Here is a 549,306-nt window from a genome sequence, read left to right on the forward strand (position 1 = left end):
CTCACTAACTATGTAACTATTGTGATAATTTTTGTACAATTTATATATGTTGTTTTTAATCTCTTGTTTTTTGTGTAAATACATTTTGAGAATTTTTTAACGGGTAGTCAAGTATCGATTTATATACAGTGACACGGTACCAATCTAAAAATCCCACCAGCCCTCAATCTGCCTTCTTCCTTTCTCCTTGTTTCCTTTCTTTCTCTCCTCCTGGGACATTTCTTTTCTCTTTTTTCTTACTTTTCTCTTGGATGGTGGGCTCCGACACCTGGGGCCCATCCCCTCTTTTGTTCAATTTGGGTGACTCCCAAAATTGTAGTTATTAACTAGGGATGTCGGTACCTTTTTCTTATCATCAATAATCCTTACAAACACTATATTTCACTCCTGACAACTCATTATGAGTATAAAAGACACCTGTCCACAGAATCTCTTTCTTCCATTCAAACCTCACCACCATGGGCAAAACCAAAGAGCTGTCAATGGACATCGGGGACAAGAATGTAAACCTGCACAAGGCTGGAATGGGATACAAGATCATCAGCAAGAAGCTTGAGAAGAAGGAGACAACTGTCGGAGCGATTATTCACAAATGGAAGAAATACAAAACAACCAACAACCTCCCTGGGTCTTGAGTTCCATGCTAAATTTTGCCTCATGGGGAAAGGACGATCATAAGAAAAGTGAGAGATCAGCCCAGAACTACATGGGAAGAGCTTGTGAATGATCTCAAGGCAGTTGGGACCACAGTCACCAAACAAAGCATTGGTAACACAATACGCCGCCATGGATTGAAATCCTGCAGTGCCCACAAGGTCCCCCTCCTAAAGAAGACACATGTAAAGGCCCGTCTGAAATAAGAAGAAAAATGCTGACTATGACCCTAGGAACACCATCCCTACAATCAAGCACAGTGATGGAAACATTATGCTTTGGGACTGTTTATCTGCTAAAGGTACAGTCCGACATTTCCACTTTGAGGGGCAAATGGACAGGGTCATTTGTAAAATCTTGGATGAGAACCTTCTTCCCTCAGCCAGAATACTGAAGATGGGTCGTGGATGGGTCTTCCAGCATGACAATGACCCAAAACATACCGCCAAGGCAACAAAGGAGTGACTCAAGAAGAAGGTCATGGGGTGGCCTAGCTAGTTTTCAGACTTAATCCTGTAGAATCCTATAGAAAATGTATGGATTTATTTTTGGATTATAAGCATCATAAACTAGGACGGAAATTATTACACGTTTTTTTAATGTGCCATTATATGTGCAATGAAAATTTGCATAATAAAACTCCCCACATCAGCTGCTCTTAAAAGCACTGTCTACATATCAGAATCTCCCGCCCTGACGTGCACACAAAGGAGTACATGCAGCAAGGAGGCAGACCTGATTCCAAGTGGGCAGGGATGGTTGGCAAGATGGGCATGAACTTTCCTCAATCTATACCCATCACACACTTTCCTGGAGAAAGGCTGAGTGCCTTAAGTGGGTGCTGTAGCAATGCCAGTAGGTCAGCTGCTGTCAGTACATAGGAAAGAACTGATGTCACCAGCACACCATTGCTCTGTAGTAACTTATCCAAATGTGTATTAAAGTGTTTACATCACAACAGTGTCAATGCAATGGTTTGAGGCCAGGCAGGACCTTCTCACGTCACATGTCTGGCGCAGATCTCCTACACCAATCTCCTTAATACAGTAAACGTTTCCACAGGTTACTATGGATCCATAGTGTGCTGGTGACATATATTCTTTTCTAGACATAAACTTATGATAGTACTGCCCATTGTTCCCATACATGCTGACGTAAAGACGTCAGCAAAATTGCCAGTCAAACTACACAGGGAAGATGAGGGGGCTGGACAGGAAAATACAAAGAAATAAAGCCTTTGAAGAAAAACGTTTTGAAGATCTTTCTGTTATAGGAACACTGAACCTTACAGTGATGTGTTGTAACATAATATGTGGTATGCAGTCCCGGAGGCTGCTCCCCAACAACAGTGGTTCCCGCCTGGACCCTCAGAGTTTGCTAAAAAATTGAAAAAATGAGAACGCCACACTAGTTTATACAGTTCATAAAAAATGTATTGTTCAACAAAAGCCATCACATTTCAGGGACGCAACAATCCCACTTCATCATGGCCTGTAGAACATAGGAAGAGGGAAACTGTCCTGGATAATCAGTTGGAACCCAGGTAGGAGTCAGTGGCATACCATTCATGGGTGCAAGGTGTTCACTGCACATAGGCCCCCGAGGGGGGCCACTGTGCTCTGACCCACCACACCCAGGGATGATTCATCTCTGGTTGGTACCTGGTGAAATTTGACAATCGGGGGTGATTAGTGTGGCAGTGGGGGCAGTTACAAGCACCGATCTCCCTGTATGGCTGTCAATAAAGCAGCTAAAATCCGCTTCTCCTCCCCCCTCCCTCCTGCACATTTCAGCTGCTTCAATGAAAGCCATCAAGGGAGATCACTGCTTGTAAATACCTCCACCACCACACCGATCATCCCAGACCTTCTAACATAGAAACATAGAAACATAGAATGTGTCGGCAGATAAGAACCATTTGGCCCATCTAGTCTGCCCAATATATCTGAATCCTATGAATAGTCCCTGGCCCTATCTTATATGAAGGATAGCCTTATGCCTATCCCATGCATGCTTAAACTCCTTCACTGTATTTGCAGCTACCACTTCTGCAGGAAGGTTATTCCATGCATCCACTACTCTCTCAGTAAAGTAATACTTCCTCATATTACTTTTAAACCTTTGCCCCTCTAGTTTAAAACGGTGTCCTCTTGTGGTAGTATTTCTTCTTTTAAATATGCTCTCCTCCTTTACCGAGTTGATTCCCTTTATGTATTTAAAGGTTTCTATCATATCCCCTCTGTCTCTTCTTTCTTCCAAGCTATACATGTTAAGGTCCTTTAACCTTTCCTGGTAAGTTTTTTCCTGTAATCCATGTACTAGTTTAGTAGCTCTTCTCTGAACTCTCTCTAGAGTATCTATATCCTTCTGGAGATATGGCCTCCAGTACTGCGCACAATACTCCAAGTGAGGTCTCACCAGTGTTCTGTACAGCGGCATAAGCACTTCTCTCTTTCTACTGCTTATACCTCTCCCTATACATCCAAGCATTCTGCTGGCATTTCTTGCTGCTCTATTACATTGTCCTCCCACCTTTAAGTCTTCTGAAATAATTACTCCTAAATCCCTTTCCTCAGATACTGAGGTCAGGACTGTGTCAAATATTCTATATTCTGCCCTTGGGTTTTTACGCCCCAGGTGCATTATCTTGCACTTATCCACATTAAATTTCAGTTGCCAGAGTTCTGACCATTCTTCTAGTTTTCCTAAATCCTTTTCCATTTGGCATTTCCCTCCAGGAACATCAACCCTGTTACATATCTTTGTGTCATCAGCAAAAAGACAAACCTTACCATCGAGGCCTTTTGCAATATCACTTATGAAGATATTAAACAAAATTGGTCCCAGTACAGATCCCTGAGGTACCCCACTGGTAACATGACCTTGTTCTGAATGTTCTCCATTGACTACAACCCTCTGTTGTCTGTCACTCAGCCACTGCCTAATCCACTCAACAATATGGGAGTCCATGTTCAATGACTGTAGTTTATTGATAAGTCTTCTATGTGGGACAGTGTCAAAAGCCTTACTAAAATCTAGATATGCAATGTCTACTGCACCTCCACCGTCTATTATTTTAGTCACCCAGTCAAAAAAATCTATAAGATTTGTTTGACATGATCTCCCTGAAGTAAACCCATGTTGTTTTTCATCTTGCAATCCATGGGATTTAAGATGTTCCACAATTCTATCCTTTAATAGGGTTTCCATTAATTTGCCTACTATTGATGTCAGACTCACTGGTCTATAGTTGCTCGATTCCTCCCTACTACCTTTTTTGTGAATGGGCACGACATTTGCCAATTTCCAATCTTCCGGGACGACTCCTGTTACTAATGATTGGTTAAATAAATCTGTTAATGGTTTTGCCAGCTCACCACTAAGCTCTTTTAATAATTTTGGGTGTATCTCATCAGGACCCTGTGACTTATTTGTCTTCACTTTAGACAGCAATCTTAGAACGTCTTCCTCTGTAAAGACACATGCATCAAACGATTCATTAGTCATCCTTTCAAGTGGAGGTCCTTCTCCTTCTTTTTCTTCTGTAAAAACTGAACAGAAGTATTCATTAAGGCAGTCGGCTAGCCCTTTATTCTCTTCTACATACCTTCCGTCCTTTGTTTTTAATTTAGTTATTCCTTGTTTTAATTTCCTTTTTTCATTTATATATCTGAAGAATGTCTTATCCCCCTTTTTCATAGACTGAGCTAGTTTTTCTTCTGCCTGCGCTTTAGAAGTTCTTATAACTTGCTTGGCCTTTTTCTGCCTAATCTTGTAGATTTCCTTATCTTCATTGCTCTGGGTTTTTTTATAATTACAAAATGCTAGCTTTTTATTTTTAATGATTTGGGCCACTTCTGCTGAGTACCACAGTGGTCTCTTCCTTTTTTTGCTTTTACTGACAAGTCTAATGCAATTTTCTGTTGCCTTCAATAGTGCACCTTTTAAGTAGTCCCATTTCTCCTGGACTCCATGTAATCCGTTCCAGTCTGATAAGGACTCATTTATGACTAATTTCATTTTTGAAAAGTCTGTTTTTCTAAAATCTAAAACTTTTGTTTTTGTGTGGTGTGATTCTTTCACAGTTCTTATATTAAACCACACTGACTGGTGATCACTGGATCCCAAGGTTTCGCCTACAATGACATCATATACCGAATCCCCATTTGTGAATACCAAATCCAAAATGGCCTCCCTCCGGGTTGGCTCCTCAACCACTTGTTGCAGAGACAACCCCAGTAGGGAATTTAGAATATCTGTACTCCTGGTAGAACTTGCTATTTTTGTTTTCCAGTTTATATCTGGAAGATTGAAATCTCCCATAATGATAACTTCTCCTTTCATTGTCATTTTAGCTATTTCTTCAACTAGTAGATCATCTAGTTCTTTAACTTGACCAGGTGGTCTATATATCACACCTACACGAGTTACTGCATGATTAGCAAACTGCAACGTAACCCAAACTGACTCTATGTTGGCCTCACCAACTTGTATTAGGTTAGATTTAATGCTATCTTTCACATACAGGGCCACTCCTCCTCCTTTCTTGCCTTCTCTGTCTCTTCTGTATAAAGAGTATCCTGGTATGGTTATGTCCCAGTCATTTCTTTCATTAAACCATGTTTCCGTAACAGCCAGTCTATCCGTTTGCCCCCCTGTGTGCTTATTTGGCCCCCCTATGTGTGATCTGCCCCCCCCCCCGGTGTGATACTCCGGTCCCCATGTGTGATCCTCTGCCCGCCTGTGTGCTCCTTGGCACCCCCTTGTCCCTCGCAGCATTATTGGCTTCCCTCCTCTCCCACCGGAATTTGTCAGGATGGAGAGCAGAGGAGGGGGAGGGGAGGGACATGTAATTTACCGGCCCCTTCCTTTTCTGAATGAGAAGAGTCATCGATCATTGACTCTGTCCATTCATACAGTGGGGAAATTAATTATTTGATCCCCTGCAGGTTTTGTAAGTTTTTCCCACTAACAAAGAACTGAAGGGTCTATAATTGTTATCATCTGTGTATTTTAAATTATAGAGACAGAATATCAACCAAAAATCCAGATAAAACATGATACAAGAAGCTTGGAGAGAAGGAGACAACTGTTGGAGTGATTATTCGCAAATGGAAGAATGACAAAATAACCATCAATCGCCCTTGGTCTGGAGCTCCATGCACAATTTTGCCTCATGGGGTAATGATGATCATGAGAAAAGTGAGGGATCAGCCCAGAACTACATGGGAGGAGCTTTAAATGATCTCAAGGCAGTTGGGACCAGAGTCACCAAACTAACCATTGTTAACACGATACACTGCCATGGATTGAAATCCTACAGCGCCCACAAGGTGTAATGTTCTGGTACCTCTGGTACCCTTGTTCCATATTTCTCCTTTGCTAATTGCGTCCCATCTTGTGTAACAAGAGACGCATATACCTTTAAGACCGGATGACATCATTGCCGAGCGCCGCTATGAGCGGCTATTTCAATCGCCGGCTTTCTCTCACTCACCGCTCGTTCAAACCACATGTTCACCGCACCTACTCCTGTGAAGTCGGAGCTGCTGACATTTTCCCTTTGCTGAACTGAAGCCGGAACCTCGCTGGTGATCCGTATCTCGCTACGGGATCACCTCTCTCTAATGGACACTGTTACTACTAACCTATCTAAGTGATAAGTACCCCACAGGGGATTCCTTACTAACCAATCTCCTACTGTCATCTACTGCAATTACCAAGACTATCTGTATCTATCTATTCACTATCATCTGCATAGACTGTTAGCTCTTGGGACTACCTTCAACTATCCTTGCACTAGGTTACTCTGTCTAAGTATACTCCATCTGTGTCCTCTCACCATCTGCACTATACTTGACATCAGAACCTATCTGCTTTACCATCACCTGCAACTCTCCTAATACTACTTCTAGTGCTCTCCATACAATAGCCTGTCTCTCATCTATACATCCTCATATATTCTATCCCTCCATTAAGCATCTAATTAAGATATATATATATATAGTATATAACAGGCTGTGCACAGTGATGAAGTCCTGAGAGTTGGATATGTTTGTTCAACAGTATCTCTACAAGGCTACTGAGTGTAATAATTCTGCAGCTGTAAATCCATCCACTAACAAAAACGCATGAACGTTAAAGATTGAACGAGCCTTTAAAAAAAAAAAAATATGGATTCAGCAGAATTATCCACTCATGTACTACAATTAAAACAGCAAGTAGATGCATTGATCCTTGCGCTTACAGAGGTACAAAATGAAAATCAGACCTTGAGACAGCAGCTTGGCTGTCTCCCACAGCTTTCTGCTGCTCAGCCCCGTGAGCCTAAGATAAACCCTCCTCTAGTGTTTTCTGGTGATCGGAGCAAATTTCGTGAATTTAAAAACGCATGTCGATTGCTTTTTTTGTTAAAACCTCTAACCTACACCACTGACCAAATTAAGGTTTGTACCGTCATCTCCTATTTAACGGGTGAACCCCGGGCCTGGGCAGACGCTCTCTTTGAAAAGGATGATCCACTCCTTAATTCTTATCCCTTATTCCTAGCACAACTCGCTAGTTTATATGAAGACCCCAACAAGCAGAGTACCGCTGATACCCAATTACGGGCCTTAAAACAAGGAAGGAGACCTGTTGAAGATTCCGTGGCGAATTTTAAAAGATGGTCCCCTGATTCAGGGTGGAACGACACATCTTTGTGAACGCAGTTTAGACTCGGCCTATCTGAGGCCGTTAAAGACGAGCTCGCCCGAACGGATTTACCTGGCACTCTAGAGGGACTGATACAGACCAGTATCAATATTGACAGACGACTACGAGAAAGAAAGGCTGAGAAGATGGGCTCACCATTTTCCAGTCCTTCTCGGATGTTGCCTGCTGACCCTACTCCTATGGAGGTAGGAATGATACGCCCACCTCTGACCCTTTCTGAACGTGCCAGGAGGAAAACCGAACATCTTTGCATGTACTGCGCATCCCCGAATCATTTGATAAACGGCTGTCCCCTTGTCCGCAGAAAAGAGGGTGAGTGTTCAAATGTCTTGCTAGGAGGACTCACAACTTCCTTTTCTAATCCTTATCTTTTTGTTCATTTAACATTGCAGTGGGACCAAATTAGGATCACCACCAAGGCTATGATCGACACAGGATCTTGTGGAAACTACATTGACATTTGTTTTGTCTCCCTTAATAAAATACCTATTGTTTCAAAACCCAAACCTGTATCCGTTAGTTTTATTAACGGTACCCCGTTATCCTCTGGTCCTATCACCAGTCAGACACAAGCACTCCTTGTAACTGCTGACGAGTCTCATGTGGAGACCACCACCTTTGATGTATTAACTTCGCCACATTTTCCAATCATTTTGGGACTTCCCTGGTTACACATACATCAACCAATCATCGATTGGAAAACAAGAACGCTAGCCTTCTCTTCTCACTATTGTGAAACGACGTGTAATCTCCCCACATATGATAGGATCCTGTCTGTAGTGTCGGATGACATTATTCCCAAGTGTTTTCAGGATTTATCTGAGGTTTTCCTTGAGAAAAACGCTCAAATGCTACCTCCCCATAGGGACTATGATTGTTGTATCGATCTACTCCCTAACAGCAAGTTGCCTTTCGGACATGTTTATCCTCTCTCACAGGATGAACTTTCTCATCTTAAGGAGTATCTAGATGAGAACTTGGCAAAAGGATTCATCCGACCTTCTACTTCCTCCACTGCTGCTGGACTCTTCTTTGTCTGCAATAAGGATTCTAGCCTTAGGCCTATCATTGATTTCAGACAATTAAATGCCATTACAATAAAGGATCGTTATCCTTTACCTCTTATTCCTGAACTTATCGAACAGGTGCGTGGGGCTTCTTTCTTTTCTAAATTGGACCTAAAAGGGGCATACAATTTAATTCGAATCCGTAAAGGGGATGAATGGAAGACGGCATTCAGAACCAGATACGGACTGTTTGAGTACCTTGTAATGCCATTTGGGCTATGTAATGCTCCTGCAGCCTTCCAACGGTTTATAAATGAGATATTCAGAGACTTGCTTGATGTTTGTGTTGTAGTATATTTGGACGATATACTTATCTATTCTCATTCCTTACCTGAGCATATAAAACATGTGAGACTTGTGTTGTCAAGACTACTTGCACATAGCTTATATGTTAAATTAAAAAAATGTTTGTTTCATAAAGAGGAAGTACTATTCCTAGGATATATTATATCTAAAAATGGAATCAAAATGGACATGAGCAAAATATCCTGCATTCTGGATTGGCCTGTGCCAACCACTCGCAAAGCATTACAAAGGTTCCTAGGATTCTATAACTACTATAGGAAATTCATTAAGAACTTCTCTGCGATTGTGAAACCTCTCACACAACTTACAAGCACAAAGAAACCATTTAATTGGTCAAAAGAAGCAAATGGAGCATTCTGTCTGCTGAAATCAAGCTTTACTACTGCCCCCATACTATGCCATCCAGACCCATCCCTTCAATACATCTTGGAAGTAGATGCGTCAAATATGGCAGTAGGAGCAGTTCTCTCACAACGACCAACAAACACCTCACCTCTTCACCCAGTTGCTTTCTTCTCAAAGTCATTAAGCAGCCCCGAGGTGAACTACCCAGTAGGTGAGAAGGAGTTATTAGCCATAAAACTGGCGTTAGAGAATTGGCGACATCTACTTGAGGGCACTCAATTGCCAATTCTGATATATACTGATCACAAAAACCTTCAATACCTTCAAACTAATAGAACTCTTTCCCACCGGCAGGTACGGTGGTCGTTATTCTTTCTGAGATTTAATTTTTTAGTGACTTACACGCCCGCAGACAAAAATAAAAAAGCGGATGCACTTTCACGACTAGCCGAGAAAGATTGTACTGAGGTTCCCTCAGTTCCTATAATACCACTTGAACGTATTATCGGTGTCGTTCGCTCCCTGAAGGAAGAGATTTTGCACAGCATAGGATTGGACTCACCTCCACCACAACTAACTACTGACGCAGAAGGCTTCCTCTACTACAACGATAAATTATACATACCCCCTACTATGCGAACCAAGATCTTAGAATTGTCGCATGATGTACCTATGGCAGGACATATGGGTATGACTAAAACTTTCAATCTACTTACTAGGCAATTCTGGTGGCCAGACATGAAGACAACCGTAAAAAAGTTTGTTTCATCTTGTGATATCTGTGCAAGGTCTAAAATTGACAACACGAAACCATCGGGGTTACTTTGTAGTTTACCGATACCCCAGGTTCCGTGGGAAGTGGTATCTTTAGACTTCATAGTGGAACTACCACCTTCCAAAGGATTCAACACCATCTTGGTGTCAGTGGACCATCTGACCAAGATGGCACATTTCACTCCTATCCGAAAACTACCTTCATCCAAACAAACAGCGGAATTACTTGTGAAACATGTCTTTAAGTTACATGGTATTCCAAAGACACTGCTGTCTGACCGTGGTTCACAATTCATCTCAAAGTTTTGGCTAGCTCTATGTCAGATACTGTGAATAGAGCGTAACCTTACTTCTCCCTACCACCCTCAGACCAACGGACAGACAGAGAGAGTTAACCAGTGCATTGAACAGTATCTGCGTTGCTATACTTCGTATCTACAGGACGATTGGGCAGATCTCCTCCCGCTGGCGGAATTCGCCTATAACAACGCGACTCATAGCACTACTAAACAAAGTCCGTTTTACCTAAATTATGGGTTTCATCCCACACTCCTTCCTCCACGTATCTTGCCATCAAGTAATCCAGTGGCATCTGATTATCTTGCCCAGATAAAAGATTCTCTGGGATTACTCAACAATACCATATCCCATGCTCATAGCCAACAAAAGAAGTACTACGACCTCCGTAGGAAACCCTCTCCCCAATATGCCATTGGGGATCTTGTTTGGCTTTCCACAAAAAATCTGAGACTAAAAATCCCTAGTAAAAAACTGGGACCTCTATTTCTGGGACCTTTCCCAATAGAGAAGCTTATTGGAAAAGCTGCAGTACAACTCACATTACCAGCAGACCTCAAGATACATCCTGTCTTCCATGTGTCTCTACTGAAGCCCCATGTTCCTAACCAAGGAATAAGGCCTACTATCTCACCTCCACCTCCTGTACAAGTGGAAGGTGGAGAAGAATTTGAGATAAAAGAAATTTTGGATTCCCGTTTCAATAGAAGAAGACTCCAGTATCTTGTACGATGGAAGAACTATGGGCCCCAAGATGACACCTGGCTGGATACCTCCGATATACATGCCCCTAGACTGATTCGCAATATCCAGAAAAAACAGTTCTAGAGGCCTTCCGGAGCCGGCCTTAAGGGGGGGGTACTGTAATGTTCTGGTACCTCTGGTACCCTTGTTCCATATTTCTCCTTTGCTAATTGTGTCCCATCTTGTGTAACAAGAGACGCATATACCTTTAAGACCGGATGACATCATTGCCGAGCGCCGCTATGAGCGGCTATTTCAATCGCCGGCTTTCTCTCACTCACCGCTCGTTCAAACCACATGTTCACCGCACCTACTCCTGTGAAGTCGGAGCTGCTGACATTTTCCCTTTGCTGAACTGAAGCCGGAACCTCGCTGGTGATCCGTATCTCGCTACGGGATCACCTCTCTCTCTAATGGACACTGTTACTACTAACCTATCTAAGTGATAAGTACCCCACAGGGGATTCCTTACTAACCAATCTCCTACTGTCATCTACTGCAATTACCAAGACTATCTGTATCTATCTATTCACTATCATCTGCATAGACTGTTAGCTCTTGGGACTACCTTCAACTATCCTTTCACTAGGTTACTCTGTCTAAGTATACTCCATCTGTGTCCTCTCACCATCTGCACTATACTTGACATCAGAACCTATCTGCTTTACCATCACCTGCAACTCTCCTAATACTACTTCTAGTGCTCTCCATACAATAGCCTGTCTCTCATCTATACATCCTCATATATTCTATCCCTCCATTAAGCATCTAATTAAGATATATATATATATAGTATATAACAGGCTGTGCACAGTGATGAAGTCCTGAGAGTTGGATATGTTTGTTCAACAGTATCTCTACAAGGCTACTGAGTGTAATAATTCTGCAGCTGTAAATCCATTCACTAACAAAAACGCATGAACGTTACACAAGGTCCCCCTCCTTACGTTGTGTAACATGTACAGGCTTGTCTGAAATAAGAAGAAACATGCTGACTATGATCCTGAGAACACCATCCCTACAGTTAAGCACAGAGGTGGATTCTGCTTTGGGACTGTTTCTCTGCTAAAGGTACAGGCAGACTTTGCCGCATTGAGGGGTCAATGGACAGGGCCATGTATTGTAAAATCTTGGATGAGAACCTTCTTCCCTCAGCCAGAACACTAAAGATGGGTCATGGATGGGTCTTCCGGCATGACCCAAAACATACCACCAAGGCAACAAAGGAGTGGCTCAAGAAGAAGCACATTAAGGTCATGGAGTGGCCTAGCCAGTCTCCTGACTTAATCCTATAGAATCCTAAAGAAAATTGATTAAGGAAGCTGAAACTTCAAGTTGCCAAGTGACAGCCAAGAATCCTTAAAGATTTAGAGAAGATCTGTAAAGGAGAGTGGACCAAAATCCCTCCCCTGTGATGTGTGGAAACCTGGTAACCAACTACAAGAGACTTCTTACCTCTGTGCTTGCCAACAAGGGCTTCTCCACCAAGTACTACATCATGGTTTTCTTGGGGATCAAATACTTATTTTACTTACTGTACTGCAACTCAGATTATAACATTTTTATCATATGTTTTTTCTCTTGATTTTTGGTTGATATTCTGTCTATCATTTAAAAGATACCTATGATAAAAACGATAGACCCTTAATTTCTTTGTAAGTGGGCAAACTTACAAAATCTGCAGGGGATCAAATAATTATTTTCCTCACTGTAAATGAAGCATCGTAAACTGTGTTTATGATGCTTCAATTGTATGAATGAATAGGAGCCTCTGTCCCCTGTTCATTCATCTTCAGTGCAGCTTGTCTTCAGTCCATTTTTCTGTCTCAAAAAGGAGAAGTCAGGGGTCAGTTTAGACAGCTGATATCTCACTAAACCCCCCAACAGGGCTGATAAAAAAACATAGTTTAAAAAAAAATGTAAAAAATAAATTTGTAAAAAAAAAAAAATGAAAAAAAAAAAGACCTGACATAATCCACTGCTTTATTGAAGAGAAGAGCAGTGTGGATGCTCAGTGAAGAGCCTGCCTCGGGCGTTCTTAATCTGTGGGGGGGGGGGGGGGTTGTGAGGGAGGCACAGAGAGCTTGTGCAGTTTCTCCTGCCTGACAGGAGAGACTGTTATTCTCCTTATTATATGCACGATGTGCCAATTTCCCAACACTGCAGTTCCAGTCTATCAAACTTTGCTTTGTCTCTCCTTCTTCCTGCAACTATTAATCACACCCCTCAGCATGTTCTCCTTCCCGTGTCACTTCACCTTTTTCCTTGGTCTGGCTTATCTTCTCCAGCAGTCTGCACCTCTCTCTACCTTCCCTGCACAATCAGGGAGTAAGATAGCAGATCCTCCTGACCTTTTTTCCTGTCTACATCCCTTCTCCTATCTGCTTTACCTCCTATAAATCTTAACTACACAAGTCCCTGCAGCCCCTGGTCTCAGCTCTGGACATTCCACACTCCCATATGTCTGACACCCTTTCCATCCCAGTTTACTCCTCTACTAACTGTCTTGTCCCTATAGTGTAGCCTTAGCACTTTCTCTGTACTCCTTCATGAACACATACTCTTACTGTATGAGAATAGAAAAAACACTCGCGCCAATTATATGTAATTAGAGGAAATTGGTTGCTGCTGAGATAAACCCTCTGTGGGTGGCAAAATTGAAAATTATTTGTAATACAAGATATTACATCTACAGCGCATACCTTGTAGCAGGATGGTATAGGGCACAGGTGTCAAACACAAGGCCCACGGGCCGAATGCTGCCCCCCAGGCCATTCCATGTGGCCCTCGCACATCTCCTGCAGCTGCGGCACCCCCCTTGTCTCTGCTCCCAACCTGTCTCCGTAGTCGGCAGCAGAGAGGACAGAACTCCCTTGCCAGATCCTGCACTCCTCTATGCAGCTCTAGAAAGGCTCATCTTTGATCACCCCCCCCCACCCTCTTTTCAGCAGTCTGCAGCAGAGAGGAGGGCAGAACTCCTACAGATCTTGCAACTCTCTGTGCAGCCGCAACACCACCTTGTCTCTGCCTCCCCTGGTCTCAGCATTCAGCAGACTCTGGAAGCCGACTCAAGCCCTCATCTGGTTCTCCACCAGATCCTGCACTTCCCAGATCCACCCGCATCTTCTTCCTAGCAGCAGCACAAGGTGAGGGGGTGCCATTGTGATGTAAGGAAGGGGCGGTGACTCTTGACTTCTAATAATGGTGGGGCTCTTGACCCATCATCAGGGCTGTCTTTAACACAGGGAAAAAGGGGCAGCTGCCCCGGGCCCAGCCATTGTTGTGGGGCCCAAAGCAGCTGCCACTTGAGCCCACACTGCCCACAAATAGATAAGTGCATTTGGTAGTGCCCAAGAAAATATTTGCCCAGGGTCCAATCAATACTAAAGACAGCCCTGCCTATCATGTAGGGGTGTAAGGGGGCGTGGGGTGCTCTGGACATCTAATCTTACAGATTTAACCGGCCCTTTGAGGGCCACCATAATGCTGATGCGGCCCGCGATTAAATTGAGTTTGACACCCCTGGTATAGGGGATTGGGAATTTCCTGTGTTAAGTGGTGTGAAGTTATGCAATTATTTTGGTATTGACACCAAAGGATCTACCTGTAATTCTAGGGATATGTTGTTACCAGTAGCACTGAAAAATGTACAAATAGTACTCGGTAGTATAATGTTATGTGCCTGCAACATATACTGTGGTGTGGGAAGTATTTTGTGTCCCCTATATGTTTCCCATATGCTGTATGCGACACCACTTATAATAAATACATATAAATACAAGTTTAAAATATATATGGCTTGTGTGTGAAACAATAAACTTGCATAAAAAACTTGTGCTTATTAAAGTATAAAATACATCAACTGTGCTAATCACAATATATAAAGTGCATCAACTGTGCCGATTTCAAATGGTTATAAAAAGATGATATATAAAGTTCATAATACAATAAATAAAAAAGTTCCTGTGTAAAAATTGTGAGGTCCAATGGGACCAGGAAATGGTGCTCAGTGCAAGGAAATAATGTCCATTTATTCCAAGAAGTGGTAAAAGTTCAAAGAAAACTATTCAAATTTCAAAGTTGATGTGAAAATTCAAAGAGAAAAGTGCATTGGTGCTATCACCCTCTGTGCTCCTGTGGGTATGAGGTAGGTAGTGCAAACTCACCAGATGTTGTTGACCCCCAATACCATACAGCAAGTGGGTCAATTGCACTTGTGTGGTGAGTGTCCAGCCGTCCGTGTCCGGGTGGTCCTGGATCCTATTAGTTGTCATAAAAAAATCGCACTCCTCATGGTGTAGTAGTTAAAATTCCAATGTTTTATTTTCAAAAAAATGTGCAAGTAATGCTGAAAGGTTCAAAATATACAGCGTTGGTGGTACAGGTAGTTAATAAAAGGTGGAATACCGCAAAACCTGAGCTCAGGGAAGCCGTGCGGGACGCCTGTGAAGGTCCGCCCGCTGTCTACACGGAGCTTCCGGGTTTAGACTCGGCTTGCGTTCCACGTACCACAATGAGAGCGAGGCTACGTGCGGTTCAACTTGACGCGTTTCGTCATCAAAGCGTGACGTCTTCGGAAGTTGTTTACACAAGCGGGCGGATCTCCTAAGTGACAGGGAGTCACAGATCGGAGTGTTCAGCATAACTGAACATCCGATCTGTCCCTGACTCACTCAGTCACCTCCCCCCCCCCACACGTCAGTAAGCACCAGGCATACATAACCCCTCCCTCTCCAATAAAATTAACCCCTTCCCTGCCAGTGTCATTTTTACAGTAACAGTGCATATATATAGCACTGATTACTGCAGTAATGTCACTGGTACCCCCAAAAGTGTCAAAAATGTCAGTCAAGGGTCCGATCTGTCCACCGCAATGTCGCAGTCCCGCAAAAAAAAATCGCAGATCGCTGCCATTACGCGTTAAAAAAAAAACACCAAAAATGACAGAAATCTTTCCCTTAGTTAGTAAACGCAATAACTTTTGCGCAAACCAATCAAAATACGCTTATTGCGTTTTTTTTTACCAAACATATGTAGCAGAAAACTTGGCCAAAAATTAAAAAAAAAATTAATTTTTACATTTTTGGGGGGGGGGGGGGAATTTCATATAAAAAAATATTAAAAATATTGTTATTTTTTCAAAATAAACGCTCTTTTTTTGTTTATAGCGCAAAAAGTAAAAATCGCACAGGTGATCAAATACCACCAAAAGAAAGCTCTGTTTGTGGGAAAAAAAGGACGTAAATTTTGTTTGGGTACGGCGTTGCACGACCGCGCAATTGTCAGTTAAAATCGCACAGTGCCGAATCGCAAAAAGTGGCCTGGACGTAAGACAGCAAAATCCTCCGGTGGTAAAGTGGTTAAGATACAAATAGTATCTATTTTTTAGGGCTGGCGATTCCCTTCAATGTAAAAGTAATCGTAACGGCTAAGAAGCTGCTGGATTACTTTTACAGGTGGGGGGTCCCATTTCCTGCCCCCCCCCTGCCATTATCTTTACCGGGCTCTCCCATGCGATTGGGGAGCTCAGCAAGGATGCGACCAGCAGCATCCAGTTCCTGAGACACACTGAGAGGAGCGGATGTTGTTATATCACCTAGATTGTAAGCTCTAACGAGTGGGACCCTCTGATTCCTCCTGTATTGAACTGTATGGTAACTGTATTGTCTGCACTTATGTTGTAAAGTGCTGCACCAACTGTCGGCGCTATATAAATCCTGTATAATAATAAGTTCCGATTTTGATTTCATGTAAACAAGCCATTATTGGCTTTACCAAGCATCTGATCTTGGTTTGATCGAATGCTTTTGAGGGCAGAGGAGAGTTAGAGCCCAGATTTCTCAGTAAAGAGTACCTGTCATTGCCCATGCTATTACAAGGGATGTTGTTCATCCCTTGTGATAGCAATAAAGTTGATCGAAAAAATTTTAAGAGACAGATTAACCACTTAAGACCTGGAAGGTTTTACCCCCTTAATGACCAGGCCATTTTTTGCAATTTGGCACTGTGTGTACTTAACTGGTAATTGTGCAGTTATGCAATGCTGTACCCAAACAAAATTTATGTCCTTTTTTCCCACAAATAGAGCTTTCTTTTGGTGTTATTTGATAACCTCTGCGGTTTTTATTTTTTGCGACATAAATAAAAAATGACCGAAAATTTAGAAAAAAATTAAATTTTATACTTTTTCTTATAAAAAATATCCAATAAACTCAATTTTTGTCATACATGTAGGCCAAAATGTATTTAGCTACGTGTCTTTGATTAAAAAAAATCTCAAAGAGCATATAATTATTGGTTTGCGCAAAAGTTATAGCATCTACAAACTATGGTGTATATACTGGAATTTACTCAGCTTTTATTTTCTGACTACCTATCTCATTCCCCCCCCCCCCCCTCCCCGCCCAAAATTACCTCTTTTTGGAAAGTAGACACCCCAAGGAATTTTCTGAAAGGCATGTTGAGTCCATTGAATATTTAATTTTTTTGTCACAGGTGTTTGAAAAATGACAAAAAAAAAAAAATATACACTGAACAAAATTATAAACACATCCACCTCACAGATGTGGCATATCAAGATGCTGATTAGACAGCTTTGATTATTGCACAGGTGTGCCTTAGGCTCCTTTCACACACTCCGTCCGTTGGACGGAGTCCGTTTTTCTCAGCGGGGGATCGAGCCGCCGATCCCCCGCTGAGCAGCAGGAGGACAGCTGTGTCTCCGCGCTGTGTGCGGAGACACAGCTGACAGTTCCCCATGCATCTCTATGGGGAAAATTGGATGTCAATGGACCGTCAGTCCGTTCTCACCCGATCCCATCCGATCCGCTGGACGGATGGAAAATAGGGTTTCCATCCATCCAGATTTGACGGATCGGATCGGGTCGGATGTCAGCGGACATGTCTCCGCTGACATCCGATGCCCCATAGGAATGCATGGGGGGACCATTCAGATCTGCCAAAAAAACGGACAGGCGGATCTGAACGGTCTGCCTGTGTGAAAGAGGCCTAAGGCTTGGCCACAATAAAAGGCCACTCCAAAATGTGCAGTTTAAAGCTGGATACACGCAACTTTTGTGGTTGGATTTCCTTCAGATTTACCTTTTCTATGTAGTGCAAGGGCCTGCCAGTTTGCATACAAATTGAAAGTGTTTAGGTTTGACCTCATATTATATGGTTTTGGTAAGTCTAAAGGAAAAAGTCTTCAGAAAATCTTATAGTGTGTATGGTCCATAAAGCTCCTTTCACACGGGTGGTGCGCCCAACGAAGTCCATTTTGCTGAGCAGGGATTGATCTGCCCATCCCTGCTGAGCAGGCGCATGACAGCTCCGTCTCTGCTCTGTGTGCAGAGACGGAGCTATCAGAGCCCCACTCTCCTCTATGGGAGATTGGATGAGAATGGACCACCTGTCCATTTTCATCCGATCTTATCCGATCCAATCCTCCAGATGAATGGAAAATAGGGTTTCCATCTGTCCGGATATCGCAGACAGGATCGGATAGCAGCGGAGATGTCTCCGACATCCGCCGCTCCATGGGGCTGCATGGAGCATCCTATCCAGATTTCAGTTTTTCAGGTAGACCCGATCAGAAAGCCCGTGTGAAAGGAGCCTTACTGTATTGGTGGGGGGGGGGGGGGTTCCAAAAAACAGTCAGTATCTGGGGTGACCACCATTTGCCTCATGCAGTGCAACACATCTCCTTTGCATAGAGTTGATCAGGTTGTGGATTATGGCCTGTGGAATGTTGGTTCACTCCTCTTCAATGGCTGTGCGAAGTTGCTGGCTCTTGGTAGGACCTGGAACACGCTGTCGTATACGCTGATTCAGAGCATCCCAAGCATGCTTTCGAGCAATACAAGGTGGCAAATAAGAAAAGTAAGTATGAAATCCAAATGGCTAAAATCAACTTGGAGAGACAAATAGCGGAGGATAGTAAAAAGAACCCAACGAAATTCTTTAAATATATCAACAGCAAAAAAACTAGGGCAGAACATGTTGCACACATAATTAACGATGATGGGAGGATGGTTACAGAGGACACTGAAAAAGCAACCGTGCTGAACATTATTTTCTCGTCAGTCTTTACACATGAAAAAGAGGGGTACACTGACCATGACTGTATGGTTTGTAGTAATACACAGGACTTGCCGCTATGGCTAACAGAGGGTGAAATCAGGAAAAGGCTGGATAAAATTAACACAAATAAATCACCAGGCCCAGATGGCGTACATCCAAGAGTACTCAAAGAACTTAGTAAGGTTATATCTAGACCACTGTTCGTAATCTTTGCTGATAGTATTTTGACAGGAAATGTACCAGGGGAATTGGAGGAAAGCAAACGTGGTACCGATATTCAAAAAAGGGCAGAGGCATGTCCTGGGAAATTATAGGCTTGTCAGTCTGACATCGATAGTATGTAAACTTCTGGAGGGGATGATAAGGGACTATATCGTAGAGTTTGCTAAAGACAACAACATCATGTAACAGGAAGTCAGCTAAATCTGGGAATGTAGTCACAGGAAGGAGATACATTTCCACCTGATTTAGAAAGTCCATTAATTAATTTAGGGTGTTGGCTACAGAGCTAGCCAGCAGGAAGTTGAAAGGCCTTCACCTGTTCAGAATGAGGAAGTTAAGGCTCTATAATTTGTTCAGAGAAATTCCTATTGTTTGCTGCCTCCAGAAGCTGTGTCCTGAAGCCATGTGGGCTGGGAGCAGGAGGACAGTCAGCGTGTGCCTCCCGACAGGATGTGTGGGCCTGGGAGAAGACCCCCCGGAGTGATGTGTGCCCGGGACGGTAACCAAGGGTGAATACGTCTCAAAGGTGAGAAGACGAACTGTTGATGTGAAAGAAACAAAAGGACTGTGTTGCCCTGTGAAGCTATTATAAAAGGACTATTGAGTGTCCGCTGTAGGACAAGGAAGTCTGCCCGACGGTAGGTTGGAGACAGACACTTAGGCAGGTTCCAGTTGTGAGAAGGTAGCCGCCCACAGAGGCAAGGATTTATTTTCTGTTTTATTTTATTTTGGATGTTTGGCTGCATACAGCCTGGTGAAGAAAACACCATTTAATAAACCACACTGTTTGTTTGCAAGCACTTGTCGGCTACCCCTCTGGGAAAACGCACCCCCCAAGGGGTCATCCACACCCGCCACCGAGCTAATCCCCTACATATGGTGGAGGATGCGGGCATAAGCAGAGATCCCTGCAATGGAGTGCATATGTTTGATGAACTTTGTCTGGTGCATGAGATTGCACAATCTATGTGTGCAGGAGAGAAGATCCTGACAGAAAAAAAAAAAAAAAAAAAAGTGTTTTAAAGAGACAGCGGTCTCAAAATTATTTGATGAACTTTGTTGTGTCTGGTGCAAGTGACTGCACAAACTGTGTGCGCAGGAAAAGAGATCCCGCAAGAGAGAGAAAAACTACATGTGTTGAAGAGACAGTGGTCTGAAAATTGTTTGCTGGACTGTGAAAAATTTGTTGGTGGAGTTATTGAAGATGGGGCGGTCCAAACGCCTGAAAAATGCAAAGATAGATGAAATGAGAGACCGGATTCTATGGATGGAGGGGATGTTGCCGTCTGAACCAGCCCCATCCATGCCTAAAGAGAGTCTACTAAAGAGGAAGGTTGTTGTCCCTAGCAACACTGATGAAACCGCTATGGAGACGCAGTGTGCTCAGATGAAAAGTAAACTCAAAATGGAGGAGATGTTGAAACATCTGATTATATCAAATGCAGCTCAACAGCAAGCAAATGCAGCTCAACAGCAGGCAAATGCGGATTTTCAGCAGAGCTTTGCAGCTCAACAAAAGGCTCATCAAGAGAGCATGGCAGGCTGGAAACAGAGACGCCAGCAGCCAATGGAGGCCATCGGTTTGGAGGAAACCGAGTATGTGTGCAGGGCTGAGTTGGATGCCTTGCAACGGAAAATGGAAGAAAAGGAACAAGCCTTGGAATTGCTTAAAATGGAGCATAGAAACTTGCAGGAAACAAATGAACTACTCAAGTCTCATGTGTCACAGTGGGAAGAATCCACTGCTCTTCTTTTGGTCGAGTTGCAAAAACGCAGAGAGACTATAATGGAGAAAGATACCATCCTCATGGAAAAGGAAAGTGAAATTCAGACTTTGCAGAAGCAAAGTATGGCTGATATGTTGGAGTTGCGTAATCAGCTGGAAAAAAGTCTTCAGTCTTTGGGAGCTACAAAAATAGACCTGCAGGGGGCGCAGGAACAGAATGTTGCTCTGAAAGCGACATTGTCTCTCAGCGACAAAGAGAAAAGTGTAAGAGAGGCTAAATTACTGAGTACTGTGTATGAGCTCACTACTTTGAGCAATGTGGTAGATGAATTGCGTGCGGACTGTGAAAGTTGGAAAGATGAAGCCCAAAGTGTCCAGCAGCAGTTAAAGGAGAAAGAAGCCTGTGTGGCAGAATTACAGTCTCATTCCCAGAAGCTAGCCAATGAGGTGAAGGCTCTTATGCAGGGAAAAGGAGATTCGGAACACAAGAGAAAAAAAATAGAGGCACAGCTGCAGGAATCGCAAGTCAAGGTATCAGAAGGTGACCGAGTGTGTGCTAAGCTGTCAGAGAAGGCAACCCGATTGCAGGTTGAGTTGGACAGTGTCACAAATCAGCTTTCTCAAGCAGACAGCAAATCTAGAGAAATTGCGGAAGATTTTTCTATCTTGGAATCGCAGCTGCAAGACACGCAGGAACTCTTACAGGAAGAGAGGTGTCAAAGGCTGAGTTTTAGCACAAAGCTCAAACAAATGGAAGATGAGAAAAATGGCTTCCTGGAACAATTAAAAGAGGAGGCGGAAGCAAAGAAAAACCTATCAGAGCAAGTCGCAACATTGCAAGCTCAGATAGCGGATATGAAAAAACGCATGGAAGAAAGCGTTGGTTCATTACAGTGTGTTGAAGATGTGAAAAAGAAGTTTGATCAGATGCTTGGTGAAGAGAAGACTGTGTCTGCAAAATATGCAGAAGAACGCGCCCGTGCAGAAACGGAGGTGCGTGATAACGAGAGCAAAGCCCTGTTCTTGGCTCGCTCTTTGGAGGAAGCTCTAGAGTGTAAGGTTGAACTAGAAAGAGTTAACCAACAGCTGTGTACAGAAATGGAAGATTTGGTCAGCTCCAAGGATGATGTTGTGAAAAGCGTTCAGGAGCTAGAAAAGTCTAAGCGAGCCTTAGAACAGCAAGTAGAAGAGATGAAGATTCCGTTGCAGGAACTGGAAGAGGAATTCCAGGCAACAGAGGATCTGTCCCAAAGAGGGGATAGTGTGCCTGATGCAGTTTTTAAAAGGATCAGTGTTTTGGGGTCTGTCCTGAGTGAGCCTCAGAAATGTGATGACACGTGGCTTGAATCACCCCTTTGGAATAAACCGTTCCTTCAAAAACTTCAAGCATTGGAAAATGTATCATTAGAGCTTCAGCAAACAAAGGAGCTGAGTAAGAAATGTGGTGATTTCTCAGTTCAGGCTGAAAACCTAGTGGAGAAAACTAAGGCTGTTGGTGAAAACGTGAAGCAAATGAATAAGTGCCTTTCAGGGAGTGTTTCCAAAATGGAACTGGTGAAAGACGGGTGGCAGAAGTTTGATCGGGATCTTGAGATGCATTCCATGTGGAATTCAGATAGAGAAAAAGAACTAGGTGACCTTGAGCGGTCAAATAGTTCAGCAGAAAGTGCATTGAAGAAACCTGTAAAAGAATGTGTTGCAGTTCCATGCTTCTTCACTGATGCAGAGAGGAGGTCTATAATGGATACCACCCAGATCGCTGGGTTCAACTGTGTTGTTGCCTTTGACCCCTATGTTGGTGGAAGGAAAGTTGATGATGTTCTGGTTGGCTACTTCTGTGAAGAGTTTGGCAAGAAATATAAACTGAATATCAAATCAAATAGTAGGCCTTTACTGCGACTCGCTCAGGAGGGCGAAAAGTTTAAGAAGTTGATGAGTGCAAATGCTTCAGATCTGCCTATGAATATGAAATGTTTGAATGATATTGATATCTCTGGGAAAAGGAACAGGGGTCACTTTGAAGAAATGTGTGACAGCCTGTTGTCTCAATTGGAAAATCCTCTGCACAGCATCTTAGAGCAAGCAAAGCTCAAGAAGGAAGATCATTCCCTTTTACAACAAAAAGTCAATGATTGTGTACAGCTGTATGGAGAGGCAACTCAAGTCACAGAGGGATGTCAAGAGTCCCTACTTGGAACAAAGCTTAGTGAAGCAAAGGTTCTCAAAGTTTTGTGGAAAACATTTATGGATTGCAGAGAGAGGCGTCTTAAGAATGTTGAAGACATTAAGACTAGCCCAATTGAGTTGCCTATGGATCACGGTCCTCCGTGGTGGATTGGACAGACGGTTATGAGGGACAAGCTGTCTGACCTTTATGAGAAAGCTGTCAATGAAGATGACAGAAACGAGAAGGAGCGAAATGATGCCAAAAATGCAGTTGAAGAATGTGTATATGAGATGAGAGACAAACTGTGTGGCATTTATGAGAAATCCGTCAATGAAGATGACAAAACAGTTTCATCCGGAAGCTTGAGGATAATAGGAGGCTTATCAGTGAGTCAGCAGTGCCTGACACATGCGTGCCTGGAAATCTGTGTCCCAACCCTAGGGTTGAAACAAGAGGGGGGGGTATGTAACAGGAAGTCAGCTAAATCTGGGAATGTAGTCACAGGAAGGAGATACATTTCCACCTGATTTAGAAAGTCCATTAATTAATTTAGGGTGTTGGCTACAGAGCTAGCCAGCAGGAAGTTGAAAGGCCTTCACCTGTTCAGAATGAGGAAGTTAAGGCTCTATAATTTGTTCAGAGAAATTCCTATTGTTTGCTGCCTCCAGAAGCTGTGTCCTGAAGCCATGTGGGCTGGGAGCAGGAGGACAGTCAGCGTGTGCCTCCCGACAGGATGTGTGGGCCTGGGAGAAGACCCCCCGGAGTGATGTGTGCCCGGGACGGTAACCAAGGGTGAATACGTCTCAAAGGTGAGAAGACGAACTGTTGATGTGAAAGAAACAAAAGGACTGTGTTGCCCTGTGAAGCTATTATAAAAGGACTATTGAGTGTCCGCTGTAGGACAAGGAAGTCTGCCCGACGGTAGGTTGGAGACAGACACTTAGGCAGGTTCCAGTTGTGAGAAGGTAGCCGCCCACAGAGGCAAGGATTTATTTTCTGTTTTATTTTATTTTGGATGTTTGGCTGCATACAGCCTGGTGAAGAAAACACCATTTAATAAACCACACTGTTTGTTTGCAAGCACTTGTCGGCTACCCCTCTGGGAAAACGCACCCCCCAAGGGGTCATCCACACCCGCCACCGAGCTAATCCCCTACAATCATCAGCAGTAATCAGCACGGGTTTACAAATGGGCGTTCTTGTCAAACCAATCTCTTAACATTCTATGAGGAGGTGAGCCATGAGCTAGATAGGGGGAGACCAGTGGATGTGGTGTACCTGGATTTCGCTAAAGCGTTTGATACAGTTCCCCACAAGCGCTTAATTTATAAAATAAGGTCTGCAGGCATCGACCGCAGGGTTTGCTCTTGGATACGGAACTGGCTAAAAGGGCGTGTCCAAAGGGTGGTAATAAATAGCGCATACTCAGACTAGTCTGAGGTGGTAAGTGGGGTCCCCCAAGGCTCAGTCCTGGGACCAACCTTGTTCAATTTATTCATAAACAGCATTGAGGACGGGATCAGTAGTTCTATATCAGTTTTTGCAGATGACACAAAATTGGGCAGGGCAATAACTGCACAGCATGAAGCAGATATCCTACAGAATGACCTGGACAAAATAACAGAGTGGGCAACGACATGGCAAATAAGGTTTAATGTGGAGAAGTGTAAGGTTTTGCACTTGGGGACTAAAAACATAAAAGCACAATACACTTTAGGGGGGGAACCTTTGGGGGAATCAAAAATGGAGAAAGATCTGGGAATCTTGGTAGAGGATAGACTAGGCAATAGCATGCAATGTCAAGTGGCAGTTGCCAAAGCCGGCAGAATATTAGCATGCATAAAAAAAAGGATGTATTCCAGAGATAAGACTATAATCCTTCCACTTTATAAAACTCTGGTCCGACCACATCTGGAGTACTCTGTCCAGTTCTGGTCACCAGTCCTCAGGAGGGATGTGTTGGAGCTGGAGAGAGTCTAGAGAAGCGCAACTAAACTAATTAGGGGATTGGAGGACCTTAATTATGAAGAGCGTCTGCAATCGCTTGATTTATTCTCCCTGGAGAAGAGACGCCTGAGAGGGGACATGATAGCAATTTATAAATATCTCAATGGTGATCTCAGCATAGAAAAAAAGCTATTCAGTCGAAATAGAAGGTCCATGGTTACGGAAAGAAGCAAAGACATACCCCCACCCCAGTTATAGGTGGGGGCGTTCCTTCATGCAGAAGGGGATTTGTCTACAGATCTGGATTGGCATGCTCTCGGCTTACCCGACCATGTCTTCTTGGAACCCCCAGAAGACCTAAATGGCTTAGATCCTTTTTCTTGCATGCCGGAGGCACGAAAGGGCCGCCTGTGGGCTGTAAAATGAGGCCCCTGTCTATTACATGGTGACTTGCCCTTTTGGAGGACTGAGGAAGAAGAGTACTCTTCCCGCCTATAAGACCCTTGATCAGTTCATCCAATGAGGATCCAAACAAGCGGTCCCCCATAAAGGGGAGGCCTGATAGAGCCTTTTTAAGCCTGATCGGCAGGCCAGGTTTTTAGCCACACCATGCGTCTAATAGCTACCCCTACCGCGGATAATCGGGCGACAAGAGGGGCCGCATCTAGCAAGGCATCACATATAAATAGTAGGGCTTGGAGCATTTGGTCCGTTAGCTCTGTAAAGTCTGGAGGGAGCTGTTCTGTTTCTAGGTCACTTTTTAGTAACTTCGCCCAATCCGTTGGTCTGTGACACCAGAGTGAACACAAAGATCGGTTTAAGTATTGAGCCCGCTATCACATGTAAGTGGTGGGACAGAGACTCAATCCTTCTTTCCACAGGGTCTTTAAAGACCGGGGACTCCTCCACCCGGACCACAGTAGATTTGTTCAGTCTAGACACCAGATGGTCCACCTTGGGTGGAATGGTCCATTTTTCGGATACCGCGTCCACGAATGGATAGCGCCTCTTAAAATGCTTTGGCACCACTAACATCTGTTTGAGGCGCCCCCATTGGTCAGAGACAATCTTGTCAAAAAGTTCCAGACAAGGGAAAACCTTGCCGGACTTGCAAGTGCCAAATGACACCTGCGTCCTTGATGCTGCAGAATCGTCCGCCATTTTTAGCGTTTCCCGCACTGACACTATAAGTGCCTCCGCCAGGGCGCTTTCCTGTGCGGCTTATCTACCTCAGAATCTGAGGATACAGGAGAGGCATAGGAGGGCATAGGGTGCTTTTTACTAGTGGCGTTTTTTAAAACAAGATCCACTTTTGACACCAGGTTTTCCAAAACCGCGGTTAAGGCAGACAGGTTGCGACCCTGAGATCCCCTTAACCACAAGGAGGGGATCTATAGGTGACATTTGTTCCTGGGACTCCATATGAACCCTCAAATAGCACAATGTCACTTTAAGAAAACTGCGAAAAACTGACCCACACTGCTGCACCAGCGGTACCACAAGTCCCAGCCACTAGCACTGAAGATAGCAGGGTGAGAGAGAGAGAGAGAGAGAGAGAGAGAGAGAGAGAGAGAGAGACCTACAGGAACCCCAATAGACGTACCAATATTTGATATGGAGAACAGGATCGTTCTGCTGGCAGAGAAAACTGCCTTCACAGGAAGAGGAATGGGTCATTCACTAGAGTAACGGCCTAGCGGCTCCCTGCTGTCCAGCATTCGCGGACTCCGCGAAAATGGGTGCCCAATGCATTTCTATGGTGAAATTACAAACATGGCACATGCATTTCAATGGGAACTTCTGCAAAATGAGGCTGAACGATTCTACAGTAAAATGATGGCCCCCCACAGCGAGCCATGCGTTCTCTGGGAACCCCTAAGAGGTCAAAAAGATTTGTGGCACCGGGGGGGTCCACCAGGGTTAACCCCCTCACAGCGGATCTGCTATAGCAGCATCGGCGCGTCCACCCCCTGAGGACCCCCGTCGCTGACTGAGGTAGGGACCCCTATGATGGTGGTGGGAGGCTTGGGGGGGGGGCTGGTACATACAGAGAGGCCAGGGGGAATGCGGGGTACCCAAGGGTTCGATCTTCCCAGGGGAGGGGCCCATGTCCGCCCTGAGACCGCCAGAGCTATGGGTGGACACTAGTCACAATACCAACGACATTGGGTGGGTGCCACTCCAGACAGACTACCCCTCCACTTGGGATGGGGGTGCTGACGGCCAAGGGGCATGCTGCAACTTAGGCCGAACCAGGTCGTGTGCGTCCTGGCGAGGTGTCTGGCTGGGCTATAACCTGCTTGCTGGCCGGGCTGGGAGACTTTAAGGATCTAGGATATTCAGTCCAAAACCCAGTCCGGCTGTTGATTGCAGTTCTCTCAGGAACATAACTAGCTAAAAAATTAAAGTTTCAACAAAAGGTTCCCTTTAAAATAAAAAAAAGACAAGCTAAGACCGAACTCACAACCGGGAACTAGGTAAGTATGCATATCTGATATCTGGAGGGCTGATGGGGATGCTGTACTGGAGAAGTCAGCAATACATAGAAAGAGACCTGTGATATTTTGCTCTCTCTGTGTGTGGCGCCCCCTCTGTACACTGACCACTGGGGGTCACTCACTCAGCAATTCTGCCATTCATAGAATGTCTTGTAATGTTTTTTTTTTTTAAAAAGGCATACATTGATTGGACGAGGTGGAGATTGTGATGTCACTGCTCCTCATCTCTACCTTGTCCAATTAGAGAATGGCTTATATTCAAAGAAAGAAAAAACAAGGCGTGCTATGAATTGCGGAGTGAGGGTTCCCCTCGTGGTCATTGTGCAGAGGGAAAGCCACTCGCACAGGATCTGGAAGATCACTACTCCTACTGCATGTAATGCAGAGACTACTACAATGATTTACAGCATGTCCTCTACATATCGGATATGCATTACACAATGCTGGACCAATGTAAGTGTGCAAAAAATTGAATTCCTAGAGTTCAGATTTAAGAGTTACAAGTTTGTAATATTGTAATGACATTTGAGTTGTAGATAATTTGCTTCCAGGTCCAGCAGAATAAGAGTCTATTCAAACTTGTGCAACTTAAAAAGCAAGCGATTTCCATAGTGACTTTACCCTGTGACTGTTACGACTTCGACGATCATTTTGTTTGAGCCCTACAGTCGTTAGACGTGTGCAGAACAGAAAAATTAATTTAGTTTTGTTTGGTTTCTTTATTTTCTAATGAATTCCACATTTTCAGAACGATTTGAATACGCATTGGTCGAAAATTGATCGACCGATTTTAATTCTGTGTGAAGAATAGCTGGTTATTAAGGAGCCGGCCAGGAAGCTGGCCGCCGGATCCTTAATAAACGATGACTCATTAGGTGTCAACGGGTTTCCCCACTGACAGCTAAAGGTAAACAAAAGTAGGCCTGGAATTAAAAAGAAAAAAAATGACGTGGGTTCCCCCCCCAATGTATACCAGGCCTTCAGGTATGCTATTCTATAGATTAAGACCCCGTTCACATAGGGGCGACGCTACTTGCTGGGGTGACCTGTGAAGTCATATCATTGAAGTCAATGCAGGTCGCCCCAAAGTAGTACAGGACCCTTTTTCTAAGTGTGTCGCTCCTATTAGAACGGGTCCTGTGCTAATCAATGGCAGGCGACCTACCGCGACTTGTCAGGCAACCAAGTCCCCTGACAAGTCGCGATAGTGTGAATGGGGTCTTAAAAAAAAAAAAAGGAGTGGGGTCCCCCCCCCAAAATCCATTCCAGAGCCTTATCCGAGCATGCAGCTTGGCTGGCCAGGAAACCATACCAGGCCACCTTCTGAACCATACCAGGCCACATACCTTCAACATGGGAAGGGGGGGGGGGGTAGGGGGTGTGTGTGGGGGGGTCACTTTGTGTAAGAAAGGTGTATATACTTACCTATTTTAAGGCCACTCGATCCAGGCACATGATCTCCCCAGTGGCGGGTGCAAGGTAGAAGAGAGAACAACAACAACAGCTAGTAAAGCCTAGAGCAGTGACATAACTGATATGCTTCAATCAGCCCATCTATTGTTGTCGCTTTCTCCTCTCCCCTGCAGCCACCGCTGGCTGACAAAGGGGAGCTGGATCAAGTGATCGGACAAAAGCAGCCTAATAATAGGTAAGTATACAGATATTTCTTACATGGGTTAGTCAGAATATGAGGGGGGGGGGAGCAGGAGCACTCTAAGGTTAGTTGGAATTCCACCCTAAGGCCCCATTCACACTTATGCTCCCTTCGTGCATCTTAAGTGCAGCTTGGTACAAAAATTCTGCTTGCCTTCATTTTATGAGAAAACCCTTTATATAAAAGTCGATAGTTATGTGCCAAAGCACGCACACAATGTAACTAAAACGGACCGCAAAGATATGAACATGCTCTTAAAGTGCTTTCAATCATTCATAGAAAAATGTGTAGATGAATTCCTGAGATATTCTTTTACATCTTAGTGCGGACGCTGATGAGTTAAAAGTACCTCGAAGTGCAACTTCTAACAAAACAGGTACAGACCTGTCTGAAATAACCAGCCAAGACTCAAGTACAATGCATAAAACAGCCTTTTATCTGAAAAAATACCACAATAAAAATGACATACCGTTTCCACAAAATAGGTTGAACTGTTTCTACAAAATCTTTGGTTACATTTACCAGTGCAAAGGGATGCCAAATACAGAGAGGATATTCAGCATATGCTGGTGACAGAACAGTGTGAATTTTACAGGTATGTAAACAATGTAGAACGTTTCTGCTTCTGTTTGCATAGATTTGGGCGGATGGATGTCTGTAGGTCAGGCTTAGAAGGGTATAAGGGCATACTGTACTAGACATTTTAAATACTTGCCATATTTGTATACTTGGTATACAGTAACTAAAGCAACAAAACATAATACAATTTAAAAAAGTAGAAAATTGTTAAAAATGAAAGTAATAATGGCTATCCAGATGGATCCTACAGACAGACACAATGTATGAATAGCCAGCATTATATTTAAAGGAAATCAAAAAAGCTAATTTTTTGGTTTAGTAATAAGGCAGGGTTTTTCTTTGTCACCTGTGTCCCATCTCCAGAGATTTCCCTTTACTTCCAGTCTTGCAGATTAGTGGTTCTCAAGAGCTTGCTGTCTGACGGGGACTCCATAACCGTGCTGACCCTGCCTTTTCTCTGTGGCTATGTAGGCCCGGCGGATAGCAGACCGGCAGTAGGGTGCCAGAATGCTTTTTGCACTTCATCGTCCAGAACTGAAACAAAGATGGTACTGTCAGGTGAAGTTATCTCTGCCAGACAGTACAAGCGAGACAAAGAAAAAGTGTTGTGGAAGTACGTGATCAAATATGTAACTCACTTACTAGTGTGGAGGGAATACATTGTACATCCACTGACCAATGTGGGGGTGGTGGGGTTATTTAAAACATGGCCACTGACCACAGGGTTAGTTACTTAATACTGTTACTGACCACCAATGTGCTGGCTAACCATTTTACTGCCACTGATGTAGCAGGTACGTTGGTAGCTGCAGGGGGGGGGGGGGGGGGGGGGGTTTGTACACACTCACAGCGGCAGTGGAGGCGCCAGATTGCTTTCACACACACCACACACCAGTAACAACTTTTGGACCCCTGACATCTCATTAAAGAGAACCCGTACCCCAATAAAATGCATCACGAGACATTTTGTCCCATATGTGATGAAAAAAAGTTAGTAAAAAAATATATTTTTTAAAAGTGTAAAAAATTAGGGTTACACCTAAAAACGTAAAATCCCCCCACATGTACGAACATAGATACACACATTGGGGACGTCTATGCACAAAAATGTTGATTGAATTACACGTTACATATCCCCACGAACGCCGAAGTGTGTAATAATTCGATGTAAAAATTTCATCTAATTGTGCAATAATTCTAGGCTCATTATTCATGCTTAACTTTAACCTGATGTCCTGTAGGGAGTTAAATCTTTGCCCCTTGAAAAGTTAGGTTACCAAAGTTTGTCACCGTTTTAAAGGTGCACACAATTTTAAGGTTTGAGATGTTGGGTATCTATTTACTAAGTGAAACCTCATCTTTTATATTTTACCAAAAAATTCGGTAATTTATTGTGCTTGTGTGCCCTAAAATAACTTTAGTGTACAGTGAGTCCCCTACTTACTAACAAGTTTAGTTCCACAGGAGCTCGTTCCTATGTCCAGCAAAGATTAGCTCTTGTAGACAAAAGCTGCCAGCGCTCATCAGTGTATTCAGGCTGTTTTGCCACCTCCGGCTCTCACCTTCTGCTCTCTGCTCACCACTGCCACTTGAAAACATGGAAGCTTTCTGTGTTTACAAGGACAGCTTTCCTCTCGAGCGGCTCTCACAGATCCCTGCCTGCCCAGCATTCACAGTGAGGACAAGGGAGATGCAGGTGCAGTGTGGGATGGGGCATCACGTTGTAAACTGTACTGTGATCCCCATCTGTGTCTGGGTGCACAGTTGCCGACCAATGATCTCCCTGCAAGTGAGAGAGGTGGAGCTGCCTACACTGCTGGCACTCTGTACACAATGCAACCCTGAACTCTGCACTATGTAGGTAGTGCATCCAACTCTGCACTCTGCATAGGGCACCCTTGAAACTGCACTCTGTAGACAGCGCATCCCTAAACTCCGCATGTAACACTCTCCTGGTATTTACTGCCCCTTTAAAGATCCTACCACTGTAATTTGGCCACATCCATCATTCAATGCGGTTCGGTGATGGAAGGGGGGAAGTGGGAGGGGGTTGTGGATGAGTTCCTTATTCTCTGAGAAAAAAGCCCTGGATAAATGTATATAGTCTTACAGACTAGGGGCAACCATAATGCTAATGCAGCCCATGATAAAATTGAGTTTGACATCCCTGCTTTAGGGTGTCTGCTTTCGGTAAAAAATGTTTGGGGGAGGGGGTGGTTTATATAATCTTTAGGCCTAAAATTAAAAAAAAAAAAAAAAATTGCTCTGGTGAAGGGGGGATTAAATAACACTGTCATTGACTATTAGTGCAAGAGAAGGTTAACAGCACTTCCAGTGACCACCAATGTTAGGGGGGGGGGGGTAATAGTACTGCCCCTAGCACCAATGCTGAGGTCATTATTGCAGTCTTTGACACCACTGTGGGGCTTCTTGCGGCCACTGACACCAATGCTGATGTGTCATTATTGCATTCACTGACACCAATGCTGATGTGTCATTATTGCATCCACCGATACCAATGCTGATGTGTCATTATTGCATTCACTGACACCAATGCTGATGTGTCATTATTGTATCCACTGACACCAATGTTGGAGCTTATTGCAGCTGCTAATACTGACACCAATGCTAGGGATTAGAACTACTGCCACTGACACCAACAATCAAGCTTATTTTACTTTTCCATGCGCATTGGGATACGCTGCAAAAACATTTACAGCCCAATTATTTTTAGTAGGCTTCCAAACTCGATGCCTTGTGCCTTATTACATGTAAACGTGCTGTCATTGTGCAGCCCTCTGGAAGTGTTGGGGGCCGCACTGCTGCAGGGCTTAAAGACTACGTTCAACTTTAGCAAAATGTTACAGGGTACACCCATATTAAGGCTCCGTTCACATGTCAGCGTATGGATCGCGGGCAGAATTGTACTTTTTTGGGCGTAATGAGTCTCCCGCGATTTTTTTTTGCTCGATGTTACCGCGATTCGGCAGGCGGAAATCGCGGCAACATCGCTCAGCGTTTGGGGGGCTATTGCAAATCACGGGCAACGCACAGGCATCCCGCGATTTGCAATAATCTCTGGATCGCGGGCGGAATCGCGGCGATTCTGCCCGCGATCCATACGCTGACATGTGAACGGAGCCTTAGGGTGTAACATGCAACATGTTGCTAATCACCAATCCCCCTCATCCCCTTGTAACAGGTTCCTCTTCCCCACAGCTGCTGTCACATAACAAAAGTTGCAGCTGTGCAGAGTTCTGCCCGCACGGCTGCATCATTCATTCACAGAGATCTATGAACTAATAAACTTCAAGATCCCCTTCTGTCACCATTGCAAACACACTTGTAGTTCTAACTGGACTACAAACATGCTTGATCAGCACCCTCATAGTCAACTGACACTTCCTGCAACTCAGCAACTGTATGCCTGTACAGAGGTACTGACAGAGAGCTGTACAAATTGTTTGCAGAAGCCCAACACTGCACCCATAATCCACTGATAATGGGCACAATGCTCTGCAGGCTATTGAGAAAAATAATAATAAATGCAGATTTTTTTTTTACTTGCAAAAATGTGCATTTATTATTTTTTACATAAAAGTGAACTTTGCCATTAAAAAGGTGTTCCATGACTGCCTTTCATAAAATGCAACATGGCTCATTTTTGGTAGTCCAAAAAAATCCATGCACTGCACATGCAAAATACAAAGTCATTGAACACATTTTCGTTGTGATTCATTCACCTGGAATATATTTAGCGGGTTTCATGCTAAACTCCTAGATACAAGTAAACCTGCTCCATAAGTGCCATTAGATATGTGCATTAGAAAATTCCTAATCATTTATTTTATCACAATATAAAGCTTTAAATAGACCTAAATAGTTTTTGTCATTGTCTATTTAAAATACAGTACCTCATATTTTTTTTTTGTTTTGTTTTAGAACTCATATTTTTGACTGATTAATCCCAGTTGAATTAAAAAAATATTTTGTATTCCCAAACTTTTGTAAAGTATAAACTTTTCTTTTACTGGTGGGGTATGAAAGGAGTTGGAAGAGTTTCCTGGTCCCCAGACTTAAGCCTCGTACACACGCGTCGAAATTCGGCCGGGAATTTTCGTCCGACGACCAATCTGCCGATTTTCGGATTGTTCGTATGGTGCTCTCGACAACCGACTCCGACTTTTCGGCCGACAAAATTCTGGTGTGCAGGCTATATAATTTTTGTCCACCGTCAAAACACGTCCGATTTTCGGCCGTCAGTACAGATTTCGACAGGGAAAAATGTTATGAGCAAGACTAGGCATGCTCAGAGAAGAAAGAACACAAAGAAAGCAAACCAACACATGACATCACTTCTGAAGTATAATTCTGTCGGATGACAAAATTCGTGTGCAGTCTAGGGCACATTCCAACCAACAGACACCATTCTGGACAAAAGACGGACGACCGGTCGGCGGAAATTCGTTGCGTGTGTACGAGGCTTTACTAAGGTTGAAAACCACTGATGAGGACATAGTAAGTGATGAAATCTTAAACTGGTCATATACTACACAATCTGATTATACAATCTCCTTTAGCTCTACCATCAACTATGTTGTGGAAGGGCCTGCCTGATTTGATACAAATTGAACAGGTTTGTCCTCATTTTACATAGCTATGGTAACTCTAAAAGAGATTGCATGGAAATTGTACAATTAGATTGTACAGCGTATGGCCAACTGCTTGGATTTTCTCTCACTTTTAGGGCCTATTCATGCTAGTGCGTTATGGTAATGCGCGCTAGGCATCTCATCACACCTGCACTGCAGCGTACTGACCAAATTTGCAGCAGGTCTAGTTGATGATCTGCTTGGGTGCATTGGCAGCCCATTCCCAATAATGGGCTGTCTTCACACAACACACCATAATGCACAACATAAAGTCGGTGTTATAAACGCACCGCAGGGGACTATCCTGGTGTAAATAAACCCAAATTTCCGGGTGACAGTCGCCCCGCCCTGAAAGAAAAGAGAAAATGCATGTGCCCAGTAATGATACAGACAGTTGTAAAAACCAGACAGGGGTTCTGACCCCTCATCAATCTATTCAAAACAAACAAAAAAAAGTTTGGGCTTTAGAGCCGGTTCACACTGAGGCGATCCGACTTGCCGGGGCGACCTGTGAAGTCGCGGTGCACAGCGCGCACCGCGACCTTGGAGCGACATGCACGGACTTCATATCATTGAAGTCAATGCAGGTCGCTCCAGGTCGCCCCAAAGTAGTACAGGACCCTTTTTCTAAGTCGGAGCGACTTGTGTCGCTCCTATTAGAACGGGTCCTGTGCTAATCTATGGCAGGCGACCCGTCAGGCGTCCAAGTCGCCTGACAAGTCGTCTCAGTGTGAACCGGCTCTTAAACACACTTTAAATTAAAGCTTAATTGAAATTTCAGCCCAAATCTGCTAAATAAATTTCAGGTGCATCAAAATAAAAGATGTTTATAATCTTCATGTTTTTTTCCCTTCTTAAGCAGCCATTGCCTGGATATAAAAGCCTGTCCCCTGCTAGAATTTGACCTTTGCCCGTGTGGAAAAGCAGTGGTCTCTCTGCAGAGGTTCAATATGCCCCCTGCTAAGTCAGACCTATAGCTTTGCAATCAGCTAAACCTTGTGCTCCATGCTGATTGGAGAGCTCTGGCTCTGATTCAGCAGGGTGACATCAGACGTTTGCAGAGACCACTGGATACCAATAGAGAGCAAGGGTCCCCCTCCACAGCATTCTGACAAGGGACAGACTTTTCTACAGGTATAGCTACTTTAGAAAGAAAACAAATGGTAAGTCATTGAACACAATGTTGTTATGATTTACCTGGAATATATTTAGCAGATTTCATGCTAAACTCCTAGGTACAAGTAAACTTGCTCCATAAGTGCCATTAGATATGTGCATTAGAAAACTCCTAATCATAAGCAACAAAACTTGAACCATTTATCAGAAATTTACCTTAAACTGTGTGACATCACTCCCATTCAAAAAAACACAGCAACAGCCTACAACACAGATACGGGTTCACGGAGGTTGGTATGTCACAACCACTGTGTGGCACCGCTTGTAGAAACTACAATTCCCATCATGCAATGGCAACTGTATTGGAGTGAAAGTGGTCAGGTGGCCGACTAGTCTAGAATGGTGATATTCCCAGTCAAATGACACAATGACAGTGAGCAGGTCAGAATCCCGGTCTGACCCACCCACCATCTTTGCATAGTTTGATGCACAGAAGGCAATGTCTTTTATTGATGCAATGATAGTGGGCAGGTCAGACTGAGACTTCTGGGTTGCCCAATTACAGCGAGCAGTGACATCATTACTAGAGATGAGTTCGGGCGTGTTCGAGTTCGTACGTTCCCGATCCCGCTAGGAGGTCGGCACTGCACTCAGCTAATCACAGGCAGTGAGACATTTCCCAATCTGTGCAGCTGCGGATCAGGGAATGTCTCACTGCCTGCGATTAGCGGAGTGCAGTGTCGGCTTCCTGGCAGGATCGAGTACGTACGAACTCATCCCTGATCATTACATACACCTAGATTTCAAAATACAAAAACAAAATTGCAGCCGCAGGGAAACCACATAGTGCTATGCGGCTCCCAGCACAGGAAAACACTCTGCAGGTTCCAGTGAGTTGGGGTGCCATTAAAAATAAATGGCACTCCCACGTGTTTGTTACCAGCAGCAAATTTTTGGTATGAGTTCGGGAAAGTGTGCAATTACATGCAATCCCGCACCTGCATAGTGCGAACCTAGCCTAAATCGATAGCTCGGTTAACCGTTACATATCCCAGTTTAAAACCTTAGAGGACGGGCCCCCCCCTCCTCCAAAAATTAAAAGTCAGCAGCTACAAATACTGTAGATGTTTATTTTTACTATTAGGGCACTTACCTGTTCTGGCATCCAGCGGTGTCCTCACCCATGCCGATTTTTCACAGCCGGTCACCTACTGCACATGTGCGAATCATAATACGCTCTGTGAATGGGCCGGCTGTGGGGCCAAACTTCCGGCTCCCAGTGACCTGGAAGTGGGAGCGGGTACCTGTCAAAACTAGGTACCCATTCCCCCCCCCCCCCCCAAACTGTGCCAAATGTGGCAGTGGGGGTGGGGGGAGGCAGACAAGCTGAGCTCCCCTTTTGGGTGGAGCTCCACTTTACGCTAGCCATACATGGAGCAAATTTTGGTCATTCCTGATGAACCCCCTGAAGTTTGCTAAGTGGGTGGCCCTGTTAAACACCCCCCATCCCCCCGGATGTTTCACTACTAAAAAATTGAAGGAGCTGGGCAAAAAAACCTGTCTCCTAAAAAGTGCCCGCATCCAATCTGATACAAGGCACTGTTTGGGTATTGTGAAAGCAAGTGGGGCCAACTGCCAAAAAACAACAGTGGCAGTGTTGTCCATCCATCCATTGTAGAGTAGATGGAAGAATCTGTTCGAATGGTTCCCTCTGGCCTGCAGGCTACTTGTGTTGGCCAACTTTAGTTTCTACAATATTCACTGGTAATATTGGGAAGGGAATAGGCGAACAAAGAGAAGTCTAGAATGTACTTGGGTAGGAGCTCTCGGATCAGACCCCTGGGAGTATTGCATAGGAAGTAATGTAATGTCTCTTTAGTGACGGGCTTGTACCAGGCCTGTCTCTCGGGAAACTGGATGTATGGTGGGGCATTGATGGCTTCCAGAACTGTGTTGGCATCCTCCCTCAGCCTCTCATAGGATCCTATGAAGTCATAGGTGACAGCACAGGGCTGGCACAGGTTATAGATGGGCATCCAGTGCTCATTCATCTTCTCCACGTCCTCGTCCAGCAGGTAGCGGAGGAACTCAGAGAAGGTGACGTCCTCCCCCTGGGATGTGCCAGGCTTCTCCCGGTACCTCCTGACAATCTCCATGCCGTACTTTTGCTGGTATTCTTTAATCTCCCCAAACTTATTACGGTAGGCGGACAGAAGCCTCTCCATGGGCTCCCGGACAAACAAGAACTTGTAGTAATGGCGCAGGCGGTAGGTGACCTCGTCCGCTGAGAGGTCAGACAGAAAGGTCAGGTCACTCTTGTGGTCCATCTTCAGCTTGACGTCTACGTTCTCCAGGTGGCCGTCCAGTACCTTGAGGACCCTCTTCCAGTTGGAGCAGGCCACCTTGGGCACATAGCAGTAGAGGAACTTGTACTTGTCATTGACAATGATGTGTCTGAGCAGGGTCCGGCGCTGGCCCGGGGGAAGGTCCCTGGGACTGTGGGGCATGTTCTTCTGCCCGCAGATACCACTCATTGTCCGGTTACGGATGTCCCGTAGGATCTCATAGTCCAGGTCCTCTCCTCGCTGTACCTCACCCCGGCTGTGCGAGCGCCATGCCAGGTCCCCCCGGGGCGGAGGGGTCTTCACATCGGCCAGGATACCCCTCTCTATCATCAGCAGTAACCCACAGGAGGCCACAATCACCCCAAACATCAGCATGGAGGGCAGCAGGGTGCTGGGGGCCCTGGGCCGGGATAGGGGGTGAGAGGGGATTCGTCTCAGGGTGGGGGGGGCCGTGGTGCCCATCTGGAAGTGTTTAGGGAGCTGGTAGAGGGGGTGAGGGAACATGGCACGGCTAGTGCTCGGCTCTCCGCTCTGCCCCCGGGATGATACCTCTCCGCTTTACCCGCATTCTTCTCAGCCTCAGCAGCGGCCCGTCATCTTCATACCGGGGGAGGGGTCACACGGCGGCCAGGCTCCGGTATTCCTTCCTCAGTCAGCGGCGCCGTTCTATCGGCATCTCCCGGAGAAGCCGAGACGTTGTGTGAATAGAGGCCTGAAGAGACGTCACAGTCACGTGACCGCGCCTAGGCCGGGGGGATGTGAGGGGACATGTTACTTCCCCATAGACAGTCACTGTCAGCGAGTGACACAGCACCGTTATCTTCACTCCTCCTCCATGCCGGGTGTCATTCATTTCCCCTGACTTCACCTCCACCAAATAGCACAATGCCAGGGACAGGGTATTTCTTACTCCAACATCCAAAATAGAGTAACTAATACCTCATCTAAACTGAGGGGAGAACAGAGGGATGTGGGGTTTTAGCTGAATAGACCTTGAAAGGAATGTCAGTACACTGTCAGTATCTGCTAAAATTCAGTCTTCTATTAGCCACTACACAGAAGGTGTCTGCTATTAACCACCTAAGGACCAGGCCTACAGTGCCTTGCAAAAGTATTCACCCCCTTGACTTTTTACCTATTTTGTTACATTACAACCTTAGGGCTCTTTCACACGGTCCGCCTCCATAGCAGGATCCGTGCTGCTCAGCGGGGATCGATCCGCGATCCCCGCTGAACCGGCGGATGACAGCTCCGTCTTTGCTTGCAGTGCGGAGAGGGAGGTGTCACAGCCCCCGCTGCTCTCTATGGGGGATCCGATCCGATCTCCAGGACGGATGGAAAATAGGGTTTCCATCCGTCCGGATTTCACGGACAGGATCGGATGCGGGTGTCAGCGGACATGTCACCGCTGACATCCGCTGCTCCATAGGGCTGAATGGGGCATCCGATCAGATCCGCCTAAAAAACTGACAGGCGGATCTGATCGGAACGCCCGTGTGAAAGAGCCCTTACGCCCCTTTCACACTCAGATCCGCCTGTCCGGTTTTTTTTGGCGGACCTATGCATCTCTATGAGGCATCGGATGTCAGCGGAGACATGTCCGCTGACATCCGATCCGTCAAATCTGGACGGATGGAAACCCTATTTTCCATCCGTCCAGCAGATCGGATGAGAACGGACAGATGGTCCATTCTCATCCGATTCCCCCATAGAGAAGAGCGAGGGCCTGACACCTCTGTCTCCGCACACAGCGCTGAGACACAGCTGTCATCCTCCTGCTCAGCGGGGGATCGGTGGATCGATCCCCCGCTGAGATAAACTGAGTCCGCTGACGGACTCCTATGTGTGAAAGGGGCCTTAAGTTCACGTAATATACATAAACTATTTTTTAGATATAGAAAACAGAAAATAGGCATGTGCGTATGTCTTCACCCCCTTTGTTATAAAGCCCATAAAAAGCTCTGGTGCCACCTATTACCTTCAGAAGTCACATAATTAGTGAAATGATGTCCACCTGTGTGCAATCTAAGTGTCACATGATCTGTCATTACATATACACACCTTGTTTGAAAGGCCCAGAGGCTGCAACACCCAAGCAAGAGGCACCACTAACCAAACACTGCCATGAAGACCAAGGAACTCTCCAAACAAGTAAGGGACAATGTTGTTGAGAAGTACAAGTCAGGGTTAGGTTATAGAAAAATATCCAAATATTCGATGATCCCCAGGAGCACCATCAAATCTATCACAACCAAATGGAAAGAACATGGCACAACAGCAAACCTGCCAAGAGACGGCCGCCCATCAAAACTCATGGATCAGGCAAGGAGGACATTAATCAGAGAGGCAGCACAGAGACCTAAGGTAACCCTGGAGGAGCTGCAGAGTTCCACAGCAGAGACCGGAGTATCCGTACATAGGAGGACAATAAGCCGTACGCTCCATAGAGTTGGGCTTTATGGTAGAGTGGCCAGAAGAAAGCCATCACTTTCAGCAAAAAACAAAATGGCACGTTTTGAGTTTGCAAAAAGGCATGTGGGAGACTCCCAGAATGTATGGAGGAAGGTGCTCTGGTCTGATGAGACTAAAATTTAACATTTTTCGGCCATCAAAGAAAACGCTATGGCGAAAACCCAACACATCACCCAAAGAACACCATCCCCCACAGTGAAACATGGTGGTGGCAGCATCATGCTGTGGGGATGTTTTTCAGCAGCCAGGACTGGAAAACTGGTCAGAGTTGAAGAAAAGATGGATGGTGCTAAATACAGGGATATTCTTGAGCAAAACCTGTACCACTCTGTGCGTGATTTGAGGCTAGGGCGGAGGTTCACCTTCCAGTAGGACAATAACCCCAAACACACTGCTAAATCAACACTTGAGTGGTTTAAGGGGAAACATGTAAATGTGTTAGAATGGCCTAGTCAAAGCCCAGATCTCAATCCAATAGAAAATCTGTGGTCAGACTAATGCCCCGTACACACGTGCAGATTATCTGCAGACTTTTGTCTTCAGATTTACCTTTTCTATGTAGTGCAAGGGCCTGCCGGATTGCATACAAATTGAAAGTGTTTAGGTTTGACCTTATATTATATGGTTTTGGCAAGTCTTCAGATAATCTGCACGTGTGTACGGGGCATTAAAGATTGCTGTTCACAAGCACAAACCATCCAACTTGAAGGAGCTGGAGCTGTTTTGCAAGGAGGAATGGGCAAAAATTTCTGACACGTTATATACAAGTTAAAATCAGTATTTTTGTTTTTTTGCTAGAACATTACTTAGAACCCCCAAATATATATATATTATTTTTAGCAAAGACTCTGGAGAATAAAATTGCAGTCGTTGAAATCATTTTTGTCACGTGGTATTTGCGCAGCAGTCTTTCAAATGCAATTTTTTGGGAAAAAAATACACTTCACTGAATTAAAAACATTATAAAACACTAAAGTTAGCCCAATTGTTCTGTATATTGTGAAAGATGATGTCATGCCTAGTAAATAGATACCTAGCATGTTACAGTTTAAAATTGCTTAAACTTGTAACGGCAACAAACTACAGTACTTAAAAATCACCATAGGCGATGCTTTAACATTTTTTTAACTGTTACCAGTTTAGAGTTACAGAGGAGGTCTTTTGCTAGAATTATTGCTCTTGCTCTGACTATCACGGTGATACCACACTTGTGTGGTTTGAACACCGTTTACATTTTGCAGGCGCGACTTGTGTATGCGTTTTCTTTGGTGCATGAGCTCACAGGGACAGGGGCGCTTTAAAAAAAAAAAAAAAAATCCTATTTATTATATTTTTTTTTATTTTTAACACAGTTCCTTAGGAAAAAAAGAATCTGATCCCTTTTATTGCTGTCACAAGGAATGTAAACATCCCATGTGACAGTAATAGGCAGTGACAGGTACTCTTTATGGAGGGATCTGGGGTCTGAAAGACCCCAGACCCCTCCACTGCACTGCAAAGTATTAAAAATGGTGAAATATGCATTTTTAAATACTGTCAGTTTTTTAAATCTGCGCTGTTAGCAGCCAGGTAAACCGGAAGTGACGTCGCTTCCGGGATACTTGATCAGCCGAATCTAGTTTTGTTCGGGACTCTAACCAGCCGGCGGACGTCTCGGCAGGATGAGAGACCAGTCAGAGTGGCGAGAGGGAGGGGGTCTTCCTCTCCCGCTCGCTGGGATAACAGCCAAGCGGCTGCTGAGCCGCATTGGTTGTTATTCCCAGAAAGCCAACTGCCGGCTCTAAAAAACAGTATCGGGTTGATGCCTTCAGCTACAGGCATCACCCCGGTGCAACCACTTCTTCATGTCGACGTTGGTAACGGAAGTTGGTAAAAAAGGCAATAAAAGCCTCACAACTGTTAGAAACACTATAGAAAACATCACAAACATAAAGAAAGTGAGCACTGGTGAAAGCAAATGTAGCAACAGCAGCTAGCACACAAAGGTAAATATATAAGACATGTAAACAAAAAGTGCATCGCTAAAAAAAAACGAAAATGATAATGAGTGTCCAAATCAGTGGTATAACAAAATATAAATAAACGAGACCAATGGCCACAAATCAAACTATAATGAGGCTTGTCCATCTGCTAAGGATCCAGTCAAAGAAAATAGAAGTCCTTGAAGAAGCGTGTCATTCAAACGCTATAGTGATTATAAGGAGAAGATCTTCTTGTTATATAGGTTAAATGAAAAGCCCCCAGTGCACTTCTTATATATAAAGTCAATTCAAATAGTGCTCCCCTCCATGCCTATGTACTCATCAGATGTCTGGTGTATATACACCTTGAGTCCTATTTAACAGGAACTGTTGGTTTCAAACCCAAGATGGTTCCCACAGTCAGAACCTGGTGTCCTTAACCCTTTCGCATCCACTGCTATTCAGGGTAAACAGGATAGCTGGCGGATCCACTCAAATCGTGCCCAGAGTTTAAAACAGGCTGCATGGAACGCTCACAAAATCGGAGCCAAAAAAGGTGCTAATATAGTGTAGTATTTATTGTATAGGTTAAAACGGCATGTACATGTAAAATTATAAAAAACTCACATATGAAGACCGCTGTTCCTACAGCATAAGGACTAAGCGACCAAGACGCCAGTGTGTAGGCCTCTGACGTGTTTCGTGTACATACACTTGTTCCCCCCCCCCCCTGACGCATTTTGTGTACATACACGTGTTCCCTGTGAACATACTTGTCTTTGTACTTATCCTGGTCTCATCAGACCACAGGACATGGTTCCAGTAATCCATGTCCATAGTCTGCTTGTCTTCAGCAAACAGTTTGTGGCCTTTCTTGTGCATCATCTTTTGAAGAGGCTTCCTTCTGGGATGACATCCACGCAGAGCAATTTGATGCAGTGTGTGGCGTATAGTCTGAGCACTGACAGGCTAACCCCCACCCCTTCAACCTCAGTAGCATTGCTGGCAGCACTCATACGTCTATTTCCCAAAGACAACCTCTGGATATGATGCTGAGCACGTGCACTCAACTTCTTTGGTCGACCATGGCGAGGCCTATTTTGAGTGGAACCTGTCCTGGTAAACCACTGTATGGTCTTGGCCACCATGCTGCAGCTCAGTTTCAGGGTCTTGGCAATCTTCTTATAGCCTAGGCCATCTTTATGTAGAGCAACAATTCTTTTTTCAGATCCTCAGTGAGTTCTTTGCCATGAGGTGCCATGTTGAACTTCCAGTGACCAGTATGAGAGAGTGAGAGCGATAACAACCAATTGATCACACCTGCTCCCCATTCACACCTGAGACCTTATAACACTAACGAGTCACATGACAAAGGGGAGGGAAAATGGCTAATTGAGCCAAAATTGGACATTTTCACTTAGGGGGTACTCACTTTTGTTGCCAGCGGTTTAGACATTAATGGCTGTGTGTTGAGTTATTTTGAAGGGACAGCAAATTTACACTGTTATACAAGCTGTACACTCACTACTTTACATTGTAGCAAAGTGTCATTTGAAAAATGATTTACCAAAATGTGAGGGGTGTACTCACTTTTGTGAGATACTGTATCTATAAAGGCACAGGCAGTTTAACAGCTTCAGCCCAGGAAGGTTTTACCCCCCTAATGACCAGGTCATTTTTTGCAATACAGCACTGCATTACTTTAACTGACCGTTGTGCGATGATGTACCAAAATAAAATGTACGTCCTGTTTATCCCACAAATAGAGCTTTCTTTTGGTGGTATTTGATCAGGTCTGCAGTTATTTTTTGCGCTATAAACAGTTTTGAAAACAAAACAATATTTTTTACTTTATGCTATTAAAAAAAATGTAAAAAATCAAATGTATTCATCAATTTAGGCCAATATGTATTCTGCTACATATTTTTGGTAAACAAAAATACCAATAAGTTTATATTAATTGGTTTGCGCAAAAATTATAGCATCTACAAAATATGTGATAGATTTATGGAATTTTAAGGTTTTTCTACTAGTAATGGCGGCGATCATCGATTTTTAACAGGAGATTCACATTATAGATGCGCAACCGACGAATCTGCAGCAACTGCATGATCCTATCATGTGAAAATTGCCCGAAATCTCTGAGGAATGTTTCCTAGTTGAATCTATGCCACAAAGAATTAAGGCAGTTCTGAAGGCAAAAGGGGATACAACCCCATACCAGCAATGTGTACCTAATAAAGTGGCCGGTGAGTGTATATACAGTTAGGTCCATATACAGTATCTCACAATAGTACACCCCTCACATTTTTGTAAATATTTTATTATATCTTTTCATGTGACAACACTGCAGAAATGACACTTTGCTACAATGTAAATTAGTGAGTGTACAGCTTATATAACAGTGTAAATTTGCTGTCCCCTCAAAATAACTCAACACACAGCCATTAATGTCTAAACCGCTGGCAATGAAAGTGAGTACACCCCTAAGTGAAAATGACCAAACAAGGCCTAAAGTGTCAACATTTTGTGTGGCCACCATAATTTTTCAGCACTGCCGTAACCCTCTTGGGCATGGAGTTCACCAGAGGTTCACAGGTTGCCACTGGAGTCCTCTTCCATGGCGACATCACATGGCTGGTGGATGTTAGAGACCATGCGCTCCTCCACCTTCCATTTGAGTGTGCCCCACAGATGCTCAACAGGGTTTAGGTCTGGATGCATGCTTGGCCAGTCCATCACCTTTACCCTCAGCTTCTCTAGCAAGGCAGTGGTCATCTTGGAGGTGTGTTTGGGGTCGTTATGTTGGAATACTGACCTGCGGCCCAGTCTCCAAAGGGAGGGGATCATGCTCTGCTTCATTATGCCACGGTACATGTTGGCATTCATGGTTCCCTCAATGAACTGTAGCTCCCCAGTGCCGGCAGCACTCATGCAGCCCCAGACCATGACACTCCCACCACCATGCTTGATTGCAGGCAAGACACACTTGTCTTTGTACTCCTCACCTGGTTGCCGCCACACATGCTTGACATTATCTGAGCCAAATAAGTTTTTCTTGGTCTCATCAGACCACAGGAGTAATCCATGTCCTTAGTCTGCTTGTCTTTAGCAAATTATTTGCAGGGTTTTTTGTGCATCATCCTAAGAGGAGGCTTCCTTCTGGGATGACAGCCATGCAGGCCAATTTGATGCAGTGTGCGACGTATGGTCTGAGCACTGACAGGCTGACCCCCCCATCCCTTTAACCTCTGCAGCAATGCTGGCAGCACTCATACATCTACTTCCCAAAGACAACCTCTAGATATGACGCTGAGCACGTGCACTCAACTTCTTTGGTCGACCATGAAGAGGCCTGTTCTGAGTGGAATCTGTCCTAGTAAACCGCTGTATGGTTTTGGCCACCATGCTACAGTTCAGTTTTAGGGTCTTGGCAGTCCTATTATAGCCTAGGCCAACTTTATGTAGAGCAACAATTCTTTTTTTCAGATCCTCAGAGAATCCTTTGCCATGAGGTGCCATGTTGAACTTCCAGTGACCAGTATACGAGAGCGATAACACCAAATTTAACACACCTGCTCCCCATTCACACCTGAGACCTTGTAACACTAACGAGTTACATGACACCAGGGAGGGCAAAAAGGCTAATTGGGTCCAATTTGGACATTTTCACTTAGGGGTGTACTCACTTTTGTTGCTAGCGATTTAGACATTAATGGCTGTTGAGTTATTTTGAGGGGACAGCAAATTGACACTGTTATACAAGCTGTACACACACTACTTTAAATTGTAGCAAAGTGTTGTCACATGAAAAGATATAATAAATAAATGTGAGGGGGGAGGGGACAACGAGAGAGAAAAAGAGAGAGAAAAAAAGAGAGAGAAAAAGAGAGAGAGAAAAAAAGAGAGAGAAAAAAAGAGAGAGAAAAAAAAGAGAGAGAGAAAAAGAGAGAGAGAAAAAAAGAGAGAGAAAAAAAGAGAGAGAAAAAAAGAGAGAGAAAAAAAGAGAGAGAAAAAAAGAGAGAGAAAGAAAGAGAGAGAAAGAGAGAGAGAGAGAGAGAGAGACTGAATCTCCCCCATCCTACATGCTGTAGTGATGGCTACCAAGAAAACTGTCTTGAGTGTTAACAAGGGCAAAGATAATTCTTGAAGAGGCTCAAAGGGAAATTTAATAATTCCCTTCAGGACTGTCGAAAGATTCCAATTAGGACATTTCCATGTTTTTACTGGTTTGCTTTTGTAGATAGCTTTGTAGAACCTGGCAATCAGAGGGTCTTTCTGTAAGGTTCTCTGGAGATAGACGGATAGAGCAGCTATTTGTACTTTTAAAGTACTAAGGGCTAAGCCTTTTTCCAATTCCTTCTTGTAAAAAAATTTAAATTGTTGCGGTATCCAAATCCAATGTATTATTGTGCAGGTATTACATTTTCCCCATACTTTTCTTTAGATGGCTCTAGTCCCTGGTTTTCTGACATTCAGAAGCATGGTTAGGATGCTTTCAGAAAGACCTTTAAATTTTAGTGTGTCTTCTTCAGATTGCCAGGCAGTTAACTTCATACTTTCTAGATTGTGATGATAAAGGGGACCCTGGTAAATCAGAATCTGCCTGGATGGTAGAGTCCTGGGCTGGTCTACAGCAAGAGAAAGGAGCAGAGCAAAACAAGCCCTTTGGGCCAGTAAGGAGCAGTTAGAAATTAAAATGTGTTGCTTTTTGAAAAAAAAAAAAAAAAAAATGTGTTTAGTACCAGAGGAATCAGATTTATTGGTTGAAAAGCATAACACCTGTTGAAGTTCCAGGGGTTTTGGAGCTCATCCACACCAATTGCTAAATCTCTTGGGTTTAGCAAAAAGAAAAGGCATACTTTGGTGTTTCCTCTGGATGCAAAACAGATTTATGTCTGGTAGCCCCCATCTTGTCGTAATTTCTGCAAAGACTTCTGGGTGTAGCTCCAAAACTTCTTTGGAAACTTTTTGGTGACTCAGAAAATCTGCTACTTGATTGCAGTCTCCTTTGAGGTGTATAGCTGAAAAGGATAGCAGGTTCCTCCCTGCCCACCCACAAATCTGTTGTGGGATCCTGGTCATTGAAGGGCTCCTGGTACCCCCTTGTTGTTCATATAAGCCACCGTTGTTGCATTGTCTAATAGGATCAAAAAATGAGGCCCCTTGATCTAGTCCTGGAAGTATGGCTTGCATCTGTCATCAGTTTCTTGGATATTGCATAAGTACACACTAAAACCTAATCTTGATGGGAACAATCCCTTCACCACCAAAGTGTGCACTTCGCCACCACTGGTAGGACCACTTTCCTGTCTAGAGGCCAGTGATTCCGCTTTTGCTGAAGGAACGCTTGGAGTGGCCTCTGATATTATCTGGCCCATTGAGCTATCGGAATTGTTGAAGTCATCAAGCCTAATACTGGCATTAATTCCCTTATCGATATAGCCCGATTGCGCTGAAGTTTTTTTCCCATCATTTTAGGCCAATATGTATTCTGCTACATATTTTTGGTAAAAAAAAATCCCAATAGGTGTATATTGATTGGTTTGCGTAAAAGTTATCGTGTCTACAAACTAGGGGGAAGATTTATGTCATTTTTAGTTTTTTTTTTTACTGGTATTGGGGGCAATCAGCAATTTTTAGCAGGACTGTGACATTGCGGCAGACAGATTGGACACCTGACACTTTTGGGGGGACCAGTGACATTACTACAGTAATCAGTGCTAAAAATATGCACTGTTACTGTACTAATGAGACTGGCAGGGAAGGGGTTAACACCAGGGGCAATCAAAGGGTTAAATGTGTGCCTAGGAGATCCTTTTTGTGTCTTGGTTGTTTTCACTGGATGAACACAGAGACCTGTGTTCATAAATAGGAGGAACAAAGGATCCCCTGTATTCATTGCTGACAGAACAGGGGTCTGCTGTGTTTACATCGTCAGACCACCGTTCTGTCTCCACGGGCAGTGATCGCGCTGAATGGCTTCCCCTCTAGCTAATCCGCAGGTATGTGCCCCCACTAACTGCTACATGAGAGGACGTACATGTACGTCGTTTTGTGTAACAGAGCCGACCTGCCATAGTATAACTACGGCAGCTGGTCGGCAAGTGGTTAAAGTATTTTCCTGTCGATTCCAAAAATCAATTCCATCCAAAATCTATGGTATTGGATCACCTTGTTGAGAGGTTTCAGGTTTAGGATGAACCATCAACCAAAATTTTCCTGAAGGTTTGTTGACCACAATTACCTGTGAGAAAAAACCTCTACCTCATTCTTTTTCTGGAACTGAAATTAAGACTTTCAGGTCCACAAGTTCCCCTAAAAGTAGAGGTAGTGCTCAAGCTTTTTTTCCAGGAGACTTTTTAAAAGGAATCTTGTTGGGCCTGAATCAAATTTTAGAACATAACCTCTGGCTTTAATGTTTAACACAGATTTACTGGAAGTAATTTCCTGCCATTGTGGAAGAAAGGCCACCAATCTTCCTCCCACTGTACTTTTGCTGTGACTGTCATTTAGAGGTTTGGCCAGGAGGGTTGAAAAGAATGTTACCCTTCGGCTTCCCTTCCCTACCAATGTTTTTTTGGCTGCTCTTTTTTTCCTCCAGGAGCCTTCCCCTTGGGCCATGAAAAAGATGTTTAGTAAAAGTTTTCTCATCTACAGGAAAAGCTTTTTCCTCTCTGTTCACTCTAGGGATGCATCAAGGCCTGGTCTGAACAGGAAGTCCCCTGACAAAGACTAAACAATCTTAGCTTTGATGCTGAGTCACCAAGTCTTTAAGCCTGGTGGCTCTTCTGGCTGCCATGGACAGGGGCTCCCGCCCTGGCTGAAAGCTTCACCAGTTCTACAGATTCATGAGCAATAAATCCAACCACTTAAAAAAGAACTGGAAGCAACTTTAGAATTTCTTCTCTGGATTTGTGACAGCCAATAGTCAAGGTTTCTTGCTACAGAGGATGCAGCCAAGGCAGGCTTCAAACTTGCTTTGTTGGCTTCTTATGCTATTTTGAGGATGATGTCTCCTCTTGTCCATACAATTACATAGGTGGCCCATATTCAAAGGCGAGAGCCAATGTTTTAGACACCTCTGATAGGGGAGCATCTAGTTTGGGGTATTTGTTCAAATGTGTTGCTAGATCTTCCTCAAACAGAAATCTCTGTTTAAGGCTGCTAAAAAAATAAAATGGCCCTTTTTTCAGGTTCAGCCCACTCTTTCAGGATTACATCTGACATCACCTGATGTACTGGAAATACTTTAGATTTTTTTTCTTTTGTAGACCTTGATGCATTAGATCATGTCTAGATGGTTGCGGTTTTTCTTCCCCCAGAAGACCATCTACATCTTCCAAAGAGGCCTTTCTCTGTTTCCTACCTATCCTTTTCCTGCTCTGATTATAATGACTCAATATTGCTGGCTGCAAGACTATTCTCCCTGCCATCCCCTTTCCAAAGATTTAGAGGCTCCAGGACATGGAGAAGACTCAGGAATAGGCTGATTAACAGATACTGATGGAGCTTTTACATCTGCAATGCGCTTTTTAAAAGCTTGGAAGTTATAAGTAATCTTGTTTTTAACCACCACAATACTGAGCACTTTTACCCTCTTCCCGCCCAGACCAATATTAGCTTTCGATGCTCTCACACTTTGAATGACAATTACTCAGTCATGCTACATTATACCCAATGAAATGAAATTTTTATCATTTATTTTCACACAAATTAGAGCTTTCTTTTGGTGGTATTTATTCACCACTAGGTTTTTTTATTTTTTGCGTTATAAGTGAAAAAAGAGGGAACCTTTTTGTTTCTAAAAAAATCCAATAAAATCTAAAGTTGCAATTTTTTGCCCACAGTTGTTTGGAAAATGAAGATTTTTTTATACAAAATTGTCATAATAAATTATTTCTCACACATGGCATAGGCATACTTGCAATTACACCCAAAATATATTCTGCTGCTCCTATGGCGATACCACATGTGAGACTTTTCCACAGCCCAGCCATATACATAAAAACACATATATATAAGCGCTAAAACCACCAGCAATATAAAGGGTGACAAAAACAATTAAAAAGGAGAGAGGGAAATGGGGGATGGGAAATAACATAAGGGAAGAGACCAATTAGGAATATTAGACTAAATACCAGGTGTCCATAAATGAAAGTCCAAAAGTGTAAGATGTCCACGGGCACTGAGCAGCTCTTCCCAAAAGTGAGGAGACTCTGGAGCAAGTTATAGAAACGCAAAGAAAAGCGCTCTAAGTGCAGACAATATTTATTATTATTATTTTAATAAATATTGTCTGCACTTAGAGCGCTTTTCTTTGTGTTTCTATAATTTTCTGCCATATACATAGGCCCAACATCCATGTAGCACCTCCAGGCTTTCTAAAGGCATAAATTACACATTTGAAGGCCCTGGAGCACCGGGACAATAATTACCCACAAAATGACCCCATTTTGGAAAGCAAACACCCCAATCTATATTCTATGAGGCATAATCTTTTGAACAAGTCATTTTTTCCACAAGTTTTTGGAAAATGTGGAAAAAAAATAAAAACCTAATTTATTTAGATGGAGTTGTTAATTTATAAGATATTTCTAACACATAGCATGTACATACCAAGAAATACACCCCAAAATACATTCTGCTACTCCTGAGCATGGCAATACCACATGTGAAACTTTTCCACAGCCTGGCCACATACAGAGGCCCAACATATAAGTAGCACCTTCAGGCTTCTAACACATAGCATTTACTTACTAATAATTAAAACCCAAAATACATTCTGCTGAGCAAAGGGTAAAAAAAAGGGCCTCAATCAGGTAGGACCTGAGCACAAGGGCAGAGGCTTCTTTCCACCTAAATCTCTTTGAAGCCTCCAGGTCTCCAGACCCTAATCCAAGAATTACAAGCCCGGAGAAAGCCAAAAAAATGGATTTTTGTAAAATCTTACCGTAAAATCCTTTTCTCTTAGCTCATTGACAGACGTAGTCCTCGGTGATACAGCACCTTTGGGTTATGTTGCCTCCACAGGAGTAGGACTAGACAGGAAATGAAAAATGCTCTGGCCACACCCTAGGGGCAGTCCCAGAGGGTATATCCTCTCTCTCTCTGCCTCAGCAAATCAGTTATGTCATAAAAGCAGTCTTTAGAGAATTTAACCCAAACCAACTCAAAAAAACAGAGGGGCGGGTACTACGTCTGTCAATGAGCTAAGAGAAAAGGATTTTACGGTAAGATTTTACAAAAATCCATTTTTCTCTATCGCTCATTGACAGACGTAGTCCTCGGTGATACAGCACCTTCGGGAAGTCCCAGAGCAGTATCACAAATGAGGGGTGGGAAAATGGAAATCAAATCCAAATCTAGAAGGCCCAACCGGTGCCAACTAGAAGTTTACAATGCTCATCCTTAATGATGAGACTCAACAAAAGAAAATTTTCAAACAGAAAAAAACCCTCGAGGTAGAACACCGGTCTCCTCAAATTGCGGCCTGCAAAACCTTGCGGCCAAATGAGGCATCCGCCGATGCCATCACATCAATTTTATAAAATTTTGTAAAGGTATGTACCGACGACCAGGTGGCCGCTTTACATACCTGGACCACTGACGCCTGATGGCGAAAGGCCCAGGAAGTACTGAGCGCTCGAGTGAAGTGCGCCCTAACAGGGAACGGAGGATTCCGACCCTTAATAGAATAAGCCTGTACCACCGTCTGACTGATCCATGTAGATATGGTCGCGGCAGACACAGGCAACCCCCTTCAAGGGCTATCCGTGATCACAAAAAGTGAGTCCGTCTTACGAAAACCACTTTAGGAAGGAAGGATGGATTCGGAAGAAGAACCACCTTATCCCTATGAACCACCAGATCTGGGGAACGACAGGATAATGCGGCCAGTTCTGACACCCTGCGTAGAGAAGTAATGGCCACCAAGAAGGCCACCTTCTGGGAATGTAAGCAAGGGAATCTCCCTAATATCTTCAAAGAGAAGTTTCTGAAGAACCGACCACACTAAATTAAGATACCAGGCGGTAAGGGTGCGCGCACTGGCGGAGCCAGATGTCGCACCCCCTGGATGAAATTCCGCACCAAGGAATGATTAGCCAAAGGTTTCTTGAAAGAAGATTGCTAACGCCGAAAACCTGACCCTTGATCATGCTCAAGGATAGTTTCTGCTCAACCCCTTGTTGCAGACAGACCAAAATTCGGGTCACCGAATAGGTATGTGGGGGAAATCCAATAGATTCACACCATGCAATATAAGACTTCCATGTGCTGGAAGTCGCTTTCCTTGCTTTAACTGGAGGTAGGAATAACTGAAGCTGACACTCCCTTGTCCTTCAGTACCTGGGTCTCAATGGCCAGGCCATTAAGCCAGCGACTGTAAAGCAAGATGGAAGATCGGTCCCTGAGACCGCAAATCCTCCCGGAGAGGAAGTCTCCAAGGAGCGTCCGCTACTAGCCTCGCCAATTCGGCGTACCAGGCTCGACGAGGTCAATCCGGAATTTCCAGAATAACTGGAATTCCCTCCACCTCTATCCTGCGAAGAAGTTCCCGCAGCAACTTGAGAGGATGGAAGGCATGCCGTAGCTGATACTGCCCCCACGGGGCGATTAGCGTTTCTGCTGCGTCCGCTAGAGGATCGTGGCGCGAGCTACAAACCTCCGCACCTTCCTGTTAGGCCAAGGTGCCAACAGATCCACATCCGGGATGTCCCAATGAAGGGACAGCTAGGGAAAAACCTCTGGATGAAGAGGCCATATGCGATTGGATCCGAATCGGGCTGCTCTAGAGCTGCTCGATCCAGTAAATCAGACAAAATCTGATCGCTCTCAGTTCCGATACCCTTATTGGTAATCTGGATACTATCGGAAGAAATGACTTCCCCTGGTTGAGCATCGGAGACTTCCTGGTCCGCTCGCTCAACCGGATCCGATTGTCCAGGGAATCGGAATTCTGATTCCATTAAAAAAGAATCTCCTTCATTTCGGGTATGAGACTGGGTATACGGTACTGCCTCTAAGAAGGCCACCATCAGTCCCAGCCAATTGACGGACAGCAACTTCCGAATCGTTGACTGAACCTTCTGGAGTTTCCCAGCAAGGAGAAACTCTCTTGCCCAGGATGTATCCAACCTTAGGCCCAGATAGTTCAGTCTCCTGGTGGGAACCAGGGATGATCTTTGGGAAAGCGAAAAAACGCTGATGTCCTGCGATGATGGGGATATAAAGATAGGCATCCTATATGTCTATGGACGCCAGGAAATCTCTTTGATGCAGGGAGGCCACCACTGTACGGATGGACTCTATTTCTTCCCAAGTCCAGATTTGGACGCACCTTGCCCTCTTTCCTGGGCATTGTGAACAGGTTCGAATAGAACCCCTGAAACCGTTCAATGTTAGAAGGGAAGAATCGCACCGGTGGAAGTGATCGAAACTCGATCCTGTGTCCTCCAGAAACCGGTGAAGACTTCACCCCCCCACCCACCCCAGAGATGAGTAGGGGTTCATCAGGCTATATTCTTCAGGCTTGGCTGAGCCGGACTCTTTGTTTACCCGACCAGCGCCCTTTGAAACCCCTCTAAAGGGGCTTTGGAGGGTATCGCCTTATCGCTCGCCCTCGCGGAACGAACAACTCTATATGAGCAGAAAAGGAAGGTCCTCGTTAGTTACGAGGTCTTTTTATCCTAACAGTCTGTGGCAAGACAGCAGGTGGTACCGTCTATCCTATAAAGAGGAATTCCTCAAACGGATAGCACCTAGCCATGCGTTTGGAAATAACAGGGGTTCGTTTCAAAACGACCCCATTTGGGTAAAGGAAAATCCTTCGCCCTTTTGGTAGGCTAACAAGTACCAAAAAAGGAATCTCAGTCTCAGCTACCTCTGCCGGTGTAACCTCAAGACTAAAGGTTTCCCGGACGGACACAACTAGTGCATCCACCACTCTTGTGCTATGGCGGAGGCAGAAACGTGCTCCTCACTGCTGAGGAGATATTACCTGAGACAACAGCCCCCTAAGAGGGACCTGCAACTGCATTGACCAGTTCCGAATCCGTATCTGAAGTATCTGATAAACAATAGGGGTAGGCGGGGGTCGCTACTTGACCCCCGTCCCTGACAGGCCACCTCCACCCGGGATACCAAAGACTCCAAAACTGCCGATAATGCATTAAAAAACAAGTGGGGTACTGGAGGGTCCTGCGGCCACCTTGAGGGGATCAGGTGGGGATACCTATGTGGCAGGGTCAATGATTATACAAGACACTTGCCAGCGACAAAAAAATGACAAAGTAAAAAAAAAAAACTTTTTTTTTTTTGTGTCCCCCAGTCGCAACAGCGCCCCTCAGTGTTACCTGCCTTTTTGGACCCCACAGAGAGAGAGACAGACCCCAAGGCTCATCCCTGATGCACAGAAGTTTTCATCAGCTTGTTCAGTGCTTGTCTTGTTACAGACAGGAAGTCTTTGGCCCTATTTCCTGGGTAAAAGAGGCGGCTCCGCCCCTTAACACGCCTGCCGGCTCCTCCCCCTGGCTCCATGAGGTGTTTGAGTCACCTCAAACATGGCCGCCCCCATGCTGGAGACACGAGGCTACACCAAAATGGCGGCCTCGTGCGATCTACCAGCATGTCTGCAGAAGGATCTCGGCCTCACAACCCTTCACCCTCATGGTGGTCAGCGTGGTCGGAGGTACCGGACCCTAGCGGGCCGTATGCGGTCCGTGGCCGTCGGGAGGCATCTGCTTAGCTGGAGGAATGATCTGGAATGCAGTATACATGCATAGACATCGCCCTGTGGCTACTGACAGGTAGGATACCTTATACTATCACAGTAAAGTTCTAGTACTGCCACTGACTACAATCATTTTCACATTTTTACAATTAGATTGTCAGCTCCCAAACCAAGCCTCCTGGCTTCTTGTACACAAAAATCACACTCAATTAGGGGGATCTGTGACATGTTGTAGGATAGAGGGGAACCCATCCTTACCATTACAGAGAGGGGCCCGCGTTCACCACAAGACCCGTCAGGGGGAAAGGGGGAACATACTACTCACCATACCGGAACCAGGCGGGCACCAACTCCTGACAGTACCCCTCTCCACCGAGGTAGGAGGGCTGTCGACCAATACGGGCGCCGTGACTCATGGTCTTTGGCGTTTCAGCGAGACGTTTAACTCGCAGGGTCAGTCCCCGTCCAGTGGGACTATGTCGCGGCCGACCCAGCGCGGAGCTATGGCCTGCACGCGCTCGTAGGCTGAACTGGGGTGACCACTGGATCTCAACATCCCGCCCGTCGCCCAGTTCAGCTTTCTTGCTTGAAGATCTCACAGGAACACTGGAGAAAAAAAGCTGTCTTAAAAAATTATTTTCTAAGAAAAAAATCCTGCCAGGACCGAAGATCCCAGCAAGGTATCTAGGTCCTTACTACTGACTAGACAGAAAAAAACTGATTTGCTGAGGCAGAGAGAGAGAGGATATACCCTCTGGGACTGCCCCTAGGGTGTGGCCAGAGCATTTTTCATTTCCTGTCTAGTCCTACTCCTGTGGAGGCAACATAACCCGAAGGTGCTGTATCACCGAGGACTACGTCTGTCAATGAGCGATAGAGAAATGTAGTTTTCTCCACTCAGAAAAACTATTTTGGAGCCCCCCCCCCCCATATGTGAGACCCCTGTGTTGTCTTGAATCCCACTAATACAGTGGCAGGGCAAAAGATCAGTTCAGGAGGCAGGCAAAAAGCAAAGTCATATAACAGGCCGAGGTCAATTCATATGGAAGGCAAAAACGTGGCTGATAGTTGAAGTGATAGGCAGAGGCATAATCGATAAACAGTCCGGGTCATACACAAAAATAGCAGATAGTGGAAACTGGAAAAATATCTTCACTTCACAAATACTTCACTAATAGTGTAGTGATGTATGATAAATCTGGTAGCACTCTCCAATACAGAGGCCTGGCTGGGAAGGACATTGGGGACAGTAGTATCGTGTCACGGCAAATTCCTTTACTTGAACATACACATTTTTTGGGGGGATTGCAGCCTGTTTGGGTTAAGAGGGAGGATATCGGGGAAGTGTCTTTCATGAAGTCTGGTCAATGAATTGGAGGGAATATGTTCAGGGGCATGGCCATGGAGATAAAGAAGGGCTGTAATAATGTCTTCTTGAAATTTTAGGTAGGTTAGGGACCTTTGTGTGCACTTGGAAAAGATAACATTGTACAGGGCTAACTGAAACAAGTGAATGGCAACTTTTATATGCCAAAACAGTGATTTCCTGGTGGCCAAGTAGGGCTGTAACATCTGGTCGTTCATATCTACCCCCCCCCCCCCACCCTCCATGAATAGGGGTTATAGTCATGTACGCATATGCATTTTGGCCTCTGGTTGGGACCTCGTATTGTTTGAAGTTCAACCGAGGTGTCATGTATTGTGGTAAGGATATCCACGTCTCTTTTAGCTCTCCACTTTAGGGATAGTACCTCTTCATTCCGCAAACTGGCTCCCCCCCCCCCTCCCTGTTTCAGTTTAGTGAGCCCTTGCGCTTGGCCCATGCTGTCCCACGGGCCACAGTTTGCTTCAGATAGAGGTGGCAAAATAGTGGGAGACTTGTGAAGAAATTATCTACATACAGGTGGTAATCCTTCACAAACAGCAGCTCTATAATTTGCTAAAAATTTTGCCACTTATCCCCATATGGGTAGGGCATCCAGAGGGGGTTAGCTGGCTGTCCTTTCCCTCACAAATTTTGAAATCATTGGTATACCCATGGCCCTGTCGCATGCCTTGTAGAATTTTACCCCATATTTTATCTCCATGCGTCACGTCGCAGGAGGCGGAAGCAGGGGCACAGAGCATCGGGAGGAAGATCCGGCCGCCGCACACCGCCGGGATACATCACTGGATCCCGGGGAAAAGGGGAGTACCCTCTCTTCCAGGATCCAGCGATCTTGCTAGCGGTACCCCGAGTGTGGCTTGGGGTTACCGCTTTTGGCACTGAAATTTAACCCCGAGCCACACTCGGGAATACCGCTAGGAAGGTTAATGGCCGAATTTTTAATAATTTGTCATAATCAGGATGATTTTGAGGGAGGCACTGGGTATTATTGTTGAAATGTAAAAATCTCATTATCTCGTAATGTGTTCTGGGCATAGGATGTATAGGTTGGGTAGACCAGTCTCCTCCGACGGGCTCTGTGTGAGGAGAAGCAGAGCTGATCAATTTACAACAGGCTTTATTTACATTACATGATGGCTGTGATTGGACACAGCCATCATTTGATCAGGAAGGCAAATCACAGAGACCTCCTGCCGAGTGGTGATGTGCTGTCCCAAGGGGACACAGGCATGCTGGGATTGCGCAGTTGCGTGGCCTCATTAGGATGGAAATTCGTGTATGTCCACTCAAAACGGGGAAGCTCCCTGCATCCTCCTGTCGTCTGGCCGCTCCACAAGCAACTGCTGCGGCGTTCGGAAATAGTGTCAGCCGGCCCTCCCTTTCCTTCCTGTGCCAAATAGGACCAGAACCATGTCTCCAGGAGCCGACGATGACATCATCCCTACAGGAAATGATGCTCAGGGGACCTCCGGTCAAGAGCCGTTACTTCCAGCCCTGGAGAGCACTGTCTCTATCTACCGCTGCCTGAAGCTGACACTGCCAAGGGGATTACACATCATCGCTTGCGTCCCTTGCCAGGGTCTGAAGGGAGGCAGGAGCAGTTTCCCTCCTGCCGGGGTGCAAAGAAGGGATATCGCAGCTGTGCTACCAACTTCTACCAAAAAATAAATAAATTAGTAAAGCGTTCTTTTATCTGGTCATCTAGCAGACCCCTTCTCCCAGGAGAGCCCTAGAGAAATGGAGTACCCCAGAAAAGAGACAGTTCCTTGCGCAACATGTCACCTCCAGACAGAAAAAACACAATAACTGACCATGCTGCTGAGAGACTGCCTTTTAAGATCTGTGGGCGATGTGTTTCCTGGCTCGATGGTAGGAGCTCCATCTTTTGAGAGCGGTCCTGGAAGACGAGTGGGGGTTAAACAAACATAGTAGCAGTGAAACCTGCTTTAGTAAGATATGCTATCTGTTGCATGTCTGTGAGGGAGCTAGAATTAGGGCACAATTTCAATATAAGAACTTGCACAGGTGCAGGGGAACAGTTATGACCCTGAGTGTTTTGTTGTTTTTTCTACTAGGCCCTTTTTTCAGCTCTTATTTACTTTGTCTTCATCACTGCTATGTGAAGGAATCCCCAGTGGGGGGCTCACAAAATTGATGATGAATGAGGGCATTAGATGTTTCTCTAGAACAGCAGATAGCCAGAAGACCAGCAAAATGCTTATGGTGTCCTCAGCAAAAGTTTTAGGCAGAAATAGATCATCAAAAGGTCATCAGGCATCAGCCTGGAAGGCATAGTGCAACTGTGTCACCACCCTAACAGCAATGTTGTTACACATAAAAAGCGAATACCACCTTACATGTAAAAACAGGACACAACCACAATTACAGGGAAACCTATCTTATCTAATCCATGCTACAAGGTCCTGAAGGGGTCCAAATTTGACCCCTTTGGGGGTATGCCCACAGTGACGGGTGTTCAGGATCTGGGTGCTATAGAAGTAGACCATTGCTCTGGACCTGTATAGCACCCCGTGATAGTGCCAAATGCAAGATCTAGTGCCTGAAGCACTGAAACTTTACGGTCTGACTCCGATGCTGTAGGGTCTGAGTACGGTTTCCAAGATGTACATCAAGGGCTACCAATCCAGAACATGCTACTGAGCCCCGAGGTAAGAATAGGGATCTTGATAGAAATGTCAGTAGAGGTACTGAAAAAAAAAAAAAATAAAACTGTTGTTTAGAAAATTTCTCCCTAGTAGAAAAGGTCCATCACTAGCAAATAAACGAGTCCTACAGAGTGGGTGAAGCTACAGTGCATCCAAAAAGTATTCACAACACCTCACTTTTTCCACATTTTGTTATGTTACAGCCTTATTCCAAAATGGATTAAATTCATTGTTTTCCTCAAAATTTTACAAACAATACCCCATAATGAGACTGTGAAAGAAGTTTGTTTGAAATGTTTTCAAATGTATTAAAAAAAAGGAAAAAAAATATATACATAATAATCCACAGCCTTTGCTCAATACTTTGTTGAAGCACCTTTGGCACCAATTACAGCCTCAAGGCTTTCTGAGTATGATGCTACAAGCTTGGCACACCTATTTTTGGGCAGTTTCTCCCATTCTTCTTTGTAGGACATCTCAGGCTCCATCAGGTTGGATGGGGGGCATAGGTGCACAGCCATTTTCAGATCTCTCCAGAGATGTTCAATCGGGTTCAAGTCTGGGCTCTGGCTGGGCCATTCAAAGACATTCACAGAGTTGTCCCATAGCCACTCTTTTGTTATTTTGTCTGTCTTCTTAGGGTAGTTGTCCTGTTGGAAGATTAACCTTCCCCTCAAACTGAGGTCCAGAGCGCTCTGGAGCAGGCTTTCATGAAGGATGTCTCTGTAAATTGCTGCATTTATCTTTCCCTCGATCCTGACTAGGATCCACCATGCTTCACTGTAGGAATGGTATTGGTCAGGTGATGAGCGGTGCCTGGATTTCATCAAACCTGATCTGATGCTTGCCATTCAGGCCAAAAAGTTCAATCTTTGCTTCATCAGACCAGAGAATTTCGATTCTCATCAAAAACACAGGGAGTCCAGTTAATGCCAATCTTTCTCTGAATCATGTAGATGTTCACTGGCATGAGTGTACATGTGCCTTCTTGAAGAGGAGGGCTCACTGCGTTTGGAGGAAGAAAAATGCTGACTATAAACCAAAGAACACCATCCCTACAGTCAAGCACAGAGGTGGAAACATTATGCTTTGGGGTGGTTTCTCTGCTAAAGATACAGACTGACTTTGCTGCATTCAGGGACCAATGGATGGGCCCGTGTATTGTAAAATCTTGGATGAGAACCTTCTTCCATGAGATAAAACACTGAATATGGGTAATTGATTGGTCTTTCAGCATGACAGTGACCCAAAACATACCACCAAAGCAACAAAGGTGTGGCTCAAGAAGAAGCACGTTAAGGTCATGGAGTGGCCTAGCCAGTTTCCAGACCTTAATCCCATGGAAATTGAATGGAAGGAGCTGAAACTTTGAGTTGCCAAGCAACAGCCAAGAAACTAAAAAGGATTTAGAGAAGATCTGTAAAAAAAAAAAAAAAAGAGTGGGCCAAAATCCCTTCTGAGATGTGTGTACACCTGGTCACTAACTACAAGAAACGTCTTACCTCTGTGCTTGTCAACAAGGGTTTCTCTATCAAGTACTAAGTCATGTTTTGCTTGGAGATCAAATACTTCTTTTACTCACTGAAGTGCAACTCAATTTATAACATTTGTATCATGTGTTTTTTCTGGATTTTTAGTTAATATTCTGGCTCTATCATTTAAAATATACCTATGATAAAAATGATAGACCCTTAAAGTGGTTGTTAATTTATGTTTATACAATCCCCTCTGTTTAATAACAATACGTACCCCAGTGTCTCTGTTATATGAAAAAAATGCTGATTTCTACCTTATTTTTCAGGGTCTCCTGGCGCTTATGTGACTCCTGGGCTCTCTCCTCTCCCAGGCTGACATCTACAGTGGGAGGGGTCGAGAACTCCCACTGACATCAGCCAGGGAGGAGGGGGAAGAGAGGAGGAGAGCGCCAAGGACCGGCTTTCCTAATAGCTGCCTTTGGAGTATGATAGAGTAATTGGATCCATGAAATGAAACCTTCGCCAAAGTCAAATTTGCGCATTACATAGTTACATAGTTAGTGAGGTTGAAAAAAGACATCAGTCCATCCAGTTCAACCTATGATGTGTGTTTGCTGTTAACCGTACATTGTATACACCTGTATGTTGTGGTCTTTAAGGTGCCCATCTAATAGTTTTTTGAAACTATCGATGCTCCCTGCTGATACGACTGTTTGCGGAAGAGAATTCCACATCCTTACTGCTCTGACAGTAAAGAACCCCCAACGTACTTTAAGGTTAAACCGCCTTTCCTCTAGTTTTAGTGAGTGGCCACGTGTCTTATTGTATTCCCTTTCTCTGAATAGTTTGTTCCTTATGCTAGGGTCGCCTGTACAGTATTTGTACATTGATATCATACCCCCCCCCCCTTCCCCCTCAATCGTCTCTTCTCCAGAGAGAATAAGTTCAGTGCTTGTAGTCTTTCCTCATAGCTGATGTCCTCCATTCCCCTAATTATTTATTTGTGTTGCCCTTCTCTGGACTCTTTCCAGTTCCAGCACATCCTTCCTGAGGACCGGTGCCCAGAACTGGACAGCATACTCCAGATGTGGCTGGACCAGAGTCTTGTAGAGTGGGAGAATAATCTCTTTATTTCTGGAGTGAATCCCCTTTTTTATACATCCCAGTATTCTGTTGGCTTTGCTTGATGCGGCTTGGCATTGCATGCCACTTCCAAGCCTGTTGTCTACCAGTACCCCCAGGTCCTTTTCCATCTTAGATTCACCCAGAGGTCCCCCCCCCCCCAGTGAGTAGCTTGGTTTCTGGCACCCAAGTGCATTACTTTACATTTTTCAACATTAAACCTCATCTGCCATGTAGTTTCCCACCCCATTATTTTGTTTAGGTCCGCTTGTAAGGTTTCCACAGCCTGCATAGAAGTTATTGGCATGCTTAGTTTAGTATCATCCGCAAATACTGAGATTGTACTAGATATCCCCTCCTCTAGATCATTTATGAATAAATTAAACAGGATTGGCCCCAGGACAGAACCCTGGGGGACCCCACTTTCCACACCTGCCCAATCCAAGAACTCCCCATTAATCACCACCCTTTGCACTCTCACCTGGAGCCAGTTCTCTATCCAGGTACTCACCTTATGGTCCATACCTACCTTCCTTAGTTTGAACAGTAAGCGTTTGTGGGGAACGGTGTCAAAGGCCTTTGCAAAGTCCAGATACACCACATCCACAGGCTTACCTTTATCTAGGTGGCAGCTCACTTCATCGTAGAAGGTTAATAGATTGGTTTGGCAAGAACGATTTTTCATGAATCCATACTGATTACTACTAATAATACTATTTTCATTACTAAAGTCTTGTATGTGGTCCCTTAACATCCCCTCCAAAATCTTGCAGACTACTGATGTTAGGCTGACCGGCCTATAGTTACCCGGGATATATCTCGGTTCTCGGCCCTTTTTTAAATATTGGTACCACTTTGGCTTTTTTCCAATCAGCTGGCACCATACCCGTCTGTAAACTATCCTTAAAAATCATAAATAACGGTCTGGCAATCACCTGGCTGAGCTCTTAACCACTTAACGACCAGCCACGTAGATCTACGTCGGCTGACTTTGAGTGGTTATACCGGGATGATGCCTCTAGCTAGGCATCATCCCGGTACCGTTGTTTGAAGCCGGCGGTCGGCTTTCCGTCGGTAACGATCGATGCGGCTCGGGAGCCGCTCGATCGTTACCCGGGGGGGGCGGGAGGGGACGTCCCCCCCCCTCCCGCCGCCTTCCGCGGCTTTGCTCGGGGCTCCCGTCCCACCGGGAGCCCCGAGCACCCAGCCGGCACGTCCGCCGGCTGGATGGAGTCCCGATGAATGCCGGAAACGGCATCGATCGGGTCTCCGATGACGTAACCCGGAGGCGGCGTCCATGACGTCACATCCGGGTTACTGTGCCGCAAAAGGCGGCAGATTTAAAAAACGGCTGTATGCAAAAATGCCGTTTTTGGCGTTTTGCATACAGGGAAGTGTAGTGGAGGGGTCTAGGGTCTTTTAGACCCTCGATCCCTCCATAAAGTGTACCTGTCACACATATTGCTGTCACAAGGGATGTTTACATTGCTTGTGACAGCAATAAAAGTGATCAGATTATTTTTTTTTTTTTTAAAAACCTGTAATAAAGTTAAAAAAAAAGAAAAAATAAATAGGAAAAAAAAAAAATTTAGCCGCCCCCGTCACCGTTAGCTCGCGCACAAAAAAAAACGTATACGCAAGTCGAGCCGCAAATGAAATCGCTGTTCAAACCACACATGTGAGGTATCGCCGCGATCGCCAGAGCGTGGGCAATAATTTAAAAAAAAGAGCTACACTCTAACTCAAAACTGGTAACCGTTAAATAAATTTAAAGCGTCGCAGATTGAGATCTCTATTGACCGTAGTTTGTCGCTATCCCACGGGGGGGCGCAATTTTAAACCGTAACATGTTTGGTATCTATTTACTCGGCGTGACATGTTCTTTCACAATATACAAAAAAAATGGGCTAACTTTACTGTTTAGTATTTTTTAAAATTAGTGAAATGTGATTTTTCAAATTTTTTCCAAAAAAATGGCGTTTTAAAGACCGCTGCGCAAATACCGCGTGACAAAAAATTTTGCCATGACCGACATTTTATTCTCCAGAGTCTTTGCTAAAAAAATATATATAATGTTTGGGGGTTCTAAGTAGTTTTCTAGGAAAAAATACTGGTTTTAACTTGTGAACAAAAAGTGTCCGAAATAGGGCTGGGGGTAAAGTGGTTAAAGAACCCTCGGGTGGGTGCAAGCCATCCGGTCTCGGTGATTTATTTATGTTAAGTTTCTCTAGTTTAGTTCTAAGTCTATCTTCTGTTAGCCATGGCGGTACTTCCTGAGGTGTATTATTTAGTTTGGCCTTACAAGCTGGGTTAGTGTAGCCCCCGATTCTTTTGTGAAGACTGAAGAGAAGAAATTATTTAACACTACTGCCTTTTACCTGTCCTCTGTGGCCAAATCTCCCTTGTCGTCTTTTATGGGGCCAATGTGTTCTGGCCTCGCTTTCTTACTATTTATATACATAAATAATTTTTTGGGGTTCTTTTTACACTCTTCCGCTACATGTCTCTCGTGTTCTATTTTAGCCGCCCTGATTTCGTATTTTCTTATTACACTCTTTGTAATGCCTGAATGCTGCCAATGACCCCTCAGTCTTGTATTTTTTGAAGGCCTTTTCTTTAGCATTAATATGCATTTTTAAGTTGGAGTTTAGCCACCCAGGGTTTAGTTTTGCTCTTTTAAATTTATTTCCCTTTGGGATGCACTGGTCAATCCCTTTGTTTAGTATGCTCTTGAAGCACTCCCATTTTTCCTCCATGTTTTTTTTTCCCAGGGTTCTATCCCATTTGATATTTTCTAGCAGAGAGCGCAGTTTTGGGAAATTGGCCCTTTTTGAAATTCAGTGTCCTTATATTACCCTTATTTTATTATGATTAATACTGATTAATACTGAAACTAATTGACCTATGGTCACTGTTTCCTAAGTTGGCCCGTATTTCTATATCCGTGAGCAGGTCTGTATTGTTGGTAATCAGTAGGTCAAGTACCGCATTGTTTGTTTCTTGTCGGTGCATTCACCATCTGACCCATGAAATTATCCTGCAAACATTAGTGAGACCCGTGAGCGCTAACTCCTCAAACGACTGGACACAGCTTAGCAAGTTTGGGCTGGTTCAAACCAGTCTATCTTAAGATCTCAAACCGCTGGGCATATTACTGTTTCAGATACACGCTGCCTGTTCAGTGATGACCTCTCTGCAAGAGCAATTGGTCTTGATATCTTGCTGATGAGGAGACAGCATTCAGGATGGCTTGGAGCCTCTTTGGAGATCAATGCTGATTATGACCCCCTGTAATTAAAGCGGTTGTAAACCCTATGAAAAAAAAAATAAAAAAAAAAACCTGCAAGACAAAGGCATAATGAGCTAGTATGCATCGCATACTAGCCCATTATGTTTAACTTACCTTAAAACGAAGCCCCGACAAGGACCCCCGGACATCGATGCGGGCGCTGCCATGATCCCTCGTCGTCTCTTCCGGGTTCGGCGGCTGATTGGCCGGAAGAGACGGCTCCAGCGCGCTGATTGGCCGGAGCCGCGATGACGTCACTCCCGCGCATGCGCGCGGGAGTGATTTTTCCGGCAAGCTCCCGGCAAGTTAATTGAAGGTCCCCCCGGACCTTCAGAGCGCATGCGCCACTCGCGCGAGCGGCTGCATGCACTGTAAATATCTCCTAAACCGTGCCGGTTTAGGAGATATTATTTGTACCTACAGGTAAGCCTTATTATAGGCTTACCTGTAGGTAAAAGTGTCAAAAAGCAGGATACAACCGCTTTAAGGGGTCATATCTCTCTGGTAAGAAGTATCTAATCAGAGCACTGGGTGGAGGTTTAGTGGTGAATGCTTTTCCATCAAGTCCAAGCTAATTCATATTGCTGAGACATCACTCTGAATTGAGCACTTTAAGGACTTTATTTATTTATTCACGATATCACCCAATAATCTGTCCACCCGATCTGCCATGTGCCGAACCCGAGCACCCGGTAAACAACAGACTGTTCGGCACACACGGTCTTTGTGACAGATTGCACTGTCTGTCTTCTAATGATTGAATCCCCTACCACCAGCAACTTTCTCCTGGCCTCACTGGAGGAGTTCTTCCCCTGGCAGCTAGGGGCGTCGCTCTGCTCCAGCAATGCTGGTCCCTGGCAACGGGGCGTATCTATTGGGGTGCTCCAGCCCAGTACCAGCCTCCTTGCCTTGTCCCCTTCTACCCCTCCTGTCACCCCTTTACTCTGCTCTGATGCCTGCACCTCCATTACTCCGCCCACCTCTGTGCAGGCCCCTGCCTGCGCCTGACGGGTACGATCCCAGCTCTCCCTCGGTATGGACATTTGGCTCAGTGTTGCCAGCTGCTTTCCTAGATTCAGGACCGGAGCTTCCAGGGAAGCAACGTGCTTACATTTTGCGCATTTGTATTCGCCCTCGATCGCATGATCGAGGAACCAGGAATGCATACATATAACAAGATGTACACCGAGTCGCATCTCCACACCCGCCGGCCATTGAACCTACTAATCTAATCTAATGGGGATTCAGTAATTTAAGTCTATCCTGTGTGGCTGTTTCCTGGCTTCCTAACTCTACCTTCTCACCCTCTGGCACTCCGCTACACTCACTTGACACTCAGTCGCACAACACTCACGGTCGCACAACACTCGCCGTCGCACCACACTCGCAGTTGCACCGCCCGGTCAGTCGCACAACACTCACACCCGCGCAACACTCACAGCCGCGCAACACTCACAGCCGCGCAACACTCACAGCCGCGCAACACTCACAGCCGCGCAACACTCACAGACGCACAGCCTGGTCAGTCGCACAACACTCACAGTAGTAATAGGTACTCACAGGCACTCAGGTAGTAATAGGTACTCACAGACACTCAGGTACCATTCTACACCCTCAGTCAGTGTTCAATCTCAGTCACCAGTCTTACTTACCTAGTGTGTGTCCCTTTAAGCCAGTCACTTGCAGTTCCTGACGGCGATTCCTCCCTCCTCCCTCAGTCGGTCAGTCTTCGCCTCTGCACCCGCCTCCCTCGGTCACTTCCCGGTCAGCCTTTGTTCTGCTGGTCTCCTCTTCTCCCTGTCCGGGGGGGGGGGGGGGTTACTGCACCACTCGCTGCCCGCCGCAAAAAGGGGGGGTTTACTGCACCGCTCGCGCCCGCAACAAGGGAGGGGGGTTACCGACCCGCTCGCCGCCCACCCGCTTTTTCTTCTGGGGGGGGGGGTTCTAGCACCGCTCGCCGCCGCTCTACTGGGGGGGTTACTCACACACCCGCTCCTCTCCTCTCGCATGCAGCCACTGATCCCGCGCTCTGCTCCTCTGCTCCACAGCACCACCTGCCGGTCACCCTGACACGGTAGCCGGTCACCCTGATACTGATCAGACTGTTGCTACATTCTACATGACTGCATCACTGTCCACAAGTATATCCATTCAATGCTGTCAAAAGCTTTATGGGCATCAAGTGGCAGCAATGCTCTAGCTCCAACATTATCCCCTAGAGATTGTAGATTAACCACTTAACGACCCGCCACATAGTCTTACGTCGGCTGATTTTAAGTGGTTGTACCCGGGTGATGCCTCTAGCTAGAGACATCAACCCAGTACCGTTTTTTTAGAGCCGGCAGTCGGCTTTCCGGCGATAATGGGAGCCGCTTGATTGTTACCCCAGCGAGCGGGAGGGGACCCCCCTTCTGCGGCTCTGCCTGGGTCTCCCGTCCCACCGGGAGAACCGAGCAACCAGCCGGCGCATCCACCGGCTGGATAAAGTCACGATCAATGCCGGATGCGGCTTCGATCGGGTCTCCAATGACGTAACCCGGAGGCGGCATCCATGACGTCACACTCCGGGTTACTCAGCTGCTAAAGGCGCCGGGTTTAAAAAGTGAATGTATTCAAAAAGTTTCGTCATTTTGAACACATGGAAGTGTAGTGGAGGGGTCTAGGGTCTTTTAGACCCCCGATCCCTCCATAAAGAGTACCTGTCACTGCCTATTGCTGTGACAAGGGATGTTTTACATTGCTTGTGACAGCAATAAAAGTGATCATATTTTTTTTTTTTTTTAAACCTGTGCTAAAATGAAAAAAAAAAAAATTTTTAGCCACTTCCGTCGCCGTGAGCTCGAGCATGAAAGAAAACGTATACGAAGTCGCGCCGCAAATGAAATCGCTGTTCAAACCACACGTGAGGTATGGCCGCAATCGCCAGAGCAATAATTAAAAAAAGAGCTACACTCTAACTCTAAACTGGTAACCGTTAAAATTTTTTAAAGCTTCATCTATGGAGATTTTTATTGACCATAGTTTGTCGCAATTCCGCGGGTGTGCGCAATTTTAAACCATATCATGTTGGGTATCTATTTACTCAGCGTGACATAATCTTTCACAATACACAAAAAAATGGGCTAACTTTACTGTTTAGATTTTTTAAATGCAGTGAAATATAATTTTTCGTAATTTTTCCAAAGAAATGGGGTTTGAAAGAACACTGCGCAAATACAGCGTGACAAAAAAATATTGCAATGACCGCAATTTTATTCTCCAGAGTCTTTGCTAAAAAAAATATTATATATATATATATATATATATATATATATATATATATATATATATATATATATATAATGTTTGGGGGTTCTAAGTAGTTTTCTAGCAAAAAATACTGGTTTTAACTTGTGAACAAAATGTGTCAAAAATGGGCTTGGGGCTAAAGTGGTCAAGGAACAGTCGATGTAGGTTTGATCGATGTAGAATTTTGTGGCATGAAGCCGGCTTGATCAGGGTGTATATTAGATGTTATAACCTTGTTGAGCCTGAGAGCCAGGGTTTTTACAAGTATTTTAATGTCGCTTTGTAGAAGCAAAATGGGCCTATAGGATCCTGGATCTAATGAATCCTTCCCAGGCTTCAACAAAAGGATAATAGTAGCTTTAGTCATAGACCGGAGAAGGCATCAACTGGTCCTTGCATCATTAAACACTTGAAGTAGTCACGGTAGTATCTCTTCCCCATGGGTTTTGTACACCTAATTGGCAACCCATCCTCTCCAGGTGCCTTTGAATTAGGGAACAGGCCGGTCGCCACCTGCAGTTCTTCCAGTGTCAGAGGTGCATCTAGCATATTACGAGACGCAGAAGAGAGAGACGGCAAAGGTATATTACCCATGTATTGTAGCAACTGATCTTCAGAGTGAGTTTGTTTAGATTGACACAAGGTAGAATATAAAAAGAAACCAATTCAGTTATAATCAGCTCATGCGTGGTAACTATTTTGCCATCCTGATCCCTCAGTGCTCCGATACCTGGGTAGGACTGGTGGGGGTGAGCAAGTTTAGCCAGTAGGCGATCCGTCTGCTCCCCTTCCTCATAAAATGCCAACCTGCTAAAGAAGCGTTTTCTCTCAGCTGCAGAAGTGGTTATGCGAGTGAGCGCCTCCTGTGCTGCCATCACCTCCCCTATTTTTCTCTGACGAATAATCAATAAAATTGGTTTTTAAGTTGTCACAGCAGTCGCTCCGCCCGCTCCCTCTGTGCTGCTGTAACTTAGGGACTTTGATATTTGAAATTAATTGACCTCTCAAGAAGGCTTTGAAAGTCTCCCAATGTCTGTATGCCGGTGATTAGCGTGGACATGCCAGAACTCAGATATTGCAGCTCTGATACCAGTATGTGACGGTAACCAAAAGATATTAAGCTTCCAAGGGGCCTTTACCAGCTCAGTCGGGGGCCGAGCTTCCACATTCACTAACATTGGGGAGTGATCAGATATTCCCTGTGTGGTATACACAATATTACTCGCATAGCGAGTATTACATAAGCATAAGTCTATCCTGGATAGGGATGCATGCATCTTGGAGAAACATGAAAACAGTTTTTCTCCTGGATGCATACCCCTCCAAAAGGTCAAACTATTCCAACTCACTAGTAAACTTTGAGGGCAATTCGTTGGGCAGGGGGGTGTCTATCCAATGCTGGGTCTAACCAGCAGTTGAAATCTCCCATAATAAAGAAGAGGCAGTCCCGGGCACATTTTTTTATTAATATCGCAAAAAATAATAAGCGCAGAGGTGATCAAATACCACCAAAAGAAAGCTCTGTCTGGGAAAAAAAATGATGTAAAAGCTCTGTCTGGGAAAAAAATGATGTAAATTTCGTTTGGATACGGTGTTGCATGACCGCGCAATTGTCAGTTAAAGTCGCACAGTGCCGAATGGCAAAAAGTGGCCTGGACGTAAGACAGCAAAATCCTCCGGTGGTAAAGTGGTTAAACCCCAAACGCAGGTCGCAAACGCAGTGTGTTTGCCTGCACTGGATTGCATGGTACAAAACACATGTGATCCAGTTGCATTGCGTTTCTAAAATTGTTGCATGCACGACTTTCGTGCAATGTGTCGCGAATTGAGCCCATTTAAAATTAAAGGGATCTAATTGCACTGCATCACATGTGAATTGCACGGGAATGCTGTGCGATTCATAGGGAATTTTTAGTGTGAACCTAGGCTTGGTGATCAAAATGGGTTTTACTAAAGAAATAGGGGCTGTTCACATAACAAAGCAAAATTTTTGCTTTGGAATGTGTATATATAAAATGAATTCATATACACGGGCGAATCTAAGTTCACTTCTTGAATACCCAGCCATGTAGAATTAGCACAAGGCCAATGTGGTGCTTATATTATAAAATGGATCAAAGCTCCAAGTAACGGCAGACTGGTTAAACTTCTATAGTCGGGAAGATACTTGGGAGTTAAATAAAAGAGTACATAGAAGTGTTCTTGCTAGGCAATAGTAAGCATTGGTTCATGAAGGACCAAATTCAGCAAACAAATGTACACTGCTCATAAAAATTAAAGGAACACTTTGAAAACACATCAGATCTCAATGGGGAAAAATATCATGCTGGATATCTATACTGATATGGACTGGGTAATGTGTTAGGAACGAAAGAATGCCACGTTGCTTGATGAAAAGTAAAACTATCAACCTACAGTGGGGCTGAATTCAAGGACAACCTGAAAATCAAAGTGAAAAAATTATGCAGCAGGCTGGCCCATTATGCTGAAATTTTATTTCAGCCACTCAAAACGGTACCTAGTAGTTTATATGGCCCCCGCGTGCTGGTATGCATGCCTGACAATGTCGGGCATGCTCCTAATGAGACAGATGGTGTCCTGGGATATTTTCTTCCAGATATGGACCAGGGCTTCACTGGGCTCCTGAGCAGACTAAGGTGCAACCTGGCGGCATTGGATACATAATGTCCCAGAGGTTTTCTATTGGATTTAGGTCAGACAAGTGGGGGAGCAATTCAATGGTATCAACTTCTTCATCCTCCAGGAACTGTCTGCATACTCTTGCCACATGAAGCTGGGCATTGTCATGCACCAGGAGGAACCAAGGACCCACTGCACCAATGTAGGGTCTGACAATGGGTCCAATGATTTCATCCCGATACCTAATGGCAGTCAGAGTGCCAGTGTCTAGCCTGTAGAGGTCTGTGCATCCCTTCATGTATATGCTTCCCCAGACCATCACTGACCCACCACCCAACTGGCCATGCTAAATGATGTAACAGGCAGCCTAACATTCTCCAGGGCTTCTCCGGACCCTTTCACGTCTGTCACATGTGCTTAGGGTGGACCTGCTCTCATCTGTGACAAGCACAGGGCACCGTTGGCAAATCTGAAATTCTGGTGTTTAATGGCAAATGCCAATCGAGCTCCAAGGTGCCAGGCAGTGAGCACAGGGCCCACTAGAGGACGTTGGGCCCTCATGCCACCCTCATGAAGTCCATTTCTGATTGTTTTGGTCAGAGACATTCACACCAGTGGCCTGCTGGGGGTCATTTTGTAGGGCTCTGGCAGTGCTCATCCTGTTTCTCCTTGCACAAAGAAGATACCAGTCCCAGGCTGATGGGTTAAGGACCTTCTACGACCCTGTCCAGCTCTCCTAGAGTAACTGCCTGTCTACTGGAATCTCCTCTATGCTCTTGAGACTGTGTTGGAAAACACAGCAAACCTTCTGGCAATGGCATGTATTGATGTGCCATCCTGGAGGTGTTGGACTGTCTGTGCAGCCTTTATAGGGTCCAGGTATTGCCCCATACTATCAGTAGTGACACTAACCCTAGACAAATGCAAAACTAGTGAAAATCAGTCAGAAAAGATAATATATTTTTCACATTATTTTTATATGAAATTCTCAAAAAAAAAAAAAAAAAAAAATCTAAATTTTTTAGCATTTTAGGCCAATTTGTTTTCTGCTACATATTTTTGGTAAAAAAAAAAAAAATTGCAATAAGCGTATTTTGATTGGTTTGTGCAAAAGTTATTGCATTTACTAACCATGGGAAAGATTTGTCATTTTTATTGTTTTTTTTTAAACTAGTAATGGCGGCGATCTGCGATTTTTGTTGCGTGACTGCGACATTGCGGTGGACAGATAGGATCCCTGACTGACATTTTTGACACTTTTGGGAGTACCAGTGACATTGCTACAGTAATCAGTGCTATACATATGCACTGTTCCTGTCAAAATGACACTGGCAGGGAAGGGGTTAACTTTATTGGTGATCAAGGTGTTAAGTGTGTCCTTAGGGGCGTGATTCTGTCAGGGGGCATGGCTTGTTAGATCATTACAGAGACATACGATCCTACATAGCAGGATCCCATACCTCTGATGATCTAAGGGAGAATGACAGACGGCCGTGTTTACATCAGCCATCTGTCTTTCTCCCTCTCCTGAGGGAGATCGCGAGTGGCCGGCGGACATCGGAGCCGCCGGTCACACGTGTGGGGATGGCAGAAAATGGGCGGGAGTGGGAGCGCGCCGCCGCGGGAGAGCGACGTACCGGTATGTCACTTTGCCTGTAGGGGGCTGACTGCCGCAGTATATAGTCGTGCAGCAGTCAGCAAGTGGTTAAATCTAAAAGTAATCCAAACAGGTAACTAGCCGCTAGGCTTCTTGCCATTGCCTTCCCTTGCTCTCTCTTCCCACCGGGGAACTTGGGACTGTAGTTGGTAGCTCTGTCGAATTACTATAGAGCTGATAGGGGACTGGAACGGCTCAGATGATCTCTATGGTCTAAGAAACCAGAAACAAACCATTACAGTTTGGAAAAAAAAGCATTGAATCTAATAGACTCAAGATGTCTCAGTATTAAGGACCTTTCCTATTGTAGAGGACCTACAATAGAAGTAGTAAAAATAAAATTTAAAAGGTACAGTGGAAAAAAAATAAAGTGCCCCCACCCCACTGTGTTAACACACAAAAACGAGCGCACGCTTCGGTACATAAACCGTGATCACACCCCACGTGAGGTCACTGCAAACTTAATGCAAGATCCAGAGCAATATTACTAGAATCAGACCTTCTGTTTAAAAGCCTTTGAAGGTGATCACTTTCGATTTGAAGTGTCGGCTATAGATAATCACACACCATCTGTGTTTACAAGGACTGCTTTTCTCTTAGCGGCTCTCACAGCCCCTTGCCTGCCCTTTATGCACTCATTGCGGAGTTCAGATGCCAACCAATGATCCCCTAGCAAGTTAGAGAGAGGCATGGCCGCCTACACTGTCAGGAAGCATTCGAGTCAGGTTTGTCTTGAACGTTTTGCTCCGACCATGAACTTTCTGAGTTAAGTCATATCTCTGCACTTCCGGTTTGGCAGATCATTGTGCTCTCTTCAGCCAACATCTTGCTCATCTCTCCTTCTGCTGTCCGTATCTTCGCTACCCCTCGTTTCCAACCCTTGGCTTGTTCCTTGACTACACTTCTGCTTAATCCCAACCTGCAACCACTCGTTACAGACCTTTGGCTTGTGTACTGACTACGCTTCTCTTTATCTCTAGCTGCTACTGGACCCCCAGCTTGCTTACCTGGTGGAGAGATAACGAGGAATGCGACCTAGTACTAGTACACAGAAAAACTCATCTCCACCATCAGGAGCTCTGGTGAATACTGGTTAGTACCTCAGGAAAGCTCATGTTATTCACCTGTTTGTGTACTTATCCAACTGGTTGGTGGGTGCCGGACTCTAAATTGTGACATAATGGTTGAGAAGGATCTAAAGTGTTCTGGTGAGATCTTCGGTTTAACCACTTAAGCCCCGGAAGATTTTACCCCCCTTCCTGACCAGGGCCTATTTTGCGATTATGCACTGCATGACTAACAGGCAATTGCGCGGTCATGCGACGCTGTACCTAAATGAAATGGACGTCCTTTTTTTCCCACAAACAGAGCTTTCTTTTGGTGGCATTTGATCACCTGTGCGATTTTTTTTAGCATGCGCTATAAACAAAAAAAAAAAAAAGTGTACATTTTGCAAAAATAATATTTTTCACATTTTTTTATATGAAATTCCCCAAAAAAAATGTAAAAAATCAAAATTTAACATTTTAGGCCAATTTGTTTAGTAAAAAAAAAAAAAAAAGCGTATTGATTGGTTTGCGCAAAAGTTATAGCGTTTACTAAGGGAAAGATTTTTGTCATTTTTTTTTTTTTTTTAAACGAGTAATGGCGGCAATCTGCGATTTTTTTTGCGGGACTGCGACATTGCGGTGGACAGATCGGACCCTTGACTGACATGTTTTACACTTTTGGAGTTACCAGTGACATTACTACAGTAATCAGTGCTATACATATGCACTGTTACTGTAAAAATGACACTGGCAGGGAAGGGGTTAACTTTATTGGTGATGCAGGGGGTTAAGTGTGGCTTTAGGGGCGTGCTTCTAAGTGTGAAGGGATGTGGCTTGTTGTGTAACAGAGATATACGATCCTACATAGCAGGACCGTATGATCTCTGTTCTTACACAGGGGAGAATGATGGCGGCTTTGTTTACATCAGCCGTCTGCCTTTCTCCCTCTGCAGCGGACAATCGCGAGTGGCTGGCGGACATCTGGTCCGCCAGTTACACGTGTGGGGTGCTCCGTGAACGAGCGGGGGCAGGAACGCACCTCCGGCGGCGCGCGCTCGCCCCCTAGAGCCTCACAGGCTAGCGACGTAGTACTACGTCGCTTTGCCTGTGAGGGGCTGACTGCCGCAGTAAATATACTGTGGGCGGTCGGAAAGTGGTTAAAAATAGCCAAGGTGCACTTAATGCAAAGCTGGTTTCTAAAGCTAGCAACATATGATCTTTTATTAAAGGAGGTATAGGGTCCATAGGGCATTCTTTTCCCTGTACAAATCCTTAGTAAAACCTCATCTGGAATATGCATTTGGGCACCAATTTCCAAAAAAAGATTAGTGAACTGGAGAAAGTGCAGGGAAGGGCAACCAAACTGACAAGGCATGAAGGAGCTATGAGGAAAGATTAGCTGAAATGAATGTCTCTCTTGAGAAGAGACAAGGGGGATATTAGATGAAGTATAAATATGGCCCAACCAAAACCCAGACCTCAGCAGAATTGCAAATCTCTGGCAGGGCATGGAAATTGCGGTTCATGAATGTTCTCTATCCATCCTGAAGGAACTAGTGAAATATTACCAAAAATAGGAACATTTGCAGGATCCTGATGGACAAAGCTTACAAAAGGCTTAAACCTTCAAATTTTTTTCTAAACATTAAATGTCATACTTATTGGCTCTGTGCAATGGTTTTGCACACAGCAAACCCCCTAACCTCTTTTTTATGGAGTCCCCTGCCTGCTCTCATGGCTCCTCCTCTTCAGTTAGTGACCCCGTAGGCAGCCATTTCCTATGGGGGCTCGCATGCATACTGACCCAGAACCACGCTGCCTGCGTCCATAGACACAGAGTGGCTCAGCCCCATCCCATTCTCCCTCTAAGGAGCTTAAAAGTAATGTACAGTGTGCAGGGGTCAGGGATGTGTAATGTACAGAGCATATGGGTAAGAAGTAAAAGTAGGATACATACACACGCATGTAAAGTTGTGCTCAAACGCTTGCATACCCTTTGAGAATTAGTAATATACAGTATATACCATTTTTAACCCCTTAGTGCTAGTGCCTCCAAGCCCTTTAGGGTGTTTCAGATGCTTGGAGGAGAGACTGGGAGGGGTTTATGATCATGTGACTACCGTGATTGGCAGTCATATGATCGGAAAAGCTGCCGATCGTTAGCCGCTCTCGTCCTAGCTGCATTTACATTCTGGTTTGCAAATATGTGGCCGTTCGGCTTTAAGGCCCCCCTTTATCATCAATGACAGACCAGTCTTTTGTAATAGTTGTCTAGGAGGCCCCGAATTCTTGCAGGTGGTATAGCTGCCCATTCATCTTAGCATAAGGTCTCCAGGTTATGCAAAGACTTTGATCGTCTTGAATGAACCGCCTATTTGAGATCTCCCGAGAGTGGCTTGATGTTAAGATCAGGAGAATGCGATAACCACTCCGGAACTTTCACCTTTTTCTGCTGTAGCCACTGAAGGGTCAACTTGGCCTTGTGCGTTGGGCCATTGTTATGCTGGAAGGTCCAAGAGCACCCCAGCTTTCTTGCAGAAGAATGCAAATTGCCTACCAGTATTTTCTGATAAAATAACATGCTGCACTCATCTTTCTATCAATTTTTATGAGAGAGCCACCTACATGCTTTTCAGTGGGGCTGGAATTCTTGTCACTATAGACCTTATTGACCCCTCTCCAAACATAGTGCTTATGGTTGAAACCATAAAGCTCTAGTTTGGTCTCGCTACTCCAGATTACAGTGTACCAGAAGCGGTGGTGTGTCAAGGTGTTGTCAGGCATGTTGTAACCTGGCATTTCTGTGGTATCAGCGCAGTAAAGGCTTCTTTCTGGCAACTCAACCATGAAGCTTACTTTTGCTCAAGTATCATCTTACTGCGCTCCTTAAAAACAAACGTGGTCTTTTTTGAGAGTAGCCTGATCTCTACTAAGGTTACCAGCAAAATTTTCTTTGTTCTTCTGGCAGTTGTGGTTGCAATCTTTCTTGGGTCTTCCCGACATTGGCTTGGTATCAAGTGATCCACAAATTGTCCACTTCTTAATAAGAGTTTGAACAGTACTGACTGGCATATTCAAAGCTTTGGATATATTTTTATATCCTTTTCGATCTTTATAATGTGCCATTACCTTTTTTATGCAGGTCTTTTAGTATAGAGAGTAACACCACTCAGGTGAGCCTCTGTCTACACTCCAGGGTGGGTGCTGAACCTCGCTTTACCATCGCAAACAGCATACATAAAGAAATTGGTCGCACACCACCAGGAAATTCAGTGAAGTTCTTATTCGTACATACAAAGGTACAAGTTACAGCAGGATGGAGATGGTAGACGCGTTTCACACAAATTCCACATGCTTGTTCACTGCAGGTCTTTTGAGAATTCTTTCATGGCTCAGTATCTAGCCTGCTCAGTGCCATTCACGTGAGAGCTAACAAACTGACTATACACAGACACTAATTGCAATTTAAAAAGCCACAGATTTGTGAAATTACTCTTTAATTGCCATTTTAACCTGTGTGTGTCACCTTTTTTTTTTTTACCAAAGCCAAACATTCCAGGGTATGTAAACTTTTGATCAGAGCCATTTTGGGTGAATTCTGTTATCGTTATGATTTATAAAAGGAGCCAAACAACTATGTGATAATAAAGGACTTCATATGATCACTATCCTTAAATAAAAGTTTTTTTGGCACGCTGAGTAATATTTTCAATATCAATGCCAAAATTTTCCAATTTGACAGGGTATGCAAACTTTTGAGCACAGCTGTATATATATACATATGCAAAACACTAAGTATTTTCAAATTTGCAGATATACTGTACGATTTCTCCACTTGGCTGACTTTCACATTCGGCTGGCCGCTTTTTCAATTTCTCCAACTTTTACTTTTAAAGTTCATGTTTGGCACCCGCACTGTAGGGTGAATTTTTTTTTTTTTTTTATGGGAGGCAGAGCTGGTCAGGATAAAGGAAGAAGCCTCACCCAACCTACTTTCCTAACCCTGGGCGTGATGGCACACAAAATGCCAAAGTATTGCCCATTACTGTTGACCTAATCGAGCTCCCACCTTGTGCCAACATGCAGTTCAGTGCTTCTCTGCCTCCATGTTGTAACTCGGCCTGTCCAAACCAGAATGCTACAGCAGCCTTGACAAACCCAGAATGCTGCAGCACCCCAATTGAGAAAGGCCCGGTCTACACAAGGGAGGCTTTAGGTAAATAACATAAGTTAATTGGCTCCTGTCTAAATTGTCTCTAGTATGTGTATGTATAAATTGTGAGTTAGGGACCTCAGATTGTAAGTTACTTTAGGGCAGAGACTGATGCGAATGTAAACTGCTTCATAAATTGATAGCGCTATAGAAGTACCGTAATTAAATGTATATATAAACTTCTGGGAAGATTGTTGTTGTCACGAATGGTCTGGCAACCGGGTCTCTATAGGAAAACCTCTTTTTGTAGTCATGGGTAATAAAACACAAAAATACATCAAGAATCATTTCCAAGAAAAATACAACCGATGAAATGTATTTTTTTTTTTATTTTAAAGAATTAATTCTAATATATTTTTTCACAGAAGATTATAGGGAATGTTTTCCATTCCATCTGTAAACATTGAAATACAGATCTGGGAGACTGAAAAAAGTGCATTTTACAAAATCATCAACTAAAATAGATTTTACATGTATTCAGTATTTCCCCACCATTTTTAAATCTACCAACTGCATTTTCAGTTTCAAAAAGGTCTAATAGTTTACTGGATAAGCAAATTAAAAAATAATAATAAAAAAAAAAAAAAAAACACAAGAAAAACCAAATCATTGATCTAAGACAAATCTAAACGATTCACAACATGCTGCTTGAAGGAGTGACAGAACTCAAATTCAGCAGTCATTGGCTTGTAACAACTCTTATGTGTACGTTCTGCAGTGAAAACATGCATTGAGTTCACATGAGTGACATTTGTACAAGGAAAAACAAAACAAAAAAAAAAAAAAAAAAAAAACGACACACCCTTAGCAAAAATCATTCTATAGATGCAGTAATTCTGAACTGGCCAATGCAATTAACACCTCTCTAAACAGACTATGCATAGTAAATACGGTATATTTCAAGCCTACTGTAACAAATCCTAAAATACAACTGAGGTGGAGTTTAGCAAGAGCTGAAGACTGCTTACATATATTTGTCAGGCTTTTAATGTTTTGTAATGCTAAATCCAGCAGCGTTTCTGCTGTTATGATAGCTGCAATCTATAGGATTTGTATTTAAAGCTGAATTTCAGGCAGATCTAAAAGACAAATTATTGCAGCTCTGTATTCACTAAGACATCATTAAATGTTTTTTTTTTTTTTTTATAAGTTGTAAGTACCTGCAATTTATATTGCCACCAGCCTATCACAGTCCCCCGTACAGCAGGACTCAGACTGGGGGGGAGGGGGGCAGGCCACAGAGCCATTCAGTTGTGTTGCAGTACATTGAACTTACAGATTGAAGAGCAGAGTGACAAAGATGGGCTCATCAGACTACTTCTTTTCCTTTCACTGTCCAGTCACAGGGTGTTGAAGGGAAAAGACCTGAAAGCATTACTGAATTGCAGCTGAGAAAATTTGGACTTCATCTTCTGCCAGGCTGGGCCAGGTTTTGTGTAAATCTCAAGACTGGATAGACAAAAAAAAATATTTTGGCAAGTAAAACAATTCTCTTGTATGCATTTTAACTATTTAGCCGTTTGCCTGAAGTTCAGCTTTAATCATACCATGCCAAAAGCAATGGTGTACCAATCATAAATTAGCTTTCATTCCACAACGTAAAATGTTGACGGTTTTCTGGTTGCATTTGGTTACCGACCATAAACAGTCTTTTTACACAAAGATATTGAACAGTTTCTACAATGTAATGCATTGGATGGACCAAGATCTCCATAATGCATAGACCAGCAATTTAAAACCCATTCAGTTATGACATTGCATTAGACAACTGTAGGCAAATTTGGCCAAATTTACCAACCATAAATATATTGTGTCTCTCCATGTTTATGGAATGCATAAATTCTGCTCTCTACATAGCAATCTTTATGTTTCTGCTATAGTGAAATTCTCTATACCTCAGTTAAACAAGATTTAACCTAGTATGTACAATTTATCTTAATCACAGGTGGTGGTAAAGATTTCATTTTTCCAATTCCATTCTCTCTGTATAATACATTATATGATTAGTTTAGCTTAGATACATAACAATAAGTCCTAATACAACAGAAATGGGTGTCATTTGGTTTTAATATTGTAGTGAAGTGTGGCAAAGACAGACAAGTGGATTTGAAATATTTTGCTTGATAAACCATTTTTTTAAAACTCGGATTGTTATGTCCAGAAAGCGATGAGGCAGTCTAAATATTTAAGCAAAAAATGTTAAAATTGTATTGTGCAATTTAGTATAAATTTAATGGCTTCTCTACGGTTACCTTATAGTTGGCTGACTGCGAAGAGGGTGCAGAAACATGGATTCTCCGAGCTTTGTGATTTTTTGTTTTGTTTTTAACGTTGCTCAGCTTTCACTAACAACTACTTTTTTTCTTCCTAGATGGTTAGTGAGCCAAGTGCAGAACGCACAAAGAAAGAAGAACATAGAAGCTGCCAACACTGATCTCCCCATCTGAAAAAAACTAGTTGCTTAACTACTGTACTCTTTCCAATATTTTCAGTCATTGACCAAGAATGAAATGCAATGACCTGGAACTTGTATGCCTAAAGCCCAATTTCAGGATCCAAACAAATTTACTAATCCCTTTCATACTACAATGTTTTTCATTGAAAAAAATTGCTTTGTAAATACCCGAAAAGTAATGACTCTCAAAAGTGGCAGTCAAGGGACCACTGCTGGTCTAGAAGTATACCATCCAGTGGGAGCCAGTGGGCTGGCTGGAACAGCCCACACAAGTCACAATGGAGTAGTGTGTGATGTGGAGTTTTAAACCCAAATATGCATTTCTGCTTCCCAGGTGTTCGAAAGTAAGCCAATCTTCCACAATGAGCATTTCTGGGTGGGCTGCTTAGAACGAGTCACACTACCAGAAATACCCTAGTCAGACAGCATGACGACGGCACCTTCTGTAGTTCAAAAAAATACTTATAGTATGCCATGACTCCCTGGGCACTGAAGGAAGGTTGGGGAGGAAGGCTATTGAACAGGACAGACGGTGGAAGACAGTGTAAGGGAGAAGGTTATTATTGCAGTAAGGTCTGCTGTTCTATCAGCAGGGGTCAAAGAAATCGAACTATTTAAAAGTGCAGAAGCTGAAATTGGGCTTTATAGTGTTCAAATGTTTCTCATCAGTCTCAAGAGTTCGCATTTTATGAAGGGAGGTCAACAATAGCAGTACCTATATTTTTCTGAAGGCAGGATATATATATATATATATACATACATATATATAGATATATATATATACATACATACATATATAGATATATATATATATACATACATACATATATAGATATATATACATACATACATACACACACACACACACACACACAGGTACATCTCATAAAATTAGATCATAAAAAAGTTAATTTCAGTATTTCAATTCAAAAAGAAAAAATCATTTTATGTAGATGCATTACACACAGAGTGATATATTTCAAGCATTTCTTTCATTTAATTTTGAGGATTATGGCTTACAGCTAGTTAAAACCCAAAATTCAGTATCTCAGAAACTCAGATAATTACATAAGATCAATGAAAAAAGGATTTTTAATACAGAAATGTTGGCTTACTGAAAAGTATGTTTATGTACAGCATAGGATGCACTCAATACTTGGTCGGGGCTCCTTTTGCAATTAATTACTGCGTCAATGTGGAGTGGCACTGCTGAGGGGTTATGGAAGCCCAGGTTTCTTTGATCGTGACTTTTAGCTCATCTGCATTGTTGGGTCTGGCGTCTCATTTTCCTCTTGACAATTTCCCCACAGACTCTCTATGGGGTTTAGGCCAGGCGAGTTTGCTGGCCAATCAAGCACAGTGATCCCATGATCATTAAACCAGGTATTGGTATTTTTGGCAGTGTGAGCCAGGTGCCAAGTCCTGCTGGAAATCCCTGCCTGTGCTTGATTGGCCAGCAAACTCGCCTGACCCAAGCCCCATAGAGAATCTGTGGTGTATTGTCAAGAGGAAGATTAGACACCAGACCCAACAATGCAGTTGATTAGGCATTTATTAAAGAAACCTGTGTTTCCACAACACCTTAGCAGTGCCACAGGCTGACTGCCTCCATGCCACACTGCACTGATGCAGTAATTCATGCAAAAGGAGTCCCAACTAAGTATTAAGTGCATACTATACTGTACACTGACATACTTTTCAGTAAGCCAACATTTCTGTATTAAAAATCCTTTTTTTGTTTTGTTTTATGTAATATTCTAATTTTTTGAGATACTGAATATTGGGTTTTCACTAGCGGTTAGCCATAATCAAAATTAAAAGAAAGAACTGCTTGAAATATATTACCCTGTGTGTAATGCATCTATATAAAATATGAGTTTCACTTTTTGAATTGAATTACTGAAATACATTGCCTTTTTGATATTCTAATTTTATGGGATGCAGCTGTATATATATTTTTGTATTATAATAGGTGACAAAACCCCAATATGATACTGACTGTAAAAAAGTGGTGTTTCCGAATCCACAATGCTAGATGCCAGATACAAAGAAAATAAATTGATATAAATGAAACAGTATTTTTATGAGGGAAATATTTGGTTTACAACAGCAATTCTGTGCTCCTTTATTAAGAATTTTCCCCAAAAATAGTTGAAAGGAAATAAAGACAATTTGTATTGACTATACAATACAAAGTGGCATAATACCTAATCCACATGTTATGACACTGCCAGAGACCAGGTTAATGCAAAAATTAAAAGGTTGGTGTAATGGCAGTACCAATCCAACAGAAATTGAATTATTTATATATAGCTTTATTATCCAAAGAATAAAGAAGTGTGGACTTGTCTGTCTTTGCAAGCAGGAAGTGTCTTCTCTGCAATTTGTAGGATATATGAACTGATTTTTAATTTAAAAAAAATAATACTATAACATTTCCCTAAAGGAAGGTGAACTGATGTTGGTGTGAAAATATTACATATTACCCCTGTGGCCCACTTTCCAAGATTGGCAATTGTTAAAGCCCTTGTGCTGTGCCTATCTCAAGTGAACCATCATTAAAGAGTGCTATTTATGACACCGAAGCGGAACACTGGCACTCCGTTACACCAGACTGTGTTGCTAGTTTTCAACAAATGGAAGGTTTAAAAAATAAATGATGTCACCTACAGGGATGTTCCTTTGCCAGTTTTCCTTTCTAGCAATAATGATTTAGACTGGCCCTACACAAATCCGAATTTGGCTGCTTCAGCAGGGCCATTCCCATTCACAAAAGTCAACTGTATGATTGACTTCTGTCAAAGGAACATATTGGAAAGTTTTTGATCAATGGCTGCAGCTTTTGTTTGATGTATTATGGAAGCTGAGGTTGCCGCTGTCAGAATATAATGTCACAGAAGGGGGTGTGGGATTCCTCTATTCATCTCGTTTGTGTGGATGGGAAGAATCAGGTTTTTTTTGTTAATGGCTGAATGAAAAAAAGCGTATGGCCAGCTTAAAGGATGAGTTAAGCTTTAGTAACATGTTTCACCAAGTTTTAGAGTGTATTATGTAACGTTACTATGCAGCAGCCCCCCTCACCTCCTGAGTTCCCTTGTACCATCAGGCAGGGGTTCCACTCCTCAGCAGCGGCTGTCCGATGTTAAAATCGGCTTGGTTTGTGCGGCGCTCTTTTCAAACAGCCGTGTCATTTATTCACAGAAATCTGTGAATGATAAAACTGCAAGTCCCGTCTTGCACCGTGGTAGACAGCTTGCACTTCTCAAGTGTGCTGATCAGTGAACTCATAGTCCATTTACTTTCCCTGCAGATCTGAAACTGACAGGCACAGAACGGTAGGAAAAATATGCAGTAGCCTGGCATTGCACCTGTGATCCACTAAAGGCAGGTACAATGCTTTGTGGGTTTCTTAGAAAAAAAAATAAATGCACATTTTTTTTGTTAGAAAAAAAAGAAAAAAAAAAAAAAAAGAAGAAGGGGGGGGGGGCATTTATTTTTTTTTTTTTTAAAGGTGAACTTAACCTTCAGATCTGTTCAAAATCAAAAGGTGCGATATTTGGGAGAAAAAACAAAAACAAAATTTTTTATTTCACCTTTCATAAACGCCATCCTAAATTTCAGATTACACGTTCATAGGAAAGCTTTCTGCATGCAGATAGAGGCATAAGTGTCCCCTGAAAAAAAAAAAGATAATTCCAGGAGTGTTGAACTTGTTTCCCCCATTACACTCAGTGGGTGCTCCAGATGACTTTCACATGCCAGTAAACTGTAATGGTTGTAGGGGTCAGCAGAAGGATCCACAGAGTGCAATCCCTCCTAGAACTAAGGTCTTTAGCTAGAGGTTCTCTTTACTAGAGCAGTGTTTAGCCATGTGAACAGTGAGCAATGTGGGAGATAGGGACAGTGGGTGAACTATTCTGTTTATGCTTTGCAAATACATCTGTTTTTTGGAGTTTACTTTTTGGGACACAGTTGCTTTAACAACCATTTTACCTACCCATAAAAGCTGGCTTTGTACATCCAACGGACCCCTGAAATCCCAACTATAATTTACAACATTGTGGTGTTCATCACAAAGTCGAATTGACATGTCCAGCTCCCCAGATGGATTCTTTGTAATGTAACTGGTAAATCTGATGGGTATAAAAATAATTCTATATTCCAGCTTCAAACGCTATAAATCATTCTAATGGATCCTCCTAGAGTTACAAGAATTGGCAGGGTATACAACTCACTTCAAACGGAATGCACTTGACTTTAAAGAAGGCTTGAAGGCTGAGGAGCTTGTAAAAGAACCTTGAAATAGTAGGTCACAGCAGCAAGGAAATGAGGGTAATATTTACACACCTGACCCACCTATACGAAACTATGAGTGCACTTCTACTTGAACAAGCAAAATCTCAATAGGCTACATTTTGCTAATATTCATTTCTTATTTTTTTAAAGAAAAAATGGTTAATAAACATAACACGGGCTAAATTTGAACCAAGATTACTTTTCAATGGTTTACGCAATAAAAAATAGCATTTTAAAGTCATGACGCGTTCCTTAAGTAGCCATGTGTTACACTTTTAAACACCTATCACTAACAGGAAAACACTTTTTTTTTTTTTTTTTAAAGATATTTTGTCTGTATTAAGCTGATTAAAGCAAGTAAACACTATATTTTTCCTACATTAATGGGACCAACCCATTAATTGCGGTTTTTGGAGATGGACAATGACCATATGTACGGCATTTAATGTCTTTTCATAGAACCTTTTAAGATTGTAGTACATAGAGCAATTTAGTGCCATAAGAAAGTGCCAACCAAAAAACCAGAGATAGAAAATATCAACAGTTTCTACTGATCCTTTCCCTGCAGATCTTAGGATTTTGAGGATTTACAACCTAAAAAAAAAAAATAACGTTCTGAAATTTCATATTTTAGTTAGGCTTCCCCCAATCTAACAAGGACTGTAAATAAAATTTGAACTTAAAAATGCACACCTGTGCAAGTTTACAATGTCAAAACATTTTGACCATTAATGGGATGAAGAGTACAATCTATTAAAGATCTAATAAAAAAAAAGCTGAAACAATCCAGAGAAAAATAAATAAAATTGAAATTAAGCAATCTACAGACGTCACAAAATCGCTTAGAGCCGTTTTTCAAACCAGTTATGGAAACTTAACATGGATTCAAAAACAGCTAATAAAATACACCACTAATGCTGCATTTTAAGCTCTGGTACATCTTAGCATAAAATAGGCTGTAATGTTCTTCCTTGAATGCAAAAAAAACAAAAACAGAATGACAACGTAAAAACTAGTTTGAGGCAAATGAGACTGTTCCTTAAACTTATACCAATTTCTCTTTATGGAAATTGAAAGCAACAAGGACAGAAAAAGTCCACTCTTTTTTAGAGGTGGAGAATGATTGGGGAACAGGTTGTGGAGATCCTCTATAGAAGTCCTTCCTTTGCCTGTTCCAGTCAAACCTGTGCATCAGCTCCACTGATTTCGCAGGTACAGAGATAGTACCAGGATCAGGGAGGGGAAGATGATGGATAGAGGAGATTCACAAAAACAAGTACTGATGGTTAGCTCCATAGGCAGATCTAGATACATTCACCAGTCTCCCTAATCAAGCTCCACCAAAACTGAAGGAAATGTGGTTTTGTTGTTTAAAGTACTGATATGACATCACTGCTACCTGTATTCTTATGTAAACATCCCCATACTGCAATTTGTAAACCCTACAGCTTGCAGATTCTCTTGTGAACACCTGGTGGAGCATCTTGCTACACCAACATGCAAGAAAGTTACCAAACACCTCAGTAACATTAAGACCAGTTTGTCTTTTGGCACCAGAACACAAAAACTCAGCCTAATCATACAAAGGCTTTATGGGCAAGACTAGATAAAAAAAAAAAAAAAAAATACAGGCCAGTGGACAGATGTACAATAGTACAGAAAGTCATTAGTTTGCTGTGATATTAAAGAGTTTAACTTACATCCAACATAAACATGCACTAGTTTAGCTCTTGGTATGCATGGAATGTCTTTTTAGGTAAACTATTGATGGAGGTTGCCATTGCGGAGCTCTTTTTCATTTGGATAGCAGTCATAATAGGTAGACATGTTAATGGACATGCTTGTTCTAAGTTTGTTGTTTCAGAAAATGATGAAGCCGTTGGGTCAGCATACAAGCCACAGAACAATCAGGTGCTCAGCAATGGTTGCCTCCATACTTCCGTACAGGTTCTAACTACAGGGTATATTTATACAGAGCTCAACATTGAATTCTGCAACATTTTCAGATGAAGCAAAGTCTGGTGGGTGTTTTTTGAGCCTTGTACAACAACTAAGTTTAACACTCTTTAACATGGACCCTACAGTAAAATACACGGTCAGCTTAGTTGAAAAATCTACCTGTAAGAAACAAAAATTTGATTATGCACTTGGTTTACTCCCTTCCTTTGCCCTCAGTGCCCTGACAAGGGTGATGTCATATGCTGAAACCCTTTAGGTCAGTAATTTATTATTCCTTATAGGAGTATCTTCATTCATAAGGTCAAATTCGGTATAAATCCATCCAAGAAAAAAAAATAAAAAAAAGACAAGCTTTTTATTGGGTGAATATAAAGCCCTTCATTCTACTACAAGAAGATATTACTTGGATTTTTTTCCCCTATCTATGCCTTTAGGGACCTTCTCAGAAAATGTTCTTGTATTGCTTGTTGATAGGCTAAAACCCGGTACACACCATTAGGACTCGTTTACACTTGCTTAAAAACATGGCTTCGGACATGTTTTTAAAGCTCTCTGAACTCCAGTCAAAGCACCCATCACTAAAACAAAAATGGTTAGCTTACAGTCCTGTTTACACCTTGCGTTTGCTTTGCTTCACAAATTATACCACGTCACATTAATGGTGCTTCAAAGCGTCTATGACAAAGCTAGCTTGAAGCACCTACTGCTTTTGAAGGCTTTAATTCAGCTTTAGCTTTTCTTTGTTTTGGAGGTATTGCAGGTATGCGAGATCAATGCATGCATGTGCATGCACGCACACACACACACACATCTGCCAAGCTTCATTAAAGCTTCAAAAAGAATCACAGAAGCATCAAAAACACATAAAAAAACATGCTGAAGTGGTAGGTGCTTAAATGGTGTGTTGAAGTCGAAGCAAGTGTAAAGGAGCCCTTTGGTTTTTTTTGTTCCTTTATCCCAGCAGGCCCAGGAGGAGCTTGCCGTACTATGTGATGTTAGTACAGCGATATCCCCATAGAGCATTTTGTACCGACAGGTTGACTGTCTGATGGCTGCTGGTTCTTTTGTCAGATAGGCTGCTGTAAACACTGGCCGAATGTTGGTCAGTTTCTGTTAAAACCGGCCGATACCAGCTGATATTTGGGCCGTGTGTACCAGCATTAAGTGCTCTCCTATGGGAAACTTGTGAAAGAAACTGGGAGAGCATTTCCATACACTCAGCATACGTACAATTTTCTACAGTTTAGTTGAAGCAGTCAAACAATTTCAAAGTTTGCAGGGGGATCTGTGACTTTCTCAAAATCATCAATAGGGAAACGGGACAGAAATGTATAAATATGGCAGATCTTGGCTAATATAGAGCAAATGAGAACAGAAATAAGGAAGTAGTAAATGCTGATGCAAGCTCTGAGGACATCAATCTGATCCTGCACTACCAAGTAACCTAGAAATGTGATGTAGCATGGGAATTCAGATTGTAAAGAATGCATGCTTGTTCCAGATCAAAGTCACTAGATACCGGACCCAAAATGTCCTTGGAGCCTGCGCAAATATAAAAAAAAAAAAAAAAAGTCATGGTGACAGCTTCCACAACTATACCTTCATGGGCTCACTTGACTTGTCATGTTGGGTGGAGTTAAATGCAAATATCTCAGCTGACTGGTCTAAATTTTATCACAGCCCTCCAGTCCTGAATCGTTAAACAATGTAAACGAATATCACAGTATTAAATAGGCAATATATATATATTAAAAAAAAAAAAAAAAAAAATGACTTCTGCCATGTGGCTCAGTAATAATGTCTTGTAAGTATAGAACTCTTTGGTATTGTCAAAATATCCAAAATTTGTCTGGGTGCACAGAATTATTAAAGCGTGTTTCTGGAAACGTTTGCTTTCCTACGGCCCCGGTTTTTGTGTTCCGAAATTTGGCATGGCTAAAACTGAAAATGCAGATCTCCAATTTAAACTAGTGATTACAGAATGTAAAGTATGGATACAGTGTTACTATTTAATCATTAGTGCAAGCTATAGAGTTTATCTACCAGCAACGTCATTTCATGTTTTCTGGGATAGAGGTCCTTTGGTTTTTGTGTTTTTTTTTTGTTTTTTGTTTTTTTGTGGGTTAATTTTCTTTCACTCATTAAAATCAAAATCTGATTTTCTGATAAATAAAAGTATATCTAGATTGTATACACATAAGGCAAATGGCAAACATATTGAGCAATCAGGTAGCAGATTTTTTTTACAATGCAAGTCATATAATTGGTCTCTTGTAATGGCCAAGAAAGGTGACATCTTTCTTACAGAAGGCCAAGTCAGTAAATTTTGATAAAACGCTAGCTTAAAAATGAAGCAGCCTTCAAGTCAATATTGGTTTAAAGTACTCTTTTCCCTGAAAGGGATAAACGCTGCTACTGATCACCTCTGTGCAGTGGAGTGTTAGAATAGTTTTTAGCTAATTACCCGGCAAGTTTGCCTGTGCACAGGGCAGTTCATTACCAGGGTTCTTCCACTGTAAGAAAGGCCCATTTATTATGAAAAACCAAATTTAGGATTAAAATGGATTATACGGGTGTTACAAAAAAGAATATATCCCTGGTATAAACAAAATAGTAAGTCTCACCACCCACCCTGGCCTTTTGCAGTGTGTAGTTATTCTGTAGCTATGAGGGCTTGACAGACAAAATTCTGTCCATTACAATAGTGAAAGAACACAATTATATCAGCACACAGCTTCATTGAAGATATACACTGATGCTCTAGCTTTGGGTAAAGTGAGTGGCATGGGTAGAGGATACACCCCTGTTGTTACATGGAAGGGATAGAGGTCAAAGAATGTTTATATCACCCAAACAATGCCTTTAATTTGAACTTGTACAAAAGTGTGCAGACTCGGGGCAACCTATTTTGGGCTGAGCCAATAATAAAGTGTCTATGTAGCCTAATAATTCACTAGAAACCAATAAGAATAAAGAGACATGTTACAACATGACGTGTACAGAATAGCATACCTTATAACATTTGTTCTTACATGTTTTCAAAACTTTTGTTTCAGCCAATTAAATAACTGCCACTATTCTGTGCTGCGTTTTTATCCACTGTATATCTTGCAGTGTAATTGTATCTGAAAATTTTTCTGAAAAAGTTCTGTGACTGTATGCATCTTGTAGTAGGAAACCTAAGCTGGCCATATACTATGCAAATTTCATCTGGTTCCTGTTAAACCAACAAGCATTTGCTAGCTAGGTGACCCCGTCATCAACCTTCCCACCCAACATTCTTCAACTGAAAAATTAAAAGAGTCCGGAAGGAATTGTCGGCCTAACAGGGGCTGCATCCAATCAGAAGCACCCACTGTTTAGGAACTATTCTGACAGCCATTGGTGCCAGCTGTTAGAATACGATAGCCGCAGCAGAAGATTCGTCCATCCGCATTGTACAGAGTCAAAGGAAGAACACGTTAGGAAAATGTAATACTGTATGACCAGCTTAAGCCAGCAAACCACAGCTAAAAGAAAAGAAGACCTTTAAACTTCTCCACAAGTCAGAAGGAAGCAAGGTACATTTTATATTGAGGAACCCTTTAAATATTTCATTGCAGGCAATACTCAAAGTAATTTGGTCGAAAAAAATAATTATTAAACTAGCAATATATAACTAAAATTTACGTGGGTTCTAGAAGTAACTAAAACATATATATGGTAGTAAATTGATCACATCATTGCTGGGGTGTGCTATAAATTAATAAAAGGGCAGCAGGTATGCTTTATAAGCAACAGATACTTCAACACAAATGAGGGGAGTCCACACAAATTAAAAACAAAACCTGTATAAATGTGCAGAACTAATGTCACTTCTATGTGGATTTGACGGGACCTGTGTGACATATTAAGGCATTTGAACCAAACTAAGTCCAGTCATGCACTATAGCATCTCTACACAACCTTGCACACATGGTTCCTGTCCTGATTTACTGGCTTATTTTTCCCCCAATATATATATATATAATATATATATACTTTAATATATTTATATATATTTATATGTTACATATATATTTTCTCATTTTCTTTTTAATTACTGCTCATCTCTAACGAAGTGCTGTGCTTTCAACTGCTGAGTACTGAAACCAGTGTCTGTTCCTGAATCCAGAGCCAAGTGGCTACTACAAGAGGTTCCCATCTCCCCTCTGTGCTTGGGGTGCTGCTGGGATGTTGTCTGAAAGAGTCTTGGGCTGTAAAGGCCTCGCAATCCGACGACAATTTTGCATGTAGACGTATCCACCTGAAGCTCGAGTTTCAACTATTGTGGGTTCTTCAGGATTCGACCATGTCTGAAATCGTACACATGTCGGCAAAGGAATACTAACTCGGGGTCGGTGCTGTCTGGAACCCTTCGATGTATAGGGGTGCAATACTCTTCTGAGGGCGGGACAATCAAGGCTTTCCTGTTCGGACAGCCCTCCCTTCGACGCTTTACCAAGGCACAAAATCTATGGGAAAAAAAGCAGAAATAGGTATATAGCTAATAATATATATATATACACACACACACACGCATACATGCATAACGGTATATACATTTAATGCATACATACACGTATACACACACTACTGTGCAAAACATTTTAGGCAGGTGTGAAAAAATGCTGTAAATTAAGGGAGCTTTCAGAAATAGAAGTGTTAATTAAATCAATATTTGGCGTGACCACCCTTTGCCTTCATCGATACCCCTAGGTACACTTGGATAGAGTTTTTGAAGGATTTCAGCAGGCAGGTTGTTCCAAATATTTTGAAGAAATCCTCACATACCGTATTTATCGGCGTATAACACGCACCTAAATTTTAGGGCAGAAATTTCAGGAAAAAAGCTGAAATTTAAAATAAACAGCTTTGAACTCAGAACATTTTTTTAAAAATTAAATGTAGTCTTACTAGTGCCCACGAATGCAGCCTCATCAGCGCAGTGTCCATACATGCAGCCTCGCCAGTGCCCATACATGCAGCCTCGCCAGCACCAGTGGCCATAATTGCAGCCTCGCCAGCGCAGTGCCCATACATGCAGCCTCGCCCGTGCCCATACATGCAGCCTCGCCAGCGCCCATACATGCAGCCTCGCCAGTGCCCATACATGCAGCCTCGCCAGTGCCCATACATGCAGCCTCGCCAGTGCCCATACATGCAGCCTCGCCAGTGCCCATACATGCAGCCTCGCCAGTGCTCTTACATGCAGCCTCGCCAGTGCCCTTACATGCAGCCTCGCCAGCGCCGATAATTGCAGCCTCGCCAGCGCCCATTATTGCAGCCTCGCCAGCGCCAGTGCCACTAAAGAAATCACTTGTCCAGAAAGCATCCAGCGCCGAAAGGTAGAAGGGGGCGGGCAGCGCCGAGGAGAAGGAAGGACGCGCTGTTATCGGAAGTCCCGGCACCTATGATTGACGTCGGCATAGGAGGCGGGACTTCCGATGACAGCGGTCCTCCCTTCTCCTCGGCGCCGCCCGCCCCCTTCTACCTCTCGGCGCTGCCCGCCCCCTTCTACCTCTCGGCGCTGCTAGTGCTTTCTGGACATTTTTTTTTCTTATATCGGCGTATAACACGCACTGCTACGTTTTCCTCCATTTTTAGGAGGAAAAAGTGCGTGTTATAGGCCAATAAATACGGTATCTTCTGTGGATGTAGGCTGCCTCAAATCATTCTGATTTCTAATGCAATCCCAGACAGATTTGAGGATATTGAGATCGGAGCTCTATGGGGGCCAAACTATCACTTCCAGGAGTCCTTGTGCTTTATGCTAAAGATAGTTCTTAATGTCATTGGCTGTATGTTCGGGGCCGTTCTGCTGCAGAATAAATTTGGGGCCAATCACACCCCTCCCTGATGGCATGGCATGATGGACAAGTACCTGCCTGTATTTCTCAGAATTGAGGACACCATTGATCCTGACCAAATCTCAAACTCCAGTTGCAGAATTGCAGCTCCAAACGTGCAAGAGACCTCCACCAAGCTTCACTGTTGCCTGCAGACACACATTATGGTATTGCTTTCTAGCCCTTAGACGTACTTCCTCCTGCTACAGCCAAATAATTTACATTTTGACTCATCAGTTCAGAACACCCACTGGCATTTTTCTTCCCCCCAAGTTCCTATGTTTTTTGTGCATAGTTGATTTGCTTAGCCTTGTATGGCTTTTTGGCCACATTTCTTGCATTAAGACCACTTCTGACCAGACTTTTCCAGACAACAGATGGGTGTACCTGGGTCCCACCGGTTTCCATCAGTTATGTGCTGATGCCACAGCTGGAAATCTTGATGATGTGCCTTTCATATGCTGCATTAGGTTTCATTGGCTGATCATTACGTCTACGGTCCTCAACATTGCTCATTTCCTTGTGCTTCTTCAACCGAGCTTGAACAGCACATCTTAAAGCGGAGTTCCGGCCTATTTTGCAACTTTAGTGATTCCTGGAGTGCTCGCTATGCTGATCAACAATTGGGCATTCTAAATTTTTTTCGGGGGTCCCTTACCTTATTTTCAGGGCATTTTTGATTGTACTTCCTCCTTCTCCCCCCTCTGTGGCCACGGCCACTGACCTCACTTCCGCCTTTGCATTGCATCCTGGGAGCTGTTTGTCATCACTCCCAGGAGGCTGGAATCAGGAAGAACTCCCAGAACACTCCCTGGAATCAGGAAGAAAGACACAGCAGATTACACTGCGGCTTCAGATTCCCACGTCTAAGATGGCCGCGCCCAGACAGCGTTTTTAAAAGTAAGATTTTGACTAAAATCCAATACTGTACACCTTGTAAGTATGAGAATAGCGGTTCTGTAAAGGGCGATGGATTAGTATTATAGGGGTATTTTTAGTTAAAAAAGGTATTTGAGGCCGGAACTCCGCTTGAAAACCCCAGTCTGCTTTGAAATCTTTGCCTGGGAGATACCTTACTGATGCAGTAAAACAACCTTTTTTTGTTACTGTACTCATTCTTGCCATGGTGTATGACCTGTGACATGAAACTGTCTTCCACAACCTCACCTTAGTAGCAAAGTTTGGCTGTTCCTCACCCAGTTTTAAGCCTCCTACATAGCGGTTTGTTGTAGTTAATGACGGTTTTAACCTACATATGAAATTGATGCTCATAAGAACCTGGTTGGTATTATTGGTTAATCATATGCCAGACACTAATCCTACAAAATCCATGACACTATGCAAGTGTACAAAGCGTGCAAGAACTGATACTGGTTTGAAGCTAAAAGGGTAGTCACACCAAATATTGATCTGTTTTAGATTTTGCTTTGCATTTTGAAAATTGTTAAAAAAAATTAATGCAAATACATATTTTAGAAAGCTTTACAGCCTTTTTGTCATACCTGCCTAAAACATTTGCACAGTACTGTATATGTTACAATTTTTTATTTTTTTTTAACTGCAAGGTATGATACAAAACTTAAGAGAACATAAAGAACCATTATCATCAATTCATGGCCTAGAGAAGACCAAAGTACCAACAAAGTATACAGACACACACAAACTAGGGCAATTTTTGTCAGAAAACAATTAAAGGAAACTTGTACTAAGAGAAACCTTTATATTGCCATGTCCTGTTCTATAAATGCTGGTTGCCTGGCTGGTTCTGGTTTCGAAAATATGCGAGTCATTAACTAGAAGCAAGTAAGCAGAAATTTAACACAAGAAATGAAAGCTCCTGATCTGCAAACTAATTCTGGGTGAGTATCCTGAAGTACTGAAGCAAATGGATCAACATGACAGCCAGGAAACTAGCAGTTTCAAAAAGAATGGCTATCCATAACAGACACAGTGTATTTCTTTCACAGGTTTCTCTGCTATTAGAATGCACAACCCAACATCAGCTCACAAGGATATTTTAAAACACTGGCAACTCTACAATATATTATACACCAAACGGGGGTGAAGTCTAAAAATGATCCATTTTTATTGGAAATACTGTATAAGAGGTGGCAATGTGTTTCAACGGTTTGAAATTACCCTTCAGAGTTTAGAATGGTCTAAGTATAATAAAGCTTTCAGGTTTCCAAAAAAGCGGAATAATTTCTACTGGACAATTCACAGACTTTTTGGTGCTCTACTTTTTCCTCTTTCTTTGGTTATTTCGAAGATCAGCATTTCTTACTGGTACCTAGGGACTAAAACAGTCAACCTCTCATTATCAAAATCAAGTCTTAAAATTGAGCCTTTAGACCACTATGTTGAACATACCAAAAGTCATTGGAGCATCACCAAAAGAATACATCGTGTTACTCAAAACAATGTGCAAACATTTTCAGCAGTAACACAACACCGGTTATTAAAAGAATAATTAAAGAAAGCCAATTATATCACAGTTATGAGTAGTCCAACATGTCGCTTTGAGGTTTACCCTCTGTAATGACTTGTATACACTGAGGGCAGTTCTTGCGCCCCTCTGAAAGTTGATCCAGGTTGGATTGCTTTTCAGAGGGCATTAGAGAGGTAGCTGGAAAGCGATATGTTGCCTCCTCCGCACCGGTTTTAACCCTGTAAGCCCATTCCACCACACCAAAATTGCCTGAAGCAGTTGTGGCTCCATTCACTTGAATGGGTCACACTCGGCGGCGCTGCTGTCCTCTGAACTCAGAGGGTATAATTTTTAACACCATTGCAAAGCAAACCATTGCAGCTATGGCACGTGTACAACCACTCTGGCCGCTTTGTTGGGTTAAGTGTAAACTATGACTGTTTATGTGGGTAACTGTAATATGGTAATACACATGGGACCTCACCATTTTTAGGCGAAATTGTTTATATAAGTTATAGATACATACGTCTAAACTAAAATACTGCATTGCAGGGCCTAAAAGAGCTTTTTTGGACATACTTCTCTTGTGGGTCACAGAAGTGAACTTACTTGTACTCTCCTGTGACCTAGAATTAGCTGCCAGCAGACTAAACCCGCTGTCGGCTGAGGTCACAGAGCTGCTCCAGGTTCTATAAGGATCATGAGCATACTAATGAGATCCACCTAGATGCCTGATCGGCACCTGGCTCAGCCTTTTAACGTGAGGCTGAGAGCCAGAGCCAGCCACTCCTGCCCCCATCCCAGTATGGTGCTCCAGTGAGTGCTAAAGGGGCAGAGCAGACAGCAGTGACTAACAGTCACCAACTCTCTTCTCAGAGCTGACCGAGAACTGAGCTATCAGTGGTCATTTGATCGCTCCATTCTTTTGCTTAGAGCTGTCAGGAACCAGCTGCAGCATCAGACTGATGTTGCAGCATGCAAGTGAGTAAAGCATACCTAAATGTGCAGCTTTTTCTTGAGAGATGAGGATAGGGGAAAATGCTCTGTATCCCTGTCTTAGGGTGGAATTGCCGCTCCTCCACAGATACAACAGAGCGAGTACGTGCAAGTGTGTCCCCACAGGACAAGAAGCATGCTAATGTCAGGCTCAGCAGGTGAAAAAAAGAAGGAAACAGCCTGAAAAAAAGAAAACAAATCCACAAACCACACCTAAGGTCTGGTAAACTGCAATATATTGCTACACTTGGAGTCAAGAGGGGCAATAACTTTTCAGATCAGGTGAAACAATAGTAATGTGGCTTTGAAAAAAAAAAAAATGTTTTTTCCCCCTCTTAAATAATTGTCTTATGAGACAGTAATAGTAAGAGAAGAATTATTCAGGAGCTATAACCAGCATTTGCCTAGAAATTAAAATTATCGAAGTGCATCTTTAATCACAGCTTAAAAACAGAGAGCTGAGAACTGTACTTGATGCTTTTATTTCCACCAACAGATAATTTTTTTTTAGGACAAGCTTTTTTAAAAGTCTACCCCATTCTTTTCCCAGGCAGAGCCAAAGTAGGGGCTAAACCTTAAAAGCCTGTCCTGGAAAAAAAAATTGGATTTTTGTCTTACCATTAAATCCTTCTCTAAAGTTCATTGATGGACACAGCTCCAGAATCTTCTTGACCATCACGTTATGCTGCCCCCTACAGGAGAAGGACACTAGGCAGGAAAAAGCTTTACCACGCCTATGGGGCAGTCGCAGGGGGTATACTCCCACTTCCTTCTATAGGCTTTGTTTAGTTGCAAGCAGTGTCAGAATAAAAATAACCCAACTCAATAGAGGGGTGGGTGCTGTGCCCGTCAATGAACATCAGAGAAAAGGATTTTATGGTAAGGCAAAAATCCAATTTTCTCTTTCGTTCATTGACAGACACAGCTCCAGAATCTTCTTGACAATTGGGATGTCCCAAAGCAGTGTCAAACATGGAGTGGGAAAAAAACAGCAGAAAAAAAATTCCTAAAAGGCTAAACCTAGCCAACCAGGTAACATGGAGCTCAACCAGGAACAACTGGAGCTCACCTGGGAAAAAAAAAAACATACACCCTCAAAGAGGGCTAATCCTCTCAACCAGTGGCCTGCAAAATGTCGCGGCCAAAAGCAGCAGCCGCAGATGCCAGCACATCTATTGTATAAAATGTTGTGAAAGTGTGCACAGACGACTAGGTGGCTGCCTTGCCAACCTGCACCACTGACGTCTGATTGCGGAAGGCCCAGGAGGCACTAAGTGCTCGCGGAGAAATTCACTTAACAGGGAACGGAGGAATCCGACCCTTGATGGAATAGGCCTTCACCATCTCCCATCTTCAAATCTGGAAATGGTAGCGGCAGACACGACCAACCATTTGCGAGGTCCATTCGTAAGGACAAATAGTAAGGCTGATTTCCTAAACGACTCGGTTGCCTCAAAGTACATCCTGCTCGCCGGACCAAAATCCAGAGAGTGCAAGGCAATCTCCTTACGATGTTATGGCTTAGAACACAGGGAATGCAACACAATATCTTTATTCAGACGAAAACCAGAAACAACCTTAGGAAGGAACGACTGACAAGGGTGAAGCACCACTTTATCTCTATGAACCACCAGGTAAGGTGAACGACAAGACAACACCGCCAGCTCCGACACCCTGCGTGCAGAAGTAATAGCCACCAAGAAGAAGGCTACCTTCTGGGACAATGTAAGCCGAGGAAGCTCGCAAATATTTCTGAAAGGCGGCTACTGGAGAACCGACAACATCAAATTGAAATCCCACGGCAGCAACAGAGACCGTACTGGGGGAGCCAAATGGCGAACCCCCTAAATAAGGGTGCAAACCAAAAGAAGGTGTAGCCAAAGGACGGTAAAAAGACTGCCAAGACCGAAAACCTGGCCCTTGACGGTACCCAAGACCAGACGCTGCTCAACCCCTCGTTCGAGGAATGCCAAAATCCGAGCCGCCAAAATCTGAACCACCAAAATGGAACGGGGATGAACCCCAAGAGACTCTCACCACACAATGTTCACTTTCCAGTGCGATGGTAAAATTTTCCTAGAGGTAGATTTTTTAGTAGTTAACAATGTGGGAATCACTGATTCCGACAACCCCCTATCCTTCAACACCTGGCTTTCAACAGTCAAGCCAGCGACTGTAAAGCAGGATGGAAGATTGGCCCCTGGGCCAATAAATCTTCTCTGAGAGGAAGTCTCCAAGGGGCACCGGAGACCAGCCGTACCAGATTGGCGTACCAAGACCGGCGAGGCCAATCTAGAGTCACTAGGATGACCGGATCTCTTCTGCCTCGATCCTTCACAGGAGACACGGCAGAAGTTTCAGTGGGAGAAAGGCGTATATCAGAAGATACTGGCCCCAAGGAGACATCAGTACACCTGTGACGTCGGCCAGATCCTGAGTCCTTGCCAAAATTGTCTGTACCTTCCTGTTGAGGAAAGGCCAACAGGTCCATCTCAGGAGTTCCCCCCCGGAGACACAGCTGAACTTCAAAATGCCGGCTACCTCCCAAGCCGCCAGGACACTTCTTGTGCCCCGTTGGTGACCGACATACACCACAGCTGTGACATTGTCCTATTGATTCTTACCTGGCACTCTGGAAGGCGATTTGTCCAATGAGCCAGAAAAATCTTAATCGCCCAAAGTTCCAGTATATTGATCTGTAGTCTTGACTCCTTCAGAGTCCAGACCCCTTGAGTACACCTGTGCCCAAAACGCCTCCCCACCTGGACAGACTGGCAACCGCGGGGACCACTGTCCAGTACAGGGGAAGGAAGGATTATCTAGAGACTGTGGATCCTTGCCGCACCTGGCAAAAATCTCCCTTTGCAGAGGCTCCAGTGGAACTGTGCAAACGGAACCGCCTCAATGGTACACAGCATCAGGCACAACGCCTGCATGCAAGTCCAGAAAGACCGACTGCTAAACAACAACAAGTCGTATCCTGCAGCTTTGGAGTTTTTGTTCCCCAGGAAAAAAAAAAACACCCTGGCTGAAGCCGATGCAGAGTCAGACCAAGATAGTCCAACGTGGTGGACGGAACCAGAGCAGATTTTTGGAAGGTCAATTTCCAACCAAACTCCTACAGATTCCACACAGTCATTTCCAATTTGTCCTTTAGAGCAGTCAGACTCTGCTCGCAGAAGAAGATAGTCCAGGTACCCAGTATCGCAATACCCCGCTGCCACTACAATGCCAACACCGGGGAGAAAACTTTTGTGAATACCCAAGGAGCTGAGGCGACCAAAGGCTTGTCTACAGGTCTGGAAGAACCCGCTCTCTGCGACGAGACTCCTCATCACTGGAAGCCTGTGTAAGAAAAGGTACTCTTCCCCCCTGTAAGACCTGTAAGGATATCAGCCAGGAAGATCTAAACAGGTGATCCCCCAAAAAGGGGAGAACAGATGAGGCCGTCTTGGAAGACTGGTTCCGCAGATCAGCATTTCAGCCATACCATGCGCTGAAGCACCACTGCTGTCACGGACGGCCTAGAAACCAAGGCAGTCATATCCAGAGAGGCACCACAGACAAACTGCAACCCCTGGTCCACCACCTCGCCAAGGGCAGGGGGAAGCTGTTCCCCCTCCAGATCCTGGCGCAAAAGCTTTGCCCACTCCGTAAAAGTCTGGGATGCCAACGCTATGGTGAACACCGGCCTAAGAACCGAACTGGCCACAGGAAACGTGGTGGACCAAAGTCTCGGCTCTCCCATTAAAGGGGGTCTTTAAAAGCCGGAGACTACTCCACCGGAATTAGAGTGGAGTTATTCGGCCTGAAAACCTGAAAATCCACCACAGGTGGGAACGTCCACTATTCCTAATTTTTTATTTATTTTTTTAAACAAGGACTCTTCAAAGGGATACGGTTTAGCAAAAATGCTTAGGCACTGACATAATGCGTTTAGGTCACTGACTCACGACAATTTTGTCAAGTAGGCGAAAAAAATTGATTTTTGTAAAATCTTACCGTAAAATCCTTTTCTCTTAAGCTCATTGACAGACGTAGTGTCCTCCTTGATTAATATCAACTCGGGTTATACTGCCCTCTACAGGAGTAGGACTAGACCGGAAAGAAAACGTTCTGACCACACCCTAGGGGCAATCCCAGAGGGTATATCCTCTCACTTCCTGCTACAGCAAATCAGTTATGTCACAAAGCAGTGTTTAGAGAATTTAACCCAACACAACTCAAAAACAGAGGGGCGGGTACTACGTCTGTCAATGAGCTTAAGAGAAAAGGATTTTACGGTAAGATTTTACAAAAATCCATTTTTCTCTGTCGCTCATTGACAGGCGTAGTCCTCCTTGATTAATATCAACTCGGGACGTCCCAAAGCAGTGCCACAAATGAGGGGTGGGAAAATGGAAATCAAAATCCAATCTAGAAGATCCAACTGGTGCCAACTAGAAGTTTTAAAGGCTCATCAATCACACGATGAGACTCAACTGAAATTCCAATGGAAAAAAACCCTCGAGGTAGACCACCGGTCTCCTCAAATTGCGGCCTGCAAAACCTTGCGGCCAAATGAGGCATCCGCCGATGCCATCACATCAACTTTATAAAATTTTGTAAAGGTATGCACCGACGACCAGGTAGCCGCCTTGCACACCTGGACCACTGACGCCTGATGGCGGTAGGCCCAGGAAGTACTGAGCGCTCGAGTGGAGTGCGCCTTAACAGGGAACGGAGGATTCCGACCCTTAATAGAATAAGCCTGTACCACCATCTGTCTAATCCATTTGGAGACAGTCGCGGCAGATGCAGGCAACCCCTTTCTGGGGCCATCCGTGATCACAAAAAGTGAATCCGTCTTACGGAACGATTCCGTATTCTTCAGGTATACCCTGATTGCCCGAACCACATTCAAGGAATGCAACGCATATTTCTGAGGATGCTTGGGCTTAGGATACAAGGAAGGTAGCACAATATCTTCATTCAGATGAAAATCTGAAACCACCTTAGGAAGAAAAGATGGCTTCGGATGAAGAACTACCTTATCCCTATGAACCACTAGATATGGGGAATGGCATGATAATGCAGCCAGTTCTGACACCCTGCGTGCAGAAGTAATAGCCACCAAGAAGGCCACCTTCTGGGATAATGTAAGCAAGGGAATCTCCCTGATATTTTCAAAGGGAGGTTTCTGCAGAACCGACAAAACCAAAGATCCCAGGGCGGTAAGGGCGAGCGCACTGGCGGAGCCAAGTGCCGCACCCCCTGGATGAAATTCCGCACCAAGGAATGAGTAGTCAAAGGCTTCTGAAAGAAGATTGCTAATGCTGAAACCTGACCCTTGATAGTGCTCAAGGATAGTTTCTGCTCAACCCCCTTTTGCAGAAAAGCCAAGATTCGGGTCACCGAATAGGTACGTGGGGGAAATCCCAAAGATTCACACCACGCGATATAAGTCTTCCATGTGCGATAATAGACTTTGCTGGAAGTCGCTTTCCTTGCTTTAATTAGAGTAGGAATAACTGAAGCTGACAACCCTCTGTCCTTCAGTACCTGGGTCTCAATATCCAGGCCATTAAAACCAGCGACTGTAAAGCACGATGGAAGATCGGTCCTTGAGACCGCAGATCCTCCCTGAGAAGAAGTCTCCAAGGAGCGTCCACGACTAGCCTGTCCAAGTCGGCGTACCCGGCTTGACGAGGCCAGCTCGGAATTTCCAGGATAACTGGAGTTCCCTCCACCTCTATCCTGCGGAGAAATCTCAGCAGCAATTTGAGAGGGGGGGGAAGACATAGTAGCTGATACTGCCTTTACAGGCCGTTCAGCGCGTCTGCTGCGTCCGCTAAAGGATCGCGGGCACGAACCCTGTTGAGCCAACCTGCCAACAGATCCATATCCGGGGTGCCCCAATTAAGGGACAGCTGGTGAAATACCTCTGGATGAAGAGACTATTCCTCTTGATCCAGAATCTGACGGCTGAAATAATCTGCCTGTCCACCCCCGTGATAAATATCGCGGAGGGAACTGGAACAACTGTTCCCCAAATAAGAATGTTGGCCACTTCTATGGCCGCCAGGGCACTCTTGGTGCCCCTTGGTGATCGACATAAGTCATGACCGTGGCATAGTCCGATTGGATCCGAACCAGGCTGCCCTGGAGCTGCTCGGTCCAGTAAATCAGACAAAGTCTGATCGCTCTCAGTTCCAACACATTTATCGGTAACCTGGAATTTATCAGAAGAAATGACTTCCCCTGGCTGAGCATCGGAGACCGAAGCCACCAGCCTCCCTGGTCCGCTCGCTCAATCGGATCCGATTGTCCAGGGAATCGGGATTCCGATTCCATATGAGAAGAATCTCCTCTTTGAAGAATTCGGGTATGAGACTGGGCAAACGGTACTGCCTCTAAGGAGGCAACCATCAATCCCAGCCAGTTGACGGACAGCAACATCCGAATCATTGACTGAATCTTCTGGAGTTTCTCCGTATGGAGAAACACTCTTGCCAAGGATGTATCCAAAATTAGGCCCAGATAGTTCAGTCTCCTGGTGGGAACCAGGGATGATCTTTGGGAAAAGCAACGAAAACGCTGATTGATGTCCTGCGAAGATGGGGATATGAGGATAGGCATCCTAAATGTCTATGGACGCCAGGAAATCCCCCTGATGCAGGGAGGCCACCACTGTATGGATGGACTCCATCTCTTCCAAGACCAGAATTGGACGCACCTAGCCCTTTTTCCTGGGCATTGTGAACAAGTTCGACTAGAACTCCTCCAAGGAATGGGAACTACCACTGCTTGTTGTATCAAGTTGTCCCCCGCAAAGCTTTTTAAGCGACCCGGGATGTCGAATATTGGAAGGGAAGAATCGCACCGGTGGAAGTGATCGACACTCCATCTTGTAACCCGACCATATGACCTTGCGAACCCCTTTATCCGGGATTCTGGAAAGCCCTGGATCCGGAAACCGGTGAAGACGTCCCCCCACCCTAGAGATGGGTGGGGCCCATTCTGTCAATCCAACGGGATAACAGTGGCTTTATTTAGTCTGGAAATCGGTGAGTCCACTATTGGTGGTACCATCCATCTTTGTAATGAGGGATTCCTCAAAATGATAGTGCCTAGCAATGCGTTTGGAAATAGCAGGGCTCGTTTACGGACTCCTCCATTTGGGCAAGGGAAACCCTTCACCATTTTGGTAAGTTTGCTAGTACCAAAGAAAGGAATATGAGTCTCAGCTACCTCTGCCGGTGTAACCTCAAGATTTCAGGTTTCCCGGACAGACACAACTAGTGCTCCCACCAACGCTTCTTGTGCTATGGCGGAAGCAGAAGTGTCCTCCTTACTGTCTGAGGAGACCGTACCTGAGACAACAACCCCAGAAAAGGGACTGCAATGACCAGCTCAGAATCTGTATCTGAGGTATCAGATGACATAGGGGTAGGCGAGGGTCGCTCTTCTTGACCCCCGTCCCTGACATGCTACCTCCACCCGGGATACCAAATACTCCAAAACTGCTGATAATGCATCATCACAAGTGGGGTACTGGAGGGTCCTGCGGCCACCCCGAGGGGATCAGGTGGGGATACATGTGTGGCAGGGTTCATGTAACAAGACACTTGCCAGCAAACACCAAAAAATTGCAAGAAAAAAACATTTTTTTTTTTTTTTTAACTTAGTGCCCCAGCGCAATAGCGCCCCTCAGTCTACCTGCTTGGACCCCTCAGAAAGAGAGAGAGAGAGAGACCCCAAGGCTCACCTGATGCACAGAAGTTTGTTATCAACTTGCTTCCAGCCCTGTCTGTTACAGACAGGAAGTCTTTGGCTTGCTTTCCCGGGCCAAGGAGGCGGCTCCGCCCCTTTACACGCCTTCCGGTGCCTCCCCATTACTCCACGAGGTGTTTGGTCACCTCAAACACGGCCGCCCCCATGCTGGAGACACGAGGCTACGCCAATATGGCGGCCTCGTGCGATCTGCAGGAAAATGGCGGCGGCCTGTGTAGGATAGCGGCGGCTTGCAAGCTAGCAGCGGCCTGCGGGATGTGTGCATTCGGCCTGCGGAAGTGCCTCGGCCTGCGGGTGGTGTCCTCGGCCTGCGGGAGGCTGTGCGGCCTGTGGAAGTGACCGGCTTTCTGGAGGGATGGCGATCTGTGGCTGCAGTAACTCAGGCATAGGCATCGGCCTGTGTACACTATGACAGGTAGGATACCTCTATACCTCAATAGTAATGCCTTTTAGTAGTCTGCCACTGACTTCAGTCACCCTTACAGTCATATAGTGACTTTAGATAGTCAGCTCCCAAACCAAGCCTCCTGGTTTCTATTCACAAAAATCACACTCAAACTGGGGGATCTGTGACCTGTTATAGGATAGAGGGGAGACCCAGAAACTGAGTGTCCGACCATCCCAGAGAGGGGCCCGCGTCCACCAACAAACCCGACAGGGGGAGAGGGGGAACATTCTATTTACCATACCGGAACCAGGCGTGCGCCAACTCCTGACAGAACCCCTCTCCACCGGGGTGGGGGGGCTGTCGACCAATACGGACGCCGTTACTATGTTGGTCATTGGCATCCAGGCGAGACGTTTAACTCGCAGGGTCAGTCCCCGTCCAGTGGGACTATGCCGCGGCCGACCCAGCGCGGAGCTATGGCCTGCACGCGCTCGTAGGCTGAACTGGGGTGACCACTGGATCTCAACATCCAGCCCGTCGCCCAGTTTCAGCGTACTTGCTTGAAGATCTCACAGGAACACTGGAGAAAAAAAGCTGTCTAAAAAAGAATTTCTAAAAAAATCCTGCCAGGACCGAAGATCCTAGCAAGGAATCTAGGTCCTTACTCCTAACTAGACAGAAAAAAACTGATTTGCTGTAGCAGGAAGTGAGAGGATATACCCTCTGGGACTGCCCCTAGGGTGTGGCCAGAACGTTTTCTTTCCTGTCTAGTCCTACTCCTGTAGAGGGCAGTATAACCCGAGTTGATATTAATCAAGGAGGACTACGTCTGTCCATGAGCGACAGAGAAAATGGGACACCTTTTGCTGCTTTTGGGGAGCTACGGGTACTAAAAGGGACCGTCACCTCCAACACAGCAGCTGCCTCCTCCAATTTTTAAAGTTGCCCGCACCAATACAATCAGCGCATCCACAAGCGCCGTTTCATGCGCGGCTGCAGTAGAAGAAAAAGCATTCTCACTATCAGAGCACTTGAAGTGCGTGGGCGCAGATCCAGTAGTGTCGCTACATACTAAGCTCACCCTAAAACATAATCAGGATTGTTGCATAGACACAAAACCGGTAGGTGAGGGTCGCCAACTGCGACCCTGCAAGGGGACGCCGACCCAGGGCCCTTGAAGCTCGCCAGAGCCGACTGCCCAGGAACAACATGGGAGACGACGGATGCCCAAACAGAGGGTGGTGGCTCCAGCTTTCCTCACTGGGGCCTCCCAAAATAGCGTCCAGCCGGTAGGCCGCGGCCGAAAATTTAGGGGGGCGCAGACCCGCGGATGTGAATCCAACTGCTTCCCCAGCCCAACACAATAGCCAGGAGCCCTTAGGACCTCACTGCCCAGGTCACTAACCCCCAGGGTGACGAAGGACCCTGTTGTAAACCCTGGTGTGCGCACGTAAAAAAAAATGGTTAGAAGCAGCCCCAAAGGAAGCCCCCCTTCAGAGCACATGGCAAAAGCCAGCTTACAACCTCCAGTTATGGGGATGGGGGGGTCACGGGGGTATGGCAGAGCCACGGTGACCCTAGAGGGGCTGGGGAGAAGGGGAATCTAGGGGTCCCCACTCCAAGGGGAGAGGGGGGACAACTACTTACCATACCGTGGAACCGGGTGGGCACTGCTCCGGACAGATCACCTCTCCACCGGAATGGGGGGTGCTGTCAGCTAGGAGGAACGCCGCGACCAGGTCCTATTCGTCCTCGTGAGACGTTTAACTCGCAGGCCAGCCCCCGTCCAGTGGGGCTATGGCACGGATGACCTAGCGCGGAGCTGAGGCCTGCATACACTTATTGGCCAGACTGGGGAGACCATAAGGATCTAGAATATTCAGTCCGTCGCTCAGCCCAGCAGTTGATTGCAGTTCTCACAGTAACAGAAAAAAAAAAAAAAAAAAGAGGAAAAAAATTCCATTTTAAAAAGGAAAAAATCCTAGGACCAGAGATCCCAGCAAGGAACTAGGTCCTTGCTCATGACTAGGCAGAAAAAAACTGAAGCAGGAAGTGGAAGTATACCCCATGGGACTGCTCCATAGTGGTAAAGCTTTTTCCTGCCTAGGCATTATAACCCAATGGTCAAGAAGATTCTGGAGCTGTGTCCGTCAATGAACGAAAGAGAAAATGGGATTTTTGTACATACCGTAAAATCCATTTCTGAGTTCATTGACAGACACAGCGCTCCATAAATCATAACTACTGGGTTATATTGCCTCCTCCAGGAGTAGGACTAGGCAGAACAAAAAACACCTGGCTACACCCATAGGCCATCATCCGCTTGGTATATAATCCCCCTCTCTGCTCTAGGTAATCAGTTTAGTAGCAAGCAGTATTAGAAGTATCAGAACTCCATAGAAGGGTGGGTGCTGTGTCCTTCGATGAACTCAGAGAAATCAATTTTACGGTAAGTACAAAAATCTCTATTTCTCTTTCGTTCATCAACGAACACAGCGCTCCATAAATCATAACAACTAGGGCATCCAAAAGCAGTGCAAAAAGGGAAAATAATGGGTGGGGAAAAAAAAAAAAAAAAAGAACAAGGCTAAACATAAGAGCCTTTAACCAGGACACAGGAGCCTTAACCCGGGTCACAGGAGCCCCATCTGAAAAATAAAAGAAGAACACCCCTCAAGAGGTAAAAGCCCCTTTTAAACAGCAGCCTGCAAAACTTTGCGGCCAAAAGAAGCATCCGTAGATGCCTAAGTATCTACCTTATAGAATTTTGTGAAGGTATGCACCGACTACCAAGTGGTCGCCTTGCAAACTTGGATATTGATGCCTGATGACGGAAGGCCCAAGAAGCACTCAGCGCGTGAGTAGAATGTGCCATGACAGGGAAAAGTTGGAACCTGACCTTTAATGGAATAGGCCTGAGTCCCCGTCTGTCTGATCCATCTGGAGATGTGAGCCGAAGAAGCGGCCAGCCCTTTTCTTGGTCTGTCCGTAACCACAAAAAGCGAGTCTGACCTCCGAAAGCACTCAGTAGCTGACAGATACACCTAAATTGCAGGCACCACATCCAAGGTACGCAAAGCAAATTCCTTGGGATGAGTCGGCTTGGGACACAAGGAAGGTAACACAATGTTCTCATTGAAAGTCAGAGACAACTTTGGGCAGGAATGATGGACAGGGACGAATTACCACTTTATCCCTATGGACCACTAAATGGGGACTGCGACAGGATAATGCCGCCAATTCTGATATCCTGCGGGCCGAGGTAATAGCCACCAAGAATGTAACCTTTTGGGATAACTTAGACAAGGGAATCTCCAGAATATTCTCAAATAGAGGTTTCCGGAGAACCGAAAGAAAAAAAATTTAAATCCCATAGCAGGAAAGAGACCGTACAGGTGGAGCCACATGTCGAACCCCCTGAATGAAGGTACGAACTAAAGAGTGCCTGGCTAGGGGTCGCTGAAAGAAGATTGCCAGGGCAGACACCTGGCTCTTGATGGTACTCAAGGCCAACTTCTGATCAATGCCCTGTTGAAGAAAGGTTAAGAGCCGAGCCACAGAAAAGGATCGAGGATGAGCACCAATCGACTCACACCAAGAAATGTAAGTTTTCTACGTATGATGGTATATCTTGGTGCAAGACAACTTTCTCGCCTTCACCATAGTAGGGATCACTGATCCAGACAGACTTGTATCCCTCAGTATCTGGCTTTCAATAGTGAAGCCTTTAAAACCAGCGACTGTAAAGCAGGATGGCGAATCAGCCCTTGGGACAACTGGTCTTCTTGGAGAGGAAGCCCCCAAGGGATGGTTATGGCTACCAGACTGATTGGAAGATCCTCACTCTTGATTCCTCGCAGGAATTGCGAAAGAAACCTGAGCAGAGTAGGATAATGGCCTTACCCTGGCCCTTGGACGCCTGCAGGGTCTGCCAGAGAAACCCATAATCTTGCCACGAACCTTGGTATCCTCCTGTGGAGCGAACCTGCTAAAGGTTCCTTTCCTTTCCTAGACTATGGCAGGAAGGTACTCTTCCCCCCACGTGCTACCCTTAATGATGTCATCCAGGGTAGCCCCAAACAGGTGATCGCCTTGAAAGGGCAGATAAAGGAGAGCTTTCTTAGAGGCTTGGTCTGCAGACCATTTCTTAAGCCACGCGCCTAATCACCACCACTGAAACAGTTTGGACAGCACAGGAGCTATATCCAAAGCTGCATCACAAATAAACTGCAGCCCATGAACCAACTGGTCCACTAAGTCAGCATATGCAGCGGGGACCTGCTCACCCCCCAGGCCCTGGCGCAAAAGCTTGGCTCATTCAGTTAGGGTCTGAGACACCAGGGCTGAGTCAAAGACTTGCCGCAATGTCGAACCAGCCATAGTCAACATGCTGCATGCCATAGCCTCCACTTTCCTGTCAGCCGGGTCCTTACAGGACGGGGATTCCTCCACTAGGATCATGGTTGCTTTAATCAACCTGGAAACAGGAGGGTCCACTTTTGTAAAAGAGACTACTCAAAAGGGTAACATACAACAAAACATTTGTTGACCACAAAGGGTAATTTTGGTTGTTCCCATTCCTTACAGGAAAACCTGTGAAAATAAGGCACATAAAGGAAACACCTTTTGAGTGTGAGGTGACTTATGCATACCAAACGACACAGCCACGTCCGTGGCTACATCAGCAGCATCTACCATTTTAAAAGTCTTACACACTGCAGTGATAGGTGCGTCTAACAGCGCTTTTTAATTTGCTGCTGTGACCATGGAGGAATCATCCTCACTATCGGATAGATCTGGGGGTGCGATATTAAGCCCCCCTGGACGGGCCGCATTCACAGCGGCATCAGTGTCAGAACAGACTGAGCAGGGAATGCTTTCTCCTGGGCCTTTGCCCACATGCCACTTGCAGCCGGGACACTAAGGACTGCAGGACCACCGTCAGTGCAACCATGGGAAGTTGGGGTTTCCGAGGGACCTACCACCTCAATGGAGGGGGTAAATGGGGGAGATGTGACCCTGAGGCTCCATAAGGAAAGGGAGACCTTGCAGTACAAAAAATATCTTTTGGCACCACTAAAAGATCCCCCCATGGCCTCACCCTACTGATCGGAGGAGCCCAGAGAATTCGAGACCCAGCATCACCATGGACACCATTCCTATTCTTATGTCCCGGGCACAAGAAACGGAAACTGAGGAGGAAGAGGAAGAGGAGGAGCTTGGGCATCCCCACAAGGCTTCGGTTGTCTCCAGGACTAAGGGAAAATGGCCCCCGTCACATCATCGAGCTACACAAACATGGCCGCAAACCAGAGACCAGCCAGAATAAGGGAAAAAATTGAATTTTTGACTTACCGTAAAATCCATTTCTCTGATGTTTGACAGACACAGCTCCTTCTTGGCCATTGGGTTATACTGCCCCCTACAGGAGTAGGACACTAGGCAGGAAAAAGCTTGACTACACCTATGGGGCAGTCCCAGAGGGTCTACTCCCACTCTCAGCTATAGGCACTCAGTTTTGTTACAAGCAGTTTCAGAAGAAAGCCAACTCCACAGAAGGGTGGGTGCTGTGTCTGTCAATGCCACCATCAGAGACATGGATTTTACGTTAAGTCACAAATCCCATTTTCTCTTTCGTTCATTGACAGACACAGCTCCTTATCTTCTTGACCATTGGGACGTCCCAAAGCAGTGTCCAACATGAGGGGTAGGAACAGCAAGAAAAAAATTCCCAAGGCTAGCCAACCGTAGCCAACCAGGTAACATGGAGCTCAACCATAAACTGGAGCTCGCAAAAAAACAAAAAAAAAAAAAAAAAAAAAAAACATACACCCTCAAAGAGGACCAGAACTTTCGACCAAAAGAAGAATCTGCAGATGCCAACACATCCTCCAACTTTGTGAAAGTGTGCACTGATGACCAGGGGCCACCTTGCAATCCTGCGACACTGACGCTGGCCCAGGAGACACTTAGCGCCCGAGTAAAGTGTGCCTAAACAGGGAAAGGAGGAACCTGACCCCTAACCGAATAGGCCTGAATCACTGTCTGCCTAAACAATCTGGAAATGGTCCAAGCAAAAGCAGCCAAACCTTTCCGAGGTCATCCTGTGTGTACAAATAGGGAGTCTGACTTCCAAACAACACACTGTAGCTGCCAGGTACACCCTGATTGCCCGAACCACATACAGGGAATGCAAAGCAATTGCCTTAGGCTGTTTAGGCCTGGGACAAAGGAAAGGCAACACAATGTCTTAATTCAAATGGAAATCGGAGACGACCATTGGAAGGAACGACGGACAGGGACGAAGAACCACCTTATCTCAGGGAACCACCAGGTAAGGTGAACGACAAGCCAACGTCGCCATCTCCGCCACCCTGCGCGCAGCAGTAATAGCCACCAAAAAGAGGAAAATCAGAAAATGCCTTCTTAGAAGTCTGGTCCACAGACCAGCAGTTCAGCCAGATAATACGCCGAAGGACCACTGCTGATACAGACAGCCTGGAATAAAAAAGAGCCGCATTCAAAGAGCCCCTGGACCAACTGATCCGCCAGTTCCGCAAAGGCAGGGGGAAGTGGTATCCCCTACAGGTCCCTGCGTAAAAATGTAGTCCACTCGGACAGAGTTTGCGGCACCAAGGCAATAGTAAATACGGGCCTAAGTGCAGAACCAGCCCCAGTGAACACATGGTGGGCAGAGCCTCCACCCTCCTATCAGCCAGATCTGTAAAGGCCGGGGACTCCTCAACTTGAATTAAAGGTAGCTTTATTTAACCTGGAAGCCGGCGAATGCACCACAGGTGGGACCGTACACTTTCTAAGTAGGGAATCCTCAAAGATAACACATAGCAAAATGCTTAGGGACCACAAGAGTGCGATTTGGACCACCTCACTATTTTGTGACAATGTAGTCAAAGTAAGCGCAAAAGGGGAACACCCTCGCCACTTTGGAGGGCCTGCGGGTGCCAAAAGGGACCAGCGACTCCGACGCATCAGCCGCATCCTCCATTTTTTAAAGGTTCACGCAGTGACACAATCAGTGCATCCACCAGCGCCTTGTCATGCGCGCTAGAGGCGCAGAGGAATCATCCTCCCCATCTGAGCACCTGAGCATGCTGGGCACCCTTTCAAGAGAGGCGCCAAGCTGGCCGTATGGCCTAGTAGGCCACAAGCCGCAACCCAAATTTTTGCACGGATCCCAGCCAGGCAGATGCCCAAAAGAAGAGCTGGGGCTTCAACCAACCTCACTGCGGCTGCCCCCCTAACGGAGGTGCCCAATTCAGCTGATTGCTGTCTAAATTTTCATGGACGCCCAGCCACTTGGGCACGAGCCTCAGCGGAGGCAAGCACCAGAGGGTAGTGGCTTTAGCCACCCTCAGTGGGGCCGCCCCACATAGCTCCCCACCAGTAGGCCGTAAAGCAGATAGGGGGGTTATATACTAAACTGAGGATGGCCCATAGGTGTAGCCAGGTGTTTTTGTTCTGCCTAATCCTACTCCTGGAGGAGGCAATATAACCCAGTTATGACTTATGGAGCGCTGTGTGTCTGACGATGAACGAAAGAAATAACTGTTGGTTCAAATGAAAAGTATCACGTATTACAAGTGCACTTCACATGGCTACAATCACCTTACACTACACTCACAAACAGAGCAATCACTGCCCTAATATCCTGAAAAAAATGCCACAGTTAAGCTTGGCCATGGTTTCTTTTTAAAAACTTAAAGCTATGATGGGGGTTTTCATTAAAAATATATAACATGTTGGAAGTCTTGTCCTTAAAGCCCCACTTTTCTTCCCCTCATGCAGTTGGACTGTGCCCGCACTGAATGGGTCAAAGCTGCTGTTTTTTTTTTTCTTGGAGTGAGCACAAAGTTTACACACGCCTGATCTGCCGATTCTCTGGAAATCCGCACTTCCCCACAGTCCAGCGGTGGACTGTTCCGGTCTATAGAACATCCTTTAAACGTGCGGAAAAAGTCCATGTTCTGACTGCTGGAGCAAAGAGTGCCGGTCTTGTGCAGGGAGGATCGACGGATCAGGTAAGTATATCTCTGCTGTCCTCTCTCATAGAAGAAAACGAACAGTTAAAGCTGAACTCAGGGCAATTTTTTTGCATTGCACAGGTTAACACTTATCCTACATATCTTACCTCAAATGAGCAGACCATTTTTGTGGTTTTTCATTCATTTTTTTCCCTAAAGTGATTGTAAAGAATTACATATACCCAGTGAAGTAAAAGTAAAACACAGAGCTAAAACAAAACCTCCTACGCAAGTTGTACCTATTTATACTCTTCCCCATCCGTTCAAAATAAACAATTTATACAGCTTGTCTGAGCTTTCGGAAAGCAGGAGGCAAGTAGCAGAAGTTGATCCAGGGAATATCCGATTGTCTCTTGAAGGATCAGGAAGGAATTTTTTTCCCCTGCTGTAGCAAATTGAATCATGCTTTACTGGGGTTTCTTGCATTCCTCTGGATCAACTGTGGGTAAAGGATTGTGTATATAGGATTGTATGGTTGTGTTTGGTTTTTATTGGTTGAGCTAGATGGACTTGTGTCTTCTTTCAAGCTGACCATGTAGAATAGGGGTAGTGAAATAAAATTCAAGGAGGCCCAGTCACTAAAATCATCTTCTGGCCAAGGTCCGAATGTCAAGTCTGTGCCATGGAAGATTGAACGCTTCCTACTTTCCTTTTTTTGGCACAGCCACACGCTCTGGCACTTTTCTTACGGTTTTCTCCACACACTAATACTCTGTAAATGTCTCCAATAGTGTTCCCCCTTACATCAGGTGCCCCTACCAGAGTGATTCATTACATTGGGTGCCCTCAAAAAACAGTTTCCACCGTCAGGGTGCTCCCTTACATCATGTGTCCCCATCAGAGTGCCCCCTTACATCACGTGTCCCCATCAGTGTTCCCCCTTACATCAGGTGTCCCCATCAGTGTGCCCCTTATTTTATGTTAAGGGGCACTCTGATGGGTACATTTTATATTAAGGGGCACGCTGATGGACACATTTTGTTGTGCCCATCAGTGTGTCCCTTAACATAAAAATGTGCTCATCAGAGGGAACCTTAAAATAAAATAAGGGGCAGCAAACAATGACTGTGGAGCGGAGATGTGGCACTTAAGATTGAGCCAAGATAACAAAAAAAAAAAAAAAAAAAGCACTATAGCAAGCTGACAGTTCGCATCCTCAACCCTTTTCAATGCCTCCTGCAGCCTTAAAATCACACAGCAGACATAGCAGGCACCAGATGTAGGCTTTAGACAGTGATCTCCCGTCAATCAGCAGCAGTGATCACTGCTTACTACCTCCTTCACAGTGGTCACTAACTCAGGGTGATCATGGATTTCTTATGCTGTGAAGATAGTTAGTGACATATTTACACACTCCAGCTTGTTCTACCGCACTCCCTGCTTCCTCCTACTCCTTTGCTCCTACTCCAAATGAGCAAAGTGACAATGTTTCTTTAACACGTATGTGGTAATGCACAGCAAAATACTGCAAGTGTGAAGGGAGTGCTGCCTAGAAATGGCATTATATGCACTTTATGGTAGTGGGTAATACACCTACAACGGAACATATCTGAGCACATGTTGTGCATTGTGGTGCACTGCATTAAAAAAAGGTAATGTGCATTACTGAGTGTGGCGAGTTAGAAACGTGTGGCTGAGTGTAATGTGTTTGTTGGGGGAACTGGGAGTTGTGTTTTTTTTTCATCATTATTCTTTTAATATTCAGTGATGACAGTGTTTACACCAGGCAAGACAAACCATCTATCAGGAAATACTGTATCTGAGGTTTAAACAGAACCCCATGAGCTAGAAAAAAAGATCGAGGATAGAGTCCCTGATCGTCTACTTGGCTGCCACTTTGAGCACTTCTGAGTGAGTTTAGAAACTAAAGAGATCAGTAAACATGATATGCTTACCGATCTCCCTGCTCAGTATTATGAAAGTAAGCTGGAAAGAAGACTGCCATAAAGACAGGACACCATTCTCTACGCTGGTGAGGAAGGAAGAGCAGCAGTAGAGGAATGACCAGCAGGATGAGGTAGCAGCGGAGACTGGGGACAGGAGGGCAGCAGAGGGTGGAGACTGGGGATCGGAGGGTAGCAGAGGACGGAGATTGAGGGATCGGAGGGCAGCAGAGGATTAGGGGATCGGAAGGCAGCAGAAGGTGGAGACTGGGGGATCGGAAAGACCGCAGATGGCAGAGACTGGGGATCCAGAGGGCAGCAAAAGGCAGCGATTGGGGGATCGGAGGGCAGCAGATGGCCGAGATTAGGGGTTCAGAGGGCAGAGATTGGGAGATCAGAGGGCATCAGAAGGCAGATATTGGGCGATCAGAGGGCATCAGAAGGCAGATATTGGGCGATCAGAAGGCAGCAGAAGGCAGAGATTGGGAGATCAGAGGACAGCAGAAGGCAGAGATTGGGAGATCAGAGGGCAGCAGAAGGCAGAGATTGGGAGATCAGAGGGCAGTGAGGTGGGCACATACACAAGAAAAAACCTGGAGATACACATCAGGAGGGCAGGCAGAGGATTGTAGACAGCAGGTAGCGGCATTTTGTGTGTGTGGGGCTGTGATTGGCAGCTTGTCGGCCTCTGATCAGTCTCGCACTCATTGGCGGAGTACCACCTCGCTATAAATTCATGGTTGCAGTAGTGAACCAGTATGTGTCGGTGGCATTAAAAGGGCTAAATGTTGAGACATGTAAAATCAGTTATTACTTTAACCCACACAGCAATGATGCACTATTTCCTAAACCCTTTGCTACAACTGGCTGTAAATGTAAAACATCAAAAGCCAGAGGGAAGAGATTCTTAACATAATTTGAGGCCGGACATTTGGTCTGGTGGATTAATATATTGCCAACAAAGATTTGCCAAGGGGATAGCTTAATAAGTCTAACATTTTGGAGTCTAGTTGCAATACGGAGACACTGGGGTATTTTCCTGGACATTGGGCAGTTGGAGTTAAAAGTTTGGTCAACAAAATGCCTCAATGTAAAAGTTGATACTGCATTTGCATTTGAGTGGTTTGGATGTTTTATAGTAACAATATAGACAGTTTAATAATTTAGACAGTTTAATAGGTAATAAAGATCCCATAGTTAATTTCATTGTAATAGTTTACTTTTCATCAGAATTATTACATTTGAATGAAAGAGCTCCTATTTGGATGAAAGCAATTTATGGGAAATGAGCACTCCCTACCTGCAGTACTCTGCAAATGTCAGGACGTAGCACTTCTCCTCAATACAGGCAATACTGTTCTCATCTTGATGACGGGAGGCAAAGATCTCATTCTAGAGGAGAGCAAAATTATGTTATTGTTGGTTCTTTTTGTTACATTTTTTTATGCATTCTAGTATTTATAAACTACTGTACAAGTAAAATTTGCTAATTTAGTGCAAGCCGCTTACACAGGCAAGCACCTTTAACAATAAATAAATACAATAAATCTAGATGGGAGCAGTGACTAGAACTATGGCATATAAACAGCAGGGTAAAGTTAAAGCATCCACATGGAAAACAAAAACAAAACCATATGCACAATGCAGAGAAAAAAAACATTGTATGACATGACAATGCGCAGCAAGAAAACAGCAGCCCCATAAACATTAAATCAATGCAAAAGTCTGTATACTCAGTTATCACATTACAGGACTTATTCATATTATAATACAAGTTATGTTCATTTTGTTTGCACTAAAGGAATTTGATAACTGAATTTTGCTTCATTGATTGAATGTTATGATGAATTAAAATATAGAGAAGAGAGAAACAATATCCAGGTTAACAGCTTTGCAATTGTAAAGTGGGAAAATATGGATATGAAAAGGTAGGTACAATGGAAACACCCAAAGAATTGAAACAAAATGTCTCTCAATTCAAATGAAGAGCCAAATAAAGGCAGACACACATGTGAAGACCGCATGCTGTACAGATCCAGCATAAGGACAATAAAACATGGGGGTCAAAGCACTGACATTTACAAAAGACTCACATTTACTAAGAGATCGAAGACATCACATCTGCAGTCACAACATAAACCACTTTTAACAAATTATTTGGTTAAAGGACAACCATACTTTATGGTTGTCCTTTAAACAGTTCTTTACATACCCCAGAGTGCTGCCCGCCTGGAAAAAAATACTTGCCTGTATCCTCAATCCAACAATATTTGATGTGCAGCCCTGCCCGGCACCACACCTAATTTCCAGCTAAAGTGCTGGTTTCTCCTCTCATTGTACATGTGTGCCGTGGCACCATTCATTCCTATAGGTAAGTTGTACTCCAGGCGAAATATGGCTTCCAATAAATGGGAGTTGTGGCAATAAAAAAAAAATAGAGTTTTTGTATGAGCTTACCGTAAAACTCTTTTCTCTGAGTCCTCCGACAGTCAGACTCTCATTAAGCCTTCACGAGTGGGGTAATGGAACCCTCTGCAGGAGCAAGCTAGGCAGTTTCTCATTAAGCCTTCACGAGTGGGGTAATGGCACCCTCTGCAGGAGCAAGCTAGGCAGTTTGAAAGGTTAATAAAAAAAAAACTTTCTACGCTTAGATACACCTCCAGGGGGCCGTCCCTCAGCCATTATCCTGACACAGTTACTACTGTCCTTCAGTTTTGTAGCAAGCAGTACCGGAAGGCAACAACCCCAAAATCCAAAGACAGAGGGGCGGGGGCTTCGACTGTCGGAGGACTCAGAGAAAAAAAAAGTTTTACGGTAAGTTCTTACAAAAACTCTTATTTTCTCTTACGTCCTCCGACAGTCGCAGCCTCTCATTAAGCCTTCATGGGTGGGACATCCCAAAGCAGTGCAGGTGTGAGGGGTGGGAAGACGCAACCTACCGAAAATGCAACGTATAAACCAGGCCAAAAAACCACTGAGCCAACAGAGCAACACAATCTCAACAGGAGCTAACCCAGAAGAAGAAAAACCCCACCAAGAAGAGACCAAAAAAACCACATCTCTTCAAACAACCGCCGCACTCAAAACCTTGTGGCCAAAGGAAGCATCCGAGGATGCCATCACATCAAAATTTTGTGAAAGTGTGCACAGACAACCAGGTCGCCGTTTTGCACACCTGAGCCACAGAAGCCTGATGGCGAAATGCCCAAGAGGCACTGACCGCTCTAGTAGAATGTGCCCTGACAGGGAAAGTAGGAACCTGACTGATTGAATAGGCCTGAACAATCTTCTGTCTGATCAATTTAGAAATGTTTGCTGCGGACGCAGCTAAACCCTTCCGAGGTCCCTCAGGAAGGACAAACAGGGAATCAGACTTCTGTTTTGTTTCTGAAATCCGTGGCAGACAGGTAAACCCTGACCTCCCGGACCACATCCAAGGAATGTAAGGCAAATTCCTTGGGATGCTTGGGTTTCACACAAAGCGAAGGCAAGAAAACATCTTCGTTGAGGTGGAAAGCAGATGGATTGGGTCTCAAGACCACTTTGTCCCTATGAACAACTAGATAAGGTGAGCGGCAAGACAGAGCCGCCAACTCCAGACACTCTGCGAGCAGCCACCAGAAAGGCAACTTTCCGGGACAACAAACACAGGCAGAGGTATTTCTCGGATGTTTTCAAAGGTAGGCCGTTACAAAACGGAAAAACCCAAGTTCAGGTCCCATGGAGGCAAAGGAGCCTTCCTCGGGGGAGCCAGATGTTGCACCCACTGAATAAAGGTGCGAATCAAGGAATTAGTCGCCAAGGGATGCTGGAAAAGAATGGCCAAGGCCGACAACTGACCTTTTATCGTGGCCATCGCCAAACGCTGATCCCCCACCTTCATGTAGGAAGGCCAAAACCCTCGCCACAGAAAAGAAGCGGGGATAAAACCCTTGCGACTCGCACCAGGAAAGCTAGAGGTAGCTTTCCGAGCCTTCAATATGGTAGGAATGACACTCGGGAGACCCTTGTCTCTCAAGACTTGGCTTTCAATAGCCATGCCGTCAAAGCCAGAGACTGTAAAGCAGTATGGAAAATCGGCCCTTAAGACAGTAATCGTCTATCAGCGGAAGCCGCCAGGGAGGCTCGACGACCATCTGCATGATGTCTGCCTACCAAGACTGACGCGGCCAGTCTGGGGCCACCAGAATGACCTGCACCCGTTCCGACGTCAACCTGCGGAGGAACCTGGATAACAGTTGAATCGGAGGGAAGGCATAAATCAGCCGATACCGGTGCCAGGGCACCACCAACGCGTTTGTGGCGTCCGCCAGAGGATCGCAGGTTCTGGCCACGAACCTTCCCACCTTTTTGTTGAGACAGGACGCGAACAGATCCACATCCGGAGTCCCTCACCGGGCACACAGGAGGCGAAACACCTCCAGATGCAGGGACCATTTGCCGTGGTCCAGGGTCTGGTGACTCAGGTAGTCCGCCTGCCAGTTTTCCACACCCAGAATGTGAACAGCCAAAATCGCCGGAACATGCGTCATGGCCCAAGACAGAATCTCGGCCACTTCCTTGGCTGCCCGGGCACTCTTGGTGCCCCCTTGGTGATTGATGTAAGCCCCTTGCGTGGCGTTATCCGTCTGAACCCGAACCAGGCAACCCTGAAGCCGAGTTGTCCATTGGAAAAAGGAGAGCTTGATCGCTCAGAGCTCAAAAACGTTAATCGGTAAGGAGGCCTCCTCCGCCGACCACGACCCCTGAGCACAAAGTGAGCCCAGAACTTCACCCCAGCCGGACAGGCTGGCATCCGTGGTGAGTACCGTCCACAGCAGAGGCCGAAAGGACTTGGCCTGTGATGGAGTTGGCGACAGGAACCACCACAAGATCCGATCTTGCGAGGAGGCTCAGAGAAATCCTCCTGTCCAATGACTGAGGCGTTCTGTCCCACCTAGCAAGAATCTCTGCTTGCAGAGTTCTTGTGCGAAATTGAGCAAATGGGATGGCCTCGAAGGCCGAAACCATCAGACCCAGAGCCCGCATACAGGCCCGTAGAGAGGAAAGATAGTTGTCCCTGAGGGACCTGACCTCGCCCTGTAGGGTCCGGAGTTTTTCCTCTGGGAGAAAGACTTTTGCCTGAGTGGATTCCAGGACCATCCCCAGGTAATTGAGGCGAACTGAAGGGGTCAGAGCCGACTTCTGAAAGTTGATGGTCCACCCGAACTCCTGGAGCGTCTGAACCGTGACCGACAGATCGCTCGTCAAGGTGGCACACGAGCTCGCCCTTAACAGGAGGTCATCCAGATAACAGAGGACCGCAATCCCCTTTAAACGCAGCAAAGCCAGCACCGGAGCCAAAGTTTTGGTGAATACCCTGGGAGCCGAAGCGAGACCGAAAGGTAACATCACAAACTGATAATGCTCTTCCGCCACTGCGAATCGGAGATACCGCTGATGACCTTCGTAGATAGGAATGTGCAGATATGCATCCTTTAAGTCGATGGAGGCCAAGAAATCCCCTGGACTCAACGATGGCACCACCGACCGGATGGATTCCATCCGGAACTTTTGTACCCTCACAAAGCGGTTTAAAGACTTTAGGTCGAGAATCGGAAGCACTTTGCCCTCTTTTCTGGGCACCCTGAACAGATTGGAATAAAAAACGCAAAACCTGTCCCACGGATGAACTGGCACAATGACTCCTTGGGCGAGAAGATCTTGCACCGCCTCCTTGAGATCGCTCAATCGATCGGGAGACAGATGGAGGTTTGATGGAAAGAATCTGTCTGCTGGGCGAGAGTGAAACTCGATCTTGTACCCGGAACGAACCAGTTCGTGAACCCACCTGTCCTGAATTCAGGACAACCAGAGTTCATGAAAGCAACGCAGATGTCCCCCCACCCCAGAAACGGGTGAGGGCCTCCCTTCAGGAAGAGGAGGACTGGGCGCTGGCCCTTTAAAACGGCGGTTCCCGCAGTCCCGCACCGCAAAACTTCCTTGCCCGTGGAGACCCCTCAAAAACAGCTATAGCCACAAGAAGAAACCGTTTTTGCAGGAAAATGCACGAAAAAACTGTTAAAATCACCCCACAGTGTATTTGCCAACCGCTCACATGCTGCTGCAGTGAAGCTAAGAGAAAAGAGGAAGTTACCTCACGCACTAGAGGCCTTTGCCCGCCCTGAGCCACAGAATCATGGTGCCCGATAGAAACCTATGGGAGGAAGCACTGGCAAAATGGCCGTCGCCCTTACTAGGCGGTCGCCCACAGCAAAGATGGCGCCCAAACCAGCGTCAAAACGATGAGTTAAAATGACTGCTGCCCACACAGGCCTAAACAGCCTGCCCTCACCCAAAATGGCGGCCGTGCAAACGGCGCCAAATAAAGTGAAAAACGCACAGCCTGGTCACCACCTGGAACCCCAGAGAGTAGCGCCGGGATGCTGCAAGCCCACACCCCCCAGCCATAGCGGTGTTAACCGCAGAGCGCCCCCAGCAGGGGCAGGGAGGAAGGGGGGCCGCACCAAAGGGCCAGGAAGGGGATACCAGAGAAGCCATCTTGTACTGCCATCCCCTAAGAGTGGGCCCACAGAACACCACCACAGATAATAGTCCCAGGGACACAGGGGTAATATCACTCACCAGTCCAGAGAACGCGGGCACCGCTCTGATACTGAACACCTCCCACCCTGAGAGTGGGGGTGTCGTCAGCCAAGAAGGATGCTAGCAACTTACGGGCGTTCCGGAGTTGAGACATCCCGGCGAAGACGGGTCTCTGCAGGCTCGTCCCCGTCCTAAGGGGTACTGCCGTTGCGAGGCCTGGGCGCACCAATGACCTGCGACGCTCATTGGCAGGCTGGGACTCCATAAGGATCTATATTATCCAGTGCGAGGCCCAGCTCTGCTGTCGCTTGTAGTCCTCCAGGAATGTCCCTGACTAACTAGCGATAGTGAGTGAAGAGAATAAAAAAGCAATTTTCCAAAGAAAAAAACAGTTAAGAAAAAAAAAAACAAAGAAACAGACACTAGGTCCCAGCTGGGAAGACCTAGCTTATTCCTGACGGTAGGCAGCATAAAAACTGAAGGACAGTAGTAACTTTGTCAGGATAATGGCTGAGGGATGGCCCCCTGGAGGTGTGTCTAAGTGTAGAAAGTTTTTTTTATTAACCTTTCAAACTCCCTAGCTTGCTCCTGCAGAAGGCGCCATTACCCCACTCGTGAAGGCTTAATGAGAGGCTGCGACTGTTGGGAGGACGTAAGAGAAAAAAGGATGATACTCTAACTGCTTGGCGACCGCTTCACATAGGAGTATGGCGGCAGAGTGGCTCTCCTGGGCCGGATCACGTATCTAGTACGTGATTCGCCACTTCCGGGTAGGGGGCGCATGCGCTGGCTGTGCTGTGATTAGTCTGCGCTGTGATTAGCTCTGTAAATGTAAACAATATAATTATGTCCTTTCAACAGGAATGTGCCGGTTTTTCTTTAGTGAAAGCACCTCACAGTACACACAAACACTGGTTAGACACACATTTAACCCTTTGATCACCCTAGATGTTTAAGCCCTTCTCAGCAAGTGTCATTAGTGCAGGGACAGTGCATATTTTTAGACTCTGATGAAGGTTTACCCTTAAAACGAGCAAGCCGTTTTTGGATCCCGGATGGTGTCTGCTTGGTGTTGGACTACTCTGGGTTCCACTAATCATTGCAGCACAAGATGGTGGCTTATTATGCTGTACATCTTCACTGTTTGGGAGTATGTTTTTTTACTTTTATTTACATACCCCTGGAATAATGCTCTAGGAATGGTGAGTCCTCTTGTTTGTCTTCACAGTTGTTCCAGGAAGACCCCAGTCACTAAAGGGCAGCAAAGCCTAAAGGCGTGTGCTATCTGACCTTAGCCCACCACACTTATATTTAGAATGATACAACACTTCTTACACATAAGTGTATATTTTTTAGCACTGATCACTGTATTAGTGTCCCTGGTTCCCACAAAGTGTCAATTAGTGTCAGACTGCCCGCCATAATATATACTCTCACAGTCCCGCTCTAAGTCGCTGATCGCTTCCATTAATAACATACATTTTTTTTTTAAATTCCAGTATATAAAATATACAGTATCTAACAAAAGTGAGTACGCCTCATATTTTTATAAATATTTTATCTTATGTGACAACACTAAAGAAATGACACTTTACTACAATGTAAAATAGTGAGTGTACAGCTTGTATAGCAGTTTAAATTTTCTGCACCCTCAAAATAAGAAAACACAGCCATTAATGTCTAAACCACTGGCAACGAAAGTTCAGGAGTTCAGCAGAGCTTCAGAGGTTGCTACTGGAGTCCTCTTCCACTCCTCCATGGCGACATCACAGAGCTGGTTAGAGACCTTGCACTCTTTCACCTTCTGTTGGAGGATGCCCCACAGATGCTCAATAGGGTTTAGGTCTGGAAAAATGCTTGGCCAGTCCATCACCTTTACCCTCAGCTTCTTTAGCAAAGCAGTGGTCATCTTGGAGGTGTGTTTGGGATCGTTATGTTGGAATACTGCCCTGTGACCCAGTCTCCGAAGGGAGGGATCATTCTCTGCTTCAGTATGTCACAGTACATGTTGGCATTCATGGTCCCTCAATGAACTTTAGCTCCCCAGTGCTGGCAGCACTCATGCAGCCCCAAACCATGACACTCCCACCACCATACTTGACTGTAGGCAAGACACACTTGTCTTTGTACTCCTCATCTGGTTGTTGCCACACATGGTTGACACCATCCGAACCGAATAAGTTTACCTTGGTCTCATCAGACCAAAGGACATGGTTCCAGTAATCCATGTCCTTGGTCTGCTTGTCTTCAGCAAACTGTTTTGCGGGCTTTCTGGTGCATCATCTTTAGAAGAGGCTTCCTTCTGGAACAGCCATGCAGACCAATTTGATGCAGTGTGCGGCGTATGGTCTGAGCACTGACAGGCTGAGCCCCCACCCCTTCAACCTCTGCAGCAGTGCTGGTAGCACTCATACGTCAATTTCCCAAAGACAAACTGTGGATTTGATGCTGAGCACGTGCACCCATCTTCTTTGGTTGACCATGGCGAGGCCTGTTCTGAGTGGAGCTTGTCCTGTTAAAACGCTGTATGGTCTTGGCAAACGTGCTGCAGCTAAGTTTCAGGGTCTTGGCAATCTTCTTAAAGCCTAGGGCATTGTTATGTAGAGCAACAATTATTTTTTTCAGCTCCTCCTTTTTTGCCATGAGGTGTCATGTTGAACTTCCAGTTACCAGTATGAGAGAGTGAGAACGATAAAACCAAATTTAACGAATCACATGACACTGGGCAGGGAAAATGGCTAATAGGGCACTATATATATATATATATATATATATATATATATATATATATATATATATATATATATATATATATATATATATATATATATATATATATATATACACACACATACACACATATACATACACACACACAGTGCCTTGCAGAATTCGGCCCCCTTGAACTTTTCGACCTTTTGCCACATTTCAGGCTTCAAACAAAGATGTAAAACTGTAATTTTTTGTGAAGAATCAACAACAAGTGGGACACAATCATGAAGTGGAACAAAATTTATTGGATATTTCAAACTTTTAACAAATAAACTGAAAAATTGGGCGTGCAAAATTATTCAGCCCCCTTAAGTTAAAACTTTGTAGCGCCATCTTTTGCTGCGATTACAGCTGTAAGTCGCTTGGGGTATGTCTATCAGTTTTGCACATCGAGAGACTGAAATTTTTGCCCATTCAGCAAAACAGCTCAAGCTCAGTGAGGTTGGATGGAGAGCGTTTGTGAACACCAGTTTCCAGTTGTTGGATATGTTTATTTGTGAACCATTCCATTATAGATTTTGTTTTATGTTTTGGATCATTGTCTTGTTGGAAGACAAATCTCCGTCCCAGCCTCAGGTCTTTTGCAGACTCCATCAGGTTTTCTTCCAGAATGGACCTGTATTTGGCTCCATCCATCTTCCCATCAATTTAAACCACCTTCCCTGTCCCTGCTGAAGAAAAGCAGGCCCAAACCATGATGCTGCCACCACCATGTTTGACAGTGGGGATGGTGTGTTCAGGGTGATGAGCTGTGTTGCTTTTACGCCAAACATAACGTTTTGCATTGTTGCCAAAAAGTTTGATTTTGGTTTCATCTGACCAGAGCACCTTCTTCCACATGTTTGGTGTGTCTTCCAGGTGGCTTGTGGCAAACTTTAAACGACACTTTTTATGGATATCTTTAAGAAATGGCTTTCTTCTTGCCACTCTTCCATAAAGGCCAGATTTGTGCAGTATACGACTGATTGTTGTCCTATGGACAGAGTCTCCCACCTCAGCTGTAGATCTCTGCAGTTCATCCAGAGTGATAATGGGCCTCTTGGCTGCATCTCTGATCGGTCTTCTCCTTGTATGAGCTGAAAGTTTAGAGCGACGGCCTGGTCTTCGTAGATTTGCAGTGGTCTGATACTCCTTCCATTTCAATATTATCGCTTGCACAGTGCTCCTTGGGATGTTTAAAGCTTGGGAAATCTGTTTGTATCCAAATCCGGCTTTAAACTTCTCCACAACAGTATCTCGGACCTGCCTGGTGTGTTCCTTGTTCTTCATGATGCTCTCTGCACTTTAAACGGACCTCTGAGACTATCACAGTGCAGGTGCATTTATACGGAGACTTGATTACACACAGGTGGATTCTATTTATCATCATTAGTCATTTAGGTCAACATTGGATCATTCAGAGATCCTCACTGAACTTCTGGAGAGAGTTTGCTGCACTGAAAGTAAAGGGGCTGAATAATTTTGCACGCCCAATTTTTCAGTTTTTTATTTGTTAACAAAGTTTGAAATATCCAATAAATTTCGTTCCACTTCATGATTGTGTCCCACTTGTTGATTCTTCACAAAAAATTACAGTTTTATATCTTTAGGTTTGAAGCCTGAAATGTGGCAAAAGGTCGAAAAGTTCAAGGGGGCCGAATACTTTCGCAAGGCACTGTATATATAAACAGCCGATATATCGAGGGCCGATATGCACTTTGCCCGATATAACGGAATCGGCCTTTTGATTTACCGATATTGCCGATATTTCGGGAAAGTGCTTGTACCGGGGTGATGCATGCAGCTAGAGGCATCACCCCAGCTGAGAAGCCGCTCGGCTGTCATTCCAAGGAGTGGGAGGGGACGCCTCCCCCCCTCCCTCTGCCTTCTGCGGCTCACCTGGGTCTCCTGTCCCACCGGGAGGCCCGGTCATCCTACCTTCACCGCCGCCGTCTCCATTTCTTTGAATTTGGTGCCGCCGAGTACCCGGAAGTGGTGTCATGACATCACATCATTTCCAGCATTCAAAACAGCCAAACTTGGCGTTTTTAATGCTTTTAAGTGCCGAGGAGGGGGTTGGGGTCTACCACAGTGCCTGTAGACATTAAAAAATATATATTTTTTTAATGTCCAAAAATATCGGCACATATCGGCCGATATCGATATCCGATGACCAAAATATCGGTATCGGTGGTAAAAAAAAACAATATTGGTCGATCAATAATATATATATATTTATATTTACACACACATATACATACACACACAGTATCTCACAAAAGTCAGTACACTTTTCACATTTTTGTAAATATTTTGGTGTCAAGCGTGTGTGTGGTAGCACCCAGGTAGGGCGTGCAAAGACAAGCGTGTCTTGCCTACAGTCAAGCATGGAGATGGGAGTGTCTTGGTATGGGGCTGCATGAGTGCTGTCAGCACAGGGGAGCTACAGTTTGAGGGAACCATGAATACCAACATGTACTGTGACATACTTCAACTTAGTGCCTATAGCAGAGAGAGGGAGTATACCCCCTGAGACTGCCCATGGGCGTAGCCAGACTTTTTCTGCCTAGTGTTCTAGTCCTGTAGGGGGCAGTATAACCCAAGGAAGATCTGAAGCTGTGTCCGACAATGAACGAAAGAGAAAATTACATAATTTTTATACAGCGTTGTATGACCGCGCAATTGTCAGTTAAAATAATGCAGTGCCAAAAAGCAAAAAAATGGCCTGGTCATGAAGGGGGGGGTAAATCTTCTGGAGGTCAAATGGTTAGGGAGATTTCGGCCATGTTTGCTTGGTATGCGTTTAGCGGTCCAACCTTGGCACACCAGATGTTTCGGAACTACATTTCCCACTCAGCAGTGTAGTTGAGCATCATGGGAAATGTAGTTCCAAAACATCTCGGTTGCCAAGGTTCGCCATCACTGCGATACAAGCTGTAATATGGGGAGCTCATGACAAAAGTAAATGCAAAAATCTCATAATTCTGGTGTATTGAAAACACAGAGGTTCAGCACCAATATACCAGACCCACACCAGGGTTTTTGGTTTCCCATCTGATTCATGGTGCTGCCAGGGCCACAGGAGTTAAGAAAAGGTCTCTGTCTCCAGATATTCCACACTTTCTCACAGCTGTAAACTACTCCACCTCATACAAAAGGTGTCGATTCCTTCCCACTCCTTTTCAAGTTTCCCCTGCTGCGGGTTCATTTTTTCAGAACCAAAGCTTCTGTAATCAGATTTTGGAGGCTCCTTCCTACCCAAAGTCTCTCCAAGCTTCTTAAATCTGGGTTCCAAATGAGGACTTGCAAATCCTGAGGGAACTGCCAATCAGTCCTCTCCTTTCCAACTGGACTACCCCAGAACCCACCTCACACCCTGCACGGGGGAGAATCCCTGAGTACTCAAAAATGTCTTATTGTGTCCCTTTAAGAGACTACAACCTCCATAATGGGCATGCATACCTCCTAGCCAGGACACACCCCAAGCATCGTATACAAAGCATGAAAAAATATTTCTCAGGATGCCATCAATTAATCTTTCCAAGTAATGCATGTAGAAAGAAAGTTTTGCCTATACAGGCAGTCCTAGGGTTACAAACAAGTTTGTTCCCAAGTTGAATTTGTAAGTTAGAAAAGGTATGTTTTTAAATGTAGCTCCAGCCTTAAAAAATTGTTTTTTTTGGATAGCATAGGGAAGAGTTAACACCTCTGTAATGTTTGTTTTGCTGTCTTACCCCGTTCAGATTTCACCTAACTTTGGTTGCCGTGGAAACAAGTATTGGTGATAAACTCTCAGTGGAGACACCTTTTCCCAAAACTCTTACAGGAGTGAATTTCCCCTCATTTCCTGTGGTCTCCTTTCATTTAAGTGTAGCACCCTACAGGTAGGTGCTAGATAAAGTATATGGGTCTTGGCTGCTTAACAGCAGGGCCATGATTTTCAGTAGGTTTTAATGGTTCCTAGGTGTGTCTGCTGAGAGGGGAGTCTCCCCACTGGCTCTATGAAAGGCTTCTCATTGGGCGGTGGAGGAAACCCAATCAGAGACACATTCAGGCTTGTAACTACCCCAGAAGGCAGATTCTGCCGCCGGAGGATTCTGGGAGTGGGTATAAATCTAAAGGGGGTGCATGACGCGGTGTCTTTGGCGGGAAGCAGAGTCCCAGGAGGGAAAGTACGGCTGTCTCTCCTCCTGTAAGAGGAAGCGGGTGTTCCGGGTGGCAGCCTGGGAATCCAAAGAGTGAAGCTGAGCTGCAGAGGGATCCAGTGTGCCAAGAACCAGCAGAGAGTGAGAGGGGTCCAGTTCCAGGAAAGCCTACAAAGGTCGTGAGTACTGTGGACTGCCCCTGGAGGTCTGCCTAGAGTCAGAGGGGACCACTATGGAGAAGGTTCTGGGATCCAGGAGTCAGCTAGCGGTTAAAGGGGGTGCCTAGTCAGAGGACCCTGAAGTGTTAAAGGGGGTACCTAGGTAGAGGACCCTGAAGTATAAAAGGGGGCGTCTGTAGTTTGGGCCCTGAAGAGTGAGTGTACAGTGGGAAGTGTACAAGTTAAGAGTTGCAGCAGCACAAGGATCTACACAGAGCTACCTCAGCCAGTGCAGGGCTGGAGGGAGCTGTTCAGTGACTTTTGAGCCAAAGCAGTGTCAGGAGTCAAGTGTTATACAGTCCTGGATCTTCTGAATTAAAGTTGAGGTTCCAGCACAGTTTCAGTACTCTAGTAACTATAAGCGTCAGAAAGCGCTGGTCGGCGGCATTCAGCTGGTGTCAAGACAGCGCCAACAGGCATTTTTCTTCAAGTGTCCCAAAGTGCACCTAGTTGAGCCAAAGGAGTATCCCACTCATTCCTCTCTCCCATCCCCTAAATACAATAAAACAAACAAACCAAAGATGCCGGAATGTTCATGGTCTCAGTTCTCACACCTGGGTTTACTCAAATGTGCTGAAAGTGTTACCGGTAACAATGGCAGACCCACCTTAGGCTCAAGGCCTAGAAATCCTGCTACATAAGTATGAGCTGTATGTAAGTCAGATGTTTGCAACTTAGGGACTGCCTGCAATACACTTTGACCAATATTTGTCCCTTGCACATTTGGATGACTAACCAATTGCAAAAAAAAAAAAATGTATGATCTTTATGTTCAGCACAGTAAAAACAGTGCTGCCTTCTTCAGGCTGTCTACACATATATTTCCCTGCATACTAGGGCCATTTGAATTCACAAAGTAGAGCTAGGCAGTGACCTACCTCCAGTGTTTGCATGGCTCAATTACTGGAGTGCTGCTTCCAACACTGAATTGATGGCAGTACCCAGTCTCACAGAGCAACACCATTGACTTATCAAAGCATGCCAAGGTCAAAATTTAGATAAGCTTACTAACGCATGTGTGCAATGGCACAAGTTTCTATTAAATATTTCAAAAAAACTAAAAGATGTTTATGTGAATTTTTTGCCATCATAAGCTCAATATCCATATTTTCTAGCAACAGTGTGAAGGCATACCTCGGAAATAGTAAAAATCTAGCATCATCTTGAAAAAGTTCATGCAATGTCCAGGAAGTGAGCTCAGACACTGACTGGAACAGAAAATGAGTATCTGCCATATCGAACGTTACTGATTTTATATACTGATAAGACAGATGCATTTTTAACTCCTGTAAGCACATTCATTATATTTTTAATGAAAACTGGCTTGATTAGTATACCACACTATGAGAGAGGTGCTTGGGAGCCATGTCATTACTTCATGACACACTGACATTCAAGGGTCTGAATATCTGATGTCTTTTCACATGTTGGGTTTGCATGGTGGAGGAGTAGAGTCCATTCACACTGGCACGACTTGTCAGGCGATGTCAGGCGACTTGGTCAGCCTGACAATTCGTGCACCGTCAATCCCACTGTGTAGTACAGGACCCGTTCCAATAGGAGCGACACAAGTCGCTTCGACTTAGAAAAAGGGTCCTGTACTACTTCGGGGCGACCTGGAGGCGACTTGCATTGACTTCCATTATGTGAAGTCCGTGCAAGTCGCGCCGAAGTCGCGCTGCACGCGACTTCACGGGTCGCCCCCGAAGTCGGAGCGACCTAATGTGAACGGGGGCTTATGGGAAGAGTTGTTTGCACTTTTGTTCATGACACTAGTGATTAGAGCTGATGTACATTAAAGGTCATGTAAGCATATATTTATTTTGAAAATGTTATTGTAATAATTACCTCAATATGGTTTTGAGCTGTTTTTTCTTTTTTTTTTTTTTTTTTTAAACAACATTTCCTGGAGCTACCTGGGACATGGATGTTTAAAGGTGAACTTGAGAGAAAGGGAGCAATATCTGGTGGCCCAGGTTATTTGCATCATGTGTTCTATGACCCACTGACTTCTCAGGGTTGGACGAGAATCCAATTTTCATGTGGTGTACTGCACAGAGATGAAATCCAATGGTGGGAAGAAATAGTTGCATGTTGCATAGATTTGTGACTATTTTGTATATGGGCACTAATTTATGGACGCAAGGACTAAATAAAACAATTTTGTTTATTTTAAGTGAAATCACTGCTCTAAAATCATAGCAGAAGCACTGGTATCTTTTTAATCATATATCAAAAATTATTTATCCACAAACTGCATGTACATGCAACCCCCCAAAAAAATAAAAACAATGTATATAGCTATTGAAGCTAACATTTACAGAATTTATTCCAATTACCTGGTGCATACTGGGGTTACGACCTCCCTGAGTGTGCTCTGGCCTGTAGTACCAGAAGAGACTCATCATCAGCTCACCTGGCAGGAGAATATGGAAAACATTAAGGCCACTACACAGAAACAACTTTAATCTGTCATTGCCTTCATTTATATATCAAAACAAGATAAACATACATACTATGTATCTCAAACAGCTACTCCATTTTTACAACAGACCTTCCATGAAACAAATACATTTTTGAACAGTATGATTCACGTTGCTTCCTCAGCTAGGTAAATTGGTAAAAATATTATTTGTGTCATGTGCAGACTATAGCACATTGCAACGTACCTAATTCATCTCAACAAAGGACTATAACCAACAGTCCTACTGGATGTGGCAAAGAGCTGCTCCATGTGCCCGAAGTTTCACAGGATGTCAACACCCTTCACCCCAGGACATCCGTAGGAGTGGCTAGACAACAGAATATGTTAATATCAAAGCTTTTAGCATACCCCACCCCCAGGGGGTGGTCCCCTCAGTCAATACCCTCCTGATTCCTGCATTCCTACCTCAGTTTCAGTAGCATAGCAGTAGAGTACATAAACAAAACCCCAAAAGAGGGGCAGGGGCGGCGACTGTTGGAGGACTCAGAGAAAGGAATTTTACAGGTAAGATTTTACAAAAATTCAGTTTTCTCTTACGTCCTCCGACAGTCGCCGCCCCTTCATATTCGTCACAATAGGGACGTCCCAAAGCAGTGTAGACATGAGGGGTGGGGAAAAAAAAGCAGCCGCGCCTAAGGCAACGCAATACCCACATCAGAGAAAAGAACCTTACCAAAGGAAGGAAACCAACTGGGCAACATGAAAAAAACTTGCTCAACAGGAGCAATAACCCAGGAAAGAACAAGTAACCTAGGGGTAAAAATACCCCAACAGCCAAGGACCCAAACAAAGGACCCTAAGGCACTGCCGCACTAAGAACTTTACGGCCAAAGGAAGCATCTGCCGATGCCTGAACATCCACCTTGTAGAATTTTGAGAAGGTGTGAACGGACGACCAAGTCGCCGCCTTACACACCTGGGCCACAGAAGCCCGATGATGACAGGCCCAAGACGTACTCCGAGATCTTGTAGAGTGCGCCTTCACAGGCATGGGAGGAACTTTCCCCCTCAAAGCATAGGCCTGTTCAATGACCTGCCTGATTCATTTGGCGATGGTAGAGGCCGACGCCGCCATGCCCTTCCGAGGCCCCTCTGGAAGGACAAAGAGAGAATCCATCTTGCGAAAGGATTCAGTCGATGACAGGTAAACCCTGATCGCCCGAACAACATCCAAGGAATGCAAAGCCACTTCCTTTGGATGTTTAGGCTTTGCGCAAAGCGAAGGCAAGACAATGTCCTCATTGAGGTGAAATTCCGAAATCCTTTTCGGAAGGAAAGACGGGTTAGGACGCAAGACCACCTTATCCAAGTGAAACACTAAATACGGAGATCTGCAGGACAAGGCAGCCAGCTCCGACACCCTGCGAGCCGAGGTGATTGCCACCAAAAAGGCGACCTTCTTGGACAACATAGACAACGAGATCTCCTTGATTTTTTCAAAGGGAGCATGTTGCAACACGGACAGAGCAAGATTCAAGTCCCATGGAGGCAAAGGCTCCCTCCTAGGAGGGACCAGATGCCGCACCCCTTGAACAAAAGTGCCAACTAAAGAATTAGACGCCACAGGGCGCTGAAAGAGAACGGCCAGAGCAGAAATCTGACCCTTAATCGTGGCCAACGCCAAACGCTGGTCCACGCCCGTTTGAAGAAAAGCCAACACCCTTGATACCGAGTATGAACGAGGGGAATACCCCCTGGACTCACACCAGGCAAAATAGGCCTTCCAAGTACGGTAGTAAACCTTCCCCGAAGAGGACTTTCTAGCCTTAATCAAAGTGTGAATGACCTCAGGGGAGAGACCCCTATCCTTCAGGATCTGGGTTTCAACAGCCAGGCCGTCAAAGCCAGCGACTGTAAAGCAGGATGAAATATCGGCCCTTGAGACAGGAGATCGTCTCGAAGAGGCAGATGCCATGGAGCGTCGACCGCCAGATTCACGAGGTATGCGTACCAAGACCGGCGAGGCCAGTCTGGTGCCACCAGAATCACCGTTTTCGGTTCCGAGGCCAACCTCCAAAGGAACCTGGACAGCAGCTGAAATCAGTGGAAAGGCATACATCAGACGATACTGATGCCAGGGCGCCACCAACGCGTCTGAGGCGTCTGCCCGAGGATCGCGCGTTCTTGCCACGAACCTTTCCACCTTGTTGTTCAGACGAGACGCGAACAGGTCCACATCTGGGGACCCCCACTTCTCGCACAACATCAGAAAGACATCCGGGCGAAGGGACCATTCCCCCTGGTGCAGGGTCTGGCGGCTCAGATAATCCGCCTGCCAGTTTTCCACCCCCGGAATGTGAACAGCAGATATCGCCGGGACGTGCGTCTCGGCCCAAGACAGAATGTCGGCCACTTACCGAGCTGCTCGGGCACTCCTGGTGCCCCCTTGGTGGTTGATGTAGGCCACCGCTGTGGCATTGTCCGTCTGCACCCGAACCGGACGGCCCTGCAGCCTGTCCGACCAACGCCGAAGACCGAGATTTATTGCTCGCAATTCCAGAATGTTGATCGGAAGGGAGGACTCCTCCTCCGACCAAGTTCCCTGGATAGAACGCCCAGAACACCACCCCAGCCCCACAGGCTGGCATCCGTGGTGATCACCGTCCACGACAAAGGACTTGCCCCCCGACACCGCTGGGGACTGGAGCCACCACAGAAGGTCCCTTCTGGTGCGATGACTCAACGAAATCTGGAGATCCAGAGATTGCGGTTGTCCGTCCCACCTGGCCAGAATCTCCCTTTGGAGACCCCGCGTGTGAAACTGGGCAAAAGGTATCGCCTCGACAGCCGAGACCATCAGTCCCAGACACCTCATAGCGCAATGTATTGGAGTGGACTATCAGGACCGTCAACTGTAGAAGTCTTCTTAGACTAAACTCGTTGGGTCCTGGGAGTCTACTCCACTACATTGCACCATTGAGCCTTTGTGATCACAACTTCTTATGTACATTGCCTGTATACCATTGGGAGCATGTAAGTGTTCTAATTTTTAATAAAGTTATACCAAAGATGGTTTAACGCTATGAAGAGTTCTTTATCATTTTTGGGACATCCATGCTTACTGACCCAATCGAGATCTGATGGGATTGTGAAAGCTACAGGGAGATTTCTCTTCAGTCTTTCTGCCTGCTTGACTCTGTACCGCTGGTAGCAGAGTCCATTTGTTCCAGTAAGCGCTTCTGACTCTTTTTGGTGATGGTTCCACCCAGGGTGTCAAGCTCTTGATTTCAGAACATGGGCTTCTCTTGGATTTGGACTTCATCAAGCACTTTATTCTGGCAGATTGATGAAGTTACCTGTGTTTTTTTTTTTATTGCGGTTTTTTTTGTTATTTTTGCACATGCACCGTTTTACAATTTTTTTTTCGCTTTATTTATATGGATACTTGAACATTTATTCAATTGTATTGTTGATTAATTTGCACATTTTTTTTTTTTTTTTTTTTTTGCTAAATTTGCATCTTATGATACTTCATATGGTTCATAAGGCCCTCTAGTGGTTATTCTCTAGGTTGGCAACAAAACCATTATACGTTTTCCTGTACATTTATTCAACTTTATTTCGTTGCTAATTTGCAATTTAAGATATACTATTCAGATGGTAGGTTTATGGTTTAAATTTGCCCTCTAGTGGGTACACTTTAGGTTGGGAGCCATTTTCTTGCCATTTATTTCAGCGCGGCACTTTCATATTATTCTATTCACTTACAACATTGTTGTGTTGCAGTGTCCGCAGCTATATGTTTTTGACATTGGCGCAGTAATTTTATATGTTAAGTATGTAATCTTAACTCCAAAAATTTCCTTCAATGCTTTCAGCCTCCACCAAATTCCTCTCCTGTGATCTGACTTTCTGTTAGAGTGCAGCTACATTCCTTCTCCATATTCCCACCATATGTGGGAATGTAGTTACCCTCTCTTGCTTGCTCCTGAGAAAGACTATGGAATTTGTAGTGTGCTTAGAGCAGTGCACATGACTGCAACTAACATGCACTGCTCATTCCAAAAAACGGAACCGAGGGGGGAAAGGAGAGGTTTGGGAGTCCATAGAGGATGTTACAAAGAGGCAGAAAAATACAATAAGAAATGAATAAAAAATACAGATTACAAGGTCATTAAAGTAGTGGATGTGTATGGAATATATTCAGAGAATAAGGAAAGTATTTATCACTTTAATCCAAGTCAAACGAAGACAATCCAAGAATTAAAAAAGTATGTTCAGCCAAAAGTTTTTTGTTTTTTTCTTGTTTTGGATAAAGTAGGGTAAGGTCGTCAGGTTTGACCGCTATCTGGGACACTTGCTGTTCCACTGTCAATGGTTTCATCAGACAGAAGTGAAGGAACATCTGCAGCAGGGACACAGACAGAAGTAAAAAGCCAACAAAGGGTTTTAGTCTTCCCTTTCTCTACTAAGAAAAATACATTTCTGCCTTAAAGACACTGCATAAGATGCATACTCAGGCCATAAAACCACAGAGTTTGCAGAGAAACTGCCATAGGGGGATCTGCTCCAAATACACCACTGCCTGGGAGATGGTTGCGGCTGCCCCAGTGGGAGGGAACCCACGGCTTACCATACTAAGTTGTCATCTCCCTAAAATGTCAGCAAAAAGGAAGTTTTTGCCAAAAGAGGGTCAAATGCATTACAGTGAAATTCCGTTTTTCAAGGGTGTAATGGAATTTGAATAGCTCTGCAAAATGAGAAAAGCTCCTTTTCAAACTATTATGGACTTAATCTTGTATCAAAAACTGGCCTCCTAATTTTATGTTTTTCACAGAAAGGAAAAAAAAATTTTAAAAGTGAAATTGAAATCAATTGTACATATATATATTGATAAAATATACTAAGGGTCTATTTATAAACTTTTCAAATCACAATTCACACAACTTCACGAGAGTTCAAGAGTTTTCTAACTGGACTCAATTTAAGCGAATTTGTGAGTACTGGGTGAAAGGAATAAATCGTATGAAAAATTGGATATTTGACTTACTGTAAAATCCATTTCTCTGATGTTCATTTGCGGACATAGCTCCTGATCTTCATAACTATTGGGTTATACGGCCCCATACAGGAGTAGGACACTAGGCAGAAAAAGAAACTGGCTACGCCTATGGGAAGTCCTAGGGGGTATACACTCCCTCTCTATGCTATAGGTACTCAGTATAGTTACAAGAAGTATCAGAAGAATTACAACTCCACAGAGGGGTGAGTGCTGTGTCCGTCATGAACATCAGAGAAATTGATTTTACGGTAAGTCAAAAACCCAATTTTTTCTTTCGTTCATTGACGGACACAGCTCATTATCTTCATAACCATTGGGACATCCCAAAGCACTGTTAAACATAAGGGGTGGGAACAGCCAAAAAAATTCCAAAGGCTAAACAGTAGCCAAACAGGCAACAGGAGCTCAACCAAAACACCTGGAGCCCAACTGAGAAAAAATACACCCTCAAAGAGATCAGGTCCTCTAAACAGCAGCCTGCAAAACCTTGCGGCCAAAAGAAGCATCCGCAGATGCCAACACATCCACTTTATAAAACTTTGTGAAAGTGTGCACCAACGACTATGTGGCTGCCTTGCACACCTGCACTAAGCGCCCTCGTAGAAAGCGCCTTAACAGAGAAAGGAAGATCCTGACCCTTAATGGAATAAGCCTGCACCACCGCCTGTCTGATCCATCTGGAAAGGGTCGCAACCCTTTCCGAGGCCCATCTGTGAGCACAAAGGGGGAGTCTGACTCCCTGAAAGACCCCCTAACTGCCAGATACACCCTAATTACCTGGACCACACCCTAATTACCTGGACCACATCCAAGGCATGCAAGGCAATTTCCTTTGGACGTTTAGGCCTGGGACACAGGGAAGGCAACACAATGTCTTCATTCAAATGAAAATCAAAGACAACCTTCGGAAGAACGACTGACAAGGGCAAAGCACCACTTTATCTCTGTGAACCACTAAGTAAGGTGAACGACAAGACAAAGCTGCCAGCGCCAACACCCTACATGCAGAAGTAAAAGCCACCAAGAAGGCTACCTTCTAGGACAACGTAAGCAGTGGAATCTCGCACATTTTTTCAAAAGGCAGCCTCTGAAGAACCAACAGCACCAAGTTGAGATCCCATGGGGTAACGGAGACCACACTGGGGGAGCCAAGTGGCGAACCAAAGAATGTGTAGCCAAAGGACATTGAAACAAAAACCCCAAGGCCGAAGCTTGGCCCTTGATGGTACCCAAGGCCAGGCGCTGTTCCACACCACTTTGGAGGAACGCCAAAATTCGAGCCACCGAAAAATAAATAGGGGGGGGGACCCCCAGAGATGTCACAATAGTAAATCTTCCTAGAGGTAAATTTTCTAGCTTTGAATAGCGTGGGAATCACCGATTCAGAAAACCCCTCTATCCATCAGCACCATGCTTTTAATAGCCAAGTAGGTAAAGCCAGCGACTAAAGCAGGATAGAAGATTGGCCCTTAAGCCAATAGATCTTCTCTGAGAGGGAGTCTCCAGGGAACATCGGCGACCAGCCATAGTAGATCTGATTACCAAGACCGGCGAGGCCAGTCTGGGGGCACTAGGATGATGAGAATTCCTTCTGCCCCGATTCTTTGCAGAAGTCTCGGCAGAAGCTTTGGAGGGAGAAAGGCATATATCAGGACGATACTGGCCCCAAGGGGCCACCAGTTTGTCTGTGGCATTGGCCAGAGGATCCCCAGACCTTGCCACGAACCGCTGTACCTTTCTGTTGAGACGAGAGGTCAATAGGTCCACCTCGGGAGTTCCCCACCAGAGACACAGCTGATGAAACCTCTCCGGATGAAGAAACCATTCTCCCTGTTCCAACACCTGCCCACTGAGGTAATCCACCTGCCAATTTTCCACCCCTAGAATATGCATAGTAGAGAGGGCCGGGGCCGAAGCGTTCCGCCCACCTTAGAATGTCGGCTACTTCCCAGGCTGCTAGGGCACTTTTCGCGCCCCCTTGGTAATTGATATATGCCACGGCCTTAGCATAGTCCGATTGAATCCTTACCGGGCACCCCTGAAGACGATCTGTCTAATGGGTCAGAAAGTCTGATCACCTGAATTTCCAAGATATTGATCGACAGTCTGGAATCCTCCAGAGTCCAAACCCCCTGAGCACAATCCATGCCCAAGATGTCTCCCCACCCAGACAGGCTGGCGTCCGTGGTGATCACCGTCCAGTACAGGGGAAGGAAGGAAATTAGCCGTCGAAGTGCTGGAGAGTGAAGCCCCTAGATCAGGGACCCTCTCGTACCCCGGCTTAACAGGAACACATTGTCTAGAGACCGTGGATTCTTGTCCCACTTGGCAAGAATCTCTTTGCAGAATTCCCATATGAAACTGTGCAAACGGAACCGCCTCGAAGGTGGAAACCATCAGGCCCAGCACTTGCATACAAGTCCTGAGAGATGGCCACCTGTTGGGCTAAGGCAGATTCAGGGTCAGACCCAGGTAGTCCAGCTTGGTGGATGGAACCAGAGCAGAGTTCTGGAAATTCAGTTTCAGTCCGAACTCTTGCAAGGTTTGCACAGTAATTTTCAGGTTGTCCTTTAAGGCAGTCGGGAGATTCAGCTCGCAGAAGGAGATCGTCCAGGTACACCAGTACCGCAATCCCCCGCAGTTGCAGTAATGCTAACACCGGAGCCGAAACTTTTTTGAACACCCGAGGAGCTGAGGCGAGACCAAAGGGTAACGCCCATGGCAAAGCAAAGAAAAAAAAAAAAAAAAACTGATGACCGACATGTATTGGAATATGAAGGTAAGCGTCCTTGATATTGATAGAGGCCAGCAGATTCCCTTGAGGAATGGATGCCACTACCGTGCAAATTTTTGCACCCAGTCCGGAATTTTTGTACCCACACAAAGCGGTTCAAGGCCTCGAGGTCCAGGATTGGACGAACTTTGTCTTCCTTCCTGGGAACTGTAAATAGGTTTGAATAAAATCCCTGAACGTGTTCCGATTCTGGAACCGGTACAATGACCCCTTGTAGAAGCAAATCTTGCACCGACATGAGGAAACCTCACAGGCGATGTAGGGACAAACGCAGGTTAGAAGGAAAGAGCCTTCCCGGAGGCAAAGACCGAAACTCGATTAGGACCCACCTGTCTTGAATCAAGGAAGCACACGCGTTCGTAAAGACACAAAGATGTCCCCCCCACCCCAGATACGGGTGAGGGTGCACCTTCAGGTATAAGGAGGGCATGTCTGCAGGTCTGGAGGGACCCGCCGCTCGTTTCAATAGGAACCTACGAGAAAATTTACATAGTTAGTGAGGTTGAAAAAAGACATCAGTCCATCCAGTTCAACCTATGATGTGTGTTTGCTTTTAACCGTACATTGTATACCCCTGTATGTTGTGGTCTTTAAGGTGCCCATCTAATAGTTTTTTGAAACTATCAATGCTCCCTGCTGATACGACTGCTTGTGGAAGAGAATTCCACATCCTTACCGCCCTTACAGTGAAGAACCCCTTACGCATTTTAAGGTTAAACCGCCTTTCCTCTAGTTTTAGTGAGTGGCCACGTGTCTTGTTGTATTTCCTTACTCTGAATAGTTTGTTCCTTATGCTAGGGTCGCCAGTACAGTATTTGTACATTGATATCATATCCCCCCTCAAACGTCTCTTCTCTAGAGAGAATAGGTTCAGTGCTTGTAGTCTTTCCTCATAGCTGATGTCCTCCATTCCCCTAATTATTTTTGTTGCCCTTCTCTGGACTCTTTCCAATTCCAGCACATCCTTCCTGAGGACCGGTGCCCAGAACTGGACAGCATACTCCAGATGTGGCCGGACCAGAGTCTTGTAGAGCGGGAGAATAATCTCTTTATTTCTGGAGTGAATCCCCTTTTTTATACATCCCAATATTCTGTTGGCTTTGCTTGCAGCTGCTTGGCATTGCATGCCACTGCCAAGCCTGTTGTCTACCAGTACCCCCAAGTCTTTTTCCATCCTAGACTCCCCCAGAGGTTCCCCCCCTAGTGAGTAGCTTGCTTTCTGGTTTCTGGCCCCCAAGTACATTACTTTACATTTATCAACATTAAACCTCATCTTCCATGTAGTTGCCCACCCCGTTATTTTGTTTAGGTCCGCTTGTAAGGTTTCCACATCCTGTATAGAAGATATTGGCATGCTTAGTTTAGTATCGTCCGCAAATACTGAGATTGTACTCGATATCCCCTCCTCTAGATAATTTATGAATAAATTAAACAGGATTGGCCCCAGGACAGAACCCTGGGGGACCCCACTTTCCACCCCCGCCCAATCCGAGTACTAGCCATTAATCACCACCCTCTGGACTCTCCCCTGGAGCCAGTTCTCTATCCAGGTAATCACCTTATGGTCCATACCTACCTTCCTTAGTTTGTACAGTAAGCGTTTGTGGGGAACGGTGTCAAAGGCCTTTGCAAAGTCCAGATACACCACATCCACTGGCTTACCTTTATCTAGATGGCAGCTCACTTCATCGTAGAAGGTTAATAGATTGGTTTGGCAAGAACGATTTTTCATAAATCCATGCTGATTACTACTAATTATATTGTTTTCATTACTAAAGTCTTGTATGTATCTTATCTTGCAGACTACAGATGTTAGGCTGACAGGTCTATAGTTACCCGGGATACACCTCGGCCCCTTTTTAAATATTGGTACTACGTTGGCCTTTTTCCAATCTGCTGGCACCATACCTGTCTGTAAACTATCCTTAAAGATCAAGAATAATGGTCTGGCAATCACCTGGCTGAGCTCTTTAAGAACCCTCGGGTGCAAGCCATCCGGTCCCGGTGATTTATGTTAAGTTTCTCAAGTTTAGTTCTAAGTCTGTCTTCTGTTAGCCATGGCGGCACTTCCTGAGGTGTGTTGTTTAGATTGGCTTTACAAGCTGGGTTCGTGTAGCCCCCCGATTCTTTTGTGAAGACTGAAGAGAAGAAATTATTTAACACTTCCGCCTTTTCCCTGTCCTCAGTGGCCATATTTCCTTTGTCATCTTTTATGGGGCCAATGTGTTCTGACCTCGCTTTCTTACTGTTTATATAAAGAACTTCTTGGGGTTCTTTTTACTCTCTTCCGCTATATGTCTCTCGTGTTCTATTTTAGCCGCCCTGATTTCATCTTTACATTTCTTATTACACTCTTTGTAATGCTTAAATGCTGCCAATGACCCCTCAGCCTTGTATTTTTTGAAAGCCTTTCCTTTAGCACTAATATGCATTTTTATGTTGGAGTTTAGCCACCCAGGGTTTAATTTTGCTCTTTTAAATTTATTTCCCTTTGGAATGCACTGGTCAATCCCCTTGTTAAGTATGCTCTTGAAGCACTCCCATTTTTCCTCCGTGTTCTTTGTTCCCAGGGTTCTATCCCAATTGATATTTTCTAGCAGCGAGCGCAGTTTTGGGAAATTGGCTCTTTTGAAATTCAGCGTCCTTAAATTACCCCTCTGCTTCCTATTACTATAATTAATACTGAAACTTCTTGACCTATGGTCACTGTTTCCTAAGTTCTCCCGTATTTCTATATCCGTGAGCAGGTCTGTATTGTTGGTAATCAGTAGGTCAAGTACCGCATTGTTTCTTGTCGGTGCATTCACCATCTGACCCATGAAATTGTCCTGCAAGATATTTAGGAACTGCCTAGCCTTGGCCGAATGCGCGGTTCCATCTGCCCAGTCTATATCTGGATAATTAAAGTCCCCCATTATAATGACAATTCCCATCCTTGCTGCCAATCCTATCTGTAACATGAGGTCCGCCTCCCCCTCCTCCCTCAGGTTGGGGGGCCTATAGCATACGCCCAATATTACCTTCCCCACTGTGCCTTCCCTTTGAAGCTCTACCCATAGGGATTCTGCCTCGTCCTTAGCTCCATTATTAATATCATCCCTCATATTTACCTGCACACTGTTCTTAATATACAGACATACCCTTCCTCCTTTTTTACCCTCTCTATCTCTGCGATAAAGGGAATATCCCTGAATGGTCGCCATCCAGTCATGAGAGCTGTCAAACCAAGTCTCAGTTATCCCCACAAAATCTAAGTCCTCCTCCAACAACAACAGCTCTAGCTCTCCCATCTTGTTGGCCAGGCTTCTGGCATTGGTATACAAACCTCTTAATTTTGAGCGGCTACAGATATCCTCATTTGATGTTTTTAGGTTGCCCTCCTGATTTTTCCCCATACCCATCCTGGGTATAGGAGCTCCGTACACCCTACCGCTAGTGCCCCCATTTCTGCCCTCTGCAACTTGCTTTCCACTGGCTAATTCTACATCTGTACCCTCCCCCCCATTCCCTAGTTTAAAAGCCCCTCTAGCTTTTTGGCCATCCTCGCACCCAATACGGCTGCACCCTCCCCATTTAGGTGCAATCCGTCCCTACAAAAGAGCCGGTGACCGACTGAGAAGTCAGCCCAGTTCTCCAGGAACCCGAAACCCTCCTTACTACACCAGCTCCTCAGCCACTCGTTAACTTCCCTAATCTCCCGCTGCCTCTCTGGTGTGGCTCGAGGTACAGGTAGTATTTCCGAAAATACTACCTTGGAGGTCCTAGTCCTCAACTTAGTGCCTAAGTCCCTGAAATCGTTTAGGACTCTCCGTCTTCCTCTGCCTATGTCATTGGTATCCACGTGTACCATGACAGCTGGGTCTTCCCCAGCCCCACCCAATAATCTGTCCACCCGATCCGCGATGTGCCGAACCCGAGCGCCCGGCAAACAACAGACTGTTCGGCACACACGGTCTTTGTCACAGATTACACTGTCTGTCCTTCTAATAATTGAGTCCCCTACCACCAGCACCTGTCTTTCCTTTCCCTTTCTCCCAGCCTCACTGGAGGAGTTCTTCCCCTGGCAGCTAGGGGCGTCACTCTGCTCCAGCAATGCTGGTCCCTGACTGGTTTCCCCAACATCACACAAGGGGGCGTATCTATTGGGGTGCTCCAGTCCAGGATCAGCCTCCTTGCCTTTTTGCCCTCTACCCTTCCTAACTGTCACATGTCTACTCTGCTCTGATGCCTGCACCTCCGATACTCCGCCCACCTCTGTGCAGACCCCTGCCTGCACCTGACTGGTACGATCCTGGCTCTCCTCCGGTATGGACATTCGTCTCAGTGTTGCCAGCTGCTTCCCTAGATTCAGGACCTGAGCTTCCAGGGAAGCAACATGCTTACATTTTGCGCATTTGTATTCGCCCTCGATCACATGTCTGAGGAACGCATACATATTACAAGATGTACACCGAGTCGCATCTCCCCACAAAATTGGCGCCATATAACACAAACATGGCCGCAGATATATACAGCAGCCATTGACAACAAAATGGTAGCTCCATGAGGCTCCCGGGACCCCCAGAAACGCATGTACAGTAAGGAGGGGCCCTGGCAGGTGCACCCAAATGGACCATCCCTCACCCCCAAAAAAAACCCATGTTCGCCATCGAAATGGGGGGCTTTCGGCCAGGAGGAATGCTGCGACTTGAGTTGAGAGCCAGTCGTAAGAGACCTTGTGAGACTTAACTCGCAGGCCAGCCCCTGTCTAGTGGGGCTGTCGCGGCCGACCTAGCGCAGAGCTGAGGTCTATGCACACTCGCTGGCCAGACTGGGGTGCCCACTGGATCTAGATTATCTGGCAGTTGATTGTAGATCTCACAGGAAAAACCAGGAGAAAAACAGATATAAAAAGAAAAAAAATTTCCAGGACCACAGATGCCAGGAAAGAACTAGGTCCTTACTCCTGACCAGGCAGAAAAAAACTGAGTACCTATAGCAGAGAGGGGGAGTATACCCCCTGGGACTGCACATAGGATTATTTTTCTGCCTAGCGTCCTACTCCTGTAGGTGGCAGTATAACCCAATGGTTATGAAGAGCAGGAGCTGTGTCCGTCAATGAACGAAAGAGAAACATCTATTTTTTTCATGTGAAAAAGTAGCCTCCTAAACCGAAGAGAAAAAAAAAACAAAGGATAATGAATGAAGAAAAGATAAACTAAAAAACCGTAAAAAAAAATAAAATAAAATTGTGTAAGCAGCTTAAGAGTTTTCCCCTTGGAGAAATCAGTAGCGTCGCTGTCAAATCAAATTGGCCAAAATCAATCCACTTATCCCTACTAATGTCTCACAGTCATTTAAAGAAAATATAGATAAAAGGAGGGCTGGATATTCAAACAAGACAATGATTAAGAGCAAACTTCCAAATTAACAAGAAATCAACAAAACAAAGATTCGGGTTTTGGAATGGCATTCTGTCCCCAGACCTAAAGTCTTTTTTTTTTTTGTTTTGTTAAAAACAACAAACATGTTCTACTTGCCTCCTCTGTAGTGGTTTTGCTCAGAGCATCCCAGATCGTCCTCTTCTAGGCTCCCTCACTGGCGCTCCTGGCCCCTCCCTCCTGCCGAGTGCCCCCACAGCAAGCAGCTTGCTATGGGGGAACCCGAGCCGTTGCTCTGTGTGAGCATTCAGACACAGAGCCCCGTCCCTTCTCTCTCCTCATTGACTCACTGACTTTGACTGACAGCAGCAGGAGCAAATGGCGCCCACTGCTGTGTCTCAGCCAATCAGGAGGGAGAGTCTCTAATAGCCGAATAGAGATGGGGCTCAGGTAGGTATTACGGGGGCTGCTGCACACAGAAGGTTTTTTATCTTCACGCATAAAATGCGTTAGAATAAACCTTCTGCCTTTAACAATTCAAAACCTACCAGGTGATATCAGAAGTGCAGTGGATATAAGACTAATTAGCGGCCTATTCATACTTTATGTTTTTCTGAAGATACTAAAAAATAGAAATCTAATCTTTCCTATGTAACCAGTTCAATATATTTTGCAGTGGCAATTTCACACTGCTTCGCTTCAAAACTGCCAGTAAAACGCCTATGCGTTAATGAAGTGCTTTTGCAACGCTTTTTAAAGGACATGTGAATCAAACTGCACCAAAAATTTGAGGTGGTTCCCATTCATTTCAATGGAGACAAGCATTTTTGGTATTTTTTTTTTTTTTTTAGCTCCCCAAACATGCTCCAAAGATAAAGGAGGGGCTGGGTTCAACCTTTAGTTTATCTGTTCATGAATTCCACTCCACACCACTACTGTCCAGGCATGCTCAATTTGCTTACAAGTTAAAATCAGTATTTTTTTGCTAGAAAATTACTTTTAAAAAAATGATATGTTTGTTTCTAACAGAGACCCCCCAAAAAAATGGATTTTTGTACTTACCGTTAAATCTTTTTTCTCTGAAGTTCGACAGACAGCTCCACATCTTCTTTAGACCATTGGGTTATGCTCCTCCGATCAGGAATAGGACACTAGGCAGGAAAAAGCTTTACCACGCCTATGGGGGCTGTCCCTGCAGGCATAACCCCACACACTCAACTAAAGCAGCCAGTTTCATTGCAAGCAGTGTTTAGAAGACAAAAAAAAAAAAAAAAAAACCCATTCACTCCGAAGCAGAGGAGCAAGTGCTGCGTCTGTAGATGAACTTCAGAGAAAAGGATTTAATGGTAAGTACAAAATCCAGTTTTCTCTATTGTTCATCGACAGACACAGCTCCATATCTTCTTCAGACCATTGGGATGTCCCAATGCAGTATTTTCATAAGGGGTGGGAAGACAACGCAAAGAAGAACGTAACTCCCCAAAGGTTAAAACGTAGCCAACCAGGTAATATGGAGCTCAACCAGGAACAATTGAAGCGCACCTAGAAAACACCCTCAAAAGAGAACAAAAAAAGGTTCTCTTTAAACAGCAGCCCGCAAAAACAGCCAAAAGAGGCATCCAAAGATGCCAACACATGAACTTTGTAGAATTTTGTGAACGTATGCACAGACGACCAAGTCGCCGTCTTGCAAACTTGCATCACTGACGCCTAATGGCACTCAGCGCTTTAGTAGAATGTGCCATCACAGGTAAAGGAACCTGACCCTTCAGCGAAAAAGCCTGAACAACCGTCTGCCTGATTAATCTGGATATGGTCGCAGTAGACGCAGCCAATCCTGTAGGAGGTCCCTCGGTAAGGACAAAAAAAGCATCTGATTTTCTAAACAACTCAGTGGCCCCCAGGTAAACCCTGATCGCCCGAATCACATCCAAACAATGCAAGGCAATTTCCTTTGGATGCTTGGGGTTGGAACAGACTGAAGGCAGCACAATGTCTTCATTCAAATAAAAATCAGAAACCACAGGAAGAAAACTGAATTTTTGTAAAATCTTACCTGTAAAATTCCTTTCTCTGAGTCCTCCGACAGTCGCCGCCACTTCATATTCATCACTAATGGGGTTATTGACCTTTGCTCCGCAGGAGTAGCTAGGCAACAAAATTTGCTAATATCAAAGCTTTTAGCATATCCCACCCCTAGGGGGTGGTCCCCTCAGTCAATACCTCCCTGCTTCCTGCATTCCCAACTCAGTTTCAGTAGCATAGCAGTAGAGTACATAAACAAACCCCAAAAGAGGGGCGGGGGCGGCGACTGTCGGAGGACTCAGAGAAAGGAATTTTACAGGTAAGATTTTACAAAAATTCAGTTTTCTCTTACGTCCTCCGACAGTCGCCGCCACTTCATATTCATCACTAATGGGGACGTCCCATAGCAGTGTAGACATGAGGAGTGGGAAAAAACGCAGCCGCGCCTAAAGCAACGCAGTACCCACATCAGAAAAAAAGGAACCTTACCAAAGTAAGAAAACCAACTGGGCAACAGGAAAAAAATGTGCTCAACAGGAGCAACAACCCAGGAAAACAAGTAACCTAGGGATAAAGACATCCCAACTGCCAAGGACCCAAAACAAGGGACCCTAAGGCACTGCCGCACTAAGAACTTTGCGGCCAAAGGAAGCATCCGCCGATGCCTGAACATCCACCTTGTAGAATTTGGAGAAGGTGTGAACGGACGACCAAGTCGCCGCCTTACACACCTGGGCCACAGAAGCCCGATGATGACAGGCCCAAGACGTACTCAGAGATCTGGTAGAGTGCGCCTTCACAGGTACGGGAGGAACCTTCCCCTTCAAAGCATAGGCCTGCTCAATGGTCTGCCTGATCCATTTGGCGATGGTAGAAGCCGACGCCGCCATGCCCTTCCGAGGTCCCTCAGGAAAGACGAATAGGGAATCCGACTTGCGAAAGGATTTAGTCGACGACAGGTAAACCCTGATCGCCCGAACAACATCCAAGGAATGTAAAGCCACCTCCTTCGGATGTTTTGGCCTCGCGCAAAGCGAAGGCAAGACAATGTCCTCATTGAGGTGAAATTCCGAGATCCTCTTCGGAAGAAAAGACTGGTTAGGTCGCAAGACCACCTTATCCAAGTGAATCACCAAATATGGAGAGTTGCAGGACAAGGCTGCCAGCTCCGACACTGTGCGAGCCGAAGTGATCACCACCAAAAACGCAACCTTCTTGGACAACAGAGGTAACGAGATCTCCCTGATCTTTTCAAAAGGAGCATGTTGCAACACGGACAGAACAAGGTTCAAGTCCCATGGAGGCAAAGGCTCCCTCCTAGGAGGGACCAGGTGTCGTACCCCTTGAACAAAGGTGCTAACCAAAGAGAGACGCCACGGGGCGTTGAAAAAGAACGGCCAGCGCAGAAATCTGACCCTTAATCGTGGCCAACGCCAAACGCTGGTCCACGCCCGTTTGAAGGAAAGCCAACACTCTCGATACCGAGTATGAGCGAGGAGAATACCCCCTGGACTCACACCAGGCAAAATACGCCTTCCAAGTACGATAGTAAACCTTCCCCGAAGAGGCTTTTCTAGCCTTGGTCAAAGTGGGAATGACCTCAGGGGAGAGACCCCTATCTGTCAACACCTGGTTTTCGACAGCCAGGCCGTCAAAGCCAGCGACTGTAAAGCAGGATGGAATATCGGCCCTTGAGACAGGAGATCTTCTCGAAGAGGTAGACGCCACGGAGCGTCGACCGCCAGATTCACGAGGTCTGCGTACCAAGACCGGCGAGGCCAGTCTGGCGCCACCAGAATCACTGTGTGCGGTTCCGCGGCCAAATTGCGAAGGAACCTGGACAGCAGCTGAATCGGTGGAAAGGCATACATCAGACGATACTGATGCCAGGGCGCCACTAACGCGTCTGATGCGTCTGCCCGCGGATCGCGCGTCCTTGCCACGAACCTTTCCACCTTGTTGTTTAGACGAGACGCGAACAGGTCCACATCTGGCGAACCCCACTTCGCTCACAACATCTGGAAGACATCCGAGTGGAGGGACCATTCCCCCTGGTCCAAGGTCTGGGAACTCAGATAATCCGCCGGCCAGTTCTCCACCCCCGGAATGTGAACTGCCGTTATCGCCGGGACGTGTGCCTCGGCCCAAGACAGAATGTCGGCCACTTCCCGAGCCGCGCGGGCACTCCTGGTGCCCCTTTGGTGGTTGATGTAGGCCACCGCTGTGGCATTGTCCGTCTGCACCCGAACCGGACGGCCCTGTAGCCTGTCTGTCCAACGCAGAAGGCAGAGAGCCATCGCTCGCAATTCCAGAATGTTGATCGGGAGGGAGGATTCCTCCTCCGACCAAGTTTCCTGGGCGGACAGAACGCCCAGAACACCACCCCAGCCCGACAGGCTGGCATCCGTGGTGATCACCGTCCACGAGAAAGGGCAAAAAGACTTGCCCCCCGACACCGCCGGGGACCGGAGCCACCACAGAAGATCCCTTCTGGTATGATGACTCAATGAGATCCGTAGATCCAGAGATTGCGGTCGCCCGTCCCACTCGGCCAGAATCTCCGCCTGGAGACCCCGCGTGTGAAACTGGGCAAAAGGGATCGCCTCGAAGGCCGAGACCATCAATCCCAGACACCTCATACACGTCCGGAGGGACCAGTACTGATTGTCCCTGAGGGACTTGACTGCGTCCTGAAGCGTCCAGAGCTTGTCTTTCGGCAGGAAGACCTTCGCTTGAACAGAGTCCAGGATCATCCCCAGGTAGGGAAGACGAACCGACGGACACAGAGTTGACTTTGGAAAATTTATCATCCACCCGAACTCCTGCAGAGTCTGCATCGTGATGGACAGGTCGTTCACCAGGCCCTGACTGGTCGCAGACCGAATCAGGATATCGTCCAGATACCCCAGGACAGAAATGCCCTGGGCTCTCAATAAAGCCAGAACCGGCGCAAGCACCTTGGTGAAAACCCGCGGAGCCGAAGCGAGACCAAAGGGTAACGCCACGAATTGGTAATGATCCCCTGCAATGGCGAATCGAAGGCACCTCTGGTGACCCTCGAAAATGGGAATGTGAAGATACGCATCCTTCAAATCGATGGAGGCCATGAATTCCCCCGGAACCAGGGCAGCCACCATTGAGCGCAGGGATTCCATGCGGAACTTGCGAACCCGCACAAAGTGGTTCAGAGCTTTCAAGTCCAGAATCGGACGTACCTTGCCCTCCTTTCTGGGCACAGTGAACAGATTGGAAAATTGAAAAATTATTCCTGGTATTTGGGCACCCTTTGAGACTTTTACTGGGACTATTTTCCCTTTACTTGGCTACTCCTATCTCTGATTCCTAGGATATCTGTTCTCCGCCATTGAACTCTGGCTAATATTTATTCTGATACCTGGGCACCCTTTGAGACTTCTACTAGTACTATTTTTCTCTCATTTAGTAACTTTCATCCCAGACTACACACTGCTTCCATATTCCTCCTCACTACTCAGCTTTTTCTCTTAGTTTTTTCCTTTTTTCCTAACAAATGTAGTACTCACGTTGGGAAACGAGACCTTTTTCTACCTTTGCATTTACTCCCTATCTATTTACCCTTTGATATCCCTCATGATTTCAGGCTTGACATATTCCATGTCAACAGGGATGCATGGCTGGACACGTCCCAGCATCATAAATCCATCGGGGGACATACCTATTCTACTACTATTTTACAGGTATTCTGTACCCACAATATCCTGTCTTATTTTCCTTTTTATTTTCCATGATTGACATACTTCATTGAATTTTTCCTCTATATCTTCTCATAACTTTCTAGATGACCTGTGCGTTTCTGACCTCACTCTGGAGATCCTCGTGGGACTTTCTGTCCGTGGAGCTCCTTTTTCACTGTCATTTGCCATACCACTGTGTATTTGGCTTACAAGTATTGAAATCTCCCCTGGAAACCCATATAAATATTATCATATTGCTTTAGTCTATCTTGTATAGACCCAACTTGATTAGCATATACTCTTTGCGGCCATAGTCAATTGAAGGCCTTTTTCTCATTCACCAAGGCCCATCCTTTTGGTCTCACGTCCTGGATTCCACAGAGGTCTTACATATCTGGTACGTAATTATAGAGGCATTTTTTGCCCCCCCTCTTTTTTTTTACATCTAAATACGACAAACACTATGTATAATGAATTATGTGTTACATTGCTTTTAACATTGTTCAATACATGTTAAATCTAACCTCATACTTACGTTTTGTATTATACTCATTGTTACCTTTTATGCTCCTAGTCTGAGCTCTGGTGTTTTGTGGACCATTGAGAAAGGCATTTGGACCGAAACGCGTCTAGTCCGATCCAGACACCTCAGACCCTCCTGGTTCCAAGACGTATCTATGACCTTGTTTTTATCATATACTTCATATGTGATTATGTATAATTTATCTTTATCATATGTGTAATAAAATTTATATATTTTCATACTCAAGTCCTGATTCTTGCCGTTGAAAGTCCCAATCCTCAGGGGTTATTTTTGTTCCATATTCATTAGGGATGTTGGCAAGATCCCAGGTTTAAAACACAGAATTCGAATTTATCTTTTCTGATTATTCAGGGTGGCAAACACCCACTTCCCCGTCTCATTCGTATTCTGTGTTTTCTATACTTGACTATTATTTTCATGTGCACAAAAAGACAAATCTTTTAGTGCTACCATTTGAGTTACTATTTTAATGAAATACTAGTTACTACTTGAATAAGGTCACCTTATTGTGTGCTCGTTTACCCGAAGTACCCAGGGCCCTGGTTGGCCCCCCTAGCTCTGTTTCAGATCCGGGGGACCCCCAGGACCTAGGGTCTATTAGGGTGACGTGAGAAAAAATAGCTTTCACTTCCCTTCCCTTTACTGTCTTACTATTCTCGAGATCTGTTTGAGATCAATACACAACCCTTCCTTTCACTTCTTACATATATTGCCCTGCCTTTGGGGACGACAATAGACAGACAGTTTAAACAAAGCAACCTTTTCATCTATTCCACGCTATTTAGTCCACTATAACCAACAGTTGCTCTATATCTCAATAGTCTAAACTTATAGGTGACAGTATCCAAATACACTGTTTACAGCATCTTTATCCTTCCATCCTTACGATCCATACAAATAAATCCCTCGATAGACATCATGTTTAGGGGTACAGGTTTTGATAATCTTCTCTTGTCCTATAGAGAACACAGCAAAAAAGAAGCCCAGGACACCAAAATTGAATCCTTAATTTTCGAATTAAAAAAAGCGGTAGAAAAGAAAACCAATCTATACCTTCATATTGATAATTTCGAAACATATAATAGAGAAAATCTTAACCCCCTAGGCCTACGAGTCCAAATCTTTCCAACTTTTGAGGATCTCGATGAAATCTTTAAATCCAAATGGGAGGCAAATCTACAATTATGTTCAAAGAACATGATGTGCCTCCTCATTGAAGAATACCATAAGAGAATAAAGGGATTAGACTTGACCATTGAGAAACTTTATGAACAATTAGAGACACATTTGGACACCCCAAAATTTATTAATTTGGAAAATAATATAAAAAATCAATTAGATAAAAATATCAAACTGAACATTAACAAAAAGGAGCAAAAACTCTGTAGGGACAGAATAGCCTTCCGTGACAAAAAGGCCTATAAATGGCATCAACGACAAACACAACCTCGCCCTAAAAGACGTGATTTAACCAGAGCCGATCATAATTTAGGCTCGAATTCATCTATAAACTCTTCACTGTCTTCATCTTCACTGCCCACTCTCAATAGGGGCAAACAAGTGAAAACAAAAAGATCCTTTGCCCAAGATGACAACACAAATGCGAGTAAACGCCCCCCAACTCCTTCAGGGCCTCCACTCCCATCAGATACACGACGTTTAACTCACATGAACTTACCGGTTAAAAAGACACTAGAAACCAAACACATAGCAATTACAGATACCACGCATGCCATGGCCGCAGATAACACGGATTTTGAGGATCACTCATGAAACTCAACCTCCTCCAGTGATGACAGTGATATCATCAACCTTTCAGATTACACCCTGTCACCAGCCCAAATATCTTTACTGCGTAAAGGCCTTACTTTTTGTCCTACCACCGATATAGACAAATTCACTTTCAAAAAAGATCTAAATCTATTTGCTCGAAAAATTCTCCTACAAAGTCAACACGCTCAGAAACATAACCCTAAACTACTGCAACCTAAAACCAAAAAATTAGAAACGGAAGCTTTAGATACACTAATTGCCTTACTAGAGGAACAAGACGGTTTAGACCTAATAGACAGGATCGACTTGGACTCGTTATTAAACGAACATCCTCAATCTGGCGTAACAAACCGCTTTCAAAAAAAATCGGATAAATTTCCTGCTCTAAATAGCAATACCAATCTGGCAGCTTTTGTCATGTTGGTATCCCAAGACATTGAGAAAATCAAACTTTCTCCTCAGACTCGAGCTTCTAATCTCAGTATAGAAGAAAACCAGGCACTTACCGCTCTCACCAAACAATTACAATTGACTATTAAGCCCTCCGACAAGGGGGGCAATATAGTCATTATGCATAACCAACAATACGCCAATATGTGCTGGAAAATTCTTAATAACTCAACTTGGTATCACAAAATATCCAGAACAACCATTGATAAGTATTTTGCAGAATTCTATGCCTTGGTGGACAATGGTTATTTAACAAGTTGCATAGATAAAACCACTTGGGATTATTTGAGAATCAAATTCCCTACTATTCCTACTTTTTATAGTTTGCCTAAAGTCCACAAAAATAAAAACGACCCGCCTGGACGACCTATCGTCTCGGGTAGGGGCAGTATATCAGAAAACTTAAGTAGATATGTGGACAGCAAACTGTATCCATTCGTGCAAACTCTCCCTTCCTTTGTAAAGGATACCATACACCTCCTTCAATTGTTGGAGGGCATGTCGATCCCTGCGGATGCCCTGCTGGTGGCTATAGATGTTGAAGCACTATACAGCTCCATCCCCCACCAGCAGGGTATCCGCACGGTCGCACATGCCCTCACACAATCCAACTCAGATTCCCCAGCCACACAAAAATTTATCCTACAATCACTTGAATACATTCTTACTCGTAATGTATTCTCTTTCGATGGTTCCCATTTCCTCCAGGTACAGGGCGTTGCGATGGGGACATGTTGTGCCCCATCGTACGCAAACCTGTACCTGGGGGAATGGGAACGTTCTTTCCTCTCTGAGGAACAACACTTGAAATACACTCAGCACATATTGGCCTGGCATAGGTACATTGACGATGTCCTCATTGTCTGGACAGGCAATGAGGAATCACTTCTAGACTGTGTTCACTCTATGAACAGAAACAATTTCAACCTCTCATTCACCCTCAGTTACAATAGCAAGTCCATTGACTTCCTGGATATCACAATCAATAAAAATCAATTAGGAAACATTACTACCACACTATTTAGAAAACCCACCGCTGCCAATACAGTACTTTACGCAACTAGTGCTCATCCAGCTCCTTTAATAAAGTCTATCCCTTACGGGCAATATTTGCGACTCAGACGCAATTGCTCTGAAGACCCCATTTTCAAGTTGGAAGCAGATAAACTTAGAACAAGATTGACCTCCAGAGGCTATACACAAACTTGCCTTAAAAAGGCCTATCGTAGGGCCAAATCGCAACAACGACAAGATCTCATATTCAAAAAATCGATCAAAACTTCACGTGACAATAATCAGATCCAACATCAGGCACGTATTATAACCTCGTACACGAAACAACATGATAGAGTTTACAATGTCCTTAACAAATACTGGCACTTACTTACATGTGATCCACATCTTAATCCCTTTGTTACTGACCAACCGGCGATAACTTATCGCAAGACCCGTTCACTCAAGGACAAGTTAGTTAAAAGTGAATACACAGGAGAATTTCGTCAAGATCCCTGTAAACGCCTAGGAACTTTTAAGTGTGGAGGGTGCAATATATGCCAATACATCTGCACAGACCCCAATATAATTCTGCCTAATGGTTCCCCATACAGACCTCTACATTTCTATAATTGTCAAACGATAGGAGTAGTCTATCTCCTCCTCTGCTGCTGTGGGTGCTTTTATGTCGGGAAAACGAAAAATGAATTTCATAAACGAGCTCAACGACATATTACATGTATGCGCCAACGCAATCCCGATCTCCCCCTTGGGAGACACGTCCTGACCACACACAGCGGTATTTTCCCACGCTGTTTTTTTGTCATCCTTGACCGTGTGCACCCCAGCAGCAGAGGAGGAGATTGGGACAAAACTCTTTTACAGAGGGAATCCAGATGGATCCATAACCTTAGAGCTACCATCCCCCCAGGACTCAATGAAAACATCAGCTTCAAGCCCTTCCTTGAGGGGTTCTCATCAGGAGGATGGGATCCATAATCTATCTGTGGTTAAACGACAATATTATGAGGCAATGTTCTTCTGTGTAATATCTGCTTCATTTTAAAATTACCAAATGTATATATACACCCATTGCATATTGGACACGATTCCCCTTTTTTCTCCCTCTTGAGGACACTATCCTATGATAATATCCTGGGGTAATGTCTTTAAATGTAATTCATGCTTCACTTCAAAATTACCATAACACATCCACATACCCATAACATATAGGATATGATTTCTTTTCTCCCTCTTATTCACACATATAGAATAAATAAATTTCTCTACATCATATAACATACAAGTACCACTTTGTGGTCACTCAATATACCCTTCTTGCAGTAGCTTTTTGCTCCTGTTTTCTATTGAGTGCTATTTCAAAGTATCCAATATCAATCCATATCTTTTTTCTATATTTGCCTTCTTTTTATGTAAATATGTGGCTATTCAATACACCTTCCTTGCAGTGGTCCTTTGCTCCTGTTCCTATTGAATGCTATTGCAAAGTATCCAATATCAATCTACATCCGTCTCCTTATATTTGTATTTTTGTGTAAACATAGAGTTTGCCTTGTTTATATGTCTATAGTCTTGGTTCTGTCCCCTTAGCTGCAGCCAAATGTCAGTGACAGTGTATGCTTCCCGTACAGATTCTCCCCCCGGCGCACATGGGGGCGTTCCTTCGCCCCGTCACCGGTCACCTGATCCCGCCGTCAGCGGAGATTCAGACCCGGACATTGTGCGTCGGCGTGCCCGGAACGCACGCCGCGGCCAACCATGTGTGGGCGGCGTCTGTGCGCTCCGGACACGGGGGACCTCTATTGGTCCACACTCGCCCTGGGAGGAGACTGGACGCAGGCTCCGGCGCATGCGCCGGCGTACTTAATGGCGGACCGCGCTCTACTCAGAGCGCGCCGCCATTACTCATATGCACAGACCTACACAGGTAAGTTACTTTCTCCCTGGATATTCTAAACTGCTCTTAGGACCCGCTTTTGTCACAATACTCTGGTCAACATTTATTCCTGGTATTTGGGCACCCTTTGAGACTTTTACTGGGACTATTTTCCCTTTACTTGGCTACTCCTATCTCTGATTCCTAGGATATCTGTTCTCCGCCATTGAACTCTGGCTAATATTTATTCTGATACCTGGGCACCCTTTGAGACTTCTACTAGTACTATTTTTCTCTCATTTAGTAACTTTCATCCCAGACTACACACTGCTTCCATATTCCTCCTCACTACTCAGCTTTTTCTCTACTTAGTTTTTTCCTTTTTTCCTACCAACTGTAGTACTCACGTTGGGAAACGAGACCTTTTTCTACCTTTGCATTTACTCCCTATCTATTTACCCTTTGATATCCCTCATGATTTTAGGCTTGACATATTCCATGTCAACAGGGATGCATGGCTGGACACGTCCCAGCATCATAAATCCATCGGGGGACATACCTATTCTACTACTATTTTACAGGTATTCTGTACCCACAATATCCTGTCTTATTTTCCTTTTTATTTTCCATGATTGACATACTTCATTGAATTTTTCCTCTATATCTTCTCATAACTTTCTAGATGACCTGTGCGTTTCTGACCTCACTCTGGAGATCCTCGTGGGACTTTCTGTCCGTGGAGCTCCTTTTTCACTGTCATTTGCCATACCACTGTGTATTTGGCTTACAAGTATTGAAATCTCCCCTGGAAACCCATATAAATATTATCATATTGCTTTAGTCTATCTTGTATAGACCCAACTTGATTAGCATATACTCTTTGCGGCCATAGTCAATTGAAGGCCTTTTTCTCATTCACCAAGGCCCATCCTTTTGGTCTCACGTCCTGGATTCCACAGAGGTCTTACATATCTGGTACGTAATTATAGAGGCATTTTTTGCCCCCCCTCTTTTTTTACATCTAAATACGACAAACACTATGTATAATGAATTATGTGTTACATTGCTTTTAACATTGTTCAATACATGTTAAATCTAACCTCATACTTACGTTTTGTATTATACTCATTGTTACCTTTTATGCTCCTAGTCTGAGCTCTGGTGTTTTGTGGACCATTGAGAAAGGCATTTGGACCGAAACGCGTCTAGTCCGATCCAGACACCTCAGACCCTCCTGGTTCCAAGACGTATCTATGACCTTGTTTTTATCATATACTTCATATGTGATTATGTATAATTTATCTTTATCATATGTGTAATAAAATTTATATATTTTCATACTCAAGTCCTGATTCTTGCCGTTGAAAGTCCCAATCCTCAGGGGTTATTTTTGTTCCAACAGATTGGAAAAGAACCCCCGAAATCTGTCCCGATGAGGCACCGGAACCACCACTCCCTGGGCCCGCAGGTCCCGCACCGCCAGGTGCAGATCCTGCAAGCGCTCCGGAGATAGCTGAAGGTTTGAGGGGAAAAATCTGCTCGCCGGCCGAGAGAGAAACTCGATCTTGTATCCAGATCGAACGATTTCCTGAACCCACCTGTCCCGAATGCGGTTCAGCCAGGGTTGAAGAAAACCGAGCAAACGTCCCCCCACCCCAGAACTGGGTGAGGGCGTCCCTTCAGGCCGTATTGTTATGGGCAGCGGACCCGGACTGGCCAGACTTCTGCTTACCTGTCCACGGCTTCTTCTGGGAGCCTTGGCCCTTGAAGGGCTTGCCCTTATAGTGCGACCGAAAGGCATGAAAGGACCCCTGAGAGGGCCTAAACGAGGTATTCTTCTTGAGAATGGTGTAGTGAGTCCTGCGCTGTCTAAACAAGGGCGATTAAAAGGGGTTAAAGGAGAACCCAGATGCTGCTAGTACCGGGGCTGGTAACCAAACAGTGTCAAAGATATAAATAGGTGGGGGGTACTGCGCTTCTGGGAGGTGTATAAATAAATAAATAAATTGAACCAGGTGTGTGTGCCTATCACAATAAATATAGAAGGAAACTAAATCATACAAAATAGATCCATATTCATAATAAACGTACTAAATATTAGTGCAATACTTTAAAAAATACTTCATGTGTTCAAAATGCTCTAGTGACCAATAAAGTGCTCAGGTGCATATATATACAAAGCAAAGTGTCCTCAGTGCTTCACAACTAAATATATAGTTCAGGGCCACGTGACGCGGAAGTGGCGTAACGCGTAGGGACGTTCGGACCGGAAGTGACGCACATCGCGGAAGTGAGGACTGCGATCCCACTCCGACGCTATCCTGTTTGCGTCTTGTTTATTCAGCTAATGTGAGTGGTTTTAATTATACTTAATAAAAATACCCGTCATACATACTTGCACCATTTTGAGTATTCTGCTTTGAGATCCATTGGGACCGTGGGGATTCTGGAGAGGGAGAGTGAGCCACGTCACCCGCAGCAGCCCAGACATCTGACCCCAGTGGATCACGGTATAAAATTGGAGAGGAGCCCCCAGGATTACTGATAAGGCTTTTACCCTTAGTACTGAAGGTGAGCGGTTAGAGCACCTAGAGGGGATAAGGAGAAGCACCCCACTATTGTCAACACGGTGTTTGGTGAAGGAGTTGCACCTATGGATATATTTTTTTCACTTGAATACCTATTTTAATTATCTGGACTTTATTTACACCCAGACTGTTATATATTTAGTTGTGAAGCACTGAGGACACTTTGCTTTGTATATATATATGCACCTGAGCACTTTATTGGTCACTAGAGCATTTTGAACACATGAAGTATTTTTTAAAGTATTGCACTAATATTTAGTATGTTTATTATGAATATGGATCTATTTTGTATGATTTAGTTTCCTTCTATATTTATTGTGATAGGCACACACACCTGGTTCGAGGTATTCTTCTTACCACAAACAAACTTATTCTTGTGAGTTTGGGGCAAGAGAGTGCTCTTACCCCCAGAAATTCCCTTTATCCGAGTATCCAAAGATTCGCCAAAAAGGCGAGATCCCGCGTAGGGCAAATTAGCTAAAGTCTTGCGAGAAGATTGGTCAACAGACCAACATTTCAGCCATATCAGGCGACGGTTCAATACCGCCACACTTGAAAGACGCGCAGCCAAAGGGACTAAATCTAAGTCCGCATCACACAAATACATGACACCCTGATGAATTTGATCCACCATAGCCAAAGTTGTCGGCGGGGCAGAGTCAGCCACCAGGGTGCGCCTGAGCACCTGCGTCCAATCCGCAATAGCCTGGGCTGCCATAATGGAAGCAAAAATAGGCTTCAGCATAGAACCAGCAACCGTATAAGCATGACGGGCCAGAGACTCCAATCTCCTGTCCGTCGGGTCCCGGAACACCGGGGTATCCTCAGCAGGGATCGCAGTGGATTTATTCAAAACCGCCACCGTGTGATCCACCTGAGGCGGCACACACCAACGCTCATCAGTGGTGGGTGTAAATGGATAACGCAGCTTGAACCTACTCGGCACAGCAAAAGGCTTCTTTAAATTGCGCCATTGCTCATCAACCGCGCGCTGAAATTCCGCAGAGCAAGGAAAAACCTGCGACGTTTTGCGTTTCCTTTGCGTCCCATAAGAGGACATCAAAGCAGGAGGACATGGTTCATCCTGCAAATGCAGCGTTTGCTTGATAGAAGCAACCAACTCATCCATGAGTGCAAGCTCTTCAGACGAGCAAAGGGGGAGAATTATCAACCCCTTCTACCTCAGCCTCCCCCTCAGACCCCACAAGGTCTAGAGATGAGTGAGACCCTGAGAAGGGCACTCCAGCCATAGCAGCCCCATCGCCCTCTGAATCAGAGGAAATAGACACTCTGGGCCGTTTGGTGGATGGATCAGCCACCAGCATCTGCACCTGAGCAGCCAAGTTCGCCACAATAGTAGCCAGATCAGCCCCCTCGGGGGATGCAGCAGCCCCTTGGCCCCCCACCAAGGTGGGAGGAAACTTGCAATCCTGAGAATCCATGCCCCAGCAAAAGTAGAAAAAAAAGGAGTACCGCCCCTTTAAGACCGCGGCGAGCGTAGCCCACCGCACCCTACTGAATACACCGACCCCCACAGGGATAAGAACACTGGGCAAGGAATACAGGAAAAGGAAAGGTAAAACCTGGAGAGATCACACAGGCTGCTGCCACCGATCGCTGTCCCAGAGCAAAAGGAAGTGATGCAATGACTGACCGCCCTATAAAGCCTATGTAAGGCTACACAAACATGGCCGCTCGGCTGAGGATTCCTTAGGCAAAGAGAAAATGGCGCCGACATGTGGCCTGATCGATCGCCGCCAAAATGGCGGCGTTTGGCGCCAAAACGCTGCGCCGTACCACACAGGACCGGTCACCATAAATTTGCCGCAAAAAAATGGCGGGCCGCAGTAGCGATCGCCGCACAGCATGTCTAAGCCCAGACTGCTTCATGCATTCACACAGCAGAGCGGGAGAGCCCCCCCCTCGCAGCCCACAGACAGGCAGCTATTCCACACAGGAATCTGACAGGGAGCTCAGCATTTACACAGACATGCAGGGTCACACAGTCCCAGACTGACACCCAAATAGACAGGTCCCCACATAGATTTACACTTACCAGTCCGGATGGCGTGGGGAGCCTTCTCCAGCGACCAAACCGCTGCACTGAGGACAGGGAGTGTCGCAGCCAGGACGCAGTGGAACTGCGGTGCGAAACGGCAATGGCGTCCAGTGAGGTAGCCACCTCACAGATAGCATCCCTGCAGCGAACAGGGATGGGTCGTTCAATATGCCAGGGAAACCTGCGCTGAACGCTCGATGGCAGGCTGGGAAGCCCCTGGCCCTGAACCCTGGGATCCAGGGTGGCCATTCCGAGACCCAGCTCCGCATGATCATCTTCATCCGAAGAAGCTAACTAATGCTGAAAAATAACAGCTAAGTAAAAGAAAGAGAAAAAGACTCAAAATAAAATCAAAAAGAGAATAGAGGCTGAGACTGAGAGCCCCAGCACAGGATCAGCCTGCTACTCCTAAGCTAGGCATTAGAAACTGGGTTGGGAATGCAGGGAGGTATTGACTGAGGGGACCACCCCCTAGGGGTGGGATATGCTAAAATCTTTGATATTAACAAATTTTGTTGCCTAGCTACTCCTGCGGAGGAAAGGTCAATAACCCCATTAGTGATGAATATGAAGTGGCGGCGACTGTCGGAGGACGTAAGAGAAAAGACTAATTTGGTCAAAGTACCACTTCATGTCTGTGGACCACCAAGCGGCAAGAAAACGCCGCCAATTCAGATACTCTGCGGGCAGAAGTGATAGCCACCAAAAAGGCAACCTTCTGAGAAAATGAAAGCAGAGGAATCTCCTGAATGTTTTCAAAAGAAGGCTTTTAAAGAACAGATAATGCCAGATTTAGAGCCAACGGAAAGAGACAGGAATTGAGGATATAAAGGATAAGGAGCTAAAGTATTCATGGGATAACAGTTGAGGGGGGAGGGGAGAGAGAGGGAGAAGCTTTTGATTTATAAGTTTTCTTTTTTTTTTTTTTCTCTTCTCTTTTTGTTTTTTTTTTATCTTTCTTTTTCTTGTTTTATTAAATAACGTTAGAAAATATTAGGGACTATGGAGAGTATCGATGACTTTAGTTAATTGTATCAATTAAGTCCTACAGCCTCGATTGAATTTAATTTAACAGATGATGTTGGAAATAATTTTGTGTTGAATGCTTTATAATGTAGAATGGACTTGAAATGATGTATTGGAATATTTTCATTGTCTCTTTTGAATAAATAAATAAAATTGAAAAAAAAAAAAAAAGAGCCAACGGAAAACCACTCAGGAGTCCAGCACGTTCTTGTGAAACAGAAAGTAAAACTATCATAGCTAGATTTTTGTGTTACATGCCGTTCGCCTGTCCAGCAGCATTGTGGACTACAAGAAAATGGCCGCCCAAAGCATTTCTATGGGGAACTAACAAAAAATGACTGCCCATGCATTTCGATGGGAGAAAAAGCATGAATCTACAGCAAAATAGCAGCCCCCATGTGGTCTCCCAGACCCCCGGAAGAGGTCTCAGACAAGAGGCAATCAGAGGGTCCCCACCAGGACTAGGTCACCCCCCCCACCCCGCAGAAAAACGCTGCCGCAGCCACAATAAAGTATTTCCACCCCCCTGGGGTAGGGGAAAATACTTGGAGGGGGTAGGCCTAACATCCCAGAGGCCAGGGAAACCGAGGGAGCCCCAAGGGTCTGACTATTCCAGGGAGGGGGCTCACGTCCACCCTGAGACCGCCAGAGGATTGGTGGGGACAGTATTACTCCCCATACCACGGTACCAGGTGGGCGCCACTCCCAACAGTCCATCTCCCACCTGGGGTGGGGGTGCTGCCATCCAGGGGGTAGGCTGCGACTCAGGGACATCCAGGTTGATCATGTCCCACGGGACTTGTCCACTCGCAAACTCATCCCCATCCATCAGGGCTCTGTCGTGGCGAGGCTTAGTTCTGGACTATAACCTGCTCACGCTTGTTGGCCAGGCTGGGAGACCGTAAGGATCTAGGATATCCAGTCCGAAACCACAGCCGGCTGTTCAAAACTAGGCAGAAACAAACTGGCTGCTGTAGCAGAGTGTGTGGGGTTATGCCTGCAAAGACAGCCCCTATAGGCGTGGTAAAACCTTTTCCTGCCTAGTGTCCTATTCCTGATTGGAGGAGCATAACCCAATGGTCTAAAGATGATTTGGAGCTGCGCCTGTCAAGGAAAGATAGAGAAATAGCGATCGTTGCAAAATTTTATCTCACGTGGTATTTGCATAGCGTTTTTTTCAAATGATAATTTTTGTGCAGAAATACACTTTCATGCATTTTAAAAAAAAAAAAAACAGTAAAGCTACCCCAATTTTTATTGTATAATATGAAAGATGTTACTCCAAGTAAATAGATACCTAACATGTCAAGCTTTAAAACTTCGCTCACTTGTGGAATGGCCACAAACTACGGTACTTAAAAATCTCCATAGGTGGCGCTTTAAAACATTTTAAAGGTTACCCGTTTAGAGTTACAGAGGAGAATTTTTGCTCTCGCTCTAACAATGGTGATACCTCACATGTGTGGTTTAAACCCTGTTTACATATGCGGGCGCAATTTGCGTATGCCTTCCCTTCTGCGCACAAACACAGAGGGACGGGGCGCTTTAAATGTTTTTTTTCTTAATTTAATTTATTAAAATTAAAGCAAAATGATCCATTAACACATGCAGTGTGTAGGGGATGCCACTGCAGAGGTGAAAGGTACAGTATTTCTTGCCTGGCGTTCAGCTTTAAAGTGGGTAAGAGTACGCCGTAAACTGAGCACTCATACTCCGGGTGAACTGGACCTGGCTGAAAATGCTCCCCTGAATCATCCCCAATGGACTTTATGTTATTGCATGTTGTAGACAGACGTAACTGCAAATAGTGGCATGCATTCTGTGGCATTAAAGCGGATCTCCATGTTTCCTGTTCCTGTTTAGGCGGGTCCAAGCAAACCATTTCCTTCACCAAATGCTGCCTATGAATGGCTAAGCGACACTCAAACCGACTTTTTTGTTCTGGGTTTGAGATAGGAAGTAGATATCTCACAGCCGAAGCCCAGCGCTGTATACTCTATGTAGCTGAAGATACATGCAGTATTATACATTGCTTAGAGCCAGTGCAGCACTTAGGGAAAGAAATAGTTTGTTTGGGTCAGCTTGGTCCAAAAGAACTATTTAAAGTGACAGGAAACATGGAGATAAGCTTTAACCTATATAAGCGCTAAACCACATGATACAATAAACCTCAAAAGCAGCATCAGAAAAGTTTCATCCACAGAGACACAAATTAAATCTGCCACAAAGCAACACATCTGCAAAGCATATGTTCATGTGTACCCCGATACTGGCTACAGACAGAATAGAGGTTTACTAATACCGGTTTTTGGTTCTTCCCAGAGAGCGGATATCTTGGCCACATATGGCATGGATTTTTTCCTGGGACCGGATTTCAGAAGGACAGTGTCTCGGACTCTGATAATCTCTCCATTTCTCTCCACAGCTTGGTAACTTCTTCGGAGAGCAGGCTCAGGCTCATTCTGGTAACAAAAAAAAAAATCTCACCTATTAAAGTGCTCTCTGTTCAGTATGATCTCAGTTACTAATCTACCATCCATTTTGAAATATCCTCTAAACTTTACGAGCTGCTGGGGTATTATTATACAGGATTTATTTAGTGCCAACATTTTGTGCAGAGCTTTACAATCTAAAGGGAGACTGTACAGTTACAATACAAGAGGGCCCTGCTCATGAGAGCTTACAATCTAATAGGGTGGGGCAAATGGCACAAAAGGTAATGACTGAGGGATGAGCTGTAGTAGGAATTAAAACTAAAACAGTTGTTAGGTGGAGGCGGGATAGGCATCCCTGAACCCTGAAGAGTTTTCATTGGACTGTGTGTAGAATAAGTCCCTCCCCCCAGCTTTACAGAAAGCCAGAAGGGACAGCACACACTGGATAAAAGGCCTTACAATTTAATGGGAAATTCATTAGTGCTCTAACATCTTATTGGCAATTATTTTCTTTTGTCTCTCAAAAAATGTGCTCAGCTCTAAGTAGTAAATGAATGTCAGGAAATATTTTGAGCTGCAAATACTGACTTGCTTCTAAAGGAAAACTCCAAAGCCGTCAGCCTTGTCTTTTGCATCACTACTTCTATTACTACTATATTACTACTACTAGTGATTCACCTGAAACAAGGATGATCACTTCAGCTATCCTAATGTCTTATGCAAGGAAAGATAGAAGGCGCCGCAGGTGATATTTTTTATTGTGCACACGAGAATAAAAACAAACACTTACAGGATGGATGGACTCGGGGGGGGGGGGGGGGGGTTTCATTACGCTTTGTGCGGTCCACGGGCGAGGCGTGCGTTCCATTGCAGCCTCAGACTAAGTCACTGCCCCTGTTTGGTCTCCTCCATTCCACCATCTCCTTGCTGCTGTACGGCTTAGGAGGATTGAGCCGCAGTATCGGGAAGAGACCCCGATCTATGACGCTATTGTCCGTCCATCCTGTAAGTGTTTTTTTGTGCACAGTAAAAAGTATCACCGGCTCCACTTAGAAGTGCCTTCTTGCTTTCCTTGCTTTAAACAGTTGGAGTCGCTTCTACCAATCTAGAAGAGCTGCCCCCTGTGTCAGCATGGTACCCCCGCATGATTTTGGAAGTCCATTCCTCTCCTTTCCCTTCCTATTTCCACCATTATGGAGGACTGATTTTCCAAACTGAAGCGCCCTTTGTTCCATGTACTAACAGGTCTTGTAGCCATGCTTGATCTGGATTACCAGCATAGCAAGCAGTGAAGCAATAAAGAAAAGATGAAAGGCAAAAAAAACAAAACAAAAAATAACTCTTAAGATACACTGTCACTAGACCCTCTATTTTAAGAATAGAGCTCACTATAAGATGATCTGTGCATTTAAAGTGATACGAAAGGACACATTGTTAATAAAAAAAAAAAAAGTAAATATGTTATACTTACCTATGCTGTGCAATGATATTGCGCAGAAAGGTCCCTTTGCCTCCTCTTCTGGAATTTCCTCACGGGCGCGGTCCACTCTTTTCTATTTGGAGTGCCTCCTTATGGCACATGTGCATCCATAGACACACAACACATCGGTAACCCATGCCCCCACTCCCTCCTCTCATGAGTTTGACTGACAGCAGGGGACACTTATGGCTCTGCTGCCCTTAGTGTCTCCTGTGGGACCAGGAAGTGAGGGAAGCGGTGCTGCAGCCGAGACAGTGCTGGAGCGGTGACAGAAGTCAGGTAAGAATTATGTTATAAATCTGTCTATACGGGAGGTTCCTTGGTATTGTCATAAACTTTAGGGCTGCCCATGGCCACTGTGTTTATTGGTCAGGGACCTCTGTTAACAACCCCTGCGGTCTCAGAGAAAAAGAGAGAGGCAGATGGGGTTAGAGAGTTCTCATGGTAACATCAAGAAAGGAACATCTATCAAGTTTAAGAACCGATCACACTGGCTCAGCTTCTGAAACTCTGATAATACTCAGGACATTGAATGCAAGTATCCTTATTTCTCAATTCCATCTTATTTTTCTAAATTGCTGAATTATGTCGCCATTTCTTTGAAACACTTTTTTCTGTAAATATTTTATTTGCACCAATTTTAACCTTTTTATTATTAAACTTTATTTTGAAAAGTGTTATACTTGTCCCTAAGCTCTTAATGCAAACTAACAATGAACCTGTCTCTTGAAGAGTGCTACTGTATAGAATAAATCCTCTGAACATTCCTGTCTGTGGTGACAGCGCGTGTTACAGATGATTATTCTAAAGTCATAATTGGCATTTCTAAAATTACAAGCGTCTGCTGGGCTCATAACGTAGCGATGGTGGCAGTGAAAGGGTTAATTGCAGCTAAGAGTGGCATTGTTACGCAAGTAATGGCAGGGTGTGAGATTGGCTGGTCCTTGGTCACGAGTTAGTGAGAAGGGCAGGCATCTGATACCCCCCACCAACACATATTGGCTGGCAGCATACGTGGAATAGTTTTGAATTAAGAGCATTCAGTGCACTGTTAGGAATTAGCTCTGCACTGAAGGATTGTAAAGTTTGTGGAAAACAGTCTTTAGAGACAAGCCGGTGCATATTTTTTTTTTTTTTAAAGAGACATACAGCAACCTCTACTTTCTACAGCTCTTTCCTATCTCTGCTTTCTGTTCCATCTCTTCTGCTTGCAAACATGCCTGGTTTATCAGAATATAAGAAAATGAGCAAAAGTGAACTGAGTGCGGAGTGCTCATTTAGAGGACTTGACGTCAGTGGCAAAAATCATGAAGGAATGATTCATGCCCTGCAGGAGCATGATATCCAGGCAAGCCAGAATCTGGCGGAACCAGAAGCCAGGGTTTCCGTTACTTCAGAGCCCAGTGACTCAGAAACAGCCTCGCAGGATGGGCCAGCAGAGACTGACACTGGAGTACAGCTTGAAGTCACCTCCAAGCCACAGCATGAGCAGACCAGCCCCAGATTGCCTGCAACCAGCATAAACTCTCCTCAAATGCAGGAAACACTACAACGTATCAGGAAGATGGATCCTATAGCGTACCTGCAGTTTCTGGAACGCCAGGCTGAGAGAGAGGCTGCGCAGAGGGAGGCTGAACGTCGGCACAACCTGGAGATGGCTAAGCTCCAGCCGCAGCGACAGGCTTAGAACCTCGGATCCCTAGAGCACAGGGACTCCTCTTTGCCTGTGAGCCAGGCAGCCAAATTTCCAGTTATGGAAAAGGACAGTGACATTGAGGTGTATCTACTGTCGTTTGAAAAGACTTGCCGCCAGTACCATCTGCCCCAAGCACAGTGGGCCCGGTACCTGACGCCAGGGCTGCAAGGCAAGCCCTGGTGTCCGCCGCCAACTTGCAGCCAGTCACAGTGGGCAACCGGCTCATTTCTGGTTTCCGGGACACAGGAGCTGAAGTCCCCTTGGTCAGACCAGAGGTGATAAGAAGAAGGGACATCATCCCTGGAAAGTTTTTTACCATCACTGGAGTCGGGGGGACCCGCTCACGAGTACCCCGTGCCTAGGTTTTCATTGATTGGGGGGCTGGAAGTGGGATGAGAGAGGTGGGAGTCTCAGACGAGATCCCCACAGCTGTTTTGTTGGGTGCCGATTTAGGTACCCTTGTTTCTTACTACACTCCTAAGAGCACCCTTAATGCCTCCACGGAACACCCTGGACTTAACAAGGTACTGTGTGCAGATGTTGGGTTAATGTCTGGGCAACCTATGGATGGACGGAGGGAGGGGCAGGGGGAGGGGGAGGGTAGAGTTGAATTACAAGGTCCTCCATCTTCTGAAGGAGAGGAGGCCCCCTTACCTGTGAAGTTACCAGGGTTATGCTTTAATAATGCTACAAAGAGTAAAAATGATTATGCTAATGATGAGGATGATGCTGATGATGATGATGCTAAAAATGATGATGCTAATGATGAGGATAATAATGCTGATGATGATGCTGATGGTGATAATGGTGTTTTGCCAATGTTGGTGGTCACTCGCAGTGCTGCAAAGGCAGCTGAGATGCAGGCCCTGGTCGCAGAACAGCAGGAGGAGGTCTCTGTGCCCTCTCCTTGTTCTGACCCAGTGGACTCCACCTCTGGTAAGTCTCAGCAGCTGTCTTTGTTTGCCACAGGACGGCTGGATGGGACTTGTTGTTCCGCCTTTAAGCCAGCACTGCAGACAGACCAAACACTAGAGCAGAAGAGGAGTGTAGCTGATCGCCCCCCTGCTGAGGAGAGTAAACAACAGTTTGACTGGGACAGTAAGCAGATAGGTATGACAGGCCAACAGACAGGAGGCCTGGAGACTGAAGGGATTAAAAAGCTGCTCATTGTGTCCAGTCAACCTCAAAGGCATGTATTGAAGGTGTCACTTGAACTGGTCTGTAAGGGTCCCTGTGAGATCAGGAGGACCAGGCCTGGAGTAACACACAATGGTCTGTGGCCTAACCTGATTCTTACACAGAATCCTAGCACAGCACATGCCATGGGCAGAAGTAGTACACCTGAACTGGGACAGACAGGTGTCCTGTTCGCTGTAGCTGACACTCAGGGAGTGGGCTTGGGCCTTCAGCTGAAACCACCCTTCTCCCTCCAGGTATCTATGCTGCTGGCAGTGCTTACAGCATGCCATGTCAGAGATATTGGAGACCCTGGGAGGGCACACCATGACGTCCACGAGGTGGGCACCTGGGTGTCTGCTCCCCCCATATCTGCGACCTCCCCTGTCTCACAGGAGGCGCAGGCCGATGGGGAAAAGGAGACAGAGAAAAGGCTTTGTGGAGCCTTTAACAGGCTGAACGTCAGCCCTGCAATTGTGACCTACCCCGTGCCCAGGAACCATGAGATGTCAAAGCAGCTGGCTGGTGCTCGCTGTCTAACCATCCTGAACCTGAGCAGGGGGGTGGACCAAACCCTCTAACCTGGTAGGCTCAGGACAAGCCAGCCTTCACCACCCCATGTGGCTTGACTGCATCTACGACAATGCTAGATGGGGTTGAGAGCGCATCAGACACCTCCCCCTAAGGGTCATGATCTACGGGGAGGGGTTGAACCTTGTGCAGTGGCCTGCTTTAGGGGCCTGGTAGTGTTTGGCCCTGTCTGGGTGGAACACCCAGGGCTCCTGTCAGCAGTCCCAAACAACCTGACATGCCCTAGTTTGACAGTTCTGCACAGTAACTGTGCGATGGACATGGCAGCGGTTTGGTACTGGGAACAGCAGGGAGGAGTAGGCACCCAGAGATCTGGAACTGAGGCTACCAGGACCTGGCCTGCTCCTCAAATCAAAACTTTAGTTACGTCATTCCTGGGTACAGCTGGCTACCGGCGGATGCTGGGGTGCGACTGTAGTGGCTCAGCTGTACCTGTGACTGGCCAATCCAACTGTACCCTGACTAAAATGGCATCCTTGACACCAGTGGGTCAGAAGGACCGTTCTGCCCTGACGGAGGTACTGGCCAGTGTACTTGGGATATGGGCCCCGGAATTTAACTGCCAAGTCCCAGAACCCCCCTATGCCCCTACCTTTAGGCCAGATGCAGCCCTGGGCCAGAGGGATGCGAAAGGAGAGGAAAATCTCATCCTCTATGCAGGAAGGCACCTTTTAGGAAGTTAGCATGTGCCATCCTTGAGCAGAGGTGTCTTGTGATCGTGTGGGCACCACGGAAGCTCGCCCATCACAAACCACGTTTTCTGCCAAACTGTATTGCTAGGAAGGACACCCCACTCCTCAGAGGGAACCTGGTTCTCCAGCACTACTATTGGACCAGACCGCACACAGGTGAACGCCGTAGCAAGGTGGACCTGTGGGGTGACAAATTGAGCCTGCAACAGTTGGTTACGTCAGGAGGGAAATTGCAGTCCCCTCCCATACAACCGCCTGAGGGGGAGGTGTAATGATATCCTGCGCTGGATATACGAAAGCTGTCACAAGCAACCATTTTGTCAGAGCAGCCATGACAGTTTACAAAGCCCCTCACTCACCCAGCCCCCTCCTCGAGATAATTAATTCCTGGAATGCAGGGGGCTTCAACTTCAAAGAAATGGCCCTTCAAAGAAACCTGATCTCAGCACAGACAGAAATCCTAGCAGATGTGGTTTCTTCCAGAACAGGCCGGTCGTAAATTTGAGCAAATCCGTTAAGGCTGACCAGAGCCATGTCGTAAATACCACAACAGCCAAGCTGTTCATTAGAACATCTAACAATCCATACCCAATTCATAAATGCAGACAGGAACATGACACATTCACAATAAGTATACATTTTGATGAGAAATGTCATACTGATCGAATTAAGACCAGGCATGACCACCCTATCAAATATAGAATAGAAGCTAGCTTTCAGATGCCTTACGGGTCAGAGGTTATTATGAGATAGGCTGTGTTTGGTATCTATGGATATAAAATTCAATGCTACACAATAAGCTATCAGGTTCAAGAAGGCAACTGGTAGATGTTGGAAGATATGAATTATGTTATAAATCTGTCTATACGGGAGGTTCCTTGGTATTGTCAAACTTAGGGCCGCCCATGGCCACTGTGTTTATTGGTCAGGGACCTATGTTAACACCCCCTGCGGTCTCAGAGAAAAAGAGAGAGGCAGATGGGGTTAGAGAGTTCTCATGGTAACATCAAGAAAGGAACATCTATCAAGTTTGAGAACCGATCACACTGGCTCAGCGTCTGAAACTCTGATAATACTCAGGACATTGAATGCAAGTATCCTTATTTGACATTGAATGCAAGTATCCTTATTTCTCAATTCTACCTTATTTTTCTAAATTGCTGAATTATGTCGCTATTTCTTTGAAACACTTTTTTCTGTAAATATTTTATTTGCACCAATTAACCTTTTTATTATTAAACTTTAAGTGTTATACTTGTCCCTAAGCTCTTAATGCAAACTAACAACGAACCTGTCTCTTGAAGAGTGCTACTGTATAGAATAAATCCTCTGAACATTCCTGTCTGTGGTGACAGTGCGTGTTACAGATAATTACTCTAAAGTCATAATTGGTATTTCTAAAATTACGAGCGTCCGCTGGGCTCATAACTTAGCGGTGGTGGCAGTGAAAGGGTTAATTGCTTAATTAGCCCGGTGACAATGGCTCTCAGACTGCTGGCATCTAGATTGTGGTCCGGCAAGCTGGAAAATCTATGTGTCGGGTGCAGCTGAGAGTGGCATTGTTACGCAAGTGACGGCAGGGTGTGTGATTGGCTGGTCCTTGGTCACGAGTTAGTGAGAAGGGCAGGGATCTGATACCCGCCACCATCACATATTTATCACACAGCCCCCTCTCCCTACACCAGGGGTCGGGAACCTTTTTGACAGAGAGCCATGAACACCACATATTTTCAAATGTAATTCCGTGAGAGCCATACACTATATTTCAGGGGTCGGGAACCTTTATTTAATATTCATATTGATGGGCTGCAGCTATGCAGTGAGTAGATGGAGCTGTGTGAAAGTGCCTGGAGTCCAGTCAGGAAGATAGCAGAGCAGGCAGGTATGCAATGAGGCTGGAGTTGTGAAGCACCTGCTGGCCTGCGAGTGATGGAGGTGAGTATAGGCCCTGAGAAAATGGCGGCCGGCCACTGAAGGCCTCAGAAGTGGATATGAGAGGCAGCTCCCGCGGGTCCCCGGGTGTCAGAGGGGAAGGAGATCGTGTCCGTCGAGGCACAGGGAGCGGATGGCAGGTCTCCTTACCTGGCAGCGATTGCCGAGTCACCCAGAGACGAACTGAGCTACGTGGATGGCGCTGGATTGAGTGGTAGACGCGGCAGAGCTCTGGGACTACACATTCAGCGTGGCTCACGTCCGGACACGCCCCCCTTTAATATTTGTCTGCGAACCAGATGCAGCCATCAAAAGAGCAACGTCTGGCTCGCGAGCCATAGGTTCCCTACCCCTGCCCTACACAGCCCCTTTTATTATACAGCCCCCCCCCCCCCATACATTGCACAGCCCTCTTTACATTACACAATACACACCCCCTTTTATTATAAAGCCCCCTTTACATTGCACAGCCCCCCTGCACTCCCAGGAGACCCCCAGTCTCCTGGGACAGCCCTGCCAGTATACTCTAAAGTAAAAAGAAAAAAAAAAATATCACTGCCAGCCCGATACTTCCTACATTGCGTCACTGTCTTTGTAAACCGATGCCTCTATAATACCTTGTTAGCTCTGTTCTTTCATGGCCGGTCACGTGACTGCGCTCCTCCCCAATCTAAAGCTACTCTCAGGAGAAGCGACTAGAAAGACTGAAGCTAACAAGGTATTTAGAGGCACCATTTTTCAATGACCGTGATATAATGTAGGAAGGATCTATAAAAAGGGGCTGACGGTGATTTTTTCTTAACTGCAGAGGCACCCGGGGTGGACCGCCCAATCCGCATTCTTTGTTTGCACTATACTTTTAGGGGACAAAAGTGTGTGTTATACGCTGATAAATAAGTTTTTTTTTAAGCAACGACTCTGGAGAATGAAATGGCGGTCATTGCAATATTTTATGTCACGTTGTATTTGTGCAGCAGTTTAACACAATTAAAAAAAAAAATACACTTCACTGAATTAAAAAAAAAAAAAACTAAACAGTAAAGTTAGTCCAATTTTTCTGTATATTGTGAAAGATTATGGGACGCCGAGTAAATAGACAACAAACATGTTACGGTTTAAAATTGCGCACACTCATGGAATGGCGACAATATATGTTACTTAAAAATCTCCATAGGCGACGCTTTAAAATTTTTTAATGGTTACCAGTTTAGAGTTACAGAGGAGGTAATTATTGCTCTTGCTCTGATGATCGTTGCGATACCGCACGTGTGATTTGAACACTGTTTACATTTGCGGGCGCGACTTAGGTATGTGTTTTCTTTGGTGCGTGAACACGCGGGGATGAGGGCGCTTTAAAAAAAAAAATAAATAAAATAATGGTATTTTTGATCTACCGTAAAATCCATTGATGTTTATTGACAGACACAGCACCTAATCTTCTTGACTACGTAGGTTATGCTGCCCCTTACAGGAGTAGGGACACTAGGCAGGAAAGAACTTGACTATGCCTATGGGGTAGTCCCAGGGGGTATTACTCCCTTTCACGGCTATAGGTACCAAGTTTTTTTTACAAGCAATGTCAGAAGAAAAAAACCTAAGCTCCATAGAGGGGTGGGTGCTGCCTCCGTCAATGAACATCACAGAAATGGATTTTACAGCAAGTCAAAAAAAAATGCCTTAATGTAAAATCCTTTTCTCTGATGTTTACTGACGGACACTGCTCCATATCTTCTTGACCAACGAGTTTATGCTGCTCTCCAAAGGTGTAGGACACTAGGCGGAAAAAAATTGACCACGCCTATAGGGCAGTGCCAGAGGGTATACTCCCACTCTGGTATAGGAATTCAGTTTTGTAATAAGCCGTGTCAGAAGAACATAAAACCCAACTCAATAAATGGGGGGGGTTGCTGTGTCCACCAACAAACATCAGAGGAAAGGAATTTTACGATAAAACAAAAATCCAGTTTTCCTAATTGTTCATTGATGGACATAGCGTCAAATCTTCTTGACCGATGGGACATCCCAAAGCAGTGTCAATATGAGGGGTGGGAATAACACAGCAAGAAAAAAAAAAAAACACACTTCCCAAAAGGCTAAACATAGCCAACCGGGCAAAACAAGAGCTCAACCAGGAACAACTGGAGCTCATGTGAAAAAAAAATAACAAATACACCCTCAAAGAGGACTAAAACGCTCCAACAGCGGCCTCCAAAACCTTGTGGTTAAAAAGAAGCACCCGCAGATGCCATTACATCCACTTTAAATTTTGTGAAAGTGTGCACAGATGACCATGCGGCCACCTTGCAATCCTGCATCACTGATGCCTGATGATGGAAGGCCCGGGAGGCACTAAGCGCCCTCGTAGAATGTGCCTTAACAGAGAAAGGAAGATCCTGACCCTTAATGGAATAAGCCTGCACCACCGTCTGTCTGATCCATCTGGAAATTGTCGCAGTAGATGCGGCCATCCCCTTATGGGGTCTATCTGTTAGGACAATAAAGAATCTGATTTCCAGAATGACTCAGTCACCGCCAGGTACACACGGATTGCTTAAACCACACCCAAAGAATGTAAGGCAATCTCTTTAGGATGCTTAGGCCACAGAGAAGGCAACACAATGTCTTTGGAAACTAGAGATGACTTTAGGAACAACTGACAGGTACGAAGCATTACCTTGTCTCTGAATCACAAGCAAAGGTGAACAACAGGGCAACGCAACCAGCTCCGACACCCTGCGAGCAAAAGTAAAAGCCACTTGTGTCAAAGTGAGCAGAAGATTTTCACAAATATTTTCAAAGGGCGGTTTCTGAAGAACCAATAGCACCAAATTGAGGTCCCACGGAGGCAACAGAGACCTCACAGGGGGAGCCAGGTGGCGGTCCCCTGAAGAAAGGGGGACCAAGGAATTTGTGGCCTACGGTGTTGAAAGAAAATTGCCAGGGCCGATAACTTGCCTTTGAGGGTACCCAAGGCCAAACGCTGATCTACACCTCTTTGGAGAAACCCCAAGACACAAGACACCCCCCCCCCCCCATACTCACATTAAGTAATGTACGCCCTGGGACTCTGATAAATCTTCCTAAAAAGTAGATTTTCTAGATTTTAACAGCATAGGAATCACCGCTTCAGACACCCCTCTATCTTTCAACACCTGGCTTTCAATAGTCAGGCAGTCAAAGCCAGCGACTATAAAGCAGTATGGCAGATCGGTCCTGGAGTTTACAGATCTTCTCTAAAAGGGAGTCTCCAAGGGACATCAGCGACCAACCGTACTAGGTCTGCGTACCAGAACCTGCAAGGCCAGTCCGGTGCCACTAGGATGACTAGAATCCCTTCTGCCTCGATATCTCTCAGAAGTCTCGGCAGAAGAGTCAGTGGAGGAAATGCGTACATTAGAAGATATTGGTTCCAAGGAGCTATGAGAGCATCCATGGCGTCGGCCAGAGGATCCCAGGACCTTGCTAGGAACCTTTGTACCTTCCTGTTGAGACGAGAGGCCAACAGGTCCACATCGGGAGTCCCCCACCTGAGGCACAACTGATGAAACACCTGGTGGAGAGACTATTTTCCCTGATCCAACTTCTGCCAACTAGGTAATCTGCCTGCCAATTTTTCACCCCTGGAATATGCACGGCAGAGATGGCTGGAACAAAGCATTCTGCCCATCTTAGAATACCGGCTACTTCCTGGGCCGCTAAGGCACTTTTGGTGTCCCCTTGATGATTGACATATGCCACAGCCGTGGCATTGTCAGATCAAATCCTCACTGGGCGCCCCTGCAGACGATCTGTCCAATGGATTTGGCAAAGCCTGATTGCCCGAATTTCCAGGATATTAATCAGCAGACTGGACTCCTCCAGAGTCCAAACCCCCGAACCAGATCGGTCCCCATCCGGAGAGGCTGGCATCTATTGTGACCATGTCCAGTACAGGGGGAGAAAGGATTTTCCCTGTCGAAGTGCCGGAGAGAGGAGCCACCAGATCAGGGATCCCATCGTACTCTGGCTCAACGGGATCAGATTGTCTAGAGCCTGTGGGTTCTTGTTCCATTTGACAATCTTCTTCTGTGGAGACTTGGTATGGAACTGAGCAAAAGGAGCCGCCTCGAAGGTGGAGACCATCAGGCCCAGCACTTGCATGCAAGTCCTGAGGGATGATCGCCGTTGGACAGCAGTAGCTGTGTCGCATCCTGCAACTTCTTGCGTTTCACCTCCAGAAGAAACACCCAGGCTAAAGTTGTGTCCAGGGTCAGGTCCAGATAGTCCGGTTTTGTGGACAAAACCAGAACAGATTTTTGGAAACTCCGTTTCCATCTGAACTCTTCAGTGCGGACTTTGCAAATGTCCAGATTGTCCTTTAGGGCTTTTGGAGACTCGGCTCGCAGAAGGAGATCGTCCAGGTACCAAAGAACCACAATCCCCTTCTGCCTCAGTAAAGCCAACACCGGAGCCAACACTTTTGTAAACCCCTGAGGAGCCGAGGCGAGACCAAAGGGTAATGCCACAAATTGATAGAGCTCCTTGCCCATCCATGGCAAAGTGAAGGAAACACTGATGTCCGACATATATTGGGACATGAAGGTAAGTGTCCTTGATATCGATAGAGGTCAGGAAATCCCCTTGGGGAACAGTAAACAGGTTTGAATAAAACCCCTGAAAGCGTTCCGATTCCGGAACCGGTACAATGATCCACTGTGAGAGCAGATCCCGTTCTGCCCCAAGAAGACCTTGTAGATGATCTGGGGACAAACGCAGATTGGAAGGAAAGAGCCTTGCCTGAGGCAAGGACCAAAAATTGATCTTGTACCCATACCAAATCAACTCGTGGACCCATTTGTCTTGAATCCAGGAGGTCCACGGATCTGTTAAGCAAAGACGTCCCCCCACCACAAGTACGGGTGAGGGCACCCCTTCAGGCAGAAGCGAGCTTGTCTGCGGTGCGGGAGGGGCTGACTCTTGACTTACCTGGCCAGGGGCTCTTGGAACCCGCTGCAGGGTTAAAGTTAGTTTTTGATCCCTGGTCCTTAGATCCCGAATGACGAAAGGACCACTTATGGGCCGAGAAGAAAGGACCACGCTTGCGATGAGTCTCTTTTCCCCCTGGCAGACTGCCGAAGCAGAGTACTCTTACCCCTGTAAGACCCTTAATGATCTCCTCCATGGAAGCTCCGAACAAGCAGTCTCCTACAAAAGGGAGATCAGTCAATACCTTCTTGGAAGAATGGTCTGCAGACCAGTATTTCAGCCATATCATGCGCTGCTGTCACGGACACCCTGCAGGCTAAGGGGCCGCATCCAGAGAGGCATCACAGATATACTGCAACCCCTGGACCAACTGGTCCGCCAGGTCAGGAAGAGGTTGTCCACCTTGCAAATCCTGGCGCAGGAGCTTAGCCCATTCTGTTAAGGTCTGTGAAACCAAGGTTATGGCAAACACTGGCCGCAGAATGGAACCGGCCATGGTGAAAAGATATCATACCAGATATTCAGCTCTCTTGTAAAGAGTCCTTAAAGGATTGAGAGTCCTCCCCCGGAAGGAGGGTGGCTTTATTTAACCTGGAAACCTGAGAGTCCACCACGGGTGGTACTGTCAGTTTCTTTAGCAGGAACTCCTCAAAAGAATACCTTCTAGCAAAGCGCTTAGGGATCCCCGACTGTGTTTGGGGGAACCCCACCGACTTGCGACAATGTTGTCGAAATAGGGGGGAAAGGGGGGGGGGGATACCTTTGCCGCCTTGGAGGAACTGCGGGTACCAAACTGCACCGTTGCAGCCAACGGAATAGTAGCTGCGTCCTCCAATTTTAAAGTTTCCCGCACTGATATAATCAATGCATCCACCAACGCCTTTTCATGCTCGACTGTAGTGGAAGAGGAATCATCCTCACTATCAGAGCACTCAAGGTGCATGGACGCAGACCCAGTAGGGTGACTCGCATTCGCGGCAGCCAAATCCACCTCAGAATCTGAGGAGACAGAGGATGCAGGTGAAGGTGGAGGATGCTTTTTTACTTGTCCTATTTTGGAGTGCTAAATCTACTTTAGACACCAGTGACTGCAGGACCGCCGTCATAGCAGACAAGGTGGACTGGGACCCCGCAGCCTCAGAGAGGGGGTAAGGTAGTGACACATGCACCAGGGAATCCATGGTTTAAGCTGGAACCACCAGCAAAATGTGTAAAATTGCGGTGATAAATACCAACCCACCGCTGCTCCAGTGGTACATGTCCTAGTGCACCAAAATCACTATAGCAGCAAGATATAGCCAAATAACCCCCACAGGGATTCACCAACACCTTCTCAGATGCGGATGCAGAGCGTCAGGCTGCACACTGTGCGGTGATCAGAGAGGAAGCGGACATTCGTAGAACTGCCACTAGAGGCTCACTGCCAAATCACCTCCCCATAGACTCCAAAAACATGGCTGCTGATTAATAGAAACTACAAGAAAATGTACGCCGGACTACACAAACATGGCCGCCGAGAAATACAGCAGCCATCCACAACAAAATGACTCTCCAAGGATCACCAGGAACATTTGGACAGCAAGAGGAGCCCCTGCTAGAGACCCCCACAAAAGGCTGTATTTGTGACATCGGCGGCGTGCTCCCTACCTGACCCCAACACCCGCTCGACACCCCCACCAAAAAAAAAAAATCAGGCATGGCCGCCCCTGGGGGGGGGGGGGGGGGCGTGGGGATTAGGGGGGGTCCGCAGAGAAACCCTGATATTGAGGGAGAGCGCAAAAGTGGGAAGGAAGGGCACTCTGGGTCCGACCAACCCAGGGAGGGGCCCATGTCCACCCGAGGGGCCAGGGGTGAGAGAACACTACATAGTTACATAGTTAGTGAGGTTGAAAAAAGACATAAGTCCATCCAGTTCAACCTATGATGTGTGTGTGTGTGTGTGTGCTTTTAACCGTACATTGTATACCCCTGTATGTTGTGGTCTTTAAGGTGTCCATCCAATAGTTTTTTGAAACTATCAATGCTCCCCGCTGATACGACTGCTTGTGGAAGAGAATTCCACATCCTTACCGCTCTTACAGTGAAGAACCCCTTACGCACTTTAAGGTTAAACCGCCTTTCCTCAAGTTTTAGTGAGTGGCCACGTGTCTTATTGTATCTCCTTTCTCTGAATAGTTTGTTCCTTATGCTAGGGTCGCCAGTACAGTATTTGTACATTGATATCATATCCCCCCTCAATCGTCTCTTCTCCAGAGAGAATAGGTTCAGTGCTTGTAGTCTTTCCTCATAGCTGATGTCCTCCATTCCCCTAATTATTTTTGTTGCCCTTCTCTGGACTTTCTCCAGTTCCAGCACATCCTTCCTGAGGACCGGTGCCCAGAACTGGACAGCATACTCCAGATGTGGCCGGACCAGAGTCTTGTAGAGTGGAAGAATAATCTCTTTATTTCTGGAGTGAATCCCCTTTTGTATACAACCCAGTATTCTGTTGGCTTTGCTTGCGGCGGCTTGGCATTGCATGCCACTGCCAAGCTTGTTGTCTACCAGTACCTCCAGGTCCCTTTCCATCCTAGACTCACCCAGAGGTTCCCCCCCTAGTGAGTAGCTTGCTTTCTGGTTTCTGGCCCCCAAGTGCATTACTTTACATTTTTCTACATTAAATCTCATCTGCCATGTAGTTGCCCACCCCGTTATTTTGTTCAGGTCTGCTTGCAAGATTTCCACATCCTGCATAGAAGATATTGGCATGCCTAATTTAGTATCATCTGCAAATACTGAGATTGTACTAGATATCCCCTCCTCTAGATCATTTATGAATAAATTAAACAGGATTGGTCCCAGGACAGAACTACTTACCACACCATGGGACCAGGCGGGCACCACTCCAGACAAAAAACAATTGCCAGGACCAGAGATCCCAGCAAGGAACTAGGTCCTTATTCCTGACTAGGCAGAAAAAAAAACTGGGTACCTATAGCAGAGAGTGGGAGTATACCCCCTGGGACTGCCCCACAGGCATTAGTCAAATTCTTTCCTGCCTAGTGTCCTACTCCTGTAGGGGGCAGCATAACCCACATAGTCAAGAAGATGAAGAGCTGTGTCGGTCAATGAACGAAAGAAAATATTTCCCCCCCCCCCCCCCCATTTTATTTTTTTATCTGTTCCTTTAAACAAAAAAAAAAAAAAAAATCAGATAACTTATTGCTGTCACAAGGAATCTAAACATCCCTTGTGACAGTAATAGGCAGTGAAAGGTACTCTTTATGGAGGGATCTGGGGGTCTAAAAGACACCAAATCCCTCCTTTGCTGTATTCAAAACGCCAAAATCTCAATTTTTGAAAACGGTCTTTTTTTAAGCTGGCGCAACTGGCAGCTGAGTAAACAGGAAGGGACGTTGTGATGTCCCTTCCAGGGTAACTTCATTGGAGACCCGATCTAAACCTTATCTGGATTTGATTGGGACTCTGACCAGCCGGCTGGTTCCTTGGGTCTCCCGGTGGGACCAGAGACCCGGACGGAGGCGAAGTAGGGGTAGATGGATAATACAGAGCCGCATCCGTTGTTCTCACAAGACAGCTGATGCTATAAAACTGTACCGGGGTGATGCCTCTAGCTGCAGGAATTAAATTTTCAAACTGATGTACAGGTAGTGTTCCTCTTTACCTACATAAAAGCTTTGGTTAGGAGGTAAAGGGAGGGGTGGAGGAGCTGGGCCAGCACAATGACTATTTAGACACTCCCAGAAAAGGAAATGGCAATAACACAAAGGGTGGGAGTAGGCTGTGCTAGAGAATTGACTATTCCTGAAGTGGTCAAATATTCTAGAAAATTCATAAGCACATTGCGAGTGAATAAAAAAAAAATATCTGGAAAGGAAAAACAAAACAAGCATTTAAAATCTAGGATTGTTCTGTCCTTTTGCCTGATTTTTTTAAGTTGATGACAGGGTCTCTTTAAAGTATAACTAAAATAAAAAGTCACAAACCTGAACAGAGAGAACATGAACTGGTATAATACCAGGTCATAGCTAGCAGTCAGGTTTTAAAACAGAACTTCAGGTATGATCTTAATTGCATAGTTACAATGGTCCAGCTTAGACCAATGTAAGTATGCATATCTCATACCTGAGGGAAGCTGGAAATCATTGTAGTAGTCGGTGCTACTACAATGACATCATGATCTCCACCTTGTACAAAATGCCCCCAATGGGATCCAGACAGCAAAAAGACAACAGGAAATGTAAGCCTTGCAGTCTTCAAGACTTAAAGGAAATTTGGCTTTTCATAGACTACGTTTTTTAATCTGTTGCTGGCCACTTTAACACATGCACCTATGTCACTGGGCAGCTGATGTTTCTTTGCTGAGAGTATGCTCACTGTGCGCTCCCAGCACAGAGACTAAGCTGTCAAAGACAGCTCTCGGTCACCACTAATGATCGGTAGCCGGATTGGCTTCTGATCATGTGACTACTGACAGCCAATAACGGTGGTCACATGATCGTTAATTTTTCCACACGGGGAAGGTGTGATACATAAGTGGCACAGTAACAAACATTTATATGGAAAAATATTTCCATGGATTTATACCATATTGGTGTGCAGCAACTGAATACTTACAACCACATAGACTGTTTTCTCACAAGCTGTACCCAAAGGCATCCAGCCATTTGTAGCTCTTCTCCTGCTGATCCTCTGCTGTTTGGGGTGGTTGTGGCTTTTGCTTGTCTTACTGTCAGCGGCATGCACACATCCCGGTGTATTTCGGACTCCTGACTTGGACCCACTTGGGGGCTTGGAGCTCTGCGGACACTCACGAGCAGTTTTCAGCATGGCCATTGTCTGAGGTTCTGAGTTGGGGGTCTGCAGGTAGGGGACAGGCTCAGCAGCAGGTGGAACACTTGGAACAGGGCATCCTGAGAGTGGGTGAGCAGGAGACACTGGGTGACCTGCTGTGGGGATTGTTATGCTGAGCTGGTCCAGTGATTTGTATCCCTCTAAGAAGCAGGAAATAAAGGACAGTTATTAATGGCAGTGATAGGTCGAAAAATTTCTTACCTAAAACACACATGCAAGAAGATTCTGTTCTAAATGAAAAAATTATTTTACAATCAATTACAACCAGTTCTTCCATTTACCAAATTTATCAGCAATTTGAATGCCGTAAATATGCAGCCTGGCATCTTACACACTTAGAAATGTTTTGTTGTGTCCAATCCTCCACCACATGATGGGAGCAGATACAGAAAGCAAAATAGGAGAAGCGTCTATTACACTATAGGAGCTTTTTTTGTTTTGTTTGCTGGCTTAGCTCAGCTATGACGTACTACATAGGAAAAGTGTAGCAAACGCTTAAAGCGGAGTTCCACCCTATTTTTCAACTTTGCAGTTTGTTACATTAAAAGATTCTGAAAAAGAATTGGATAGTTTTTTTTTTTTTATTTCACTTACCTTTTTTCTGAAAATGAACTTACCTTCCTTCCACTTCCACCCTCTGCGGCCACGGCCCCCCGACGTCACTTCCTCCTTTGCATTGACTCCTGGGAGATGAGTGTCATCAATCCCAGGAGTCAATGCGCCTGCACCGGTGTCCCTCGTCACTTCCGCTGCAGGCGCGTTATTCCTTGCTGAATGCATTAGAACAGCTTCTGGGTATGGGCAGAACCAGCTGCGGGATGACGCGCCTGCCCCGGAAGTGACGAGCATGGCATTCTGGGACTCCGACATCCAGGAAGAGGGACGCGATGAGAGACGATCTGGCTTCAGCTGCCCACACCGCAGATGGCAGCGCTGGACAAGAAATTTTCAAGGTAAGTCTTTCTTCTTACAGGTTCGCTAAGCAGGGGACAGTTCAGAGGCTATCATTGCTTTAATGCACTAGCCCTGACTGTCCTAGGGGTATTTTTTTTTATCCCCAAAAAATTTTTTGCCAGGAACTCCGCTTTAAAGTAGAAGTTCAGGCAAAACCCAACGCTAAACCTGCTCTATGCCACACATTCTAAACCTAATCTATCTATCCCTGTAGAGCAAAAACTGCTATACTTACCCATTTTGCAGCTGATCTGGTCCCAGCATCAGCGGTCAGCAGCGACTTCAGTAGAGGAAGCCCCATAGTACCTCTATGGGTGAGGTCACTTCCCAGGCATTTCACAGCCATTGTCAGTCCTCTCCTGCACAAACCTTCTGCCCCTGGAGACCGGACCAGTGATTTGTGCTTTACAGGGTTAGATAGATTGGGGTTAGAATGTTGCAGAGAGCAGGTTTAGTGTTAGTTAGGTTTCGTCTGGACTTACACTGTAAAGTAGTATTAAACCCAAAAACAAAAAATGGTTGTAAACCTCAGACATGAAATATAAACAAAGCATATCCCTCCATAGCGGCGTGTACTTGTCTCAATCCAGAGCACTAAGTGTCATTTCTGTCTGCTGCCTCATTCCTCTGCTACCTCTCCTTCTGACAGGTTTTTCTGACACCAACAGAAAAATGGTGACAGGACCCTGCCACAAGCACACAGCTAGCAAATTACAGGCTCAGCTCTGTTCCTGTGTGAAGGGGGTATGACCCTTCCCTCCAATCAGCTTCCACTGAGCTCTGTAGAGTGCAACTTCAGCTCCCCTGCCCCTGCTTTCTGAAAGCTTAGATAAGCTGTATAAATTCTGCAATTTAAAGACTTGTAGAGAAAGCTGCAGATGAATTGGTGCAACTTATGTTGAAGGGTTTGTTTCATCTCTGTATACCACTGGGTATATTTGAGGGTTTACAACCATTTTAAATTGTGGGTTATTGATTACTGGTGATCCTGTCAGTAAGTTATTTTTCAACAGTGTAAGCTGTCCTGACAAATAGCCAGAGGGCTGGGACGGGACAAAAAACATTTAACACAGACAGAGGTGCTTACAAAAGGACAGCTTTTTACCCTTTATGTAAAATGTTTCTTCCCAAAATAAAAGAAAAAAAAAAAAAACGGTTTGCTGTAGCTGTCTATAGAAAGCTAGCTGGAGTTCAATTTATTACTGCTAGTCTAAAACTCCCTTCCAACCCAGACTGACAATGCAAAGGTGTCCGCTTTACTACTTCATCCAGAATATAGGCACTCAGACAGGGAGTGTGTTGCTGGCTGGATCACCAAAGTGAAAAAAATCCTAAAAACGAATACAGCCACCACATCCAATAATTGGTAAGCTGCAATACATAACATTTTTGTCTTTGGGTTTAATACGGCTTTAAAGTGGAATTCAGGGATAAGCAAACTGATTAAATGAAAGAGGCATCTATATTCCAACTTGGTGTGCTTTTTATTTGTTCCAGATCAATCCAGTATAAACCTTTGGCAGGCTATACACGGTTTGAATCTCAGCCAGTTCAGCAGGAACCGGGTGAGATTCAAACTGTGTGAGCAGGCTGAAAGTACCAGGATACAACCAACCTACCGGAATTTACTTGCGATTATTGCTAGCGGCTGGTATAGCCAATCGCAATAATCATGGTCTTCTTCCCCGCCCCCCACCAGGAGAATACAATGATTCATCTGGAGGGAGTCATTTCAACACTGTCTGTGCTGAAGGGGGGGGGGGGGGGTGATCAAGCGAATTTCTTTCCTACAATTCCTGGTTGCAGGAACGAAATTTCCACCATCTATGGCCGGCATTGGCCTCTGTGTAGGAGCTTCCTGTAATAAAGACCAGGTCACTGTTGGGCTCTCTCCTTATGCAAAATTGTCTGGTCTCCGCCCCCTCCTGTAGTTTTCTGCAGGCAGCTTGTAGTGGGAGGGGCTTGCTGGGTGCCTCCCACAGCTCTGCTCTCTGCATAGACTATGTGTGGCACAGTGCGATTGTCAATGCTACGTTTACAAGAAAACGTCTGGGTTTGCAAAGGTATTTTGGTGCACACAAAGTGAATATTAACCTTGGTGGCTAATGAGGAATATATTTAAATGAAAGCATTTGTGCTAATAAAACACAGACATGGTGGCACCAAGGGGAAAACTCAAGTCCTGAAATACTTTAATTCTTGGAGTGGAATCCTTCTGGGTCAAAAATACTCCTACACATCTCCCTTGATCTAGGACAGTTTCTGGGTCACATAGGACTGACTGCCCAAGGAGGACCTGCTTTTCCTTAGGGTTTTCGAAGGTGGGGAGGTGAGGCAATGGCTGGCCCAGACTTAAGCCTCGTACACACGCATCGAAAATCGGCAGGGAATTTTCGTCCGACGACCGATCTGCCGATTTTCGGCTTGTTAGTGTGATGCTTCCGACAACCAACTCCGACTTTTCGGCCGAAAAAAATCTGGTGTGCAGGCTATAAAAAAAATTTCCGCCGTCAAAACACAGCCGATTTTCGTGCAGTCAGTACAGATTTCGACAGGGAAAAATCTAATGAGGAAGTCTGGGCATGCTCAGAGAAGAAAGAAAGCAAACCAACACATGACATCACTTCTGAAGTAGAATTCTGTTGGCCGTGAAAATTCATGTGCAGTCTAGGCACATTCCAACCAACAAAACACCACTCTGGACAAAAGACGGACGACCGATCGGCCGATAATCGTTGCGTGTGTACTAGGCTTTAGTCCATCTGAAGAACTGGTAAGTACTTTAGAAAGAGCTTAGCCCAAGGGGAGCAAAGAACCAAAGGTAAATTTTTGACTTCAAGTCAGCTTTAGGTTTACAATCACAGTGTTCTAAATATTCAGGTCTTCATTTATGCACCATGATTCCAGACTTTGTTCCTGTTCATCTTGGAGTCTTTGATATTTAAACTTATCCTGGAGACATGCCCTATACTCATAATGTGGAATTCTCTAGAACAAAGAGAGAATAGGAGCCCTTCATAATAACTATGCCCCCCTGGCCACTGGGAACTTAAGAGACATTAGTCCCCCAGCCAACAGATTTCCTGATCTGCGCTTAGTCATTATCTGATAACCAGTGACAGGAACATTTAGCAATAAACATCCTATTGGGAGAACAGGTTTATTGTACACCACATTCTCCCAAAGCGTTTAATAGCTTGTTTTCTGTCAGCAAAGTGAATGGTCTGATTATTACCATTGATTATTATGCTGTGCGGGAGTGAAGGCACATCGCAATCTCAGCAAGGCTGGGCAGATCACTCATTTCTCATCCAAGCGGACTATAAAACTGCCTGTGAAATACTAGGCCATGTGGAAACCACATTTGTTAACTTGGCAAATATCACCATCGTAGTGAAGTTTTCTCAATCAGCTGCAGATCCCTTTTTCTTTTAGCCAAGAGGTTTCCTAAAACCGCATTTCACATCAATTTCTAGCTCCTGTCGGCACTCTGCTTATCGCTGGTGTCTTGTGGCTTCCAGCTGCCTACTGGCTGTTTTTATTTGCCCACCAACAACAGTCACTCGGTAGTAAAACAAAAAAATAGTACATTTAAAGAGGAAGTAAACCCTCCTCTGACACTTGTACCTATAGGTAAGCCTATAATAAGGCTTACCTATAGGTACTGTAAATATCTCCTAAACATGTACCGTTTAGGAGATATTTACCTTACATGCAGCCAGTGACGTCACTGGCGCATGCACTCTAAAGGAACGGCCGCTGGTGCCGTTTCTTCAGAGACCCGTGCCGTGACCATCGGCTCCCGCGCGCAGGGGTGACGTCACTGCGGCTCCGGCCAATCAGATGGCCGGATGCCGCGATCCCGGAAGACGGGCGACTGAACATGTCGCCCGTCATACAGGTGAGCAGGCGGCACAGCGGGGGCTCGTTCTAAGGTAATTATTTCATAATGAGCTAGTATGCGATGCATACTAGCTCATTATGCGTTTCTCTTTCAGGTTGCAAAAAGAAAATAAAACATTTTTTTCTGGTTTACAACCTCTTTAAGAAGATTCTATACAACAAAGGGAAAATAAAAACATAATAAAAATTACATAAATTAGAAAGAATAGTAAAGTCACTACTAATTTTACCATTAATAAAACACCATTATTATTATTATTATTAAAGTTGGACTTTAGGCAGATATAAAAAGACACAAATTAATGCAGCTCTAAATTAAATGTTTAATACATTGAATATAAAATTTCAATTTAATTTAAAATGTAAATTAAATGTAAAACTTTATTCAATTATTTTAAATGCAAGAAAGTATAAGTACTTGAATTAGAGCTGGTTTAGCCTTTTGCATACCCTGTACAGTAGAACCGACAGATGAGCCCATCAGTGTGCTTCTTCTCCTTTTAGCCCTGGCTCACACTATTAACTGCAAGTAAATCGAACAGGAACTGCACCACATTCCTGGTCAATTCACATGCATTCAATGCAGTGCGATTTGAGCCAATTAATTTTGAATATGCTTAAATTAAACCTAAAAATTTTGGAACTGCACTGCAACTGGATCGCATGGTTGTTCTGTAGCATGTGGTCCAGTGCCAGCAAAAGCACTAGGTTTGTGACCTGCATTTAGGGCGTCGTTAAGATTGCACCCACAGCAGATCTAAAGGACAGTGCAATTTGAATGTGCGCACGGATCGGACATTTCCCGCACTGCATTGGTATGAACCTAGCTTCACTGTCCAGATACTGGCTGAGATCCAAATAGGGTTACTGATATGCAGCTGAGAAAAATTCTTCTTTTCCCTGCCAGGCAGCGTAAATCTCAGGAATGGAAGTTATTATAAATTGGAGAAAAAACAACATTTTCTACTTTTTCTTATAAAAAATATACAATAAACTCAATTTTTGTCATACATTTAGGCCAAAATGTATTTAGCTACATGTCTTTGATAAAAAAAAAATCTCAATAAGCGTACATTTATTGGTTTGTGCAAAAGTTAAAAGGGTCTACAAACTATGGTGCATATACTGGAATTTAAATTTAAAAATACATTTTCCTTTTCTTTCTTAATTTTTCAAAACAAATGAGAGTTGAAAAACTCACCATGCCTCTTAGCAAATACCTTGGGGTGTCTACATTTTAGTGTCTACCTGCAGTCCTAACACTTTCTAATTTGAGTCTCTTTCTAATTTGAGAGAGACACTCTAATTAGAAAGGGTTAGGACTGCAGGTCTACTTGGTTGGTGGCAGACTGGAGGGTACGGCAATTAACGCATCTGCCACACCTAAAAAACCCAACTTGATCCAAAAAGGTCCATCTCGGGGAGATCGAGTACTAGAAGCAAGTCTGGCCCAGGGAAGAGTATAAATCTATAAGTGGATCAAAGAAGCATCCCACTCCATATCGGACTGAAGTCTTTTTGACCCATATGCAGTATTGCTACGGGGTCCTGGCAGTCTGGTAACTGGAAGTATCCATAGGGAGTGGATCCACACAAGATTGCACTTTATTTTGGCACAGATTGGCACTGATCTGCATAATAAGGAGCACAAAAGCACATTGCACTTTCACTGGCTACTTGCTTAAAATTGGACTGTTTGGGACTTTAAGACCCCGTTCACACTGGGGCGACGCTACTTGCCGGGGCGACCTCACAGGTCGCGGTGCGCAGCTCGCACCGCGAACTCGGAGCGGCCGGCACGGACTTCATATCATTGAAGTCAATGCAGGTTGCCCCAAAGAAGCTCCGGACCCTTTTTCTAAGTCGGAGCGACTTGTGTCCCTCCTATTAGAACGGGTCCACAGCTACTCTATGGCAGGCGAACTACGGCGACCTGTCAGGCGACCTGGCGCCCCAGTGTGAACGGAGTCTTAGAGTGCTGTTTTATATATTTTTCATTTATTTTTTTATTCATTTATCTATTTACCCACGGTTTGTTTTTATGAATATACACTTATGAATTATGAAGAATTATTTTGCAATTTATTTGCTAATTAGCACTGTTGTTGCACCTTAATGAGATTCATTTGAGGTTGTTGGTGCAATATTAGATTGCATATAAGCTGTACATAATTTGCACACTTTGCACTTCACCTACCCATTTTGTAATTTGCACATTCATTTTGCGCTGTGTACCATTTTATTGATCTTCACGAAATCACTAGATTTTTGAGCAGCGGCATTTTAGGTTATTTTTTCAATCCATAGCGCAGGAACCACCTTACTTTTCCATGACTCTTTATTGTTTGGCATAATTGTATTGATGTATTGGCTTTTAACCACTTTTGTAATAAAGATTAGAGTGGAGTTTTGCGTGGAATGTGTCAGATTTTGTTTCTCCACTTTTTTGTGCCTTACAAATACAAACAAAAGAAATAAACATAAGAATGCCTAAATATTTGTAATCGCAACAATTTTTCTGGGCAAGGTGGGGCATTGTCTGACAAAAATGCAGGGGTGCCAATATTTTTGGTCATGACTGTAGATGAATGGAACTATAGTGCAGGGCCTTCCAACTGATGTGCCCGATACGCCCTTCTTTTGCAGCCTGCGATCCACCAGTTCAATGCAGAGTAACAGCAGGGTGCCCAGTGTTACAATGTTGTAGAAGAGTCTATGCGTTCCAATACCACCTGTGAAGCTGATCTTCTGCCTCACAGGAATAATATAGTTCTGGCCCAACTGAGGGAGAGAGAAAGCAGCAACACAGGAGTGTATCCAGGTAAGTAACCACTGCATTTTATTGTAATGGTCAATATCAATGGGGGAAGAGGTGTAAGGGGGGGGGGGGGGGATACGGTGCCCACTGACACCAATCAAGGGTTCGGATGGGGAAAGGATGGTTATTGTGCCCGCTTACATTAGTGAAAGAATGGGGGAACCTGTACAACTGACACCAATGTAGGGGGAAGGAGCATTTTTTTGCACCGAGAGAAGCGAAGAATGTTTTTTATCGTACCCACTGACACTGATGACGGGGGAAAGAGAGCCATTACCATATCCAGACATCAATGAAAGGGAGGCAGTGGTTATTTTACACACAGACCAATGAATTATTGCTGACACCTACAACATTGCTTAGAGTTATTATCCGGTCAATGACACAAATAGGGTGCATCCAGAAAGAATTCACAGCGCTTCACTTTTTCCACGTTTTGGTATGTTACAGCCTTATTCCAGAATGCCTTAAATTAATATTTTTCCTCAAAATTCTACAAATACCACATAATGACAACTGAAATAAGTTTGTTTGAAATCTTTGCAAATTTATTAAAAATAGAAAAAAAAAAAAAAATCACATGTACATAAGTATTCACAGCTCAACACTCAGCACCAATTACAGCCTGAAGTCTTTTGGAGTATGATGCTACAAGCTTGGCACACCTATTTTGGGCAATTTCTCCCATTCTTCTTTGCAGGACCTCTCAAACTCCATCAGGTAGGATGGGGAGCATCGGTTCTCAGCAGCCATTTTCAGATCTCTCCAGAGATGTTCAATTAGGTTCAAGTCTGAGCCATCAAGGACATTCAGAGTGGTCTTGTAGCCACTCCTTTGATATATTGGCTGTGTGCTTAGGGTCGTTGTCCCATTGGAAGGTAAACATTCGCCCCAGAGTGCTCTGCAGCAGGTTTTCATCAAGGATGTCTCTGTACATTGCTGCATTTACCTTTCCCTTGTTCCTGACTAGTCTACTAGTTCCTGCCACTGAAAAACATCCCCACAGCATGATGCTGCCACCACAATGCTTCATTGTACGGATGGTATTGGCCAGGTGATGAGCAGTGCCTGGTTTCCTCCAGACATGATGCTTGCCATTCAGGCCAAAGAGTCAAATCTTTGTTTCATCAGAACAGAGAATTTTGTTTCTTATTGACAGTCCATCAGGTGTCTTTTAGCAAACTCCAGGCGGGCTGTCGTATGCTTTTTACTGAAGAGTGGCTTCCGTCTGGCCACTCTACCATACAGGCCTGATTGGTAGTGCTACAGAGATGCTACAGAGATGGCTGTTCTTCTGGAAGGTTCACCTCTCTTCACAGAGAAACATTGGAGCTCTGTCAGAGTGACCATCGGGTTCTCCCTCACCTCCCTGACTAAGACCCTTCTCCCTCAAATCGCTGAGTTTGGCCTGGCGGCCCGCTCTAGGAAGAGTCCAAACTTCTTCCATTTATGGATGATGGAGGCCACTGTGCTCATTGGGACCTTCAATTCCGCATACATTTTTCTCTACCCTTCCCTAGATCTGTGCCTCGATACAACCCTGTCTCAGAGGTCTACAGATAATTCCTTGGACTTAGGGGCTTGGTTTGTGCTCCGAAATGCACTGTTAACTGTGAGACCTTATCTAAACAGGTATGTGCCTTTCCAAATCATGTCCAATAAAATTAATTTACCACAGGTGTACCCCCATCAAGCTGTAGAAACATCAAGGATGAACAGTGGAAACTGGATGCACCCGAGCTCAATTTTGACTGCCATGGCAAAGGCTGTGAATACTTATGTGCATGTGATTTTTTTTTAATAAACTTGCAAAGATGTCAAACAAACTTCTTTCATGTTGTCATTATGGTGTATGGTTTGTAGAATTGAGGAAAAATTGGATTTTTGACTTACCGAAAAATCAATTTCTCTTGATGTTCATTGACAAATACAGGAGTAGGACATGAGGCAGAAGGACATGAGGCAGAAAAAATGTCTGGCTACGCCTATGGGCAGTCCCAGGGGGTATACTCCCTCTCCGCTATAGGTACTCTGTTTTTTTTACAAGCAATGTTAGAAGAATTACAACTCGACAGAGGGGTGGGTGCTGTGTCCGTCAATGAACATCAGAGAAATGGATTTTAAGGTAATTCAAAACTCCAATTTTCTCTTTCGTTCACTGACGGACACAGCCTCTCATTTTCTTAACCATTGAGACGTCCCAAAGCAGTGTTAAACATGAGGGGTGGGAACAGCTAAAAATAAATTCCCAAGGTGAACTATAGCCAACCAGGTAAACAGCAGCTCAACCAAAATCAAACAAAAAAACAATACACCCTCAAAGAGGACCAAGTCCTCTAAACAGCAGCCTGCAAAACCTTGTGGCCAAAGGAAGCATCCGCAGATTAACACATCCACTTTATACAGGGAGTGCAGAATTATTAGGCAAATGAGTATTTTTGAGGATTAATTTTATTATTGAACAACAACCATGTTCTCAATGAACCCAAAAAACCCATTAATATCAAAGCTGACTATTTTTGGAAGTAGTTTTTAGTTTGTTTTTAGTTTTAGCTATTTTAGGGGGATATCTGTGTGTGCAGGTGACTATTACTGTGCATAATTATTAGGCAACTTAACAAAAATCAAATATACAGTATACCCATTTCAATTATTTATTTTTACCAGTGAAACCAATATAACATCTCAACATTCACAAATATACATTTCTGACATTCAAAAACAAAACAAAAACAAATCAGTGACCAATATAGCTACCTTTCTTTGCAAGGACACTCAAAAGCCTGCCATCCATGGATTCTGTCAGTGTTTTGATCTGTTCACCATCAACATTGCGTGCAGCAGCAACCACAGCCTCCCAGACACTGTTCAGAGAGGTGTACTGTTTTCCCTCCTTGTAAATCTCACATTTGATGGACCACAGGTTCTCAATGGGGTTCAGATCAGGTGAACAAGGAGGCCATGTCATTAGCTTTTCTTCTTTTATACCCTTTCTTGCCAGCCACGCTGTGGAGTACTTGGACGCGTGTGATGGAGCATTGTCCTGCATGAAAATCATGTTTTTCTTGAAGGATGCAGACTTCTTCCTGTACCACTGCTTGAAGAAGGTGTCTTCCAGAAACTGGCAGTAGGACTGGGAGTTGAGCTTGACTCCATCCTCAACCCGAAAAGGCCCCACAAGCTCATCTTTGATGATACCAGCCCAAACCAGTACTCCACCTCCATCTTGCTGGCGTCTGAGTCGGACTGGAGCTCTCTGCCCTTTACCAATCCAGCCACGGGCCCATCCATCTGGCCCATCAAGACTCTCATTTCATCAGTCCATAAAACCTTTGAAAAATCAGTCTTGAGATATTTCTTGGCCCAGTCTTGACGTTTCAGCTTGTGTGTCTTGTTCAGTGGTGGTCGTCTTTCAGCCTTTCTTACCTTGGCCATGTCTCTGAGTATTGCACACCTTGTGCTTTTGGGCACTCCAGTGATGTTGCAGCTCTGAAATATGGCCAAACTGGTGGCAAGTGGCATCTTGGCAGCTGCACGCTTGACTTTTCTCAGTTCATGGGCTGTTATTTTGCGCCTTGGTTTTTCCACACGCTTCTTACGACCCTGTTGACTATTTTGAATGAAATGCTTGATTGTTCGATGATCACGCTTCAGAAGCTTTGCAATTTTAAGAGTGCTGCATCCCTCTACAAGATATCTCACTATTTTTGACTTTTCTGAGCCCGTCAAGTCCTTCTTTTGACCCATTTTGCTCAAGAAAAGGAAGTTGCCTAATAATTATGCACACCTGATATAGGGTGTTGATGTCATTAGACCACACCCCTTCTCATTACAGAGATGCACATCACCTAATATGCTTAATTGGTAGTAGGCTTTCGAGCCTATACAGCTTGGAGTAAGACAACATGCATAAAGAGGATGATGTGGTCAAAATACTCATTTGCCTAATAATTCTGCACTCCCTGTAGAACTTTGGTAAAGTCTGTATCGACGTCCAGGTGGCCACCTTGCAAACCCGCATCACTGACGCCTGATGACGCCTGATGACGGAAAGCCCAGGAGGCACTGAGCGCCTGAGTAGAGTACGCCTTGACAGGGAAAGGAGGAAACTGACCCTTTATGGAATAGGCCTGAATCACCGTCTGTCTGATCCATCTGGAAATGGTCACAGAGGAAGCAGACAACAACCCTTTCCGACGCCCATTCGTAAGCACAAATAGTGAGTCTGACTTCCTAAAAAACTCCGTAGCTGCCAGGTATAGCCTAATCGTCCGGACCACATCAAAGGTACGCAAAGCAATTTCCTCTGGATGTTTTGGCCTTGGGCACAGGGAAGGCACCACAAGGTCTTCATTCAAATGAAAATCAGAGACAACCTTTGGAAGAAACAACGGAGAGGGACGAAGAACCACCAAGGTGAATGACAGGATAATGCTGCCAATTCCGATTCCCTGTGCAGAGAAGTGATAGCCACCAAAACGACCACCTTCTGGGACAGTGTAAGCAGGGGAATCTCCGGAAGATTCTCAAAAGGGGGCTTCAGAAGAACTGATCACCAAATTGAGGTCCCAAGGTGGTAACGGAGACCGCACTGGAAGGGCCAAGTGCCTGACTCCTTGAAGAAAAGTACACACCAAGGGGTGTGTGGCCAAGGGCCATTGAAAGAAGACTGCCAAGGCCAAAACCTGACTCTTGATCGTACTCAAGGCCAGTTTTTCCCCCCCCCATTGAAGGAAGGCCAAGATCCGAGCCACCGAGAAAGAGAGGGTGAACGCCACGTACGATGGTAGATCTTCCTAGAAGTAGATTTCCTAGCTTTTAACAGCGTTGCAAACACCGGCGCAGACAAACCTCTTTCCATCAGCACCTGGAGTTCAACAGCCAAGCCTTCAAAGCCAGCGACTATAAAGCAGGATGGAAGCCTGTATAGGCCAGCCCAGAGCCACTAAGATGACCGGAATCCTTTCTGCCTCGATTCTGCGTAGAAGTCTTGGCAGAAGCTTGAGGGAAGGCGTAAAATCAGAAGATACTGGCCACGGAGGGCCACCAGCACGTCTGTGGCATCCGCTAGAGGATCCCGTGACCGGGCCACAAACCTCTGCACCTTTTTGTTGAATCGAGACGCCAACAGATCCACCTTGGGGACGCCCCACCGGAGACGCAACTAATGAAACCCCTTCAGATGAAGGGACCACTCCCCTTGGGCCAACGCCTGCCGACTGAGGGGATGAATCAAACTGTTCTGCCCACCTTAGAATGGCAGCTACCTCCAGAGCCGCCAGGACACTTCTTGTGCCCCCCTGGTGACCAACGTAAGCCACGGCCGTGGCATTCTCTGATTGCGCACTGGACATCCTTGAAGACAATGCATCCAATGGTCCAGGCACAGTCTGATTGCTCAGAGTTCCAAGACATTGATCGGTAGTCTGGACTCTTCCAGTGTCCAGATCCCCTGAGCAGAATTTTTGCCGAGGATACCTCCCGAGCCGGGCAGGCTGGCGTCCGTAGTGACACACTGTCCAATACAAGGGGAGGAAGGATTTGCCCAGCCAAAGCGCCGGAGAACGAACCCACCATATCAGGGACTCCTTCAATCCCCGGCTCAGACGGATAGGATTGTCCAGAGACTGTGGGAGTGTTGTCCCTTTTGGCCAGAATCTCCCATTGCAGGGACCTTGTATGGAACTGTGTAAACACAAACGCCTTGAAGGTAGACATCATCAGGTCCAGCATCCGCATGCAAGTCCGGAGGGATGACCATCTGCTGGACAGCAGGAGACGAATTTCAGCCTGCCATTTCTGGAGTTTGTCCAGAGGAAGGAGCACTCTGGCTATGGCCGAGTCCAGAGTCAGACCCAGATAGTCCAGCATGGTGGACAGAACAAGAGCAGACTTCTGAAAATTCTGAATCCAGCCAAACTCCCTCAGGGTTCGTATGGTAATTTCCAGGTTTTCCATCAGAGCAGGAGACTCTGCTCACAGAAGGAGGTTGTCCAAGCAGCCCAGTACTGCGATCCCCCATTGGTGTAACAACACTAGCCTCGGGGCTAACACTTTTGTGAAGACCCGAGGAGCAGAGGCGAGACCAAAGGGTAACGCCACAAACTGATTATATTCCACTCCCACGGCAAAGCGGAGGAAGCGCTGGAGACCAGCACATATTGGAACGTGAAGATAAGCATCCTTTTCAATAGAGGCAAGAAAACCCCCTGATGCAGGGATGCCACCACTGTGCGAATGGACTCCATCCGGAACTATTGCACCAGCGCAAAGCAGTTTAGTGCCTCGAGGTCCAGGATAGGGCGCACCTTGCCTTTCTTCCTAAGAACTGTAAACTGGTTTGAGTAAAAACCCTGACAACGTTCCAAAGTCGGAAATGGGACAATCACCCCTTGAAGTAACAGGTCTTGTACCATCCCAAAACAGACCCTGTAAGCGGTACTGGGACAGACGTAAGTTGGAATGAAAGAACATTGCGGAGGGGGGGGGACAAGAGCCAAACTCGATCTTGTAGCTGGATTTAATAATTGTGGACCCACTTGTCTTGTATCAGGGAAGTCCACGGGTCCGAAAACCAGTGAAGAAATCCCCCCACCACCGATATGGATGAAGGCGCACCTTCATGCTGAAGGAGCCTTGTCCACGGGTCTGGAAAAGCTCGCTCTCGGCTTGCCAGACCAGGTTCATTTGGATCCCTGATGGGCTTCGAGCCCTTGTCAGTTGACCCTAAGGGACAAATAAAATTATTAGCCGAGAAGGAGGGCCCACGTCTGCAGAAGAAAGGTACTCTTTTCCCCCTGTGAGACCTTTCAAGGTTGTCATCTAGGGTAGCTTCAAACCGGCAATCTCCTTGATGGGGAAGATCAGTCAAGGCCTTTTTAGAAGTCTGGTCTGCAGACCAGCCTTTGAGCCAAAAAGACACGCCGAAGGACCACTGCCGAAACAGAGAGCCGAGCCACTAGGGGAGCCACATTCAAAGAGGCATCACAGATAAACTGCAGCCCCTGGACCAGCTGGTCCACCAGCTCAGCAAAGACAGGGGGGAGTTGTTCTCCCTCCAGGTCACGTTGTAAAAGCTTAGCCCGACTGAGTGAGTTTGTGTCACCAGAGCAATGCTTAATACTGGCCTCAGTGCTGAACCAGTCAGAGTGTCAGCCTCCACCTTCCTGTCAGTTAGATCCTTAAAGGCCAAGGACTCTTCCACCGGAATCATGGTTGCCTCGTTCAATCTTGAAACCGGAGGGTACACCATCGGTGGAACAGTCCACTTCTTAAGAAGGGACTCCCCATAGGAGTATCGCCTAGCAAATTGCTTAGGGACCACAAGGGGATGCTTTGGCCCTCCCCACTCTTTAGCAACAATTCTGTCAAAGTAGGTGGCAAAAAGGGAACACCTTTGCCGCTTTGGATGGCCTGTAAGTGCCAAAGGCAACCTCCGCCTCCGTCGCAGCTGCTTCCTCCATTTTTAAGGTCTCATGCACAGATACAATCTGTGCTTCCACCAGTACCTTTTTATGCGCAGTTGCAAATTGCAGGATTCTGGGTGCATGGTCGCAGACCCAGTAGGGTGACTCTTGTCCGCGGCGGCCAAATCAGATTCAAAATCTGATGAGACAGATGAGGCAGGGGGCGCTTTTTGCTAGCCCGCCACCTGAAAACCACCTCCTCCCAGGACACAAAGGACTCCAAGACCCCCGTCAGTGCATCGATGGATGGTTGGGACCCGGAGGGCCCCGCAGCCTCTGAGAGATCAGATGGGGAGATGTGCTCCAAAGACTCCATGAGTCACCAGGGGGACCCCACAAGAAGTGTGAAACACTGGAAAGGGACAGCCCCCACCGTGCTAGAAGCATCACCCGGTCACCAGGCACAAAGCACCAAGCGATCCTCAGCAGAGAAGGAGAGGACCCCACCAGACTCGGCACCCGCAGCCACAGGGAAAATCTGTATTAATGTGTGGCGATCAGGAAGTGAAAAGATCCAGGAGTCACCACAAGGGGATGAGGAGAGGTTCCCACTGCCAAAATCACCTCCCACAGGGCTCTACAGTCATGGCTGGCACCATTTTCAATGGCAAACCCCTGCAAAATGGCAGCCGGACTACACAAACATGGCCGCTACAACAAAATGGCAACCCTGCGCGACACCAGGAGGGATCCCTAGGCCTCAAGGACATGCCCAGGCAGGAAAAGGGGCCCCGGCAGGAGTCCGACCAGGTACAAACCCCCCCCCCCCGCACAACCTATCATCCGCGCATCCCTCCCACCCCCAATCGCTAGCCCCCACTCAGGAGGTGGACAAGAACATCAACACAGCCCCAGCATAAGTGGAGGGGGGGGACAGATAAAGAGGGGTGCCTGATGGGCAGGAGGGGAACCCGGGTGTCTGACCGTCCCAAGCAGGGGACCACGTCCACCCCAAAACCCTCCAGGGGGACAGCTACTCACCATATCAGGAACCAGGCGGGCACCGCTCCAGACAGAACTCCTCCCCATCTAAATGGGTGGCTCTTAGCCAGGAGGACCGCTGCGACTCGGGCCGAGACCCGGTCGTATGTGACCTCTTGAGGCATTTAACTCGCAGGCCAGTCACTGTCCGTGGGACTACCTTGCAGCCGACCTAGCGCAGAGCTGGCCAGAATGGGGTGACCACTGGATCTAGATTATCCAGCCTGTCGTCCAGTCCGGCAGTTAAACGTAGATCTCAGAGGAAAAAAAAAAAAAAACAGGAAAAAAATTCTATCCAGAAAAAAATTGCCAGAACCAGACATACCAGCAAGGAACTAGGTCCTTACTCCCGACTAGGCAGAAAAAAAAAAACAAAAAAAAACCTATAGCAGAGGGAGGGAGTATACCGCCTGGGACTGCCCACAGATGTAGCCAGCCTTTCGGCCTAGTGTCCTAGTCCTGTAGGGGGCAGTATATCCCAATGGTTAGGAAGATCAGGAGCTGTCCCCGTCAATGAACAAAAGAAATAATTGAATCCCTTTTGGAATAAGGCTGTAACAGTGTGGAAAAAGTGAAGTGCTGTGAATACTTCCTGGATGCACTGCTTTTGTACCTTCAAAACATTTGTTATGCAATCAAATGTACTGCAAAGTTTTGCAGAAATGATTGTACGTTTGCTTGATCAAAAATCTACCAGTGTATGACCAGCTTTACACTATCCCCCTCAGGGCAAATCTGCAGCAGGGTATCAGCATGTCCTATCTTGTTACCGTTCAGGGAGTGTGGGACCCACCAGTGATGAAAACGTACTTCCAAAGAGGAAAAAGGGTTTAAAACGCCCTACTCCTATTAAGTGGACATCGTCCCCATGCAATCTACAAATGTATATGTTGGTAAATGGCCATCACAGCTAAAGCACAGGGCTCTGAACATTTGTTTCACACACCCCATGACACAAGGGCTTTCCCTTACGATAGAGGTATCCTCTTTCGGGAGTTAAAACCATTGAGAAACTTTTTTACAAAGGTCACCATCACCACAGGATGAGGGTCACTACCGTTAATTCAAATTGAGATCCAAGTAGGGAATATAACTGCTTGTCCGTAAAATCCCTAAAAGGTGGGAACACCATCAACTTGTTTGGTTGTATGCTTGTTAAAGCGGAGTTCCGGGCACAGATGTCATTTTTTAATAAACATACCCCCGGGAAAGTCAGGGCTAGCACATTCCACAATGGCTAGCCTCTGATCTGTCCCGGTTCGCACTTACCTTTTAGAAGAAATACTTATAAAATTTCTTCCACAGCATTTCCATCTTGTGGGCAGCTGAAGCCGGCGCGGTCCTCTTCTGTGTCTTCTTCCGCGTCTTCTTGTCCCAGAATGCGCCTGCACCGGCCCCTCTCGTCACTTCCGGTGCGGCGCCGCATTCCTCCACAGCTTCTGGGCATGCCCAGAAGCTGTTTAGCAGGGGAATGCGGCGTCGCCCGGAAGTGACGAGCGGGGCCGGTGCCGTCGCATTGATTCCTGGGAGCGATGACGTTCAGCTCCCAGGAATCATAGCGAGACAGGAAGTGACGGGGTGAGCCGCGGCGCCGAGGGAGGAAGTACTCTGAGGTGAGTATTTACGATCTTCAATTAAAAGGTGAGTAAACAAAAAAAAAAAAAATAACTATCCAATTCCTTTTCAGGTAATGTCGAACTAGCGGAGGGGCACAAAAAAAAAAAAAAATATCGTTTTTTTGTGCCCGGAACTCCGCTTTAAGGTCAATCACTGGACTGCGTAAAGAGGCTACTTAGCCATAAATTCCCTTTCAAAGCCATAAATTCCCTTTCAAAGGAAAAAAAAAAAAAGTTCCAACATATTCTTAGTAGGGGCCCAGGATCCTACAGGTTGCTTCCATTCCCCATAGAGGAATGGTTTAAGTATTGATGTAGCAGAAAGGTCTTTGCAGCTGTACGAGTACTACGAGACTAGGTCTAAAACACAAAATCGGACCCTGTAAATGCAGGGTGATAGGTACTACATCATTCAGGCTAGAACCAAACCCTGAAAAAATGGGTCATAAGCAGCTTTTGAGTCCTTCACAGAATACAAAGCATTCTGCAGGTGGACAAAAACTGCAGCTTTGATGTATGACAGTCATAGCTACCATAGCCACAGCGGGCAAAGAGTATAGCGAGAGCTATACTTCCTGGCATGAAAGAAAGTGTACATGGTAAAAGGATAGTACAGTGTTCCTTAAACTGCCATAACATTGTATACACTGCAGATTTAATAAAGAAAAAAAAAAAAATGCCTGAAGTTCCCATTTAACCACTTCCCGACCACCCGCCGCCTATTTACTGCGGCAGGGTGGCTCTCCTGCGCAAACCGACGTATATCCCCCCCACTTGGCAGCAGGGAAGCCTATGTGTGTGTCAGGCGGCTCTGATTGCCACCCGACACCTGCGATCGCTCCCCGCAGAGAGAGGACGGTCGGCTGTTGTAAACACAGCCGACCGTCCTTCTCCCTGAAATGATCACAGAGCTCATGTGATCCTTCTATATAGGATCACATGTCTCTATGGTCATCTCAGAAGCAACACACTCCCCCCCCCCCCCCCCCAGTTAGAATCACATTTAACCCCTTGATCACCTATACTGTTAACCCCTTCCCTGCCAGTGTCATAGTAACATTTTTAGCACTGATTACTTTAGTAATGTCACTGGTACCCCCAAAAGTGTCAAAAAGGTCAGTTAGGGATCCGATCTGTGCTCCGCAATGTCGCAGTCCCGCAAAAAAAAAAAAAAAAAAAAAAAAATGGAAGATCGCCGCCATTACTAGTAAAAAAAATAAATAAAAATGACAAATCTTTCCGTAGTTAGTAGACGTGTTCACTTTTGCGCAAACCAATCAAAATACGCTTATTGCGATTTTTTTTTCACCAAAAATATGTAGCAGAAAACAAATTGGCATAAAATGTTAAAAAAATTGATTTTTATGTTTTTTTTTTTTTTGAGAATGACATATTTTAAATTGTCAAATCGCACAGGTGATCAAATGCCACAAAAAGAAAGCTCTATTTGTGGGGGGGAAAAAAGAGCGGCGTCAATTTTTTTTTGGGCAGAGCGTCGCGCGACTGCGCAATTGACAGTTAAATTAACGCAGTGCAGAATGGCAAAATAGGGCCTGATCATTAAGGGGACAAATCCTTTGCGGTCTTAAAGTGGTTAGGAAACCTGATTCTGAGCAAATTTCAAATGACTATAGTCAATACAAGTTACATACTAAACTAATGCAAAAAGAGACTGCTCAATTTATTATGAAGAGTTCACTCAAATGCATGGGTTTTACGCATATCATGTACCCAGGTATGAATACAGCCGGTCAGACAAGCCCTAAAGAAAATTCACCAAATATACTTTCAATACATTGATATTTGTTGAGGTTTCCCAAGATTTATCCCATGTATCGACACCCTTGGGCTCCTGCAGTGGCATATCTTGAGTGACTATATTCTTCTTGACCATTGGGTTATGCTGCCCCCTACTGGACAGCCAAGGGAGAAGCTAGGGGCTCTAGGCATGACCCAGGTGCTTTTCTATTTTCTGTGTCAGATCATTTCTATTCTCTGCACAGAACGTTCCTAAAGCATTCAGATTGTTTTGGTGGTAGGTTTCTGGGGTCCCTGTAGGTATTGCTCACTCACCCTGCTGCAGGCGGTATAAGGGCTGGGACTTGTGGTACCGCTGGTGCGGATCGCATTTTTTGCGCCTTTACTTAAAAGTGACACTGCCTATTTTTTGTACTCCATGCTAATGGAGTCCCAGGAACAAATCTCTCCTACAGACCCCCTCAGTGTGGTTGCGGGACCAGATCGCAGCCCGTCTGCTTTTACAGCAGTTTTGGAAAGTCTGGTGTCAAAAGTGGATTTAGTTTTAAAAAAATGCCACTAGCCGAAAGCGCCCTTTGCCTTCACCTCCCTCTGTAGTATCCTCAAATTCTGAGGTAGATGTGGCCGCCGTGGACGCATACCACCCTGGTGGATCTGTGTGTTCGCATTCTGAAGGCGAGGAGGAGGTTTCCTTGGCAGGTGCCGCGCAGGAAAGCGTGCTGGTGGAGGCACTTATAGTGTCGGTGTGGGAAACCTTAAAAATGGTGAGTCTACAGCGTCAGGGACACAAGTGTCTTTTGGCACCCGCAAATCCCAGAAGTAGGGCAAGGTTTTTCCCGGTCTGGAACATTTTGACAACATTGTCAATGAACAGTGGGGGCGCATCAAACAAATGTTAGTGGTGCCCAAGAGCTTTGAAAAGGCATTACCCCTGCGCGGATGTGGTTTCCACTAGGTGGACCGTGCCACCTAATGTGGATCATCCGGTTTTCAGACTAAAGTCTACTGTGGTCCTGGTGGAAGAGTCCCCGGTATTTACAGACTCAGTGGCTAGACAGTGTGAGTCTCTGTCCTGCCATTTGCATGTGTTAGCAGGCTCCATACTAAAACCGGTCTTTGTGATCACTCTGGTGTCACAGACCATCACAGAATGGGCGAAGTTACTAAAAGGTGACTTCGGAAACAGAGCAGCGTTTACCGGGCCTGGTAGTGCTAACCAACCAAATGATTCAAGCACTTCTGTACACATGTGATGCTTCGCTGGATGCGGCTCCACTGGTAGCCAGAGTGTCTGTGGTGAGGATTGTTATTAGACGCATGGTGTGGCTGAAAAGCTGGTTTGCGGACCAGGCTTCCAAAAAGGCTTTTTCTGACCTTCCCTTTATGGGGGACAGGTTGTTTGGATCCTCCCTGGATGAGTTGATCCACCAAGGGCAAGGCACCTCGTAATAGTCGGGGGCCTTCCTTTACTGCTCATAGGCGGCCCTTTCGTACCTCCAGGTCGCAAGAGAAAGGAGTTAAGCCATTCAGGTCTTCTGGGGGTTCCAAGAAGCCATGGTCGGATAAGCTGAGAACAGGACAATCTGGATCTGCATGAAGGGACGCAGTCACCCGTTTCTGGGGAGGGGACGTCTTCGCTTCTTTCCGGGAACCATGGACTTCCTCGATTCAGGACAAATGGGTCCATAGATACATAGTTTGGTGGGGTTGAAAAAAGACACCAGTCCATCCAGTTCAACCTATGATGTGTGTGTTTGCCGTTAACCGTACATTGTATACCCCTGTATGTTGAGGTCTTTAAGGCGCCCATCTAATCGTTTTTTTAAATTATCGATGCTCCCTGCTGATATGTCTGTTTGCAGAAGAGAATTCCACATTCTTACTGCTCTGACAGTGAAGAACCCCTTATGTTTTATAAAGGTTAAACCGTTTTTCCTCTAGTTTTAGTGAGTGGCCACGTGTCTTATTGTATTCCCTTCTCTCAAAAGTTTGTTCTTTATGCTATGGTTGCCAGTACAGTATTTGTACATTGATATCATATCCCCCCTCAATCGTCTCTTCTCCAGAGAGAATAAGTTCTGTGCTTGCAGTCTTTCCTCATAGCGGATGTCCTCCATTCCCCTAATTATTTTTGTTGCCCTTCTCTGGACTCTCTCCAGTTCCAGCACATCCTTCCTGAGGACCGATGCTCAGAACTGGACAGCATACTCCAGATGTGGCTGGACCAGAGTCTTGTAGAGCGGGAGAATAATCTCTTTATTTCTGGAGTGAATCCCCTTTTTTATACATGCCAGTATTCTGTTGGCTTTGCTTGCAGCGGCTTGGCATTGCATGCCACTGCCAAGCTTGTTTTCCGCTAGTACCCCCCCGGTCCTTTTCCATCTTGGATTCACCGAGAGGTTTCCCCCCTAGTGAGTAGCTTGCTTTTGCGTTTCTGACGCCCAGTGCATTACTTTACATTTTTCAACATTAAACCTCATCTGCCATGTAGTTGCCCACCCCATTATTTTGTTCTGGTCGGCTTGTAAGGTTTCCACATCCTGCATAGAAGATATTGGCATGCTTAGTTTAGTATCGTCCACGAACTGATCTGATCGGGTTACAAGATTGAATTCAGGTCTTGACCATCGGACAGGTTTTTTCCTTCCAATCTACGCCCATCTCCAGACTGGTTAAAGGATCTAAGAGAGGCGGTACAAGATCTGCTGTCGCAAGGGGTAATTGTGTCGGTTCCTTCTCAGGAACGCTTTCAGGGGTTCTATTCAAAATGGTTTACTGTGCCCAGGAAAGAAGGCAAAGTATGTCCAATCCTGGACCTCAAGGCTCTGAACCACTTTGTGCAGGTACAGAAGTTTTGAATGGAATCCATTTGCATGGTAGTGGCGTTTCTACACCAAGGAGACTTTTTGGCCTCCATAGATATCAAGGATACATATCTACACATCCCTATTTACGCAAGACACCAGCGTTTTCTTCGCTTTGCTGTAGGAGAAACGCATTATCAATTTGTGGCATTACCCTTTGGTCTCGCTTCCGTCCCCAGGGTCTTAACCAAAGTGTTGGCATTACTGAGACTACGAGGGATTACAGTACTGGGATACTTGGACGATCCTCCTATTAGGAGCAGACACACATTCAGCCCTGTTGGGCGACTTGACCATTACTGTACGAACTCTGCAAGAGTTCGGTTGGAACATAATTTAAATAAAAACTGCCTTGATACCATCCTTAAGACTGGATTATCTGGGCCTGACTCTGGACTCCGCTCCGGCAAGGGTTTTTCTTCTCCCGGACAAGCTTCAAAAGTTGCAGGGGGCGATTTGTTTTTTGTTAGCCAGCAATCTGTCCTCTCTGCAGATTTGCATGCAGGTCTTGGGCCTGATGGTGTCAACCTTCGAGGCGGTTCCGTTTGCTCAGTTCCACGCGAGACAAGACCCTTACAAAAGGGAGATTCTTGTCAAATGGAACAAAGACCTTGGACACTATGATTCCGTTGAGTCACAACACAAGGACTGCCCCATTATGGTGGCTTCACTAGCACTATGCCAGGGTGAATCTTTCCTTCCACTGTATTAGACTGTGGTAACCACAGACGCCAGCCTGTCTGGCTGGGGAAGCTCTGTGTCCAGGGGTCCTGGGCGGCAGAAGAGCCCAGATTTCCAATTATTTTTCTGGAACTCAGAGCGATAAAGCTTTGCCCGAGTCTCTGGACAACTCGTTTACAGGGTTGTCCAGTCCAGATTCCTTTAGACAATGCCACAGCCGTGGCCTACATCAATCCTCAAGGGTGCACCAAGAGTGTCTCGGCAGCCTGGGAGGTGGCCGAGATCCTGGAATGGGCGGAAAACTTTGTTCTAGCTCTTTCTGCAGTGCACATACCAGATGTGGAAAACTAGCAGGCAGATTACCTGAGTCGTCAGGTGTTGGATCAGGGGGGAGTGGTCCCTGCACCCAGAGGTGTTTCACCTCCTGTGTGTCCGGTGGGGGGACACCTGATGGAAGGGATTCCGGTCACTCTGGTGGCCCCAGACTGGCCTCACCAGTCTTGGTACATAGATCTGGTAAGGCTGGTCGCCAATACCCCTTGGAGACTTCCTCTCAGGGAAAATATGCTGTCTCAAGAGCCAATCTTCCATCCTGCTTTACAGTCGCTGTCTTTAATGGCGTGGCTATTGAAAGCCAGGTATTGAAGGATAGAGGTCTGATTCTGTGATTGCTACACTGTTGAAGGCCAGGAAGTCTACTCCCAGGAAGATCTATCATCGTACATCTCATGGTGTGAATCGCTGAAGGTGCATCCTCACCTGTTTTTGATGGCTAGGATTTTGACCTTTCTTCAAAAAGGGGTTGAACAGCAGTTGGCTTTGGGCACTATCAAAGGCCAAGTGTCGGCTTTGGCGGTATTTCTCCAACACCTTTTAGCTATGCTTGCTTTGATTCACACTTTTAAAGGGGTTCGCCATATGGCTCCTCCAAAGCCATCCCTGCTACCTCGGGGGAACTTAATTTGGTATTATATGTTCTAAAAAAAAAAAAAAAAAAAAACTCCTTTTCAGTACATTAGGGAGATTCCTCTGCTTATTCTGTCACAGAAGGTTGCCTATTTGGTGGCTATTATTTCTGCCTGCAGAGTATCAATTGGTGACAATGTCATGCTGTTCACCTTATCTGGTGGTCCACTGAGATAAAAATGGATTTTTGTAAGAACTTACCGTAAAATCCTTTTCTCTTAAGCTCATTGACAGACGTAGTCTTCTTGATTCTCAAGAGCTGGGTTATGTTGTCTCCGCAGGAGTAGGACTAGGCAGAATGACAAAACGTTCTGGCTCCACCCTAGGGGGCAGTCCCTGAGGATATATCCTCCCTCTCTCTGCTACAGGGAATCAGTTCTGTTTAAAGCAGTACAGAGAATTTAACCCAACCCAACTCAATGATAGAGGGGCGGGTACTACGTCTGTCAATGAGCTTAAGAGAAAAGGATTTTACGGTAAGTTCTTACAAAAATCCATTTTTCTCTATCGCTCATTGACAGACGTAGTCTTCTTGATTCTCAAGAGCTGGGACATCCAGAAGCAGTGCCACAAATGAGGGGTGGGATTGACAAAATCAAATCCAATCTAGTAGGCCCAACCGGTGCCAAACTAGAAGTTTTAAAGGCTCATTATAAACAAAGAATGAGACTAAAAGAAAAAATTTTCCAATGGAAAAAAACCCTCGAGGTAGACCACTGGTCTCCTCAAATTGCGGCCTGCAAAACCTTGCGGCCAAATGAGGCATCAGACGATGCCATTACATCAACTTTATAATGTTTAGAGAAGGTATGCACCGACGACCAGGTAGCCGCCTTGCACACCTGGACCACTGACGCCTGATGGCGAAAGGCCCATGACGCACTAAGTGCCCGAGTGGAGTGCGCCTTAACAGGGAACGGGGGCTCCCGACCCTTAATAGAATAAGCCTGTACTACCGTCTGTCTGATCCATCTGGAAATGGTCGCGGCAGATGCAGGCAACCCCTTTTTGGGTCCATCTGGGATCACAAAAAGTGAATCCATCTTGCGAAACGAGTCTGTCGTTTTCAAGTATACCCTGATCGCCCGGACCACATCCAAGGAGTGTAACGCAAACTCCCGAGGATGACTGGGCTTAGGACACAGGGAAGGTAATACAATCTCTTCATTCAGATGAAATTCTGAAACCACTTTTGGTAGGAAGGATGGATTCGGACGAAGAACCACCTTATCTCTATGAACCACCAGATATGGTGAACGACAAGATAATGCGGCCAGTTCTGACACCCTGCGTGCAGAAGTAATAGCCACCAAGAAGGCCACCTTCTGGGACAACGTGGGTAGAGGAATCTCCCTAATATCTTCAAAGGGAGGTTTCTGAAGAACCGACAACACTAAATTAAGATCCCAGGGGGGTAACGGCGCGTGCACTGGCGGAGCCAGATGTCGCACCCCCTGGATGAAATTCCGCACCAAGGAATGAGTAGCCAAAGGCTTCTGAAAGAAGATGGCTAATGCTGAGACCTGACCCTTGATAGTACTCAAGGCCAGTTTCTGCTCAACCCCTTGTTGCAGAAAAGCCAATATTCGACTAATCGAATAAGACCGAGGACGGAACCCCAAAGGTTCACACCATGCAATGTAGGACTTCCATGTGCGATGATAAATCTTTCTGGAAGTCGCTTTCCTTGCTTCAACTAGAATAGGAATAACTGAAGCTGACAAACCTTTGTCCTTCAGCACCTGGGTCTCAATAGCCAGGCCGTTAAAGCCAGCGATCGTAAAGCAGGATGGAAGATCGGTCCCTGAGACAGTAGATCCTCCCTGAGAGGAAGTCTCCATGGGACGTCCGCCACCAGTCTGACCATGTCGGCGTACCAAGCTCGACGAGGCCAGTCCGGAGCTACCAGGATTACTGGGATTCCTTCCTCCTCTACCCTGCGAAGAAGTCTTGGCAGTAACGCGAGAGGAGGGAAGGCATATATTAGCTGGTATTGCCCCCACGGGGCGATCAGTGCGTCTGCGGTTTCTGCTAGAGGATCGCGGGAGCGAGCCACGAATCTCTGAACTTTCCTGTTGAATCGTGATGCCAACAGATCCACATCCGGGGTGCCCCACCGTAGGCACAACTGGTGGAAAACGTCTGGATGGAGGGACCATTCCCCCTGATCCAGGGTCTGACGGCTGAGATAATCTGCCTGCCAATTCTCCACCCCCGGAATGAACACCGCAGAGATTGCTGGAACAAATCGTTCCGCCCAGCGAAGAATGCAAGCCACTTCTTTGGCCGCTCGGACACTCTTGGTGCCCCCCTGATGATTGACATAAGCCACGGCCGTGGCATTGTCCGACTGGATCCGAACCGGGCTGCCCTGGAGCTGCTCGGTCCAGTGAATCAGACAAAGTCTGATCGCTCTCAGTTCCAATACATTTATCGGTAATCTGGATTCTTCCGGGGACCAAAGTCCCTGGGCAGATAATTGACCGAGAATTCCTCCCCATCCGGATAGACTGGCATCCGTGGTCACTATCGTCCAATATATTGGCAGAAATGACTTTCCCTGGCTGAGCATAGGAGACCGAAGCCACCAAACCAGAGACTCTCTGGTCTGTTTGCTCAATCGGATCTGATTGTCCAGGGATTCCGGATTCCGATTCCATCTGAGAAGAATCTCTTGCTGAAGAATTCGGGTATGGGACTGGGCAAATGGGACTGCTTCGATTGAAGCCACCATCAACCCCAGAACCCTCATGCAAGTCCGAAGGGAAGACCAGCTGTTGGACAGTAACAACTGGACTGCTGATTGAATCTTTCGGAGTTTCCCTACCGGAAGGAAAACTCTTGTCCTGACTGTGTCTAGAATTAGACCCAGATATTCGAGCCTCTGGGTGGGAACCAGAAATGACTTTTGCTGGTTCACCAGCCACCCGAATTCCTGTAAAGAAATCATAGTAATTTCTATGTTTTGTAGCAAGGTCTGAGGAGACTCTGCATGAAGCAGAAGATCGTCTAGGTAACCTAGAATCGATATACCTCTTTGGCGCAGAAGTGCCAACATTGGGGCCAACACCTTTGTGAAGACCCGCGGAGCCGTGGCGAGACCGAAAGGTAACGCCACAAACTGATAGTGGTTCTCCTCTACGGAAAAGCGTAGAAAACGCTGATGTCCTGCGAAAATGGGAATGTGAAGATAGGCGTCCTTGATGTCTATGGACGCTAGGACATCCCCTGGATGCAGGAAGGCTGCTACCGTGCGAATGGACTCCATTCTGAATCTTCTTATGTTGACGAAAGAATTGAGCGCTCTTAAGTCCAGAATTGGACGCACTTTGCCCTCTTTCCTGGGTATTGTAAACAGGTTTGAATAAAACCCTTGAAACCGTTCTGTCCAAGGAACGTGGACTACCACTCCTTGTTGTAGTAGATCTGTGACTGCTCTCCGCAGATCTTCTAGACGATCCGGAGATAGTCGGATATTGGAAGGGAAGAATCGCGCCGGTGGGAGAGATCGAAACTCGATCTTGTACCCTGACTTTATGACTTCGCAAACCCATTTGTCCGGGATTCTGGAAAGCCATGGATCCGGGAACCGGCGAAGACGTCCCCCCACCCCAGTTATGGGTGGGGGCGCACCTTCAGGCTTTGGATGGTTTACCTTCAGGTCTGGAGGGGGCGGGCTTTTGCTTGCCCGACCAACGACCCCTGACGCCTCCTGCAGGAGCTTTGGAGGACTTAGTTTTTTCACCCGCTGGACGAAAAAACCTCTTGTGAGCAGAAAAAGAAGGCCATCGTCTTTGACGAGTTCCTCTACCTTTAAAATTTTGCGGTAAAAAGGTGCTTTTTCCACCGGTGAGATCCTTAATGATCTCATCTAAGTTGGCTCCAAATAGACGCTCTCCTGAAAAGGGGATATTAGCCAATGCTTTTTTGGAACCTTGGTCGGCTAACCAACCTTTTAGCCACAGTGTACGCCTGAGAACCACTGCTGAGACTGATGCTCGCGCCATTAATGGAGTGGCGTCTAACGCCGCATCACATACAAACTGTAACCCCTGTATCATTTGTTCCAACAAATCTGATACCGCCTGAGGGACTTCTTCTAAGTCCCGGCGTAACCACTTGGTCCATTCAGTTACAGCCTGCGAAACCAGACCAATAGCAATTATTGGCCTGAAAGCTGATCCAATCAAGGAAAACATGGCGATCCACTGGATCTTTAAAAGACGGAGCGTCTTCTAAAGGAATAACCGTGGCTTTATTCAATCTAGCAATAGGTGAATCCACCACAGGTGGTTCTGTCCATTTCTTAATAAGGGTTTCCTCAAACGGATAACGCCTGTCAATGCGTTTAGAAATATTAAAAGTGCGTTTTGGCAGACGCCATTCTTCATCGATTGGATTGCCAAAACATTTGGGCAATGGAAAAACCTTTGCTACTTTGATGCGCTTTTTAGTCCCAAAGGGGATCTCAGTTTCAGCTATTTCTGATGGAATACCCTGTAACCTTAAAGTCTCTTGAACAGATACAATGAGTGCGTTTACCAACGCTTCCTCTCGGGCTATGGCGGATGCCGAAACATCCTCCTCACTGTCTGAAGAGACAGGACCCGAGACACCAATACCAGATGAAGTACCTGCAACTGCAGAAATAGGCTCAGAGTCTGAATCCGAGGTTTCAGATAATAAGGGGTTAGGCGGGGGTCGCTTTCTTGCGCCCTGTCCCTGACAAGCCACTTCCACCCGGGACACAAAAGTTTCCATAATAGCTGACAAAGATTCAATTGTCAATGGGGTGCTGGAGGATCCCGCAGACCCCTCGAGGGGATCCGGAGGAGATACATGAGTGGCAGGGTCCATGTTAATACAGGACACTTTTGCCAGCAAAAACAAAAAAACTTTTTCTTTTTTTTTTTTTTGTGTGTCTCCCCCTAGCGCAATAGCGCCCCTCAGAGTACCTGCTTCTCGATCCCAGAGAGAGAGAGAGGGACCCCCAAGGCTCACCAACCGATGCAGTGCAGTTTCCAACAAACTGCAGCCAGCGTCTGTCTTACACAGACTGGAAGGAGCTGTTTGCTTTTTCCCGGGCAGAAGGCGTGGCTCCGCCCCCTGTGTACGCCTTCCGGCGTTCCCAGCCCTCCACGAGGAAGCTGGGCTCACAAAACATGGCCGCCCCCATAGAAGAGACATAAGACTCCAAAAACATGGCGGCCGGCGTGACCTGAGGACATACATGCATTCGGTCTACGGCAAAATGGCGGCGGACCGCCGATATCGTCTTCCCAGCACATCCACCTGCACTCTGCTGAGAGGTGACATATGGATCTACAGAGATACACTGCACATAAGGTAGGATTATACCTCCTATGTCTGCTGTAATGTTACAGTCTGCTGGGTAGAGTGTTAGCTCTTGAACCAAGTCCACTTCCCACAAACACATGCTGTATTACAAGGGGGACTTGTAAGTATCAGATATATACTGACCATATATGGAGGGGCCCATAATATATACTGCCTCATAAATGAGGAAAAAAGGGAACGTTTACTCACCATACCGAACCGACAGGCACCCTCTCTTCACAATACCCTCTCCACCGGGGTGGGGGTTTGTGGACACCTCGACTCTCTGGTCCCGGCGTCCAAGCGAGCTTTTAACTCGCAAAGTCAGTCCCTTTACTGGGACTCCGTCGCGGCCGACTCAGCGCACTGGTCTGCACGCACTTTTAGGCAGAAACCGGGGTGACCACTGGATCTCAACATCCAGCCCGTCGCCCGGCCCCGCATACTTACTTGAATATGTCGCGGCCGACCAAGCGCAATGCCATGGTCTGCACGCGCTCGTAGGCCGGCTGGGGTGACCACAAGTGTCGCCCAGTCCGGCATTTTTGCTTGAAGATCTCACAGGAAAAAAACACTGGAGAAAACTACCTAAAAAATGTCTTTTTCTTAAAGAAAAAAAGTCTTGCCAGGACCAAAAGATCCCAGCAAGGAACTTAGGTCCTTACTCCTGACTAGACAGAAAAAAACTGATTCCCTGTAGCAGAGAGAGGGAGGATATACCCTCAGGGACTGCCCCCTAGGGTGGAGCCAGAACGTTTTGTCATTCTGCCTAGTCCTACTCCTGCGGAGACAACATAACCCAGCTCTTGAGAATCAAGAAGACTACGTCTGTCAATGAGCGATAGAGAAAGTGGTACTTCAACTTTGTTCCTTCCTAAGGTGGTTTCGGATTTTTAACCGAATGAAGACATTGTGCTGCCTTCACTCTGTCCTACGCCCAAGCATCCTAAGGAAATTGCTTTGCATTCTTTGGATGTGGTTTGGGCAATTAGAGTTTACCTGGCGGCTACTGAATCTTTAAGGAAATCAGATTCTCTCTTTGCCCTTACCGAAGGACCTCAAAAAGGATTGGCTGCGTCTGCTGCGACCATATCCAGATGGATCAGGCAGACGGTGGTTCAGGCTTATTCACTGAATGGTCAGTTTCCTCCTTTCCCTGTGAAGGCGCATTCTACTATGGCGTTGAAAGCCTCTTGGGCTTTTCGCCATCAGGCGTCAGTGATGCAAGTTTGCAAGGCGGCAACTTGGTAGTCGGTGGACACGTTCATGAAATTCTACAAGGTAGATGTGCTGGCATCCTCGGATGCTTCTTTTGGCCGCAAGGTTTTGCAGGCTGCTGTTTAAAAGAGACACTATTCTCTTTCAGGGTGTATGTTGGTTTTAGGTGAGCTCAAGTTATTCCTGGTTGGCCAAGTTTAGCCTTTGGGGAATTACGTTCTCGCTTTGCGTTTTTTTTCCCTCCCTCATGCAAATACTGCTTTGGGACATTCCAGTGTTCAAGAAGATATGGAGCTGCATCTGTCAATGGATGATAGAGAAAACTGGATTTTTGTCTTACCGTAAATCCTTTTCTCTGAAGTTCAATGACAGACGCAGCACTCGCCCCTCTAATTATGAGTGGGATGGGTTTTTTCTTCTAAACACTGCTTTCAACAAAACTGAGGGCTATAGCAAAGTGTGTGGGTATATGCCTGCTGGGACTGACCCATAGGCATGGTAAAGTTTTTTTCCTGCCTAGTGTCCTACTCCTGTAGGGGGCAGCATAACCCAAGGGTCAAGAAGATATGGAGCTGCGTCTGTCAATGAACTTCAGAAAAAAGGATTTTACGGCAAGACAAAAATCCAGTTTTTACTACTTCCCCATAAAACAATCTTTAAATGTATCAGATACAAATGCCGCACCAGCATTTAGTGCACACGAATTACATTTTGTCAGTATGACTCAAAATATACAAATTCAAAATAGGGATAGGGAATCAGTTGGTAGAAAACTGTAATGTCGTTCATAAGTAATCAAAGTTAATTTTAATACATTTTTAGCTCAACCTGCCTAAATTCCTCCTCCTAGTGCTACTGTTTGATCTGTAAATATAGAAGTGCTAAATGGTCTTCCACTTTCCTGTTTATGAACATTTTATCTTTTACCATTACATCTGTAACCATGAATTATATATTAATATCCCATGTTTGCTAAACAGTCACCACAGCAGATGGTGAGCCTAATCAAAAAAAAGCACCTGTCTGTGCAGGTTCAAAACAATTGCGGCATGCACATAATTGGCAAAAACCAGTCTGGCCAATCTGGCCTGTTTGTATGGGCAGAACAAGCAGTGGTTGCCTCCAAAAACAAAGACTCTGCAATGCTGCTTGGACAGAAAAAGCAGAAAATGCATACCGTATGTACATGGTGTTAAGGGAACATTCAGGTTACATACAGTAAAACCCTGGATTACAAGCATAATAATGTGTTGCATAAACATGTTTGTAATCCAATGCACTCATATCAAAAATAATTTCACCATAAGAAGTAATGGAAACTCAGACGATTCATTCCACAACCATTTATTCTTAAATCCTTCAGTTTATAGTCCATATAAAAAGATTATAGCAATGTGATAGGTTGTGTGATCATAAAATGTTCATCCACAAATGGCCGCCTCCACAAGAGGACTAGAAGCAAAATCCTACAGAAGCTACAGAGTATAAAAGAGAAGAGAGGCGCCTCTAAGTGTAGCAATATGGTTATATTTATTGAAGGTTCAACATTTAGCAACTCACTTGGTTGAGGATTAAAAGAGGCGCATCCAAAGTATGCAGGCATACCCTGCAAAAGAGTGATCCGAAAGCGAGGCTTGAAGCGCTCATGGAGCGCAGTGTGGAAGGGATGACGTAGATGGCGGTGTGGAGGAAGGTCTATATCAGGCATGTCCAAAGTCCGGCCCGCTGGCCAAATGCGGCCCCTGGGCTGCTTTAATACGGCCCCCGGGCTGCTTTAATACGGCCCCACAGGTAATTTGGAAAAATACATTGGCATCATTCATTACTTTTTTTGCTGCCCTCAATCATCATCGGTGGGTTCATATAGCGCTTATATGTGGTTAACCCTTGTGTGACTGATGCTCCGGATTGAGATTAACCACTTGCCGACCACTCACATTGAGCGTACTGCGGCAAAGTGGTTAGTTATCGTCCAGCGACGTAGTACTACGTCGCTGGACTGCTCCACCTGTAGGCGCGCTCCCACTGTTTTCATTCACAGCGGGAGTCGGGCCAGGGGAGGAGCGGCGGCGATCGCCGCCGCTCTCCCCCGATCATCGGGGAATCTAGTTTGGATATCCGTCCGCATGTGTAAACAGAACGGGCGGATCTCCTAAGTGACAGGGAGTGACAGATGGGAGTGTTCAGCATAGCTGAACATGCGATCTGTCCCTGACTCACTCAGTCACCTCCCCCCACACACGTCAGTAAGCACCAGGCATACATTAACCCCTCCCTCTCCAATAAAATTAACCCCTTCCCTGCCAGTGTCATTTTTACAGTAACAGTGCATATATATAGCACTGATTACTGCAGTAATGTCACTGGTACCCCCAAAAGTGTCAAAAATGTCAGTTAGGGGTCCAATCTGTCCGCCGCAATGTCGCAGTACCGCAAAAAAAAAATGGCAGATCGCCGCCATTACTCGTTAAAAAAAACACACCAAAAATGACAAAAATCGTTCCCTTAGTTAGTAAACGCAATAACTTTTGCACAAACCAATCAAAATACGCTTATTGTGATTTTTTTTTACCAAACATAGGTAGCAGAAAAAAAATTGGCCAAAAATTAAAAAAAAAAAAAATTAGATTTTTACATTTTTTTGGGGGGGAATTTCATATAAAAAAATGTTAAAAATATTGTTTTTTCAAAATAAACGCTCTTTTTTTGTTTATAGCGCAAAAAGTAAAAATCGCACAGGTGATCAAATACCACCAAAAGAAAGCTCTGTTTGTCTGTTCAGTTTTTATAGGCGTCTGGGTATTTATCCTGTTTCCATATGTATATACTTTTTTCATTAAATATTAGTCAGTTGCAATTTCCACCGTGGGTCCTCCTTTACAACTTCTTCCCCTTAGCAGCCCCCTCTGGGCTACCTTTGGGGGTTTTCTTTTGCAGTCCCTATACAGTCACATTAAATAGATGGTTAAGGCCACCATGTGTTTTTACATTTTTCTGATTTATACACTGTATGTGCAAGGCTGAAAAAGACAGGTAAGGCCTCCAAGTAAGAATGAACCCACAGGAAAGCACATTCACTTGCTTTAGGAAAGAGATGCCATGTGCAGTGCTGCAACTCACTCTTCCTTTAGGCCACAGGCGAAATAGGATAAACTAAGGGAAGGAGCCCAAGAACAAGATGGCAGCCACTGGTACCACTGCAATCCAGACAGGTCGTCGGTGGAAGTAACTGGAGTAAGCAACTGGAGTAAGGACAGAAGCCTGTGACCAAGATGGACACGGTTCTTGCCGCAATTTGAATAGGCTGCAACCATAGCCATAAGCAATAGTATAGATGTAAATTCACTCTATACAAATATCCAGCAACATCATGCCTTGGAAGCGGCCAAATGGGCTTTGAACACTACATAGATATAAAAAAAAAAAAAAAAAAAAAAGTTCCTCTTACAGTTATTGGACCTCACCATGAGCCATCATTTTTTCTGCCATGAGAAAAAGTTTTTCAGACAAAAGAAGGGAGTGGCTATGGGAACCAAGTATGCTCCGTCTATAGCCAATATCTTCATGAGTAAATGGGAGGATGAAGCCATTTTTTCCGCTAGACCCCCCCAACTTAGAATAGGTACATAGATGACATTTTCATCGTATGGAGGGGCTCACAAGATTTCCTGACCAGATTTTTGACCTATATCAACAAGAACCAATACAGTATCTCCTTTTCAGAAACGATAGAATTCACATTCATCAAATTTCTGGATCTGAATATATTCAAATACGATGGAAAGCTTTTTACTCGCACTCATTTTAAGGATGTAGACCATAATGCATACATCCCGACGGGAAGCTGCCACCATCCCAAATGGTTGAGCTCTGTCCCAAAAAGTCAGATGCTAAGAGTGAGGAGGAACTGCAATTTGGACAACGATTATAATCAACATGCCAATATGCTGATTGACAGGTTCAAGGAAAAAGGCTATAAAACCAGAGCTATTGAGCACCAAGGAAGGTATAGACAAAATTGATAGAAAGTCTGTTCAAGTATAGAAACCCTAATATCAATGCGAGTGAGTATGGCCTAGCCTTTATGACAGGCTTTACAAGACAGTACAAATAGATTTAACAAATAATAAAAAAACATTGGTCACTGCTCTTAAAAGATGAAGTTTTAAACACTATTCTTCCAGTCAAACCAAAGTTCATTTATACCAAACCAAAAACGCTAAGAATGAGATTGGCACAACGTTGTTAACCCTCCCGTTAAGACATGCACGTTTTTAAATCTGCTTAGCTTTTTTAGTTGTGGCAAGTGCATATGTAGGACATCTAAACATCGGAAAAGAAAACAGATTTTAGTTCACCTGCTCATGGTGGGAAATATACTATTAACAAATTCATCACATGTGGGTCCACACACATCACATACCTACTTTCATGTCAAGGTGGACTCCAATATGTAGGTAAGAACACCAGAGAATTAAGAATAAGAGAGCATGTGTCCCAACATAAAGAAAGGATTCCGGTACCACAGTTTGTCAAACCATTTTAGATTGTCACAGTGTTTTGACTTTCTGTGGCATTGATAGAGTGGAGGCACATTGGAGGGGAGGGAATTTGAAAAAACTAGCCTTACAAAATGAGACCCAGTGGATACACAGTTTGGGGAGCCTCCACCCTCTGGGTCTCAATATTGATTTGGATTTAAATTGTTTTCTCTCTAACTGGTAATTTTACTACACGTTAACATTTTTCCATTCTTGATTTCTATTTGATCACCATTTGTATTCATTTTTCATTATCTTTATATTTTCATTTTTATCTATTTTTTACATATATTTTTTATTTTATTTCTTTTAATGTTTATTTTCATTTTCTTATGTTTTGTTTATATTTATTTTTCATATATTTTTTTTTAATTCATTTTTATTTTAATAATTTTTTTATTTATATATTATTATTAAATCGTTAAAAAAAAAAAATGTATATTTATTTTCATGTAATTTTCATTCCCAATTTTTTTTTTTTTGATTTTCACTCATTTTGCACTCATCATTAAAAGTTAGTATTGGACTTTTTAAAGAGTATGAATTTTAAATCGGTTTTACAAACTAAATACATTTTTATACAGTATTTAATATATATCATCCAGCTGCTCAATACAAATCTAGTTTGTGTGCGGCCCTCATTTGGCTGCCTGTTACAAATATATAGTCTGTGTTTCTTGCATCCGGTGACACGCATGCTATTGTAAACAGGAAGTGAGGTATGTCCCATTCAGGCTATCAAACTGTTTGGCACTATAATCATTTAAGCAATCTGATTGGCGCTCCAGTAACCATGGTACCCTGGGGAGCATTATAAATTATGCGGACGTGCACGGAAGTGATGTCTTTGAGACGTCACTTCCTGGATTCCGTGGAACGCACGCCGGCTGCGTTCACAGAAGGAGCTGTGATCGCTTTTTAGTGGATATTGTATTTTCTACATGCCCAGTATCTTTTACTGCTTGTGAGTACTTTTAACCATTTGTATTAATAAACCTTTTGCGGGCTTCACTATGTCAGTTTATTCCTTTTTTTGAGTGACACCGGAGAGCGTTTCCTGGTTGGAGAACTACAGGTCTATACAATGCTTAGGCTCATTTGACCCACTGGCTCTGGTGAATGGATTCTCTTAGGGGGACCCGAGGCACCTTCCACTGTGTGGAGCACCATAGCACCAGCACCTTATTGAGCACCAATGCACTTAAGGGACTATTAATTTGAGCAATTCTTTGAATTGTTACATTGTGGACATTGATACTGTTATTATTTGCACTTCTATTGAGCACTTTATTTTGGCTCATTACCATTATACTGTTTGGATTTAGCACAATTGCACTTTATGCACCCATGTATGATCCAATTCAGAACTATTGCACTTTACTGTTTATGTATTTATGTTACTTACACCCAAGTATTTATATTTCACTATTTATATTATTGCAAGCGCTGCTTTTTGGCATATTCATAGCCATAAGCAAGGCTGGTAAACTACACTCACAGGCACCCAGGGGAGGATAGGGGGCCAGTTAGGCAGATTTAGTGGGGCAAAGTGCTTCCTAGGAAAGCACATGCACCTGGTTCTGTTGGGGAGCTTCAATTCTGACATTTACAGTGCATCCAGAAAGTATTCACAGCGCTTTACTTTTTCTACATTTTGTGATATTACAGCCTTATTCCAAAATTGATTAAATTTATTATTTTCCTTAAAATATTACAAACAATACCCCATATTGTCAATGTTAAAGTTTGCGTGAAATCTTTGCAAATTTATATTTAAAAAAAAAAAAGAAAAATCACATATACATGAGTACTCACAGCCTTTGCTCAAAACTTTGTTGAAGCACCTTTGGCACCAAATACAGCCTCAAGTATTTTTGAGTATGGTGCTGCAAGCTTAGCACACCCATTTTTGGGCAGTTTCACTAATTTTTCTTTGCAGGATCTCTCACGCTCCATCAGGTTGGATGGGGAGAGTCGCCGCACAGCCATTTTTAGATCTCTCCAGAGATGTTCAATTAGGTTCAAATCAGGGCTCTGGCTGGCCACTCAAGGACATTCACAGAGTTGTCCCATAGCCACTCCTTTGTTATCTTGGCTGTGTGCTTAGGGTCGTCGCCCTGTTGGAAGATGTACGTTCACCCCACTCTGAGGTCCACAGTGCTCTGGAGTAGGTTTTCATCAAGGATGTCTCTGTACATTGCTGCATTCATCTTTCCCTCGATCCTGACTAGTCTCCCAGTTCCTGCCACTGAAAAACATCCCCACAGCATGATGCTGCCACCACCATGCTTTGCTGTACGGATGGTATTGGCCAGGTGATGAGTGGTGCCTGATTTCCTCCAGACATGACGTATGACATTCAGGCCAAAGAGTTCAATCTTTGTTTCATCAGACCAGAGAATTTTGTTTCTCATTGTCTGAGAGTCCTTTAGGTGCTTTTTGGCAAACTCCAGATGGGCTGTCATGTGCCCTTTACTGGAGTAGCGGCTTCTGTCTGGCGACGCTACCATACAGACCTGATTGGCGGAGTGCTGTAGAAATAGTTGTTCTTCTGGAAGGTTTTCCTCGCTCTACAGAGAAACACTGGAGCTCTGTCAGAGTGACCATCAGGTTTTTGGTCACCTCCCTGACTAAGGCCCTTTCCCCCTGATTGCTCACATTGGTCTGGCAGTCTGCTCTAGGAAGAGTCCTGGTGGTTCCAAACTTATTCCATTTATGGATGATGGAGGCCACTGTGCTCATTGGGACCTTAAATGCTGCAGAAATGTTTCTGTACCCTTCCCCAGATCTGTGCCTCAATACAATCCTGTCTCGGAGGTCTACAGACAATCCCTTGGACTTCATGGCTTGGTTTGTGCTCCGACATGCACTGTTAACTGTGAGACCTTATATAGACAGGTGTGTAACTTTCCAAATCATGTCCAATTAACTGAATTTACCACAGGTGGACTCCAAGTTGTAGAAGCATCTCAAGGATGATCAGTGGAAACAGGATGCACCTCAGCTCAATTTTGAGTGTCATGGCAAAGGCTGTGGTTTATTTATGTACATTTGACTTTTTTATAAATTTGCAAAAGATTAATTAAACTGCTTTCACATTGTCATTATGAAGTAACGTTTGTAGAATTTTGAGGAAAATAGTGAATTTAATCTAACTTTGAATAAGGCTGCAACATAATAAAATGTGGAAAAAGTGAAGCACTGAATACTTTCCGGATGCACTGTATCTGTGCTGAAGGCCACAGGAACAGCAGCATCCCCATTAGGGAAAGCTTCTGACCAGAATGGGGGAACACAGGTGACAGGTCAGATACAGGTCTATTAATCTTGTGTGGCACCCTGAGAGATAAGCTACTGAATGCTCTGCAGACACAGACGTTGCAGCCAGTCCTGCTGGGACAAAGAGCTGCATACACTTTCAGGCTGCACTGCGGAGACTACCAAAATCTAGAAATCTGGCCTGTCACCCAGTCAGCAGACTGACTGTAGCAAAAGCAAAATAAAAAAAAATAAAAAAAAACCCCACTTGTCAGTTCTAAGGTTACAATCAGAAAAACGTAGGTCCTTAACCATTAGTGCTAGGAAAAAAAAAAACAGATGTTTGTTGCAGGTGGTGGGGCTGGATTGTTTGTACCTAGCTTTCTACTCTTGCGGGTGGCGCTATAACCCATCAGTCAAGACCTAGAGATCCTTCAATGAATGGAAGAGAAAACAGCATTGAACTCTCACAGTCCAGAGTGATTAGATGTCCCAGGAGCTGCACATCAAGTCAAAACCTGCTGCATGATAGTGAATGGTCCCCAGCCAGGCCGCGCTCCCAACACATTTTACTCTGCCCACTGGCGCTTATGTGGATTGCGTCTCCAAGTGTTAGAGGGCAGATAAATGCAGCATCAGCCACCAAGAATGAGTATCAGGTGTGTGAAGTGATTGTGAAGTGTTGGTCGTTTAAGGAAGTGCATACACAGAGCAACCATGGAAGATCTGGTTGCAAGGAAGTTTTCAATGGCCAGCACCTTTCAATGTACAGTGGGTACGGAAAGTATTCAGACCCCCTTAAATTTTTCACTCTTTGTTATATTGCAGCCATTTGCTAAAATCATTTAAGTTCATTCTTCTTCCTCATGAATGTACACATAGCACCCCATACTGACAGAAAAACACAGAATTGTTGACATTGTTGCAGATTTATTAAAAAAGAAAAACTGAAATATCACATGGTCCTAAGTATTCAGACCCTTTGCTGTGACACTCATATATTTAACTCAGGTGCTTTCCATTTCTTCTGATCATCCTTGAGATGGTTCTACGCCTTCATTTGAGTCCAGCTGTGTTTGATTATACTGATTGGACTTGATTAGGAAAGCCACACACCTGTCTATTTCAAGACCTTCCAGATCACAATGCATGTCAGAGCAAATGAGAATCATGAGGTCAAAGGAACTGCCTGAAGAGCTCAGAGACAGAATTGTGGCAAGGCACAGATCTGACCAAGGTTACAAAAAGATTTCTGCTGCACTTAAGGTTCCTAAGAGCACAGTGGCCTCCATAATCCTCAAATGGAAGACATTTGGGGCGACCAGAACTCTTCCTAGAGCTGGCCGTCCGGCCAAACTGAGCTATCGGGGGAGAAGAGCCTTGGTGAGAGAGGTAAAGAAGAACCCAAAGATCACTGTGGCTGAGCTCCAGAGATGCAGTCAGGAGATGGGAGAAAGTTGTAGAAAGTCAACCATCACTGCAGCCCTTCACCAGTCGGGGCTTTATGGCAGAGTGGCCCGACGGAAGCCTCTCCTCAGTGTAAGACACATGAAAGCCCACATGGAGTTTGCTAAAAAAACACCTGAAGGACTCCAAGATGGTGAGAAATAAGATTCTCTGGTCTGATGAGACCAAAATAGAACTTTTTGGCCTAATTCTAAGCGGTATATGTGGAGAAAACCAGGCACTGCTCATCACCTGTCCAATACAGTCCCAGCAGTGAAGCATGGCGGTGGCAGCATCATGCTGTGGGGGTGTTTTTCAGCTGCAGGGACAGGACGACTGGTTGCAATCGAGGGAAAGATGAATGCGGCCAAGTACAGGGATATCCTGGACAAAAACCTTCTCCAGAGTGCTCTGGACCTCAGACTGGGCCAAAGGTTTACCTTCCAACAAGACAATGACCCTAAGCACACAGCTAAAATAACGAAGGAGTGTCTTCACAACAACTCTGTGACTGTTCTTGAATGGCCCAGCCAGAGCCCTGACTTAAACCCAATTGAGCATCTCTGGAGAGACCTAAAAATGTCTGTCCACCAACGTTTACCATCCAACCTGACAGAACTGGAGAGGATCTGCAAGGAGGAATGGCAGAGGATCCCCAAATCCAGGTGTGAAAGACTTGTTGCATCTTTCCCAAAAAGACTCCTGGCTGTATTCGATCAAAAGGGGGCTTCTACTAAATACTGAGCAAAGGGTCTGAATACTTAGGACCATGTGATATTTCAGTTTTTCTTTTTTAATAAATCTGCAACAATGTCAACAATTCTGTGTTTTTCTGTCAGTATGGGGTGCTATGTGTACATTCATGAGGAAGAAGAATGAACTTAAATGATTTTAGCAAATGGCTGCAATATAACAAAGAGTGAAAAATTTAAGGGGGTCTGAATACTTTCCGTACCCACTGTATATGTAAAGAAACAAACTAATGTGCAGGAACTTGATTAAGGCTAAAATGCAAATATTCTACTCCACCCCCTCCCCTCTCAAAAAGCTTCAATAATGCATCTCTTAAAAGATGATATAGGTTTTTTTTTTCACAATCATACTTAATAGTTAGATGCAGCATCGGTCCAATCTAACACCACTGATCGCTCGATTCTCAGGGTTCCCTGAGCAGAGAGCTGGTGAAGGCCTGGTACTGGAAAAACCAGATGGATGACTCATAATACAAAATGATGGAAAATATTCATAAGGTGTGAGATCCCATTCATAGTTTACCTCTGGGGATGCGAGTTTTAAGCTTAAATATCCAGTATACCTCCCTCCTACAAAGGAGGGAGAAATGACCGCCCCCAAGGAGGTCATATCGAACCTCTCCACAATCTGTACTTTGAAAGGCTGTGTATTTTGATGATGGAAATGGCTGAAATGTCTGGCTAGATTAGCGTTTTTGTTTGCTCATGTCCGAAAAGTGAGCCCTTATTCTGTCGCTTAGTCTTCTATTTGTCTTTCCTACATACTGTATATTGTACTCTATGCATGTAATCAGATACATGAAACATTGTGAGGCAATTAACTAGTTGTGCAATGGTTAGGGCAAAACTGCTGGAACAGGAGGTGACCGTATAGGGGTCGTCCAGGTGGCTACAACTCGAACATCTTGGCGCTCCACATCTGTACGTGCCATGTGTTGAGCCATGTACGTGTTGGTGGATTGGAAACAGACACTAGGAGTCACCATGTTACCCATTGTGTGTGCTTTTCTGGCCACATATTTGATGCCCCAACTAAGAATCATCAATGTAAAGAATTGGGAGGTTTTTGGATAATATGCGCTTTAGGTCTTAGAATTGTGAACTGTATTGTGTGGAGAAAAACGGGTAAACAAGCAATTCTGTTCTGCTTGGGGGGGGGGGGGGGCTCAGTCAAGAACAGAATAGTAACGGTAAAAACACACATCTAGTTGTCAATTCCCCCACACTATTAGGGCCATCTCATGAGGGCAATTCATCCGGGTTAGACGGAATTGCTCAAGCCCGGCGGATTTTGATAGAGAGGCCACTTTACTTGTTTACTTGAGCAGAGATTCTGTAATCAGGCTTACAACAGATCATGCATTAAACAGGCCCATCTCCATGCCAGGAGCTTAAACAGATGTGATCTTTTAACAAAGCAACCTCGCCAAGCAGTATAGAATTGCTAATTTACCCATTCATTTTTTCCCACACAATACAGTTCACAATTCCAAGACCTAAAATGCATACTATCCAAAAATCTTCCAATTCTATACATTGACGATTCTTTTAGTGAGGTTCTGGGGTGGTAAATATGTGGCCGGAAAAACATGCACATTGGGCAACACGTAGTGTCTTCTAGTGCCTAGGGTTCCATCCCACCAACACGTACATGGCTCAATAATCACTGGCAGGTACAGATGTGGAGCGCCAAGATGTATGAATTTTAGCCACCTGGGTGACCCGCATATGGCCACCTCCTGTTCCAAAGGTTTCACCCCAATCATTGCACTAGTTCATTTCCACACTAGGTTTGTCATATCTGATGTATAGAGTGCAATATCCAGTATGTGGGAAGGAAAACTAGAAGACTCAGCGACAGAATGAGGGATTACCTTTTATCAAACATTAGAAAACAAAGACAGTGATATAACCAATTCCATCATCAAAATAGAGTCTTTCAAAGTACAGATTGTAGAGAAGGTTAATTGCCCTCCTTGTAGGGGCGGTCGTTTCTCTCTTCTTCTAGCAGGGAGGTATACTGGATATCCCTATGAATGGGATCTCACACCTTATGAATACTTTCCATAATTTTGTATTAGGCCTCTTTCACACGGCCGTTCAGTTTTTTGTTCCGCTCCGGTGCTTTTTTTTTTTTTTCATGGAGCGGATGACATTTGTGTCATCGGCTCCCGTATTTTCGCATATCATCCCATCTGTTTGCAGATGATATACGGACATAATGCATGTCTATGGGCATTGCAGATGTCAGCGGATGACCCCGCTGATATCCGATTTTGCATCCGTTCCGTTTTTTAAACGGAAGAAAAAATAGGGTTCTGTTCCGTTCCAAAAAGCGGAACAGAACTGAAAGGACGAAAATCGGATGTCAGCGGATGGTCATCCACTGACATCCGCAATGTCATTGACATATATTATGTCCGTATATCATGTGCAAAAAAAATGGATTTTTGTAAGAACTTACCGTAAAATCCTTTTCTCTTAAGCTCATTGACAGACGTAGTCTTCTTGATTCTCAAGAGCTGGGTTATGTTGTCTCCGCAGGAGTAGGACTAGGCAGAATGACAAAACGTTCTGGCTCCACCCTAGGGGGCAGTCCCTGAGGGTATATCCTCCCTCTCTCTGCTACAGGGAATCAGTTCTGTTTAAAGCAGTACAGAGAATTTAACCCAACCCAACTCAATGATAGAGGGGCGGGTACTACGTCTGTCAATGAGCTTAAGAGAAAAGGATTTTACGGTAAGTTCTTACAAAAATCCATTTTTCTCTATCGCTCATTGACAGACGTAGTCTTCTTGATTCTCAAGAGCTGGGACATCCAGAAGCAGTGCCACAAAATGAGGGGTGGGATTGACAAAATCAAATCCAATCTAGAAGGCCCAACCGGTGCCAAACTAGAAGTTTTAAAGGCTCATTATAAACAAAGAATGAGACTAAAGAAAAATTTTCCAACGGAAAAAACCCTCGAGGTAGACCACTGGTCTCCTCAAATTGCGGCCTGCAAAACCTTGCGGCCAAACGAGGCATCAGACGATGCCATTACATCAACTTTATAATGTTTAGAGAAGGTATGCACCGACGACCAGGTAGCCGCCTTGCACACCTGGACCACTGACGCCTGATGGCGAAAGGCCCATGACGCACTAAGTGCCCGAGTGGAGTGCGCCTTAACAGGGAACGGGGGCTCCCGACCCTTAATAGAATAAGCCTGTACTACCGTCTGTCTGATCCATCTGGAAATGGTCGCGGCAGATGCAGGCAACCCCTTTTTGGGTCCATCTGGGATCACAAAAAGTGAATCCGTCTTGCGAAACGAGTCTGTCGTTTTCAAGTATACCCTGATCGCCCGGACCACATCCAAGGAGTGCAAAGCAAATTCCCGAGGATGACTGGGCTTAGGACACAGGGAAGGTAATACAATTTCTTCATTCAGATGAAATTCTGAAACCACTTTTGGTAGGAAGGATGGATTCGGACGAAGAACCACCTTATCTCTATGAACCACCAGATATGGTGAACGACAAGATAATGCGGCCAGTTCTGACACCCTGCGTGCAGAAGTAATAGCCACCAAGAAGGCCACCTTCTGGGACAACGTGGGTAGAGGAATCTCCCTAATATCTTCAAAGGGAGGTTTCTGAAGAACCGACAACACTAAATTAAGATCCCAGGGGGGTAACGGCGCGTGCACTGGCGGAGCCAGATGTCGCACCCCCTGGATGAAATTCCGCACCAAGGAATGAGTAGCCAAAGGCTTCTGAAAGAAGATGGCTAATGCTGAGACCTGACCCTTGATAGTACTCAAGGCCAGGTTCTGCTCAACCCCTTGTTGCAGAAAAGCCAATATTCGACTAATCGAATAAGACCGAGGACGGAACCCCAAAGGTTCACACCATGCAATGTAGGACTTCCATGTGCGATGATAAATCTTTCTGGAAGTCGCTTTCCTTGCTTCAACTAGAGTAGGAATAACTGAAGCTGACAAACCTTTGTCCTTCAGCACCTGGGTCTCAATAGCCAGGCCGTTAAAGCCAGCGATCGTAAAGCAGGATGGAAGATCGGTCCCTGAGACAGTAGATCCTCCCTGAGAGGAAGTCTCCATGGGACGTCCGCCACCAGTCTGACCATGTCGGCGTACCAAGCTCGACCAGGCCAGTCCGGAGCTACCAGGATTACTGGGATTCCTTCCTCCTCTACCCTGCGAAGAAGTCTTGGCAGTAACGCGAGAGGAGGGAAGGCATACATTAGCTGGTATTGCCCCCACGGGGCGATCAGTGCGTCTGCGGTTTCTGCTAGAGGATCGCGGGAGCGAGCCACGAATCTCTGAACTTTCCTGTTGAATCGTGATGCCAACAGATCCACATCCGGGGTGCCCCACCGTAGGCACAACTGGTGGAAAACGTCTGGATGGAGGGACCATTCCCCCTGATCCAGGGTCTGACGGCTGAGATAATCTGCCTGCCAATTCTCCACCCCCGGAATGAACACCGCAGAGATTGCTGGAACAAATCGTTCCGCCCAGCGAAGAATGCAAGCCACTTCTTTGGCTGCTCGGACACTCTTGGTGCCCCCCTGGTGATTGACATAAGCCACGGCCGTGGCATTGTCCGACTGGATCCGAACCGGGCTGCCCTGGAGCTGCTCGGTCCAGTGAATCAGACAAAGTCTGATCGCTCTCAGTTCCAATACATTTATCGGTAATCTGGATTCTTCCGGGGACCAAAGTCCCTGGGCAGATAATTGACCGAGAATTCCTCCCCATCCGGATAGACTGGCATCCGTGGTCACTATCGTCCAATATATTGGCAGAAATGACTTTCCCTGGCTGAGCATTGGAGACCGAAGCCACCAAACCAGAGACTCTCTGGTCTGTTTGCTCAATCGTATCTGATTGTCCAGGGATTCCGGATTCCGATTCCATCTGAAGAGAATCTCTTGCTGAAGAATTCGGGTGTGGGACTGGGCAAATGGGACTGCTTCGAATGAAGCCACCATCAACCCCAGAACCCTCATGCAAGTCCGAAGGGAAGACCAGCTGTTGGACAGTAACAACTGGACTGCTGATTGAATCTTTCGAAGTTTCCCTACCGGAAGGAAAACTCTCGTCCTGACTGTGTCTAGAATTAGACCCAGATATTCGAGCCTCTGGGTGGGAACCAGAAAAGACTTTTGCTGGTTCACCAGCCACCCGAATTCCTGTAAAGAAATCATAGTAATTTCTATGTTTTGTAGCAAGGTCTGAGGAGACTCTGCATGAAGCAGAAGATCGTCTAGGTAACCTAGAATCGATATACCTCTTTGGCGCAGAAGTGCCAACATTGGGGCCAACACTTTTGTGAAGACCCGCGGAGCCGTGGCGAGACCGAAAGGTAACGCCACAAACTGATAGTGGTTCTCCTCTACGGAAAAGCGTAGAAAACGCTGATGTCCTGCGAAAATGGGAATGTGAAGATAGGCGTCCTTGATGTCTATGGACGCTAGGACATCCCCTGGATGCAGGAAGGCTGCTACCGTGCGAATGGACTCCATTCTGAATCTTCTTATGTAGACGAAAGAATTGAGTGCTCTTAAGTCCAGAATTGGACGCACTTTGCCCTCTTTCCTGGGTATTGTAAACAGGTTTGAATAAAACCCTTGAAACCGTTCTGTCCAAGGAACGTGGACTACCACTCCTTGTTGTAGTAGATCTGTGACTGCTCTCCGCAGATCTTCTAGACGATCCGGAGATAGTCGGATATTGGAAGGGAAGAATCGCGCCGGTGGGAGAGATCGAAACTCGATCTTGTACCCTGACTTTATGACTTCGCAAACCCATTTGTCCGGGATTCTGGAAAGCCATGGATCCGGGAACCGGCGAAGACGTCCCCCCACCCCAGTTATGGGTGGGGGCGCACCTTCAGGCTTTGGATGGTTTATCTTCAGGTCTGGAGGGGGCGGGCTTTTGCTTGCCCGACCAACGACCCCTGACGCCTCCTGTAGGAACCTTGGAGGACTTAGTTTTTTCACCCGCTGGACGAAAAAACCTCTTGTGAGCAGAAAAAGAAGGCCCTCGTCTTTGACGAGTTCCTCTACCTTTAAAATTTTGCGGTAAAAAGGTGCTTTTTCCACCGGTGAGATCCTTAATGATCTCATCTAAGTTGGCTCCAAATAGACGTTCTCCTGAAAAGGGGATATTAGCCAATGCTTTTTTGGAACCTTGGTCGGCTATCCAACCTTTTAGCCACAGTGTACGCCTGAGAACCACTGCTGAGACTGATGCTCGCGCCATTAATGGAGTGGCGTCTAACGCCGCATCACATACAAACTGTAACCCCTGTATCATTTGTTCCAACAAATCTGATACCGCCTGAGGGACTTCTTCTAAGTCCCGGCGTAACCACTTGGTCCATTCAGTTACAGCCTGCGAAACCAGACCAATAGCAATTATTGGCCTGAAAGCTGATCCAATCAAGGAAAACATGGTGCGAGACATAGCTTCTATCTTGCGATCCACTGGATCTTTAAAAGACGGAGCGTCTTCTAAAGGAATAACCGTGGCTTTATTCAATCTAGCAATTGGTGAATCCACCACAGGTGGTTCTGTCCATTTCTTAATAAGGGTTTCCTCAAACGGATAACGCCTGTCAATGCGTTTGAAAATATTAAAAGTGCGTTTTGGCAGACGCCATTCTTCATCGATTGGATTGCCAAAACATTTGGGCAATGGAAAAACCTTTGCCACTTTGATGCGCTTTTTAGTCCCAAAAGGGATCTCAGTTTCAGCTATTTCTGATGGAATACCCTGTAACCTTAAAGTCTCTTGAACAGATACAATGAGTGCGTTTACCAACGCTTCCTCTCGGGCTATGGCAGATGCCGAAACATCCTCCTCACTGTCTGAAGAGACAGGACCCGAGACACCAATACCAGATGAAGTACCTGCAACTGCAGAAATAGGCTCAGAGTCTGAATCCGAGGTTTCAGATAATAAGGGGTTAGGCGGGGGTCGCTTTCTTGCGCCCTGTCCCTGACAAGCCACTTCCACCCGGGACACAAAAGTTTCCATAATGGCTGACAAAGTTCAATTGTCAATGGGGTGCTGGAGGATCCCGCAGACCCCTCGAGGGGATCCGGAGGAGATACATGAGTGGCAGGGTCCATGTTAATACAGGACACTCTTGCCAGCAATAAACAAAAAAACTTTTTTTTTTTTTTTTTTGTGTGTCTCCCCCTAGCGCAATAGCGCCCCTCAGAGTACCTGCTTCTCGATCCCAGAGAGAGAGAGAGGGACCCCCAAGGCTCACCAACCGATGCAGTGCAGTTTCCAACAAACTGCAGCCAGCGTCTGTCTTACACAGACTGGAAGGAGCTGTTTGCTTTGCGTGGCTCCGCCCCCTGTGTACGCCTTCCGGCGTTCCCAGCCCTCCACGAGGAAGCTGGGCTCACAAAACATGGCCGCCCCCATAGAAGAGACATAAGACTCCAAAAACATGGCGGCCGGCGTGACCTGAGGACATACATGCATTCGGTCTACGGCAAAATGGCGGCGGACCGCCGATATCGTCTTCCCAGCACATCCACCTGCACTCTGCTGAGAGGTGACATATGGATCTACAGAGATACACTGCACATAAGTTAGGATTATACCTCCTATGTTTGCTGTAATGTTACAGTCTGCTGGGTAGAGTGTTAGCTCTTGAACCAAGTCCACTTCCCACAAACACATGCTGTATTACAAGGGGGACTTGTAAGTGTCAGATATATACTGACCATATATGGAGGGGCCCATAATATATACTGCCTCATAAATGAGGAAAAAAGGGAACGTTTTACCCATACCGAACCGACAGGCACCCTCTCTTCATAATACCCTCTCCACCGAGGTGGGGGTTTGTGGACGCCTCGACTCTCTGGTCCTGGCGTCCAAGCGAGCTTTTAACTCGCAAAGTCAGTCCCTTTACTGGGACTCCGTCGCGGCCGACTCAGCGCACTGGTCTGCACGCGCTTTTAGGCAGAAACCGGGGTGACCACTGGATCTCACATCCAGCCCGTCGCCCGGCCCCGCATACTTACTTGAATATGTCGCGGCCGACCAAGCGCAATGCCTGGTCTGCACGCGCTCGTAGGCCGGCTGGGGTGACCACAAGTGTCGCCCAGTCCGGCATCTTTGCTTGAAGATCTCACAGGAAAAAAACACTGGAGAAAACTACCTAAAAAATGTCTTTTTCTTAAAGAAAAAAAGTCTTGCCAGGACCAAAAAGATCCCAGCAAGGAGCTTAGGTCCTTACTCCTGACTAGACAGAAAAAAACTGATTCCCTGTAGCAGAGAGAGGGAGGATATACCCTCAGGGACTGCCCCCTAGGGTGGAGCCAGAACGTTTTGTCATTCTGCCTAGTCCTACTCCTGCGGAGACAACATAACCCAGCTCTTGAGAATCAAGAAGACTACGTCTGTCAATGAGCGATAGAGAAAATAAGATATATGGACATGCGGAACGCCCGTGTGAAAGGGCCCTTAGGAGTCACCCTTCCGTTTCTCCAGTACCCCTTTCTATCTATACGAGTTATTCATTTGATGATGTATGGTCAATTCCTCTTGGATATCCATTACCATCATTATGTATTGTCTCCTCCTTTCAGTTTCCCTGGATATAACTAGGTTCTTTAGCTTTGTGTTCTGTTTGAATTTTGATCATTACTTACATATTTTTTTTTTATTCTCAAAATTATTACTTTTAAAACTAAATTTTTTCCCCCGATTTCTTTTATTTACTATCACATTATATTCAAGGACAAAGTGTCTTGCTAGGGTTTCCCGCTAATTCATGTATTCACAATTTTGTATAGACATTAGTAAATAGGCCTATAAGTTTTATCTTTTCTCATTAGAATTTTTTGCAGTAGATTTCTCATCAAATGTTGTTTTAAGGAGATACAGTATTAAAGATTTTTGATTTTTAAATAGGAGGGCAGGGGAGGGGGTGGGGTAGAATAATTGAATTTTAGCCTCATCATCAAACTCCTGCACATTTGTTTCTTTGCACAGACCATGTAAGAGGATGGCCATTTAAAACTTGGTTGCAACCAGCTCTATGGTCGCTCTGTGTATACACTTCATTAAACACACAACTTCTACGACCAGCATCTCACAATCACTTCACACACCTGATTTTCATTCCTTCACTGAGTTGGTGGCCAATTATGCATTTAACTGCCCCCTTTCACCTGGAGACTGCATCCCCCATAAGTAAGCCCCGGTGGGTGGAGTGAAACGCATTGGGGGCATGGCCTGGCATGGGCCCAGGCAGAGACTGCCATTCACCATCATACAGCAGGTTTTGACTTGATGTGCAGCTCCGGGGACACCTCTCTACCATTGCCTGGTGCATAGGCCAACTCCCTTTCTGGCCAGCACAGGGCACCGGACTTCATTCTAGGGATAGACAGATATGTTTTTTTCAGGGTCGATACTGATATTTTGGTCACAACATATGGGTATCGGCTGATATTTTGTACAGGTTTTGAAAAAAAAATGGATTTTTGTAAGAACTTACCGTAAAATCCTTTTCTCTTAAGCTCATTGACAGACGTAGTCTTCTTGATTCTCAAGAGCTGGGTTATGTTGTCTCCGCAGGAGTAGGACTAGGCAGAATGACAAAACGTTCTGGCTCCACCCTAGGGGGCAGTCCCTGAGGGTATATCCTCCCTCTCTCTGCTACAGGGAATCAGTTCTGTTTAAAGCAGTACAGAGAAATTAACCCAACCCAACTCAATGATAGAGGGGCGGGTACTACGTCTGTCAATGAGCTTAAGAGAAAAGGATTTTACGGTAAGTTCTTACAAAAATCCATTTTTCTCTATCGCTCATTGACAGACGTAGTCTTCTTGATTCTCAAGAGCTGGGACATCCAGAAGCAGTGCCACAAATGAGGGGTGGGATTGACAAAATCAAATCCAATCTAGTAGGCCCAACCGGTGCCAAACTAGAAGTTTTAAAGGCTCATTATAAACAAAGAATGAGACTAAAGAAAAAAATTTTCCAACGGAAAAAAACCCTCGAGGTAGACCACTGGTCTCCTCAAATTGCGGCCTGCAAAACCTTGCGGCCAAATGAGGCATCAGACGATGCCATTACATCAATTTTATAATGTTTAGAGAAGGTATGCACCGACGACCAGGTAGCCGCCTTGCACACCTGGACCACTGACGCCTGATGGCGAAAGGCCCATGACGCACTAAGTGCCCGAGTGGAGTGCGCCTTAACAGGGAACGGGGGCTCCCGACCCTTAATAGAATAAGCCTGCACTACCGTCTGTCTGATCCATCTGGAAATGGTCGCGGCAGATGCAGGCAACCCCTTTTTGGGTCCATCTGGGATCACAAAAAGTGAATCCGTCTTGCGAAACGAGTCTGTCGTTTTCAAGTATACCCTGATCGCCCGGACCACATCCAAGGAGTGCAAAGCAAATTCCCGAGGATGACTGGGCTTAGGACACAGGGAAGGTAATACAATTTCTTCATTCAGATGAAATTCTGAAACCACTTTTGGTAGGAAGGATGGATTCGGACGAAGAACCACCTTATCTCTATGAACCACCAGATATGGTGAACGACAAGATAATGCGGCCAGCTCTGACACCCTGCGTGCAGAAGTAATAGCCACCAAGAAGGCCACCTTCTGGGACAACGTGGGTAGAGGAATCTCCCTAATATCTTCAAAGGGAGGTTTCTGAAGAACCGACAACACTAAATTAAGATCCCAGGGGGGTAACGGCGCGTGCACTGGCGGAGCCAGATGTTGCACCCCCTGGATGAAATTCCGCACCAAGGAATGAGTAGCCAAAGGCTTCTGAAAGAAGATGGCTAATGCTGAGACCTGACCCTTGATAGTACTCAAGGCCAGTTTCTGCTCAACCCCTTGTTGCAGAAAAGCCAATATTCGACTAATCGAATAAGACCGAGGACGGAACCCCAAAGGTTCACACCATGCAATGTAGGACTTCCATGTGCGATGATAAATCTTTCTGGAAGTCGCTTTCCTTGCTTCAACTAGAGTAGGAATAACTGAAGCTGACAAACCTTTGTCCTTCAGCACCTGGGTCTCAATAGCCAGGCCGTTAAAGCCAGCGATCGTAAAGCAGGATGGAAGATCGGTCCCTGAGACAGTAGATCCTCTCTGAGAGGAAGTCTCCACGGGACGTCCGCCACCAGTCTGACCATGTCGGCGTACCAAGCTCGACGAGGCCAGTCCGGAGCTACCAGGATTACTGGGATTCCTTCCTCCTCTACCCTGCGAAGAAGTCTTGGCAGTAACGCGAGAGGAGGGAAGGCATATATTAGCTGGTATTGCCCCCACGGGGCGATCAGTGCGTCTGCGGTTTCTGCTAGAGGATCGCGGGAGCGAGCCACGAATCTCTGAACTTTCCTGTTGAATCGTGATGCCAACAGATCCACATCCGGGGTGCCCCACCGTAGGCACAACTGGTGGAAAACGTCTGGATGGAGGGACCATTCCCCCTGATCCAGGGTCTGACGGCTGAGATAATCTGCCTGCCAATTCTCCACCCCCGGAATGAACACCGCAGAGATTGCTGGAACAAATCGTTCCGCCCAGCGAAGAATGCAAGCCACTTCTTTGGCCGCTCGGACACTCTTGGTGCCCCCCTGGTGATTGACATAAGCCACGGCCGTGGCATTGTCCGACTGGATCCGAACCGGGCTGCCCTGGAGCTGCTCGGTCCAGTGAATCAGACAAAGTCTGATCGCTCTCAGTTCCAATACATTTATCGGTAATCTGGATTCTTCCGGGGACCAAAGTCCCTGGGCAGATAATTGACCGAGAATTCCTCCCCATCCGGATAGACTGGCATCCGTGGTCACTATCGTCCAATATATTGGCAGAAATGACTTTCCCTGGCTGAGCATTGGAGACCGAAGCCACCAAACCAGAGACTCTCTGGTCTGTTTGCTCAATCGTATCTGATTGTCCAGGGATTCCGGATTCCGATTCCATCTGAGGAGAATCTCTTGCTGAAGAATTCGGGTATGGGACTGGGCAAATGGGACTGCTTCGAATGAAGCCACCATCAACCCCAGAACCCTCATGCAAGTCCGAAGGGAAGACCAGCTGTTGGACAGTAACAACTGGACTGCTGATTGAATCTTTCGAAGTTTCCCTACCGGAAGAAACACTCTTGTCCTGACTGTGTCTAGAATTAGACCCAGATATTCGAGCCTCTGGGTGGGAACCAGAAAGGACTTTTGCTGGTTCACCAGCCACCCGAATTCCTGTAAAGAAATCATAGTAATTTCTATGTTTTGTAGCAAGGTCTGAGGAGACTCTGCATGAAGCAGAAGATCGTCTAGGTAACCTAGAATCGATATACCTCTTTGGCGCAGAAGTGCCAACATTGGGGCCAACACTTTTGTGAAGACCCGCGGAGCCGTGGCGAGACCGAAAGGTAACGCCACAAACTGATAGTGGTTCTTCTCTACGGAAAAGCGTAGAAAACGCTGATGTCCTGCGAAAATGGGAATGTGAAGATAGGCGTCCTTGATGTCTATGGACGCTAGGACATCCCCTGGATGCAGGAAGGCTGCTACCGTGCGAATGGACTCCATTCTGAATCTTCTTATGTTGACGAAAGAATTGAGTGCTCTTAAGTCCAGAATTGGACGCACTTTGCCCTCTTTCCTGGGTATTGTAAACAGGTTTGAATAAAACCCTTGAAACCGTTCTGTCCAAGGAACGTGGACTACCACTCCTTGTTGTAGTAGATCTGTGACTGCTCTCCGCAGATCTTCTAGACGATCCGGAGATAGTCGGATATTGGAAGGGAAGAATCGTGCCGGTGGGAGAGATCGAAACTCGATCTTGTACCCTGACTTTATGACTTCGCAAACCCATTTGTCCGGGATTCTGGAAAGCCATGGATCCGGGAACCGGCGAAGACGTCCCCCCACCCCAGTTATGGGTGGGGGCGCACCTTCAGGCTTTGGATGGTTTATCTTCAGGTCTGGAGGGGGCGGGCTTTTGCTTGCCCGACCAACGACCCCTGATGCCTCCTGCAGGAGGCTTGGAGGACTTAGTTTTTTCACCCGCTGGACGAAAAAACCTCTTGTGAGCAGAAAAAGAAGGCCCTCGTCTTTGACGAGTTCCTCTACCTTTAAAATTTTGCGGTAAAAAGGTGCTTTTTCCACCGGTGAGATCCTTAATGATCTCATCTAAGTTGGCTCCAAATAGACGTTCTCCTGAAAAGGGGATATTAGCCAATGCTTTTTTGGAACCTTGGTCGGCTATCCAACCTTTTAGCCACAGTGTACGCCTGAGAACCACTGCTGAGACTGATGCTCGCGCCATTAATGGAGTGGCGTCTAACGCCGCATCACATACAAACTGTAACCCCTGTATCATTTGTTCCAACAAATCTGATACCGCCTGAGGGACCTCTTCTAAGTCCCGGCGTAACCACTTAGTCCATTCAGTTACAGCCTGCGAAACCAGACCAATAGCAATTATTGGCCTGAAAGCTGATCCAATCAAGGAAAACATGGTGCGAGACATAGCTTCTATCTTGCGATCCACTGGATCTTTAAAAGACGGAGCGTCTTCCAAAGGAATAACCGTGGCTTTATTCAATCTAGCAATTGGTGAATCCACCACAGGTGGTTCTGTCCATTTTTTAATAAGGGTTTCCTCAAACGGATAACGCCTGTCAATGCGTTTGGAAATATTAAAAGTGCGTTTTGGCAGACGCCATTCTTCATCGATTGGATTGCCAAAACATTTGGGCAATGGAAAAACCTTTGCCACCTTGATGCGCTTTTTAGTCCCAAAAGGGATCTCAGTTTCAGCTATTTCTGATGGAATACCCTGTAACCTTAAAGTCTCTTGAACAGATACAATGAGTGCGTTTACCAACGCTTTCTCTCGGGCTATGGCTGATGCCGAAACATCCTCCTCACTGTCTGAAGAGACAGGACCCGAGACACCAATACCAGATGAAGTACCTGCAACTGCAGAAATAGGCTCAGAGTCTGAATCCGAGGTTTCAGATAATAAGGGGTTAGGCGGGGGTCGCTTTCTTGCGCCCTGTCCCTGACAAGCCACTTCCACCCGGGACACAAAAGTTTCCATAATGGCTGACAAAGATTCAATTGTCAATGGGGTGCTGGAGGATCCCGCAGACCCCTCGAGGGGATCCGGAGGAGATACATGAGTGGCAGGGTCCATGTTAATACAGGACACTTTTGCCAGCAATAAACAAAAAACTTCTTTTCTTTTTTTTTTTTTTTTGTGTGTCTCCCCCTAGCGCAATAGCGCCCCTCAGAGTACCTGCTTCTCGATCCCAGAGAGAGAGAGAGAGGGACCCCCAAGGCTCACCAACCGATGCAGTGCAGTTTCCAACAAACTGCAGCCAGCGTCTGTCTTACACAGACTGGAAGGAGCTGTTTGCTTTTTCCCGGGCAGAAGGCGTGGCTCCGCCCCCTGTGTACGCCTTCCGGCGTTCCCAGCCCTCCACGAGGAAGCTGGGCTCACAAAACATGGCCGCCCCCATAGAAGAGACATAAGACTCCAAAAACATGGCGGCCGGCGTGACCTGAGGACATACATGCATTCGGTCTACGGCAAAATGGCGGCGGACCGCCGATATCGTCTTCCCAGCACATCCACCTGCACTCTGCTGAGAGGTGACATATGGATCTACAGAGATACACAGCACATAAGGTAGGATTATACCTCCTATGTTTGCTGTAATGTTACAGTCTGCTGGGTAGAGTGTTAGCTCTTGAACCAAGTCCACTTCCCACAAACACATGCTGTATTACAAGGGGGACTTGTAAGTGTCAGATATATACTGACCATATATGGAGGGGCCCATAATATATACTGCCTCATAAATGAGGAAAAAAGGGAACGTTTTACTCACCATACCGAACCGACAGGCACCCTCTCTTCATAATACCCTCTCCACCGAGGTGGGGGTTTGTGGACGCCTCGACTCTCTGGTCCTGGCGTCCAAGCGAGCTTTTAACTCGCAAAGTCAGTCCCTTTACTGGGACTCCGTCGCGGCCGACTCAGCGCACTGGTCTGCACGCGCTTTTAGGCAGAGACCGGGGTGACCACTGGATCTCACATCCAGCCCGTCGCCCGGCCCCGCATACTTACTTGAATATGTCGCGGCCGACCAAGCGCAATGCCTGGTCTGCACGCGCTCGTAGGCCGGCTGGGGTGACCACAAGTGTCGCCCAGTCCGGCATTTTTGCTTGAAGATCTCACAGGAAGAAAACACTGGAGAAAACTACCTAAAAAATGTCTTTTTCTTAAAGAAAAAAAGTCTTGCCAGGACCAAAAGATCCCAGCAAGGAACTTAGGTCCTTACTCCTGACTAGACAGAAAAAAACTGATTCCCTGTAGCAGAGAGAGGGAGGATATACCCTCAGGGACTGCCCCCTAGGGTGGAGCCAGAACGTTTTGTCATTCTGCCTAGTCCTACTCCTGCGGAGACAACATAACCCAGCTCTTGAGAATCAAGAAGACTACGTCTGTCAATGAGCGATAGAGAAATAATTTTTGACACAAATCTGGTACTGAACATGTTAATTTTGGTTTAATGCTTAATGGCTGGCTGGCTGCTAAAGGGCCCGTGGCTGGCTGGCTGCTAAAGGGCCCGTGGCTGGCTGGCTGCTAAAGGGCCCGTGGCTGGCTGGCTGGCTGCTAAAGGGCCCGTGGCTGGCTGGCTGGCTGCTAAAGGGCCCGTGGCTGGCTGGCTGGCTGCTAAAGGGCCCGTGGCTGGCTGGCTGGCTGCTAAAGGGCCCGTGGCTGGCTGGCCGGCTGCTAAAGGGCCCGTGGCTGGCTGGCCGGCTGCTAAAGGGCCCGTGGCTGGCTGGCCGGCTGCTAAAGGGCCCGTGGCTGGCTGGCCGGCTGCTAAAGGGCCCGTGGCTGGCTGGCCGGCTGCTAAAGGGCCCGTGGGTGGCCGGCTGCTAAAGGGCCCGTGGGTGGCCGGCTGCTAAAGGGCCCGTGGGTGGCCGGCTGCTAAAGGGCCCGTGGGTGGCCGGCTGCTAAAGGGCCCGTGGGTGGCCGGCTGCTAAAGGGCCCGTGGGTGGCCGGCTGCTAAAGGGCCCGTGGGTGGCCGGCTGCTAAAGGGCCCGTGGGTGGCCGGCTGCTAAAGGGCCCGTGGGTGGCCGGCTGCTAAAGGGCCCGTGGGTGGCCGGCTGCTAAAGGGCCCGTGGGTGGCCGGCTGCTAAAGGGCCCGTGGGTGGCCGGCTGCTAAAGGGCCCGTGGGTGGCCGGCTGCTAAAGGGCCCGTGGGTGGCCGGCTGCTAAAGGGCCCGTGGGTGGCCGGCTGAGGGCCCGTGGGTGGCTGGCTGGTAAAGGGCCTGTGGGTGGCTGGCTGGTAAAGGGCCTGTGGGTGGCTGGCTGGTAAAGGGCCTGTGGGTGGCTGGCTTGCTGGTACAGGGCCTGTGGGTGGCTGGTACAGGGCTGCTGTGGGTGGGTCGTATGGCTGTGATACACTCCCACGAGACTAATCCAGACTCCAGACGAGGCTGTCAAAAGCGAGTGAGGTAGCCTAATCAGGCAGAATGACGTCACAAAAATATTGGCCAGTTCTGGGGCCGATACCGATATATCGGGGAAAGTGCATATCGGCCCCCGATAATCGTTCTATCCCTACTTTATTCCTATAAAGCCTGAACGGCTCACACATATCTTGGGCCATACAGTTCAAAACTATGTAGGGAGAATGAATAAGGTCTCTTTCACATGGCTGGTTACATACCCCGTGGATTCATGCGGCATGAATAGGTGGACTGCATCCAGACTCAGACATCTGTCCCTAACTGCAGCTAACCATTCTGTGGTGCTACATGTAAACAGCTGCTGCTAATCGCATGATCTGGTCATTCCAGCAGCAAGAATCCACCAATTCTTGCTGCAGGAATCTGGCGGCTGCATGATGTAACCGACTGCGGAGGCCTTAGAGAAACTGGCACTTTTTTTTTTTTTATGAATTCAAGATCTGACAGGGATCCTAGCCTGACCCTCCTCTCTTTATGTCTAGTAAAATCATTGTCAACAGGCAGGGTGGATGAAAAGCGTTTATTTATTTTTACAAAAAAAAAAAAAAGACCCAAACAGATTTAGTAAAATAAATTTGATAAAAATCAAAAAATGCTTTTGGAGTAAAAATCTATCTAAATATATTATTGTATCTTATCTTATCAAAATCTAATTAAGCTCATTAAAGGAATCCAAACTCTGCGAGCTGAGATAACACTATCAGTGTTCTCACTAATTACTAGTAGTGTTAGCACTATTATACTAACTACCAGTAAGAGTCCTTAAAGAGCAGCTGTCATTTCAGATCTATCATGGCAGTACCTGTTAGCGGGATTCCACTTACCTGCTGCCACCACGACCCTCACCTTGTGTCACTGCCACATCACCAGCCGTCCCATTAAAGTGAATGGAACTGTCAGTGAGTCAACAGCGGGTCAGAGGAGTCGCCGCTGAGGGACAAAGATTGACACGGTTGCTCTTTAAAATTTTGATTTTGAGTGGATTTAAATTCAGCCTTTTTACTAGTGATTTATATCTGGATTTAAATTGTGATTTAATTCAACTTGTTTCCACCCTGTGGGGACATAACGGGAGTAAATCTCTCAGTATTTCCTGCTCTAGCCAAAACTTAGAAAAAGTTTCACGTTTCCTTTAATTAACAAACATTTATGAACATTGAGATTATACAATCTGCACACAATACCTTAGAGCCTGGAATGTTGATTTGACATTTTTTTTTTTTAAATTTTGCTTTTAACCACTTAAGCCCCGGAAGATTTTACTCCCTTCCTGACCAGGGTTTTTTTGCGATTCGGCACTGCGTGATTTTAACGGACAATTGCGCGGTCGTGCGACACTGTACCTAAACGAATTTGACGTCCTTTTTTTCCCCCACAGAGCTTTCTTTTGGTGCTACTTGATCACCTGTGCGATTTTTTGATCATGCGCTACAATCAAAAAAAGAGCGACAATTTTGCAAAAATAACAATATTTTTCACATTTTTTTTTATATGAAATCCCCCCCAAAAAAAAAATGTAAAAATCAAAATTTTTTAACATTTTTGGCCAATTTGTTTTCTGCTACATATGTTAGGTAAAAAGGTAAAAAAAAAAAAAAAAATCACAATAAGCATATGTAGCAGAAAACAAATTGGCCAAAAATGTTAAAAAATTTTGATTGGTTTGCGCAAAAGTTATTGCGTTTACTAAGGGAAAGATTTTTTTTTAACGAGTAATGGTGGCGATCTGCGATTTTTTTTGCGGGACTGCGACATTGCGGCGGACAGATCGAACCCTTGACTGACATTTTTGACACTTTTGGGGGTACCAGTGACATTACTGCAGTAATCAGTGCTATACATATGCACTGTTACTGTAATAATGACACTGGCAGGGAAGGGGTTAACTTTATTGGGGAAGGAGGGGTTAAGTATGTCCCTAGGGGCGTGATTCTAACTGTGATGGGACATGGCTACTGGTGAAAGAACAGAGATCAACGGTCCTACATAGTAGAACTGTGTGATCTCCATTCTTACACAGGGGAGAATGACAGGAGGCTTTGTTTACATTAGCCGCCTGCCTTTCTCCCTTCACGGTGAACAATCGCGAGTGACCGGCGGACATCGGGTCCGCCGGTCACATGCACTGACTTGTTAGAGAACGAGCCCTGGGCGGACACGCGCCTCCGCGGGCTCGCGTGCGTTCGCCCGCTATTGGCTCACAAGCAAGTGACAGGCTAGTGACGTACCCATACGTCACTTTGCCTGGCCGGGGCTGACCGCCGCAGTATATGTACTTGCGGCGGTCGGCAACCGGTTAAGGATAGAGACTATCATTACCATATTTCTAAAAATGTTGGTTGCCACTGCATATACACAGATCGCCAATGAGAAGTAAAAGGCAAGATTTAGTTTAACCACTTCTGGATGGGAAGGATTTGCCCCCTTAATGACCAGGCCATTTTTTACGATTCGCCACTGCGTTACTTTAACGGAAAATTGCACGGTCGAGCGGCACTGTACCGAAATCAAATTGATTTCCCCATAAATAGAGCTTTCTTTTGGTGGTATTCGATCACCTGTGCAATTTAAATTTTTTGCACTATATAACAAAAAAAAAAAAAATATTTTTCACATTCTGCTATACAACATTCCCCCCGCAAAAAAAAAAAAAAAGTTTAAAAATTTTCATTTTTTTAGGCTAATTTGTATTCTGCTACATATTTTTGGTAAAAAAAAAAAAAACACGCAATAAGCGTTCTACGATTGGTTTGTGCAAAAAAGTTATTGCGTCTACAAACTAGGGGAAAGATTTGTCATTTTTATTTTTTTACTAGTAATGGCAGCGATCTGCGATTTTTTTGCGGGACTGCAACATTGCGGCGGACAGAACAGACCCCTAACTGACATCTGACACTTTCAGGGGGACCAGTGACATTACTACAGTAATCAGTGCTATAAATATGCACTGTTACTGTAATAATGGCACTGGCAAGGAAGGGGTTAACCCGGGGATGATCAAAGGGATAATTGTGAGCCTAGGGAGTGTTTTCTAACTGTGGGGGGAGGGACTTGTGAAATGATCATAGAGACCTATGATCCTAAATAGGAGGATCACAGGCACTCTGTGATCATTTCAGAGAGAACAACGGTCAGCTGTGTTTACAACAGCTAACCGTCTTCCTCTCTCAGCGAAGAGCAATTGTGGGTGCCCGGTTGCAATCGCGGCCGCCGGTCCCGTGGATCAGCATTTGCACGCTAGCCCCCCCAGCACCACTCTTGCGGACCGACGTACCCTGTTTTGCGCAGCCAATCCAGCTTGTGGCAGACAGTCGGCAAGTGGTTAATGGTTCCAATAAAAATGTGATATTAAATATAGTATTGAATATAAAGAGCAATCAGTGGAGCGGCTGCTATCACAAAGTATGTTTCACTGCATACCAAATATTAAAAACCTATCCAAAAAAGTGCAGCACCACTTGAATGAATACATATATATCATAAATACATTTCATAAATATAAGTAAATCTAAGTGAAATAAATATTTCATTTATATTGAATAAATACCATTTTTTCACTATTTGTATTTATTCAATATGAGTGAAATATTAAATTTATTTATTTCACTTAGATTTATGAAATGTATTTAGAATATATGTATTCATTCAAGTGGCACTGCCCTTTTTTGGATCAGCTCAGAAGATCGCTTTAAAAAAAAGGCTGGATTCTTTCCTAAATGTACATATTAGAACTGGATACTAACATTTATAATTAAAGTTGATCCAGGGAATATCCGATTGCCTCTCAGGAGATTAGGAAGGATTTTTTTCCCCTGCTGGAGAAAATTGGTTGATGTTTTGTTGGGGTTTTTTTGCCTTCCTTGGGATCAACTGTGGGTATAGGAATGTATGATTATTTTTTTTTTCTTTTATTGTTTGAACTAGATGGACTTGTGTCTTTTTTCAACCAGACTAACTATGTAAACTATATACTAAAAAGGAGTGTGAAAAAAAAAAAAAAAAAAAAAAAACCTGAAGGCAAAAGCATGGAAAATTTTTGCTTTTCAATAATAATTTTTGTTTTATTTCAGTTGCAATGTGCCCTTGAACTAGGGATCGACCGATATTGTTTTTTTCATTGTCGATAACAATACTGATATTTTGGTCATCGCGTATGGGCATCGGCCAATATTTACTTACATTTAAAAAAAGGTCTTTTTTTTTTTTCCTATAACTTGACAGGTACTGTTGTGGAGGGATCTGGGGGTCTAAAAGACCCCAAAACCCCTCCTTTGCACTTAAAAGCATTCAAATCACCAAGTTTGGCTGTTTTGAATGCTGTCATTGTTTTGAATCTGGCGCCAGTACCTGGAAGTGATTTAATGATGCCCATCCCCTCCCACTCCTTGTAATGACAGCCGAGCGGCTTCTCAGCCACATCAGTTGTCATTACAAGAGAGCCAACCATTGGCTATGGACGCCAGTACCGGGGTGATGCCTCTAACTGCAGGCATCACTCCGGTACAGCACTTTCCGAAATATCATTAATATCAGCCACCTTTGGTGGCAGAATTCCAATATATCGGGGAAAGTGCATATCGGCCCTCGATACATTGGCTTTGCCGATAATCGGTCGATCCCTACCTTGAACTTGCTGGAAATTTTGACTACTCCAGAAAGAGTCAATCCCCTAGCACAACTACCTCCCTCCTTGCACATAATAGGCATTTTTTCTTCGGCTCATCTACTGCGTCCTGCTCTTCCCCTTCCTACATAATGTTTTATGTTGCTTCTGGGGGAAGAGCTAAGAGGAATACAATAGAGTGTAATCTGAGTGACAGCGGAGTCCGCTGACATTACATCCTATATGGGGGCATCTAGAAGCAGTCTTGGGACCTTTGGAGGTCTAAAGAAGGCAGGCTTTTACAGGTTAATATAATTAAATGCATACAGCCTATAGGAAGTTTTTTTTTTTAATGAATGGTCTGGTGACTGGGGCTCAGAGCCAAAACTCTTAATTGAGCCACATGATTGGTTGTAAACACCACCTCCCACTATTGTGCGTTGTTGCAGCCTTTACTGCAAACACAATGAGATAACTAATAGCTGGGTACACACAGGTGGAAAATTCAGATGATTCAGCAGGGACTGTCTAAATGACAATCTGTGTGCAGTCATACCTATTAGTAAAGATCAGCTTCTATTGAGTACCATTTCTAGAAAACCTTGTTCAATCAGGAGCTGCAGCGTATTCTGACATTGGGCAGTCCCCACTGTCAGAATTCAATGTCCCGGTGGGGAGGAGGGATTCCTGCATCCACCTCGCTTGTGTGGATGCAGGAAGCGGTTCTTTTTTTATACAAGCCACAGACTGAACAAAAGAAAAAGCGTGCACCCAGTTTAAAACACGTTCTTTGCTCCCCACGGATTTTTCAGAGCTACTCTATCCAAAACCAAAGTAGAGTAGAAGTCCTAAGTCAGCTATGTCCAAACTATGGCTTTCCAGCTGTTCAGGAACTACAATCCCCATCATGCCTAGTTATGTCTGTGAATGTCAAAGATTTGCAATGCCTCATGGGAATTGTAGTTCCTGAACTGCGTGAGGGTCATAGTTTGGACACCCCTGTCCTAAGTCCTTTAATAAAATGTACAGTATGCAAATCTAATCACACAGAGACATGACATAAAGAGTTCTGGGGTTTTCACGCACTCCCTAAATACATTTTGCAGTACTCAAATGGTTGTATACTACAACAAGAGCTGGGAATATTCCCCTGGTTAAAACACCTAAGCCAAGTCACTCTTTCAAGCCAGGCAACCATTTTTTAGAGGACCAAACATTTCATCTATATAGGGAAAAAAGAAATCACAGAAATAGTTCTAAAAAGAAACACATACCTGCTGTTAAAGGCTTTTTGTATGGATAGCTATTATGTCCCGTGTGAGTGTTGAAAACCCTGCCAAAAGGCAGCCGTACTACTCCACAAAGGCTATCCGTATTAGTCCCAGTGTCTTCTCCATAGGAAAAGCGTGAGTTGCACCATGGAAGATGCTCAAACATTGCACTGGGGTGTAAAGAGCTCTGCGACACCAAGAGTTCATCACAGTGCTCTGGCTGTGACAACACTTCGTCTTTAGGGTACGTGGAAAAATCTGAATACCCATTATAAGGTAATCCACTTTGGCCATAAGAAATGTACGTTCCATCCAACGAAGAAGCTAGATCTGGTGAGCCATAAAAGCAGATACAATCTGTGTGGCTACCTGGAACTGGCAAGTGATGAAGTTGCTGTACTGGAAAAGAAGGCTGCTGGAAGTCTTGTTTGGGAGTGGGAGACTTTTCACCTGGCCTTCCATACTCAGGCTTCATGGGAGCTTGTCCTCCCATTAATAAAGGCAGTCTGTGGTACAAAGGTACTGAGCCATCATGACAGCTGGAAGACTGTTCCACATGAACATTCTCCATTTTACCTAATGACCTTGTAGACTCTCGATGCTCTGGTTTAAGAAATCCAACCGGATTAGATCCCCCTTGCCAGCTATGGTAGTCCTCCGTCTTCCTATGTAGTACGTCTTTCTTAGACTTGACACAATTCTTTTTGTGAGACCTTTTTGATTTCAACTTGGACTTTGAGCAATTGCTGGAAGTATGTCCATCTTCTTCACAGGACTTGCTCCTTTGTTTCAAAGGATGGCCTTTTTCATTTGTGAGCTTCAAAAAAGCCACCGCATTCAAACTTGCCAGTCTCTTTGGAGCAGGAGAATAAGATACTTCATTATCCTCTCTCTTTAAAGTATTATCAAACACATCGTCTGATGATGCTGACCTGTTACCTGCTAAGCATCTCTGTTTGCTCTTTTTACCAAGAGGTGCATTGTCTGCCCTTTTTAGGGAAGTCCAGTCTACAGCGGATTTGCAGTTCGCACTGGGTTTATTTAGATCTTTGTTAACTTTCCTGGAAGAATTATCCCTCTCAAAAAGTAAATTATTTACTGCTTCAGCATTGAGAGAAGCTAACCGTCGTTTCCGGGGTTCTGAGAAGTCAATTTTGGATATGGATCCAGTAGATAGCCCCGTGAAAAGTTTCTCTTTTGGACTTACCCTTCGAGAGTCTGGGGGTAAACCAGTATGAACTTTAAGAGTTCCAAATTCATCCACCCAGCAAGAAATATTTGGTGCTGTTCCACCCTGACTGTCCATCATACAAGAGCCGGTTACATCCTCCAGTCTGGTGAGAACAACACTGCAGGTTTTCTTTTTCATGTTTGGGGAGAGCTGTCCATGAAGGTGGTAGGACTTTCTAGAGTCCTGCTTGAGTATTCCTCTATTCTGAATACGTCCATGGCAGTTTAAATCCTTCAAAAAAGTTTGCCCTTTGTAACCCGTCTGTGTTCTATCCATTGTCAATCTGTACAAGTCTCACACTTTGGTCTTGAGAAGCAACACAGCGTTTTTGTTATTCATAGAAACGAAAATGCTCCTGTTTAAGCATGATGATTACTGCGTGTACCTGCAGACAAAAAATGCAAATAGGTTAAATTCCATTCAAACAAAATGCTTAGAACTAGCTATTCTTTTACCATTTCTACAACAACTGTAGTATTTTTTTTAGATAAGTGAGAGGGATCCGCTTAATGCAGATCATTTATAAATTGTTAATGTTTTAAAAGACCTTGTTTCAGTGTATAAATTACAATTCTATATGTACATAGTGGCAGCCATATCTGACCATTACATTTGCAGACTCTGCTTCTTGCTTATGCCTCGTACACACGCATCGATTATTGGCCGGGAATTTTCGGCCAACGTCCGATTTTCGGCTTGTTAGTATCATGCTTTCAACAACCGACTCCGACTTTTCAACCGAATAAAATCTGGTGTGCAGGCTTTAAAATTTTTGTTGGCCGTCAACGGCCGATTTTCCGTCAGTCAGTACCGATTTCGGCAGACAAAAATCTGATGAGCAAGTCTGGGCATGCTCAGAGAAGAAAAAACACACGGAAAGTAAACCAGCACAGGACATCACTTCTGAAGTAGATTTTTGTTGGCCGAGAAAATGTGTGTGCAGTCTAGGCACATTCCAACCAACAAAGCACAACTCTGGACAAAAGTCGGACGATCGGTCGGCCGATAATCATTGAGTTTGTACGAGGCGTTAGTAATGTCATGAGATGACCCTCACTCCTACAGCTGTTTTTAGCAGGACAATGTTATTTCTATGTGGTCGGTCAAATCACCTGCCACCCTGCCTGTTCCAAAGCTTGCTTCCTCCCTGATGGTGGTCAACAAGATCTGCCTGTCCATTCTATTCTTAAAACTAGGCAATGCATTTACAAATCAATTCATGAAAACCCTACACAGCCAGCAAGTAAAAATCCTAATATGAAGTAAATAATTCTGCATAGAAACCTTTTCATAAGAGAGAGGGGGGGGGGGGTAGAAGAGGTCCACCACCTACAGGAAATTAGCAAAAACTGAATGTCACAGAGTGGGGGGAAGGTTAAATAAAGGTGCATCCGAGGGCAGGCGTCAGGCTCCACTCACCTAAAAGTACCAACCAATAAACCCAGAGTCTATGAATATCCAGCCCGTCCTGTACAGTTGGATTAAAATAAAACATTACTTTCTGGTGCTACAAAAAATTAAAATGTGTTAAAGTTTCTCTTTAGATGAACACCAGAGCTGGGAGTATATTTTAACAGATATCTGCCATGTTAAAAACTCTAGTATTTTATTGGAATAACAAAATGCAGAGTCAAGATGCATTCCATCAATAATCATATCAGAAAAATGGTTAAAAACAAAAATAAAAGTATAAGTGGAGGAAAGATGTGTCTTGAATGTTTCTTTTCCAACTTAACTGCCGAAGGAATATGACTAAGCATAAAAAGCAATGCCTGTATAAAAACTTTTCAATTACTAATGACCCAAAAAGTCCATGCAGAATGCTTTGAGTTCTGAAAAAGTATCGCCATTTGTATTCGATGTAAAAAAGGTTTCCCATTACATTAGTACTTTGCTGTCTGCCCAGTTAGTCTAGCGGCAAGAACGCGGTACAACTCCGTGTTGACAAATCTCTGTACGTATGTGGCAGCTGCTATCCATGCTCTGGTTCCACCAGTCTTCCCTCCTCCTCTTCTGTGTTGTGAATTCCCTGGAAAGTCAGCGTGACTAATTAGAGAATCACAGGGCATTCTGTACACACCCTGCTGGGCCTGCTATCCCAACCTTTATCAGCAGTCACAAAACCTTGGTCACTGTGCCTGACCATTGTATGTCAGAACTACAATACTACACAATAGTGACATTCTAGTAAAAAAAGGGATCCTGGTGAAAAGTCCATCTGCAGTGGTGTAATTAAAAGTGCAAATCTAGTGCCAAATATTTAGGAAAGTAGTGTTAACCAAGAACTAATAATACTGTTTACATAGCAAAACATGAGATAATTATCAAGCAGATTAAAGGTTTACTCTGCTGATAACTGCCAAACGTCTGCATGACAAAGGCCATTAATGTCTGCATGACAAAGGCCATTGATGTGCCTTCATGATATGTGGACACACATTAAGGCGGCAGGATAGACAATCACCTCTGCCAATGTACAAGGTCAGTCAAGTGGCTATAATGTCTGGCAAACAGTACAGGAATTCTCTGACCGTCTTAAGCAGGGTACACACTAGTAAAAAATCTGCCGAAAATTCCCACCCGATGTGAAATCGTCCGATTTTCACCTAGTGTGTACACAACTTTCAGCAGCCGACATTTTCAACGAAAAAAAACGGAGGGACAAAAACTAACATTTTTTTCGTCCGTCCCCAGACGACCGATTTTCGTTTAATGTGTATGCAGTACATCCGTGAAAAAATTGGATACGAAAGACCGCGCATTATCTGAAGTTGCTGACAACACGGAAATCTAGGAACAAATGTGCCAAAAAAAAAGAAAAAAATCGGACGAGAAATTTTGTGAACATTTATGCACTGTCGACTAAACACTGTAATGAACGCTGAGAAGACAGAGGAAAATCGGAGGATATTTCGTCCGATTTTCGTCAAGTGTGTACAGCCCTTTAGGTTTTTGATCTAGGAAAAGTCCTGATCTAGGAAAAGCCATACATTTTATAGTAGATGGGCCCCAAGTCCAGAGTCAAGACAAGGAGTACATTTTATAGTAGATGGGCCCCAAGTCCTGAGCCAAGACAAGGAGTACATTTTATAGTAGATGGGCCCCAAGTCCTGAGCCAAGACAAGGAGTACATTTTATAGTAGATGGGCCCCAAGTCCTGAGCCAAGACAAGGAGTACATTTTATAGTAGATGGGCCCCAAGTCCTGAGCCAAGACAAGGAGTACATTTTATAGTAGATGGGCCCCAAGTCCTGAGCCAAGACAAGGAGTACATTTTATAGTAGATGGGCCCCAAGTCCTGAGCCAAGACAAGGAGTACATTTTATAGTAGATGGGTCCCAAGTCCTGAACCAAGACAAGGAGTACATTTTATAGTAGATGGGCCCCAACTCCAGAGCCAAGACAAGGAGTACATTTTATAGTAGATGGGCCCCAAGTCCTGAGCCAAGACAAGGAGTACATTTTATAGTAGATGGGCCCCAACTCCAGAGCCAAAACAAGGAGTACATTTTATAGTAGATGGGCCCCAAGTCCTGAGCCAAGACAAGGAGTACATTTTATAGTAGATAGGCCCCAAGTCCTGAGCCAAGACAAGGAGTACATTTTATAGTAGATGGGCCCCAACTCCAGAGCCAAGACAAGGAGTACATTTTATAGTAGATGGGCCCCAAGTCCTGAGCCAAGACAAGGAGTACATTTTATAGTAGATGGGCCCCAAGTCTTGAGCCAAGACAAGGAGTACATTTTATAGTAGATGGGCCCCAACTCCAGAGCCAAGACAAGGAGTACATTTTATAGTAGATGGGCCCCAAGTCCTGAGCCAAGACAAGCAGCACATTTTATAGTAGATGGGCCCCAAGTCCTGAGCCAAGACAAGCAGAACATCTTATTGTTTATTGGTACCAAGTCTTGAACTAGGACAGGCAGCTCATTTAACTGTATATGGGCACCAACTCCTAATGCAAGACAAGCTGCACTTTTTATTGTATTTGGGCACCAAGTCTTGAACTAGGACAAGCAGCGCATCTTATTGTATACAAGCGCTATATGTCCGATACTCAATAGATGTGACAGAAGTCTACCAAGACTACAATGTTAAAAAGGACAGTAGCCAAGGGCAACCAGATATGTTTGGGTCAGCAGGATTTGGGTTTGTGTTCATGGCATTAGTTTGACATCCGATCAGCCTGTAAGTAGTAGTTTATGGGTTTTTTTTTGGGGGGGGGGGGGGTTTTAGGCAAAAAACGGGTTTAGTTTATACTTTTGTCCACCTACGACTGTTTTCTTCGATTTGGACGCAGAGTCATTGACCTCTCAAGGACTGTTCATGGAAGACCCTCTCCTCAAACATGGAAGAAAACTGTGCACACTTTTGGCAAATACCTCAGTTATTTGACTGTGTAATGTACACCAACCCCCCGCCCCCCCCCCCCCCACTACAGCATGCAATGCATCAGCTTAAAAAAATAATAATGATAATAGGGCCAATTTATACTAAATGTGAATAAAACAAACACGCAGCAGTTAATTTTCTTAGAATTTTTATGGTCTATTTGTGGGAAGGATTTTTAATGCCCCCCCCCCCTTTTGGTTTTTCTCCTGGTTAAGAAGTCAACTCAATTTTTTTGCAAATTTTCATCAAATGTATGCAGATCTACTAAACTATTTTTCATCCCGAGTATTATTATTAGAAAAGTGAAGAAAGATTAAAGATGAATTCCAGGTATGAATATTTTATACATTATACACTGACCCAGCTTGGACCAATGGAACTATGTATATACTATTCTTGCCAATAGGCACCGCTGGTCCAGGGATCTCCACTTGCTTTTAGGTGCTGCTGCATTGTTAAACACAGAAGGTCGGGTGCTCAGCATGGGCACCATTCAGAGAATGCTTTGGATTTCCTGAAGGAATACAAAGCTTTTTCTAATTGGATGAGGAGAAGAGTGCGAAGATACCGCCACACCTCTCCACCTCGTCTAATCCTAGAAATCTAGGTTGGTATACACAGTTACAATGGTCCACCCTGGACCAATATAAACTATGTAGAACATATTAATACCTAGAATTAACTACGTCCAGATTTCCGTACAATGATAAAGTCAGCGTAGTCTAAATTGATCAATTTTTTCAGCTTCATGGCATCACAACGACAACGTTTATTTTGGAAATTTTCATTATTTATCTTAAAGAAAGTCACCACATTAAAGGACTCCTAAGCCACACACTTCAGAATGTGAAGTAGACAAAGCTCCATGATTATTATATTGCTGTATTAATTGGATGGGCTTCAAGCAGCTTAGGACAGACTCACGTTTTATTCTAGATTAGATTTCTTAAACTGTGTGCTTATCTACTGCAGCAGATCCACCCTGTTAAACCCATTGTACTGTACTGGACCCATTTGGTGTACACACTGTAAGGTTGGCCATACATCAACTTTTTTTTTTTTCCCCCCCCCCCCTTCGTTCAACCAGCGGGTTGAATGAAAAATAAATAAAATGAGAACAGATCCGATTCGCCCATTCATTCAGTGTGGATGGGGGAATCGCTCCCGCTGTGCTATTGTATTGTGCCAGCAGGGAGCCTTCCCCGCCAGCAGATTACAATGATCAGTCTTGGGGGTTTGAGTGTTCAGAAAAAAAATCCAAAAAACTGGTTGTAAACAAGTCGATCGATAGAACACAATGGCTCTGTAGGAGGGATTCCTTCATCAACACAGTCTGTTAATGGGGGAATCAAACGATTTTCTTTCCTGCTATCTATGGTTTCAGGAAAGAAAATTGCATCATCTATGGCCGGCTTTAGAAATTGTTCACTTGTGAAAAATGTTCCATTCTGTTCCTTCAAATGTCCTCATCACCACAATCAAAAATGATTATCGATTTTTACACCAGAAATTCAAAAGAATGCTCTTAAAAAAATGTTGAACAAAATTCTACTTAAAAGGACATGTGTCTTCATTGCAAGATGCTGCTTTCTGTGACAACAAAATAACAAATATAATAAACTTTTTGTTTTAGAGAGAATAGTCATCAAGACAAATCGTGGTGGTTACGTTCCCCAGCACGGACAAAGACTGCAATAAAATCCCAACAGGGGTTCTGACCCTTCCAAATTTTAGCCAAAATTAAAAAAAAAAAAAAAAAAAAAAACACACCTTCCTAAAAAAGTAGAACCTATATACTTTCTATATCAGTATTCAATGCAACTGGTGGTTTCAGTTTTGAAGCTGAAGCAATGCTACTTATGTCCACTAGAGGTCATACGACAACTTCTCAAGTAGAGGCAGCCCCGAGAAAATAATCTGCGCAAATTTTTTCAACCAAAGAATTTCAACAATTATTCTACTTGTTTTGTAAAGTCACAAAAATATATGTGACGACAAAAGGGAACCTGTCATGAAGCTAAACACTTGTATCAGAATGCTGAACTTGATAATAATCTTTATCAGTCTTAGAAGTCACAAGCTAGCCCAGCGCCAGTAAGAGGCATCCCGAATCCCTCCATCGACTGCACTCCTGAGCAGCACACTCATTCGCTGTTCATAGGGATCAAACTCTTAAGAGAATTTTGTTGGCCTAAAGAAACAATTTGTCGCTAAAACGAGGCTTACTAATTGTTTTGGGGAGAACATTCTATCCAATCTGTGCGATTACTTTAGTAACTCCAGTCCAATGATCGGGATACCATAATAACTCATCAGGGTGTAGATTTTAAGTTATCAGCAAACTATAATATCACTGCAGGTACACCTTCCTTTGTTTTAAATGACAGCAATTGATTCACCAGCAGTAAATGTTTGGTTAATGTCACATGCACGCCTTCATAAATATGCCTTCAAGGCCCCTTTCACACTTGTGCACCCTCAACGTTACACAACTTTGACTGGACTTAAAGCAATGCCTATGTAATCTTGAGGTCTATGGATCTAAAGTCGCATCAAAGTCAGACCAAAGTAGTGCAGGGACTACCTTGAAGTCGCACAGATATAAACGGTACTCATTGGAAATCATGGGGTACAACTTTGTAGTCCCAAGTCACAGGATAAGTCCCAGGAGTGTGAAAGGGGCCTAAATCTAATGACCAAGATACAGACATCTAGTTAGCAAAATACAGTACCAGTAATAAAGTTTTAATAATAAAAGATGAGCTTCTGAATCTTATGTCTGGCCTCTTCTGTTCTTCGCTTCTACCTCCATCCAGCCTGCCCTCTCCTTCCCTGTGTGATCATTCTCCTCCACCTCCATCCAGCCTGCCCTCTCCTTCCCTGTGTGATCATTCTACTCCACTTCCATCCAGCCTGCCCTCTCCTTCCCTGTGTGATCATTCTCCTCCACTTCCATCCAGCATGCCCTCTCCTTCCCTGTGTGATCATTCTCCCCCTCCACTTCCATCCAGCCTGCCCTCTCCTTCCCTGTGTGATCAATCTCCTCCACCTCCATCCAGCCTGCCCTCTCCTTCCCTGTGTGATCATTCTCCTCCACTTCCATCCAGCCTGCCCTCTCCTTCCCTATGTGATCATTCTCCTCCACCTCCATCCAGCCTGCCCTCTCCTTCCCTGTGTGATCATTCTCCTCCACTTCCATCCAGCCTGCCCTCTCCTTCCCTATGTGATCATTCTCCTCCACCTCCATCCAGCATGCCCTCTCCTTCCCTGTGTGATCATTCTCCTCCACTTCCATCCAGCATGCCCTCTCCTTCCCTGTGTGATCATTCTCCCCCTCCACTTCCATCCAGCCTGCCCTCTCCTTCCCTGTGTGATCATTCTCCTCCACTTCCATCCAGCATGCCCTCTCCTTCCCTGTGTGATCATTCTCCTCCACTTCCATCCAGCATGCCCTCTCCTTCCCTGTGTGATCATTCTCCCCCTCCACTTCCATCCAGCCTGCCCTCTCCTTCCCTGTGTCATCAATCTCCTCCACCTCCATCCAGCCTGCCCTCTCCTTCCCTGTGTGATCATTCTCCTCCACTTCCATCCAGCCTGCCCTCTCCTTCCCTATGTGATCATTCTCCTCCACCTCCATCCAGCCTGCCCTCTCCTTCCCTGTGTGATCATTCTCCTCCACTTCCATCCAGCATGCCCTCTCCTTCCCTGTGTGATCATTCTACTCCACTTCCATCCAGCCTGCCCTCTCCTTCCCTGTGTGATCATTCTCCTCCACTTCCATCCAGCCTGCCCTCTCCTTCCCTATGTGATCATTCTCCTCCACCTCCATCCAGCCTGCCCTCTCCTTCCCTGTGTGATCATTCTCCTCCACTTCCATCCAGCATGCCCTCTCCTTCCCTGTGTGATCATTCTACTCCACTTCCATCCAGCCTGCCCTCTCCTTCCCTGTGTGATCATTCTCCTCCACTTCCATCCAGCATGCCCTCTCCTTCCCTGTGTGATCATTCTCCCCCTCCACTTCCATCCAGCCTGCCCTCTCCTTCCCTGTGTGATCAATCTCCTCCACTTCCATCCAGCCTGCCCTCTCCTTCCCTGTGTGATCATTCTCCTCCACTTCCATCCAGCCTGCCCTCTCCTTCCCTGTGTGATCATTCTCCTCCACTTCCATCCAGCCTGCCCTCTCCTTCCCTGTGTGATCATTCTCCCCCACCTCCATCCAGCCTGCCCTCTCCTTCCCTATGTGATCATTCTCCCCCCCTCCACTTCCATCCAGCCTGCCCTCTCCTTCCCTGTGTGATCATTCTCCTCCACTTCCATCCAGCCTGCCCTCTCCTTCCCTGTGTGATCATTCTCCTCCACTTCCATCCAGCCTGCCCTCTCCTTCCCTGTGTGATCATTCTCCTCCACTTCCATCCAGCCTGCCCTCTCCTTCCCTGTGTGATCATTCTCCCCCACCTCCATCCAGCCTGCCCTCTCCTTCCCTATGTGATCATTCTCCCCCCCCTCCACTTCCATCCAGCCTGCCCTCTCCTTCCCTGTGTGATCATTCTCCTCCACTTCCATCCAGCCTGCCCTCTCCTTCCCTGTGTGATCATTCTCCCCCACCTCCATCCAGCCTGCCCTCTCCTTCCCTGTGTGATCATTCTCCCCCACTTCCATCCAGCCTGCCCTCTCCTTCTCTGTGTGATCATTCTCCCCACTTCCATCCAGCCTGCCCTCTCCTTCCCTGTGTGATCATTCTCCTCCACTTCCATCCAGCATGCCCTCTCCTTCCCTGTGTGATCATTCTCCTCCACCTCCATCCAGCCTGCCCTCTCCTTCCCTGTGTGATCATTCTCCTCCACTTCCATCCAGCCTACCCTCTCCTTCCCTATGTGATCATTCTCCTCCACTTCCATCCAGCCTGCCCTCTCCTTCCCTGTGTGATCATTCTCCCCCACCTCCATCCAGCCTGCCCTCTCCTTCCCTGTGTGATCATTCTCCTCCACTTCCATCCAGCATACCCTCTCCTTTCCTATGTGATCATTCTCCTCCACTTCCATCCAGCATACCCTCTCCTTCCCTGTGTGATCATTCTCCTCCACTTACATCCAGCATGCCCTCTCCTTCCCTGTGTGATCATTCTCCTCCACTTACATCCAGCATGCCCTCTCCTTCCCTGTGTGATCATTCTCCTCCACTTCCATCCAGCCTGCCCTCTCCTTCCCTGTGTGATCATTCTCCCCCTCCACTTCCATCCAGCCTGCCCTCTCCTTCCCTATGTGATCATTCTCCTCCACTTCCATCCAGCCTGCCCTCTCCTTCCCAGTGTGATCATTCTCCACTTCCATCCAGCCTGCCCTCTCCTTCCCTATGTGATCATTCTCCTCCACTTCCATCCAGCCTGCCCTCTCCTTCCCAGTGTGATCATTCTCCACTTCCATCCAGCCTGCCCTCTCCTTCCCTATGTGATCATTCTCCTCCACTTCCATCCAGCATGCCCTCTCCTTCCCTGTGTGATCATTCTCCTCCACTTCCATCCAGCATGCACTCTCCTTCCCTGTGTGATCATTCTCCTCCACTTACATCCAGCATGCCCTCTCCTTCCCTGTGTGATCATTCTACTCCACTTCCATTCAGCATACACTCTCCTATGTTATAATTCTCCTCCACTAATATTCAGCATACGCTCTCCTTTCCTATGTGATCATTCTCCTCTACGCATGGGGTGTCCTCTGCAGTGCTATGCAGAGACAACTCAGAAAGACACCATTTTATGCTCTGTGATTAAGGAATGAAATGTAAAACGTGGAGTATTTACTGTGGTGTCCTACAGAGCGTAGTTCGCGTCACTTAAATTGACTCTTTAGCATTCATAGGTCCAAATCCTCAGTTTGTTTTAAAATTTGTTGTCACGATTTCTGCAAATTACAAGTGATGTGGTTTCTCAGTAAAACCATAGAAAATAGTTTTGATGAAAATCAAATGCCTTTATTACAGCTAAACAAATGCAATATACAGATTAAAGTGGAAGTCCACCGTCAGGAAGAGTTTCCAAAAATCCCCATATTCTACAAATAATTAATTCTCTGAATAGTACATACCAGTGCTTCACCTCCTCCCATTAGGGATACAGCAGATTTGGGGGGCGGGGGGCTCTATAAAAACAACAACTGGCCTCTTATTTCCCTCCATCCCGCCGTGAGCTCAGCTAGAGGAGGATAAAAACACATATGCAGAGTTTGCATGCCCTAGAAAGCTTGCTACTGAGCACTGGTGGAGCTGTGAGAGTCGACTGCACAGTTTGAACAGCCCAAACCAGCCGCTAGGAGACCCTTTACCGTAATGTTCAACCTGTTCTGGACACAGCAGGATGTAGGGGGATTAGGGGCCAGCAGATTAAGCTGTATGTGTAATGTGAGGCTGTGCACCATTTACAACAGTAGGAGCACTTGTGTGTACTCTTCAGAGAAGTCAAAACTGGGGGACTTTCAGAAACTCTTCCTGAAGGTGAACTCACACTTAGCCTTTCCTAATCAGGGTTCCTGCACGGGATGCTAGAGGTTTCTTGAACTGTCGCAGAAACACATTCCATTTAATGGCGGCTAAATGGTTCCAGGGCCAATGCCACTTGGCAGAACCAGCTTGCAGGACACCAATGATCTTTTTAGCTTTATGCAAGGGAGGAATTTTTCCTACTGACCAAGTTCAGAAGGGGTTCTCCAAGACTTGAAAATATGTCAAGGACTCCTCTGGGGTAAAAATGTTGAGAAAGGCTTGGTTAAGGAATCACAACAGCATTTAGGAGCACTGGATTCTATATAAACAGTTCAGGAGAAGGAAGTAGTTTTCATGTGGTTTTAATCTATAGCTATAGAAGGTTCAGCTGGGGTCGAACAAGAAGTCTGTGGTAAGAAAAATTCAAGGCCTTCTGGCCTTCCTCTGAAAATGCTGGTTGCTTTGTTGTTCTTGATCCCCTGCTCTGTATTTTTGCTCTGGATCAGTTGCAGCAAGTAGTAAAGTAGCAAACAGCTACTAGCAACATCTAGCACTTTCCGACGAAAATTAGCAATGGCAGCCCATGTCTCTGCAGGGTGAACACAGTGATTACAGTTCGTCACTGGCAATAATCAAAAAAATACAGACATGCTGGTTGTACCCAAGTTGATTGATGGATCAATTTGGGTACAATCAGCCTACCCATAGATGTATCAAATCTCCAGCTGGTCCCTGCTGAACCTGCCGAGATTTAATCCATCTGTGGCCGGCTTTATGGACTTTGCACAAATTTATTTTGTTGCCCAGCCCCAAGCAAGACTCATTTGGTCTAGTTAAGGAGATTGTTCCTCACTTCCCGTTTCCCTGTCACAAAAACTGATGTCAGAAGAGTAGAAGTGTTTAGAATTCCTGCCAACTTTTTCATTAATGTTGGGGTCCCCATTATGGAGATATTCCCTCTCTGATTTGACAAAGTACAATTAGGAACAGGAAGCAAGAGAAGTCACATCAAGGAATACGCAAACAATATCATAACAAAGGCACTAATACTTTGCAAAAAATAAAAAAATCAGAAGATTTAAAGCGGAGTTCCAACCAAAAATACATTCAGATAAAAATACCCCCCTAATCCTAACATATCGCCAATTACATTAACACTATTCCCGCAGTTTCTTACCTTTAAAATTGATTGCAGAGCGCGACCATCTCTGGTGTTGGAGTCTGAAGCCGCTGTGTCCTCCGCTGTGTCCCTCTTCCTGGTTTTTGGCTACCCAGAATGCCGATCGCAATCTCGCTCATGCGCTGTAGATTGCGATCGGCAATTAGAGGAGCGGCCGGCCATGCCCATTGCCTCCTGGGATTTATGATGCACGTCTCCCAGGACGCAATGCGAAACCGGAAGAGGCGTCCGGGACCGCAGCCGCAGAAGTAGGAAGTCGGACAAAGATTCCCCTAAAATAAGGTAAGTGACCCCAAAAAAAAAAAAAAGAATTGGGCAATATTTTCTAACATGCTTATTTCTACAGGAATCCATAAAGAAAATGAGGGTGGAACTCCGCTTTAAGCAAAGTCTATGATGAGCAACAAAACTGCAACAAACTTATCCTCGCATAAATGTGACCTTTGCCTTTTAAATAATGGTCTTTAACCCTTTTAGGATCGCCCTATAGCAGCTTTACTGCTACAGGGTGGCTCTCTTGTGCAGAATCATGTATATATACGCGATTATGCGCTTCCGCCTGCAGGGGACGCGCTTGGCGCCGACAGGCCGCTTCTGCTAAGATTATTTACAGCAGAAGCCAATCTGTGGGTACCAAACACTGGATTTCCACTGGCACCCGCCAATCGTCAGTAATACACAGAGAACTGAGATCTACCAATGTAAACAAGGCAGACCTCAGTTCTCACAGGGAAGGAATATATTTTGTGCTCCTGCATAGCAGGAAACAAAATCGATCTCTTCCCTTAGTAAAAGCACCTAAACAGTACACAAAAACACTGGTTAGGCAAATATTTAACCCTTTGATTGTCCTAGATGTTTAACCCCTTCCCAGCCAGTGTCATTAGTACAGACACAGTCCATATTTTTAGCACTGATCCTTGTATTAATGTCACCGCTTCCCGCAAAAGGTTCAAAAGTGTCAGAGAAAGAAACACTCTGAGGACGAATCAAGAGTCCGGCCCAGGTAGTCCAGGCTTGGGCACGGAACCAGAGCAGACTTCCGAAGATTCAGAATCCAACCAAACTCCCTCTGATTGCAGAGTCATTTCTAAGTTGTCCAACAAGGCAGTCAAAGACCCTGCTCGTAAGAGCAGATCGTCCAGGTACCCCAGTACCAGTGATCCCCTCTGACACAGTAATGCTAGAACCGGGGCCAACACTTTCATAAAGACCCAAGGAGCAGAGGCGAGACCAAAGGGCAACGCCACAGATTGATCATGCTCCTCGCCCACGGGAAAGCGGAGGAAGCGCTGATGGTTGGGATCAGGAAGGTAGGCATCTTTGATGTCGATGGAGGCGAGCAAGTCCCCCTGATGCAAGGACGCCACCATCACACAAATAAGACTCCATTCGGAACTTCTGTACCCGCACAAGACAGTTTAGTGCCCTGAGGTCCAGTACTGGAGGCACCTTTCCCTCCTTCCTGGGGACTGTAAACAGGTTTGAGTAAAAACCTTGAAAGCATTGAGACTTTGGAACCGGAACAATCACCCCTTGAAGTAACAAGTCTTGCACTGCGCCACAGAGATCCTTTAAGCGATATGGGGACAGGCGCAGGTTGGAGGGGAAGAACCTTTCCGGGGGAAATTATCAAAAATCGATCTTGTAGCCAGAGCAAATTACTCCGTGGACCTACTTGTCCTGGATCAAGGAGGTCCACCAATCCAGAAAACAGCAAAAACACACCCCCCCCCACCCCAGATACCGATGAGGGCCCCCCTTCATGCGGAGGAATGTCTGTTTGCAGGTCTGGGAGAACCCGCTCGTGGTTTGTCTGACCAAGACTTCCTTACCCTTGGAAGCCTGAGGAAGAAGAGTACTCTTCCCCCCTTGAGGCTCCAAACAGGCGATCCCCCACGATTGCAAGATCAAACAAGGACTTTTTAGAAGCTTGGTCTGCAGACCAGCATTTCAGCCAAATAATGTGCCGCAGGACCACTGCTGAGACAGACAGACCGACCGTCTAGAAAGCAGGGGAACGGCATCACAGACAAACTGTAGCCCTTGGACCAACTTATCCGCCAGCTCCACAAAGGCAGGGGGGAGCCGTTTCGCCTCCAGTTCGGCGTATCATTTTAGCCCATTCAGTCATAGCTTGACACACTAGGGCAATAGTGAACACCGGCCTAAGTGCCGAACCCAGCCACAGTGAACATATGGCAGGTCAAGGCGGTCTGAGATTACCAGGAACTCTTCAACTGGAATTACAGTGGCTTTATTTAACCTGGAAACCAGGGAGTCCACTACAGGAAGTGCCATCGATTTTTAAAGGAGGGACTCCTCGTAAGGGTACCGCATTGCAAAACTGTACTGATGCAATCAGTGCATCCCACTAGCGCCTTTTCATGTGTGGCTAGAGGACCAGAGGAATCATCTGAGCACACAAAGTGAGTGGATGCAGACCCCAGAGGATAACTTGCGCCCGCGCGGTCTAATCAAACTCTTGATATGAGGAGACAGAAGCAGGTGAAGGCGGAGGGGCGCTTTTTGCTAGCCTGTTTGCCCAGGACCAAATCAACTTTGGACACCAAGGACTCCAGGACCGCCGTCCGTACAGATAGTGGTTGGGCCCCGCAGCCTCCGAGAGGGGTCACATGGTGAAACATGCTCCATGGATTCCATGAATGAAGAGGGGAACTCACAAAAAGAAGAAGTGTAAAACACTGCAAAAGGGACACCCCACTGCGCTGTAGCACTACAAGGCCCAGCACAGAGCACAACCGCTGCATATCAGGAAGAAGGAGAGAAAGCCCCACAAAGATACTCACCACACCGGTCAGGTACTCACAGCCTGATCTGCACACCATGTGGTGATCAGGAAAGGTAACATCGCTGTATCAGCACTAGAGACCGACCGCTGAATCACCGCCCATCTTACTCCAAAAACATGGCCGCCGCTATTTGCAATTGGAAACCATAGGAAAATGGCCGCAGAGACTACACAAACATGGCTGCCAAGAAAATAGTGGCCCCGCATGGCACCACGTGGCTCCTGGGGGCCCCAGAGCACAAAAAACTACCCCAACAGGAAGGGGGGCCCTGGCAGGTGCCCGCACCAGGTCCAACCCCCTCCCGAGGAACGATTGTTCGGTCGTCAGTGGCACGCTCAACCCACCCACCCCCCCCCCCCCACACACACACACACACACACACCATCAGCTGTGCAGCACCCAATGTAACCTAAAAAGGTATGTCCACCCCAGGTTGGGAGGGGGGTGTGCGGGCAGACTGCATTTGACCACTGAGATGGGGGGGTAGCGAACTGGGAGGGAGGGGAGCCTGTGCATTCTACCATCCCAGGGAGGGGCCCACAGCCACTCCAAAAGCCGCCAGGAGTAGAGGGGGGACAGCCAATTACCACACCAGGAACAGGGTGGACACCACTCCGGACAGGACCGCTCCATCGTAACGTGGGTGCTGTCGGCCAGGAGGAAACGTTGCAACTCAGGTCGAAGCCAGTTCGTATACACCCTCGCGAGACGTTTAGGCCAGCCCCCGTCCAGTGGGGCTATGTCACGGCCGACCTAGTGCGGAGCTGCGGTCTGTACGCGATCGCTGGCTGGACCCTAAGAACTTATATTATCCAGTGCGTCAGCCAGTCTGGTACTTGATTGCAGATTCTCACAGGAACAAATTAATAAAAAAGAGGAAAAAATTATATTTCCAGCAAGAAACTGGATCCTTACTCCTGACTAGGCAGAAAAAAAAAACTGAATACCTATAGCAGGAAGTGGGGTATACTCCCAGGGACTGCCCCATAGGCGTGCTCAAGCTTTTTCTCTCCCTAGTGTCCTACTCTTATAGGGGGCAGTATAACTCTACGGTCAAGAAGATGAAGTCCTGTGTCTGTCAATGAACGAAAGAAAAAAAACATTTTTTTGCCTATAGTTCTACTCGAACTGTATCTTTTTAGGCTAAGATGTGCTTTACATTGCAAGTCTCAGTCAGCTAACTTATGGACAGCAATGCACACTTTGTGCAGCTAGGATTTCAGTAGCGTGACTGCAGAAACACTGATAGCTGCTAGTCCGCAAATCTCTAGATTTACATTTTTATGGAAACAAAAAAAGTTGCAATTATGAAAATATGTAAGAAAAGGTTTGCAACAACATGAGCCATTTAAAAAAGTAAAAGGATTTCTGCAGAACTGTTTGGGATGTTAAAAAAAAAAAACATCCATGCTATATGCTGCGATAGCTGCGACCTTTCGGGTGCTGTTCCAGCAGCTTCCCCTCTGTGCACTAAACACAGTGAGTCCCTTGCTTGGAACCAGCTCCATTTAAAAAAATTTTTTTAATGAATACAAGGACCTTCTCCTATTGGATGGGGTGGAGATTTTAGCATCATCCATCCATCCCTCCCCAATGTGGCCAATCTGAGAAAGCCTTGCATTCACTTAACAAAAAAGGCGTTTTCTGAATGAGATGAGCATGCAACCACCTGTAACAGTACGCAGAGGGAAAGCTCATGGCTAGCACTGAATGTAGCACAGGCTATCACAGTGATAACAAAACACAAACAACAAAGTGGGACAAAAAGAGCTACCCCCAGCCAGGCAAAAAACCCTGGCTTGCCAAATTAATGTGCAAAAGTCTTGATGTATTAGAAATAGGTGCTTCACAATAGATAAACCAAATCAGAGGACGCTGGCCACCATATGAATCAACACAGGATTTGACGGTTCTAGCTATTGAGTCTATACCCGGGGGGGGGGGGGGACTCTCACTGATGGCAAGCGTTTTTCCATAATAGCTATAATATTATGTCGTGTAATTTTAACACTTTTTTATATTTTTAGCAAGCTTGTTTATTTGTTGTCATTATTATTCTTTTTTTTACATGTTTTTTCATATGTTTTATTAGCAGCCAGGGTGTCCCCCCCCCCCCCCTTTCTTCTCCCTTCCTATTTAAATTCCTCTTTGGTTTTACACGCCAGCTATAGACCTGAAGAAGTGGTTTTACTTTGAACCCAAAACATGTACACTCTAGGCGTTCTTCCTCAACAGTAGCTGGCCGCCTTCTGCCTTCACTCTGTATACTCCTGTCTGTGATCTGCCTGTCCGATGACGTGATTTCCCCGCCCTGATGCGGGCTCCTCGGTAGGAAGAGAAGGCTGATCCCATGCACTCTGTAGACACCATCGGCACCTCTCCTTGATGTGGCTGGTGCATCTTCATGCAAGTGCAGGATGGTTTTTGTGGCGTTCCCTCTGTCCATCACAGGACCCTTCCATCTGGGTTTTTACCATCTCTTGTTGCCTGGCTGCATTGCCCGCTTTCCACCACATCCCCTTCCTGGAGATCGGAAGCTGTTAGACACCTGCACTGGTTCCATTCAAAAGGTACTGCCATTTTCCATCTGTGTTGATTCATATGGTGGCCAGCGTCCTCTGACTTGGATTATCTACTGTGAATCACCTTTTACTAATAAACTAAGACTTTCTGCACATTTTGCAAGTTTTGTGCCTGGCTGGGGGGTAGCGCTTTTTGTCTCACTTTGTTGTTTGTGTTATCTATCTCATTGGGTTTGAGTGTGGGCTAGCAGCACCCTTGACAGCACTATTTAATCTTTGATCTCAATATAGGATAGTCCTTCAGAGCCTGGTCTGTGTGTTTTTTTTATCACAGTGATTATCAGCATCCCAGCAGCCCTGGAGATATCAGATTTAGCAGTGTAGCAGCCTGGAGCGTTTGAAACCTCTGTCTACAAGCCACCATTTATAAAGCAAATGGTAGACAAGGGGTTAAATGTAATCTTAGTAGTGGGGCTCCTGAGTGATTGGCTGCATGGTGCTGATGTCACACTACCTACCCACTATGCCTGTCCTACCAGCTCTCAATCGTCTGTAGTTTGACAGCTCAGTCACAGCTGGTGAAGCACACCCCAGAAAAAGACTGCAACGCATTTATGTGGTAGGTGGATGTAAAGCCACACCCACCCTGCCACCGCATATAGCTGTCAAACTGATTAATAACGGTTTGGGGAAAAAAATAAAATAAAGAGGGTTCCACTGGAAACCCCATATCTAAAACTGCAATTCCAAAAAAAAAAAAAAAAAAAAAAAAAAAAAAAAAAAAAAAAAAAGCTGCTTTTATACTTTTTTTTTTTTTCTCTGCCTAAAAGCTTGAAGAAGCTTGTGCTTTTTGGGTCTCTTTTGCATGTTTTCATTGAGCTTGTTTGAGCACCAGGTCCCTTTTCCATTAGTGCAACTTTCTATGCAACATTGGACACAGTCCCAGCCTATTGGTTTCAATGGCACCCGTACAAAATCAGTGCGACTAAGGGCCCTTTCACAAGGGCATTCAGCATGTCCACAAATCATCCTATATTTTTGCGGATGATATACAGACATAATGAATGTCAATGGCATTGCGGATGACCATCCACTGACATCCGATTTTCATCCTTTCAGTTCTGTTCTGTTTTTTGGAACGGAACAGAACCCTATTTTTCTTCCGTTTAAAAAATGGAACGGATCTAATATCAGATGTCAGCGGGGTCATCCGCTGACATCCGCAATGCCCATAGACATACATTATGTCCGTGTATCATCCGCAAACGGATGGGATGATATGCGGACATACGGAGCGGATGACACAAGTGTCCCCCGCTCTGTGAAAAAAAAAAAAAGGGGCCAGAGCGGATCGCAATGCGGTCCGCTCCGTCTAAAAGAGCCCTTAACGTCGAAGCAACTTTGAAAAGGTGCCTGCACTACTTTGAAGTGACTTGATGCAACTGATTCAGAATGTATAAAGTTGCATAAAAGTAGTTAGCTACTTTTAGTCTAAACTTCTTTTAACACAAACCCTACCCTACCACATTGGCTAACATGAAGGGGAGTTTCCAGGCAAAAAAAAAAAAAAAAAAAAATGAGATCAAAAGCCTGTAGGAGCAGCTTCTTTGAGATGTGGTGTGCATGAGCCCTAAAGCAGGCCATCCACTGATCAAAATTAATTTGGTTTGGCAGGGACTGCCTAAATTTTGATCATGTGGCCAGCTTGAAAGAAGTAGATTGTTTGATCGACTTCAGTTGAAAGGACATGTTGGAAAACCCGATCAGCGACTGCAGCCACTAATCAGTGTATCCCGACAGCAGTGGGTCCCTCTGCCGGAATATAATGTCCTGCTGGTGAAGATTCAAACACCTGGTCTGTGCGAATGGTGGGATTCATTTGTTTTTTTCCCCCATTTAATCAGCAGACTGAAAACTATAACAGTGTATGGCCAGCTTAAGGCACTTAAAGGAGATGTACAACCAAAGCTTGTTTGGCTGTACATCTTCTATGGATCACAGGAGGAGTGCAGTTTGGGCTGAAGTCCGCTCTCTGCTGACGTCACAGATGTCCGTCCAAGCACCGCGTCATCACGAATACGGAGTCGGGATCCGCCAGGTGCCTGGACTGACACCCGGCTTAGCCTCTCAGCGAACCGCCGAGTCTGAGCCAGTTGCTCCCTGCCCCTCCACAGCCCTTCAAAGAGCGAGGAGGGGGCAAAGCAAAGAGCTGCTTACTGACAGCTGCCCGAGCAGAGAGCTGCTGACTGTCAGAACCGAGCGATCGGCGGTGTTCGATCGCTCGGTCCTCAGTGCAGAGGCGCCAGGGGACTGATGCTGCATCCACCTAGGCAAGTATAAATATGCAATAACCCTAAACCCCATACGTCACTTATAAAGTCAATTTGCTTACAAATAAAGACACAAAGCAGACAGCCTGGAAATAGTTGTATTTATACTAATTAGGTTTCTCATGCTTTCTTCAACTTTACTACAAGCGTTTTATCAATAGCAGAGAAGCCTCCTTTTGACAGTACATTGCTGCCAAGCGGAACTTATTGATCCACCTTCTTCAGCCACAATAAACAATTACACACCATGGAGCTCCCCCAGGAATTACAGATCAACAGAACACGTCCATATAAAACATTTCTTAGGGCTCATTCACATCAAAAAGCTGCATTACCCATTAGGTAATATGGGTTTATATGCATGGACATGCGTTGCAGTTTTGTCTAGTTAAACTGGAGTCAGTAAATAGCTAAATGAAATGCAGCATCAGTGCAGCACATTGGTGTGAATGAGCCCCATGGATTTTGTTGCATTTTAGAACATTGGGAAATATCTTTAATATTATGGAGGAGCCTTCAGTGGCTGAGTCACACCTCAGGAATGAGATAACATCCCAATCCAACAGGAACAGAGCAAGAGTACCAAACCTAAAATATCTCAACTATGCTATTTTGTATACACATCAGATCTAAACTCCCATTGTATGTGTTGCACACATTGAACATCTGTGTACAGATCAAGGCATAAAACTAGTAATGTTCCAAGCAGTTTCATATATAGAACTTGCTGGACTCCTTCACACTACTCACGCTGCAATCCCATGTGCTGTGGAAAATGCAGCAAGTCTATCTTTTCACACTGCACATCATCCCACCAGCGTTGTGGTATGAATAGGGGAACATAGGAAACAATGAGGATTTATATATGTGTCCTTGCTGTGACTGGCGATGATCAGGTACTGAATAACGCATATCGTCACCGCACATAGTGAATTGGAGCTATGGTCACACGATCAAACTGATCGGGTCCGCCTGTCGGTTTTCAGGGGCGGATCATTCAGTTCAGCCATTGCCTCTATGGGGAGGGGGATGTCCGTTAGCTGAAGTTCAGATTTAGATTATTAGATGGACTAGTACATTTAGCTGGACTGAGCGACTAACACAACCCTCTCCACAGCTCAACAATGTTGCTGATACGTGTTGCTCCTAATTAACCACCTTTAGGCTCGCCACACATTACAATCTGACCTTACAACCAACTTTAGATCTAGCAAACCCATGTAATATGAGGACCTTCGTAAACTATCCAATCAATCTGTATCCAATCAGGCAGGTCCTTACACTGCATACTTATTGGTAGATCTGAAACATTGTACAACCAGTCTGTAATGTGTGTGTTGAGCATAAAAATGGGAAGAGCCAGATAAGCAAAATAAATTATATATAAAAAGAGGCAAAAAACTTTTTTTTGGATGGAGCAGAGATGGATTAGAGCCCCTGTCAGTTTTTATTGCGGTCTGATTCCCGCTCTCTATTTGTCCCGTTTACCATCATCATTTACATATACATAGTAGTTGAGGTTGAATAAAGACAATAGTCATCCAGTTCAATAGGTGTGAATCATTTCTCATACCCCTGAATGTTTTAAACCTTGAGATGTACAGTGCCTTGCGAAAGTATTCGGGCCCCTTGAACTTTGCGACCTTTTGCCACATTTCAGGCTTCAAACCTAAAGATATAAAACTGTAATTTTTTTGTGAAGAATCAACAACAAGTGGGACACAAATCATGAAGTGGAACGAAATTTATTGGATATTTCAAACTTTGTTAACAAATAAAAAACAGAAAAATTGGGCGTGCAAAATGATTCAGCCCCTTTACTTTCAGTGCAGCAAACTCCCCAGAAGTTCAGTGAGGATCTCTGAATGATCCAATGTTGGCCTTAAAGTACTAATGATGATAAATAGAATCCACCTGTGTGTAATCAAGTCTCCGTATAAATGCACCTGCACTGCGATAGTCTCAGAGGTCCGTTTAAAGTGCAGAGAGCATCATGAAGAACAAGGAACACACCAGGCAGGTCCGAGATACTGTTGTGGAGAAGTTTAAAGCTGGATTTGGATACAAAAAGATTTCCCAAGCTTTAAACATCCCAAGGAGCACTGTGCAAGCGATAATATTGAAATGGAAGGAGTATCAGACCACTGCAAATCTACGAAGACCTGGCCGTCCCTCTAAACTTTCAGCTCATACAAGGAGAAGACTGATCAGAGATGCAGCCAAGAGGCCCATGATCACTCTGGATAAACTGCAGAGATCTACAGCTGAGGTGGGAGACTCTGTCCATAGGACAACAAACAGTCGTATACTGCACAAATCTGGCCTTTATGGAAGAGTGGCAAGAAGAAAGGCATTTCTTAAAGATATCCATAAAAAGTGTCGTTTAAAGTTTGCCACAAGCCACCTGGGAGACACACCAAACATGTGGAAGAAGGTGCTCTGGTCAGATGAAACCAAAATCAAACTTTTTGGCAACAATGCAAAACGTTATGTTTGGCGTAAAAGCAACAGCTCATCTCCCTGAACACACCATCCCCACTGTCAAACATGGTGGTGGCAGCATCATGGTTTGGGCCTGCTTTTCTTCAGCAGGGACAGGGAAGATGGTTAAAATTGATGGGAAGATGGATGGAGCCAAATACAGGACCATTCTGGAATAAAACCTGAGACTGGGACGGAGATTTGTCTTCCAACAAGACAATGATCCAAAACATAAAGCAAAATCTACAATGGAATGGTTCACAAATAAACATATCCAGGTGTTAGAATGGCCAAGTCAAAGTCCAGACCTGAATCCAATTGAGAATCTGTGGAAAGAACTGAAAACTGCTGTTAACAAATGCTCTCCATCCAACCTCACTGAGCTCGAGCTGTTTTGCAAGGAGGAATGGGCAAAAATTTCAGTCTCTCGATGTGCAAAACTGATAGAGACATACCCCAAGCGACTTACAGCTGTAATCGCAGCAAAAGGTGGCGCTACAAAGTATTAACTTAAGGGGGCTGAATAATTTTGCACGCCCGGTTTTTTTATTTGTTAAAGTTTGAAATATCCAATAAATTTCGTTCCACTTCATGATTGTGTCTCACTTGCTGTTGATTCTTCACAAAAAAAATTACAGTTTTATATCTTTATGTTTGAAGCCTGAAATGTGGCAAAAGGTCGCAAAGTTCAAGGGGGCCGAATACTTTCGCAAGGCACTGTAGAGCTTTAAAGGGAGAGAAGTACACACTACAGATACATGTGCCTAATTCAGATTTAATGAATGGGGTTTACAAATGAATGGGGTTTACAACTACTTTAACCAAAGTGAAGTTACTCTTTAATAACCACTACATTTTTTCATGCTTTAATGTAAAAAGAAAAAAAAAAGCCAAAAATTTTTTGGAAAAAAAAACAAAAAAAATTATTCTTTACTGGTCTACCATGTAAAGCAGTAGCGTGTGAAAACCTGGTAGTTAAGGCCATCTACAACTATCAATTTTTATACCGACTGCCATCCATCCTGGTGCTCACTGGGACTCCTTTTCTAGACCCTGTTGTACTAGTTTACATCTTTTAAGAACAATCTATTGTAATTTTATATTCATTCTTCCACCAAATGTTGCAGCCCCTGACATTGTTAAATGCTTTCTCACCAGAAATATAAATAAAAAAACAAAAAAAGAACAAAACACAAAATACCACAGCTTCAGCTACTGCTGTGTAAAAGAATAAACCAAAAAAAAGCCAAATCATAACTTAGGCTCCATTCAAACCTTTCGGATGGCGTGCGGAAACTTTCAGATTCTACCCACGATTTCCGAATCCCTGCCAACCGTTACTTTCAATGACACCCACATCGCAGCATGATTTTGGCACAATTGTCACCCAACAAATCGTGCAAACAAAACTGCGGGACTCCTGTCGCCCAAAAAAAGTTCTGGAACTTGCCGATAACGAGCACCAAAAAACCTTCTTACAAAGCGTTTTTTTTATATGTCATGTGACTCAAAAACCGCATCAAAAACGTAACACAGGAGTGTTTTGTCAGGTTTTCGATGCATTTCAATTATGCATTTTTGGTGCTTTAACTGACCAAATATGCAACAGAAATGTGGCAAGCAGGATTTCTAACTTAGCAAGGGAAGCACATTTAAATTCATGATATTAAATTAAAAAGTCTAACAGATAGATACCGGTAGATAGATTTTCCCCCCCATTTTATAATCCTACCATATTCAAGAACCCCCAACTCTCAGGGTTCTTCTTAGTGGTTCACTGAAATGCAAATTCTGGACCGAAACTGAAGATTCGGGATGCACTTGGCCGAAAAACCGAAATGGACAGTTTATTTTTTTTTTAAACTGTCCATTTCGGTTTTTCAGCCAAGTGCATCCCGAATCTTCAGTTTCAGTCCAGAATTTGCATTTCAGTGAACCACTAAAAAGAACCCTGAGAGTTGGGGGTTCTTGAATATGGTAGGATTATAAAATGGGGGGAAAATCTAGCAGCCTCCAAAGGGGAGAGAGTAATAAAACATAATGATTTATAAAGCCAATGCAATTACAAGGATTTTTGTACAAGATGAAAGGAACTTTTGTAGCGTCAGAATGTGGTACACAGCAATCTAGCAATATCTCAGATTTCTTTATGAAGCCCAACCCTGGGGAAAAGGATCCCTTGCAGTTGGGCCGAGCCAGCTTCATAGGGGTTATCAGCTCGAATTGCGTAGGGGAAAGGAGACACAGTTCCTTACCTGAAATGAAAAAGATCCGCGCTTAGGATAATTTATTAGTTGTTGATGCTGGCTGCAGCCCACCTGTACACTATATTCCTAGAAATATAGTAAGATTGAAAATGCAAGAAAAAGGTTGATGGTGCTGCCATTGTATACCTGCTAATCCGTGTATTAATTTTATATTCAACATTTATTTAGCATCATTATAAAATAAAGTGTCATGTGCTTCAAAACTGGTGAAAAATCTATGGTATCCTGTATGGCTCTCCCTCTATGGTATGTAGGGGTTCTGTACCCTGGTTTTCACTAACTAATGAATATAAAAGATAAAGAAAAAAAAAGATTCAAGAAAGTATTACTAAATATGATTTAGAAATACAAACAAAAAAACAGAAGAAATATAGCAGGGATATACTGGACTATAAAAATAATAAGATCTACAATTGGCAAACCACTATAGGAGAGGAGTCTATGGAACTACAGGAAACAACCATAGTAGTAGACTCCAGGGAAACCACACCGGAAATAGAAGAACGGGACGCCTATCCAGACACTCCCACTCAGAGAACCCCTCGGAGTGTCAATTTTGACAGAAGAATTAGAGAAGAAGAACCCCAGACGCCTAGGAATACTGGACAGTACAGGGATGCAAGACCTAGAAATACATGGAACAATGGGGAAAGGGCACCCCAGGATTCAAGATTAGTTTCACCAGGGTACAGAACCCCTACATACCATAGAGGGAGAGCCATACAGGAGCCCAGATTCATTTCCCCAGGCTATAGGATTCCAACATACAACAGGATTTCCCCTCTGAGGGATGACAGAATACATACCCCTAGGGATGAAAGAAGAGGTGGTTATAACCAACATGGAAGGGATTTTTTTCATGTAAACAATTATGGGAGGCCTCCGAGACATCAAAACTGGCCAAATCAGTACAGGAGGCCAGGAGGGAGAGGCCCTCAAGGATACAATCACCGAGGAGGATTTCCAGACAACATGAACAACCGAGGAGGGAGACCAGGACCCAGGAGAGATCAAACATCTCCACAGAGAGAGGAAGGGAGGCACTATGCACCTTACCAGCAGAACAACTGGAACCATTGGAACGGGTACAGGGCAAGAGGCAACGGGCAAGAGGCAAACGTGGGGGCAGGAAGAAAGCGAAGAAGGGAATTTTAGGTACGGGCATTTTTAATCTCAGTAACACAGTTTTTAGTAAAGAAGAAATGGCAATTTTAGATTTAGGGCTCAAGTTCGCACCTTCCAAAGATATAGATAAGTTTGAAACTTATATAGATCTCCAAAAATTCATTCGGAAATTGAATGTTAAAAATTTTTTTCAGATCTAGGGCGAACATAAGAACCCCATACCCACAAGTTTTAAACACACGGGTTTAAGGAATAATTCGGTTTTTAATCCTAAAGTACCAAACAACGATTGCATCAAAGCTTTTAAAAAAATGGTGGAGGAGGATCTTAAAAAAGTACAAATCCATGGTAAAGACAGTAAACGGATTTGGAAAGCAATTAGAAATTTGGAAAAAAATAAAGACGTGGTTATCAAACCAGCAGACAAGGGAGGAGGACTTGTTATTTTGAGTAAAAAAGACTACGAGGAGGAAATGGAGAACCTCTTGAAAGTGCCAGATACATACAAAAAAACTAAAGAAGGACCCTAAGATTGAATACATTAGGAAACTTAAGGAATATGTACAGAAGGGTAAAGATATTGGCATCTTAACAGAAAAGGAAGCAAAATATTTGATACCTGAATCCTCCAAAACCCCTGTGATATACCACATTCCCAAAATCCACAAGCGATTGGAGAAACCCCCCGGGAGACCCATAGTGAGTGGGGTGGACTCTCTATTCTCCCAATTGGGGGAATATTTAGATAAATTCCTCCAACCACTAGTATCAAAAGGAAAGTCGTATCTAAAGGACAGCACCCAAATGCTCAAAGAAATTAGGAATTTAAATACTGATGAATCTCAATTCTTGGTTACAATAGACGCTAATTCATTGTATACCAGCATCAAGCAAAAAGATGGGCTCAGTGCAATAAAACAAGCACTTTATGAGGACAATACAGGCATACCCCGCTTTTAAGTACACAATGGGACCAGAGCATGTATGTAAAACGAAAATGTACTTAAAGTGAAACAATACCTTTTTTCATTTCCTAGGCAAGCTGTCTGGCCACAAATAGGATATGTTGTAGTCCTGGGTTCCCTCAAATTGCTCCCTAAGTTTGGTATCCCTGTCACTTATGGTTTGGGAGTAGTACCATGTCAAGCTGACCAAGATTTCCCATAGACGCCAATGTTAAAAACTGGGAGTAATGCCATGCCAAGCTGACCAGGCTGTGTCCCTACTCGCGAGTGTACATAAAGTGAGTGTACTTAAAATGGGGTATGCCTGTAGTTTGAAGAGAATTCAGATACAGTACATATTAGAAGGCCTTAAATTGGCCATGGAGAGCAATTATTTCTGGTATGGGAAGTCATTTTATGTACAAACAAAAGGAGTTGCCATGGGGGCTAGATATGCCCCCAGTGTGGCAAATGTTTTTATGAACATGTGGGAGGAGCAGCATATTTACAACCAAAATTTACCGGAAATCAAATTCTACAAACGCTACATAGACGACATCATGATTTGGGAGGGGTCAAGAGAGTCTTTACAAGAATTTCTGGAAGAAATCAATTCCAACCAATATGGACTGACCTTTACAGGACATTGGAATTTGGAGAAGATAGATTACCTTGACCTACAAATTTTTAAAGAAGGGGGCCATCTGCAAACACGAACATTTTTTAAGACCACAGACAAGAATGGATATATTCCGAAAACAAGTGGTCACCATCCGAAATGGAAGAATAATATCCCCAAAGGGCAATTTATGAGGATGAGGAGAAACTGTGGAAGATTGGAAGATTTTGATCAACAAACATCTATTTTAATGCAGAGATTTGAGGAGAAAGGGTACCAAAAAGACCTTTTGGAAAAAAACCAGGGAAAAAGTCATATATGAATATGAACAGGGAAACCCTGTTGGAAACTAAAATAAGGGAGAATAAGGGTCAATTCGAATGTGCCTTTATTTCAGGCTACCACAGACAATATAAAAAGAAGTAGAAAGGATTTTTAGGAGATACTGGCCGGTGCTGAAGAGTGATAAAAACATTGGCCAAAGTACTCCCAGAAAGGCCTAAATTCATTTACCGTAGGGCACCCACGCTGAGAAATCGATTGGTTAAAAATGTGATAGATCCCCCCAAAAAATGTTAAAATCTTCCCTGACATGAAGGGATTTATCAGATGTAAAAAATGTCTAGACTGTAGGAATAATCCTAGTCGGCCAAGGAAAATGCTAGACTTTAAATCAAAGGTGAACCACAAGAGACACAAAATCAACAATCTCATAACGTGTAATAGCACACGTTACGTATATTGTGGAATGCACCTGCAATTTACAGTATGTAGGACGCACTACTAGACCTCTTCATGTCAGGATAAGGGAGCATATAACCAATATTAAAAACGGCTTTCCGAAACACAGCCTCTCCAGACACTACCTAGAAGTCGACAATAAAAACCCAAAAGGGCTAATCTTTTACGGTATAGATTCGATTCAGGGACACTGGAGAGGTGAAAGCAAAAAGAGGAAAATCTCTCAGAATGAGACCAAGTGGATATATTTGCTTGAAACACTTCAACCCAAGGGACTTAACCTGGATATAGACATGAATTGTTTTATTTCAAATTTTTAAAATTCAGTATATTTATATTTTTAATATTTTAAAATGAGATGTAGTATCATTGGCTATCTGGCCTTCTTTTGGTACAAACATGTGTCCGCTTGGTAACCATAATTACACATCTGGGAGGATTACTACTCTCACAGATTTTTTGGACACACCGATTAATTCCCTCCTTATATGTCCACTGGAGTCATTTCCCTCATCGGGGTGGTCCATCCCTACAATTACCTCTTTTATTCATATTCCCCTGGAGTGACTTCTCTCAATAGGATAGGTTGGTACATCCAATAAATCACCTTTCATTATCATTATATCATCCTCTTCTTATCCATTTCCCCCACACAGACATTTATCCCAAAGGGTAGGTTGACTCACCCCTTAACTACCGTCTATGTGCCACTATAATCAGAAACCGGTTATTAATCTATTAGATTTATAATAATGCTAGCCTCCCTTTAATCCTATATGGATAACATTTCCCTACTTATATATTTACTGCTATAATATATTAGCCTTCTATATTTCAATCCCATATTATTTATAGTCCCTCATTTAAGGAAAACTAGCCCGTTTTATATATTAGAATTTTTAACCATCAGTATTGACAGCTTTAGGCAGTATTGTATGGTTTATTATGGTTCACACCGGAATATGGGTGCAATTTTGGATACTTTATATTTTAAATATTTTTTATTATACATTTTTAATTAATGGCATATGAATTTTAAAATAATATACATCAATTTTAAATTATATACATTATGCTTAATTTTCAGTATTTACAAGGCAGACCTCTTTATTGGGTATGATAATTTACTCCTCTGCCTTAATATGTATCGCACTGTTTAGGTCAACCAATTATTTGCAGCATAGCACATTATGTTGTGCATATTTTAGGGCATTATGTGTAATAATGAGTTATTATTTGCTGGTTAACAATATGGTAATAGGACTCGATCCAAATTTACCTAACAATAGGCATTCTATTGCATTTGTTAGAAGCAAGGGAGATATCCTTGTCTTGTTTTATTTTTATTTTTATTATTATTTATTTTTATTCGTTTTTTTTTCTCTGCCCTATATGGCACACAACGCTGCACATCTCTTCCCTAAACAGTAAGTTACGATATGCCAGTTCCCGTAAGTTTAATCATGCAGCCGTGCGTAGATAAATTAGTTTAAAGGCACACAAATTCTACCCGGCAACAGTGTGCGACATGTATTTTTCTCATTGGATGTTCGCAAACACCCTTTTTGATTGGAGCGCTCAGCAAGTCCCGTTTACCATGTTGCTATAAGAGGCAGAGATGGCGTGATGACGCTACTCCTGAAGACGTCAATCGACGAAACGTACGTAGAGCGTCATCGCGCCACATCCGCCCAAGGGTAACACATATCCGGACCGTGGCACGCACGGCGTCCCGGAAGTGCGCAACCATCTTTGTTTTTACCTGCCGATTTATTCTTTACGTTTGTAAGTACCCATTTTTTGACTTAATAAAGCCTTTAAAAACGGTACTACTCTATGTGAGCCTTCTTCCCCCGCATATACACCCGTGGACCCCAACACGGAGGACTCGGGCAGGATATTGGACCACACTAGTGACACAGTAACCAGACAAGGGCACCCCCAGGATTATATATCCAAGGCTTGATACCCCTGCAGGGGTGATCAAATCTGGTGAGTGCGGTCCAAGGGGTGCGGGGAGCACTGAATGGTCACCGGCACGAGCACCACCATAACTTCTGCTAGAGCACCTGCACCAGTCACTTTTTGTACCCCTAATATAGGGAGTGGTTTACCATAGTGGGACTCTCCTTTCCTTTAGGACTATAGCCATTACGGACTAACCAGTACCTGGAATTCTGATGTTATATCTTTGAGTGATTTTACAATTTATATACCTGCGTTTTTATAGTTTTATGTCAACATTTGATGCTTCTTATTGCAGAGTCTGCACCTTTTAAGAATTTCACAGTTCACATATGTATTAATATATGATTTTAGGTTGATCCACCAGAGTTTTATTAATCTTTATAGGTTTGACTTCACTCATTTTTATGGTTTTACTCACTTAGGAATTTTATTCATCTATTTACATTTGTAGTTGGTACCAGCACCATTGTGCACTTTTTGCTGGATCACCTATACATTTTTTGGACTTACCATAGATTTTTCACCAGTTATGAAGCACATGACACTTTATTAATTTTATATTCAACATTTAATTTAGCATCATTATAAAATACACGGATTAGCAGGTATACACTGGCAGCGCCAACAGTTCCTTACCTAGCACAGCCTTTTTCAACCAGGGTGCCCAGGCACCCTGGTGTGCCTTGAGGTTTCTTTAGGGGTGCCTTGGCAAAATACCCAAAAAATTTACCAAAAATTGTATACATGCCAGCAGGTGTATCAAGCCTGCCTTTTAGCTACACAAAGCCACAGGTTTTCATATTATGCACCATTACGCCTTTCTCGACACTGGCATCCTAACAACCAATGACGTCAGTTAATAAGGAGGATGTCTGGTGCCTCCACAGCATCCTTGATTGACCCTCCTGTGCCACTCTCCCTCAGCACTGGGGTGACATTAGCTAACTGATGTAAAGAAATTGAGGGAGAAGAGAAACATTGGAATACTAGTCAGTACCAGTGTGCAAAAGTGTATTTTCTTTGAAAGAATAAACCACCTCTAACATTGGGTGTCCTACATGTGGATGTTGCTGAATTATGTAAAGCTATTAGAATCATTTTAAAATGGGGTGCCTCAAGACTGTCCATAATTGTAAAGGGTGCCTTGACTGAAAAAAAGGTTGAGAAACATTGACCTAGCAGATGCCACTCCCCCCCCCCCCCCCCCCACGTTTCAGTAATGGACTGTTCCTCAGCCAATGCATGGCTTCTGGACCATGCTTTGGCCTTGATGTCAGGACCCTAGACTGCTGAAGCCTGGGGGGCGGGGAGGGAGAAGAAGCTTCGGGGACGGTCTAGCTGTGGGGAGGAACAGAGACCCTAGAATATAATGAGCAATTACCATTACAGTGCAGGCACAGCCCAACTGCAAGGGATAACATTTAAAGCAAAACCCCAGCGAACAGATTCAAAAAAATGACAAATATGTTGAAATTGTAACCAGTTTATGTGACTGTCACACCCATAACACTACAGGGCAAAAAATGTGACACTATTTACAGCCTGCGGCTTTCTTTGTGAAATCCCAGCTTCAGCCTGCTCACTGCCATGCAATAGCACCAGACTGGTGGGCTCCCATGTGATTCTCTTTATGTGAACGTGTGAGGACAGAATTCTGGGATCTGAATTTTTACTCAATTCCAAAGCAGTCATCCTGATCTCACTTTAAGTGGCTGTCGCCTGGTTAAAGGGGTGCAACAAAGCAGGACCTGCAGAAGCAGATTTATACTCCCCCGCCCAGCCAGCCGATCTTTTTCTACCTAAAGAGTTTTTAGATTTGACACTTCCAGGTGTTCCTTATGCCTTTGTCCCCCAACTTGCACTCATTTTCTGGGCTGATCACTACGGTGTCCTGAAGTTACGTAGAAGCTGGCAGCAGGAATCCTGGCACACAGTGCGGGATCAGACACTTCCAGAAGTCTCCTGGATATGAATAGGCTAAGCAAAGACTGCAGGATAAAGGAGTATAAATTCATGGGCTATGCAGATCCTGCTTTGTCACATTTTTAAACCAAGCTACAAGAGCTTTAGGGCTCGTTTACATGAGTGGTGCACTATGAAGTGGATCGCTTTTCAGAGTGCATATGATGGGTAGGGAGACAAAATGCAATTGCGGTGCAGCTCTATAGACCTGCATTACTCTCCCCTGGCGAGTGGCATGCTGGGGCTGCATGTCGGTGTTCAGGCAGTGCTTGGAGGGCAGTAAAAATAAATACATTTTAAATGTTGCTCAACCTTCTGGTTTTACGGCTCCCCCCAGGTTACAAAATAAATGAATAAGCCTCGCTGATTGACATGTTTCTGTGCCATGCTGTCTAAACATTTTTTTCTCCATCCTCTAATGCTTGAAACATGTTAGGATAGCAGTGAACAACAATATAAAGAGTCAGATTAGCCCGCAGTGCAGGCAGTTCATTGGTCTAAATGTACATTCACTATAAACAAGTGAGCTGTAAATAAAGCATCACCTATTCATGATCATTTTGGGTACATTTCATCGTTCCATGGGCACATGCAGTTTTGCAGCTCGACAAGCTTCGTATTCTATACTCAACACAGCCCCATCTTTTATTTTGTACACAAACTTGGGATTACATTGTGTTTGTATGCAGTAAACATTTTTTTTTTTTCTAAAAATATAGTTTGATAAACCATTGCACAAATATTGTGAAAAAAAAATACAATTAGCATCTACTAATTCTACTGGGCCACTGCTTCCTGAAAAAATATAGTAAATTGATGGTGCCATTTACAAGTACCTCTAATAAATAAATAAAATAATAAAAATCTCTTGTGAAGTTTAAGTCATGTCATAGTCAAAAAATTAATCTGTGTGAAAAAGTAAGAGATTGCTCTAGTCTAGATGGAATGGGGTTAAATTAAAGCAGCAGATTGAAAATAACTAATTAAACTGGATATGGAGATTTCAGGGACTGGGCGTACATATTCGTTAATGAATGAAAGATCAGGGATCAGCCGTTGCGGAGCTACAAGTCCCTTTGTGCCTCTGCCTATGGGAGTCATGCTTGTAGCGGTCAGCCTTGCAATGCCTCATGGGAAATGTAGTACTGCAACACCTAGAGGGCCACCATTCTGAGAGCCCTGGTTTAGGACATTCTAACCAGCAAACCAGCAAAACACAAAATATAAATAAAATATCAATACTGCCAAACTGTGCAAAGCCTTGGACAAGGATCCGCCTGGGTTCTCAACATCATTCTGCACTATAAAAGGCGATACATAATGCACATTAACCACTTCCACACTGCTCACTAGAGGTGTACTGCGGCAAAGTGGCTCAATAACGTCTGGCGATGTAGTACTACGTTACCAGACATTCCCCTCTCTCTCTGTATTCAGTCACAGCGGGAGTCGGGCCAGGGGAGGAGCGGCGGCGATCGCCGCTGCTCTTCCCCGATCGTCAGGGAATCGAGTGTGGAGATCCGCCTGCTTGTGTAAACAGAGCGGGCGGATCTCCTAAGTGACAGGCAGGGTCAGATTGCAGAGTTCAGCATAGCTGAACCTGCGATCTGTCCCTGTGTCACATAGTCTCCTCCCCCCACACACGTCAGTAAGCACCAGGCATACATTAACCCCTTGATCACCAATAAAAATTAACCCCTTCCCTGCCAGTGTCATTATTACAGTAACAATGCATATTTATAGCACTGATTACTGTAGTAATGTCACTGGTACCCCCAAAAGTGTCAAAAATGTCAGTCAGGGGTCCAATCTGTCCGCCGCAATGTCGCAGTCCCGCAAAAAAAAAAAAAAAAATCGCATTACTCGTTAAAAAAAAAAAAAACACCTAAAATGACAGAAATCTTTCCCTTAGTTAGTAAACGCAATAACTTTTGCGCAAACCAATCAAAATACGCTTATTGCATTTTTTTTTACCAAACATATGTAGCAGAAAACAAATTGGCCAAAAATGTAAAAAAAAAATTTGATTTTTACATTTTTTTGGGGGGGAATTTCATATAAAAAAAAAAAAAAAAAAAAAAAAAAAAAAAAAAGGGAAAAAATATTGTTATTTTTTAAAAATTTACGCTCTTTTTTTGTTTATAGCGCAAAAAGTAAAAATCGCACAGGTAATCAAATACCACCAAAAGAAATCTGTTTGTGGGGAAAAAAAAAGGACGTAAATTTCATTTGGGTACGGCGTCGCACGACTGTGCAATTGTCAGTTAAAGTCGCACAGTGCCGAATCACAAACAGTGGCCCAGATTTAAGACAGCAAAATCCTCCGGTGGTAAAGTGGTTAAAAAGGAAGTTTTTAGACATTACAACAAACTTCTTTGCAAAGGAAAAAATAACGTACCAGAAATCCAAGTCGGTTAGACAGAACTAAAAACATTTCAGAACAGTCCCTTCAGGAAAGTACTTTTTCCTCTTCACAATAAAGTGACAAATATGAAAGAAAACCCCCAATAGGCTTAAAGGGAAAAACAATGATAAGAGGGAGTCTCCTTTGCATACCGTTTATGAAAAGAAAGCAGAATGTTTCTGAAATTCCACCATGACTATTACCGTGATTGATTTCATCTGACAGAAAAGGAAAGAGAAACTGAAACAATCAGCCTTACTCCAAGCTGGCAGCTATACTGCATGTGACCCGTTCTCCCTACGGATCTTAATGTACACGGGACGATTAAAAACCTCCTTTGAATGCTGGAACTTAACAGCTATGTAAACAACGTTTACGTGAGTCTTTAGTAAGCCCACTCCTGAGGAGTATATAGGAGATAAAGCATATCTATGAATAAAACAATAAACATGTTAATATACATGAGGTTAACCAGCAGGTGTGAGATTTCAACATCCGTGTATGTAAAACCCAAGTGGGGAGAACGCACTCACATGCGGCCCAAATAAAAATGATGGATGCATGCTACCATAAGGTTGGGGTTGCCAGAGTCTAATCCGGGAGCTGACAGGACATGAAAAGATGGCAAACAAAATGGGAAGCCAGGCGAGGAAACGTGGATTGTAGAGTACAGAGCTTCCGCTTGATAGCATAGCATTGGCTGGAAATAAATGAACATACATCTCAAAGAAGTATAAAAGTAGGATTATTATATCACGTAGTGATATCAGAAAAAGTGAAAATGTATATATGTGTATGTAGGATCTCAATACATATAAAATAATCCAGCCAAGGCAAATACTGAAGGAAGGGGAAAAAGAAGAGACTAGAGTGCCACCAAAGAGTGCCGGGCTGTTAGAAAGCCAGTGAGCAGATATGACATGGTGAGGGGAAAAAGAAAAAGGGTGAGGTGAATTGAAAGGGGGTCTGATCTTGGTAGGTATGCAAAGATACACTGGATTGGCTATAATGCTAATTATACAGATAGAGTAATGGATCACTGAAGTGATACAGTACAGACAGGATATGCTTTATCTCCTATATACTCCTATATACTAAAGACTGACGAAACGCATCGAGTTTCAATTCAATATATGAGTTCAACACATGATATACATTTGTACCATTGATATTATTCTACATGCCCATTGTGCTGTATATTTATGATTGCTGTTATATTTATTGTATGGTTGTATCAATAAACCTGCCATTTTACAGTCATGGTTACTTATTGTAATTACCTCATTTAAAGTCAGGGCGACCCTTTTTTCCTATTGCAGATCCATTTTTAGAGACAAAAAAATCCTTCCCCTTTTAAAACAGTAAAAACGCAAGCGCTAAACGCGGGTAGCCGCGTTTGGCATTTGAAACGCCAGTAAACACACGTTCTTAACATTCTGAACGCAAATAATTGCTTTCCAAAAAACGACACTGAAATCAACTGCCTCTAAATGACTGTAAAGGACCCAGTGTACATGGACAGATAAGATAACAGAGGAGAGTTCAGGGGCTGCTGAAAAAAACGCCCAACTGCTCCTAAATGTCCTTTTATCAGCAGCAGTGTACATGAGGCCTTAGCCTAAAAAGTCTTTTCAGCCAGTCATAAGATCCAGATGCCCCTGATAGACAGCATATCCAGGTCCTAGACCTCTTTGTTTGCTGCACCTAAGAGTCCTTTCAGGGTAAATTTATACTCTAATCCTCTGCACAGTAATCCCTTGCCTCTCTTTCCTCCATAGGTGTCACCTGTGGGTTTGTGGCCAACTCCAAGGTTGCATTACTAGGGCCAAGCAGGATGAATAAAAATCAGTGATTTATTTAAAATTATCAAAATCAGACTTTTTGATTATCAAATTTATTTTAATAAAATGCTTTTGGAGAAAAAAAAATCTATATCTAAAGATCTAAAGTTTTCCATTTAAGATTTACATTAAAGTGGAACTTGACTTTCCTAATCAACATTCCTCATGCTACTTGCATAAGTAAATAAGACAGGAAAGTATATCATATTTACTGGATTTAAACTTTTTTTTTTTTTTTTTTTTTTACATTTCTTAAGGTTACTTCCTGGTTTCCTGCCTAGGCAATTGATGTCATACATCCCAGGAGTCTTCAGGAGGGGGGGGGGGGGGTTTCCCAGCTTAGCACACTTTCCTATATGCATACTGGAGCTAGGGCAGGAAGTAAATGCTACATTAATAATTTTCCCTTACTCAAGATGGCCATGGCCAGAAATGCTAGGGGGTGATTTTCAAAGCGATTTCTCAGCAAAAAAAAAAAAAAAAAAGCATAGAGACATGGATGGATATTTAAATAGTGTTTTTGGTTTGTGATGCTGCAGTGAAGATCCACTTCAATAATTTAGTTTACTCAGCATGAAATGGAGCTTAGTTATGTAGCATGAGGCTGTATATTCTGCAATATTTCCATTTTTGGTAAACTCATTCAATGAATCCAAGCTCTGCAAGCGAAGATCACATGCACTGCATTAATACATTCACACCATTTCACAGTAACTATGAGATAAAACAAAGTTCAGGAATATTCCTTTATCTTATTGTTTTGCAACTCAATGTACACCACAAACTAGTGATCAACCGACATAGTTTTTTCGTTGCCAATACCGATATTTTGGTCATCGCGTATCAGTCGATATTTTTGGACATTTAAAACATTTTTTTTTTTTTTTTTTTTACTTGACGGGTACTTTTGTGGAGGTATCTGGGGGTCTAAAAGACCCCAAACCCCTCCTCTGCACTTAAAAGCATTCAAAAACGCCAAGTTTGGCTGTTTTGAATGCAGTAATTTTATTAATCTGGCGCCAGTACCCGGCGCCAGTAGTGACATCACTTCCGTGTTTTTGCATGGAGACCTGATCAGAGCCAAATGCAGCTTTGATCGGGTCTCAGCCGCATCGGTTGTCATTACAAGACAGCCGACCATCGGCTATGGATGCCAGTACCGGGGTGGTGATGCCTCTAGCTGCAGGCATCACTCTGGTACAAGCACTTCCGAAATATCAGTAATATCGGTAACCTTGGTGGCCGATTCGGTTATATCGGGGAAAGTGCATATCGGCATTCGATATATCGACTTTGCCGATAATCGGTCGATCCCTACTACAAACTGTATGATTGAATGGGTTCCGATATCGCTGTTTTACTAACCTGACTGCTTATGCTAAATAAGGAAACTTTCATTTTGTTTGCGAATTTTAAAGATTCTGACTACCAGCAAGAATAAGTCCTTACATTTGAAGAGCATCGGTCATTTCAGATCCATCATGGCAGCGCCTGTTAGCGGGCATCCACTCACCTGTTGCCGCCACATCCCTCACCTTGTTGTGTCACTGCCACATCACCAGCCATCCCATTAAAGTGTATTGGACTGTCGGTGAGTCAACAGCCCGTCAGGGGAGGAGCTGCTGTGGGACAGAGATGACAGTTGCTCTTTAAAAATTATGATTTAAATAGAGTGGTTTTAAATCAAGCCTTTTTACTAGTGATTTAAATAAAATCCATCCTGGGACCAAGCAATGATGACGGTACGGATTACCTTGACACCAGCCAGTATTAGGTATTTTGCAGCGGCAGACACAGGAGGAAGGAGAATAAAGTGGTCGGGCGGAGGGCTCTTTGCCCTGAATGGGTTAGAAGCCCGGGTCTCTTTAGACAGTACTTCCATGTCCAGTACACATCCTAGTCTGCTGATCGGACAGTGAAGAAACATCTGTTCTGTAACAGCTGCTCAAGTGGAATTATATGAATATTTCATTCTGATTATGCAGTCATGCTTACTAAATATAAAACTGTACAAGAAGAAAAAAAAAAGGGAAGGAGTTCCTTCCTAGAACATGACCCTCATTACCACATGATCAAAATGGCAGAACTTGTGGCCCTACGATTTCAAACACTATAAAAACATTCAATTAATTAATTATAGTTCATTATAATCTCATTCAGGTTAGTATAAAACAAAATTATAGGTCAGGTATGTGTCACTATTTAAAAATTGTCATCTTGCAGCTCAAAACAAAAAGAATGATGAAAAGTCCAAACTGTTGGAGCCATATAAATCCTATATATTAATAAATTAGCTACCTGTGAAGTTTCATAACCCCAATCCCTGCTCCTCCTCAAGGCAATTCAGAAGGGTCAGCCCCAGAGTTAAAGGAAAAGTAAGGCAAAATCTTTTTATGGTCATCCCTCCCCCTGGGATCCCAGGGGTTCTGCACTCCTGTGACCCGTATTCAGTAGGTCCAGTCTCTAGAGAGATCCTGACTTTATTGTCTGGACCAGAAGCTGGCTCAGCCTCCCAGCGTGCCACTGAGAGCCACGGCAGCTCCCGGATCCTCGACAGCCTGGCACAAGTAAACGCTGGAGAGGCAGAGGAGAAAGCTGGTGACTAACAGCCACTGGCCCCCCACTCACTAAAGTCAGAGAACTGGGTGATGTGTTTTTGATCGCTCAGTTCTTGGTATCGAGGCAGCAGTGGACAGATCCAGTGCTGAATTTTTATTTTTTTTTCTATAAATACCTTGCTCTTTTTTTTTTTAAAGAAGACATGAAATCTCAAAGTACTCCAGAGAAGTCTAAGGACCCCTTCACAGGAGAAGTCAGATCAGGTCTAGCTGTCCTTTTCAGGTGGATCCGGACTCTCCATTCTATTCTAGGGGCAACCAGATTTAAAAAACGGATTTAGGTGTTTACACCCAGCTTACCTATGATCCAAAAAAAATAACAAAACAGAAGGGGATTCGTTCCCCTCCATCTCGCCGGATTGGAGGGTAATCCGGTGTACATGGACAGCCGCTTTGTTTACATCCAACTGCCCATAGAGTGAAATTGGGCTGTGTTGGTATCCACTCTGCATAAACAGAATAGACACGGAGCGGTCATCCAGGAGCCATGCTCAGCTCAGCAGGGGATCAGTGGACGGATCTCCTACTGACAGAAGTGGAGACCAGCCTGTGTGAAAGGGGCCTTAGGCAGGCCATGCAGGATTCACCCATGGGATGAAGAGGTGGAAACCTATTTGACAGCGTCTACTATACTTACTCATGAGTTTTGCCCAGAGAACAGAATTTTCATAGCAATGAATGAAAAATGAGCAAGCATGTCCAAAGCAGGACCAAACACCAAGTGTTCAAAAAGACGCTTTGTGATGTCAACTGGGCCACGCGGTGAACATGTGAGCAGAACAGGGACAGTTTACTATGTAGATGGTCAGACTTGCTGGGTGAGAGCATAAAGGAACCACAGGGTACACCAACCTCTTCTGTAGTCTTATTGCCACATGGTAAAACAAAGGATTGAGGCTGGGTTCACACCTAATGCAGATGCGGCTCACAGCAGGAGTCCGGTGTGTCCCTGTTCTGTTTCAGGACCACATTTTTGTCTGAATTCAGACCTGAAAACGGAGCCAAAGATGCAATCTGCTCCACAGCAGCCACAGAGATATGTGAACCAGCTCCTTTGAGGGCCGGTGTAACGTGAGAATTACCTACCCCGTGAGAAAAACCTACCCTCGTCACTTCCGGCCAGGAACAACTGAGCAGCGCAGCAGTGCGCATGCTCAGAGCTCCGGATACCTGATGGAATAACTGAGGAGCTGACTAGTGCGCATGCGCACTAGTATGGAAATATGTCGGTGTACCGTGAACAAAACCTACCCGCGCGGCGGTTAAATAAAACAGCTGTGCTGCAATACGAGTAATCTCCGCTCCTGTCCCTGGCACTTCCCTGATCTTGGCTAGTAAATATAAAAGCGGCTGGCGGCTCCGTGATTTATGTTTTCATACACCCGCCGCCGCTTTTATATTTATTGCCGAGAGCAGGGAAGTGACCGGGACAGGAGTGGAGATCACTCGTATTGCAGCACAGTTATTTTAATGTAAACGCCGAATTACATACAGTGCCGTGCACCGGAAGTGACGAGGGGTAGGTTTTTCTCACGGGTAGGTAATTCTCACGGAACACCGGTCACAATCTCCTGTCATGGGAAACCCGCATCCAAATTGCATAAGTGTGAACCCAGCCCGAAGGGTATATATATATATATATATATATATATATATATAACACACAACACACACAAAACACTAACATAGTACTGTAAACACCCATATTGAGACTTCCCACTCAAGCTTATGACCATCTTTACAACAGAAAAAAAATTGTTAATAAAAAATAAACAAAACATTTTTCCCAAGCAAAGTCTTGCCAGCTACTCAAGCAGAAAAGTGTTTAGGGCCCTTTACACCAAAGCAATGCAAGAACGGCAATTGTCCCACTTCACATCAACATGCTACACTGGTCCAAAAATGGAGCAAATGCACATAAAAAAGAAGAAGAAAAAGGGGGGGGGGGTGGGGGAAAAGGGAAAAAAAAAAAAAGGGAAAAAAAAAAAAAAAAAAAAAAGGGGGGAAAAGAAAAAAAAAAAAAAAGGGGAAAAGAAAAAAAAAAAAAAGGGGAAAAGAAAAAAAAAAAAAAGGGGAAAAGAAAAAAAAAAAAAAAGGGGAAAAGAAAAAAAAAAAAAAAGGGGAAAAGAAAAAAAAAAAAAAAAAGGGGAAAAGAAAAAAAAAAAAAAGGGGAAAAGAAAAAAAAAAAAAAAGGGGAAAAGAAAAAAAAAAAAAAGGGGAAAAGAAAAAAAAAAAAAAGGGGAAAAGAAAAAAAAAAAAAGGGGAAAAGAAAAAAAAAAAAAAGGGGAAAAGAAAAAAAAAAAAAAGGGGAAAAGAAAAAAAAAAAAAAGGGGAAAAGAAGAAAAAAAAAAAAGGGGAAAAGAAGAAAAAAAAAAAGGGGAAAAGAAAAAAAAAAAAGGGAAAAGAAAAAAAAAAAAAAGGGAAAAGAAAAAAAAAAAGGGAAAAGAAAAAAAAAAGGGAAAAGAAGAAAAAAAGGGAAAAGAAAAAAGGGAAAAGAAAAAAGGGAAAAAAAAAGGGAAAAGAAAAAAGGGAAAAAAAGGGAAAAGAAAAAAGGGAAAAAAAAGGAAAAGAAAAAGGGAAAAAAAGGGAAAAGAAAAAGGGAAAAAAAGGGAAAAGAAAAAGGGAAAAAAAGGGAAAAGAAAAAGGGAAAAAAAGGGAAAAGAAAAAGGGAAAAAAAGGGAAAAGAAAAGGGGAAAAAAAGGGAAAAGTAGAAAAAGGGGGAAATAAAAAACGGAAAAAAAGTGGGGGGAACCAAAAAACAAAAAAAAAGGGAGGAAAAGGAAAAGGAAAAGTAAATGCATGCCTCAAGTGCGTTTTGTGCAAGTGATGTAAACCCTGCTTTAGGCAGGCCATACACTATTCAATTCAAACCGTGTATGGGCAGGCTGAATCAATTTACTTGGGTACAATCAGCATGCTGGGTTATACCTGCACTAGCAATAATTACGGTCTTCTCCCAGAGAGGACAGTCCGATGTTAGTACAGCGATCTTCCCTGCTGAACTGACGTATTCTGACAGGGGACAAGCCCACCACCAGAACACTCTGGTCAGCGCTTTCAGCCATTGAGCCGGTCGGCTGCTGGCTTTCCTGTGGCACAGTTTTTTTTTAGCAAATAATGCATTAATGCTTTAGAACCACTTTACGTTTCAACATGCGAGCCCATAGTACCAAAATTAAAACTAAATCAGGAGGAGGGCACATAAAAAATAAAGGGTGGCACCTTGGAAGAATTTTTTTTAATATATTTGCATAGCAACTCGCTAAGTAAACATACATGTACGTTCATTCAGTAGGAATGGGCAAACAAATGTTATTAAGCTATTTCCAGTGATTAGTAGTGCCATCTAGCAGCCATATGGGGTATTTTCCTTTTTAAAATCAATGAAAAACAAAACTCATCCAGCACAGGGATTAGCCCAAAAACATTCATTTTTTTCAGCCTATTTGCACAGAACAAAATGTACAGCGCTTTCACTGAGCAAACTCCTATGCAAGTTTTTTATATACATGCCCCTTGAAATGTGTTCATGGGTAAGACTTTACATGTCTGAAAAGTTTGCTATACTAACCACAAGTGTAAAAAAATAAATTCTCTTCACAGACAGTTTTACAAGGAAGAGCCTGGACACACAGCAATATAGGGCTTAAAAAGGGGATAAAGAACAGCTTTGCAGCAATACTCCCCTTCAATCCAGAGTGCATAGGAGTTTGTGATGGAAATACATTAAAGGTCTATGTTAAAAAATACATCTTTTTTTTTTTTTTATAGTTTTTTTACAAATTTGAGCAACTGATCACTTCTAAACAGGAAAGCTTATAAGGTGGAAAGGTGTGATCAGGCTTGACAGAAGAGCTCCAGGAAAATGGTTTGCTCAGTCTGAATTGCCCAGGTTAATGACAGGTCCGCTGTAAAGCATCAATAAGCTCCAACCTGTGAGAAAATACACAGGCCGTCATTAAACTCTCCTTTTCATAATGCTGGTTGTGACACCCTAATGGCTTTTTAGTGACATGAAAGAGTATGTAGCTCAGTTCTTTCATCCAGCTTTGTAGTGGTTTTAAGTGTGTGACAAAGTATTGAGGCCAGAAACAGCCAGGCAACTAGCATTTTGAGGAGGACAAAGGGCAGCCTCAGTATTCATTTCACAGAGGTACCCTGTAAGATTTTAACACGCAAGCACCACTCAAGGTTTCTAGAAGTATTCTGAAGCCTGCTCTATTCTTCAGATAGAACTCCAATGAAAGCTGTGCCCAGAAAAAGGCAATCAGAGGGCACAGAAGGACCACTCAGCAGTGTTGTCTCTATTTAGCTGATCTGGTTTGTAGTTTGGGTCCTCTTTAAAGCGATTGTAAACCCTCACCTCAGAAAAACAACCAATTCAGTTTAAAACAGAAAATAAAAGAGAATGTGTGTGTGCGCACGTGTCCACACATACCTTTTTTTTTTTTAATAAGTGTTTACATGACTTCAGTTCCCAGATGCATAAGAGCTGGGGGAGGAGAAGCGGCAGCACACTGATCTTCCCAGTGAATGGCTGTGCAGGGGGGCATGTCAGGACAAGCGCGATCATTGGAGAACAAGCCGAGTTCCCAGCATAGCTAGAGAACTGATACGGTTTTCCTGCTTAGTGTGGATCACCAGGGATTTAACAAAAAAGGAAGAAATACAAAGAGAAGAGGATACTTTTTCATACAAGTGCATGGTACAACAGACATATCAGGAATATGAAATGTTGGGTTTACATATTCTTTAAAAGCAAAACAGAGCTTTAAATGCTTGTAACTGTAAGGTCAGCCATGGGTTGCAGGAAAGAAAATCGCTTGATTTCCCCCATCAACACAGCCAGTAATGATGGGGGAATCCCTCCCATGGAGCTAGTGTTCTCCCACCAGGAGGCTCGATTTCCCCCATCAACACAGCCAGTAATGATGGGGGAATCCCTCCCATGGAGCCAGTGTTCTCCCACCAGGAGGCTCGATTTCCCCCCATCAACACAGCCAGTAATGATGGGGGAATCCCTCCCATGGAGCCAGTGTTCTCCCACCAGGAGGCTCGATTTCCCCCCATCAACACAGCCAGTAATGATGGGGGAATCCCTCCCATGGAGCCAGTGTTCTCCCACCAGGAGGCTCGATTTCCCCCATTAACACAGCCAGTAATGATGGGGGAATCCCTCCCATGGAGCCAGTGTTCTCCCACCAGGAGGCTCGATTTCCCCCCATCAACACAGCCAGTAATGATGGGGGAATCCCTCCCATGGAGCCAGTGTTCTCCCACCAGGAGGCTCGATTTCCCCCATTAACACAGCCAGTAATGATGGGGGAATCCCTCCCATGGAGCCAGTGTTCTCCCACCAGGAGGCTCGATTTCCCCCATCAATACAGTCTTACTTTAAGTCAATATTTTAAGGAATATAATTTCTCGCCATTTCATGGGTGCATGCAGTTTTAATGCTTCACATTTTTGGTATCTATGTACTTAACAAAAAAAAATAAAAACAAGAGAGGAGAGAGGAGGAGAGAGAGATTTTAACTTGTAAGCAACAAGTGTCAGAAAAAGGCTGTGTCTAAGAGGTTAAACTACCCTCCTTTAGACTCCATTCACATTAATCCGACTTGTCAGCCTAACAAGTCGCGGTCCTCCCGCTCCCACTGTGTAGTACAGGACCCGTTCTAATAGGAGCGACACGAGTCGCTCCGACTTAGAAAAAGGGTCCTGTACTACTTCGGGGTGACCTGGAGGCGACTTGCATTGACTCCCACGTGACTTCACAGGTCGCCCCCTAAGTCGGAGCGACCTAATGTGAACGGGGTCTTACAGACAGAAGTTCATTCCTTTGATGTAAAAGAACGAAATGATACATTGTAAAACATTGTGTTTATAGTTGTCGAGCAGCCTTAGAGCCCATTCACACTAGCGCGACTTGTGAGGCAACTTGTGCTGCCACAGGTAGCTTGACATAACAAAAGCAATGTTAATCAATCCATGCCGTCTTAATTGGCACTACTGAAGTCGCTCCGACTTCAGACAAGGGTTAGCCCCCGTTCACATGCAAGCGACGCTACTATATATATATACAGGGCACTTTCACCCCCTTCCTGCCCAGGCCAATTTTCAGCTTTTAGCGCTATTGCATTTTGAATGACAATTGCACGGTCATGCAACACTGTACCTAAACCAAATTTGTCATTTTTTTCCCCACACATAGCTTTATTTTGGTGGTATTTGGATCACCGCAAGGTTTTTCCTTTTTTGTTACACAAATAAAAAAAGACCGAAAAGTATGAAAAAAAAAAAAAATTTTGTAAAGAAGTTCCCCCCCCCCTGCACTGATGAACACTGATGAGGCCGCACTGACAGGCACTGATGGGGTGGCACTAATATGCGGCACTTATATTGGCACTGATATGCAGCGATATGTGGCACTGATAGATAGCACTGATATGCAGCATTGGTGGGCACTGGTGGGCAGCACTGATGGGGAGGGCACTGGCGGGCAGAACTGATGGGGAGGGCACTGGCGGGCTCCCTGAACCGATTGCCATCCCTGGTGGCCATAGTGGGCATCCCTCGGGTCATGGGTGGGCATCCCTGGGGGCTCTAGTGGCACCCCCCAAGGGTAATCAATCCTGTCAGGCACAAACTGATTGGACACAGCTGGTCACATGGTAAAGAGCCTACGTCAGTGATGCGGTGTGTCAGAATGACACACCGCAGCACCGATCGCCACTCTGCGTGCGCCCAGGGGGCATGCAGAGCGCAGTATCCTGCCGCCGTCATAGGATGGTGTGTCAGGATAATATAACCACCTTCCCACCTTCAATCGCCTATAGAGCGGGCAGGATGTGGTTAAAATGGCATTTCCGGATTCATACAGAGCAGAGCTGTTCTCTGTCTGCTCTCTCACAGCTGTCAAAGAATAAAAAAAAAGAGCCTCTGGCAAATGTTTAGCAACATTAAGAGCCGGTTCACACTGCCACGACCATAAAGTCGCCCCATGTCGGAACGACTTTTTACCGCGACTTGTGAATTATTTTGCAGGACTTATATGACAGACGACTTTGTGTTTGGCCAATCAGAATATGATGTGTTGTGACCCAATTCCCCTTTTCTGTTTTTTTTTTTTTTTTTACTAATTTCCTCAATTTTCCATTGCCCACCAGTGCCACGTATCAGTGTCCACCAGTGCCACATATCAGTGCCACGAATCAGTGTCCACCAGTGCCACGTATCAGTGCCAAGTATCAGTGTCCACCAGTGCCACTCACACAGACCAAGCAGAGATAATGGAATATATATACCATTGTGTGTGTGTGTGTATGTGTATGTGTGTGTGTGTGTGTGTGTGTGTAATATATATATAAATAATGGTATATATATTCCATTATAGGCACGGCTGCAATGTGGGGAATGCCTGGCTAATCTCTTTCTTCTTCCTGGAAAGTCTGATAACAAGTCGTGTCAATTAAGATAAGGAGGCGACTCCCATTGAAGTATATGGGACAGTCGGATCACAGGTCGCCTCAAAGTAGTACAAGAGTCACCAGGATTCTTGTTTATTTCCCTATAGAATAAAAGCAGAAACAGATTGATCACTTTGAAGAGCAGATCTTCTCTCCTGGTCCATTTCAGTTGGTATAAATAGAGAGCTAAGTATAATCTCTTTCTAAACAATTATTTCATATATTTTCCTATTTGGCGCACTCGTAGCACGGTAGCTACTTGAAGCTGGCCTAACAGATGTCCTCCATTACACCGCAGAGGAAACCGAAGACACGCTGAAGACCAATTTAGCTCTTCCCTCGAATACACATTACTTTTTAAAGGGTTAAAGGAAAAAGAGCGCATGTTATGGAAAATTCGGTTTTTAAATCAATTTATACAGCACACTTGACACATTTCTAAAATAAAAAAGGATCCTTCAGTCCCCCCACATCGTACCATTAGCATGCCTGTCTCAGCCCCCAATGATCATAGGTCAATCATTCTTTTCTGAGAGTTTGTAAATGAATGTGGCTTAAAGTAGATCTATGGTAAAAGAATGTGGCTTAAAGTAGATCTATGGTAAATGAATGTGGCTTAAAGTAGATCTATGGTAAATGAATGTGGCTTAAAGTAGATCTATGGTAAAATGTAAGAGCATAGATTCATTTCCACATTGCGTTTCAATTACTTCTAACCTACTCCTCTTAATCTAAAGGGTCTTCAATTTCAGATCACTTTTCAGAGGGAATTGGACAGGCGACGAGGAGGCTTTGTATCACCTCCTTGCTGATCGTTTTAACTACTTCTGGACCGGAAGATTTTTCCCCCCTAATGATCAGGCCATTTTTTGCAATTCAGCACTGCGTTTCTTTAACAGACAATTGCGCGGTTGTGTGACGCTGTACCCAAATAAAATTTATGTCCTTTTTCCCCCACAAATGGAGCTTTCTTTTGGTGGTATTTGATCACCTCTGCCATTTTTTTTTTTTTTTTTTTGCGCTATAAACAAAAAAAGAGCGACAATTCTGAAAAAAAAAAAAAACATTTTTCACTTTCTGCTATATAACATTCTCAAAAAAAAATTTTTTTAAAAGAAAACATTTTAGGCCAATTTGTTTTCTGCTACATATTTTTTTTTTTTACTAGTAATGGCGGCAATCTGCAATTTTTTTGCAGAACTGCGACATTGCGGCAGACAGATCAGACTGACATTTGACACTTTTGGGGGGGGGGGGGGGCAGTGACTTTACTACAGTAATCAATGCTAAAAATATGCAGTTACTGTAATAATGACACTGGCAGGGAAGGGGTTAACTGTATGTGATCAAGGGGTTAAATGTGAGCCTAGGCGTGGCTTGTGAAATGAACACAGAGACCTGTGATCCTATACAGCAGGATCACAGGTGCTCTATGATCATTCCAGAGAGAAAGGTCAGCTGTGTTTACAACAGCTGACCGTTGTTCTCTTTTAGCGGGGAACGATCGCGGGTGTCAGGCAGCAATCAAAGCCGCCAGCCCCGTGCATCAGAGTCCCCGCAGCAGAGTGGGGGCAGGAGCGCGCCGGCACGCTCGCCCCTAGCTGCAGGCACGCGACTGACGTAGGCCTACATCGGTTTGCACAGGAGAGCCGCACTGCCGCAGTAAAATCGGCGGCGATCGGTCAGGAACAAGTTGTTATGTTGCAATAATGCACGCACCTCAATTGCATTCATTGCGGTATTGCCCCATTAATAGCCAAGTTTGAAAGGCAGTGCTGTTTGCACTCAAAGTTAAAAATGCTGCAGTCACTGACATGGTTTTGTCTAAAAGTGGCAACCTCGGATTTACGTTACTCTTTTTATATATATATATATATATATATATATATATATATATATATATATATATATATATATATATATATATATATACATACATACATACACACACATATACACACACACACAAGTTTAGCTTTTATATGCTTTAAAATGTTGTGTTACTACTTTCAATGCTCTCCAAATGCGCGCTTAGGCCTCTTTGTATGGTCATTTGGAAGCTTATGCACCATGTTTTTGTTTGGATCTATGTAAAAACTTCATAAAAAACGTATGGAGGTAACAATGCTGCAGTCACGAAGCAAAGCATGGCCTCATGTGTACATCCCTGCCCTGCTGTATTGTTAGGATTCTGGTGGGTGGGGCCAACTTGCAGGCAGCAGAGTACCATGGGATATATAGTTCTTTAAAGTAAACAGTAGAGGAAAAGCTGCAAAGCATGAAGGGAATGCGGGAAGTTGTAGAAAGATTGCCAACAGACAGGTAGAACTCACAACATGAAAGGAGTTTTTTTTACCATAACTATTGTTTGTATTATAAATGTTATAAACAGAGCGTACGCTGTGACCATAGATCTCCTTAAGGCTTTCCCTACTGATGATTAGGGATGATCGAACGGTTCGGGTCGACCATCGGTTCGACCCGAAAATTGACTGTTCGAAATTCAGCCAAATTCCGAACTTTTTGCGGTAAAAGTTCGGAATTTGGCACCAGAACCGACCAAAATGCAATGGGACAGGAACTGGACTTTAAAAGCCTGTGATTGGACCAGAAACGCGAGTAAAAGCCAATTGAGGGGGCAGGAGAATGCTAGGAATGTGATTGGAATGACTAGGGGGTCCAGAGGCCAATCAGTAGTGAATACGCCCCCCAGTATATAAGATAGCCCCGCCAAATCTCCAGCATTGCAATACAGGGATGTGGAAGAGAGTGGAAGCAGTTCTGTTACTTCTGCTTCAAAGGGTCATTTAGCAATTATTAGTGTGAGGAAAGGGATATCTAGTGTAGTTAGGGTACTATATACCACTATAGTTAGATTCAATAATCTAGTTTCTGTAGGGAAAGTGTTAAGTGTCAGGGTGACCGTAGTGTAGGGTGAACTGACTCTGCTATGCCAGGGTGACCGCCAGAGAAAAAAGATAATTTTTCTTAGAATGTTTAGTAGAGCAGGGATTGGGCTCCGCTCCTTTCACACCTGGGCGTTTTTGTTTCAGGCGTTTATTGGGCTTTTTTGTGGACATCTTTGGAGGCAGGCATGACAGCTGGACTTCTGTGTAGGGGTATATATACACACACAAATAGGTGTGAAAGGAGGGTAACACAATCCCTGCAAATAATTTCAGTAGTGCAGGGATAGGGTTCCGCTCCTTTTACACCTATATGTGTTAAACGCCTTAAACAAAAACACCCAGGTGTGAAAGGAGCCTAGCCCCATCCCTGCGCTATTGAAATTCTAAGAAAAATTATCTTTTTTTTCTGGTTCTGGACATGCTACAGAGCTGAAACTTCACAGGTACACCTTTTAGACCCCCCCCCCCCAGACACTATATCCAAAGAAATCTCTTTTTTTTTCTCAATAATTTTTTCAATAATTGGCTCTTTATCAAAAACGACAATTTTTAAGAACTTTTTTTTGTGTGATTAATAGTCCCTGGGGCATGACCCAGAACCCTAGGCACTTTTTAGGGGCATTTATAGGGTTTTAGGGCTTCAAAATTGTGTTTTTTGATTAGCGAAGTTTGGGTCCCATTGATTTCAATGGGTTTCTGGAATCCGGACCCAAACTTTCAGGAAGTTCGGGTGTTCTAGCCGAACCGAACTTTTCAAAAGTTCGATCATCCCTACCGATGATGTGACAAGTCTCTCTCCTTTTGATGGGTTGCTCACGTAGTAAACATGTTTGCCCAGTACCTACAGGAACCAAAAGTTATTTTTTTGCAGGAATCATGCAGGTAAGAGGGGGAGGCTGAACAAAATAGGATTCTTAACAGTGTATGCTTGGAAGCTTTCTTCAATCTTAAAGGAAACCTTTACCAATACAAGCAGGAAAGGTGCTGACCACCTTCTGAAAGAGTTTCCAGAATCACTGACAGAAAAGTAGTCAACAGATCAGTTCCAACTTCAGTAACTCCACAAAATTCTGAGCGGACAGCCAGGTAATTGGGGTTTTTAAAAAAGCAGCCAGAAACAGCCACCTCCATACGGGTGTCACTTAAGGGGGGGGAAGGATTTTTTTGCGATTCGGCACTGCGTTACTTTAATGGATGCTGTACCCAAAAAAAATGTATGTCTTTTTTCCACAAACAGGGCTTTCTTTTGGTGATCATCTCTGCGGTTTTTGGATTATGCGCAAGGAACAAAAAAAAAAAAAAAAGGAGCAGTATTTTCCACTTTCTATTTAACATTTCCAATTAAAATTAAAAAAAAAAAAAAAAATATATATATATATATATATATATATATATATATATATATATATATATATATATATATATATATATATATATATATATATATATATATATATATATATATATATATATATATATATATATATATACACATACATATATACATACATATATATACACACACACACACACACACACACATATATATATATATATATATATATATATATACACATACATACACACACACACACACACACACACACACACATACACACACACATATACACACACACACATTTTTATTCTCATCAAACAAATTTGTATTTTGCCACATATTTTTAGTAAAAAAAAAATCCAAATAAGCGTATTTTGATTGGTTTGCGCAAAAATTATTGCGTCTACAAACTAGGGGAAAGATTTGTCATTTTTATTTTTTTATATTTTACTAGCAATGACGGCGATCTGCGATTTTTTTGCTCAGTTTCATATGACACCAGCCATTTGATGGCGTGACTGTTTAGTTGAGAGCAACTGTGACAATTCTTATTCATGGGAATGCTTTGAATGTAACCATTTCGGGAAACCGTTACATTGATGGGTTTAGTACTCCTTCCTGTGGAGAACACAATCAAGTTGCCATTTAACTCAGTTGTGTATCCTAAATTCTATTAGCTCTTAGCTCCTATGGCAGACTAAAAAGAGGCCTAAATGAGTCCACCAAGCACTCTTAAATCTATACTTTTGCAAAAAATTGATTAAAAAAAAAAAAAAGGGGTTTACTTTTTTCCCTCCATTTTGGACAGAGCAAGGGAAGGTTATAACCCCTGTCAAATTGTATTTGCCATCTGTCTCCTCTTACAGAGATTTCCCTTCACTTCCTGTTCCATAGCCAAAACAGGAAGTGGGAGGAAATACCTACAAATTAAGGGAATTTCATGGGGTCCCCCAGGTCACCAGAACTAGTGTCCCCAATGAAAGATTTCCCCTCTTGCTTTTTTGAGGAGAAAACAAAATTTGGGATTTTCTTTTAACTTTCAATGACAATGGTAAACAGGACAAATAGAAAAGGGTGAATCTCCTTATCGGAGGTACAGACAGCAATAAAAACTGAAAGGTCTTCTAATTCCTCTCCATTCAAAACTAAAAAAAAAAAAAAGAAACTTAAAGTATACCTAAAGGGAGAACTTTTAAAAGGTCCCTAAAAACGGAGAACATTTTTGGATGATTATGAGCTACAAGTTTTGGTCCTTCTTCCATAGCAGCACATTATACCTGGCAATGGATAGCCAGACACAGCATGGCTCATATGAATGTATCATAGTTACAGAATTAATCTGGTTGAAAAAAGACAAAAATCCATCCGGTTCAAACAATCAAGGTGGAATTCTATTTTCCTGAATCTGACACCCAAAATAATATGTCATTTTCATATTAGCAACCTTCCTCAATACAGAGCTAAAATGTAGAAGTATTAGGAATTTGATGTAGAACAGAGTTGTGCTTTAAACTACTTGTTTACCTGGGCAATTTTCTGAACGTTAAATTACTTTAAACCCCCTAAAAGTATTTGTTTTCTAAAAGCAGAGACCCCGGAGAATACAATAAAAAATTTGCACTGCCATTTATTAAACAAATACTTTCAGAGGAAAAAAAATACAATAAAATTCATTTTATGATTTTTGGGCAAAATGTAAAGATTGGGTTACATCAAGTAGGTCAATGCCAAACATGATGACTCAAAACTACACACACACACGAAATGGTGACAAACTACACTACCTAAAATTGTTCAGACATGACACTGTAAATCCCTTTAGAGGTTATGAATCTGGAGTTAAGAATTATGGCTCTCCCCCCATTTACGGCAATACCCCGCACATTTTTGTTATTTTTATTTATTGCATTTACTTTTTTACTGTTCACTTTATTGACATCACCTTCTGCTCAGGCTCCAAGGAGAAATGGAAGAGCCCAAGAACCACCATGGCTGCTACTGCCAGGGGGTTTTATATGTAGAGCCCCATCAAAAATAAACAGGCACCTCTCAAATGGCCCTGATCGTTTATCTTTAAGCCCTTTAGTCCCGGGTCACACTTGTGCGATGCGGGAAGGCTGAGAATATGCAGCGTGTTCCCGCATCGCAAACGCACATCTGGCAGTTCACACTGCCATATGCGATACGCAGGGGCTGTCAATGAAATGTTAACGACACCCCCAGTTTGATCGCATATCGCAGTGCGATCTGACAGTTCGCACAAGTGGGAACCACTGTGCGATCCGATCCTAATGCGGCTGAAAAAAAGGGTCCTGTGCGTGTTTGGTGCGGATACAGTGCGAATTCAGGCATACAAAATGTATGGCGGAATTCGCATCCGCACCTCCGATCGCATGTAATGAAGGAGCAGTGCGCTCCGAATTACATGCGATCGGCGCACTCGCAGAAATGTGAACCGGCCCTTACTGGCTGCTAAAATCCACACCAAGTTTTTGGCTACAGTAACAGCTGTCAGCTTGATTTGCACAGAGAAGCCCCGATCCTCCTCTTCTCGGGTCCCCCCTTGCTGAGTGACCCCATAGCAAGCTGCTTGCTCTCAGAGCACTTGTGTGCTCACTCCTGAGCCGTCTGTGTTGTTCCCCACTCCCTCCTCACTGGCTGTGACAGCAAGAGCAATGGCTCCCACTGCTGCATCTCAGCCAATGAGAAGGCAGAGACCCAGGAGAGCTTCTACTCTCATGCACATCACTGGCTCAGGTGAGTATCAGGGGGGGGGAGCTGCAAATAGAAGGTTTTTTATCTTCATGCATAAAACCTTCAGCCTTTAGAAACACTTTACCTCTTGTTTACAATGCAGTTTTTAAATGTACCATGGTAGAGTGCTGTATATAGCATGCGTTGTAACAAACATGCCTAGATGTAAGCCAGCTCTATACTTTCCTTTAACCGCTTGCCGACTGCTCACAGTATATTTACTGCGGCAGTCAGCCCCTCACAGGCAGAGTGACGTAGGTCTACGTCGCTCGCCTGTAAGGCTCTGGGGAGCGAGCGCGCTCCCGCTCGGTCACGGACCCCCACCGCGCGTGTGACCAGCGGACCCGATGTCCGCCGGTCCCTCGGCGATCGGCGGGGGAGAGGGAGAAAGTCAGGCAGCTTGTGTAAACAAGCCACCTGTCATTCTCCTCGCTGTAAAGACACTGATCACACGGATCTACTATGTAGATCCGTTGATCAGTGTCCTTACAGCTCAAGCCACAGCCAATCACAGTAGAAAGCACGCCCCTAGGGATACACACAGCCCCTCCCTCCCAAATAAAGTTAACCCCTTCACTACCAGTGTATTTTTACAGTAACAGTGCATATGTATAGCACTGATTACTGTAGAAATGTCACTGGTAACCCCAAAAGTGTCAAAAATGTCAGTCAAGGGTCCCATCTGTCCGCCGCAATGTCGCAGTACCGCAAAAAAAAAAAAAAAATCGCAGATCGCCGTCATTACACGTTAAAAAAAAAAAAAAACAACAAAAATGACAAAAATCTTTCCCTTTGTTAGTAAACGCGATAACTTTTGCGCAAACCAATCAAAATACGCTTTTTGCGATTTTTTTTACCAAACATAGGTAGCATAAAACAAATTGGCCGAAAATGTTAAAAAATTTTGATTTTTACATTTTTTTTTGGGGGAATTTCATATAAAAAAAATGTGAAAAATATTGTTATTTTTGCAAAATGTACGCTCTTTTTTTGTTTATAGCGCAAAAAGTAAAAATCGCACGGGTGATCAAATACCACCAAAAGAAAGCTCTGTTTGTGGGGAAAAAAAAGGACGTCAAATTCGTTTAGGTACAGCGTCGCACCACCGTGCAATTGTCCGTTAAAGTCACGCAGTGCCGAATCGCAAAATACCCCCTGGTCGTTTAGCAGGAAAATCCTCCGGGGCTTAAGTGGTTAAAACACACTAAAATGCAGCGCATGGATATGAAGAAGCCAATAGAAATACTGGAATTTCTAGTCAAGATGCATTCAGACACATGTAAATAGATCCTAACAGCCGTTAGCTCAGCATGTAACATGTGATCACTTCTTTCTGCTCAAACATTGATGTAACAGGTAAAATCAGAGAAGAGACACGAGAGCTCGATGAAAGTCACTCCTGGGCAGATTCCAACGCAGTAAAACACCAGCTGACTGCTTAGAACCTTCTAAGGCCGGCAGAAAGCGTTCCCACCTGGAATTTCCAGTTACACCTCCCATTTATAACACCTTTATACAAAACACACCTGGGAAAAAAAGAAATAGCCAATTGGGACGATGTCACTGTATCCAGGCAGACTGGCTCCTTTTTGGTCTGATAAAAGTCCACCTTTTCCAAAAAGAAATTCATTAATAATTTTTTATTTTTGCATATCAGTCTGTAAACCGATACAACGGAAAATAGCAGATTGCCGGTGAAATGTTCCGTCCCCTCCAGCTCTGTGTGTACAGCGGGGTACAGACTTGGGGTTACTGAGCTGGAGGTAGTAATCACTTCACTTGGCCCTCAATGACAACTACAAGTCCCTCTGCTTTATTAATTCACAGAGGTCACAGTTGTGGGAGTGAAGCCTCAAAGTCACAAAGTGGCAGGAGAGGGTGGAGAAGTCTGCAATCCCGAAAGGGGGGAGCCGCCTGGCACCTGGTTACATGTTACACCCCAAATATAAGTGTACCATGTTATAAAAGGTGGATTTAGGCTGGATACACACTATACAACCTTTGTTGTTAGATTTCCTTTAGATTAAAGCCCCGTACACACGTACCGATTGTCGGCCGCAAACATTCGGCCGCCGACCGATCGGCCGATTGTCGGCTTGTTAGTATGATGCTTCCGACAGCGCATTTTCGGCCAAACAGAATCGGTCCTGCAGACTTTAAAATATTTGTTGGCCGTCACCAGAACGGCCGATTGTTCGCCAGTCAGTACAGAATTCGGCCGACAATCAGCAGATTTGCAAGACTGGGCATGCTCAGAAAAGAAAAAGACACAGAAAGTTAATCATCACATGACATCACTTCTGCAGTCGGCTGTTGTTGGCCAACAAAATTCATGTGCAGTCTTTAGCACTTTTCAACCGACAGGACAGCCCCGGACAAAAGATGGCCGATCGTTCGGCCGACGATCGCTACGTGTGTACGGGGCTTTACCTTCAACTATGTAGTGCAAAGGCCTGCCTGATTGCATACAAATTGAAAGTGTTTAGGTTTGACCTCATATTAGATGGTTTTGGTAAAGGAAAAAAACCTAAAGACAATTGTATAGTGTGTATCCAGCTTTAGTCTTTATCCTCTTGCCATCCATGTAATGCATATGGTGTCCGGGCGTAAAAGCCCAAGTTTCAGGGTCACCATGATAAGGGGGGGGGGGGGGGGTTAAAATATGTGAAAGCTTTTTATCTGTCGATTCTTTCAAGAATCCAGCACTGTCCTGGGTGCCCCTTAGTATTACCTTCTTTCTGTGAACCACAGAAACTTCATCCAGTGTTATGTACATGCGGACAGAGGAAGGCTTTCTGTAATCCTAACAAATCTACTGTCCTATAGGCTAAGTTTAGACGAGCAGTTGGGGAGGGGAGAATGTGCGATTGAGGCGCATTTCTGCCACCGGCCAAACACCCCCCCCTTAAGCTGCAATAGGCAGGGGACCGGGGTGTTTACATGCAGCAATCACAATGCTTCGCTCCTGTGGAAAATCTACCCGACATGTACCGATCGGTGGGCAGCAAGCCACCGCACATTCAAGCAAAAGCAGTAACCAGCACAAAACGCAAAATGGGGTTAAAAACGGACAGTGGGGAGGCGTTGCATCACTTCCCTACCACCTGTTAGTAGCCTCTAAAGCATGATCTGAATACAGATCAGGTTTAGAGCTTTAGAGTGACAACGCTGCTCTATACAATGAGTAAAAGCATGATATACTGTACATGGGAGAGCTCCCCCCCCCCCCCAACCAGCAAGTTAAACAAAAAAGAAGAACCCCCACATTCACACGAGATATGTAGATGCAGGGATTTTCCCGGCCATTGTATTCTGACAGCAGGACACTCCCAGAATACACTGAACAGCTCTGCAGCCATTGGCTGCAAACTGATAGAATGCTGGTTTTCCAGCAGAATGGTTCTTCAGCAGAATCGTTCGAAAGGGGTACACACAGAACATGATTCAGCCAATTGCTGCTGAACGGACCGATTTTCAGTTGGTGAATACCCAATTGTAGAATGGTCACTCTAGGACAGGAAGCGTGTGATTGGCAGGAACACTAGGTGAAAAAGAGAATTATGCAGCCATCACAATTAAGGACTCGTTCGCTACAATAAATTTTGTTAGGTGCTGGATTTACATAGACTTTAAAGAAGTGCTATTTTCCTGCTCAGAACTGTACTGGAATGTGGTAAAATGCATGAAAAAAGGCACAGCGAAAGTGACAGTGGGAGGGGGGAAAGAAAGAAAGATATGCACCACCTGTGAGGTAGGTGGATTATCTTGGCAAAGGAGAAGTGCTCACTAAGGCCCCTTTCACATGGGTGATCCGCTCCACCTGTCAGTTTTTCAGGTGGACCGGATCGGATCCTCCATGCATCCCTATGGGGCAGCAGGTGTCAGTGGAGACATGTCCGCTGACACCCGCTGCTATCTGATCCGATCCCGTCCGTGAAATCCAGACGGATGGAAACCCTATTTTCCATCCGTCTAGAGGATTGGATTGGATGAGAATAGACAGGCGGTCCGTTCTCATCTGGTGTCCCCATAGAGAACAGCGAGGATCTGACAGCTCTGTCTCTGCACACAGCGCAGAGACAGGGCTGCCACCCACATGCTCAACGGGGGATCAGCGGATCGATCCCCGGCTGAGCAGAACAGACTTCGTCAGGCGGTGCGCCTGTGTGAAAAGGAGCCTAAGACAGATTTATCCATATTTGTGAACAATATTTGTGTACATAGAAAAAGTCTTAGATCCTTGAGTTCAGCTCATGAAAAATGGGGGCCAGAACAAAAAAAGTGTTGAGTTCATAGTTTTGTTCAGTGTAGTTAGACTTTATGCACAATGTGTTCTTTTGGACACCTCCCCCCCCCCCCCCCCCCCCATATACAGGAGAAAAGCAGCTTAACCGCTTGCCGACCGCCGCAAGTAGATTTACTGCGGCGGTCAGCCCCTGCCAGGCAGAGTGACGTTAATTAACGTCACTAGCCTGCGAGGGTCTGGGGAGCGAGTGCGCGCCCGCGGAGGCGCGCTCCCGCGCGGTCACGGACCCCCCCGCGCGTGTGACCAGCGGACCCGATGTCCGCCGGTCACTCGGCGATCGTCGGGGGAGAGGGAGAATGTCAGGCAGCTTGTGTAAACAAGCCACCTGTCATTCTCCTCGGTGTAAAGACACTGATCACACGGATCTACTATGTAGATCCGTTGATCAGTGTCCTTACAGCTCAAGCCACAGCCAATCACAGTAGAAAGCACGCCCCTAGGGACACACACAGCCCCTCCCTCCCAAATAAAGTTAACCCCTTCACTACCAGTGTATTTTTACAGTAACAGTGTATATGTATAGCACTGATTACTGTAGAAATGTCACTGGTAACCCCAAAAGTGTCAAAAATGTCAGTCAAGGGTCCGATCTGTCCGCCGCAATGTCGCAGTACCGCAAAAAAAATCGCAGATCGCCGCCATTACGCGTTAAAAAAAAAAAACAACAAAAATGACAAAAATCTTTCCCTTTGTTAGTAAACGCGATAACTTTTGCGCAAACCAATAAAAATACGCTTTTTGCGATTTTTTTTCACCAAACATAGGTAGGATAAAACAAATTGGCCGAAAATGTTAAAAAATTTTGATTTTTACATTTTTTTTTGGGGAATTTCATATAAAAAAAAAAATGTGAAAAATATTACTATTTTTGCAAAATTGTCGCTCTTTTTTTGTTTATAGCGCGTGATCAAAAAAAAAAAAAAAAAAATCGCACAGGTGATCAAATACCACTAAAAGAAAGCTCTGTTTGTGGGAAAAAAAGGACGTCAAATTCGTTTAGGTACAGCGTCGCACGACTGCGCAATTGTCCGTTAAAGTCACGCAGTGCCGAATCGCAAAATACCCCCTGGTCTTTTAGCAGGAAAATCCTCCGGGGCTTAAGTGGTTAAACACAGTAAAAGCCATGTTTTTCACAGACATTTGTGTGGGTTTACACTAGTGATCGACCAATATTGGTTTTTCCTTGCCGATACAGATATTTTGGCCAATGCATATCGGTATCAGCCGATATTTTCATACATTTAAAACTATTTTATTTTATCACTTGACAGGTACACTTGTGGAGGGATCTGGGGGTCTAAAAGACCCCAAACCCCTCCTCTGCACTTCAAAGCATTCAAAACACCAAGTTTGGCTGTATTGAATGCTGTCATTTTTTGGAATCTGACGCCAGTACCCGGAAGGGATGTCACGACAATTTCCAGGTTTTTATATGGAGACCCAAACAGAGCCGAACGCGGCTTTGACTGGGTCTTCGGGGGCCGTGCAGGCTGGTCATTACAAGACAGCTGACCGTCAGCTATGGACGCCGGTACCGGGGTGATGCCTCTAGCTGCAGGGATCATCACTCCGGTACAACACTTTCCTGAAAGATCTGCAATATCGGTCACCTTGGTGGCCGATTCCGATTTATCGGGGAAAGTGCAGATCGGCCCTCAATATATTAGCTTTGCCGATAATCGGTCGATCCCTAGTTTACACACTTGCCATTAATGCATTTTATTTGCTAGCATGTTCATTTGTTTTTCTGGCCATTAGAAACATAAATGCAAGCTTTTTTTCTCTGCCCAAGGTCTTCTCTTAATGCGGCAAGTGATGTTTTTTTTCTACCTTTACCTGTAAACACGTGTGTGTGTGTGTGTGTGTGTGTGTGTGTGTGTGTGTGTGTGTGGGCATGGACACATAGGCATGCATGGAGGGGCGTTTAAATGCAGGGGGAAAAAAGGGCCCTTTTTGAGCCTCATGAGGCCTTTGTATAGAAGCCAGAGGATTTGCATGCCAGGAAACTAGCATTTTTTGATAGAGGTCAGCACTTGCAGTCAGTGTATTCATCGGAATGCTCTTTACATTACGCGATTTTTAGTGCAAAATCACCATTAATGTGACATTTCTAGGAGGCATGATCGGTTTTTAATTCTCCTTTATAAATCTTGTACAGGTAAAAATTAAATAATTTTAGGAGCCAGGTGTTCAGTAGGTGAAGCTGTAGAGGTATAGAGAGCATTTCAGTGCATGACAGAAAGATTCAAAATCAATCAATATGGTTTATCACAGATAGCAATCTGTATCATTTCAACCACAAATTAGAAGGAGAATCGGCACAACTGACATTTAGCTCATCATTTAGAAAACGAGACAATTTCACATTCTTAGCTGCTCTGATGATCTTACAGCAATCTCCCAGCGTCTCCCAGCGTGCGCTCATTACCCTTCAATTCCCAACACCACCAGATTCAGAGAGAAATGAAAGGTAAATGCCCCGGGCTGACCAGGTTAGACGGCACACTGAAGCACCTGTATAGCAATGGGGGTGTGAGGTTGGTTTACACCTGTATAACAATGGGGGTGTAAGGTTGGTTTACACATGTATAGCAATGGGGGTGTGAGGTTGGTTTACACCTGTATAACAATGGGGGTGTGAGGTTGGTTTACACCTGTATAACAATGGGGGTGTGAGGTTGGTTTACACCTGTATAACAATGGGGGTGTGAGGTTGGTTTACACATGTATAGCAATGGGGGTGTGAGGTTGGTTTACACCTGTATAACAATGGGGGTGTGAGGTTGGTTTACACCTGTATAACAATGGGGGTGTGAGGTTGGTTTACACCTGTATAACAATGGGGGTGTGAGGTTGGTTTACACCTGTATAACAATGGGGGTGTGAGGTTGGTTTACACCTGTATAACAATGGGGGTGTGAGGTTGGTTTACACCTGTATAACAATGGGGGTGTGAGGTTGGTTTACACCTGTATAACAATGGGGGTGTGAGGTTGGTTTACACCTGTATAACAATGGGGGTGGGAGGTTGGTTTACACCTGTATAACAATGGGGGTGGGAGGTTGGTTTACACCTGTATAACAATGGGGGTGGGAGGTTTGTTTACACCTGTATAACAATGGGGGTGGGAGGTTTGTTTACACCTGTATAACAATGGGGGTGGGAGGTTTGTTTACACCTGTATAACAATGGGGGTGGGAGGTTTGTTTACACCTGTATAACAATGGGGGTGGGAGGTTTGTTTACACCTGTATAACAATGGGGGTGGGAGGTTTGTTTACACCTGTGTTGCTCACTTTTCAGAGAGCAGTAGAGGTGATATTACTGCCACCCCCACAATATCTGTTTTGGGGGGGTTTTGACAGTCTAATAGGGTGTTTGAATGAGAATACCGCACTGCTACTGTGAGCCTAGCACTTGGCCCCATATAATCAAACAGGTTTGGCTGCAGTAATGTTTTTACACCCCTCCCACCTATCGTAATGTAAACTAAAGCTGGCCACACATTACACAATTTTCTTTCAGATTTACCAAAGCCGTATAATAGGAGGTGAAACCTAAACACTCTCAGATTGAAAGACCCTTGGATTACATAGTTGAAGGTAAATCTAAAGGAAAATTAACACAAAAAAAAAAAATAATAATTTGTATAATGTGTCGCAGCTTAAGGCTACGTTTCCACTATTGCGGCTACAAAGTTGTGCTACTTCTAGCGCGACTTTGTAGCGTGACTTGTTTGCGGCTACTTCTGGGGACTTCAGTGCGACCTTCCTTCTATGAGGGACAAGTCGCACTGAAGTCGGCCCAAAAGTAGTGGAAAAACTATTTTTCAAGTCGCTGTGACTCAAGTCTCAGCAGTTAGAACGCACCTAATTGAAATGAATGGCTTTTGATTTGCTGTGCGACTTGACATGTGTCAAGTCGCACAACAAGTCGCAATAGTGGAAACAGAGCCTAAGCCTTAAAGTTGTATTAAACCCAAAAACAAAAAACATAATATTACAGCTGATCAATCCTTATGCTGGCCATACACTATACAAAAAAATCGTTCAAATTCATTTTTGAAAAACAAACACTCGGCCATGAGAGCAGACGATCGAGCCATCATGTAATGACCGAATTTTGATCGATAAATCTTTCAATAGACATAAATTAATCAGTTTTTGTTCAGTTTGTCACATGCCTAGTGCAAACAGTTCGGGCGAGAAACACATTAACCGTTCAATTTATCGTCCTGTTGGCAGAATTTTCGGCTCTTAAAAGTTAAAACTGATTTTCTATTTGTGCCCATTAACTGGACAAAAAACGAACGAACCGATCAAATGACAGATTTTCGAACGATTTTTCGGCTAGTGTATGGCCAGCATTAGATGGGGTGGCTGGATTCGTTTTCTTTTCCTCCTGATTTCACCCAGTGATCTGGCCAGTAACACAACCTATTCTATTAGAGAGTCTGCACTTTGGATGAAGGAGCAACAGAGATAGAAGCATTGCCAATCTGGGGGGAGGGGAGCGTTAGCTGGAGTTCAGTTTCAATTTGTTTTAGTGTATCTAAATCTGCTAGTACATCTAACACTTTATACCGCAGTTACAATAAGCTTTTTCTGGAGGGATAAAGGTTTTAATAAGCCTTCGTTCTCACTATGAACCACATGTGAAAATCGCTCAGGAATCACGCTGAATGGGCTCAAATAACACCAAAGAAGTGCAGGCATTTTTTTGGAGCCTCACCACAACTGCATTGCACGATCGTTTTGTACCATGCAATGCAGAGCCGGCAAACTGCACTGCAATTGTGATGGGATTGGAGTGTCATTAACTTTATACTGACACCTGCAGCAGATGGTAATTTCAATGCGGTGCAGGAAACATGCAGGGCTCGCTGCATTCACCACATGTGTGAGCTGGGGCTAAATGCTGACCATTGTAAGCACCCCTACCAGTGGTAAATGGTTTGTCTCAACCCCCTAACTGCTACATCTGCAGGACTGTTTGTTCTCAGAATTACTGTCTAGATCACCAGGTGAAAATTAAAGTGTTTGTTACCGAAAAAAAAAAAGAAAATTAGATCCTGTTCTTTTAAAGCATGTTATACAGCACAGTGCTTGTACTGTGTAATTTAGCCCCCTGTAATGCCAGGCTATACCTTCCACTATGTAAACTGACCACGGTATATAATGGCTGCTGAGCCCTGACACCGTTGTCAGTGTACATGCCTCCGTCATCCGCAGCCTGCTCTCTGTCTTCTATAGTTCCCTTTCTTATTTAAGATTAAGCTCCCCAGTGTGTGCCATTTATACAAATATGCTGTATAAAACCTTATTAACCACTTGCCGACCGCCGCACGACTATCTACGGCGGCGGTCAGCCCCTCACAGGCAAAGTGACGTAGGGCTACGTCACTAGCTTGTGAGGGTCTAGGGAGCGAGCGCGCGCTGCCGGAGGCGTGGTCACGGACCCCCCCGCGCGTGTGACCGGCGGACCCGATGTCCGCCGGCCACTCTGCGATCGGCGGGGGAGAGGGAGAAAGTCAGGCAGCTTGTGTAAACAAGCCACCTGTCATTCTCCCCTCTGTATGAGAGATGATCATACGGATCTACTATGTAGATCCGTTGATCACTCTGCATACAGCTGAAGCCACAGCCAATCACAGTAAGAATCACGCCCCTAGGGAGACACACAGCCCCTCCCTCTCAAATAAAGTTAACCCCTTCACTACCAGTGTATTTTTACAGTAACAGTGCATATATATATATATAGCACTGATTACTGTAGAAATGTCACTGGTAACCCCAAAAGTGTCAAAAATGCAGTACCGCAAAAAAAAAAAAAAAAAAAAAAAAAAAAAAAAAATTGCAGATCGCCGCCATTACGCGTTAAAAAAAAAAAACAACAAAAATGACAAAAATCTTTCCCTTAGTTAGTAAACGCAATAACTTTTGCGCAAACCAATCAAAATACGCTTTTTGCGATTTTTTTTACCAAACATAGGTAGCATAAAACAAATTGGCCGAAAATGTATAAAAAAAAAGTGAAAAATATTGCTATTTTTGCAAAATTTACGCTCTTTTGTTTATAGCGCGTGATCAAAAAAAAAAAAAAAAAAAAAAAAAAAAAAAAAAAAAAAAAAAAAATCGCACAGGTGATCAAATACCGCCAAAAGAAAGCTCTGTTTGTGGGAAAAAAAGGACGCCAAATTCGTTTAGGTACAGCGTCGCACGACCGCGCAATTGTCCGTTAAAGTCATGCAGTGCCGAATCGCAAAATACCCCCTGGTCGTTTAGCAGCCAAATCCTCCGGGGCTTAAGTGGTTAATGAGCGCCGCTCACGTGACTGCCCGTCAGTCTCCTCCTCTCCTCGTCCCAGCTGACGATAGTGAGGGATACCCAGCACCTCCCCCTGTAGCTATCAGATCGGCAGGGGAGACCAGAGGGCAGTCACGTGAGTGCCGAGCGGTGATTGTGAATAAGGTATTATACAGCATATTTTTTATAAATGACATCCACTGGGGAGCTTAAGGTTATCTAATAGAGGGAAATATAAAAAGAAAAAAAATTGGCTTAACAAGCACTTTAGGAAAAGAAAGCCTAAAAATGAAAACTAATGCAGAAATCCCATCTAAGAACAGGTAAGCTGCAATATTTATTTTATGTATAATATATATTTCTTTTAGGTTTACAGTAAACCCCCGCTCCATCGCGGTTCAGTTTTTGCGGTCCCGGTATATTGCGGTTTTTTTTTGTAATGTTATTTTACTATATAAATCAATAAAAATTTAATATTTTTGCATTTTCCATAGCGCTTGCTATGTCTCTCTGTATCTTTTATGTGTTTAAATGAGTTTCTATTGTTTTAAAAGTGTCTCTGAAGGCCTTAAAATGCTTCTACACGTACAGTGACAGTAAAATAAACATGCCTACAATGCATTTTAATAGGGTTTTTCTATTTCGCGGATTTTCACTTTTGGCGGCTGTGTCCGGAACATAACCCCCGCAATGGAGAGGGGTTTACTGTACTACTGCTTTGAAGCGTTCATATATCTGTTCCTATCTATTAAACCAAGAGACATCCTCTTGTTTAGGAGAGCCGGCCCATAAGAGATGTTCTTGTCAACAGAATATCGTATCCACAAAAACAAAAAAAAATAAATTATATTGTTGGAAAAGACCACCACTGTCTGGTTCGGAGCGGTCATCTGGCCAGGTAGGTTCTGTGCTCCATTAATTGCAGTGGACTTATTAGAGGCCCAATAGATCCGAATGACTCAAAAGGAACAGTAAACACACCATCACATAAGGGGCAACTGATCCCACACAGGACACCAATAAAGTGTGCGGGAAAAGAAAATACATTTCTTTTATTTGTTTTATTTTAAACAGCCCCCTACACCCATGTGTACATCCATATGAAAATGTATGCGTCAGGTGCAGCTACGTACCCAAAGGATTGTGCTCAATATATGGGGACACTGAAGAGAGAGCAAAACTAGGGCCATTCATCATGGTTAACTCTGTGTGATAATCTGTGAAGCCTTAAAGCAACATCTATGGATAATTTTGGGTACTGAAGTTTGTTGCCATTTCATGTGCAATTTCAAGGATTGACATGTTGGGTACGTACTGGTATTTACTAAACTCAACTTGTATTCTTTTGGGCAATTTACTGCATTTGTATGTACTAAAAACTTAAAGGAAGTTCCCTTTTTAAAAAAAAAAAAAAAAAAAAAATGCACATCATATTGCAGGTAAAAGGTGCATATATTACTTTATACACTGCGGCCTGTAAAGCATTGCACCCAGGTTCAGCAGATGGCAGGATCCTGCAGACTTCCCACACCTCCTGTACAGACAGACCGTTACTGAAGAGCACAAGTATTAATGACCAGCACTCTCATAGGTAACTGAGAACTGCAAAGCACCTGTAGTTCAATAGGAGTAGAAAAATGAATATTATAAATACGATCCTAAAAAGGGATCTGAAGTGTAGTGTGATCCAAACTAATTTTTCAAATCTAAAGTAACAAGAGATACAAAAAAAAAAAAAAAATCTTAAAAAGAAAGTCCATCATAGGAAATAAATGGGTGGCGGTGCTCGTGATGTCATCAATGCGATTTCTTGCCCTATATCCATGGATTTGATGATTATCTAGCGCTATTTTAAGTGGATATCTGTTCTTCCAAATAAGGGTTTTCATACAGTTTTATACTATGTGCGGCTGCTTGCCGTCTCCCCCAGATACAGTGCCTTGCGATAGTATTCAGCCCCCTTGAACTTTGACCTTTTGACACATTTCAGGTTTCAAACATAAAGATATAAAACTGTAATTTTTTGTGTCAATGAGGTTGGATGGAGAGCGTTAGTGAACAGCAGTTTTCAGTTCTTTCCACAGATTCTCGATTGGATTCAGGTCTGGACTTTGACTTGGCCATTCTAACACCTGGATATGTTTATTTGTGAACCATTCCATTGTAGATTTTGCTTTATGTTTTGGATCATTGTCTTGTTGGAAGACAAATCTCCGTCCCAGTCTCAGGTCTTTTGCAGACTCCATCAGGTTTTCTTCCAGAATGGTCCTGTATTTGGCTCCATCCATCTTCCCATCAATTTTAACCATCTTCCCTGTCCCTGCTGAAGAAAAGCAGGCCCAAACCATGATGCTGCCACCACCATGTTTGACAGTGGGATGGTGTGTTCAGGGTGAGGAGCTGTGTTGCTTTTACGCCAAACATAACGTTTTGCATTGTTGCCAAAAAGTTTGATTTTGGTTTCATCGGACCAGAGCACCTTCTTCCACAGGTTTGGTGTGTCTCCCAGGTGGCTTGTGGCAAACTTTAAACGACACTTTTTATGGATATCTTTAAGAAATGGCTTTCTTCTTGCCACTCTTCCATAAAGGCCAGATTTGTGCAGTATACGACTGATTGTTGTCCTATGGACAGAGTCTCCCACCTCAGCTGTAGATCTCGGCAGTTCATCCAGAGTGATCATGGGCCTCTTGGCTGCATCTCTGATCAGTCTTCTCCTTGTATGAGCTGAAAGTTTAGAGGGACGGCCAGGTCTTCGTAGATTTGCAGTGGTCTGATACTCCTTCCATTTCAATATTATCGCTTGCACAGTGCTCCTTGGGATGTTTAAAGCTTGGGAAATCTTTTTGTATCCAAATCCGGCTTTAAACTTCTCCACAACAGTCTCTCGGACCTGCCTGGTGTGTTCTTTGTTCTTCACGATGCTCTCTGCACTTTAAACGGATCTCTGAGACTATCACAGTGCAGGTGCATTTATACGGAGACTTGATTACACACAGGTGGATTCTATTTATCATCATTAGTCATTTAGGTCAACATTGGATCATTCAGAGATCCTCACTGAACTTCTGGAGAGAGTTTACTGCACTGAAAGTAAAGGGGCTGAATAATTTTGCACGCCCATTTTTTCCATTTTTTATTTGTTATTAAAGTTTGAAATATCCAATAAATTTTGTTCCACTTCATGATTGTGTCCCACTTGTTGTTGATTCTTCACAAAAAAATTACAGTTTTATATCTTTATGTTTGAAGCCTGAAATGTGGCAAAAGCTAGCAAAGTTCAAGGGGGCCGAATACTTTCGCAAGGCACTGTAGGTTTCAGAACTACTTGCCAGCCTGATGTGGTTTGCCATTTGCTGAGAGCCGGTCATTTAAAAGTGGATCCTTTCATTCAACTCTGGGCCGGTAAACTTCCTTACCAACCATCTTGGAGCTAGATAGGATTGGGGTGACTCCTCATAACTGCCTGGTTGACCCAATAAATAACAGTATACGAGTCCCTACCCTCTGATAAGGGTGCTGGCATTACATTATAGTGGAGGAGTACACAGTGATGGTGACGTTTGATCACAATTTGCCTCTTCACCGGTGATCTTCACTCAACTTATGAGATTTCCTATTATGTACTCTTTTACTTTAAGATATTTTTTTGTATTTCTTGTAATCCAAACTAATTTTTTTACTTAAAATTAACACATCAGATCCCTTCAGGATCGTATTTATAATATTCAGTTTTCTACTCATGATCTTTTTTTTATCCAATGGACCCAATAGTTATGGTTTAATTCACATCATAATCTGTGTTATTGGGAATGTATTCATTATATTGAGGTTTTATACTGCTTTATGCTTATTAAGTCACTTTTAGCACTGAACTATTGTTTATTTTATGTTTTTTGCACTAAATGTCTAGTGAAGTGCCAGCAGCTACACACAATCTTTCAGTGCAGTTTTTTTACTTACCATCAGTTTAATACGAGTGTGTGTGTGAACTGTGACAGCAGGTGTGGGGAGAAGATCCCCTGCCCGCTGTCATGGGTGGGTGAGGGGAGTGCAGGCCAGGCAGGTGCGGTATTGTATCATGTTACACCCCAAAGGCGAGTAACTTACAAAAGGTTAACTAAAGGCCTGTATACACGATAAGAAAATCTGAAGGAAAATTTAGTCCGACGAACTATCTGCCAATTTTCGGATTGTTAGTATGGTGCCTTTGACAGCGGATTACAAATTTTCGGACGACAAAAACTGGATGAGCAGGCTGTAAAATTTTTAATCGTACGTCAACACAACGTCCGATTTTCATTTAATTAGTACAGTTTTCGTCCGAAAAAAATCGTAAGAGCAAGACTAGGCATGCTCAGAAACAAAGAACACATACAAAGCAATCCAACACATGACATCACTTCTGAAGTAGAATTCTGTTGTAGGGGAAATTTCGTATGAAAAGAACCTCTTCACTTTCAACATGAGACTAGCATGCCACAAAAAACGGACGACCGATCGTTCGATAACCTGATCGTGTGTACGGGGCTTTAGCCTTTAACATTAGTGTCACCATAAAGATAAAGAGTACCTGTTACTTGCCCTGTGCCATCACATGGGAGTTTGTTAACCCCTTTGATAGCAATAAAGATTTAACAAAAATACAAATAAAAAAAAAAATAATAAAAGAACTAATCCCTGCTGCCTTGCACACCCCCAGAAATGTAAACATGTGCCCATGTGAGGTATCATCATGAGTGAGAACAATATTTCTGGCACCAGAGCTCACAGTTATCTCTAAAAGAACAAGCTGTAAAGGCTTTTAAAGCATCGCAAATGCAGATTCTTGGGTACCATAGTTTTTGCAATATCACCTGCATACACAACTTTAACCGCTTGCTGACCACCCCAAGCAAGTATACTGCGGCAGGGCGGCTCAGCTGCGCAAAATCACGTAGATCTACGCGATTTTGTGCACGCGTCTCGGCAGCCGGAGCCACGCTCCCGCTGTTTTTAGACACAGCAGGAGGCGGACCGCGGGAGGAGCAGCGGGCAATGCCGCTGGCCTCCAGCAATCAGGGAAACTGACAGAAGACCCGCCTGCTTATGTAAACAAAGCAGGCGAGTCTTCTGTCACACAGGCAGAGAGAGATCAGGAATTTCAGCTAAGCTCAAACTCTGATCTCTCTGTGCCTGTCACAGAGCGCTTCCCCAACACAGTGAGTAAGCAAAGTTAGGCATACATTAACGCCTTTGATCACCCCCAGTGTCATTTATATAGTAACAGTGCATATTAATTTAGCAGTGATTACTGTATTAATGTCACTGGTTCCCAAAAAGTGTCAAAGATGTCAGTTGTCCGATCTGTCCACCGCAATGTCAGTCCCACTAAAAATTGCTGATCGCCACCATTACTAATAAAAATAAATACATTTTTTAAAAAAGCCCAAAAATCTATCCCGTAGTTTGTAAACGCTATAACTTTTGTGCAAACCAATTAAAACACGCTTTTTGGGATTTTTTTTTTTTTTTTTAACCAAAAATATGTAGCAGAACACAAATTGGCCTAAACGGATAAAAAAAAGAAAAAAAAAAAAAAAATTATATATATATATATATATATATATATATATATATATATATATATATATATATATATATATATATATATATATATATATATATATATAGTAAAAAATAATGTGTTTTTTCAAAATTGTCACTCTGTTATAGCGCAAAATCTAAAAACTGCTAAAAATTGCAGAGGTGATCAAATACCAAAAGAAAGCTTTATTTGTGGGAAAAAGGGCATCAATTGTATTTTGGTACAGCGCTGCACGACTGCGCAAGTTTTCGTTAAAAATGCAGTGCCGAATCGCAAAAAAAATGGCCTGGTCATTAAGGGGGTAAAACCTTCCGGAGCTGAAGTAGTTAAAGTAGAACTACAGGCAAAACTCCCCCCACCCATTTTGGATAGAGCAAAGGGAGGATTTGCCTTCCCTTCCTGTCCCATAGCCAAAACAAAGTGTGAGAGGAAATCCCTGCAAATTAGGGGAATCCCTTGAGGATTGTCACCAGAACTAGTGTCCCCATTGGAAGATTTCCCCTTTATTTTTATGGGAACAACTCAAAATTTGGGATTTTCTTTTACTTTCAATGATAAACAGGACAAATGGAGAGAGTGAATCTCTCTAATGGGGACCCAGACAATAAAAACTGACCGGTGACCTAATCCCTTTCTACTCCATCCAAAACTAAGAAAAGAAAAGGTTTGCCTTTAGTTAGAACTTTTAGACTTGACATGTTTGAGATGCATTTACTCATTATTTTGTGTGTGTTTACACTAGAATTCCTTTTAGTATATTTTAGGCCCCTTTCACACTTGTGCAACTTGTCATGCAACTTTGGACATCAGAGTTGCACGACATGTCGTTTGCCATGTTTTCCGATGATACCCATTCATATACAGTATGCGCAACTTAAAGTTGCAGCAACTTCAAAGTAGTTCCTGCTCTACTTTGGCCCGATTTTAATGCGTTTTGAGGTCCAAAGACACAGACATTGCTTCAACTCCAGTCAAAATCGCATCAAAATCGCGGTAAAAGGGCGGCAACAAAAATGCGGCAAAATCGCTCGACTTTCAAGTCGCACAAGTGTGAAAGGGGCCTTATCCTGAAAATATGCATTTAATAAACAGTTGTGCAAATACTACACACCATAAAAACACCCTCAGAAAATATACAATGTTCTGGGGGATTTAAGGAATTTTTTTAGCAAAAAATGCAGATTTTTTGCAAAAAAGAAAAATATTGCTTTCGTGCCAAAGTGGTTAAAATACGCATTTGACAAAACCAAAAAAAACGGAATTTTTGTAAAATCTTACCTGTAAAATTCCTTTCTCTGAGTCCTCCGACAGTCGCCGCCTCTTCATATTCGTCACATATGGGGTATTAGACTTTGCTCCGAAGGAGTAGCTAGGCAACAGAATATGTTAACAATAAAGCTTTAACATATCCCACCCTCAAGGGGTGGTCCCCTCAGTCAATACCCTCCTACTTCCTGCAACCATATCTCAGTTTTAGTGGAATAGCAGTAGAGTATACATTCAAACCCCAAAAGAGGGGCGGGGGCGGCGACTGTCGGAGGACTCAGAGAAAGGAATTTTACAGGTAAGATTTTACAAAAATTCCGTTTTCTCTTACGTCCTCCGACAGTCGCCGCCTCTTCATATTCGTCACATATGGGGACGTCCCAAAGCAGTGCAAACATGAGGGGTGGGAAACGCATCCGCGCCGAAAGGCAACGCAGTCTCCACATCAAAGAAAGGAACCTTACCAAAGGAAGGAACCCAGCTGGGCAACAGCAAAAATAAGTGCTCAACAGGAGCAACAACCCAGGAAAAGACAAAAAACTATCCCAACAGCCAGGAGTCCCCAACAAGGGACCCTATGGAACAGCCGCACTAAGAACCTTGCGGCCAAAGGAAGCATCCGCCGATGCCTGAACATCTACTTTGTAGAATTTTGTGAAAGTGTGCACGGTCGACCAGGTCGCCGCCTTACACACCTGGGCTACAGAAGCCCCATGACGGCAGGCCCAAGACGTACTCAGAGATCTAGTAGAGTGCGCCTTCACAGGCACAGGGGGAACCTTCCCCTGCAAGTCATAGGCCTGTTCAATGGTCTGCCTGATCCATTTGGCGATGGTAGAGGCCGAAGCCGCCATGCCCTTCCGAGGACCCTCTGGAAGAACAAACAAGGAGTCCGTCTTACGAAAAGACTCAGTCGATTTAAGGCAAACCCTTATCGCCCGAACAACATCCAGAGAGTGCAATCTCACCTCCTTTGGATGTTTAGGCTTCGTGCACAACGAAGGCAAAACAATATCCTCGTTAAGATGGAATTCTGAAACTCGTTTCGGCAGAAAAGAAGGATTAGGTCACAAGACCACCTTATCCAAATGAACAACCAGGTACGGAGACTTGCAGGACAAAGCCGCCAGTTCCGACACTCTGCGAGCCGAAGTGATCGCCACCAAAAAGGCGACCTTTTTGGACAACATAGACAACGAGATCTCCCTGATCTGTTCAAAAGGAGCACGTTGTAACACAGATAGAACGAGATTCAAGTCCCAAGGGGGCAAAGGATCCCTCCTAGGAGGAACCAGATGCCGCACACCCTGAATAAAGGTGCCAACCAAGGAGTTGGAAGCCACGGGACGTTGAAACAGAACGGCCAGCGCAGACACCTGACCCTTTATCGTAGCCAGCGCCAAACGCTGATCGACACCCGTCTGAAGGAAAGACAGCACACGGGAAACCGAGTACGTGCGGGGTGAAAACCCCCTGGACTCACACCAGGCAAAATAGGCCTTCCAAGTACGGTAATAAACCTTCCCCGAGGAAGACTTCCTCGCGTTGATCAAAGTATGAACGACCTCTGGAGAGAGGCCCTTCTCCTTCAGGACCTCGGTCTCAACAGCCAGGCCGTCAAAGCCAGCGACTGTAAAGCAGGATGGTAAATCGGTCCTTGAGACAGTAGATCGTCTCGAAGAGGCAGACGCCAAGGGGCGTCGACCGCCAGATTCACGAGGTCTGCGTACCAGGACCGGCGAGGCCAGTCCGGTGCCACAAGAATCACCGTGCTGCGTTCCGAGTGTAACCTGCGAAGGAACCTGGACAGCAACTGAATCGGTGGAAACGCGTACATCAGCCTGTACTGATGCCACGGGGCCACTAACGCGTCCGACGCGTCTGCCCGAGGGTCGCGCGTCCTTGCCACGAACCTCTTCACCTTGTAGTTGAGGCGAGACGCGAACAGGTCCACATCTGGAAGACCCCACTTCGCGCACAACATCTGGAAGACAGCCGGGTGGAGAGACCATTCCCCCTGATCCAGGGTCTGGCGACTCAGATAGTCCGCCTGCCAGTTCTCCACTCCCGGAATGTGAACCGCCGTTATCGCCGGGACATGAGTCTCGGCCCAAGACAGAATGTCGGCCACTTCTCGAGCCGCTCGGACACTCCTGGTGCCCCCTTGGTGGTTGATGTAGGCCACCGCCGTGGCATTGTCCGTCTGCACCCGAACCGGGCAGCCCTGCAGCCGGTCCGTCCAGCGATGAAGACAGAGCCTTATCGCACGCAATTCCAGAATGTTGATCGGGAGGGAAGACTCCCCCTCCGACCAGGTCCCCTGGGCGGACAGAACGCCCAGAACACCACCCCAGCCCGACAGGCTGGCATCCGTGGTGATTACCGTCCACGAGATCGGACGAAACGACTTGCCCCCGGACACCAACGGGGACTGGAGCCACCACAGAAGGTTTTCCCTGGTGTGATGACTCAACGAGATCTGAAGATCCAGAGATTGAGGTCGCCCGTCCCACCTGGACAGGATCTCCGCTTGGAGACCCCGCGTGTGAAACTGCGCGAAAGGAATCGCCTCGAAGGCCGAGACCATCAATCCCAGACATCTCATACACGTCCGCAGAGACGAGTGTGGAACGTCCCTGAGGGACCTGACTTCCTCCTGAAGAGTCCTGAGTTTGTCTTCCGGCAGGAAGACCTTCGCCTGCACCGAGTCCAGTATCATTCCCAGATAGGGGAGACGAACCGACGGACTCAGTGTCGACTTTGGAACATTTATCGTCCAACCAAACTCCTGCAGAGTTTGCATTGTGACAGACAGGTCCTCCTCCAGACCCAGTCTGGTCGCAGACCGAACCAGAATGTCGTCCAGATACCCCAGGACAGAAATGCCCTGGGCCCTCAATGCCAGAACCGGTGCAAGCACCTTGGTGAAGACCCGCGGAGCCGAGGCGAGACCAAAGGGCAACGCCACAAACTGGTAGTGATCCTCCGCAATGGCAAATCGAAGGTATCTCTGATGACCCTCGAATATGGGGATGTGAAGGTACGCATCCTTCAAATCGATGGAGGCCATGAATTCCCCCGGAACCAGGGCAGCCACCACCGAGCGCAGGGATTCCATGCGGAACTTGCGAACCCGCACAGAGCGGTTCAGAGCCTTCAAGTCCAGAATCGGACGAACCTTGCCCTCCTTCCTGGGCACGGTGAACAGATTGGAATAAAACCCCCGAAATCTGTCCCGATGAGGCACCGGAACCACCACTCCCTGAGCCCTCAGGTCCCGCACCGCCAGGTGCAGATCCCGCAGGCGCTCTGGAGACAGTTGAAGATTTGAGGGAAAAAATCTGCTCTCCGGCCGAGAGAGAAACTCGATCTTGTAACCAGATCGAACGATTTCCAGAACCCATCTGTCCCGCACACGGGCCAACCAGGGCTGAAGAAAACCGAGCAAGCGTCCCCCCACCCCAAAACTGGGTGAGGGCGCCCCTTCAGGCCGAACTGTTATGGGCTGCAGGTCCGGATTGGCCGGACTTCTGTTTCCCAGACCAGGGCTTCTTCTGAGAGCCTTGGCCTTTGAACGGTTTGCCCTTGTAGTGCAGCCGAAAGGCACGAAAGGACCCCTGAGGGGGCCGAAAATTAGCATGCTTCTTCCCAGAAGCCCCCTTAGCCTTGGGGAAATGGGGCAAGAGAGTGCTCTTACCCCCGGTGATCCCCTTAATCAACACATCCAGGGACTCCCCAAAAAGGCGAGACCCATCATAAGGCAGATTGGCTAAGGTCTTACGTGAAGATTGGTCCACCGACCAACATTTCAACCAAACCAGGCGGCGAGACAACACCGCCACGCTGTGTACACGTGCAGCCAACGGAATCAGGTCCAGGTCCGCATCACACAGATACACGACACCCTGGTGGATCTGATCCACCATATCCAGGGTCGCCGCCGAGGCCGAATCGGCCACTAGGACGCGCCTAAGCATCTGCGTCCAACTTGCGATCGCCTGGGCCGCCATGAGAGAAGCAAACAGAGCCTTAAGCATAGAACCCGTAACAGAATAAGTATGACGGGCAAGAGACTCCAGTCTCCTATCCGTGGCATCACGGAAAACAGGGGAACCCTCTGCAGGAATCGCAGTGGCTTTGTTCAAAACCGCAATTGCATGATCCACTGGCGGAGGCACACACCACCGTTCATCAGTGGCAGGCGAGAAAGGATAACGCAGCTTGAATTTACTTGGTACCGCAAAAGGCTTGCGCAGATCGCGCCATTGATCCTTAACAGCGCGCTGAAAATCAGCATTGCAGGGAAAAACCTGCGGCGTCCTGCGTTTTCTCTGCGTCCCATAAGCCGCCAAGGCAGCGGGGGGACACACTTCGTCCTGCAAACGTAGCGTCTGCTTAATGGAAGCAATCAACTCATCCATGATTGCAAGCTCTTCAGGCGAGCCAGGGGGAGAATTATCAACCCCCTCAACTTCAGCCTCTACCTCAGACCCCACTAGATCAAGAGAGGAGCGGGACCCCGATAAGGGGGTCCCTGCCAGAACAGCCCCATCACCTTCACCCTCAGAATCAGAGGACAGAGCAACTCTGGGCCGTTTAGTAGATTGAGCAGCCACCAGCATTTGCACCTGGGCAGCAAGGCCAGCCACAATAGTGGCTAAATCCCCCCCTGGGGGGGAAACAGCGGTCCCCTGGCTTTCCACCAATACTGTAGGAAACTTGCCCTCCTGAGAATCCATTGCCCCTGTAATGCCAGACAACCAAGGGTTAACTGCCCCCTTTTTGCAAGCGCGGCAAGCGCAGCCCACCGCACCACACTCAGGCACAATGAGACCCCCACAGGGAATATACAAACTGAGTACAGGCAATGGATAACAAGAACAGAAGGATAAAACCTGAGGAGACCCCGCTGCTGCTGCTGCCTCGATCGTTGTTCCTGGAAAGAGGAAGTGATGCTGCCAGGGCGCTCTATGTAAGCCTATGGAGGCTACAAGAAAATGGCCGCCGTGCATGTAAACCATGCGGCCGGAGCGGGCGCCGGTAAAATGGCGTCGTTTGGCGCCGAAAACGCCGCTCCACAGTGCATAAAAAACACACACATTACATCCCAATATAAGGATACATGTTAGATCGCCGCAGCGATCGCTGTATATGCCCAAACATGCCAAGAAAAAAACATGCCCCACAGCACACAGCTCCTCACACTGCCCAGCCTGACACACACAGTGTCATACAGCTCCCCCCCCCCCCTTGCAGCCCACAGCATGCAGCCGAGAGATAGGGAGACAAGCAGTGTGATTAAAGGCAGGTTACACAGTCCCAGACTGAGACCCCCCCAGACAGACAGGTCCCCACATAAATACACTTACCTCACATGGCGTGGGGAACCCGCACAGGCGAACAAGCCGCTGCACATGAGGCAGGGAGAGTCGCAATTCAAGACGCACACAATGGAGGTTAAGAAACCGCACAGCGTCCGGTGAGGTAGCCACCTCACCAATCATCCCTGCACCGAACAGGGATGGGTCGTTCACTGTGCCAGGAGCGTTACCTGGCTGAACGCTCGATGGCAGACTGGGAAGCCACTGACCCACGACCTGCGACCAGGGGGATCAGCCCGAGACCCAGTCCGCATGATCCTCTTCGTCCGAAGAACTAACTAATGCTGACAAAAAAAACAGCTAAGTAAAGGTAGAGAGAAAACTCAAACAAAATATTAAAAAGAAGAAAGAGTCTGGGACAGAAAGTCCCAGCACAGAGAGAGCCAGCCACTCCTGACAAGCTAGACATTAAAACTGAGATATGGTTGCAGGAAGTAGGAGGGTATTGACTGAGGGGACCACCCCTTGAGGGTGGGATATGTTAAAGCTTTATTGTTAACATATTCTGTTGCCTAGCTACTCCTTCGGAGCAAAGTCTAATACCCCATATGTGATGAATATGAAGAGGCGGCGACTGTCGGAGGACGTAAGAGAAAAATAAATAAAAATTGGAGCTAGCACTTCTAAACTTAATGGCCTCTGCTTTCAAAAAATACATTTGGAGGGGTTTAACTAGTCCCCAGGTCTAAAACGTGCGCAAAAAGAAAAAAAAAACAGCTCTGGCAGCATAAGAGTTAAACCCTATTGTGTAGCACACCTGGTTTAAGATAGTACATGGACTACATTCACACCTCTGTGTTCCCCCATTCACAGTACCCCAAAAAAAACAGGAGCGTGATCTTCTTTGTCACATTTGTCACTAGTGGGGCAGCCCATTGAAAATGAATGGGATTCCTAACACACACATTAGAGCGGCGCCTGATGTCTCACAGCACCACTGTGAATAGGGGCGTAGTGTGTCTGCTTGCTAACATTTATTCGAGTTCCCTGCAAAACGAATGGAAGATGCAGGCGAGGTGTAAATTGAGCCACACCGCACAAACAGCGCAGAAGGGTGAACGTAGCCTTAGGGTACAACTGGATAAATGTTCACAATGATTGCTAATGGCAAAAAAGAAACTACCTGCACTGAGTGGCAACGATAAAAGGAAACATTACAAAAAGAATAGGAAAGGGCATTAGTAAGAAGCACAATGCCATCCTCCCCTCTCAGGGGTAGGTGGGCACACTACTGCCAACACACTGACCTCAGACATGAGATGGAACAAGCAGGGCGGTCCATGAATGCCGACAGGCCCAATTCACTAAGCTGTGTGATTTGCCAAAAATGTCATTTTTAGTGGCTTCTTTTCAACCCCCATCGTCTCTCATTACTGAAAATATCACTCTTTACATTCAATGCAGAAAGCTAACCCACCATCATATGGATTTCTTATTGCCAATGGCATTTTCCAGGTAAAAATCAACGAGATGTGAAAAAGGAGTCACATGACTATGGATAGCCTTACCCTTGTGAATTGAGCATTACATAACCCAATCACCTAAAGCTGGCAAAATCAGAGAACTTCAGCGAGCTCCCAAGATTCATTCAGTAGGTGGCCCTGTTGGCAACCTCCCAGCCAACATCCCTATACTTAAAAATGGAAGGGTTTAGTTGGGTGGAAAACTGACGGAGTAACAGCGCCTGCGTACAATCAGACACAGCCGTTTGGCCCCACCAGCTGTCAGAATACAATAGCTGCAGCGTGGGATTCATCCAACTATGCTAAATAGGAGAAATCTACAAGTATGACCAGCTTTAAGTCTCCCATCTCAAGCTTAATGCCTCGTACACACGTTCAGATAATCATACGAAAAGAATCACTTTCAACTTGATCGCACGATAATCTGATCATTAATACACAGCCGATCACGACATTTCCTCCAACAAAATCCAAAGGGACAAACAGGAAAACTTCTGTCGTACGATAGCCTAGCGAATGACAATCGTTTAATCAGTACAGTGTGCGTCCACTAAAAATCGATCGACAGGACCGCGCATGATCAGAAACTAAAATAGCAGGGAAAAAGCCTGGCTGCCATTGTTTTCGTTTTTCACCATCTGATCCGTAGCCAAGCAACCAGGAAGCTTTTCTGGAATCGTACAAAAAAAAATTCCTACGTTATATACATTGTTGAATTTGATATTAGTATCATGCAACAAAATGCGAACGATAAGTCATGCGATTATCTGAACGTGTGTATGAGGCATTAACCCCTAGGTGATAAGAGACGTGCTGCCTGCGCTATAACAGTGCTAATGAACAAAGCAGTTTACTTTCATGTAACACTGACAGCATCCAATGCTATGACAGTTAATAGCCCTGAGATTAGTCAGAGGATGACATTACCCTACAGGGGTGTCCAACCTGCTTCCCAAGACAGCTAGGAATGCCGCTCAACACAAAGTTATAAAAACTTACTTGAAAGTGTTGATTTTTTTTTTTGGGGGGGTGTAAAAAATGTGTTTAAACTTAGAGAACACATTTGAGTGAAGAAAAATGTGACAGTTATAGTTAGTGAGGTTGAAAAAAAGACATCAGTCCATCCAGTTCAACCTATGATGTGTGTGTGTGTGTGTTTGCTTTTAACCGTACATTGTATACCCCTGTATGTTGTGGTCTCTAAGGTGTCCATCTAATAGTTTTTTGAAACTATCAATGCTCCCTGCTGATACGACTGCTTGTGGAAGAGAATTCCACATCCTTACCGCTCTTACAGTGAAGAACCCCTTACGCACTTTAAGGTTAAACCGCCTTTCCTCTAGTTTTAGTGAGTGGCCACGTGTCTTATTGTATTCCCTTTCTCTGAATAGTTTGTTCCTTATGCTCGGGTCGCCAGTACAGTATTTGTACATTGATATCATATCCCCCCCTCAATCGTCTTTTCTCCAGAGAGAAAAGGTTCAGTGCTTGTAGTCTTTCCTCATAGCTGATGTCCTCCATTCCCCTAATTATTTTTGTTGCCCTTCTCTGGACTTTCTCCAGTTCCAGCACATCCTTCCTGAGGACCGGTGCCCAGAACTGGACAGCATACTCCAGATGTGGCCGGACCAGAGTCTTGTAGAGTGGGAGAATAATCTCTTTATTTCTGGAGTGAATCCCCTTTTTTATACATCCCAGTATTCTGTTGGCTTTGCTTGCGGCGGCCTGGCATTGCATGCCACTGCCAAGCCTGTTGTCTACCAGTACCCCCAGGTCCCTTTCCATCCTAGACTCACCCAGAGGTTCCCCCCCTCTTTACTGTGTCTCTTTACTGGAAGTTATCTTTCTGAAGAAAAATCTCCCTCTTCACAATCACACCTTATCCAGGTCTTCAGTTTACAGCAGCACCGATATTCGTGAGCAAAAATTTTCAAGGATGAAGTGCAAAATTAGAACCAAAATATCTGATGAGCGGCTGGAGAATGGATTGAGAATTGCCACTACATCCACCCGGCCAGATATTGATCGGTGCCCAATATCACACTGGTTTATTGGTGTCCTCTTTTACTTTTAGAATAAAGTGAAGTTTTATCAGTCAGATCGGTACATTCTATCATTGATCGTTTCCTTGTGGTCTGAATGACTTTCTGCTCCTCAGCCATCCTAATGTATTTCATGTGTGAACGAGACAATTCCTCTTCTTCCAATGAAGCCCAGGAGGTGATCAGGTCGGACACCCCTGCTTTATACAAACTCAACTCCGCTCTGACAGAGGGAAGTAAATAATAAATAAAACCACACACCTGAAGCCTAATGCTGGCCGGACACTATACGAAAAATCATTCAAACTCCTTATCAAACTAGGAACACTCGGCGTGAGAGCAGCAAACGATCGTACCATCATGTAATGGCCAATAAATCCTTCAATGAACAGAAATTAATCCGTTTCTTTTACATACGCCTAACGCCAAACAGTTTGGAGGAGAAACTCATTAAGCTCTCAGTTTATCATTCGGCAGAAAATTTCCAAACTCGTACTTCCCTTCACAACGATTACCGATTTGTGCCCAATAACTGGCCAAGAAATGAACAAACAGCCCAAATGACCACATTTTGGCAAGCATAAGTTTAGTTCAAAATTATTGTTTTTTTTTTTCCAAAAAAAAAAAAAATCAGCACAAGGGACATTATTGTGAGGTGTCTCCTTGTGCTGCTGGCTGTGGATTTAGCTGAAATTTTTCATTCTCTGTACCCCCCAACAACTGCCGTAGGGGGTTATCAGAGCCGAGGGACCTTCCCTATTAAATGTGCCAACTATGCTCACCCTTTCCACCCCCTCCTCCATTCATAGAATCTGTATTATACTTTCTATAAGACAGAATCTATGAATGGGGGGGGGGGGGTGGATGGGTGGATGAATAAAAGGATCCACCCCATACCTACCTCCTTCATAGAGGATAAATGGAAGCTATGCACAGATTCTATGAATGAAGGAGGGCATAGTTGGCACTCTTGATGAGTGCACAGGAGAGGTCCCTCGGCTCTATAAACCCTTGTGGCACTGGGAGATTACATTAGTGAGGTAGGGAAATCAGAGGACTGAAGATTTGGGCAGCACAGTGGTTAAGTGATTAGCACTTCCGCCTAGCAGCACTGGGGTCATCAGTTCAAATCCCAACCATGGCACTACCTGCCTGAAATCTGCATGGGTTTCCTCACACACTCCAAACACATGCTGGGAGGAAACTAACTCCTGTCTAAAGTTGGCCCTAATATGCGTATGAATGCCAGTTAGGGACCTTGGATTGTAAGCTCCTGGAGGGCAGGGACTGATGTGAATGTACTAATATATTTATATATCTCTATCTGCCTACATCACCAGTGCTTGTAATAAATAAAACAATAAATCTGCAGCTAGTGGCACAAGGGAAAACCTGCACCAAGTAATGTTCCTTATGCCATTTTCTTTTTAAAATAGGTTTTGACTAAACTTCGGCTTTAAATAGGAGGCTGTACAACTAGAACAAATCAAAATGTGATCATTTAGATAGCAGGTGCCCATTGGTGATTGGCTCTTTTTAAAAGTAAGGCTGTAAAGAATGCACCTTAAGAAGCAAACTAATACCTGTAACTCTTCCATGCACTGCTACTACATGGAGCGCCAGGAACTTCATATGTGATTTCCAGCTTCCTAACATTCAGCATTTGTGTACCTATAGGCAGCACCTGAGTGGTTACAGGGTTCCCCCGGGGGAAAAGGGTGCCCCAGTTACAGGATGCCCCAGTTACAGGATGCCCCGGGGGAAAAGGGTGCCCCAGTTACAGGATGCCCCAGTTACAGGGTGCCCCGGGGGAAAAGGGTGCCCCAGTTACAGGGTGCCCCGGGGGAAAAGGGTGCCCCAGTTACAGGATGCCCCGGGGGAAAAGGGTGCCCCAGTTACAGGATGCCCCGGGGGAAAAGGGTGCCCCAGTTACAGGATGCCCCGGGGGAAAAGGGTGCCCCAGTTACAGGATGCCCCGGGGGAAAAGGGTGCCCCAGTTACAGGATGCCCCGGGGGAAAAGGGTGCCCCAGTTACAGGATGCCCCGGGGGAAAAGGGTGCCCCAGTTACAGGATGCCCTGGGGGAAAAGGGTGCCCCAGTTACAGGATGCCCTGGGGGAAAAGGGTGCCCCAGTTACAGGGTGCCCCGGGGGAAAAGGGTGCCCCAGTTACAGGATGCCCCGGGGGAAAAGGGTGCCCCAGTTACAGGATGCCCCGGGGGAAAAGGGTGCCCCAGTTACAGGATGCCCCGGGGGAAAAGGGTGCCCCAGTTACAGGATGCCCCAGTTACAGGATGCCCCAGGGTACAGGGCAGTACATTGTTGGATGGTAAGTGGGTGTTCCCTGTGTCTCCATTCATAAGAAGCCAGGTTGGTTCATTGACTCTCAGCAATCCTCAGCATACTATACAGCTGAAATTCTACAAGTCACTTATTTTATATTTATTTTTCTGCATTACCCTCTTCGTTGAGCTGTATAGTATGCTGAGTATTACCTTAATATTTGATTTGCCATGAACCATAAAAATATACAGGACAGAAGGAGAGGTCTGTCTATCTCCAATCTATTTTGCGAAGTCTCCATCTACTTTAGTTTTATTTTATAAATGTAGTTGCTACCCTCAGATATCAGCCTGGCACACAGGCACACAGGTAGGTATTTCTGTACAAAGAGGACTGAAACATTCAGCTCATCACTGCAGTGTCAGAAGCCAGGATGAGCATTGGTACCAACCTATTCCTGAACACACTTTTCTTTCTGAAGTTAAGCTTTAAAGTGCTATTAAAAATAAATAAATAGTTCTATATTGCAGCCTACCCAATCATTAGATGAGGCGATTGCATTTTTCCCTCTTTTCACCTGTGATCTGGCCAGTGACACACCTCCTGTATTACTCTGGATGAAGGTGAACAGGGGGCACAGCAGACATCAGCATTGTCAGTCCGGGGGAGGGGAGTAGTGAATGTACTAGCAGATTTAATTAAACTAACAAAATTGAAGCAAAACTCCAGCTTACACTTCATAAAAATCAGTTACCTTGTGTTATAAAGGTTTTACAGAAATAAAAGCTTATTGTCAGTATTAAATGGTTTGTCTCATCCCTGTAAACTGATACATCTGCGAGAGAGCTTGTTCTTTTGAAAAACACTTATTGACCAGATCACCGGATGAAAATAGAAGCAAGCCTTAAAAAAGAAAACCAACGCAGCCATTACATCTAAGAATTGGTAAGCTGCAATAAAATAAAGGTCTGCTGTTGGGTTTAATACAGCTTTTTACAATGTTTTCACATTCAATGTATTCATAGATACAAGGACATGGTGCGATTGTAATGTCTTCTCTTTAGATGGTCAGTGGTATACAGTATTTCACTATTTATCTACTCTACATCTAAAAAGGAAGGTCCATAAAGCCATGGATGAGCAAGGGTGGAGGAACTTGATTGGCCTGCACAGAGTCCTGATCTCAACCTGGCAGAACTAGAGCGAAGACTGAAAGTCAGGCCTTCTCATCCAACATCAGTGCTTGACTTCACAAATACACTTCTGGAAGAATGGTCAAACATTCCCATAGACACTCCTAAACCTTGTGGACAGCCTTCCCAGAAGAGTTAAAGCTGTTATAGCTGCAAAGGGTGGGCCAACTCAATATTGATTGTTGAACCCTATGGACTAAGACTGGGATGCCATTAAAGTTCATTAAAGGCCGGCATCCCAATACTTTGGTAATATATAGAGTATATCTACTGTGAGTTTTACTGATATCCAATTACGCAGAAGAACCATTTTCGGATCTAAAGAATCCATTCCTCGAATAGGCCACGGGATTTCCAATCAGGTCTGCCTGTCAGTTTTGTCTGACAGCGGCTTCTCTCCGATCCGGGAAATCCAGACCAGACTGATGGTGGTTCTAATTTCCATCCGTCTAGACTCGAGGATAGGATCGGATGAAAAACAGACAGGCGGTCCATTTTCATCCAATCTCCCATAGAGGAGAGCGGAGATCTGACAGCTCAGTCTCTGCACACAGAGCGGAGATGGACCTGTCATCTGCCTGCACAGCTGGGATTGGTCAATCCATCCCCGCTGAGCAAAACGGCGTCCCCTGGGCAGAAAGGCCGTGTGATAGGACCCTTACAGAAGAAAAGGGGGAGGTGCTATTTATTGCATGCGTTTACCCAGGATAGATTTTTATTTTACACGTTTGTGCAATCCCAATCCATTCATTGGACAAACATGGGTTTAATGTTGATTTGCACAGATCAATTCATTTACTGCTAAAACAAACCTGTGCATATATAAAAATAAATAAATAAAAAACAAAGATGTGCATATATAAAAATAAATAAATAAAAACAAAACATGTGCATATATAAAAATAAATAAAAAACAAAGATGTGCATATATAAAAATGAATATAAAAACAAAACATGTGCATATATAAAAATAAATAAAAACAAAACATGTGCATATATAAAAATAAATAAAAACAAACATGTGCATATATAAAAAATAAATAAAAACAAAGATGTGCATATATAAAAAATAAATAAAAAACAAAGATGTGCATATATAAAAAATAAATAAAAAACAAAGATGTGCATATATAAAAATGAATATAAAAACAAAGATGTGCATATATAAAAATAAATAAAACAAGCTGAACAGGGAAATGCAGTGTGGGTGACGGCCGTTTTATGTCCTTTCATTACACAATATTGGAGGTAAAGTTGCTGACTTGTAATTATAAAAAGGTACAAGCTATATAAAGCAGGGCTGTCATCCTGATCTGGATCATGCATACATAATGGCAGTTGAGTCTTCACTGGCTGCATGCTTGTTCCATGTAGAGACTTCCCAAATGGATAAAATCGGATCAGGATGACATTCCCCATGTATTGATTTTTAGACCAGTTGCACACAGATTTAATAACGGACGGATGTTTATACTCTGGATCTTATAACAGAAAGCTCCTGAGTAGGGGATGATCCCCACCAGAATTGTGTGTGCGATTCCTGCGTGTTCCTCTGCAGTGCAATTTTGCAGACTTAATTTGAATGGGCTGTAAATTGCCCCCGGAAAAAAAAAAAAAACGCACATGCACAACTTTTGAAAGAAAACCCAATCCAGCAAATTGCATGGCTGCGGTACCAAATGATCTGGTGCCGGAAAACACAGTGCGTTTGTTAATGGCTCCCATAACGCAAATCGCAATGTATTGCAGTCACAGGGGATAACAAAAACAGTAAGTTCTGAACATGGTGCGGGACACGCGCATGGAACGCACCTTCTAGAGGGAACCGTTCTGTGCATATACACGCATTACAATCCTATTTCCTTGCCTGTGTTGCAATATACAAATGTAAATGTGTACAGATGAACAAACGCATTTCTGGGAGATGAGAAGATTATTTGTAGCATTCAATGCCAAACTGTGGTTTTGAATGCAAGCAAAATTCTTTGTATTACCAGAGGCATGGACTCCGAGATATCATTTTGCCCCTGTACAAATCATTAGTAAGACCTCATCTGGAATATGCAGTTCAGTTTTGGGCACCAGTTCACAAAAAGGATAATCAGGGAACTGGAGAAAGTGCAGAGAAGGGCAACCAAACTGATAAGAGGCATGGAGGAGCTCAGCTATGAGGAAAGATTAGAGGAACTGAATTTATTCTCTCTTGAGAAGAGGAGATTAGGGGGGGATATGATCTACATGTACAAATACATAAGGGGTCCATATAATGAACTTGGTGTTGAGTTATTCACTTTAAGGTCATCACAGAGGACAAGGGGACACTCTTTACATCTAGAGGAAAACAGATTTTGTCTCCAAATACGGAAAGGTTTCTTCACAGTAAGAGCTGTGAAAATGTGGAATAGACAGAGGTGGTTCTGGCCAATTCACTAGATTGCTTTAAAAAAGGCCTGGATTCTTTCCTGGGTGTACATAATATAAATGGGTACTAATATTTATAGGGAATATCAGATTGCCTCTCCGGGGATCAGGAAGGATTTTGTTGCCCTGCTGAAGGAAACAGCTTTGCGGTTTGTTTCCCCCCCCCCCCCCCCCCAGATCAACTGTGGGTATAAGATTATGTATAGGGAACTGGATATTTCCCCCCCCCCCCCTTTGTTAAATGAATGGGATGGACTTGTGTCTCTTTTCAACCAGAATAACTATGTAACCATGTGCAAATGATTGCACTCAAACACACGATTTTCTTTTTTTGTTTATGGCTCCATACTAATCGCTGTAAAATAGATAACAATACATCTGTATCCAGGTCAGTATTTATGTGGCTTTTCTAATCCCATGTGAAAGAGGCCTTTAAGGCCAATATCCTGTAAGAGAAGAGATCTTCTATTTATTTATCTCCCACAGCTTCCCTCTATTCCAGCACTGAAGCCTCCAATGGAAGTATTGGCTGCCTGTGTCCCCCGCCATGCACAGTGGTTTCATCCTTTCACTTCTATTTTACTACAGCATTTAGCAGTGACAGATGGGTTTAAGGAAGAAACCACAGCAGGTTGCAGGGGATACGGACATCGGGATATCCAGGGGATACGGACATCGGGATATCCAGGGGATACGGACATCGGGATATCCAGGGGATACGGACATCGGGATATCCAGGGGATACGGACATCGGGATACGCGATACGGACATCGGGATATCCAGGGGATAGGAACATCAGGATATCCAGGGGATACGGACATCGGGATATCCAGGGGATAGGAACATCGGGATATCCAGGGGATAGGAACATCGGGATATCCAGGGGATACGGACATCGGGATATCCAGGGGATAGGGACATCGGGATATCCAGGGGATACGGACATCGGGATACCCAGGGGATAGGGACATCGGGATACCCAGGGGATAGGGACATCGGGATACCCAGGGGATAGGGACATCGGGATACCCAGGGGATAGGGACATCGGGATACCCAGGGGATAGGGACATCGGGATACCCAGGGGATAGGGACATCGGGATACGGGATATCCAGGAGATACGGACATCGGACACTCCTGGATATTTTGCACACTGAAGGTTTTGACAGAGGCAGCAGAAAACACGGGGCACTGGGCAGGCAAAGACTTCACCTATTCCCCTTACTTCAATAAACAAGGCAATAACGGCAGCTACCAATCCCATCCCTGGAAACATACATGACTGATCATAGACCTGTGTGTACATTCCCTGTACAGATATCACCAGCTGTACATCAGGAGGAAAGGAGGCCATAAAACCAAAGACAACCTTCAGGGAAACTCATCTCAGCACACAGCTATGACTCCAGAAGCAGCCATCTCACCAACCCCCATCTATATGGGACTGTCCCTGCCATGTCAGGACCGGTCAGAGACACACACTTAGGGATTGCCAGGGATAAGTATAGGGTGCACACAGGGACTGATGAGGATGGAACAGAAAACAGGGACAGACAGTAAACTGGGGAGAAGTTGTACACAGGTTGGTGGCAGAGAACATGGCAGCACACCGCTACTCCCCAGAATGAGGATGGGGCTGTGCTTAGGGACTGTCAGAGGATGAGGACAGGGCAGCACACAGGGACTGACAGGGATGGGGATGAGAACAGGGGTACTACACAGGGACGGCATAGCGCATGGGGATGAGGATGGGGGCAATACACAGGGACTGGCAGGGACGGGGACAGGGCATTACACATGGACTGGCAGGGACAGAGGGTAATACACAGGGACGGGGACAGTACACATGGACGGGGACAGTACACAGGGACGGGGACAGTACACAGGGACTGGCAGGGACAGGGCATTACACAGGGACTGGCAGGGACAGAGGGTAATACACAGGGATGGGGACAGTACACAGGGACTGGCAGGGACAGTACACAGGGACTGAGGGTAATACACAGGGACAGGGACAGTACGCAGGGACTGAGGGTAATATACAGGGACGGGGGTAGTACAGGGACAGTACGCCGGGACTGAGGGTAATACACAGGGACTGGCAGGGACTGGGGGTAATACACAGGGACGGGGGTAGTACAGGGACAGTACGCAGGGACTGAGGGTAATAGACAGGGACGGGGGTAGTACAGGGACAGTACGCAGGGACTGAGGGTAATACACAGGGACGGGGGTAGTACAGGGACAGTACGCAGGGACTGAGGGTAATACACAGGGACTGGCAGGGACAGGGACAGTACGCAGGGACTGAGGGTAATAGACAGGGACGGGGGTAGTACAGGGACAGTACGCAGGGACTGTACAGGGACTGACAGGGATGACGTGCGGCGGTTGCGGCAGGTACATGACGTACATGTGGATGTGCAGATTCCCCTCCTCCCCCCCTAGGGGCGCCACCTGCTCTGTCACCATCTCCCCACCTGAGGTCCCCCCGATCCCCGCTCTGCTCCCCTCACACCCCGCCCCCCTCCTCACCCGCGGGGGTCCCTCGTGCTGTCACCATATTCCCGCCCACGCCAGTGTCACGCGCCTACCTGTCACGCAGGGTGTCCTCCGGGCACGGGCCGTCCGTGTGCGGGGATGAGGTGAAGGTGGGAGGGCTCCGGGTGACAGAGGAGGGAGGGTCTCCAGTCTCCGGGATCCGCTACGCCGCAGCTCGCACTGACTCTATCTTCCTGCTACGCCCCCTGCGGCCAATGGCTAAGCGCCGAACAGATCCGGCCAATGGCTGACAGACGCTCGCCTAACTTGACCGGCCAATAGGAGTAAGACGGTACGGAAGCATTGACCAATGACGAGAGCGGACGCTGCAGGTAGCCAATGATTAAGTTACCGTAGCGGAGGGCCAATTGGGAGGGAAGCGGAGTGTGACAAGCAGCCAATTAGAGTATGGGCTGTGGCTGTGCCTGACACGCCCAGGAGATGGAGAGCTCGCTGAGTAACCCTGTCACCAAGGAGAACATCGGCAGCTCCTGTCACCTGGCCCCACCCCTCTCCGCGTGCCAACACACCCCAACTAGGTGACAGTGGGCTCCCCCATCACCCTCCTCTGTGAGTGGCCGGGACAGCTGTTAGGGCTGATCTCCGGTGTCCGTCCCGGAAATGGACCGATCACATCCACACTTCTGCCATGGTACAATGGACATCATCATCATCTCTATGTCATCAACATCATCGCTCATCTTACCATATAAACACGATCCATTCATAGCGATCACATGTCAGCACTCACACAGTACTACGGATCTCCTCAATCCTTCACCACACAGCTTACAATCTGATTGTACAAATTCACATCTGCGTATCCTGAGAACACACAGAAACGCACATTCAAAACACCAATCACTTTCTGAACATGGCTGGCAGACAAACATTGTGTCCTGTGACCAAACGCAGAGAAATCTGACAAAACGCGCCGTACAAAACTGCAGGCGGCTCCCCATCTCATAAGGGTCCAGGAGCTACTTTGGTCCGTTTGTCACACGTAGGGCCACAGACTACCCTATGATGTCACACATAGGGCCACAGACTACCCTATGATGTCACACATAGGGCCAGGACTACCCTATGTCGTCACACATAGGGCCAGGACTACCCTATGATGTCACACATAGGGCCAGGACTACCCTATGATGTCACACATAGGGCCAGCCTACCCTATGATGTCACACGTAGGGCCACAGACTACCCTATGATGTCACACGTAGGGCCACAGACTACCCTATGATGTCACACGTAGGGCCAGGACTACCCTATGATGTCACACGTAGGGCCAGGACTACCTTATGATGTCACACGTAGGGCCAGGACTACCCTATGATGTCACACGTAGGGCCAGGACTACCTTATGATGTCACACATAGGGCCACAGACTACCCTATGATGTCACACGTAGGGCCAGGACTACCCTATGATGTCACACATAGGGCCAGGACTACCCTATGATGTCACACGTAGGGCCACAGACTACCCTATGATGTCACACATAGGGCCACAGACTACCCTATGATGTCACACGTAGGGCCAGGACTACCCTATGATGTCACACGTAGGGCCACAGACTACCCTATGTCGTCACACATAGGGCCAGGACTACCCTATGATGTCACACATAGGGCCACAGACTACCCTATGATGTCACACATAAGGCCAGGACTACCCTATCATGTCACACATAGGGCCAGCCTACCCTATGATGTCACACGTAGGGCCAGGACTACCCTATGATGTCACACGTAGGGCCAGGACTACCCTATGATGTCACACGTAGGGCCACAGACTACCCTATGATGTCACACGTAGGGCCAGGACTACCCTATGATGTCACACGTAGGGCCACAGACTACCCTATGTCGTCACACATAGGGCCAGGACTACCCTATGATGTCACACATAGGGCCAGGACTACCCTATGATGTCACACATAGGGCCAGCCTACCCTATGATGTCACACGTAGGGCCACAGACTACCCTATGATGTCACACGTAGGGCCACAGACTACCCTATGATGTCACACGTAGGGCCAGGACTACCCTATGATGTCACACGTAGGGCCAGGACTACCTTATGATGTCACACGTAGGGCCAGGACTACCCTATGATGTCACACGTAGGGCCAGGACTACCTTATGATGTCACACATAGGGCCACAGACTACCCTATGATGTCACACGTAGGGCCAGGACTACCCTATGATGTCACACATAGGGCCAGGACTACCCTATGATGTCACACGTAGGGCCACAGACTACCCTATGATGTCACACATAGGGCCACAGACTACCCTATGATGTCACACGTAGGGCCAGGACTACCCTATGATGTCACACGTAGGGCCACAGACTACCCTATGTCGTCACACATAGGGCCAGGACTACCCTATGATGTCACACATAGGGCCACAGACTACCCTATGATGTCACACATAAGGCCAGGACTACCCTATCATGTCACACATAGGGCCAGCCTACCCTATGATGTCACACGTAGGGCCAGGACTACCCTATGATGCACACGTAGGGCCAGGACTACCCTATGATGTCACACGTAGGGCCACAGACTACCCTATGATGTCACACGTAGGGCCAGGACTACCCTATGATGTCACACGTAGGGCCAGGACTACCCTATGATGTCACACGTAGGGCCAGGACTACCCTATGATGTCACACGTAGGGCCAGCCTACCCTATGATGTCACACGTAGGGCCAGCCTACCCTATGATGTCACACATAGGGCCACAGACTACCCTATGATGTCACACGTAGGGCCACAGACTACCCTATGATGTCACACGTAGGGCCACAGACTACCCTATGATGTCACACGTAGGGCCACAGACTACCCTATGATGTCACACGTAGGGCCAGGACTACCCTATGATGTCACACGTAGGGCCAGGACTACCCTATGATGTCACACGTAGGGCCAGGACTACCCTATGATGTCACACGTAGGGCCAGGACTACCCTATGATGTCACACGTAGGGCCAGGACTACCCTATGATGTCACACGTAGGGCCAGGACTACCCTATGATGTCACACGTAGGGCCAGGACTACCCTATGATGTCACACGTAGGGCCAGGACTACCCTATGATGTCACACGTAGGGCCAGGACTACCCTATGATGTCACACGTAGGGCCAGGACTACCCTATGATGTCACACGTAGGGCCAGGACTACCCTATGATGTCACACGTAGGGCCAGGACTACCCTATGATGTCACACATAGGGCCAGGACTACCCTATGATGTCACACGTAGGGCCAGGACTACCTTATGATGTCACACATAGGGCCACAGACTACCCTATGATGTCACACGTAGGGCCAGGACTACCCTATGATGTCACACATAGGGCCAGGACTACCCTATGATGTCACACGTAGGGCCACAGACTACCCTATGATGTCACACATAGGGCCACAGACTACCCTATGATGTCACACGTAGGGCCAGGACTACCCTATGATGTCACACGTAGGGCCACAGACTACCCTATGTCGTCACACATAGGGCCAGGACTACCCTATGATGTCACACATAGGGCCAGGACTACCCTATGATGTCACACATAGGGCCAGGACTACCCTATGATGTCACACATAGGGCCACAGACTACCCTATGATGTCACACGTAGGGCCAGGACTACCCTATGATGTCACACGTAGGGCCACAGACTACCCTATGATGTCACACGTAGGGCCACAGACTACCCTATGATGTCACACGTAGGGCCAGGACTACCCTATGATGTCACACGTAGGGCCAGGACTACCCTATGATGTCACACGTAGGGCCAGGACTACCCTATGATGTCACACGTAGGGCCAGGACTACCCTATGATGTCACACGTAGGGCCAGGACTACCCTATGATGTCACACGTAGGGCCAGGACTACCCTATGATGTCACACGTAGGGCCAGGACTACCCTATGATGTCACACGTAGGGCCAGGACTACCCTATGATGTCACACGTAGGGCCACAGACTACGCTATGATGTCACACATAGGGCCAGGACTACCCTATGATGTCACACGTAGGGCCAGGACTACCCTATGATGTCACACATAGGGCCAGGACTACCCTATGATGTCACACATAGGGCCAGGACTACCCTATGATGTCACACGTAGGGACAGGACTACCCTATGATGTCACACGTAGGGCCAGGACTACCCTATGATGTCACACGTAGGGCCAGGACTACCCTATGATGTCACAGGTAGGGCCACAGACTACCCTATGATGTCACACATAGGGCCAGGACTACCCTATGATGTCACACATAGGGCCAGCCTACCCTATGATGTCACACGTAGGGCCAGGACTACCCTATGATGTCACACGTAGGGCCAGGACTACCCTATGATGTCACACATAGGGCCAGGACTACCCTATGATGTCACACGTAGGGCCACAGACTACCCTATGATGTCACACATAGGGCCACAGACTACCCTATGATGTCACACGTAGGGCCAGGACTACCTTATGATGTCACACATAGGGCCACAGACTACCCTATGATGTCACACGTAGGGCCAGGACTACCCTATGATGTCACACGTAGGGCAGCCTACTAAAGTAAACAGACTACCCTATGATGTCACACAACAAAACACAAAGAGCAAAACAAGTGCATAAATATGACGTGCAATACTTTAATTCCACCCAAAACGCACCTCGCAAACGCAGCAGGTTTCAGCCACCAAATCACCTGGTACCAAGGTGCCATGCAGCCTGGCACAGCAAAAAATGGGAGTGAAAAAGGCAAGGGCAGGCCAACATCCCAAACAAAGTGCAGAATGGACAAGGGGTGCCTCTAGGTGGGACTATAAGGGGCCTGAAAGAGATGGAATATAATGTGAGCAATACTAAATGAACAATTGAAACAAAGGTTTCCATATAAAAAGTACAGAGTTTTTTATTAAACATTGGTGTAAAAAACAACAAGCTGATAGAAATAAACAGATGATTGGAGCGAGAAAAGGGCAAACCACCTGAACATCAGAACATGATCAATGCCAAGGAAACCCTACAAAGCACCCTCATTTTTTATACCAATGTTTAATAAAAAGTCTGCACTTTTATTTATAAACCTTTGTTCCAATTGTTCATTTACTGTTACTCCATTTTATTACATCGCTTTGAGGCCCTTGAAGTCCCCCCTATAGGCACCCCTTGTCCTTTCTAAAAACAATGGCGCTTGCTCTACTTTTTCTGCATTCTGATATCTTTGGCAACCCATTAAAATGAATGGGCTGTGAAAACCAGAACACACAGAAACGCACACATTGGATGGACACAGAGCGTGGCGCGGGATCAAGCCCACATGTGTGCCACCATATGCTTCCTATAAGAGGAGGAGAGAAGAAGGATTAGAGGAGAAACCCAAAATATCAGCTGGGACTGCTCTGTGAAAAACCCTTGCATAGAGCAGGTGAAGAGAAATCTTTTCATTATTAAAAAAAAATGACTTTACAATTATGGAAGGTTATATAATCAATGATTAGGAACAAATAGCGAGATCCGGTGTTTTGACCTCTGACTGCAGGGGATCGCCCCTACTATTAGAAGAACATATATTTTTTCAGTGAATACAAGACATTCTCTGATTAGAAAAGATGTGTCTTCAGGTGGAACAAAGGGAGATGAGTGAACATTCTTTTCATCCATCTTCCCCCAGTGAATGAACACAAAAGTGATGCGTTATTACCTCACTTCTGAGTTCACAACTGTCCTTCCCCAATTGCTGAGCACAAACTGCGCTCCATTAGCTTCAGTGGAAGGCAGGGGAGACATCAGGGATCTAATAAACCCATGATGTCTCATTAAAGTGAACCGGTCATTACAATGTGCTTTCACATAAGGGCAATTTTTTTCAGCCAAGACACCCTTTACAATTTGGCAGAATCTCAGGGGACACCAGTCAAAAATTTAAAAAGTTTGTAACACAAATTTCAGAGTTCAGTACTTTGTAGTGCAGAGTTCAGGGCAGAGCTCACTAGTTTGCAGGGCAGAGCTCACTAGTTTGCAGGGCAGAGCTCACTAGTTTGCAGGGCAGAGTTCACCAGTTTGCAAGGCAGAGTTCACCAGTTTGCAAGGCAGAGTTCACCAGTTTGCAAGGCAGAGTTCACCAGTTTGCAAGGCAGAGTTCACCAGTTTGCAAGGCAGAGTTCACCAGTTTGCAGGGCAGAGTTCACCAGTTTGCAGGGCAGAGCTTACCAATTTGCAGGGCAGAGTTCACCAGTTTGCAGGGCAGAGCTCACTAGTTTGCAGGGCAGAGCTCACCAGTTTGCAGGGCAGAGCTCACCAGTTTGCAGGGCAGAGCTCACCAGTTTGCAGGGCAGAGCTCACTAGTTTGCAGGGCAGAGTTCAGTAGGTTGTAAAGAAGAGTTCAGTAGGTTGTAAAGAAGAGTTCAGTAGGTTGTAAAGAAGAGTTCAGTAGGTTGTAAAGAAGAGTTCAGTAGGTTGTAATGCAGAGTTCAGTAGGTTGTAAAGAAGAGTTCAGTAGTTTGTAAAGAAGAGTTCAGTAGGTTGTAATGCAGAGTTCAGTAGTTTGTAAAGAAGAGTTCAGTAGTTTGTAAAGAAGAGTTCAGTAGGTTGTAATGCAGAGTTCAGTAGGTTGTAAAGAAGAGTTCAGTAGTTTGTAAAGAAGAGTTCAGTAGGTTGTAAAGAAGAGTTCAGTAGGTTGTAAAGAAGAGTTCAGTAGGTTGTAAAGAAGAGTTCAGTAGGTTGTAAAGAAGAGTTCAGTAGGTTGTAAAGAAGAGTTCAGTAGGTTGTAAAGAAGAGTTCAGTAGGTTGTAATGAAGAGTTCAGTAGGTTGTAAAGAAGAGTTCAGTAGGTTGTAAAGCAATATTCAGTAGTTTGTAATACACAGGTAATTCGTTTGTAGCAAACTACTGAACTCTGCCTTACAGAATACTGAACTCTGAACTGTGCATTCAGAGTTCAGCAGTTATAAACTCAAGAGATCACAGATCAGTAGAAACCACTACAGAAATACAGTTATAAAAAAAAAAAAATACACATACACAATTCAAAGTCCAAGCAAAAATAAACTGAGCAATATTATCACTTCAAGATCTCCAAAATAATAAAGTTGCAAATCCAAAAACTGTGTAAGATGAAAAGTAATTGTACTGTACTACTAATACTGCCCACAATTAGCCTTGTATCTGCAAGAGTCCGGTCTTTCTCTCATATAGTGCAGAAGAGCGGCACCCTGGGTTCCTAGAACGCACCTGTGCGCAGTGTTCCCAGTAAGCTGGGCAGTGCCAACACATTCTTAGCAACCAATTATGTAATAAGTTGGCAGGATGGCCCACACGGCACACAGTACTTGTGCCGCTTTAATGCCAGTTTAAGAATGCAGGCAGAATGTTTAATAATGCAATGGCCTGCCTTAGTTGAAGCAGTTATTTTTCTTTTGCCATAGCACCTCTGACGACTCTTCGGGCACCCCAGTTCAGAAACACTAAATAAGGAACTATTGGCCCCCTATGTGATAAAAAAAAGTGTAAAAAAATAAATAAATTTAAGAAACAGAAAGAAAAAACCCAACCCTGGGGTCCCACCAGAAATGTTGTAGTGACAGCAATAATTTGAACTCTAAGTTGTAAATGCATCACATTTTGGATATTAAAGTTTGTCACCTTTTCAGGGGCACATGTCAATTTATTGTTTGACATGGTATCTATTTACTTTTCACCACCTCATCTTTTATAGTTTACAAAAAATTGGCCAATATATTGTTTGTGTGCACAAAAATGACCTTAAGTGTATTTTTTACTGAAAATTTTCACTTGATAAACCTGTATGCTAATATAAGGTCACATACAAAAATTGCAACTACCACCATTTTAATCTCCAAGGTCTTTGCTTTCAGAAAAAAAGGCTCTGGCAGCAAATGGTCAAACAGAATCGGTCATCAGATAGAAGAAATTACATTGTTTCTAAGAAATTAAATAAGGTAATAATACGGATTACAGTATAACATGACATTATGGTGCAGCTCCTGCTTCCTTCACCTAGTGCACACTGCACCTTTGCTCACTTGAGACATTAAGGGCCCATGTGAACTCCCAGCTTCTGGTTCACTCAAAGCTTCATTACACTTTAAACTCTCCTTCTAATTTTATTAAGCCTCCATACATGATAAAATGGGAAACAGATCTGGGGAAAACCCTAGATCTCCCAGATTGGAACAAAATATGGATAGCAGCTGGCAACTGTTCAACCAACATCGTCACCCAGGACGGAGTGGACTCATTACTGCAGAAGACTACTCCCCCTCCTTTTATCATATGGATATATGCTTTCACAGGTAGCGCAAGGTAATAGAAGTAGGGATGTGTCACCGTTCCCAATTATCTAAAAGGAGGACATAGGGTAATCAATATTACCAACATTTGTTTCTTAGGAACAATTTCATTATATATAAAGCTCATTCAGGACAAGTTCTCTTTAACACATTTATAGGCATCTTCTGGAGTCCAAAACTCCTCTAGAACTGCAGACAAACAATCTAACTATACACTTGGAGTTTGCCAACTATTTCATATACAGCTGACTCTTCTATTCCTACATCACAGCAACCAACACCCAGACCGTCACCATTAGAAAAGTTCCTGACATCTCATAGTGAGATAGGGAAGCCATCATAAAAAATATAGGGCCCCTTACACAGCTTTAGGCCTGCCCCCCCCCCAGGCCTGACCCCCTTACATTTTACCCCTTTCATTAGGGTCCCCAAAGTCCCCCCTCTTTCATCAGGGTCCCCAGAGTCATCCCCCCCTAAACATCAGGGTCTCAAGAGCCCCATCTCATTAAATCCGGGTCCCCAGAGTTCCCCCTCCTTAAATTAGGGTCCCCTGAGTTTGCCCTTACATCAGAGACTCCAGAGTTAGCCCTTACATCAGAGACACCACTTTCATTATGGTCCCCAAAGTCCCCCCTTACATCAGAGTCCCCCAGTACCCCCCTCCCTAAATCAGGGCCCCCCTTACATCAGGCACTACAGAGTCCTCTCTCAAATCAGGAACCCCAGAGTTCCCCCTTAGATGAGAGTCTCCCTTACATTAGGATCCCCCAAGTCACCCCATTATATCAGGGCCCCCAAAGCCGCTTTACCTCAGGGTCCCCAAAACCCCTTTACATCATGGTGCCTAGAGCCCATTCCCTTTCAATAGGGTCCCCAAAGTTGGAAGAAAAGAACAAATTGGGGTAAGGAGAGTGGGAAGGTTTAAGATAATAGTTGGGGTAGTGGAAGGGGAGGAGGGAGTATTCTAAAGACCCCAGTTTACATCAGGATCCATTCCTTCTCATTGCAGCAGTCAGCCACAGGACAGGTGGAAACTGGAAGGCTGGGCACTGGGACCAGATAGGTTTGGAAAAGGAAATTCCTCCTCCTCTAAATGCCAGGGCCTGGGAAAGAGGCAAGCACATGAATTGTTGGTAGGACATGGGTGGTCCTAACAACCAAACACTAGCGCTAAGAACTGCGGGTGGTGGTGGCCGTAAATTCAGGGACAGTTCTGATTGCTGCACAGCCTGCACGGTTGCTGAGCGGCTGTGGCAGCAGGGAAACTGACTGGGTATTCGTGCAGGATGCTTTGGGGGCATTTGGACCCAGCAGAAACCCGGGTCCCCTACTGATGGTGGCCCTGTAGTGAGATAGCTATAAAATGTTCAACTGTGGTACACAAATGCATTATTTTCACCAACAATTTCCTGGAATAGCCATTCTCAACCAGGTTGCCCCCATAGGTTCCTTGACCTGTGGGTCAATAGGTGTGACCCCCTATTTGATGGTGCCTACAAAGATCTGTGGTCAACACTACTTGGCAAAGTTGGCTTTAAGAACTTAAAGCAGAACTCCACCCAATAGAGGAAGATGTACTTGTTCGCACCCTCCACTGCAACATTTGGTCCGTTTTGGGGGGGGGGGGGGGTCCCTGGTTTTGGCAGGTAATGCCAAGCGCCAGCGCCGCTGCTCCTCCCCTGGCCCGACTCCCACTGTGACTGAATACAGCGGGAGCGCGCCGCCCACAAGGGGAGGAGTCCAGTGACGTAGGTCTAAGTCGCTGGACGATAACGAGTCACATTGCCGCAGTAGCACCAATGTGAGCGGTCGTTATGTGGTTAAAGACCGAGAGCAGGCCGGGGTCACGTCACTCCTGCGCATGTGCCCGGGGGTCACGTCACTCCTGCGCATGTGCCCGGGGGTCACGTCACTCCTGCGCATGTGCCCGGGGGTCATGTCACTCCTGCGCATGTGCCCGGGGGTCATGTCACTCCTGCGCATGTGAAGGAGTGAAATCTTCCCACACCAGCCAATCAAGATGGTTGGGGAGAATATGTGATACCTTTAAAGCAAAGATATGCATCCCTGAGTTTAGTTCCGCTTGCAGTGTCAGGCAACGGATATAATCTTTTCCCTTGTAAGATGACACAACTCTACTACTGGAAGACAGAACATTCAGCTTCTTGCATAACCCCAATAATGACTGGTTCTGCTTGCCTATTCCATACACAGAAATGGTGTTTCCATATACCTTGGAACTTGCCATTTAAAGAATATTAATGCTAAATTTACATTCAGGTCCTATTCACACGACTACAGTATATTCTCTAATGCACATTGTGTAACATATTAAAGACCGAGAGCAGGCCAGTAAGTTTATTTTATTTTAAAAGAGACACGTCACAGATCTTAACAAGGAGCCTGTCTGCTCAGTTTTTGAGAATAAGACTTTAGTTCCACTTTAAGGCAACCCATTTTTCCAAAAGGGCTGCCAACACAGAAGAATGGACCAACAGAAAACAGAATGACAATGCAGCATTTTTACCAATGCAGCCCACCACTACACAAGGTTGTGTGTGCTGCAACATATGGGCATCAGAGTTCCTTTATTGCACTGGGTGGAAAGGGGTTAGGGCAGTGCTGGAAAATAATGGTGGCCACACAAAATATTGACACTTTGTGCCCAATTTGGACATATTTCACTTAGGGGTGTACTCACTTTTGTTGCCAGTGGTTTAGACATTAATGGCTGTGTCTTTAGTTATTTTGAGGGGACAGCAAATTTACACTGTTATACAAGCTGTACACTCACTACTTTACATTGTAGCAAAGTGTCATTTCTCCAGTGTTGTCACATGAAAAGATATAATAAAACATTTTCACAAATGTGAGGGGTGTACTCACTTATGTGAGATACTATATTTAGTATTTCCACACATTTTCATGCATACAGATCTGTCCAGCAGAAGTGACAGTGATAGGATTGGAACATTTTTCCAGCGTCAGTGTGCAGTGTGTGAGGTCAGGCAGTTGGCATGGTATCAAGTAACTTCTGACAAAAACTGAAAGTGGAACTAAACTCTAATATTAAGAAAACTGCAAGCAGGCAGGCTCTTTATTGCAGAAAAGGCATGCAATGTCTTTTCTGCAATGGAATAAACCTATGTGCCTGCTCACAGTCCTCTGTAGAATGTTTACTGAGCTGCACATGTGCAGCCAAGATTGTGTTTCAGCACAGAGCCCGTGTGCCAGGGTCACTTCACTCCTGCGCATGGGGTCACTTCACTCCTGCGCATGGGGTCACTTCACTCCTGCGCATTGGGGTCACTTCACTCCTGCGCATTGGGGTCACTTCACTCCTGCGCAAGGGGTCACTTCACTCCTGCGCACGTGCCGGGGTCACTTCACTCCTGCGCACGTGCCGGGGTCACTTCACTCCTGCGCATGTCTATAGTCTCTAATGCGCATTGTATAACGTATTAAAGACCGAAAGCAGGCTGGTAAGTTTATTTTATTTTAAAACAGACAGGACATAGCTCTTAATAAGGAGTCTGTCTGCTCAGTTTTTGAGAAATAGACTTTAGTTCCAAACACACCTAACTGTAGGCATGGGAGTGAGTGCCAAAGATTTTTTATTTTCCAGCAATAAGACAGGAGATGGGGATTGCTAATTTAGAGTTTTTCTATCAGACTTCTGAGAGGTCAAAATGGCCTACAGCTATGACATTAAAAATGATTTTAAACATTTTACAGAGAAGCGCAGATTTTTTTAAAATTTTTTTTTATTGGGACACTTTGACTGCATAGGCCTTTAACAGGGTCCTATTGCCTGGGGGGGTGGTAAGAACATTTAATGACCACTGTAATTGACTGTGACAGTGGTCATATGACTGGGAGCCAGATACACATACATTCAGTGGGCAGCAAGTTATTTTAACTGTGATTGGGTACCTTAACCACTTTACCACCGCCCACAGTAATATTACTGCGGCAGAGTGGCTCGTTATCGTCTGACGACGTAGTATTACGTCGTCAGACACTCCCCCTTCTGGGCGGCGCTTGCGCGCCGCCGGAGGCTCGCTCCCGCTGTTTTCAGTCACAGCGGGAGTCGGGCCAGGGGAGGAGCAGCGGCGATCGCCGCCGCTCTTCCCCCGATCGTCGGGGATCTAGTGTGGAGATCCGCCCGCCTGTGTAAACACAAGCGGGCGGATCTCCATAGTGACAGGGAGTGACAGATCGGACTGTTCAGCATAGCTGGACATCCGATCTGTCCATGACTCACTCAGTCCCCTCCCCCCCCACACGTCAGTAAGCACCAGGCATACATTAACCCCTCCCTCTCCAATAAAATTAACCCCTTCCCTGCCAGTGTCATTTTTACAGTAACAGTGCATATATATAGCACTGATTACTGCAGTAATGTCACTGGTACCCCCAAAAGTGTCAAAAATGTCAGTCAAGGGTCCGATCTGTCCGCCGCAATGTCGCAGTCCCGCAAAAAAAAAAAAAAAAAATCGCAGATCGCCGCCATTACGCGTTAAAAAATAAAAACACCAAAAATGACAGAAATCTTTCCCTTTGTTAGTAAACGCAATAACTTTTGCGCAAACCAATCAAAATACGCTTATTGTGATTTTTTTTACCAAACATAGGTAGCAGAAAACAAATTGGCCAAAAATTTTTAAAAAAATTGGTTTTTACATCTTTTTTGGGGGGAATTTCATATAAAAAAAATGTTAAAAATATTGTTATTTTTTCAAAATAAACGCTCTTTTTTTGTTTATAGCGCAAAAAGTAAAAATCGCACAGGTGATCAAATACCACCAAAAGAAAGCTCTGTTTGTGGGAAAAAAAGGACGTAAATTTCGTTTGGGTACGGCATCGCACGACCGCGCAATTGTCAGTTAAAGCCGCACAGCACCGAATCGCAAAAAGTGGCCTGGACGGAAGACAGCAAAATCCTCCGGTGGTAAAGTGGTTAAAGAGGATTTTCACCCTCTCCACCAACATTTTTTCTTAAACCTCTGCTTACCACAAAGCTCAGATACTCACCCACCCAGCGGATCAAGTGTTGTCCTGCAGAATCATTTTCTGCTTCCAATCAGGTTTGGCTTCAAATGCCGCCATGTTCTTTGTAACATCATTAGAAGGTTGCCAGCTCTTTCGGGCTCAGCCTCCCAATGTCAGGCCTCTAGATGAGACCCCCCATGCTTTGTGAATGGAAGACTAACCCTCCTGGGATATATGCATGGAGGGTGGAACCGAACGCTGTACATTAAAAAAGGGTAAACAAACAAAAAAATAAAGAATACACTTTTTGTGTATCGGGGGGGGGGAGCTTGTCATATTGAACACTCAGTGTACTCCCTCCTCGGGAATTCTGTAGTGCGGTGTGCAGAGTCTTATGGGGGACTGAGGGACGAATTCCTCATAAAGTCCACCTTGCTGTTAGATGACGGTGCATGGAGGAGGGCAGATCTATAGCCAATATTCAGTCCAATAGCGGCTTTTGAATCCCCCACTGTGGGATCTGGTGCAGAAAAATGAACTGCGATTTTGACCTGCATTTGGGGTGTAATTAACTTAATGTTGACACCGGCTGCAGATCGCAACTGTAGTGCGTTTTGAACGTGGTGTGAACTGACCATGAATGTGATTAGGACCGGTCATAAGAAATCTATTACTTGCTGGGGCACTCATTTAGAGGGAATCTATTACTTGCTGGGCCACTCGATTATAGGGAATCCATTACTTGCTGGGCCACTCATTTAGAGGGAATCTATTACTTGCTGGGCCACTCGATTATAGGGAATCCATTACTTGCTGGGCCACTCATTTAGAGGGAATCTATTACTTGCTGGGCCACTCGATTATAGGGAATCTATTACTTGCTGGATCACTCATTTAGAGGGAATCTATTACTTGCTGGATCACTCATTTAGAGGGAATCTATTGCTTGCTGGGGCACTCATTTAGAGGGAATCCATTACTTGCTGGGGCACTCATTTAGAGGGAATCTATTACTTGCTGGCTCACCAAGTGAAGAAAAAAAAAAAAATCTGAAAAAAAATAAAACAAATTCATTTGTCTAATCCAGGGGTCCCCAAACTATGGTCCATGGGACATATGCAGTCCACCACAACATAATAAGTCAGATTAAAAAAAAAAAAAACACAGTCTCTGATGGGGACCCTGATGTAAGTGGGATCCTGATAGAACCCGGATGCAAGATGGGAACGAATTGTGGATCCTGATGTAAGAGGGACACTGATGGGGACCTTGATGTAGGAAGCGACTCTGATGGAAGGGGACTGATTTAAAAGAGACACTGATGGGGGCTTTGATATAAGGGGGGGGGGGGGGGGGGATCTGATGGGAACCCTGATAATAGGGGGGGGGGGGACTTAGGGACTCTGATGTAAGGGGGCTTTGATGGGAAACCTAATGTAATTAGGGACTCTGATGTAAGCAGGATATTGATGTGGACTTTGATGTAAGGGGGGACTCGGATTTAAAGGAGGACACTGATGAGAAAGGTAAAGATTGAATGTACTTTTATTTGATCTTTATTAATGGCTCAAGTTTATTTGAAAATGATTTGTTCTGGTTTACTGAAGTATAATCTCGGTTCTAAATCATATCATGCTCATTGCAAAAAAAAAAATCCAAGTAAAACTGATTCATTCAATAAATAGTATTCATTCATTTATAAAACAGATTTTTTTCCCCATGAGTATTAGTAAAATATGGGATGTCGTCCTCGTACTTTAAAGTTTGGAGACCCTGGTCTAATCTAAGGACCAGGAAGCTGAAATATCAATTTTTGGTTTTGGCTTTAGATACACTTTACCTTCCATTTTAGTTCTGTATTAGTGTTCCTCTGAACACGTTTCCCTCCATAATAAAGCATGTGATTTAACAATGTACAGTAAATTGCTGCAATAACCATACATCGAATTGTAAGCATTAAGGGTTACAGAGCAGATACTACATGAATAATTTACTTTAGTCACCAATGGGTTTCAATTAGGGAAAATGTGAGCTAATGGTCCACAATTCTCGGCCAGCCGTTAAGACAGGGGACATTTAAAATTCTCCAAACTAGTTTCATGTACTCCACAAGGACACATTACAGGGACAGCGATCACAAAGCAGGAGTACATTAGGGATAGTGAGGAGGCGTGCGGCCCTACAACACGCACGGGGCTAATGAAGCCTGCTACTGGCTGTTGATTTCCTCGGCACAGTTCATTGACTCTGTAAGTGCATTCTAAGTGTCATTATTCCTCCACCTTTACAATCACATTGATTGGATGCTTGAAATGTCTTGTTCAGGGTTTGATGGTTTAGAATGGTTTTATCAACTCAACCACCAATCAAGAAATTCCCGCATGTCCAATGTTGACTTCTCCTGTTGGCACAGAAACAATCTTTTATACAGACAGAGCAGAACTGGAAAAGGACTTGTCAGGGCTCTTCTCTGTACTTGGATGCAGGGCATGTAAGAACGGAAAAACGCTACAGTTCAAAAACGTCTATCGGTTATAAAGACTCTAAACAACGGTTTTATAATATGCAAACAAATTGTATGGAAAGCCAAAATGTATTCTTCTGTATGTTTGACATCTTCCTATACTACAATATTTTCTTCCTATACAGTACTACAGTATTTTCTTCCTATACTACAATATTTTCTTCCTATACTACAGTATTTTTTTTTTCTTTTAATAACAAACATGTTCTACTTACCTGCTCTATGCTATGGTTTTGCACAGAGCAGTCCCAATCCCCTTCTCTGGTCTCCCGATGGCACTCCTGGCTCCATCGTCCTGCTGAGTGCCCCCATAGCAGGCTTCTTGCTATAAGGGACACTCATGCAGGCTCGCTCCTGAGCTGCACCCTGTGTGTTCATTGACACACACAATGCGGCTCAGCCCTGCCCCCGCTCCCTCCTTACTAGCTGTGATTGACAGCAGCAGGAGCTAATGACTTCAACTGCTGCCTCTGAGCCAATGAGAAAAAAAAAAAAAAAGGAGAGAGAGAAAAAGAGAAAGAAAGAGAGAGAGGGCCGATATGCACTATCCCTGATATATTGGTATCGGCTCCGGAACTGGCCGATATTTTTATGACGTCATTCTGCCTTCTTAGGCCGCCTCCCTCGCCTTGGGACTAGTCTCGCAGGAGTGTATCACAGCCATACACCCACCCACAGCAGCTGGTGCCAGCCAGCCACCCACATCCACAGGCCCTGTACCAGCCAGCCACAGGCACTGTACCAGTGAGCCAGACAGCCACCCACAGGCCCTGTACCAGCCAGCCAGCCACCCACCCACCACAGGGTGACAGACAGCCAGCCACCCACCCACCACAGGGTGACAGACAGCCAGCCACCCACCACAGGGTGACAGACAGCCAGCCACCCACCCACCCACCACAGGGTGCCAGACAGCCAGCCAACCACCACAGGGTGCCAGACAGCCAGCCACCCACAGACCCTGTACCAGCCAGCCACCCACAAGCCCTGTACCAGCCAGCCACCCACAGACCCTGTACCAGCCAGCCACCCACAAGCCCTGTACCAGCCAGCCACCCACAGACCCTGTACCAGCCAGCCACCCACAAGCCCTGTGCCAGCCAGCCACCCACAGACCCTGTGCCAGCCAGCCACCCACAGACCCTGTGCCAGCCAGCCACCCACAGACCCTGTACCAGCCAGCCACCCACAAGCCCTGTACCAGCCAGCCACCCACAGACCCTGTACCAGCCAGCCACCCACAAGCCCTGTACCAGCCAGCCACCCACAGACCCTGTACCAGCCAGCCACCCACAAGCCCTGTGCCAGCCAGCCACCCACAGACCCTGTGCCAGCCAGCCACCACAGGGTGCCAGACAGCCAGCCATCCACCACAGGGTGCCAGACAGCCAGCCATCCACCACAGGGTGCCAGACAGCCACCCACCCACCACAGGGTGCCAGCGAGCCAGCCATTAAGCATTAAACAAAAATGTACATGTTCAGTACCAGATTTGTGTCAAATGTTTTTTTTTTTTCAAAACTTTTAATGTACAAAATATCGGCCGATACCAATACGTTGTGACCAAAATATCAGGATGGGCCCTGAAAAAGAAAAAAAATGTAGGTCTATCCCTACCATACACACTAAGGCTGGCCATACATGTTCAATTTTCTTGTACAATTTTCTGTGAGATTTACCAAAAACCATATAATATGAGGTCAAAACTAAACAACACTTTCACTTGTATCCTATTAGGCAGGACTGTATTACATAGTTGAAGGTAAATTTAAAGAAATTTGTAGAGAAAATTGTAAGAAAGTTGTATAATGTATGGCCAGCCTTAGAGAGGAGGCTTTGCAGAAGCAGACACACAGATGGAGGGACTCTACCTACTTAGGGGTTAAAACAGGGGGAGACATAACATCTCTTCACCACCTGTCAAATGCCCTCTAATAAGTGATCTACCCCAGATTACACTTCAGAGAGTGAAGCTTGTGTAAACAATCCCTATCTTCTCCCATACAGTAAGTGATATATCATACAACCTTTGCTTTGCTAGAATTTCTTTAAAGCCGCAGCACATTTTTACCAACTGCCAGATATGCACATGTTCAGTTCCAGTTCCCATCAAACCACGCAATATTAGAAAATGAAAACAAAAAAGCAGAAATCTGATCATAGGAGCCCGTTGTATTAAAATGTCAAAAAACAAGAGCTGTCTGTTGCCCACTGTTCTCCCTTTTATGTTCCAGCCTAACGATATAAGCTATTTTTCCTTTATTCACTTTCATACTTGAGGCCCTTTGTTTACACGCCACAAAGAGAAACTACCGAAGGGAAAACGCGCCCGCTGTTATTTCAAAACCCACAGGCAGAGGAATCAGAGATGGAAGAAGAAGGATATCAGTGAAAACTCTCACACTTATCCAATTATCACCAAAAACATACTCCGGGTGAAATTCTAAGACATTATTAAATGTGAACACAATCACTGGGGGCTTCATGTATACAAACTGGTGAAAACTAAAGCCAGCCACAAAAACAAGGCAAATAACATAAAATAGCGTTCTCCGATGCTTGCGTATATCTTCCAATACATTCTTACACCTCGAATAACGGGGTATTCGCATTCAGGACTTTTGGTGCAATTTCAGAAAATACACGAAACCCGCCCAATACAATAGAGATCTATGGAAAAGCAAAGGTGACCTTCATGGAGCCCGCAGGTACTTTGTGCTGCACATGCGGTGCGGGAAAACTGCATTAGGCTCACCATATATTTGTTCCATTTTCTAATGATTAGTGGGGTAAAAAAAAGACATCCGTCTTAGAGAGCAGGGACCAGAAACGTTGGAATGAAGGAATAGGATGGGAATGTTTTCTTAAACTAATTTCTAGCTATGGATGTGGGTTTCTGGAAATATAGGATACATTATATTTAAACTTGTTTAAAGCAGAGTTCCTTCTGAAAAAAAAGTAGCTGCTGACTTTAAATATAAGGACACCTACCTGTCCAGGGACCCGCGATGCCAGCACCCCAAGCCGATTCGTTCATCAGCTTCCGGTACAGGTGTAGACATTGCAAGAAAGGGACACCGGCAGTAAAGCCTTCAGGCTTCACAGCTGGTTTCCTACTGCGCATGCGCAAGTCGTGCTTTCTAAAACGTACCGCCGTCTTCAGAGATGTATAGTAACTAAGTAGAACTACTTCACTACTGTACTTATGTACCGAAAGGCGGTATCTGTACTTTCCTACTTCCACTTTTACTTCACTACATTTTTTTCGATGATTTCAATACTTCTACTCTAATATTTTTTTTTTTTGTGCTGCATAGTTACTCGTTACTATTATAAAAATGACCACTGCCAGAACAGTAGATGGCAGGTTTCATGAAGCTCAAAACATGTGTATTATCAGCTCATACGAAAATAAAAGCTACTGTATGTATAAATAAAAACTGCATTTGAAATAATAAAAAACAATATGATGTTCAAACTTTCGACTTCTTTCTTTAATAACTACATAAAACAGTACTTGTACTTTTACTTTCAGTACTTGGGTAGCAATTTTTTTTTAAAACTACTGGTACTTTTACTTTCAGTAGCAACTTTTTTTAAAACAACTATTTGCAATACTTAAGTACAAAAAATGTTGAATACTTTAGTACTTCTACTCAAGTCACTTTTTGATCGAGCACTTGTACTTTTACTCAAGTATGGGTTTTGAGTACTTTATACAACTCTGGCCGTCCTCTGGAACACACACAGGTCCCAGAAGGCAGCGGTTGTTGAGGGTGGGAGAAGAAGGGGTCGGATATGTCATAGATTGCCGTGCTGCATACTTACCCAGAAGTGGGAGCGGGTACCTGTCAAAGCCAGGTACCTGCCCCCCCCCCCCCCCCCCACAAAATGTACTAAAAATGGCAGTGGAGGGGGAGAGAGTGCAAACAAGTGGAGCTTCCACTTTTGGTTGGAGCTCCACTTTAATACTGTATATCCATTCCATTAAATAGCAGGTCTAGTTGAAATTTTAGGGGCTTTCGAATAAAATTATTTAACTCAAGAAGGTAAGGAGGAATGTTTGGCCAAATTATTTTTCTATGAAGGTTTAAACAAAAATCAAACTATGTATGGCCTGCTTAACTAATTGCTGTCAGTAGTAAAGCCACTGTATCAGGGGCGTAACTACAGGGGTTGCAGGGGTTGCAATCGCTACCGGGCCCCATGCTCCAGGGGGCCCGGTAGCAAACCAGTGGGTGAACTTCCAGGATTGCAAAGGTCACACTTGCGACCGGACCCTGGCATTGCACCACTGTGGGGAGGCCCAAAGATTGCAGGAAGTGGGCCCACAAGATTGCAGGAAGGGGGCCCACTGCAGAACTTGTGAAAGAATCTTGCTGCGGGACCGTAATAAAAGGCCATGCAACGAGTGTAAAGAGCCCCAGGATTAGTGGGAAGAGCCCTGGGCTTGAAGGTAAGGGCCCCGGCCAGGGGTCTGGGGGGCCCTTCATGGTTTCTTGCATCAGGGCCCTGAAGGTTCTAGTTACGCCTCTGCACTGTATATTCATTCATTATGCATACTGTACGTCCCCTTATAAATCCTGTGAGATATAATGATTGTGGAGGTTTTTCCTTTCCTTGGGAAATACCTATAGTCCATGCAGGATAAGGAATCCCTAGGTCCCATTCACATTATGTCGCACGACAGTGGGTCTTGCGTTTATGTGCGCATTTTCATGTTACATGCATAGGGCATCCTATTCATTTAAATGGGCTGCCCTATGCATGACAAATGTGCCAAAGTAGCTCATGCAGCGTTTTGAGTGTTGCGCTTCGCATGTTTTTTAACCGTTTGTTAAGCATTTCTTTGCACAGAAAAATGCGCATCTGCATGTTGTGTTTGGGGTGACATTAACCACTTGCCGACCACTCACTAGAGCTCTACTGCGGCAAAGTGGTTAGTTCCCGTCCAGCGACGTAGACCTACGTCGCTGGACTCCTCCCCTTGTGGGTGGCGCCAGAGGCTCGCTCCCGCTGTGTTCAGCGGGAGTCGGGCCAGGGGGAGGAGCGGCGGCGATCACCGCTGCTCTTCCCCGATCGTCAGGGAATCGAGTTTGGAGATCCGCCCGCTTGTGTAAACAAAGCGGGCGGATCTCCTAAGTGACAGACAGTGACAGATTGCAGGGTTCAGCATAGCTGAACCTGCGATCTGTCCCTGTGTCACTCAGTCACCTCCCCCCACACACGTTAGTAAGCACCAGGCATACATTAACCCCTTGATCACCAATAAAATTAACCCCTTCCCTGCCAGTGTCATTTTTACAGTAACAGTGCATATATATAGCACTGATTACTGCAGTAATGTCACTGGTACCCCCAAAAGTGTCAAAAATGTCAGTCAAGGGTCCGATCTGTCCGCCACAATGTCGCAGTCCCGCAAAAAAAAAAAAAAAAAGGCAGATCGCCGCCATTACTCGTTAAAAAAATAAACACCAAAAATGACAGAAATCTTTCCCTTAGTTAGTAAACGCAATAACTTTTGCGCAAACCAATCAAAATACGCTTATTGTGATTTTTTTTACCAAACATATGTAGCAGAAAACAAATTGGCCAAAAATGTAAAATAATTTTGATTTTTACATTTTTTTGGGGGGAAATTTCATATAAAAAAAAAAAATTGAAAAATATTGTTATTTTTTCAAAATGTACGTTTTTTTTTTTTGTTTATAGCACACAAACTAAAAATCGCACAGGTGATCAAATATCACCAAAAGAAAGCTCTGTTTGTGGGGAAAAAAAGGACGTAAATTTAGTTTGGGTACGGCATCGCACGATCGCGCAATTGTCCGTTAAATTCGCACAGTGCCGAATCGCACAAAGTGGCCCAGATGTAAGACAGCAAAATCCTCCGGTGGTAAAGTGGTTAACAATAAATGGAACTGAAAGTATGACAGTCGTTTCATAAACACACAGCAAAACACGCAGGGGTTAATTTACTAATACTGGAGAGTGCAAAATCTGGTGCAGCTGCGCATGGTAGCCAATTAGCTTCTTACTTCAGCTTGTTCAATTAAAGTGATTTTAAAGTTTTTTTTTTTGTTTAAAAATAACAAACATGTTATACTTACCTGCTCTGTGCAGTGGTTTTGCACAGAGCAGCCCAGATCCTCCTCTTCTTGGGTCCCTCACCGGCGCTCCTGGCCCCTCCCTCCTGCTGAGTGCCCCCATAGTAAGCATCTTGCTATGGAGGCACCCGAGCCTAGCTGCTGCTCTGTGTGTCCATTCAGACACATAGCCGCGTCTCGGCCCCGCCCATTCCTCGCTCCTCATTAGCTCACTGACTTTTAGCGACAATGGCGTCCACTGCTGTGAGGAGGGGGAGTCCCGGACAGCTGAGGCTCTCGTGCAACAAAGCTGGATCGAGATGGGGCTCAGGAAAGTATTAGGGGGGCTGTTGCACACAGAAGGTTTTTTTATCTTAATGCAGAGAATGCATTAAAATAAGAAACCTTCTGCATTCAGAACCACTTTAACTTGGTTGTAAAGTCAAAAGGTTTTTACCTTCATGCACTCTTTGCATTAAGATAATAAGCCTTCTGTGTGCAGCAGCCCCCCCCCCCCCCAGGCCCCACTAATACTTACCTAAGCCCCATCTCGATCCAGCGATGTCCACGAGAGTCTTGCTTCTCTAGGGATTTGCACACTTGATTGGCATTTGGCAGCAGCAGGAGCCAATCACAGCCAGTGAGCCAATCAGTAGATGGAGGGGGCAGGACTGAGCCATGACACTATGTCTGAATGGACACACACAGAGCCGTGGGTTTAGGAGGGCAGCTGCTTGGGTGCCCCAAGAGCAAGCAGCTCACTATGGGGGCACCTGGCAGGAGGAAAGAGCCAGGAACACTGGCGTGGGACCTTAGAAGAGGAGGATCCGTGCTGCTCTGTGTACAACCATTACACAGAGCAGGTAAGTATAACAAAAAAAAAAATAATAGTTAGACTTTAATATCGCTTTAAGCTTTGTCAAAAACCTGGAAGCTGATTGTTTTTGCACCAGATTTTGCACTCTCCAATTTTAGTGACTAAACCCCACAATTTTGTGTGCAATCAGAAAATGCTCAGATGTGGACGGGGTATTAATCCTGCATTCACATCTGAGCAGACCGTATTTCTCATGATTGTGAAGGTTTATATGCGCTTTTCAAGCTTATTACAAATGTTTTTGCACATGCATCCAGCTTCAGGAGTTCGTTTCCTGGGTTGGGCAAGGGGAGGAGAGCAGGTGTACAAACGCTTGCATTTACAGCATAGGCGTGCACAGCAGGTGTGCCTGGGCACACCCCAAATCACTGTGCGATTCCCCCTGCTGCCTAGGCCACTCCCATGTTGTGCCCCCAGTACTGCTGGCTTCCCTCCTCTCCTCTTCCTCTGACTGCCGCGGGGGAGGTTTAAGAATGGAGAGTGGGTGAAGGGGCTAATAAATACGTAATTTATCGTCCAATTCATTTTCTAAATGAGCACAGTGAACACACTTACTCACTGTGTTCGTGCATAACTGAAGCATAGTAAACTGAGTTTACTATGCTTCGTTTTGTGAATGAACAGGAAGCCGCTCAGCACAGAGCACTATCCTCAGGGCCGGTGCTAGACAATTTTGCGCCCTAGGCAAGACCAGCCAATTGCACCCCCCCCCCCAAAAAAAAAAAACTGTACACGTTGCCCCCCTTCCTGCACATTATGCCCCCCCCCGACCCTATACCCCTTTAATGCTACACCCCCGTCCTGCACATACTGCCCTCCTTTAATGCTACACTCCCCTTTCTGCACACACTGCCTCCCTTTAATGCTACACCCCCTTCCTGCACACACTGCCCCCCTTTAACCCTACACCCCCTTCCTGCGCACACTGGCCCCCTTTAATGCTACACCCCCGTCCTGCAAACACTGCCCTCCTTTAACGCTACACCCCCTTTCCTGCACACACTGCTCCCCTTTAATGCTATACTCCCCTTCCTGCACACACTTCCCCCCTTTAACCCTACACCCCCTTTAACTCTACTCCCCCTTCCTTTACACACTGCTCCCATTTAATCCTACACCCCCCTTTCTATACATACTGCCCCCTTTAACCCTACACCCCCCCCCATTCCTGCACACATTGTCCCCTTTTAATGCTACACCCCCTTCCTGCACACACTGGCCCCCTTTAACCCTACACCCCTTTAACTCTACACCCCCTTCCTATACACACTGCTCCAATTTAACCCTACACCCTCCTTCCTATATACACTGCCCCCCTTTAACCCTAACCCCCCCCCTTCCTGTATACACCCCCTCTCTAGTGGTGACGTCCACTGGGGATGAGGAGGTGACAGGAGAGGAACATGGCACTGGCCATGGCTGCACCCTTGGTGGCAGTGCGCCCTAGGCAGCTGCCTAGTTCACCTAGTGGTAGCACCGGCCCTGACTATCCTGTTCATTTACTGTCAAGTGCAGCTGAGGCTGCAGAGAAAGGCATGTGTGTTTGAGCTTTGGGGTATACACCCTAAAGCCACAGGCTGCGCACACCTATGGTTCACAGGTATTCCCATTGAGGTGAAGGGCGCAGAGCATAGGGCGACTGGGCATACAAGTGTGAACAGGTACAATTAGAAAGAATGGGATTCGGCATAGTCGTGTAGTAAGGGGAAGTCCGGTGTAGGGAAATGAACAGAAAACTCCGGTGTGAATGGGGGGAAATACAGAATAGATTTTTTATTCAGGTCTACAGAAAGAAAAGCGTTACCTGCATATTTTCAATCCTTAATACACAGTTATATGATGTACAAAATGTGCTAGAATATTATTCTCACTTCTTCAGCGTAGACGATGGTGGAAATGATTCGTTGGCCGTTCTTCCAAGAAGAATAGCTCCATGGAGGATTTCTTGGTAATGGGACCAGTTCATACTGGGATCATTCCCCCCTACAGTTAGAACTAGGTAGAGTTTACGGTCAGTTGAACTATAAAAACACTTTCTCAGCTCTGTAAGAACCATCTGCTCATAGTAAAAGCAATAATTGGGGATATTAAACCGAAAACACATGAAAAGAATTCAACCGCACATTGTAAGCAGCCAAAACGTCTGGGCCCCAGTACTCCCAGTCAGAGCATATCCCACTCCAGTAATCCTCTACTACATTATACTCATAGAAGATCTACAGCCCTTGGTGGATTTTCAATATAAGCCACTAATCAAAAGTCTACTTTTATTATAAGGGAACATGTGAAGACAAAATTACACGCTGCCATTGCTGCAAGCTCTGAAGTTGCCATGCTGACCCTGGGTTTAATACCGAATAAGTCACAGAGAGAAACAAGCATGCGGCTAGTGAAATCAGGAAATCTGAGCTTCTGCCAAGGTGAATTGTATGTAAACCCTAACAATTTTCAATTGTTTGCTCCCCTTTGGTCTGTTAACCACTTAAGCCCCGGAAGATTTTACCCCCTTCCTGACCAGGGGGTATTTTGCGATTCGGCACTGCGTGACTTTAACGGACAATTGCGTGGCCGTACGACGCTGTACCTAAACGAATGTGACGTCCTTTTTTTCCCACAAACAGAGCTTTCTTTTGGTGGTATTTGATCACCTGTGCGATTTTTTGATCATGCGCTATAAACAAAAAAAGAGCGACAATTTTGCAAAAATAACAATATTTTTCACATTTTTTTATATGAAATTCCCCCCAAAAAAAAGTGTAAAAATCTAATTTTTTTAACATTTTAGGCCAATTTGTTTTATGCTACATATGTTTGGTAAAAGAAAAAAAAAAAAAAAAAAAAAAAAATCGAAAAAAGCGTATTTTGATTGGTTTGCGCAAAAGTTATCGCGTTTACTAACCAAGGGAAAGATTTTTGTCATATTTGTTGTTTTTTTTTTTAACGCGTAATGGCGGCGATCTGCGATTTTTTTGCGGTACTGCGACATTGCGGCGGACAGATTGGACCCTTGACTGACATTTTTGACACTTTTGGGGTTACCAGTGACATTTCTACAGTAATCAGTGCCATACATATGCACTGTTACTGTAAAATGACACTGGCAGTGAAGGGGTTAACTTTTTTTGAGAGGGAGGAGTTAAGTGTGTCCCTAAGGGCGTGATTCTAACTGTGATTGGCTGTGGCTTGAGCTGTAGGAACAGTGATCAACGGTCCTACATAGTAGAACTGTATGATCACTATTCCTACACAGGGGGAATGACAGGCGGCTTGTTTACATCAGCCGCCTGCCTTTCTCCCGCTGTCACGGACGATCGTGAGTGCCCGGCGCAGTATATGTACTTGCGGCGGTCGGCAAGTGGTTAAATATACCATTTGTAGGGTTTTATTGTATCTGTTCGAGAAGTGCTAAAACAAGATGGCCGTTCACCCAGCCAGAAATCATGTGAGCTGGTAACTTCCAGCACTCTCTGTCTCTGGACTGTTATTGGTTAGCATTGTTTTCTGTTATCTATGTGGACTACAAAACACCTCCCTCTGTTATAGAGACAAGAGGCAGGCGTAGATTGTCCTAACAGTGTTATGTGTTCCTAACACACTTCCTTTCCAAGAGTGACAATGTTGCAGCATCATGCTCTATTCTTTCAAAGTCTTTTTAGCCTTTGGCTTCTTGGGAGGATGTTTTTAGCGCATTCTGTTTATAACCACTTCTGGACCGGAAGATTTTCCCCTCTTAATGACCAGGCCATATTTTGTGATTCGGCACTGCGTTACTTTAACGGAGAATTGCGCAGTCATGCGACGCTGTACCCAAATAAATTGACATCCTTTTTTCCCCCACAAATAGAGCTTTCTTTTGGTGGTATTTGATCACCTCTGCGATTTTTATTTCTTGCGCTATAAACAAAAAAAAAAAAAAAAAAGAAGAGCGACAATTCTGAGAAAAATAAACAATATTTTTCACTTTCTGCTACAGTATTGAATATTCTCAAAAAAAAAAAAATAAAAGATCAAAATTTTTTATCATTTTAGGCCAATTTGTTTTCCGCTACATATTTTTGGTATATAAAAAGAAATCCCAATAAGCGTATTTTGATTGGTTTGCGCAAAAGTTATCGCTTCTATAAACTAGGGGAAAGATGTCATTTTTATTGTTTTTTTTTTTTTACTAATAATGGCAGCGATCTGCGATTTTTTGCAAAGACTGCGACATTGCAGCGGACAGATCGGACACCTGACATTTTTGACACTTTTGGGGGTACCAGTGACATTACCACAGTAATCAGTACTAAAAATATGCACTGTAATAATGACACTGGCAGGGAAGGGGTTAACATTGTGTGAGATCAAGGGGTTAAATGTGAGCCTAGAGGAGTGATTCTAACTGTGGGGGGGGGGCGTGGCTTGTGAAATGATCACAGAGATCTGTGTTCCTATATAGAAGGATCACAGGGGCTCTGTGATCATTCCAGGAAAAAGAATGGTCAGCTGTGTTTACAACAGCCGCCCGTCCTCTCTTAGTGGGGAGCGACTGCGGGTGTCAGGCGGCAATCAGAGCCGCCTGCCCCGTGCATCGGCTTCCCCGCTGCCGAGTGGGGGCGGGAGCGTGCCGCCGCCGGCGCGCGCTCGCCCCCTAGCTGCAGGCTAGGTCTACGCCAGTTTGCGCAGGAGGGCCGCACTGCCGCAGTAAAAAGGCGGTCAGGAAAAGGTTAATAAACTTTCTATCGGTAATGCACTTGGCTTTTTGCAAAACAGGTGCAAAGTGAGTGCTAGGAGCCTAAAACAACAGCCGCTAGCACAAAAAATGGTGAATAGATAACCTCCTCGTGAATGTGTACAAGATATGTGCAGCGCTAATACTAATATTATATATGTAAATGAAGTGATAAGTTTAAAAATTAAGAAGGTTGGGACTTTACCAGTCATTGCCAGAGCTACTATGCAAGTCTTGGGACTGTGGGGACCTTCCTCCCTCTGCCTCCCCCTCCCAGTTTCCAATAACCATAATTTAATGCAATGTTCTTATACGCATTTATTTGTTTATAGACATGAATCATACACCTACTCTTGAAGAAGTGGCGATTTAAGTCCACGAAACGCGTCAGTTATAGATGTTATGATTTTACTCCATTACCTTTTTACTACTGTCAAATTGCCATGCTGGTTTCTTTTGAAGCTGTTATTGGGGGTTATTTATCTTTTCTTACCATTCCAATCTTCTACTAATTACATATTATGTCTTACCTTATATATCATGTTTTTACATTTTGTGCATGTATTAATAAATATGGTACTTTTGCTATGCCAGCCTTGTACTGTCATGTCTCTCATGTAAAGTCCCAACCTTCTTTATTTTTAAATTTAATTAGGGATGGAGACGCACGGCAAATCCCACTGTGCGCCTCATGTAAAGTCCCGCCCTCCCCCCCTCTTCCAGTCAAATAAAGTGATAAGCACAATGTGCTATAACAGTAAACCGAAACAATAGTCCAATAAAGATAGTCCATAATCCAAAAAGTGGGGTAAAGCTTCCGTGATATGTGCAGTGTCAGAACACTCACCAGACTTCTAGAAAGAAAATGCAGTGACTACACTAGTGCTAAGGCAGTTGCTTTCCCTTCACCGATTAGATGCACTCACCATGAAACCAGTGCTGTATCCTGGCCTGGGCCAACAAGGCCCAGGCCTAGGGCGGCACTTTGCAGGGGGGCAGCAAAAAAATATTTCATTATTTGTATAATGTCTATGGACTTCTTATTTATTATACAAACAAGTGAAATAATCCTACAATTACAATTAGTGGCAGCAAACACAAGTCCAAATATCTTAAAAGAGTAATCTTACTTAACCCGTGACATAAGGCTGTACTAATGGGCACTGATGAGGCCACACTGATATGCTGCACTGACGTGCAGTAAAGAGGCGGCACTGATAACGCTGCACTGATGAGGCTGAACGTGTGGGAACTGATGAAGAAATGCTGATGGGCACTGATAGTCTGTGGTTATGGTCTGTGGTTTACAGATGACAGGGTGGGTCATAAATAGGAAGGGGTGTGGTCTTTAAAGGAAGGGGTGGGTCATATTTAAATTAGGGGGTGCACAAGTTTAGTCAGGTCTAGGGCAGCACAAAACCTAAATACACCACTGCATGAAACCATATAAAATGTGCTTTGTATCCAATCCAACCAAGAGCTAAAAACCTGGCCTGGCCTGTAGAGCCAAACTTTCAATCACCGTGCGCTGTATGCACTGCATTAAACGCTCACCAAAACAGCCAAGAGTACTTATATACCGTATTTTCACGACTATAAGGCGCACCGGATTATAAGGCGCAGTATCAGTTAATGGTAAATTTTCAAACTTTTTTAATATATAAGGCGCACCAGATTATAAGGCGCACTTTTTTTTTTTTGGAACGTTGATCCGCGCGAGGTTTACTGGCAGGTGCTCATTGCGAACCCTCGGATGACAGTTCCGGCGGATACTTTATGCCAGGCATCCACTATCCACTGGCACACAGTGGCATAACTGGCCCGGCGTTGCCTCCTGGTCTTCATGAAGGAGTGCTCTCCTTCCATCATCCAGTTTTCCCACGTGATTCGCAGTTTCGCCTTGAAGGAACGATTGACACTTATGTCCAGTGGTTGCACCCCTTTGGTCAAACCATCCAGTTAACGGTAAATTTTCAAACTATTTTCATATATAAGGCGCACCGGATTATAAGGCGCACTGCCGGTTTTTGATCAAATTTTAGGATTTTCAGTGCGCCTTATAGTCCGAAAAATACGGTAGTGTCATTTTTATTAAAATGCTTCTAAAAGTACGTGTACATAGATCAAAATTGGCCATAAAACTCACATATACAGAATGACGTTCCTGGAGAAGGAATACGACGGTCAAGACGCCAGGGTATAGGCCCCTTCCTAAGGAGCGCGCTTGTAGTTCATTCATTCTTCCTCCAGTTTTGTAACAGAAAGCCCATACAGGGATATTGGCATAGGGGGATATGGGCACAAAGCTACAGGAAGAGCCTGACATTGCACCCGAGATATGCTGATTGAAGGTGCAATGCTCTGCAGGCACCAGTGAAAAAAATAAAAATAAATGCACATTTTTTTACCTGCAAAAAAAAAAGTACTTTTTTTTTTCTTTTTTTTTGTAGGATGAACTTAGCCTTTAAGCCATGGGAAAAAAAAGAATTAAAGAAATCCGGCATTCCCTGCGTCCCATCCAATGTAGATGTGCATGTCTTGTTCAGCCAATAAACAGGCACTGAGCATGTAGCAAGTATGTGCAGCACTAGTAGAAAAAAAAACCTTGTGATTCTGGAAATACTAAATTTACATAACTCCCGTCCATCCTCCCCCATTTAGACAGGCTATTGTGGTTGCTGGATTTTCCAGAGAGCTCATTTGTATATTGTGGACTCAGGAAGATAGCACAGAGACAAACATTTTCCACTACACTCTGTCTACATGTTTACAGCATGGTTATGCAAATGGATCATGCACTTTGGGCTTTATCTTGAGTCCTTGAACTGCTAGGGAGGCAATTTGCCTGGCTGTTTTTAGCAAGTGCCTGGCTTCTGCCCTGGAGGATCTCCATATCTGGGAACTGGACAGGAATAACCTCCAATTCTAGATTTTTGTAAAAGAAGAATTCTTGGTATGCATATTTTTGCATAGGTACATTGGTGTAGTTTGGACCAGCGTAACTATGTACTGTATGCATAGCTCCTGACTGTCCCTGATGTGGAACAAAGTCCTTCTGTCCCTCCTTCCTCCTCATTTGTCCCTCCTTTTGGTCTGATCTGCAAGAGCCGGTTCACACTACTCCGACTTGTCAGGCGACTAGGTCGCCTGACAAGTAGCGCTCCATGCTGTGCAATGGAACCGTTCTAATCAGAGCGACTCAATTCGCTCCGACTTAGAAAAAGGTTCCTGCCCTACTTTTGGGCGAAGTCGGAGCGACTTGCATTGACTTCTATTATGAGAAGTTGTTTGCAAGCCGTGATGAAGTCGCGCTGCATGGGCAACTTCAAAGTCGGGGCGACTTTGAGTCGCTGCAGTGTGAACCAACTCTAAAGTTAAATATAAAAGATACTACTACACTAAAATTGTTTCCCAGTGCTAAACCTTATCCAAATTTCTAAATTGCTGCATTTGGAAATTCCAAAAGCCAATATAAAGGAATACTAGTGGTAAAAAAGCACTTGTGGCTTTAACCAATCTATTTTTTTGTACTAATCTCCTTTAAGGGGGACGTGATGTGGGTATGTCCTACGCCTACATACCGTTGCTAATAGGTGTCCCTCATTCTCATCTCAGAAAGTTGGGAGATATGTGTAATTACCATACCTGGGATCACTCTAGAAGCTGAAAATGCTGTAATGGGCACTGCTACTTCAGTGATCACCAACTTCTAGGCCCCATGCCAAGCGACTGCCCAGCTGCACTGTGAACACATAACAGGGGTCGGCTACTCTACACATTCAGAGAATGCATTTCATTTTCTAAATGAATGCAAAGCTTTCTCTGATTGAATGCATAGTTGCCAACATTTGAAAAAAATTTCCAGGGACACTTTGCAGCACCGCTATCAATTACTTACCACACCCACTTCCCTAAAGCTACGCCCACTCCACATAATTAATCTCCGATTATAGGGTCTACTCAATAAAGAGAGAATTACAGGAAATTGAAAAGGGAGGTGCACATATAATGAAGTATATCATAAGTGACACATGCTCATTGAAAACTTTGGTTACATTTGCCCTCCCTTTAGGCTGAAATTGTCATTTAAAATGGTTCTTTCAATATATGCTTTTCCAAGTTTTAATGCATACCATTATTTTTGTAAGCGAAGCCTTGCGCTCATAAATCCCATGTTTATTTTTGATGAAGGGTAGTAGGTGCAGAATAAGTTTACAATGGTCCTTGTAGCCCTGTTGTTTAAATCCAGGAAGTGCCTCTGCCTATTTCTTACATTTTCTCCTTTGAATGCTTCTACTTGTCAGAGATTGACCCCCAAACCCATTCAAAACTAAAGGATTTTTCACCTTCCACAGAATATTTTCATCCCCTGCTAGGGGCAAGTAGTGTCCAGCAGCACTACCGAGTGAGGGATCTTCTCTGCTCTGCAGCTGACTATGGCAGCCGGCAAGGAGCTGCCGAGAACGAGTGCCTTTGATTTAAAAATGGCACCAGGTGGCACCATTACGTAACTGTGCATGCGCTCGCCCCGGCTGAGCTTGTACAAGCTTTCCCGAGCCCGGCAGGCGCCGGAACGGCGCATGCGCGGTAACGATATTGGCCCGCAACCATCTTTTTTTTTTTTTTTTTTTTTTACGGGCACCGGCTGCCCGTAATGGGTATTTTCTGCCTGTAAACACAACTTTATGTTAGTTTATGTCTCCATGCACACACAGGTATTTACTGGTATACTAGAAAAAGGGCGTAAAGATGTTTTGTCATGACTTAGTTTAGTTAAAGAAAAAAAAAAAACATTTTTTTTTCTCTACTTCTTTAGCTACATTACTCACCTGTAAAGAAGTATGCTCCATGGCATGCAGGATTCTGTAAAAATCTTCACTTGTGGGTTGTCCTGTCCTTTTCCTGCTGATGAACTTCTGGCACTGGACTCTCCTTCAATGAGAAAAGTTCCTTCATTGATTACACTGACTGCAACACTATCTGTGTTATTCGGTTACTGATCAGACTCTTCTCTATTCGCATATTGTGTTAAGTAGGGTAATCAGAAATTTTCTAAGTGGAGGAGAGGTCAGGAAGGGTGCGTCCTATTTGGTGCAGCTGAGTCTGGTTACCCGAAGCGGTGTTACCCCCGCAGTGCCAAAAGTTCATCAGCAGGAAGAGGACAGCTTAGTCCTGCAGTGAAGATTTCTACAGAATCCAACAGCCTGCACATTATGGGACATGCTTTATTTTACAGGTAAGGCTCCATGTACCCGGGACGCTGGAAATGGCCGTTTAGGAGCAGTTGGGCGTTTTTTTTAGAAGCCCCTGAACCCATCTACATTTTATCTTATCTGTCCATGTACACCAGGTCGTTTGCGGGCAGTTGCGTTCAGGGACTGTTTTTAGAACGCAATTATTTGCGTTCGAACGTGTTTTTCCCGGCGTTTCAAACGCAAAAACGCGACCGAACACGTCCGAACGCAACCGAAAGCGATGACCCGCGTTTGGCGTTTCTCGTTTTTCCATTTTAAAGGGGAATAATTTTTTTGACCTCTAGGAACGGTTCTAAACGCAAACGCCCGCAAAACGTGGGTACAAACGCGACCGAACGGACAATTCAAACGTCCTAAAAATTCCAGCATTCAAAGGGACTTTTAACAACGTCCCGTGTACATGGAGCCTTAGTAATATAACTAAAGTGTTAGAGGAAAAAATATATTTTTTAGCTAAAATTCATCTTTAACATTCATATCACGGCCATTAACTATCATATACAACTATTCTACAATACTACATTATGGAATGGTGCACAGAACAAGCAGATAAATATTGGTATTCTTTAATTAAACACACAGAACCATCAACCAAATATAAAATATGAAGCACAAATAAAATAACAGATCATTTATTTTAATACCTAATTTCCGTCATGTATTTTGATTTCTTAACCAACAAGACCTTTTATCATCTTTTATCATCTACTGAAACCAATTCTATAGTCGGCAATTTTCCTTGAGGGCCACAGTAGGAATGTTCCATTTACCTTATCATTGTATGTAAATTGGCACAGGTGAAGGCCCTGAGAACAACAATAAAGTGACAAAAGTAAAGCGAAATCTCTCCAAAGAATACATATATTATTAAAACCTCATTCAACAGCTAAATTATGACTGAGACTGGATAATGTCTGTTATAAATGATGAGTATATGCTCTGCCTTCATTTAAAAGACTAAAACTTTGAGATAGTAAGATCACCTGAACTGTATTCATTGTTAATACAAAATTCTCTCTGAATACTTCCGTCTGATGCCGCCACTGATTGCAGAAAACCGAATGATAGCGGTATTATTATTATTATACAGCAAAGGTTTATTTGGATGCAAAGATCTATGAAATGCACTTGCTTCCTTTACTTTTCCTCATCATGCAAATGAACGTCGAATAAAGTGCCCAAAAAATAATAATAATTTTCTTTCCATCTCAGTTTTTACTTGGTTTTACATTTCTATATTTGTGCTTTTACACATATTAATATGGAACTAAATCCTAAAAAAAAAAAAAAATTAAAAATCACTAGTAGGTAGCCTTTTTTATTTGGTAAAACAGACTTTGCAAGTCTCTTCTGCCAAAAAAAATAATTTTACACATTTATACAGAGTGCGGTGTACACTCACAGTCCGGTCCACTCCCACCATCCGCAAGCTGCAGAGAATAGAGATAATGTAACTTCACATCATCATTGGTCACCCAAAGGTCTTAGGCTCCGTTCACATGTGAGCGTATGGATCGCGGGCAGAACCGCCGCGGTTCCGCCCGCGATCCGGAGATTTATTGCAAATCGCGGGACGCCTAGCGTTGCCCGTTGATTTGCAATAGCCCCCCAAACGCCGAGCGATGTTGCCGCGATTTCCGCCTGCCGAATCGCGGCAACATCGCGCAAACAAAATCGCGGGACGCAATACAAGAGCTTCTTTGGAGCGTATTGCGTCCCGCGATTTTGTTTGCGCGATGTTGCCGCAATTCGGCAGGCGGAAATCGCGGCAACATCGCTCGGCGTTTGGGGGGCTATTGCAAATCAACGGGCAACGCTAGGCGTCCCGCGATTTGCAATAATCTCCGGATCGCGGGCGGAACCGCGGCAGTTCTGCCCGCGATCCAAACGCTGACATGTGAATGCAGCCTTAGAGGGAAAGACAGACGCAGGGGATGAGGCAGTGAAGATAGCGATGGCGGCAGACAGATTTGACTACAGTAGGTATGAATCTGTCAGTGCTGGAGGAGAGCAGACTATGAAGTAAGTTTGCCATAATGTAATATAGCCATAGGCGTGCGCAAAGGGTGTGCCAGGTGTGCCTGGGCACACCCTAATCACTCTGAGTGGTGCAGATTCCCCCTATTTAGACCCCTGATATTTCACCTAAGGCCCCTAATGGGGCTCCAAAAACAAAATTGTAAAAAAATAATAAAAACAATAAAAACTACTGACACCAATCTCTGCCCTACTGACACCGTCCATTGCTCTGCTGACACAGTCAGTATATATACACACATGCAAGTATGTTTGAGCTTTGGGGTGCACACCCTAATGCAATAGGCTGTGCACAACTATGAATATAGCACTGCCTGAACCGGTTTGTGGAAGAGATGCTTTGAGTAATGCCTCGTACACACGCAACGATTATCGGCCGACCGATCGTCCGACTTTTATCCAGAGTGGTGTTTTGTTGGTTGGAATGTGCCTAGACTGCACACGAATTTTCTCGGCCAACAAAATTCTACTTCTGAAGTGATGTCATGTGTTGGTTTACTTTCCGTGTGGTTTTTCTTCTCTGAGCATGCCCAGTCTTGCTCAACTGATTTTTGTCTGCCGAAATCTGTACTGACTGACGGAAAATCGGCCGTTGTGTTGATGGCCAACAAAAAATTTATAGCCTGCACACCAGATTTTTTTCGGCCGAAAAGTCGGTTGTCGGAAGCATCATACTAACAAGCCGAAAATCGGCCGATCGGACGTTGGCCGAAAATTCACGGCCAATTATCGACGCGTGTGTACGGGGCTTAACTGCTGCCACTCCAATGTACCCTCCAAGATCATTATTCACTTTTTTCTCTGGTCTATACTCTACTTTTACAATGTTTACCATGCCCTGATAAAGGGGGGACTCTTTGAACACCAGGATGTGTTGGATTTAAATGAATGTGTCCTAAAACTATTACTCATTTGGGAGCTTTCTTGAAACAAAAAAAACATATATCAGACAAAAATGTCCTTTTGGAAGAATCAGCTACACCTAAAGATCCATCACCCCACACCTGTCCTGTACCTTTCACCAGTGTAAGGGGACATTCTTTCTAGTCTCACTGATATAGATGGGTCTCTTACAGATGTAAGGGGCACTCTTCCATTGACCACCAATATAAAGGTGCCCTGCTCCTGCAGACCACTTCTTTCTACCTGGGCACTTTTCTCCTTACCACCAAGGTAAGGAGGCACTCTTCTATTGATTGCTATGTTAAAGGGCCCCTTCCCTCATTGGCCACTGATAAAAGTGGGTCCCTTTCCAAAAGACTACTGATATATGGAGATCTTTCTCCCACTGACTAATAAATTAAGAGAACAACTCTTACCTCGGTTTATTCATTCAAGACATCTATTGAGGACAATGCGCTAGGTCTGTGCACCCTCTGTTTTGTTTTATTTGTCTAGTGGTATCGGACTTCCCCGGTGTGTGGAGGGCAGTGAGGTGTGTTATCCATCCAGATATGTCAGCATTAGAGATCAGAATTGCGTCTGTGCCCACCCCTCGGGGTGCAGGAGATTGAAGGCTGCGGCTTTTTGAAATTCACTTGAATGGGCTGTCCTATGCGTGTTTGTCATGGCAAAGAAGCCCAAGGACCAAAATTTGGTCCTGTGCCAGGTGTGTTTTAATATGCGTGCTTTGTCGTGATTTTCACATGTTTTGTCATTCAATATTTGCGACAAAATCACAATGCGCTTTGGGTGCCATTAAGAATGAATGGTACCCAAACTGGTGTCGTGCTTTTGCTGCGATTTTGAATCAAAGTCCAAATTGCTAGATGTAAAAGAGCCCTAAAGCAGTATTAATCCCAAAAGCAAACATTTATTATATTGCGGCTTACCAATTCTTAAATGTAAAGACTGTATTAGTTTCATTTTTTAGGATTTCTTTCCTTTATTTTCACCTGGTGATCCAGCCAGTTAGTTGGTTTTTCAACAGAAAAGCTCTCTTGCGGTTCCAGGGATGAGACAGACTGTTTACCACTAACAGGGGTGCTTAAAATACTTTTATTTATTCATGTAAAACTTTTATCCCAAAAAGAAAAAAACTGTTAGCTGTAACTGATTATAAAGTGTTAGCTGGAGTTCAGCTTCAATTTGTTATTGTAACTATATCTTTTAGTACTTGTAACATCCCCTCCCCCAAGACTGACAAGGCTGCTGTAAATCTGCCCCCTGTGCTCCTTCATCCAGAGGGGTGTCTGCATAATACACAGAGACTAAGTAGAACTACTTCACTACTGTACTTAAGTACCGAAAGGCGGTATCTGTACTTTCCTAGAGTAGAATTTTTTTCTCCTACTTCCACTTTTACTTCACTACATTTTTCCGATGATTTCAATACTTCTACTCCGATATTTTTTTTTTTGTGCTGCATAGTTACTCGTTACAATTATAAAAATTACCACTGCCAGCACAGTAGATGGCAGGTTTCATGAAGCTCAAAATATGTGTATTATCAGCGCATACGAAAATAAATGCTACTGTATGTATAAATAAAAGCTGCATTTGAAATAATAAAAAAACAATATGATGTTCAAACTTTTACATTCTTTCTTTAATAACTACATAACACAGTACTTGTACTTTTACTTTCAGTACTTGAGTAGCAATTTGTTTTTCAAAACTACTGGTACTTTTACTTTCAGTACTTGAGTAGCAAATTTTTTTTTTAAAAACTACTTGCAATACTTAAGTACAAAAAATGTTGAATATTTTTGTACTTCTACTCAAGTCACTTTTTGATCGAGCACTTGTACTTTTACTCAAGTATGGGTTTCGAGTACTTTATACAACTCTGATAATACAGGAGCTGTGTTACTGGTCAGATCACTAGGTGAAAACAGAGGTAACAAAGCCTAAAAAATGAAAACCAATGCAGCCGCCTCTAGTGATTAGTAAGCTGCAATATAATACATTTTCAGTTTTGAGTTTACCTTGTCAGGGTAGAAATACAGGTGTAGAAATTCTTTGTAATGCAATCCTCAGGGCTGTCATCCTGATCCTGGCTTCAGTACCAAGTTAGTAAATGGCCCAGAACGAGCTTGCAGCCAGTAAAGAGTTGAGGCCCCTAATATACACGTATCATACGTACGGGGTTATTCACTCACCAAGTAGTGAAGAAAGAATAAAGGTAAAGCTTGTCCCTTTAAAAATAAGTCAGAAATGGCAGCCCCTATATCATACCCTAATAGGCTGCCTTTTAAAATGTAATCGGTTTCTGTATCAAAAATCTTAGCTCCAATCACAGTAGTTAGCATACTTGCAGCCTGGCTGCTCCCATTTCTGTAGTATATCCAACAGTAATATCAAAATGCAACATTGCATATACTGTATAACACTCCTCATTTATCTGTGTGATGAATGGAGCTCCATTCGCATGCAGCTGGTCTAAGCATGCACAGAAACCGTTCTGGCCCAGCAAATTCTACTGCAGCACTACTGTGTGTAAACCACAGGCCATTCATAATAATAGATGATGCCCTGTATAAGGCTGACCATACACTATAAAATCTGTGTAACAAGCTCTATACAATCTGTTTTTAGACTTACCAAAACGATATAAAATGAGGACTGGCCTAAATCCTTCATTGCATTGCTCTAAAGTTCTTGCATTGCATAGCTGATGGTAAATATAAAGTGACCAATAAGCTATAGGCCTTAACTTCAATGTAAACTGGGGTAAATAAAGTGCACCTGTGTTCACTTTCAAAACACTCATTCAAGTGCACTCGGAGGTGGATAAACAGATCATCATCTTCACTTAATGTGGAACAGGTTTACTCGAAACCCAACTCCATCCAAAACAGGTTAGAACTTTGTTAGGTTAGGAGGTCAGGGTAGACTTTTTGCTGTATCAGAGGGACAGGTGGACGGTGGACCAGTGATGGTAATTCTCCCTAAGGCTCCTTTCACACTATCCGTCCGTCGGACGGATTCCGTTTTTCTCAGCGGGGGATCGAGCAGCAGAGCAGCAGGAGGACAGCTGTGTCTCCGCGCAGTGTGCAGAGACACAGCTGTCAGTTCCCCATGCATCTCTATGGGGGAAATCGGATGGGAACGGACCGTCTGTCCGTTCTCATCCGATTTGCTGGACGGATGGAAAATAGGGTTTCCATCCATCCAGATTTGACGGATCGGATCGGGTCGGATGTCAGCGGACATGTCTCCGCTGCCATCCGATGCCCCATAGGAATGTATGGGGGGACCGTTCAGATCCGCCAAAAAAATGGACAGGCAGATCTGAACGGTCCGCCTGTGTGAAAGGGGCCTTATACGGGCCGAGGACAACTAAGGGATCTTTCACACATGGAGTCCATCGGACAGACTCAGTTTTCTTCAGCGGGGGATCGATCCGCCGATCCCCCGCTGAGCAGGAGGATGACCGCTGTTCTCTGTGCTGTGTGCGGAGACAGAGCTGTCAGGTCCCCATGCATCTCTATGGGGAAATTGGATGGGAACGGATGGAAAATAGGGTTTCCATCAATCCAGATTTTACAGATCAGATGTCAGCGGACATGTCTCTCCTGACATCTGATGCCCCATAGGGATGCATGGGGGGGGGGGGGGACCGTTCAGATCTGCCAAAAATACTGACAGGCGTATCTAAACGGTCCGCCTGTGTGAAAGGGGCCTACAACAGCCTTTTTGCAGAGTTTAGAGGAATTAGAACCTCTTTCAGGTTTTTTATTGCTGTTGGCACCGTCCTGTCACTGACACACCTATTTCCCTTACGTTATGACCATGTGTTGTGTGATAGCAAGTGTAAAAATAGAACTATAAAGCATAGTCACAGATGGAAATAAAAATGTTATAAAAGAATCAAATTTCTCCCTACTTTACTAGAGACTAAAAAGAAGATTTGCCTGTTGCCGGTTTAGGACATATGCGTACAAATGTTTTGGCGCATTGATGCTCATTGTGGTGGCAGCCATTCATTTTTAATAGGCCTTCAACATGCATAAGAACATGTGGTAAAACACATAAATTAATGGGAAGCCACCCAAAAACCCCGCTAAAACCATAATATTTTATCTAAAATGTTTGTTTCTAAGGAATCTTAGACTAGCTTTTTATATACATGAAATGGTAAAAAGGATTACAACCATAATCGTAAAAAAAAGGATCTCAAAAAGAAAGAAAAAAAAAAAAGGATCTCAAAATGTGTCCAGTTGAATTATTGACTGAACACTTTGCGATTTTTTTTTTTTTTTTTTGTTTCTTTATCATAATATATTTATTTCAAACTAAAAAATCACAAACGAAAAGAAAAAATGCTGTGAGGGGTCAGAAAGGCACAAATTAGTCTGGACAGTAAAATGTAAAAAGATGTTACTCTACACAGAAAGCCAAAATATGAATATATATCTGTGAGTGACACAAATAGCACCCCAATCCCATACCTAATCCAACATCAGAACACAAACCGTTTTCTTAGATACTGTATATTGCGTCTCCTTTTTTTATTTTCTACTTCCTGGTAAATCCAGACTGAACTACTTCAGCAGGCTGCTGACATTGAGGCGGTTCAAAGTACAGATCTCTCTGACATCTGCATACTATGGAGAGCTTCCTCATGCATCACAATTAGAGGCATCCAGTGTCACTTTCTCTATTCATGAACACATACATATATTTTATCCTTTCACATCTACCAAATCTACGGATGTTAGAGTGACCAAACTGAATGATTTCATTATACATTGTGGATGCACAAATAAATATTTGAATACCTTCACCATTGTGAGAAAGTCAGGAGCTGCAGTTCTGTGTGTATCGTAGGAAGTGTCAGCCTTCGGATCCACATATGGGAGGTTTGTGTTGGATATGAGAAGCAGGGAGTGCTCCTGGTGTATTTGAGCCCATGGGTTATAATGTCTGGTTACATAGTAAAGCCTCGTACACACGCAACGATTATCGGCCGACCGATCGTCCATCTTTTGTCCAGAGTGGTGTCGTGTTGGTTGGAATGTGCCCTAGACTGCACAAGAATTTTCTCGTCCGACAAAATTCTACTTCAGAAGTGATGTCATGTGTTGGTTTGCTTTCTTTGTGTTCTTTCTTCTCTGAGCCCAGACTTGCTCATTAGATTTTTCCCTGTCGAAATCTGTACTGACTGCACGAAAATCGGCCGTGTTTTGACGGACAAAAATTTTATAGCCTGCACACCAGATTTTTTTCGGCCAAAAAGTCGGAGTCGGTTGTCGGAAGCATCATACTAACAAGCCGAAAATCGGCAGATCGGTCGTCAGAGGAAAATTCCCAGCCGATTTTCGACGCGTGTGTACGAGGCTTTACATAGTTTGTGAGGTTGAAAAAAGACATCAGTCCATCCAGTTCAACCTATGATGTGAGTGTGTTTGCTGTTAACGTACATTGTATACCCCTGTATGTTGTGGTCTTTAAGGTGCCCATCTAATCGTTTTTTGAAACTATCGATGCTCCCTGCTGATACCACTGCTTGTGGAAGAGAATTCCACATCCTTACTGCTCTGACGGTGAAGGACCCTTCACGCAGTTTAAGGTTAAACCACTTTTCTTCTAGTTTTAGTGAGTGGCCACGTGTCCAATTGTATTCCCTTTCGTTCCCTATGCTAGGGTCACCAGTTCGGTATTTGTACATTGATATCATATCTCCCCTCAATCGTCTCTTCTCCAGAGAGAATAAGTTCAGTGCTTGTAGTCTTTCCTCATAGCTGATGTCCTCCATTCCCCTAATTATTTTTGTTGCCCTTCTCTGGACTTTCTCCAGTTCCAGCACATCCTTCCTGAGGACCGGTGCCCAGAACTGGACAGCATACTCCAGATGTGGCCGGACCAGAGTCTTGTAGAGAGGGAGAATAATCTCTTTATTTCTGGAGTGAATCCCCTTTTTTATACATCCCAGTATTCTGTTGGCTTTGCTTGCAGCGGCTTAGCATTGCATGCCACTGCCAAGCCTGTTGTCTACCAGAACCCCCAGGTCCCTTTCCATCCTAGACTCACCCAGAGGTTCCCCCCCTAGTGAGTAACTTGCGTTCGTATTTCTGACACCAAAGTGCATTACTTTACATTTTTCAACATTAAACCTCATCTGCCATGTAGTTGCCCACCCCGTTATTTTGTTCAGGTCTGCTTGTAAGGTTTCCACATCCTGCATAGAAGATATTGGCATGCTTAGTTCAGCATCATCCGCAAATACTGAGATTGTGCTATTTACCCCATCCTCTAGGTCATTTATGAATAAATTAAACAGGTAAAACTGGTAAAATGCACATGGATAGGTGTCAGTATATATTGAGGTGAATGGTGCACAGTGCAACTGTGTCCATGGTGTGAAGTGGTGAAGGTATTGGGGTGCATGCTGTAGTCTTCACAGTATATTGAAGTACATGCCACATTGTGCCAAGTGTAATGGGGTGCATGATGTGCATTGTTGATTGTATTTGAGGTGCATGCTGTTCAGTGTCTAGGTTGCATGGCGTAGAGGATTGTGTGCATTGTGTTGTATGGTGAGATGAGTATGCTGGGGATGTATGACAATGTAAGGTGTCCTGTCTAGTTCTGACATGACCTGTCTGCATGTCCTCACTTCAAAAATGGACTGAAAGTCCCCTCATGCATAGCATGAAAGAGTCATCCTAGGGCAAGTGCTATTTCATACTAAACCAACTGTCAGTCTTCTGGTAGAAGTATGGGAATAGAGTGATAGGAGAGCAGCAAACATCCATTCAGTCTCCCTTCCAATGAATAAACCAGGACTTGCAAGCATTGCGTCACTTCAGGTTCAAAGCCGTCACTCCCTGGTTGCTGTGACCATGGAATCAGCTAATCAAGAGCAATCAATAGTCACTTACATGATAGCAATATGGTTAAATGTAGAAAAAAAGGTCAGGAAATTAAAGTAATATATACCTTATTTATTTAAAATGTGATAGCAATAGAGTTAAGTGTAAAAATAAAAAATAAAAAAAAAGTTAAAGTAACATATAATAAATAAAACACACAAAAAGCCTTAGGGCTCTTTCACATGGGCGATCCGATCAGATCCGCCTGTCAGTTTTTTAGGCGGATCTGATCGGATCCTCCATGCAGCTCTATGGGGCAGCGGATGTCAGCTGAGACACCTCCGCTGACAACCGCTGCCATCCGTATCCGATCCTATCCGAGAAATCTGGACGGATGGAAACACTATTTTTCCATCCGTTCAGGGATCGGATCGGATCGGATGAGAGCGGACAGGCGGTATAATATAAAAAAGTATTTTAAAAACACAACACGTTTCGGGGGCAACACCACTTCTCCTTCATTAGGGCTCAACAAAGGAGAAAACATGGATGGAGAAGCCAGCATCTTTAGAGACTATATTAGGCCCAATATTAAACTCTTTTTCATGGTGGAACAACATGGCTGCAGTTGCTATACAGTAATGGAACCTTCAGGATTAGTTTAGATTCAAGTTTTGCACAGGTTACCATGTCATTTGGCTCTCTGGCACCAGACCATACCAGCCAGTACAGACCATAACTATAATAAACTATACATTTTTTACTGTTTTAACACTATAATTGTAACAATCCAAAGTTTTAACACCTTAAAAATGCTACCTTTTATCATTAATTTAAGAGTGCTATAAAAACATACCAATCTCAGATTAATCACAAATTATAAAGACATAACGAATGTAAATTTCAGCTTCTATTGAAACCTTTGCTGATTTCGACCCTTAGGAAAAATTGGCTTAGAAATGTATAAATAAATAGTGAGAAAATGACAAAAAGTCAAAGACTATGGTGTAACTCCAAGGCTGCAGTCATAACAAAACTCCTACACCGGTCAGCTTGGATGGCAGAGTTCAATCCAGTTTCAAGTATTTGTCAAGTGTTTTCCTGGAAGGTGTACACGTGACATTAAATTAACCTTTAAAATAGATTTAGGATTTGACAGAAAAACATATTGACAGAACAGAGCCCAAAACCCCCAGGGAAAAAATGTACACAAGAGATAATCTATAAAATAAGCAAACACTAGAAAAAAGGTAATCTAGATAATTGGAGTGTTTATTTAGTAATAGAGAATGAGGTGTCATGACAGGGATTCTCCATGCTTGCCCCCGATCAGTGTTTGCCTGCTATGTGTCTCCTAAGATCATGTTTATACAACCTGTGTGTTGTCAGGGAATTCCTCAGACACATTACAAAGATTAGGTCAGTGCTCCCTTCAGGCTGGAATAACCTCAACTGTTTCCCTAATGCGTCCCATCATTCCTAACAGAAGTATGGCCTGTAAATATCTACAGGAACAAAGCTAGGAATGTGCTTTATATAATCTTCCCACCGGTTAGACATGAATCTCTCAGCATCATCACAACAGTGTCCTATAAATATATAGAAATATAGGTGTCTTCTTCTAGATGTGGCTCAAGAATCAAACACCCTTTACTTCATTTCAGTTTCACTCCTCCAACATTCAATTTACTGCCTGTCTGCAGCAGTTGGAAGATGTAGAGGCAGCTTGTGGCGGGGATCATGTTCTCATCAAATGACAGCATCTAGGGGCGGGGATCATGTTCTCATCAAATGACAGCATCTAGGGGCGGGGATCATGTTCTCATCAAATGACAGCATCTAGCAGCGGGGGCGGATCCAGAGTCTAATCTCCGGAGGGGCACTGCGGTTTTTCGCGGGCAATTTGTCTGGGCACTGGCTGGTGTTAGCGCTTCAATCATCACGGCACCATGTTTGATATGGTGTCAGGATGATTGAAGCGCATTATTTCTATTATTACATTGTAATAATAAATTAACCACTTAAGGACCGCCGGTCGCAGTTATACTGCGGCAGGCAGCCCCTCCTGCGCGAACCGACGTAGGTATACGTCAGTTGTGCAGCTAGGGAACGTGGTGTGCTCCCACCCCACTCAGCAGCGGGGAGTCCGATGCACGGGGCAGACGAATCCGATTGCCACCTGACACCCGCGATCGTTCCCCGCTGAGAGAGGAGAACGGTCAGCTGTTGTAAACGCAGCTGACCGTTCTCCCTGGAATGATCACAGAGTGCCTGTGCTCCTTCTATATAGGATCACAGGTCTCTATGATCATTTCACAAGCCCCGCCCCCACAGTTAGAATCACTCCTCTAGGCTCACATTTAACCCCTTGATCCCCCACAATGTTAACCCCTTCCCTGCCAGTGTCATAGTACAGTAACAGTGCATATTTTTAGCACTGATTACTGTAGTAATGTCACTGGTCCCCCCAAAAGTGTCAAAAATGTCAGTTAGGGGTCCAACCTGTCTGTCGCAATGTTGCAGTCCCGCTAAAAATCGCAGACATAAATCTTTGCCGTAGTTATTAGACGCGATAATTTTTGCATAAACCAATCAAAATACGCTTATTGCAATTTTTTTTTACCAAAAATATGTAGCAGAAAACAAATTGGCATAAAATGTAAAAAAATTTTGATTTTTAAACTTTTTTTTTTTTGGGAATGTTATATAGCAGAATGTGAACAATCTTGTTTTGTTTTTGTTTTTTTCAGATTTGTCGCTATTTTTTTGTTTATAGCGCAGAAAATAAAAAATCGTAGAGGAGATCAAATACCACCAAAAGAAAGCTCTGTTTGTGGGAAAAAAAGGACATCAACATCAATTTTATTTGGGTACAGCATCGCACAACCGTACAATTGTCCGTTAAAGTACCGCAGTGCCAAATCGCAAAATAGGCCAGGAAGGGGGCTAATCCATCCGGTCTTAAAGTGGTTAAGGGGGCAAGTCCTTCCAGTCCAGAAGTGGTTAAATAGTTCAACTCATCATAATGCAGAATCAGAATCAGTGGGAGCCCTGAGCATTTCACTTGCCACCGGATGAGGATTGTCACTTGCCACAATACTTGCCACCAGATGCAGATTGTCACTTGCTACCGGATGAGGATTGTCACTTGCCACAATACTTGCCACCAGATGCAGATTGTCACTTGCTACCGGATGAGGATTGTCACTTGCCACGTCGCCTATCACCAGATGCAGATTGTCACTTGCCAAGTCGCCTGACACCAGATGCAGCTTATCACTTGTCACGTCACCTGCCACCAGATGCAGATTGTCACTTGTCACGTTACCTGACACCAGATGCAGATTGTCACTTGTCACGTCACCTGCCACCAGATGCAGATTGTCACTTGTCACGTCACCTGACACCAGATGCAGCTTGTCACTTGTCACGTCACCTGACACCAGATGCAGATTGTCACGTCACGTGCCACCAGATGCAGCTTGTCACTTGTCACGTCACCTGCCACCAGATGCAGATTGTCACTTTTCACGTCACCTGCTACCAGATGCAGATTGTCACTTGTCACGTTACCTGACACCAGATGCAGATTGTCACTTGCCACATCACCTGCTACCAGATGCAGCTTGTCACATCACCTGTCACCAGATGCAGATTGTCACTTGCCACATCACCTGCCACCAGATGCGGCTTGTCACTTGCAACATCACCTGACACCAGATGCAGATTGTCACTTGCCACATCACCTGCTACCAGATGCAGCTTGTCACATCACCTGCCACCAGATGCAGATTGTCACTTGCCACATCACCTGCCACCAGATGCAGATTGTCACTTGCCACATCACCTGCCACCAGATGCAGATTGTCACTTGCCACATCACCTGCCACCAGATGCAGCTTGTCACTTGCCACATCACCTGCCACCAGATGCAGATTGTCACTTGTCATGTCACCTGCCACCAGATGCAGATTGTCACTTGCCACATCACCTGCCACCAGATGCAGATTGTCACTTGTCACATCACCTGCTACCAGATGCAGATTGTCACTTGTCACGTTACCTGCCACCAGATGCAGATTGTCACTTGTCACACCGCCTGACACCAGATGCAGATTGTAACTTGCCACGTCACCTTCCACCAGATGCAGATTGTCACTTGTCACGTCACCTGCCACCAGATGCAGATTGTCACTTGTCACGTCACCTGCCACCAGATGCAGATGGTCACTTGCCACGTTCTTATAGCAATAATGATCATTTTATGTCTTTGGAAGCCCATAGGAGTTAACCAGTTTACTGCCTGTTGGTCATTTGCTTGCCTGCCACCAGATGCAGCTTGTCACTTGTCACGTCACCTGCCACCAGATGCAGATTGTCACTTGCCACTTCACCTGACACCAGATTCAGCTTGTCACTTGTTACGTCACCTGCCACCAGATGCAGATTGTCACTTGCCACATCACCTGCCACCAGATGCAGATTGTCACTTTCCACATTGCCTGACACCAGATGCAGCTTGACACTTGCCACGTCGCCAGCCACCAGATGCAGCTTGTCACTGCCACGTCGCCTGCCACCAGATGCAGCTTGTCACTTGTCATGTCGCATGAAACCAGCTTGTCACTTGCCACTTATAACGGATTGTCAGTTGCCAGTGGCTGTGTCCCAGAGTGAGGGCGGGCAGTGAGATAATCTCACTGCTGCCCACTGTGAGCGGTGCTTTGTCACAAGCTGGACAGCGGTGATGCAGGACAGGCGGTGAGAGATGATGTCATCTCTCTGCTTGCTCGCCCGCTCACCTGCCTGTCAATGTGCTTACCCGCACTGCCGACCCGCCTGCTCCCCTGCCTGTCAATCTGCTTTTATTGATTTGAAACAAAAAATACTGCATTTGCCCACTAGAAGTTATATATGCTTCCTATGATTCCTAGCTTCACCTAGTGGCCAAATGCGGTATTTTCAGTTTTAAATCAATTATAAACAATCAATCAGCATAGGAAATAGCCCAAAAACATTAATTTTTGTTCAATTCACTCTAAACGAATGTACATGCACTTTCATTGGTAGAATAGATATGTTTTTTTTTTTTATATATAAATGCACCACAGTGTCACTTTAAGATTTATTTCTAGCACACAGCAATGAGGCTGAATGTGAAAAACTGGTTATACACAAACTGACATCTGCAATCAAATGACCAACAGGCAGTAAACTGGTTAACTCCTATGGGCTTCCGAAGACCTAAAGTGATCATTATTGCTATAAGAACAACATGCTAGGTAATCATTGCAATCGATCAGTTATCATTCTCTTTTCCTCTCTTCACTGATTGCATGCTGCATCCAAACTTCGGCTGAGTCAGGAGGAAATGCCATAGCAAGGCAGGCAGATGGCCATGGTTGTCAGCTCTTAGTTTACTCAGGACTGATGATAATTCATGAGCTTTGTATAGTTCTCAAGTACTTGGGTGATTAGAGCCATCAGCTTTCACCACAAATGATGTGAAGAGACAGTAGATATATACTCTCAGCATTAGAATATTTCCAAAACGAATACAACATTTAGCCATAAAAACCCTAAAATATGAGATGCCAGACTAAATGAAACAAAGATTATTTATCCATCCCCCTCCACTGCCCCACAAATTAAAGCTTTAAATTTAGGTGCCACAATTTAAGTGCCTCTGTGTCCTGCACAGCAGATATATTTCCCCACTATTTGGGTCGTGGTCCCTTGAAGGAAAAAGCATTGCAGAGTTTGCTGGCAATAGAAAAAAAAAGGCGTGGCCCTTTGCGTCTGGTATGGATTTTAGGGGGAATACCATGCCAAAAAAAAAAGGCGTGGGGTCCCCCCAAAATTCATATCAGACCTTTATCCGAGCATGCAGCCAGGCAGGCCAGGAAAAGTGGGGGGGCGAGCGAGTGCCCCCCCCCTCCTGAACCATACCAGGCCACATGTCCTCAACATGGGGGAGTGCTTTGAGGCAGGGGGCTCTGCTCCCCCTCCCCAAAGCACCTTGTCCCAATGTTGATGGCGACGAAGGCTACCCACAGAATCCCTGCTCCCCCATCTGACAGTTCTTAAATAGGTAAGTGGCGGGGCCACTTGGTGAGGTCACCTGGTGCCACTGTCCCCTTGTGATGTCACTGACCTAGCATGCACTGATGCATGTACAATGCACCCCATACTCATTCATCTGGGGAGAGATCTGGGGGCAACCTTGTAAAAGGGGGCTTCCAGATTCCGATAAGCCCCCTGCCCACAGACCCCCACAACCACAGCCCAGGGTTGTCGGAAAGAGGCCCTTGTCCCCATCAACATGAGGGCAGGATTCTTATAGCACTCCCCTGATGTTGAGGACATGTGGCCTGGTATGGTTCAGGAGCAGGGTGGCGCTCACTTCCCCCCCCCCCCTTCCTGGCTTGCCAGACTGCATGCTCGGATAAGGGTCTAGTATGGATTTTGGGGGGGATCCGACGCCTTTTTTTTAAAGTGCCTGGTATGCATGGGGGGGGGGGGATATTTTTTTATTTTTCATTTTTTTTCTTTTTTTTTATTGCTGGAAATAACTTGCAGCCGCGATAATCAATTTAAATGTATTTTATTTTCTTTGCAAATGTAAATTTTGCTGCAGCAGGTTCTATACACGGTACAGATGTGCTGGGGTACAGACAAAGGGGACTCCCCAAGCACTATATTTAAAGGAATTTTTCAATTTTTATTTTTTCACTTTAAGGGTCAATAAAATCACTGCTCCTGTAAAAACAATCTTTTTAAAAGTTTTTTTTTTGCATTGATACATGTTTGTCAGGGCAGTACCCGAGCCCCTATTCCCTTCTAATTGCCAATGACTTGCATATAAGCCTTCAAAATGGGACTTTTGCTTTTTCATGTTCGGGTCCCATAGACTTTAATAGAGTGTGTAGCTAGGGCTTTAAACTTTTTCCCTGTTTGGCAGTTCTGGTGCGAACCAAACTGAGGGGTGTTCGGCTCATCACTAGTGGAGACCTTCAACTTGGGACCACTCAAGCAGATGGGAGCATTCAAAAACCTTTATAATGGATGAGTGTGCCTGGTGGTGATCCGTGCACTTTTTTTGTACCAACAATTGATGGACTATTTTTGGTTGCTTAGGATAAGCTGTTTTTCTGTTTGGCTGCTTTTAAAAATTAAAAGAACTGTTTGCTTTTACCAATGTACTTGGCTGATAATCTCAGGCTCCTTAAAGTGTAAAGTCTTTTTTTTTTCTTTTTTTTAAAATAACAAACATATTATATTTACCTGCTCTATGCAGTTGGTTTTGCACAGAACAGCCCGGATCCTCCTCTTCTTGGGTTCCTCGTTCCTGCTCATGGCCCCTCCCTCCTATCGAGTGCCCCCACAGCAAGCAGCTTGCTATGGGGGCACCAGAACTGAGCTGCAGCTCCGTGTGTCCATTTAGACATGGAGCTGCCGTTTAGCCCCGCCCCATCTCTCTACTGATTGGCTCACTGACTTTGATTGACAGCCGCAGGAGCCAATGGCACTGTGGCTGTATCTCAGGCAATCAGGAGGGAGAGCCGCAGGATGGCCGAAAGACTCGTGGAGATTTCGCTGGACAGAGATGGGGCACAGGTAAGTATAGGGGGGTGCTGGGAAGGATTTTTATCTTAATGCATTTACAACTCCTTTAAGGGTACAACATAAAAAAAAAAAACTGCTAATGGCTGAATAGAATTTTTAACAGTTTGTTTTGCATTGGTAAATGTCCAGAGCAGTGTATACACCCATGCTATTTTTTTACAAACCCTTACCAATTAGCCCAGGAAATTTAAGTTTTTAATTTGATGGATTTGTTTCCCCATTGACTTCATTAGGATTTGAAATCTGAACTTCTTTGAAGTTTGCCAAACCTTGCTCGAATCAAAGCCAGGGCAGTTTGGTTAATTACTGCTTACAAATAATAAAAGTTTATGTGACTCTTCATTGGATAGTCATGCGTCATTATAATTAATCCATTTAAATACTCAAAAACTTGAATCGCGATTCTGCCAGAAATTCAAAAGTGCTGTTAAAATGTCACACATCAGCGTGTTCAGGTGCCATTCATTTCAATGGCACTTAAAAACGCAGTGCGTTTTGTCGCACGACAAATCCTGCTGCAATCACACAAACCAAATTTCACAACATGTGCCGCCTAAAAGACGTTTCTGAACTTTTTTTGGTGACATGCGTTTGGTTATCCCAATTAGTTGCGTGACAATCGTGGCAGAATCACAACACATTTTTAGGTGCCAATAAAATGAATGGCAACTGAACACACTGATGTGCGATCTGACATTTTACCAGCGTGTTTTGAAATTGCGGGCAGAATCGCAGAGATTCCGCCCATGATTCAAATCACCTATGTGTGAAAGCCTAATAAATGTCCACAGACAAAAAACATGATAGTTGCAAGTTTTTATATCACACAATATTAACACTGTCTATCAAATAGTTTTATAGTATCAGTAAAAAACGCATTTAAATAAATTTAGTGCATACAAACACAATATAATCTCCAAATTGTATGTAACTGATAAAAGATGAGACTGAGTCAAGTAAAATGATACCAAATATGCCAAGACTTAAAACTGTGTGAGACTGTAAATCCGTGACAACCTATGATAATCGAAAAAGGTGACGCTTAAAAAAACCCTATAAATATTGGCTATAAAATGATTCCTCCCACTAAGGTAATATCTCAAATGTGTTGTTTAACCCTTTCTTTTTGCGTACCATGCATTTGCATTTAAATACACGTGCACAGAGGGCTTGTACATATATTTTGGTTATTAATTTTAAGATATTTTGGTTTTTTATTTTGCTTTTTTTTTCTTAACTTTATCACTAATACTGACAAGCCCCTTATGTAATAGCATACCGTATATGGAGCGAGGGTCCTCTTTACAGGAGCATTAGGGGTCTCTTGGACCCCCAATGCTTCCTCTGCCCCTCTACACTCCCCTCAATCAGATCAAATACAGAATATAATCAATACATTTTTTTCCCCCCAGACCCAGGTGAGCTCGAAACACACCCATGTTAGTGTGTGCGTAGGGGGGGGCACAGTTTTTAAGTTATAAATGCGATACCTCTTATATGCCAGAAATCGGCTCAGTATGAAGTAAACAAACTCATAGCTGCTAAAAGAAGATTTACAAGTTGGCATAAAATCATAAGAAGAATTGTACAAGACAACGTATGTAAGCATAATAATAACTAGAGGGGTGGTTGGACAGGAAGGCATAATAAAACTTCCCCCATGCATAATGAGGCAGAACACTGGCTTTGTAGTTATTTCTGATTGATAGCACTGGGGTCCTTGGTTCAAATCCCAACCAGTTGCTTGTACAAGTGCTTATGTAGGTCTCCTTCTAATGATATGCTGTGTGATTCATTTGACTTCTGTATTCATTGACCTTAGTATGTGTATGTAGGTAGGAACCTTGGATTGTATGCATCTTGAGAACAGGGATTGATGCGAATGCACAATATCTAAATTGTCCCTAGTATGTATTTGTGTGAATGTGAATTGGGTACCTTAGTTTGCAAGCTGGAAGGCAGAGATGAATGTAAATGTACAGTATATATGTGTAAATTACATAAATGTGCGTAAATTATTGGCACAATATAAACATCTGAAATGAATAAATATGTAAAAGCACTATGTAAATTGTCGGCTGTATATAATTACCTTAAGGGCCCTTACAGACGGGCTTTCCGATCAGGTCAACCTATCAGTTTTTCAGGCGGACCTGATCGGATGCTCCATGCATCCCTATGGAGCAGTGGATGTCAGCGGAGACATCTCCTCTGACACCCGCTGCTATCCGATCCGATCCTGTCTGTGAAATCAGGACGGATCGAAACCCTATTTTCCATCCGTCTGGAGGATCGGACTGAATAAGATGGACAGGCAGTCCGTTTTCATCCGATCTCCCATAAAGGAGAGCGGGGCTCTGACTACTCCATCTCTGCAAAGTAAGTGGAGACGGAGCTGTCATCCGCCTGCTCAGCGGGGATCAGCGGATCAATCCCCGCTGAGCAAAACTGAGTCCGTCGGGCACACCGCTCGTGTGAAAGGACCCATACACTTGGGCACTATGTACATAACTATAAGTGCTCAGCTAAGCCAAGCATTCAGGTTAAGGCCCTTTTCACATAGGACGGATCCATTTTGATGGACTCCGCTTGCTCAGCCTGTCCGTTTTCATTAGATCCCATCCAATCTGACCCGCTGGACGGATGGCAAACATATCGCCATACGTCTGTTTTCAGCAGATCTTTTTGGATCGGATGCCAGACGAGTTGCCAGCAGACACATGTCCACTGACATCCGCCTCCCTATAGAGGACAATAGGTTGCCCAATGGGGTCTGCCTGAAAAACGGACAGGCGGACCCGATCGGTACGATCGTGTGAAAGGAGTCTTATTCCAGTGGAGGAGACAGGAGAATTCAGCCAAGCATGGGAGGTTATTTACAGATAGGAATTATACAGGATTTATATAGCGCCGACAGTTTACACAGCGCTTTACAATTTGAATAAATAGGATTTCTACTTGAGATGTCTTTTAATGCAATAAAAAGGTATGCATTTTACTACAAGAAAAGAGACAAGTGGGAACTGGCCCGGACACTAATGGAAAGATGATAAACTACTGTAGCAAACAGCCATTCAGCGATATTTACATAAGACTAATATAGTGTAAATAAAACATATTGGTGTGGTTTTCAATAAAATGATATAATAATACAATCATAAAACAAATAATAAAAGAACTGCATGTGCTAGATGTGAGAATTAAATCCTTAAACAATTTAGTGCTAGCCCAGGGATTGTGCATTGATAGACAACAGAAGACAGGAAACTCTAAGTAATGTGATCAGAGCGGAGACAAATGAGGAGGATATTATCCTCTAAAGTCATTGAGATCTGCCATCTCTGAGAACCTTTTCTGCTCCTCCTCTTGGAAATGTTGGGTGGAAAGTGGGAGCCCTGGGTTAGGCTGAGGGAGAGGAGTTGATATAGTTAGTGAGAGTAAACTGTGGAAAGAAATGAGTAGTGATTACAACTGAGTCACTAGATAAATGACCACTATGAGCGATTAGTCATAATTGGTGACTTCCTCACTTTCTGAAGAAGTGAAGTTAGGAAGCTTAGTCACATTGACTCAGCACCAGAAAAATCTCTCAAACACAAGACATAGCAAGTGCGGAAAAAATGCACAAGAAAAAAGAAAATGCACAAAGCTGTTACTTTTGTCAAAGTGCAACTACTAAAACCACACAAATAATATGTATAAAGGGACCTTGCAGTTTTCATTACAGAATTTATTGTGGTATTTTCAACAAAACCTTATCTTGGATGGATCAATTTCTTTAGGCCCCTTTCACACCACCAGACCGATCGGGTCCACCTGTCTGTTTTTCAGGCGGACCCAATCAGACCACCAATTGATCACTATGGGGCAGCGGATGTGTCTGCTGACACCCACCAGCATCCCATCCGGGCCGCTAAAAATCAGACGGATGGCAACACATTCGCCATCCGTCCTGTTGATCGAATGAGATGAGAATCGGATGGAAACAAACATGCAGTTCGTTTCCATCTGACCGCCCCATAGAGGATAGCGGGCTGTGCCTGTGTCTGCTCTGCATAGCGAGCGGACCGGTCACCCGCCTGGGTGGATCCACTTCGTCTGAAGGGGGCCTTAAAGGGAAACACCAATCGTTTTGGGGCAATTTTTTTAAAATTTACCTGTTTTATAACCTTGTTTTAAATCTGCTTTCATTTTATATAAAAAAATAATATAAACGCTGCTTCTGCAAAAAGCACAGCAGTAGCTTGTTGACTGACTCTTCATACTGCCCCCTAAAAATAGAGTTGGCATGAAAGGGGAAGAGGGGCAGAGAGTCCCCCTGACTCCATCAGTTGTGTGTGTAATGTGAGCGTCAGATATTCAGCTATGTCGGCAACAGGCTTTTTTGAGCAAAGCAGCTGAGATTAGCCTGGTAAACAGATAAAAAGTAACCGAGAGCTCCACTTGCTACTTGGAAAAATATTGAATATTTAATCATTAGCTTTCAGAGTAGATTGAAACTACTATGTGTCTAGCCCATGGTGCCTTGACGCTTGCCGCACTTGCACTTCTATGGTAACATGATGACTGCCTAGTCGAAGCAGCATGCAGGCACATCTAGATCTGAAAAACCTAATCTCTTTAATCCTTATAACACTCTTGTACTCATACTTTAAAGTCTTAACAACAGAAATATGTTTAAAAGGGGCAACAATATTAAAGTTGGAGTATATCTAAAAAGATTTTACTCCCCTTTTGTTTGCTGATTAAATTTTGGTAGCCAGGAGAGTCTCCCAAATGTAGAAGATATCTGTGACTGCATTGAGCAGTACAAAGTGAGAGAAAGGCAGAATCTCACATCTTCACTCATACTTGGAAGTCATGGGCATTTTTGGGGGCTCTAACTGGTAAGTAGTGAAGCGGGGAAGCACATGCAAGGTAAGTATTAGTAAGACAAGAGGTTGTTTATGAAGACAAATTTTTACTGGATGAAATTGACAGACTTACCTACTTTAAAAGAGAAGTATGGACAAAGTTTCTTCTCATGTGGGTCACAGGAGTGCACTTGTGCTCGTCTGTGACTCACATTCAGCTGACAGTGAGTTAGAGCCTGCTGTTGGCTGATATCACAGAGCCATTCCAGGATCCACCCAGATGCTTAGAGCCAGATGGCTCAGACTCTCAGTTCACCACTGAGAGCTTGAGCCAGCTGCTCCCACCCCCTCTCCTGCCCGGCGCTCAAGTGAGCACTAGAGGGGCATCGCACTGAGCTCGGAGCAGACCCAAAAACTGAGCAATCCCACACTTCTCCTTTAAGATTATCTGTTCATCTGTGCACAACAATGGAGTTGCTTTCATATAAAAAGATAATGTAGCCCATTTTTGCATTTAGACGTTTCATATTTATACTTTTATTATACCATAGAGCAGTAATCAGCTGATATATCGAGGGCCAATCTGCACTTTCCCCGATATATCAGAATCGGCCCTGGAGGTTACCGATACTGCCAATATTTCGGGAAAGTGCTAGTACTGGAGTGATGCCTGCAGCTAGAGGCATACCCCCGGTAACGGCGTCCATAGCCGACAGTCGGCTGTCTTGTAATGACAACCGATGCGGCTGAGAAGCAACTCGGCTGTCATTACAAGGAGCGGGAGAGGACGCCCCCCCCCCCCACCCTCCCGCCGCCTTCCGCAGCTCTCCTGTGTCTCCCTTCCCACCGGGAGACCCGGGCAACAAGCCTGCACGGCCGCCGAAGAACCGATCACTCTGATCGGGTCTCCATGTAAAAATCCGGAAGTGATGTCATGACATCACTTCCGGGTACTCTGCGCCAGATTCCAAAAATGACAGCATTCAAAACAGCCAAACTTGGCGTTTTAAATGCTTTTAAAGAGGTTGTAAACTCATTATAAAAAATTCAACCTGTAAGAGAAACACATAATGAGCTAGTATGCATCGCATACTAGCTCATTATGAAATACTTACTTTAGAAGGAGCCCCCGCCGTGCCGCCCGCTTACCTGTATGATGGGCGACATGTTCAGTCGCCCGTCTTCCGGGATTGCGGCATCCGGCCATCTGATTGGCCGGACCTACGATTACGTCACTCCCGCGCATGCACGTGGGAGCCGACGGTAACGGCACGGGGCTCTGAAGGAACGGCACCAGCAGCATGTGCATGTGCGCAGTGATGTCACTGGCAGCATTTAAGGTAAATATCTCCTAAACGGTACATGTTTAGGAGATATTTACAGTACCTATAGGTAAGCCTTATCATAGGCTTACCTATAGGTAAAAGTTGCAGAGGAGGGTTTACTTCCTCTTTAAGTGCAGAGGAGGGGTTTGGGGTATTTTAGACCCCCAGATCCCTCCACAAGAGTACCTGTCAAGTTATAAAAATAAAAAAATATTTTTTTTTTAAATGTACGAAAATATCGGCCGATATCGATATGCATTGGCCAAAATATCGATAACGAAAAACCAATATCGGTCGATCACTACTATGGAGCATAATGTCAACTCTGTCACTGTGTACAGAAATGTACTGCAAGGTATAAACCCTAACCATACTGTTATACACAAATAGCCACAGTATTCTGTACAATTCCCAGTAACTCTGCAAGAGTTAAAAATAAAAATGGACATTGGTCGCTAATACAAAATACACCACACCCAGCAACCCAGCATGTCAATGACATTTAATCTTTAATATGCACATAAATAAAAGTCATTCACTGGATTGGCATTCCATGAATTCACTATCATTTAATCAGAAACATCTTCTGCATACCTCCCAAATTTTTGAGATGAGAAACAAATGTGCCATCTTTGAAAAGCGGTCTACCACTAGAGTACAAAGAGATGGCACCAAGGTTCTCTGGAAATGGGAATGGGTAGAGGAAGAAGGGGCCCCATTGGTAGGAGATGTGATTAAGGGCATAAATCACACACACAGGTAAAACTCTTCTCTCAACCTTAAAGGAGTAGTACAAATGAATAGAATTCTGATTAGGGAGAAAAATAGTCATCAAAAAGGAATTCTCCATAGAAATGTACGAATATTTGGCCATACTGGCTAGGTACCCATCGTTTTGCCTTCTACAATTAACCCTATACTGCTTATTGCAAGTTTAAAACCCTTATGGGAGATTTTGTTGTCCCCATGGATGTCTTCAGGCACATTCCATATTCCACAATTGTCTAGCAAATGTAGCTCCATTGAGTATTCTTGGTGCTCCCAAACCAGTTCCTTAATTGTCTGTTTTAGTAGATCTATTATCACAGTTTCTGCGTAACGAGGATTGCCATTCCTGCTGGTTGAAATTTATTTTAATGAAATATATTCTTTATTGAAAAGCATATTAATGTCTTTCTCTCTCTTTTTTTTATTGGCACACCTGAGCAGTGTGCTATCATTATGCTATTCGATGTGATATATGAAATTGAATATGTACAAAATTGTCAATAAACCTGAATATAAAAAAAAAATCTCTGTTGTGGAGAACTTTTTAAAGAAGAAAGAGAAGGGGCACCCAGCCCCAGTGGGGGACTGGAAAAGGATGGCACCAACTCCCACAGATGGGGCATCAACATTGATTGAGAAGGGTTTAGTAGTGTCCAGTCTCATTGGGCAGAGCCAGGAGAAAGGCTTTGCTTCAAAATATGGAAGGCTTCAACTGGGCCAGTGCTCGGGGTTGGAACCTTTTGGGGTGAGAGCAGTAATAGTAACAACTAGGGAAGTGTAGTTGTTGATGAACTGCCAGTAGTAGTGAAACCCGGAAAGTGTGCTGTAGTTTTGAGACCAATGGTCTCAATTATATGGTCTCTATATAGCCCTTGATCTATATAGAGATAATATTTGCCTCGTTTCCACTGAGCGGAACGGTTCGGGTTGGTACAGTTTCGAAGGGTTAGAATGGTCCGGCCTATTCAGGTGAGCGTTTCCGCTGCAAGTCGGACCGCCAGGGGCCATGCAGGGTTCACACCAAATGTGGTGTTTGTTTTGTGCTTTCGTTTGACATGAGCATTGACGTTTTCCTGTCTACCAATCAGTGGAATGCATCGTGTGACGCCAGTAGCTCCGCCCTAACTGTACCATTTCCTATGGCCCTATATCTGAAGGAGGACCAGGAATGGTGCGGTTTGGTTCGGTTGTATGGGCCACTTTCATAATGGAAACACTCAAAACAGCGTACCGTACCGAACTGACCCGCTCAGTGGAAACTAGGCAATTGCCCAAGAAAGGCACCTTCCTTTTCACAGTTACGTTGCAAGTTGGAACATATGTGACGTCTGTAAGTGTGCAAATCTTGGAAGAAAAAAAATATTGACCAGGTTGACAACAACACTCTCAGGAGATTATGTTAACAAAGTACTTAAAGGCTGCAGGGGCCTTACAGAGGCCGAAGGGCATCACTAGGTATTTATAATGACCATCCCTAGTAATAATTCCAGTCTTACATGACCTCTTTGATCCAAAACTAGGAAGGCTAGCAACACACAGTGGTTTTCTTCAGCTGCACAGAAATTGTAGGATGTTGCAAAGAGTGGTAACAATGATGGTCCAGCATGCCCACTCTAGGCATATTACTTTCCTGACTGTATTTTTTTTCCCCACAGTAGATACAGAGTCTTTGGAACTGACATCATGTCCTTTCTTCATGGGATGAATGGGAGTGTCCTGGTTGCATAGGCGGTTCTCAGGAAAGAATGGGGTGTGGGGGGTTCTAGGGGCACAGCAAAGTTGGTCCCAGATGAAAAGAAAAAGCCTTCTACAGGTGAAACCTCTCTTGGGAGCACTCTTGAAAGCAAATGTTTATTTGTATGGCCATGGTGACCAGATCATCGAGAGTAATGGAAATCTTGCATCCAGCCAGTTTCTCTTTAATACCCTCAAATAAAAACTGCCAAAAGATGGCCATGAGGCTTTCATATTCTGAACAAGCCTTTAGGTGCAAAGCAAAAATAACTCTAAGGACCAAGCCACCATGCAGTATTTACTCCTGATTTTCATTACACAGATCTCCCTGCCAAGAGCATTTAACCTAGGGCTACATGTGCAAAATATCTCTGGTACTGAGAGATAGAACACCAACAAGTGGGAGATCAATCGCTTGTGTAGCTCTATCCTGAACAGTTCCTGATACTCGTCAGGCAATTAATGTGGCATTAGAGGTGAGCAGCTCAAACTTTCACATTTCCTTAAAATAATGAAGAGACAAGTACCACTCAATTATCATACTGTTGCTTCATTTTTCTCTACATTGTAACACTGGTTTTAGAAATAATTTTATAGCAATTCCTCATCAAATGTAAAAAGTGCCACAAACTAGCAATGTCTACAATTTTTGACTTGCCCACCGTGTATTTACGTCGCTACTTTGACGATAAATACCGGTATTTTCTTACATGGCCAGCGGTCCTCTTTCACATAAATGTGATCCCCTGTCTGTGTTGCTGGGCAAGAAGTCGAGTGAGAGCAAGATGGCCCCCACTCGACTCTATGCCCTTGGAGAGCCGAAGCGACGTCAAACGTCACTTCCGCCCAACAGCCTTAAAATGCAAAAAATAAATTTTTTAATAAAAAAAAAATAAAAAAATAAAAAGACATTTTGTTTTTATTGCTTTTGAGGGTAAATGTGATATCTGAGGTCTTTTTCACCCCATATCTCAAATTAAAGAGGACCTGTCATTCTTATTTCTATTACAAGGGATGTTTACATTCCTAGGAATAAAAGTGATCACATTTTTTTTTTTTTTTTTAAAGCAACGGTGTAAAAATAAAAATTAAAAAGTAAAATAAATAAGAAAATTTTTTATAAAGCGCTCTGTCCCTCCGAGCTCACACGCAGAAGCGAACACATACGCAAGTCCAGCCCACATATGTGAACGATATTTAAACCACACATGTGAGGTATCACAGCGATTGTTAGAGCGAGAGCAATAATTCTAGCACTAGACCTTCTCTGTAACTCTAAACTGGTAACCTGTAGCAATTTTAAAAGTGTCGCCTATGAAGATTTTTAAGTACCAAAGTTTGTCGCCATTCCACAAGCGTGTGGAATTCTGAAGCATGACATATTGGGTATCAGTTTACTCAGCGTAACATTATTTTTCACATTATAGAAAAAAAATTGGCTTACTTTATTGTGTTTTATTTTTTAATTAAAAAAAGTGTATTTTTTCCCCAAAAATTGCGTTCGTAAGAACGATGCGCAAATACGTTGTGACATTAAGTATTGCAACAATCTCCATTTTATTCTCTAGGGTCTCTGCTAAAAAAAAAATTATAATAATTGGGGTTTCTAAGTAATTTTCTAGCAAAAAATACTAATTTTAACAACAAATGTCAGAAATAGGCCTAGGTGATTAAAATGGTCCTGGAGAATGGAAATTGTCATGTATCCTGGCTATGTCACACAGCTACAGTACAAATGCCAGTGAGATCTCTCACTATTTCACTTTCTCCCTAAAGGCTCTATAGACGAAGGTTAAGTGTTTCACAGAGTGACCCTGTGTGTAACGGAGCACAGAGGCCAGCAAAGGTCACATAAAGTAGCAATCCCATTAGTAACACAGCAGACCGCAGCCAAAGTTCAATTTTCATTGATCAAACTTCTTGCAAACTAAACAGGCACAGAATAGATAAAAAGAACCACAGACAGTTCTAACTACTCTTATATTCCACGTCATTTATCATTGGAAATTATGTAAAAACGCAATAAAAATAAAAAGTTGTAAGAAAATGAAAACTTGCAAAAGTTAGATCAAAGACATCCCCACATTGCCTCTGTCAGATAAAATAGGTGATACCTAGGGCCCATTACCACTTTGAGGGGTTTTTTTTATGTGCATTATGTCATGCATTAAGGCAGCCCATTCATTTTGAATTTTGGCTACAAATGCACAAGAATGAACAAAAGAAACGCACATGCAGAATTTGTTTCACAAAGCGCACCATAACGCACTGTAGCGTGTTACTGGAGTAATGCGTAAATGAATACCACAACACATTAACACATTTAATGTTAACATGCACATTACTGAAAAGAAAAAGTGTGATTCACAACTCTGTTACTAAAAGGAAAGCACAAAAGCTTTCCCTTCAAGAAAGAAGGTAAAATACTCACCTGTCCTGCCCTGATGAAGAAAAATTGTTCAAAGTTTTTTCAGAAACCGACACTTGGTAGTATTGGTTTCCTATGTTCCCTGCTGCACACAGTAATTCCTCTATTGTGTCACTACAGTCATATGGGAGTCACAGACATTTCCAATTAAAGCCTTCCACCCTTCAATATCCTTATATTCCTATACCCTAACATTATGATTTGTGACTTATTTATTGCACCCCCCCAGCTACCCCTGCCACATATTACAGGCTTCACTGTCTCACTTGTGGGCCCAGGACCAACATGGCAGAGGGAGGAGAGGTCAGAGACCATCTGTTTGCTGATCTCCCCTACTAATAAAATAGGTTTGATAAACCACTTGCTAATATTGTATGACAGTATGACATACAAAATTGCAGCTACCACCATTTTATTCCCCATGGCATCTGCTTTCAGAAAATATATAATGTTTGGGGGTTTAACTAATCCTAAATGGTGCGTTTAAACATGTGCCATCTGGCAGCGAAAACGGTTAGGAAAAGGAGCAAAAAAGTACAACTACTGTGCAACCCCTAAAATCAAAATGTAGATGCAACAAGCAAATATGGATGCCCCTTGTATGTAAATATTGACAGAAAAAAGGAAAGGTTGTTATGTGCTGCTAGGGTGGGGGGGGGGGGGGGGGTCATTAAAGCAAACCAATTGCTTTGACCTGCATGGGCAGGACCTTTTTCAAAGCCTTCTGAGTCATGCCGTAAAGAAGATCTATCATTATATTTTTTTACAGTTCTGTCTTCTATTGGACAAAGTGCATGTTGGAACTTTGTCTTATGTTGCTACGTTCTCCATAATCCTAGCTATGGGGTTTGATATGCTCCCCCCGGGGCCATCTTACCGAATGGCCATGCTGGCCAGTTGCCCGGGGCCCCACTTGCCTGGTGGGCCCTACCTGCCCAGTGACCCAGCCCTAGTCAAGCATTAGTCCCGAATTCCCGTGTGCATAGAGCCCCGTAAATTAGCAGGTGGCAAGCGCCTGTTAGCCCTGCACTGCTGTCAGGCCACTTGGGCCGTGGAGGGGGAGCCCACAACTGCAGGAATGCCTGTCTGCCTCCACGGGAACAGGCACACACAGGACAGTCCAGTTTGACTCCTGTCCGTGTTCATTGGACCCAGCCGCCGAACTGGGAAGGTGTTATTAGCCTGGCACTGCTGTAGCAATAAATATCACCTTATTGATAATTTCCATTTTTATTCTTGTGGGTGATTGTGTAGGCAGGGCCCCAGTGCACTGCATTGCCCGAGGCCCTTTAATGCTCTTAAGATGGCACTGTGCTCCCCCTCTCCTTCTGTCACAGCTGATCCGACAACATGTAGGAAGGAAATGGATGTTGCATAATGGCAAATTGTCTCGGCTCTGAGCTTTTTCCCCAGACAAGCAACGGCAACAGGAATGCATGGGGGGGGGGGGGGGTGTCTGCATTCCTGTTGTCATTGCTTGTCTGGGGAAAGTGCTCAGAGCCGAGACAATCTGCCATTATGCAGCGCCCGTCTCCTTCCTAGCTATTGTCAGAATGTTTATAAAAACAAGTATCCTTTTTCGAAAAAAAAGGTTATACTCCCCACGCCTAGAAGATGATGTTTATTAAATATAGATATAAATTACCTTTAAATATGTGAAATATGTGTAAAATTATAAAATTATAAAGTAGCAGCAGCAGTAGTATAAAAGTGGTAAAATTGAAAAAAATAGTCCTAATATTAGGGCTATCTACAGCGCTTGCTAAAATATAAAAGTTATATAAAAAAACATAAACCATGTGCAATAATATATATATGTATATATCTGTAAACCCACAAATATAAGTGCAAATGTGCAAATAAGTAGTGCAAATCAATTTTCCAATATCTACAAGTCCGTGCGTAGATTAATTAATAAGAAATTGTCCTTGTGTAACAAAATATATAGAAAAATTTCAGAAAAATAAATTATAAACAAAAACATCCGTGCAAATTCTTTTTCTTGGGTAAATGTGCAAGTGCTCTTTTAAAATACAATATAGTGACTGGTAAAGTGCAGGTGCTTGAAGCCTTCTTCCCGTGCAGTAATTTATACGATGGGTAACTTACCAAATAGAGTGGGTCTCATATATCATATAATATTGAGACCAATCGCGCTTACTGGTAAGTTCCCTTTAAGATCCTCCTATGCCATTGGCTCTCTCATCAGCGTTCCATAAGGCAGCTCAGGTAATAGAAAAATGGGAAGAAGAAAAACTCCAGATAGTGTAATATTGTTGGTTCAAGGTTTATTCCCAAAGAATTCAAAGGTTTAGCGACAATTACAGCAGGTTCCAGCAAGGATCCAAAGTGCTGATGTCCGTGACATTCAGTGCAACCATGCAGAGTGGCGAGCGGAGGTAAATCCGGCTTGCGTTCCAATGGTAGGTCACGTGAGTTACGTTGTGCGGTCCACGTACTGACGCGTTTCGTCACATCCGGTGACGTTCTCAAAGGCTGTATATTTGTGGGTTTACAGATATATACATATATATATTATTGCACATGTTTTATGTTTTTTTATATAACTTTTATATTTTAGCAAGCGCTGTAGATAGCCCTAATATTAGGACTATTTTTTTCAATAATGTCAGAATGGCCACAGAAAGGGGTTAGGGGGGTGCAGATCGCCTCGTAGTTAGGGTTAAGAAAAAACGTGGCAACATGTGACCAAGTACTACATATAGAAAGCAGAACAGTAAAAAATATATAATGACAGATCTACTTTATTTGGAGCCTGTTAGGCCAGAATTATGGGAGTTGGCTGTTGATTTGTTTCTGAAGGTGCATGTTCCGGGGCAGTCAGTTTTCTAATTCCTTCTCTTCTGGACCGACTGTAATTATAGTTTTCTGTATAGAGAGGTTTTTTATTTAATCATTTTTTAAGTCAACAAAGGCAATTCCCAATTTTTATCCTGACGGGTTCTCTTGACACTCATTCTAAGTAATCACACACAAGGTAAAGTATATTATTGAAGTTGGTTTTGCATGTCTCTGTCTATATACTTCCACATATGTAAATGGCATTGGTGGGCTCACCTCTGCCGCAGGGCTAGGATTTCCATTTTTTGTCCACTTCAGAGCTGAGTACACAAAGCTTCTTTATATCTCATTCTATATAAAAGCAAGAAACCGGCCTTAAACCACCACGGGAAAAACCTTCTATACAATTCCAGGAAGTTGAAAAACACACTTTACACACATCAATAATATAAAACTGACTGTACAGCAATATGTACTCCAGAAATGAATCACACAGCTGCAAGGCAGCACTTAGATCTATGTATGTGTATAAATACAGTATATGGTACAGGTAACAACGTGTGTGTATAAATACAGTATATGGTACAGGTAACAACGTGTGTGTATAAATTCAGTATATGGTACAGGTAACAAATATAGCAAATTTATTTTTTCAGCATATGTCTAAAATCTGTCAACAGCAGGATTTATATCACAGAATATGTTTATCACAAATAAGAACAGTTTTATTAAAATGCAGAACGTTGTTTTGTATTGAGTATTTTTAGTGATAGCATATGTAGCGTTATTACTGCACTGTTTTGTTTTACATTTTTACAGGTTTTCTCGTCTATATTTTTATTGATGTATTAAAATCAATTCTGGCCAAACACAATAAAAACAGTTCCTCCGGCAGCTCTTGGGCTGCTATACTCCCCTAATTTCTAGTTCTGTCCCCCGCAGAGCCACAGATCCAGAATCATTCAACCCATTTCTTGTGAGGTCATGGCCCCTCCCCCAGTGTCGGACTCACAAGTTACATGGCAACAGTCTTTGCGGCATTAAGATGACACTGTTTGGCTGTACTTCTGTTGATCACAGAAGTGCAGATTGTTCTGCACTCCAGTGACCTGTTTTCAGCAGACAGCGGGGCTGAAGCTGACATCACAGAGATGGGGCGGGAGGGGGCGGCTCAGGCTCTCAGCGGCTTGCTAAGAGGCTGATTTAGGTGCCGGTCCAGGCATTTGAGTGGATCCTGACCATATGGTCACGATCTTGTCGAAGCATGGACCGGCACCTAAATCAGCCTCTCAGCAAGCCGCTGAGAGCCTGAGCCGCCCCCTCCCGCCCCATCCACAGACCAGCACTCCAGTGAACGAGGAGGGAGCCCAGTAGAGAGAGGTGACTGACAGTCATCAGCTCTCTGCTCATGGAGCCCTGAGACCCGAGCGTTCGGTGGTGTTTGATCGCTCGGTTCTGAGAGCCGTTGGGGAACAGATGCAGCATCAGACCAATGCTACATCCACCTAGGTAAGTAGGATTCAACAAAAAAAAAAAATCCTATACATCTCTTTTAGCCTAAAAAAAAAAGTCCCTTCTTTTGCTCTCCGCCTCCTCGAAATATCCAAGCAAGAGGACAAAGGAAACTGGCAAAAGTCCCCTCATGCCAAGGAGGGGGGGGGGGGGCCTGGCATTTGGGGCTCAAGAAGGACAAGACAAAGAAACAGAGTCTACCTGCCCAGAGAAGGCTTATCACCTTCATATTCATGGCTGTAAAAATCACAATTGCAAGGTGTTGGAGGTCCCCTGTCCTGCCATTTCAGCAGCTCCGACACAAACTTTCCTGGATAATGTTAAATGAACGCATGTCAGCCATGTTGGATGACAAAATGGACAAGTTTGACAAAGTGTGGGAACCATGGCTCAGCTACCTCACTGGTAGCACTTTGGAGGTCTCTGGCCACCTGGGTCCTGGGAACGTGGGGCAGGGCACTGGGTTGGGTCCATTTCTTCCTCTTTCCTTCTTTCTCCTCTCTTCTACCACTCTCCTTTCCTTCTATCTCTCTTGTCTATCCGCTCTCATATTAGTCACCTACATAAGGTACTCCTGATTGTCGCATTTCTGTGTGCGAGCATTGTTTATCCTGGCGCTGGGATCCAGCGAGAGGCTGTACAGTTTGTTATCTAACGCTTCACTTAGAAAATGCCGCAGTGCCTTGTTCAGTTCTATCTTTCTTCTTCTTAATGATCATTGTAGGCTGTTGCACGTTTTAATTGTTACTTGCTCTTGATCGTCGTCATGTGGTTACCTGCCTTTTCGATATCTCAGGGCACATGTACCGTGTAAATCGGATTATTGTTAACCACGATTGTCTTTTGAGATATATATATTTTTTGCATACTGGATGACAATTGGGGCTGAGGTACCACTGTTTATTGTATTTTATACCTTCTATGTTCTTTTACAAAAATTTTCACTAAAAATCATTGAAAAAAAAAACAGTCTACCTGATGGGGGAGGTCTCAGGGAGGAAGAGTTTAGAGAACCTTAGCCTTAGGTTAGGGCAGGGGAGGGTTATTTCTAGCCAGATGATCATCCAGAGAACTAGGACCTTAAAGTGACACTAAATTATATCCTTATTCTCAAAAAAAAAAAGTCGTACACATCCACTACTAAATAGCCCTGTTATTCATTTTTCATGAAATCATTTCTTACTGTGCATTTCTCCCTCATTTAACATCCTAAATGGGCTCCCGAACCTCTCCTTTTTTCCCCACACTTCTATTTGTTTAGAACAAGCAGGGTAACTTTGTTGCAGCCATGTTCACTGCTCTATACTTACTACAAAGCACAGTGGCTAAGTGGTTAGCACTTCTGACTGGTAGCACCAGGGTCTTTGGTTCGAATCCCAACCACGGTACTACCTGACCACAGTTTGCATGTTCTGCCTGTGTGAGTTTCCTCCCACATTCTAAAGACATGCTGGTAGATTGAATTGATTTGGCTGACAAAGTTGGTACTAGTATGTGTATGTATGAATGTGAGTTAGGGACCGTAGATTGTAAGTTCCTTGATGGCAGGGACTGATGTGAATGTACTACATATAAATTGTTGGCACTATATAAGCACCTGTAATAATAAATTAAAGCCCACAGTCTGTAGTCCCTAGTCCATCTCAGAAGTAAGCAAGAGATGGTGGCTACATACAAGTAACATACCTACACCTTAAGTGCAGCCACTGACTTCACCAAGGTGCCAAACATAATCAGTGAATGTAATGCTACGGGAGACTGAAGACAGGAAAAGAAGATGGTCGGAGATTAAAAACATGCTATAGGAGTTATTAGAGACTGGAGACATACAGTACTTCAGGAGAACAGCCATAGACCTAAGACACATACACAGCCCCTGAAAGGGATTCTAAAGGAAGGTTTTTTGAGCTTAATGCATTAAGATAAAAAACAATCTGTGTGCAGCAACCCCCTTTAGCCCCTTTAATAGTTACCTAAGCCCATCTTTATCAAGGAGTTTCTCAGCTGCCCAGGACTCTCCTTCTCATTGACTAAGACAGCAGCGTAGCACAATTGGCTCCCGCTGCTGTCAAAGTTAGTCCCCCAATCAGAAGAGAGAGGGGCTGGCCCGGGTCGTGGCTCCGTGTCTGATGGGACACAGGGAGCTGTTGCTCGGCTCGGTTGCCCCCACAGCAGGCTGCTTACTGTGGGGGCACTCAACAGGAGGGAGGGGCCAGGAGAGCCGAAGAGGGACCCAACAAGAGGAGGATGGGGGCCACTCTGTGCAAAACCAACCGCACAGACCATGTAAGTATAACATGTTTATTATTTTAAAAAAACAAAGGAGGCTTTACAATCACTTTAAGGCCTCATGTACAATGGGAGTTTGCCTAGCTTTTTAAACTCCTTTCTCCTGGCAGGACAAACTTAAAATTATTCTGGCCATCGAAATCAACATCAAAACTCTCAACGCACCTAGTGCTTACGTGGGTTTAGACGTGTACATGCGTTTAGGGACATCAGGAGACTTTTCTGACAAAACACTGCTGCTCCTGAGTAAACTGGCTGTGGGTTTTACTTTCTGCCTCTAAACTCCTGTAAACACCTATGTGTGCATAGACACGTATGCCAACATCGAGAGGTATCTAGAGGCAGTAAAAAAACAGCAAGACATCTCGAAAAATGGCATTTAAAGTGGAGTTCCACCCAAAAGTGGAACTTCCGCTTTAGGTAGTTTTAACCCCCTGACATTCCACATTTGGCATGTCATTTTTGTGGGGGGGGGAGCGGGTACCTAGTTTTGACAGGTACCCGCTCCCACTTCCGCTCGGAGCGCTGTGGCGCCCTGAGCGGAAGTTCTCCTCTCCCCCTCCCTCCCTGCAATCTTTTGGGACATGTCAGAGGTCCCAGAAGATTGCGGGCCAATCACAACGCGTAGCGCAACTCGCGCATGCGCAGTGCGTACCCGGCTGTGAAGCCGCAAACTGTAACAGCCGGGTGCCCACACCAGTGATGCCGGCGCCGCAGACAGAGAGGGAGAAAAACGAGGCTTCAGGCGGCCGCATCGCTGGACCTTTGGACAGGTGAGTGTGTGAGGTTGGAACTCCGCTTTAAAACACTCAGTGTAAATGAGACCTAACTAATCAATGCTTCCACACTTGTGCTCTACAGCCCTCTATAAACATTTACTTTCACCACTTTTGCTATTTCTCTTGCAACAGTGTCATTTTCATCAACGAAACAATTTTTGGCAAAATTTTTATCAGCGGCCTTTTTTACAGTGATTAAAATGAAACGAAAAATACACCACTTTTTCGTCCACTGATGAAAACCATGACAAAAATCAATCCCATTTTCGATAACGAATGAAAAGGAAACAAAAGTGTGAGGCAGGGACGTTTACCCTTTTTTTTTTTTTTTTTTTTTTTTTTAATTTTTTTCCTCCTAATTCAACCCCACAGATACAGAAAACCTCCAATGACGGGCCAAGTGAAGTCAGTGCACCACCACAACAAACTTTTTGCACTTCTCTTTTAAGTGCTTCAAAATACAAAATTGACCCTAAAGCCCCGTACACACGTACCGATTGTCGGCCGAACGATCGGCCGTCTTTTGTCCGGGGCTGTCCTGTCGGTTGAAAACTGCAAAAGACTGCACACAAATTTTGTCGGCCAACAACAGCCGACTTCAGAAGTGATGCCATGTGATGGTTAACTTCCCGTGTGTTTTTTCTTTTCTGAGCATGCCCAGTCTTGCTCATCTGCTGTTTGTCGGCCGAATTCTGTACTGACTGGCGGCCGTTCTGGTGTTGGCCAACAAAAATTTTATAGCCTGCACACCAGATTCTGTTCGGCCGAAAAGTCGCAGTCGGTTGTTGGAAGCATCATACTAACAAGCCGACAATCGGCCGATCGGTCGGTGGCCGAATATTTACGTCCGACAATCGCTACCTGTGTACAGGCCTTAAACAACAAGTCACTGAGGCCAGGGAGGAGGCCATAGCAAAATGGATTGTGTGCACCGGATTACCAGTCAGACTGATCTGTTGCTCTATGCTGCCTGTTTGGGAGAAGCTCTGCCTGGGTTTTCTGCAGCATTTTGAAAGAAACAGAAAGACTGGCTGATTGATGTGGATGGCGCTTCTTCCACTTCCTGTGATTTTTCAATATTCTCCTCTCACAAATCATCTTTAGAGTCAGACAGATCCTCATCTTGTATGTGGGGCAATGTGGATTTTCCTATGGCATGGGCATACTCTTCCTTCTTAAGCAGTTCGGAATATTATCATCAGCTGGGCTTTTTTTCAGCTGGAATGCGGGGGAACGCAATTCAGGCACCTCCAGCACTGCATCCATGTAATGGGAAGGGGTGCTGAGGTGTGCTGGAGGGTCTATTATTGCTGGCTGCTGGAGGATCTATTATTAATGGGGGATCAATTGTTGCTGCAAAGGATCTACTGTTGAGAGATGGGACTATTGTTGTTGGCAGTTTGAGGGTCTATTGATTCTGGCTGCATTGTTGCTGGCGGGGGTCTATTAATACTAGCGTGTATCTATTGTTGCTTGGGTGGTACTTTGTTGAGGGGGGTCTATAGTTGCTGGGGGGAACTATTGTTGAAAGGGGAGTGTACTGTTGCTGGATGCAGGGTATATATTTTACAGTTTATCATTAATAAATTCCATACATATTACCTAGCACCACAGAATGATACTTGGTTCTGTATTCTATAAAAATGGGTGGTACTGAAAGATGGATAGGGGGAGGAATCAAGGGATGGTGCTCGGAGGTGGGTAGAGGATGGGGATAAGGGGTGACTTGAAAGGGGTAATTCCTGCACCTATTCCCTGAGAAAAAAAGCCCTGATCACGAGCCACATCAACAAGGGTTTCCACAGACAAGAATGAATGAAGCAAAATGCTGGTTCACATTCTCTTTCATTCTCTGTGCAATTGTGGCAAGGTCTTGGTTGGTAGCTAGTAGCCTCAAGATGGCTGAGTAGATCAAAGAGGGCAGGGATATCGACAAGGTGTCACTCTGGAGGGTTATAGTATGTTCTGCTCCGCAAAAGGCAGCAGTAGGTCATGCAATGATGTGAGCTTTTTCCATTTAAAGCGGAGTTCTGGCATCAAAAATGACTTTGGGCCATCCGCTTGCTGACATTAACCTGAAAAATAAATGGATAGCCCCCATTTTTTTTTTTGTTTACTTACCTTGTTTTTGAAGAAAGTATAGTTACCTTCCTTCTACTTCCTCCTTCTGCAGCCGCGGCCCACGCCCCACGCCGTCACTTCCTGCTTGCGATGACTCCTGGGAGCCGAATGTCATCGCTGCCAGGAGTCAATGGGCCTGCACAGAAGCTGTGCAGGGATGACGTGCCTGCCCCGGAAGTGAAGAGCAGGGCCGGTGCAGGGCATTCTGGGACGAAGAAGTGGTTCTTCTGCTGCTGCTGTAGTTTGCTTAACCACCTAAGGACCGCCCACCGTACATATACTGCGGCAGGGCGGCCCTTAAATGCAAAATCACATACATGTACATGATTTTGCTTTAAGACTCTAGGGGGCGCACATGCGCCGCCGGAGCCGCCTTCCCGCTGTGAGTAGACACAGCGGGAGCCAGTCCACAGGACCGGCAGCGATTGTCAAGGAGACTGACAGAACGGCCGTCTGCCTATGTAAACAAGACAGATGTCTGTTCTGTTTGACAGGAAGGGAGAGATTGTGTGTTCCTAGTAATCAGGAACACAGATCTGTCTCTTACTGCAGTCAGTACACTCCCCCCACAGTTAGAAAACATTCCTTAGGAGCACACTTAACCCCTTGATCGCCCCTGATGTTAACCCCTTCCCTGCCAGTGTCTTTTTTTTCAGGAACAGTGCATATTATGTAGCACTGATCCCTGTATTGATGTCACTGGTCCCCAAAAACTGTCACTTAGTGTCAGATTTGTGCGCTGCAATATCGCAGTCCCGCTAAAAATCACTGATCGCCGCCATTACTAATAAAAACAATAAAAAAAAGTCCATAAATCTATCCCATAGTTTGTAAACGCTATAACTTTTGCGCAAACCAATTAATATACGCTTTTTGTTTTTTTTTTTTTTAACCAAAAATATGTAGCAGAATACAAATTGGCCTAAACTGATAAAGAAATTAGATTTTTTTAAATTTTTTTGTTGGGAATGTTTTATAGCAGAAAGTAAAAAATATTATTTTTTTTCAAAGTTGTCGGTCTTTTTTTGTTGATAGCGCAAAAAATAAAAACCGCAGAGGTGATCAAATACCATCAATTGTGGAATTGTCAGTTAAAGCAACGCAGTGCCGTATCGCAAATTAATGGCCTGGTCATTAAGAGGGTAAAACCTTCCGGGGCTGAAGTGGTTAAATGCTGCCACCATATTACTCCTTTTGTCTGTTATACTGTAACTCTTAGGATCTTCCTCTTTGGTATGTCCCACTCCTGCAAGCATTTGTCCACAGTGATTTTATTGACTGTTTAGTGTGTGGGTGGGCTACTTGTTCAAGGGCCAACAATATACAGTATATGTCAATAAAACACCACTAACCGCGCTAAACAATCAGAAGTAGCTGCAACTTACAGTGCGATAACACCAAAATAGATACTAGAAAGAAAAAAAGCTGCGCTATAAAGATCAATTGACGCAATAATTGTGAATAAACACCAAAGTCAGTTATGAATCACCAAAATATAAAACTAAAATATTGTTATTCACACAAAAAATATAAAAAATATATATATATATATATAATTAAAAATAAAACCATCAGCTTCCAATAAGTCCAAAGACCATAAAAAATTTCAAATCCAAGTGAACAAAAGGTATCAGTGACTTGAATTATCCACCACTGATTGAGTGCATCCACCACCACACAGATTGTCTGCTTACCAGAAAGGGAGACCTAAAGGGTCGGAACACGCCACACGTAAGCAGATAGGTTAGTATCAGAAGGGCCTCGCTATTATAATCATTGAAGAAAGATCCAGTGCGGTACCAAATGGCTTGGAAAGAAGGCTCCATGTGGATCTGACTTGTAGCAGGTGTATGGAATATAAGACCCGTATATATCTCCGCTGCATTCCTTGTAGGATTGTCAACTTGGCAGCCGATGGTTCCCATAAATAAAGGTAAGAAACCGCCATAGTGTAAAATTAATGAGACACTTTAATAACAAATAAAGTTGCACTTACATTAGCGAACATCAGGGATAAAAAAAGCCGGCCGGCATTCACTAGCCGAGTCCTTCCAGGATCACGCTGCACTCGGTGACGTCAGCACGTAACTAACACGACTCGTTTCATCACAAATGACATCGTCCGGGGGTACGGTCTTTAGACTTAATACATTTATTTTTAATGATGTGTATTTCACTTTATATATATATATATATATATATATATATATATATATATATATATATATATATATATATAATTGTTTTTTTTTTTTTGTGTGAATAACAATATTTTGGTTTTATATTTTGGTGATTCATAACTCACTTTGGTGTTTATTCACAATTATTGCCTCAATTGATCTTTATAGTGCAGCTTTTTTTCTTTCTAGTAACAATATATATGTGTTCAGGTTTATTTTGTTTAAACAGAAAAGTAGCATGCATTTAGAGCAAGGAATGAAGCTGTGACTCAAAAAAGAAATATTTTTGTTACGAAACTTGTTTAAAGACATTATATAATGGCTAAATCTGTGTCTGTGTAGTTTGTTTAAACCTTACCATGATATTAGGAGGTTTTTTTTTTTTTTTTTTTTTCATTCCGGGAGTGTATGAGTTTTGAAATTCTAGAGAAATGCTTAATTATTGCATTACAATTTAGGTAAACACATTTGGTTTTAGTCGACTAAAATTTACTGGAGAATGTAGGATGTACTGGAGATTTTAGTTGACTAAATATGACTAAAACAAAAAAATCGCAGATGACTAAAACTAAAATAGCATTTTAGTCAAACGACTAAAGCCCCGTACACACGTACCGAATGTCGGCCAAACGATCGGCTGCCTTTTGTCCGGTGCTGTCCTGTCAGGTGAAAAGAACTAGAGCCACCATTGGATAATTTTCCCTCTATCACTGTTCAGGTGATATCTCAATATTTGGGATTTTATTGCACTTTCACCTTCTGCCCTTTTCTAACCCCCACTTCTTTCAGAAGGACAGCCAGGTTTGGATAGAATGGTGTTCAACTGTCAAATATAATCAGACCATTGTATGAGTTTTGAAATTCTAGAGAAATGCTTAATTATTGCAATACAATTTAGGTAAACACATTTGGTTTTAGTCGACTAAAATTTACTGGAGAATGTAGGATGTACTGGAGATTTTAGTTGACTAAATATGACTAAAACAAAAAAATCGCAGATGACTAAAATGAGACTAAAACTAAAATAGCATTTTAGTCAAACGACTAAAGCCCCGTACACACGTACTGAATGTCGGCCGAACGATTGGCCGTCTTTTGTCCGGTGCTGTCCTGTCGGTTGAAAAGTGCTAAAGACTGCACACGAATTTTGTCGGCCAACAACAGCCGACTGCAGAAGTGATGTCATGTGATGGTTAACTTTCCGTGTGTTTTTTCCTTTCTGAGCATGCCCAGTCTTGCTTATCTGCTGTTAGTCGGCCGAATTCTGTACTGACTGGCGAACAATCGGCCGTCCTGGTGACGGCCAACAAAAATTTTATAGCCTGCACACCCGATTCTGTTTGGCCGAAAAGTCGCAGTCGGTTGTCGGAAGCATCATACTAACAAGCCGACAATCGGCCTATCGTTTTATGGCCGACAATCGCTATGTGTGTACGGGCCTTAAGACTAAAACTGAATCGAAATTTGCTGCCAAAATTAACACTGCTTAGGAAAATCCAAAGTATAGAGGAAAAACAAAAACCTAAAAAAAGGATAGGAAATGAACAGCACAGAAAAGTAAGACAGTTTGAAAGAAGCAAACCAACGTACTAATTAACAGAATCCACAGTTTTTCCTCTACTGGGTCAAACAAGCCACAAAACAGACTACTGTCTGCAGGGGCCCTGAGGGCCACACAGTAAGTGGCAAGGGGCCACATGCAGCCCCCCAGTCTCAGGTTGGGCACCAGGAACGTAAAGCTTTGTTCACACAAGATGTTTATGGTTTTGGTTCTACTGTTTTGGTTTACGGTTTCTCTTCACAATACAAGTCCATTGTGAGCACTACATGAAACACAAAGATGTGAGGGAATGGTCTGGTTTAATCCACACTATCCATCTAATGACCATTTGTAGGGCCAAACATTTCTGTTGCTGGAGATGTGTAGAATCAATAGAATAGATGAACACCAGTTGTGGCTACTGATTGTAAAGGTGACTGCTACTCGAGCTGAGGCACAAGTAGAAAAGTACTGAGTACGCCTCTTAGTGAAATACATGGATGAAGATTAAAGTAGAACTACAGGCAAAACTTTTATTTTTCATGTTGGATAGAGTGGGGGAGGGTAATGAGCTTTTCCTGGCAGTCTCCATGGCAGCCTACGTGTGGGTTAACCCCGCCTCCTCTCCAATGGTATAGGACCCCCCTCTATAAATTTCAGCTTGCAGGCACAGCCAGTGTTCCTTTTTTGTCCTCCTCCAAGGACCAACTATTTGGATTATTTCCTGTTGGAATTTGGTCGGCTTACCTCAGAATGAAAAGTCGGTGTCTATGTCCAGGGCCCAGCCACGGGCGGGTGAGTGACATTTCAAAATCCCCTTTGGCTGATAACTGTGCGGTGCTTCGGATGGCCGACGGATATCCTGACAGGGTCTGAAGATTTGTCTCCTCCATGGCAGTGTTTTTGTTATGTTTGTTTGTCTCCAAACTATCTTTCTTTGCTATCCCTGGTGGCCCAATGGCGGCTGGAACGCTCCGTGCGTTCCAGCCATCTCCTTCCTGCTTCCCCTCCGCTCAGTCCGGCGGACGCATGCGCTGTATGGTAATGGAGCTCCGCTCGCTGCCTGCGCATGCGCACTTCGCCGCGATCGGAAGCGAGGCCTGGTCCGCGCATGCGCACTTGCGATCACGGCCGGCCATCGCTGACGTCATCCTGGCGCGAAAATTTAAACGCCTGTCAGCTACAGAGCATTTGGGAATGCACTGTGGGCATAGCGACGTCTTCCCGGTACCTTGTCCGTTTGTTTACCAGGTATGTGGGGACCGGATGCTGCATACCTTTTTGTGGTATGCAGGGGGGGGGGAGAGCGGTTGGATGCATATTAGGACAACACCTTGAATGTTCCTTATTGCTTTGTAGTGATCCCTGTATGCTCTACTTCCTAGTGAGTTTGTGGTTTTGCCTGAAACATGGATCCTGCTTCACCGCCCTCTTGTGGCCAGCCCTCTCACAACAGGTGAGTGCTGGTACATTTAGAGGGATATGAAGGGAGGGATGCTGGCTCATGATTCATGGCTAAATCCTGTGTCTCCCTGGATTTCTCTTTCTCCCAGCTCCTCCAGGTCTGGTCAAGAAAGAGACCCTGTCAGGCCACGAAGAGAATCATCTTCAAGGTCAAGACGCCGTGAGTCTCCATCAGGGAGCAGACATGAGAGGAGACGCTCAAATTCCTCCTCCAGACACCGCACACACCGCCACAGTAGCCATACGGCCCAGAGAGCCTGTTGGGGTTGTGGGGCGCATGTCCCGGAGGACAAGTCCCTTTGCGAGCCCTGTTTCGCTCGTGCAGCTGGTGAAAGAGAGTCTGAAGATCAGAGATTGGAATCCCTGGTGAAACGGATTGTCCAACAATCCATGAAAGAGTGGAATGCTAGTCCCACACCTGGATCTGCTACTCCCAGCTCTCCTGCTGATGCTCCTGAAGAGCAAGGTCCCTCTCAGCCAAGCTTCACTTCCGGGAAATCCTCAGAGAGCGATTCGGAAGAAGAGGAAGGTGCAGTTGGGGGTTTTGATTTTGCCCTTGTTGCACCTCTCATAAGAGCAGTCAAAGAGGCTCTGATATGGGAAGATCCCAGTACCCCACAAGTAAAACAGAGAAGGTTTTTCAAACATTTGGGGAAAGAGCGGCTAAACTTTCCGCTCCTGTCAGAATTGAAGGATGTCATCCTAGAAGAGTGGAGTAAAGGGGACAGCAAGACCTCCTTATCCTCCAAACTGTCCAAGTTGTATCCTTTTAAATCGGAAGAAGTCAGTCACCTGGAATCAGCTCCTCTGGTTGATGCTGCAGTTTCCAGACTGGCTAAACACGTTACACTCCCGCTGGATAATGCGGTGTCCTTTAAAGACCCTCTGGATAGGAAGATGGACTTGGATTTAAAAAGAATTTATGTCACAGCCGGTGCGGCTTGTAAACCTGTGCTAGCACTAGCAGCCATGTCTAAGGCCATAGAAACCTGGGTTTCTGATGTTGAACTAAAATTAAGAAGTGTGTCTGAAGATGCAGTAGAGAACTCTCCTGTTCAGGAACTGAAGTTAGCTTCTGTGTTTCTTGGAGAAGCATCCATTGATGTGTTACGTCTCTTATCCAGATCCATGTTGGCTTCTGTCACAGCCAAACGGGCCCTGTGGTTGCGTCCCTGGCTGGCAGACCCAGCCTCTAAACAGGCTTGGTGCAAAATCCCTTTTGAAGGTTCCTCTTTATTTGGAAACAAATTGGTTAATGCAATTACTAAAGTGACGGGTGGAAAGTCAGGTCTCCTTCCCCAAGATAGGCGCCTCTTTGGCCCTAAGAAGCAGCAACCAAGAAAGCAGTTTGCAGAGCGATCAAAGGATGCCCGCTCATATAGGCCTGGGCGAGATTACAGGAGAAATTGGAAGAGCAGCCAAGCATCCTCTCGTAAGCCGGTCAGAGGCTCAGCACCTTCCGGTCAAGAAACCTCAAAGTCCTTTTGAGATTGGGCCCGTTCAGACATGCCAGGTGGGGGCACGCCTGCTCCGCTTTCAGCGTGTCTGGGCGGCCTCAATCTCAGACTTCTGGACCATCAGGACAGTGTCCACAGGACACACATGGACTTTCTCAACAGATCCCGTGTCCAGATTTATTCCCACTCGCTTGCCTTCTCAGGACGAGAAAAGAAACGTTTTGCTCGACTATGTAAGCACTTTGGTAGCTCAGGGCGCAATAATTCCGGTGCCCGTGCAGGAAAGATTCCAAGGCGTATACTCGCCCCTCTTTCTAGTACAGAAGAAGAATGGATCCTGGCGCCCTGTGATAGATCTCACCTATCTCAACAGGTTCATCAAGAACGAAAAGTTCAAAATGGAAACCTTATCTACTATCCAGAAAGCAGTACTTCCAGGAGACTGGCTAGTGTCAATAGATCTCAAAGACGCGTATTTCCATGTGCCTATAGCAGTAAACTTCCACAAGTACCTTCGTTTCGCGGTAGAACATCAACACTTCCAGTTCATCTGCCTTCCTTTTGGCCTGTCCACATCCCCAAGGGTGTTTTCCAAGGTCCTTCTAGCTGTGGTGGCTCTAATCAGAACAAAGGGTGTACGTCTACATCACTACTTGGACGATCTTCTACTGTTGTCACAAGACCGGGATCAACTTTTGTTCCACAGGGACCTGGTCACTACAACTCTCATGGAGTTCGGGTGGTTGTTGAATCTTCAAAAAAGTCATCTGGAGCCCTCTCAACATCTGGTCTATCTAGGGGCTCAATTCAACACCGTTCAGAATACACTTTCTCTGCCTCTAGAGAAAATCCCGGTGGTTCGGGAGAGGATCCTTCCAGCCCTCTCATCCTCTTTTCTGACGGCATCCCAGTGTCTCAAGATCATCGGCACAATGGTCTCGACGGCCCCTATGGTCAAGTGGGCACTGTGGCGAATGCGGCCCTTTCAGAGGGGCTTCCTTCGGCAGTGGAATCCGGAAGATCACGATCAGCATATCTTTATTTCCCACAGCATGAGGAGCAGCTTATTTTGGTGGCTCCAACGCAAGAACCTGCTCAATTGCCATTCTCTAGTCCCCATCACATGGGTCATCATTACAACCGACGCCAGCAACTCTGGCTGGGGAGCCCATTGCATGACAGAGGTGGCTCAAGGGAAATGGCCCCCGCAAGCCCACTCCCCGGTTTCCAACGTCCTGGAGCTTCGTGCGGCTTTTCTAGCTCTTCAAGCTTTCCATCATCTAATAGAAGGCAAATCCGTACTTCTTCGAATGGACAACACCACGGCAGTGGCTTATGTGAAAAGACAGGGCGGTACCAGGAGTCTCTCCCTTCTTCAAGAAGTAGACCCAATCATGACATGGGCCCAAGCCCATCTGTCCAACATCTCGGCGGCCTACATTCCGGGGCCACAGAATGTTCAGGCAGATTTCCTTTCCAGAGTTCAGTTGAATCACAACGAGTGGTCTCTCCACATAGACTCATTCAAGTGGATTCTGTCCCTAGGGGTCTCACCAGAAGTAGACCTGTTTGCATCTCCATGCAACCACAAGCTAGTCCGGTACTTCACACGCAGCAAGTGTCACCAAGCATGCGGAACAAATGCTCTGACCGACAGATGGGAATTCAGCAGGGCATATGCTTTTCCCCCATTTCCCATCCTCCTCAGATTTCTTCAGAGACTCCAAGCAGAAGATGTGGAGATCGTCATGGTAGCCCCTCACTGGCCGAACAGGCCCTGGTTCCCACTTCTCCTGCAACTCAGCTATCGGAGCCCGATTCCCCTGCCCATCAAACCAGACCTTCTCTCGCAGGGAACAACATTACACCCCTGCCCCGCCTTGCTCAGGTTAACGGTCTGGTTCTTGAGAGGGAGAGGTTGGAGTCACTCGGATGCCCTCCTGGGGCAATCCCTACTTTAATGAACTCTAGGAGACCTAGCACGAACAGAGTTTACTGTAGAGTCTGGTCTAGATTCTTGGAATTCACGTACCCGGAGGGAAATCCTTCCCTGAATTTCGGAGTTCAAGAAGTCCTGAAGTTCCTTCAAGCAGGTCTGGATAAGTCCCTATCAGTTGGGACTCTCAGGGTGCAAATATCAGCCTTATCGGTGTTCTCAGGGTTCTCCTGGGCCAAGCATATACTCATACAACAATTCTTCAAAGGTGCGGTCAGACTCAGACCTCAGAGGAAGCCAAGGTTCCCAAAATGGGACCTTCCCCTTGTCCTTAACGTCCTTTCAAGATCTAGTTTGTCGGACTCCATTAAAGATCTTACCATTAAAACAGCCTTTTTAGTAGCAATCACTTCAGCTAAAAGAGTTTCTGAGATCAGTTCTCTTGGTTATAAAGAACCTTTTCTCACGTTTTTCCCGGACCGAGTAGTCCTAATTCCGATGCTCAATTCCAATCCGAAGGTATCATCGGTTTTTCATGAGAACCAGGAGATTGTACTTCCTACCTTTCGTTCTTCAGAGGATAATGAACCTCATCCCTTGGATGTAGGGAAAACTCTTATGGAATATCTCCAGTCAACGTCTTCTTTCAGACAATCGGATAATCTCTTCGTCCTTTTCTCAGGCAAGAATAGAGGGAAACGGGCCTCGTCAAGGTCCATTGCGGCCTGGATTGTGTCTGCCATTCAGCGAGCTTACTGTGTAGAGGGTTTGGCTCCTCCGGAGGCGGTGACAGCCCACTCGACGAGAAGCATCTCAACGTCCTGGGCGGCTTCACATCATGTTGCACCAGAAGTAGTCTGCAGAGCAGCTTCATGGTCTTCTGTAAATACGTTTATGACACATTATTGTGTGGAGCCAGCCTCCTTATCTTCAGTTAATTTTGGCTTGACTGTTTTGTCTGCTAATAATTTGAAGTAAAATTTGATTTGAAACATTCCCACCCGTGTGGTTTGGGCTAGTTATTTCCCACACGTAGGCTGCCATGGAGACTGCCAGGAAAACGGAAAATTCCTATCATACTTACCGTAATTTTCCTTTCCTGGTGGTCTCCATGGCAGCCGGAGTTCCCACCCTCTGGTCTTGGATTCGGCTAAGATATGGAACACTGGCTGTGCCTGCAAGCTGAAATTTATAGAGGGGGGTCCTATACCATTGGAGAGGAGGCGGGGTTAACCCACACGTAGGCTGCCATGGAGACCACCAGGAAAGGAAAATTACGGTAAGTATGATAGGAATTTTCCGTTTTTTTTTTTTTTTTCTTTTTTTTTGCGATCTGTGTCCCAATGGAGGAATTTCCCTTTGCTTCCTGACCCATAGCCACAACAGTACATTAAAGGAAATCCCTCCAAAGGAAGGGAATCTCTGGTTGTCACCAGAACTAGAGCCACCATTGGATAATTTTCCCTCTATCACTGTTCTGGTGACATCTCAATATTTGGGATTTTATTGCACTTTTACCTTCTGTCCTTTTCTTACCCCCACTTCTTTGAGAAGGACAGCCAGGTTTGGATAGAATGGTGTTCAACTGTCGAATATAATCAGTGGACATGGTTTGCTATTTGTATCAGTAATCAAATCATCAGAGGATCTGGATACAAAGTTTGGTGTATAATGTTATTCAACAGCGGATACAATTGTTACATCGGGACTGTTACAATAAGTATACACAAACATTGCTTCTAGATTCCAGCTTAGGTAAAGTGACCATCACCCCATGAAGGTGATAAAATTGGAGAGAATATTGGCTTTTTGTGTGTGTGATATGTGGGTCATCATGGCCTAGTTGTGTTTTTAAAGGTTTTTATGGTGGGGGATTTGTATTGTGCTTGGTTAGGGAAGTTTGGATGGATGTTTAGTATATAAGGATTGTGGAGTACAGTATAACCTCTCTTTCTTGTCTACAATGTTTGCAGGTGTGACAAGGTCCCTACTATTAACATTATTAGCCTGGACACCCTCCCCTGTGTGTCTCTCTAATGGCGCTTTTCCACTGCATGGAACCGAACGGTTCGGCTCGCTTTTGTGCTTTTCCACTGCTGGTACCGGATGGTACGGTGTAGGAACGGTTCGGTACGGTACGGTACGGTGGCGCTCTTCCATTACATGGAACCGAACGGTACGGCTCTCAAAAACAGTACCTACTCAATTGTGGTTCCAAGAGGTACCATACCCGGTACCATATCCCACAATCCTTTGCATGCAGTCACTACTAGCCACTGATTCGTCAGAGAATCCCACCCACCCCGTTGTTATCCCACCCATTTAACTTTAGTACTACTTTAGTGGAAAAGCAAACCATACCGTACCGTACCGAACCGTTCCAACACCGTACCATGCGGTACCAGCAGTGGAAAAGCAAACTGGGTCAAGCAGGGCCGAGTAGAGCCGAGCCGGTACTTGCAGTGGAAAAGTGCCATAATTATAGCCGGTCATACACTAGTAGGATTCCAACTGAAAATTTACATTTTCAGAACAATGATTTTCTAATGATTACCGGGATCAAAATGTTCATTTTTGACGGCAGTGACAAGAAAATTCCAAGGAGCAGATGGAAAATTTTGTTGAATTCATTTCTAACTGTGAATGTGGTTTTTCGTTTGGGAAAAATCATACATGTTGTAATGAAACCCAGTTATTATGTCTAGGATTTTATTCAAATAGCAGGTCTGGGCAAACTTAACAGCTTTTGAACAAAATTAGTTGATTCGAGGATGGCAAGAAAGAATATTCCGATGAGCGATATTTCTAAAATGTTCAAATGATAATCTAATTGTGTATGGCTCTTCGGGACTAATGAAAGGTGAACTAACTTTGAATTTCCTGGCCACCCCTCTAGACCTTGCTACACAACGTCTGTGATGCCGCATGTTGTCGGTGTAGCAGTCTATACACCCCGCACACAACCCTGGGGTGAGCATTCATCATAATGCACCTAATGGTAATCGCTAATTGGTCAATGTGACCACATGACCACGCTGACCAATGCAAAGTGATTCTTTCTTCAGGGAAACCTTACTAAATGAAGTAACCTCAGATGCGCTTCTCATTGGTCAGCATAGTTGCACTTACCAATGAGCGCTTACCACTGTGGGCATTATGATAAATACTTACTCCATGGTTTTGTAGTGTAGTATATGATGTAAAGATCACTAAACTGGCAGCACAGGGCATCCAGACTCCTATGTGCAGTGGGCTCCAGAGGGGTGGCCAGAATATTTGGATTTCAACTTTTCATTTTTTATGAAAATGTTACATTTTTACTTGGAACTGGCATCTCTGACTTCAGGGCTAAATCCAAAAAATAAAAGTAAGAAAAGGTTCTAGGCACTCTCCCAGGCAATTTTTAGTAATTTGAATCCCGGTTCACATTGATGCAATACGGGAAACTCTGCGATTCAGTGCCGGTTCCTGCATCGCACCTGAATCGCACACTGGTTCACACTGACATCTGGGAACCACTGGGGGTGTCAAAGTAAAATTAATGACAGCCCCAGATCAGTTTGCAGATTGCAGTGTGGACTGTCAAATGGTGCAGGAATCGGATCGCATTAGTTGTGATTCCAGTGGGGACCAAAAAAAGGGTCCTGAACCATTTTGGTGTGAATGCGATGTGATTTGCATCGCACAGACATCGCATGTGATCTGCACAGCAATGCGATGTGAATCACATTTTTTTTCTTTGCAAAAATACAAAACACCACAATAGAATTGTCACCTGTCCCCAAAAAAAAATCATTTAGTCTAATAATAGACACTACAAACGCCTAATCCAACGATTACCAATCTCACTGTAAGCACAAAGGACCATGTAGGTGCAAAATCAAACAATCAAGGCAAGAAACAACTGTAAACTTAAGTCATTACAATGGGCTTTAAAGGTGCTTGTAGAGGAATACTTGTCCATACAGGTATTAAACCACAGCACTCCTGAAATTCAACTTCTGTGCATTATGGGTAATTTCAAAGATGTAAATCATAGTAGCAATTGAAGCACACAGCCAGCCGGACAGACAATCCATTGGTGCAATAACACACTTCATAAGCAATTTGGTGCTCATTTACAAACCTCGACAGTCAGATACTGCTGAGCTTGTACTGCAAACGTAGCAAATCGGTAGATTCTTCATTAAGTGCTATATTGCAGGAGCAAACACACAAGGCTGGTTCAGCTTATCTGTCATTACCACTGCGTTTGGAGAACGCTCAAACTTGTGTATTTTTGCACGCGCATTCGCATGTGCACTTTTTTCCTGCACATTGATGCGTGTTTCATTGAATCAGCTAATTTATTCTTTATAGGCCTACACCCTTATTTTCTATGTGCACCTGACTTATTTTTTATTTTCTATGGGCACCTGACTTATTTTTTATTTTCTATGGGCACCTGACTTATTTTTTATTTTCTATGGGCATCTGACTTATTTTTTATTTTCTATGGGCATCTGACTTATTTTGTTACTTTATATGGGCACTTGACCTATTTTTTAATTTTATATAGGCACCTGTCCTATTTTTTTATTTTCTATGAGCACCTGACTTTTTTACATTTTCCATGGGCACCTGACTTTTTTTATTCTATGGCACCTGACTTTTTTTTTTCTGTGGGCACCTGCCTTATTTTTTTATTTTCTTTAAACAACTGGCTTATCTTTTTTATTTCTTATGGGCACCTGACTTACTTTTTTATTTTCTATTTGCACCTGACTTAATGTTTTCATTTCCTAGGGCACCTGTTTTTTTTACATTTTTATTTATTTTCAATGAGCACATGAGTTTTATATATTTTTTTTTTCTGGCACATGATGGCAGCATACGATGCATTGTGGCTCTGCCCCAACAACCTGGTAGGACTGGTTAACCAATAGTTTAAGGACTGATCTGACTCGCAGCAGTCTCCTTTTTGTCCTCACCTGATCAGGACTGGAGTCACATGGTATCCCTTACCACTTGTCACCCCAGCCAGGTTCAGCCTCTCCTGGTGTCCTTCCTGTATAGCCTCTAAATGAGCTATATGGTTGGAGCCCCATTCTGGTGGTCTGGGGGCCATGTTTCAGCCTCCCCTGGGTGGAAGTCCTTCCTGTATAGCCTCTAAATGAGCTATATGGTTGGAGCCCCATTCTGGTGGTCTGGGGGCAATGTTTCAGCCTCCCCTGGGTGGAAGTCCTTGTATATGCTCTAAATGAGCTATATGGTTGGAGCTCCATTCTGGTGGTCTGGGGGGCCATGTTTCAGCCTCCCCTGGGTGGAAGTCCTTCTTGTATATGCTCTAAATGAGCTATATGGTTGGAGCTCCATTCTGGTGGTCTGGGGGGCCATGTTTCAGCCTCCCCTGGGTGAAAGTCCTTCCTGTATATCCTCTAAATGAGCTATATGGTTGGAGCCCCATTCTGGTGGTTCAGACCTGTCAAGGAAAGCTTTAAATAAGCTTTGGCATAAGTTGTAGCGTTGTCCCTGTTTGTCAGTACTTTCCTGAAACTGTCTGTGTTGTGGGCATTTGCCATTTTCAAGATGGCTGCAGCAGTGCATGTTCACTCTTAGCACGGATGCCAGGGAAGTGATGCAGCTGCTAAGGCCAGTTTCATGGCTGCCCTTTTCCAAGATAGTGCTGGGAGCCTCAAAATGCAATCGGAGCATGCTCAGCTGCTGATATCATCACAAATGGCCAAGAGTACCAGTTTTAAATGGTTTAAAGACCTTTTTGGGCAACACATTGTGGTGTTCTCTACTCATGCATGCTGGATGCTTATGTGCTCATTGAAAATAAAAAAAAAAACGTGCTTGATACTAAAATTGCAGTCCACCTGTGCCAAATTCAATAAACAAAACACTGATGACAAAAGTTTCACACAGGTCACCAATTTGCATCCATAGGCAATCTGCAAAAAAATAATAAGCCAAGTCCCACAGTGCAATTGCATGGATATCCCAAAAAAAAAAATGAAATAAAACAAGTCTCAGTCATCCTGTCAAGTGATGTGGTGCTCTTCAACCACTTAAGGACCACCCGCCGCAGTTTTACTGCGGCAGGCAGCCCCTCCTGCAGGAACCAAGGTAGTACTATGTCGGTCACGTGCCTGGTGCTAGGGGGCGAGCGCGCGCCGCAGGCTGCACACTCCCCACTCGGCAGCTGGGAAGTCGATGCACGGTGCCAGCAGCCGCAAATGCCGCCGGCCACCCGCAATCGCTCCCTGCTGAGAGAGAAGGATGGGCAGATGTTCTTCTATATAGGATCACAGGTCTTTATGTTCATTTCAAAAGCCCCCCCCCCCCCCAAAGTTAGAAACACTCCCCTAGGCTTACTGTACATTTAACCCTTTGATCACCCACTGTGTTATCCCCTTTCCTGCCAGTGTCATTATTACAGTAACAGTGCATATTTTAGCACTGATTACTGTAATGTCACTGGTCCCCCCAAAAGTGTCAAACATGTCAGTTAGGGGTCCGATCTGTCCGCCGCAATGTCACAGTCCCGCTAAAAATCGCAGATTGCCGCCATTAATAGTAAAAAAAAAAAAAAAACAATAAAAATGACATAAATCTTTCCCATAGTTTGTAGACGCAATAACTTTTGCGCAAACCAATCAAAATACGCTTATTGTGATTTTTTTTTTTTTTACCAAAAATATGTAGCAGAAAAAAAATTGGCCTAAAAGGATGAAAATTTTTGATTTTAAATTTTTTTTGGGGAATGTTATATAGCAGAATGTGAAAAAAATATATATTTTTTTCAGAATTGTCGCTATTTTTGTTTATAGCGCAAAAAATAAAAATCGCACAGGTGATCAAATACCACCAAAATAAAACTCTATTTGTGGGGAAAAAAGGGACATCAATTTTATTTTGGTACAGCATCACATGACCGTGCAATTGTCCGTTAAACAAACGCAGTGCCGAATCACAAAAAATGGCCTGGTCATTAAGGGGGCAAATCCTTCCGGTCCAGAACTGGTTAAACAAAATAGTAGTGCTCTGTTCCACTTGTGCTCATGATGTCCCACATGGATATGCCACAATTTATTGACCACCTATTGCTAGTGTGGTCTGCTGCACTTTGTGGGGCATTCCCCTGGCTGGTCACTGGCACTTGCAAAACACCACTTCCACTGTTCCTGGAGTAATTACTCAGATGGAAGGACGACAGAGAAAGAGCTCATAGTGTAAAACCATTTCGGTGATTTATTGATAAATAAAAGGGGTGGGAATACACTCACATTTAAACGTGCTTGTTACTCCTGGCACCCAGTTTGTACAGCATTTGTGAGCGGCGGGTCTCCGGCTGGCGTTGGCTCCACTTCCGGAAATGTGCATTGCGGCTTGGTGCCCAGAGATGACATCAGCAGAAGTTGTGTCAGGGTGACCCAGATTAGCCTTGACGCGTTTTAACAATAAAAGGTCATCAGGAAGCTACCTGTTTGCTTGCAGGTATATTTTCTCTTTTTATGGCATTCACCTGGGCTTTTCCTATCTCCTTCTCAATGCTTGCTCTGTGATCACTGTGTCATCCTGTTTTATATTTCAGTCTGCTGCATTGCTCTGATTCTATGGGGAAAGCTGCCCAGTCAGACCACCCATTGCTTGTAAGGTAAATGGATTAGGTAAGTAGTGAAGATTTTGAGCAAAAGAAAGCCAATACTGCCATAATATCTACAGTCCTGTAAGGACCTCAAGATGGAGGGAGTCCTCTAAAGCAGTGGTCCTCAACCCTGGCCTACAGGGCACACTAACAGGCCAGATTTTAGGTATTACCTTGGCGAGATGCAGACTAGAGTACTGCAATCACTGAGCAGCAAATGATATCACCTGGGATGTATTTCAGTTATCTTGAAAATCTGGCCTGTTAGTGGGCCCTGTAGGCCAGGGTTGAGGACCACTGCTCTAAAGGTCAAGACAAGTCTCCACCTAAGAGTAGACATCCAGGCAATCTAGATCAAGGTCAAAATCTTATCTCTCATTATCATTGCCCCCCCATTAGACATCAAAAATCAGAGGATACCAGCCCTAATATTTGCTAATTTTGTGGTTAAAAGTTATTGCCTGACAAGCTAGTATGTCAAGTCTGCATGGAGCAAGCAGCATACAGCCCTTTAAGGACCTCAAGATGGAATGAGACCTCTAAAGGCCAGAACAGTCGCCCTTTAGGTGCAGACACACAGGCAATGTTAATTAAGGTCATCATCTCGCCTCTCATTATTATTGTTTCCCTTCTACAAACACCACAGGTTACCAGCCCTAATGGTTGCTGCCTTTGTAGTGGAAAGTCATTGTCTGACAAGCTACTGTGCTTGGAGGCAGCTACTGACAAAAAAGGAGATGTCAGGGCAGTAGCCTGTCTTGATTAACCACTTTAACTCCGGAGGATTTTGCTGTCTTACGTCTGGGCCACTTTTTGCGATTCGGCACTGTGCGACTTTAACTGACAATTGCGCGGTCATGCAATGCCGTACCCAAAGGAAATTTACGTCCTTTTTTTCTCACAAATAGAGCTTTCTTTTGGTGGTATTTGATCACCTGTGCGATATTTACTTTTTGCGCTATAAACAAAAAAAGAACGTAAATTTTGAAAAGATAACAATATTTTTCACATTTTTTTATATGAAATTCCCCCCCCCCCCCCACAAAAAAAATGTAAAAATCAAATTTTTTTTTATCATTTTAGGCCAATTTGTTTTCTGCTACATATTTTTGGTAAAAAAAAATCGCAATAAGCGTATTTTGATTGGTTTGCGCAAAAGTTATTGCGTTTACTAACTACGGGAAAGATTTCTGTCGTTTTTGGTGTTTTTTTTTAATGAGTAATGGCGGCGATCTGAGTTTTTTTTTTTTTTTTTGCGGGACTGCGACATTGCGGCGGACAGATCGGACCCTTGACTGACATTTTTGACACTTTTGGGGGTACCAGTGACATTACTACAGTAATCAGTGCTATAAATATGCACTGTTACTGTAAAAATGACACTGGCAGGGAAGGGGTTAATTTTATTGGAGATGGAGGGGTTAATGTATGCCTGGTGCTTACTGACGTGTGGGGGGAGGTGACTGAGTGACACAGGGACAGATCGCAGGTTCAGCTATGCTAAACCCTGCAATCTGACCCTGCCTGTCACTTAGGAGATCCGCCCGCTTTGTTTACCCAAGCGGGCGGATCTCCAGACTCGATTCCCCGACGATCGGGAGCCGCTGCTCCTCCCCTGGCCCGACTCCCGCTGGGGCTGAATATAGCGGGAGCGAGCCTCCGGCGGCGCGTGCACGCCGCCAAGAGAGGGGAATGTCTGGTGATGTAGGTCTACGTCGCCAGACGTTATCGAACCACTTTGCCGCAGTAGAGCTCTCGTGAGCAGCGGTAAAGTGGTTAAAGAGTCAGCCAAGGAGTCGATACATGAAGCCTCTACTTCTCAGTCTGCAGCTGAATTGCCTAGCACTTCCAACCAGAGCCAACAGGTGGTGCCCAAATTGGATAGCTTGTTGGAGGACGAAAACATTAAAGGGGTCACAGGCTTTGACTTTTGCCTAATAGAGCCTTTTGCAAGGTCACTTAAGGAGGCAATTAAATGGGATGCAGTGGAGGAAACTCTCCACAAGGTTAGAAAGTACTTATTTCTCTTTATTGAAGGACTGGAGGAGTTAATCAAGGAAGAATGGCATGGGCCAGAGAAAAAGGCCCTTTATAAACAACAGGTTGTCAAAACTGTATCCTCTGGAAGAGCCAAAGGTCAATCTGCTGCTGTCTCCTCCAATGGTGGATGCATCACTAATGTGACTGGTAAGACCTGTCACCTTGCAGTTCAGCCCCAGTTCACACCACTGCAATGTGGGAACCAGTGCGATTCTAGTGTGGGTTCCCACATCGCATCTCCACCCACAGGCAGTTTACATTGCCCTCTGCGAACCACTGCGGGTGTAAATACAATGTTAATGACACCCCCAGATCGGTTCGCAGATCACAGTGCAAATTGTGAATTCAGACAGGAATCAGATCCCTGCACCCATGTGATCCGATTCCAGTGCAGAAAAAAAAAAAAAAGGTTCCTGCACCTTTTTGATGTGAATGCAATGCGAGTTCAGCCATACAAAATGTATGGCTGAATTTGCATTGCACAGACAACGTATGTGATCTGCTGTCTGCAATAGCAAGGGGGATGAGAATACACAACTACTTGCATGGTATTCTTTTAGCTGGCAATCGGGAGATGCTTATCCAGCATTGAGATGCTCTGCTACACAATCTACAAAACCTTGATAGCTAAATAATTGGAAGAGGAGCTTCATCTGCCCAGCCCAAAGAATGAGGTTCTTGGGAGCATTTTTGGATACAGAGAAATATTCAGTAGAACTACCAGGAGGAGGGAAGATCTGTCCTCTGATAAAGTCAAAGGTGCTTTGGAAGCTAAGCCTTTTCCAGCACAACAGTGCCTGAGTATCCTTTGTTCTTCTTATTGGACCAATTGTTGTTTTTGAATGGTACGTTATCACATCAGACCCCAGCCAGAAAGGTTGGGGGATGCTTTTTAAAGAGCCGGCTGCTAAAGGTCATGGGCTGTTCAGCTTACGTGGTATAGGATTGAATGTTCTCTAACTGAGGGCAGCGTTCAAAGCCCTTCTGGCATTCACTCCTTTTTATAAGAGGAACAACAATTTTACTGTGCCTGGACAGCAGTGGAAGGGTAGAATTCTTAGGGTGCCAGTGGAACTTCCAGTCTCAATAATTTCAGTTATACCATTTTGGCTGAGCAGGCTCTGGTGTCTTTCTCTCCTCTCTCTGCCAGTGACGAATGATCTGCTCTCTCATGGCCAGTTTTGCCATCCAGCCCCAAGAGACTATTTTGATGGCATGGAAGTTGATAGGCAGAGGCTACCAAGTCAAGGGTGCTCAGTACAGGTAGTGGCTACCTTGTGTCAAGCCAGAAAGGTCTCCATAAATAAGAGTTACCAGAGAATAAGGGTAAAATATCTCACAGAGCCAAAACCTGGAGTCCTTTATCACCAAAACCAGCTGAGGTTCCACAGTTCTTACAACTGGGGCTGGACATGGGCCTAGGTTTATGTTTAACCTTTTCACTAAATGGTATGTATGTACAGTGGGTACGGAAAGTATTCAGACCCCCTTAAATTTTTCAATCTTTGTTATATTGCAGCCATTTGCTAAAATAATTTAGGTTCATTCTTCTTCCTCATGAATGTACACATAGCACCCCATACTGACAGAAAAACACAGAATTGTTGACATTGTTGCAGATTTATTTAAAAAGAAAAACTGAAATATCACATGGTCCTAAGTATTCAGACCCTTTGCTGTGACACTCATATATTTAACTCAGGTGCTTTCCATTTCTTCTGATCATCCTTGAGATGGTTCTACACCTTCATTTGAGTCCAGCTGTGTTTGATTATACTGATTGGACTTGATTAGGAAAGCCACACCTGTCTATATAAGACCTTCCAGATCACAATGCATGTCAGAGCAAATGAGAATCATGAGGTCAAAGGAACTGCCTGAAGAACTCAGAGACAGAATTGTGGCAAGGCAAAGATCTGGCCAAGGTTACAAAAAGATTTCTGCTGCACTTAAGGTTCCTAAGAGCACAGTGGCCTCCATAATCCTCAAATGGAAGACGTTTGGGACGACCAAAACCCTTCCTAGAGCTGGCCGTCCGGCCAAACTGAGCTATCGGGGGAGAAGAGCCTTGGTGAGAGAGGTAAAGAAGAACCCAAAGATCACTGTGGCTGAGCTCCAGAGATGCAGTCAGGAGATGGGAGAAAGTTGTAGAAAGTCAACCATCACTGCAACCCTCCACCAGTCGGGGCTTTATGGGCGAGTGGCCCGACGGAAGCCTCTCCTCAGTGTAAGACACATGAAAGCCCACATGGAGTTTGCTAAAAAACACCTGAAGGACTCCAAGATGGTGAGAAATAAGATTCTCTGGTCTGAGACCAAAATAGGACTTTTTGGCCTTAATTCTAAGCGGTATGTGTGGAGAAAACCAGGCACTGCTCATCACCTGTCCAATACAGTCCCAACAGTGAAGCATGGTGGTGGCAGCATCATGCTGTGGGGGTGTTTTTCAGCTGCAGGGACAGGACGACTGGTTGCAATCGAGGGAAAGATGAATGCAGCCAAGTACAGGGATATCCTGGACAAAAACCTTCTCCAGAGTGCTCTGGACCTCAGACTGGGCCGAAGGTTTACCTTCCAACAAGACAATGACCCTAAGCACACAGCTAAAATAACGAAGGAGTGGCTTCACAACAACTCCGTGACTGTTCTTGAATGGCCCAGCCAGAGCCCTGACTTAAACCCAATTGAGCATCTCTGGAGAGACCTAAAAATGGCTGTCCACCAACGTTTACCATCCAACCTGACAGAACTGGAGAGGATCTGCAAGGAGGAATGGCAGAGGATCCCCAAATCCAGGTGTGAAAGACTTGTTGCATCTTTCCCAAAAAGACTCCTGGCTGTATTAGATCAAAAGGGGGCTTCTACTAAATACTGAGCAAAGGGTCTGAATACTTAGGACCATGTGATATTTCAGTTTTTCTTTTTTAATAAATCTGCAACAATGTCAACAATTCTGTGTTTTTCTGTCAGTATGGGGTGCTATGTGTACATTCATGAGGAAGAAGAATGAACTTAAGTGATTTTAGCAAATGGCTGCAATATAACAAAGAGTGAAAAATTTAAGGGGGTCTGAATACTTTCCGTACCCACTGTATGTAAACAATCACTGCTACTGTCAAACAGATCAGCTGCAGGCACCACAACACAACAATGTGGTAGAAGATTGGCTCCAATTGGATTTCCTTGTGATCACATTATCTTGCATCAGAACTCCCTGTTATTTACTCAGAGAATGTAAGTTTTCTAGTTTCAATGAAGTCTATCCCTAATGGTTTTACACTATGAAGAGGCTTTTTGTTTTCTTGGGGTACCCGAGTTCCTTTATGCCTAATAAAAGATCTGAGGAGACGGTGGCAACCATTGTAAGACCATTGTACAAGTGACACCACTTCTGTTTGAATGTCTCTTTACCCATGGTATTTGAGTCCACTAGTTTTGGAAAGCGCTCCTGACTCTACCGTATGGTGATGATCGCACCCAGGGTGACAACTCATTTCTGAACACGTGAAGTTCTTCCCTTTATTGGATATGGACTTTATTTTCTAGAGCACTTTCCTTATACGGTTGAGGACTTTATTTCACTCAATTATTTGTTGGTTTATTTTTACCACGGTCATAGTGTTTATCTATTCACATTGCACATGTTTTTGCACTTTATTTGACATTGATCATTGCATATTTATCATTTTGTACTTTATATACAGTGCCCTGCGAAAGTATTCAGCCCCCTTGAACTTTGCAACCTTTTGCCACATTTCAGGCTTCAAACATAAAGATATAAAACTGTATTTTTTTGTGAAGAATCAACAAGAAGTGGGACACAATCATGAAGTGGAACAAAATTTATTGGATATTTCAAACTTTAACAAATAAAAAACTGAAAAATTGGGCGTGCAAAATTATTCAGCCCCCTTAAGTTAATACTTTGTAGCGCCACCTTTTGCTGCAATTACAGCTGTAAGTCGCTTGGGGTATGTCTCTATCAGTTTTGCACATCGAGAGACTGAAATTTTTGCCCATTCTTCCTTGCAAAACAGCTCGAGCTCAGTGAGGTTGGATGGAGAGCGTTTGTGAACAGCAGTTTTCAGTTCTTTCCACAGATTCTCGATTGGATTCAGGTCTGGACTTTGACTTGGCTATTCTAACACCTGGATATGTTTATTTGTGAACCATTCCATTGTAGATTTTGCTTTATGTTTTGGATCATTGTCTTGTTGGAAGACAAATCTCCGTCCCAGTCTCAGGTCTTTTGCAGACTCCATCAGGTTTTCTTCCAGAATGGTCCTGTATTTTTGGTCCATCCATCTTCCCATCAATTTTAACCATCTTCCCTGTCCCTGCTGAAGAAAAGCAGGCCCAAACCATGATGCTGCCACCACCATGTTTGACAGTGGGGATGGTGTGTTCAGGGTGATGAGCTGTGTTGCTTTTACGCCAAACATAACCTTTTGCATTGTTGCAAAAAGTTTGATTTTGGTTTCATCTGACCAGAGCACCTTCTTCCACATGTTTGGTGTGTCTCCCAGGTGGCTTGTGGCAAACTTTAAACGACACTTTTTATGGATATCTTTAAGAAATGGCTTTCTTCTTGCCACTCTTCCATAAAGACCAGTTTTTTGCAGTATACGACTGATTGTTGTCCTATGGACAGAGTCTCCCACCTCAGCTGTAGATCTCTGCAGTTCATCCAGAGTGATCATGGGCCTCTTGGCTGCATCTCTGATCAGTCTTCTCCTTGTATGAGCTGAAAGTTTAGAGGGACGGCCAGGTCTTCATAGATTTGCAGTGGTCTGATACTCCTTCCATTTCAATATTATCGCTTGCACAGTGCTCCTTGGGATGTTTAGAGCTTGGGAAATCTTTTTGTATCCAAATCCGGCTTTAAACTTCTCCACAACAGTATCTCGGACCTGCCTGGTGTGTTCCTTGTTCTTCATGATGCTCTCTGCGCTTTAAACGGACCTCTGAGACTATCACAGTGCAGGTGCATTTATACGGAGACTTGATTACACAGAGGTGGATTCTATTTATCATCATTAGTCATTTAGGTCAACATTGGATCATTCAGAGATCCTCACTAAACTTCTGGAGAGAGTTTGCTGCACTGAAAGTAAAGGGGCTGAATAATTTTGCACGCCCAATTTTTCAGTTTTTTATTTGTTAACAAAGTTTAAAATATCCAATAAATTTTGTTCCACTTCATGATTTTGTGTCCCACTTGTTGTTGATTCTTCACAAAAAATTACAGGTTTTATATTTTTATGTTTGAAGCCTGAAATGTGGCAAAAGGTCGCAAAGTTCAAGGGGGCCGAATACTTTTGCAAGGCACTGTATATATTGCACAATTTTTGCACTTTATATGATCACCGATATAGATAACTGCAATAGGTATATGCAGCACTTACTCTGGTAGTACTTTCTTGTTCAATAGCGCATAAATTTTTTCTTGTTTTCTTTAACCTTTTCGCTTCCAGAGCCGTTTTTGCATTTTTTGCACACGTTTAAAAAAAATCATTTTAGGCCTGAAGATTACATAAAACCCCCAAACATCATATATTTTCTGAAAGCAGAAACCCTAGACAATAAAATAGTGGTAGTTCCAATTGTTTGTTACTTGATAAAACCCCATAAACGGTCTAGGAAACACAAAAGTTTCAGTAAAAAACAAACTAAAGTGAATTTTAGGGCAAACAAACGCAAAAAAACTACCCAAATTTTTGGTAAAGTATAAAAGACGATGTTGCACCAAGGAAATAGATATCTAACCTGTCAAGCCTTAAGTTTGTGTGCGCCTGTGAATTGGCGACAAACTTCATTACCCTATATTGTCTATAGGCGAAGTTTCAAAACCCCACTATAGGTCATCAGTTTAGTGTTACAGAGGAGGTCTTGCGCTAGAATTATTGCTCTCACTCCGGAATGTGGGGCGATATGTAATATGTGTATCGCAAACCACGGTTTCATAAGTAGGCACCCCCGAAGCATGCATTTACGTATACATGTGTATATATGTGGGGTGGGGGGGCCTCAACATTTTTTTGGGGGGGGGTAAATGCTTGGGTGTAAATTTTATTTTTGCTTAACTTGTTTTTTTTTCATCACATGTACAAGATTTTTAGGTGAAAGGTTCCCGGGGACACTGAGAGGCTGACCTGGAAGTGAGGTCATACACGTTGCTTTCCAGGTCACAGCAAGAAGAAGAGGAGAGCAGACTTGTGTCCACTCTTCTCCTTCCCTTCCACCTGCCGCCACCCGCCATGTCAGTCCCAGGCCCGCAGATGGGCAAGGGCAGCCAGAAATACATGGCGGGGGTGCACACGAGGAGGGTGGCACCAGTACTGCAAGTTTGTGGAAATTGGGTGGCTGCGTTCACCTGTCAGGCAGGATACAAACCTGGCAGTGAAAGGGTTCAAGTTCAAAGCTCAGCCTTTTTTGCACTTACAGGGGTTACAGGTACTCTTAATTCTTTAGTGATGCAATTCTTAAAGGCTTGCATGGGGTTAAAGGAGTTGTAAAGGCAGAAGGTTTTTTTTATCTTAATGCAATCTGAACAGGAGGTAGAAGCCAGGATCTCAGAAGAAGGACCCCAGAAGAGGAGGATCCGGGCTGCTCTGTGCAAAACCACTGCAACAGAGCAGGTAAGGATAACATGTTTGTTTTTGTTTTTTATAGGTAAAAAAAACTAGACTTTATAATCACTTTAAAGACTTGCCAGGAAAGCATTGTTCCCTAAATGGGACTCGCCTATGGTCCTCAGCTCTGTCAAAGCCTCATTTCTGTCCTACAGAATTGGCTACACTTTGCATTCTAACCCTGAAGACCTTATTTCTGGATGCTACAACCTCTGTAAAAAGGGTGTCAGAGCTACAGGCTTTGTAATCGAGGAGCCTCACCTAACGTTTTATCCAGACAGAATATTCCTAAAACCCCCAGACCGCTTTTATCCATAATGTGTCTTTCTCCATCCACTTTAACCAGGAAGTCAATTAACTATCTTTATTTGATGCAGTGTGAGAACCGCATCCCCTGGATGTTGGTCTAACTCTGATAGATTGCTTGGCAGCTACCTCTTTTATTCAGGAAAGCCGATATCTGTGCTTGGTCCTGCATGGCTTAAGCCAGGAGCAGTCAGCATTAACATGTGAAGTACATAACACGTACAGCACATAGTTACATAGTTAGTCAGGTTGAAAAAAGACACAAGTCCATCCAGTTCAACCATTAAAAAAAAAAAAAAAAATCATACAATCCCATATACACAATCCTATACCCACAGTTGATCCAAAGGAAGGCGAAAAACCCAGCAAAGCAAGATCCTCTTTGCTACAGCAAGAGAAAAATTTCCTTCCCGATCCCTCAAGAGGTTAATCCTATATTCACTGGATCAACTTTACCTATAAATGTTAGTACCTTGTTATATTATGTACATTTAGGAAAGAATCCAGGCCTTTTTTTAAAGCAATTTACTGAGCTAGCCAGAACCACCCCTGGCGAGCGTCTATTCCACATTTTCACAGCTCTTACTGTGAAGAAACCTTTCTGTATTTGGAGATAAAATCTCTTTTCCTCTAGACGTAAAGAGTTCCCCTTTGTCCTCTGTGGTGTTCTCAAACTGTACAACTCAACACCAAGTTCACTATATGGACCCCTTATGTATTTGTACATGTTGATCATATCCCCCCCCCCTTAATCTCCTCTTTTCAACAGAGAATAAATTCAGAGAATAATCTTTCCTCTTATCGATTTGATTGCCCTTCTCTACACTTTCTTCAGTTCCCTGATATCCTTTTTGAGAACTGGTGCCCAAAACTGAACTGCATATACCAAATGAGGTCTTACTAATGTTCTGTACCAGGGCAAAATGATATCTCGCTCTCTGCCATGCCTCTGTTAATGCAAGAAGGGCCTTTGCTTGCTTTGGAAACAGCAGCTTGGCATTGCATGTTATTATTGAGCTTATGATCTACCAAAACCCCCAGATCCTTCTCCACTATGGATTCCCCCAAATTGTACTCCCGCTAGTATGTACAGTATGATGCATGCATATTCTTAACCCCCAAGTGCATAACTTAACATTTATCAACATTAAACCTCATTTGCCACGTAGTTGCCCAATTAAGCAGTGCATTGAGGTCGGCTTGTAAGTTGGAGACATCCTGTAAGGAAGTTATTCTACTGCATAGCTTGGTGTCATCTGCAAGGACTGAAATGTTACTTTTAATCCCAGACCCTATATTTTTTAAAAAGTATTAAAAGGTAAGGGTCCTAACACTGAACCTTGGGGTACACCACTGATAACTTTAGACCATTCAGAGTAAGAATCATTAAATACTACTCTCTGAATTATAAATATATATATAAATATATATATATATATATATATATATATATATATATATATATATATAACAATACGTGCAGCGCTAAAGAAATGTGATACAAACATGTAGATAATATAATTGTGATATTTAATAAAGTAAAGCATAAATACCAATAATTCTGATCATGAATAAAAAATAGTGTCCAAGTCCAAACAAAAAAAAGGAAAATCCACTCCAGTGATAAGCAAGAGTAAACTTTGGAGGAGGAACCACAAGTCACAGAATGCACAGAGATCCAAACTTCCCAGGTTTCTGACAGCAGAGGAGCACCAATATGTGAGATAAGACAAATTGGCTGCTTACCAGATGGGTATGGCTTCCAACTTAATGGATAAGACTCTAAGCGCTTTTAAAAGGTAAGCCTCATAAGTTGAAAAACATCCAGGCGTAGTATTCAGTAAGGAAATCCATGATGTATATGCTCCATAGGCCAAAAAGGAAATGCATAGCGTAATACAGTACAAAAAGGTAGTATTTATTAAAAGAGATGCACTCACATGTACAAAAGAAAAAACAAGCATGGGTAAAAGATCCTGATGGTAGAAAACGGCTGCAGCGCTCCAATACAATTCGCCGAGGGGCATGGTGATATCACGTCTGGTCCCACCCAACACGTTTCGTCATAGGCTTGACATCGTCAGGGTTTTTTTTTCTATTGACCTGTGCTAGCTGCTGATCCACTTACTATGTTTTATTTATCTATTCACCTTTTTATGTTTATCACTTTAATAGCGCAAATTGTTTGTGTTTTTTGATTTTGTCGAATATAGCCTATACAATTGCAACACAAGTCATATCGTAGTTGAATGGTATTAAAAAGGACCTTTCGTTTTTAATTTGCAGTGCTTTCATTTTACGTAAAATGAAATGCAATATGGCTACCTGGAGGCATTCTGTACACAGTGTACAGAACGCCCCCCAGAAATGTAATTTCCTGCTTGTGTGATTGGCTTACTGATTTTCCCAAAAATCTGCACTTGGGCTGACCATACATTATACAATTTTCTTGTAAAATTTTCCTTTAGATTTAACAAATAATATGAGTTCACATCTAAACACTTTCCATTTGTATGCAATCTGTGTACTGAATATATTATATTATTATTATTTTTTTTATTTTTCCAAGACACCACTTTAACCCCTTCGCAGCCGCGCTATACCCCAATGACCACTACAGCATGGCAACAGTTTGTCAAGAGGCCATCATATGACGTGCTCCCTTGCTCACGCTGCCTGTACGCCGCCTGTGGTGCACAGCAGTCACAGCTGATCACAGATCGGGGTAAAGAGCCAATCACAGTGGTTCTTTACAACGTGATCAGCTGTGTCCAATTACAGATGCAAACAGGATTTGCCGGTTATCGGCAATCCTCCACTCGCGTTGACAGGACATGAGGAGAACCCAAAAAATGGTAAATCCACACAGGGGACATCTGCACTGACAATCAGGGCACTGAGCATCAGTGTCCTGATTATCAGTGCAGCCCCACCAGTGCTACCAATCTGTGCCCACCAGTGCTGCCAATCAGTGCCCATCAGCAATGCCTCTCAGTCCACCTATCAGTAATGCTTATCAGTGCCGACTATCATTGCCGCCCATCAGTGCCACCCTTCAGTGCTGCCTATCAGTGCAGCCTCATCAACGCACATCAGTGAAGGAGAAAAATCAGCCTCATCAGTGCCTCTTCATCAGTGCCTCCTCATCAGTGCTGCCTATCAGTGCAGCCTCATCAACGCACATCAGTGAAGGAGAAAAATCAGCCTCATCAGTGCCTCTTCATCAGTGCCTCCTCATCAGTGCAGCCTATCAGTGCAGCCTCATCAACGCACATCAGTGAAGGAGAAAAATTACTATTTTACAAAATGTTATAACCAAAACTAAGAAAAACTTTTTTTTTTCCACATTTTCGGTCTTTTTTTTCCCCTTTGTTTAGCAAAAAACCCAGTGGTGATTAAATACCACCAAAAGCTCTATCTATCTTAAAAACAAAAATTATACTAATTTAGTTTGGGTACAGTGTTGCGTGACCGTGCAATTGTTATTCAAAGTGTGGAAATTGGCCTGGGCAGGAAGGGGGTGAATGTGCCCAGTAAGCAAGTGGTTAAATTAGGTACAGGCTGGAAAATATTACACATTTTGGATGGCTGAAATACCAGATAGACAGGTGTGCCCCCTAGAGGCTGCAGACTGTACATAAAATATTGCCATGAAAACGTGGACATAGCCAGCATATAAATCTTTGAAAAATGATTGCAAGATGGCAAATGATGGTAATAAAAAATAATACCTGAATGCACAATACTTTTCTGTTAAGGTACTAGTGCGTATATAAATGTGGGCAGGATGCCATTGAGTCCACATTTCTTTTGACACATTATGAGAGGAAACATGAACTAGCCGGTTCTAAAGCAGCAATTCACACTGAAAGAATTCTTCGGTGTTCCTAAGCACTGAGGCTTTCAACATGTTGGAATGTGAGGCTCGCCTGATGCCTAAAACACGACATTTTCTGCTCTACACTCCAAGTTCTGAATAAACCAACAGAGGCCAAACCTTTTACACTTTGAGGGATCTAATATGTCTGTCTGTGAAAAGGGAGGAGGATGGCTTTGTTTAGAGTGACTTCAAAGCGCTCCATAATGTTTCATTGTGTGAGTGTGAAAGATTACCATCCAACCGTGACTCTCCGCTGCCATAATCATGGCCTCCACATTCTGCTATCTCTGCCTCTTTTTTTTTTTTCTCCGACTTGTGTTGCCACCCCCATCAGTGACAGCGTAAAATATAGTCATTACAGAAGAATACGTCTATACAATTTGATTTTCTTCTTTCTGCCCGGGAACAAGCTGTTTCCATACCCAAGGCAAAGCTGCCAAATTACCCTCCGTCCTATCAAAAGTTCCTATCATAGCAGCTGCAGACCGGCTTGTGTGGCGTGAAGTTCATTTGTGTATTCACAGGAAGAGCGAGGGAACGGCTCCAGTGTCCGGCCTAGTATCTGCAGACCTCAAGGCAATCTATTAAGTGCCCCCCGTTTCTTTCCCGTTTTATAGAAATGCCAGGGCCGGAAAAACGTTCTGCCTCATAAAGCAATGCGCTGGAATGAAGAAGTCCAAATTCAGCTTAAAATCTGATACACATCTGCACAGTCATGCTCTAAATGCTTTCAAAGAGAATGTATTATCAATTGTTGTAATAGGTCCTAAATTGAATATTTGGAGGAAAAAAAAAGTATTGAATTGTCAAATTAGGGTAAAATTATTAACTGGTTACCGACCACACGCTGTGTATTTACTGCGGCAGTGTGGCTCTCCCAGGCAAACTGACGTAGGGCTAGGGGGCAAGCTCCCCTGCTCGTCATCGGGGAAGCCGATGCAGTGGGCAGGCGGCTCCGATTGCACCTGACCCCCGCGATCACTCCCCGCTGAGAGAGAAAAATGGGCAGCTGTTGTAAACACAGCTGACCGTTCTTCTCCCTGAAATGATCACAGAGCTCATGTGCTCCTTCTATATAGGATCACATGTCTCTATGGTCATTCCACAAGCCACGCCCCCCACAGTTAGAAACACGCCCCTAGGTACACATTTAACCCCTTGATCACCCACACTGTTAACCCCTTCCCTGCCAGTGTCATTATTACAGTAACATTACATATTTTTAGCACTGATTACTGTAGTAATGTCACTGGTCCCCCCAAAAGTGTCAAAAATGTCAGTTAGGGGTCCGATCTGTCCATCGCAATGTCGCAGTCCCGCAAAAAATCACAGATCGCCGCCATTACTAGTAAAAAAAAAACAATAAAAATGACCTAAATCTTTCCCGTAGTTAGTAGACGCAATAACTTTTGCGCAAACCAATCAAAATACGCTTATTGCGTTTTTTTTTACCAAAAATATGACCTAAAATGCTAAAAAATTTAGATTTTTAAATTTTTTGGGAATATTATATAGCAGAATGTGAAAAATATTGTTTTTTTTTTTTTTTCAGAATTGTCGCTCTTTTTTTGTTTTATAGCACAAAAAAATAAAAAAATCGCACAGGTGATCAAATACCACTAAAAAAAAAGCTCTGTTTGTGGGGAAAAAAGGACATAAATGTTATTTGGGTACAGCGTCGCACAACAGCACAATTGTCCGTTAAAGTAACAAAGTGCCGAATCGCAAAATATGGCCTAGCCATTAAGGGGGAAAATGTTCCGGTCCAGAAGTGGTTAAAAGTCTATGTCCAGTCAAAACTCACTTTTCATAGTTTGGGATATAACTGGGAACAGTTAGAACCCAATCAGGTTTTTATTATATTTTCTGGGGCTCCATTAGGCCTAGCTTACATTTGCGGTAGCCCTTGTGGATTTTGACAGGCACTGCTGCCTGTCAACTGTAAGATGCTGAGTTAAAGTTGGCATGCTTCAGAGCTCCTGTGTCTCATCCACCCATGTGCCATCTACTATTCATTGTTTTTGATACTGCAAAGCTATGCATCCCAGATATGGTAATGTGAGCGTCCACCATGTTTGTTTGGAAGTGGCTGGGCGGGGGGGGAAAGGGTGGTAAAAATGCAGATCAACCACCTGTTTTATTCTATCCCTCCACCACCCATGTGAACCTACTCAACTGACAGGTACAAACGTCAATATAATTATTTGTAAAAAATGAAACTTTTACATCTGCTTTTCTGCACACAGCCTACCTTGGGGAAGAACTTCATTAACAAGGTGACTACTGAGTGCAGGGGTCAAGAGCATGTCTATTTTTATTTATTCATATTTTTTATTGGTTAAACAAGGTGGACTTGTGTCTTTTTTTCCCCTGACTAACTGGAACTATATATGACATGTAACTGTGATTTATAGCCCAGTGCACAGAGCACAGAGGTCAGGAGCATTTCATATACAGCCCAGCACACAGAGTGCAGTGGTCAGGAATATGTCATATACAGCCCAGCACACAGAGTCCAGTGGTCAGGAGTATTTTATATGCAGTTCAGCACACAGAGTGCAGTGGTCAGGAGTATGTTATATGTAGCCCAGCACACAGAGTGCAGTGCTCAGGAGTATTTTATATGCAGCCCAGCACACAGAGCACAGCAATCAGGTGTATGTCATATGCAGCCCAGCACACAGAGTGCAGTGGTCAGGAATATGTCATATACAGCCCAGCACACAGAGTCCAGTGGTCAGGAGTATTTTATATGCAGTTCAGCACACAGAGTGCAGCGATCAGGTGTATATCAAATGCAGCCCAGCACACATAGTGCAGTGCTCAGGAGTATTTTATATGCAGCCCAGCACACAGAGCACAGCAATCAGGTGTATGTCATATGCAGCCCAGCACACAAAGTGCAGTGGTCAGGAGTATGTTATATGCAGTCCAGCACACAAAGTGCAGTGGTCAGGAGTATGTTATATGCAGTCCAGCACACAGAGTGCAGTGATCAGGAGTATGTTATATGCAGCCCAGCACACAGAGTGCAGTGATAAGCTGTATATCAAATGCAGCCCAGCACACAAAATGCAGTGGTCAGGAGTATTTTATATGCAGCCCAGCACACAGAGCACAGCAATCAGGTGTATGTCATATGCAGCCCAGCACACAAGAGTGCAGTGGTCAGGTGTATGTCATATGCAGCCCAGTGCACAGAGTGCAGTGGTCAGGAGTAGGTCATATACATATCAGAGCACAGAGTAAAATGGGCAGGAGTAAGTCATATACAGCTCAGCACACCTAATGCAGTGGTCGAGAGTAAGGTGTATACAGCTCAACATGCAGAGTGCAGTGGTCAGAAGTATGTCATATATAGCCCAGAGTGCAGTGGTCAGCAGTGTGTCATATGCAACCCAGCACACAGAGTGCAGTGGTCAGCAGTGTATTTCATACACAGCCCAATGCACAATGTACAGTGGTCAGGAGTATGTTATATACAGCTCAGCACACAGAGTGCAGTGGTCAGAACCATGCCATACACAGCCCAGAGCACAGAGAGCAGTGGTCAGGAGTATGTTATATTCAGCCCAGAACATAGAGCACAGTGATCAGGTGTATGCCATATACAGCCCAGCACACAGAGTATAGTGGACAGGAGTATGTCATATGTCGCCCAGCACCCAGAGTGCAGTGGTCAGGAGTATGTTATATGCAGCCCAGCACATAGAGCGCAGTGATCAGGTGTATGTCATATAAAGCCCAGCACATAGAGTGTAGTTGACAGGAGTATGTCATACTCATACAGAGTGTGGCAATTAGGTGTATGTCATATGCAGCCCAGTGAACAGAGTGCAGTGGTCAGGAGTATATTATATGCAGCCAAGCACACAGAGCACAGCGATCAGGAGTGTGTCATCTGCAGCCCAGTGCACAGAGTGCAGTGCTCAGGAGTGTGTCATATGCAGCCCAGTACATGGAGTAAAGTGGTCAGGAGTAAGTCATATACAGCCCAGCATACAGAATGAAGTATTTTCCGGAGTGAGACGTATACAGCACAACATGCAATGTGTAGTGGTCAGAACTAGTATGTCAGATATAGCCCAGAGCACAGAGTGCAGTTGTCAGCAGTATGTCATATGCAGCCCAGCACACAGAGTGCAGTGGTCAGTTGTATTTCATATACAGCCCTGTGCACAAAGTACAGTGGTCAAGAGTATGTCATATACAGGCCAGCACACAAAGTTCAGTGGTCAGAAGCATTACATATACAGCCCAGTGCACAGAGTGCAGTGGTCAGGAGTATGTCATACATGTCCCAGTGCACAAAGTACAGTAGTCACCCATTCCCAGAATGCAATGTGGCGTAGCAAGAGAATAGTATCTCAGGTGTCTGGATGGCAAAGAGGGCAGAAGTGGACAGGCACACAACCCAACTCTTCACACTAGCAGTGGCTGCTAATATTCCATACAACACCGGAAAATAGCAACTCAGGGCAATATCCGGCAGCTATGAAAGTGCCATTAAGGGAGGATGTTTATAAGTATAAGCAACCTGCAGGTAATAGCATACACCATTACTCATAAAAAATATATCTCAAATTTGGTGCTATATCCCAGAAATCAAGAAAACTAAACTTCAGCTTTAAAACAACACCAGCCTTCCTTCTTTATAATACACCCCTGGTTTCTCTTTCCTACACTTTCTATATCTGCACCTTGTTTGCCAGTATGATGTCATTAGGTTCAATAATATTGGAAATTCCAACAATAATTCACTTCTAATCCCACTGTCAGATGATTTTTCCCATATCTAGTGAATGCTATAAAACTGTTAAAATAAATGTTATAATCTACATAAATAGTTCTAGAAGAGTGATGATTGATAACCCTGAACTAGATGTGCCTCCCATATTAGCTTTTGCAAGCGTTCTAAAAACAGACTCACTGTATATAGCAATTAGGCTTAATTACAGTCATTTAAACGTTCCTAAAAATGTGTAAAGCACTTTAACTCAGAACAACATCAAATCGGTTGTCTGACCTAATAAAGCAGAGTAACAAGTGCCAAGGTTTACTGGTAGAAAGGAGAAGCATTGTTATGAGGGGAAAATGACTATTCCTGGAAACACAACATATGAAGTATTTTGTGCACAGGATCCCCTTTCTACAGTCACACATCTCAGACTACAGAAACCAGGAACCAGTTCGTGGACTACAAGGACTAAACTCCGTTATTGAGTAAATCATTATTTGTATGTAAAAATGGAAGGTATCATACCTCTGTTACATTGTAATCATTTTTAAATTCTTTATTTAGGACACATTTCAAGTACAAGCATTGATTTAAATATATACACATCCCCTATTCCAGGCTATATAAGACATAAAGAGTGTCAAAACCACATTTAGAAATCTTGGGCTTTCACACCAAAACTTTTCGGTGTTTGCATCAGATTCATGTACCAGTCTTGAAGTGGTACATCATTTGTCGGAGGTCGGCAGTGCGGTTCCAACCCAACCAAGTTTTGTAGTAGGGTTGGTAGAGCTTGATGGGGAGCTGAGAGGCGAGTTCCCATCAGGTCCACCTTGTTTTTGATTGACCGAAGACGACAGTTGGTGTATACACAGCCTCTATTCAGCCCAATAGCAGTTTTCCAATCTGCCTACTGCCATCTGCTCCCAATAAAAAGCAAGGCGGATTTGATGGGAAACTAGTCTCTCTGCTCACCCAACTGCCACTGTGGCCATGTTCCCTATCGAGTCCACCTCACCACTGAGCTTGTCATTTTCTAAAAATGGACACTGCCATATCTGGGTAATGACTTCACCAGTATTCTAACCCCTTTATTACATTTAGCTTTGGATTCCCCAGCCAGCAGTTGAATGGGCCAAGGATAGCGCTCTGTGTGGGAATCTGTCATTGTGATATAGCTTTCCAGCACAGACATGGTTGACTCTGAGCACTGGCGTAACTACATATGAGAGCTCAGAGCTGATCTTAGTTAATACCAGTTTCCTAATTTGTGAATTGATGTTATTCCTGTAAGAAAACTCTGGTCCGACCGCATCTGGACTATTCTGTCCAGTTCTGGTCGCCAGTCCTCAGGAGGGATGTGTTGGAGCTGGAGAGAGTCCAGAGAAGGGCAACTAAACTGATTAGGGGATTGGAGGACCTTAATTATGAAGAGCGTCTGCAATCGCTCGATTTATTCTCCCTGGAGAAGAGACGCCTGAGGGGGGACATGATAGCAATTTACAAATATCTCAATGGGGATCTCAGCTTAGAAAAAAAGCTGTTCAATCGAAGGGATTGCACGAGGACTCGGGGCATACAACGTGGGGGGTTCTTTACTGTGAGGGCTACAAGATTGTGAAATTCTCTACCACAAGAGGTGGTTTCTGCGGGAAGTATGGTGGCTTTCAAAAGACTCTTAGACTTACATCTCAAGGATCAGAACATTCAGGGCTATGTGAGATGATTACGGCCACACACACCTACACAGGTTGAACTGGATGGACTATTGTCTTTATTCAACCTCATCTACTATGTAACTATGTAAGAATCTGTCGCAGACACAGAGACAGGTACTTAAAGCAGATTTCCAGCTGGAAAAAAAAAAAAAATTAAAAGTCAGCAGCTACACTTACCTGTCCAGGTATCCCACGATGTCCGCACCCCTAGCTGATTCGACCATCAGCTGTGGGTGCAGGCGCCGGCATCTTCACTAAAGGAAACAGAAAGTGAAGCCTTGCGACTTCACAGCTTGTTTCCTACTGCGCATGCGTGAGTCGTGCTGCACTTTCTGAATGGTCCCCCTGTCTTCTGGGATCTGTGTGTCTCCCAGAAGGCAGCGGGGGGGGGAGGGGCCGGAAATTCTGAAGATCGCCAAGATCGTTGTGCAGCGATCTTACCTGGAAGTGGGAGCGGGTACCTGGTTTTGACAGGTATCTGCTCCCCCCCCAAAAAGTGGCAAATGTGGCAGTGAAGGGGAGGAGGGTGCGAACAAGCGTAGCTTCCCCTTTTGGGCGGAGCTCCGGTTTAAAGTGACGGTAGTTACCGTTACCAAAATTGGAACAAATGCTTGCCTGAATTAGGAGTAGGTAGTTTTAAAGGAAACTACCACCAGAAAACTGTCATTCCTGCTATAGGGTCTATTCACACCAGGTGCAGTGGGACTGTGTTGGGCGGCTTCCCAGCGCAGATCCCTTGTTTCCTATTTGCACACGTTCACTCCACCTCAATCCAGTGGTGTGCGGTGTAAAAAAGTATAGCAGGCTGTACTTCTATCCAATGCAGTGCAGTGCTAGGCAATCCATTGTCTCGCACCACACGGAGGATGCTACAACTTAGTGAAATGTCACTGTGTGACATTTCAATAAAGTTGATAAAAAGTGCAATGCACCCAATAGGTATATTGCCACTGCAGAAATCCCACTGCACCGCACTGCGCCGCACACCTGCATTGCAACAATATTCTGACAGGCCCTTTCGACAAAAGTCAAATGAACATTTGTCCAACAGAATAAACTGCTCTAATTTCAGCCAAGCCACCAGGAATTGCCCAAAAATTGAGAATTATGGACAGTTTAAGACACAAAGTATGGGTGGGGGTGAGTCATTGGGGGGGCAGAAAACAAAGGAGGGATAGGAGAAGGGAGGATATGCTTGGGGAGGGGGTGGAAGAAGGAAAAAGGGAGCAGGCAGTGCTGTATCTTGGCCTAGGCCAACAAGGCCCAGGCCTAGGGCAGCACTTTGCAGGGGGGCAGCATAAAAGCTGCACCCCGCACGGAAAAAAAACAGCCTTCTCCTGGATCCCGCATGAAAAGGGTCCCGACCGGCTTGCACTACACTTTTAGTATAGTGCCAGTCCTATGGGCCAAATCAGTCTGGCACCCCCATAAAGCCGTCACACTGCTACCTGCCGGTACTGATGGGCACTAATAGGCTTCACTGATGGCTACACTGATGGGCACTGATAGGCTGCACTGATGGCCACTGATCAAGCTGTACTGATGAGGCCGCACTGATATGCTGCACTGATGGGCAGTAATGAGGCTGCACTGATTGGCACTGATGAGGCTGAACTTATTGGAACTGATGAGGCTGGACTGATGGGCACTGATAGACTGGTTGTAGTCTGTGGTTTACAGACGACAGGGCGGGTCATAAACAAGAAGGGGTGTGACCTTTACAGGAAGGGGTGGGTCATATTTAAATTAGGGGGTGCACAAGTTTAGACAGGCCTAGGGCAGCACAAAACCTAAATACACCACTGGGAGCAGGGCAAGGTGGGGAGAGATGAGTGGAGGGCAGGAGGAAAGGTTTGGAGGGAAGTAGGGTAAAGGGGAAGAACAGTAAAAGGAGAGGGAAGTGGCAGGAGTTTATAGACCTAACAAGGCCTGCAGAGGGATGTGGACTGTTAAATGGAATAAACTCATCCATGATTGGCCGAATTGAATCATTTTTTATTTATTTCCTATGAAATATACTTTCCTCTTCAACAATATTTTGCTAATGTAGATTTTCAGACACCAACCGCGTTACATGTTACAGCACAACACTCTACATGTTACATGTAAAGCCTCGTACATACGCAACGATTGTTGGCCGACCGATCGGCCGTCTTTTGTCCAGTGTTGTTGTGTTGGTTGAAATGTGCTCTAGACTGCACACAAATTTTATCGGCCAACAAAAACCAACTTCAGAAGTGATGTCATGTGCTGGTTTACTTTCCGTGTGTTTTTTCTTCTCTGAGCATGCCCAGTCTTGCTCATCAGTTTTTTGTCTGCTGAAATCTGTACTGACTGACGAACAATCAGCCGTTCTGTTGACGGCCAACAAAAATTTTATAGCATGCACACCAGATTTTGTTCGGCCGAAAAGTCGCAGTCGGTTGTCAGAAGCATCATACTAACAAGTCGACAATCGGCCGATCAGACGTTGGCCCGAAAATTCACGGCCAACAATCGTTGCGTGTGTACGAGGCTTTACTCTACATGCAAAATAGAGTGGAGAGAGATTAGAACTTCTGTCAGGTTTTATTGCTGTGTGTACCCCCGGTAGGGAGACTTACCCTCTCTATTTATCCTGGTGACCTTTATCACCGTTACAGAGTGAAAAGTTAGAGAAAATTCAAAATTGTGAGTTGACATCAGAACAGAATACAAAATAGGAAATCTTGCAATAGGGAAACTAGTTGTGGTGGCTACCAGGGGTATCCTCAGTTTGGAGGGATTTCCTCTCACTTCCTGGTATGGCTAGGAAAGAAGAAGTGAAGAGAAATCTCCCCAATTGGACTTAGATGGCAAAAAAAAAAACTAAAAGAGGTCAAAGCTCTCCCTTCCTCTATCCAAAATTAAAAAACAAAAAGTTTAATTTGGTTTCCTCACTCTACTTCTGCATCACATGTCTTGTCAGCAATATGATACAGTGGAGGAGCTGGGCATCAGTAAAATGTAAACTACATGAAAGTAAAGGGTAAATATCCTCTTTTTTTAGTGTACATTTTATATTCGATTAATATGATGTTTTTATAGTCTTTTTTTTTTTTTACTATAATCATATTATCTTCATATTCAGATGAACATTTCATAAATGGCAACAACCGTATGAAAAATGTAAACAAACCCCTGGCTGCTATTGTGGTGCTGCCACTGACTTCAGCGAAATACCTACAGGTGCATTGAAACAAAAGATGTTTAATGTTGTACAGTTTATTTTCTTTGTAAATCTGCTACTGCTTGAGAAAATTAGTCCCCTGCCAGCAGCTGCATACTGGGACCTTTCTGCTCTGTGGGGAAGCAGTGGTCTCTCTACAGAGGTCTGACACACCCCCTTTTGACTGACTCCGTAACCTCCCCGCTGACTGAAGAGCTCTGGCTTAGACTCAGTAGGGGACATGTTAAACCTCGTCAAAAAGCACTGCTTTTGCACAGATGCTGGCAGAGGACAGGCTTTTCAATTCAACTGTGGCTGATTTGTAAAGAAAAACTGTGAGACACTGTACACCTTTGGTGACTTCATCAGAAGATCAAATGACTGATGAAGTCACGTGATCTGTGATATGTGTGGGGTGGAGCCAGGTGATCCCGGAGCTTGGAGGACTGGAAGTGAGGCGGGAGTAAGCTGTAATGTCCCGAGTGACTGTTGTAAAGCTAATGAGATTTATCTGTGTTTAAATGTGAGTGCATTTTTAAAAAAATGTCCTGGTTGTGTGAAATACTACACTATGTTAGCATCCATATAACTTTGAGAGGCTTTACAGAGGCAAGAGGGGTGCAGTAGAGTTCTTAAAAATACAGCAACTGTGAAAATGAAGGTGGTAAAGCAGAGTAGTTGTCAAAACTGAGGGCCATTCAACATTAGTGGGGGCAGGGCCAGCGCCACCAGTAAGGCTACCAAGGCAGCCACTTAGGGCGCAACTTAGCAGGGGGCACCGCCAGAGCCTGACCCGAGGTAAGTGACTTACCGTAAGTCACTAAAGGGGTTTTAACCAGTGACGGCTGGCCTGTCCATTAGGGGTGTAGGGGCACTGCCCCCCCATCCATGCGTCCAGCCCCCTAATCTACATGCAGGGCACCTGGTGCATGGATTCCAATGAGGGTTTTGTTTTTGTTTTTTTGAAGCGCGTGATTAGAGTAAGAGGCTCTAATAGGCTTCAAAAAAGGGTGGGCTCGGGGTGCAGAGCACTGCGCCCTGAGCCCACCCAGTTGTGTGACAATAGCGAATGACTATTTGTTATTGCCACACTGATTCTCCTCCCGGCCAATCAGGAAGCGGGTTCTGAGACCTGTTTCCCAACTGACTAAAGAAGGCATCCTATTGGCGGAGGAGAAGGGGGGAGACAGCCGCCAAGAGAGGACATGGAGGAGACTGAGGGGAAGGCGTTGCTGTCCAGAGGAACAAGGTCAGTGAACTGTCGCCCCGGGGGGGGGGGGGGGGGTATGATGTGGACTGGACTCCAGAGTGACAGGGGGTCCGTGGCCAGGTCCACCTGCCGCCCCCCTTGACCAATGGTGCACCAGCCACCACTGGTTTTACCCCATTCAGCAACTTGGGGTGGGGGGTGGGAGAGCATATGGGGGGGGGGCGGCAATTTTTATTTTGCCTATGGCGGCAAAAATCCTTGCACCGGCCCTGAGTGTGGGCAGCGCAATTGACCTATATTTGATTTATAGGTCAAGAGCTAAGGTAGAAGCACATTCTTAATCATTATTTTAGGTGTTGACACACCTGATTTATTGGTGTGTGAAGAAGTATTTGAAGTAGATTAAAAGTGCCTGGGACTGTATAGACATTCACGCATTACAGACATTGTTGCATGTAATTACTTTGTTTGTATGTATATGTGTACTACACATAAACACAAGAGTGTATAATTTTTGTAAATTTTATTTTTTTTATTTATTTATGATAATTTACAGTTTTAGCAGTACAACACATTTATGTTTGATTATTTGAATTATTGTGTTCTGCCGGCAGGGGAGGTTCCCAGCCGGCAGAACACAATACCAATGCATGAGGGATTCCTCCCTCGACACTGACTGTGACCGTGGTTGCAGAAAGAAAATTGCATCATCTATGGCTTGTCTACCTGTAAGAGAGCTTGTTTTTTTGAAAAACAACAGACTTACTGGTCAGATCATCAGATGAAAATAGAAGAAAGAAAGCCTTAATAGACATGTATGGCTTCCCCTCCCAATTATACAGTACTTACCTAAGTGGAAGCTGCATCTGTCCCCCGGCGCCACTGCACTGAGAACTGAGCGATCGAACACCGCCGATCGCTCGGTTCTGACAGCTCCCCGAGACAGAGAGCTGCTGACTGTCAGTCATCAGCTCTCCGCTCTGCCCCCTCCTCACTCATTGGAGCGCTGGGCTGTGGAGGGGGTGGGAGCGGCCAGCTCAGGCTCTCAGCGGCTTGTGGGTGTCGGTCCAGGCACCTGGCGAATCCCGACTTTCATCGTCCTGATGACGCAGTGCTTGGACTGACTTCTGTGAAGTCAGCAGAGAGCAGACTTCAGCCCGCTGTCTGCTGAAAACGGGTCACAGGAGTGCATAACGAACTACACTAATGTGATCCATAGGAGATGTACAGCCAAACAAGCTTTGGCGGTACATCTCCTTTAAAAAGAAAATGAATGCAGCCATCATCTCTAAGAATTGGTAAGCTGCAATATAATAAATGTTTGCTTTTGTGTTTAATACCACTTTAAACTGAAAATTGCAATTGAGCTTTAAATTGTGTTTTAAAGAAATAAATATGTGTATTAGTGCATCATCCAACTATAAGACCTCAGTGCTCTGGTGAAAACTGCTTATATGCAGTGAAGTGATCCAGCGATACATTCCTGAATGACTCCTCCCGCAGTAAATATAACGAGCACATACTCCGTGATTAAATAAGAACTTTCTTCTAATTATAATTTGGTTTATTGATTTTACATGAAGAGCTTTAACCTATTTTTCTTGAGAGGCAGTTTAGCAAATCGGTAATGCCTGACAAGCTTATAAATAAGGTTTTTGTCCTCCCCGCCACCTTCCATATTGCATCATACTAAATATGAGGATGGGTCTTCCTGCACCAAGGTAGGGAAAGCGCTTACTGCATCATGGGAGCTGAGGTCTTGTTTTTATTCCCGGTTCCGATTCTCCAAAAACCTATTTCCAGGCAATATTAACTCCTCCCACTCCCCTCTACTACCCTGTCAACGAAAGAGAGCGCCAACCATGGTTCTTAGAGTCCAAAGAATATTTGTATATAGATATCAAAAAACATTATAAACACCTTCCCCCCTTCTCATAAGTGATCACATTCCCTCTGTTCTCAGCTGCATAAAAGCTGGGGGGAGGAGAAGCAGCAGCAAACCGGTCTTCCCAGTAAATGGCTGTGCAGGGGGGGCGTGTCAGGGCAAGACTGGTCATTGGAGGAGAGCACATTAGGGTAGCTAGAGAACTGACAATGGTGTGTTCTCCTGCTTAGTGTGGTCGGCAGTGGAACTAGGAGGAACACCAGGGATTTCACACAAAGGAAGCAATACAAAGAGAACAGGATATATATAATATGAAATGCTGGGGTAACAAACACTTTAAATTTGTGCGATCTGTGCGATCTGATCCTGTGCGAACTGCACGATCGCACTGCGATATGCGATCAAACTGGGGGTGTCGTTAAGATTACATTGACACCCCCAGCGTATCGCATATGGCAGTGTGAACTGCCGGGGGTGCGCGTGCGATGCGGGAAAAGGCTGCGGATTCGCAGCCTTCCCGTATCGCATATATGTGAACCAAGCCTAAAGGGAATCTATTTTGTTTGGTTTTTTTTATATAATAAAAAAAAAAAAAAAAAAACAGTTTTGATCAGATACACCACCAAAAGAAAACTCTATTTGTGTGAAAATAAATAAATAAATAAATACATTTTTATGTGGGTACAGTGTTACATGACCAAGCGATTAACATTGTAGCAAAGTACATACAATGCAAAGTGTCATTTCTTCAGTGTTGTCACATGAAAAAATATAATAAAATATTTACAAAAATGTGAGGGGTGTACTCACTTTTGTGAGATACTGTATATCTAGATATATCTATCTATCTATCTATCTATCATCTATCTATCTATATACTGTATATATATATATACACACATACACATACATGTACACATACACACACATGTAAACAGACAGTAACCTATGTAACTATGTAAAAATGACTATACCTGTAATTCATCTTTAAAGCGGTAGTATCCCCTGAGTACAAAAAAGAACCCCTGCAAGACAATGGCATAATGTGCTAGTATGCATCACATACTAGCACATTATGAAATACTTACTTTAGAATGAAGCCCCCACACGGTCGACCAGACACCACTAAGGGAGCCGTCATGTTCCCTTGGCCTCTCTTCCGGGTTCGGCGGCTCCGGCGCTGTGAGTGGCCGGAGCCACGATGACGTCACTCCAGTGCATGCGCGCGGGAGTTCACTTTCTGGCAAGGAGTCCGCCAGACCTTCAGAGCGCATGCGCCGCTGTTGTCAACGGCTGCATACAGGGTGAATATCTCCTTAACCGTGCCGGTTTAGGAGATATTAATTTTACTTACAGGTAAGTCTTATTATAGGGCTTACCTGTAGGTAAAAGTTAAAAATTGGAGTATACTACCGCTTTAACAATATGCTGATGAGTAGTCAAGATTGGAAAATGATTTAAATTCAATGCACATGTTCCTGGTACAATATGGGGACACAACAAAAAGTACACATTTCACAGCAAAATAATTCTAGTATTCTAGTTGATAGTCTATGACAGTAGGATTATGCAGTGTGGCCCAGTTAGATAAACATAAGAGCTAAGTAGAGTTCTCCTTTAAATCTTAGCACAGTCCTGGCTGAGCTGTGGCTGTACTTTTGAAGGGCTTTACACTAAATGAATGGCCATTTTTACTAGTTCAGGAATTAAATGACAAGACTTTTTTGCTGCCAAGGAACGTGGGATTATTACATCCCAGTTGTGAACAGCTGTGACACACATTATCTTGATTATATTCCATTACGGTTTTGCTACACTTGTAGGAGTCAGAGCCCATGAGAGTCTGAGCGATGGCAAAAGGCAAGACAATGATTGGCTGTGCCTGCAGACCACGGAGCGCTTTGTATACGGACTATACGGGTTTGTCATAGCGATCGTCTTACGTGTCACCAGGCATATAAATACATTTTTGAGGTACAATGTGCCGATTTGATGAGTACAACTTTTCAAGAGTTATTTAAACATCTCGCTACAAAAATCAGTAGGAAAAGCTATTGGCTAAACTGCTAATCAGAGGTGGAGAAAATGATTTAGCAATCTGGAAAAATCAATCATGTAGGAACTTTCAAGACTCCGCTATCAGTTTGATTTCCTGTATACGTTATTGCTAGGATGTTTTTCAGATGTATTATATTCTTGTAAAATGAATTACCTTTTTTCTATTATCCTTGCCCACTTTGTGACTATAATATACTTATTTAGTGATTACACACATAGCGCTGTACCATAAGAATGTAAGCTCCGAGGGCCGGTTCAACTAAACCTTCTGCATTACCAAAAACATTTATTCAATATAAAAAAGGATACTCACAAAGTAGCAACTAGAAATAGCCATAGAAGCACACAATGGCATGCAGTGCGGACACACAAATGTTGTGAACATCAAAGAGGTGACGCATTTCGGGGGCGCACCCTCTTCCTCAGTGCTAAGCTACCTGAGGGGGCGGTTCACACCTGAATTGCACAGAAATGTGGTCTGCGTTCCTGTGTGATTGCTGTGTGACTCGATGCAGTACGATTTTCAGCCCATTCATTTGAATGTAGTACATGCACTACTTTTCAAAAACACCCCCTGCCAGATCGCATAGGGATATAGTACTCCTACGCCATCCGGTAAAGGCAAATGCACTGCGTTTGTGATCTTTGTTTGGGGTGTCATTAGGAATGTATTGACACCACAGCAGATTGTAAGCTCTAACGAGCGAAGCCCTCTGAGTGCTCCTGTATTGAATTGTATTGTAACTGTAGTGTCTGTCCTTGCACTGTAAAGCACTGTGCAAACTGTTGGCACTACATAAATCCTGTATAATAATAATAATTAGGAATATATTGACACCCCAGCAGATCGCACACCCAGTGTATTTTGAACGCACTGCGTGAAATGCGTGTTTTCCTGCACCACGTTCTGGTGTAAAAAGCCCTAAAGCTGAGAACTTAGGAAGGACACCTGTGCACATTCCTGTTTCTCAGTCACCACTGTCAAACTGACATAGAGTTTAATTTCCGGTTCACATATATGTGATGTGGGAACCCTGCGAATCCACTGCGGGTTCCCGCATCGCATTCAAATGGCAGGCAGTTTACACTGACATATGCGAATCACTGGGGGTGTCAATACATAGTTAACAAAACCCCCAGATCAGTTTGCATATCGCAGTGTGAACTGTCAGTTCGGACATTAATCGGAACGCGTAGGTGTAAACCACCATGCGATCTGATTCTGCTGCGGACCCAAAAAAGGGTCCTGTGCGTGTTGTGTCCGAATCCGATGCAAATTCAGCCATGCAATCTGTATGGTTGAATTCGCACCGCACAGACATCGCATGTGATTTTCAGAGCAGTGCGCTGCGAATCACATGCAATGTCTGTCATCGCACCGATATGAACCAGGTTTGATTGAATGTAAATAGTTAGCTGGTCCTAGCAAACTTTTTCCTTCACTAACAGGTGTGCTTGTTGTGAGCGCTATATAAACTGTATGTAGCATAACCTACATAGAGTATACAGCTCTGTATTCTGGCAGACTTTTTGTCTCATTCTCGGGGGAAAATTGAGCTGAGCTGAGCCCTACCCAGCAATTCAGAGGAAGCTTTGCACTTTGTGAATAAACACAAAGCTTCCTCTGATTGGCTGAGTTGGAGAGCGTTATACTATTTGGCCTCCCCTTCCATCTCAGGGAATCCAATAAAGCCTTGTATTCTTTCATAAAGTGCAAAGCTTCCTCTGATTGGCTGAGTTGGAGAGCGTGATACTATTTGCCCTCCCCTTCCATCTCAGGGAATCCAATAAAGCCTTGTATTCCTTCATAAAGTGCAAAGCTTCCTCTGATTGGCTGAGTTGGAGAGCGTGATACTATTTGCCCTCCCCTTACATCTCAGGGAATCAGATAAAGCCTTGTATTCATTCATAAAGTGCAAAGCTTCCACTGATTGGCTGAGTTGGAGAGCGTGATACTATTTGCCCTCCCCTTCCATCTCAGGGAATCAGATAAAGCCTTGTATTCCTTCATAAAGTGCAAAGCTTCCTCTGATTGGCTGAGTTGGAGAGCGTGATCCTATTTGCCCTCCCCTTCCATCTCAGGGAATCAGATAAAGCCTTGTATTCCTTCATAAAGTGCAAAGCTTCCTCTGATTGGCTGAGTTGGAGAGCGTGATACTATTTGCCCTCCCCTTCCATCTCAGGGAATGAGATAAAGCCTTGTATTCCTTCATAAAGTGCAAAGCTTCCTCTGATTGGCTGAGTTGGAGAGCGTGATACTATTTGCCCTCCCCTTCCATCTCAGGGAATGAGATAAAGCCTTGTATTCCTTCATAAAGTGCAAAGCTTCCTCTGATTGGCTGAGCCGGACTCAGCTCAGGTTAGTTTTGTCCCAAGTACAAAAAGTCTCCATCCCGCTACCAGAACATAGCGATGTATACTGTATGTAAACAATATATATATGTCAGCGCCTCTTTAACTAGTAGCGTGCAAACAGTGTATACACTGTAAGAGGGCAAACTTACAAAATCCGCAGGGGATCAAATAATTATTTGATTACTTATACCGACACCAACTATCAAATATAATAATAAGGTTGCAGCGCTGCAACCTTATTATCATATACTGTATGTAGCTGATGCTACTAGACTGATAGCTGATGCTACATACAGTAGTTTATACAGCGCTCCCAGCAGGCACACCTATTACTGAAAAAAATTGTTCCTTTGGACCAGTTAAGTCCAATTTATCAATTTAAAGTTCAATAAAATCTGAAGTTAGGATTTGAAACAGTATAAAACCCAAAAGCAAAAATGTAATACAGTGGGGAAAAAAATTATTTGATCCCCTGCAGAGTTTTCCCACTTACCTAATGAATGGTCTATAATTTTTATCATAGGTGTATATTAAATTATAGACAGACTATCAATAAAAAAAAAAAAAAACTGAAAAAAAAAAACATATAAAACAAATGCTATAAAATAAGTTGCAGTTCAGTGAGTATAAAGTATAATAAATGTGATGCCCAAGCAAAACATGACTTAGTAGTTGGTGGAGACACCCTTGTTGGCAAGCACAGAGGTAAGATGTCTCTTGTAGTTGGTGACCAGGTTTGCACACATCACAGGAGGGATTTTGGTCCACTCTTTTTTACAGATCTTCTCTAAATCCTTAAGGTTTCTTGGCTGTTGCTTGGCAACGTGAAGTTTCAGCTCCTTCTATAAATTTTCTATAGGATTAAAGGCCCGTACACACGTACCGATCGTCGGCATACAAACGTCGGTGGACGAAGGATCTGCCGATTGTACGCGTGTTAGTATGGTGCCTCCGACAGATGTCTGCGCACAATCCGCGGACAAAAGTCTTTCTTGCAAACATGAAAATATTTGTATGCCGACACCAGAACGGACGATTGTTCGCCTGTCAGTACGCAATTCTGCCGACACACAGCTACAAATCCCAACACGCATGATCAAACCAAATGAGTTCCCGGAAGAATTTTCTCTAGTAAACTCAACATTTTATTCAGAAAGAACTTTCGGCTCGCGGAAGTCCAAGAAATAGGTGAAATGCGGAGCACATGCTCATCTTGATAAATGTGAGAAGAAGGAAGATGCTGCTCATAATGCCATACTTTTCTAATAAAAAGGCATGTGTTCTGTTATGATGAAGATAATGTTTGTCTATTCTATCTGTTCTATCAAATTTTAGAATTAAATAATTTGAACTCTTCACCATTATTTTTGTATTTTCACACCAAAGATCTAACTATTGATATGACCCTTTATTCTTTTATGAATTAATGTCTAAAACATATTTTTCAGGTTATGTACAATATTAAACATGTTAACAAATTCAGATAGGCCATTTTTTATTTTCAATTTTCTTTATTTTTTGGATCTCAGCAAAAAAAAAACAAAGCAAACATCAATACTTTCCGTATAATAAACATAAAAAAGGTCCATTTGGACAAAATTAAACTAGAAACTGGCAAACAGGGGTAAAATAAATAATAGGGGGTTACACAAATTAAAGTTGGTGATAGCTATAATCAGGTTGCCATGAGGGCAGGTTTGGATCCTGCTGGCCATATTGCCACTGGCCATGTGGCATTTGGCGAGGTGGTGGGTGTTGTGGAGGTGGAGGTGGAGGTGGAGGTGGAGGGCACGGGTGCTCCTGGCATGCGTGGCTGTGCTCATTAAGTATGCCGTTTTCAGCGTTTTGCAGCACATCCAGAATAATTTTTCTGGCATACTGACACTGCCTGAGGTCCACCTTATCCAGGATTTTGGCAGTCATATTCCCGAAGGACTCATTGGCCTCCGGTTTCCGACGTAGGGCTATGGTGGCCTCCTGGATAAACTCGTCGGTGATGTCATCCACGTGCTTCCTCTTTTGCCTCCGTTTGGCAGGAGGAGGTGGTGGTGGAAATAGTTCCGCAGGCTCCTCAGGCTCCGCAGGCTCCCCAGGCTCCTGGCTGCAACCTGGCTCCTCCTCAGTGACACTTCCCTGTTGATGAAATGAACAATTGATTAGAATGTTATAGTGTATATAAAAAGTCATGTTTGTTATATTATTGTGAACAAATAGCAGACTTTACATACAGTGGCGTATCTAGGGTCTCCAGTGCCCTTGTTGAGGAGCTGTATTTGGCAACAACCCCCCCCCCCCCCCCCCAAGATCAATGGAAAACTGTAACCCACCCCCCCAAAAAAAAATTAAAGGGCATTAAAAGTTTCTAATTTGCCCCTTGTTTGCCCAGTGTAGAGCTCTCTAGTGGGCAATCATTGTCTCAGGTGTGAAAAAGAAAGAGAGGGTTGAGAGATAGAGAGAGGGAGAGAAAGAGGGGGTGTGAGAGAGAGAGGAGGGGGTTGCAGAGAGAGAGGGGCCTGAACTTGCAGAGGGCTTGATGTAGGGCATTGAGGGTGAAGCAGTGCAGGGAAACATGAATAAGGAAGCCACCTGCCTTGCTGACCCAGAGTGAGAGACCAGAGACATGGAAGCAAGGATGGATGGATCATTTGCAGGAGCTGTTAGTTTTGTATTAAAAAAGGTTGAGCCAGAGGAATGCTGAGGCTACAGCAGTGTTTCTTTGGACCAGAGGTGTGCTGGGGATGCAGCACTGTTTGTAAGACCGGAGGTGTGCTGGGGATGCAGTGAGAGGCAGTCTCAGTCTCCTGGTCTTTTGGCTCAGCTGCTCTCAATGTTTTACACCTGCATGAAGCAGCTCTCAATGTTTTACACCTGCATGAAGCTGCTCTCAATGTTTTACACCTGCATGAATCCGCCTGCAAACTGGGGGTTCTGGGGTGTGCAGGCTGAGTGGATTGTTAAAATAAACAATAAAACAATGCCAATGTTTTTGTGACCCACCCCCCTTGGCCTGCGCCCCTGGCGGTTGCCTGTCATGCCAACCCCTTGCTATGCCCGTTTACCTAAAGGGTCAATTATGGTTTAGCTTATAATTTTGTTACATGATTACATTTTAGCAGACAATATATTGTGAAATGCCATACCTGAGTAAAACTCTCCTCCAGGAAATCCTCATCCTGGCTTGGATCTACCGACACTGAGCCCTCTGCCGAAGTAGAAGGCAGTGTAGAAATTGACGGCCTGGATTCCAAGGTGTCTGCCAGGAACCGCATGTTATCATAGTACCACAGCCGTGGTACATGTACATTCCGTGCCCCTGCTCCAGACTGGGTGGACTCCTCTATTTTTTTTAACTCCCGCCTGTAGGCAGTACGAATACTGTTTATTTTTTTGCGTATATACTCAAAATTTGCCCCAGGACAGACGGGCTTGTAGAAGGCCACCAAATGTTCCATGGCCTGTTTTCGGAGTTTTCGATTTTTATAATCCGCGGACTTCACTTGCCACAAACACGGCAGTTGCCTGAACTCATCAATAAAACTTATTAAAAAGTTGTGGGTGGTGAAATTGTCCACCATATTGCAGGACAGTATATGCCTGCAAGACACAAAACAACACAAAACATATTAAAATAGCATGTATTTTGGCACATAATAAAGATATTCCTAATAAAAGCTGTATAGGGCCCAAAACACACACTTTCTATTAAAATAGTCGTACCTTTGTTTGTGGGGAAAAGTCGTGATTCGCCGCTCGATCGTGCTCCAACTCTCGATATGTCCGCTAGCGAATCGTCGGCCGAACGATCTGGCGTCCTTTAAATACAGCGCAGGCGTCAACTCCTCCTCCAGTGGCGGGCTTGTGCAGGGGTGTGTACGTGCCGAAGATCAGGCCTACATGCGACACTCACACCTGAGGCAGTGGAATAATAATTGTTTAATTAGGAACCATGTCTCAACAATCTGGGAGCTCAATTAGTGGAGGCCGAAGTGATTGGGCCACCCGAAAATCAAGGGCTACACCCATGTCAAAGCCAGAAATGGTGGAGATGGTCTCCATTTTAGAAAAAATGGATTACGATGGAAAGTTGGCAAATTACGAGCGGCCCAATGCCAGGAAAGATGGCATCATGGACAAGGTGGTGGCCTGTTTGGTCAGAAAATTCGGTGTCGAGCGATCGAAAGATCAGATTAGGAAACGATGGTCTGACCTCAAACACCGTGAGCAGGATCAGCTTTCCCAAATCCATCGGATTTTGAAAAAAAGTAAGTTTTATTTTTTCTTTATTTTTTTAATCATGCAATATGTTTTTTATAATTTGGTGTATGTTGTATTAACATGTCTAGATTATAATGTCTATGTAAAAAGTTAGATTACTCATTTTAGTTGTCATGTCGTGATTTGATCGATCTATTGTTGATGTTTTAGTATATGACATTAAAAGTCAGGAAGCCATAGTGAAAAATATATGTATTGTGTTGCAACGAACGTTCTTTCCTGCACGAATCTTCTCAGCAAACATTCCTATTAATCACAGATTATTATTCAAACCTTTAAATAGGAGAAAAACGTAAACTCCGTGCCAAACAGTGGGAAAGGAGGAGGAGAGGTTTGGCAGCTCCATCTGCAGTGGAGGAAGAAGAGGAGGACATGGGCACAGAAGGTGGCACAGATTCCACTAAAGGTAATTGGTTCCTATGCACTGTCAAACATTAATGTACCATATTTTTCGTAGATAACCATGTACATGTCTTCATATTTGTTACTAAAAGAGCTATCAAGCAGGGCACCATGTCCTAACAAATGTACCTCTTGTGACTTTTATGATATGGCCAATGTTTTGTATTATGTAGATGAAGACATTATGCCGGAAATAATCCTGGTGGAGCCTACAAGTGACCAGACACCAGAGCAACAAGAAGGTTGGTAGTCACAGATTTTTGTGTAGTGGGATCATAGAAATATGTGTATTTGCAATGATTGTTTAACCTTATATTCTTGTATTCCCTTACAAATTTACATTGCAGATGTTGCATCATGCCAGGATGTGGCATCCCCAGCCAGGTCAGAAGCCCGATCTCCTGGCAACTTGGCAAGCAGCGTGGAAGCCACTTCAGAAACTGTGGAGGAACCAGGACCAAGTGTCCAAGAGCCAATTGTGTGCCCACGTAGGTTTTTTCAGAATGATTTTTATCAGTGTTATTTTTAGCCTCCAATTTACAACACTAGTTCCCTATGGGAGCCTCTTTATTTGAATGGAAGTCGCACCGTAAGTCGGATCAGGATGCTCTGACTTGCGGGGCCACTTGCGTTGTGAAGATTTTTGAGGGGGAACTACACCAAAAAATTGAAGAACCCACCGTGGGTGTCCCCCCAAGTTCACAACCAGGCCTTTTGTGTGTGGTATTGAGTTTGAGGGTATGCCCACAACAAAAAGACAGCGTGGGTTACCCCCAAAACCCCTACCAGACCCTTATACAAGCATGCAGCTTGTCAGGCCAGGAAAGAGAACGAGCAAGCGGACCAAACACCCCCTGGACCACAGCAGGACACATGCCCTCAACATGGGGGGGTTTTGTTGCTTTGGGCCAGGGGGCCTCTGCACCGCACACCCAAAAGCACCTTACTCCCATGTAGAGGAGGACAAGAGCCTCATCCCCACAACCCTGTCTGGTGGTTTTGGGGGGTCATGCGGCCAGGGGGTTCCTAGGACTTTGGAAGCAACCTTTAACAAAGGGTGGCCCCCAGATCCCAGACCCCAATCACTATGTGAATGGGTATGGGGTACATAGTACCCCTACACATTAACCACATAAATGGAAGTGTATGTGAATAACGACAGGAGACGTTTATGAAATGTTCTTAAAGATCTTCATCCGGTCTTCTCCACTCTGCTCTTTGGATCTTCTCCTCTCCAGTCTTCTGCTGTCCAATCTTCTGCTCTTATGTTGTCTGCTCTTTTGCCCTAGGCTCTTCTTCTTCCTCCTGTCCTCCTCCAATGCTGTTGCCGTGCATTCTGCCCGTCTCTGGTCTCTGCATCTTAATATATATACATTACAACCATGCCCTCACAATGACGTCATCATGCGTTCACACCCCTAATGAATATATAGTAAGCTCAGGAGACCGGCAGAATCATCAGCAACAGCATTGGAGGAGGTCAGGAGGAAGATGAAGAGCCTAGGGCAAAAGAGCATAAGAACAGGGTAGGTATTAACTCGAGAGGAATTTAAAGATTACCTGCACACCAAATGTTTCTATATTATGACCTCATGTAGGTGATTCACATTGACTCCGTTGTATTTTATTTTCCAGATCATGTATTACACACTTGCACATTGGCCAAATTGACCCGTGAGGCTCTTCAATGCTGCTCAGACCTCGAGCAAATAAAAGAGACTGCAACGGCATTGCAAGGAAAGATGCGTGATTTTGTGGACATGCTTGCCAAATTTTAAAAATAATTATTTTAAAATTTTTTACAGTTTGTATTGGGATGTTCCCATTTTTATATAATATTTTAGGCCAGTTTTATGACACTCAGATGTTAAAGAGTGTACCCAAGTTTGGGAAAAGCACTTTCCAACACCCTAACCCTAACCCTAACCCTAACCCTAACCCTAACCCTGTGAATGTTTGATACTAAAACATTTTTACATTCAACAATGTGTGTTCAATTCTTTATTAGACTTTCGTTGGGGGGTCGAGGTCTAAAGCTGTGTAAAGAAGCACTAAATGTATGATGGCTGTCCTATTCACATATTTACATGTTAATGAAAGCATTTTGGACACTGCCATATGCAAGTTGCTGGAGGTGTCAATGAAATGTTAAAGATACCCCCAGTTTTAACGCATATCACAGTGCGATCTGACATTTCACACAGGATCGGAGCACACAAGTTTGAACGACTGTGCGATCCTATCCTGATGCGGCTGAATAAATGCATCATGTGCGACTTTTGTGCGAGTGCAGTGCGAATTGAGCCATACAAACTGTATAGCTGATTTTCGCATGAACATCTGATCGCATGTAATAAAGGAGCAGTGCGCTACGATATTACATGCCATCAGATGTGCAGTGTGAATTGAGACATACACTTTGTATGGCTACATTCGCACTGAACACGCATACAAGTCGCACATGACCCTTTATTTCTGATGTATCTGGATTGGATCGCACAGTGCTTAACACTTGTGGAATACAATCCTGTGGAAAAAGTAAGTGGCGGGTCACCCTTATGCAATGCTGGAAGGCTGCAAAGTCGCAGACTTCCCGCATCGCATAAGTGTGACTCAACACTCAAGGTACTAGCAGTCCTAGGATTCAATATGGCATTGATATTGCCAGTAGCAATCAGTGTAGGGAGATCAGTGTAATCTATAGTGTATTGCTTGTTCGTTGCTCTAGTTCACTTTCCATTACCTATATATATATAACACTTTGAGATGAACAATGATCAAGTTTCACATAACACTGACATATCCTAACATTGGTGGGCAGTGAGAAGGATGTCATAAATGAACACAACATAACAGGTGTAGGTACTTTGTTAATACCCTAATGTATTATCTGAAATATATAGTATGGGCAACTTCTGGACAATGAACACCAATATAAGGTGACATTAGATGAACCTTGGGTGTGACCTAGTTCTCAATGTGACAGGGTTTGTGTACATTTTGTGGGGTGCAGAAGGCCCTTGTATTTACACCACTGGCTAAAAAATAACACATGGCCATCATCACTTTGGATCAGCTGGTGAGAGACTACAGTCAAGAAACACACTGATGAATGTATTAACCCTTCCAAAGTCACACATATATAACACATGATTAACCCAAATAATTGTGTTTGGCATATGTGCCCAAATGATTATAATCCACAATACAGAATCATTGCAATTTTTGTTTAATGTGTTGAAAAATAAGATATCTCTGACATTTATCTTGTGTGTCCAATCTTTAACAAGATTAATGTGTTTGTGACAGTGATTGCTGCCAGGACACAGCTCCTCTCCCCACGAAATAGTCCAGATATTCCTGGCGGATCTGACGGGCCCTGTGTGATGCCAATGCTGACCGTCCAACTTCCATTGACGGCATGGACTCCACTTGGTTAGAAGGTTGGGCCTCTCCACTTGTACCTGGCATAGCAGGGTCAGTATCCAGTTGCTGCAAGACATAATTTTGTGCATTCCTGCGTAGGAAGTTGTGCAAAATGCAGCAACACAAGACCACATTATCCACTTTGTACAGTGCCAGGTTTATGGACGTCAGGAATATCCGGAACCGGTTGGCCATTATCCCGAAGGCATTCTCCACAACTCTGCGAGCTCTGGACAACCGGTAGTTGTAAATCCTTTGGTCTGGGGTGAGGTTCCTCTGAGGGTAGGGCTTCATGAGATGCTCCCCAAGCGCAAAAGCCTCATCTGCGATAAACACAAAGCTCATACCCTCAACAGTTTGCTCCCTGGATGGCAGGTTCAGAGTGCCGTTCTTTAGACGACGAGCGAACTCCGTCTGATCAATAACTCCCCCATCCGAATTGCGGCCATTTTTGCCAATATCCAAAAAAATAAACTCATAGTTTGCATTAACTATGGCTAGCATGACTATACTAAAAAAACCTTTATAATTATAATAAAATGTGCCGGAATTCGGAGGGGGGACAATGCGGACGTGCTTCCCATCAATAGCACCCCCACAATTGGGAAAATTCCACTTCTCCAGAAATTGATCAGAAATCTCCAGCCATTGCTCTGCGTTTGAAGGAAACTGTGGGGAAAAAATAAAAAAAAAAAAAAAAAAAAAAATAATTAGTGCTTGAGCACATCACATTATTAATTACACACACAGTTGTCTGTTAAATGCTTATGCAACTTGCTAAAAAAATATACAACAGGAAGGCAAAGGTTTGGATATGGGGATGTAACATCTACATACATTTATTTTCAACCTCCTATTGTTCTTATATTGTAAAGGGCCATACACACTAGAAGATTCTCTGAAGACTTTTTCGTGCAGATTTAACTTTTCTATGTAGTGCAAGGGCCTACCAGATTGCATAGGATTTGAAAGTGTTTGTTGGACCTCATATTATTTGGTTTTGGTAAATCGGAAGGATAAATTGTTCTGACAATCTTCTAGTGTGTATGGCCCATTATACTCACCAGCTAGAGCTGAGATTTACAAACTACGGCCCTCCAGCTGTTGCAGAACTACACATCCCATGAGGCCTTGTAATTCTCTGACATTCACAGACATGACTAGGCATGATGGAAATTGAAGTTCGTGAACAACTGGTGGGCCATAGTTTGAAGACCTCTGAACTTGAGCTTTGGTATATGCTGACTTTGAGATTTAGCATGTGGGTGGGGGGATGGGTAAGTAAAACTGGGCATTTATACATCAATTAGGGCTTGTGGTCAGTGAAGGTTTTAACATCATTACATAAACATACAGAATCATAGGTGGGAATGGATGGACTGATGTATTTTAGATAAATCATTAACTAGGTACTAAAACATTGGCCAAGGAATAATTGTTTGAGGGAAAGCAATAAAATGACCCAAATTCAAAATACTGTTAACAGGCAATGCGTTTAGGGACACATAGGAGAGAATGGTGGGGTGGTTAGTGGGTAATTTTACAAATGGTTAAAGATAATCTACATCTTTACTACTATGTGCATGCGGACAGAGGGTAGTTTACAAATAATGGCCTGTATCAATTGCTGTACATCCAAAAACATCATAATTCGGGTGAAACTAGTAATACATGTAATGTAAAAAATCAAACATACCTTGATATAGTCCTTCTGCAAGACCTTGATGATGGCAGAGCAGGTCTCAGGGATGATGACTCCCAGTGCTTGGGGGGAGATGCCTGTGGTGAACTTCAGATCCTGCAGGCTTCTCCCTGTTGCAAGATACCTCAACGTCGCAATTAACCTTTGCTCAGGAGTAATTGCAAGCCGCATACAAGTATCCTGCTTCAGAATATAGGGGGACACCAGGGCAAGAAGACGGTAAAAGATGGGATCCGTCATCCTCAAATAATTCCTGAAGTCATCAGGATTATTTTCCTGGAGCTCCCTCAGCAAGGACATATGAGAAAATTGATCACGGTTAAGCAACCAATTTTTCGTCCAGGAGGTCCGCTTCTTCTTCCTATTGCTCGTACGTCGTCTCAGAGCCAAAACTCCAACACTAACGACAGCAACGGACGAATTCACGGTCGCCATAATAAATTCTCGAACGATGTCTCGGAAAATAGCGAAATGTCGTCAACCAAACAAATGCTACCGAAATCAGCGCGAGATGCCCAGAAGGGTCACGGCCAAACACTCACTTCCTCTTTTGTAGCGGCGAACGTGCGTGGAACGTAGTGACGTCATTTTCTGTCGGAAGACAAATGTCCTGGGCAAGTTTGGAGCACTTTTCAACAGACAAACAACAAACACACCAGCCGCGAACATTTGTAGGACGTTCCGTCGGCCGACGATCGGTACGTGTGTACGGGGCTTAAGTCTGGAGATTGGCTAGGCCACTCCATTACCCTATACAAAGACAAGGAGAACTCACTGCTCCAGGTGAATCAGGAAGCCTGATGATGTACAGCTGCACGCCTTGGCTCGCCTCCGCAGACAATCAATGTAGAAGAAATGGCTGGACTCCAAGTAATATCAAGATTCTGGTTTATTACCGAACATCCCAATGTGGCAAACAACAGGTAGACGCGTTTCACACACTAGTATGTGTACTTAATCATTACCAAGGTAATGATTAAGCACACGTCTACCTGTTGTTTGCCACATTGGGATGTTCGGTAATAAACCAGAATCTTGATATTACTTGGAGTGCAGCCATTTCTTCTACATTTACTCCATTACCTTAATGTGCTTTTTCTTGAGCCACTCCTTTGTTGCCTTGGTGGTATGTTTTGGGTCCTTGTCATGCTGAATGACCCATCCATGACCCATCTTCAGTGTTCTGGCTGAGGGAAGAAGGTTCTTATCCAAGATTTTACAATACATGGCGCTGTCCATTGGTTCCTCAATGTGGAAAAGTTGGTCTGTACCTTTAGCAGAGAAACAGCCCCAGAGCAAAATGTTTCCATCCCAGTGCTTGACTGTAGGGATGGTGTTCTAAGGGTCATAGTCAGCATTTTTCTTCCTCTAAACATATCAAGTTCCAATGCCAATGCCAATGAACATCTGAATGATTCAGAGTAGGATTGAGAGAAAGCGCTGTGGTCAGATTAAACCAAAATGAAGCTCTTTGGCATTAACTCAACTCGCGGTGTTTGGAGGAAGAAATATGCTGGCTATGACCCTAAGAACACCATTCCTACAGTCAAGCATGGAGGTGGAAACATTGTGCTTTAGGACTGTTTCTCTGCTAGGGTACAGGCCGACTTTGCCCCATTGAGGTGTCAATGGATGGGACAAGTATTGTAAAACCTTGGATGAGAACCTTCTTCCCTCATTATAGACCTTTCATTTCTTTGTTAGTGGGCATACTTTCTAAATCTGCTCGGGATCAAATAATTATTTTCCCCACTATATAGTGCAGCTTGCTAACTGGTAAATGTGGTGGCTGAGTTCGTTTTCTTTTTAAAAATGAACTCCAACTTTTATGACACTTTACATAGTTTGTTTGGGCTAAGCTGGCCCAAAAAGTCTGTCCCTCACTAAGATGTGAGGCTGCTGGATGTGCGGTATAAATTGTATGTAGCTGAGGCAACATACAGCATATGGCACGGTGTTCTGGGTTCAAGCCAAGACCTTCCAGGCTCATACCCGGAACACAATGGAGTCTATGTGATCGACGCTCAGCCATTCGTAGAAAGCGTTGTATTCTAGCAATGAATAAGAAGGTTATGACATCATCAGCCTGCCTCTCTAACTCAGCCAATCAGAGGAAGCTTTGTATTATTATACAGGATTTATATAGTGCCAACAGTTTTCACAACGCTTTACAACTTTAGGGCAAACAGTACAGTTACCATACAATTCACTACAGGAGGAATCAGAGGACCCCGCTCGTTAGAGCTTACAATCTAAAAGAATACATTGCTTTCTATGAATGGCTGAGCACTGATCAGATAAACTATATTGTTTTCCGGGTTTAATACAGTAAGGTCTAGGCATGAACCTGGAACACAGTGCAAGGTGCTGTATATAGCCTCAGCTACATCCAGTTTATACAGCACATCCAGCAGCCTCACATGTTAGTGAAGGACATCGATCGTTTGGGCCAGCTTGGAAAGTATAACAAAAGCTGGAGTTTAGCTATAAGCTTATTTCCCTCTGTTTTCATCTGGTGATCTGGCGAGTAACACACCTCCTGTATTAGAGTGCTGCATTCTGGATGAAGGAGCAGAGGGGGCACATTTGGGCAACAGGATTGTCTGGGGGAGGGAAGTGTTAGATGTACTAGCAGATTTAGATACACTAACAAACCAAAGCTGAACTCCAATGCTGCTACGCAAACAATAACAGCAAATGTTTTTTTTTCTTTTGGGATAAACATTTTACATGAATAAAAAAAGCTGATTATTGTAAGCACCCCCTGTCAGTGTTAAATCGTTTGTCTCAACCCTCTAACTGCAACATTTGCAGAGGATTATGTTCTGATGAAATACAACTGACTTACTGGTTAGATAACTGGATGAACATTAAGGGCCGGTTCACACTATAGCGAGTGCGCCGATCGCATGTAATTCGAAGCGCACTGCTCCTTCATTACATGCGATCGGAGGTGCGGATGCGAGTTCAGCCATGCACTTTGTATGGCTGAATTCGCACTGCACCCGCAGCAAACACGCACATGACCCTTTTTCCAGCCGCATCAGGATCGGATCGCACAGTGGTTCACACTTGTGCGATCCGATCCTGTGCGAACTGTCGTATCGCACTGCGATATGCGATCAAACTGGGGGTGTCGTTAACATTTCATTGACACCCCCAGCGTATCGCATATGGCAGTGTGAACTGCCAGATGTGCGTTTGCGATGCTGGAACAGGCTGCAAATTCGCAGCCTTCCCACATCGCACAAGTGTGAGCCGGCTCAAAGGAAAGAAAGAAAGCCTTAAAAAGAAAATGAATACAGCCATCACATCCAAGAATTAGTAAACTGCAAAATAATAAATGTTTCCTTTTGGGTTTATTACCATGCTAAATTAAGTTAAAGGGTATTCAAACCCAAATACAAAAAATGGATTCTAAAGCAGCTTTCCAGTAATTAGATGTGGTGATTGCATTAGATAGTTTTCTTTCAGGCTTTTTTTCTTTTATTTTCACCAGTTTTTTCCTGCAAATAATAACAAACCCGCATTTCAGTCCAACTTCAGGGGCGATTTGAGAAATATGTGCGGGTTCATGCACAGATGTCTATTGAAATCGCCCCCGAAGTCACTAAAAGTAGTGCAGGAACTACTTTTGGGAACCGGTGCGGCGTTGCAAAGTTGGCGTCGCACCAATTCGGACAGTGCCAATGCTGGCAATAGGCTCCGATTTGACATGCGATTTGACATGTCAAATCGCATGTCAAATTCACACGATATAAACGGGGGCTAAAGCAAAAACTTTTTATTTTTTTGCGTTTTGAGAAGAGTAGTGGAAGTATAAAACAGCTCTTGTTTTTGCCCTCTGTGTCTCATTAACCTCTTATAGGCCAGCCACTGTACATGTGCAGCCAGTCCACTCCCCAATTGTTTCAAAAGGACGTACTGCGACATCCTTCGGGACCTGAGCTCCTGTACATGCCTTTGCATACACAATCCTGTGATCACAATGTGATTGAACACACCACTGTGTATGTAGCAATGCAGAACCAATGGGAGTGGCCCTGTATCCCATGATTGCTGTGACCAATCACAGTATCATACAATTTAAACACAGGTTGCAGCTGGCAGCTGTGTGTCACATACTGGACGGTGATCAGGAAGCAAGGCTTGCCTCCCAGTGACCTCTGGACCGCTAGCCAGCATCAGTGCAATACAGTACAGTGCCAAGGATAATAAAATACAACCCTCTAATGTCATTTACCCACCTATATCGGCCCCATCGTATCTCTGATCTGACCTGTATATTAACCCTTTACTTTTTTTATCCTGCACATCTGTACATTAACCCCTTCATCTCCATCCTCCCACTGTATATGACCTATACATTAACCCCTTCATCTCCATCCTCCCACTGTATATGACCTATACATTAACCCCTTCACCTCCTGATCCCTCTGTGTATGACCTGTACATTTATCTATCAAATGCGCCATGTGTTAATGCTCTCAATACCATCATGTTTCCTAATTTTCAAATATTGGGGCAAAAAAAGTGGAGTAATTTGGGGGGTGTTTGTCCTGTTCTGGCATTTTTATTAGCTATGTCCTAAAAATGCTGTATACCATGCAGTTGCCTCACTCCAATGGTTACTTGCTCATTTATGTCTATGGCAGTCATTGCAAACCTTGGCACCCCAGATGTTTTGAAACTACATTTCTCATGATGCTCAGCTACACTGCAGAGTACAGGAGCATCATGGGAAATGTGGTCCCAAATCATCTGGGGTGCTAAGGTTCGCCATCACTGATAGGGGAACAATAAAAGGAAATCTACGTACTCCATCCTTCGCACCTCCCTGACCAGTCCCTGCAGCTTCTGCTGTCTAGACTCCTGATTCCCAGGAAGACCAAAGCCTTGCTCTGGCCTTGAGGACCTTGAGTGACTAGAGCATGGGGGAGCACCGTCTGCCGGGGGAGCAGAGGATCACATGAGCAAAACCGTTTCCCTTCTCCCCTGGATGAAGCCAGCTATTAACCCTTGCAGTGTGGACACAGCCCTACTTAAAGGATTATTTTCTTCCGACAGGAGTTGAGCTTTAGGGAAACGTTTTTTTTTTTTCTCAACTTTTTGGATTATTTTTCCTTTATGCAGTAATAATTACAAAACTCCAGTGGTTAATAAACCAAAAAAAGCCCACCAAAGCCCACCACCAAAGAAAGCTCTGTCTATCTCAATGCATGATATAAAATTCATTCAGGTACAGTGTTGCATGAGAAAGTAATTGTCAGTCAAAGTATCACAGCACTAAAACTGAAAAAATGGAACGGTAATGAAGGGGCTAAAACATGCTGGTATTAAAGAGGAACTAAAGTTTAAAAATAAAAGATTGCAAACATGCAGGCTCTGTATTGCAGAAGAGATATACAATAAAATACACTTTCCTGCCTGTCTGCAATCCCTTGTAGAATGTACACGGAGCTGAACATAATGTGCTGGGATGACTGCGCTCCTACAAATGCGCAGTAGTAAAGTCATTCTGCACCGGCCATTCCAGATGAGCAAAGAGCGGCCCCTGGAAGAAACCAGAGAGAAGAGGGGACTTTGCAGGCGTCGGACCATTGGAACTAAGGTAAATATTTCTATCTGTAGTTCTGCTTTAGGGAGATTTCCCTTCATTTCCGGTCCTGTAGACTCAACAGCAAATGCAAATCTTTCCAATATGAGGGAAATCCCCTCTTAGCTGTCACAGGAACAAGTGTCCCCATTAGCAGATTTCCCCTATATTACTGTTCTGGTGGCAACTAATAATTTTGGATTTATTCTTACTTTCATTCCTGCTGACACCTGCTGGTGACCAGGACAATTACAGGGTGAATCTCACAGAATCTAACACAGTCAGCAATAAAAACCAGACAGTGGAGCTAATCCTTCACCAAAAAGTTTTATGTTTAGCTATACATTAATGTCTTGCATGATACAAGGCTGAACTAAAGCTAAACTGAGTGCCGGTTCACATTGGTGCGATGCTGGAACCCTGCAAATCCACTGCGGGTTCCTGCATTGTACCTGACTCGCAGGCAGTTCACACTGCCATATGTGAATCGTTGGGGGGTGTCAATACAAAGTTAACGACACCCCCTGATCAGTTCACATATCGCAGTGCGAACTGTCAATTCGGACATGAATTGGATCGCATAGGTGTGAACACTCATGTGATCCGATTCTGGTGCAGACCAAAAAAAGGGTCCTGTGCAACTTTGGTCTGAATGCAATGCGATTTCAGCCATAAAATCTGTATGGCTGAATTCACAACGCACAGACGTCACATGTGATTTGCATAGCAGTGCGATACGATGTCTGACATCATATATGTGTGAACCGGTACTAAATATTAATACTTGCGAATGAATAGAGGTAACAGCACTTGAATTATCTTTATTTTTACCGCCCCTAAGTGCAGCAGACAGGGCTGCAATGCTTTGAATCACAGCAAAATTTAGCCCCCCCCCCCCCCATGCTTTCGGCAGCAGAGACTACCACCCGCAAACTGAATGGCAACCACAATGTGTGTGGCTGAAAGGTGGTGGTGCATAGTTTTAGGGGTAAAACTGGTAGTGAGTAGGCAACATAACCCTTCTCATTGCCTGCCAAACACCCTCTAAAAAGTAATCTGCTATGGATCGCTCTTTAAAGGGAGAAGCTCACGTAAATGAGCCCAATGAGGGCTCTTCTCACTGACAATAAGTAAAAAACAGAAACAACTGCCTGCACATTGCAATAAAAGTCTGCATCATTATAATTTGTATCCATGCTTCAGTATATACCAGTAGGACAGGAAGAACAGGTGACAACTGCTGCATACAACGGATTTGCGTGGCCCCGCCCACTGTCATTAAAGAAAGAGAAAACCCTTTCAGGATCTGCAGTGCCAGCGATGACAAGTAAATGTTTTCTGTTTTAAGAAGGTAATAATGTTTGAAATGTGTTTTATTTGAATGGAGGTGGCAGGGAACATGTGGTTTTGTTGACAATAGAAATGACTCAGGGACATTAGGTGCCAGGCACTTTCATTAGCTGACTGCTGAGATCTGCCAAACCCATGGGGAATTGATGACATCATTCACAGTTATGAATTCAGAGATAAAGCCGTCACCATTGGAGTTCTCTTCCAATATGATTCATGGATTGGCAATATAATCATTCATTTACTCTCATCATTCGCCAACAAATGACCAAAAACTGCTTGTCTATGGCCAAGTCTACAACCTTGTCTTCTGTAGGTGATAAACAACTACAAGGATGTTTGCTGACCTTTCCCTTATGAGAATGCCTGTTTTCTGGCTGTTATGCTGAACTGAATGCATTCCTTATCCTACCTCTGTGACCCGAAAGACAAAAGCAGACAACTAGTATTTTAAAAAGGGAGCCATCCCCCCCCCCCCCCCATACCCTATCACTCATGTACATTAAAGTATAGGTTTAGTCTTTTTAGTTCTCAATCAGCACAAGGAACCGTTAGGCAGCCCCTTCAAAATAAATGGGTGTAATGCACCTCAGCACCCAAAAAGGTTGGTCCTGCTGCATTTTTTGCAGCATATCCCAATGCACAATGAAGAAGTTGGGGTACAATAACCCCAGAATTGGTGCCATTAACAGTAATAATAATCAACAGCATTGCTGTTGGTGAGTGCGATACAAACTCAACATTGGTGTCAGTGAGTGCAGTTATAACTCCCAACATTGGTGTCTGTGAGTGCAGTTATAACTCCCAACATTGGTGTCAGTGAGTGCAGTTATAACTCCCGACATTGGTGTCAGTGAGTGCAGTTATAACTCCCAACATTGGTGTCACTGAGTGCAGTTATAACTCCCAACATTGATATCTGTGTGTGCAGTTTTAACCCCCAACATTGGTGCCTGGGAATGCAATAATAACCCCCAACATTGGTGTCATTAGACACAATAATAAACCCCATCATTGGTGTCACTCAGTGCATTAATAACCCCCAACATGGTTTCAGTAAACACAATAATAACCCCCAACATGGTGTCAGGGAGTGCAATAGTAGCATGGTGTCTGTGAGTGCAGTTATAACCCCCAACATTGGTGTCTGTGAGTGCAATAATAACCCCCAACATTGGTGTCAGTAGACACAATAATAACCCCCAACATTGGTGTCACTGATGGTGGGGTGCAATAATAACCCCCAACATTGGTGTCATTAGACGCAATAATAAACCCCAGGACTAATGTCAGTACTATGAACTGCCCCCCACACACACATTAATGATCACAGGCAGTGAAATGGAATCCTCTAACCCCCCTTGAAGTGGTGGTCAGTGGAATGGAACCACCCCTCCCCCGCATATGTGATCAGTGAAAGCCAACTACCCATCTCCCTACATTGGGGACAACTTACCTGACCGCTCCATCTCTCTCCCCAGGTCTGGACATTCCTTGTTCTGGGCATAGAGATAATTCTGCCTCTCAGTAAAGTCTTCTTTGAGTGCCGGGTGCTAAAACACAGAAAGTGTTTCACCGCCTGACACCCTGCTGCCTGACACCCTGCGGCCTAACTGGTGTGTAATGGGTTGTGGGTAACATGCAGAGGGTCAGCAGGCCACATTCGGGCCGCAGGGAATGTGTTGGACACCAGAGGTCCAGATAAAGACAAGATGACACCTCCTGCTAGGGCTTGTTTACATTTGTGGTGGGGGGTAAAAACACAAGATTGAGATGTGTTTATACCACTCCTCTTACGGTACACAGACAGAGGACGAGGGATTTCACATGCCGCAGCCACGATGCTAGGCATTGTGACATGGAAAAAATCACCCCCCTTGTCACACTGGATGGGCACTGAGCATTGACTGCTGAACACAATCAATCCTGTCACCTCCTCACTGCCTATTTCATCTCCTAAAAACCTGCACTACCGTGCTGCATGTATGACAGCTGAAATGTGGTGGTCCAGGTATTTAGGAGTTAAAACAGGAGGTGAGGAGGTGACATAACGCCTCCTCACTGCCTGTCAAACGTCCTCTGAAAAGTGATCCACCACCGATTTCTCTTCGAAGGGCTGATGGTAGTGTAAACTAGCCCTTAAGCAACAGTATAAAGGGGGGAAGGGGGGACACAGAGATGGATAACTTAGGCTGGAGGAATTTTGCATTTAATGAGAAAGCATCAAATGTTGTACATGATCAATTCCCTATACAAAGTAACAAACTATAAAAAAAAAACCAGAGACGCATGAAATATTTCCATTGATAGGAAGCTATAGCTTTAAAGCAAATTATTTACAGCAGTATCAAAACGCATAGGATGAGAGTGCAAGGAAGATTGTGTCCTGCCTGGATGCTCTTTAAAGCTGATGCTTAATCTGTTTATTTGCATGCGGACTGCCTTAGGTAACATCCATATGTGATGCCGAGCCTCCATGATTGCAAGAACTGAAAACCTATGAATGAAAAGGGTGAGCCAGGGACTGAGGGGAGGAAAGGGCTCGATGTTAGTGGACGTCCTCCTGCCAGGAAACGAGGCTCCAATTGACTAGCTGCAGCTTCTAATGCACACTGTGAAAACTCACAGAGTGCAGTGAAATCAGAGGAAGCATTTCGGCACAGGAGAGGAGCCTCTACAACTGTGCAAGACTGACGGTAAGGCTGGAGTTCAGCTTTCTATGGATTTTTAGGGCTTATTCTTACCATCATGCTGACCATTTAACAGCGCCCTCTCCAGTAGGTACAAAACGCTCTGCTCATGATCACCTTCCTACCTTTCTGACTACCGTCTCCTGAGCTTAGTCACTGAGTCCTTGTGAAGAGAATCTGTTACAAATTGCAGCAATGTGACCTTGCTTTGTGCAGTGGTGGGCAGTCATGCTGGAACAGGAAGGGGACATCCCCCAACCATTACCACAAAGTTGGGAGCACCAAATTGTCCAAAATGTCTTGGTATGCTGAGACCTTAAAGCGGAGTTCCACCCAAATTTGGATCTTCCCCTCATTTGCTTCCTCACCCCCTCTGGTGCCACATTTGGCACCTTTCAGGGGATGGGGGGCGCCGTCCATTAGAAGTTAGCTCCTCCATTCTCCTTCCCCCGCCTCCGAGCCTATGAGAATGAGCAGCGTGCTTCGCGCATGCGCAGTAGGGAACCGGCTGTGAAGCCAAAAGGCTTCATTGCCAGTTTCCCTAATGCCCCGTACACACGTGCAGATTATCTGCAGACTTACCAAAACCATATAATATGAGGTCAAACCTAAACACTTTCAATTTGTATGCAATCCGGCAGGCCCTTGCACTACATAGAAAAGGTAAATCTGCAGACAAAAGTCTTCAGATAATCTGCACGTGTGTATGGGGCATTAGAAAGAATGGTGCTGGCAGCACCTGACAGCCGATCCGAAAATCGCTGTGGTGCCGACATTGCGGGCTCCCTGGACAGGTAAGTGTCTATATATTAAAAGTCAGCAGATAGAGTATTTATAGCTGCTGACTTTTATTTTTTTTTTTCTCCAGGTGGAACGCTGCTTTTAAGAGTTCCCTTTACTGGAACTAAGGGGCCAAGCCCAACCCCCGAAAAACAACTCCACACCATAATCCCCCCTCGACTACATTATTTGGACCAGTGCATATAGCAAGGTCCATAGGTCCATAAAGACACGGATGAGCGAGTTTGGGGTGGAGGAACTTGACTGGCCTGCACTCCACCCTATAGAACACCTATGGTATGAATTAGAACGCAGACTGCGAGCCAGGCCTTCTCATCCACATCTGTGCCTGACCTCACAATTGCACTTCTGGAAGAATGGTCAAACATTCCCATAGACACACTCCTAAACCTTGTGGACAGCCTTCCCAGAAGAGTTAAAGCTGTTATACCTGCAAAGGGTAAGCCAACTCAATGCTGAACCCTATGGACTAAAGGCCCGTACACACGAGTGGAAATTCGGCCGGGAATTTTCGTCTGACGACCGATCTGCCGATTTTCGGCTTGTTAGTATGATGCTTCCGACAACCGACTCCGACTTTTCGGCCGAAAAAAATCTGGTGTGCAGGCTATATAATTTTTGTCCACCATCAAAACACGGCCGATTTGCGTGCAGTCAGTACAGATTTCGACAGGGAAAAATCTTAAGAGCAAGACTGGGCATGCTCAGAGAAGAAAGAACCCAAAGAAAGTAAACCAGAACATGACATCACTTCTGAAGTAGAATTCTGTTGTGCGGGAAAATCTGTGTGCAGTCTAGGCACATTCCAACCAACGGACACCACTCTGGACAAAAGACGGACGACCGGTCGGCGGAAATTCATTGCGAGTGTACGAGGCTTCAGTCTGGGATGCCACTAAAGTTCATGTGTGTGTGTAGAGCAGTGTTTCTCAATGCCTGTCCTCAGGACCCAATAACAGGCCAGGTTTTCAAGATAACTGAAATGCATCACAGGTGCAATCAGTGATTGCAGCATTCTAGTCTGCATCTCCCCAAGGTAATACCTAAAATCTGGCCTGTTAGTGGGTCCTGAGGACTGGAGTTGAGAAACACTGGTGTAAAGGCAGGCGTCCCAATACCTTTGAGAATATAGTGTGTATACATGCAAGGTTTCCCTTCTGTGAAAAAGTCAAAACATTTCATAGATTCAAAGATAAAGGCTGTTTTACTCCCGGTTCACATTTCTGCGATGCGGGAACGCTGCGAATATACAGCGTGTTCCCACATCGCATCCGCACCCCTGGCAGTTCACACTGCCATATGCAATACGCTGGGGGTGTCAATTATAAGTTAACGACACCCCCAGATCAGATCGCATATCGCAGTGCCATCTGAAAGTTCGCACAGAATCGCACTAGTGTGAACCACCATGCGATCCGATTCTGCTGCGGACCAATAAAAGGGTCCTGTGCGTGTTAGGTGCGATTGGGGTGCGAATTCAGCCATACAAACTGTATGACTGAATTTGCACCGCACAGACATCGCATGTGATTTTAGGAGCAGTGCGCCCCGAATTACATGCCATCTCTGTGATTGCACAAATGTGAACCGGCACTTAATGGGAATGCAAATTGGAACTTTTTCTGTAATAGATGAATTTATCTCATCTTCTTGCGACTTGAACATCCTTATCGGTCATCCTAAATGATGTGACCGGGATCACTGACCAATATATAAAGACAAGAAAATGATCAAATACCTCTGACATAGTCAGTATTTAAAGCAGTGGTTCTCAATTCCGGTCCTCGGGACCCACCAACAGGCCAGGTTTGCAAGATAACTAAATTACATCACAGGTGATCTCATTTGCTTCTCAGTGATTGCAGTATTCTAGTCTGCATCCCCCAAGGTAATACTTAAAATCTGGCCTGTTAGTGGGTCCCGAGGACCGGAATTGAGAACCACTGATTTAAAGGGTATACTCTGCTAAAGGCAATCTCTGCTTAAAGCCAAACTCGGCCCAAAATGAACTATTGCAGGAGGGCTGTAGGACTCTGTGTGCACTGCAAGGGTTAATTCCTTGTTTCATCCAGTGGAGAGGAGAAACACTTTCACTTAGTATCTTAGGAATTTCCAATGATTCTTAGCGCCGTCTGGTGGCCAAATGTGGTATTTTCCATTCAAAATCAATTCTTTACAATCGAACGGCGGATGGTATGGTGTAATAAATGTGATTTTTGTCCTGTTCGCACAGAACAAATGTACATGTATACTACTAAGTGTCAGTACAGAGTCATCAGAAAGGTAGAGATATGATCAGGAATCATACACTGGTATGCCTGGAGTGAGTGGGACATATTGGAGCTTCTGTGCTTTGCATTTTCAGGTGCTCTTTACTGCGATTTTAAAGAATACAATTCAACTGACGGGAACAGATGGCACAGGGTAACACGTGAAAAATGAACGGTGTGGGGTCATATCTTACTACATTATAAAGCAGCACAGTAATGGGAATCAGTCCTATAGTGAATCACTTTGGACTAGTCTATGGTAAGCTCCTATGGTCAGGATGGTGCTAGAATAAGGGATCTGCCATATTCTTTTCAGATATCCGGCAAATGGTTCAGAGCCACTTGTTTTGTGTACTTTGGAAATTTTATACTTCGTAATTGTAATTTTATACTTTGTAATTGTCCTTAGGACTTTAAGATCCTGTTCACACCTGAGCGTATTTCAGCTTGTAAAACGCTCATCACTGAAGTCTCAAAACGCCCAACAAGCAAAATCCCATTCATTTCAATGGCCCCTGTTCACATATGAGCGTTTTGTCGCCTGAAGCAAAACGCCTGAAGCTCAAAAAAGTACATGAGCTTCTTTTTTGGCAGATTACAAGCGTTTTTGTTAGATGTCAATGCCTTCCTCCAAACACCTGCAAAAAACGCTTGAAAAAAGCCAGAAAAAATGCCTGAAAACGATACGCTCAGGTGTGAATGGAGCCCAAGTTTATTCTGCACTAATGAATTGAATGTGTATACATATACATGTGTACACTGCTCTCTTTGTACCTACTTAAAAAAAAAAAAAAAACATTGAACACAAAATCAATCTATTTCCTCACTTCCTGTTATGTCTACAGGACAGGAAGTAAATGGAAATCTCCCCAGTGAGACACAGATGGCACACAAAACAATTGACAGTGGTTTTAACCATTTCGTACTCAGCTCAAAATAAAAAAGAAGAAAAAACTTTTAGGAATTCAAACATACTTCAAAAAGTGTAGACAGAGTATGCAAAGGAGGCCATTTAAATATATCCAATTGATTTTATCTCATCTACCATATAGCCCGGGTTGATGACTGTACCAAGTATGGTATTCACGGACTATTGAAATGCAGCGGCATGATCTAAAGCGGACCAAACAATATATGACAAAAACTCACACACTGTAAGCTTAAAGGGCTAACCAGGCACCAAAAAAAGCAGCAAGCAGCTAAAGGATTCCAGCAGTCCAGTTGTGCTAAAACTAGAGAATCCACCCAAGTGACCTTCATCTGATCATCACACAGGCAACCTTCATAATGAGCTAGTATCCGATGCATACTAGCTCATTATGCCTTTGTCTTACAGGGTTTTTTTTTTTCTTTTTGGTGGATTTACTTCCTCTTGAAAGAAGAAGTAAACCCTCCTCTGCCAGTTGTACCTATAGATAAGCCTATGATAAGGCTTACCTATAGGTACTTTAACTATCTCCTAAACATGTAACGTTTAGGAGATATTTACTTTGCATGCAGCCAGTGACATAACTGGCGCATACGCTCTGAAGGGACGGCCGCTCATGCTCCTTCAGAGCCCCGTGCCGTGACCGTTGGCTCCCGTGCGCGTGCCAATCAGATGGTCGGATACCGCAAACCCGAAAGAAGGGCGACCGAACATGTCACCCATGAGACAGGTGAGCGGTCGGCACTGCGGGGGCTTCGTTCTAAGGTAAGTATTTCATAATGAGCTAGTATGAGATGCATGCTAGCTCATTATGTGTTTGTCTTTCAGGTGTTTGTTTTTAAAAAAAAAAAAAAAAATTCAGAGGTTTACAACCTCTTGAAATACTTACCTAAGAACGAAGCCCCCGCAGTGCCGCCCGCTCTGCATCCTGGTTCGCATTCTCCGGCCACCTGATTGGCCGGAGGCGCAAAGACATCACTCCTGCGCATGTGCGCGGGAGCCGCCGTTCACAGCACAGGGCTATGAAGGATTGGCAAAGGTGGCGGTTCCTTCAGAGCGCATGCGTCATTGACGTCATCAGCTGCATTAAAAGTAAATATCTCCTAAACGGTGCAAGTTTAGGAGATATTTACAGTACCTTATTAAAGGCTTACCTATTGGTACCAGTTATAAGAGAGGGTTTACAACCTCTTTAAGCTGGATACACACTATGCAAACATTTGTATATAGAAATAGCACAGTATATCTCCTAACTACTGGGCAGATCTGATCAGCAGCCAGACCAAGCTTGTAGTTGGAGTTAATAAAAACATTGACAAGTCATCTGAAATCTCAATTTGTTGAAACACTTTGACTTGTCTGATATACAGGCAACCAATAGAGGGTTGGTCGCAGGTAACCAATTCATTTGGTTGGTCGGTAAGGAGAGCTTGGAATCTTTTTGTGTCTTGTTGCATGCGTTGCCCTTCCAATGATCCTTACTGCAGAGACCAGTTACAGGTGTGGGCAGTAACCACTTGTTTGTGCTATGGATTATATTGGCCAGGCAACGCACTGCCACCTTTGCTGCCATGGTGCTATAAGCTGGGTGTTCAGTGTGCCCCTGTGCCTTTAAGAAGGAGTGGGCTCCCTTCAGGTATATCTGCCCTACACCTGTCCATTAAATGCATGTGCTTCCATTGTTGGAGACTCTCAGAATTTAGAGTTAGGACCACAGATAATGGGGTGCCTTGTTGGTGCTCTGTGGCTTACGCATGTATTTGCAGATGTGTGCAACTAAACCCCTGTTTTTAACGCATACTGTTAGACAGGTCATATTGGTTGGTCGGTAAAGAGAGCTTGGAATCTTTTTGCCTTGTTATAAACCAATAGAGGGGCAAAGCTGTATCTGTAAAGCTATGTTTGGACAAGGGGCAAGATTGCTGCACCTCTGAAAAGCAATCCATGTTCAGAATCGCTTGACAGGCGCTGTTCTATCAGAATACCGCTACTTATCAAACTCTGCAACCGGAACTAATGGTCGGATGAAAACAACTTACTGCGCATGCCATGCGTTCCAACATGGCCGCTATGCAGTCCAATAGATTTTCTAATGTGACAGAACACGAAGCAGCGGCTGACATTTTCTTACAACCACGCAAGTCTTAAATTTTACGTTTATTCTAACAGTAAACTCCCCTTATAGACTGTTAAGGGCAAGTCTAAATGAGTCCTAAGGGGCTATGCACATGGCCATAGAGGGCCTGTACAGTGTCCAATACCTGTGTAAAAGCTTTCTCAGGACCTATAACTGCTGGGCACAGCCGCCCATAGACATCTAATAAAAGATGCAGCAGCAGCTGTATGCAGTTATGCACTGGGGGTTGCATAAAGAATCCAAACGCTTTCTCCAAATTGCACACTATCTGCGTTCATGCACACCTACAACTGTGCGCATACAAGAGCCTTACACAAACCCCAGTGCATAACTGTACAGCTGTAACTTCTCATTGATGTCTATGGGTGTCTGTACACAGCAGTTGTGTGTCCCAATAAAGCATTTTATGCTGTGCAACAGTGTGCATGAGCCCTAATAATCTGCATATGTAATGCAATAACAGGCAACAGGTACAACAAGCTTATACAAACTACATTAGTAAGTCAGGATATTCTGCCTGAAAATACAATCTAGTAAACTGGGGTGTCCAAACTGTGGCCCCAGACACCGATCAATGCTGCCCAACACAAGTTTGTAAACTTCCTTAAAAATGTTGAATTTGTGTGGAATTTTTTGTAAAAATGCGTTTACACTTAGCAGAAACATGCAGTAGAAGAAAAATTTGACAGTGTCTCTTTATTGGACTTTTACAAATTCTATCTCCCAAAAGAAAAATCTTCCACTCTTCACAATCACGTTTATTTCATTTGATCAGTTTTCAGCACCACCGAAGGGCACGAAGTACACAAAGGGCAAATCAAAATATCTGATGAGCACCTTGAGAGTTCATTGAGAATTGCCGCTAAATCCATCCAATCAGATATTGATGTGTTAGTTTATCCAAAACAGTGTCCAACCAATATCACACTAGTTTTATGTTGCCTTCTTTTACTTTTATAATAAAAAATATTACCGGTATATTACTCAGATAGGTACATTATCTATATCATTGATCATTAACTTGTGGTCTGACCAACTTTTTCTGCTCCTCAGCTTTTCTTATTGAAAAGTGTATTTTATGTGTCCTTCCAATGTGACCCAGGAAGATCAAAAGGTTGGACACCAAACCATTCTCCAATAACAATATAACAATGTAAAATGTTGTGTGCTGTTAAAAAAAAAAACATTATTATTAGTAGTATTATTATTTAGACTAACTTAAAATCAGATCACATTACAGAGGCAGCAACTCAGAAAATCCAGGCTTTCCAAACTTTATATAACCACTGTATAAAATCCCAAATTGAACAGCAAGCACGAAGGCATTGCGTGGCAAACAAGAGGTTGATAATTACAGAGCAGCAATAATGTGCATCTTATCTGCTTAGAATCCAACATTAGTCTCATGCACATGGATTCTTACCAGCTCCTTGTGCTGAGGCGTAAAATCCTGGCGCTTTTCTGCGCCTTTGGAGCCACACATTCCACATATAGCTGCCAATACAGGTAAATGGCTGTAGACGACTGTGCTTGGGGTAATGGCCTCTGCCACGGTGCTTACCCCCACATGTGAATACAGTGCTTTACCCCCTCCAAATGTGTAAGTGCCATGTCTGGAGAAAGGTGCCATGTGCACATTAATGGTTGATTGCTGATGCAGAAGAGCATTGTGACGTACAGCCATTCACTTGTATTGGTGGCAATGTATGTGGCATGCGTGGCTCCACGGGCAGGGCCATCTTACCGAATGGGCACACTGGGCAGTTGCCCAGGGGGCCCAGTGACCCAGCCAAGCATTAGTCCCAATTCACATGTGCATCCCGCCACCGAACTTAGCAGGTGGCAAGCGCCTGTCGGCCCTGCGCTGCTGTCAGGCCACTTGACTTGCCAGCCGCTGAACTTGGAAGGTGTTATTAGCCTGGCACTGCTGTACCAATAAATATCACCTTATCGATAATTTTCATTTTTATTCTCGTGGGTGATTGTGTAGGCAGGGCCCCAGTGCACTGCATTGCCTAGGGCCGTTTAATGCTCTTAAGATGGCGCTGTCCATGGGCAAAGAAAGCACTGGTGATTTTACACTCCAGCACACAGGGTCTGGTAAAGTATCCATGTTAATGAGGCCATTAGGTCATTATTTCCTTGTGTCTAAATACTTTGTATCATTTGAGGGTTTTGTGTAATGTAAGTGATAAAAACAAGGGTAATCCAGATAACACAATTACATAAAATGTACAAACATATTTAGCAATAGTAACCCTTAAAGTGTCAATTCACATGAAGCTTTATAGATTCAATTCATTGAGCCATGAATTATTTGTCATAATTATCATTATTTTCTGCACTCATTTCTGAAAATAGCAACCGTTATAGTGAATAGTGATTTTATGGCTTAGCGAACAGAGTCTGAGACATTTTCTGCCAAATCTCAAGTTGACTCATACAGTACATATGTTGAGAATCTTGACACATGTATGAGTCTCCTCCACTGCAACCCATTTGGACATCATACAGCTGGCATTGTGGATAGAATCAACAAGGGATCACCTCTACTACAAGGGATCACCTCTACTACAAGGGATCACCTCTACTACAAGGGATCACCTCTACTGCAAGGGATCACCTCTACTGCAAGCCATCACCTCGACTATATGTGATCACCTCGACTACAAGCGGTCATCTCTTCTACAAGTCATTACCTCTAGCACAAAGGATCACCTCTACTACATACAATCACCTCTACTACAAGGGATCACCTCTACTACAAGCCATTACCTCTACTACAAGCGATCACCTTTACTACAAGCGATCACCTTTTACTACAAGCGATCACCTTTACTACAAGCCATCACCTCGACTATATGTTATCACCTCAACTATATGCGATCACCTCGACTACAAGTCATTACCTCTAGCACAAGGGATCACCTCTACTACATACAATCACCTCTACTACAAGGGATAACCTCTACTACAAGGGATCACCTCTACTACAAGCCATTACCTCTACTACAAGCGATCACCTTATACTACAAGCCATCACCTCGACTATATGCGATCACCTCGACTATATGCGATCACCTTGACTACATGCAATTACCTTGACTACAAGCAGTCATCTCTTCTACAAGCGATCACCTCTTCTACAAGTCATTACCTCTAGCACAAGGGATCACCTCTACTACATACAATCACCTCTATTACAAGGGATCACCTCTACTACATGGGATCACCTCTACTACATGGGATCACCTCTACTACATGGGATCACCTCTACTACAAGCCATCACCTCTACTATGGATCACCTCTACTACAAGTGATCACCTCTACTACATGGGATCACCTCTACTACAAGCCATCACCTCTACTACAAGCCATCACCTCTACTACAAGTGATCACCTCTACTACATGGGATCACCTCTACTACAAGCCATCACCTCTACTACAAGCCATCACCTCTACTACAAGCCATCACCTCTACTACAAGTGATCACCTCTACTACAAGCGATCAGCTCTACTGTTCTCTGCACAATATAGGTATTCAGGACATGCTCAGAAAGTCCCAATCTGTCAATTTATGGATTGGGCCACCAGCAGCAGATGAGACGGTTGATGCCCAGTTGGCTGTATCTCTAGAAGGGTCAAAACCTGGCAACTGAAAATCTCATCACAAATTCTCACATTATATGTATATAATCCACACATAGAAAGTTTGAGGCATTGGACTGAAAAAAAAAAAACCTGTGCTTTGCCCATGGAAGGTTTACTTTCATGCCAGGTAACCTATCAGCACAAAATCCCCATTCCATTGCCCCCTGCTTGGAGCAATAAATACCCTGTTGTCCCCCCTTCTTCTTATGTGACAGCAGGTGGGTGATTACATTCATTCTTCACAACCCCACTGCATGTAGGAACACGGCCACCCTCTCGTGCTCACTCCTGGGATTGACTTTGGACTATTGGATGAGTAGTGTGCATAGAGCAGTGGACATGACCACAATTAATGTGTACTGCTCATTCCGAAGAAATGCAAGTGAGAGGGGAAAAGGCGAGGTTCAGGAGCTCACGGAAGATGTTACAAGGAGGCAGAAAGACAGTACGAAACAATTTTATAAAAAATAGAATATATGGCCATTAGGTAGTAGATGCATATGGATTATTTTTGGAGAATAAAGCATATTGTTTATTGTCACTGGTTCACTTTGCAAGATGAACAGCCTCTATTTCTTTAATAAATCAATCCCATTGTATCAAATCTTCAAAATACAAATATATGAATAAAAGGTTCCATGCTATCTGCATGTACTGAATGTTCTGATGTAATTATTGTGCTTTATGAAGTTAACTTTGAAGGGTTTTCTGTCCCAACCAAACTATATCATAGATGATTAATGGACTGGGGACTCGGATGAGCTAATAAACATGCCAGTTATCAGTAAATGAGGTCTAACCCATTCTCTAGCAGTAATCAGAACATGTATGGGTACCATGGCACTGCTCTTGATGGACAGCAAATGTAATGAAGATTCTGCTGCTTGTAAGTGACACTTCCTATTTCCAGGACCCAGACAATAGAGAAAAATGACATCACTATTAGATTTACAAATGTCATTCAGAAAATGATGATAGAGCATGTGACCTTTCACTTCTATCTTATCTCCACAATCATTCTTGTAAAGCAGTAACTGGCAGTCCATATTACTCAATCATCTCATGAGAAGAGCACAGAAAGAGCATTCTTCTTGTGTATTTGCAGAGATACATAAACAGCACGCAGGAATCCACTAACGATAATACGTTTCCTTCATACGGAGATATCCTAATTATAGAAAACTATTTTATGACTAAGGAATGCTAACCTTTTTCATCTAGAAAACTGCAAATGTGACTCATCCATTCAATGGGTGATTGAGTATATTTCTTCATAATATTTTCATGTTTATTTTTATTTAGCTTAGATATTTTGTTTATTTTCAAAATCTATTTTTATACATCTTTACTTTAAAAAGAAACGACCCCAAACACGGTCTGTCCTGTGTCTGGCTGATGCTTCATTGTTTCAAGTTGAAGTCTAGGCATAGTAATTGCTTACATAGTCCCATAGGTCCAGCTTGGACTAAAGCAAGTATGATTGTGGCATACCTGTGAGATCAGGGTTTCTCAGCTAGGGTTCCTCCTGAGGTTGCTAGGGGTTCCTTGAGAAATAGGCAATTTCTGCCTCTCAGATAAGTTTCCAATGACACCATTGTTCCTTTTAGCTCTCTGTAAGGGGGTAATTCTTCTCAATGATGACAAGAGTAAGGAGCATTCTTCCCACTGACTGTCACACTAAGGCTCCATGTACACGGGACGCTGGAAATCGCCGTTTAGGAGCAGTTGGGCGTTTTTTTCAGAAGCCCCTGAACGCAGCTCTATGTTATCTTATCTGTCCATGTACACATGGTCGTTTACAGTCATTTGCAGGCAGTTGCGTTCAGGGATGTTTTTTAGAACGAGATTATTTGCGTTCGAACGTGTGTTTCCCGGCGTTTCAAATGCAAAAACGCGACCGAACGCGTCCGAACACGACCGAACGCGTCCGAACGCGACCGAATGCGACCAAATGCGATGACCCGCATTTAGTGTTCGCGTTTTTCCATTTTAAAGGGGAATCATTTTTTTACCTCTACGAACGGTTCTAAACGCAAACGCCCGCTAAACGCGGGTACAAACGCGACCGAACGGACGTTTCAAACGTCCTAAAAATTCCAGCATTCAAAGGGACTTTTAACAACGTCCCGTGTACATGGAGCCTAATGTGTCATGAGTTGTAGATTTTTCATTTTTAGCAGGGGTTCCCCCAGACCAGAAATGTATTTCCAGGGTTCCTCTGTGTTGAAAAGGTTGAGAAAGGCTGTTCTAGAACATGGCACCACTATTACAGTGATCTCCACTAGCTTCTGAATACCATGCTGAGTGGTTGCCCTGCTGCATTGTGAACACAGAAGGTCACTCGCTCACCACAGGTGCCATTCAGGGAACACTTTGCATTTTCTCAGTTAATGCAAAATGTTCTCTGATTGGTCAAGGTACAGAGGCAGTGATGTTATGATCTCCACTTCGTCCAATCAGAGATAACATTCGATTCATTGAAATAATGGAAAGAGTTCTCTGAAGGGCTCCCATGCAGAGCAAGCAACCTCCTGAGTTCACAATGCAGCAGGGCAGCCACTTGGCACAGAAACCGGAAACTAGCGGTGATCACTGTAGTAACAGGGCCATCTTACTCAATTGGCACACTGGGCAGTTACCCGGGGGCCCCACGTGCCCAGCGACCCAGCCCCAGCCAAGCATTAGTCCAGATTCCCGTATGCATCCCGCTGCTGAACTTAGCAGGTGGCAAGTGCCTGTCGGCCCTGCGCTGCTGTCAGGCCACTTTGGCCATGAAGGGGGAGCCCACAACTGCAAGAATGTCTGTCCGCCTCCACTGGAACAGGCACACACAGGACAGTCCAGTCTGACTCCCATCCGTGTGTGTGTTCACAGGACCCAACCACCCAACTTGGAAGCTGTCATTAGCCTGGCACTGCTGTACCAATAAATGCATTTTTATTCTCGTATGTGATTGTGTAGGCAGGGCCCCAGTGCACTGCATTGCCCGGGGCGTATAATGTTCTTAAGATGGCACTGTGTAGTAGTGGTGCCTACCACAGTCATTCCAATCTTCCAGAGTATCACAGGTATGGCACATAAATACTTCCATTCATCCAAGTTGAAACAATATACCTATGTACACACAGAGCTGTAAGCGCCAAACTTCTGCCAGTGAAACATACAGTCCCACTGGTAATACTGAGATCACTGCAGGTCACTCGGCATCCCCACCAGTCACAAAACATTTTGTTTTCTTTTCAATGAACACAAGGTGCTCTGTGATTGGAGGAGGTGTGGATGAATATACAAAATCTCCCTTTTATCAATCACAGAGTGCCTTGCATAATTTAAAAAAAAAAAAAAAAGCCAGATGTTTTGTAAATGGTGGGGATGCCAGGCAAGTGACCCACATTGATTTCAGTACTCCGGGGGGGACTGAAACTTTCAGTGCTGTGTGGGGTTCATGAAAGTTTTTAAACTATGAAGCATCAGCAGCGATAGGACATGCATCTTTTAGGTGAGTATTTACAAGTACCATAGGTTGAGAGAAGCCAACATTTTTTATATATATATATATATATATATATATATACACACATCTGGAAAATATGCACAGCTCTTCACTTTTTCCACGTTTTATTATATTACAGCCTTATTCCAAAATGGATTAAATTCATTATTTTACTCAAAATTCTACAAACAATACCCATAATGACAATGTGAAAAAAGTTTGTTCGAAATAATTGCAAATTAAAAAAAAAAAAAAGGAAAAAAAAAATCACATGTAAATAAGTGTTCACAGCCTTTGCTTAATACTTTGTTGAAGCATCTTTGGCACCAATTACAACCTCAAGTATTTTTGAGTATAATGCTACAAGCTTGGCACACCTATTTTTGGGCAGTTTCTCCCATTCTTCTCTGCAAGACTCCTCAAGCCCCATTAGGTTGGATGGGGAGCGTTGTTGCACAGCCATTTTGAGATCTCTCCAGAGATGTTTAATCAGGTTCAAGTCTGGGCTCTGGCTGGGCCACTCAAGGACATTCATAGAGTTGTCCTGTAGCCACACCTTTGTTATCTTGGCTGTGTGCTCAGGGTCGTTATCCTATTGGAAGATGAACTTCACCCCAGTCTGAGGTCCAGAGCGCTCTGGAGCAGGTTTTCATCAAAGATGTCTCTATACATTGCTGCATTCTTCTTTCCCTCGATCCTGACTAGTCTCCCAGTTCCTGCCACCAAAAAACATCCCCACAGTATGATGCTGCCACCACCATTCTTCACTGTAGTGGTGGTGTTGGCAAGGTGATGAGCAGTGCCTGGTTCCTCCAGACATGACACTTGCCATTCAGGCCTAAGAGTTCAACCAGAGACCAGATAATTTTGTTTTTCATGGTCTGAGAGTCCTTCAGGTGCCTTTTGGCAAACTCCAGGTGGGCTGTCATATGCCTTTTACTAAAGGCCTCTGTCTGGTCACTCCACCATACAGTCCTGATTGGTGGAGTGCTGCAGAGATGGTTGTCTTTATGGAAGTTTCTTTTCTCTCCACAGAGAAGCGCTTTCAAAGTGGCCACCGGGTTCTTGGTAACCTTCCTAACTAAGGCCCTTCTCCCCCGATCACTGAGTTTGGCAGCCCGCTCTAGGAAGAGTGCTGGTGGTTCCAAACTTCTTCCATTTAACCACTTTACCACCGGAGGATTTTGCAGTCTTACGTCCAGGCCACTTTTTGCGATTCGGCACTGTGCAACTTTAACTGACAATTGCGCAGTCATGCAACGCCGTACCCAAACGAAATTTACGTCCTTTTTTTCACACAAACAGAGCTTTCTTTTGGTGATATTTGATCGCCTGTGTGATTTTTACTTTTTGCGCTATAAACAAAAAAATAGCAAAAATTTTGAAAAATAACAATATTTTTCACATTTTTTATATGAAATTCCCCCCCAAAAAAATGTAAAAATCTCAATTTTTTTATCATTTTTGGCCAATTTGTTTTCTGCTACATATTTTTGGTAAAAAAAAATCACAAAAAGCGTATTTTGATTGGTTTGCGCAAAAGTTATTGTGTTTACTAACTAAGGGAAAGATTTCTGTCATTTTTGGTGTGTTTTTTTTAACGCATAATGGCGGCGATCTGCAATTTTTTTTTTTTTTGCGGGACTGCGACATTGCGGTGGACAGATCGGACCCCTGACTGCCATTTTTGACACTTTTGGGGGTACCAGTGATATTACTACAGTAATCAGTGCTATATATATGCACTGTTACTGTAAAAATGACACTGGCAGGGACGGGGTTAATTTTATTGGAGAGGGAGGGGTTAATGTATGCCTGGTGCTTGATGACGTGTGTGGGGGGAGGTGACTGAGTGACACAGGGACAGATCGCATGTTCAGCTATGCTGAACCCTGCAATCTGACCCTGCCTGTCACTTAGGAGATCCGCCCGCTCTGTTTACACAAGCGGGCGGATCTCCACACTAGATTCCCAGACGATCGGGGAAGAGCAGCGGCGATCGCCGCCGCTCCTCCCCTGGCCCGACTCCCACTGTGACTGCGCCGCCGAGAGAGGGGAATGTCTGGCGACGTATGTCTACGTTGCCAGACGTTATCGAGCCACTTTGCCGCAGTAGAGCTCCAGTGAGCAGCGGCAAAGTGGTTAAAAAAGTAAGGCCACACTGCTCCAATATATTCAGCATTGCAATGGAAGACTTGAAGATGTTCACTATTGATCTTACTTCATCAAAAATTCGCAGTAGCAGCAATGTGAGCGGTCGTTATGTGGTTAAGGATGATGGAGGCCACTGTGCTCATTGGGACCTTCAATGCTGCAGAAATATTTCTGTACCCTTCCCCAGATCTGTGCCTCGATACAATTCTGTCTCTGAGGTCTACAGACAATTCCTTTTGACTTCATGGCTTGGTTTGTGCTCTGACATGCACTGTTAACTGTGGGACCTTATATAGACAGGTGTGTTCCTTTTTAAATCATGTCCAATCAACTGAATTTACCACAAGTGGACTCCAATCAAGTTGTAGAAACATCTCAAGAATAATCATTGGAAACAGGATGCACCTCAGCTCAATTTTGAGTGTCATGGAAAAGGCTGTGAATACTTATGTACATTTGATTTTTTTTTTTTTTTAATAAATTTGCAAAGATCTCAAACTTCTTTCATAATGTCATTATGGGGTATTGTTTGTGGAATTTTGAGGAAAATAATGAATTGAATCCATTTTGGAATAAGGCTGTAACATAACAAAATGTGGAAAAAGTGAAGTGATGTGAATACTTTCCAGATGCACTGTGTATATATAGATATCTCTCTATATATATATATATCTATATCTATATATATATATATATATATATATACAGATAGATATATATATAATATACATACACATTGTGTATATATATATATATATATATATATATATATATATATATATATATATATGCAAACATCTGTATAACTCCATTATAATTTCATACTCACAAATCTGAATTTAAAGCGAAAAACCTATCTGTATCTGAGCACCAGAAACTGAAAACACTATTTAATTATTTTTTAAGTTTTATTTAGTCAATAGAAATCACTTTGAAAAACATCCTCTAGCATTTCTACCCGAAGCCATCTTTTTTATAAGGGCAAATGATTCCTGTAGCATTTACTTCCTGGAATCCATCTGCCCTTAGCTCAGGTGTGTAGACAGGAGGTTGTGTTTAGCTGAGGAAACCTCTCCTTCCCAGAACAAAGGAAACAATTCCCATAAAGACTCCTGGGATGTATGGCATTATTTTAGCCTAGGCCAGAAACTAGGGAGAAACCGAAGAGATGTAATAAGAAAAAAAAAGTTTAAAACAAGTAAATATAATACTTCTTCCTACCTATTTACTAATGCTAGCAGCAGAGGGTTAAAAATAGTTCATATTGGGTTACGAGAGTTTAGTTCCGCTTTAGGCTCATTCATGTGTGTGGTTAGTGTTCACTATTAGCATATCATAGCTGAGCAAATCTGACTCTAAAATAAAAGGATGCAAAGGGAGCTTTCCCTACTCTGCTCCTATCTGTGCTGTGCTGTCAATCAGAATTCTGTCATCATGGAAGTGGACACCAATGCATAGTTTTTGAGTGAGTTTGCGAATATTAGCTTATTACTACAGTATATACAGTATATAATATATACAGTACATAAATATATACCACAGTTGTACATTTTAGCAGCTTCTTAGCTTGAAACAAGATGTGTCATTTAGGATGACCATACAAGTTTAATTTTCTTGTACAATTTTCTGTTGGATTTACCAAAAAACATATAATATGAGGTCAAACCTAAACAACACTTTCAATTGTACATTGAAACTTGTACTTGTTAAATTGTAATTGAAAATTGTATAATGTATGGCCAGCCTCAGATTCCAGTGTTCCTGGATTGCTGGGAGCCCCTATCCAACTAAAGCTGGCCATACATGATACAATTTTCTGTACAATTTTCATTAGATTTACCTTCCACTATGTAGTACAAAGACCTGCCTATAAGGATACAATTGATAATGTTGCTTAGTTTTGGCCTCATATTATATGGTTATTGGTAACAGAAATTTGTACAAAAAAAAATTGAACCTGTATGGCCAGCTTAACCCTTTCTCATCCAGCAATCCAACAGTCAAATAGCCCACAGGTTGGCAGAAGCTGCTTTCCATGTGAATATTAGTGTCAGTGAGGACATTAGAGTTCCTCTTTACAGGTGGAAGTGTCAGAAAGGTGTGTGATCCTCTGATCCTCTGTCATCTCCTGCCTGACCCCACACCGGTGACATCACAACTAAGAGATGACGTCTCTCCTTCTTATCCACCAGTGGATGAGTCCATCCCAGAAAAGTAGAGCAGCAAGTCCTCATCACAGCCCATTGCACAGCACTGCTGCAGATCTTCTGAAGGTGTGCACAGCCTTCCGGCACCGCACAGGTTAATCCCCGGGATGACGGCAGCGCGGCTCCTGTCACACCTAATGACAAGTGACGTCACGGCAGCTGCAGACTGGAAACATATGAATGGAGCCCAGGGATCGCCTTAACCCCTTCACTGCCTAGCATCATTCGAGGGGACAGGTGACTTTTACGATGTCACCCAATAATGAGGATTGGAGGGCAGTCAATGGAGAAAGACGAACCCTGTGTTTGACCTGCTCAATGCATAGCAGGCTGCACCCTTCCCCCCTCCTCCAGTCACCAGAACTGGGACAACATATTGACTTCACTTAAAGTGCTGGAGTTAAAAGCCCCAGATGGGTGCTGAGGCCACCAAACTTCTACCAGGTCCACAATGCCATCCTTCCTAAGCTATGAACCTATAGACATGGCAGGTGTCACCCTGCAAGGATAGGATTACCCCCCACCAGTGCCATCAGGGCCAGATCCAGCCACCAATTCCATCAAACAAGTGTGTGCCACCCAAGGGTGTCCCAGGCATCATGTGAGCAGGCAGAGTGAAAGGAGACCACCCTGCTACCACTAGGCATCCATACCCCCCCCAGGCAGTGAGAAGAAGGAGAGCCTAGAGGGCACATGAGATGAGCACACAGCAGATCGCTGCCATCCTGGTGCCAGGACTGGGGGGTCTCCAATACTGCAAGAGCTAGAGGAAATCTGGGGGGTCTTACCTGGCATGGGGGCACCTCCCGAGGGGCAGCCAACATGCGCCATCTTTCCGGGGATCCAGGATTTTCCCGACTCTCAATTTGCATTAAAAGAAAACACAGGGAGAGGAGAGGAGGGTAGGAGGGGAGCAGCAGCCATCTGTAGGGAGGAGGAGTGAGAGACAGGCAGGCAGCAGCATCTAGAGGGGAGGAGCAGAGACACTGCCAGTCCAAGAGACAGCTAGGAGACACAATGTCACATAGGGTGTCCCCACCAACACAACTTCACCAGGGGGCCACACCAGCTACACCAATCAACAATTACATACATCTACAAGGCTAGGATTGTATGGAAGAACATCAACCCCCTGCACACAGGACCTGATCAGAGATCCTTAGAGGGAAGATGTCATAGAAGAAGTAAGAGGAGGGACACTCTCTGCCTGACACTCATATATATAGATATATAACAGGGACTAGAAGCAGGCTGCCCTGAGATCCTACAATAAGTCATCCGTTCCTATAGAAACAGCTCCGCTATTTCTCTGGCTCTCATCAGTCCTCCCGACTCTCATCAGTCCTCCCGGCTCTCATCAGTCCTCCCGGCTCTCATCAGTCCTCCCAGGGTCCAGTATAGGAGATCGGACTGTACACACGGGGCTGTCTATGGAGGGGACCCTTTCATCTCACAACAATGAGTCCAACCGGGCAGGAATGGAGCTAGAATTAATAAGCGCGATCTGTAATTAGTGTGAGTGCCAGAAAATCCGATTTCTGTTAGGAATATATGTAGAAAGTTTCCATTCCGGGCATTAGAAAAGTATACAAAGGATTTCATGAATAAAGCAAAAAAAGGGGCTGCCGCTCCCCCTTCCCTTCTCTGATATTTCTCCTTCTCTCTCTCTTCCCGCTGCCCTCCCTCTCCTGTTCCTCACTTTCTTTCATTACCTCCCGTGATCCCCCTTCCCTTCTCTGATGTTTCTCCTATTCTCCCTCTCCCCTCTGTCCTCCCTCTCCTGTTTCCAACATTCTAAATGAACCCCACTCTGCTCCCCCTTCCCTTCTCTGATATTTCTCCTTTTCTCCCTCTCCCCTCTTTTCTTCTCCTGTTCCCCACATTCTTCCTTTACCTCCTGTGATCCCCCTTCCCTTCTCTGATATTTCTCCTTTTCTCCTTCTCCCCTCTGTCCTCCCTCTCCTGTTCCCCACATTCTTCCTTCCCTTGATCCCCCTTCCCTTCTCTGATATTTCTACTTTTCTCCCTCTCCCCTCTGTCCTCCCTCTCCTGTTTCCAACATTCTAAATGAACCCCACTCTGCTCCCCCTTCCCTTCTCTGATATTTTGCCTTTTCTCCCTCTCCCCTCTGTCCTTCCTCTCCTGTTCCCCAAATTTTTACTAAACCCCGCTCCCTCTTCCCTTCTCTGATATTTCTCCTTTTCTCCCTCTCCCCTCTGTCCTCCCTCTCCTGTTCCCCACATTCTAACTGAACCCCCCTCTGCTCCCCCTTCCCTTCTCTGATATTTCTCTTTTTTTCCCTCTCCTGTTCCCCCACATTCTTCCTTTACTTCCCTTCTCTGATATTTCTCTTTTCTCCCTCTCCCCTCTGTCCTTCCTCTCCTGTTCCCCACATTCTTCCTTTACTTCCCTTGACCCCCCTTCCCTTCTCTGATATTTCTCCTTTTCTCCCTCTCCCCTCTGTCCTCCCTCTCCTGTTCCCCACATTCTAACTGAACCCCCCTCTGCTTCTCTGAAATTTCTCATTCTCCCCTCCTTCTCCTGTTCCCCACATTCTTCCTTTTCTTCCCTTGATCCCCCTTCCCTTCTCTGATATTTCTCCTTCTCCCCTCCTTCTCCTGTTCCCCACATTCTTCCTTTGATCCCTCTTCCCTTCTCTGATATTTATCCTTTTCTCCCTCTCCCCTCTGTCCTCCCTCTCCTGTTCCCCACATTTTTCCTTCCCTTGACCCCCCTTCCCTTCTCTGATATTTCTCTTTTTCTCCCTCTCCCCTCTGTCCTCCCTCTCCTGTTCCCCACATTCTAACTGAACCCCCCTCTGCTCCCCCTTCCCTTCTCTGATATTTCTCCTTCTCCCCTCCTTCTCCTGTTCCCCACATTCTTCCTTTTCTTCCCTTGATCCCCCTTCCCTTCTCTGATATTTCTCCTTTTCTCCCTCTCCCCTCTGTCCTCCCTCTCCTGTTCCCCACATTCTAACTGAACCCCCCTCTGCTCCCCCTTCCCTTCTCTGATATTTCTCCTTTTCTCCCTCTCTCCTCTGTCCTTCCTCTCCTGTTCCTTACATTCTTACTGAACCCCCCTCTGTTCCCTCTTCCCTTCTCTGATATTTCTCCTTCTCTCTCTCTCCCGGCTGTTCTCCCTCTCTTGTTCCTCACATTCTTCCATTACCTCCCTTGATCCCCCTTCCCTTCTCTGATATTTCGCCTTTTCTCCCTCTCCCCTCTGTTCTTCCTCTCCTGTTCCCCACATTCTAACTGAACCCCCCTTTGCACCTCCTTCCCTTCTCTGACATTTCTCCTTCTCTCCCTCTCCCCTCTGTCCTTCCTCTCCTGTTTCCCACATGCTTACTGAACCCCCCTCTGTTCCCTCTTCCCTTCAATGATATGTCTTCTTCTATCCCTATAACCTCTGTTCTTCCTCTCCTGTTTCCCACATTCTTACTGAAATCCACTCTGCTCCCTCTTCCCTTCTGCAATATTTCTCCTTCTTTCCCGCTTACCTCTGTCCTCCCTCTCTTGTCACCCACATTCTTACCGCACCCCCCTCTGCTCCCCCTTCCCTTCAATGATATGTCTTCTTCTATCCCTCTCCCCTCTGTCCTCTCTTGTTCCCCACACCCTTACTGAACTTCCTCTGCTCCCCCTTTCTTTTTTATCCCTCTTCCTCTGCTTCTCATTTTTCTGTTCCCCCTTTTTCTTCTATACTCCCTATGTTATACTCTCTCCCTCCGCTATCTTTGTCCCCCTCTCTCTGTCCTCTCCCACTTTTTCCCCCACACCCCTCTGTTTTTGGCCCCCTCTCTTTCTCCTGTTCCACTTTTTATCTCCCTACTCTGCATCTCTCTTTCTCTGTTCCACACTCTCCAGTTCTTCTTTCTCTTTACTCTCTTCTTCTCCAAACTCTCTCTCTCTTCATCCCCCTCTCTTTCTTTTTATCTCTCTTCCTCTCTCTCCCTCCCTTTAAGTTTGTGTACACATGCACCTCTTATTGCCATTCCTTCCTTTCAGAGGTCGATATGTAACCTCCTCACTGCCTCTCCTAACTTCCAAAATGCAAACCCACCACACAGCAACCATATGCATTGCACACAATTACAGGGCAGTTGTGGCATGGCCCCATTTACCTAAATGCATGGCATTGGGCTGCGGTACCACTCTGTAGCACTGCGCCATGTGTACAGACCTGAGCGGCTGCATTCCTGTGTTTAGGTGAGAGGTAAAACTGCAGCTCAACTGACTGCTGTTACTGCCCACTGACCACCCATGGGAACAAACTCTTTGTCTTCCTCTCTTACTTTCTCTCCTCCTTTTTTCTCCATCACCTGCTCTGTTTTAACTCCCTTCCTCCCTATTTCCGTCCCTCTCCTTCCCTTTCCTTCCAACATTCCTTCTGTTTTTACTCTTTCTCTCTGCTGCTTCCTCTTTCCTTATGTTCCTTCCTCTGCCTCGCTCTCTCTTTTCATTTCTCTTTTGCTATCTCTCCGTTGTTCCCCTTTCACCCCCCTCTTTTTTTACTCTCTATCTTTCTTTCCTGATCGCTCGACTTTTATAAATTTCTGCTCCTCAGCCTCCTCTGTCTCTTTATGTCTCTCTCTACTGTTTCTCCCCCCCCCCCCCCCTTGATTTTGCTCTCTTCTTCCCTCTCTCCCCCTGTACTGTATCTGTCTCTGTCTTCTTCTACCCCCCTTTACTTTCCCTCACCCCTCTCTGTCTCCATTGCTGTCTGCCTTCCTCTTTTTCTTTTTTTATCCCTTCCCCTTTCACCCACCATCATTTGCTCATCTTCTATCCCCCCCCCCCCCTCTAATAGTGTCTGTAAGTTCTTTCATAGTCTTTTCACATTCTACTTCTTACTCTCCTCCGGGTATATAGTATAGTATGGAATGACATGTACACAGAATCTGCTGATATCACTGGCTTTTTCTTAGATGGACGGTGGGGAATAGGACTAATGATCGCATAAAGTGATATTGTATCATGAGTCACACAAGCTCTTAGTCATTGTGCATTTCACATGCAGCTAACTACATGGTGTAGTCATGTTTGTTTTCTTAGAAATACAACAAGCAGCCTGCTATGAGATTTAGAGTCATTGTTTGCTAATGGAAGCCTAAAATGACAATTGCCAAAAATCATGGTGCATGTGGTTTGTATATATGACACAGGGCAGCGGAGAAGGGATTAGGACTTGTTCACACCTTGTGCAGAGACCTGCATTTTTCCACATCAGATCGACACAGGTCACATAGAAAACAGTGGTTTCCTACATACGGATGTAGCACCCTCCTAGGTAGGTGCTAGGCAAAAGCATATATTGCTCCTTCTGCTTATCAGGGGAGCCTGATCTATTAGGTTGCCTGTTACATGTCTCCAGGTTTGATTCACTGGGTCTGAGGGAGTGTCCCCACTGCATCCAATGAGGGAGCTTGTTGGGCAGTGGAGTAAACCCAGCCAGTGACACATTAGCTTTTATGGGAGTCCCAGTGGGAGGGCATTCTTGCAACGCATCCTGGGATTTCTCATAAAAGCAGAGGGGACATGTGACAGGGCGTTTTTGGGGTGAAGCAGAGTTCCAGGAGGAGGCAGGCGGCTGTCTCTCCTCCTGCTGTGTGAGAGCAAGGTGGTCTTAGTCAGTCAGCCTAGTGAACCAAGTGGGGGAGCTCAGCTGCAGAGGATCCAGTGAAGCTAAAAATGGAGCTGCTGGCAGAGTCTCTCGGGAAAAACAGTGTCCGTGAGTACCAGGAGATTTGCCTAAGGGTCTGCCCAGGAAGGGGGACCACTCCAATGAAGTTAGGGGATCAGGGAGCCAGCTAACACAGAGAGAGTGACAGTAAAGGGGGTGCTGTGTAGAACCCTGAAGAATAGGGACAAAGGGGGTGCCTAGTAGGGCCCTGAAGAGCTATTCCCAAAGTAATACAGCCGATTTAGTTCTTCACTGCAAGTGACAAGGTGAAGCAGCAGCCTTGCCACACTCAGCTATTTCTAGATGTCCCAGCAATTGTGCAAAGTTATTCAAGTTGGAGTATCCCACTCATCCCTTCTCCTATCCAAGTTCTCAATAAAACCCACAAAAACCAAACCCCTAGACTGTTTCTTGACTGAGCCAAGCACTTTGAAAATGCTAAACTGTGGTGTTGTTGCTATGGGTAACGCAGGGGAATCTGTAACCAGCAGCTCCCAAGGGAGTAGTGCTACATTTGGGGGGCTTGTCTGGGATGTCGCCCTGGGTTATCGTCTTGGTTGCTAATGGCAATGGCGTAAGAAAATTTTCAGAAACATAATTTTTGCTTCCGAGACTGTGTTCTAATGCTCAATCAAAGTGTGAGGCCTACTCTACAGGAGAAAGGGAGAGTGGAATGAAGAAAAAAGTGCACAATGATGGTTGCCCATGGCAACGGTACGATTCCTCTAAAAATTGCAATCTGTGTATTCAAGCAGAGACAAGCTTCCGTCTTGATTGCAAGCTGTCCGCTTCAGTGATGAGCTGGATGGCGGGAGAAAGGCACCTTTTTGTGAATACGGATTGTGTCTGCTTAACAGTAAAAGGTGCAAGTGTGGATGGAGAAAATGGCAGCCAGGGGCACATGGATCGTTGTGCTGGGGGCCACGTGTGTGCCAAGACCAGGGGCAGACTGGCAACTTTCGGCCCAGGGGGAAAGTACAAAGCAGAGGCCCATGGTGCAGTGACTCGGCCCCCCTCCCACTCTCCCCATTCCCGTCTCCCTCCTTACCCCCATTCCAGGCTGAAGCCCTGCTCCAGGTACTCTCTACTCATGCGCTGAATCTGGGTCCCCAACCTGGCCAGCAGGGGGTGGTTTGGGGAGAGCTAGGACAGCTCGGTTGGGGCTAGCCAGTGGAGGAGAGTTTCCAGTGGGGCATGGAACCGGCCTCTGCTTAGACACAGTTTACACCATCCATGCTGGGGAGGGGGGCCTTCGCTCTGTCCTTGTCTTCAACCCACACTCAGTAGCAGGGGAGGGCTGGCAGCCTTAGGCCCGGGGGGCAAGCCCAGTCAAGTGGCCCATTGAACCATCAAATCAGCTCACCATCCATGCCCACCTGGTTTCATAACAGATATTGATGTTATGAATCAAGACAAACATAATGCAATGTGGTAACCTAATTTAATGTTAATAGCAAAAAAGGAGGTTTAACAAAAATACATGACATCACGCCAGGCAGGGCCTAGAAAGCTCCTGTCGGGTTGAGAACACTCTGCCTGACAGGGAAGTGACCATGTTAGTATTGTGCCAGCCGGGTACAGGAGCGTACTCTACACACTCATACTGTGCCGCTGCAGCTCTGCAAATATTACATTGTGTAGCAGCGACCGGCAGCAGTATACAGTGTCTGGCCCCTACATTTGTCCAGCCCTGAGTGCAGCCTTTTTATCCAGCATCAGAGTGGCCCAGGGGGCAATTGCCACCCAGCCCCCCTTCCCAGTCCTCCCCTGCTCAGTAGGTCAGTGGCGGGGACTTTTCTCTTCTCTCTACCATACATCCTTTAGGCATGTCAGTGGCAGAAGCGGTGCAGCCTTTTTACAGGACACCAGAGCGGCCCAGGGGGCAATTCCCCTGGCCAAGACTATATGGAAAAGTTTTGACCATGCAAACAACAGCGGGACATTTTTTCTATACAGTGGCAGTGTGGATACTGTGAAGAGGTCTGTCGGCCATGCAGTTGGTGACAGTGGGACATTTTTCGGAGACAGTATGGTGATGGGCCTTGCTTGTACATGTGCTGGGAAGAGGACTGTTGGCCGTGCACATGACAGCGGGACAATTCTCCAGACTGGCAAAGAGGGTCAGCTGGCTCAAGGTGATGGAGGCGCAGCTGGAGCCCTGATACAAGCAAGAAGAGTGGACGCGTGTCTGGTGGGAGGCACGGTCCGCTTTGCAGTGACTTCCATGTCGGCCGGGTTGAGAGAGAGCGGAATTGGAGCGGTTAATGCACTGCGCGGGAAAGCATGCGCTGAAGAGTTCTGCTTACCAGGAGGAGCCACCGCCAGAAAAGAAATGTGGGTGGAGACGTCACTCACGCACAGCGAATCAGGAGTGAGAAGGGAAGTCCATAAATTACTTCCGCCTTCGGGTGTGGCTGAGAGGGAGACACATGTGCGGAGGAGCAATATGGAGAGTGCCGAGGAGAGTCAGAGCGCATCAGCGATCATTTCACCTGTTGGCGGGGAACCTGCTGGGCAGGCCAGGGAGCAGACCGGAAAGCCGTAGACATCCATCCTGTGGGATACAGGAGTGCGGATGGTGCCCGATGAAAGACTGGCGTTATGCACCGGAGGAGGCATGGAGCACTTAGGTCTGGTATGTCCCCAGTGTTTGAGTGTGACTATGCGGGTGCAAGCATGGAGCCAGTGTGGGCATTGCGGCCATCTGCTGCTGTGGGCGAAGAGGAGTGAAGGTCGGCCCAAAAAGTTATGTGTCTCATGGGAGACCGGAGTAACTCGGGCCTTGTCGGCTTTGGAATCGGGGCCTCTCCAGGGTCGTAGGAGAGGAATGTTCAGAATAATGATGCAGCTGGAGGCCATGGGACCTGACAGTTGTCCAGTATGCTCATTGAAGGAGACCCGAATGTCAGAGCAAGGATGCACGAAGGTAGTGTGGGCCCGGGACTGGCCACCTGATGCTTTGAAAACTGCAGCAGTAGAAGCAAAGTTTGCTCCCATTAAACTTGAGGAGAAGAGATGGCCAGCGGCGACCAGGACTGCTAAAGTAAGCGTAAGCAGTGAGGAAGAGGCTGGGGTCATCGATGTGGGGTCTCCTAGTTTCCAGAATCGGTTTGGATCCCTGGAAGAGGGGATTGATGTCTGGAAATCAGAAGATGAAACTGAATGGGACTGGGGATCTGAGGAATGAAACAGTCCACCTTGTCCTGATGTATTAGAAATGACAGATGAAGAGATTAGGGACTCTGTGGTGCAGAAAGAGCTATGCCAGAGTCTGGGGTTCTGTGAGGCCTATGTCAGTCGGGTCCTAGATTTAACCCCTTCCAAGAACTATGCCCGGGCTCAGGATCAAAATGAAGCCTATAGCTCTCTGATCAGGCGTGAAGAAACCCCATTTTCTCCAGTTGGGAGAGGGAACCGAAAAACCCTTCCCAGGTTCTCAAGGATGCAGCGGTGGCTGCAAAGAAAGGTTGCTATGGAATACGGCTACGATTACCCTTATGCTCCACAGAAGGTGATGTTGGAAATCAAGGAAAAAAGAGAGTCCTGGTGTGATGAAGCCATATGGGACTTCCTGTTAGTCCCCAAGCCCCACAGAAATTCCAACGGGCTGGATCTCTGGAAAAACTTCTTGTCAGTCAAGACTCAATGGAACTATGGGCGGTCCATCTACCTGAACCGAGTGGAGGTCCACCTCCCAGATGGATCGGGCCAGGCCTGGTTGATACGCATCAAAGATGAAAATGGGAAGCTAGTAAGAATTCCCCATCCTGATTACTACATTTAAAGAGGACTTTCAAGAAGAAAAATAAAAAATGGCTGGCTAGCCTGTGTTTGGGACTGAATTACACAAGTTTTCAAGTTCTACTGCTGTTGGGATGTATGTCCCCTTTCCACTACCCTTTCCCCTTCTATCCTTGCAGAAGGAGTTGGGAAGCCTAAAGGCATTAACAGCCACTGGATTCAAAAGAAAAATTAGAGGGTTAACCCTCTCAGGAGAACTATCTTCTAACTGTCGCTTTATAGACCCTTTGGGCCATCAGGCTGGGGTTATGGGTTACAAATAAAAGTCAAGTTCCTAAGATCCTACTTCAAGTTCTGGATGAACTCTTTAGGCCAATGGGCCGGACCTGGAACTGTGTCAGCGGCTGCCTAGGAAGTGGCAGGCAGCATACCAAGAGTTTGGTGGGGGGTGCCCTGGTGTCGTGAGCAGTGCTGTATCTAGGCCTAGGCCGACAAGGCCCAGGCCTAGGGCGGCACTTTGCGGGGGGGCGGCAAAAAAGTCGCCCCCCCTGCACGCAACCCCCCCCCCAACCCGTACTCCCGAATCCCGGGTAGCGGCAACGCTCTGCTGCCTTCCGCCGCCCACGGCTGCCTGCCGCACACAAGCAGTCCCAGGCGGCCGGCGGCTTGAAGAAGACTACAGATTTGCCTTTCACTGAAGGCAGCTGAAAGGGCGGCGACAGCGGCGTACTTTGCCAGGGGGGAGGGAGGGGAGGGACAGTGCCACCCCCATAGATGCTGGTAACTTCACCTAATTTAGGTGGTGGGGCGGTGCCTAATTCTCCACCCACCCTCCTCCGTGCGGCCGCCATCCCTGCACATGATCCTTGGGCTGCCCTGCACAGTGCAACTGACTGTGTGTGTTGGACGAGGGGAGAGAGCAGGGGATAGAGAGCAGAGGAGAACCCGGGAACCCCCAGGCCAGGACAGCAGGAGCCAGTAGCAGGTACTGTAAATGAACCTAAATTAAAACTGTGCTCTGCACTGACTGCAGTACATACATTTTAACAGAATGTGAACTGTTAAATGATGTTGCATTGTGATTTTATCATGTACAAAGTGTTTCATGCATGCTAAAATCAATGAAAAATCATTAAACAGTTTACATTCTGTGAAAGTTCATGTACTGTAAAAAAAAAAAAAAAATGTAAAAAAACATTAAATATAAAAAAATATAAATCTAAAAAAAAAAAAAAAATGTACTGCAAAGTGTTCCATGCTCTAACTATTACTACGCTGTATCTTGGCCTAGGCCGACGGCTGTTCTAGGGATATTTTGCCACCCCCCCACACAGAAAACCCCCTGCCCTCCCTGACCTGTCCTCTGAGTACCGCCCCCCATGCTGCCTCCTGCCGCCACAGCCGCCTGCTGCACACATACAGTCCCCAGCGGCCGGCGGCTTGCTATACAGTGCCACTTGTCAGTAAGAGGCCTACTTTGCCAGGGGGGAGGGAGGGACTGGTTGCCCCACAGAGGCTAGAGTGGCCGGTGACTGGCCAGACCGGCTGCACTTACTTCAGCTGGTGGGGGCGGAGCCTAATGCTCCGCTTACCCTCCTCCGCACAGCATCACTACACAGTGTAACTGTGCGGGGGACAGGTCTGTCTTTGTCCATAGGAGAGAAAGGAGGACCAGAAAACCCCCAGGCCAGGACAGCAGGTACCGTATTTACTTTCCGGCCAGTCGGACAACCAAATTTAAACTTTGCACTGCAGTACATACATTTTAACGGAATGTGAACTGTTTAATGACGTTGCACTGATTTCAGCATGCATGGATGGAGCACTTTGCTGTACATGAGCTTTCACAGAATGTGAACTGTTTAATGCGTTTGCATTAATTTCAGCATGTGCAAAGTGTTCCATGCATGCTGAAATCAATGCACTTCTGGACCGGAAGGATTTTCCCCCTTAATGACCAGGCCACTTTTTGTGATTCGGCACTGCGTTACTTTAACTGACAACTGCGCGGCCATGCGATGCTGTACCCAAATGAAATTTACATCCTTTTTTTCCCCACAAACAGAGCTTTCTTTTGGTGGTATTTGATCACCCATTTGGTACCCACTTTTAACGTACAGAGAGGAAGAGGTTGGGCCTAAACAGGAATGGGCGTGGTTTACAGACGTCAGGGCGGGTCTTAAACAGGAAGGGGTGTGGCCTTGATAGGAAGGGGTGGGTCATAGTTAAATTAGGGGGTGCACGAGATTAGTCAGGCCTAGGACAGCACAAAACCTAAATACACCACTGGTCGTGAGGGACCCCTAAAGAGACTCTTTTTCTCTTTCATGGGATTGTTTTGGTTGCTCAGGCTCCAGCAGCCGACCCCCCTGTGTAGAGGGTAGAAATGGACTGTAATTGGTAGTTAGTGGCAGGCGCAGGACCACCTTGGAGGAGTGGACTGATCTTTGTGTCAAAAAACTACAGTAAAGCTGACTGTGATAGTCAGGGATGTAGGATGAGAAGGTCGCCCCTGCGGGGAGGGTCTTCTCGTTATCCTAAAGTTCAGACAGTAATGACAAATTTGTACTTGTGAAATGACTAAACTTTTCTTTTTCTTTTACAGGTGTCATAGAATTTGGAGACAGGTAGTTAGGTTGATATGATTACTCACCAGAGCAGGCTTTGCATGGCGGGGGGTGCATTGCCACAAATGCACTTGCTATGTATTATATTGTATAAAAGCTACGTATATACTTTTTCACTAATTTATTAATTGTATATTTGTTCGTTTCCCTTTTTCCCCCTTTCCAAGTTTGTGGGATACTCCTAAAGTTTTTGTAGGATTTTTGTAGGGGGTGGCTGCCCAAAGCCAAAGGGATGTGGCTCATTTTTGTGGGGAGGTGGATGTAGCACCCTCCTTGGTAGGTAGGTGCTAGGCAAAAGCATCTTTTGCTCCTTCTGCTTATCAGGGGAGCCGGATCTATTAGGTTGCCTGTAACATGTTTCCAGGTGTGATTCACTGGGCCTGAGGGAGTGTCCCCACTGCATCCAATGAGGGAGCTTGTTGGACAGTGGAGTAAACCCAGCCAGTGACACATTAGCTTTTATGGGAGTCCCAGTGGGAGGGCATTCTTGCAATGCATCCTGGGATTGTTTATAAAAGCTGAGGGGACATGTGACAGGGCATCTTTGGCAGGAAGCAGAGTCCCAGAAGGAGGCAGAGGGCTGTCTCTCCTCCTGCTGCGAAAATGCTAAACTGTGGTGTTGTTGCTATGGGTAACCCAGGGGAATCCGTAATCAGCAGCTCCCAAGGGAGTAGTGCTACACTTCATTCACTCCACAATGTTTTATATTTTTTATTTATTTATTCCAGGTACTTATATAGCTCCATCAATTTACACAGCGCTTTACATTCACACTGTACATTCACATCAGTCAAGGAGCTTACAATCTAAGGTCCCTAACTGACATTCATACATACACATACCAGGACCAATCTACCTACCAGCATGTCTTTGGAGTGTGGGAGGAAACCGGAGTAAACCCACGCAAGCACAGGGAGAACATGCAAACTCCAGGCAGGTAGTGTCATGGTTGGGATTTGAACCAGCGACCCTTTTGTTGCTAGGCAAAATGTGTGTTGCATTAAAATGTAACCTATCTACAAGTTGTTAGTATTTTGGCTTTTCCAAGTACCTGCCACTTCACAATGCATAGAAACGCAATACAATGTGTAAAAAAAAGAATGTTAAATGCACATCAACGCACATGCATTTCTGAAAGTATAGTGTGAAAGGACTCTTATTTGGGAATATTCTACACTATATCAAGGAACAGGTAAAATTTCCTATCCCTTTACGTAGCTGTATCCCCTGCAGGATGTGAAACTATGTTAGGGGAACTGGGATTATTGTCTGCTATGGAGATGTTCACACAGAAAACTGGGATCATTTTCTGCTATATAGATGTTTACACAAAGAACTGAGATGGTTATCTGCTATGGAGATACTCACACTAAGAACTGGGATTGTGTTCTGCTATGGAAATGTTCACACAAAGAACTGGGATTGTGTTCTGCTATGGAGATGCTCACACGGAGAACTGGGATCATTCTCTGTTATTGAAATATTCACACAGAGAACTTTTAGATAATGCACGGTTGAGCCTGCTATGGAGATGTTCGCATTGAGAACTGTGATCACAGCAGGAGCGTACCTACAGGTGTTGCATTAGGGCCTGGCCCCATGCTGCAGGGGGCCCGTAAATCCCCTGTACACCTGGATAGGAGGAGCGACAGGGGCGGCTGCATATAAGGGAACCAATCTCTCCGTTTTCCTCCTGCAGCTGTTGAATGCCTACGAGAGTAAGGGAAGGAGAAGGCGCATTCAAAAAAGAAGAGATAAGTTCCTCTATATGCAGTCGCCCCTGCCACTTCTCCTATCCATCTTCTTTCTGCAGCCCCCATGTTCTCTGCATTCCCCCTGTGTTCTTTCCCAACCCCCCCCCCCCCTTGTCAGCCGCAGCTTTGCCGATCCCTTGCTTTTCTGAATGTAAACTGTGCTAACTATGTTTCAGTTTGTGAATGAACAGAAAGCTCTGGACAGAACTATTCCTATCCAGTCATTCTGTGCAGCTGAGGCTGCAAAGAAGGAGATTGAGGGCTGTATAAGTTTCTCTGTTTCAAAGGTAGAACATCAGAGGTCTGTTTAGAATCCTGATATTTCACCAAAGCCCCCCAATGGGGCTCCTAAAAAAAATTGTAAAAAATAATTTTGTAAAAATAAAAATAAACGGTAAAAAAATAATAAAAAAAAATAAAATAACATAAATAAAAAACTACTGACACCAGTGGTGAAACTAACATTGTCACAAAGGTCGCCCAAACGACTGTGGCCCTGGCAGAACGCCACTGGGCCCGGGTTTGAGGGCCCATTATGGTTTCTTGCACCAGGGCCCTGAAGGTTCTAGCTACGTCACTGGATCATCATCTACTATGGAGTTGTTCACACAGAGACCTGGGCTGATTGACTGCTATGGAGCCGTTCACACAAAGAAAATGAATCATTGTCAGCTTTAGAGATGTTTACTCAGGAGGAGTTCATACAGAGAACTGGAATCACCATCTGTTATGGACATGCTCACTCAGAGAACTTAGATCAATGTCTGCTATGGATATGTTCACACAGAGAACTGGGATCACTGACTGCTATGAAGGAGTTTACACATAGAAATAGGAAAGTCATCTACTACGGAGATGTTCACTCAGAGAACTGAGATCACCATCTGTTATGGAGATGCTCAATCAGAGAAACCATTAATTATCTGCTATAGAGGAGTTCACACAGAGAACTGGGTTCACTGACTGCTATGAAGGAGTTCACACATAGAAATTAGAAAGTCATCTACTATGGAGATGTTCATATGGAGAACTCGGGTCAATGTCTGCTATGAAAGAGTTCACACAGAGAACTGGGATTGTTGTCTGCCATGGAGATGTTCACACAGATAATTAGTATCATTATCTGCTTTGGAGATGTTCATATGGAGAACTGGTATTATCACCTGCTGTGGAGATGTTCACATGGAGAACTGGTATTATTTTCTTCTATTTAGAAGTTCTCATAAAGAACTGGGATCCTGTATTGCCAATCCCCGATTACTTTTTTTACGTGACAAAACATAGTAAATTTACTGAGGGAACACATTTTTTTACTGAGATCCCGAAATATGACGAACTCCTATTATAAACCAAAACAAATGATAAACATTAACAATAGTCATAACGAGTAATCTGCCTTTTTCCTCCCTCTCCCACTGGCTGCTGTAGGAGATCTGTCAGGATGGAGTGCAGGGTAGGGACTTCCTTTTCTGAATGTAAACTGTGTTTACTATGCTTCAGTTTGTGAATGAACGGGAAGCCCTCTACAGAGCCCTATACTATTGTCAGAATATTTTTACTGCTCTGAATATAACAGTCTCTATTTATGTCAATAAGCAAAGATCTGTGAGGTAGGAGAATCTCAACTTATTTCCACAAATCAATATGTAGCGAATTCTTTTTAATTGATTAATTTCTTTTTAAAAGTATATATCAATCTTAGTGAATACAGTCTACAGTAAGGAATATATATATAAGAATATTTATTCACAAGACATGTATTCACTATAAATGATCAAAATGGAGGTAACATAAAGGGATAACTTTACATACAATAAAAACTTAAAACAATCAATGCAATGTGATGTGTAGCTCAATAATGAAACTAAAAATGAAAGCAAGATTACCTTTTCTCAGGTATAGCATAAACCATAGGTAAATGTTCTAAATAATCAGACCACAATTGTCTGCGAATGGCGCAGCCGACAGTCACTCCACTGCAGATGGAGCGAAAATAAGCTATGCAAAACGAGAGACTAAAATCGCAATAATGCGCTGAATCTGATATTAATAAAAATGTATAAAAACAAAAATCAGCTTTTTAGAGAAAAATCTACTATGGTTTATACGGCTGGGATTGTAATCTCATTACCCTTAAATATACAATATAAAACTTATAAGGAAGGAAATAAACAATATTGAATATATCAAATAAACGACAAGGTATATTTACCACACTTAAGATGGCTGCTAGCTTCAATTGGTCCTTACCAGAGTCCTTAAAATGGATGCCTTCTTAAAATGGTGGCCAGTTAGGGAGGAGTTTCGTTTCAAAGTTTCAGATAAATGATGGAGCAAGATGGAGTATGTTTAGATGAGTATATAGATGGATGTAGTAGTGTGTATGTTGTACGTGTAATGGGTGTTGTCAGTATGTAATGATGTGTCTCTCACATCTGGGTTCTCCTTTTTATATGATATTGAACAAAGGGCCATTAAAATGACCATAAGTTAAACCCAGAGGGAGGAACATTATCCCCATTGGTTGGGATATTCTACCCATTTACTGGTGAGGTCATAGTCACGCCTCTCCTAATAACCCAATACTTTGGATAATAAAATTAAATGATGATTTCTTTATATTTAAGAGTAATCATAAAAGCACAACATAAAACTTTGTTCATACTCTCAGTACATACATAAATGTCCATGTAATACCTCCATCACTCATCTTGGCAATTATTGGATCTGGTAATGCCATTTCAATAATATATATTTAATACAATATATATATTTATATTGGAAAATACTGAGTTACCCCAAGACTGCATTTAGTAGCATCTCCAAAGGGGGCAGCATTGTATTGCTTATTAGATTCAGTATTTAGAACATACAATAAGACCACTATTAAAGATAACCTTTTGACCTAAGACTAATTCAAGCAATTATATCACTTGGCTGTGTCATATACTTGTCAAGAAAAGCATCTGACTTGTAGGATGTATATTACCTAGCCCAGTCCAAAGTAATTCTTATATAAACACTCCTACCACATGCCTTAAAATGCAGTAATTAGTTACAAGACACATATGTCCTTACACTTAATAGAAAAGTATACTTATGTGTATATATATTTATATATCTAACATTATATAAATTTCAAGTTCACACTTCTATCAATAATAGAATAAGACTTAATTGTTGATATACATCTTCCACACAACATAAGGTATCTTTAAAACTCATATAGTTTAAATGTCTGATGAATACACTATTGTCCATTGTTAAATACAGATAGACTAACGTCTTGACATCAGTGACTAGTATGGTGTCTTATCTGATGAGATGTCCATGTCAATGACCACTTATTTACGATTACATAGATAGACAGAGATTTTCTGTAGAACTTAAGACTCTGTAAAGCATTTTGTAAAAGAACATGAACTTTCCATGAACTCCTAACAAAATGGATGCTGCACTGTTCAAAATCTATATGCATAAGATTGAATATACATGGCTTTTCAAATCCATTTTTTTTCCTATTATTTAATCACCCCAATAAACCTGACATATCCCCCCCCCCCTTCTTCCCAGTATGCAGGTAAACAGCCTAGACATATCTGGGAAGAAGGTCAGAAGAAACAGCAAAGAAAAAAAATGTATTGTCCTCTTTTTATAAGAGAATAGTTCATATTGGGAATTGTTCATAACTTTTAAGTAAAGCGGTGAAAATTAAAAAAATCAGTTCCAAATGTCACTTCGTAGCGACTTTGCTAGTGTTAGCTATGTCACAAACTGTTCCTTATTAGTCTTTTTGAATTTCGATCTCCTAGTAAAGAAACTAAAATTTTCCTTGAAATCTCCAAATTCAGCTTGTAAAGTCTTAATGGAGACAGAAATTAACTGCTGCAATGGTATTAGCAACTACCATTCAAAACACAGTAAAACAATGCTGGCAATCAGGAATCCGAGAAATCTCTTTGAACGTTGGTTGGATAATGAATGGTTTCAGCATGGTCTAGAGTGTCATACACCTAGACTGAATTTTGCTCACATATGCAATGCACCATTCTCACATCTCCTTCAACTGAAAACAGGAGGTAGTGCGATTCCTCTCAATGGATTTCCTCGGATCAAATGCAAAAAGATCTCTTGAAACAAAATCTTCCTCTCCGTCAACAAGAATTCAAGGCATCTTGCAACATGGCTCATGAATAAGGACCCGATTCAATGAGGGGTTCCGTCTTCAGCTGGGCTCCAAGGAGTGAGATGACTCATCCGATTGCTGTATTTTTGGCAAATATCATCGTCTGTACCAATAAACGACCTGGCATGGAAGGTTAATCCCCTCCTATTAGATGAAACATACAGTATGTATTCTTATCAATTGACATTGAGTTCTCCTTTAGTCCACCGTGTGATCAGTCCATTTATACGATCACCATGGAAGGTGAGACTATATATGCGACCTTTCCTAGGGGTGACTGACTTCTGGGGCTCATTAACATGGGATGTATTTATCGCCATGGATATTACACATTGGACCATTGTACAATGAAACAATATGTTGTTAAAATTTACCTACTACTTGGGAGGAAAAACATAATATCTCCCCCTATGGGGCATCAATGCAATTTCTTGTAGGCAACAAAACTACCTGACATTGAGGATTCCTTCTTGGTTACCGTATACAACCTTTAACCTCTTGACTTCATTACGTCATTAGGGTTTGATCCTCCTTGGTATCACCGTCATTGGCGATTTTTCAAAATGTGTCCGCTTTGAGCGACCTGTTTGAGTCAGAGGGATGAAATGACCACTGAAAAATAGGAGGGTAGTTAGTATCTAACAACCAAGATCCCTGGCAGGGATTTCAGGATCCTCAATACTGTGACCTGGGGATAAAATGGTGTTAGATCCTCTGTCTCTTATACCTCTGATTCCTTGCCATTTGGGCATTTAAGGATTTTGTGGCCCTTGGCTGGCCACAGGATTTTGTTCCTAAAGAGGACTTATTTTAGTTCTGGGCTGCAGTGCCCTGAGTGAACCAAGTGATCAACTGATTAACTTGGCATCTACTCAGCTGAAAACGTTTTCAGAATTGGATTGTTGGCTCCGCCTCCTGCGTTGCCTATGTCTCTCGGGTTCAGACAGATTGGACAGATCCCTATCAGAACCACTTACTCGGTTCTGCCGTGGGGTCTGGGCCTTAATGGTTCTCGATCTTCCCGAGGATTTTGAGGAACCCTAAGATGGGGCAAATCCCTATTTATTTGTGGGTGTCCCCCCTTTCTTTGATGGGATGTCCGGTGTCCCCTTGGGGCCTTGGTGGCATGTCACCTGTTACTACCTCAGTGTAAATCTTGCTCCTTTGCCAAACTTTTTATTTTTATGTACGTGGGCAATGCCTCAAAGCACAGGGATTTAAATTCCGGGTGGTTGTACTCAGGCTCCTTCATTGAAGGGTGTAAGGCACTTTTGAGTACAGCAAAAAAATGCAGTGGGGCTTTGGTGCTGTGTACATTTTAGGTTGTAGATAGCAGCTCTAGCAGCGTTAAGATTTTTATATGGGTCGGATTCTAAATGACATCCTACAGGCACAACACAGAAAGGGTGTTTTCATAGGCCTCAAGATGATCAATAATGTCTAAGGACCCTTTCTTAACAAAAATCGTGACAGTACTCTTTTTAAAACTTTATAATTCTGGAGGTGTATGGTATCTTTTTAGGGGTGCTCGTCTTTTTGCAGTGACCTTGATATGACTCATACCTATTTATGCATGGCTACCCAATTTCTGCCCTCCTATATTTAGAAGATGGCTGGGGTAGGACATGGACTCTCTGCCTGACTCCCCCCCCCCCTTTGTCTGGGTCATAACCATCTGACTGGGAGTCATATCTGGGTATAATTATTTACTACATTTATTATGCAGGACTGATTAAGCATTGCCCTTTTGCATGGATACCATGACCTTTTGGAACTCTCCTATTTATCTACTGATGAGTTCCTGTCCTGACTTGAACTGTCACATTTTTTTTTCCACTGCTGGTTACTCGGCAACTAAAATTTTCCACTGCTGGTTACTCGGCAACTTTTGCTAGAAAACATTTTTCCTTGCTCAAAACTTCCTAATCATTGCATTAATCATTTACATTTCTCTTTCAAATGGTTACTTTCATTACAGCTTTCTTGATAAGACTTCTACTTTATTTTGCAGTTTCACGCTACATTCTCTTAACTGATGTGTCCCAATAGAGGTTTCCTTCACCTGCTCAAGGAGGTTCCTTATCTCATTCTCTTTTATTTGGAGTTGAGATTGTAACTTTACTAAATTCCTCTTTGCTGAGCCTTCTGGTGCAGTTCCTTACAGAGATACAGTAAGATTGGCCATGACTCTAAAAGTATGTGATCACGCTTCCTGGTGTCTTTGGTGTTAAGCTATTGGTGAGTTCATTTATCGGGTTTTCCTCTACCCATGTCAGGTGCCCATATTTGGCCCGACGTTTGAGGATTTTGATATATATGACTCTAACCAGCTTTTACATATTCCACCATTTCAGACTCAGAGAGGTGCTTCCACACATTTTTGATCTGTGCCGAATCTACTGGGGTTGTGGCATTACCACTAGGGACTGACACCTTGCCAGAGTTGGCAGCATGAACATTGCCTATTGTAGACATTTTTAAGGAATTTCTATCAACATTCACAATTAATAAAAAAAAAATAGAAAAAAAATAAAAAAATGTTCAGTTATCCATGATCAAAATTATGATTGGCATATGTAAGAAATTAATAATATCTTGCTGGGGCCTCCATTATGTCAGAATATGTATACTGCTCTGCATATAACAGTGTCTATTTATGTAAATAAGCAAAGATCTGTGAGGTAGGAGAATCTCAACTTATTTCCACAAATGTGTATATGTAGCAAATTCTTTTTAATTGATTCATTTAGTGTGCATTTAATCAAATGCACACTAAATTAATCAATTAAAAAGAATTCACTACATATTGATTTGAGGAAATAAGTTGAGATTCTCCTACCTCACATATCTTTGCTTATTTACATAAATAGACACTGTTATATTCAGAGCAGTATAAATATTCTTACACTATCCTGTCCAATAATTCTGCGCAGCTGCATGTCATTTTTTCACTTTTTTCATGGTTTGTTCTTTTCATCATCAAACAACAGTTTTAGGCCTCATGCACAAACTGCAGCTCAAAGAAGCTGCTCCTACAGGCGTTTGAGCTGTTTCGAGCCTTTACTTCTCTCTGCCTGTTAAACCCACTCCATGTTAACCTATGTGTCAATGCACACTATAGGCATTTTCAGGAGTTTACTGTCGCATTTATCTCTAGGAACAGGAAAAGCCGTTTTATTTTGCCGATCCAGGGCTACCCCAGAAAACCGTGTTCACCTATGTTCTGGCTGTGGTCTGTTCCTCTGTATCCTCACATCCTGTGCAGGGCCCTTCATCAGTCTTGATGATGTCAGAGGGAATCTGGCCACCAGAACATGGGGAGAATTGGCTTTGGGGACCAGTCTTACAGTGTGGAAGAGCCTCCGGGAGTTGAGGATTAGGTAAGTAAAAATTTGAGGATGGAAAGGTTATAGTTCTGAAAAGTTAAGTTATAAAAAAAATAAAAAAAGGTTAAAGAAAAAAAAGTTGTTTGTTTTATTAAATTAAAGAGATTGTAAAGCCTGGTCTTTTTTTTTCTTAATTAAAATAACAAACATGTACTTTACCTGCTCTATGCAATGATTTTGCACAGAGCAGCCCGACCTCTTCTCATGTCTCTCGCCGGCACTCCTGGCTCCTCTTCTTCTCTGTGTGCCCCCATAGCAAGCTGCTTTCTATGAGGGAACACTTGAGTGCTCCCTCCCAAGCCGCGATGCTTGTGTCCATTGACACAGATAGTGAAGCTCGGCCTTGCCTCCCTGCTCCCTCCTCACACTAATTGATTGACAGCAGCAGGTAGAAGCAGGTGTGCCAATGGTTCCTGCTGCTGCTCAAGATCTTGTGAGAAGTGGAAGAGAGGGGTGAGAGAGCCGGGCACAGCACTTGATGTCTGACAGGCTCAGGTAAGTGGTTAGAGAGGGAGGGGGGGAAATAGTTAGTGGGGTGTTTTTTCTTTTTACCTTAATGCAGGGAATGCATTTAGGTAGAAAAACACCCAGCCTTTAGAACCACTTTAATGTTATATTGTTACTGTTTGCTATTGTTAACGGTTGCAGTTTGCTATGCAGAAATGCCAATTAGCTGCAGCACAGTTATCTGGGTATTCTGAGAGCAGCAGGGTGCTGCTCTCAGAATACATATGTCAGTGCCTGCAGTGTTGCAGGAGGAGATTTCTCCATTCACAGATAAAAAAACAAACGTATGCCCAGCATTAGCAGTGTGGGATGGTCAGGTGATGGTAGCTCCTGTGCTTGGCATATACTTTTTTCACTTTCTACTGGCAGGGATTTCTTCATCCACATTGATTGATGTGAATGGAGGAATCAGTTAGGTTCTTTTTTTCATTCAACTCACAGGCTGAATGAAAAAAAAAAAAGAATGATACATGTATGGCCAACATTAGGAGTGTGTCAGAAACTCCTAAAGCAGGCCATACACGTACTATTTTTAGAGACCCTAAAATGCCAGGCCAGTTCGAAACCTAAATTACCTCTTTTTGTAAAGTAGACACCCCAAGGTATCTGCTTTCGATAAAAAAAATGGGTCATTTGGGGGGTGTTTGTACTATTCTGGCATTTTAGGGCCTCAAAAACTGTGACAGGAAATCAAATGAGCCCAAAAATGATGCCCTTTAAAAAGCCATAAGGTGCTTATTGGACTTTGGGTCCCTGTGTATGGCTAGGCTCCCAAAAAGTCTCACACGTGTGGTATCCCTATACTCAGAAGTAGCAGAATGTGTTTTGAGGTGTAATGCCATGTGTACCCATGATGTGTGTGAGAAATATCCCAGTAAAGTGACAACTTTGTGTAAAAAATTTTTTTTTGCATTTTCCAAAAACTTTTGCCAAAAAATAGGATCTTCTAAAGACTTAACATGTCTCTCAGAAAATAGGTGATTAAGGTGCTCATTAAATTTTGGGCCTGACTAGGCTGCCAAAAAGTCTCTCAAATGTGGTATCCCCATACTCAGGAGAAATAGCAGAATGTGTAATGGGGTGTAATTCCATTTATACTTATGGTATATGTAAGAAATATCTCAGAAAAGTTAAAATTTGTGTAAGGGAACATTTTCTTTGTCATTTTTCAAAAACTTGTGTTAAAAATAAAATCTTCCAAAGACTCAAAATGCCTCTCAGCAAATACCTTGATGTGTCTGCTTTCCAAAAAGGAGTAATTTGGAGGGTAATTGTACTATCATGGCATTTTAGCAAGAAATGTGATAGGCGGTTTAGAAAGTGTAAGTTGCTTAAATGCTGCGTAAATTCCAGTATATATATATATAACATAGTTTGTAGACGCTATAACTTTCACACAAACTAATTAATATTAACTTATTTTTATTATTTTTCATTATTATTATTATTTTTTTTTTTTTACCAAAAACCTGTAGAAAAATACATTTTGCTTTACATTCATGAAGAAATTTGATTTTATTAAATATGTTTTATAACAGAAAATAGAATATTGTTTTACATTGTTAGTCTGACTGAAAAAAGACACAAGTCCATCTAGTTCAACCAATAGAAGGAAAAAAACATGTACTGTATCTCGCAAAAAGTGAGTACACCCCTAACATTTTTGTAAATATTTTATTATATCTTTTCATGTGACAACACTAAAGAAATGACACTTTGCTACAAAGTAAAGTAGTGAGTGTGCAGCTTGTATAACAGTGTAAATTTTCTGTCCCCTCAAAATAACTCAACACACAGCCATTAATGTCAAAACCGCTGGCAACAATAGTGAGTACACCCCGAATTGAAAATGTCCAAATTGGGCCCAATTAGGCATTTTCCCTCCCCGGTGTCATGTGACTCATTCGTGTTAACACACCTGCTTCTCATTCTTAGGTGTGAATGAGAAGCAGGTGTGTTAAATTTTGTTTTATCGCTCTCACTTTCTCATACTGATCCCTGAAAGTTCAACATGGCACCTCATGGCAAAGAACTCTCTAAGGTTCTGAAAAAATAATTGTTGCTCTACATAAAGATGGCCTAAGCTATAAGAAGATTGCCAAGACCCTGAAACTGAGCTGCAGTACTTTGGCCAAGACAATACAGGTGTTTAACAGGAGAGGTTCAACTCAGAACAGACCTCGCCATGGTCGACCAAAGAAATTGAGTGCACATGCTCAGCGTCATATCCAGAGGTTGTCTTTGGGAAATAGACATATGAGTGCTGCCAGCATTGCTGCAAAGGTTGAAGGGGGGGGGGGGGGGTTCAGCCTGTCAGTGCTCAGACCATATGCTGCACACTGCATCAAATTGGTCTGCATGGCTGTCGTCCCAGAAGGAAGACTTTTCTAAAGATGATGCACAAGAAAGCCCACAAACAGTTTGCTGAAGACAAGCAGACTAAGAACATGGATTACTGGAACTATGTTCTGTGGTCTGATGAAAGCAAGATAAACTTATCTGGTTCAGATGGTGTCAAGTGTGTGTGACGGCAACCAGATGAGGAGTACAAAGAAAAGCGTGTCTTACCTATGGTCAAGCATGGTGGTGGGAGTGTCATGGTCTGGGGCTGCATGAGTGCTGCCAACACTGGGGAGCTGCAGTTCATTGAGGGAACCAGGAATGCCAACATGTACTGTGACATACTGAAGCAGAACATGATCCCCTCCCTTCTGGGACTAAGCCGCAGGGCAGTATTCCAACGATACAGTATTCCAATGATAACGACCTGAAACACACCTCCAAGAAGACCACTGCCTTGCTAAAGAAGCTGAGGATAAAGGTGATGGACTGGCCATGCATGTCTCCGGCCTAAATCCTATTGAGCATCTGTGGGGCATCCTCAAACGGAAGATGGAGGAGCGCAAGGTCTCTAACATCCACAAGCTTGGTGTTGTCGTCATGGAGGTGTGGAAGAGGACTTGTGGCAACCTGTGAAGCTCTGGTGAATTCCATGCCCAAGAGGGTTAAGGCAGTACTAGAAAATATTGTTGGCCACACAAAATATTGGCACAATGTGGACATTGTCACTTAGGGGTGCACTCACTTTTCTTGCCAGTGGTTTAGACATTAATGGCTGTGTTTTGAGTTATTTTGAGGGGACAGCACATTTACACTGTTATACAAGCTGTACACTCACTACTTTGTAGCAAAGTGTCATTTCTTCAGTGTTGTCACATGAAAAGATATAATAAAATATTTATAAAAATGTGAGGGATGTAGTTACTTTTGTGAGATACTGTGTATGTATATATATATTATATAGTTCTATACATAGTATATAGAACTATACCCACAGTTAATCTGGAGGAAGGCAAAATAAAACCCAAATAAAGCATGATCCAATTTGCTCCAGCAGGAGAATAAAATTCCCTTCCGATCATACAAGAGGCAATCAGATATTCCCTGGATCAACTTTACCTTTTTGAGGGAATCTATTTAGTTTGTTTTTTTTCAAAATTTTCAGTTAATTTTTGTTTATATAAAAAAATAAAAACACAGTTGTGATCAGATACAGTCAAAAAAAACTCTATGTGTAAAAAAAAATGATATACATTTTTATGTGGGTACAGTGTCGCATAACCAAGCGATTGCCAGTTAAAGTAGCAAAGTGCTAAATAGCAAAAAATGCTTCAGTGATGAAGGGGTAATACCTCTTGGAAGTCAAGTGGTTCTAAAGGGAAAACATTTTTTACCTTAATGCATGCCCTGCATTAAGGTGAAAATGTTGCAGTATTTGTTTTGCCTCCTCATCTCTTAAATACTTACCTCACTTGATCCAGCACTGTGCCTATCTGCCTCTCTCAGAGAGCCAGCATCACAAGCCATTGGCTCCTGCTACTTTCAATCAAATCCTGTGAGTAGACAGCGTGGGGCATGGCTGAGCTGCGCTGTGTGTGGTTATGGATGCACACAGTACACGTGCCAATGCCATCATAGAAAGCTGATTCTTATGGTGGCACACAGAGAAGAGGAGCAGCCTAGAGTGTTGGTGGGGGACCCCAGAAGAGAAGGATGTGGGCCGCTCTATGCAATACTTTGCACACAGCAAGTAAGTATAAAACTGTCTATTATTTTTGGTAAAGGGGGAAAAAAAAAAAAAAAAAAAAAAACCTTTACAAACCCTTTAATTTATATCTATACCTTCTAAAGCCTCGTACACACGATACGGTTACTGATTTAGGAAAATTCTTGTACGACAGAATAAAAATTTAGAAGGGATGTAATTTATTGTATCGTATTAGTATTGTATTTTCGGAAGAAGACTGTACTGATTAAACAAAAATCGTAGGATCTGGTATCTTATGACAACATTTTTCTAGTTTGTCCCTACAGGTAATATCAGATGAACTGTCATGATCAGATCTCAAAAGCTGTGTACTTATTATCAGATTATTGTATGATCGTTTCGAAAGCAAAATATTTTGTCCGAATTTCTGATGGTGCGTACTTGATCTGTGATGTAACAAGCTAAAGCTGTGGGAGAAAATATACTGTCATTCTCTTTTACAGAATGGTGGGGTACATTTATATTTTTTAAATATTAGGTGTAACTGAAACTAAGGTGTTAAAGTTAAAGTTGCTTTACTTTAACACAGGAAAATGTAACATTGTTTTAATGCTTGTATCAACACGGTCATTTAATTACATTACAGTTGCCAAGAGATTATGCTTATAATTGATGTAATATAGTGAATAGCAACATTTGTATTTGTAGGTCATTGTACTATTGATCAAATATAATGAACAGCACAATTCCTAATTAAAATAGGGGTCTTAATAATCATTTAATTATATAAATAATGATTAGAGTGAAAAAGATAAATGTAATATAGCCAACAGCTATGTGCCAGTAACCCAGAGCTGCAAACTGCCTTTAATTTTTTGGCATCTCTTAACTAATGAAAGGTAAAATCCACCAGGCATTAACTGGAGAGCCATGTGTTTAGAATAAATGGCCTAGAGCATTATTAGTAAATAATTAGGTAATTACCACTGTAGACATTAAGTGAATTACTCTACAGTAATTAAACTAGAAATGTAAATTTCACTTTCTTGAGCTGTGGTACCAAACTGACAGCCTGGGGGCCATCTGTGGCCCTCTAGTGTTCTCATGGCAACCATCCTCCTAGAGAAAATGTGGTATATATATAATATATATACACACAAACACACCTTTATTTTAGTGCATTCACCAAAAGATTTCCAAAAGAGTAAAGAAGAACCTAATTGTGCATTTTGTTGGGTATTGCAGTTGCCATACTTGTCACCGTTGGAGGTTCACAGGTGTCTAGTGCTAATGAAAACACTCAGTGTAGTGCTGGCTTCAGTTTTATTTTATTACAGTTTTACTTCTGTTCAAAAATGTTGCTACATGAGTTGAAACAGAATAGATAGAAAATAACAGACAGTAGGCTCATTCACTAAGGGTCCTTTCACATGGAGCGGACTGTTTTCATCCCATCCGTTTGCGGATGATAAACGGAGATAATGTATGTCAATGGGATTGCGGATGTCAGTGGATGACACCGCAGACAACCGTTTTTGCGTCCATTCCGTTTTTTTAAACAGAAGAAAAATAGGGTTCTCTTCCGTTCCAAAAAACGGAACTGATCGGAAAGGACACAAATCGGATGTCAGCGGATGGTCATCTGCTGACATCCGCAATCCCATTGACATGCATTATGTCTGTTTTGCATCCGCAAAAAAATGGGATGAAAAACGGACATACGGACCGCCCGTTTGAAAGGACCCTAAAGCAGATCACATACAGTATTTAGGTGATCTGACACATTTTTTCTAAATATCGCATGCGATGCTAAAAATGTCAATTTACTATCCGTTTATGTGGTTTTTGCCTCAAAAATAAAAAACACTTGGTAAATACCACATACAATGGTGTTAAAGTCAATTCACTAAAGGAAATAAATAAGTAAATGCTTGTCATAAATAAATAATGGTTCAGGCATGAGATAATTATTATAATTAAGACATCTTTTATGTTTTCGCTGATTATAATAGAGCTGGCAGCCGCTGGCGTCCTTAACAACCAGTAAACAGCTACTTGTTAAGGAGAGGGTGGCCACCGTGTCCTTAACAACTATGACTCATTTGCTGTCAGCGGTATTACCTGCCAACAGCAGAATGGAAACAAAAGAACTGGCAAAAAAAAAAAAAAACAGTGTGTGGCTCCCAGGCCCTTTTGGTCTGGTATGGATTTTGAGGGGAACCCCACACCAAAAGTTTAAAAAATGGTGTGTGATCCCCCCAAAATCAATACTAGACCCTTATCCGAGCATGAGGCCTTGCAGGTGAGCAAGGGGAACCCCCATCCTGAACCATACCAGGCCACATGCCTTCAACATGGGGGGGTTGCTTTGGGGGAGGGGAGACTTCCCCCCCCTCCCCCAAACACCTTGTCCCCATGTTGATGAGGACAAGGGCCTCTTCCCCATAACCCTAGACCAGTGGTTGTGAGAGTGTCTTATTGGAATCTGGAAGTCCCATTTAACAAGGGAGCCCCCAGATCCTGCTTCCCGATGTGAATGGGTATGGTGTACCCCTACTCATTCACTAAAAATTAGCAAAGTAAATAAGAGCTCCTTAATTCCAAAACCCCCCAAAAACAAACGTCCACTGATTAGATCCAAGGTCAATCGCGATGGATGCTGACTGAAGTGATAAAAAAAACCCTTACCTGCCCCAACGCTTGGCTCCCGCCGAATAACAACTCTGTTGCCTATCGCCATTAAATAACCTAAGGAGTAGTATTACCCTGTGATGTCATCGGGTGACCCAGCCCCTTAATTAGCGGCTGGTAGGTGGTGGAGCTTTAATTCAGCGGGAGCCAAGTGTCGATGATCATCCAACCACTCCCCCCTGTTGAGGGTATGTGGGCTGGTAAGGTTTAGGGGGGAATGTTCGCTTGCCCCCCCTTTTCTGGTCTGCTCGTCGTGGGGTTGGGTTCCCCTCTAAATCCATACCAGACCCAAAGGGCCCTCATGTTTTTTTTTTTAAATGTTATTGCTGGCAATTCTTTAGTTTACATTCTGCTGTTAGCGGGGAATCCTGCTGGCAGCAGATGAGTCATAGTTGTTAAGGACATGGCAGCTGCCATGTACAGGGCACTTCAATACAGGGCACTTTTACCCCCTTCCTGCTCTGACCAATTTTCAGCTTTCAGTGCCCTCACACTTTGAATGACAATTACTCATTCATGCTACACCGTACCCAAACAAAATGTTTATATTTTTTATTTTCACACAAACAGAGCTTTCTTTTGGTGGTATTTAATCACCTCTGGGTTTTTTATTTTTTTGCGATATAACACTATTTTCTATTATACAATTTTGCAAATAAGTAATTTTTTTTCATAAATTTGGGCCAAAATGTATACTGCTCCATATTCCTTGGTAAAAATAACCTAAATTAGTGTATATTATTTAGTCTGTGTAAAAGCTATATAGTCTACAAACAAAGAATAACAAAACAGTAGGGATAGAGAAAGATGGGGCTTTACGGGCCAGTGGGAGTAGAAGGATCAGACAAAGAACCGGTTGTAAAACCAAAATTACATTTTATTTGTATAAAGAACAATAAAACCAAGCATGGACTGCCATGCATATATGATAACAAAGGACTAACATACAATAATAAAATCAAACAATTAACGTCACTCGTAGTATAGAAACATGTCCCATAAAGGGATTATAACCAAAAAGCAAAGCCTGTATAAGGTGGAGATGGGTCTCAAGCTGGATTCGGTCACGGTAGGTCCCCAGCAAGCCGACGCGTTTTGCTCAAGGCTTCCTCAGGGCCTGAGAGACCATAACAGACCGATGTTTCTATAAACAACATAAAAGCATAACCAAATAAATGCCAGTCAGTCATAAATTTCATGGTATATCATACATGGTGCCATTATATTTCAATTATTTTAAAGTACATTTGGTTCTAATTTTGAACTGACCCTTCTTGGTAGTGACTTATGCTAGGCGACAAGGCTGTAGCGATAGGGGTCATTGGCAGCATTTAAGCATTACAAAGAGTGTAATAAGAAATGTAAAGACGAAATCAGGGCGGCTAAAATAGAACACGAGAGACATATAGCGGAGGAGAGTAAATAGAACCCCAAGAAGTTTTTTAAGTATATAAACAGTAAGAAAGCGAGGCCAGAACACATTGGCCCCATAAAAGATGACAAAGGAAAAATGGCCACAGAGGACAGAGAAAAGGCGGAAGTGTTAAATAATTTCTTCTCTTCAGTCTTCACAAAAGAATCAGGGGGCTACACAAACCTAGCTTGTAAGGCCGAACTAAACAACACACCTCAGGAAATACCGCCATGGCTAACAGAAGATAGACTTAAAACGAAACTAGAGAAACTTAACATAAATAAATTACCGGGACCGGATAGCTTGCACCCGAGGGTTCTTAAAGAGCTCAGCCAGGTGATTGCCAGACCATTATTCTTGATCTTTAAGGATAGTTTACAGATGGGTATGGTGCCAGCTGATTGGAAAAAAGCCAACGTGGTACCAATATTTAAAAAGGGGCTGAGAGATTAGTAGTAATCAGCATGGATTCATGAAAAATCGTTCTTGCCAAACCAATCTATTAACCTTCTACGATGAAGTGAGCTGCCACCTAGATAAAGGTAAGCCGGTGGATGTGGTGTATCTGGACTTTGCAAAGGCCTTTGACACCGTTCCCCACAAACGCTTACTGTACAAACTAAGGAAGGTAGGTATGGACCATAGGGTGAGTACCTGGATAGAGAACTGGCTCCAGGGGAGAGTCCAGAGGGTGGTGATTAATGGGGAGTACTCGGATTGGGCGGGTGTGGAAAGTGGGGTCCCCCAGGGTTCTGTCCTGGGACCAATCCTGTTTAATTTATTCATAAATGATCTAGAGGAGGGGATATCTAGTACAATCTCAGTATTTGCGGATGATACTAAACTAAGCATGCCAATATCTTCTATGCAGGATGTGGAAACCTTGCAAGCAGACCTGAACAAAATAACGGGGTGGGCAACTACATGGCAGATGAGATTTAATGTAGAAAAATGTAAAGTAATGCACTTGGGGGCCAGAAACCAGAAAGCAAGCTACTCACTAGGGGGGGAACCTCTGGGTGAGTCTAGGATGGAAAGGGACCTGGGGGTACTGGTAGACAACAAGCTTGGCAGTGGCATGCAATGCCAAGCCGCTGCAAGCAAAGCCAACAGAATCCTGGGATGTATAAAAAAGGGGATTCACTCCAGAAATAAAGAGATTATTCTCCCGCTCTACAAGACTCTGGTGCGGCCACATTTGGAGTATGCTGTCCAGTTCTGGGCACCGGTCCTCAGGAAGGATGTGCTGGAACTGGAAAGAGTCCAGAGAAGGGCAACAAAAATAATTAGGGGAATGGAGGACATCAGCTATGAGGAAAGACTACAAGCACTGAACTTATTCTCTCTGGAGAAGAGACGATTGAGGGGGGATATGATATCAATGTACAAATACTGTACTGGCGACCCTAGCATAAGGAACAAACTATTCAGAGAGAGGAGATACAATAAGACACGTGGCCATTCACTAAAACTAGAGGAAAGGCGGTCTAACCTTAAAATGCGTAAGCGGTTCTTCACTGTAAGAGCGGTAAGGATGTGGAATTCTCTTCCACAAGCAGTCGTATCAGCTGGGAGCATTGATAGTTTCAAAAAACTATTAGATGGGCACCTTGGAGACCACAACATACAGGGGTACACAATGTACGGTTAAAAGCAAACACACACACATCATAGGTTGAACTGGATGGACTGATGTCTTTTTTCAACCTCACTAACTATGTAACTATGTAACAATTAATCATTAAAAATTGATCAATCCTGAGGTATTGACTGTATCTCTTTTCTTGAGGCCCTGAAATGTCAGGACAGTACAAATACACCCCAAATTACCCCTTTGTGGAAAGTAGACATTCCAAGGTATGTAGTAAGAGCCATGGTGAGTTTTTTGAAGTTGTAATTTTTTTTCCCACACATCTTGGGAAAATGAAGAAATTGACAGATCCTCTGATGGACTGTATGACAGATCACTGATGGGCTGATCTGACAGTTTCTCTTTATTTGGGGGGTGGGGGTGTTGGGTGCACAGTAGTGCGTATACAGTAGATAACACGGGAGCAGTTTACTCACAGATCCTTCATTCGCCTTTTTACACGATCGGTGTCTGAGGAGAAGAAACCTAGGAACAGTGAGTAACAGCTGTGCATTATGCAGTTGTGACTAGCTGTGATTGGACCCAGCTGATCACCTGGTAAACAGAAAATTTAATTGGCTGTTTCCTCTAACTGGGGATGGATGTCCCTAGGACACAGCTCATCACCAATCATCATGCTGCACATCCTGAAGGACATCATATGATGTTCATTCAGGATGAGAACAGGATTAGCCATGGGATGTTTTCCACATGATCGGCTGTGTCCAATCACAGCCGGTCACAACTGGCCGAGCGGGATCTGGTAATCAAATATTTTCAAATTATTACTGCAGATAAACCTACAATGTTTAACAAAGAGTAATACCTCGTACACACGCAACGATTATTGGCCGACCAATCGTCCGACTTTTGTCCAGAGTGGTGGTTTGTTGGTTGGAATGTGCCTAGACTGCACACAATTTTTCTCGGCCAACAAAAACCTACTTCAGAAGTGATGTCATGTGTTGGTTTACTTTCTTTGTGTTTTTTCTTCTCTGAGCATGCCCAGACTTGCTTATCAGATTTTTGTCTGCCGAAATCTGTACTGACTGACGGAAAATCAGCCGTTGTGTTGTTGGCCAACAAAAATTTTATAGCCTGCACACCAGATTTTTTTCGGCCGAAAAGTCGGAGTCGGTTGTCGGAAGCATCATACTAACAAGCCGAAAATCGGCCGATCGGACGTTGGCCGAAAATTCCCGGCCAATAATCGATGCGTGTGTACGGGGCATTAGACTATCTGTAGTGCGTTCAATCAGTTGGGCCGTAGGTAGGTGTCTGCATTATGAGAGGCCCTCTGAGGTGTTGTCAGGGATCAAATAGTTGGTCTTCACTGGCACATTATTCTGCTAGTTCTCCTTCTGCCTTGATATTGGATTCCTTCGAGGTGCTTCTTGGTTCTCACTCTAATGGGCCATACACACTATAAGATTTTCTGAAGACTTTTTCCTTTAGACTTACCAAAACCATATAATATGAGGTCAAACATAACCACTTTCAATTTGTATGCAATCAGGCAGGCCCTTGCACTACATAGAAAAGGTAAATCTGAAGGAAATCTAACCACAAAAGTTGGATAGTGTGTATCCAGCTTAAGTTTTGCTTTTCTTCTGCTTCCACCTGCATTCCAGATCTCCCTCTTTTGACCAAGCACATGCCTAAACCTTCCATTTATGCCTTCAGGCCATCTGGCTACCTGGGAGGCATAGCTGAGGACCAGGGTTGCCAACTGTATGTAAATTTACAGACAGTTTGTAAAAATCTGTGACTTTTTAACAACTGTCTGTGTAAATATCAGGGGCTGATAATTTGCCATGCTGTGTTGACTTTTTAAGCGTAAGTCAGGCAAATTACTTGTTATGGGTATTGTTAATGTTTCCATATTGTGCTTATACTGTTTAACCACTTTAAGACCGGAGGATTTTCCTGCTTAACGTCCAGGCCACTTTTTTCAACTTGGCACTGCGTGAATTTAACTGACAATTGCGCAGTCATGCAATGCTGTACCCAAACTAAATTTACGTCTTTTTTTTTCCCACAAACAGATCTTTCTTTTGGTGGTATTTGATCACCTCTGCGCTTTTCATTTTTTGCGATATTAAAAAAAATATATCAAACATTTCGCATAACATTTACATTTTCTAATTTGACAGTTAAAAAATATCCAATATATTCAACTTTTGTCATATATTTAGGCCAAAATGTATTTAGCTACATGTCTTTGACAAAAAAATTCTCAATGAACGTATTTTTAACCACTTCAAGACCGGAAAAGTTTACCCCATTCCTGACCAGGCCATATTTTGCGATTCGGCACTGCGTTATTTTAACGGACAATTGCGCAGTTGTGCGATGCTGTACCCAAATTAAATTTATGTCCTTTTTTTCCCCCACAAATAGAGCTTTCTTTTGGTGGTATTTGATCACCTGTGCGATTTTAAATTTTTGAAAAGAAGAGCGACAATTTTGAAAAATAACAATATTTTTCACATTCTGATATATAACATTCCCCCCAAAAAATGTACAAATCAAATTTTTTTAACATTTTAGGCAAATTTGTTTTCTGCTACAAACATATTTTTGCTAAAAAAAAATCACAATAAGCGTATTTTGATTGGTTTGCGCAAAAGTTATCGTGTTTACTAACTACGGGGAAAGATTTGTCATTTTTATTGTTTATTTTTTTTTTACTAGTAATGACGGCGATCTGCGATTTTTTGCGGGACTGCGACATTGCGGTGGACAGATCGGACCCCTAACTGACATTTTTGACACTTTTGGGGGGACCAGTGACATTACTACAGTAATCAGTGCTATAAATATGCACTGTTACTGTAATAATGACACTGGCAGGGAAGGGGTTAACACTGTTGGTGATCAAGGGGTTAAATGTGTGCCTCATTCTTGCTGATGTGTGTGGGGGGAGGGGATTGTGTGACACAGACACAGATCACAGGTTCAGCTCTGCTGAATCCTGTGATCTGTCCCTGCCTGTCACAGAGAGCATCCAACCGCTTTGTTTACACAAGCGGGTGGATTTCCTCAGTCTTTCCCCAAGGATCGGGGAAAAGAGGCGGTGATCACTGCCTCTCCTCCCCTGGCCCGACTCCCGCGCCGCCGAGAGAGGGAGGTATCTGGCGACGTAGGTCTACGTTGCGAGACCCAGGGCGGCCGCGTTGGTGCAGTAGCAGCAACGTGAGCAGTCTTAAAGTGGTTAAATATCAGTTGTCTTAGTTTTATTTGTCAGTTTGTCAGTAAACAATGTGCTCCGTCAGTAATTTGTCCATGTTTTGTCAGTAAAAAAATGTTGCAGGAGGCTGGCAACACTGGTGAGGACAACCATGTATGTCAGTGGATATCCTGATTGCTCCAGTTCTTTTACTCCTAATTTACTATTTTAGAATGTGTTGTTGCTTGTGCATATAACTGTTTGCTGTTCTTGCATTGACTTTGCTGACCTCATTTGTCCTGCCCTTAACCTTCCTAGCGGTATTCCCGAGCGTGACTCGGGGTTAGATTTTAGAGCCAAAAGCGGTAACCCTGAGCCACACTCGGGGTAGCACTAGGAAGATCGCTGGATCCTGGTAGAGGTTTTACTTACCTTTTCTTCGGGATCCAGCGAAGAATGCGGGCGGTATGCGGCGGCGGAGCTTCCTCCCGATCGTCTGCGAGCCCTGGCTTCCGTCTCCGGCGACGTGACGTTCGCAGGGGGGTGGAACTGGCAGCAAATTCAAATGTGAAACACACCAAACACACTGATACCATTCAAAATAAAATAAAATCACATTATATTGCCCCCCAGTGCCCTTTCCTGCAGTTTTACTGTACTTTTTATGTATATATACATATATATACACAGTATATATATATATATATATATATATATATATATATATATATACGTAATTCTTGTGAATGAGCAGCCCAAACCAACTGTATACATTATATATATATATATATATATATATATATATAATATATATAATAAATGTATACAGTTGGTTTGGGCTGCTCATTTACAAGAATTACATGCAAAATAATGGTACAGCTTTCAGCACCTAAAATCCAAAAGAATCATACCGCCAGGGAGGTTAAGTACAAGTAAATTGTTCTTTGAGGATAGCTGCTAAAGGTTAAAAGCTCAGCTCCAGTCAAACTTTATTTTAATTTTGCTATCACTTGCTCGGGCCCTTTAGTAGGAAGTTTATCTTGGAAGTAGTAAAACTGGATATGAAAGTGGTAAAAGTAAATTACATGTACCAATGCTAAAAAAAAGTTTTAAAAAAAGTAGTTTTTACAGGAGCAGGGATTTTAATGATTCTTAAAGTGAAACAATAAAAGTGAAAAAAAAAAACCTTTAAATATATTGCCTAGGCTAGGGGGTCCCCTTAGTCTGCATGTGAAGTGACACATCTGTACCTAGAACCTGCTGCAGCAAAACTGACATTTATAAGGCAAAAAAAAAAAAAAAATGAAATTTTCATTGATTTTGCCTGCAAGCTTTCTTTATTTAGTCAGCCAGTCTGTATCATGAGGCCAGATTTTAGTGCAACCGCAACAAGGTTAGAGATTTTTTGGATAAATTCTGGTGTCTCTTTGGCAAACTTTGGATGGAAGTAACAAAGTTTTGTACCACAGTGATCAAGTCTTTCTGTAAAGAAGCCAAATAGATAGTACACTCAGGCCAAGATTAACATATTGTTTTAGATAAGGTTTTAGGTGTCTCTTCCGCAGACTAAAGCCCCGTACACACGTACCGATTGTTGGCCGAACGATCGGCCGTCTTTTGTCCAGTGTTGTTTGTTGGTTGAAATGTGCTCTAGACTTGCACTGGACTTTTGTTGGCCAACAAAAACCAACTTCAGAAGTGATGTCATGTTCTGGTTGACTTTCGGTGTGTTTTTTCTTCTCTGAGCATGCCCAGTCTTGCTCATCAGATTTTTGTCTGCCGAAATCTGTACTGACTGAGGAACAATAGGCCGTTCTTTGTTGGCCAACAAAAATTTTATAGCATGCAGACCAGATTTTGTTCGGCCGCAAAGTCGCAGTCGGTTGTCGGAAGCATCATACTAACAAGCCGACAATCGGACGTTGGCCGAATATTTACGGCCGACAATCGGTACGTGTGTACGGGCCATTAGGATAGAAGTAACAGGTGCAGAACAATTGGTCTGTGGGTGTCATTGATGCCTTCACACCGTAACATTCTAGATGCAGTCTTGATGAAAACAAGAATTGGCCTTGCTGTAAAAAGTTTAAATTTGACGCCCCTGTCAAATAGTTGCAGAAAAATTGGTCTTTGGGTGTTGTTAGTGCCTTTAGCCGTAACTTTCTAGAGGTAGTCTTGATGACCGCAAGCACTGGCCTTGCTGTAAAAAAAAAAAAAAATGTGATGCCCCTGTCACACAGGTGTGGAAAATTGGTCTTTGGTTGTTGTTAGTGCCTTTACCCTAAAACCTTCTAGAGGTAGTCTTGCTAAAAAGCAAGAATTGGCCTTGCTGTAAAAACAAAATTTGAATTTGACGCCCCTGTAAAACTGTTGCTGAAAAATTGGTCTTTGGGTGTTGTTGGTGCCTTCACCCCGTAACTTTCTAGAGGTAGTCTTGACGAAAGTAAGAATTGGCATGCTGTAAAAAAATGAAATCTGACGCCCCTGTCAAACTGTTGCAGAAAAATTGGTCTTAAGGTGTTGTTGGTGTTTTCACCTCATAACTTTCTAGAGGTAGTCTTGATGAAAGCAAAAATCGGCCTTGCTGTAAAACATTTAAATTTGACGCCCCTGTAAAACTGTTGCTGAAAAATTGGTCTTTGGGTGTTGTTGGTGCCTTCACCCCGTAACTTTCTAGAGGTAGTCTTGATGAAAGCAAGAACTGGCCTTGCTGTAAAAATTAAAAATGTTAAAAACAAAAAGGGTATATAGCACTGCATACAGTACTAAATGTAAAGTAATTCTGTGTTAAACACTACACCTACACACTATTCTCACACACTATACTAACACTAATCTAACACTCTACACTCAGTCAAATGTTATGTAATTCTGTGTTAAACACTGCACTACACTAACACATACCTCCCAACCGTCCCAGAATCCGGGGGACTGTCCCGCAATTTGAAGTGGGTCCTGCGGAGCTGTGCTGAAGTCCCGGAATCCAGGGTTGGAACAGTCACACTGGAACCCGCTTCCAGTCTCAGTCTCTCACTCTGCTCTGTGATTTTCCCAGTGAGGTGGGCGGGGCGATGGACGGGGGAAGCCGGTGAGAAGTCCTTTAATGGTTAGACAGATCGGGGAGTCACGTGAGAGCGCCTCCACCAATCACCGGCCGGTATTCCTGACATCCCTCATCCAAGACCCCGCCCCCGGATGTCACCGCCAGCGACATCTCCATGGAGGGAGGCTGCGAGGGGGCGGGGCGACTGAGGAAGAGTTCAAACTGAAGCAGGAGCTGCCAGAGGAGGTGAGAGGAGTTAGGGGGGATGACGGGACCTAGCTCACCCACTGGTGACCCCAATCTCAGGGACAGGTGGTAAGGGGACACTCTCCTCCCCTTTGTGACTACTGAGGAGGGGGGAGGGGACAGTGAGAGAGTTAGGGGTTATTAGTAAGAGAGGAGGGGGAATTGGTGAGAGAGCTAGGGGGGCATTAGTAAGAGGGGAGGGGGGAATTGATGAGAGAGTTGGGGGGTTATTAGTAAGAGAGGAGGGGAAATTGGTGAGCGAGCTAGGGGGGCATTAGTAAGAGGGGAGGGGGGAATTGGTGAGAGCCGGGGGGGGCACTAGTAAGAGAGGTGGGGGGAATAGCTGAGAGAGCTGGGGGGCATTAGTAAGAGAGGAGGGGGAATAGGTGAGCGAGCTGGGGGGCAGCACATAGTAAGAGAGAAGGGGGGAATAGGTGAGCGAGCTGGGGGCAGCACATTAGTAAGAGAGAAGAGGGGGAATTGGTGAGAGAGTTGGGGGGGGCATTAGTAGGAGAGGAGGGGGGAATTGGTAAAAGAGCTGGGGGGTATTAGTAAGAGAGGAGGGGGGAATTGGTGAGAGAGTTGGGGGGGGGGGCATTAGTAAGAGAGGAGGGGGAATTGGTGAGAGAGCTGGGGGGGTGCATTAGTAAGAGAGGAGGGGGAATTGGTGAGAGAGCTGGGGGGGCATTAGTAAGAGAGGAGGGGGAATTGCTGAGAGAGCTGGGGGGCATTAGTAGGAGAGGGGGGAATTGGTGAGAGAGCTGGGGGGCATTAGTAAGAGAGGAGGGGGGAATTGGTGAGAGAGCTAGGGGGGCATTAGTAAGAGAGGAGGGGGAATTCGTGAGAGAGCTGGGGGGGCATTAGTAAGAGAGGAGGGGGAATTGGTGAGAGAGTTGGTGGGGCTTTATTAGGAGAGGAGGGGGGAATTGGTGAGAGAGATGGGGAGGAGGCATTAGTAAGAGAGGAGGGGGAATTGGTGAGAGAGTTGGGGGGGGCGCATTAGTAAGAGAGGAGGGGGAATTGGTGAGAGAGCTGGGAGGGCATTAGTAAGAGAGGAGGGGGAATTGCTGAGAGAGCTGGGGGGGCATTAGTAGGAGGGGGGGGAATTGGTGAGAGAGCTGGGGGGCATTAGTAAGAGAGGGGGGGGGAATTGGTGAGAGAGCTGGGGGGGCATTTGTAAGAGAGGAGGGGGAATTGGTGAGAGAGCTGGTGGGGCTTTATTAGGAGAGGAGGGGGAAATTGGTGAGAGAGCTGGGGGGGCATTAGTAAGAGAGGAGGGGGAATTGGTGAGAGAGCTGGTGGGGCTTTATTAGGAGAGGAGGGGGAAAATTGGTGAGAGAGCTGGGGGGGGGCATTAGTAAGGGAGGAGGGGGAATTGGCGAGAGAGCTGGGGGGCATTAGTAAGAGAGGAGGGGGAATTGTGAGAGGGTTGGGGCATTGGTGAGAAAGCTGGGGAGCGGCATTGCTGAGAAATCTAGGTGGGGGCATTGGTGAGAAAGCTGGGGGCGGCATTGCTGAGAAATCTAGGTGGGGGCATTGGTGAGAGAGCTGGGGGGGGCATTTGTGAGAGGTGAGAAAGCTTGGGGGCATTAGTGAGAGCTAGGAGCATTGGTAAGAGAGCTGTTTTTTTTTTTTAGCACACCCCTTAAGCCCCTACCATCAAGACTTTAGCCACACCCACATTTTGCCGTTACGCACACCGCAGCTCACTTACTCCCTCAATTGTCCCTCATTCTGAAGTTCTGAAGTTGGGAGGTATGCTAACACACTACACTGACACACTATTCCCACACACTATACTAACAATAAACTAACACTCTGCACTCAAGAGTCACAAGTGAACAGTGAACACACTAATGCTACTAGCAAAACAAGCCCTGCTCCAACACACTACAAGAGCTGGCTATGGGAAGTTAGCTTTTATAGTGGGGGGTGGGACTTTTTTAATCATTACTTTGTTCAATCAGGGCTCTGACAATGCTAACTGGTGAAGCTTTATTTAATTAGGGTTTCGTGAAAAAAAATTCCTGCGCTACTAAATAAAACAAATCATACATGTAAAATTAACTCAAATAAAAGAAGAGGGGACAGCAGCAATCAAAAATATTGCACATAACAAGAAGATAGAAAATTGATGCCCTATCCATAAACCATATAGTGAATATTACATAGTTACATAGTTACATAGTTAGTGAGGTTGAAAAAAGACATCAGTCCATCCAGTTCAACCTATGATGTGTGTGTGTGTTTGCTTTTAGCCGTACATTGTATACCCCTGTATGTTGTGGTCTTTAAGGTGTCCATCTAACAGTTTTTTGAAACTATCAATGCTCCCTGCTGATACGACTGCTTGTGGAAGAGAATTCCACATCCTTACCGCTCTTACAGTGAAGAACCCCTTACGCACTTTAAGGTTAAACCGCCTTTCCTCTAGTTTTAGTGAGTGGCCACGAGTCTTATTGTATCTCCTTTCTCTGAATAGTTTGTTCCTTATGCTCGGGTCGCCAGTACAGTATTTGTACATTGATATCATATCCCCCCTCAATCGTCTCTTCTCCAGAGAGAATAAGTTCAGGGCTTGTAGTCTTTCTTCATAGCTGATGTCCTCCATCCCCCTAATTATTTTTGTTGCCCTTCTCTGGACTTTCTCCAGTTCCAGCACATCCTTCCTGAGGACCGGTGCCCAGAACTGGACAGCATACTCCAGATGTGGCCGGACCAAAGTCTTGTAGAGCGGGAGAATAATCTCTTTATTTCTGGAGTGAATCCCCTTTTTTATACATCCCAGTATTCTGTTGGCTTTGCTTGCTGCGGCCTGGCATTGCATGCCACTGCCAAGCCTGTTGTCTACCAGTACCCCTAAGTCCTTTTCCATCCTAGACTCACCCAGAGGTTCCCCCCCTAGCGAGTAGCTTGCTTTCTGGTTTCTGGCCCCCAAGTGCATTACTTTACATTTTTCAACATTAAATCTCATCTGCCATGTAGTTGCCCACCCCGTTATTTTGTTCAGGTCCGCTTGCAAGGTTTCCACATCCTGCATAGAAGATATTGGCATGCCTAATTTAGTATCATCCGCAAATACTGAGATTGTACTAGATATCCCCTCCTCTAGATCATTTATGAATAAATTAAACAGGATTGGTCCCAGGACAGAACCCTGGGGGACCCCACTTTCCACACCCGCCCAATCCGAGTACTCCCCATTAATCACCACCCTCTGTACTCTCCCCTGGAGCCAGTTCTCTATCCAGGTACTCACCTTATGGTCCATACCTATCTTCCTTAGTTTGTACAGTAAGCGTTTGTGGGGAACGGTGTCGAAGGCCTTTGCAAAGTCCAGATACACCACATCCACAGGCTTACCTTTATCTAGGTGGCAGCTCACTTCATCATAGAAGGTTAATAGATTGGTTTGGCACGAACGATTTTTCATGAATCCGTGCTGATTAATACTTATAATACCGTTTTCATTACTAAAGTCTTGTATGTGGTCCCTTAACATCCCCTCCAATATTTTGCAGACTACAGATGTTAGGCTGATCGGCCTATAGTTACCCGGGATATATCTCGGCCCCTTTTTAAATATTGGTACCACGTTGGCTTTTTTCCAATCAGCTGGCACCATACCCGTCTGTAAACTATCCTTAAAGATCAAGAATAATGGTCTGGCAATCACCTGGCTGAGCTCAATTAGAACCCTTGGGTGCAAGCCATCCGGTCCCGGGGATTTATTTATGTTAAGTTTCTCTAGTTTAGCTCTAAGTCTATCTTCTGTTAGCCATGGCGGCACTTCCTGAGGTGTATTATTTAGTTCGGCCTTACAAGCTGGGTTCGTGTAGACCCCCGATTCCTTTGTGAAGACTGAAGAAAAGAAATTATTTAACACTTCCGCCTTTTCTCTGTCCTCAGTGGCCATTTTTCCTTTATCATCTTTTATGGGGCCAATGTGTTCTGGCCTCGCTTTCTTACTGTTTATATACTTAAAGAACTTCTTGGGGTTCTTTTTACTCTCCTCCGCTATATGTCTCTCGTGTTCTATTTTAGCCGCCCTGATTTCATCTTTACATTTCTTATTACACTCTTTATAATGCTTAAATGCTGCCACTGACCCCTCAGTCTTGTATTTTTTGAAGGCCTTTTCTTTAGCTCTAATATACATTTTTATGTTGGAGTTTAGCCACCCAGGGTTTAGTTTTGTTCTTTTAAATTTATTTCCCAGTGGAATGCACTGGCCCACCCCCTTGTTAAGTATGCTCTTGAAGCACTCCCATTTTTCCTCCGTGTTCTTTGTTCCCAGGGTTCTATCCCATTTTATATTTTCTAGCAGTGAGCGCAGTTTAGGGAAATTGGCTCTTTTTAAATTCAGCGTCTTAATATTACCCTTGTGTTTCCTATTACTGTGATTAATACTGAAACCAATTGACCTATGGTCACTGCTCCCTAAGTTTTCCCGTATTTCTATATCCGTGAGCAGGTCTGCATTGTTGGTAATCAGTAGGTCAAGTACCGCATTGTTTCTTGTCGGTGCATTCACCATCTGACCCATGAAATTGTCCTGCAAAATATTTAGGAACTGCCTAGCCTTGGCTGAGTGCGCGGTTCCTTCTGCCCAGTCTATATCCGGATAATTAAAGTCCCCCATTATAATGACATTTCCCATCCTTGCTGCCAATCCTATCTGTAACATGAGGTCCGCCTCACCTTCCTCCCTCTGGTTGGGGGGCCTATAGCATACGCCCAATATTACCTTCCCCACCGTGCCTTCCCTTTGAAGCTCTACCCATAGGGATTCTGCCTCGTCCATAGCTCCATTATTAATATCATCCCTCATATTTACCTGTATACTGTTCTTAATATACAGACATACCCCTCCCCCTTTTTTACCCTCTCTATCCCTGCGATAAAGGGAATACCCCTGAATGGTCGCCATCCAGTCATGAGAGCTGTCAAACCAAGTCTCAGTTATCCCCACAAAATCTAAGTCCTCCTCAAACATCAGCAGCTCCAGCTCTCCCATCTTGTTGGCAAGGCTTCTGGCATTGGTATACATGCCTCGTAATTTAGATTGGCTACATTTATCCTCATTTGATGTTTTTAGGCTGCTCTCTTGATTTTATCCCGTACCCACCCTGGGTTTAGGAGCTCCGAACACCCTACCGCTAATGCCCCCATTTCTGCCCTCTGAATCTTGCTTTCCACTGGCTAATTCTACATCTGTACCCTCCCCCCCATTCCCTAGTTTAAAAGCCCCTCTAACTTTTTGGCCATCCTCTCACCCAGTACGGCTGCACCCACCCCATTTAGGTGCAATCCGTCCCTACCAAAGAGCCGGTGACCGACTGAGAAGTCGGCCCAGTTCTCCAGGAACCCGAAACCCTCCTTACTACACCAGCTCCTCAGCCACTCGTTAACTTCCCTAATCTCCCGCTGCCTCTCTGGTGTGGCTCGAGGTACAGGTAGTATTTCGGAAAATACTACCTTGGAGGTCCTAGTCCTCAACTTAGCGCCTAAGTCCCTGAAATCGTTTAGGACTCTCCGTCTTCCTCTGCCTATGTCATTGGTACCCACGTGTACCATGACAGCTGGGTCTTCCCCAGCCCCACCCAGTAATCTGTTCACCCGATCCGCGATGTGCCGAACCCGAGCGCCCGGCAAACAACAGACTGTTCGGCGCACACGGTCTATGTCACAGATTACACTGTCTGCCCTTCTAATAATTGAGTCCCCTACCACCAGCACCTGTCTTTCCTTTCCCTTTCTCCCGGCCTCACTGGAGGAGTTCTTCCCCTGGCAGCTAGGGGCGTCACTCTGCTCCAGCAATGCTGGTCCCTGACTGGTTTCCCCAACATCACTCAACGGGGCGAATCTGTTGGGGTGCTCCAGCCCAGGATCAGCCTCCTTGCCTTGTTCCCTTCTACCCCTCCTAACTGTCACCCCTCTACTCTGCTCTGATGCCTGCACCTCCGATACTCCGCCCACCTCTGTGCAGACCCCTGCCTGCACCTGACTGGTACAATCCTGGCTCTCCTCCGGTATGGACATTCGTCTCAGTGTTGCCAGCTGCTTCCCTAGATTCAGGACCTGAGCTTCCAGGGAAGCAACGTGCTCACATTTTGCGCATTTGTATTCGCCCTCGATCGCATGACCGAGGAACGCATACATATCACAAGATGTACACCGAGTCGCATCTCCACACCCGCCGGGCATTGTACCTACTATCTAATCTAATGGGGATTCAGCGATTTAAGTCTATCCTATGTGGCTATTTTCTGGCTTCCTAACGCTACCTTCTCACCCTGTGGTATTCCGCTTCACTCACTTGACGCTCAGTTGCACAACACTCACAATCTCACAGCCCAGTCAGTCGCACAACACTCCCAGTCGCACCACCCGGTCAGACGCACAGCCCGGTCAGACGCACAACACTAAGTCGCACAGCCCGGTCAGATGCACAACACTGAGTCGCACAGCCCGGTCAGACGCACAACACCGAGTCGCACAGCCCGGTCAGACGCACAACACCGAGTCGCACAGCCCGGTCAGACGCACAACACCGAGTCGCACAGCCCGGTCAGACGCACAACACTCTCAGTCGCACAGTCCGGTCAGACGCACAACACTGGGTCGCACAGCCCGGTCAGACGCACAACACTCTCAGTCGCACAGTCCGGTCAGACGCACAACACTGGGTCGCACAGCCCGGTCAGACGCACAACACTAAGTCGCACAGCCCGGTCAGACGCACAACACTGAGTCGCACAGCCCGGTCAGACGCACAACACTGAGTCGCACAGCCCGGTCAGACGCACAACACTCTCAGTCGCACAGCCTGGTCAGACGCACAACAGTCGCACAGCCCGGTCAGACGCACAACAGTCGCACAGCCCGGTCAGACGCACAACAGTCGCACAGCCCGGTCAGACGCACAACAGTCGCACAGCCCGGTCAGACGCACAACAGTCGCACAGCCCGGTCAGACGCACAACAGTCGCACAGCCCGGTCAGACGCACAACAGTCGCACAGCCCGGTCAGACGCACAACAGTCGCACAGCCCGGTCAGACGCACAACAGTCGCACAGCCCGGTCAGACGCACAACAGTCGCACAGCCTGGTCAGACGCACAACACTCAGTCGCACAGCCTGGTCAGATGCACAACACTGAGTCGCACAGCCCGGTCAGACTCAGTCGCACAGCCTGGTCAGATGCACAACACTCAGTCGCACAGCCCGGTCAGACGCACAACAGTCGCACAGCCCGGTCAGACGCACAACAGTCGCACAGCCCGGTCAGACGCACAACAGTCGCACAGCCCGGTCAGACGCACAACAGTCGCACAGCCCGGTCAGACGCACAACAGTCGCACAGCCCGGTCAGACGCACAACAGTCGCACAGCCCGGTCAGACGCACAGCTCTCAGTCGCACAGCCCGGCCAGTCGCACCACTCCCAGAACACTCAGGTAGCAACAGGTACTCCCAGACACTCAGGTACTACACTACACCCACAGTCACTGTTCAATCTCAGTCACCAGTCTTACTTACCTAGTGTGTGTCCCTTTAAGCCTGTCACTAGCAGTTCCTGGCTGTGATTCCTCCCTCAGTCGGTCAGTCTCCTCTCAGCACCCCGCTTCCCTCGGTCACTTCCCGGCCAGCTAGTCTCCTCTGCTCCTCTCTGAGGGGGGGGTTCCCGCACCGCTCGGCGCAAGGGACAGTTTACTGTACGCCGCCCTCAACAAGGGGGGGGGGGGGGGTTACCGCACCGCTCGCCGCCCGCTCTTACAAGGGGGGGGGGGTTACCGCCGCCCGCTCTTACCTCGGTGGGGGGGGGGGCCTCTTAGCACTGGACGCCGCCGCCGCAACAATGGAGAGGGGGGGTTACCGTTCCGCTCACCGCCCGTTTCCTTTCTGGGGGGTGGGTTCTCGCCCGGACGCCGCCGCTCCTCTGAGGGGGGTGGGGGGGACTCACACACCCGGTCTGTCACACCCCGCTCCTCTCACTCGCACACAGACACTGATCCCGCGCGCTCTGCTCTGCTCTGCTCCACAGCACCACCTGCCGGCCTCCTCTGTTCTGCCTGGATCTGCCTGGATCGTGGAGCCGCAATGGAGATGCTAATCACTGTGCAACATATCATCAAAGTGCAATTGTGCAAAAAATTGCAAACATAATTCATAAAAGATTTGTTCATAATATATAAATGTACTGTGCAAAGACTCTGCAAACAGAAGGTTCTTATATATAACATATATGTGGATACGTGCTAATATACAGTAAAAATAAACCGTGCAAAGTCCCATAAAGCAATATAGTGTGATCAGGAAAAGTCCCAACAGCCAGTCGATTAATAGTGTGTAATTCATTCCAAATAGGGTCATAATCTGAATAATCACCACAACGTGCTTCACTGCAAACACAGAGGATTCTCCTCTTACCAGAGAGTCTGACAACGTGCTTCACTGCATTCTCCTCTTACTAGAGAGTCTGACTCTTACAGGTCAGAAAAAGCCTTTTGATAAGCAAGCTCCCTCAGGCATAGAATGATACTTCATTAGCAGATCCAGGTACTAGAATGGATCTCCACATCTCCTCACACTTCATTAGCAGATCCAGGTACTAGAATGGATCTCCACATCTCCTCAAGCCAACATCATGTATTCACTCCTCTGTCCAGTAAACGAGACATGTCTGGAGCTGTGTGCAGGCAGCCTGTGTTCATCCAATTAGGGCCCTAGAATGCACTGTGAAGCATGCAGCGCATTGTGGGGCGCTCGGCGGGTGAACATCTCGCCAAGCTACCCGTAAATTGAGGTTTTCTCCGAACGGGCGAGCAGGAGAAGTTCGGACTGGACTCGGCTCAAACTGTTCGCCCATCTCTAGTACTGAGGCCTCACGGGGGGCCGGATTTAAAGAAACTGCAGCTTCAAACCTCTATGACGTGTTTCAGTTTCGCCGCGTTCAAATCAATTAACTGGCGCTGCGGCGAATTGGCGAGTAAAACAGCAATAATGAATTCCGCCGTCAGCGGGATTCACTTACGATCGCGGCTTCGCCAATTCGCAAACTTATGTCTTCGTGCTTATAGCAGTTTCACATAGCGATGTGGGCTAGTGGATTAGTGCACACATCACATGTCTGTAATTCATCTCCCTCTGCTGTAGGTTCGAGGCTTACCATCTCCACCTACTTTTTTTATTTTCTTTTTTTGTTTATATTGCTAAAATGTAACGGATTACATCATATATATTGCTAAATAATGTTACACTCAGAAGCGCTTGCAAGCTTACACCATTTTAAGTGTTTTTTTGATCTTGTCTGTGTGTCGAATCGATCTTATGAAGGAAAGTACCAAAGGCAAGTGACCAAACCCCTACCCTACTTCAGGGCAAGATGAAACCTCACAATTTTACCATGGTCTTCTTCCCACATTCCATACAATGTTTAGTTCTTTAGCTATATGTGCTTTTTAGCCTTAACACACTCCATTTTTTCCACCATACAGCTTTATTCTGCACAATAGCTAAGTGCTTTGCAACTTCACTGCAGTTCACAACGTCATGGGTTCAAATCACATCACTACACTTGGGATCTCTTTTCACTCTCATTTTTTTAAACAGTTTTTTTAAACTATCTTGAATTTGGGGGGGGAGGGGGGTGTCCTACCCAAATTTCAAGCACATCAATGGAAACAACACAATTTTGATTTTATGAGTGTGGTCCTAGTTTTATCGAGATGCAATTCTTTACATATTTACCATGGTTCTTACAATTTCTTGACCAATAAACATAGGTGTCTGATATTGGACTCTCTCCATATTTCAACAACACAGACCCTCATAGTCCAACACTACATTTGCCTCACACCTCAACACAACACTGTCACATCCCTACTCTACATTACAACCCCTCACATCACCAGTACAAGCAGCATGCAAAGTGCAAAACTCCGGCCTTGGCAGCTTAATGGGCCATACACTAACAATTTGTCTAGACTTTTTCCTGTAGACTTAACCAAACCATATAATAGAAGCTCAAACCTCAACACTTTCAATTTGGATGCAATCAGGCAGGCCCTTGCACTACATAGAAAATGTCAATCGGAAGGATAAAGTCTTCTCTAAATCTTACAGTGTGGATGGCCCTTTTGTCTGTAGGCACCCACACAAAACAAAAAAACACATGTTCAATTCTAATGTATTTATTTATTTGAGAATGACAGCAGAAGGAGGGATGCAGCAAAAGAATATTGTCACTCTCCAGTCCGTGTGCCTTTACAGCGCCAGACCACGATCTTTGCTCCATGGCTACGGGATTCTGATGTCTTCCACAACTTCCGGCAGAGTTCAGAATCCATTCTGCACCTCTACCAGCTCATAGGGGACAGGCATGGCAAGGTTGCTGGGCAGCTTCCAAGCCACTTTCGAAGTTCCAGGGTGTTCATGTTGGTCATTGGCCATGTGCCTTACCAAATATCCACTGACCACAAAAGAAAATGAGTGGAGTCCATCAAGGTGGGTTTCTACCACCTACACCCGCAAGCAGTACCACTCCTGGAAAAATAAAACAAAGGATAAGACATTTCATAATGAAAATCACATCTTAATGCCTGTTTGCTTCATTCTGAACTTCATTTAATTTCGACATCACGAGTGAAATAACACATTTTATGCCAACTTACACAAACCAGAAATCATTAATGTAAACATTTGAATACACACCTGTGACGCCAGACAGCCCATCACCACAGGCTTCCCATGGTACGTGCCATGATTCCAAGATGTTGATGTTCTGGAAAATTACAACACCATAAGATACCAAGCAGCCGTTCATGTTATCAATAACTACACAGGTGGCATAGACACAAATAAACACCTGCCAGCTCTTCTCAGCCCTTTACACTATTCACAATACCAACATGTTTATGGTTAGAGGTGCATGTTTTTGCTCAAGTAACACAATTTTACCAATGTTGACTACACTTTATCTACAATGGCAAGTGTCATTGGCAGATGATAATCACCCTCTGTCTCCCTGTGAGTGGCACCTCTGCTAACTAGCTAATTAATACACATGCCCTATCTTGACCGGTTACAGTACTTACATGTAAAGTGGCTAGCAACCAGGGTATTCCGGGTGGCCATACCGGCAGCGGTGCTCCGCCGCCTGGGGGCCGCCGGCTGACGGACCTCTGGCTCCCTCTCCTCCGTCAGCTCCCAAGAATCATCCCGGGCAACGCACATGTTGTGCAACACGCAGCACGCCAGGATGATCTTGGAAGCCTTTGTAGGAGAGTACAGGAGTTCACCCCCAGGCCGGGCCAAGCAGAGAAACCGGGACTTGAGAAGACCTATGGTCAACTCAATGATACTCCGGCTTCTCCGCAAGGCCCTGTTGTAATTCCTCTCTGCTGGGCCCTGGGGGTACCTGATTGGAGCCATCAGCCACGTCAGCTGCGGGTAACCAGCATCCCCTGAAAAATAAGAAAAATATACATTAGTTATTCATATCATGTGACTTTAGATGACTCCTCAAAATGGGAGACAATTAGGCATTTTACTAAACAACCTGCTCGTCTGTTTGCAAAAAATCATATGAAACATCTCAACTCTGTCTAACTGCCTAAATCACTAATACAAATGGGAAAAAGGACACACAAAGTGGTGGGTTTCTCTTGCAAGTTACAACTTGGCCCCTATTTTGTTCCTATTACATTAGCCTAGGTCTTACTTCTGGAATATATCTGCAACTAGAGTGAGGAAACCAATATTGACTCACTTATGCAAAGTACTTTGGGGATATGGCAATACCATTGGAATCATTTGTCGGTTTTCTTTGGGTGGCTAGAGGACACCATTTACACATTGGTTAACCACCTTCATTGGACTCAAAGACAACTTTGCAAATCTTTCTTTTGTGAGCTGCTAAGCTGCTGATCTGGTTGTGTGTGAACAGCCTGACAACTCCTAACACATCCATTTTAGGTAGGCTTTGCTTAAATCAGGGTGTACACCGATGTAGCTTATTCCTATGTCTATGTAATCTTACAGTTTATGTTGTTAAGACAAAATACTTTACCAATAAGCCACCCTTCGGGCATTTGTCCACTTTCAAACACCTCGTACAGAGTACTTGTTCTTAACATACTGGAATCATGGCACGACCCTGGGTGACCAGTGTTGACACTCATGATGCGCTGTTTGGCGTCACACACTAATTGGACGTTCACGGAGTGGTACTGCTTGCGGTTCCGGTATTCACTTTCGTGGCTCCTTGGGGGCCTAATGGCTATGTGGGTGCCATCGATTGCCCCTAGGATTTGCGGCATGTGTGCCCGCCGGTAGAAACCCAACTTGACTTCATTCCACTCATTTTCATTCTGTGGCCAGTGGATAAAATTGGGCACTATATCCACTATGGCATTAATGACCAACATGAACACCCTTGAAACTGTGGGCTGGCTAATGCCCATGATACTTCCCGAAGTGGCTTGGAAGCTGCCACGCCCTAAAATATACAAAGTGGCCAGCAATCTGGCCATGCCGGGCACCGCATGGCCGCGCTGTGTGTCCGGGTCAATTTTCTCTGCTATGAGCTGGTAGAGGTGTAGAATAGTTCCTCGCTCGAGCCGGAACTTCCTCCTGACATCAGAATCCCGCAGCTTGTCCAAATAGATCCTTGGAGCAAAAATGCGTGGCTGGCGAGGTAAGGGCACACGGACTGGAGGTGCTGCTGCTGGAGGTGCTGCTGCTGCTGCTGCTGCAGCTTCCCCACCTTCTGCTGCCTCCTGTGCCAGGGCCTCCTCAAACAAGGCACCAATAAATGCCAGCATTGCACCATCTAATGCGTCTGGGATATCGTCCTCCATTTTGAACGCGCAAATTCGCGAATGCGCAGATATATATAGAAACGGCCGCTAATTATCACACCTGTGAGCCAGCTATAAAAGGAGCACATGGCCAATATGGCTGCTGGATGTTATAGATCGATGTTTCTTATGTGCTAGCAAGACCCTGTGACCCACAACCTACATTATCTGGAGGTAAGACAATTGTATCTCTCTCTCCCAAAAAAAAGGAAGGAGACAATTTGTACTTATCTTGGGTGTGCTTAAGTTGTCTATGGTGAATCCCCTCCAACCCACAATAGCTTGGGAACCCCTCAAGTGTCTTTTAATCATTGGCAGTTGGCCCCATGTGCATGTGGTTTGGACATGTGTTTTCTCATGTTTGTTAAAGGTGTGCAGTCTAGATTTGGCATCTAAACCTGCCCCCTTACCTTCCCAGCTTCCAAAGACACCATTTTTGCTTTCCTGATAACTGTAATTTATTATGTGCACGTATGTAGGTCATGCGATTTCTCATGTATGTTTAATGTTTGCAGCCTCCTTTTGCCTATAAAGGATTACACCACCACCACCACCACCACTGTGTTTGTGCCATTAGGTAAGTGTTTGGAGGGCCTCGTGTGATTTGTACCCCTATGAGTTTTCTTATGTGTTTTTTTTTTCCATTTCTTTGCAGCCTCTTCTGCTCTTTGCCACCACCACCACCACCACCACCACCACCACTGTGTTTGTGCCATTAGGTAAGTGTTTGGAGGGCCTCGTGTGATTTGTACCCCTATGAGTTTTCTTATGTGTTTTTTTTTTCCATTTCTTTGCAGCCTCTTCTGCTCTTTGCCACCACCACCACCACCACCACCACCACTGTGTTTGTGCCATTAGGTAAGTGTTTGGAGGGCCTCGTGTGATTTGTACCCCTATGCGTTTTCTTATGTGTTTTTTTTTTCCATTTCTTTGCAGCCTCTTCTGCTCTTTGCCACCACCACCACCACCACCACCACCACCACCACCACTGTGTTTGTGCCATTAGGTAAGTGTTTGGAGGGCCTCGTGTGATTTGTACCCCTATGCGTTTTCTTATGTGTTTTTTTTTTCCATTTCTTTGCAGCCTCTTCTGCTCTTTGCCACCACCACCACCACCACCACCACCACCACTGTGTTTGTGCCATTAGGTAAGTGTTTGGAGGGCCTCGTGTGATTTGTACCCCTATGCGTTTTCTTATGTGTTTTTTTTTTACATTTCTTTGCAACCTCTTCTGCTTTTTTTGCCACCACCACCACCACCACCGTGTTTGTGCCATTAGGTAAGTGTTTGGAGGGCCTCGTGTGATTTGTACCCCTATGCGTTTTCTTATGTGTTTTTTTTTTCCATTTCTTTGCAGCCTCTTCTGCTCTTTGCCACCACCACCACCACCACCACCACTGTGTTTGTGCCATTAGGTAAGTGTTTGGAGGGCCTCGTGTGATTTGTACCCCTATGCGTTTTCTTATGTGTTTTTTTTTTACATTTCTTTGCAGCCTCTTCTGCTCTTTGCCACCACCACCACCACCACCACCACCACCACTGTGTTTGTGCCATTAGGTAAGTGTTTGGAGGGCCTCGTGTGATTTGTACCCCTATGCGTTTTCTTATGTGTTTTTTTTTTACATTTCTTTGCAGCCTCTTCTGCTCTTTGCCACCACCACCACCACCACCACCACCACCACTGTGTTTGTGCCATTAGGTAAGTGTTTGGAGGGCCTCGTGTGATTTGTACCCATATGCGTTTTCTTATGTGTTTTTTTTTTCCTTTTCTTTGCAGCCTCTTCTGCTCTTTGCCCACTACTACCACCACCACCATGACCAAGTCTGTTTGTGCCATTAGGTAAGTGTGTTCTGTAACTGTTCACTAATTATACTGTATATGAAGAGCAATCTGCAAATCCTGTTTTTTCTGTTTTCTCTTTTGTCATTTCAGATTTAGGAGTTTGGGGCTCTTTGCTGCTGCTGGACAGCCAGATTCTCTGCCCACCTCGTGCTCCCATGGCCCCACCCACTGGAAGGATGAGAAGGGGCAGGGTGGCCAGGGGGGCCAGGGGGGCCAGGGGGGGCAGGGGGGGCAGGGTGGGCAGATCGTCTGGCTCTGGTGTGAGGGAGGCTCCAGCTGTATCCATGAGGGAGTCCACCATCCCCATCCCGGAGGAGGAAGCCGGGGGAGGTGTTAACACACCAAGTGGACAAGCTGGCTCTTCTGACAGTAGTCCTGGAGCGGGTCCGTCCACCAGAGTCAGCTTGTCCACATTACCCCGGCTTCCCCGTTTCACCCACAATCAGTGCTGTGCCCTGGTCCACGCCTATATGGCCAGATATCAGGCGATACATGGGACCAGGGCTGCGTCTTACTCAGTAACAGAGAAGAACAGATTGTGGGATGAAATCCGGGATGCTGTAAATGCACTGGGTGAAGCACCTCGCCACCGTGACAGTGTGCGGAAGAAGGTCAACGACATCTGTGGGTCCGTTCGGAAGAAGCTAATTGCATGGGCTGCGGAGGGTCTTTATGACCGTCAAGGTCGGCTGGATGAACGTGCACGAAGTTCTCTCTGGGATTATCAATTACCTTTCTTGAACATCATAGGACCCGATACCATCTTTCCCAGAGAGGACTTAGATTCGGATGCTTTGCACCGAGGTAGGATATTATCTTGGATGTCAATTGTGTGAGTTGTTTGGAAAAGATTAACTACTATCCTATGTGTGACATTAAGAGAATGTGATACTTGCCCTTCCAATTGTCCTTTTTTTGTTTTCCCCAACCTGCAATTTGTTCATCTGTAGCACGGATCTCAGCCCCTCCACAGCCCATGCAGCTTGGCGAACCAGACGGACTCACAGGTGTTGACATCAGTGCTGACCCTCCTCCTGGTAGGTCCAATATCATACTGTGCCAAATAATGTAGATGTTTTTTTTTTTCCAAGATAGCTCATATTGCTATGTCCTTTACAGAAGATCCGCAGCAGGGAACACACCCAGTGCAGCTAGGCCTGGAGGAAGGTGTTGGTATGTCTAGTCAAATAATGTTTTTTTGAATCTTATTAACCCCATTAACACACATGTTTTTTCTTAGGAAAGAGTGTTGCCTTTTAGATGTTTACCCTGCAAAACACAGTTGACAGCATTAATGGGTGCCGTCATTAGTAGGCAGACCAAGCCTTCTTAACCTTTGGGAGGGTTTAGCAAGTGTCCTATGAGCCCAGGAAAGCACTTTTGAATGTTTGGCCTCAATGCTTCATTCATGAAGCTAGGAGGGCAATCTGGCCATAATCATTACTGACTAAGGTTATGTACTAAACATGTTTTTTTTTTTTTGTTTTTAAAAGAACATCAGGCCCCTCTTGACGTTGCAGCTGGAGTTGGATCAGGAGCTGGCGACGATTCTGCATCCAGTGCTGTGGTATGTGATATAAGGGAACAAGGTGCACATGTAACATTTCAATGGTAGCATTGATTTTGGACTAGATGTGGCTTACATTGTGTGTGTTAAATTAGTGCTATGACATTCTGACGATGCACCAGCACAACAAGAGTTCTATCTTGAACATCAGGGAATTATGTTATAATTTGGTGTGCCACTAATGTTCCAAAAACATCCAGGATCTTTAAAGTCCGGCCCGTCTTTGATTTTCCAGGTCCAAATTCATGGGTATCGTTTGGTTGGGTTGTCCTGTAGCCGATTGATGGCAAGATTTTAGACAACATACGTAGATGTATAAAGTCATTGGTGTAGTAACAGATTTACCAAAAGCATAAACAACCTACCACACCAGGGTTAATTGGGAACACCTTCATGTTGAATCTTTTTTGCCTTTGTCATATTAGTCACACCAATATAATATGTACCCATTATCAGAAGTGTTGCTAGCTTGGATAATCTTACAATGAACAAGTACTCATTAGAAGCACATCAAACTTTTCAACGTTCTGCTTGGGGTGTTAAGTTGTCAAACTAATCTGAAATATTTAGTCATGATGTTTGATAATGATTTGGTCTATTTCTTCTGCTTTCAGGTAGCCTTAGATGCAGAGGGATTGTCACCTACCCAACTTCGTCCATCTATGCTGGATGTAGCCGAGAGGCTGCTTGATGAGTATCAGGTCCAAAATGAGTTAAGGAGGCGTACTCAGCAATCTACTGAGGCAGTACGTCTGCTCGGGCTCATACAGGAATCTGTAGCAACAATGGTACAGGTTCACCAGGATATGTTACAGGTTCAACAGGATATGCGTAACAGCTTGGTAAGTTTAGCAGACCAGCATCAACGGGATCGGCAAAGTGTTGACACTCAGGTGCTGGCCACACGCCAATGCCTGTTTGGATCTGAAGATGCCCCATTGGCAGAGCCCTCCCAAACATCTCACTCACCTGCCACTGCAGGTTGTGGTAGTGGGAGGGTAATGCCAGTGTTGGCCACTTGTCAGGCAGCTGGGGATGGGACAATTCCTCCTGTAGCCACTCCTAGCACTTCACACTCCGTTCGGACTCCCACACCCCTCAATGAGCAATCCTCCTGCACAACCTCAATGCGCACTGGTTCCACAGTACCCCTTCCACCTGACTACATTCCCTCCACACCTTTATCACTTCACTCCTCCCCAGGCCGTTCTTCTTTTTTGTCACCAATGCGACATGTCGTTTGCCCCCGCACCGTGGACCACAACAAACAATCAACCACCACTCCCCACACATCTTCACAACCCTTGCACCACCAGCAGCATCAAATAGCCTTGGAGCAGCAACGATCCCATCTCATGGTAATGGCACACGTTGCCCAAATGCTTAGGCTGACCCCAGAGCAGATGACACTATTGGCCGAACATCTTCTGTCTGGGACATTTCCAACGTTCAACACCCTGCATCATCAGCAGCCTCAGACAGAAGATATGATCCTAATGGGCCACTTGAGCACAACTCTACAGTTAACCCCAGACCAGATGGAACTCTTGGCACACCATTTGATGGCAGGAAACTTAACAGTGCTCACCACACTGCTTCAGGCACGACCACCAACTTGATTTTTTGTTTTTTTGTTTAATTTGGTTTAGTTTTGTTAATGATTTACATTGGCCAATTTTTTGGGCCATTTTTTTTTTTAATTTGAGGGTGGCACAATATGATTTATTATAGTGCTTCTTTTGGGGATGAAATAAAATTTTATGCAAAATGATTAGTTTGTGTTTGCTCTTTGGTTTTTTAGGAGTGTTGGTGGCCAAGTAATGGCCCTGTTTAATGTAGGCATTTATACACACGTGCTTCTCTATCTCCAAACATATGATTTCATGTAAATTTAGATAACTCAATGTTCACATAACGACCCAAGAAAAGGTCTCCCTTCAAATGTAGCTTCAAAACAAGTCTCAAGGCTAACATAAACCAAAGCCAACATACTAACAATTACAGACCACACCACTCAAGTAAACAAATACAACACAAAAGACATTCGATGTGTACACCAAAAAGAAAACTTGGGTAATAAAATAAATGTTTTAATAACACATGTGGGTGTCTACCAACTGTAGCGTACAAAAAATATATTACAATATATAATAGAATGAACTAAATTGCCAATGTAACATTTGTGTTGCAAAGAGCAACATACTTAAATTTAATTTAGATAAACATTTTAAACATTTTTTATGTTTTGACATCATTTTTTGGAAGGTTTTCACAAAAACAATTCTTTTTTGTAAACATTTGTGGTTTTTTCCGTTGCCATAAAAACAACAAGGCTTATTTGTAAACATTTGTGGTTTTGTCGGTTGCCATAAAAACAACAAGGCTTTTTTGTAAACATTTGTGGTTTTTTCCGTTGCCATAAAAACAACAAGGCTTATTTGTAAACATTTGTGGTTTTGTCGGTTGCCATAAAAACAACAAGGCTTTTTTGTAAACATTTGTGGTTTTTTCCGTTGCCATAAAAACAACAAGGCTTTTTTGTAAACATTTTTGGTTTAGTTTGTTACCAAAAACAACAAGGCTTATTTGTAAACATTTGTGGTTTTGTCGGTTGCCATAAAAACAACAAGGCTTTTTTGTAAACATTTTTGGTTTAGTTTGTTACCAAAAACAACAAGGCTTTTTTGTAAACATTTGTGGTTTTGTCGGTTGCCATAAAAACAACAAGGCTTTTTTGTAAACATTTTTGGTTTAGTTTGTTACCAAAAACAACAAGGCTTTTTTGTAAACATTTTTGGTTTAGTTTGTTACCAAAAACAACAAGGCTTATTTGTAAACATTTGTGGTTTTGTCGGTTGCCATAAAAACAACAAGGCTTTTTTGTAAACATTTTTGGTTTAGTTTGTTACCAAAAACAACAAGGCTTTTTTGTAAACATTTGTGGTTTTGTCGGTTGCCATAAAAACAACAAGGCTTTTTTGTAAACATTTTTGGTTTAGTTTGTTACCAAAAACAACAAGGCTTTTTTGTAAACATTTTTTTTTTTGGTTGCCAAAAACAAGGCTTTTTTGTTATTTTTTTTTTTTTTTTGGGTCCCAAAAAAAGGGTTTTTTTTAAATTTTTATATTTTTTTTGGTTGCCAAAAACAAGGCTTTTTTGTTATTTTTTTTTTTTTTTTGGGTCCCAAAAAAAGGGTTTTTTTAAAATTTTTATATTTTTTTTGGTTGCCAAAAACAAGGCTTTTTTGTTTTTTTTTTTTTTTTTTTTTGGTGCCCAAAAAAAGGGTTTTTTTTAAATTTTTATATTTTTTTTGGTTGCCAAAAACGATGGTTTTTTTAATTTTTTTTTTTTTTTGGTCCCAAAAAAAAGGGTTTTTAATTTTTTAATTTTTTTGTTTCCCAAAAACGAGGGTTTTTTTATTTTTTTTTTTTTTTTGGTCCCAAAAAAAAGGGTTTTTAATTTTTAAATTTTTTTGTTATATTTTTTTTTCGAATGTCGAAATGTGACAGTTAAAAAACATTGTAAAATTAACCAAACAAATTAAAAAATAAAAACTATAATCTTTTTAAGGGGGAAACATTCCTGACAAATGGCTCCTGAGGGGCTGGATCGGCCCCATAAGTTTCTTCCAAAACCAAGATTCTGTCGATGCACCATGTTATGTATTCCAAAAGGACCTCATAGGTGAGGTGCGTGTGTCCTGGGTAGAAAAAGACATGACAATTAGTTTTATGCAAAATGATCCAAACAACGATTGTAATTAATGTGCCTCAACAAATATGCTTAGGAGTCTATTGGTTGGCTTTTATCAACACTCTGAAGCAAATATGCTAAATTGCTGGTGTAAACCTTAAACTCAAACTTTCACAGCAAATTGTTCAAAAGGTTACATAAGATGGCTTGGAATGTTAGTAGCAGTTTCACCAAAGCTAAGTAAAAGGCTTTTCTTCATGTCAACACAAGCAATCATTTAGAAGAATGTAAGGTGTTTTGGGTTCAATTGGTCAACACGATACATGTGCACACATTTATCTCTATCACCATTGGAGTTTGTGTAGCGTTCTCTCTCCCTCTTACTGTCTATAGATTGAACCTGACACATAGTAGAGACTTACCCTTTGGAATTCGGAGGGCCAGTTGTGGACGGAGCAGATGTGTCTGCTCCCCTGATCTCCTTTCCGCCATCCCAGCTGTGTTAAGAGAGAAGAAAAAGTTTATCAACAAATGGACTCACGCTAACTGTAGGTTAGGCAGTCATGAAAACGCTCTAACACCCACTCATTACCCCTCCACATTTCCCTGAAAGTTTTATTTAGACTTTGATATGGTGGTGATGCAGATTTGTACAGTGCAAGCGTCATTCTACTGGGTGAAGCTTGTAGCGTTAAGGATACGTACTCCCTGCTTTTGTGCTGATTGTGTTTTTCGGATGTTTTTGGTGCCTCAGCCCTGCCTGTTCTAAGTGTTGGAAACATATTTTGGGAGGGCTGTGGAAAACTAATCAGGTTAGACTTACACTCTCTAGGTTTTTGGGGACAAGATAAATAACAATCCTCCTTTTTACATGGCCCCTGTACACACCTCTAGGCACCTCCCTCCTGTTGGTTGACCCCACAGCAGGCAGCTTGCTATGGAGGCACATGAGATGAAGCCAAGCACCCTGTGCCTGTTCAGGCACCTAACTGTGAGCCAGCCTTGCCCCCCTCCCTTCCGATGGTCTCAATGATTAGGAGTGACAGCATCAGGAGGCAATATTGGCATGCTGTCACCTCAGTTAAGGAGGAGGGGGAGTCTGTTCCAGACAAGTATTAGTGCAAAAATGTGGACAGTAAAAAATGGTCCCAGTAAGTCTGAGGGGGAATATGCACACCTATCACTTGGAATACTAATGCATAGAATGCATTCACATAAAGAACCTGCTGCCTTTAGAGGAACTTGAAGCCTGAGCGGGGACATACACAGTTAGCATTTCTCCACTTACTAAGTAGACACATTCCTGGAAAAGCACACAACTTACCATCATCAGTTTTTTTTTGGGCCCCCGAAGTTGATGGCGTGGCTGGCTCGGGAGAAACTGCACAAAAAGAACACAAATTGTGAACTGGAATGTGGTACATTACCGAGGAAGAGTATTTATGAAAGATTGACAAACACACATTTTCAGTGTTGACTAAATCAGGACATGATTAAATTACAATGTCCACAAAAAATTGACAAGTACAAAGCACACCATTTCCAATGTAGAGAAACTAACACCAATTTAGAATAGGGTGGCTTGAGATAACTTACAAAAGATAACATGTCCTGTAAAGCTCCCCAAAACCACCTTGCAAACATGAAGGTTAAGCAAGAGTGTTTCATGACCAACCTTCCTGTCACATATAGCAAAACTACACTTGCTTAGACTCCAACTTAGATTATCCTAGATACACATCATCCTAGCACACACAATTCATGTGAGAATCTAATTTTAGGTACTTACAGACTAGTTCAGGGGAGCCTGGAGTGGGGGAGGATGGGGGAGACCCTACATGGGGGGATGGTGTCCCTTCATGGGGGGATGGCGTCGTATCTCCTAGAAACACAAAGACACAAATACAATCCTTTAACCAAAGCTATTTGATAAAGGCACACAGAAAGTAGTTGGGAAACATTGAAGGTAGTAGTTACTTTGGACTGGGTAAGCAGCAGCCCCTCTTCCCCAGTCCTCCACAACTAACATCCTCAATGTCAGCTGCTACATAACCCCAATGGCAAAATATAGATATTACAGCCCTTAGATTTCCCAGGACACATTGAACACACAAACACATGTAGAATACTTACTTCCCATTTGAGGAGAGCCCAGGTCCTCATCCGCTTGAGACCAATTGGCCTCTTCTTGGGCACCAATGTGTTCCTGGCCCGGATCCAGGCGACTTGGCCCTGCCTGAGGCTCCTCTCTTGCTGAAGTTACATCAACCACAAAAGAAAACAAAACAAACAATCATTCCTCCAAGTTCGACCTAATACACAACACACCAGCACATCCACATTACTTACAGGGGGCCTGAGAAGGCTGAGCCGCAACATCCTGATCACTGGTTTCTAAAATAAAAGAAAAACATTATATATTATTTATGGACACAAATAGGCAGTAACCTCTCATCATGCTAGCACCATACTCAATGCCCCTACAATTCAGAACATAGAAGTGCACTTACACCAATGAGATGCATTGACCATGTTTTAAAACAGGAGGGCACCATGCAAATTAAGCGGGCGCCTAAGGCCTCGCACCTACAGGGGCCTTGCGGCCAGTGGCGGAGCACCAACATTTCGAAGGGCGCAGTCAGGGAAATCTCCCAAGTAAAAGATTGCTTTCAATCCTCGGATCAAAAAGTTGCAGCAGTGTGCTGCAGTCCCTTCACTGCGTCTGCCAGGTGTCTGTTGTCCGCTGACACTTACTCCTCCTTCTCTGCCTGGGGATTGGCCGTCTGATCATGTTATCCTAAGATGTGGAGGAATCGGTAGGTGTGTACCTGCACCAGTAGGAAGTGACTGGCCGGTCAACTCACTCTGCTATCATCATTTGTTGCTCTGGGAGGAGAGCTCCGCCCTGGACCCGGAACATACAGGTAACCAGGCCCAGACTTGATATTTTGCAGGCTGGTCATAGATTTGTTGTGTCCACTATGCAAAGGGGTTGAGTTGCCCAAGGGAAGTTGGAAGAGTCTGAAAATGGTTGGTGGAGGAGGAGGAGAAGAAGGCCCTGGGTGGCTGGGGGACAAGGAGAGGGCCCCTGGGTGTTTTCTAGAGGAGGAAAGATCCACAATGACGCCAGAGTCAATTGCCAAGGAAGAGAGTGGAGCTGAGCAAGTCCTGCCTATCTGACCTGAAAGCCAAACATGGTGTAGATGGAGCCCTTTGCCCTACACAATGACAGCACCAGAGGTGGAAGGTGAGTGGTAGCGGGTCTTTGACATTATAGAGCATATGGACTCTGTCCATTATTGGTAGTTTTGTTTGGAGTTGTCCTTTAGATGTTTAACTGTGTTGCTTTTGACCCGAGCTGTGAGGGACTGAGGTATGACAGCCCACTATGCTGAGACTTATAGTGCCCTAGAATGTTGAGGACTGAGGAATCCTTAGTCCCTAACAGAGGGCACTACAAGTCTTAGCATAGCAGGCAGTATTTCCTCATTCCCCTACAGAGAGGATTACAAGTCCAAGCAGGTAGCCTTCTGCAGTGGGACTTGTTGTGCCCTTGACTGTGGTGGACTGAGGAAGGGAAGTGTAAGAGGGTCTCTGTAAGCTCAGATGTATGGGGGAGCTTTGGGGAACACAGAGTTCCCTTTTACACCAGAGTCCCCAGCTTCCCCCCTCAAATAATGGTTCCCAAACTCCCCTTATATCAGAGTCTTCACACTTCCCTCTTACAGTGTAGTAAGTCTGGAGACTCCGATGTAAAGGGGGCTCTGTAAAATGTGATTAGAGATTAGAAATTTCTAACATTTTTATTTTCTACTTACGATCCACAATTTTCAGCTGCTCAAATGGCTCGCTGCCTCTGATTGCGTATTGGAGTGTGGCCGTCCTCCTCCTCCCCTTCTTCACCAAAAGCACAAGAGGGTGCCGTCCGTCCGCTTTGGCTAGAAGCAGAAGAAAAAAAAAAAACATAAAAAATACGAATGTACATAGTAGTATTAAAGGTTGTGAAGAGACACTTGATGGAGGTAGGAAAGGTAGGAGCGAGAGGGAGGGGGGGGGGGGTGTTGGTATTAGTGTTGTTGCATAGCTAAACACATGTCCACCTACCCAAAAAATTGTAACCTATCTGGTCACATGTAATGTATATTTTTACTTACCGGAGATTTGCTCCACAGCCTTTAGCAGGAGCCTGGGTGAGCGCCTTTTGGCATCACTCCAGGCCCGCTGCAGATCCACTATCTCAGGCAGAAACTGAAATCTCCGCTGCAGCCTCATCCGGAGACGACACATCATCTTGTGCTTTTGGTGAAGATGCGTATAAACTTTATCATACCCCCAGAGGAGGAGGAGCTGTGGAAAGAGCAGTGTATGTTTGAGTCCAAGTATGTCCAAAATAGTACAGTCTTCAAATAACATGCTAGGTCGTCTTTGAGATATTGTAGAACAAAGAATTCCATTTCTGGTGATACATATACATCGATGTCCAAATCTACCTCCATGACATAGGTTGCCCCACACTGGTGATTTCCTCTACATGATATAGCCATTTTCTCAATTGGCCTTTCATGACACACCCAGGGCCGCCATCAGGGGGGGACAGGCAGTCACTGTATTTACAACCTTATTGCTGTCCATTTAGCAGGGTGCAAGTAACTTTACACACATGTAGCATAGGTATCAACTTTTGTCACCATGTTAAAAGGACAGCAGTATGGGTAGCATTACAGTGACTGTTATTAGTCCAGGCTCACTAAACTAGCCAATGCTT

The 549,306-nt window shown here is 44.5% G+C and overlaps 2 protein-coding genes across 2 annotated transcripts; both read right to left on the minus strand.

Annotated features, from left to right (window-relative positions):
* Positions 1–37,203: 37,203 nt before the first annotated feature.
* Positions 37,204–38,445, minus strand: CHST14 (carbohydrate sulfotransferase 14). The gene has a single exon (XM_082275193.1). The coding sequence runs from the start codon at positions 38,388–38,390 to the stop codon at positions 37,284–37,286; it is 1,107 nt and encodes a 368-aa protein (XP_082131319.1). The 5' UTR covers positions 38,391–38,445; the 3' UTR covers positions 37,204–37,283.
* Positions 38,446–90,604: 52,159 nt separating this feature from the next.
* BAHD1 (bromo adjacent homology domain containing 1) lies at positions 90,605–487,333 on the minus strand. Its single transcript, XM_082275407.1, has 7 exons — positions 487,239–487,333; positions 243,150–244,762; positions 179,918–180,294; positions 162,636–162,795; positions 129,964–130,040; positions 115,226–115,317; positions 90,605–91,041 (listed from the first exon to the last, which is right to left on the minus strand). Exons 2-7 carry the CDS (start codon positions 244,651–244,653, stop codon positions 90,852–90,854), a joined length of 2,400 nt encoding a protein of 799 aa, XP_082131533.1. The 5' UTR covers positions 244,654–244,762; positions 487,239–487,333; the 3' UTR covers positions 90,605–90,851.
* Between the last annotated feature and the right edge of the window lie 61,973 nt (positions 487,334–549,306).

Source organism: Pelophylax lessonae (assembly GCF_965119305.1).
Source record: "Pelophylax lessonae genome assembly, chromosome: 13".
Taxonomy (NCBI): domain Eukaryota; kingdom Metazoa; phylum Chordata; class Amphibia; order Anura; family Ranidae; genus Pelophylax; species Pelophylax lessonae.

What these genes read in the sequence shown, in the direction of transcription:
- BAHD1 (XM_082275407.1), bottom strand. Translation starts at nt 244,653, where the DNA reads ATGGATAGAACACAGACGGGTTACAAAGGGCAAACTTTTTTGAAGGAT. An exon ending in CAAAAAGCCTTTAACAGCAG is followed by an intron (nt 180,295 to 243,149) that starts GTATGTGTTTCT and finishes CCTGCTTCTTAG; the next exon opens with AGGGATACAAATCACTGGAC. An exon ending in GTAACCCCAGTATGCACCAG is followed by an intron (nt 115,318 to 129,963) that starts GTAATTGGAATA and finishes GCTCTCCTCTAG; the next exon opens with AATGAGATCTTTGCCTCCCG.
- CHST14 (XM_082275193.1), bottom strand. Translation starts at nt 38,390, where the DNA reads ATGTTCCCTCACCCCCTCTACCAGCTCCCTAAACACTTCCAGATGGGC.